The 538,707-nt window shown below is 42.3% G+C and overlaps 5 protein-coding genes and 3 long non-coding RNA genes across 55 annotated transcripts; 4 read left to right on the top strand and 4 right to left on the bottom strand.

Annotated features, from left to right (window-relative positions):
• Positions 1–14,556: 14,556 nt before the first annotated feature.
• LOC120371248 (transcription cofactor HES-6-like) lies at positions 14,557–16,642 on the top strand. The gene is made up of 4 exons (XM_039486823.1): positions 14,557–14,619; positions 15,175–15,270; positions 15,390–15,468; positions 16,197–16,642. The coding sequence occupies exons 1-4, from the start codon at positions 14,557–14,559 to the stop codon at positions 16,640–16,642; spliced, it is 684 nt and encodes a 227-aa protein (XP_039342757.1).
• Positions 16,643–30,856: 14,214 nt separating this feature from the next.
• LOC120371249 lies at positions 30,857–35,711 on the top strand. The gene is made up of 3 exons (XR_005584228.1): positions 30,857–30,934; positions 33,652–33,701; positions 35,648–35,711. It is a non-coding gene; the product is annotated as an uncharacterized LOC120371249 (long non-coding RNA).
• Positions 35,712–54,065: 18,354 nt separating this feature from the next.
• Positions 54,066–56,947, top strand: LOC120371412 (transcription cofactor HES-6-like). Its single transcript, XM_039487112.1, has 4 exons — positions 54,066–54,303; positions 54,468–54,554; positions 54,663–54,744; positions 54,987–56,947. Exons 1-4 carry the CDS (start codon positions 54,220–54,222, stop codon positions 55,430–55,432), a joined length of 699 nt encoding a protein of 232 aa, XP_039343046.1. The 5' UTR covers positions 54,066–54,219; the 3' UTR covers positions 55,433–56,947.
• A 23,595-nt stretch (positions 56,948–80,542) lies between these two features.
• Positions 80,543–173,248, bottom strand: PER2 (period circadian regulator 2). 16 transcript variants are annotated; one of them, XM_039487754.1, is made up of 29 exons: positions 168,018–168,255; positions 167,524–167,734; positions 164,407–164,572; positions 147,981–148,043; positions 145,300–145,353; positions 142,212–142,377; positions 135,504–135,604; positions 133,597–134,075; positions 132,606–132,668; positions 131,505–131,659; positions 128,667–128,788; positions 125,557–125,758; positions 125,392–125,443; positions 122,544–122,683; positions 120,140–120,218; positions 111,774–111,880; positions 110,667–110,820; positions 110,163–110,271; positions 108,088–108,219; positions 105,526–105,622; positions 104,188–104,344; positions 103,958–104,088; positions 102,307–102,510; positions 101,819–102,079; positions 98,055–98,911; positions 89,230–89,416; positions 87,686–87,878; positions 85,734–85,884; positions 80,543–82,754 (listed from the first exon to the last, which is right to left on the bottom strand). In XM_039487754.1, exons 8-29 carry the CDS (start codon positions 133,851–133,853, stop codon positions 82,605–82,607), a joined length of 3,960 nt encoding a protein of 1,319 aa, XP_039343688.1. In that variant the 5' UTR covers positions 133,854–134,075; positions 135,504–135,604; positions 142,212–142,377; positions 145,300–145,353; positions 147,981–148,043; positions 164,407–164,572; positions 167,524–167,734; positions 168,018–168,255; the 3' UTR covers positions 80,543–82,604. The 16 variants fall into 16 exon arrangements, with proteins under 16 accessions (XP_039343688.1, XP_039343689.1, XP_039343692.1 ...); XM_039487755.1 differs by lacking the exons at positions 167,524–167,734; positions 168,018–168,255 and adding an exon at positions 172,876–172,916; XM_039487758.1 differs by lacking the exons at positions 167,524–167,734; positions 168,018–168,255 and adding an exon at positions 172,688–172,705.
• A 31,684-nt stretch (positions 173,249–204,932) lies between these two features.
• Positions 204,933–291,992, bottom strand: LOC120372399 (vesicle-associated membrane protein 2-like). Of its 17 annotated transcripts, none has more exons than XM_039489472.1 (9): positions 291,605–291,992; positions 290,250–290,369; positions 289,556–289,980; positions 288,044–288,189; positions 287,333–287,463; positions 214,971–215,094; positions 210,719–210,877; positions 208,861–208,912; positions 204,933–206,727 (listed from the first exon to the last, which is right to left on the bottom strand). In XM_039489472.1, coding segments are annotated over exons 5-9 (354 nt in total). In that variant the 5' UTR covers positions 287,335–287,463; positions 288,044–288,189; positions 289,556–289,980; positions 290,250–290,369; positions 291,605–291,992; the 3' UTR covers positions 204,933–206,710. The 17 variants fall into 17 exon arrangements, 13 of the variants coding, with proteins under 13 accessions (XP_039345406.1, XP_039345409.1, XP_039345403.1 ...); XM_039489475.1 differs by having other exon boundaries at positions 289,556–289,755; XM_039489469.1 differs by lacking the exon at positions 291,605–291,992 and adding an exon at positions 291,394–291,532.
• Positions 264,365–268,234, bottom strand: LOC120372400. Its single transcript, XR_005584951.1, has 3 exons — positions 268,199–268,234; positions 267,973–268,029; positions 264,365–264,443 (listed from the first exon to the last, which is right to left on the bottom strand). It is a non-coding gene; the product is annotated as an uncharacterized LOC120372400 (long non-coding RNA).
• Positions 291,993–306,156: 14,164 nt separating the features above from the next.
• Positions 306,157–530,722, bottom strand: PIK3CB (phosphatidylinositol-4,5-bisphosphate 3-kinase catalytic subunit beta). Of its 12 annotated transcripts, none has more exons than XM_039488093.1 (25): positions 486,566–486,696; positions 454,512–454,630; positions 424,146–424,270; positions 420,444–420,627; positions 397,257–397,482; positions 390,506–390,729; positions 385,299–385,478; positions 384,204–384,374; positions 383,153–383,242; positions 377,471–377,722; positions 376,472–376,568; positions 374,618–374,748; positions 368,397–368,450; positions 365,782–365,970; positions 352,683–352,804; positions 349,497–349,640; positions 348,264–348,363; positions 343,267–343,445; positions 341,338–341,447; positions 340,891–340,969; positions 329,280–329,447; positions 328,087–328,210; positions 322,974–323,119; positions 310,005–310,137; positions 306,157–307,674 (listed from the first exon to the last, which is right to left on the bottom strand). In XM_039488093.1, the coding sequence occupies exons 4-25, from the start codon at positions 420,594–420,596 to the stop codon at positions 307,537–307,539; spliced, it is 3,210 nt and encodes a 1,069-aa protein (XP_039344027.1). In that variant the 5' UTR covers positions 420,597–420,627; positions 424,146–424,270; positions 454,512–454,630; positions 486,566–486,696; the 3' UTR covers positions 306,157–307,536. The 12 variants fall into 12 exon arrangements, with proteins under 12 accessions (XP_039344027.1, XP_039344029.1, XP_039344028.1 ...); XM_039488095.1 differs by lacking the exon at positions 424,146–424,270 and adding an exon at positions 479,072–479,134 and having other exon boundaries at positions 486,566–486,630; XM_039488094.1 differs by lacking the exons at positions 424,146–424,270; positions 486,566–486,696 and adding an exon at positions 530,405–530,722.
• LOC120371817 lies at positions 486,577–494,657 on the top strand. 6 transcript variants are annotated; one of them, XR_005584594.1, is made up of 5 exons: positions 486,577–486,712; positions 489,396–489,514; positions 490,734–490,855; positions 492,395–492,465; positions 493,754–494,657. It is a non-coding gene; the product is annotated as an uncharacterized LOC120371817 (long non-coding RNA). The 6 variants fall into 6 exon arrangements; XR_005584597.1 differs by having other exon boundaries at positions 486,629–486,653; XR_005584593.1 differs by lacking the exon at positions 486,577–486,712 and adding an exon at positions 486,767–486,846.
• Positions 530,723–538,707: the final 7,985 nt, after the last annotated feature.

Genomic DNA, 538,707 nt, shown 5'->3' with positions numbered 1-538,707 from the left:
ATGATAGGTCAACAGAAGGATTCTTCTGTCAACCTAGCTACCACCTCTTGGGGAGGAGGAGTACCTACACCAATGGAAGATGCTAGGTGCTTGGAGTTAGTTTCATGTGAACAACTGTCTTGCGAGGTGTCCCTGATTGTTTCCCTACGCTGCTGGTAGGTGACGCTGTAGTTGCACCCTAGTTACAATTACAATGTTCTACACGTATACACAAGCATAAGTTGGTAACCATAACCATAACCTTTATACATATCTCCTAATGACCATTGAGTTCAGAACGTTACATGCTTTCATAAAAGATCTTACTTGACATATACACAATCAGTGGATTCAACTGCTTATTTGGGGTTCAGATGACTTATTCTCCCTTGGAGATGTCTGCACCCTGATTGCCACACCTTCGTATCGGGACAGTTTGCTGTTGCACTTTTAATATTGTCTCTCTGAGAAAGTGCCAGCGCTCCTGGAACCCTAGCTATAATAGTCATAACTTGCAATTCTACATCTGTTGTCTGGTTTTCTATAATGATAATGTGAATGATAACAGCCTAGTATGGAGAACATAGTCTATCATGTGTGCAAGGGATACAGTTTACAAATGAGGCAGTCGGGTGTCATTTTACAAGGCAATTTCCTCCACTAGAGGAAATCAGCAGAGACGATCATAGCATTCTTCTACAGATATGTAGTATCAATGTAAGCCCACAAGAGGGCACGCTCCACATATGTCAAGTATTGGGAGTAAGATTTCCCTACAGAGTAACTCTGGAATGAGTTACTCACATAGGTTTGTGCAGCCTAGAAGAGAAGCAAATCACATGGAGTGGCCCAAATGCATCAGAACAAAGGCTGGATGAAATACAAATACAAAAAAAACCCAGAAGAGTTTTCGTTGGTCCTTTTTTCTTAGACTGTGGCTGAATTTCCTGTTCATGGGAATGAGGGACAGCATGGTGCCCTTTCCCATCCTGTGCTTCCAATCCTCAGGCTCTGTCCCTTTCCTGAGGCTCTATCGCATAGAAACTGGCAGCCGTGTTGAACTCTAGCCCACTGCCTCCTATTTTCAGAATCTGGACAAATGGTGAATAGGATAAGGCCACCCAGCTCATTTGAATTTGAGATGTACAGGCCTGATCCAACACCCACTGAAGTCAGAGAATCTGTGGAGCTTGGGAGCTTCACACACTGCTATGTCTGTGAGGGTACAGAAGAGGGCCAAACCCCAACACTCAGCAGAGGAGGCTGGAGGAAACTCCATGAGGAAAACCTTACAGGGTCCCCGCCCACAGGTATGATCATAGAAGGGTATGATTTGACCCATACATTTTCCCTACAGCCTTAGATACACATGTAGTATCTTTCTTGTTCACCCTAATTTCACAGTGATAAATAATCCAGTTCATCTTTATTGACCAGACTATTTATATACATTCACTTCTTTGAGGGGTCAACAAGCATGTGGACAAGAGTGATCCAGTGGATGGTGTGTACTTGGATTTTCAGAAAGCCTTTGACAAGGTCTCACACCAAAGGCTCTTAAGCAAAGTAAGCTGTCATGGGATAAGAGGGAAGGTCCTCTCACAGATCAGTAACTGACTGAAAAATAGGGGGAAAAGGTAGGTATTAATGGCCAGTTTCACAATGGGAAGAGGTGAATAGCAGGGATCTGTCCTAGGACCAATGCTGCTCAACATATTCAAAAATGATCTGAAAAAGAGGGTGAACAGTATAGTGACAAAACGTGCAGATGATACAAAGTTATTCAAGATAGTTAAGTCCAAAGCAGACTGCAAGGAGTTACTGAGGGATTTTGCAAAACTGGGTGACTGGGCAACAAAATGGCAGATGAAATTCAGCATTGATAAGTGCAAAGTAATGCACATTGGAAAAAATAACTTCAACTATGTATATACAATGATTGGGTCTAGTTTAGCTGTTACCACTCAAGAAAGTGATTTTGGAGTCACCATGGATAGTTCTGTGAAATTTCTGCTCAGTGCACAGCAGTGGTAAAAAAAATGATCATAAGAGAAGAAACTAAAAAGATTAGAGCTGTTCAGCTTAGAAAAGAGATGGCTAAGGGAGGATATAAAAGAGGTCTATATAATCATGAAAGGTGTGGTAAAAGTGAATAAAGAAGTGTTATTTGCCCTTTTCCACAGTACAAAAACCAGTGCTCACTCAATGAAATTAGTAGCAGCAGATTCAATACAAACAAAAGGAAGTACTTTTTGACACAACACACAACTAATCTGTGGAACTCCTTGCCACAGGATGTTATGAAGGTCAAAACTATAACTGGATAAAAAAAGGTAAGTTAATGGAGGATTGGTCCATCAATGGCTATTAGACAAGATGATCAGGGATGCAACCTTATGCTCAGGGCTACTCTAAACCTCTTACTACCAGAAGCTGGGAGTAGAAGACAGGTTTGGACCCTTCCATAATTGTCCTGTTCTATACACTCCCCCTGAAACTTTGGTACAGGCCAGACAGGATACTGGGCTAGCTGGACAATAGTCTGATCCACTATGGCAGCTCTTATGTTCTTTCTAACAGAAACATTTTTAATACTTTTGTCAGCACTCACGTATTATACTCACAACACATAACAGGTCAGAGTTTGGTCGAAGAGAGATACATCTCTGAACCGTATTTCAGGTCTTGTCTACACAGGGAGGTTAGTGTGTGAATGTAATGCTAGGGTGTGAATGTAACTACTCCGCCCTAACTCCCTATTTGGACACTTACTGTGCACTGAGAATGCCCTCAGCCAGTTTAGCTAAATATACTTCCAAAGTGCATTAAACTAATTCATACAAAAGCACTTTCAGTGCACAGTAGGCGTGTCCACACAGGGAGTTAGTGCAGAGTAGCTAGTGCATACCAGCTACTGCGGGCTTCTTCCACAAGCCTCTAGTGGGTATTGTGAATCACAAGTACAGTAGATTCATAAACAAACGTATGGGACAGACCCTCGTGTGCACTGAAGCAGCTCTCTGAACTGGGGCTGGGGGCAAAGGAGGCTTTATGCCATCTTCTGCCTCCAGACTCAATTAAGTGAAACTCAGAGCAGCCTCAAGGCTGTCTTGGAATGGTCTGGACCGTATGCCCTCCCCCACCAAGACACAACCTCTGTGCTGATGGGCAAACAGAAAGGGGTGGATTATTTTTGGGCGGGAATGGGGAGGTTTCAGCTTCATCTATCACAGCTCTAATCTGTTGCAGAACCCCAGGTGAGCAAAGAGTGAATCTGGGTGTTGACATATCTCCCCTCTCAGTGCACTTGGCAAAATGAAACACACACACACAAACACACACACTCCAAAACTGTGGGAAAAGTACAAATGAGGGCAAGGGCAGCATCACTTTCCCAATGCCTGCAGGGAGTTTGCACATAGGCAGTGGCACAAGGACACATTCTGATGAAGACAACGAGGAGTCCAGGGGCACTTTAAATACAGATTTATTTGGGCATAAGCTTTCATGGGTAAAAAACTTCTTCAGAAGTGGGGTTTTTACCCATAAAAGTTTATGCCCAAATAAATCTGTTAGTCTTTAAGGTGCCACTGGACTCCTTGTTGTTTTTGTAGATACAGACTAACATGGCTGCCCTTCAGATTCTGATGAAGGGCATGCTTTGACAAAACATTGGCTTTACATCACTTTGGGCTTCCTCTACATAGGGGGATTTCTCAGCTGCCTACTTAAGGCAGCTGAAACGGGCACTGTGTTCTGAGTGTGTGATCCACAAAGCTGGGGTAAAATACCAAGTATTTTTTTCAGGGAATTTTCTTCCCATTTTCATCTAAGTTTCCCACTTTTTTTTTTCATATTTTCAACAACAAAAAATCCAAACCCAAAACATTCTCAGTTATTTGGCAAAAGAGTAATAATTGGGGAGGAACAAGCAGTCTCCTCTTGGAACAAGCAGTCTCCTCTTGGTTCCTGAACTGTGCCCAGCACCAGTGCAAGAATAAATCCTTCAGGTAAGGCCTCGTCTTCACTAGGCTTTTACCACGTGTTGGTTAGCATGTGTTAGCTACCACAAGGTCAAAGCATGTCCTTTTTTCCTCCAGTGGGGAGACATTCTGAGAAGAAGTAGTAGGAAGAACTCTTTAAACTTCCAGTTGCTCAAACCACACTTTCTCTCCTCTCTAAAGGCTCATAGCTCAGGAAAGATCCTCTTATTACTTCTCTTCTCACATGATTTTGCTTTGAGGGGGCCTAATGTTCTTGTTTGTCCAGATGTTATCATACCCCTATAACTCAGAGCCTCCTGCTCTGCCTGCTTGATCACCCTTTAAATCTGCTTAGTGGTGCACAGAAGCCCTTTCACTTTGTGCAAACACATCCTCGGAGGATCCACTGGGAAGTACTGTGCTAGGGCTCTGTTAAGAATTTTGATTTACGGGTGTGTTTACTACCCTGACAGATTCCATGCCTTGAAACAGAATAAGCCTTGTGCAAAGACAGCCTGCCACCTGCCTCAGTCCCCATCAGCTTCACAGGGTTTAACCCTTCACTGCTTTGTAGCAAGGCATGGCAGTTCAAGCTAGCTTATGGATGCACATTGGAACAGTGAGATACCTGCTAAAACAGACTAGTTTTGAATCTCTCTTGTCTCCTCCCAAGAGGGTTAAATAAAATGTAACACATCATGACACTAGTCCCAGTTGAGTCTGTTAGTATGTTTGGGCAACTAATCAGTTAAGCATGATGATACTAAGATTGTAAGATCTGTTCCTATGGAAGAAGTCTGTACTAAATGAAACTTCTCAGTAATCATGCCTGCTCTAATTAATACAACATAATTTATCAATGTTATCTATGCAAATCTCTCTTTGAATATGGTAGTTGCTACACTGAGATGGGCACAAGTGTAACTTCAAATACAGAAAGAGAAAAGGAGTGCACAGAGAAAGTAATTGAGTCTAACTCAAAGCCCTTAATAGCTGGATATGTTTGAGAATTTCATTCATGCTCAGAAATAAGAGGGAACTGGATCAATCACTTTTGAAATAGATGTACATTGGTACGTTTTAATAATACTTAGCACTTAAACACGATTCCTTATATCTCTCCTGTTAATTATCCTCATTTTACAGATGGGAATACAGAGACTGTGAAATTAAGGCCAATGTTTTCAAACTTGTCTAAAGTTAGTCTCCTAAATTCATATTTAGATACCGAAATAAGCAGCCTGATTTTTCAGACAAGAAGTAGTAGATGCCTAGCACCAGTGGAAATAAGGCCTCTTTGCCTAGGTAACTTGCTTCGGAACCTGAGACTGAAAATGTTGGCCTATCTGATTTGTCCAAGGCCATAGTGAGAGTCTTGTGTCGGAGCCAGAATTAGAGCTCACACCTTCCTGTTTCCAACTGGAGTGCTCAGATCACTGGATCATGTCCCTCTAGGATTGTCAAATGCAAAGAAACTCCATTCCTTTCACTTTATAAATGCTATAAGGAGATCACTGGGTCTCATACTGTTTGACAACTGTTTCCCTCCACCTCGCCCGCTGCCAAGAGTCACCAGCAGATCTTTGGGGGAAATTACCAGCCTGCGCCCAGTCCATCTTCAGACTTCCACGGAAATTACTTTGCTCAGGTATCGACAAGTGGTCCTTGTCTGGTGCCAGGAGTGTCCCATACACCACAGAACTGATTCCAGCTGAAACACCCTGAGACTCTGCAAACAGATTCTGGGAAACATATGAGGAGTGGCTGAAGGTGTGGTGACATGGACCAGACATGTACAGAATTGTATAGTGTCTGTGATTACTCTGACAAGCAAAATGTCATGTCTGTATGAGACATCAGATGTGGAATAGTGTCTCTACTGAGTAGCAGAAATATAGTACTCTGTGACTACACACTCCCATGCTGCAGTTTTGCACAGTGCTTTCCTTAAAATAAACATTGTCACTGGGGTGCACTATGCTCCAGAGATTACCGCAAAGGGCTGTGAATGAGTAGGATTCAAATCCACACCAAACCAACCACTCACCATATCGCCTTGGGTAAGTCATACAACCCAGCTAAGCAGAGAAAAGCTTACCTAAACAGCTGATACGACATTCAAATAAAATTATTCTGGAGAAATAAAAGTTCTTCATCACCAATATCTTCACCTCAACACCGCACTATGAAAAGCAAGCCCTCCGCAGTGACCTCTTTTGAACGAGCTGTTGTACTAACAGGAAACTAAGACTATTGCTTAAGTATAACCACCAGGCTTCACCATCTGGACACTGACATCATTGATTATGGCACATCCAGCGACCTAAGGAAGCAACAAGAATGCTTGGATTTCCTCATGGCTTGGACTCCTCCAGCAAACCCTGCAATCTGATAGGTGGGTGGCCCAGGCAGCCTATTGGACACAATGATCACAAGGTATTTAATTTACACTTACAGCCTCTCACAAATCAGTGCATCATAAAGGGAAACACACTCTTTCCTGAGACCTGTCCCTGCTCATGTCTGTGTATCTACAGTTCTAATCACAAACTAAACTCACTCTGTGAAATGTCTTCTAGAAGACAACTTCTTGCTCAGCATCAAGTTCTCAATAGCTGGTGATAACTGAGAACATGGACCAGCAGAGAGTCATATAGGGCAGCTGAATGATACCTGAAACGGAAGAGAAAGAAAGGACACCTTACTGAGCCATGGTTCTCTCATTTGGCTACACATTAAAACATCTCATCATGCAAGGGAGCTGTCGCTGGAATTCATTTCTCAGTTAGTACCTGATCCATAGACCATAGAAGTCAGTGGGAGTCTTTCCACTGATTTCAATGAGCTTTGGATCAGGCCCTTGTTTTACCCCAGGAAGGTAGAAAGGGTTAAAAACCTTCCCCTTGTGCCATTATAGGCTTGCTGTCCATTTCTCTGCTGCTTATTGGATTGTTCATGGCTATTAGGTTTGTTTGAATAAGCTCTTTTGTTCTATAGAGTTTTCCCACGTCCCTTCATTCACTAGGCAGTCGCGTGTCCTAAGTCAAAGAGGGGCTGTGACCATGAATTCTTAAAGAAACTTTTTTCAGAGCAAGACATCTGCCTTGGAGGGAACCTGCCAACATCTGCCACACTTTTTCCATTTTCAAGACCCTTTCTTTCTGTCTTAAAAAGTGCGGGAACAGATGTTAAAAGTTGTTTTCTTGCAAAAGAGTGTGAAATGTAGACAAATAGCAAAAAAAAGAGCAGTCAAAGCTGAGCTGCCCCTTGCTTTTTGGGAAAGTGAGGTGGAAAGGCAGGCTTTGCCTAATCTGGAGAATCTACCTTTTCAGTCAGATCTGGCAGCGTGCAACGTAAAAGTAAAAAAGCAAATTGCAAAATACTTTCTTTAATACTATAGCATTTGCATTTGCCCGCATATTTCCCAGACAATCCCAAGCACAGATGTCCCTGAATGAAGGGTTACTTCTTAGCCATCACAGCTCTTTGATTCTAAAATAAAGGCTTGAGCCCTGAATGAGAAATGCCAAAGAACTGTTTACAGCTAAAGCTGCCCTTATGGACATTTTGGATGCTGTCTTACAAACCAATTTTGAAATGCTCCTACCAAAAACGTAAGTCATTTGCAAATGCTGTGGAATATGAGATGAAAATATTAGATCTCACTCTTCAAAGCACACTGCACAAAACAATGGGCCAAACTCACTCCAACAGAAAAACATAAACATCATAGGAGTTACAAGAGGAACAGATATGGCCCCAAATGGTCAGATAACATTCTGGGTGACCTTTTCCATGGGCCTCATTTACTGCATCAGCTGTATGTGTGGGCTAATCCATTTCCATGTTCAAAACCCACCATTTGGATCTAAAAGCAGCCTGGTAAAACTCACATGGACTTCAACAGGAGCAGAGTCAGGCCAGTGCTAAGTGTTGTTGAAAATCCCACATTAGTCTCTGACCCAAGATTGGGTGCAAGCACATGATTAAGCATGTTTTACCTTTGGATAGCACCTGATTATATGTGTTGCCTATAATAGTATAACTGTCCTTTTACAAGCATCTCTTTCCTGCTTGCAAGGGAGCAGTATATCAGTTTTCCAGACTTTGCCTTCCTGGCTGGTACCACTGTTGGAAAGATTTTCAAATTGAAGGAAGAGATAGATTGAAATATAGCTAGTGACGATAGCAATATACAGAAACATGTAGGTAAATAGCTATATTTGAATGTGAAAATATTCATATTTTCATGCCCTGTTGTGGCTACAGCTGCAAAAATTATGGCACCATTCAAAGTTAAGAGATGATATTTTTCTGGGACAGTCCCAATTTTTGCATATGATGTCCCATATCCAAGGAAGTTTCTTTAGGATGCCTGAAATGTCCCCACCCCCCGTTTGTTCCAGACTTATTGCTATAACGAATAGTAAGCATTTCTTGCATCTGTTTCACTCCCATCACGTAAAATGTGTGCGTTTCGCATCAGCCATTATTTGAGGTCAAAATTTGGCATAATATGCCAGGCAATAACATTGTACAAGGAGTCTGATGAGTCCATAACCCACCTAGTCAACACAAGTCCATACTCTGACCCCTCAGGAATGGGAGGAAATATACAGGGAGCTGCTGGGGCACAGGAGACTGTGGGGAGGTTGTAAGGGGCACATAAACCTGTGCAGGACAGGCAGTGGGATGAGATAGTGCTAAGAGGGAGGGGGATGGAGCTGGATACAATAGCAACTCTCCAGGGAACAGGAGAGGGTGAGGGAATCCCCTCCAAGCAGCCAGCAGGGTGGCCTGCATTTCTGTGTTTGTGTGCATTTGAGATCTAGCTCAGAGCCTGAAATGATTCAGGAGGGGGGACACTTCCCCCTTAAGGCTCCAATATCAAAAGGCAGGTGAAAAACAAGGAGACTGATCATTGTTAGGCCAATCTCGGGATTTTGTGGAGTCTGACCCCAGAGGTTTGAATGCCAGGGGTTGACAGTATTGGGTATGATCACCCATGCCATGGAGAAGAGGGCAGCAAGGGGCAGGGGAGAGAAGGGAGAAGAGGCAGAGTTCAGCCTCTCTTGGATCTGTTTTGTCACTGTCCGTAAGTACTCTGTAACCGTGCTGTGACAGGATGAGGTTTTGATTTTGAAAATAAGGGTACGTCTACACTACGGGACTATTCCGAATTTGCATAAACCGGTTTTGTAAAACAGATTTTATAAAATCGAGTGTGCGTGGCCACACTAAACACATTAAATCGGTGGTGTGCGTCCACGGTCCGAGGCTAGCGTTGATTTCTGGAGCATTGCACTGTGGGTAGCTACTCCGTAGCTATCCCATAGTTCCCGCAGCCTCCCCCGCCTCCCCTCCCCCGCCCCTTTGAATTTCCGGGTTGAGAAATTCATTGTCGCGGGTGGTTCTGGGTAAATGTCGTCAGTCACTCCTTCCGCTGGGAAAGCAACGGCAGACAAGCATTTCATGCCTTTTTTCCCTGGATTGCCCTGGCAGATGCCATAGCATGGCAATCATGGAGCCTGTGTAGCCTTTTGTGACTGTCACTGTATGTGGACTAGATGCCGCTCACAGAGGCGATTCAGCAGCGCTACACAGCAGCATGCTTTTGCTTTTGCATGATAGCAGGGATGGTTATCAGCCATATTGCACCATCTACCATACCATAAATTGGTAATAAGATGATTGTGGCTACCAGTCCTTTTGCACTGTTCCATTTGCTGCTGTCATAAGTGCCCCTGGCTGCTCTTAGCCAGGGCGCAAAAAAATTGGGAATGACTCCTGAGTCAATCCCTCCTTTTGGTATCTAAAAATAGAATCAGTCCTGCCTAGAATATGGGCAAGTCCCTAGAATATGGGCAAGTCCCTAGTCCTGCCTAGAATATGGGCAAGTGTACTAGAGAACCACTGTATCAGAGAACCAGAGAGCACAGCTGCTCTGTGTCAGATCCTGCAGAAATTATGAGCTGTATTCTATTCACAGGGGGTGCTCCTGCAACAACCCCACCTGTTGATTCCGTTCTTCCCTCAGCCTTCCTGGGCTACCATAGCATTGTCCCCACTTGTGTGATGAAGTAATAAAGAATGCAGGAATAAGACACAGTGATTTGTTAGTGAGATATGAGTGGAAGGCAGCCTCCAGCTGCTATGATAGTCCAGACAGGACAGTAAGGAGTGTGTAGGAGAGGAGCCCAGCATCCCTCTGCTAGTTCAGGGGCACTTGAATCTTTTCTTTACACATGAAGGGTGGGGCTGATGGAGCTCAGCCCCTGTTTCTATGACGATGATGGTTATCAGCCATACTGCACCATCTACCATGAAAATTAGGACCAGGCACCCTTGATCGACCTAACAGATGCTGGTCATCATGGTTACCAGTCCTTTGCACTGCCCCTTTGCCAATAGGCTGATGATGAGGACGGGTACCAGTCTTATTGCACCATCAGCCACCCATGGCGGGGCGAAGCAAGGATGTTGGTGTTGAGTGCTGCAGCATCGGGTCTATCTGCAGCATTCAGTAAAGATAGGGTGACATGTTAGAGTCAAGAGAGGATTGTTTTCCCTTTCACTTCTGGGGTGGGTAGGGGGGTGTGTAAATTGCCGAGCTATGCCCTGACCCACCGCGGACACTGTGTTTGACCCTAGAAGCATTTGGAGCTCAGCCAAGAATGCAAATACTTTTCCGAGACTGCAGGAACTGTGGGATAGCTTGAGTCCTCCAGTCCATGAGCGTCCATTTGATTCTTGGGCTTTCCGTTACGTTTGTCACGCAGCAGTGCGCTGAGCCCCTGCTATGGCATCTGTCTGGAGATTTTTTTAAAAATGATTTTGAATTTCGTCTTCTGTAACGGAGCGCTGATAGAACAGATTTGCCTGCCCTTACAGCGATCACATCCGCATGGTCCATGCGGGAGCTCTTTCTTTATTTTGATTTTTAACTGCATCGCCACCCGTGCTGATCGGAGCTCCACGCTGGGCAAACAGGAAATATTCAAAAGTTCGCGGGGCTTTTCCTGTCTACCTGGCCACTGCATCCGAGCTCAGATTGCTGTCCAGAGCGGTCAGTGGTGCACTGTGGGATAGCTCCCGGAGGCCAATACCGTCGATCAGCGTCCACACTAACCATAATCCGATATGTTAATACCGATGCTAGCGTTACTCCTCTCGTTAATGAGGAGTACAGAAACCGGTTTAAAGAGCCATTAAAATCGATATATGGTGCCTCCTAGTGTGGACGGTTGTGGCGTTAAATCGGTTTTACGCTCGTAAAACCGATTTAAACGCCTAGTGTAGACCAGGCCTAAGTCGCTTCCTTGGGAGATTTGGTCCTGGGGATGTAATTAAAGGCCACAAACTAGTAGATTCAGAGTGACAGCATTGAAAGCACAGGTGCAATCACAGTGGGTGTGGGATATTGGAGGGGAACAGGTGACAGACCTGTCCTACAGCTTTTCACTCTCCTGTTAATGTGTCACATGAGGCAACTTCAGGACTCCTGCATCCTCATTCCTGATCCTCCTCTCTGAGCCTGGATCCCTACAGGAAATCTCTGGGAAGATCCTCTTCTAGTTTCCCCCTTGTTGTGCCATAGGGCCCCTCCTCAAACCTGACAGATCACAGGAGATGCATGGGAGGCCAGGGCTCTTTGTACAAGAGCCCTGTACTTCTGCACTGGCTATGGCATGAAAGTGACGGAGGAAGGAGGAGGGAATTGATGATGCACTGTCAGCAACTGGAAGTGTGTTTATGATTAGAAAGGCACTCAAATTGCAAGAGCCAGAAACAGATCTGGACTGGGGACACCCCCAAGTTCTGGGGGTTTGGATCCAGCACAGGAGGACAACACTGGAAAGGGGTGGAGCAAGGAATGAGTCTGATGGTCAGACAGGGAAAAGATTTTAAGGGACCACATGGCCAAAGTTCAATGGAGCTCATTTAAATCACCAAATAAATGGAGCTCATCCAGGAAAAGATGACCAAAGCCCCACTGGATCGCAGAGAACCCCTCCAAAGGCAGTCAGGTTAAGGACAGGGGAGAGGCAGCAGACCTCTCTCATCCTCCCAATCTGGTTATATCTTTAATAAAAATTTCAGGAAAGTCTAGTCCCTTCTGCTCTCCTTGAGGAAATCAGGTAAGGCAGTACAGGGTTAACTCCCACTCCCTGCAACGATGAGGGGGTTGGAATAGGAACTGAGCAGCTTGATGTCCTTCAACTTCATTTACACGAGTTCCTCAACTCCCCCCGCCCTGAGCAGTTCTGCAATGCCTCCCCAACCAGCACAGGAGTGGGGATGGGGAAAAGAGAGAGGGAGGGAGGGAGGGAGGGTAGATCCCTTCTCTTCCCCAGACACTGGGCAAGCCTTTCCTAGGAGAAATACACTCTGTTGCAGAAGGGTACATGACCTTCTGGGGCTTAATCATACTACAAAACTGTAACTGATGATCAAGAATGAACCTTATAGCTGCTATCCAAGTAGCTCCTCCACCAGACTCCAATGCTGACAGCCCTTTGGGTTTTATTGCAAGTTTCATGACACATGTTGTTGTTCTTAAAGCCCCAGCTCCTGGAGTTATATGGTTATGTCAGAATCTCAGCTTTCTTTTTTTTTAAGGTAAGTTTCTAGTTCTCCTGACCATGGAGAAAAGCTTGGAAATGTGAGCCCTGAAAACTCTCAAACCGGGGACCCATCCTCATAGTTTGGAGGACCTGGCTCATGATTTTGAATACTTGGGGATGGCAGTACTGAGGACCTAACAGGAGTATCTCATCAAGGGGCAGAGTAACACCCTTTTATTTTCTGTTGATAGGGATTACCTGGTATAATCCACCTTTCACTGCTACCCTCACAGAGTTAGGTGGTCACCCTTATTTGGTATTAAAAAATGCATCCTGGTACCCATCTCAACACACACCCTCTCTTGTATATCAGAGAAAAATGCATAACAATATCCCACTTTCCCACAGAGTGATGTCACCACAGTCCTTTATTAAGCAGGGCACTCCTTTCATCAAGAAATAATCTGACAGCCGTGCTGAGTTTTGATAAACGGAGAGCCTCCACAGGTAGTACAACACTTTTGTAGATACAGCTCCAATACATGCACATGCACAAAGCAAAGCTGTAAATAGAGTATCTAGCTACACTGTATAGTGTGTATATGTACATATATAAAATCATACACACATGTATTGCTTATAAGAGAGAAGAAGCGTGTATTTTGTTCTCACGGGTCTGTGACACCCTCCTCCCCCTTTGGGGGAGCCTGGCACTTAGTGACATCATTGTGTAGTTGTGCGGTTGGGGAAGTATGGGAAGACCTTACAGTGGAAGGGGGAGAAGCTTTTAGTTCTTCTGAAGCTACCCAAGACTTTCCTGTCTGCTAAAATAAAGTGATACATTCAACACCTATTTAAAAGAGATAATCTATCAGACTCAACAGGATACTAGCAAATCCTGCTTATTAGCAAAACAATCAGAAAAGAAGAGCTTGTTCATGAAATCCCCAAGATTTTCCTTTAAAAAAAAAGTATAAAGGTAAAATATAAACATATAGTGAGGAGATATGTCTAAGTGTTCCCTAAACAGCCACATGCTTTTGCATTAGTATTTCAGAGGATGAAAAAAAAAATTTTTCAATAGTGTAGTCAGAAAAGATAGCCTTATGGAAAAGTCCTGTGGAATTTAATAGGCATGAAACCCAAACAGTTCTGTAGAAAAGGTCTATAGATAGTTGACATATTAAATTCTATAGGATGATTAAAAAAATAGAAAGGGTTATTTTCTGTTCTATAAACTTTTTAGAATACTTATATACAGCTGGATTACACTTCTCTTGAATGTCATTGGTTTCACCCATATTAAATAATGCAGGACTATTCCATGAGGGATTTTCATATATGTAAATGCATAGTTTCCATAACAGTCTATTGTCAGTGGACTTTAAGGTAATGATGCCTTGTTATGATATTTGTGAGAGACATAAAATAACCACTCGCATTATTATTTCTAACAGTAGAGACTGTTTTGTGTTTCAAAGCCTTTGTTTGGATTTAAAGTAAGAGAGGTTCATATCTCAAGTAAAAAGTGGAATCAGTTCAATATGATAATAAAATTTATTTAAAAAGCCCAGAAACTTAGAAGAAATTCTCCCAGGTGTAACTCAACCAGTTACAGCCTATTGTTGCTCCCTGGGAATCTGTGTAAATTGAGCAAGGAGCCATGTGATCTGCTCAGTACTCCCATTTTGAGTCTCTTCTTCTTAACAAAAGCTTTGTGCAAAGCAAAGCTTTGTAGGCAGGACATCTGTCGCTGTTTGGGGGGGCAAGTTGGCCATTGAAAAGAAGCAGTGACCTGTCAGCCTTGATTGATGGCCACAAGCCTCTGGTCTCGACCCCTCATGTGGGAAAAGAGGTCCAGCCAAGGAATGCCCTCATTCACATGTTAATTCTGGGCTATAAATACAGGCAGCCTTACAGAGGAGAGCAAGAGAAGCAAAGAACCCTTCTGAAAAAGGAACAGCCGGTTACCCAAGTGCTTTCTTTCCCCCTTGCTTCCCAGCATTTAGGGGCAGACAAGCTGGATTATAATGACTGCCACGGCTATGGCCAGCAATGTGCAGAAACTTTCCAACACCAAAGAGGAAAGGAAGGTAGGTCATTTTATTTACAGATTTACACCTATCCTGACATGTGTGGGATATGGATACTGCACATAAGTTTGTGGACTATTATTTAGACAACACTCACTGTAGATGGTGCTTCACAATTGCAAAAATGATAGACCAAAAATAATTCCTTTCATTATAAATGAGTTTACAGGGCGTTTTTAACACTCTGAGCTGCATTTTCCTCTCACTCTACACCAGTGTATCTCTGCTGACTTCTGTTAAATTACTTCTAATGTACACCAGTTTAAGGAGAACAGACTCAAGCTTAATATGTGTAAGAAAGCGCTAAACTGGCAGAGTGGCAATGAGATTATAGAGCATATGTTTCCTACTTTGTACCACATCACCCTTGGATCCTCTGATGCCACATACAGAATGTGGCTCTTAAGGATTAAAAATGAGGGGCCCAAGCTGTCCCTGACGCTGTCCACAATGGGAGTTCTGCCAGTGAGTGCAGTGGGAGCAGATTGTATTGTGATAAAACCTTGACATTCCGCCTCGTAAATCCTATTTTCTTTTTTAATATCTTCCTTTCAGTTAAGAAAGCCTCTAATTGAGCGAAAGCGAAGGGAAAGGATTAACAACTGCTTGGAGCAACTGAAGGAAGCAGTCGTTGGTGCATTTTGTTTGGATGTAAGTGTTGAGTTTTTCTTGTGTCCGCCCCCCCCCTTTTATTTTCTAAAAAAACCAAGCCCAGCATCATACAAAACATTTCTTCTTTACTGAACTACTTACCTTTTTTTAAAAAATAGCAATCTAAACTTGAAAAAGCAGATATCCTTGAAATGACAGTAAAGCATCTCCAGAATATCCAAAACAACAAGATCATGGGTGAGTTCTTGTTTTTGCATTTTTCTTTCATTCACTGCATCTTTCAGATGTGGAATTTATTTCCAATCTTGGGGAGTGGGGTGGGAGAGAGCTGCATTTTTAATCAAATAATGTTTGTTGCAAAAACCTCTTTAAAACCTGATGCCACCTACGTCTATTACCGGCATATCTTCTAGTTTCTACTCTTTGCCACTAGAGGGGGATCTAAAGCCAATGCCTTTCAGTAGACGGGTTAAGCATTCCCCAACAATGTTCTCTTTCGTTTTAGCCTTGTGCCACAATTTATAACAGCAATGAAATCGGAATTGAGGTATCCTCCTTTATTAAATGATGTTGTGACAAACTTTTTATTGCTTGATGTTATTTTTTCAACCATAATGATCCTTATGGAAAAGCCCTAAAGAATTGATTAGGGATTTAATCCATAGGGCTTTATAGCAATTCAATTTAAAACCTATAGAATTCAAGAGAGATTCTTTCTGTAGAATTTTTAAACCATCCTATAGAATCCAGACTAGAATGCTAACCCTGTTATGGAATCACACAGGATGTTTTCAAGCCCTAGCTGTTATATAGTGACCAAGGCTATCATTCTAAGTTAAGTTCTATAGGACTTTTCCAGAAGAGGCAATATATTATGAACTTTGTGAATGCTTGTTCAGTCAAACATAATGTACTGCTAGCCCTGTGCACTTAAATGACTTGAATTATCTCCTGTTCTAATACAGCAGATTCCAAAGTGGGTCTCGAAGCTCAGCAGAGGTACAGCACTGGATATATTCAGTGTATGCATGAGGTTCACAACCTTCTCCTGACCTGTGAATGGATGGACAAGACTCTTGGGGCACGATTATTAAATCATCTCCTGAAATCCTTACCCAGATCCAGCGAGGAGACCTGCAAAGCAGCCTTAAGGTCCTCGCCTCCTGCTCACCAGTCCCACACAGTGCAGAAATCCCCTATCTGCAATAAGGGGAATACCTCAGGGTCAAGTCCAGCTCAGGACCAGTTCTATCCTGTGGAGGAAAAACAAGCTTTGAAAAATTCATTTCAACCACAACCATTATCTCTCTTTAGTCAGCCTGATGTGCCACCTTCCAGCCAGATCCTGCGGGCAAATTTTTCTCATAATAACCCTAGTATGGGATCATTAGATATGTGGAGACCATGGTAAAATGTATTTTATATTTCCCCTTCTAATCTTAGACACTTCTATATGTATCTTATAGATATGCCTCTTTAAAACACCTGTGGAGCAAATCTGTTCCTGTAGGTGTACTAAAGACCAGGGTACTTCAAGCCGAAGTAAACCTATACGTAGCCTGCATTCTAGAAGGCTGCTATTATTTTGTATTTATTTAATACATATAAATTATTGTATAGAACCTCTCTTGGGCTTTTAGTGTACATTAATTATATAACTTTCTTATTTTCTTATGTTATTAAAAGAATTAACATCTAATTAATAAAAACAGAACTGAGGAAATACTGTTTTTTGCATTTTGGTTTTTGCCGACATTTCTTTCAGATCTCACTTAAGCTACTGAGATCATGTCCTTGAAGTAAAGAGGACAGGGTACACTCATTACTCCCGTGCAGTGGAAGTAACAGAAAGGAGAATTCAGCTCTAGCCTTCTGGAAATGCTACATTCATTCTAAAAACTTGGTTTTGAAATTTTTAATATTAATATACATTTAATCAGTGTTCTCTGTATTACCTGTTAAAACTAGGCTATAACATGCCCACTTGAAGAAACTTAGTGTTTTATAAAGAGCCAAGTAGACAGTGGCTTCTGTTTAACAACAAAAATATGTTGTCTGGTGCTTTGTGTCTACATATTTTTTTAAAAAAGTATAAATAAGTATTTGAAAGTTCAACACTGAAGTTTCCCTGTCTACTTTTCTTCTCTCCATTGGGCATGCACAATGATCTGTTCTTATAAGGTTGTTCCTAGGTGCTTGGCTGTTAGTTTTTGTTGTTCTTTTTGTTTTAAAGAAAAAGCAACTAGCTGCATGCCCATGCAAATCTGAAGAATTAAATGACTCTTGTTAACATATGAGATTATAAAAAGATCAGATGTTGGGCCCATCAACCTTGATAACTTCTTTAGGTTATACTAGTGAGCGAATTCCAGACAGGATATAAATACTAGAAGGCAAGATTCCCTGCAAATCCTACCAATAAGTCTGGAAGGAATCTGCTAAACTTGTAGACAACATTTGGTCACAGTTTTTCAAGTCAAAGGCAGTTAAAACTTCTTTACAGTTAAAAGAGCAAGGGATCTCTTAAACAAACACTCTGCATACTAACTAATGACAGCCCCTCCCCAACAGGGGACTAATTATGCAGACTGATCTGTTTGATGATGTGTCGAAAGAGTGAAAGTCATCACCTTGGGTTTTAGCATCTCTGTGAAGCTCTCCGCTTTTATCCAGCCCTCTTGAAAAGCCATTAGAAATGGTAGCACAGGGATGGCAGGAGTAACAACTGGCTTACATGAAAAGAGGGCCCATTATAGAATGCAGGCACAATGCTGAAACTGTGGTTTCTGAAGCAACTCCTTTAGAAACACTGAATTGTACAAATCTACCAGTGGCCTAAATTTATGACTTGTCATTGCTTCTCCATTCTGAAACAAGCCTTCCAGACAAAAGAGAACCTCACCAATGGCTAGGAATATAGATAACATGGCCCAGTCCACCTCCCACTGAAGTCAATGGAAAGACTCCGACTGAGTAGAATGGGAATTAGAGCAGGTCCATTCACCCAGCAGAAACAATATCAATCTAAAATTCACATAGGCAATAAAAATCCCTCACTATTATTACTAATACCAGCCCAAGTTATTAGAAGTGAGAGAATATTAAGCATCTGTACAGCTTATTATTTATATTTGTACATTTCAGAACATTTGGACTAAGGCCCCAATCCTGCATCGAGATCCACTACTGCAGTCCCTTGGTGCCAAGTCCCAGGGGCTCCATGTGGTGTAGGCGTCCCTGCTAGCAGATGGGATACAGGATCGGGGTCAAAGCTGGTCAGTTTCCCTTTTGTTTCTAGTCAGTTTCACTTTCTGATATCACAGGGGGATATTTAACTAAAATATTATTTAAACTATTCTAATGTCATGAAAATATTGATAATAGGTTTAGATACTATCAAAAAAATCACACTTCTATCTGAAAACTGTATATCTACTACTGTTATGAGTAACACCTAAGGTTATTGTAACTGCAAAAGATTAGCAATAGGAGAGAGAAACATTTTTTTTTTAAAATAGGAAGTAGGAGTGGAAAACTTGGCAGACTGAAACCCAGTGAGAACTAGAGCTAGAAGAATCTCTTGCAGGATACTCATTTGGAATAAAAAGGATGTTCCTTAAAGGAAGACAAATGATTTGCAATAGTTTGCCCACATAAAGGTGTATATTATTTTTGTATAGCAAAATGATTCTACATTTATTTTAAATAATTTAATTTTATCAAGCTTAATATATTACAACAAGAGTATTAATCACCTACTTTGTACATATCTAGCCCTTTCAGCTGAGGATCCCAAAGTCTATTGCATACTCTTATCTCCATTTTACACATGGGGAACTAAGGCTCAGAGAGGTTAAGTGACTTGTTCAAAATCACACAGTGGGTGCCTATGCTAGAAAAATTAGTGCTCATATTACAGCAGCAGCCAGCAACAGTGCAGGTCCAGTATCAATGTTTCCATCTACCTCATATTTCGATGGAGATGCCCTAATTTTGACACATATATCCCACATCCTGTAAGACACTGATTAAGCTTGTCAGATAAAGTACAGTCAGAAGCTGATTTAGGTTAATAAAGAATCCCCTGAGTGTGTTGCAGAGTTCTGATGGCATGTCATGGATTTATGCTGCTTGCTGTGCCCCAACATGGTGCTATTTCATTACAGCAAGAGTGAGGTTACATTGCAATGTTGTGTTTTGAGATGAGACTGAGCCACAGTTTGGATCCAGATTTTCCTAAAGTTTGGGAGTTTTCAGAACCAAGGTTTTAGTTTGGCTCATTTTAGGCCTAACTTCAGGACAGCACTAAGACATGTGCTTAACTTTAGGCATGAGCTTATGTCCCATTGATGTAAATGAGATCTAAGCATGTGCTGAAGTGCTGTCCTGAATAGGAGGGCTTTTGTGAACCGCACCTTAAAGATAGGCACCAGCTGCTAAGTTTGGGTCTGGATTCAGACTTTCCTATGCAGCTGTTCCTGTGGGTGTTTGGAGCTGGGGTTTGGTCCAGACCCATCATGCTGTAAGGCAATGTCACCACATATTTATGCAATGCTTTGGGTGCAGCAGGACAAATCCAAATAGGTAGCAATCCTATGCGTAGGACTGTGACAGGTTGATCCACTCTTCACAGGGATGGCACATCCTCCTGGCCACATTATCTGGATCTGTGGACCCTTCAGCTAAGTCATTATTGTGGTTTCCCCTTCTGAGGGAGAGAGTCTCATCTCCCAGACAGTCTTCCTATTCACTGCCCCCTTGGTGCCACTTCCCCAGTGGCTGGTTGGGGAACCCGGGCCCACCCTGTTCTCCGGATTCTGGCTCACAGACCCTCTAATCAGCAGCCAAGGCCTGTTCCACCCTTGCTGCATGTCCCTGAGCCCTTTCCTAGCCTTCTGGCTCTGCCAGCTTCACCGCTCCTTCCTCCCAAGGAGTGCCTGCAGCCTCTCCAGCAGCCCCCTCTTTTGTCAGCTTCCTGGCTTATATAGCCCCCGCCTGTTCCTGCACAGGTGAGCTTTTTCTAATTAAGACTTCTTTCACAGGCTTAATTCCCCCCAGCTTGCTGCCTAATAGGTTAATCAGCCCCTCTGGTCTGCCTTAACCCTTTCCCATCAAAATGATCCATGGGCCCAGTCCAGCTTGCACTGAAGTCAATGGCATTGCCTTCAAAGGGAACAAGATCAGATCCTTTAACAATTACCCAGGAGGTACATGTATAGCACTGAATCCATGACCCTGCATGCTTCCTACTACACGGTCTAGTCCCAAAACATACACATACTCAACCCTCTAGGAGGCCTGACGATCCCTATATTTTCTTTCACTTCATACTCTCAAGGCTTCACATGGGAACAGCCATCTTTCTGGCCAGGAATGGCCAGATGGTATGGCCAGTACAACCAGTCCAAGCTCCACTTTAATGGGCTGGAACAGGTGAGGCTGAAAGACACAACAAGATTCTATCTCCTGCTGGGCTCTGCTTTGGCCAAAAACATAAAATGAACAAACTAGTTAAATTTTCATCCTTCATATTTTGCACCCAGATTTTTGCATATGCAAATTCTCGCAAAGAATAGAACATAGACACACACCAACCTGACATCTAAATCCATCACAAGTGATTGGACTTGTAAAACAATAACTACTGGTGCACAAATGAAGGGGCTGATTTTGAACTTTTAACCATCGTGCCTAATTTGGGGGAAAGAGGCTAACATTTAAAAAATAGCTTTTGTTCACTGTATAGCTGCACACACACACACATATCTCCCATTATATGTTCATAGTCATTTCATTTTTAGTCTTTTGGCTTAATAGAAACAACGCTGATTTGGGATATAAACCAAAGTCTGTTCCTGCATTCTGAGCTATCCCATAACCACTGATAATATACGAGCATAAGCTAGTCCTGCATCTGTACACTCTCCACATTTCACTTACGTTGTCAGTCTACCCATGGTGAGAGCCAGGCTTAACCGTAAACCATCTCCTAGTGAAACACGACATTTTGTCTGTGAAATTTGGTCATGGACGTATCAGAACATGACTATTCATCATGATGTAATGTCTCCAGTGGTTTGTGTGAGGCCTGGAGTTGGGTATAATGAATCCCAGTGTATATCCTGTAGTGTGAAAAAAATGTCTGGGACAATTAGAATGGCTTAGCCAGATGTGTCATGACAAACATGACCCAACAAAATGCCCTGCACTGGAATTCCACCATGACCAGGTGGCCATGCTTTATAGCCCACAGCAACAGAGCCACAGAAATTTGAGTGTCTGAAAATGTTGTGGGAGCTTGGGGTGACCTTACAAGATTGGGGAACTTTCCTGGTCTATACTTGATGAACTGCCCAAATACCTGTAAGAGACGTTTGAGGGCAGTGCCTATTGTGCCTGTTCTTCTCTCCTCTTGGTAGTCTGTGGAATGGAACCCTCCGCACCGAGCGCCATGATTCTGGGGACTTGACATGCTAGCGAGCAGCTGTTACCAGTATCATGCTCCCCTCACTGCCAAGTGGATGCCCGTACAGGAGCTATTCCTAGCAACGACTCCCATGTGATGTGGGGCGCAAGTGACAGCCCAGTTCTTAATGGAGATATGTTGTGCAGGGGACGGGGAGTACCAAGGAAGAGCAACCCTACTGCACAGTTAGCGTTGCCTTTCCCCGTGGATTCCTGAGAGCCATGCATTTTGGAGGCCATACCCTCCACTTCCTTGAGTCCCCTCATCCCTGAGATGAGCATTAGTCAGAAAGAACTCTGAGGGGACCCACCTCAGAGATCTGCACTTGATATTTTAATAGAAGCATAATTTTACTTTTCCTATGGTTTGCCATGACAGCACTCTGTTTTACCATCCCCATTCCACATGTGTGCGTTATAAAATTCTTTACAGTGGGGGAACTCCAGGAACTCAGCTTGTTACCTCTTCACATATGCTATAAAATGGCATTTTAGTGACTTAGTAGCAGCCTAATAAAGTGCTAACCTTTTCCCTTTTATTATTCATTTATACAGACTTTCACAGCAGTCTCACAAGCTCTCCATACCCTATACATATTTAAAAGTATAGAATTTAGTCTATTATATTAAATAAAGCTTTAAACAAGCCTTCTCAGACCCTAGGAAAGCCAAAGCACTTTTCAGCATTTAAAGGAATCAAACCTGGGTTCTGGTGAACAAAAGTGGGAAGAAAGTTCCAGAACCACGGACCCCTCACAGAAATCATGGTGCCATCTGCCCCCTAAATTTTATTAGGGGGTCTTACAGTGGCGGATTAACAAATTTGCCACCCCTAGGCCCACAAAAAAATGCCCCCCACCCCCCCGCCAGCTCACCTCTGCTCCCTCACGGCAAGCCTGGGAGGGAGGAGGGAGAAGGGGAGTTGCGGCGCACTCGGGAGATGGCAGCGGTGGAGTGGAGGTGAGCTGGGGTGTTTAGTGGTTCCCGGCCTCCTCGGGTCACTCCCCGCTCCCCCCAGCTCACCTCTGCTCTGCCTCCTCCAATCGCGCCGCTACTCGCTTCTCCCTCCCTCCCAGCGCTTTCGCGCAGCAAGCCTGGGAGGAAGGGGAGAAGCGCAGTGCGCCTGGGGGAGGAGGCGGCGGGCCGGGGATTTGGGGAAGGGGCAGAGTTGGGGAGGGGGCGTGAGCAAATTCTCCGCCCCTGCAAATTTGACGCCGTAGGCCTAAGCCTTGTTGGCCTAGGCGATAATACGCCGCTGGGGTCTTAGCTCATGTACCTCAAATGGCTGCGAGTGTCACAGTATCTATGAAGATAGGGACAGTCTCTCAGGCAGGTGGAACTCAAATCATTTAGGGCTCCAGGGCTGCTCATGGGAATGAAGTGTGGCCTCCTGAAAGTAACTGCACCTGGGTTCCCCTAGCAAGCTGCTATAGGGGAAGGTGGTTTTCACCTGAAAGATGGCAAAACTGAAGTAAGCCCCACAGAAGCCAAGAAATACAAGACAAAAAGCACTGACGGTCCACTAAAGCTCATCCCCTTTTCTTCCCAGGAATTTGGTTGGCTAGAATACAAAGCCATGGCCTCAAAAATGCCTCTGAGGCAGTAACCCTTCCTAGAATGACTATACTCACAACTGGCACTGGGCAAAAAATTTTGGACAACTCATCTATTCATCAAAAAATGCTGTTTCAGGTTAACAAACTTTGTGAATTTGGCAAATAGTTCCAGCCAAAAAATAATATATATATTTTTAAGTTAAAACATTTATGTTGACATTTTTAAAATAAAATGTTTCAGCTTTTCACATTGAAACACTTTGTTTCAAAATTTAGCTAGATTTCTTTTAAACCAACAAAAATATTACAACACACCAAAAAAACAACAAAAACTGGTTTTGGATCAACCTGAAACATTTTTTTTTATTTTTAATTTTTCTGTTCTGCCATGGAATAAAAAAAAAACCCCAAACCAATTTTGCTCAGTTCTACTCACAACTGCATGCAGAAATCAGTTCTTTGGCTTAGCCTTCCCTCAACAGACACTTAACACAGCCGGTTACACACACCCCCTAAACTAATCAAGCTATTTCTTGCACTGGAAAGGAAGGAGAGAAACTTGTTTCTATTTTTAAATACTTGGGAGGTGCTCAGATATTTCAGGGATGGGAGACATATAAGCATCTAAAACAGACAGGCAGAACATACCCCTTCCAAAATGCCATGAGGGAAAGCGGAAAAACACTTTTTAATTTAACAATCAGTTCAGCTCTGTGCACGTGAGCATAAAACACTATGGTTACATTTATGAGATCCCCATAACAATCCAAATAATTGCCTTCGATCCTTGAACTTCAGCAACAGATTTATTTGGGGCAGAGAATTGCAAATGCCAGGAAATTGTTCCTCAGTATATTTAACTCACATCTTTCCTATAGGTGCTTAGTTTAAACAACGCTATCCCCTAATCATTGTACTCCATGATAGGTACTTATACAGTTCAAAGACTCCCAACCATAGAATCCAGTTTTATTTTCTATAGGGTCTTTCATGAACAATACATCCACTATCATTTGGCCTTACTATACATAAGGCATTACAGAATTAAATCACATGGCAGCAGATGGAGACAGAATTAAAGGGGCGTAGATAATAGTGGAACAGAAAATGTGAAATCATACATGAGGTGGAGAATTGATGAGGCAGAAAGAGGAAAACGGATCTAGACTGAAGGCATAGCAGAGAGGGCTCTTACAGCACCAATGGTAAATATTCATGGAGCCACTTAGAGAAAGCCATTGCTAGAGGAGAAAAGGGGGAGTAGAGATGATTCAGAGTAGGCTAAAGCCTGTCAGTGAAGATTTTTTAAGACCTAACTAACCCCTTTCTTTAGTCCTATCTATATTAATAATACTTTGCACTTGTCTAGTTTCATCTGTAGATTTCAAAGATGAATAAAACCATCATCCTCATCTCACAGACAGGGAAATTGAGGCACAGAGCAAGGTAATGATTCACCCAAAGTCTTCTGGAAAGTCAGGGACAGAGTTAGGACCAGAACTAGGTCTCCTGTCTCTCAGTGCTCCTAACTACTAGACCACACGACTTCCCCACAGACACATCAGCTCTGCAAACGATGTCAATGTTATGTGCCACCAACTCTTGAGAAGATGGAGGGACACAAGATACACCATGAAAATCTGGGCTTTTTCTGTGGGCCTTTTGGGTGAGACACGATGCCCCAGAACCAAGACAGCGACAGGCTCGGAATCTAAACAGCACAGGAACTACCTCAGCTAAATAAAAATTGAAACCAGATCAACAGTTTAACAGGGAGTGTTTGATCACAAACCAGAAAAAGCTCTCAGGGTATGGAGTGTAGGTCCTTCAGCCCACAGCCAGCAGACCAGAAAGGATGGAAGTTTCAGGGGAGCTGTTGCTGCTTCTCCACTGTGAAAGTTCAGTGCCATGATGGACCTGTCATGCAATCCCTGTGGGCCTGGCTTCTCTGAATAGTTCCACACTCCATGAGAAGGGGGGCGGCCACACAAGCATGAATATGCAGAGGTCACTCGGAAGAACCATCTTCACTTCACAGCACCTTTGATAGATGTGTGCTCGTGCCATGTGTTGAAAGACTGGCTTAGCCCAGACATTTTTTTCACCTCCCAGAGCTGCACTGCATTTGATTTATGGTAAATTCCCAGCACACCTCCCATTGCCAATTTGTCCAGGGGCTCATGAGGTGCAACCCATATCAGAGCACCATGTTTTGTTGCACACAAGTGCTCTCTTCCCCCTTTCCTTCTCCCTCCCCCCCCCCCTCCCTCCCCCAAACTTGCTGCTGCTTCAGCCCAGGATATTAATCACTTAACTCTTAATATAGCCTTTTCCAGCAAGCACCCACAGTATGCAGGTCTCTGCCGTAAAGTGGTGACTTTCTGTTGCCTTTTCACTATTGCCATCTTGGGTTATAGCGATTAAAAATGTTGCTCAATTCTGTGAAGCTTGCGAAGGTGACTAGAAAGCAGGAACATGGCCTCCTGGGAATTAAACCCAAACAGGAGGCTGGGGTGGAAGGAAGATTTGCTCTCATTTGATATTGGGTTGGTTTATTGTTTGCTGTTCCACCCTTGATAGCTGCAGCAAGGCTGTTAGAACTTTGAATCCTGCCTCCCTGGGGCTTAAGCTACTATCTTATGGGAAATTAATGTATCAAAACTAATGTCACCCAGCAAGTGAGACAGACACACAAAACTGCTTTCACCATGTTGTGTGATCTCAGAGCTGAAAAATGACCCTCATTCACAAACAAGCCCTATACGGAAAAGGGAGCTCTTTGGATAGACAAGACTTATTTAGTTGCTGGCGGAGGCTTGGAATATGACTGTAGGATGGGCTGGGGCAAGCCCCCCCTTGTGCTAGATGTATGGTATAAAGTGTGACCAAGATCCATGTCTCAGTGTCTCTGATGACTGTATAATCTCTACCACATATTCCTCACTGTTGGGCTCTGCTCACTGACAAAGGGCTCAGGGTCAGAGAGACACACTGGCTTCAGTGGAAAATACAGGCACTCAGCCCCTCTCAGGATCAAGCATAGACCTTCCGCTTCACAGCCATGGAGCTTTAACCTCAATCCCTCTGGGAGAAATTGCACCTTCCATCCAGCACAGAGTCTGGAACTGCGCCCAGCTCCTGGCAGGCATAATAGGGGGGTCTCACTCAGCCAGTTCCCCAGAATTCCTAATGTGGGACAGACATTTCTCCAGACAGCTGATAGGTCCATTTAGCCCATAGTACCAGAGGGTATCTAGAAGCAAGTCTCAAATACAGTGCCACAGGCACACACCCCGTAGTAGGGTTGCTATTTGAAAAATATTCATTTCTGTCACAGTAGCACCCAGAGCTGGGTGCAACATTGCTCAAGATGCTCTACAAACAATGAGGAAGGGACTCCTTCTACTCTGAAGAGCTTACAATTTGCAAGCTTTTTGGAAAATAGAGTGCATGGGCTGGCTGAATCCTGCTCTCTGTGCTGCTGTGTAAGGCGGGGAGAGGGCCTAGGGAAGCTGTGACTGAATACAGGATAGTCTAGAAAGCCAACTACTTTCTAGTCAGAAGAGGGACGGGTGTTAAGAATCTGGAGAAGCGCTACATCTAGTCCCTAAAAACTGGATTATAACCTGGGCGGCTTGTTTTCTGGGTATTACAAACCTGCTGTTGTTGCTCTCTCTTGTTGTAATCAATGCACCTCAAGAATAAAGCCCATCAGTGAGCAAAGGACTGCTTGTCTGGTGCTGATCTACCCCACCAGCTTGCAACTGCTTCTTCTCCAAAGCACCAGTCCATACTGCTGCATGAGTCAGCCAACCATGTGCTGCCGCTTTCCTACAGGGTCACATCTAGCCCTCCATCTGGTTCTCAGTAAATACTAGCCACGCTTGCACTTTGCTCCTGCTCAGAGGTGCTGCAAAGTACATTACCTATGTGTTCCTGCTGGCCACGATGCAGGAAACCTGCCCTGGTCAGGAGGGCAGCTTTTGCAGAGGACACTCGGGGCTCTGGTTGTGCAGTCAGAAGCCCATACCATGACAGCCGAGTGCAAGCCAGGACATAGGGGGACCCTGTGTGGGGACGGCAAGCAGCACGGGCTGTGTCATTCAGTTTGGGAGTCTGAGAGCTCCAGCGTCTCAGTCTGCATGCAGAAAGATTTTGCTGGAACGAATGTGAAGCGCAATCACGTAAAAGCACTAACGCAACAACATGTCTGCTCCCCTTAGATGGGCAGGGAAGGATTTTACCCATAATGCCAGAAGAGGAGTGAGCAGGAGCATGCAGGCTCCCATAAACATCCACGTTTTAGGTGCCGTTTAGCTGTTGCTACTACCCAACAGAGGGGGTAGACTAACCTTGTCCACGAGGAGTTACATTAGGAATGGACAAGTCTGTCAGCCACGGGAAAGTCTTCGAAAGAGAAAGCAGAAGAAAAGTTGAATGGCCAGAAAAGATATGAAGCCTTTTGATGGATGGGGGAATGGCTTCAGGCAGTAAAGTTGGGTAGGCAAAGCCCAGTCACCAGCTAGCATAGATAAGCATAGCTCCATTGACTTCAGCAGCGCGACGCCAGTTTCTACCGGCTGAGATTCTGGCCTGCATTTTTTAAAACAATCTGAATGTTTTGTAATACAGGCTGAAAAGCCTACCATGCCAATGCCCATGCAGCAACTGGGGTCACTGCAGAGACCACATGATTGCTGATGGAAGTTAAATAATTCCATAGAACTCACCTGTGAACAAAAAGAGGAGTTCATTCGTACACTTCCTCTGCATCTATTGCCCATGCAGCTTTCCAAAGCTTGGTGGTGCAGCATAAAACTTTAATTGCTTTAAATTAGTTTTCTCTGTATTGCACAGTCCTTGCTGAATCAGCAGGTTATAAGCAGAGCCAATTCTGGTTACCTTCCCCACCACAAAGGCTCAGAACATTTACAAATGAATCAAGCCCTTAGAAGTTAGCATCCATGTCTCTGTACCTAGCTTTGCTCAAAGCAAGTTAACTGCCTTATAGCTGATCCTCCACCCACACTCCCTACTCTGCTGCTGTTCCATTAACATTCCTTGAAATGTACATGAGATGCCCAAGGCTGATGCCTATACTCTTAAATTCGACAAATATCTCAGGCAATATTCAGTAGCTTCAAGGGACATTGCAAGAGCAGATGGTCAGGTGAGGGAGGAGATTAATATATCCATTCTCATTTGCTTTTTTGAAAGCTTTGCTGTACTTTTAATATAAACAGTAATGATGCAAAAACATACGAAAAGAGATAGATAGCTAGACACATGGCAATAAAATGTAAACAGCCAAATTGTAAGAGAAACAAATAGAGCATATAAGAAAAATACATGAATCAATCACACATCACCCTTTAAAGGCCTAATCCTGCATTCTTTGCACACATCAAATTTGACTGAGATAAACAATTCTAGCAACCCAGCACTTCTGGGAACCCTAGAATAATAAGCCAGCGTACACATGTGCAATAGGGAAAATATTGTTTAGTTAGGAGAGATTTTGTTTCAAGCTTATGGATATTATTAGAATCACCTGTGGAAAAATAAAACTATTTTTAAGATTCTGAAACTTGTTTCCTGGGAGTTCCCCTCTCCTCCTTCCCCCAGCAGTGGCTCATGCTACTTAGACTGGGAGGGCTTGAATTTTCAGAAAATAGTAAAATGGATTATCATGGAAAATCCACCACTTTTTTCTCCTCCAATGCTATTTGAACCATCAATTCTTATTTATGTTTCTCCCCAGCTCTAAAATTAGACCTAATTTTGCATCTGGCACCTCCCGGTGGTAAAGTATGGTATGGTATGTACAGACTGTAAAGGAGACCTTGCATTCCTTTGAGCAGAGATAGCAAAGAAGCAATCCTTTCTATAGCATGTCTGTACATGACCCAAACCAAAATAGAATCAGCAGGCAACTGGCAGCTTCACACCAGATGAATCTCAGAAAGTTTGAATGTGAATCAAGCTGGCAAGAACCACCACCAAAATGCTTGTTTGTCCTCAGTCAATAGAGACTGCACAGCTCTCCAGGTCACAGCTAAGGTGCAATGTCATAGCAGTGTCTGGGAGGCAGCATTTGTTCCCAGCCCTTCTGGGCACACTCTAAGGGACAGATTTTCACAAGTGTGTAGCATTCACAATCAGGGCCAGGTTTTCAGAAAGGTGCAGCATTCAGGCTGTATTTTGGGTGTTGGGCAATTTTGGAAATCTGTCTACAGTTGTGGGTGCTGGGCACTTGAAAGTCTGGCTCTGATCTCTTCTGAGTCAAAATCTGAATGCCTGACCCATTAGGAATCATACCCCTCGGCTCTCACATAGAAAAAGTGTGTGTGTGTGTGTGTGTGTGTGTGTGTGTGTGTGTGTGTGTGTGTGTGTGTGTGTGTGTGTGTGTGTGTGTGTGTGTGTGTGTGAGAACGAGAGTACACACACAGAGGTCTGTGTCACTTCCCACCCCCACTTCCTGACATAATAGAAAGTCCTTCACAAGGTACTGAATCTGCACATGGGGTGGTGGTGGGGAAAGGAAATATGTAGCTAGAGATGGATAGGACCCAGATTTTCTATTTCACAGGAAATTATGATTTTGAAAATATTTCCAAAGGAAAAGAATTTTTGTAATTTCCTGCACTTTTTAAAAATTTTCAAACACAATTTAAAAATAATCTTTTTGCACCAATTGAAACGCCTCTTTTCAATAAAGCTGAAACATTTCATTCCGATTTCAACCTTTTTCAACTCTGAAAAATTGTTTCTTCCCTAAAAACAAGTAATGTTGTTTTGAAGGGTCATTTCGAAAAGAAAAATCAAACCATTCCATTCTGAAAATGCTGAACCATCATCTGAATGCTTTGTTTATTTTTCCCCCTAAATGAAATTGTCACAATTGACATGTTTTTCTCAACTGTTCAGTTTAGACAAAAAATGGCATTTTCTGTCAAAAACATGTTTCGACAAAATTATGGGCATCATTTATTCCCCAAAGGTAATACAGCCCCAAGACCTTCTGACCGGAGATCTTCTGCAGCTGGGCACCCCCTTAGGCTTCTCTGTGGGCAGTCATCACTTAATGCTGATGGACTAAGCTCAGCCCTCATGTAAGCAGGCACAATTCTGCCTGAGTTTGGCCCAATGACTTGCTTCCTTTCAGACCTTGTCTATGCTTTCAGTTTTGTTGGGATAGTTATACAGCAAAACCCTTCTAGTGCTGATGCAAATGAAACAGGCAGACAAAATGCTTCTGCAAGTACAGCTGATTCCAGTTTGGCAAGACCATTCCTTCTTGCAGAATTCCTTACTAATATATTTACAAGAGAAGGGAACTAAGGCCTTAACATGGCCACTTCTTAATCTCACCACTACATTGTTTTAGGAACCTACAGATCAGCTCTATCACAGAGCATGTTATTGCACCAGTATGGCTGGATCTCCAGCTCTCTGCAGAGCTCTTCTGCTAATAGGCTGGGTTGGCAGGAGTAAGAACTGAAAAAACTGCTAAGATCTACTGACACACAGCTGCAAGTGTGGATTGTAATTCAACTAGGATATTAAAGACCCTCTGTGTGTCACTCTGCTCAGCAAGAACCAGGGTCAGAGATGGGGAGACTTCGCAGGGAACGCTAGTAACAGCTGGGCAATTCATGTTCTATACACAAGCCTTCTTCCAGGTATTGCTGGCTGCAAAAAGAGCTGGGCTTAAATTTTGTAGGAGTCCCTCTATATTTTGTAGGAGTCCCAATAGCTTGATCCCCCACCCAGAGACCTTGGAAACTATGTACCAGCCTGAGCACCCTTGATGGCAAACCTGCCCCACTCGCAAGCACTGAGTCCAGGGGGTTAAAATAGAGATAGTGTTATTGGGGGAAAATGAGGGACAATAGCATGGACTGGGAAAGCTAGCAGTTAATAAGATTCCCACCCCTTTACAGTCACAACCTCAGCCCTCCGCAGGCTGATACGTTCTAGCCACTTCCCTCTCCCCAGTTCCTCACTCACAGTTTGTAGTCCTGGGTGGGTGGAGGCCCAAGGATTCTGGCAGGTAGGTCGGTGCTGACTGGGATGCGCTGGGGGCCTCTACCTCCTGACCCAGCTGCAGTGATTTCAGGTTTGATTGCTGGCTGGGGAGGCCCATGCCCAAGGTTCTTAGGAGGGCTGCTGCTCTCTTTGGCTTTAGCCCTCGCCATCTCAGCTCTGGGGCTGTCCATAAATTACATAATACATTTGCTGGCGATTTTCAAGACGCACCACCTCTTGTAACAATGAAACAAACATGCAAAACTGAGGAGTCGCCCATTCCCTCATGCATTAAATAATTTATGGACAGCCCCTCTGCACTACCCATCCCCTCAAAGCCCACTCAGCTTTGCACACACCCACACATACACACCACCGTTTTGTAGCTGTCTCAGCTCTTTAGAGAGGGGTCAGTGGTACCTAAGACCCTAACAGAGTCCTTACCCTGGGAGAGGTTCCTAGCAGTAGGTAGGAGTGTCCCCCCCACATCCCTGTCTTACCTAATTGTGCCTGATTGTGATCTTGGTCAGGGTGACTCCAGCACATTTGGTGTCAATCTCTTGTCCCTTCACTTCCCAACAGGGACAACAGCACTTGATTGCCCCCACACTCAAAAACTGAACTGTATGTTAACCAAGATGCCCCAAGCTGTCACATAACTGAAATACACACGAGGCCTGGCCCATTCAGCCATTTTCCTACACTAAGCAACAGAGGCCCTATATGGCCCTATCAGCCGCACAACAATTATTTTTGTGCCCAAGCCCCAAATATCAACTTTGCAACCCCCCAGCCTTAAATTAATCCTGTGTTCCATCCCCAAATCAATTAATGTTCTGCTTCCCCAGCCTCATATCACTCCCACTCCACATCTTGTCCCTAGAGCATCTCTGGTCCTCTGGCAATAATGGAGGTTCTTCATTCCCTCTTGCCCAGGTCTGGGGGGGGGGGGAGGGCCATTTCCAGGGGCCTTTCATCCACCCCCATCTTCCAGGTGTGGCTGGAAGACTGATCTAGTGGCTCCTCCCCTCTCCCCCAAGCCTTGGGGGGCGGCAAGGAAAGAGGGAGGGAAGAGACAAACCATTTTTTCCACCAGGAGGAAGAAGAGAACAAAATCCTCTCAGCTTCTGAGCTCTTTCCACCCTCTCCTCCCCCCGCTATAAAAATATGGTATGGGCTGCACCTGCTACTGAAGCCTGCTACTTGGCTCCTGAGGGGAGAGAAAGGGAGGGGAGGGGAGCTCTTACTGCCACCTCTCTGCAGCTCTGGGGATCTGTGGGTGAGGAGGGGGTGGGTTGGCAAAGACTGGGTAGGCCAGGACTAGGGCAACATGCTTTGTCCCAGCTCTTCCATCCCCCAGGAGTTCAAGGAGGGGACATAATATGTCCAGGACCTGTATTTAGATCCCCTGGTCTCCCTTCTACAGGGAAGGTCCCTGAGGTAGATAACGACTGCAGGAATCCTGTCAGTGCAGCCCTATGGAAAGGGAAGAGACTGCAGCATGCAGACGGGGGGCCTCTGTACAGATGGCCCTGGAGATCTATGGAGTTTAACTGCTGGCACCTGTTCTGCAGGGCTATAAAAGCACAGCTAATGGAACAACTGGGGAGAAGTTTTCACAAACAGCCCATTCCTTTTCCTCTTGAAGCTTTGCCTTCAGTTTTTACCCACACCTGACTCAGCCAGCACTGTGTCAGGTCTGGGTAAAATGGTACTGGATAAATGAGACTTTACCTGAGTGAGGAAGGACTAAGGAATGAGTAAGTAAATAAAGGCTTGGCCCTTCCTAAACCAGAGATGAGCCCAACCTGTGGAGTTTGGATGTAGATAGGAATTTAGCACACACTCACTCACAGTTCAGGGGGTTCTGATGCGGGTTTTTGGTTCAGTCCATGATAGACAAGGCCAGATCCCCAAAGGCTCAGTGTCCACAAGTGAGGCCAATTTCCAGTGCTCAGAACACAGCAGATCCCACTATGACACTTATGGCCAATTTTTTCAGAAGAGTGCAGCAGTCAAGGTGTCCCCTGCCTGCTGAGCTTCTTTAAAAATCTGGCCAATACTGACCATTAGCAAAATTGAGTTCCAGAGCTGGTTTGAATTTTTAACACTCCCCATCCTCAAAATTCAGGGGATTTGGGATTTCGATCTGGTAATCAGTGCAGATTCATTCTTCACAAAACCCTACTCTCTTTCAAATGGATTTATTAACTGCTCTTAAATAAATGGAGCTTTGCACTGAGATGTCAGAGACAAAGAGCCTCTTAGTGAGACCAGCAGCATAGCGAGTTATGGCGGGTGAGAGCACAGGATTGTTTCCATTTACGGTCACCACCTTTCACAGACACACTTGTTTATTGATATGTTTCAGTGGCTGATCAATCAGTGAGAACAGAAGATCAAAATATTACCATGAACTAGGTAAGGTTCCTACGATTTGTGCTCAATTTACAGATCGATCTGATCGAAACAACTCCAAATAGCCCAGGTGGAGAGTTTCAAAGCAACCTACAGGATTTATAGATTGATAGATTCCAAGGCCAGAAGGGACCATTATGATCACGTAGTGATTGATCTCCTGTACAACACCAGCCATAGAACTTCCCCAAAGACATCTTAAAGTTAATGGAAGATGTGTCCAAAGTTCCTAGATTGCTTTAAAATCTTAACCTAGGATGTTTAAAGTCTGGATGCAGATCCTAATTTTCTTCAGATTGGGCTCATCTGTAGTACTGAGAGTGACTTGCAGTAAAACATCACTGTATGGCAATTACATTTATATGACCATAATATCTGCAAAAATATACTGTGGCCTGACCTAAATTGCTAAATAACAGTAATCTATTATAACTATATTTGACATGAGATACAGGATGCTAGTTAACACCTGCTTTATATTTATATTATGTCACACTGCAACAGCTGCAGTATGCTTCACGCATCTGAGATGGCTTGGAAGGTAAATATAGCAAGTATAATAAAACATATGATGTCTGGGCTGCTAGGACAAACATTTGATACATCCGCTATGCTTCAAGAGGAAAATGCCATGTGCAGAAGAAGTTGACATGCTCAGATTTTAATAAATAGTAGCAGCCTGCCTATATCAGCTTCATTGTGAGGATACAAAAACATTTCCTCTTATACATGCTTTCTTCCAAAGGGCTGCATCTAACTTTTTCTTAAAGACTAGTACATTTTATTTGCTAGAGCAAAACAAAGTCCTGAAATCACACCAAGATTATCTCCTGGACACACTAACAAGCAAACTCCGGCCAAGTTTATTTTAATGAAATGATTGCAACATCAACAAAACAGCTGAGTTAAGCCAAATTTTAGCCTGAAGAAAAATTTTATAGACAACTTTCGTGGGTGGTGTTTCTATATGGATTGTGAGTTATGACTAATTGTCAGAGTACATAGAGCTTGTGTACAGGTACCTTTTTGTATTTTAAAATCTAAAGAAGGGGGGGACTCACAGACATGGAGAATACAACTGTAGTTTTACTGTTTTATTTAGTGTTCTCAAGAAAAGCAGTGTGATCTAGTGGATAGTGCACTTGATTGGGACCCAGGAGACCTAGATTCTATTCCTAGATCTACCACTCATCTGCTCTATGACCTTGGACATAACACTTCACTTCTCTGCACCTCTTTTCTCTCTCCCACCTTTCATCTGTCTTATTGATTGTAAACTCTTTGGACCAAGGACTGTCTCTCACTATGTGTTTGTTCGGTGCCCAGCACATTGTGGCAGTCTTTAATAGAAATAATAATTAATTATTCAATACATGTTATAGATGGAAAATACCTACAATCTCATTCATTCTGCTTCCCTGTCAGGGCAGAATAGAGAAGACTATCTGAAATAATCTTACATTTGAAAAAAAAACGCATAATTTTTCATTCCTGTGTTTTTAATTTATTGTCTGACTGGTAATTTTCTCTCTCTCCTTCATAATTTTGAATTCAGTGTAAAGGTAAAAATCACCAAAGTAATTCCTGTGCTTAGAAATCATCATCATGAGAGTTATTTTCAAGGGCACTTGTATATATTTCAAGACAATTAAGAGCAACTGTGAACAGAGGTAAGGATCCAATCCTGTTCCTCTGTGGTCAGATTCTGCCACTCACCCTTAATCACACTTGACTCCATATGTAATCCCACTGAATTCAGTAGGACTGATCATGTGGTAAAATATTATTCATTGTAAGCAAGGGTTTCATAATCTGGGCCATTGGCACTAATGGCAAATCTCCCATTGATTTCAATGGGAAAAGAAACAGACCCTTCCAATGGAACAGGCTCTTACTTAAGTGTAGCAGCAACAGTGGTGATGGGTGAAGTATATAATTTTTATTGACAGATGGTGGTACAGGAGAAAGGAAGATGAAAAATTAAAAAGGAGAATGTGAGAACTGAACAAAGACATCCAAAAAACAGCTGCTAGATCTACAGCCTCAGTGTAGGAATGGCTGAGCCTCAACGAGAGTATGGTCAAGTGCCAAATGCTCCCATGTCAAAGCTTAATAATATTGTCTGTTGGCTTTTCTCATAGTGCTATTGCTTGTATGATGAATTACAGGCAGCAAATGTAATGATAGAATGTATATGACTACCTCGATAATGAGAAAATGCAGGTATAGTGGGCATATGAACAAACTTCCTAAAATCTAATTCTAAAATAGCTGTAGTTTTAGTGCTCGTCTACATGGGGACACTAAGGAAAATTAATCCAAATTAACTAAAGGTATGACTTTAAAGTAGATTAATTAAATTTGCATTAAACTTGAGTGTATCCTCTCATTCAGAAGTAAAATGGCCTTAATTCAGTTTAGCTTAAATCACTTTGGAAGTGAATTATACAAATCTGTACAAATATGGACAAATTAACTACAGTATTTCCAGCTATTTGATAGAAGATTGATTTTTATCCCTGAGTATAGGTGACTACCATTGGGCAAAAAAAAATTGTACAAAAAAACTTTTTTCCACCAAAAATTTGGATTTAGATTAATCAAAACATTATGAGAATTTTTGTTAAAATTGCCAAATTGTTTCAGTAAGAACAAAGAACAAAATTCTGAGTCAAGATACTTCATTTTGACATTTTCTAAATTAAACATTTCAACTTTTCAATTGAAAGTTATTTTTTGTTGTAAATGTAAAAAAAAAAGCCTTGAAAATTAAACAAAATTTTGGGTAAACAAAACATTTCATTTGACCTCCAAACTAATTTGTTGCAACTTATTCATTTCTCTCTCTCACACACACACACACACACACGCACAGAAATGTTTTCATTTCAGGTCAACCCAAAACACACACACACACACACATTTCTGCCACCAAACCAAACAAATGGGTTATTTGCACAACTCTACCAGTGACCATATAAACTATGAAAACAAAACTCAAGTTATTTGTACTAATTCCCAATATTAAAATAACATGTTTATAAAGGAAGCTTGGATTTTATTTATCTTTTAGTCTCTCAAAAATGCATAGTGAATGTACTACTCACGTATGTTGGATTGAAATCCCTAGGAACAGAATTCCTTTTTATCTACAGAACAGGCACAACCCAGATCTGGAAGGGTTAGAGGGTTAGAAGGGTTAGAGGGTAAAATCAGCCTCAATGCCTATTCAATACTTGTCTGTCTGCTGAGACTTCAGACAAGGGCACCGTCTGGGGTTACAGTGGTCTTGTGACATGGAACCTTGTCTTTTGGTCTAAGAGTGCCAACTCATTCGGTAGGCCATGTAATCCAATGGATGGGGTCAGGAGAACTGTGTTTTATTCCAACCTGTGCCACTGGTCTTCTGCCTCAGTTGCCCTATCTGTAAAATGATCTCCAGACAACAAGCTAAGCATTTACCCAGGCTACTGAAGAACATTCAGTAACAACTTTCACTCACTGCTATTCTCAACCTGTTTTAGAACTGGACCTGGTTCTCTGCTCACACCAGTGACGCTCCGTTGACTTCAGTGAAGTTACTCCCGATTTTAGGAGAATCGGTCTCAGAATTCAACTTGTCCCTCATGAATTAAACTTCACAATATTTGGTATAGATTCAGTGAAGAAGACCTCTAGGGCCAGATTCTGCTCTGATTTACACCAGAATAAATCCAGAAAAACCCCATTTGAATTAACGACATAATTCTAGATTTACACTGGTATCAATGAGATAAAAATCTGGTCCCTTTTGGATAATATACAATTTTCACTGAATGTTTTTATCATTTACTGTCTTGTCTAGTGTGTTTGTTTGTACTTCAGATTTCTACATCTTTTCTTCTGATTACAGTGCCTCAATTTCTTTTAGAGCCACTAAACTGCAGTTGCCTAACTTCCCTCTGCGTTAGCTGTTACATAAGAACCTGAAGCCCATTAGAGTTCTAATGACCTACCTTTTTATTTATATATTGCACTGCTACTATTTGTAGCACTACACTGTTAAAATACATTGTGACAGGATATACTTGTCATTCATATACTATGGAGAACCATCATTTCTCTAAAAGTATATTAATACACAGATGAGTGTACAATGATAAAGTCTTCTGGTTTAATACTTGGGTATGACATTTCTATATCAGACAGTGGAGCATGGGCCAAAGTTTAGTGATTTTTTCAGATCATAAAAGAAGGGTTTGGCTAATGTAAACTTTCATATCAGAGAACTGGATCAAGATACTACCACATTTTTAATGCAGTCTCAGAAATAAATGGGACTGCTGTAAAAGCTAACAGCTGGAAAGGCAACTCCACAAATAAACAAAGGGAGCTAACAAAAACTGAGTCTCTTAACAAGGATTCACACTCAGAAAATTATTTGATGATCAGCAGTGAACTTCAGTAAGATAGCACAATAGTACCAACATAGTCTGTATTATATAGTTATAAAGGATAGGATCTGAATTCAGGGGAGATCTGAATTCAGTCCCTCATTTCTCCTCAGTGTGGCAGGAGCTTGGAATACCGTGCATCAATCATCACCAAACCCTTTAAGATAATCACTGGGGACTTTGCTGCGCCACAGAGGTATCCATGAATAGAGGTATCTATTCAGCTTGGAAAAGAGACGACAAAGCGGTGGTATGATAACGGTCTATAAAATCATGAATGGTGTGGAGAAAGTGAATAAGGAAGTGTTATTTACCCCTTCACATAACACAAGAGTCAGGGGTCATCCAATGAAATTAATAGGCATCAAGTTTAAAATAAACAAAAGGAAGTACTTCTTCATGCAACACACAGTCAACCTGTAGAACTCGTTGCCAGGGGATGTTGTGAAGGACAAAACTATAATGGATTCAAAAAAGAATTAGATAAGTTCATGGAAGATAGGCCTATCAATGGCTATTGGCCAAGATGGTCAGAGATGCGACCCCATGCTCTGGGTGTCCCTAAAACTCTGACTGCCAGATGCTGAGACCGGGCGACAGGGGATGGATTACTTGATAATTGCCCTTTTTTGTTCATTCCCTTTGAAGTATCTGGCATCAGCCACTGTTGGAAAACAGGACATTGAGCTAGATGCACCATAGGTCTGACTCAATATGGCCATTTTTATGTTCTTATGTCCAATCCCCTCCTTGGCTGGAGACACTGTTTCTGAGGTGGACAGCGGGAAATGTACAAAAGGAGATAGAGAAACCTCCCAGAAAAGCTAGGGGTGAGTGTCATCAGCTTAGCAATGATAAATCAGTCCATACCAGCAAATTATTGAAGCAAGATGGAGTATATGGGCACTAAAATGCAAGGCTCCTGTAACAGAGTCCTGCAGCAGACAGAAAAGTGTTTAGAGGAATGGAATGTGTAACTAGCAAATTAGCAGCTATGATTTGAATCAAGCTAGAGCAACTCCAGACAGCCACACCATCTGCTCTAAATATTGCAAAAAGACACCATGGTCTACGGTGTCAAAACCAGCAGACAGATTAAGGAGCATTAATATAGAACATATGCCTGAGCCCGCCTGCAGCAAGAGATCATTGCAAATCTTCAAAAGGGCTCCTTCTTGAAGCCAGACTGGAATTCATCAATTACATCATATGTGTGGAGGTGTGACTGAAGTTGTAATGCAATGACCCTTTCCAGAAATGTGGAAAGAACTGATGGGATGGAGATCAGACAAAGGCTGACAAATCAACTAACAAAAGAGGAAGAACTGCTTCAAGACTGGAGCAGAGGCATCCAACTTTAGTGCTGCAATAACATCATCAAATAGCAAACACTAATAAGGGCCATGTGTTCATAACTATCACATTGCCATGGATCCAGAGAACAGTCCCTCCAGTATGCATGACATGCTAGTATGTCTGAATGCTAAAGAAAGTTTTCTATTTGGTATGATCAGCCGATGGCGCTGAATATACAGCAGGATGTGGCCGTGAGAGATGCAGAGCACCTGAGATCTAACATTCCAGATATAACGTGGGATATTTTTCAAGTCTCTGCATTCAGAATGTAAGCCGATTGCCTTTCCTGAGACCCAGAGGCATTCTCCCCACCTCCATATAGCAACTAAATATATGCATTATATTCCTTCCCCTCGCCTCCTGAAATAACAGATGTTGGCTACTTTCAAGGGCAGGTTGTCAGACTCAAGGAGACGCAGTGGAAAATCCTTTGTTCCCATCTCCTCTGTAGCTGACAACCACCACCACACATTAGAGCTGTGATAATATCAAATGATGGTATGCAACAGTCGTAAGTCAGCTAATATTCTTCATCACCTCACATTACATATGAAGTAGTTTTTGACTCAAAGTGCAATATGTCCATTTGAAAAATTGTGAGCAGGCCTTAGAGATGAGTCTATGCAAACTAGAATTATGCAAACTAGAAATCATAATATACCTCATTCCCAACTCCCCCTCCCCAACATGTTACATGCACCCCAATAGATATGGTACAGATACATTCCTCTCTCTGGACTTTCTTAGGTTGGCTTGCACAGAGACTCTCATCCATTTACCAACAACCAATTTTCACATCACTTCTGAGCTTGGACCTCTGAATCCTCATCTAATAGGCAAAGCTGGTGTGACTTACATGCCAAAAGGTCAAAAGCAAGAAGCATAACAAGAAAAGCAACCAGCAGGAAGGTGGGGTAAATTAAAATAGGCCATTCCCTAATCTATTTTACACCTTCTAGTTCTTCAGCATGCTTAGCCTCCAGCTTATCACCAGCTTAGCTCCCCTTACATTCAATCACTGTGTGAGCGTATGTAGATCTAAATGATTTGATAAACATCAGTCATATTGTAAAGCCCATCTTTTTCTCAGGCACTGAGAGTGGGGGCAGTTATTAGTGTGAAAGTTGTTCTTTAATATTTAGGTAATATTAATTGGCAGTCTATACTGGCATCAGTGGTATTTTAAATTAGCAGCTTAGTGCTCTGGCTGGACATATTTTTCTACTGTTAAAAGTGAAATAAGGAAATGTGTCAGTGTAAGGAAATCTAAGGGAGTCTTACCAAATGAGTGTAAGAGAATCTAACGCAGCCACTTAAATGCTGAATCTGCCACAGTTTGCAGAGGACAAGCCTCTTCTCTATCAATTTGAATACTATAAATTCAATGCAGAACTTTATAGATCTACCCGGGAGAAAACAACAGAATTTTTCCTATTGTTTGTGAGGTGATTAAAAACACATGCAGTATTGAACAGTGATATTTCATTAGCATTGTGCCATTAGGCATGGATATTATTTTGTACAATTTGCATGCATTATCTTCAAGCTTGGCTTGTTTAGTAGATCTCATTAAGATTTAAAATCAAGCCAAATCTGAAGACTAAATATACTATATGTAAGGGTTTATTTCAAAAATACAGTTTGTTTATAAACACTGTCAAGTTATTCAATTTATAATATATTTCAAAGACCATATTTTAAGTCACAAGCAGAAAAAGAAGAGTTACAGTAATTTAGCTCACAATATTATACCAAACCTTAATTATGACCTCAACAATTATAACAACTGTGCACTAAGTATGTGATCTGGCATGTGTTGGTAGGCCAAGTATGAGGTCATAGGGTTTAGCATGACAGTGTGAGCTAAATTACGGTGCTGTTTGTACTGTTTCTTTATCTGTTAGAGATGGAAGGGGACTTCCTCATAGAAGTTCAGAGTCTGTCAGTGACAAATATTAATCATAGTTACAAGTTACCCGTTAACTTTATTATTTATTTGTATTGCAGTAGTGCCAGGTGATCCCAATCATGAAGCAGGATCCCATTGTGGTTGGCACTTACAAACATAACAAAAAAGTCCCTGACAGAGACTTCTTTGTATTTTTTTGCTCTTACAGGTTTGTGTGACTGGGTTGTGCCTTAACTGGGTATTAAAGTTTTCATTTGAGAGAAATAATTGTTATTACAGACACAGACCTATCCATACTTCACATATTTTACCCCAGAAGAAATGTTTCCCCAACCAAAAAGAGAGGACCGCCTCCATTTCTTCCACAGTATCAAGATAACTCCCTCCAAGACTAATTCCTAAGGGAAATGTCAATACCTGCTGTTAATGTAAAGCCTGAACTACAGGTATATTTTCTACAATTAGGCCAGGTTTGGGCTAAAATGAATTTCCAACCTCTACAATCTCAGGCTGTCCAGAGTTCCTCATTTTCAACTCCTTTACAGAGGACTTAAATGACCTTCTCACAATCACACCACATTGCCCTCACTAAACTGCAACATTGGTTTCTCTCCAAACCTGGATGACTGTGTCTGGTAGAGGTCTCCAAATATCTAGGTCTAGGAGATCAAGGAAAACTTTGACAATATACTGGCAGACAGGGGCGGCTCTACGTTTTTGGCCGCCCCAAGCAGTCATGCGCGGGAGGCGCCCCGGAGCCGCGGGAGCAGCGGACCTCCCGCGCGCATGACTGCAGAGGGACCGCTGGTCCCGCGTGGCTCGGCTGGACCTCCCGCAGCTGCGGGCGGTTCGCTGGTCCGGCGGCTCTGGTTGAGCTGCCGCAGTCATGCCTGCGGGAGGTCCAGCCGAGCTGCGGGACGAGCGCCCCCTCCGCAGTCATGCCTGCGGCAGGTCCGGTCGTCCCGGGGCTCCGGTGGACCTCCCACAGGCATGACTGCGGCAGGTCCGCCGGCCCAGCCTGCCGCCCCCTAGATTTGGCCGCCCTAGGCACCAGCTTGTTTTGCTGGTGCCTAGAGCCGCCCCTGCTGGCAGACATACCAGGGTGCATAGTTGCTACTAATTCATACCCTGCTAGCTCAGAAGGAATCTGGCATTCCACACATGCAAAGCCCAGAAATAATCAATTGCCAGGTAATCTGTATTTCTATCGGATAGTACACTGGAATAGGGGTTAAACTGACATCTTGGATGATCCACAGAAAGAAAAAAGAAATCTTAGCTGATTATTTACCCTCCCCAAAGTGGAAATAATTTACAGATCACGCAACAATATAGCAATAAGTGAGCTCAAAAATCAATAGATGAATTAGATTAACTAGCCCTTGCAGACAGAGTCCTGGCCCAGACTACCATTGTCTTTGTTAACCAACTGGTTAAGTGCTGTTAGAGTGAAATATCTGCAGTCTTGTGTAACAGCATGCATTAGTGAAAGCAAAATCCTATTCTGATCTGCGTTTGCAGGGAGATGGGTCCAACTGCCATATTGTGAAGGGGGTGGGGAAGAGACATTGAGCCAGATTTTCAAGTGCTCAGCACCCACAACTGGAATCAGATTGTCAGAAGAGCTTAAATTCCCATTAAGGCACCAAAGGACCAAAGTATTCAGCACCCAGCAGCTCCCATTGTGACACTTACAGTCAAATTTTTAAAAAATAAAATAAAAGCTCAGTAGTCACATACCGAGCTCTTTTCAAAATCTGGCTACTTGAATTCTTCTGAAAATGCTACCCATAGTGACGTTGCATAGATCGTGCAAGTGGGTTGGAATAACTGTCTGGTATGAGTGCTTGAGGGATATTGATCCCTTGTCTCATCTCCTCACTCAGCCAAATCAAGCTGCCTCTGGGTGCTGGTGAATCTCAGTCAGCTGGGTCAGTTTGGATAAGAAAAAGGAGAATCTAGCTCGGCACAAAAGTTTTTTAAACCACTTCCTCCTTAATTTCAATTCAATGAATTTGTTTGGGATGATAAAGAGACAAGTGTTGCCATAATTAAGTAAAGGGTAATCACATATTTCACCAGTCTAGTACTAACCGTAAATATTGTGAAGCTTTATACTGGGAAGATCGCACAAACAGAATAAACTGTTCCTGCAACTGAATGTCACTTGGAACATTTGGCCTCAGCATTCCATCCAGCAGCTTCCTAAACACCATTATCACCTTCACAATTCCTCAGGTGCTGTTCAATCACATCATCCCCCTTCCTTCTGCTTTCCACCTTCGCCCCTTTTTTTGTGCACACTGGCAAATGACAACCAATGGAACATGACTGGCTTAACAAAAGTTTCTGCAGGATTCCAAGATCCCAAACAGGCACTTATTGATGAGGGTTAGAGCTTAAAACATAGTGGTAGTATGCTAAGTCAGTGGTTCTGAACAAGAGGTCTGGGGCCCGCTGGGGATCCGTGGACAGGTTTCAGGGGGTCTGCCAAGCATGGCTGGCATTAGACTCACTAGGGCCCAGGGCAGAAAGCCAAAGTCCCGCCATGTGGGACTGCAGCCCAGGGCCCCAAGCCCTGCCACCAGGGGCTGAAGCCAAAGCCTGAGCAACTTAGCTTTGTGTTGCCCCCTATGGTGTGGGGCCCTGGGCAATTGCCCTCCTTGATATCCCCTAACACCAGCCCTGGCTTTTATATGCAGAAAACAGTTATTGTGGCACAGCTGGGCTGTGGAATTTTTATAGCATGTTGGGGGGGCCTCAGAAAGAAAAGGTTGAGAACCCCTGTGCTAAGTTACTTTCTCCGAGCGCTCTGGCACTATCACTTCTTGCTGTATTTAAGGCTTTTGCTGTTTAACAACATCAGATGTACCTATGAAATGCCAGAGAATAAGGATTGTTCTGACATTCTTTGATAAAACTAATCTCTGATCAACAACAAATATTATATATGACAGTCTTTTGAATGCCACACACTATTGAGACTTCTATGTATCATCTGGTGAACACAGTGATTGCTGCTAAAACTGTATCCTAGCAAATGAGATGGGTGGGACAACCTTTGTGGCTTTGAATGGCTCAGAGGACTCCACAGCCCATATACAAAACACTCAGCCAATCCGGGTTGTAAAAACAAATGGACAAAACTCAAAGAGTAGCTGAATGGAAAGCAGGGAAATTTATTCTGATTATGTCAGTTCGGGTTAAATGTTCACATTGCTGAAACTGGAGAGACTGATAGCACTAGAAAGACCCAAGTATCAGCCTGGCAGGGATTGTAAGCTTCTCCATACAGCTCTTCTAATGCACATTTTTCATACCCTACAACCCTCTGTTATTCCATGTTCTGAGGCTGCTCCATGGTAAATGATTTGGACTAATCTTCAGTGGAAATGAGGCTGAGGCCATAGGCTCATTTCATTTGTGTTGGCAGCCATATTTTAAATGCCAAATGCCAGAGGTGAAAGGTCTGGAATCTATACCACCTGCACAGTTTTTACTTGTTAGCATAAAGGTAAACTGAGTGACAGTAAGAGTGACAGTAAGATGATATCAAAGGAGCAACTGAGCATCAACTTAACATTTACCACAATTTACACTGTCCGCCATTAATGTTACTAACCTGTGCTAGTCATATTCACAACAGTGACAAGCCTTAACGCCTATTTGACTGCACAACACTTGCTTCAAAAAACCACTGGATTTTGCAGTGTTGCAACCTATTAAAAAAACTACCTCCTGAGGAGTTTACAGTTTACATGCATCATTGCTTTGCCCTGTACTATGCTGATATTATTAATGAAGAATTTTGGTTATTCCCTGAAGGTTCAGACTGTGGCCCATCCAAGCCTCAAAAGGTGCATTAATATCAGGCAAACACTTTTCCAGTGGCTAGAGCTCCTTCAACTCAACTTCATGCCTTAAAACTGTACACGGGACATGTGGGTATCCAATGGAATCATGTACTTCTCCATGAGCACTCACTTATCTTTACCTCTTAGTTTGTAGTATGAATACCATTGGCTCCATGACAATGGCAGTAGGATGAGCCTTACATAAAGGTGTCTTGATGCCAGGGTTCATTAACTACAATACATTCTAAAAGAATTGAAAACAATAATTATATATTTTATGTACAGGTATAATCTGTATAAGTAGTTGTGTTTGAATTTGTATAAAAATGCACATGCAGCTTTGCAGCTAAAACTGCTCCCAAAACACAGCCTGTCTCAGGGTACGTCTACACTACGGGACTATTCCGAATTTGCATAAACCGGTTTTGTAAAACAGATTGTATAAAATCGAGTGCGCGCGGCCACACTAAACACATTAAATCGGTGGTGTGCGTCCACGGTCCGAGGCTAGCATCGACTTCTGGAGCGTTGCACTGTGGGTAGCTATTCCGTAGCTATCCCATAGTTCCCGCAGCCTCCCCCGCCCCTTGGAATTTCCAGGTTGAGATCCCAGTGCCTGATGGGGCAAAAAACATTGTCGCGGGTGGTTCTGGGTAAATGTCGTCAGCCACTCCTTCCTCTGGGAAAGCAACGGCAGACAAGCATTTCGCGCCTTTTTTCCCTGGATTGCCCTGGCAGATGCCATAGCATGGCAATCATGGAGCCTGTTTTGCCTTTTGTGACTGTCACCGTATGTGTACTAGATGCCGCTGACAGAGGCGATTCAGCAGCGCTACACAGCAGCATGCTTTTGCTTTTGCATGACAGCAGAGATGGTTACCAGCCATACTGCACCATCTACCAATCCATAAATTGGTAAAAAGATGAGCATGGCTACCAGTCGTTTTGCACCATTTGCTGCTGTCATAAGTGCCCCTGGCTGCTCTTAGCCAGGGGCGCAAAAACCAAAATTGGGAATGACTCCCAGAGTCAATCCCTCCTTTTTGGTATCTAAAAATAGAATCAGTCCTGCCTAGAATATGGGCAAGTGTACTAGAGAACCACTGTATCAGAGAGCACAGCTGCCCTGTGTCAGATCCTGCAGAAATTATGAGCTGTATTCTATTCACATTGGGTGCTCCTGCAACAACCCCACCTGTTGATTCCGTTCTTCCCCCAGCCTTCCTGGGCTACTGTAGCATTGTCCCCCCACTTGTGTGATAAAGTAATAAAGAATGCAGGAATAAGACACACTGACTTGTTAGTGAGAAATGAGTGGAAGACAGCCTCCAGCTGCTATGATAGTCCAGACAGGACAGTAAGGAGTGTGGAGCAGAGGAGCCCAGCATCCCTCTGCTAGTCCAGGGGCAATTGAATCTTTTTTTTACACATGAAGGGTGGGGGCTGACAGAGCTCAGCCCCCTGTTGCTATGACGACGATGGTTATCAGCCATACTGTACCATCTACCAGGAAAAATTAGGGCCAGGCACCCTTGATAGACCTCACCGATGCTAGTCTGCATGGTTACCAGTCCTTTTGCACTGCCCCATGTGCCAATAGGCTGATGACGAGGACGGATACCAGTCGTATTGCACCATCAGCCACCCATGGCGGGGGGGAGCAAGGATGTTGGTGTTGAGTGCTGCAGCATCGGGTCTATCTGCAGCATTCAGTAAATATAGGGTGACATGTTAAAGAGTCAAGAGAGGATTGTTTTCCCTTTCACTTCTCGGGGTGGGTGGGGGGGTGCGTAAATTGCCGAGCTATGCCCTGACCCACCGCGGACACTGTGTTTGACCCTAGAAGCATTTGGAGCTCAGCCAAGAATGCAAATACTTTTCGGAGACTGCAGGAACTGTGGGATAGCTTGAGTCCTCCAGTCCATGAGCGTCCATTTGATTCTTGGGCTTTCCGTTACGTTTGTCACGCAGCAGTGCGCTGAGCCCCTGCTATGGCGTCTGTCTGGAGATTTTTTAAAAATGATTTTGAATTTCGTCTTCTGTAACGGAGCGCTGATAGAACAGATTTGCCTGCCCTTACAGCGATCACATCCGCATGGTCCATGCGGGAGCTCTTTCTTTATTTTGATTTTTAACTGCATCGCCACACGTGCTGATCTGAGCTCCACGCTAGGCAAACAGGAAATATTCAAAAGTTCGCGGGGCTTTTCCTGTCTACCTGGCCACTGCATCCGAGTTCAGATTGCTGTCCAGAGCGGTCAGTGGTGCACTGTGGGATACCGGCCGGAGGCCAATACCGTCGATCTGCGGCCACACAAACCCTAATCCGATATGGTAATTCCGATACTAGCGCTACTCCTCTCGTTAGGGAGGAGTACAGAAACCGGTTTAAAGAGCCCTTTATACCGATATAAAGGGCCTCTCAGTGTGGACGGGTGTGGCGTTAAATCAGTTTTACGCTCCTAAAACCGGTTTAAACGCCTAGTGTAGACCAGGCGTCAGTTACAAGGAGCTTCTCCGTTAACTGTAATACTATTAAGGTTTACATCTTTGTGGGCTACAACCTCTAGTAAGTGATAATTCCATGCTTTTGGGAAGATCTGACATTCCATCTGGGAGAGAGACGCGGTAAGCTTGTAAACTTAGCCATCCATCCATCAACTGTAATATCTGGTGTATTAAACAGCCTGCAAAGAGTTTTGATAGGTAAAAAATGGACTGTGTACTACAACTTCATCCAGAATTTCCAACCTACGAGAAAGGAGTTAGAAGTGGTGTTGAGAGTGTCTCCTTCCATTTGATTCCAGTTGATGCGCACATTCAAATGTATGAGGTTCTCATGAATTGTTCTACCTGATGTTAATTGTTCTACCATTTAAAGTGGCACAAGAATGTCACATTTTCCCTATGGAAGAAGCAGGTATCCTGCAAAAACTTCCATGTAGTTCCATCTGACAGGTACAGTAATACTCTTGTATTTCTCTAACATACATATTTAATGTACAGCAAAGTCAGCTCCAGCATTTGTCAACTGGTACAGCTATTGTCTTACCTGTAACTTTTCTTAGAGGTCACAGAAGGCCCCACTCCAGAAAAGGTGCTACTTCAATGCAACGTTGTCATCAGTTCAAATCAACTGTAAAATTAAATTAAAATTTACGGTAATATTAAACTATTATCAATTGTATTGAGGGTTCTTAAAAGATTTCAGATTGGCTCATTTATTTGTTTTATTGCTCATTCACTAAAGAGCAGATACTTTACAATCATTCCAAGCTTGGAACCTCCATTGATATCATAGGGATTTCCACGCCTATTGGATGTAGATAAATGGATGTCACTAAGAGCCTGATCTAAAGTCCACTGAAGTCAAAGTAAGACCCCCATCAACTTCAATGGCTCTGGACCAGGCCATAAATCAGAAATAGATTAAACAAATCTCTCTCCATGTTTTTTGGTTTGCCTCGCATGGCTTTAGTTTTTACATCTTCTCTTCAGACTTTGCTGGTGTCTTCCTGACACCTTGGTTTTTCTCATGTATTACTAGTATCTTCTCTCCTTTTCTCCACAGCTTTTCTGGTCCTCTGGGGTGCAACTTCCAATTAGCTGGACATGCAAAACTTTTGTGCTGCTGCAATTGTGGAAAGCATGACAGAGGTATTAAAAAAAATCTGTCTTACTTGTCTATCTTAGGTTTCTTGATTTCTCAAGCACCCTGGAAATCAGACTTTTCACTCTAAACTTGCTATTTCTCATTGCTCCTAAATGTGCAGATGTGAGACAAATGAGAAATTATACTCAGCACTTTTTCAGTGTTTTTCATTATAAAACTAATTTCCAAATTAGTTGAGTATCACAGCAGCCCTACAAGTAAGGTTAGTGCTATCCCATCCCCATTTTAAAGAAGGCAAAACTGAGAGGTAAAGTAGCTTGCCAAAGGCAGACGCAGAAGTCTATGTCAGAATCAAGAGTAGAATTCAGGAGCTTCTTTGGTGATCCTTCAGACATGCAGCGTCCCATTAGCTAGGAATTTTTCAGATTAGTTTCATAGATCAGCACTAAGGGCCTGATTTTGGTCTCATGCTGGTTTTATGTCAGTGTAACTCTGTTGACTTCATTGGAGTGATTTCTGAATTACGCCAGTTTAAGTGAAAGCAGAAACAGACCGTAAATTATTTGTACAGGCAAAGTTGGGGTCTGAGACTGTTCTCACAGTGATGTAAATCAGGTATAACTTCACTGAAATAAGTGATAGGTGAAACAATCACTTAATATTTTAATATAGCAGAATACAAATGTTAAAAAAGCTAAATGTTGTCAAGAGCAAAACCTGCTTGTAGTGTCCTTTTGGATTCCTTATTTATTACAAATCAAACGCTTTAGACTATATGATTTATACATTTCTTCTACTTACTACACCTTGCTCACTTTGTATCAAAATTAAAATCTACCCAGGGAAACTGTAGTAATTAATTACTTTACCATAATTTGTAGCCATGGTTATTTTGTATCATTCATCCCTGCTGATTACTTATTTCCTATTATGCTAAATAAGACTAAAATGGGAAGTAGTACAAAATTGCCGGTCAGCTGTGTTTATAAGCATAAACTGACTGTCCTGGCTCAAAATGAGATTTGTGAATACTCTGGACTAATTGTGTCAAAATAAGATTAATCCTGTTTGAACTCAATGCATATGTGCACACTGTAGAGTGAAACTACAGCAAGGATTGATTTAGCCTGATGTGCACCCAGGTTCTCATAAATGATTCAAATGAGATTTTCCCAAGTGCTCAGGATTGGCCTAAATCTGCTCCTCCTGGAGTCAATTAGGCCTACACTGAGCACTTTGGCAAAGCCTGATTTTCATTGGTAGAGGAAGATGAGAGTTGAGCAGAAGTAGAACAAAAATAAATATACTCATGAAAATACACACATTAAAAAAAATCTGTTGTGAACTACAACTTGAGAAAGAGAGTGGCCTAATTGTACATCTGGAACCAGGAGCTCTTAAATTGATACTGACTTCTGCTTATGGCCATGAGCAGATTACTTAACCTTATGGCCTCAATTTCCATATGTGTGAAATGTGAATAATTCCTATGTTATATGGCTATTCTGAGCATTAATGTTGGTAAAGCATTTTGAAGATGAAGAGTGATCTTTAAGTATCATTGTCATTAAATGTAATTATGATCGTCCTTGGTCAGATTCATTGAGACAAGGTGGGTGAGGTAATATCTTTTATTGCACCAACTTCTGTTGATCAGAGATGAGCTTTGGAGACTACAGCAAGCTCTTCTTCAGGTCTGTGAAACTTACTTAGAGTGTCACCACTAAATACAAGATGGAACAGATCTATATAAACACAAAATTTTGTCTCTCTCACAACATACATTGGTCCAATAAAAGATATTACCTCACTCATCTTGGCTAATATCCTGGGACCAAAACGGCTACAACAACACTGCGTAGGCGCTATCATGTTCTTTTTCAATGAGTAGGATGTTATGCAATAGACTATATGGGACAAGTTAACTGTGCCAAACTGTGAATGACGACCAATACAAGGAAGAGCCATGTGCATGCACAAACACACACAAGTATGAACATATGTCTCCCTGCAGGAAACAAGTGAGTGCTTATAATAAATACAGCCACAAAGAAAAAGTGATCAGGGATGCAAGTGAGAAATGTTAGTGGGTACTTATGGCATTATCTACAGCTATGCCTTTCTCAAAGGGAGCGTATATGCCATGCACTGTATGTGCACTCATTCCTCTATTGGCATGCTTACCAAAATAGCATGTGCTAGCAGCATTCATGAACTCAACAATGAAAGTAGCATGAAAACACTAAAAATGCACTGTAGGGGTTGTTTATGGCAAGATAACACTAGTAGTCCAGAGCAGAAATGAAGAGAGTTATGCAGTACAAGTACACAGAGGCAGGCAGATACATATACTTGCATACATCTATGTATTTGTCTATCTGTGCCTGGCTATGATGTTGATTACACACACAGGAGACGCATCTCATTTTCTTGGCTAGTCAAAATATGACATACATTACCAACAAGGAAACAAAGAAGGGAGAGCGAACACCTGTCGCTCTCCTTGGGGACAAGACCTAATGCTTTTATTTGATTCAGTCTGTTGAGGGGACTGCAGCTGCCAACTGTCATCAGCATCAAGTTACATTCACAAAGCCAGACTATTTCATTCTTTAGGTTAAGGAACAGAAGAGGCAAAGAAATCCAACAAGGAAGGGAGGAAGTTTTCATCATGTTGTAAATACATTGGATCGTGATTCTTTATAGGGTTTCAACTTTTATCTTGATGATCAGTCTGATTTTTGAAGCACACACATACTGGTTCATGCTAATTGCTAAATAATTCAAATATTTAAAAGAAGAACATCACCTAGCAACATTTAAAATTAGTGTATGATTTTAGGCAAATATTCAGATCTCTCATAATATTAAATCATGATGAGGGCCTGCTCCTGAGTCCTTGACTTCAATGGGAGTTTAGACTAAGTAACGACTTCAGGACTGGACCCAGGGCTTTTTGCTCCAAATATTTGTGTCTGCTTTCCTGCTTACATATAAGTTGCCTTCTTCATGCCCACATTATTGGTTACAATAGACCTCTTACTTCTTCCTATGCCTTTAATAACGTGCATACTGTTAAGAAACAATTGTGAGGAAGATTTATAATAGACTGTAAAGTACACATACCAATAAAATAAATGGAAATTGTTTCATAGTATCTGATAAAGACAGTGAAAGATATTTCCTGTTTTGTTGTTTGTTTGTAGGATTATGAAAATTGAAATGAGTGTTTTAAAGGGGAGCAATTTAACTATGAATGCCTTTGCGAATGTAACATGAATTCTAGAAAATAATAACTGTTAGACGTTCATGGTATATCCTGGAAGATTTGCTGATAACAGTGGAAAATCTTTTATGGGACTCTGAAATTTTATGTTAGTGCCAAGGATAGTAAAAACCCTTATAAATAATAGACCAATAATCTGCAGTAACAGTATAATAAACTGTGTTTTGGTCTTTCACAGGGATTGTACTGTGGTATTTTATTGACCACTCCTTGTTTCCCCAATAAACAGATAAAAGAATTAAAGATTTAGAGTTTTTTTTATTACTTTTCTTAATTTTCCCAAAATGAAGAGGAAAGTAGAATTTCAGACCATATGTCCATGTTCCTCAGAATTTGCTGAATGCATGGCTTTAACTTGTGCATATTTGACACTATATAGAAAAAAAAAGTTTTCCTTGCTATTTACTTTGTCTCCTCCATAACTCATGCAGACTGCCCCTTCTCCAGAGATACCTCAAAGGAAAGAAATGTAATAAGGGGGTCCTTTGAAATCTCATCTTTTCTCTTGTGAAGTTATTCAACTTTTCCTATTTAAATAGGAAAGTTTGAATTCTGCCCTTAGAGACTGTCTTATTTGGGCATTACATATAAATACCTCAAGACAGAAGTCAGTCCTCCAAAGAAACAAAAACAACAACAACAAAACATGTTTTACTTTTATTTAGACTAGATCATCAGGTATTAGCCTACATATGTGAAGCAGTGAGTGTAACATATATCATAGATACTACACTGTCCAAAAGGTATACATTGGAAAATGGTGCACATAAACTTGTCACTGTCCTACTTTCTACATTTCCCATCTAATGGTGCCAAGTACTGGAGATGGGGAAGTAATGCCCCTCCCTGTCGCCCCCCCCCCCCCACATTTTTGCCTTTGCTAAAAATTCCATAGACTGCAGACCTGGGAAGGCCCCTCCCCACAGCCCAACCATTTTTAAACAGTGGTCCCATACTAAATCAGTACAGCTGCTACTGGACTGGTCTGGAGTATTGCTGGAGCTGCTTGGTGCCAATGCCATTGAGTTGACTAGGTCACCTTTCTGTCCAGATGGAATGGTGGGTGGGGCAAATTTCAGCAAGTGGCATTGCAACCTGGGGCACGAGGTCACATCAACACTCAAATGTGGCCCAGTCATCCTCTGCTCTGCCCAGACAGACGGGTATCAGGGCCAAAGGGTGTTGCAACCTGGAGCATGGGAAGTCTGTTCCTGTTGGGTGGAGCACAGGGACGTCTACTAAGAACTTCTCCATGCATCTGAAGAAGTGAGGTTTTTTTACCCATGAAAGCTTATGCCCAAATAAATCTGTTAGTCTTTAAGGTGCCACCAGACTCCTTGTTGTTACTAAAACTTGACTTCTGGCAGCACCAGCTCATGCACTGTTCAGGTAAGAGAGGGAAGAATCCCTGGCCCAGGGAGACCCAAGGTCCATGTGTGTGGGGGGGGGGAATGAAAATTGCACCCCTCCCTCCCCCCAAAAAACCCATGTGAATTGGTGCCAGTGTTCCCATCCCTTCTCACATATCTGAGCCTCCCTTGGAACCTGGGCACGGATTACAGCCCAGCACCACTCTGCTAGAGTTGAGATTGAACCCCCATCCTGGGTACAGCTGGACACTGTGTTCCCAGTACACCGAGATAAACACGGCTGAGTGAGTCCCAGTACACATAAGACAAAAAAAAAAACCAGGCAGAGGAGGACCCCAACCAACACCATCCAGCCTGGAGCATCGTGCCCTACCCAGCCCTCTCGCCCCCCTCCCGCTGCACTGGCGGAGGCTTAGAGCGCCCCTGGATAGACAAAGCGCCCGTCTCTCATTGGTCAGTTCGCCCAACGCTGCGGCTTCTCCCGGCTCGGCGTGACCAATGGGCTCATTGACATGCAAATCAGAGGCTATAAGTAAGGCCGGGGAGTGGTGGCGCCGGGAGGGGGCGGGGGAGAGCGCAGTGGGGACGCCCGAGAGCCGGCTGGTGCAGAAGGCCGCCCCTGTGCTCCGCTTGCCAGCTGCTGCCTCCACCGCCTCCTGCGCCCCTCCCCCAGCCCGTGGTGTCTGCGCCGCGCTCTGCCATGGCCCCGTCCTCTCGGCCCAGCAAGAGCCGGCCCAGCCGGGAGGAGGAGGATTTCTGTGACGCGAGAGGGGGGGACAGGAAGGTGAGCCGGGCGCGGCGGGGCCCCAGGCAGGACCCCCGGAAGGAGGGGGGGCAGGGACTGCAGGATCCCCCCCCCCCGGGCGGTCGGTGCAATGGAGCCGCGCCTGGCCTGCACGGGGCATGCGACGGTCGGTGCAATGTGTGTTTCCCCTTCTCCTTCCCCAGGCCAGGAAGCCGCTGGTGGAGAAGAAGCGGCGAGCGCGGATTAACGAGAGTCTGCAGGAGCTGCGGCTCATCCTGGCCGACACGGAGGTAAGGCTGCGGCAAGGGCATGGGAGCGGGGTGGGGGCGCCGCCCTGGCGCTGGCGGGGCCTGGCGCGGGGCTGATCGCTGTCCTCTCTCGCCGCGCCCCGCGGGCAGTTTCAGGCGAAGATGGAGAACGCCGAGGTGCTGGAGCTGACCGTGAAGCGGGTGCAGGGCGTGCTGCAGAGCCGGTCCCTCGGTGAGTCCCCCTCGGGCACGGGAGATGCTGGGGGGAGAGGGGACGCAGCATCCCTCTAACGATGGGGCTGCAGTATCCCGAGTAGTGACGTGCCAGCCGTGCTGTAAAGGGGGAGGGGTTGGCATAGCCAGAGAATGGGGGTGGGTGGGCCCAGACCGCTTTGAAGGTGTTGGGGGGAAGGGAAGGGGCTCACCCCTTTGACTTCAGCTATGTGTGTTTCCTTATGGGTGCTGCTCCTGCAGAAAGTGACAAGCTGCACCGGGAGGCCAGCGAGCGGTTTGCAGCCGGGTACATTCAGTGCATGCACGAAGTCCATACTTTCGTCTCCAACTGCCCGGGGATCGATTCCACTGTAGCTGCCGAGCTGCTGAACCACCTGCTGGAGTCCATGCCTCTGAACGAAGGCAGTTTCCAGGACTTGATCGCGGATGTTTTGTCAGAACCCTGCATCACCCCCTGGCCTGGCAGTGAGGGGCTCTCTCAACCAACGGGGGTGTCTCCTGCTGCTCCAAGCCTGGCCAGCCCCACTTCAGCTCTTCTTTCCCCTTCCTCCAGTGAGGAGACCTGCTCTGATCTGGAAGAGACAGAGGCCGAGCAAAGCCCGGCCTCCCCAGCTGGACTGGACAGTTCCAGGACACACAATGTGCCTTCACCTAGCTTTTCCAAATCTATGTGGAGACCTTGGTAAATAAAAAAACTGCACAGGAATCAACAAAGATCTACCTAATAATGGGAGAATACGTGAGCACTGTGTTCTCTTTACAGCCATTGGAATGGACAGTGGGGCTTTCAGATGGTGCATTTGTGTGTCTAACGTTACTGTATTTCAGGACTGCATAGATGGCACTCTTACACTGTCAGACCCTGACAGGTTAATTGTTAAATGTATTAACATTTCCTCTATTTGTGTGTGAGATGTTTTGTAACTCTTGGATTGTTTAGGAGAGTTTGGGGTGTGAGGGTGGGGAGGGAGGAAAGGGGATTTTTTGTAGCAAAGCTCTTTGGTGGATGCACAGCAGTATTTCACAGCCTTGTCTCTTTCTCTTGGCCCTTATAAATGGCCCAAATATCACTCCCTTTTTCTATTAAGAAAAAGCCCTTGTGCATTTTATATCTTGGTGGTTAACTCAATGAGAGGTATATGACTTAAGTGTGCATGCACAATTTTAAGCATTATAGTGATAGTAAAGATCCCTGAAAGGGATTGGTGTGGCTAGTATCTTTATTATTTAGTGGTCTAGAATCTTGCCTTCAGTGAAGGAAGAGTAAACTAGAGATCAGTTGGAATTAGACAAACATTTAAAATATTGGTGGCAGGGTGCCTTTTAGAAACAAGTGTTTTATGCACATTTTGCTTTTAGCACATCTGAGTTTGTGACTTTATGTATATTAGGTGTCAAATGTTTTATTTTTAATCTTTTTAATAAAAAATATTGAATTCACAAATGATTGCATGTATTTTGGAGTGTGATACACTTCTAACCACTTTAACATTAAAAATCCAGTTCCATATTGTTTGCTATTAACAAATTTGTATCTGTTTTGGACACAATGCTGGTAATTTAGCACTTAATTCTTGTACTAAGCATTGTTAGCTCAAGTATTGGAATTTGAATGTTTCTTTTGTTTAATATTGAAAGATGCTTAGGATATTGAAGGAAGCAGTGTAGTTGTGTTGTAGGTTGACTTCAGAACACTAAAATTCCTGGGCATGGTTACATGAATGCCATTCTAAAGAAACTACTCTTAACTTGATTTCCCCAAGTAAGTCTCTTTTTGTAAAGCTGTAGTTATAATTTAAGTACTAGGCAGATGCTTTACTTGTGGCTTAACTTTACCTGTACATTTTTTCTGCTGAGGAATGACGGGTGTTGAAAAGAAGTGTGTGAAATAGATTTGAAAATTTTCTTCAAAAAGGAAATACTTCCAGTGACCTTTGGAGCATCAACATTCCTGTATACAAGGTGATACACCTCAATGTTCCTATTTTTGGAAGATATAGGCTATTTATGCTGTGATATTACCTTTCACAGAGCTGTCATTGTAACAGGAAAAGTACTGTGAAGTTGCTTCCTTAGTACATGGAGGTATTTGAGCATAGAACCAGCTAGGAGAGGAAGCAAAATAAATACATGGGGACTAAGACATGTAACTTTCCTTTGTTAACAACCCTATGGAACAATAAAATCAGATACCTAAATTATTGGTAGACCTCTGCTTTGTAACTTTCTTTAAATTATCTGACGTGGGTGTTTCATTCACAGCTGGTACAGAGTTGTTTGTTTTCCCCAGTTGTGCTAAAATTCTCGCCTGCCTTTGAACTAGCAAGAAGGGCAATGCTCCTCAAAGGGAGGTGAGAGTACTGCCTGTAAAGACCTTTCTGCTTTAGGGAGGGAGGGTGGTGTTTTGATGTGTAAATGGCAGCAGTGGCATGGACAGTTCCACTGAAAGTAACACCCAAAGCACAAAATGACATCTCCTGGAAACTGGCATTTTGCAGAGTGAATGCAATCCCAGATTTGCTTTAAAAATAAAAAAGCCATTGCCCTCCAGTAATACATTCATTTTGAAAATTTTATTCTCAGCCTCTGCTCACCGATACTAATGCTTTATAGTGACACCCCTAAAAGATGTGTATTATCCTGCAACATTAAAAACATTTGGCCCTACTTTTACCCTCTAGCAAACAGTTTACTTATAAAATTCTCTCCAGGGCAAGGTAAAAGCACAGGCTGTTTCCATCACCAACAAAAATGTTCAGCATTTTAAAGCCCTAGGCCAGGAATCACCAGCCAGCAGGGTACAGAAAGGGAGACCTGCCTTAATCTTTCTCCTCACTGGTAGGAAAGGGAAGACAGAAAGCTAACCTGCTCTAAGGTAGTGAAGTGGTGTGCATAGCGCCCCCTGCAGCTTAAACCAAGCATAAAACATAATTGAGCTTAGGTTGCATGCACTTGCCTGAGCTTACATCACGAGACACTTCTGGTGTAGTCCTGTGCGTTCATCTGTCTCAGACCATTTTCACCATCAGTCACACACATCCAACAAGCTGCTCTGGCAATGGTTGTTGTCAAGCTCCTCCCCAGTGTACAGCTTGTGGAGAGATTCCCAGGCAGCAGGGGAAGTGCAGGGGCAGCTCAGCTTGGTTTCATTTCCATGAGATGAAAGACTCTTGGTTAGGGCTCTTCTGATGCCCCTGTGAAAGCAAAGTGCAAATCCTGACACTTCCGTGATGGAAACATGGCCAAGAGTCAACATCAAAAATGCCAGCTTTGGTTCAGCAGTGGATTTTGTGGCTAGCAATAGTCCTCACCCCACCCCTTTGTAAATGACACTGTAGATTGAGGGCAAAAAGCCTTGGAGAAGGGAAGCTAGATGGTAAATTCTGTGATTCCCTAACTATATATACCCACTCTCTCTCACACCCACATGTCCTACCTTTTGCATGTTCTGCATTTTGCTACAGCTGAAGAGAGAAAGTGCTGCCTGGTGCATATTTAGCCCACTCCAGAATGTTACAGCAGTGGAGTGATGGCTTTTTGTAAATGTCATATAATATAACACAATACTCTAGTGACTGTTGTTGCATATTTGTTTTTAGCAGCACTGAGGGAATGACATACTAGCCCTGTAGTCATGCAAGTACCCAGTGTGCTTTTTAGATTGTGTTAGTGTAGAAACTGTGTCCAAAACAAAATGCACAAACAGCAGGAAGGGGAGGAGGTTTTAGGCATGTTAACTAAGGGCATCTGTCTGCTCTTTTAATAAAACCAGAATGCCTGGGTGTATATAACAGCAACAGAAACCAAGTGGGTATACTCCACCCTTCCTGAAGGGAGGGAAATCTACCTTTCTGTTTATAATTCTCATCAGTGTATTAGTTCTAAGAAAAATCAGCTGGGCCCAAGCAATATAATTAGCCCCCAAAAGTGTCAAAAGCATTTTAGAAATGTGCTAAAGTAGGGGATTTTTTTAAATCCACAAATTAGGTTCACAGAAAGTTTACATCCTCTGATTATGTGTTGCTGGATTTCTAAATTTGCATTTCTGTACCTTACTGGAAAGGTGTCAGATCTAACACTTCCCTGGCAAAGGCAGGAAGAGGTGAGCATTGGGGAGGGAAGGAGGTTTCCAGCAGCTCTGATGAAGAAAAAAAAAATATCAATGCAGCCCTTTTCAAGTTCCCCCACAGAAACTGCCTTTATTCTTTTCCACTCCAAAGTAATATAAACACGCTCTCTGATCTGACACCACACCCCATTGTAAAAGGAAAGAGAAGCAGCCCACAAAAAGAGGAACTCTTGTTTGATATGCAGTTGAAGGCTTAGATAAGGATGGAGTCATTTTCTCTCCCCCTTCCCCCTTTTAGTGTATGTTAGTTACTCACACCTGTTGCAGGGAAGACTTGATCCTTGTTAGAGCAGGATAGTGCTGATGATTAATGAATCAAACAAACATTCTTATAAACATAGTGGCAATACCATTAAATACTTTTGAGCAACTGTATCTTGGCCAGAATGTAGAACTTAGCCATCACTTAAAGGTTCACAATCAAGGTTGCTATATTCTAAATTTGACCTACCTTTTCCTTATTTACGTTAGCCAATGTGTGTAATTCCCCAGTTTTTCCTTCCAAACAGATGCTTGAATTCTCTTAATAAAAAATAAAGGAATAAAAAAAAAATAAAGTCAGCAGGCCAGTACTCATAAGCAGCCCTAGGATGAACACAAACAGCCAGGAGAAAAAAAAAATCCGGACAGATTTCATTTCAAGCTTCCCAGAAGTTAGTCCAACAATACCAAGGACTAAGATTTTTAAAGATATGAAAAATGTTCTGATAAGGAATATAAACTATTATAATTGATTTTAGATGCATGATTTATTTTTAGCCAGAGACAAAAATAAAAATATATAGGAACTACTGGACCTCAATCCTGACATCTGAAATACCTCCTTTGTCTTGTACAGCCACTAATAAAACTCTTTTCTCCTTCAAATTCTCCCTCAAAACTCACTTCTTCCAGGAAGCCTTCCTATTACTGATTGTTGGTATTACAGTCACGCCTAGAGGCCCCAATGAAGATGGGGCCTCATCGTGCTAGGCGCTGTGCAACACCCGCAAAGGACAGTCCCATACCATCTAAACAGACAAGTTAAAGGGTGTCAGAAATATAACCTAATTATTCCCTTTGTCCAGATGGGGACCTGAGGCACTAAGACTTCGCACAAGGTTACATAGGACACATGCAGCAGAGCAGGTATTGAATCAAGACCTTCCGAGTGTCAGGCTAGTGCCTTAATTACAAGGCTTTCCTTCCTCTGCGAAGCTGGCCTTGCTTTCCTGCACCTGAACTATGGTTCTATACACTATTTATACATGATCTGCTATGGAGTGCCTGAGCTCAGAAACCCTTACACAGATAGTCCTTGCTCAAGTAGTTGGGCCTACTGAATTCCATTTACCTTTAAATGTAAGCCGAATAGGCTAGCTGTGTGCTATATGGGCAGGGCTTGTACAGTAGAAAAAAAAAAAAAAGACACTCATTCACTCTCTGTGTGACTGTACTTCTGTATACATCATTGGTGAGACTGACCATGGAATATTGCATACAGTCTGGTGTCCACATTTTAAAGAGGATGTGGAAAAACTGGAGAGGGTGCAGAAAGAGCCACTGAAATGATTCAAGCACTGAAGAAAATGCTTTATAGAGAGAGACTTAAAGAGCTCCAGCTGTTTAGTTGATCAAAAAAAAAAAAAGATTGAGAGGTGACAATTACTGCATATAAATATCTTCACAGGGGAAAAAATACCAGGTACTAAAGGGCTCTAATCTAGTGGAGAAAGGCAGAACAAGAACTAATGGTTGGAAGCTGAAGCCAGAGAAATTCAAAGTAGAAATAAGACACTTTTTTTTAAAGTGATGGTTAACCACTGGAACAAACTATCACAAGTGGTGGATTTTCTATTTCCTGAGGTCTTCAAATCAGGACTGGAAAATATGCTTTAGTCAGACAAGTTACTGGGTTAAATACTGGAGTAAGCAGGTGAAATGTAATGGCCTGTGATATACAGAAGGTTAAATCAGATCATCTAATAGTCCCTTGCGGCATTAAAATATATGAACCCATGATTCATGAAGATTTTATATTTGTCCTTCATAAGAATGGCCATATTGGGTCATACCAATGGTTCATCTACCCCAATATCCTGTCTTCCAACAGTGGCCAATGCCAGATGCTTCAGAGGGAATGATTTTCATTGGGTTAGCCCTGGTTGTTGTGTTGCGTGAAGGAGTAAACTACACTTCCTCATTCATTTTCTCCGCACCATTCATAATTTTATAGACCTCTCATATCCCCGTAAGTCATCTTTTTTTTTTAAAGTAAGATGAACAGTCTGAATCTATCCTCTTATGGTATCTGTTCCATACCCCTAATCATTTTTGTTGCCCTTCGCTGTACCTTTTCCAATTCTAATACACCTTTTTGAGAAAATGTGACCAGATCTGCACACAGTATTCAAGGTGTGGGATTACCATGTATTTATATAGTGGCATTATGATTTTTTTTGTCTTGCATCTTCCTTTCCTAATAGTGCCTAATATTTTGTTAGTTTTTTTTATTGCTGATGCACATTGAGCAGCTGTTTTCAGAGGACTATGCACACAGACTCCAAGATCTCTTTTTTTGAGTGGTAATAGATAATTTAGACCCATCATTTTATATGTATAGTTAGGATTATGTTTTCCAATGTGCATTACTTTGCATTTATCAACATTGAATTTCATCTGCCATTTGTTGCCCAGCCATCCAATTTAATGAGCACCCTTTGCAACTCCTTGCAGTCAGCTTTGGACTTAAATATCTGAGAATTTTGTATCGTTTGGAAACTTTGCCACTTCACTGTTTACCCCTTTTCCCAGATCATTTATGAATATGTTGAACAGCACTGATCCAAACCCAAGACAGTCCCTTTGGGGGATCCTGCTATTTGCCTCTTTCCATTGTGAAAACCAACCATTTATTCCTGCCATTAGTTTTGTATCTTTTAACCAGTTATAGACCCACGAATGAGGACCCTTCCCCCTTACCCCATGACTGCTTACTTTGCATAAGAGCCTTTGGTGAGGGACCTGGTTAAGGGCTTTCTAAAAGTCCAAGTACACTATATTCACTGGATCACACTTGCCCACATGCTTGTTGATCCCCCCCCTCAAATAATTCTGACTGGTGAGGCATGACTTCCCTTTACAAAAGTCATGCTGACTCTTCCCCAACATATTGAGTTCATCTATGTGTCTGATAAGTCTGTTCTTTACTATCATTTCAACTAATTTGCCTGGTACTGAAGTTATGTTTACCAGCCTGTAATTGTTAGGGTCGCCGCTGAAGCCTTTTTAAAAAAAATTGGTGTCACATTAGCTATCTGCTAGTCATCTTGAACAAAGACTGATTTAAGCAATAGGTTAAATGCCACAGTTAGTAGTTCTGCAATTTCATATTTGAGTTCTTTGAGAACTCTTGGATGCATACCATCTGGTCCTGGTGACTGATTTCTGTCCAGTTTATCCATTTGTTCTTAAACCTCCTCCACTGACAGCTCAATATGGAACAGTTCCTCAGATCTGTCACCAAAGGAATGGCTCATGAGTAGGAATCTCCCTCAAATCCTCTGCAGTTAAGACACATGCAAAGAATTCATTTAGATTCTCTGCAATGGCCTTATCTTCCTTGAGTACTCCTTTATTACCTTGATCATCCAGTTGCCCTATTGATTTGTTAGCAGGCTTAAGAGGTACTAAATCAAGAATTGCCTCTTCCCATGTGGGTTCCAGGACAAGCTACTCCAAGAAGCAGTTATTAATGGTGTATAGACATTTTTTATCGCTGTATCCCATCCTGAAGTAACATACCCAGTCAGTATGGGGATAGCTGAAATCCCCCATTATTGTTGGGTTTTCTGTTTTTGTAGCCTCTCTAATCTCCCTGACCATTTCATAATCACCACCACTGTCCCAGTGGGATGGTCGGTAGTATATTTCTACTGTTATACTTAGTATTCAAGCAGGGAATATGTATCCATGGAGACTCTATGGTACAGTTTGATTCATTTAAGATTTTTTACTATATTTTACCCTTTGCTGTCTTTCACATATAGTGCCATTCCCCCACCAGCAAACATACTGTTATTCCTATATATTGTGAACCCTCAGGGGGGAGGGATAGCTCAGTGGTTTGAGCATTGGCCTGCTAAACCCAGGGTTCTGAGTTCAATCCTTGAGGAGGCCACTTAGGTATCTGGGGCAAAAATTGGTCCTGCTAGTGAAGGCAGGGGCTGGACTCAATGACCTTTCAAGGTCCCTTCTAGCTCTAGGAGACTGGTATATCTCCAATTATTACCTTAGCTATTACCTCATATTATTGTGTCACATTGATTGTCATTGTTTCACCAAGTTTTTGTGATGCCTTATGATATCAATCTCTTCATTCAATACCAGGTACTCAAGTTCACCCAGCTTAGTATTTGGACCTCTAGTATTTGTGTACAAACACTTACAAAATTTGTCAATATTTAGTTGTCTGCCATTATGTGATATAATTGAATGGGGCTCTTTTTCATTTAATTGTTTCTCTTCAGTTCCGACCTATCCTTTATCAACATTTGTCCTTTCCTCTTTACTAAGGTATAGAGAATCCCTTTTAATAAATCCTGCCCTAAGGGATATGTCTGTCCAACTTATGTGCTCCTCCACATCTGTCAGCTCTCCCCCAGTTCTTAGAGGAGTTCTTAACTATGACCTTTGTAATATTACACAAGAGCAATTTGGTTCCATTTTGGTTTAGGTGAAGCCCATCCTTCCTGTGTAAGCTCCTCCTTTCCCAAAAGGTTTCCTAGTTCCTAATAAACCTAAATCCCTCTTCCCAACAGCATCATCTCATCCATGCATTGAGACCCTGCACTTCTGCCTTTCCAAGTGGCCACAAGAATGCTACTATGGACATCCCAGACTTTAGGCTGCTGGGTAAGATTAAATTTGGCTTCCAGGATCTCCTTCCTTTCACTAAGTCATGGTTACCTATACGTACCACGACCATCAGCTCCATCCCAGGACTGTGTGTAAGCCTTTCTAGTTGTCTCATGAGGTCCACAACCTTTGCTACCAGTAGGTAATTCACCATCATCACAAACCCAACTATCTATATTCTAATATTTGAATCCCCCATTACTATTACCTATCTCGTTCTAATAATTAGGGTCCCCCTCCCCCAGATGATACCATGACATAACCTTGAAGGAGGGTCCCAATCATGATTTTTAATTTAGATATGACAAAATAAAGTTAATCTAGACTGAAAATATATATATTTTTCCTTTGTACCTGAGAAAAGGAAAGGCTTAGTCTTTGCTTTAAAAACTAAAGGAGTTAGTAGTCATGGTCATTCCTCTGGATCCACAAATAGGTTACAAGTAGAGCTGGGTCAAACTTTTTTCTATTTTTTTTTTTTAAACCACAACCAACAATTTTGGTCAAAGTCTTCTGGCTTTGTGTTTGAAAACAAAACAAATTGTAATTAATTTTTTAGTTTCTGGTAAAAATATTGCTTGAAAAAAGTTTTTTGTTTTGATTTTTAAGTTTTAGTTTTATTTATAATCAAATTTTTTTGAGGTTTAAGGGGAAAAAAACATTTCAGTTTCCCTATGAGATAAGGCAGTAGGCATTTTTTGACCAGCTCTCATTTAAAAAACAAAGTGTCCTTTCCCTGCCTTTCCTCTGACACTAGTGTGCTCTTGTTGATATGCCAGGGAAGTGGATTGGGTAATCAGCGTAGGTAGTTTGAATCCCAGTTTAGCAAGGCAAGGTAGCAATTCCTCATTTATGCTATTTAATTTCCCCTTGTGCTCTCATCTCTCCAGTTCCTTCTGCTAGGATATCATTCACCTCATACTACTCTGATTTCTCAGACACTCCAAAACCTTTAATGTGTCCTTTCCTGCCCGTGTGTGTGGGACGAGAGAGAGGTTTATTATTTATTAAAAGCAGCACCTTAACACTCTGCCACTGGGGCACCACACCTCCCCTCTTTCCTCCCTACTTGCCCAAAAAGGTGAGGAAATAAGTTCACCTTCATCACAATTTTAGGAGCCACTTCAGAGCGATTAATTTAATGGAATGGCTCTTCTAGATGAAAGATCCACAGGGGCGTTCCAGACTGTATATACTGCACATTCCAATAGGGCACGCCAAAGCAGGGTGACTTCACACAACTTGTCAAGTAGCGTGGCACCCTTTAAAAGTGTCCTTAAAAAGTAAGGCAAGTTACCGGGCACCACCTAGAGCCTATACAGATTCAAAGATGTATTATCAAATGCATCATCACTTTTACAGATCCATTACAGAGAACTTCATATCGGAAATGCTTGAACATGCATCAGATAGAGGCATATCAAAAGAACAGAGAAAAACTAAAAGCTTGTCCTAACGTTTCTGGAAAACCATGCACTTTGCTAAACTACCCCAAATTGGCCATTTGTGATCTAATGTGTGACAGTGGCTAATCTTGGATTACAACGGAGTAGGCCTTGCAACTGACAAAATTCTGTTTCCTGTGGTGGGCAGACAGAAAAGGGCAAGCGAATTCTATCATCAGGTCTGCTACTGCTAAGGGAAGCCCCAATCACTCTTAAAGCCTTCCAGCAGCTCAAGGATCATTTTTAAATAGCTGCCACATGCCTCATTCCACATTCTCACAGACCTGTAGCAAAAGGGTTACAGGTGTAAATTTGTCCTTACCTACTCTGTGCCAGTGAGTGCTACTCAACATTTGTAGCCAGCCTCCACAAAATGACAGTCTTTGGTCCATGAAGACAAACTCCCATGCAGGCTATAATGGGCTATAGATGCTCACTACCTAATCTCTTCCAGGTTCCCAACACTCCACATTGAGTAGGCTTAAGCCTGGTCCAGAACAGACACTTCACATGGACAGAAGGTGGGTGAAAAAGGCACTAGTGTCAGAGCACTAGATTCACAGAGGCAATGCATAGCTCATTGTGCCCTTTCTTGAAATCCAGAGATTTGCTCCTGAAATCCACCTACCAGTTTTCTCACCAGCCACAAATCCTCTCCCCATCCATTATCTCATTAAATTGACTGCCTGTTTAATAAGCTAGCACTGCTCCGCACTCCATGGTGATGTTCAAGCTAGTACAGATGTCCTGGATAGGGACTTGGGCTGCCAGTGACGCCCGAGCTCTGGTCAACTGGGCTGTTACTATCAATGGAGGGTCAACCTGTGCCAACTCGTAGCAAGTATGGATGTAAGTGGTGATCCAAGATGAAAGCCTTTGAGAAGACACTGGAAGGCCTTTCATCCTATCAGCCACCGTGAAGAAGAGTTGAGCTGATCTATGAAAGGGCTTAGTACGTTCTAAGTAGAAAGTCAAAGCCTGCCTGATGTTTAGGGTGTGCAGACGCCTGTCCTTGTTGGACATGAGGCTTCAGGCAGAAGACTGGGACGAAAATATCATGGTTAACATGAAAACGCAACACCACCTTTGGCAGGAAAGCAGGATGGGGATGCAACTGAACCATGTCCTTGTAGAACACCATGTATGGGGGCTCCGACATAAGGGCTTTAATCTTGGAGACTCACTTCACTGAAGTGATAGCCACAAGGAAAGCAGCCTTCTATGACAGATGTGAAAGAGGCTTGAGGCTCAAAGGGCAGGCCAGTGAGCCTAGAGAGGACTAGGTTGAAGTCCCATTGGGGCACTGGGTCCCAGACTGGCAGAAAAAGTCTCTCAAGGCCTTTCAGAAACCTGATCATCTCCTCATGGAAGAATACTGATCTGCCCTGGACGCAGGAATGGAAGGCTAATATGGCCACCAGGTGTATCTTGATCAAAGAGAAGGTGAGACCCTGATGTTTCAAGTGAAGCAGGTAGTCTAGAATAGACTGCAGAGAAGACTGGGTCGGAGAGAACTTCTGCTCCGAAGCCCAGCAAGAGAAGCGCTTCCACTTCAACAGTAAGTCGTTCTAGTTGAGGGCTTTCTACTCTCCAACAGAACTCGCTGGACTTCACTACAGCCGGTCTGCTCCTTCAGGTTCAGCCATGCTGTGAGGTGGAGAGAGGCGAGGTTCAGGCGCAGCAACCTCCTGTGATCTTGAGAGAGCAGGTCTGTATGTTTGGGAAATGTCCATGTGGGTGCTGTTGCCAATTCCATGAGCATGCCGAACCAATGTTGGTGAGGCCATGCTGGGGTGATCATGATGACCCTGGCCTTGTCCCTCTTGATCTTCAGGAGCACCTGCTGATGAGTGGGATTGGCAGGAAGGCATACATCAGGTCGCCTGTCCAAGACAGAAGAAAAGCGTTGGAAAGCAATCCACATTTGAGCCCTTGAAGGGAGCAGAACCATTGACACTTCCTGTTCTGCGTGGTGGCAAACAGGTCCACTTGGGGAGTTCCCCACCTCTGGAAGATCATTTTGACGACCTCTGAGTGGAGGAACCACACGTGGTGAGAAATGAATGACCTGCTGAGGCGAGCCGCCAGCATGTTTTGGACGCTGGGGAGATGTAGAGCCTCAATGTGTATGGTGTGCCGGATACAGAATTCCCACAGCCAGAGGGCTTCTTGACAGAAGGCCAAGAACCATGCTCCTCCTTGCCTGTTGACATAGAACATGGAGGCTGTATTGTCTGTCAAACATCTGTACCATCCTGGACAGCTGCAGAAGGAATGCTTTGCAAGCCAAACTGATGGCTCTGAGCTCCCTGACACTGATATGCAGTGCCAGTTCTTCCCGTGACCACAACCCTTGAGTCTTAAGTGTTCCGAGGTGGGCTCCCCAGCCCAGGTCGGACACATCCGACACTAGCATCATTGTGGGCTTCGGGGTTGCAAAGGGTATTCCTTAGGACATATTTACTGGGTTGAACCACCATTTATTCCACAGTGGTAAATACTTGTGGCGGAATTGTGAAGACCTTGTCCAGGTGGTGCCCAGCTGGGGTATAGACTGACACTAGCCACATCTGGAGCAGTTTGAGACATAGTTGGGGGTATGTCTAACTATGTAAGTACATGCTGCCATGTGTCCTAGCAGCCTGAGGCATATCCTGGCCGTGGTGATTGGGTGACTGGTACGTTGGGCAATGAGATCTGACATTGCCTTGAACCTGGGTTCTGAGGGAAAAGGCCCTGGACTCTATCCGAGCCAGAACTGCCCTGATGAACTCTAAATCTCTGCACTGGGACCAATGTGGATTTTTGTTAGTTTATCAACAGATCCAGCGCTTGGCAAGTGGCTTGTACCACCATGACACTGCAATGGACTTGCACCCTCGAATGACCCTTGATGAGCCAGTCGTCAAGGTATGGGTAGATTTGAACGTCCTGGTGACTCAGGCAAGCTGCCACCACCGCCATACATTTCATGAACACCCTTGGTGCTGTAGCCAGGCCAAATGGAAACACTGAACTGGTAGTGGGCCTGTCCCACTGTGAACTGCAGGAACCTCCTGTGTCTGTGGAAAATCGAGATATGAAAATATGCATCCTTCGGGTCTAGGGCAGCATACCAGCCTCCAGGACCAGGGAGGGGATAATGGAGGCCAGGGAGACCATGCAGAACTTCAGCTTTCTGAGATATTTTTTGAGGGTGGGGGGGAGCCATCCACAGCCCTTATACCAACACATACACACACCACTCCTGAGGGCACCAGAGCTGGTCCCCTATGAATACCACTGAGGGAAAAACTTCCAGTGCTGGTGCATGTGGCGAGCATACACATGGAATGGACATGAGCAGGCATTCGAAGAATAATAATATTCTTATGATGGGATAGTTTGCACTCATACCACTTTCTTGGGTGACTCAAGCAGATATCATACAGTAAGTCCAATGAGGGTGGATGAATAGTTGGATGAGGGGCTTCAAAGCTCTTCTAGCTGTTGCAGGAAGTGGGAAAAGTGAGTCACTTCCTTCTGTGTCTGTACTGAATGAAAGCACAATGGCACTAAGGGACACTCACTCTGCTGTGGGAAGCATCACTCAAATACAATGCGAAAATCAAGGCCCTGACTACTTGTGCTTATTGAAGATCTATAGCTGGTGTGGGCTGGTTTTGGTGTTTTAAGAGCAGAAGTGTTAACTGGGGTGTCCCAGATAAATTTTTATTTGGGTAATTACATTCTACCTACGAACATTCCATCTACAGTTACAAAAGGGATGCTGTATTCTTAGCTTTCTACCCTAAACTGTTGGATAGTGGCACTGTGCACTGTTAAATAGCTGCTCCATTACAACCCAGTGGCTGCATTTCTATGGTGTGCAAGAGAGTTTTGTGTAGAATAGATCAGTGGTTCTCAACCAGGGGTCTGGCGCCTCATAGGGGGCCATGAGCAGGTTTCAGGGGCTCCACCAAGCAGGGCCAGTGTTAGACTCACCGGGCCCAGGGCAGAAAGCTGAAGTCCCACCGCATGAGTCTGAAGATCAGGCCCTGAGCAACTTAGCTTTGCAGGGGCCCCTGTGGCATGGAGCCCCAAACAATTGCCCTGCATGCTACCCCCTAACACCAGCCCTGGCTTTTATATGCAGAAAACCAGTTACTGTGGCACAGCTGGGCCATGAAGTTTCTATAGCATGTTGGGAGGGGCTCAGAAATAAAAAGGTTGAGAACCCTCTGGTACAGATAAACCACTCTGGAATCTTTTAGGTTAAATAGATGCAATATATAACCTAATGCCACCTATCTCTTCATGCTTAGTTCCCAAAATGTTTCACAAAGGAAGGTATCACTATTCCCATTTGACAGGTGGGGAAACTGAGTCAGAGAGGATTTGCCCAAGGTCCCACAACTGGCAGAACAGAGTTCAGAATCCAGGTCTCGAGTCCCAGTCTAGAATCCTGTCCACTGGGCCACACTGCCTCAAAATGATACCATTTCCAAGAAATTATTTTCTTGCATGAGAAAACACACTTTCCTTCTGTGAGTTTCTACTGTGACGTATCCCTCAGAATCAGTTTATGGTGGACACACAAAAAACCCTACAAAGGAACTTCCATAAAGCTTTGAAATCACTGGAACGTATCCCATTCATATCAGTCCATATTTTTCTCCAAAGCTGAAAATTTGCCAGATAAAGGAAAAACACTAGTCGGCAAATTGAGTGGGTAATTTTACAGAACCTAACACACTTAAGGTGGCAGAGGTTCAGAACAGGGCCTTTCCCCCATCTACTCATCATCAAGTCTTTCATGAAACCAAAGGAGGCTTGCAGCTAAGTACACCATCTGCTCTTGTTAAATGCTGCCCTGGCCTTTTTGTACCTGACTTTACATCATATACCAAGTAGCCCACAAAGGAAACAAACTTTTTCCCTTTTCCAAAGTAGGAAAAAATCTACCACTAGTGATTCCACCCTTCCTTTCTCTGATCATGGAATTGTAGAGTCACCGCTGAGGGAGACATAAAAGGTTTTAAAGTAAAAAGTTGTCATATCTCTCAAAGTATTCTTTATGGGCCCAATCCTGCACTCAGCAAAATGCATGGGATTTCTTATCCCCTTCTCTCAGCACAAGACACTGAAAGACTTGTGGATAAGCTGTTCTTCCAAAAGCTAAGATTTACATGGCAAAAAGTGAATGGAGATTAGTTTGCGTAAATGACATGCATACACCCTACCTTGACTAGCTGGCTTTGTTTGCACACCCAGACATTTTTATCAAGATACTTGTAGATTTGAACAATGGAGCATAAAACAATTAGATTAGCAAAATAAAATTAAAAACAGGATATTGTCCAACAACTTCCTGAGCATTTGGACCCCCTGATGCTGTCAAATACATTAAAAAAGATTCTTACCTGTAAAGATTCTGTTGTCAGTTTAATGATTAAAAGTCAACATCATAAAATTCACAGTCTTATGAACCTTAAATTAGGTGACAAAGGCAGCCATATATCACTTCAACCAGTAAACTCTGTGAGAAAGTCAAATTTGTAAAACTACTTTGAATACTCTAAGTTACTCAATTTTGTGTCGCTTTTGCCACAGAAATGAGTAAGTCTACAAAACAATGAATATAAATGAAGAGGTGGTCACCTTAATTCTGGTAAGTAGTTGACAATCCACAAAGCAGATTCTTTAACAACTTACAAAAAAAATTAAAGGAAAAGTTTTGCATAAAACTCCACACTTTTTATTTGCAAACAAATTAAAAGTTTATGCTTCTCACATAATCCCAAAACAAGTACTATACAAAGGGGAGGAATATTTATAAGGAAGAAACAGGTAAGACCATTAATAGGCCAAAACATATGTTTCAAGCTGAGCTTGGAGATAAGTGTTTTGGGGATCAGGCCTTTATGCTCAACTACAGTTACAATATGCAGTTTACATTGCACTATAACTAATTTTGTTACAAACGATACTGAAGAAATTGATCGATAGGATTTCAAATAATTAAAAAAAAAAAAGTTCATCCTGCTAGCTTTGATGGCATAGTCCCTTTTCAAATGTATAGTTAAAAAGAGAAAAGCAGCAATCCAGTGGTCACTATATAATGTAGGAACTCTCCAATGCTGTCACCTGCGTTTGATGACTGAGGTTTATTAGAGTGTCTGTATAGTCTCTTGGCTTTTAAAGGTTACTGATTTCTAACAATCAATTCCAAGAAGATACTTGATTTTTGCTCTCTCCTGGAAGGGTAACTACACTTGGCTTATTGAGTGGAGGTGGAGTTTCAGTAAGGATAGGATTTTGCATGGAAAGCAGATCTGAGCACAAGTAACCACCCACCGCTTGCCAACAGAAAGTCTGTGCAGGGTAGTGGGGACATACAGCCTTCAGTATACAATACAGATAGTGGCACGCCAAGGGCAGAACACCACAGCAGCTTCAAAACGCCACTACCACATACATGCTGCAGCTGCCTCCTGAAGTCACATCTCTTTCCCTCATGCCACTTTTTCAATATTTTACGTTAGTGTTTAAAAATTTACCAAAAATGATCCGTGTGAAAACTGCTGTGACCCTACTCCTGAAACTGAATCCACATAGGTGGGCTTCTGTGCATGGACAGAGCACTAGTGAAATTAACAGGGTGCTGTGGTTTATTTGTAGAGCTCCAGCTGCCAGATCAGGACCTTAGCTGAGAACATTAATTTTTTTTGGAGGGAAGGTAGAATATACAAGTCATTTTGATTTGGTAATTCAAGGAATTTTATTTGTCAGGTTTACTAGAACTTGAAATCCAAAATAAAATTTGAGGGGATGGTAGGAGAGGAAAGAATGGCTTCTGCTTCTAATGCACACACAAAGTCAATCAACAAGCCCTTTTTTATAGAGCAATTTGGGACCTTATCTTTTTCCAACTGCATCCAAATACGATCACTGAAATGCAACATTTTCAGGATCGAAAGCGCTTCAACAGAGCTCCCAGTAGGAAGGATGGACAGTTTGGACAAGGACACCAGGACAAACTCCTGCTCCTCTGAAGTGTGCTGTGGGATGCAGCTCTCACCTGGGAAGCATGAAGAGCTGAGTCAATCCTGTTAGGATTTGAACCAGTGGTTCGATGTGTCCTAGGTATTCCAAACCTGATGGTCTGTCCACTAAGCCAGGGAACAGAGGAGGAACACTGACCAAACTCTTGGATTTTCTTAACAGCCTGAAATACTCTCTCAGCTTCATGACTGACAGAGTAAGAGATCATTGGTTGCAGAGTTCCAGTGCAGCGTTCAGAGATTCAGCAACAAGAATTCCATTAACACTAAGGAGAGTTGTGTAGCTTACCCCATCACAACGCTGAAAGTGCACTAACATAAAAAAAACACTACCTATCCCAGGTGACTGGAATAAACCTTTCCTAGTTTCTTCCTGTTGCCTTTTGTTTCCTCTGGTCTCTGTTGTATTTGTCAGTATAACCTAGGTCTATTTCCCGAGTTAGATGTGTGACTAATTCACATTATTCCTTCCAGCATCACAGCATGCATTACATTTCTCATTGCTGAGTGTTCTCTGCTACGCTGCGGCCCATTCACTTTGCTTTGTTAGGCCCATTTGGACATCCTCAGTCTTCTCTTTGTCTTAAAGAGTTTAAATAATTGTATCATTTACAAAGTTCTACCACCTCCTGGCTTACCCACTTCCCAGCTCATCTATTAGTTATACACAACCAGTCCTAGGAACACTGTTTACTCTAACCTTTTACCATATTGAAAATTGACGCTTCTTTTACTCTAAATCCAGTTTATGATGATACTTTGCCTCTCACCCCAGGACTATTTAGTCCCTTTCATAGCCTCATGAGGGACTTTGTCAAAGATTTTCTGAAAGTCCAAATAAAAATTGTCAATAGGTTTTTCCTTTATCCATTATTCTGTTAACACTCAAACTCAGTCTAGATTAATGAAACACTGTTTTACTTTACAGAATGGTAGTAATGTGTTCCAATCATATCATGTTCCTCTCAGTGATTTATAATTGTATTTTAATTGAAACAGGGTTACCTGGTACTGAAGTAAGGCTTACTGGTCCTTCAGAACTCTACGATGTGTGCCATCTGCTGCTGCTGGCTTGTTGGTAATTTATCTATTTGTTCTGGTAGGTCAAACATCACAGAATGCTCCTCTTGTAGTGCCTATAGCTGGCAGCACCAGGAGCTGAAATTCCATTTCCCTACCACCACCCCAACGGGAGGGAAAAGCACCTCTCTGACAGGAAATCAGAAGTGGGAGGAGTTCTCCTGCTTGTGAGAATTAAAGGTTAAGTAGTTTCAGGTAATACATCTGTCCAAGTAACCCAGCCCGTTTGATGCTTTTGTAATGTTTCCTTTTTTAAAGGTTGTTTCCCCTCTCACATGTGGCTGTGTGAAAGTCCCACGCTCAAAAAATATAAAAGGAAGTTGACTGACTGTACAGAAGGGAAGCAAACTGATCATAGACAAAGCATTGTCAAATGTACAAAAAGAAAAAAAGCCAGGTTTTTTTTGGGTCAGAAGTATGATTTTTAAAGTTGGCTCAGTAGTAACACACAAAAAAAATTTAATCATTAACATGAGCCAGCATAAAGAAACCTGAGAACTTGTACTCATTCTTGTGCATACTAGTTAATGTATTAAAACACACAATGAAGAAAATTTGAGAGAAAAGCATGCTTTGTGGTAACTAGATATGTTAGGGAATTCCCCCCTCACTTCTTTGTTCTACTTGCTACCCTAACCATATAAACATGTCAAAGCATAAAGTACTTTGTGCCCTAGCTCAAGGCAAACACAGGTTGATGCTTTGCTGAATATTAACAAGACCTTAATGCAAGACAACACTAAGGGCTAGTCCAGGGGTCGGCAACCTTTGGCATGCGGCCCGGGCCAGTTGTTTTACCTGACACGTCTGCAGATTCAGCTGATCGCGGCTCCCAGTGGCCACGGTTCGCCGTTCCAGGCCAATGGGGGCTGTGGGAAGCAGCACGGGCCGAGGTATGTGCTGGCCATTGCTTCCCGCCGTCCCCATTGGCCTGGAGCAGAGAACCAGTGGGAGCCGCGATCTGCCGAACCTGTGGACGCGGCAGGTAAACAAACCGGCCCAGCCTGCCAGGGTGCTTGCCCTGGCGGGCCGCGTGCCAAATGTTGCCGATCCCTGGGCTAGTCTATACTAGAAGTGCTACATCGGCACAGGTGCACGACTGTAGTGCATCAGGTGAAGATGCTTTATGCTGACAGGAGAGAGCCTATCGATATAAAAAAAAAAATCTATGTCCGCAAGAGGCAGTAGCTAGGTCAGCGGGAGTAGCTCTCCCGCCAACATAATGCTGTCCATTCTGGCACCTAGGTCTGTGTAACTTACATTGCTCAGGAGGGTGGCTTACTCACACACCTGAGTGATGCAAGTTATACCAAGTGGTAGTGTAGACCTGGCCTAAAGGTCCCTCTGGTGGACAGAGTCTGGTCTCACTGGCAGCAGGTCCCTAAAAATGGTCTCACTTCTGAATCCTTGACACTACACCTCTATCCCGATATAACGTGACCTGATATAACGTGGGTTCGCATACAATGTGGTAAAGCTCTGACACGCTGCTCTGAGCAGCGTTAAGGTGCCGGGCCAGGCTGGGGCTGATGGGTTGGATAAGGGGCAGAGGGTCTCGGGGGGCAGTCAGGGGCTCTCCCCCAGGGTCTGGGAGACAGGAGCTGTTGGGGGGGCACTTTTGGGGGCCCTGCAGTTCCAGAGTGGCCCAGGGGATTAGCAGGGGGCCGGGAGCAACCTGCTCCACTTTCCTCGCCCAGGCACCAGCAATGTCGCTCAGGGGAGGGGGCTTGGGGGAAGTGATTTCCCCCCCCCCCACACACACTCACTGGCAGTGGTGGAAGCGGAGCAGTCTGGCCCCAGCCTGCTCCACTCTGCCACCTCCCAGCTGCGACACTCCGCTTCCCACAGCAGGTGAGTGCGGGACCTTTCCCCAACTCCTCCCCACCCCCAAGTGACACGGCTGGGGCTGGGGCAAGGAAAGCAGAGCGGGCTGGGGCTGTGTCGCTCTGCTTCCTGCGCTCACCTGCGGTGGAGGGTGTCCTTTCCCCAACCTCCCCACACTCACTGGCAGCGGGAAGCAGAGCGCCGCAGCTGGGAGGTGGTGAAGTGGAGTGGGCTGGGGCCATGTTGCTCTGCTTCCCGCCGCTGCCGGTGAGTGCCTGTCAGGGGGCGGGGTGTGTGGATAGGGGTCGGAGCAGTCAGGGGACAGGGCGGATGGGAAGGGGGTGGGGTCCTGGGGGTGATTAGGGACAGGAGTCTCTGGAGGGGGTGGTCAGGGAACAAGGAAGGGGGGGGACAAAGCAAGTTTGATATAACACGGTGAGATTTTTTTGTCTCCCGAGGACCGCGTTATATCGGGGTAGAGATGTATTTGGTGATTCACAGGACTTGTGTCTGCTGCATGCAGTGCATCAAAAACAAGGATGCACCATCTGCTTACTCAGGCAGATACAGCACTGAGAAACGATTGTTCTTTCTCAAATGTAAGGGATCACTGGACTGGAACCAGCATCCTAATGACTTGCCACATAAGCTTCTCCCTCTGAATGCCTTGAGTTGTTAAACCTTCTCTCTCCAGAGTTATTTAGCAGCTAACAGGTGCATGTTGGACAGCACGTACGTAGAATGCTTGCAAAGCTCTGTACTGCTGATAGAAGTGGGACTAGTGTGCTCATCTTCCGTAAGCCATTGGTTACACCTGGAGTCTTAAAACAAACAGTTAATAGGGAGGATGAATTCAATCACATCATCCTCCCTATTAACTGTTTGTTTTAAGACTCCAGGTGAGTGGCAGGAACGGCCATTCTACACTTCAATTCCTTTAACAGGTGCCATGATAAATACAAGTGACTAAAATGGCTGTTTTACAAACTACTGTTCAAGTTAAGCCTTTTCCAATAACTCCATTAAAGTAAAAAACAGACTGTATTTAAAGCCAGGGGCACTGGCAAGTTGTCCTCATACACCTTGTGCATTCCACATGGAAATGCTGTCCAGTGCCACCACCCCAGCAGGGAGAGAGGTAAACTATTCAACGATTATCTCCTTCAGCAGCAGATCTAAGGTATTTCTGAGGCTACATTGGTAAGTGCTGGATTCACTGCACATACAGGATATTTTCTGAAAGCCATGTATAATGATGTGGCATGCTGCTGAATGCTACTGTTGACAGGCGGAGCCCATCCCATTTAGCTGTCTCACCCAGAACAGACCAATTTGGCAACTGCACACACAGAAAATGGGCAAATAATATTACTGAATATGAACATCTTCCTAATATTCAGCAGCCAGAGTTAAAGTCCTCCAATCCACAGCAGTTGTCTGTTGGCTAAAACTGTTCTGTTCTGAAGTAGTCTGAAGTGTGGGGAGACAAAATAAATTTCTATTTGGAATGTGGAAACATGAATTGAACCAACACTTCTATGTTCACTTAAAGTACTATTTCATTTGAACTACTTATTTTAAAATCCAGGCCATGGATCTACGAGGATCTAGCTCTAAATGCACAAAAAAGAAAAGTAACCATCCTCTGCCCCCTCTCCCCCCATCCAACAGTACTAAATCATTTAATACAACAAAAAGAAGTAATAGAAAGAAGTGAATCTCAGGTGCAGCAAAACAGCCTCCAGCAAATCCAAATGTGTGTGAAGAGTGACATCTATAGGCCAGAGAGAGAAATATTCCAACTGGATATTGCTCCGGTCTGCAGTTTAAATTATTCCCAACAGTTTTACAATGTAAAAGAAAACCACTCATCTTTAATGCTGTCAGAGAACATGCCAAAAGTACTTCTTTTGCAATGCATACACCTCTCATACAACACAATCCACAGTTCTGTAAGTATTCTTCTTCACCTGTTAGTCAGGGTGGGCAGCTTTTGTTTTGTCTCCAAGCGTTCCTGTTGAGCGTGTCTTCCGAGCGGACACCAAAACGTGTCCTCCTTCAGTGTCTTCCCCATGGTCTTTGTTCTGGGAGTACCAGATAACGTACTCTGTGGGCAACATATACCAACTTTTCTAAAAAGTAACACACTCGAATATATAAAATTGCAGATATTGCATCAGAAGCAGAGATAATACTGGAAAGTAGCCAATATAAAGGAAAAGGTATATTAAGTTTAACCAAATTATGTATTCAGGAAAGTAATGCTTCTTGAGAAATCTTGGTATTTGATTGCATTGTTGCTTCTTTAAACATTTATACTCTTCCTCTTTGCTACCTACTTGCAAATTATGCATCATGTAGTGCATTTTCCTCGTTCTTCCACTGTACATTTGTGCATTTATTTTAATTATAAATAAGTGACTCCTATATATGCAGAGTTTGCAATTCTGTAGGTGTTTTGATGCTAGTAAAGGTTGGTATACAGGTCAAAATTTTAAGGCATTTTACAAAAACTCTTCATTTATAAAGGTCGGGGCGCCTCTATGTATTTTGCCGCCCCAAGCATGGCAGTCAGGCAGCTTCTGGCAGCACACTTGCAGGAGGTCCGCCAGACCCACGCCTTCGACATACCAGCTGCCAAATAGCTGCTGAAACTGTGGGACTGGCAGACCTCCCACAGGCATGTTGCTGAAGGCAGCCTGACTGCCGCCCTCACAGCGACCGGCAGGCCACCCTCCACGGCTTGCCGCCCTGGCACGCGCTTGGTGTGCTGGTGCCTAGAGCAGCCAGAGTTAAAGTCAGCTGATAAAAGTACATTGCCAAGTTAGTGCTTTGGTCAGAGAACAGTAATAATTTTCTGGCTCCAAAAGAGTAAGTTTGCAAATTTAGGCCCTGATCCTGCAAACACTTAACACAGACTTCAGTGGGACTTAAATCCATCCCTGTTCAGCAAAGCACCTAAGTACATGCTGAAATTCTTTGCTGGATCAGGGACAGAAAAAGGACACATGGTAGATCAGAGACCACCATTTCAAATTAAGAAAGGCTTTTCTGAAAGTTATAGTTTGAACTTTATATATAATGCCTGTTTCTGATCCTTAAGAGGCACTTTTCCATCTCAACACACCAGGAAGATAAATTGGCATTATTAATCAATCTGTCCCAGGTGTTTGAAGTCGTTCTGTGCCAGTGGCAGACAAAAAAAAACAGAACCCAGGATTCCATGCTTTCTATTTTCCTTTTCTAAATTCCAGTCACAAATAGTTCTGTGCAGAGTTGTTTTAAAGGATATTTTCTTCATTTATGTTCCAAATCCAAGTGTCCACATCACAACTACTGCTTTTCAGATACACTGAGTTTTGTCTTGCAGTCACAAAGAAAAGGTTGGGTTGCAGCAGCCGCACAGTGCAGTATGCACTGTCAGAATAAAGCTATGGGTTAAAAAAAATGGTTATTCCACATTCCAGTAACAGTAATAACTATTAAGTTAATAGGCACCAAACATACCTGCGGTAAAGCGGAAAAAACAGGAAAAGATTAGCAATTAACTGAAATTGAGCACAAGTTTTACACACATGCTCAGTGTATTCAAGTTACTATTCTTTGGCTCCACAGCCTAGTACAAATATTTCAGTCTCTACTGAATCCAGAAAATTTTGATTTTGAAAATATCTAGGTAAAATATAATTTCATATTTTCATTCCTGGCTGACATTTTTTACTTGCTTTAATGTATCTGGGATCTTTGTTCTAATTTTTCGCATTTCCACAATACAAATCACTACTCTTGCTACCTAATTATAGAACATTTTTATACATCTGATAAAAAGGCCTGTGATTGTTAACCAAAGAACCTGTCAAAGTTATCATCAATCTGGCTGCTGTTCAGCAACCTACGTGAAAGAAGCCGGTAATCTCAGTCCACAAGTGCTCACAATATAAAAGCCATCACCATGATTGACACACTGGTTTGTCAGTTTCAGGGATGATATCAAAGTAGGCTAATTTATCCTCACCTAAGAAAGTCTCTGACTAAATGGGGTAATCTGGGGAATCTGCACTGCTGCTGTATGGACTGTACTAACTCTGGATAATATAACTTTGGTCTCCACAATTAATTTTTATTTATTAAAAGGAAAGCTCAATTTACTTGAAAAGAAAGCACTGAGCTTAATCTAGCACACATGACCCCTAAGCCCCACCCTTTCAAGCAGGTAAAGCAATCTGCACTTTTTTAAAAAAACTGGCTTTTACCTTTGTGTGACTTTCTGAAACTATATTAATTCTCCCTGATACAATGGGTTTCTTTTGAAGAACTATATGACTTCAGAGTTCCCTGATACAGCAGACAAATACACAGTGCATTGTGGTCAATGCAGAACTACTCTTTGCCTTAAGAGTCTATGAGAAACCTTATATGTCTACCCCTTTCATTTAGGCTTTCGTAGCACCTCTATTATTAAGGCTTAGAATTTGGCATCCAGTTGTGGCAATTGTGAAAAATAGATACACAATTCTAAAAACCTGAGCCTAATAGTTTTGAATCTGTTTTCCTGTGGTAGGACCCAAATTTAGGTTTTATTTAAAAAAAAAAAAAAAAAAAAGCTTTTAACCAACTCTAAAGCCAACAGAACTATTTTCACTCCAGTGGAAACTCATTTTTTAAAAAGTAGCATTCCCAACTCAAACACTGCAGCATTGAGCGAGGGCACAAACATGTAGTTAGAAACTGATTATAAACAAACACAAAATTTATTATTTGAGTTAGCTAAGCTAACGTTCAAACTTATAGAAAACACACACACACACACACACACACACACACGGAAAGTAACTTAGCTTGAAGTGTTGGGTTTTAATACTCTACAGCATTACTGACACCACAAAGGAAGGTGTGTCTAATAGTGATTAAACATGACTGAATTTCAGGGGGTGAAACTGGAATTCTGGTTTCCTCACGTGCTTGTTACAAGGATTTAGAAGAGGGCGAGAGAAGAAGTAATGATAGTAGTCTAGTTGACATGTAACAAAAAACAAGCAAGAGAACATCACCTTCTGGCGTTTTTGAACAGCTAACTTCCATTAATTCACATTAAAACAAACTGAAGTCAAATTAGGTGCTTTCCCTGCCAGTCATTTTGTCCTGAATCCCAGAACCACTAAACCCACATTTTCAGCAAGCAAAGGTTGCATTTTCCATTTTGAACACTAAATTTACTATTCTGAGAAGTTAGCAAAGATTTAATTTTATCTGCTTTGGTATAGGTAAGCTATTAGTAGCTTGTATAATCTTCATGTTTGAAAAAGTAGTTTACATGTGTTAGGTATAACTGGCATATAGTTACCCCCAGCTGTAAAAGGTCAATAAATAAAAAGGCAGTTAAAAATATATCTGTTTTATTTACCAGTTTTCTAAAAAGCAAAAAGTCATAAAAATTAGTCACAAGTGACAAAACCAAAAGATATTGCACTGTGTACAGAAAACACTGCTGACAAAAGGTTATGTCACAAATCATATTACAACATAAGTTATAATTTTTCCCAACCTATCTAAAAGTGGAGATTTGTAATTTCAAAGTTACAGGAAAATATTTTACTACTACCCTGTAAATGCACACACTTTAAAAAACACAAGGGTAAGTTGTTGTGTAAACACATCTACAAAATGCTCTAAATACACCTTTTCCCTCCCTTTCACTAAGTTACAAGACGTTTGTTAAAAAAAATTAACCAGAAAAGCATGCTAATGGTGAAAAAAAATTACAAAGTGGTTGAGAAGTCCCTGAAAGTTGTTTGTACTCTTAAAGAGATTGCACTCTTAAAGCTTTATTTCTCAATCACTCTGGTCCAATTAAAATAATATATTTTTGCATGTAATAATGGAATATGCGCAATATGCTGGTATATCTGCACGGCTTAATTTCTGCACAAAACATCTAGTACATCGGACTTTATAAACACTGAAAGATTAAACTGGGTTTCCTGTTTAATATTTACACAGATTTAAAGTTTGATCTTCTTTCCCAAAAACAATGGGAGTATGAGATCGTGCTGGTGAGTGTTTCATACAACATTAAAGTGAAATGGTCACTAGTAAGTTGTGATTCTATGAGATTCATAAATTCTGCCTTCAAGCTATGAAGATGAAAAACACCAGAAATACGGTTGTAGTAACTGTCAACACATTAAGTGAAGATACATTAAAACTAATGTTTTGATTGCAGCTGAACCTCTTTATACATCTTCAGACTCAGTACTGCCATCCAGAAGTATTCTAAGCTTAAGTGTTCTTTATCTCAATACTCATTGGCAAATCCACCCTTTTTTGTCCTCTTCTCATTACCAAGCAGTATAAAAGAACAGCTTCTGCATCTAATGCACAAATATCCAGATCCATATAATTCCAGAGGTACTACAAGTAAACTTCCTGACAGCAAAGGATTCTACCCACATAGCTAAAGATCACTCAGTAACCAAATATAATGAAATGAGTACTGTTCTAAAATCCTTTTCTGTGTATAACAACTATCTTGAAGTTGAGAGAACTCTCTAAACACATGTATGTTTAATGTTTATTTAGCCAGAATTGAAAGACTGGTGGCCAACTTAACGAAGGAACGAACTAGAAAGAAGGGTACACAAACTTAAACCAAGTTTAACAAACAGGCAGTGGTAGATAGGCAGTGTTCTTTTCTGCGGTTCAAGTTTTTGAACATATACTAGATACAAATTCTCAGAACTAAGATTTCAGTGTAATGAATAGTTCATAACGTTTCAATGCTCATGAAAATAAAACACTACAAAGTTCATGGCACTCCTTTATGTTCTCCCATACATTCACAATTTTAATCTGTGACCTAAAAATTTTAAGACTAGATATTGACATTGGTAATATGCTATTAAAATATTTCCAGCATTTAAATGACATGAAAGGGAACAAAGAAGATGGGATCAACTAATTGAAGAAAGGATAGGAATTGTGAATCAAAATACCCACAGAGTATCAACATTTTTCTTCAATATAGTGGACTAATTCAGTAATTAACAGTGATTCCAAAATGTAAATTCAATTTGTGGATATCTGAAGAAAACATAACTAAACTATGTATTTTGCAGCATTAATTAACCTGATTACCAGATCTACAGGCTTTCATGAAAGCTTCTACAATTTATAGAAAAGTTTTAGGCATTTAAGTGAGAGTCTAATCCTTTTTTTTGTTTGTTTTTAAATAAAAGATTTTTGTTTCCAACAATGTACTGGAGAGATAAGGGATTGACCCATTCAAAGAGATTCATTCACAAATGACCTTTTTCTAGAACAAAAAATCCATTTGTTTTATAAACCAGATTCATTTAACTAGAAAGAAGTTTTAAAACCTTTAAGACATGTTGATGCATCACTGTAATTTAAAGCAGCTGCTTTTTTTAAATAGTGCCAAATATTAGGTTTGTTCTTCACTGATTTGACTCAGGGTAGCCAAGATGTTTTCTTCACTGGCTTCAATCATTTCATTAAGTTCCATTTCATGGATTTCTTCATTATATGGTGTATCAAAGCGGCTTCGTGTGTTGACCTCACAGTAAATACACTCCTTCAAAAGAAATACGATAGTGACATATCCTCATAAAGCATTAAGTGAACCAATTCTTAAAAGTTAGGTCGACATAGATGTGGCACTTAGGCAGAGGTGGATTAAGGTTTCGTGCATCCCTGGACCAGAGCAAGTCGGGGGCCCTTTCCCCACACCTTCCGCCTGTAGCCCCGCCCCCGTTCTGCTCCTTTCCCCCATCCATTCCATCCACCGTCCCACCCCATTCCACCCCCCACTGCAGCCCGTTTGCTCTGTTCTGCCCCCCGCCCCCACCACTGCAGCCCCAAGCCCAGAGAAGCTCTGCCCCCTCCTTCTCCCACCTGGGCCCTAGGGCTGCAGTGGGGAGCGAGTGCTCCCCCAGCCCTGAGCCCGCGGCAGGGAGCCAGAGCTCCTCCAGTCCCTAGACTGCAGCATGGGACTGGGCACTGGGGCTTCCCCTGCTGCCCTGTGCTTCTGTGGGAGGTGGGGTTCGGGACACTGGTATTTTTCGCACCCCACTTGCCCAGAGTTATCCAGGCCAACTGGTGCCTCCCTATACTGGGGGAGGGGGCACCAACTAAAGGGGAGGATGCATGACCTCCCTACATGTCTCCTTCCTGCCCACAGCCCAGGGCCTGTGCTCTCCCCGCCGCCACGTTACCTGCTCTCTCTGTTCTCCTGCTCCCCCTCCCCGCCCCAGCCACATTTGGCTGCCTCCCACCCTTCCTGGCAGCCAGACCCAAGGAGGGAGCAGGATGGAGTTGCTCTCCATGGAGCAGGCTGCCGCTTCTTCCCAGCCAGGCTCTCTTCCAGGCAGCTGCTGAGGGCAGAGTCCCAGCACGGCTGGAGAGTCTCTGGCCCCAACCCTGCCCCTTGTCTGCTGGGGACGAGGTGCCCATTTTTCCTGAGCCCCCCCAGTTGGCGAGGACACCTAGGCAAGGGCCTCCTGGGACCAGTGGATAATCCATCATTGCATGCAGGGATGTGAAAAATTAGTTAAGCTGACCTAACCCTTGACATAACTACACCTATGTCAAAGGAAGAATTATTTTTTATATGTGAATGTTCTATATCAGTGTTTCTCAAATTTATGTATTGGTGACCTCTTTCACATAGCAAGCCTGTGAGTACAATCCCCCCTTATAAATTAAAAACTATTATAAATGCTGGACGCAAAGAGGGGCTTGGGGGTGGAAACTGACAGCTTGTGACCCCCCACGTAATAACCTCACGACCCCCAGTTTGAGAACCCGTTCTACATGATGGAATCTTTGACGGTCCATTTGTGGTCACTTGCAAACCATCTGCTGAGGTGGTCTGTGACACTCTGTGCCTCAAGGGAACCTCCTGCACACCTCCATGTTCATCCTTATAATATGACTGTGTGGTATCCAATGCAAAGTTTGTCATGTCAGGTGTCTTCAGAAGGTTCATGATGCACTGAGCATTGTTAGTCAAGTTATAGTAATTGTTGTTACAGTAATGTTATAGGTTGTAATTTCATGTATAGTTATGAGGCTGAAAATTTGTCCTCGTGGCTTAAAACAGGCCCAGGCAAAAACTCTCCAAGAACAGAGGGGCAGTTCACACCTCATCGGGGCATATATGGGACAAACCCAGCCTAGCCTCAGGAACAAAGGACACTGACCTAGGCAGCAACAAAGGATCTGTTGGACTCTCGAGTGAGTCACCTCCTCTTCCTTTGGTCAGTTTGGGACTGCAATGAGCTAATGCTCACCTGACTCTGAAGGGGTGGGGGCAAAGCCAAGGGGGAAGAAAGAACATGATAAAAAGGAGAGATGTTTGCCATGCTCTTCCTCTCTCTTCCACCTACATCTACAGACACCACCACACCAAGAGACTGAAGTGCTGATCAAAGGGGAGAGCTTGGCTGAAGGGCAACCAGCAGCCTGTGGTGAGAAGCATCTAAGTTTGTTAGGGCACTAAGATCAGCAACACATTTTGCTTTTATTTCATTTGACCAAATCCGACTTATTGTGCTTTGACTTATAATCACTTAAAATCTAACTTTGTAGTTAATAAATCTGTTTATTTATTCTACCTGAAGCAGTGCATTTGGTCTGAAGTGTGTCAGAGACTCCCCTTGGGATAACAAGACTGGTGCATATACATTTCTTTGTTAAACTGAAACTCATATAAGCTTGCAGTGTCCAGCTGGCATAACTGGACACTGCAAGACAGAGGTTCCTAAGGTTGTGTCTGGGACTGGAGATATAGGCTAGTCTCATTTGGTTGCACAATCCAAGGAGCCGCTTACATGCTAGAGGCTGTGCGTGAACAGCCCAGGAGTGGGGGTTCTCACAGCAGAGGAGGGTAAGGCTGGCTCCCAGAGTCAAGGATTGGGGTGACCTAGCAGATTACCGGTCCAGATAACACCAGAGGGGAACCACTAAAAACTTCTGCAAGCTTGCCAAGCGTAAGGTGGCTAGGATAACGTGGTGGTAAATGCATCAGTTCCAGAGACAGACAACTTCTTGGCAAAAAAGGGGACGGATTGCTGTCTGATGTAAAACATTGCTGTTGTGTTGTCTATCATGACCTGGATTATCTTTTATTGGACCAACTTCTGTCAGTGGAAGAGACAAGCTTTTGAGCTTCAGGTCCTAAAGAAGAGCTCTGTGTACCTCAAAAGCTTCTCTTTCACCAACAGAAGTTGGTCCAATAAGAGATATTACTTCACCCATTATGTCTCTTTAATATCCTGGGACCAACAAAGCTACAACAACCCTGCAAACATGTTCTGGACTGTCATTCCCTGTAGCATGGGAAGAAGTGTGTTGCAGGCTAGAAGAACAGCGCTGAGCTCTACCATGTTTAATGCAACAATCTGGAATTATTGTAAGTTAAACAAACTCCAGATCTTTGCACTGTCTCTCAATGTAGTTGATCAAGTTTTCTGTGTAACAACTATAAAAATGAGTCTCAACAGCAAATAAAGACTTACGTAATAAAGAGTAGTATTAATCCATTTAAACTTACTGAATTAGCAACTGCTTTTGGAAATCTACCCTTCTGGATCCATGGATGAACTTCAATAAGCTCTCTTTTTTGTTCTTCTGTAAACTTTGGCTGGAATTTCTGCATTTGCTTTAGTTTTTGTTTGTCCTCTTTTAAAACCATTTCCACATTTCTAAAATAAATGTATTTAGAAATTGAAATTCACAGTTTTAAGGACCTAAAGTCTAATTTTTATCTGGCTTGCACATACAAATATCTTGTGGAAAGCTAACATTTTAAAGCTTCACCCCTTACCCCCCATGAATCTATGTTAAATTTACAACCAATTGTAAGTCTGAAAGATGTTATGGTTGTGTCAGCATCTTCCCAAGTTTGCAGACAGACCACTCCTGTGCCTCTGCTGCTAGCTCATTGCTTTCCTGAAGTGACTCTTCAGAAACCTGCTGGCAGCATCTGTGAAACTGACAAGAATGTTGTCAGTTGCATTCTGCTGCTGCTGAAGACAGCTCTGATCTAGGGCAGATACAGGCACTAGAGATATTAACTAGAGAGGAGAACTCAAAAGAGTCTGGCTTTCTGATGGGGGTTAGAACAGAAAAAAGGAGATCTGTTCCTCTACAACAGGCAGCACAGTCAGGCAACTCTGGAATTTCAAGTTACAGAGAGACAGAAAACATTCCTCCTTTCCAGCAGTCAGAGGGGGTGGGGAATTTGGTTCTGGAGTGTTTAATTAAATTTGACCATTTACTAGTCACGTGCTGATATGGAAGATGAAACCCCAAAGCAGAGTCAAAGGACAGCACCCTGGTAGGAATCCCAGTACCTTCTCCTTTCCTGCCAGCAGGAATAGGAATGGGTTGGCTTCTCACTTAGGTGTTGCACTTCCACTGTCTTTCATATCAGCCTCTATGCTGGTGGATTTAAATCTCTGATTATTAGACACTGTTCACTGGAACAATATACTTTTGCACCTGTTGCTACTCTTAGAAATTCTAAGGGTTGGGCTACAACTAAAACTTAGCTCAAACTAGTTATATCGCTTAGGGCTGTGAGAAATTTCATCCTCTGTGTGATGGAGTTAGGTTGACCTAACCCCCATTATAGACACAGGCTGACCAAAGACTTGTTCCTTAAGAGGCGGTAGCTCGGCTGATGGGAGTGAATTTACTACAGTGACAGAAAAACGCCTTCTGTTGCTGTAGTAAGGTCTATACTACTGGTGCAGCTGTATCTCAGTAGCATTTGTAGTGTAGACATACACTAAGTCTATATTTATATCAGATTAATAGGGAGCACTAAAGTTAATCACTTTATAAATCTGGATGTCAAAGTTCAATCTCCCTTTTCGCTCCTCACAGGAGATAACAGGCTTCTCTTTTCACACACCTACTTGCAGTTTTGATAAGTTACTGAAAGACAGATAGAGGAGGAGAATCCAAATCAAATGTTTTAAATTAAGGGTTTACTCACTGCTTGTGGGTCCTTATCCTTCCTAGGGTGCAGAGAGTGGGGCTTTGTGAGGAGCACGGAATGTGTGCGTTTATAGGGTGGGGAAAGAATTTAGACAGGAGGCAAGCATTTGAATGTGTAGGTTTTAAGTGAAATAGCAACAGTACAGTGATTTCCATACTACAATCACCTCACTAATCCATGCACTCCAACTGATAGAGGTCTAACTAGTCAGACTAAAAGGATTTGTAAGTATACAATTGTCAGTCAGTAACTGTACATTCTCAGCCAATACCATAGTTTAGAACCATATTAATCCTACTAAATTGGACTTACCCTTGTTTCTATAGCTATCAAATACATCCATCTTTCTAATCTTTTAGGCTAGTAAATAGAAAGCATACTAAAAAGGGAGCAAGCTTGAAAAGCAGAATGACATAACTTCTTAGTCCATTCAGGGTCAGATAATCTTTAGTGAAATTGCACCTCTTAGCTCATACAGGAATAAAAGAACTTAGAGTTACCGGGATGGTATCTGGTAAGTCATCATAACAGCGTCATCTGTATTTGCCATCAGTAACCAGATAGGATCCTGAAGGACATATTTAATGAAATGTTCACTATTTTCCATTTCAGTGTTCTTTTTTGTATTATGATTATTTTCTGAGGAGTCGATGCTTCCAAAATATTTGCTGGTATGACTTGTCTCACTACTGCCTTTAAAAATAAAAAGTGGCTTTTATAATAAATGTCACATGTTCCATTTTAGTACATTGTTTGAACTATGCTTTCCGCTGTAACAGGAAAACCCTTTTAGCCAATCAAAATGCCTGATGGAGGTGTACAATAGAGAACCCCCTTAAAAGTCTCTGAGTAGATCATCTGTGTTAACCTCCTACATCAGAGGTGGGCAAACTACGGCCTGCCCAGCCCCTGAGCTCCTGGCTGGGGAGGCTAGTCCCCGGCTCCTCCTCTGCTGTCCCCTCTCCCCGGCAGCCTCAGCGTGACGCACCGCCAGCACTCTGGGCGGGGTGGCTGGCTCCAGCTGGGCTGGGCAGCGCAGCTGTGAGCTCCTGCCACTTTGAGCGACATGGTGGGGGGGGGGGGGAAGAAGGGTTGGATAAAGGGCAGAGGGCTCCGAAGGGCAGTCAGGGGACAGGGGTGCTTGGATAGGCGTAGGATTCGGTGGAGGCTGTCAGGGGACGGGGGGACGGGGGGGGGCTGGATAGGGGTCAGGGCAGTCGGGGACGAGCAGAGGGGGTTGGATGGGTCAGGGGTTCTGAAGGAGGCAGTCAGGGGGCGAGGCCAGGCTGTTTGAGGAGGCACAGCCTTCCCTACCTGGCCCGCCATACAGTTTCACAACCCCGATGTGGCCCTTGGGCCAGAAAGTTTGCCCACCCCGTCCTACATCCTACAGAGGGAAGTTTCCCACAATAGCTGTTGCTGCCAAACATGGAATAGAAAGTTTGGAATGGTCATATTCATCATCCTATGGGCTATTACCCAGAAAAGACTGCAGCTAAGGAACCCTATTACACTATCTGTAGTCAAAATCCAGTTAAAAATAGGACTGAACGCTTTAGGGGGAGTATCTGAACATTGTCCAATGTTACCCAGAAGCTTTTTTTTTATTATTATTCTAAGATCTGCAGCGTTAGTTTTGATTAAAGAAACAAATACTTTTCAGTTTAAATTAGTTCTTTTAAATAGAAAATGAAGAAAAAACTTATCTATTGATTTGTCACAATTACCTCAAATATCTTCCTACCTGGCCACAGACTCTCTACAACTAAGATAGCATATGTTAGTTGTTCCAAATGCAGCCCAAAGAAAAACATTTAAACAGAAGTCTACATTTCTCCATTTTCAACAAGCTATTACAGCAGCCCGAGACAAATAAAGCTACATGAAATTTTTAAATATCATAAGATTAGGATTGTAAATTAGATTAAAAAAAGAGTATGATTTTACTGTAAAGCTCTTGAGGTAAAAGTGATATCTGTAATAGCTTACAATCCCCCTCTTAATGTTTCACAAGGCACGATTATATTTAACCAGTAAATGTTACCTGTTCTGCTCCCTGACATGCCACAGCCGTTGGATCCAGATCCCAACGACTCAGCAGTTGCTGATACACCACTTCCTGATGAAGCTGAGCCAGTGCCTGAATATGTATCCTCTTGAAGTAAAACATCAAGTAAATCACTGGACATCGAGAGAGCATCACTATTTTGAGCTTCCATTGGAGAATCAATCTGGGTGAGAGGAAGGTGAAAATGAAATCATGACCATTTATTCACTAACATTTATGTTAAATATATGGGACAGACTTCAGTTCTTTACATAAAATTAAGTAACAGTACCTTTTCATAGAGAAAAGGGACAGCTGCACAACACACAGGTAGTCTGACTGATAATTAATTAAGGAGGTAGAAGGAGGTGGGTTAATAGGTTTGTCAGGTAATCTTTTAGTCAAATAACTCATTTAGATTTCAACTACATATTCTTTTTCAACACAAGTTAAACATCTCTCTTCAATGTAAGGAAATAGTTTGTCAAAGGGACCATATTAATGTACTTCACTGTGCTGGAGCCATCTGACTTCTTCTGCAGCATCTAGGTTCTACGGGACAGGAAAGACTAGGAATTATCCCTATTGTAACTTAACTTAAAAAAAATAGCTATCACCATTGCTGTAAGAGGAAAAAAAAAATAAGGCTTGTCTACACACAGTTCCCTAGGGGAGGAAGCTACATGTGTACAAGCATCTTTATACTAGTTTATAATTAGTGCACTCTAGGGGATCGTACCAATAAATATACTTTTTTATAATACAGTAACAGTATTTTTTCTAATCATGGCTCCTCACAATGCTGTACACAGTGTAGATCTCACTATAGGTTCACATGCACCCTTTGCGCACAAGACCGGAGACACACAAGCCATTTGCGCTGGGGCCACACACCTCTGTGCCTCCTTGTGCACCTGCACAAGATCATAAAGGGCAGAGTGGCCACAACCCTCCTTCAGTTCTCTTGCAATACAAGGCGTGTATTGCTGAGGAGTGCTAAAAGTGGAAACAGGGGACAGGTCATAGGATCCACATTGACTACATCTTAAAAAGCCTGTGACTGTAAGGTAAGTAACTGTTCTGTGTAGGTGACAGTGTGGAACTCCACTGAAGTTGACCAGCAAGCAGTATGTACCTGCAGCAGTACCTGGATAGTGTGAGGGAGTGTCTTGTCTATATCAGTCAAACAGAAACTGAAGTACTGCTCCTCTGAACTTGGCATCTGCCCTGGAAGCCATGTGATGTGCATAATGCTTGACAAAAGTTAGCGGGTTGCTCCAGGCATCTTCCTTACAGATCTCGAGGACTGGCATGTTCCAGAAGCTGCTGCCTGTGCCCTAGTGGGGTACGCATTAATGTCCGGAGGAAAAGGCTTGCTAGCCAACCGACAGGAAGTGGAAATACACTGTGTGTATTGATATTTCTACACTTGACCTTTCAACACGCTGGATATGGCCATGCAGAGAAGGGTGAAGAGAGTCTAAAAGGTTGTGTCCTGTTGAGATAACAAAGAAGGCCCTGAAAACGTCTGAAGTATGAAGCTTCTTTTCCCCAGCAAAGAATGCAATTTCAAGAAGAAAAGCAGTAAGATAATAGACTGGTTCAGGAATTCTGAGACCACTTTAGGGAGGAACTTAAGGTGCAATTTCACCACCTTTGTGTCCCTGTCGAAGGATGTTTTGGTCATACATGCTTGGAGTTCATTGACTTTCCATGCTGACATGATGGTCATGAGAGAAAGTCTTGATGGTGAGGTGGTATAACGATCACTGTGATAGAAGTTTGAATGGAGGTTCCATAAGTTGCAGGAAGACAACGTGAAGGTCTCATGTGGGAGTTGGGTCTCTAATTGGAGGACATGGATGAAGAAGGCCCTTGAGAAACCTTGACACTGTAGAGTCAGAGAAGACTGAAAATGACTATCCAAGCATATCACACTGTTGCTGCAGCCAGGTAGACTAGAGCTAAATGCCAATCCTGCCTGTTTTAGGAGCACTATGACCAGAATCTTTGATATCAGAACCTGTATTGGATTTTGGGCTGCCCCTGTGGTGGAAAAAAAATATTTTCAACTTTGAGGAATTAGTCCTCTTGTTGGAGGTCTTTTGGCTTTGTAAAACAATCTCCTGAACCTATAAGGAGTAGTCTGTCAGTCCTACTCATCCAGTCAACATCCAGGCAGTTAGGTGTAATGACTGTGGGTCTAGGTGAAGTATTTGACCCTGGTTCTGAGACAATATGTCGGGACACATGGGAAGGCATACTGGGAGGCTGGCTGGACATATGCACGAGATCCAACATCTAAAGCTGCTTCAGCCAGTAGGGGCTACCATAACTGTAGACATGGTCCCATCGTATCTTGGATATTATCCTGTGGATGGGGGGGGGGAGAAGGATCAGTGAGAAAACATAGGAGTACTTGAGACCAAATGAAGAAAGGCTTCTAGAAGGGAGGCTGGGTTCACATACCCTCTGAAACAGAAGTCCCTATATTTGAAACTGTCCACTGTGGCAAAGAGGTTTATAGTAGGGAGTCTCACACTGGTAGAATATCAGGTCAAGAATGGATTTCTACAGTGACCACTCAAGACTAGTTAAGTTCCAGTTCAAAGTGTGCCAGGTCACTGCTGACTCCCAGAAGATTTAGAGCTACCAAGATTGCCGCAGGCAGATGATGCCATTCCCAGAACTTTGTGGCTTCTAAAAAGAGATGGGATGATTGAGGGCACCCTTGTTTGTTTATATAGCGCACTGCCACTATAAATGGTGCTCTGCCAATGTGCCATCTGTCTGCACTACAGAGTTTGAAGAACAGGCAGGAAAGCCACGGAGGCTAGCCTGACAGCCCTTAGTTCCAAGAAATTCATGTAGAGCTTCAGATGATTCTGACAACATGAGTCTTGCATCTGAAAGTGGTTCTATTGGGTGCCCCAATCTGTTCCTGACATCTGTAACTAGCATAATCACTGGGAAGGAACTGAAAAGAATATTCTCTCATGTTCAGTGGATCTAGCCACCACCTGAGATCCTGTAGGACATGGGGCTAAACTACAACTCATCTGCTCATATGATGCTTGGATACTGTTGTGGAGTCCACAGATTAAGTTTGGCAAGTGGTGTCACATATGCTGATACAGAAATATGGCCTAAAAGCTCAGGGCATGTATGTGCTATTGTCAATTTGACCACACGTCATGCGCTAATTGACTAAAGGGACCAGAACCTGTCCTCCAGCAGATACCTTTGCTGATCTGGAGTTGATCAGAGTTCCTATTAACTCTACCAACAGCAAAGGACAATTCCTGGTAGTTCACCAGGAATCCCAACTGGGAAAGAACGTGATCTAGGGCTGTTTCAATCTTTTCCTGGGACCTTCCTCTTATCAGCCAGTTGCCTAGATGGGGATTCCTGGTTTCTTAGATGTGCCATCTCTACAGCCAGGCACTTGGTGAATACTCTTGATGCTATAGAGAGTCCAAATGGCAGAAACCTGTACTGATAATGGTTGGGACCCACTGTGACCCTTAGGTATTTCTAGTGGACCAGATGGATGGAGATGTGGAAGGATCCTGCAAGTCGAGTTTGGAGCTCCATTTTTCCTCAAATCTAGGACAGGACAAAGACCTCCCTTTTTCTTCAGAAGTACCAGGAGTTTGAAGCCTCTTATGTTCCTGGGGAAACTCTTCTACAGCTCCTAGATGAGGCCATTTCTGTTTCCAATAGTTTCCTGTGAGAAGGATTCATAAAGAGGGATGGGGAAGGTGGTCATATTCTGTGGACTGGTTCTGGTGCTGCTCTTGAACACCTCATTCATCTGAGGATGTGTCAGTATAACGGAGTTTAGAGTCAAGGTTGAGAAAGCTGTTGTCCCCTACTATACTTCAGATGCTCCTTTGCATCACATTCTGTCTGTCTATTGTAAAACTATATATGCTGCCTCTGCTGATACGCAAGCTGAGAGGAGGAAGCCTTTCAAAAGGGTGGAGGAGCACAGATCCCCAGAAGTATAAAGTCACCATAGGATCTTTCAGCAAGAATAGGACACTGTCAGTCCTTTCAATGAACAATTCTGAGCCATCAAAGGACAAGTCCTCAGTTGTGGCTTGTACTTTATGAGGGTTATCTGAAGCTTGGATCTAAGGCAGGGGTGGGCAAAGTATGGCCCGTGGGCCACATCTGGCCTGCGGAACCGTCCTGCATGGCCCCTGAACTTCTGGCCAGGAGGCTAGCCCCCGGCCCCTCTCCTACTGTTTCCCCTAGCCCGCAGCCTCAGCTTGCTTGCTTTGCTGCCAGCACGGTGCTCTGGGTGGTGGGGCTGTGAGCTCCTGGGGCAGCGCAGCTGCAGAGCCCGGCCTAACCCAGTCTCTGTGCTGTGTGGTGGTGGTGACAGCATGGCCTGCCTGCAGCCAGGTGGAGTGGCTGTAGCACCGCCAGCCACCAGTGCTCCAGGCAGTGCGGTAAGGGGGCAGAGAGCAGTGGGGGTTGGACAAAGGACAGGGGAGTTCGGGGTGGAGGTCAGGAGATGGGGGTGTGGATGGTGGTCGGGGGGGAAACGAGTTGAATGGGGGCAGGGATCCCAGGGGGCAGTCAGGAAGGAGGGGGGGTTGGATGGGGTGGCAGGGGGCAGTCAGGGGCAGGGGGTCTGGGGGCAATCTGGGGAGAGGGAGAAGGGGTGGTTGGATGGGGCAGGGGTCCCATCAGGAATGAGAGGAGGGGTTGGATGAGGCGGCAGGGGTCCGGGGGCAGTCAGGGGACAGGGAGCGGGTGTGTGTGGATGGGGCAGGGGTCCCAGAGGGGCCCATCAGGGAACGGGGGGGGCGGTGTTGAATGGGAGGGGCAGATAGGCAGTGGGGACCGGGCCACGACCCTCTCCCCTAACCGGCCCTCCATACAATTTACAAAACCCGATGCGGCCCTCAGACCAAAAAGCTTGCCCGCCCTGATCTAAGGTCTACCAACTCAAGACATCAGCTAGGGCAAGTCTTACTGTCACTGGTGGTAAAAGGGAACCAAGAGAGGGCAGAGACCATGCCACCTTTTAAGCCCTCATATAGCAGCATGAGGGAGCACAGGGCACATGTACAGTTATGGACACTGCTAGTCAAAAAAAAAAAAATCCAGTCTTGTAGGCATGAGGCACATGTGCATCTACAGTGGGATCCAAACTGACACATGCCATTGTAACTACATTGGTGTTTCTTTGGGTATGGAACACGCGTGTAGACCAGCCCAAAGTTTTGCGGGGTGACTAAAAATTGAGGTTGGGCAGAGGATTTAGAAGTGACATTTGTATGGACTAATTCTAACAGCAAATTAGACCTGTATAGAAAGTATTACCCATCGTTCTTTCATGTTGAAAAGCTCCATCTCAGTAAAATATTTCACAACAGGTACATTCAAATTATGCTTTGAAGGCTTATGAAACAAAATATGTACCAAACATTTTAGGAAGCTCAGACAAGAAAGAAAAGTTTACAGTGAAAGCGTCAACAAGATGAACTGTTAGTGGTTAAGTAAGACACTAGGAAACATTTTCTACATCTCAGAGCAGGTTCTAACTGAAAAGGAGCCTTACAGTTATATTGTAAAGGTTTTGCTGCAAGTTAGGTCAAGGATACTTGGAGATTCAAGCTTTTGACTGAATATATTAAAAATAGAAAATTAGCTCAAGTATAGCATATGATACACTCCGACCTGGAAAGGTAGAACTTTCAGTAAGTTTAATTTTCATGACTAGCATAAACACAGAAATAGCTTGTTTATGAAAATTGAATTTTCCACTCTATCATCTTGCAAAAGTGAAATATCAAAAATGTAATTAGTACAGCAGTTTCTGTTTCAAGTCAATCAAGTTCAGAGTTTTTCTTCTTTAAAAAATGCAACATAACAGAATTAAGAATGTCAGATGAAGAAATTGACCGAGATTGAGAGAGTCCTAAGAAAAGTTACACATATGAATTGTTCAGACCAGTAATCTATCTAGTCCAACAGTCTCTGAAAATGGACAGCATTAGCTGCTTCAGAAAAAGATGCAAGAAAACCTGCTACAGACAATTATAGAATAAACTGCCCAATGGGGAAGTTTCCAATTTTTGAGAGTTAGCGGTTATGTATTAAAAATATTATTAATATTAACTTTTACACTAATTAAAAAAAACACCTTATCTAATTTAACTAGATATCCTCATCTATATAAATCTGATTTTTTAAAAATCATATTATACAGTCAGCCTCAATGATATTTACTGGTAAGAGAATTCTGTAGGTTAATCATGTATCATGTAAACAAGTATTTCCTTTTGTCAGTTTTAATTTGTTGCCTTTAATTTTTGTTTATGTCTCCTTTTCTGGTGTTATGAGAAGGGATAAATGAAAGCACACAATTTACCTTCTTTGTGCCGTCTCTTTTTTTATTTGTCTTTTTTCTAAACAGTCTCAATTTTATCAATCCCTCTCCATATAGTTCTCATCATCTCTTGGACCCTTCTATTTCTGCTCTCTCTCTCTTTGAAATAGGGTGATCACGATTGATCATTTGACTATGCCACATGAGGACATTCCATTGGCTCAGATAATGACATATTTTCAGTATTATTTTTCCATCCAATTCTTTATACATTCTAACATTTGTTTGCTTTTGACTACCACTGCACATTGAACAGAAGTTTCCATTGAGCTGTTCACAATGACATTAAGTTGTTTTCCATGTAGTTACTTACTTTCAAACCCAACTGATGAGCATGAGTAATACAAATTATTCCTTTCAATGTACAATACTTTGTATTTGTCAACAATGAATTTTTTCTCTCAAGTTTCTCACACAGTATTCTGCAGAGGTGCACCTATTACATTAACTCATTGTTTGAAAACCTGATACAAGGAAAAGCATCTAGTAAGCACACTTTGTACTCTAGAAATGAAACCGGACTATTTGTTTCACTACCTGAAAGCTTCCCCCCCTTAAAATAATAAGCTTTATGATCCATTGTGGGTAGAATAGTGTTTAAAAAAAAAGTTCTTCCCCCTCTTGTCTAAATTACAATTTAACAAACAAACAAACAAACCCCCACCACATCCAAGGATCTAAATTCAGAAAATTTTGACCAACCCTAAATATGGATGAGTCTATGTTTTTTTAGTGTTTTAATCTAATTAACCTTTAAGAGGAGAATATTGCATGGTCTGCTTAAACTAGTTAAGACTTATAAAATCACAGGGCATTCACTGTGCACTCTCTCTCTCTGCACCAACTCAGAGGTATCTGGATCTTGCTTAATATGCCAAGAAAATGGCTATAGCTCCACAGAGCATAATTTAAACACACACATGCTACCGTAAGACAACAGTTCTATGAAGCAAAAGTTATACATATTGGTTAACTCTTTTGCAAGCGGGAGGGATAGCTCAGTGGTTTGAGCATTGGCCTGCTCAACCCAGGGTTGTAAATTCAATCCCTGAGGGTGCCATTTAGGGAACGGGGGTAAAAATCTGTCTGGGGATTGGTCCTGCTTTGAGCAGGGGGTTGGACTAGATGACCTCTTGAGGTTCCTTTCAACCCTGATATTTTAGGATTCTATGATTATAGCCTGGGATTTCCCAATGAGCACTAAAGTAAAATGCATCAGAGATTTTAGCGTTGAAAATAAAACACTGGGTGATGGCAAGGTCCTAACATTTTGGAGATAGGAATTCCAGGGCATATGCATTAGCATCAATACATTTTGCATCAACAACATCATCAAAAATCCACATTCCCAATAACTATTTTTAGGGATTCCATACAGGTTAACGCTGCTATATCATTTACTACAATTAACTGCATAATATTTAATGACTCATAAGTACACAAGAAACAGTATACATATCTTGGGTATGTGCATGCACATGCCTCTCCCCCTCCCCCAACCAATATTTTTAAGGGGCTAACAGGGGTCCAAATCATCTATTAGCCTACTTCAATGTTGTTAAATCCTGTATAGCAAACATTATTCTAACAGAGATCCTCTTATTTTCAGAGTTTAAATTCAACAAAATCAACGCCCACATGTTGATCCTTGAAATTTAAGGAACCTGAGGTAAAGGGAAACTGACTGATGGTCCATACAATTTTACTATACCAAGTAGACCAAGGAAAAGCTAAAATGGTGTAGAGATACATATATTAATTAATTTCCTCATTTCATTTGCCAATGTACTGTACATTGGATTTTAAAATTACAAAAATGTGTGCTTAGTCCACAGTTATATTTCCCCTTATTTGCCCCTCAAAGCTTGTAACCAAACAGTTTAAATAATTAAGTTGCTAAGACGGTTTCTTAGAATCAGGTTCAATTCTCTTCGCAAAAAGAATATTGTGTGTTCATATTAACTGAATAAAATGTAACAGGTCTTGCAATATACATAATACATTTCCAAACCTCTTCTACTAACTTTATATTATAAACTTTTTAAAGCAATTAAAAAGAAGTAGTAACAAAACAGCATGCTGTTTTTGTTCAGTATGAAAACAAATTTCATTTCTCTTCTTTCCCTCAGGGAAAGAGTAAGTTTAAAGTAATTTATTTCACTAGAATGAGCTCACTGGAAAAGTCCGAATTTCCAACCTAAACTTGAGGGTAGGTTTAAGGAGATTACATTGAAACTCTGCAGCAAAAAAGCAAAATTGTACAGCTTTGAAACTGATGTTACATGAATTACTGTTGGGACAAGAAACTCAGTTTTAAACTTTTCTGAAGTATTTCTGCACATGGACTATGAAGAATAGCTATGTTCAAAGTGTAAAGATGTATTTTTTTTCCCTGGAAACTATATGCAATACTTACAGGAGAGGATCCTTTTCTGCTGCTGTCATCAGTTATGGGTTTGCCTGTGGCTCCTCCTTCAATTAAAGCTCCATGTAAACCAGCAGCAGCTCCACTTTCAGCACTTTTGGGGGTTTCTTCTAATTGCAGAAGGTTTAGCTGTAGAGGAGAACTGCACCTGGACTGGAACAAAGGTGGTGAGGCCTGATCTTGAGGACCAAGAGACTGTGGCGTGGAGGAACGGGATGGATCATTTCGTGATTCCATGGCAGGAGTCTTTTCACTTTCTGCTGGTGTATTATAATGGAATGGTTGTGTTGGAAAGAATGTCTCTTGAGGGAAAGGATTTGGGACAGCTAATGGCGGCTGTGCTGAAAACACTGACTGTGAAGAGAAAGTAGGATCAGCAGAAAAGTTAGGCTGGCCGTTGTAAAGTGTCTGGGGTAAATTATTGTTCATTTGAGGGTACATGTAGTTGGGGAGCACAAGTGCTACCACTGGTGTTACAAGAGGTGCAGAGAACTGTGATGGCTGCATAGGACAATTATTTCCAGAATCTGGTAAATCACTGAAACCAGAAAGGCAAGCCTCAGGACCTGGTGGCACAGTTCCTGCTGCTGAAAAAACCGGAAGTGGATATGCAGGCATAACAGCAGGGAAAGACATGGCTGAATGGCTAGCTTGAGAAGTATCTGATGGTGACCAAGCTGTACTATTTAGGCCTTGCAGAGGAAATTGATGAGGGGGATTGGGTCCAGAAGTTGTACTGTCCGAGGATTCCTGTGGTTTAATTCGTTTTAGTTTTGATTTCCTGTTCTTTCCACTTTTCCTCCAGGACTGATCTACTCCAGAAGTACCATTTCTTTGCCCACGAGCACCTAGAACACAGTGGGAAATAATTATATCAAATTGTGAAGTGTCCCCTTCAAGTCATTCTCAGAAGCTGCTGAAAATTGTGTCTGTTGCTCTATTCCAACAGAATGGAACTGACTAGGGAGTAGTCAGGCTCACTCTTCTGCCTCTGGCACAGAAACTTTGCAGGAGCAGCTGTATTAGCACAATTGCAGAGAAAGGAAAATCAAGAGGAGGGGGGAAAAGCTGTGCATTTTGTGCCCAAATGTAGTCCTTCACCGCTTTGGCCAACAGTTTTGATGCAGTGACTTCAGTTTTTGAGGGGTGAGTACCTCTAGAATTCTCTCTAGTCAATAAAAACAGCAACTATAGAAATGCAATTCTAGCCCTCTTTGTGTTAGAGAATCACTGCCACACAGGCCTTTAATTTGGGAGGGAGCTCTAAAGACTCTCAAGCAAGGAAAAGAGGAAATAAACTCAGAACAAAAGATGTAGCAAAACTAGGAAGTGGTGTGGCAATTTTTTTTTTAGGAAAAGGTCTTTTTATGTAGAAGAGCGTGTTGCTTTATTTTATGTGGAAGACTACACTAAAATTTTCTTTTTGTTACGAACTAAACTGCTGTCAGTAGTCAACTGGATTGATAGATGAAAGAAATTCATAAATTTCACACGTTTGAAAATCTCCATTCTGGCACACACTTGCCAGAAAGCAGGAAAGAAAGTTTCTTGATTATCAGTGGTGTTAAACACCTTGCTGTGGATTGTGCATAGTATGTAGATGTCAATAACTACATGGTACATGAGCCATAATTAAAAATTGAATTCTGCCCTCTCAGACTGAGTTTGACACAGCTGAACTGATTTTAGATCAGCAAATACTTTAGTTCCCTACCCGATAATATCATCATCTTTCATGATCATTTTCATTCATCACCATCACAAAATTACTTATAACTACATGTATCCATTGGTTCCAAAACTTGGGATGAGGCTGCCCCATTGTTTTTAATATTAATGTAAAATGCACTAGCACACACTTTGTAGAAGTTCACATCCTATCATAAAGAGGTTAGTAGAATTTTAATCTTCTGTTAAAATATTGATCATACACACTATAGAAGTGAAGAACAATCCCACACATACAAGTTTAAATATTACTTTTATGGATTTGATTTTCAAACAAGAGATTCATAGATGAAATATTTTGTCATAATTTTTCATGGCAACTTGTAGTACAGTAGAACCTCAGAATTACAAACACCAGAGTTAGTAACTGACCAGTCATCCACACGCCTCATTTGGAACTGAAAGCATGCAATCAGGCAGCGGCAGAGACAACAAAAGCAAATACAGTACAGTACTGTGTTAAATGTAAACTACTAAAAAAATAAAGGGAAAGTTTAAAAAAAGATTTGACATAGTAAGGAAACTGTTTCTGTGCTTGTTTCATTAAAATGAAGATGTTAAAAGCAGCATTTTTCTTCTGCATAGTAAAGTTTCAAAGCTGTATTAAGTCAATGGTCAGTTGTAAAACTTTTGAAATATAACATTTTGTTCAGAGTTACAAACATTTCAGAGTTACGAACAATCTCCATTCCTGAGGCGTTCATAACTCTGAGGTTCTACTGTATGTTTTGTTGATTTATATTTTAAAGATCTAGTAACAGAATCCTTGGTGGTTCCCCAATGCGAGGATAGGAGAACCTAACCATGCCCAGTTATCTACATTGCGCAGTTCCTTACTATTTGCAAGGGTGTGTGCGCTCTGCCCTTTGTGGGCCTTCTTAAGTCTCTCCAGATGGGGGATCAAAATGAAAGTCACAACCCCCAAGATGTTCAGGGATAATTCCTCTCTGCAGCCCCAGTAATTGGGTGTGTTTGGCAAGTCTAAAGTGCTACCAGCAATCCAGCTCCAAAGTAGTGGGTTTTGGGGAGATCGCTCTGGCTGGGCCTCTGAGGTCTGCTTTACTCTCTTCTGGGTTATGGTGAAGGTCTCTGGCTAGGGGTTCCATCCACAGCTTCAGGAGTCACTCCTACAGTCTGCTGCTTCAGGCAATCCTGCTCCTTCCCCTCCCCGTTCCCCCACAGGTAACTGCAGTTTAAAAGCTTTCTAATTATCATGCATGATTGACAGGGCTGGAGAGATGGGGCTAGCTCCACCACCTGGACTCTGAGGCCTTCCTCATCTGTGTGGGATCTATACACCCCATCACAGGTATAGCATAACATCTCACGTTTAAAGGACTTACCAATTTTATCCTTTATGCTATAGATCAACAGCGGTCAAACTGTGGCTCATGAGCCACATGTGGCACTTTTACTGTTAAAGTGCAGCTTAGAAGCCCCGCATGTCTCCCCATTCTCTGCCTACCAATTGGGGGTCAGGCGGAAGAACTCAGGACCTCTGCCTTGCAGTGTGGTAGGGGCTTCAGCAGGAGTGGGGATGAAGCCCCAAGCCCCAGCTCCTGGCAGGTGTATCCCAGCTTTCGAACTTCTGAAGATTGTTGTATGCGGCTCAGAAGGCCTGTAAGTTTGACCACCCCGTTATAGATTCGTTAAATTCAAATGCAATAAATCTTCAATTTGTAATTGATGCCAGTTATCAATATGAAAGATACAACTATCCATGCCTATTTTACATATAATGTTCCCTTCTATTGTTTCTGCCTACCACTGTGCCCTACAGACCCGTGTCCCTTCTCCATTCCGTTCTGAGCTTCCTGGAAGGAGCAGGATTTCATATCAGGGTTCAGTGAACACTGAAGCCTAACTTTAGCCAAAGAAAAATGACAATTGCACTTGTACCACCCTTAAAGTGATCCATGGTTTAACAATAGCTTCTGAACCTGCAACATCTAAGATATGTTTTTTTCTGTTCACAGATAACTTTAATGGTTAAAACAAAGTTCAAAAGACAACAACTATTGCCTTACCACGTTCACCATGATGTCCTTTGGGTCTATCTCGTAAGTAGTAATTGCAGCGGGATTGAAAAATCTTGAATCTTTTGATTTCTTTGAATTTATTCAAAAAGCTCTGCTCTTCTTTTTGTGTATGCACTGCAAGGATTTCCTTTGTAAGTCCCAGCTTCTTAAATGGCTCTTTTTCCTGGTTTGCATGTATAGCGCTGGATGGAGGGACAAGAAGTTGACTATCTAAGAGTTCTGTTCCACTAGGACCATCTTCTATCATTTCTAGAACAAAAGTGAAAAAAATATTTAAGGCAAATGAGGCAAAATATTCTGCTAATTTTAAAATTAAGACTTTACAATAAAAGCACTGTAACTCTAAAATGTCTGTCTGTAAGTATTCTATAGCAACAAAAAAGCGTACATCATCCCATTGTAATTAGCTATTCCATTATCAACCAGTGGTAAAATGTCTTAAATTAAGCTATTCATCTCAATAATAAGTACTGTACCTAATTCAGGTTGTGGTTTTTTGTCCCCAACATGAACTATGGTGCTACTGTAGCTGCACTGACTGGTGAAGGATACAACACTTTCTGGTTTCCCAAGTAAAGCCAAAGAGGTTAAGTGAGCACCAACTACCGGAGGACCATTTGATTTATCAGATGTCTTCAACACAGCAGGGTCTATATGAGTTTTCAACAGCACTCTTTCTTCTTTAGAAGAGAAAACGTTAAAACTTCATTAGATGAAACATGAAATAAGCTAATGAAAAAAAAAAATCAATCGCCTGCGTCATAGAATGCCAGAGACTGAATTGCTTTTGAGAAGAAAGCAAAGTTATTCAGATTCTGTTCATTCCCAATAGTTGAGCAAGGGCCAACGTGTTAATATCAGATATTACCCCAACTTCCAAGACAACATACTATTACCTTCTAACACACACACACACACACACACACACACACACACACACACACACACACACACACACACACACACACACACGTATTTCCATTGATGATAGCTTAAATTTACAGATAGGCAAAGTAAGAAGAATGCTTCTTGAGAACTTAGTGTTTGATTTAAGGATATATTTTGACATGTGATGTTGACAATTTGTGTTTTAACAGTTATAAAGCTTTAGCTTTTTGAATCTCAATGTCTACTGTCATTAAATAATTGTCTGACCCTCCCCATAACTTCTAACGATTATGAACATTTAAAAAGATAAAAAACAAAACAAATGCTTAAAAACAATATTAGCTGTCAAAATTATAAAAAATAAAAACAAAATTCTGCCATGCCTATTTACATATTCCTTCTGCCTCCCTTTCTACTCCCTTTTCCAACAATTATGCCAACCTTAGATATGGGGGGAGGGATCGCTCAGTGGTTTGAGCATTGGCCTGCTAAAACCAGGGTTGTGAGCTCAATCCATGAGGGGGCCACTTCGGGATCTGGGGCAAAAATCAGTACTTGGTCCTGCTAGTGAAGGCAGGGGGGCTGGACTCAATGACCTTTCAAGGTCCCTTCCAGTTCAAGGAGATAGGTATATCTCCCATTATTATTATTACTGGAGATGTGATAGCCATCAAGAATTCTCTTTTTAAAAGTACAACGCATCTTTGGTTACTTTAAAATTGTATAATTATTTATAACTAGTCATATCCAATGCTTGCCTCTTAATTGATTTGCTTTAGCTTTGACCCCCAGGAAAGTTATATATGTATATTAATATGCTCAATGCACTTGTGTGATTACCATAACAAACACAGCTGTTCAAACATCAAAACCAAAATAAGATTATATAGTTATTTCTATTGTGATTAACTGTCAAGGCCTTCAGAAACTCACAAATTAAGGGAATCTTAACCACAAACAGATTATCAAACTACAAAAGCTGCAAACATTCATGAATTTTCATAATGAAATTGTAAGAAGACATTTCATCAATTGTCTTTGACAGTGCAGAAGTTACCCTAAGCTAAAGTTATTTAGAATTTTGATTTCACGGCCACATTGTCTTGCTAGACATGAGACTGTCAAAATCGAACATGAGCATTCTTTCCCTCTCCACCTAAAAAAATCCATACTTGATAATGTTCTACACAGAACTGATGTTTTTGCTAAATCCTAATTAAAAATTAGGTTAATTAATACCTCCTGATGGCTTTATGGTATTATCAGCTGTTTTTCGCTTGTGATCATCAGAACTCAGTGAAGCAGCATTGTTTGACGAAGGTTCACATTTTCTCTTTACTGTGACAGGTATGCTGCAACTCTCCAAGTACCTATATAATAAGTGTTTAACAAAGATAAATAAAAATGTTGCAAACTTAGGGGTTAAAAACAGTTTACACACCAACAATACACATTGGATGGAAGCCTACCTGATGACACTGTCTAAACAACTAATCTGTTGATAGGAATACACAGGCTGTTCCTTCCAAGCCAGTTCCTCTGTAACCACATTCTTATGAGCAGCAATGGCTACAGTATCCTTTTCAGTTATATCTTCCATCCGAACACTCGAACAATTTGTTTTTTCTGTATAAAGATTCATGCTTATTACAAGTTAACCCTTCATAACTCTTAAAATAAAGCAGATGTAAATCAAACCCTAATTTATGTCCTTCTTCTGAATGACTCAGAAGTTATCCTTCATTAAAATATAGTAAAACCAGTAAATATTGCAATAAAATGTTTGTGCCAGTCACATGTAACAGAAGTATTGCATAAATGTTTTTCACAATTAGCGGAAAACCAATAGTCCTCATAATTTTAACTTGAAATTTAATTTATATTATGATGAATTCAGTACTTACTTATTTTCAGTCAGCATAATCAAAACAGAATTTATGAAGGTCTGAGGACTACTAGGGTGGATGTAAAGTATTAAGGAACCAGGAGAATAGCCAAACTCTTTGAATATCCAAATTTTAAATCTTATGAGTGACAACAAGTTGAAAGTATCTATGAATTTTTGGAGTTACAAGCAGAAAGAAAAATTTTTACTTGTTTTTGTAACATTTTGTCCCTTCCTAAATTTAGCTTTTCACTTTAAAAACTGTGAGCTCAATTCATGTGCCTCATGATATTTTCTCTGAGTCACACCACAGTTGTTGGGCTGAGGCATTTGGTACAATATCTATGCTGACATGACCTAATACCCACTAAAAAAATGTAATTATCTGATGGTTTGGTGGAATACTCCCCAGTAAGGCTAAAGAGAACAGTGTGCAATGAAGACAGGATCTAGAAAAGCTCTCACTATACATCTTCTTACAACTGCACATATATTATGTACCAACAATGTTGCAGTACAAAATAAAATCCCTGCCTGAAGGAATTTACTACTTCCAGAAATAGAACAAATATGCAAGAAGAGAGACAGAGAATAATAATTAAATTACTTATAACATAGTATAATCCAAATAGTTATCTTAGAACACACTTAGCTATTAAGTCTTTGAAAGTTGTCCATCACAAAAATATTCAATTAACTGGAAAAATCCAAAAAGATATTTGATACAATTCTCAGACATTGAACTCACATCCATAAAGTACTAAATAAAAGTAATGTTCTGTTGTTTCCCAGTTAGTATTATAGTCTGACAGTCAGATTTTGTCTGATAATTGTATTTAGTTACTTTAAACACAGCTGACTTGAACAAAAATCTGAAATTCTGCTGTTTTACAGAAAAAAATGCAAGCTCTTGCTGCTTTACCTCCAAAAGACTTTTTCTTATGTTCCAGCTTCACTCTTCTATCAGTGAAAACATGTTGTCCTTCATTTCTGGCCATATGCACATCTTGACATGTCACCTGAAAAGTGTCAAGGGGTGTGTGAAGAGAAAAAATAGTCACTAGAAAATTTTGGCTTATTCATACATATTGGGTCCTTAATGAACTCCCTAGGCTTCAGAGCCCAAGCTCCAACCTTAGACGCAACTTCAAAGAGCTTTGCTGTCCACACGGCTATTTTTAGAGTGCTAGTGCCAGCCTCACAAACCCAAGCCTATTGACCTGAGCTGAGAAGGTCATTTCCACATGCTGAAAGGATTGGTAAACACGATTTTTTTTTCTTGATTGAGAAAGCAAAGACTTACATAATTTTACTACACACTGTAGTTGACATAGTCGCATCTTAGACGGCATTTAATTCTTCCAGAGTTAGCTGGGGAGCACAAACTACCAAGAACAAAACACTTCTTCCCAAACTATTGGGCCATTTATCATTTAAAACTAGCAACTGAGCTGGCAGAGGAAGATTAGAAAAAGTATATTCTACACAACAGACTCAGTCCCATTTTTTGAGAAAAAAAATGCTTAATATAGCATTTCAAAAGAGATCTGCCTACCTTTTTAAAAACCATTAAAAAAACATTCTTAGTCTATCCTCACAAAATGTATCATCATTCTGACCCTGCCTCTGTACTTGCTAGAATAGTTTAAAAAAAAAAAAAAAGCTGTATTTCTAATGTTCATGTTTAGAAAAAAAAATTGTTAAAATCAAGATTGGTAAGGTAGAAGTCTTAAATAAGGTTTTACTGAATGCTAAGATACTTTTTCCTGCACATAATATTTGTGCTGATCAGTAGAAAACAAAGACAATGATATACTCGAAAGCCCACAGGAGTTGTAACACAACAGCAGGATCAGTAAGAAGCTATATTAAATAATTTTTAAAAAATATTTCTCAGAAGAATCTGCAAACTTCTGCAGTCCAGATATGAATGCCAGCCCTATGCTAAGGACACAAATACTAGAACTGGGAGAAATTTTCCAGTGAATGGTAAATTGGCCAGAAAAAATGCTTCTAGGTCCAGGCAACCAGAGCAGTCGTCCTGGGCACCGTCTTCCAGAGGGCTCTGTACCAGTCAGAGCAGTGGGTTTTTTGGCTCTGTTTCTCCAGGTGGGCACCAAAAACATCATCTGTCCTGGCCAGCAAAAGACCCAGGACCATTCCTCTTTTGGGGGGCATCAAAACTATTAGTGAATTCAGGTCCAATCCAGTGAATAGTTTCAAACAAAAATGGAAGAGAGTACAAAAAGTCAAAACAACACATTTCAACTTGTCATTTCAAAAAATCAGTTCATTATGAAATTTAGCTAATAAAAGGATCCATAGATAAAAGTATCAAAAAACAACCAAAAATGAAAAACCAAAAAAAAATAAAAAAAAAAATAAAAATTCTTTTCAGATTGAACTAAAATGCTGCAGTCAACCCAAAACAAAAATTCAGTTTTACTCTGAACTGAAATGAGTTGTTTTCATACTTTTTTTTATTCAACCCCCTGAACTAAAAAAATCAGCTATTTGCTAGGCTCTAACTAGGGGTGCGGCAGTGTTATCAGTCTTTGGGTTCCTTTGCCAACAAGAATCTCAAGGCCCAGGCACAGCCTCAAAGGACACTGCTATTCAAAAGGAATCTTTTCCCATGCACATGAGCAGAAACCGTATGGACAATCATTCAAAGAGCCAAACTACTCCACTCCTAGGCAACTGTCTCACACTTGCAATGCGGTGGGGGTTATTTCCTCAACTTAGGCTATCCACACATCATACAAGTTCACTGTAGAATGTCTCACAACCCTCATAGGAAGAAGACAAATACACACATTTCCTCCCCATCATTTTTTCCATCCATAAACAGGTAAGCCAGCGAACTAGCTCTTCCCTTACAAAATTAAGGAAAAAAAGTTTTGACAAACTAATAAAGCTCTGTCCCTGCTTAGAAGTGGATTAAGCTTTTGTGGGGCCCTGGGGCAGAGCAAGTAGGGCCCCTCCCCACCCCTTCCATCTGCAGGCCCCTGGTCCCTCCCTGCTCCTGCTGGGGAAATGGGGTGAGGGTACGGGGGCTTCCCCTGCCCACCTGGCGCTCCTGCCAGGAAGTGGGGTCAGGGCACAGAGCCTTCCTCCACTCCCTGGCAGGAGCACCGGGCTGGTGGAGTGAGACAAGCCCCTGTGCCCCGACTCCTCTCCCCAGCAGGAGCGCCGGGCAGGCGGAGCAGATCTGTGCCCATTTTTCCAGGTTCTCCGGGCACAGGACCCATTGGCCCACTGCTAATCCGCCACTGTTTTTGGTCCTGGATAGGAATTCCTCTCAAACAGGACCAACCATCTCCCCAACTTTTCTGCTGGAAGGACCTGGCCAGAGCCACAATGCAGCAGTAACCTCGGTCCCAGCCCAGAATTTGAAACCACAGTAACAGTGAAAATCATTTTCAGTTATAGAGAGTTTTGTACCAAAGACTTCATTTAAAAAATAAAATTAAAAAAAACTTACATGCTTGTCCTTTAGCGTCTCTTCATTGTTGTTCCCATTGCTGTCACTGGATGATGCTATACTCATTAAATGCTCATGTGATCCATTGCTCCCCAAGCTTCCATAGCCACTAGATCCACTGTTGTGTACAGGCTGCAAAAAAAAATATTAGCAATCAACTTTAACAAAAGTTAAGCTCATACTGATGATTCAGAATGAGAAAAATTAGCAAGATTCTATAGCTGCATGCTTTCTTAAGATCCCAGACAAGGATACATTTGACTATACCTAGATATCAAGGCAAGTACAATACTGTACATATATGAGCAATTATTTCTAGGATTGCACCCTCATGCCCCAAATCAGGCAATGAGCTCTCAACAGGCACAATCCAGTGAAGTCATGAAACCCCAAAGGAGTCAACAGGACTCTGCACAAAGCAAAGTTCATTGTAGGGTTGGGGTAGTTTAAAATATACTTTAATGTGGATAGTATATTTGACTTCTAATAAAGAAATCACAGCAAGTTAAAAGACGGCATGATTTTGAATGCATCACTGACAGTATTTCTACCTGGTCAAATATACCTGTATCACTTTTGATAAAGAGAAAATAGTATCTATTAATGTCTTTATTGTTAGACTGAGTGGGACTATTGTGTAGCCTCTTAAAATTCCAGATAAAAAAAGTTTAAAAATCAATGCGATCAGCCAAAAAAAGAATTCAAAATTTATGACATGGAAAAAACACACAACTGTTTAAAAACCTAACCATCATCAGACAAAAAAAAAAGTTAAGTATAAAGCTATAACTCACTCCATCATGGGATATTAAAGGCAAATTGTAGTTTTAAATAACAGTGTCTTGCAGTCTGGAAAACTGTCATTAAGATTCAATAATTAACCTTAAGTCTACCTCTGTGTAATATATTGACAGTCTTATGCATGGAATAGTGCCAGCATCTGTTGGATACTTGGGGAACTGCAGGCATTGGTTGATTTGGAGCGTATTAGTGGAGTATATGAATTTATGTGGTCCTAATCCAGTGATCCCCAAACTTTTTACCTTGTGCCCCTCCTTACTCGTCTGTGCTCACCACTCCCTCCCAGAGCTGGGGCCGGGAGCCAGGGCCCTGGGCACAGGGCTGGGGGCCAGGAGCCAAGCTGGGTGGCGCTCACTCCCCATGGGAGCTGGCCCAGCCCCCAGCTGTGCCCCCGAACGTTCCTCCATGCCCCCTCCACAGGGGATGCACCCCAGTTTGGGGACCTCTGTCCTAATTTGTCATGCAGGAAGATAACCATTTTCCAGCCAAAAGTATTTTGATCTCTTCATTATGATGCTTGTAACAGCTCCCATTAAGGGGAATTAATTGGAGTTGGCAGGGTGTGGCTCATTGCCGGGCTAAAGAACAAACACCTGTGGGTTTTGTGGGCCAGGGGGCTGTATAAAGCTCACAGGAAGGAAGCAGAAAGGGAGGAGCTTTGGGCTGGAGTTCCCAGCTGCAGAAGCTAGCTGTCCCCCAACGGGCTACCTGGACTGAACTAAACTGTATATACAAGGTAGTGGGAACAAACACTGAAAATAAAAGGGCACTGGTGTTTGCACAGAGAGGTCTCCGGTTGGTTTCTGAGAGGAGCGGTGAAGCATGCCACTACAATGCTGAACAGGCCATTTTGTCTGAATTGGGAGAATGGACTGCAATGCAATTTATTCTTGTTACCTCTGCTATGGTGATTGGGCGGGGGGTAGGGGAGAATATAACTTTTGTAATTAAAAAGTAAACTGTAATCATTTAAACTATTGAATGGGGAGGGTAAAAGGCTGGGTACATTTGTTGGTGTAGGTTGTGGGATGCCTGATGTAAAATGCAGATGGGGTCATAAGGCCATAAGTTTTTGATTGTAAATTTGTGTAAAGGAATGTGTTACACAATAGAGAATTAGATAATTAAACAAATGACTTCTGTATAATAGGGGCAATACACTGCTACCGCAAAAGGGTGTTATGAAGACAAATGTATTCAAGATAAGACTCTGAGGTAATGGAGACCATGTAAGTACCCAAGACCCCAGCACGATATAAAACCCCAGACCCTACCTGTAACAACAGCCGGTATATTTGTTCTGTGATTTCCTGAATGCTAGGATGAAGGTTTTTATCTTCTGTGTAGTTGGGAGCAGCAAATACATCTTCATTTAAGGGACCACTGTAAAAATTATCATACCCAAAATATTCCAAATGCATGTAAAACACATCTTTCATATATATTAAATAGGCTCTTGTTCCTATTCTATTGCATCTAAAAAACTTTCAATCTGATAAAATGTGCAACCTTACTCTGAACATGGCTTCTCCATTTTGAAGTAACTCTTGACAATATTGGAAAAACCTGCAGCACTTACAAATTTATTGTTAAAAGCATTTAATGTATTATAATATACATTTACAATCACAAAACCCAAATACCAAGATTAAAAGAAAGCAGTTTAAGTTTGTCATTTTTGTACAACTCTCTTCCACTAATTTAAAAAGAGTTGCTATGCAAACTTGAACCCCCACCCTCATTAATTAATATGATAATCTAATAACTTGTCTACTTACGTCCTAACTTTGTGTCTTCCGATTATAAATGAGACTTTTCGGCTCCAAGGATTAATGAAACTAGACCAGCTGGTGTCCATAGTTATGTATTCCCCATTTCTAGTGCAAAACCTGATTGGTGAATAGTCAAAAGGCTGTCCACCATATTGAAGTACTATAATGCAAGTTTTAGAAAAAGGTCAGTTTTATAGTCACATGTGAAAATTATATTTAATATGCTTTTATTCAATTTTTACAATAATTTAACACAAAATTTGAATATGTATACATATATGGCAGACAAAGTTTATCCAGTAACCAAACTCTGGGTAATTTCACATCAAAAGGGAAAATTACAAGTGTTTGGCCACCAGAGGGAACTGACCTGCACTGTATATATTTAAATTTATAGAAATTAAAATTATATTCTTTGCTGATACCAACATCTACAAACACATTTTAATGAAAATAAATCAGACTATTTGCAATGCTGAATTTTGTTCTCCAACATAAAATTCTTCACTTAGGTAGAAGACCTAAATATATATATTTTTGTTAATGCATTTTATATGTAAAAACAAAATTTTACAACTTGATGCCATCATAGCAACACTAACTCCACAAGAAAAATGTCCCCAGAAAAAATAACTGAAAATTATCCCATTTTCAAAATTTATGCAAAAAAAAAAAAAGAGTTGACACTGACCAAGAGGCTCATATTTTCTTTCCTGTCAGTTTATTAATCAAAGAAAAAAAGATCACTCAAAAATGACTACGTATATGAGTGTGATCTTGAGACAATTATCTTTCTGATAAATGGCTAACATATTTACTTATTATGGCCATTTTGTCTATAACAGTCAGATTTTACCCTAAGGAACAAGAACTTGAGTAATAATTCTCCCGTTTTGTTGTTGACTAGTGTTCAGCTGTAAACCAAACGAAAATGTATAGTTTAGTTTTTCTGTTTTCAAAACAAATAATCAGAAAATTGACTAATTCTATACAACCTACCAGCTTGTCTCCCCTTTAGTTCCTTGAAAGTTTTAAGGTCCCTGAATTCTAACTTGTATTTTGTAGAGTTCTTAGAAAAATCTACCTTATTTGTCAACATAAAAGATAACATACTTTTTTTGTGAACTGCTAGCATTAGAGGTCTGTCACTTGGGTGAAGATGCAATAAAACAGGGGTTCCTATTAAGTCCTGAGGTAGGTATCCCAAAAGAGGTACAGCTCTGAAAAAAAGAAAAGAAAGTCAAGTGGAATAAATGCACACAAAATCTTACTTTGAAATATTTCATTTAAAAACTCTCTTTTCTAAGCTTTATCTCTTTTTTTTTTAAATTAAAAAAACTATGTGGAATTGAATTGGGGAAGCGTTAGTATCAGTTCCATAGTAACATGCGACAACCCTTTGGAGAAGATTGCATTCATTTTTATAGCACTTATCTATGGCACCAATCACCAGAGTATCTGAGCACCTCCATAACGTTCATGAATATTAAGGAGTTTATTCTCACAAAACCCCTCTGAAATAGGGAGGTATCCTCAATCTACAGATTGGGAGCTGAGACAGCGAGGTCATACCAGATGTCTGTGGCAAAACCAGGAACTGATCTCCTGAACCCAAGTCTGGTACCTTAACTAGAAATCCACTCTTCCTCTCAAATTAAAGGTTTAATTTTCTGAAGAGTTGCCACATAGTCAGCCCAGTAGTTCAGGTATTTAAAAGGAATTAAGGAAGACTTAAAATGTTAGGAGCCAGTCTAAAATTTTATTAGACCTCCGTAACTTACCAATGACTTTGTTCCAATGAAAAAAGCCTTTAGGTTAATGCAACAAAAACTCATTCATAGACTAGTTAAAATATGCATATAAGGGAGATTTTCGAAGAACAGCTGGCAACTAGGTGCCTAATTCCCATATGTGCCTTGAAAAACATCTTAGCACTACTCGCACCATTCCTACTTATGCCAAAGAAGTTGATGGATTAGAAGTTATGTGCAAGATACAAACAACTACCTTTGTAGACATCAAAAGTTGACATCTGGAATTTCAGATATCTGCATTTTTGTCAGAGACAAAGTGCCTGACAAGCAGAGAACAAACTCCAGGGAAGCATGGTCCTTGCTCCCGTGAAGCCTAGAAGCATTACAGGGAAGGCACTGCTTTCAGCAGTGCACTTCTGACAGTCCACAGGAGAACTCCCCTCCAACATGTTCGATCAGAGTTTCCAAAAGCATGAAGTGCACTTCCTTGGGGTAGGGGTGGAGCATACAGACCTCAACTATTCCCAAATCTCAGCATTCATTTAAGAACAGGTCTGTAGCTGCTGTGCCACAGAGAAAACACAAAAACATGACCTGAGCATAACTGATGAAGCAATGTCTTCCTGAGTCTGCAGACAGCCTGAAATAATAACCTCTCAGAGGTGAACTGCCTACTCATTTTAAATGAGCATGCTAATTATGACAGTTAACACTGTGGATATTTAAAATACTTCAAGGCTACAGGCACATAAGGAGAGGAAATGTATTATGAAGCTCTATACAATCTACTCTCAATGACTTCTCATTTTGGGTAGACTTCAATATCACATGATCAGGTTGAAACAGATGGGGGGTAAAATTGGTTTCATTTTCCTGAAAATAGGCAGGTGGAGGACAGAGGGGAGAGACACTCAGCTAGCTTTCAAATAAAAAAAAAAATCTAGCAAACACTATGTTAGGTGGTGTGTTGGAGTGCAACACCTGCCCTACTAATTTTAGCAACTTGAACTCTTATCACTAATTTAGTTATGAAGGAACATGCAAGTTTAGTTACCATTAAGCAAGAAGTCATCAAGAATGAATTTTTAATCTGAATTTCAATATGCACATTAACAACAAATAATGTATTGTCAAGAACATTCTACCTACCAGAACTGTTAGTTCAGTATCATTATCTACTTCCATATACAATATTTGCTCCATGAGCTGATTAACAGCATTTCTAAAAATTGAATGGATCGTTAAGAGCTAAGGTTATTATGAAAATGTACTTTGATTCAAATGTGTATATTGTTAATAGAAACCATGAAGTATTAAGGAAACAGAATATGTATGGAGACACACACACACACACACTCTCTCTCTCTCTCTCTCTAAATTGTAACACTTATGTAACTGGTAGGAGAGGTTTATTATACACTATCAACCTTTACTGTGAGTTGAAGTTTTTATGCAAGAATTTTATTAGACTCAAGAGAAGAACATATTGGTCAGTATATTCAAGTTCATATTTAAAGATAACATGGCTATTGAGCATCATATAGTTGTTAACAACAGACATATGGTAGGAGTCACAGTTAATTACAGTATCACGGGGTAGCCGTGTTAGTCTGTATCCACAAAAGGCATGCATCTGAGGAAGTGAGGGTTTTTTTTACCCACGAAAGCTTATGCTCAAATAAATCTGTTAGTCTTTAAGGTGCCACCAGACTCCTAGTTAATTACAGGGAATTGTCTACTTTTTACCCAACATATTGAATATGCAGATCTATTGCATAATTAAGACTGGTCATCATGTAAGTTTTACTTACCTTGTGCAAGCCTGTTCATAGTTTCAGTGTCACATTATGACCAACTCGCAGTTGACAGCAGTATCTCTATTATAAATATTTAATTCTATACTCTTAGAAACTGAAGCTCTAAAGTTGAGGTACTGTTTTACATATTCTACTTAACCCCTGAGAGACTGTGAAAATATACTGCATACACATGCATGTCCTCCTAAACCTTCATCTCACTTGCAGTTTGGAAAATGCCAGTGGTCATAAAAGTAATACAGTTCCACTAAAATTAATAAAAATGTATCAACTGTGGGCTGCGGAACTTATTCTAACAATCTTAAAACCATACTAAGTTTGTGGTGCTGCAGCAGCAGCAGCCCTACTCTGCTCTACAATGTGGAGAAACAGAGTTCAAAGATGTCCATTGGTTAAAACAAAACTAATACAGGAGAGAAGACCTCAGCACATCAGCCAGGAAGGAGGGGGGAGCGCTGTACCCATGGCCAAGGAAATAAGAAGAAGATCTTCCTGTAGTCACTCCCACTCCTTTTAAATTTAACAACTGGAAATGCACTTTTGAAAAGGCTCTTCTTGAAGAGGCAACATCATGAGTCCAGCTCTTTTCCCAGGCTTAGGCTCACAGGCACAGTTGCCGGCTTCTAATTTTCCCTGGGGGTACTTAACCCTCACTCAGCCCCAGGCCCCACCTCAACACTACCCCTTCCACCAAGACCCCATCCCGCCTCTTCCCTCTCCCTCCCCCAAGTGTGCACCATCCCTGCTCCTTCCCCTCCCTCCCAGTAGGTGAGAGGCACTGGGGGGGGGGAGGGGAGCTGGCTGTCAGTGGGTGCTAAGCACCCGCTAATTTTTTTCCATGGGTGCTCCAGCCCTGAAGCACCCATGGAATTGGCACCTATACTCACAAGTACCAGGGAGCTGGCAAATTTAGGAAGGGCAAGCACATAGATGTGTCTCAGATTTCAGTTAAAATGGCAGCCACGCCAAAAAAATCCAAGAAGTCCAAATGGAAATAAACAAGCGCACACTCTGTGGAGGAGGAATTTGAGGAAAACAGGAGGGCCAACTGACACCAAAAACCATGTAACAAAACCCCTTTCTCCTGCAAGTACCTGCTCATAAAATCAAATTAGACTCACTTCTGCACCTTAAAGGTGATGATAACATGTAAACAGAAATCCCCCAAAGTAGCTAAGGCTTGTCTGCTTCATATTTTATAAGATCCACAAACCAGAATACTACATAGGGTGACCAGATGTCCTGATTTTATAGGGACAGTCCCGATTTTTGGGTCTTTTTCTTATATAGGCTCCTATTACCTCCCACACCATCAATCTGTATCCCAAAAAATTATATTAGGTAGCTTCTCCAGAAAAGTATATCATCTTGTCCAAGGGAGATTTTTCTCCCGCAGACCATCTATATAATAATTGGAGATATACCAATCTCCTAGAACTGGAAGGGACCTTGAAAGGTCATCAAGTCCAGCCCCCTGCCTTCACTAGCAGGACCAAGTACTGATTTTGGCCCCAGATCCCTAAGTGGCCCCCTCAAGGATTGAACTCACAACCCTGGGTTTAGCAGGCCAATGCTCAATCCACTGAGCTAGCCCTCTCAGCAGAAAGGTCAGACCTCCCCTCTATAGAACAGACTTTTTATCTTTTTGTAAGCAACTCTTTCATCTATGTGTTTGTCAGAGCCACTATGGCATAACATGACAAAGTCTGGACAGCACTTAACACTGCTGACCAAACTAAATTCAAACCCAAATAATTCGCAGCAGTAGTTCAAAAACAGAGTGCTTTGAGATGGGACTATTGACTAAACTGAATCAATATAACTTTGCAGCTAACTCAAAGACAAAGTGAATAAATACAGCTTGTGAAACCACAGCACTGGTGTTGCAATGACAGCTACCATATAAGACAAAATTTTACTAAATCTAAGCTCTGACAAACAGAGCTACCTAAAATCTGAGCTCTCAGAAACAGAGCTATTAACCAGGGATGTAAATTGCATTCTTATGCACTACCAGTTTGTCTGCATAGTAGTACTGGAAAAATCAGTTCTTATAAATAAAATGTATTTATTAAAATATGGGAAGTGGTTATTGTAGCAACTGTAAGTATAAAGGGAAAGGTGTTATGTAACCAAAATAAAAATAAACAAACAGTGAATAACTAAAGTATATTAATTATATTTGAAGTCCTTTATATTCACATTAAATTCTCTAAAATTATATGACAGGTAAATGCTGTGACCTTTGTACAAACTCCTGCTTTGTATCTGTGATGGAGAATGCAAGCCTAGCAAAAACTGAGATACCTTTTACATTTTGTTAATTTCTGAAATACTATCTGTGCAACATTCAAAAAAGATAGTCTTGTATCCACACATCCGGTTTGTGTAATGTATGGGGTCCGTATAATGGTTAAAATGTAAGATATGATGCAAGTTTCAATATGGCCATATATGCCCCACATAAATCAGATGCATCAATTATTGGTACCTGTCTGTAAAAAACATGTCAAAGAAAATACATAAGAAAGATGTACTAGGTAAAGTGAGGGTACGTCTACACTACGGGATTATTCCGATTTATATAAACCGGTTTAGTAAAACAGATTGTATAAAATCGAGTGCTCACGGCCACACTAAGCACATTAAATCGGTGGTGTGCGTCCACAGTCCGAGGCTAGCATCGATTTCTGGAGCGTTGCACTGTGGGTAGCTATTCCGTAGCTATCCCATAGTTCCCGCAGTCTCCCCCGCCCCTTGGAATTCTGGGTTGAGATCCCAGTGCCTGATGGGGCAAAAATCATTGTCGCGGGTGGTTCTGGGTAAATGTCGTCAGTCATTTCTTCCTCCGGGGAAGCAACGGCAGACAATCATTTCACGCCCTTTTTCCCTGGATTGCCCTGGCAGATGCCATATCATGGCAACCATGGAGCCTGTTTTGCCTCTTGTCACTGTCACCGTATGTGTACTAGATGCCGCTGACAGAGGCGATTCAGCAGCGCTACACAGCAGCATTCATTTGCTTTTGCATGATAGCAGAGATGGTTATCAGCCGTTCTGTACCATCTACCATGCCATTGCAAATTGGCAATGAGATGACGGTTACCAGTCCTTTTGTGCTGTACCATCTGCTGCTGTCATATGTGCCCCTGGCTGAGATCGGTCGGGGGCGCAAAAGACAAAAATGGGAATGACTCCCCAGGTCAATCCCTCCTTTATGGTATCTAAAAATAGAATCAGTCCTGCCTAGAATATGGGACAAGTGTACTAGAGAATCAGTGTATCAGAGAACCAGAGAGCACAACCGCTCCGTGTCAGATCCCGCAGAAATGATGAGCTGTATGCCATTCACAGGGGGTGCCCCTGCAACAACCACACCTGTTGCTTCCCTCCTCCTCCAGCCTTCCTGGGCTACCGTTGCAGTGTCCCCCATTTGTGTGCTGAAGTAATAAAGAATGCAGGAATAAGAAACAGTGACTTGTTAGTGAGATATGAGGGGAAGGCAGCCTCCAGCTGCTATGATAGTCCAGACAGGACATTAAGCAGTGTGGGGGAGAGGAGCCCAGCATCCCGCTGCTATGATAGTCCAGGCAGAACAGAATCTTTTCTTTACACATGAAAGGCGGGGGCTGATGGAGCTCAGCCCCCTGTTGCTATGATGAAGATGGTTACCAGCCGTACTGTACCATCTACTGGGAATGATCAGGAGTTTTTTACCCAGGCGCCCCCAGCCGACCTCACCGGAGGCCAGCCAGGAGCACTCATGGGGTGATGATGAGGACGGATATCAGTCCTTTTGCACTGCACCATCTGCCACAAGGCTGATGATGATGATGGATATCAGCCATATTGTACCATCAGCCACCCTTGGGGGGGGGCGAGGATGCTACCGTTGACTGCTGCAGCATCGCGTCTATCAGCAGCATTCAGTAAACATAGGGTGACATTTAAAAGAGTCAAGAGACCATTTTTTCCCCTTTTACTTCTGGAGGTGGGTGAGGGGGGTAAATTGACGAGCTATGCCCTGAACCACCGCGGACAATGTGTTTGACACTACAGGCATTGGGAGCTCAGCCAAGAATGCAAATGCTTTTCGGAGACTGCAGGAACTGTGTGATAGCTTGTTTCCTCAGTCCCCCCTCCCTCCCTCCCTGAGCGTCCATTTGATTCTTTGGCTTTCTGTTATGTTTGTCACGCAGCAGCGTGCTGAGTCCCTGCTGTGGCCTCTGTCTGTAGATTTTTTAAAAATGCTTTGGAATTTCGTCTTCTGTAATGGAGCTCTGATAGAACAGATTTGCCTGCCCATACAGCGATCACATCCATATGGTCCATGCTGGAGCTCTTTTTGGATTTGGATTTCGGACTGCATCGCCACCTGTGCTGATCGGAGCTCCATGCTGGGCAAACAGGAAATGATATTCAAAAGTTCACGGGGCTTTTCCTGTCTACCTGGCCACTGCATCCGATATCTGATCGCTGTCCAGAGCGATCAGTGGTGCACTGTGGGATACTGCCCGGAGGCCAATACCGTCGATTTGCGGCCACACTAACCCTAATCCGATATGGTAATATCGATATTAGCGCTACTCCTCTCGTTGGGGAGGAGTACAGAAACCGGTTTAAAGAGCCCTTTATATTGATATAAAGGGCCTCTTAGTGTGGACGGGTGTGGCGTTAAATCGGTTTAATGCTCCTAAAACCGGTTTAAACGCGTAGTGTAGACCAGGCCTGATAAAGGGAAAAATTGTGAAATGCCTCCCAGTTAGGTATAAATACAAAAGGGGTAAGCATAGAATTTTGAGACAGTTTGAACACTGCAACTGCTGTTTTCCACAGGGGTTGGTAATATATGTACTTTTCCTTTCTGTATTAAACTCTAATAATCTAATAAATTGATTAAGCCTAGTTATTGGACATCTCATTATTAGTTTATATTGTACATATAACATGCAAGTCTCTCTCCAGTTAAAGAGATTTACTTAGTCTCCACCATAGTTGCTAATGTTTCATGTGTGCCATATATTTTTCAGATAAAGCCATAACCTCCAATCTGGGGCTTGATGCCTTATTTGGCTTCACCCCTGGAATGTGGATAATTATTCTAAGCAGATTCTACGTTCTTCAAATTTCACCAGTTCAACTTTTCATACTGCTCAAAGCAGTTTTTTCAGAACCAGACATAGCAGAAACACGACTGTAGAGATCTCAATTTAAACTGCAACAAATGCTTCAACACAGGGAAAAATCATCTGATTCCTCTGTAGTGTTTGTCTCCAAGGACTCAGTAAAACTATAGAAGAGAATGCATTGCTATCTAATTGGATAGTGCGTGTCCACTGTGTAACTATGCCAGCAGCGAATGCATGTGACATACAGCTACTTATTAACTAAATTGAGTCAAAGAATTAAAGTTAGAGAACATTTTAGTAAGTAATGTTTTATGGTTTTAAAAGCGCTCTTCTGCAGACACAATATTCGGCATCACCCCACGTCAGCATAGATTATTAGAGCAATTGATTACTAGCGGGCAGTCTATTAGCTGGCAAATATGTTTTCCATTTTCAACTGCAATAAAAATCACTTAAAGATTAGCTATTAACAAAATCCATAGTGTGAATTCACATTAAAATAGAAATCAAGTTGGTTAAAGTTTGGGGATTTTTTGTTATTATTTTTCTTGGTTAAATTCATTTAAGAACGAGAGAGACATAGAACGTGTGTGTGTGTGTATATGTCACAAAATACATACATACATAATATATTTGACAGTAATGAGAGATATCGGCTTGTTTCCTAAAATGTCTAAGTTAGTTAAGTGCTAAAACTGCTGTGTAGCTATTGGATATTTTGTGGAGGACATATAAATAAAAACTGCCCTTCCCAAAAAATAGTAGTTTCAGTTATTCACCTTTCATCTATATCCTGGAACAAACAACTTGGTGTGTGCGTAGTTGTAAAAATTCTCTTGTCAGGAGGAATTCTGGGTGCTAAATGGAGAGAGAGAGAGAGAGAGAGAGAGAAAAAAGAGAAAATAGCTTGACAGCACTTTTCATATGCATACATTGTTTTAGAGTACCTGGATCCTTCTGTCAACATGGAATAAGTTTTAACCCAACAGACAGCAGTTTTCAATGTTACTAACTTGCTCACATCCACTTGTACCCTCCTAATGACAACAGAGTGCAGTCCTGATCACCTATATATTACAGTTTATAGCAATATTTTATTTCCAAGATGAATGTATTAGATACAAAATCAAAATTGTTTTGTTTCTTGATATCTGGGGTTCACTCCTTGGGTGTGGCTGAGCTTCACCTCACAGAGGACCCAAGAGGGTAGCGAGACCAAAGATGATGTACACTGCTTTAATATGCCACGGCCTGATCCTGGGTCTGGTTTGGCTCCCAACACAAGTGAGGATAGCCTCAAAGCTAGTATTACTTTCACCCACTTGCAATCACCTGAAAGGACCACTGTGGCATCTGGGAACTGCCAGACTGCAGCTGCACTCTGGCAATGGACCTAAAAGCCTGATATACTAGGGACTACAAGAGGGAGCATAAAGCCAGATACTCTAACTTTACATCACACCCAGGGATCCTTCTACACTGGGAAATCTTCAAGTATCTGACTATACCAGCGGGTTTGTGTTGGCGTGCTGGTACAATGCAGATGCAGCAGGGACCAGGATCTGACCTTTGATGCTAGTGTGATTTGTTTCGAGCAGAATGGCTCTTACAAGCACAATCAGATTCAGAACATACCTATAGAAAACATCTACCCAAGAAGACTATTTTCATTTCAGGATGGTTTATGACTTGACTCAAGCTTAACAGTTACACATTGCAGTTCTGATGTTGCTTTTAAGACCATTGTGATTAAAATTAGAAGTATGTGACTGAAGTTATGGCAACACTATCAGGATTCATTTTGTGTTTTCCATACTAGTATTTCAGAAAAAACATCTAGGCCAGGAGCGGGCAAAGTTTTTGGACTGAGGGCCACATCGAGTTTCCAAAATTGTATGGAGGGCCGGTTAGGGGAGGCTGTGCTTCCCCAAACAGCCAAGCATGGCCCGGTCCCTGCCCCCATCCTACCCCCTCTGCTTCTCGCCCCCTGATGGCCCCCCCAGGACTCCTGCCCCATCCAACCCCTCCTGTTCTCTGTTCCCCCCCCACCCCAGGACCTCTGCCCCATCCATCCCTCCCTGTCCCCTGACGGCCCCCACTGCCCCATCCAATCCCTCCTCATTCCTGACTCCTCCCCATCCCCACCCCATCCATCCCTTCCTGTCCCAACTGCCCCCTGCTGCCCCATCCAACCCCTCCTCTCATTCCTGGCTGGCCCCCCCCGATCCCTGGCCGAACCGACCACCCCTTCTCCCTGACTGCCCCTGGAACCCCTGTCTGACAGCCCCCTGCCACTCCATTCAACCTCCCCCTCCTGTTCCTTACTGCCCCCCCAGGACCCCTACCCCCCGGGCCACGAGCTAAGGGCTGGTCAGGAGGGTCCCGCGGGCTGGATGTGACCATCAGGCCATAGTTTGCCCACCTCTGATCTAGGCCCACATTTTCAGTCAGGTGCACACCTGCCTTATGATTACACATTCCCAATGTACAAGTAAATCCTTATTTAGGCACCAGCACACTTGTGCATTTATAGACATTCCATAGCACAAAGGGTTCTATGGTCCTTCTGTAAAGAGACAAATCTCACCCCGTGTGAATAAGCATCCTCATGCAAAATGCGTGCAAAGGTGTTTCTCTTAACCATAATCAGAAAAACTGATATTTCAATTTGCAATTATTTTCTCTGCTGTTTATGTTCCTTTTCAAGAACAATGTCGATGTCATCTTCCTCTCCCAATCCCAATTCTCTGCAGGCAACTGAGGATACATATTAAGGATGAAATCCTGACACTAATGAAGTCAATGGCAAGACTCCCATTTGACTTCAGTGGGGCCATGATTCCACCCAAGGACTCCAAATGAGCTTCAGCAATTACCTCAACTGCTGCATTTATATTTTTAAAATAATCATGACTTGGCTGTGAATGTCCTATATTGCTGTTCACGAAAGGATGTGAAAAACTTTTATTTGTGGTTTGAATATCTTCTCCCCTTAAATACTCATGTTTATAACATGAGAGATGTGTGGCAACCCTGATCTAGTTAGCTCAAGACAGTTCTTACCAGACAGTCATTTTTCTTATTATATTACATGCAATTTCATAAAACAGCTGAATGTTTATTTTAATAATGCAAACCTTTTGGTTTTTAAAGCTAAAAATCACTGCATCTTAGTGTTATTACCTTCATAGCCAGAGTGCACCTTTTCTGCAAGCAACACACAGCAAAGCTGATCTTCTGCATTCTCAGTATCTTGTATTTTGATAAGGTAAGGAGTCATACGAAATGGGTGGTAGAAGATATATTCATGTTCTTTTCCTGCACTAATAATGAAAAGAAAGACTAAATAATTATTTGTTTTGCACAGAATTTAGTTTACAGTGAGGTCTTCAGTGCAACAGCTCATGGACAGAATTTTCAAAAGTGCTTAAGAGAGCTGGGCATCCAACTGCTTTAAGAGCTTAGAAAAATCCCATCCCATGGTCTTCTTGGAGAGTACCCAGAGGGAGAAGTGGAGGACTGAAGACTTTCCTCAGCCATATGAGACAGAAGGAAATACAATACGATTTTCTGATGGTTTGGGTCTGGCTCTTTTCAGGTAAAACAACCAGCCTCTTGACAGCTCACATGTTCTATAATTTCTTTTATGGATGCACTGAATTCCAACATGAGTGGGAGAATCACAGATACTAAGAGGGTTTTTTTTGTTTTAAATAATAAAAAAAATTAATAATAATAAAGACATTCACTCCAAAAAAATGAATGCTAGAGACATTCCTGAGAACAATGTTGTGCTGGTTAATAAATACTACATGGTTCTTGCATGAAAATGATTTTGACCAGAAATATATTTCAATACAGGAATCAGGACTCTACAGAGAGAAATGACCTTGGAGGGTAGGGCCAGGCTGGACAGTGCCTACTGCACAAGACTTAGCTTCCACAGGAGGAACGGTGTGTTTAGTTTGTTTGGCCAGCTTGTCAATCCTTCCAGGATCTACTGACATGAGTGTCTGAGATTAGTGAAGACGACATGCTCAGCTTCAGAACCCCTCCTAAATCTGAAACTTCAATGTTTTGATAACTAGATCTTAGAATGAGAAGCCATCTTATAGAAAATGTATAATGGATTCTGAGGGTCTCATTTTATTTCCCCTGCATGAGAACTATCTTCAAGAGCTGGAATAAAATTCACAATGCTGGATTTCCTTGAGGAAAGCAAAGTCTGAAACACACAACTCTAATGTTTCAACTAAGGAGGTCGGGATCCAGAAAAGCCCTTTCCTGTTGGTCATAATCAAATTCTTTGCCCTCCAACAGCAATAGTTCTCCATTCCTTGGGAAACAAGGAGATATGAGACCTCTTAAATTTATTTTTGTGACACTTACCTGTTTAAGGTATCTTAGATTTTTGCTGGCTTCCTGGGGCTTTTACTCAGCTCCTTTTCCATTTCGGCTCATGAAAGAAACATTCACTTTGCACTCTTAAAGAGGAAGTGTGCTCTGTCCTATGTCTGGGGACCCCAATCTGAAGGAAGGAGTCTAGTCCTCTTAAAGGCCTGGGTTGAAGATTTTCAAAGGTGATTAGGGGATGTGACCACACAATTTTTCTAAGTGTCAATGGAAGTTGTGCTGCTAACACCCCAATCACCTGTGGAAATTTCAGCCCTGGACAGAGGGCTGTTTTCCCTATGGACAGGTAATGGCAGAATGCCTAATTCTTTTCCCAGGTACAAAAGGACCCATTTCACGAAATCAAATACACTACTGGAATACTGGCATCTTTAACTGGCTGCAGTCTCTTCCAAAGACGTCAAGAGTTTTGGTCTAGACTGAAAAGATCAGAGCTAGCACGAGGCTTCTGCCCTGGATGCCAGCTTTCATTTGGACAGAGACCATGCTATGTTGCATCACAAATGCTCCTTGCCCTGGCAGAACAGGGCTTCCCGTGCCAGACACACAGCTGGCACAATTCTTCTGCAACAGGCTGCAGGTATTCAGCAGAAACGAAATATGTTTGGCTTTGTGCTTCCTTGCCTGTTCTTTTTTTTGGGGGGGGGGGAAGGAGGTAGGGGGGGAAGTAAGAGAGGGGCAAGGAGGTAGGAAGCATGAAGGGAGCAGCAAAGAGAGTAGTCCCTGTGGAATAACCTGTCCTCTAAATGAGTGCCCAGAAAGTAGAAAAAATGGAAGGAGCTCACTACTTAAAAAAAACTGAGGAGAGAAGCCTGAAAAGAAATAGCAGTGTCCTGAACTGCTGTGTTTCATCTGCATGGGAATGGCAGAACTAGCAATTTGTCAAGGAGTTGGGGCTTCTAAGCTCTGTTTAGTATTGATGTCTTATCCTTTTATCCCATACCCACTTCATTTCTGTTTCATCTGCCTGTGGCCTGCTATCATCAAGACTAAACTCTCTGGTGCAGGGATGATCCTCAGGTACCATATAGACAAGTAACAATCACAATGAGGTTCTTAAGATACTAATGTAATAAATTCATTAGTGTTGAATTGCCCTTCATCATGATCAAAGGAAGGACTGAACAGAGATGGACTGAGTGGAATGTACAAGTATCCACTGAATTAAATGAAATGATGAAACCCTTCCTCCAAAGCTTAACAGGATCAGTTTTACTTGTACTTAAGTGCAAAGGTCAAATTCCAAACTGATTAATAACTAAGACATGAGGAGGGTGAGGGAATCTCTTTTATTGGACCAACTTCTGTTGGAGAGAGAGACAAAAGCTTGTCCAATAAAAGATATTCCCACAGCCCCCCTTGTCTCTAATATCCTGGGATAGACAGCTACAACTACACTGCATTAACAACTGAGATGCAGTTTCCTGAATCTGCTTTGCAGTTACTTTCTATAACAATCTCTATGGTGTATGTTAGATAACCAGAGGCCATGCATATGATTCACCTTGTTTTCATATCAGGAAAAAGGGACAGTGAATTAAGAATCCACTGAGTACTTTTTGACATGCATGGTCTCAGTGTTTAATACCTCAAGTCTAATTTTAATATTTGGTCTTACCTGATGCGACAGAAGAATGATTTCTCCTCCATACAGTCTTGTGTGGAAGACTCTAAAAATATTAAATGGATTTCATAACAAGTTGCAATAAACAGTTTCAAGTTTTGTATTCCAAAATGGTTGTTACTGAAAAACAGAGATGTATTCAATGCTGAGAGTACTTACCAACTCCATTACAAATACTCCATGATGGCAATCTGTAAGGGGTAGTAGAGCTGTAGAAAACACTGACATCCTGAGGTGCCAAGAACTCCACAAATTTGGCATTTTTAAAGAAATCCCTTTTACAGCGGAGAATAGAGGCAGCTTGATCAGAGATGTACAAGATTTTCCCAGTAATCAGGGAAACAGCTACAGCAAACATGTCCTAAGCAATAACAAAATCTCAAACATTTTAGACAAGATTAAATTTTTAATCTTCTTTGATAATACAGTGGTTTAAAAATGGTATTTGGACGTTCAAACTAATGTTAAGTATTATTCATCTCGTCTATTTTTAACTAATAAGAAATGATTAAACCAAATGTACTGTATATAAACCAAATGTACATCAAGTCTCAAGACAAATTCTTTTAACTGCCTGAAAAGTACATGTAGCTGATATAAACACTTCCTGAAGTAGGTGATGGTTTTAATACATATTTTGATGTAGTTTTAACAGTTGGTTGTAAAATCTTACTACATGGACTTGACTCTATCATAATGCAGAAGTTACTTTGGATACAAAGACAGCTGGACTTGGTCACTACAGTTTACCTCTTCATAAATGTTAATATCACAGGCATATTTTGCATTTATAAAATTAAATTATTCAAGTGCCTTAAAGATGACACAAATCAGTACATTCATCTACAGACAAAATGAACATGCCCATGCTTAGTAATTTAGTACACTAATTTATGGACAAGCAGTTAACACAAAAGTTAATAAATGGAAATCTATTAGGTGGCCTAGTGATGTCTATCTTGTTGAAATACAGAATCTATGCAGCATATGCATCAATACCTTTGTCCAGTTCTGTTTTATACAATTTGAGAAACAGAAGTTTGATCTCTGCTGTTGGAAAACTCTACAGTCTAACAGATCTCAGTGTGAATGAACGTTTGATATTCAGCCTACGTTTTTTCCCCTTAATACCATCCTGTCTGAATACTGCTATTTATACCCCTTTAACTATTCATAGGAACACAGAACTAGCCTTTCCTGATCAGACCAAAAGGGATATCTAGATCAGTATCCTGATAATAGCCAACTGAAATACTTCAGAAGGCGGTGAAGAATCCTGTAGTAGACAATTATGGAATCACTGATGCATAAAGGAAGTTTCTTCCTCTAAACCCCATCAGATAGTGGTTAGCTTATGCCTTAAAACATGAACTTAAAGAACATTTATTCTCCCTCATTGCTGAGAGACCCTCACAAACCCAGAGTAGTCAGCTGCCACCTGCATGGACTATGAAGGCCCACATAAAGAGAGGTCAAAGCCCCCTGTTGTGCTCTGTGGAAAGAAGCTGAAGGTAAATGCCGGCCCTCCACAGTGTATAGCCTTGGCCAATCTTAACTCTTGCCTTCTCAAAAGGGGTTAGACCAGAGCATTCCTGCTGCCTCTCCAGCACATACCTCTCCCTGAACTCAGTTCTTGAGAGCGAAGAACATTTTTTTTCAGCTCCCCCGCTGCCTCTCATTCCTAACTCTCTCCTACAGAAGAGTGCAATCCCTTCAAACCGTCGCTGCCTCTTACCCCTACTCTTTTTGGTTATTACAGAGGGGTGGTCCCTCCAGGCCGACAGCCTCCCCCTCAGCTTCTTTGGAACGGGTAGGGGATGCACTTTCCCCAACTTCTCCATTTCTTTCCTAGGGTTTTCTGAGGAAGGGGGTTTCCTCCCTTTCCTGCCAACCCAGCATCTCCTGGTTTATCCCCAATGAAGGACTTGCTGGGAGTCTCAACTCAGTCAGGCACCTCCTTTATCCCAGATTCTGCAAGACAACTAGGGGAGGGATGATGACATCTGCCCCAATATTAACAGGTGCTTCCAAGCCCATGAAGTAGTCCAAATACTAGGGGGAACTCCCAGGATATATCTACACTATAAACTTAAGACAACCTATGTTATGTCATCTTACAGCCACTACAGTAATTACTGCAGTGCTTCATGTCCATCCACACTATTCTTCTTCTGTCGGTGGCGTGCATCCTCACCAGGAGCTTTCACCGAGTTAACAGTAGCAGTGTGACCAGGACTCTGGGTGCAGGGCTCCACTCTAGGGGCAGCCGTGCTCCCAGTGGGGAGCTGAGAGCCCAGAGGGGGCCGCTAGGCTTCTAGCAGGAGGAGCTGAGCGCCTGCAAGGGCAACCAGGTTCCTGGCGGAGAGATCCATGAGTGGTGTTCTGTGCAGCTGTCCTGTTCCTGGCAGGGAAGCAGAGCCATGAAATTGACAGTGACAGCCAATAGATGTAAGTAACCCATAACTACACCGACATAAGCCCCATGACTCTTGTGGAGGTGGAATTATTATGTCAGTGTAGTAAGGCACATACATTGGTGGGCAAGGCTGTAGTGTATACACTGATATAATCGGGTCGACGTAAGCTATCTTACATTGACCTAACACTGTACTGTAGACCAGGCCCTAGTCTGTTTGAAGAGTCACCATTTTAATTCTGTCCTCCTAAATTCTTGTTTGAATTTTCTACAATTTGTAGTCAACTTTCCTGTACTGAAAGTGTCCAAAACTGAACATGGTAACCTAGGTGCATTCTCACCAGATACATTAGCTCCCTAGACTGTGAGGCACTACTTCTCTACACATAAGCCACGGCAGTTTAGTATTTACCACCATACTGTAAGCTCCAGAGTGAACTTCTGCCCAAGATAATTTAATGATCAGATTCATAAGTATTTGCCAGGATCAAAATCCCTCATTTCTGGAGTGGATGCTTTGCAAGAGATGATAAAGTAGCAGTCAGGGTCAGATAGCCCATTATTTGGGATTAAGAATTTTGCATTCTTTTCAGTTGTTTTACTTATATAGCATATGGGAAAAAGTGTATAGTTGCAATATCCAGCATGATCAATTCTTTCCCATCACAGGGCACATTCTTCAGAATGCAGTGTCCAATACCAGCAACAAAACTATCAAAGCTGCTGGCAACAAGGCATTAATCCATTATGACCAATTTTTTTTGTTTTGTTTTTTAAAGAAAGGTTACAGTTAAGAATTCCAACCACACCCACCAATTACATACACACTGCAGTAATGGGTCAGCATACTCACTGCATTTTTCATGATGTATTCTGAAGTAATGTTCTCAACTTCCTCCACCGTATAGGACGACACATCAAGACCAGAAGGATGGCTTTCGTTAATCATCAGTAACTGGTAATATTCTTCATTGGCTACATAAGAATATAAAGCCAGTTTTTTATATTCACATTTCAAAATGTGACTAGTTAACATCGAGCCTGTTAACACTGACTGGATAGAAAGCATGAGCTTGTGGTTAAGTACAGGACATGGTATCTAAGTTCTATTCCCACTTCCACCACGAAAAAAACATTTAACTTCTTCCTGTTTCAGTTTCTTCGGCCTGGTCTACACTATGCGTTTAAACCGAATTTAGCAGCATTATACCGATTTAACCCTGCACCCGTCCACACAATGAGGCCCTTTATATCGATATAAAGGGCTCTTTAAACCGGTTTCTGTACTCCTCCCCGACGAGAGGAGTAGCGCTGAAATCGGTATTGCCATGTCGGATTAGGGTTAGCGTGGCCGCAAATCGACGGTATTGGCCTCCGGGAGCTATCCCACAGTGCACCATTGTGACCGCTCTGGAAAGCCATCTGAACTCGGATGCACTGGCCAGGTAGACAGGAAAAGCCCCACGAACTTTTGAATTTCATTTCCTGTTTGCCCAGCGTGGAGCTCTGATCAGCACGGGTGGCGATGCAGTCCCAATTCCAAAAAGAGCTCCAGCATGGACCATACGGGAGATACTGGATCTGATTGCTGTATGGGGAGACAAATCTGTTGTATCAGAGCTCCGTTACTGAAGACGAAATGACAAAACATTTGAAAAAGTCTCCAGGCTATGATAGACAGAGGCCACAGCAGGAACTCAGCACAGTGCTGCGTGAGATGCGTAACGGAAAGCCAAAGAATCAAATGGACGCTCATGGAGGGAGGGAGGGGGGACGGGGACTGAGGACTCCAGCTATCCCACAGTCCCCGCAGTCTCCGAAAAGCATTTGCATTCTTGGCTGGGCTCCAAGTGCCTGAAGGGTCAAAAACATTTTCCCGGGTGTTTCAGGGTGTATGTCGTCAATTTACACCCTCCCCCCCCCCAAATGAAAAGGGAAAAAATGGTTTTTGCCTTTTTTCAATGTCACCCTATGTCTACTGCATGCTGCTGGTAGACGGGGTGCTGGAGCGCTAAACAGCAGCATCCTCTCCCCGGTGGCAGACGGTACAGTACAGAAGGACTGGTATCCGTTCTCATCATCAGCCCGTGAGTGCTCCTGGCTGGCGTCGGTGAGGTTGGCCGGGGGTGCCTGTGTAAAAATAGGAATGACTCCTGGTCATTCCCAGCAGATGGTACAGAATGGCTGGTAACCGTCCTCATCATAGCCACTGGGGGCTGAGCTCCATCAGCCCCCCCCGTCATGTCTAAAGAAAAGATTCTGTACTGCCTGGACTATCATAGCAGCTGGAGGCTTCCTCCCCCTCATTTTATCTCACTAAAAAGTCTGTGTTTCTTATTCCTGCATTCTTTATTACTTCATCACACAAATGGGGGGACACTGCCATGGTAGCCCAGGAGGGTTGGGGGACGAGGGAAGCAACGGGTGGGGTTGTTGCAGGGGCACTCCCTAGAATGGCATGCAGCTCATCATTTCTGCGGGATCTCTGGGGCTCTGACACGGAGCAGCTGTGCTCTCTGGTTCTCTAGTACACTTGCCCCATATTCTAGGCTGGACTGACTATTTTTAGACAAAACATAGGAAGGAAGTGACCGAGGGAGTCATTCCCATTTTTGCCTATGCGCCCCCAGCCAACCTCAGCGAGGCCAGCCAGGAGCACCCATGATAGCAGCAGACGGTACAGAACGACTGATAACCGTCATCTCATCGCCAATTTACAATGGCATGGCAGATGGTGCAATATGACTGGTAACCGTCTCTGCTATCTTGCAAAGGCAAATGAATGCTGCTGTGTAGCAGTGCAGTACCGCATCTGTCAGCAGCATCCAGTACACATATGGTGACAGTGACAAAAGGCAAAACGGGCTCCATGATTGCCATGCTATGGCGTCTGCCAGGGCAATCCAGGGAAAAAGGGCGCAAAATGATTGTCTGCCATTGCTTTCCCGGAGGAAGGATTGAGTGATGACATTTACCCAGAATCACCCGCGACACTGTTTTTGCATTGGGATCTCAACCAAGAATTCCAATGGGCAGGGGAGACTGCGGGAACTATGGGATAGCTACGGGATAGCTACCCACAGTGCAATGCTCCAGAAATCGACACTAGCCTCGGTACATGGACGCACACCGCCGAATTAATGTGCTTAGTGTGGCCGCATGCACTCGACTTTATACAATCTGTTTTAAAAAAATGGTTTATGTAAAATCGGAATAACCCCATAGTGTAGACATCCCCAGGTTATAGATGAAGGGTAAGTTTATGTAGGTCATAAGGGTGTTGTGTAGCTTAGTTCGTTACAGTCTGTGAAGTACTTGGCAATCATTGGATAGAAGGCATTGCTGAATATTGTCTATAGTCAATATCACTTACAATTTGTAAGTGAATGGCTAACTAAATACCAAAAATGTATTTTTAAATAAAATCAAGTCTCACCCTACATTTTACTAGGGTTTTGTTTTGTTTTTTTTAATATCTTTAAAAGTTACTGTAAATGCTTACCCTGCCCCCCTGCCTTTTTTTTTTTGGTAGAGTCACAAACCCAAATTACTAAAATGCTACAACTACATTAGTTTTATGATCTTTCATTTATTATGAACTTGACTTTATAAAGAGATCCACATTCAGATTCTAGTTCTGAAGCTTGCTTTTATTCAATCTTAATTTATGATATTTCTTTGGCTACATTACCTTTAACTTGTTTAATGCTTTTAAGTGCATATTTCAATGTTGCCAGCACACTAGATTTTCCTTTGAGTCTTTTTTCAGGAGGAAGGCGTGCTTTCAGCTCCTGCAATGTTTTCCGCAATTCCTTCTGTGTTTTGGCTTTAGTGGATTGCTCACTGCTATAAAATTAAAACAAAAAAAGTTACACTGATATTTAAACTGATACCATACCTTCCAGAAAACCAAAGCCTTTTGACATTTATCACATCATTAGACTAGTTCTACAAATTTATTTAGTATAATTTTGGAAGCATTTAGTTTCAAAGACACTTTAGGATTTGCAATAATTGCTACATTAGCTACATATGGGGTTCTCAACCTTTTTGGGCTAATGACCCATTTGTAAACTTGATGGCCTGTCACAAACCAGTAAAATAGCTTTAGTGAAAAAACACCTGTCTTACTAAATATTTTTTGCCCACGACATCTGATGCACACATTAATGTAATAAGTACACTGCAAGTACCTTTGAGGTGGCTCATGTCACAGGGGACTGGCTGAGCTACTCTCCCGGCTTTGGGCGTTGCAACCTCCAGAGTCACAGCTCCGCTCAGGTTTGGCCAGGTCCACCTGAAGGATGGGCTGACGGGGCCAAATTTGTGTGAATGGAGTTGCAACCTGGCATATGGGGTCGCAGCAATACTCACCCAAATTTGGCCCAGCCAGCCACCCCCCCTCATAACGGAGGGGCAGTGGGGCCAAACCTGAGCAGCGCTGAAACCACATGCACTAGGTCACAAACGCCCAGGGCAGGGAACTAAACCCAGCCAGCCTTGTGGGACTGGAGCCACCACTGTGAAGTGAGTGCTGCACAGGCTCCACCCCCAAGTCTTCCAACTCCCCCAGGTGGAGAACCCTACCCTGAGCCAGGGCCTCCCATGTGACCTTTGACATATTCTTGCAACCTATTTTTGGGTCAACTACAGGGTGAGAGACCCTGAACTAGATTTACCAAATTTTAAATAGTTAATTCATTTTTGTTCACAATAATAACCTCAAAGAGCATTATCTCATCATTGCTTTAAAACTTATTTTAAAATGCACAATAGTCTATTTTTTATTTACCTGCATCCACTGGTAGATGGATTATGTTCAGAGTCTGCAATCATCAGGCTAAATGCATTCGAGCTGAAAAAAGAACAACCTCAGTGATGTTAATAAGTCAAATACAAGTTGTGTTTAGCTTTAACATCTCCATTTTCTATTTGTTACTTGAAACTAACAGCTCAACTTTATACCAATGAAACTGGTGATAATGCCAACTGAGCAGCTTCAGCCAAACTAGTTTGTGTGTAAATGTTACATATGCTTAAAAAGATGTAATTCTACGGTAGATCAGTCTGTCCACTAAATCAATCACTATATAGTAGACTAATAATGGTAGAGTGTCCAGCAGTTGTGTCATTAACGGACAGCCATACAAAGGTGTGATGTATATCACCACTTCATGGTTTTCTTCCCTACTCTCCTAAAATAATACTCTCAGGATTTAAAAAGAAAGGCACAAGATATTGTTAATGCTTCAACTTGATAAACAAGATTTATTCATAGAAAAGACACATTCTGAATCTGATTTTAAACTGAAGTTCTGTTCTGAAGTCACAATTTGAACACTTTAATTTAAACCAGACTGCACTGTTTTTAAGCAATAAGATATGGAGATTCTGAGGTGTTGAAAACAAGCAATTAAAAGCCTTACCTCACTGATCTATTTGCTTTAGCAGAAAATATGAAGATAAACTTCTTTGCTGCACTTCCAGTAGCATTTTTACTATATTTTTCTACTTGTATGTTCTCATATGGCCTACTTTCAAAAGTATTTCACCATCGCATTATTCTCTTCAAGTAGAAGTAACTATGTAGATGCAAACTACTACCTGCCTATTATGGAACGAGCCAGTAATGAATGAATAAATAATAAATTAGCATGGAATGGAAAAAGCACTAAGCATAGGAACACAGCCCAACACAGATTACATTGCATGTATTAACATGAAAGTAGGTTAGGTTTTAAGAATCTTAAGAAAAACATGAGTGGAAAAAATCAACATATTACCTTTTATGACAATCTAAAGACTCCATGAGCATTGCTGTATCTTTCCCATTTTCATCAGATTCATTGCCATGAGAATCATGGCCAGTAGAGTAATTTTCATTCATATCATTTCCACTGAAGTCATTACCGCTTGAGCCACTGCTCATCTCAATGTCCTCCTGAAGAGTATCTGGATGTCGTTCAGGCTTGGTTTGACCATCAGTCTCCTCAGCAATCATTTGGCTATGGTTGTTTGCAAGTTCAGAATATCCATTCATTTTGTATTGCTGCTTTGATGAGTCTGACTGCTGAGAAATATTTCCACTGATTTCAAGCTGTTGTGGGTTCTGCTCCTCAGTGCTAGAGTAGAACCCCCAATCTTAATACAGTCCACTGAAGACTCATTAGCAATATTTGCGCAGACCAAGAATTAGTCAAGCCATATTCACGTTTGTGCTCTGCATACAAGATTGCCAGTCTTGAAGTGTGAATCCAGAATCCTATGGGGAGGACGGGAAGAGGGGGAGAAAAGTAAACAATGCTGAAACAATTTGTTTTAAATCAATTTTTTTCAGGTTGCTCAATATTAAAGTTCTCTTATTGGGCAATCAAAACTGAAATAATGAAGTAGCTCTAATGTTAAGTTTTAATTTCAAGAGTTTCATTATTAATATTTTATCCCAGAAGCTGACACATTTAAACATTTCCGAAATGTTTCATCAATACATTTCCATATTTAATTCAAGGCTAATAACAAGGTTATAAAACAAATATTCATTTTGGCATAAAATTCACAGGGGAAAAGGAAGATGAAATATAGTGATTTTCTTATTAGAAGACAGCCTTTTCAAAAATTTCAATATTGCTCATTTCTTAGTCTATATAATTTCTGTCATCTTTACTGGCTGGGACTGTATACAAATATGCAAAAATCAAGAGTATATGACAGGTTGTTTTTCTATCTTACTATTTCTGCTGAAGACTTAAACTAACACAATGAACTAGAAAATAGTTTGTTTCAAAGGCTGCTTTACTAGTTTTAGGGTGTATACAATCTCATTTTCCTATTTTAAAAAATTCTTTCCTCTGTTGCTGCACGAGAGACCAACAAACAGAGGAGATGGACTATCCAGTGGAAACAGTGAATTGACTATGGATCTAGTGCATTTTGAGGACAACCTAGACAGAAAGAATTCTTTCATTTCTCTCAGTTACAATAATCCTAAGTGACAAAAGTAAAAAAAAAAAAATCCAGATGGAAGTGAGTTCTTTAAATTGACCTTTTAACATTAAGTACAACCAAAAATGTCAAGTAGTGCTTGGGAAATTATACCTCTAAGGAAAGAAAAAGAGCTGCTGTTAAAGCAGTTATCAAATTTTTAAAAAATGACATCAACAGTATTAAAGCAATAATAAACATATTAAGGACTTGCCATCAAAAGGTAAAAAGCACCAAATAGCAGTCATCCTTAAGTAGCAAACTAAACACCAGAAAAACACATAGGCAAAACAAGTTCAGGAAATTAGATTTCCCTGATCCACAGACAGCAACACTTGTTCCAGAAGAATAGGCTTACAGGTCATTTGCACATTTCCAGGATTAATATGCTCTGAACAACATTAATGTAATACTAGACAATGCAAATTATTTTTATTCTTACCTAAAATATGAGCAATTCAGTGTTTGGTATTTTTTCCCATTAAAACATAACACTACCATCTGTTTGCATTTCCAATCTGACAGTTTTCAGATTGAGTACAAAAGAATGAAAAAGTGTAAGTTTTGCCAGTACTACTACTAGTGCCTTGCTTTTTAACACGCAAAAGAAAAAGAACAAACCTACAACAGTCAGGTAGTTTTAACTTAGATATTTTAAAAATTCTCCTACTATTTTCCCCCAGAAAAACAATTGAAACTATTTTCTTACCCTCCTAATATTTGGTTTTCCAGACATTTTACATTTATTTCGAGTTCTCAGAAGCAAATATCACTCTTCTTCTCATTCAGCCAAAGATGTGCACAAGAGATCTGTTTTCAGTTGGAAGAGTTAGTGTTTTTAGGGGGCATTTATTTTAGCAGTCACTACTGATAACTATAAATATTTTCTTACAATTAGAATATTTGCTGGAAACCCAAACAGCTTTTTGCAAGTAACATGAGGCAGTATTTTTCTACCAGCATAGTGAATTTATGCAATTCAGATCCACCAAGCATGACTGAGCTGATAGGCTCAAAGCTGTTCATTCATATACAGACAGATCAATAGGTGGAGAGTTGTTATAGTAGCACAAATTCTGAACTACAGTTTACTTCAGCAGTTTTTCCTGAGCCAAAATAAGCAGCTACTTTGTGTTTCCCTAAAGTTACTTAAACTGGAACACACAAGAAAAGGAAAAGAGGAGCTCTGCATTGGTCTATAGTTTGGCGAGAAAAGTGTTACAGGATAGGGGAATTTCTCTTCCTTCATTTCAGACTGATAGGCTTTTGGCTAGAAGCTACTAAAGAAAAAAAATCTGTTCAAGGTCTCAATCACATTGAAGTTTGCCCCTAGAGGAAGCTCCCAGTAGCATTTAAAAATGACATATAATAAAATCTTCTCTCGGTTACCTAGGATCAAAAAGACTAGACAATTCACCTCTAGTGAACGGACATTCTCTAAGTAAGTAGGTGCCTATATAGAAACCAAGCACCAGATCTAGGAAAGGTCCAATACATAATGCCAACCTAATTCATTATACCGTTTGTCCTTCCAGCATTTAGGTTCATGACATCTAAAGCTGCACTGTGCTAGAAAATCAAAATTTAATTTTTTACAGCAATTTGCCTAAAGCAATAATTATTAGTAATAGTTTTGCCCTGTATGTCTCAGCCAATAAGACCTGGCCACAAGATCATTTTACAACCTTATGTTAGATTCATTATGGCCAATTTTGTTTGTTTACTTGGTCATTCAACAACAACAAAAACAACCAAAAAAAAAAAGGAATTGGTTTAGTGACATGCGCAGCTTCCATGGGATCAATTTTTAAGACCTTTCCCACAATGTCCAGAAATGTCCTTGGAAAAAACTAGTATATAATAATTTAATTAAGATTTCTGAGAAATAACACAAGTCCTCTTTGGTTACTGATGTTCTGGAATTTGGGCTTGGTTTCCAAGGTACAAAGGAAGCAAAGTCCCTTTATGAACTATGGTAGTTAAAAGACAAAAAAAACTTACAGGATGGTCTAAGTAAGGACTTGTCTGAGAAGTTGCAGAGAAAAAAAGTCTAAGAGGAAAAGCCTTTTTGTATAACAACCTCATGTAGACACCAGTTTAGTATTGGCATACATGGGGCTGGAAATCAAGAAACACAGCAGCCAGGATAAGCCAACTTAAAAACTCTGAATGGGATTCACAAAGGTATTTAGCCATCTAGCCCCAATGAAATCAATGTGAGTTAGGTACCTAATCACACCCTTCAAGTATAGGAAAAAATGCATTTCAAGGCTCCCAAAGTGTAAAGAGATCTTTTGTAGGCCTCCAACCTTAACATGGAAACTATATTGGGAGGAGGAGTTGAAATCTAAAGAACAGGCAGAGGCATTTACCTCAAAAGCTCTGTTACAGGGCAGCTTACTTCTGGTCTAAAGTCAGGTCAGCTACTGAGAGGGTAAGCCAGACTTATCTATAGTCATGTCTTTGGGTCTCGAAGAACAAACCAACCTGAGTTCCTCTTACGGAAAATCATTCCATCGCTATTTATTTTACACAAGTCCTTCCAAGACAGTAGAAGGTAGGAAGCAAACCAGTAACTAGAGAAGTCTACCAGAGGGCTTGTTTTCACTATAACAGATATCTTAAGTTAGTATACTTAAGTTACCACATGAAGTGTGACTACACTGCACAACAATATTGGAATTACACAGTGTGATTTCATTATCAGCACAGAGTGATTGGCTTAACACTGATGCAACTTGAGTTGTTGTATCGCCACTGCATTACTAATCTGAGCACTAGCTTCACTCAAGCTTCAACCCATCCCCACCCCCAACTAGCCAGCTAAACTCAAGCTTAAAGCACCACTTAACTCACATTAGAGATATCTGTGTGTGGTAACAAAATCTAGAACTTAAGCTAAATGTGCTTGAAAAAATGAAATCCCAGGGATGCTGCTTATGTCACTCTCTACTTGAATATTTCCCTGCCTTCTATCTGCCTGTCAGAACAAGTGCACAAAACCCCATGAGTCTGAACTGTGGCTCTGAAGAGCAATATTTTCTACCAAGCTAACAAGGTGGTTTATGAACAAGATGACCAACAGACCAATAGCAATGGATGTCAGAGATACAGTATACATCATTTCCTATGTTTCGAAGAAGGTTAACAAGGAAGCAAAATTAGCCTTGTTTTTCTTATGAGATCTTTTTTCTGTTTATTATAAATGGCATGCAAGTTATTTTACTTCAAAATTTGGTTTCAGTGGCTCTAATACACCAAATAGAAACAGATGTCTCACATAAAAAGTTAGTTGCCCAATAAGGAGATGCTGCATTACAAGCACTGACCCACTGAAAAAAAAGACTTTTGTGAGTGCTCAATATGACTCACCTTAAGGGGCCTGATTCTCAGAGTTCAACACTTTAAAAAGGACCTGATTTTTTGAAAGTGTATCATGTTGGACATCCCAAATACAGAAGCTCCCAAAATTAAGTTACCTTTGAAAAATCTTGGCATTTGTAAGTTTTATTTTACCAAATGAAAAAGTCTTGTGTACCTCAATTAACATATAAGTGAAAACAGAAAGGATCCCAGACAGAACTGTTCTAGAGGCAATGCTTTAACCAAACCTGAGGTTTCTCGCCTTCCTCTGCAGCGTGGGGCACGGGTCACTTGCTGGAGGATTCTCTGCACCTTGAGGTCTTTAAACCACGATTTGAGGACTTCAATAACTCAGACATAGGTTAGGGGTTTGTTACAGGAGTGGGTGAGTGAGATTCTGTGGCCTGCGTTGTGCAGGTCAGACTAGATGATCATAATGGTCCCTTCTGACCTTAAAATCGATGAGTCTTTTCTCTCCACCCCAAATTCTCTAAAGTCTCATATGTAATCAGATAATTGTATCTTCTTATATGCAGAATCTAAGGGCTTGTCTATACTACCACTTACTTCAGCATAATTTACATCACTCAGGGGTGTGAATAATCCACACCCATACGAGACTTAAATTACACTGACCTAAGCACTGATGTAGACACCACTATGTCGGTGAGAGCGCTTCTCCCACTAACATAGCTACCGCCTCTCACAGAGGTGAAGTAATTAAGTCAACGGGAGAGCTCTCTCCCATCAGCTTACACGGCTTCACCAGACACACTACAGCGGTGCATCTGTAGTGCTTCCAGTGTGTAGACTAGCCCTTAGATTGTAAACTCTTCAGAGCTGGGACAGTTTCTTCTTATGTGTCTGTACAAAAACTAGTATAATGACTGGGGCCTCTGGAAGCTACTTTTAATATCTATTTGACAATAATTAAATTACAGCTAATGACATCTTTTGTCTATTTTACAACACTGGCACAGCTCTATTGAGCAGCCCTGCTGTGTGCATTTGTCACTCCCTCTGGGAAGATGCCCACGTCAACATACTACTCTTGGGGGATTCTGCGTCATTGCGCCCGGAGATTTCTTTGCTTCCCCACAGAAAAATGACTTCTGATGGGGAAGTAAAGGGAAGCCGGAAGAGTGGTTATGCGCCCCTACAGCAGTTCAGGCTGGTCAGTCTGGGCACACAGAGCAGCCGGTAGAGACAAATCAGAATGTGTGTGTGTAGCAGAATGTAGCAGCCTGACTGCTTAGTGAATTGTTCCCATTGTTCTTAGTGAATTCCTCCAGGAATATAAAGCAGGTGTAAAAATGTTAAGGCTCCTTTACATTGCCAGAGTGGTGTAAAGGAGCCTTACTGTAAAAGGACAGTATTGCCTTATAAATGCTTAGGATGCTTTCGTGATTAGAACTGGTCTAAATTTTTGCACTGAAAAAATTTCCTATCAAAACGTGCCCCATGAACTGTTTGCTACTAACCTTTTTGGAGATGGTCGGTAGCCAGTATAAATTTTAAGTCTGAGTCTCCAAACCTCACTTGCTCTTCAGTTGGCTGTAAATTTGGTAGGGTCCTAATCATAGCTATGAACAATGTGTCATAGACTGTGAACTCTGGTTTCCCTGCCATGAAAGCTGATCTTCTGTGTGCTTTTACCCTATACTATACAGATTTCATGGGGGAGACCAGCATTTCTCAAGTTGGGGGTCCAGACCCAAACGGGAGTTGTGGGGAGGGGTCACAAAGTTATTTTAAGGCAGTCACAGTACTGTCAAACTTATTTCTGTGCTGCCTTTAGAGCTGGGCGGCTGGAGAGCAGTAGCCGTTGGCTGGGCACCCAACTAGAAGCAGTGCATAAGTAAGGGCGGCAATACCATACCATGCCATCCTTACTTCTGCACTGCTGCTGGTGGGGGCTCTGCCTTCAGAGCTGGGCTTCCAGCCAGCAGCTGCCGCTCTCCAGCCACCCAGCTCTGACAGTACTGCTGCCGCCAGCAGCAGTGCAGAAGTAAGGGTAACAGTACTGCACCCCCCTGTACAATAACCCTGTGACACATACCCCCCCCCCAAAAAAAATCCTTTTTGGGTCAGGACCCCAACAATTACAACACAGGGAAATTTCAGATTTAAATTTTTTAAATCCTGTGACCATGAAATTGACCAAAATGGACCGTGAATTTGGTAGGGCCCTACCTATGATGTAATGCTGAGCATATGGCTGCATATATTTGTTGCCTAATAACTAGAAGTAAAGGGTCAATACTAGCTACATTACTATTAGAGGGGGTTTGGTGATTTCCTCCAATGCTCCCCATTCCAATACTTCATCCATTGTTCTGTAGTTTAAATAAATTACCAAAATAATTAAAACCAGCGAGATTATAGTATGTTATGTTGAAAAAGAAATATGCAGAATGTTAAAATAATGTGTGTAGAATTTTAATTTTTTTGGTGCAGAATTCCTCCAGGAGTAATGTACCTTATGCAACTATCTTAATGAATTAGTAGATACCTGAAAAGATGGCCTTGATAGGGAAAGAAATCAAAAGTTGTGGTTTGAAAGGTGACAGGCACATCTTTAAATACCACAGTTACGCTCCAGGGGAGGAATGTCTCTTTTCCCCTAGAGTCTTTTTTTGTTTTGTTTTGTTTCCCTCACAAAAGCACAAGTGGCCAAGTGACTACGGTTGAGTTCTAACAAAAAGGATTATTCTATTGTATGGTATATCCCATTACATATTCTGTATATAGAGAGTCTTACCTAGTCTTTCACATACATAGTGTTCATTTTGGTGTGTAACAAGCTCACATTGTGCAGAGTGACTGGTTTCATACTATGGGATGAGCACTGCCTCGACACAACCACTCTCTTATTAATATTTTTGAAACCCCCACGCCCAGAGCCATTGGCAAAGTGACAACATATAAATTATGGCTCTTCATATGGCAAAAAGGAAAAGCAAATTAATTTCAATTTCCCCAAACCACAGAAGTACTAGTGATGTACATCAGTGAACACAATCAACTCTCTCTAAAAATCTAAGTATGCCGATTTTGCCTCATTTTCTAATACCTTAGGATAATTTTTTACCAGGACGGTTGTGTCAGACTGCATACACAAGTACAGATATCAGAGTGATCATTCTTGACAGTATATAGATTTTAGAGTTTGCTACTGTAATTTTCATTACTGTGAAATGTTTCCAGAAGTCCTCTTTTAGAGGGCTGCTTTGCCAACTGGTATTGTTTTGCAATTGTTATATGGCAAACAACTGACAATGATTTGACCATTTCCATGCTATTTGAATGAAAAATTAGATGTGAAAATTTACACTGAAGACAAGGCTCCCTGAGCAAGAAGGCAATGCTTAAATACTTCCTCATACTTGGTAACAAAAGGATGCTAACTTGACAACAGCCATCAAAAGTGAGAAGTCACTTCTGTATTAATCTACAAGTCATCTGTGTACCTGTAAAAGACTAACTATATAAACAGTTGGGTCTTAAAACTTATTTGAGAGCTAAGAATTAACAGATTATCCTCAAATGTGGCATTCTTTCCAGAAAAGAGACAGCAAAAAACTTGTGTTCTCAGACCTCAGCACAAGGAAAATGCAGAGCAGTGCTTACTTGGCAGACTTTTACAGTAATCCAGGAATCTTTATTTCCTGAATATGTTTTTTCACATCTAGTCTTTGAGACACCATGAACATAAGCTTAATACTTGAAGAATTCTGGTATTAAACTATTCATTAAGCATTAAAAATTCACAGCAATAAAAAAAATTCTCAGCAATATCCAAACCAATAAGCAGATGCTGCAATCTACATTGAGAAACCCCAATGCTTGAAAATTCAGTCTTTTAAGGCAGTGAATAAAGTCTAATTCACTGAGCTTATATGTTGATTCTATTATTGTATTTTTGGCATATTTACATTAGCAGAAATTAAAGATAAATTAAAGCACAATTGGAAGAAAAATAGCTTTTTGTATAAACTATTTAAAATTTAATTTTCTACTCAAATGAATCAGAACAATTACACACATTCCTTACCTGCTTTTTTAATCAAGATTGGCATAAGTGTTATCAGGTTCCCTCCCAGCTAGCATCAAAAAGCATGAAGTACCTAGGTCCAGAATCTCCCACATGCACTTAAACTGTGTCTCTTCCTCTTCTACTGGTAATCCTCATCCATTAGAGAGTCCGGACACCTCTAAAACTATAAAATATAAAAGAAATACCAGGGCCCCCCAACAATGTCCTTTTCTTATAGCTTTGAGAACAAAAAAATACCACAATATTGCTCACAGTTATGCCAACCCTACACAGATAACCTTTTGGCAAAGAAAGAATTCTCATCCAGCAAAGGAAGCATATGGATATTTTAAGACACTTGGATTTCAGCAAAATTATTTAGTTTCAAAATACAAATATCTTTAAACTAGATACAACACACCTAAAGAGTATGCAGAGTTCTGGTTAAGCAGCAGCATGGTAGGACTCTTCTAAGTCTGCACTGGCTGAAAAATGTCACCTCCAAATTAAGAGCCACATTTTGTGGCCTTTACCACCACTAAACACCCATTTAAGTCAACAGGAGTTGCATGTATTCAGCACCATTGGAAAAACTAGAGTACTTGCTTAGTAGTCCAACTTCAGGTACTCAGATTTCAGATTTCTGGCCTAATGATTTTCACTATCCATATTTCTTGTCAGCATCGGGCTAGTAGGGGTCTGAAATTCAAAACCTACAATTTCCTGAAATAATATATCCTGGAAAGAAGTTGTGTGTTTCTTCTCCCCTCCTATTGCTCTGCAGAAATATGAAATATGTACAGTTCTCAGTTTAACCATTGCCCACAAAGGTTCTCAACAGCAGTAATCTTAATGAAAAGATACACATTTCATTCTGCTTCTACTTATTAAACTAAGGCTATGTATACACTGGCAATGAAATGACAAAACACTCTCGTCTTTCAGAGGTGTTTAAAAAAAAAAAAACCCCAAAAAACAAAAAAGTTTTGCCGCCAACAAGCGCCATTGTGAACAGCACTTTGTTGGCAGAAGCCCTCTCCTGCCGCCAACTCCGCTTGTTGGGAGTGGACGTTTTTGTCAGCAGGAGAGCCAACAAACCGCAGCTATACTGCGTGGCTTTTAGTGGCATGGCTGTAGCAACACAACCATGTCACTAAAAGCTGTGTAGTATACACATAGCCTAAGAAGCAAAAGCACTAGAGCTGCCTGTCTATTGACAAAGTCAACACCCATTCTTTAGTTTTCAATCCCTTTTGAAAGGGTATCTTTACAACCATATGGGGCATTAACATCTTTTGTTGTTTTAAAGGAAAGGTTAAATTCTACAGGAACTGATGTCTTAAGCCTTCATGTTCATCAGTAAAAGCTTCCCATTAGCAAGAGGATTTTTCAAGTCCTGGTTTGGTGTACATTAAAATCCAATTCAGCACATCTTGGTGAAAGTAAGAGTCTAGATCGGGGTGGCCAACCTGTGGCTCCGGAGCCACATGCGGCTCTTCAGAAATTAGTATGCGGCTACTTGTATAGGTACCAACTCTGGGGCTGGTGCTACAGGCACCAACTTTCCAATGTGTCAGGGGGCTCACTGCTCAACTCCTAGCTCTGCCACTGGCCCTGCTGCAACTCCCCCCCTTCCCCTCCCCTCCACTGAGTTTTCCGTGCCCTCGCTCCTCCCCCATCCCAGATCCTCCTGCATGCCACAAGACAGCTGATCAAGAGGTAGGGGAAGAAGAGGGAGGCACTGATCAGTGGGGCTGCGGGTGGGTGGAAGGCACTGGGAGCGGGGTGGGAAGGGGAACTGATGCAGGTCTGCTGATGTATTATTGTGGCTCTTTGGTAAATTCTGGGTCCTTCTCAGGCTGCTCTAGGTTGTGTGAAACTTGGAGGGGGGGGTTGGCTGAATTTCCTGTTGAACCCAAAACATCCAGCTATGTTGGAAAGTATAATCAGTATATGGCAGACACAAGTAGCAGAATAAATTAAAATAAACAGTATTTTATATGTGTCAAACATCTAAATCATTTTCAAAATACTTAGACTGAAAAAAAAAATTGCATTTCAATACCTAAGACTAATGGTTTAAAAAAAAAAAAGGTCTAGCACTAGACCCTTTCATTAAATGTATTGGAAAACAGCATATGTTAGTAAGTCTCATCATAAAATGCTGTGTCTTTACAACTACTGTTTGTTAAAGTACACTACAATGTTGGCCAGACTTCTCAGGAAAAAAAACTTATTCACAATGTTCCATTCTGCAACATGTGACATGAGTCAATGTGAGTTTTGGATGTGCAAGGAATACAGGATGAGGCCCTTTTTTTTGGTTCTAAGAGACTACAGAAATTTTTTAAGTATAATATTAATGATTGTACTAAAGAGTAGTTTAGACTGTCTTGTGTTGTGGTTATATGTTACATAGCAGGTAATCTTGTGAACGGATTAATTCCATCAATGTTTGCCCCCCCCCCCGGTATATTTTCATGATGCAGGATCTAGCCTCAAGTTTTCCATAATAAATCAGGTCCCTTTGACAATAAAATTTTAGAACCAACAACTCTTAGCCAGAACTATTTGCACATCTGAAAATTTTGCACTTATGCACTGGAAATGTGGCTGCATTTCCAACAATAATTAAGGAATTCTCATGCACAGTCTTTCCCAGTTTTCACATTTATTGTAGGTGACAGTGTCCTTTCCCTTCTATCTCCCTCCAAACAGTATTTGGGCTATGGAAATTAATTTCTATCTTCACTAATTGAGATATTTGAAAATGAGCCACAAGGACTTGTTATTCTCTCCATGACTGATGTATTCGGCATTTGGTTTAACAACCTGCTATGAATCATGGAATTCTCAATTAAACTCAACTAAAAATAAGATTCTGTTTCAAGATCAACTGTTTCACTGAAGATGGGACTGTGAATATGGAACCCTAAGAAGAGCTTTTCTATGAGAGGAAATCTAGTTGAAATTTGAGCTAAAGAGAACATTCAGACTAATTAAATAATTTCTTTTGAGATTGAGTTACGTATATTGTACACAAAAAATAGAATAGAAAGTCTTCAAATATTAGAGAAGAGCCAACAACCTGCTTTAGGTGACACACCTGTATCACAGGATCCAAGTCAAATCTCCCTTTTAAAGGGAACAGAAGTCACACCTGTAGTATTAAAAACAGAATAGTAAACTGTCAGCTTTAAAAACTTAACAAGTTAAGGTTTTTGTAGCAATAGATGAAGATCATATGATCAGAAGGATATTTAGGTATGTATGTGATACGACTGATGAATACAGTTAGCCTCTTTAATTACCACCAAAATGCTTAGAATTCTGATTCTACATCCTCAGCAATGTTATAGAACTAGCCAAAACTCTTGTACAGGAACCCATCTCCTCCCTTCCAGCCTCTCTGATACATTGTCCCTCTCCAGCCTACATAAAATGAAGCTTCTAAGATCATCTTCCTTGCTTATTGCCCTGACCACATCACCCCTTATTTGAAGCTCTCCACGATCTTCCCTTATTCACTGCATCATCTTCAAACTTGCCCTCGTCTTCTAGGTCTTTCAGAACCCTGTGTCCAGTAACTCGTTTCCTCACACACATCCTAGCCCTGCAACGTCAGCCTTGTCTGCCTGTTTGTCAACTTCTTACATACGGAAAACTCTCCTTGAACTTGATCTATCAGGAACTGCCCTCTCCGAAGTGTACAATGGAGCCTTATCAAAATTTAGTTTTTTCTTCTGCACTAAGCTTTCATCTTCTGAAGTCATGTTTTCCTACTTTTTAGAGGAAAAAGTGATTGATAAAGAACTCAGCTATGGTTGTTTATTAAGGCTTCTGATTTCATATTTTAACAAACATCAATAAAAGGGTGTAGGGGGGGGTCTCAAAGCTATTGGGGGGGGGTCGTAGTATTGCCACCTTTACTTCTGCGCTGCCTTAAGTGCTGGGTAGCTAGAAAGCGGCGGTTGCTGACTGAGAGCCCAGCCCTGAAGGCAGCGCTGCAGCAGTAAAAGTGGCAATACCATACCATACCATCCTTATTTTTGCACTGCTGCCGGCAGCGGCACTACCCTCAGAACTGAGCTCCCAGTCAGCAGCTACAGAGGTTCCTGCAGCCAGGGGAGGTTCTTGGAAGTGGAAGTCCCATACCTCACCAGTCCATCCAGGACCAGCAGCTAGATCCCGACGTACAATAGGAGCCCTCAGCCAGGGTGACCCCAGCCTTACCCCTCCCCTGGCTTGGGCCCAGCGCCCCGGTGCTTGGGAGTTAAAGGTGTCTTGGGCTGGGTGTGGGGGGGGGGAGGTAACCACGGAACATTTCCCCCCATCTCCCAAACCATGGAACCTTGGGCAGTAACACACCTAAAGACGATCCCTGCCCCCTCAAAAAGTGAGGACTCCCCCATATGATGCCACCCTCAGTTCTGCACTGCTGTTGGCAGCAGTGCTCCTTCAGAGTCAGGCGCCCAGCCAGCAGCCGCTGATCTCTGGCTGCCCAGCTCTGAAGGCAGCACTACCACCAGAAACAGCACAGAAGTAAGGGTGGCAATACTGCGACACCCCCGCCCCAGCCCCCTTTTGGGTTGGGACCTCCACGGTTACATCATCATGAAATTTCATATTTAAGGATCTGAAACTGAAATTTAGGATTTTTAAAATTGACCAAAGTCAACCATGAGTTTGGTAGGGCCCTATATATAGGAAATGTGTCTGCTTCCTGGCTTGTATTTAAGGCCCTGTCTACATGCAGCAGTAATGCAAACTATGGGGAAGCAATTTCTAAAGCGTATTAACATGCAGCTCATTAATTGGTATATGTAAACCCTGCTGATATACACTAAAGACTCGCTAGTGCACTTCACATAGTGGTGCTTGAAACAGTACTAGGGATCTATACAAAAAGACCCCCCACCCCCAGTCCTCATTTTTGGATATCTACATAAAACTGAAAAAAAAAAAAGCCAAAAAATAAACGTCCAAAAATGAAATAAAGCCTGAAAATCAGAAGCCCTATTTATAATTCAGTTCTAATTTTCTATCTAGGACAGTATTAACTCAGTAAGCATCTATATTATTTTTATTTATACATTACATAGGCATCACTGGACTATTCACAGATAAACTAAAAAATATTGTACTGAAAGTAACCTTTTCATGATCACAACAGTTCTCTGTATAGAGAAGGCTGCAGTATTTTGAAATCTGTGTGTGTCAAAAAGACTATTTAGGCATAGACAATCCACATATAAACTAGTACTGGAGTGACTAGAAACTAGAATCTGACCAAAAAAAGCATACTATCCCCTGTAACATCAAGCCTTAGGAGCAGAGCTGTGCCCATTTTCTCCTGAGACACAATCCCATAGACTCTGATGCAAATTAGCATCTACATTTGCTATTCCCAGAATCACCTTTGGCATTAGAATTCCTTAAAACATCTGAAAGGAGAACCCAAAATATTGGAAAACAAAAACAGAAAATCATTTTATTGCATAGCAAGATGCAGCACGTCTAGCACATGGTATTAGATGCAACACTAGAGGGCTTCCACTTTCTAAGAAGGAAGCAGAAGTCTGCTCATTTCCATGTGCTTCATGATTTTTACCTCACTCTCTCTGTTCTGTATTTCCTATTTGCCAAAAAGCTTTATATATAAATAAGTAATAACTCCAAAACACCACCACACACACACACACACACAATAAGTTCAGAGTAAGCAAGAAAGCAGAATGTACACACTTCAGATCATTTCTTGGGGGAGAGCATAAGTAAGACACTCACCTTAATGAATGTGCTAATTATGATCTTTCCAAATCAAGGTCTGAAACTGTAGTTAATACTCTCCTGCAAAACAACAAACCCAACATAGTTTTATAAATAAACTATAGAAAAAGGACTTTAAAATCCTACTTATTTAATAAGTCAATTTAATTAGTGGAATAAAAGGCTAGTCACACGACAGAAAACATGAATTGTAAAGTTAGAGAGCAGTTATATTCATTAATACATAATGATTCAAAGGTGAAACCAGAGGAAATGGGGAAAATTCCTTAGCTTAGCTACAACTGATATCTGAAAATAAAACTACAATATTGTTTTCTTAAACTGTACATGAAGGAGTTACTGATCTGTTTTCCTCTGTAAATTTGAAAAAGCCAAAAAAGCCTCACACCAGTTTTAGACCCTAAATCAACAGGACACACACACAAACACTTAAATATATATCCTAGAAAAACGTATTTCAAAGGCATTTATGCAATTGCTTGCCTGCCAAAATCCAAGTTAAAGAATCTGTATTCCTAGAATAAAAATTGAGATCAAACACCTGAAGAATGGCAAAAAGTTGCATTTCTTACTCTACAACTGTTTGAGAAATAGTCAACTCTTGCAAGACAAACGGAGAACCCTTAACTATAGTCTTTGCAAGAGAAAAACATTTCAGATAACTTTTGAACTGTATTCAGCTAAATGCTGTAATCCAATGGGGTAAAAGTACTCAGTACATACATAATGTTCGGAGCCCATTGTGGCCATTACTAGCCCCTTGCTTTGACACACTGCTGTGCATTCACAACTGCAAAAGCCGTTCTTGGAAAATGTGATTACAACCATGAAAGAGGAGGTCTCAGCAGAAGCCACTCACTATCAGCATACTGCTGTCAGGACAGTAGAATGGGAATGTAAAGTTCCTTCAACTATGTTCTGGTAGAACTGAAGGGAGCAGGAGGCTCAAACCTCAGTGGCTGAGTTCTTGAGTCCACACCCCACCACCTGAGTTATCTGTGATTCTGAAGCACCTAATCCATCTGAAGCACAGTTTGACTTCCACCTCCCCACAGCACCTAGTTATTCCCACTGCTTCACTTCATCCTTAGTCATCCAGTAGGACCATGTTCCCTCCCTTAGCCAACCATAAGCAATGCTTATCCTACTTCTCTCACAGATTTAGCACCATTCTCTTGCTGCTCCTCCAACATGACTGCTCACCTCCACAACAGGTCTGGATTATTCAAGGCTTCCCAAAACCCTCCAATAGCTCTCAATCTCTCTCTCTCATGTGTCTTCCTATTCTCCTTTCCCAATAGGTTTAGATCCAAGTCACCACCACCACATTCAACATTTTCCCTTGTTCCCTTTCTTCTCTTAGGAATAGCACTGCACACAGAAGTTTGCCCATGATTGACAAGCTTGTTGCAGCCTGTTCACAGGCACATTTCCACAGAGGCCAAAGATTGCACGGGATATATGTGGAGATTAAGGGCATGGCTACACTTGAAAATATAGAGCTCTTTGCGTTAAACCAGCTTTCATAGAGCACAGTAGGGAAAGCACTGCAGTCTGTCCACACAGACAGCTGCAAGCGCACTGGCGTGGCCACATTTGCGGCACTTGCAGCGGCATTGGGAGCGGTGCATTATGGGCAGCTATCCCACAGAGCACCTCTTCCCATTCTGGTGCTGTGGCTTGTGGGAAGGGTGCAGGGTAGGGGTGTGTGCGGGGCATTCTGGGTCCTGTCCCAACACCCCGTGATGCATCAGTTCGCATCCCAGCAATCCCTCTGCTTCCGTCCACATTTGGTGCCATCTTTCAACGTTTTTTGTACTGCACACTCTGTCGTCCCTTTCAGTCTGCGGGAATGGAGCCCAAACTGCTGAGGAATATGCTGATGACTCTCACCAGCACATCATGTTTGGCCATCGAGTTACTCCTTAAAATCCAAACTGACAGTGAGGACTCCGACGATATCAACTCGAGTAACGCATACGACACGAGAATGCTTGTGGCATTCACGGACATGCTCACCACCGTGGAATGCCACGTTTGGGCTCGGAAAACAAGCACTGAGTGGTAGGATCACATCGTCCTGCAACTCTGGGATAACTAGCAGTGGCTGCAGAACTTTCAGATGAGAAAAGCCACTTTCATGGGACTGTGTGAGGAGCTCCATCATGACCTCCAAAAAATTTTCAGAGTCATTGCTTCCCAGGATAGCATCCCTCATTGTGTAAATATAGACTACATTCATTGTTCCTAGGTGTATACATTTACCCATGTTAAAATGTGTATTGTTTGCCTGTACCCAGCTTACCAAGTAATCCAGATCGCTCTGTATTAGTGACATGTCCTCCTCATTATTTACCACTCCCCCAATTGTGTGTCATCTGAGAACTTTTTAGTGATAAACTTGTGTCTTCTTCCAGGTCATTGATAAAATGGTTAAACAGCAGAGGGCCAAGAACGGAACCACCTTAGAAACACACCTATTCAATGATGAGTCCCTGTTCACAATTATATTTCGAGACCTATCAATTTAATCCATTTAATGTGAGCCATGTTAATTTTATTTTGTTCTAGTATATTTAATCAAAATATCATGCCTTACCAAGTCAAATACCTTAAAGAAGTGTTAGTATATTACATCAATACTATTATATTTTATCAATCAAAACATGTACCTAAGCTACCATTAATTTTTGTTCTGTGATCATTTTTTCTTTACCTGTCAGGACTAGATCAAATTTAGAATTCACCCACATCGGTTGCAACACTTTTCGAGTTAGGAAATTGTCACCTATGATATTTAGAAATTCCAAAGATGTTTTAGTATTGGCAGCATAAGACCTCTAGCATCTGTAAGTTCAACCCCTCCTTATTGAGGTTGCAGGAATAAACCATCCCGATGTGTAGAAAGAATAATAAATATGGCAGGTGACCAGCTTGGCTTAACAGTGAAATCCTTGCTGAGCTTAAACACAAAAAAGCAGCTTACAAGAAGTAGAAGATTGGACAAGTGACCAGGGAGGAGTATAAAAATATTGCTCAGGCATTCAGGAATGAAATCAGGAAGGACAAATCACACTTGGAGTTGCAGCTAGCAAGAGATGTTAAGAGTAACAAGAAGGGTTCTTCAGGTATGTTAGCAACAAGAACAAAGTCAAGGAAAGTGTGGGCCCCTTCCTGAATGAGGGAGGCAACCTAGTGACAGAGGATGTGGAAAAAGCTAATGTACTAAATGCTTTTTTTTGCCTCTGTCTTCACGAACAAGGTCAGCTCCCAGACTCCTGCACTGGGCAGCACAGTATGGGGAGGAGGTGACCAGCCCTCTATGGAGAAAGAAGTGGTTCGGGACTATTTAGAAAAGCTGGATGAGCACAAATCCATGGGGCCGGATGTGCTGCATCCGAGGGTGCTAAAGGAGTTGGTGGATGTGATTGCAGAGCCATTAGCCATTATCTTTGAAAACTCATGGCGATCAGGGGAAGTCCCAGATGACTGGAAAAAGGCTAATGTAGTGCCCATCTTTAAAAAAGGGAAGGAGGAAGAACCGGGGAACTACAGGCCAGTCAGTATCACCTCAGTCCCTGGAAAAATCATGGAGCAGGTCCCCAAGGAATCAATTCTGAAGCACTTAGAGGAGAGGAAAGTGATCAGGAACAGTCAGCATGGATTCACCAAGGGCAAGTCATGCCTGACTAACCTAATTGCCTTCTATGAGGAGATAACAGGGTCTGTGGATGAGGGGAAAGCAGTGGATATGTTATTCTCTGACTTTAGCAAAGCTTTTGACACGGTCTCCCACAGTATTCTTGCCAACAAGTTCAAGAAGTATGGGCTGGATGAATGAACTATAACGTGGATAGAAAGCTGAGTAGATCCTCAGGCTCAACAGGTAATGATCAATGGCTCCATGTCTAGTTGGCAGCTGGTATGAAGCAGAGTGCCCCACGGGTCGGTCCTGGGGCCGGTTTTGTTCAGTATCTTCATTAATGATCTGGAGGATGACGTGGACTGCACTCTCAGCAAGTTTGCAGATGACACTAAACTGGGAGGAATGGTAGATATGCTGGAGGGTAGGGATAAGATACAGAGGCACCTAGACAAATTATAGGACTGGGCCAAAAGAAACCTGATGAGGTTCAACAAGGACAAGTGACAGGGACGGATTAACTTTTTGTGGGCCCAGCGTCAAACATATTTGTGGGCCCCCATTGGGGAAATAGGACATGTGATGGGGGGCAATCCGCAGAGCAAGGGGCCGGTTGTGGGCAATGAGACGCAGCACAGCGGGAGCGGCCCCACTCAGCCCAGCACTAGGGCACTGTTTACAAACCCAAAACTGCTAGACGCACACTGGCCCATCCAGCCCTGCACTGCCAGCGTGCTCCTTCCACATTGCCCCCTGCCCAGTGCCCCCTCACCGAGACTTCCTCCACAGATCCCTATGCACAGCATCCCCTGCCTGGAGACCCCTCCCCCTGACCTCCCACCACAACTGCACAGCACCCTGCACACCATACCCCCTGCCCAGCTCCCCCACCCACAGATCCTCTACTGTCCAGCACCCACTTCACAGTCCCACCATCACAGCTGTACAGTGCCCCATATTCCTGAGGGAATTCTGCATCAAAGTCTGTACATAATATTTTAAAATTCTGATTTTTTTTAAAATAAATAAATGTGGAAGCTCCACCATGGCAGTGGGTAGCACAGGCCACTGGCTGCATGGAAGTGGGAGAATATCCTGCAGTCTCCCCCACTGCCCTGGGACAGGGACTTGGCAGTGAGACTGAACCTGACACTGATACAAAACAAGGGCCATGCCTGCCACAGAAACACCCTGGGGCCCTGCCCCTTTTGCGCCAGGCACACCAGATGTGGGCAGGGAGGCTCAGCCCGGCAGCAGGATCCAAGTGCAGAGGGACTTAGTGTGGGGGTATCCAGATGGAGGTAAGAGGGTTCTGTGGGGGGCAGTCTGGGTGCAGGCAGCTCAGTGTGTGATCTGGATGCACAGGGACATGCCAGGTGCAGGGGCAATGGGAGTCTGCAGGGGGGGACCAAGTGAAAGTGGTTGGAGCTCAGCTGGGGGCGGGGGGAGTCTGGGTGCAGGGGGGAGGTGGTGTTGTACTTAAAGTACTGCACAGGATCTTTTCAGTGGGAATAAGGCAAACGCCACATTTATTGGTAATACATGCATCAATCAACACTGTATCATATGCATATAATCTATATTACACTCATGCATTCACATACACACACACTCCATCTTGTTGTTGTTACCAACTAGTTACTCCCCTTAACTTCACTGGCCAGGTGAGTTAGATGGGGGAGGGGTGGAGCCAGGCTTCTGCCAATCAATGCTCTGATGTTGACAAGACAAGACCTAGGGTCCTCTGCAAAACACCTCACATTTATAGCAGCTTCCCTTTCATGCAAACCTATACCAGATTCAAAATCTGTGTCTGTCCGTTGGTCCTTTGTGCTGCTTCCTTCTGGGAAGTTGTGCCAATGCTAGGTGTCGTGCCAATGCTGTTCAAAGAGGGTGTTTCCAAAAGAAGATACTTGCTTCTAAACCCCACCCACCTCCAGCCATCAATATGTCTGCTCTTCTTTAGTGAGCCCACTTGACAAGTTTTATTGTCCTTGGGTCTGGCTTCCATCCCCTCTCCAACCCTTGCAGCTGTCTGGAGGTGCTCGCCTTCCACGCCTTGCTCATTCACACCTCATTCATTCAACAGGACAATTGATTGGGGGAGAGGGGGAATCTTATTCTACTCCTAGCAAAAAGACATTTTTCTTCTACTTTAATTATCCTTAGGGCAGGGGTTCTCAAACTGGGGGGTCGGGACCCCTCAGGGGGTCATGAGCTGTCAACCTCCACCCCAAACCCTGCTTTACTCCAGCATTTATAATGGTGTTAAATATATAAAAAGTGATTTTAAATTTATAAGGGGGGGGTCTCACTCAGAGGCTTGCTATGTGAAAGGGGTCACCAGTAAAAAAGTTTTGAGAGCCACTGCCTTAGGGGCTATAACATTATACCAAGGCTTAACACAAAGTTTTCTACACGTTTTTCTACATAGTGATCTGATACAAAGTTCCTGTATTAAAGGACTTGATACAAAGTTGTATGAAAATAGCTTAATACATGGTTATATGAAGAGGTATAATATAAAGTCATATGAAAGTTAGAGGTTATATATGGATAAGCTTAATACAAAGTTATATAGAGAGGCATAATGCAAAGTCATATGAAAGTTATGTGAAGATGCTTAATACAGAGATTTATCTAGAGGGTTCATTTGGGTGGGGGTGTAGGTGGTTGGGGCTCAGTGGGGACGGTATCTGGGGAGAGGGGCTCATCGAGGTGGTACAGATGCAGAGGAGGTGGGGCTTGTCAGGGTGAGGGTTTGATGGGCCTGCTTAACAGGGGAGCCCCAGCTGCTGCCAAGGGGATCCGCATACTGGGCCCCCGTTTCCCCTATCACAGGGATCGGCAACCTTCGGCACGCGGCCCACCAGGGTAAGCCCCCTGGCGGGCCAGGCCACTTTGTTTACTTGCCGCGTCCGCAGGTTCGGACGATCACAGCTCCCACTGGCCGCAGTTTGTCGCTCCAAGCCAATGAGAGCTGCGAGAAGCCGCGGCCAGCACATCCCTTGTCCTGCGCCGCTTCCTGCGGCCCCCCATTGGCCTGGAGCAGCGAACCGTGGCCAGTGGGAGCTGCAATTGGCCGAACCTGCAAATGTGGCCGGTAAACAACCCGTTCCGTCATGCCAGGGGGCTTACCTTGGCGGGCCACGTGCTGAAGGTTGCCAATCCTTGCCCTATCCCCTTCTCTTCCCCATCCCACCCCCTTCCTTCCCCACTGCCTGTCCCCCTGCTCTGCCCGCCCCCCTGCGGACACTCACTGTTGTACAAGATGAAGGATGGCTCCCTGCACACAGAAGGGAGCTCAACCAGCACTAGGACCAGAAGGTGGTGTCCAGCTGCAAAGTCCAGGGAGCTGAGCAGCACCTTCTTTTTTCAGATGGGCTGTGCAGCTCTGCCATCACAGAGTAGGTTTGCTCATTCCATCCCCCTCCCCAAGGCCCCGCCCCTTCTCTGCCTCCTCTCCCCAGCGGCAGAGCAGGGGGACAGGCAGTGGGGAAGGAAGGGGGTGGGATGGGGAAGAGAAGGGGATAGGGCAAGGATTGGCAACCTTCAGCACGTGGCCCGCCAAGGTAAGCCCCCTGGCATGCTGCGGCTGCGCTCTTCCGCAGCGGAGGGCAACAAAAATGATTAGGGGGCTGGAGCACATGACTTATGAAGAGAGGCTGAAGCAGACTTGCACAACATGCGGCCCGCAGGCAAGCGTCAGGGTGGGGCTGTCGGGTTCGCCCAAGGCTGGTGCAACCGTCTGGGATTTTTCCTCCCTTCCCTCCCACAGAGTGCGGCGTGGCTGATTGGGCACCTGGGCCTGATTTAGCTGCTCCCATTGGCCTCCAGCAGGCAGAGTCCCTCCCCCGCTCCCCCCGCCTCAGTGTCGCGTCACAGCACTCTGCGGGGGAGGGGTTGTGTGCTCACCACTTGTTTGGTTGGCTCCACGTGGAGCCAGCGGCTGGAGCGGCGTGGTGGTAAGGGGAGTCCCGGGGGCAGTCAGGGAGCAGGAGGAGGGTTGGATCGGTAGGGAGTTCTGGGGGGGCTGTCGGGGCAGGAGTGTGGAGAGGGATTGGAACAGTCAGGGGACAGGGAGCAGGAAGAGGTGGATGGGTGGGAGTTCGGGGGAGAGGTCTGTTGGGGGCGGGGAGTGGTTGCATGGGGTGTGGGAGTTCCGGGGGGTCTGTCTGGGGGCAGGGTTGTGAATAAGGGTTGGGGCAGTCAGGAGACAGGTAGAGGGTAGGGTCCTGGGGGGGCAGTTAGGGTGGGTGGGGGGTCTCAGGAGGGTGCAGTCAGGGGACAAGGAGCAGGGGGGGTTGGGAGTTTGAGGGGGGTGGGAAGTGGGAGGGAGTGGCTCAGGTGGGGCTCCCCCCCACATCCTCTTTTTTGATTGTTGAAATATGGTAACCCTAAAAAAGCAGTGCCCTGGTTCAGCAGGGAGGAGCCGCCTTCCGGCAGCACCGGAGAGCCAAAGCGTCAGCTTGCGGGGGGGCAAGTCCCAGCCATGGAGGAGCCACTGCGGCACAGCGGGGCAACAGCCCTGCAAAAGCAGCAGCACCGCTAGCAGGGAGCAGCCGCGCCCCCCGGCCCTCCTGCCCAGGCTGCAACCTGCCCCCCCCTCAGTGGGGGCTCCTACAGGCTGCAGCAGATGCATGCGGCCGGCAGCCCCCATGCACCCCCCAGCTCCCCCCTCACCATGCCCGGGCTTTGCGGCTCCCAGGTGTGAGAGCCGCCGGGGCGCGTGGGCCTGAGCCTGCCCCAGGACGGGCAGCAGCAGTGATGGCTCACTCCTGGGAGCCACACAGCCCAAGCGCGGTGAGGGGGCAGCCAGGGGGTGTATGGGGGGCCAGCACCCGCATGCATCCGCTGCAGCTTGCAGGAGCCCCGGGGGGAAGGGGGGGCAAGATGCCAGGCCGCAGCCTGGGAAGGAGGGGTGGGGGGGTTGCTCTCCGCTAGCTGTGCTGCCACCTTCGTAGGGCTGCTACCTCCCCCCGCACTGTTCCAGCTCCTCCATGGCTGGGGCTCACCGCCACTGCAAGTGGGACGCTCTGGCTCTCTGGTGCCTCCAAAACGCAGCTCCTCCCTGCTGAGCTGCTGCAGCAGCCCAAGTCCGGCAAAGCCAGTTAGTGGACTCGAGGCAGGGTCTGCCAGGATGGGGCAGGGAGAACTTGCAGGGGGCTGTGCACCCTCCAAGGGAGTTCAGGGGGCGGGAGGGGGGGGACCTGGTCTGGGGATCAGCCCCTGGGCATGGCTGGCCCCTGGGCTCTATAAAGGCTCGCTGAGATTTGCCCCTCAATGAACCCATGGGGGGGGGGGGGAGAAGAGAAGGGGGTCAAGGTGGGAGTTTCGCCTAGTGCGCAAAATATCCTTGCACCAGCCCTGGGTTCGCCCCCTGCCCAGGGGGAGGGCACCTCATTGTACCGCGCTCCAACCACCCTAACGGCCAGAGCTCCCTGTGGCCCTGTTTTTGTGTGTTGGTCACATCCAATCCCTTCACACTGCCCCCCTTTCCCCTCCCCGGCTTAGTTCATAGCTCCAGAAAATCCCTTCAAACTGTCCCCCTTTTCCCCTCCCCTTATTTCATGGGAGGATGACAAACCGAGTAGGCAGGTGGGCAGTGGTAGCGAGGCTTTATATTTGGGGGAGGGGGGGTTGTGATGAGGCGAGCAGCAAGTCTGTGGCTAGAGGGAGGCATCTATTTTCAGTATTTTAATTTTTGGCACTGCTGTGTGCAGTAATATAGTGACCCCTAGGGGTTGAAGAGGGGGGTGATGGTGGAGCTGAGAGGGGACGGGGCCTATTTTACTGCTGTGATCTGGTCACCCTATGGGGGCTGTTTCTTTCTCCCTCTACAGGCTTCCACATACCATCAGTACCTTGCTAGTGTGCCACGCACCATGAGATCTCTCTTCTGTTTGTGTGTGACTATGAGTGTTTCCCTTGTGTGTGAATTTATTCAACAAAATCTTGAGCTTCATAATGGCTACCATGAGTGAAAAGAAAAGAGATCAGACCACAGAGTTTTCAACACTGAATGGACGAATAAATACTTATGTACTGTTTCCAAAGACAAAATACTGTGTCGCGAACTGTTAGCCGTTCCGAAAGAATACAACCTTCAGTGGCACTTTGAAACTAAATATCCCAATCTCGCCAAATTGAACTCAAATGAAAAAATAATTAAAGCAGCCAGCTTAGCGAAAAACCTTAGTGGAGCAAATTTTCAAGAAAGTGAGCACTGAGAACGATATGGTTACTAAAGTAAGCTTTCACATTTCTAAGGAAATTGCTGCTGCTGGGAAATGCTTCACAGAAGGCTAGTTTTTTAAAAAGTGTATATTGATTGCTGTATCTGAGTTATGTCCAGAAAAGAGGGGAATATTTGAGAATGTCAGTCTAGCACACATGACTGTACAGAGAAGAATAGCTGACGTTTCTACCAATCTAAGTGATCAGTTAAAGCAGAAAGTCAGTGAATTCTGCTTTTACGCCCCAGCTATAGATGAAAGCACTGATTTAAGAGACACCGCCCAGCTTCTTATTTTTATTAGAGGTATTGATAAAAAACTTGAAAATTGCTGAAGAACGTGTTGGCCTGTGCTCCATGACGGGTCGCAATCTGCAGTGAAGTGATAAAGTGCATGAATGATAAGTCAGGATTAGATTTCACAAACTTGGTGGCCATTTGTACTGATGGTGCTCCAGCTATGTACGGAAAAAATGTTGGAGCAGTTACTCTTCTTGACTTTATTGGGAGACAAATAACCAATCATCACTGCATTATGCTACACAAAACCTACTGATGTAAAAGTCTTAAAATTTGAGCATGTAATGTCAGTGGTAGTTTCCATTGTAAACTACATCCGTTCTAGAGGACTAAAACATAGGCTCAAAATGTCCTTTCTTGAAGGGGTAGATGCCAAGTGCAGCAACTCAGGCCTGGTCTACACTACGCGTTTAAACCGGTTTTAGGAGTGTTAAACCGATTTAACGCCACACCCGTCCACACTAAGAGGCCCCTTATATCGATTTTAATGGCTCTTTAAATCGGTTTCTGTACTCCCCCCCGACGAGAGGAGTAGCGCTAATATCGGGATTAACATATCGGAATAGGGTTAGTGTGGCCGCAAATTGACGGTATTGGCCTCCGGGCGGTATCCCACAGTGCACCACTGACCGCTCTGGACAGCATTCTGAACTCTGATGCACTGGCCAGGTAGACAGGAAAAGCCCCGCAAACTTTTGAAATTCATTTCCTGCTTCCCCAGCGTGGAGCGCTCATCAGCACAGGTGACCACGCACAGCTCATCTGCACAGGTAACAATGCAGTCTCCTGAGAATCGAAAAAGAGCCCCAGCATGGACTGCAGGGGAGGTACTGGATCTGATCGCTATATGGGGAGAGGATTCAGTGCTAACAGAACTGCATTCCAAAAGACAAAATGAAAAAGTATTTGAAAGAATTTCTAAGGCTATGATGGATAAAGGCCACAGCAGGGACTCACTGCAGTGCAGAGTGAAAGTTAAGGAGTTCAGACAAGCCTACCAGAAAACCAAAGAAGCAAACGGAAGGTCCGGGGCTGGACCAAAAACATGCCGCTTCTACGCTGAGCTGCATGCAATTTTAGGGGGCTGCGCCACAAGTACCCCACCCCTGTCCGTGGATTCCGAGGTGGAGGTTGTAATATCTGCCATAGCTGAGGATTATGTGGACGGGGAAGATGACGATGAAGAAGAGGAGGACGAGCTAGCAGACAGCACACAGAACTCCGTGAGCCCCAACAGCCAGGAGCTTTTTCTCACCGTGACGGAATTACCCTCCCAAGCCACTACCCCAGACAATGAAGCCATAGAAGGGACCTCTGGGGAGTGTACCTTTGCAAACAGCAAACATTGTTTTTTAAGCAAGCGTTTTTTAATGATTGATTTGCCCTGAGGACTTGGGATGTATTCGCAGACAGTATAGTTACTTAGAAAAGTTTGTTAACATGTCCCTGGAGGATTTCCGCTCAATCCCCAGACATCTCGATGAAGCGCTCCTGGAGGTACTCCAGAAGCCTTTGCAGAAGGTTTCTGGGCAAGGCATCCTTGTTCCGTCCACCATGGTAGGACACTTTACCACGCCATGCATGTAGCAAGTAATCAGGTATCATTGCATGGCAAAGCATAGCTGCGTATGGTCCCGGTGATTGCTGGCATTCAAGAAGCATCCGTTCTTTATCTCGCTGTGTTATCCTCAGCAAAGTGATATCGTTCAGGGTAACCTGGTTGAAAAATCAGGAATTTAAGTAAGGGGGATGGCCATTTTCCTACTGGGTTTGTGGACTGCAGCAGCTTTAAAAAAAATCCTTTCCTGCACATAGCCAAGCGTGGGGAGGAGGAGTGAAATGCCGATCTTTTTCGTGTTTGGTCAGTGGGGATCTTCCCCAAGCTACCAGCCACGCAGTGGGGAGAGAGAAGGGTGTTGATTAGCAGGGAGCTAGCATGGTATTAGCCATGCGTTGGGGGGAGGGGTAAATCACTGCAGAAGCCGAAAGACAGTGGCTTACCATGGCTGCATGCAAGCTCAATTCTGATGCCTGGATCTGTGTCTGTGAGATCTGTAACCCCAGAGCTGCAGGCACTCAGTATTAAGATGAAAAATGCGACCTTGTAGGGAAATCACATGTGCTATGTAAGGTGAATAGTGCTGTTCACTGTGAAAGAGTATAACCATTGTTCTGTAAAATGTATCTTTTTAAATACTTCTCTCCCTCATGCAGCTGCAAATTTTTCAAGCCTCCCTGCTCCATCCCAAAGGCTAGCCCAGATAAGGCGGAGGAAAAAGAAGACGCGAGATGAAATGTTCTCGGATATTATGGAAGTTACACGCAAGGAAAGAGCTCATCTGAATGAGTGGAAGGAGGTGGTATCAAATTACAGGAAAGATGCCAGTGAACGTGAGGACAGGAGGGACACCCGAGATGAGAGGTGGCGGCAGGAAGACCGGCAGGAAAATCAGCGGTGGCGGGATGCAACTCTAGGGCTGCTGCGTGATCAAACTGACATGCTCCGGCGTCTGGTGGAGCTTCAGGAACGGCAGCAGGATCACAGAGTGCCGCTGCAGCCCCTGTATAACCACCCTCAACCAGTGATGAGCTGCCAAATTTTTAACAACGGGTTCCCTCCTCCCCCCCCCTCCGGGGGGGGGTGTCGTGCCCCATCCAACCCATGTTCCTTGACACACACACTCCGAGACCCCTGACCCATCCCCCCCTTCCCCTCTCCCCTGACTGCCCCTTGCCGCCCCACCCAACCCCTCCTCTCATTCTCAATGGCCCCCCAGAACCCCTACCGCATACAACTACCCCTTCTCTCTGTCCCCTGACTGCCCCTGGAACCCTTGCCCCTGACTGCCTCCCACCGCCCCATCCAACCCCTGATCCTTTCCGACTGCCCCCCCAGGACCCTGGCCCCGCTCAATCCCCTGTTCCTGTCCTCTGACCCCCACCCCCAAACTCCCCTATCCGCTCTCCAACACCCCGTCCCTGCCCCCTTACCGCGCTGCCTGGACGTGGCTGGGCCGGGACAGGAGTCGCGCGGCCGGAGCCGGAGGATGTGGCGGGAGCCCAGCGGCCGGAGCCAGGTGACTGGCCGGGTGGAGCCAGGGAGGGCTGCGGCCAGAGCTGGAGCCGGGCAGTCGGGGCCGCCGCCACGCCCAGACCCGCGCTGCCGAGCCCGGCCCCTGGCAAAACAGCAGGGGCGGCTGGAGCCACGGGCCAGGCCGGGCTGGAGGTGGGGGCCGTGTCCAGAGCCGAGCATCCCGGTAGGTGGGGGCACAGCAGGGCCGGGGTGGGGTGCGGCCGAGCCGGGCGGCCGGGAGGGGTTCGGGGGTGTCGGGACGCGGGCTGTGCCGCAGCCGGTGAGGGTCGGGCGGGTCGCGGCCGGGAACGCTGGGGCGGGACGCGGCCAGGAGGGTCGGGCGGGGACCTGGGAGGGTGCGGCCGGGGAGGGGGGGGGAGCTTGCGGGGCCGGGACCGCAGGGGGGTGGGGGGGGAAGACCCGGGGACGGGGGGCGGGTGGCCGGGCAGGGTCGCGCCCCCCCTAGTTTCCTACCTCAGCGTCGTCTTCCTGGGCCGGGGAAGCCTGCTTGCTTCTCAGCCCTCCCAGGCTTCCCGCGTGAACAGCTGATTCGCGGGAAGCCGTGGGGGAGGAGAAGCAAGGAGGAGCTTCATGGTAGGAGGTGGAGGCAGAATTTGCAATGGTTCACGCAAACCATTTGCTAAGATTAGAGGCCGGACAGAAAACTTTAGCATCCGGGTCTCTGTCCGGCGTCTAATTTTAGCAAACGGTTCGTGCGAACCGTTGCGAACCGTCTGCAGCTCACCCCTGCCCTCAACCCTCACCATGTTCCACATCCTCCTCACCCAGACGTGTAAGAACGCGTGGGGGGAAGCTCCGTGCACCCGCCCACTCCACCCCCGTGGACAGCCCACCAACCAGAAGGCTGTCCTTACTGTAAAAATTTTTAAGTGGCTTTCTCCATCCCTCCTATCCTCCTCCCAAACCACACCCTTACTTCTCTCCCTCTTTTTATAATGAATTAATAAAGAATACATGATTTTTAAATGAGTGACTTTATTTGCATAAGTAAGCTGTACTCAAAGGGGGAGGGTGGGTTGCTTACAGGGAATGAGTCAATCAAGGGGGGGTGGGGGTTCATCAAGGGGAAACAAACACAGCAGTCACACCCTACCCTGGCCAGTGATGAAGCTCGTTTTCAAAGCTTCTCTGATGCGCACCGCTTCCTGGTGTGCTCTTCTAATCTCCCTGATGTCTGGCTGCGCGTAATCAGCGGCCAGATGATTTGCCTCAGCCTCCCACCCCGCAATAAAGGTCTCCCCCTTACTCTCACAGAGATTGTGGAGAATACAGCAAGCAGCAATAACATAGGGGACATTGGTTTGGCTGAGGTCTGAGCGAGTCAGTAATGTGCGCCAGCGCGCCTTTAAATGGCCAAATGCACATTATACTACCATTCTGCACTTGCTCAGCCTGTAGTTGAACAGATCCTGACCACTGTCCAGGCTGCCTGTGTATGGCTTCATAAGCCATGGCATCAAGGGGTAGGCTGGGTCCCCCAGGATAACGACAGGCATTTCAACATCCCCAACTGTTATTTTCTGGTCTGGGAAGTAATTCCCTTGCTGCAGCCGTTTAAACAGAGTAGTGCTTCTGAAGACGCGAGCATCATGAACCCTCCCTGGCCATCCCACGTGGATGTTGGTGAAACGTCCCTTGTGATCCACCAGTGCTTGCAGCACCATTGAAAAGTACCCCTTCCGGTTTACGTACTGGGTGCCCTGGCGCTCCGGTGCCAAGATAGGGATATGGGTTCCATCTATTGCCCCCCCCCCCCCCAGTTAGGGAATCCCAGTGCAGCAAAGCCATCCACTATGGCCTGTACATTTCCCAGAGTCACAACCTTTCGTAGCAGCAGCTTAGTGATTGCTTTGGCTACTTGCATCACAGCAGCTCCCACAGTAGATTTTCCAACTCCAAATTGATTCCCGACTGACTGGTAGCTGTCTGGCGTTGCAAGCTTCCACAGGGCTATTGCCACTCGCTTCTCTACTGTGAGGGCTGCTCTCATCTTGGTATTATGGCGTTTCAGGGCAGAGGCAAGCAAATCAAAGTTCCATGAAAGTGCCCTTACGCATGCGAAAGTTTCGCAGCCACTGGGAATCGTCCCAAACCTGCAACACAATGCGGTCCCACCAGTCAGTGCTTGTTTCCCGGGCCCAAAATCGGCGTTCAATGGATAGAATCTGCCCCATTACCATCAGGATATCCAAAGCCGCAGGGGCCCGCGGTTTGAGAGAATTCTGTGTCCACGTCCTCATCACCGCGCTGCCGTATCCGCCTCCTCCTCGCCTCGGTTTGAAGGTCCTGGTTCACCATATACACTGCACGAGAGTGCGCGAGGTGTTTAAAACATCCACGATTGCAGTATTGAGCTGAGCAGGGTCCATGCTTGCTATGTTATGGCGTCTGCACAGTTCACCCAGGAAAAAAGGCGCGAAATGGTTGTCTGCTGCTTTCAGGGAGGGAGGGGTGAGGCTGTACCCAGAACCACCTGCGGCAAATGTTTCCCCCCCCCCCCCCCCATCAACCACTGGGAACTCAACCCAGAATTCCAAGAGGCGGGGAAGGCTGCGGGAACTATGGGATAGCTACGGAATAGCTACCCACAGTTCAACGCTCCAGAAATTGATGCTAGCCTCGGACCGTGGACGCACACCACCAAATTAATGTGCTTAGTGTGGCCGCGTGCACTCGATTTTATACAATCTGTTTTACTAAACCGGTTTCTGTAAATTCGGAATAATCCCGTAGTGTAGACGTACCCTCAATCTACCATATGGAAGTGAGGTAGTTGAGTCAAGGAAGATGCTCCAGCATTTTGTTGCTTTGAAAGAGGAGGTAGCAAAATTCCTAGAAAATTGGGCCAATAAAATTCCCAGAGCTTGAAAATGAGTCCTAGAATCAAGATCTTTTTTTCTTTTGTGATATTACAGCAAACCTGAATGATTTCAACTTCAGGAAAAAAAAATCAACCTATATTTCAAATGTGTGCAGTAGTGAAAGCTTTCAAAATGAAACGGAAACTTTTCAGAAGTCAGCTGTCAAAAGGTGAAATGTGTCACTTTCCCACTTGTGCACAGCCTATCCCTCAGCACAAACACGTCGAGTTAGGAGAAAGTTACGCAAAGCACATCAATCTTTTGATTGAAGAATTTGACAGAAGACTTACTTTGTCTAAAGAAGATGGCATCCAATTGAAGCTGACTGAAGATCCCTTTTCTGTGGATCCAGAGGAAGTGCCACTAGATTTGCAGTTGGAGGTTATTAAACTTCAATGTTTGGCAGTTTACCGAAATAAGCACAGAGAAAGCAGCCTGCAGGACTTCTACAAAAGTCTGGATGATGAAAAATACAAGAATTTTATCAAAGTTGCACTGAAAACGTTCAGCATTTTTGGAAGCACTTACATATGTGAACAAACATTTTCCATCATGAACATGAATAAAAACAAGCAACGTTCTTCTCTGACTGATGACCATTTGGAAGACATTATGAAAATATCCACTTCAAATATGACCCCCGAATAAGACAAGCTTGTTGCCGAAAAGAGATGTAATCTCTCTCATTAAATTTGCAAGGTAATTATGAAAAGTACAAATGTTTTATTTCAACGGAACAGGTGTTTTTCATTTTTCCATGATTCATAAAAAAAATTTAAAAAATTGTTTGCCTTAATTGAAAAATTTTTAAGAAAGTATCACCCCCCCACCCCAACCCTCCTTTTCAGCCCACAGCTGTTTCAGCAGGGTGGCACTGGGGAAGGAGGGTTTGTTTCCACAGTGCAGACAGCATTGGAGGGGGGGTGCTATGTTTCGGGAGGGGGTTGGGGGGGGTGCTTCGGCGGTGCCGGGGGGTGTTCAGCCCTCAGCTCTTTTCTTTGGAGTAATACGGCCCTCGCCACTTTACGAGCTGTGCAGGCCTGGGCTGAAGGAACTGAGATTGTTTAGTCTGCAGAAGAGAAGAATGAGGGGGGATTTGATAGCTGCTTTCAACTACCTGAAAGGTGGTTCCAAAGAGGATGGATCTAGACTGTTCAGTGGTACCAGATGACAGAACAAGGAGTAATGGTCTCAAGTTGCAGTGCAGGAGGTTTAGGTTGGATATTAAGAAAAACTTTCACTAGGAGGGTGGTGAAGCACTGGAATGGGTTCCGTAGGGAGGTGGTGGAATCTCCTTCCTTAGATGTTTTTACGGTCAGGCTTGACAAAGCCCTGGCCGGGATGATTTAGTTGGAAATTGGTCCTGCTTTGAGCAGGGGGCTGGACTAGACCTCCTGAGGTTCCTTCCAACCCTGATAGTCTATGATTCTATGATCACACAGCTTCCCCCTCCTCCCATCTATAATAGATGAGGCATAAGGAGCTAGTCATCCTATTCCCTACTGTGATTTGGTGGCCTGTAGCAGGCACCAACTAATACCTGTCTTGTGTTGTTTGTTTGAACATTGAATGCATATGGATCAAGATAATTTTCTTCCAAGTTATCAGTAACTCAAACTGGTAATGCCTTTTTTTTTTTTTTTTTAAACATGGCGTGCCACTCCTCCTCCCCTTTTAAGGGCATAAGAACCGCCACACTGGGTCAGATCAATGGTCCATCTAGCCCAGTATCCGGTCTCCAAAAATGGCCAGTACCAGAGGTTAAGGAGTGTACACAGAACAAAGCAGGTGGAGTGATCCAGCCCTGTCTTCTCCTCCCAGTTTCTGGCAGTCAGAGATTTAGGATCACCCCAAGTATCTATTGGGTTTCCGGGAAACGGGGCGGGCGAAGCCTGTCCCATGCTAACGGATCCCCCCCCAGCCTAAGGGGAGGTTCCACAGGGCCTCAGAAATCCACTAATTGCGGGGGACAACTAATAAAAGAACAGGGACATGAGTGCGGTCAAAGGGTCATAAGAAGGGAGCCTGACGGGGTGGTTGCATCCCTGACCATCTTGGCCAATAGCCCTGATAGGCCTATCCTCAATGAATGTATTGGGTTCAAAAAAATAATTAAGTTATACTTTTGGCAATAACGCCCCATGGGAATAGGCTAATTGCTTGTTTTTATTAAACCTGCTACCTATTAATTTCATCAAGTGATCCTGTTTTTGTATTGTGGAAGAGGATAAAGAACACTTCTCTATTAACTTTTTCCACATCTTTCATGATTTTATAGGCCTCTATCCTATCCCTCCTTAGCTATCTCTTTTCTAAGCTAAAAAGCCCTAGTCTTTTTCATTTCTGCTCATTCAGATTCCATTCCATACCCCTGATGAAAAGGTTCAGAGAAGTGTAACCGAAATGCAATTCCACATATCCTTTTTAAGGCAACCCCTCCCCTCCAACGCCCATTACTTCGCACTTATCAAATGTTGAATTTTATATGCCATTTTGTTGCTTTGGACAGAATACAAAATTATTCAAGATGGTTATTTTAAAACTTTGCCACTTCACTGGTTCACCCTGTTTTCCAAATTATTAATATACATATTGAAAAGCACAGGTCCCAACAGAAATGCTTTGGAGACTCTGCTTTTTACTCCCCTCCATTATGGAAACTATTTAAAAGATAAGAAACAAAGGGTAGGAATAATCAGTTACTGATCCATGAGTGGACCTTCCCTCTTGTCCCATGACTGCCTATTTTGCTTAAGAGCCTTTGGTGAAGGAGTTTGTTAAAATCTTTCTAAAAATTCAAGTACGCTATATTGCCTTGATCACCCTTATCCGCATGCTCGTTGGGACACACAACGAATTTTAATAGATTGGTGAGGCATGATTTCCCTTAACAAAAAAGTCAGATTGACTCTTCTCCAACATAGCATGGTCATCTAAGCAACTGATTCAATTTGCCCAGTAGTGCAGTAAGGCTCATGGGCCTGTAATGACCAGGATCACCTCTGGAGCCCTTTTTAAAGCTTGACATTACATTAGCTACTTTTCAGTCATCTGATACAGAGACTTGCTTCAGCAATCCATTACACACTGCACTTAGTTCCGCAATTTCATATTTGAGTTCATTGAGAACTCTTGGGTGAATACCATCTGGTCCTGGTGACTTATTACTGTTTAATTTATCAATTTGTTCTAAAACTTCTTCTATGGACACATCAGTGTGGGACAGTACTTCAGATGTATCACCCAAAAAGGGTGGGTATGTCCACCACATCCTCTTGAAGACAAATCCAAAAAGACTTACCTACTGAAGTCTTTCTAAATTGGTTATAGCCATTGATTTTAGCATTTCGATAAAGGTAATCAGCCACCAGTTTCAGTAATACCAACTAGATCAAATTTATGCTCACAAGTGAATTGTTTGTTATCCAAGCTCCTAGCATTGGTGGAAAGGCAGTTAAAGAATCTCTTCTCTTCATATCCTTTGGTTCCTCGATTAATTTTTTTCCTCAATATTTCCATTTTATTCTAGCAGCGGCAGGCTCCAGGGCCACTACAGCAGTGGCCGGTGAGGCTGGCCGTGGGGTGCCTGAGAAACTGGCCCTATGACTTCCGCGACCTCTGTAACAGAATTGCAGCATTACTGATAATCAGGGATAGCTCAGTGGTTTGAGCACTGGCCTGCTAAACCCAGGGTTGTGAGTTCAATCTTTGAGGGGGCCATTTGGGGAACTGGGGTAAAATTCTGGGGATTGGTCCTGCATTGAGCAGGGGGGTTGGACTAGATGACCTTCCGAGGTCCCTTCCAACCCCAATATTCTATGATTAGGCCATTGCATAAGTAAGGGGTACTTCTTCAGGCTTGATGGATGGCAATGTGGAATGCAAATTGAAAGTCACAAACCAATCTTGAGTCTCAAGTGATGGAGGCAAGCACCACCATCTTGAAGCCAAGGCTGTGGAGGCATTTGTTCAGTCTCCTCAAGTTTGATGGAGTCTCACGTTGATGTATGAGGAGTCAGTAAACACTACAGGTAAACACATATGCAAGGTCAGACCAATGCAAGAAGTTGCAGTGCAAGTGTTGTAGATTGAACAACTGTCTATCAATGCAGAACTGGATAAATTCTCCTCTGTCAATGGTATGAAATGCATCCATAAGCACAGCTGGGAAAAAAAAAAAAGATGGAAAAAAGCATGGCAGCCAACACACAACTTTGTTCAGTGACACAGGCGACCAGAAATGGGTCTGGTATCCTGCCATTTTCCACAACTCTGGACAGCACCAAATCATGGAAGGACTGAATGATTAAAAATAAAAATAAGAAAAAACACCTTTGCATTTCTAGAGTCCCTCATGATTTATAGAGTCAAAAGCTTTACCTGAATCAAAAAATACCATGTAAAGACCATGATTTTACTCTCAGCACTCTTCCTGAAGCTTATGGGCTGCGAAGATCATGTCTAGAATGGTTTCCACAAGATAAGTGTTAAGTCTATTCAATATGACCCATGCAAGAATTTTCCCAGCAACAGAGAGTAGGGAAATGCCATGGTTTAGGATCAGGAAATACCTCAGTTTTTGTCAAAGGTGAAGATCCACCTTCTTCAGAATGAAGAAATAATGGGAGTAGAAACTCTTGCCCCTATATCCTTGAAGAATGTTTTCTATGGATCCCAGGTGGAATAGGCCACTTTTTGTAAAAAGGCTCTTGTGAGATGGGTTGCAGAAGAAGGGAGGAGAGGAAAAGGCCAGGTAGAAGACAAGAAAAGAATGTCTAGCACCCATTTGTTAGCTAAAATCTCCACCCAAACCTCCTGGAAGCAGGGGAAACTGGTTTCTGAAAGTCGGCTATGCAAAAGATTCCAAGCTTGAATGCCTGGGGCATATGCACACCTATAGAGCCACAGCAACGCATATTTGAAGAAGAACCTGACTTCTCATATTACTAGTAACAAAAGTAACTTAATGACATAAATAAATTTTAAACCAAAACGTATAGCATACAACTACAATGCTTGCATAGGATTTTTAGCATGTAAAGGCCACCTGATTCCTGGTGACTGTCTAGACAGACAGTCAATGAATCATGCTACTTAAGTAACCCTTGATATAATGAACTCCTGAAAGAAAGTGAATGAATACTGATTTTACAAACTGTATAATTATGTATTTAGACTATGTAGTACATGGACTTCACACTGTTGGCCCAATCAATGTATTCATCCAGCCCTTATGTTAGTTTAAGAGCACAATGTAGTCTGGTACACTGTCAACAGCAGCCACAGCACTCTACAAACAGCTAGCAAGTAAGGAAAATGTATAAGATTACATAAGCCTACTGAAAAGAGAAAATTTAGTAGATTGTGTAAAGAGCTTTACTGTAGCCAGAGGAAAATGAGTAGTAAAAAAATGCTTTACACGCTGCAGGACTTCAGAAGGGGGGAAGGGGGGAGGAATAGAACAGAAAAGGCTTGACCTAACTCTACACTAGTACTTTTGTTAGTATAACTTATGTCACTCAGGGATGTGAAAAAAACACCCCTCTAAGCAACATAAGTTACCGTATTTTCCGGCGTATAAGACGACTTTTAAAACTAAAAACAACCCCCAAAAATCGGGGGTCGTCTTATATGCCAGGTATAAACAGCTTCGGCTGAGCTAATCCTGGGAGGGGTCTCACTGGTGTATGCTATTCGAGCAGGCTTTGTATGCATTGATTGGCAAAGGTTGTAATAGCCTGCCTCTCTGACTCAGCCAATCCGAGCAGGCTTAATAGATGACACCACTCCCGTGAACGCTCCGCCCTCCTTCTCCTCCCCTTCCCCGGCTTCCCGCGAATCAAATGTTCGCGGGAAGCCTGAAAAAAGGAGCGGGCAGGTAAGCCGGGCGTGTGGGGGAGAGGGGCGGGACGGCTTACCTTTTTATATTTGTTTTCTGCGGCGCCGGCTGCGGCTCCGGCCCTGGCCCGGGGAGCCGGGCCCCGCGGCTGCGGCTCCGGCCCTGGCCCGGGGAGCCGGGCCCGCGGCTGCGGCTCGGCCCTGGCCCGGGAGCCGGGCCCAGCGGCTGCGGCTCGGCCCTGGCCCGGGAGCCGGGCCCGCGGCTGCGGCTCCGGCCCTGGCCCCTGGTAAGAGGCCAGGGCCAGGGCTGGGACTGGGGAGGAGGGGTTGGATCGGGCAGAGGTTCTGGGGGGGCAGACCGGGTTGGGGGATGGGCGGGTGGGGTAGGCGCCGCGTGGGAGTTCCTGGGGTCTGTTGGGATGGTGGTGGATGGAGTCGGGGCAGTCAGGGGACAGGGAGCGGGGCAAGTTTGGCAGGGGGTGGGGTCCTGGGAGTTAGGGTTGGGGGTCTTGGGAAGGAGTGGTCAGGGGGACAAGGAGAAGGGCAGGGGGGGTTATGGGTTGTGGTTTCTGAGGGGGGGCAGGACGTGGGTGGGGGGTGTACTCACTGGGCGGTTCCCTACCGGGTCTTCAGTGGTGGGTCCTTCAGCCTCGGAAGGGGGGGGGTAGTCTTATACGGCGAGTATAGGCCAAAACCTATGTTTTAACTGGAAAATTAGGGGGGTCGTCTTATACGCCCAGTCGTCTTATACGCCGGAAAATATGGTACACCAACAGAAGCACCAATGTGAACACTGTATGTGTGGTTTAATTATGTTGATGGTAGGGCTCTCTCCAATCAGCACAGAGCAACTACACAAGCAACCTTACAGCAGCACCCTGTACTGATACAGCTATGCCACTGTAAACTTGCTCACCTAGACCTGGCCTAAAGAATGGCAAAGAAAAGGTGATAAGAAAAAGAAAGGGTAGAATGGGAAAAGAAAGAAAGGGCAGACGTAGAAATGATCCTAAGCACTCCACCACAGAAACCAATTGGAAATCTTGGTAACCTACAGACACTCAATGGATTCATAGCGCTTAGAATCAAAACTTGGAGGCACAAAACTTTAATACATAATAGCTGTTTTATTACTATGTATCATAATTGCTAGGTAACCAAGCATTTCCAGTAAAGAAGCTTTGCCCAGTATTACACAATGCATTAAAGAGAACATGCTGTTCCTTTTTAAAATGGGCCAATTATGAGTACAGTGAAACTACTGTCAATTCAGATGAATTACTAATAGACAAAAGGAGCTTTACAAAAGCACAAAACCCCTTTTACACTGTTAAGAGTTTAAGGAATAAGGAAAATAACACAAAATGTAATTTCTTTTAAACCCTATGTCAGTCTAGGCTATCAAGGATTAACATTTTTCCTGGTCATCAGAAACCAGAGAAAAAACCCAGCTCATTCTCAGCATTCGCGCTCCCCGCTTCTTGTCTATTTGTATTTCGCCAGGAAATCAAATACCATATTCTCAGTCTACTTAATAGGATATGATCTCAGGCAGAGGAAAACTTATCAATATAAAAAAAGATGAGGTTCCTGGACTAGGTCCGAAACTAGTTTTTCCTAAAAATTCAAATTGTTTTACTTAGTACCACCCAAAAAGCCCAGTCAGGATTTGCAGATAGGAGGCATTGTGCTAGGAGAAGCACTAACACTGTAAAATATGTGCTCTCCCTGTAGAACTTATTCTTGAGGCAATACAAAGGGGACAAGGATCATTTTTCAGGCTGGAAGTAAACTCTATGAGCTCAAGTAGTTCACTGATTATATTTATTTTGATTTCAACTAGATGCCTTTCCAGAGATAAGGATATAATCACACTAAGAAACAACAAAAACAATAGTTTTCTACACAAAGGAATGCAGTCTACAAAACCAAAGTTTCCCTACCTCAGATCCTGCAAAACCCTGACTAGCTGAAGATTTAGCAGCAGGCAAGTTACATTCTATCTGACTTTAGAATTTGCTTTCTGAATTGATATTTATCACTTATCTAGTATTATGCACGTTTAAATGTATTCTATGATCACTAACATATATGCATGACACCTACAACTTACAACTCAGCTACAATATTGTACAATACTCCTACCAGAAAAGCAGAATCCAGTATAACACACTTAACAGGACACAGCAGAGTTACAAAGAAAGTCAGCAACAGCTAGATTTTAAGGTCATGTTTAACATCAGTTTAAGTGCAAGTGAAGCCCTAAATGTGATTAAACAATTACTCTGTCCCACCATCCTGCCTCCTAATGCCAGACTGGAAGGATTAGAACCACCTGCAGTGCCACAGCCTAGCTGGGAGCTCACCTCTCACAGCGCAGAGAGGATCTAAGCCTCATTGCAGTGCCAGGGCCATTACTTTCCACTTACCATGGGAGAGGAACTAGGTAAGAGCCATACATCACAGGGAAATAGGAACATTCAGTACGCACCCCTCTGTGCAGACAACGCCCACACTGACACTACCATACATCCACCCACTGCAAACCCACCTGCCCACTCTCCCCTCAAGCAGCCCCCATCCCCCGCTGCTCTCATTCACCCAGCCCAGCCCCACCCCCATAACCCACCCGGCCCCTAGCCCACTGCACCCCATCCGCTTGCCCCCAATCCCATAACCTCCGTCGCCCAGCCCCCGAACCCCAATCCGCTCGCCCCGACTCCCCTCACTCACCCACCGACCCTCGAACAGAGCAGGGGGCTCCCTGCGCTCGGGGCCGGGCTACAGCCGACCCCCCAGTCCGCACCGCACCCCCTGACAGGCCCGCCCGCCCGCCGCCTCAGGCGCAAGGAGCGGACTATTGCCCCTAACCCCCGGGCACGGTTACATAACGGGAGTGGGACCCGCCGCTCCTCACTCACCAGGCGCCCCAGCTCCTCACAACACCGCTGCCCCAGCCCAGCCCCGACTTCATACACTCAGAAACGTGACTGAGACACCTCCCCGCGCCGCCCATTGGCCCGGGAGGCACCGCCTCGGCACGCGGCAGGGGGCACCCGCCATCCCATTGGCTCTGGCAGACATCGCTCATTTTACATAAGCCTCACGTGTGACACCATGTTTCCAGAAGCCGCCACGGCCGTTCCGGAGCGACGGTCTGCCGCAGGGCCAAAAAGTACTCACCCCTCCACTGGGCTCGCCAGCGCCGGGCTGGGCAGGGTGCGAGCAGCCGCCCGCAACGGCCGACTAAGGCAGCGATTCTTCTCCCTGCCTGAAACTGTGGCTGACGTCAACGGGTGCCGAGGGCGGACGGGACGGAATCAATGCGTGCGTCACAAGGGGCGGGGCTCTGCATGGGCAGCCCTGAGGGGCGGGGCAAACGACCGCTGCCGCCATCCCAGCGCGGCCTCAGTGCCTCGTCCCTTACCCGCCCCCTTGTGCCCAGAGCCCCGCGCCCGCCTCCCCTGCGCACCCGCCAGCTGCTCTGCGGAGGCGACCTGCCGGCCAGGCCCCAACCCAGCTGGCAGGAGGCAGCCTTGGCTAAAAGCCCGGAGCAGGAAAGCTGGTTCTGTGCCCAGCCCGTTAGTGGCCGACCAGGGCAGGGTCCTTCGCTGCTGTGTGCCTCAGTTTCCCCTCGCCCTGTTCTTGGCGTGGTGGGCACCGCCCAGGATGGGTTTTTCTTCGGGCCGGCACGACTGATTCCCAGGAAAAAACTCAGCGTAGACTTGACATTTTAATGTAGGTCGGACTCTGTATCTTGAACTAAACCAGGAGGTGACCAGCCCTCCCGCCCCCAGGGTTGACCTGGTAAAACGAGAGCACCTGGTCAGCCCGCTGTTCCTACCGTGGGGTAGCACATGCATATTCACTGACCTTGAGGGTTTTAAAAAAAAAAAACCACACTTTTAGCATTGAAGACAAGGCTGCCCTTTGCCAGCTTGTACTGGGCCTAGCCCCATCCTAGTTGAGACCTTTACATCATTAGAAATGTAGACCTGGAAGGGACCTGGCAAGGGCATCTAGTCCAGCCCCCTGCAGTGAGGTGGGATCAGGTACACCAGCCTAGACCATCCCTGACCAGGGTTTTTCAAACCTCATCTTAAAATCCTCTAGTGATACAGTCTACCTTGGAAACCAATTCCACCGCTTAACTACCCTTATAGTTAGAAATATCTAACCTAAGTCTTCTTTGTTTACCCTAATTACTTCTTGTCCTACCCTTCCTGGTCATGGAGAACAATTGATTGCCAGTTTCTTTATAACAGCTGTTAAGATATTTGAAGACTAGTATCAGGTCTGCTTCCCCCTCCCCCTCACCCCACATCTTTTCTCATGATGAAATATGCCTACTTCTTTTTACTTTTCCTCATAGGTCAGATTTTCTAAACCTTTTATCGTTTTTGTTGCCCTCTTCCAGACTTTCTCTAGTTTGTCCATATCTTTCTTAAAGTCTGGCATCCAAAATTATAGACAGTACTTCACCTGGTACCTCACCACTTGCTCTCAGCTCATTTTAAAAGGGATGCTGTCCAGGTTTGTTTGATTTGTTGTTGGTTGGTTGTTTTTGTTGTTGTTGTTTTTTTTGGGGGGGGGGTGCTAAACAGAAACCAATGAGAATATTGTCCGGGTTCTATTCCCTGCCCCCTTTTCCTCCCTACTTTTCCCAATACTTTTAAGTGAACTACTTTTCTTGTTGGGTTGTTTAAAACCAAAGTGGAAAAACCATTTGCCATCTCCAAATATGGGAGTTCCTCTACCGTTTTCTCACAGCAGTGTGCTAATGAAAACTGGGTTGTATTCTTCTTTTCATCCCAGTTTTCCAGTGGTTATAGCAGTTTGTATCAGTACAGCAAGTTACTCCTGATAACACCAGTATTAATTAAGAGGCTACCAGGTCTATTACTCCTACAGTAGTGCACACCCCTGCTGACATAATCAATTATTCTTGTTCACAGCCAAAGAAACAACCAGCCACCATATTGGCTCCTGTCTTGCTAGAAACACACCAAATAAAATGGTTGCTAAGTACAGCAGGACTAAACTGTTAGAGAAATATTTTTTTAACTTTTAGGCTTCAATCTTGCTAACACTTTTGCACATCTCACAGTTTTACATACTGCCTGCCATTATAGTATCCAAGTACTGTGTACTTTATGTATATTAGTACAGATGGGGGCTACTTATGTAAATGAAATTAAGACAGTGTAAGTATTTACAGGATCAAAAGAACCCAACCAAGAAACAGATAATTTTGTTTACCGCTCTGTCTTTTCTATATTTTAAGGTTAAAAGCAGGGTATTGTTTTACATGAAGTTTCTTACATATTTCAATAAATATTTAAAAGAAAAAAGAGATACTGTATGTCAGCAATGTGGTTGAGTTAACATTACTATGAGAATCTTAAGAGTTCTGCCCCTTTAAAATCAGGAGCTAGTTTATTATTGGCACCAGAACAAGTTACTCTTGAGGCCAAAATCAACCTCTCATTTTTAGTATGTGTTTGGCATATGTTCATCTCAAAGCAGGGCTGCCCAGAGGATTCAGGGGGCCTGGGGTCTTTGGCGGCAGGGGGCCCCCGCCGCCAAAGACCCAGCACTTCAGCGGCGGGTCCCAGGGCGGAAGGACCCCCCACCACTGAATTGCCACTGAAGACCGGCCCCGGGACCCGCCGCCTCAGGTCTTCGGGGAACTTCAGTGACAGGTCCTGGGGCAGAAGAACCCCCCGCCGACGACGACCCGGAGCGGAAGAAGCTCCGGAGGCCTGGGCACCGCGAGAGTTTTCCAGGGCCCCCGGAGCGAATGAAGGACCCCGCTCCAGGGGCCCTGAAAAACTCTCGTGGTGGCCCCTGCGGGGCCTGGGACCCGGGGCAAATTGCCCCTCTTTCCCTCCCACCCCCCCGGGCGGTCCTGTCTCAAAGTTTTCCACTTTGTGAAATTTACTATTTAATTATCACACATTTAGACCACTCCAGTTTTCCTCTCATAAGACTTGTCAAAGTTCTATATCGCATCCTGTTTGAAGTTTTATCTAGGTCCCCACAATCCTGAAAGGCAGACCCCTCTGCCCACAAAATCTCACTAAAGTTAGTGGACCTCCATCTGGGCACAGCAATCCACCAGCATACATTGCAGGTTCAGGGCCTATGTTCTGATCTGGCACACATCACTATGTGTCACAACCTGCCCCTTCCTGAGTACACACTTTCTTCAACATTGGTGTCTCTGGGTGTCTAGAACAGACCTAAACAACGAGGAGACCTTGTGACACCTTAGAGACTAACAGATTTATTTGGGCATAAGCTTTCATGGGCTAGAACCAAATAAATTTGTTAGACCGTAAGGTGCCACAAGGACTTCTTGTTGTTTTTGCTGCTACAGACTAACACGGCTACCACTCTAGAACAGGCCTGAGCTTTATCTCGGGACATTTGACTGTGAGCATAGGGTGATCCTGGCTGCTTGTTCTCTATTTTCAGGTCCCTGCATATCTTTTCACAACCCCACTGAACACTTCTGCCCTCTGGGCTTTCAAAATCACTAAGCTTTTATTTAACCTGAGTAAACAGAACAACAGCTTTCGGTTACCCTTCTTATTAGGGTATGTCTACACTGGCAGAGTTTCTTCGCTGGCAGTTATATCGCCACTCAGAGAGCACTGAAGAGAAACTGCTGTTGTGTGTTCACACTGTCAGCTGCCTGCGCAATAGCATGTTCACATTTGCAGCACTTGCATCAGCTTTGGGAGTGGTGCACTCTGGGCAGCTATCCCACAGAGCATCTCTTCCTCTTTTGCCGCTAAGTGTTATGAGAAGGCGGAGGGGGTCGCGGGGCATCCTGGTCCTGTCCCAATGCCTCATGATGCACTGCTTCGCATCCCAGAAATCCCTGTGCTGCTGTCCGTATTTGGCACCATCTTTCAACAGTTTGTGTAGTGCGTGCTCTGCCTCTTAGCTCGGCAGGCATGGATCCTGCACTGTTGACAAATATGCTGCTCGCTCTGACTAACACATCATGAGTGACAGTGATGGCAGAGTGGTGCCCTTAATGGGGCAAGAAACAAAGCAGCTCTACCAAAGAACCTGCCGCTGTGGATTGCCCAGTATCTCCATGAGAGTTTTATGGAGATCTCTGAGGCAGATTCACGTGAAGTGAGGGAGTCCCTGTTCTGCCGCTCTGACTAGGCATGTGGTGGTACGCACATCACACAGACACAAGCCTGCCTTCTGCAAATTCCTTCCCGCAAGCTCAGCACCATAGGCGCTAACTTCTCCTCTTCCCTGTGGGTGCTCGACCCTGCTCTGCCCCCGGCCCCACCCCCTCTCCACCCCTTCCATGAGGCCCTGCCCCTGCCCCACCTCTTCCTGCCCCTGCCCCACCCACCATTCCAACCCCTTCCCCAAATCCGTGTCCTAGCTCCCCCTCTTCACTGCCTCCTCCCCTGAGCATGCCACATTCCCGCTCCTCTCCCTTCCTCCCGGAGTTCGGTGGCAGCCGGGGAGCGGGGGGGAGGGGTGGAAGCACTGGGAGGTAGACGGAGGAGCTGGGATGCGGCGCACTAAGGGGAGTCAGCGCCTATGCTCAGCACACAGAAAACTAGCTAGCTTTCTGCAACCCTTCTTCCTGCAACAACTTGCTTCAGTGATTCCCAACATCAAAGCCACTTACCAGAGGCCTCCTCTCCTGTTACCGCTTTGCCAAGCTCCAACCACTGTAACTGGCTAGCCACCTCTGGGATAGAGAAGAGCTCCTTGCTGCATGCATCTCTGAACACCGAGTCATCCTCTGCATCGGGGTCCCACTCCTCCTCCACATCCTTGTCCAAGATTTCCTCCTCCTGGCTCGGTCCAATCTCGACTGGTGTGCAAGCCCCCAAAGTATCCACAGGGCTCTTCACAGTGGAGGTGGGCCACCACCAAGTATCGCGTCCAGCTCTTTGTAGAACTGGCAGCTCGTGGGCACAGCACCAGAGTGGCTGTTTGCCTCCCGCACCTTGTGGTAGGCATTCTGCAGCTCCTTCACTTTTACCCTGCATTGCATTGTGTCCCAGTCATGGCCCCTTTCTATCATTCATCATGATATCTGTCTGTAGGTATCATAATTCCTATAGCTGGAGCGCAGCTGGGACTGGACAGTCTCTCCAAATGCTGATGAGGTTCTGCAGCTCGGCATTGCTCCAAGTGGGGGGGTTGCCTGGTGCACTGAGCAGCCATGGTCACCTGGAAAGATACGCTGAGACCACTGCATGCATTGCCGAGCAAATAGGAAGGGGCCTTTCAAAATTCCCAAAGAATTAAAAGGGTGGTGGTGATGGTTGGTCACCTGAGGGCAGGGCAGTAGATTTCAAACTAATGACCAGCTAGGCGAGAACAGGCATTGTGGAAGTTCTTGGCCTTGAAATGGTCCATCACAGAGAAATTTTGATACTACTTGTTTGGTGCTCAGTTACAAGTGTGGACAAACAATCCACTGACATGTGTTAACGTGCTAAGCTGGATGCTACTGGGCAGAGATGGGTGGCCGCCCTGGCTAGTTACAAGTTCAGCATTCAGTACCGATCAGAGAGAAGCAATGTAGATGCAGATGCATTGTCCCGGTGTCCAGAGGCATCAGAAGTTGCTGTGATACCTATGGATGGAGTGAGAGCTATTTGCAGTGTGAGTCATTGAGAGACAGAGGCCCATGAGAGCCTTCCTGGATATGTTGCAGAAGCTCTGGGCCTGAAAGTGTGCCTTCTGCCTCAGTGAACTTTATTGTGTTGGGCCAATCTCCACTGCTGATGTTCAATGCGGCTGACTGGCAAGAAGCCCAGCTGCAAGATATTGAAATTCGTGATACATTACTTGCCATAAGGGAGGGGCAAAGCCCAGCTGCGATTATCCCACCTAACCCTGAAGGTAAGCTACTATTGAGAGAATGGAACAAACTAAGACTGATTCAGGGAGTGCTGCACCGAATTAACACTGACCCTTTAGAAAAGCAACAAATGCAACTAGAGCTACCAAAAGAGTACAGAGCCCTGGCCATGAGGGCCCTGAATAATGACTTTGGACATTTAGGAATGGAGAGGACCCTGGAACTTATTCATAGTAGGTTCTATTGGTCCCGGATAGCTGAAGATGTTCGCAGGAAATGTGAGACATGCGCGCAATACGTTCAAAGGAAGACTCTGCCCACTAGAGCTGCATATCTGAAGAACATCACCAGCAACAAGCCTTTGGAGTTGGTATGCATTGACGTCTTGTCTTTAGACGTGGACAAGAGGAATGTCGGGAACATTTTAGTAGTGACTGACCATTTTACATGGTACGAGAAGGCATATCCCACACTTGACCAGAGGGCCACCACAGTTGCTCAAGTATTGTGGGAAAAATATTTTTCAGTGTATGGGTTCCCAGCTCGGATACACTCTGACCAGGGGCGGGACTTCGAGAGTCACCTTCTGAAGAAGGTGCTGAGGATAGCAGGAATTAAAAAGACTAGGACAATGCCTTACCACCTGCAAGGTGATCCTTAACCAGAGAGGTTTAATCGAACTCTGTTAGATATGTTGGGGACATTACGGCCAGAGCAGAAGGCAACCTGGAGCCAGCATGTTGCGTTTTTGGTGCATGCCTACAACGTTACAAAGAACGATGCTACAGGAGTCACCCCATATCTCTTTATGTTTGGGCAAGAACCAAGTTTACCCATACACTTGTGCTTTGGCATATCAGAGGATGGAGATAGCCAGGAGACTCATCAGCAGTATGTACCCCAACTAACAGAAAAGCTACGGGATGCTTATCACTTAGCTACATCTTCAGCTCAGAAAAATTCTGACCATAAGAAGCATTGGTGTGATGCTTGGGTGTGTTCGGAGGAGATACAGCCAGGGAATCCAGTTCTGCTGCAAAATTTGGGTATTGCTGGCAAACACAAGGTAGCTGACAAATGGAAAGCAATACCTTACCTGGTGGTGGAAAAACTGGGAGATCTGCCGGTCTACTAGATTAAACCCAAAGTGGGACCAGGGCAAATAAAGACAGTACATAGAAACCTTTTACTCCCTGTTGGGGAGTTGGTAGGCGCCCCTTACGAAGTAGACCACAACATGGCAACTGGGCAGAACAAACGTGCTAGACCAAAGCCACCATCCAACATAGACAGTTGGCCCCCTGCAGCTAACCTACCCCTACTCAGCACATCTGAGAGTGAGTCTGAGAAGGAAGACACTGCCATGATGTATCCTAAAATGGAGATGAGATTTTGGTCTCGATCAGCTGAACCAAGGGAGAGAACCACTTGTTCAGCCCTAAACCCCATAGCGGAAGTATTTAGGCCTGTTGCTGACACACCCGTGCCACCAGTGAGAACACCTTGCAATGACACATCTAGGTTATTGGACAATGGAGACATACAGGTGGAAGGTGTCCCGGATGCCTTGGGCCTTCCACTATTAGAATCAGAGATGCAGGGGTCTATGCCAGTAGCTGAGGGATCCTCCAAGGAACCCTCACCATCCCTTGTCCAAGACGATGTGCCCGCTGCCCCTGCAATGCCCACTCTCAATAGGTGGGACAGGGTTATAAGGCCAGTAAGCCGGTTAACTTATGATGCACCTGGGGTGGCTAGTGAAGAACCAATACACTTAGTTCACAGGCTTGTGGAAGCCATAGTGGGTTTCCTGAGGCCCTTTGGGGGGAACTAATTAATTTGGTATAATATGGAGTGTGATTTGTCGGGATGACAAATTCTCGGCTGGGAGGAGGATGTAAGCAGAGTCTGAATGAGCTCTCCCTGACATCTAGTGGGGAGATGTGGAAAAAGACTTCAGGAGCTGGTCTCATTTGCATGCACACACCCGCCCTGCCTAGGTGCTCAGCATGATGGGATTGCTTGCCCAAATGATCATTTGTGGCTGGTGTTGGATCCCCAGTCTCATTATTGGGTCAGAAGTAATAAAGAATTGTTATTCCTTGTTGTTAGACCTAATTTGTTACAGTGTCTCTGATGCAAGAAACTGCCTAGTGTGCACCAGCAGTGAAGCTCTGCTACTAACAGCTGAAATCAGTAAGAGCTATGTTAAGTGGGGGGCTCTGAAGACATCTTGGTGGCCAGCAGGGTGACTGGTGAGGTGCGGCCAGCAGAGAGGCAAGGTGAGCAGCCAGCAGGGTGGCTGGCCAAGAGTGCTGGAGCAGAGCCCTGGAGAGAGTGGGGGCCGAATGAGTACCCAAGCAGCGGAGTGAGTAAGGTGCCTCCTTACCCTCCTCTCCCTTCACCCAGGGTGGGAGCTGAACTCTGGAGATGCAGCTCTGAACTCTGGGCCTACAATATTGAAGGACAGCAACTGTGAGTGGGGTGCAGAGGAGGGATGGTCATATTAAAGGGACTTTTGGGTTACCTGACCTTAGAATCATAGAATATCAGGGTTGGAAGGGACCTCAGGAGGTCATCTAGTCCAAACCCCTGTTCAAAGCAGGACCAATCCCCAGACAGATTTTTTGCCTAAGAGCCCTAAATGGCCCCCTCAAGGACTGACCTTACAACCCTGGGTTTAGCAGGCCAATGCTCAAACCACTGAGCTATCCCTTCCCCCTTAGACTTAAGAACCTGGGGGGAAAAGGACACTGCCCAACTTACTTGGTGGTGTCTTTTGCTCAGGGTTTATGTTTATATATTCTGTTTGCGGTGTTTCCGAAAATTAATGCTGCGTTATTTCCCTCCTTTTATTAAAAGTTATTTTGCTACACTCAGACTCTGAGCTTGCGAAAGGGGAAGTATTGCCTCTTAGAGATGCCCAGGGAGTGGTATGTAATTGTCCCAGGTCACTGGGTGGGGACTTGAGCCAGTTTGTGTTGTATTGTTGAAAAGGAACCCCTAAATGCTGAACCTGGCCCTGGTTGCTGTCAACTCTGACTGGCAGAAGGGTTACATAATTATGGTCAGAAAAACTTGAATGTCACCTTTTTACTCAATATAACATGCCTATGTGTCTTCAAGCTATGTTTATTTACAGACTAAAACAAGTGTTTCCTGCCAGCACCAAAGAGCTAATACACCTATGAAAGGGTAAGTTGGAGTCCATTTTGACTCATGAATTATCACCTAAATAGTCAATAGCTACAGACTTCATTACTGGTGATGATGTAAGGGGCAGGAAGAATAAAGATTGATCTTATCAGACTGGCAGTTTAAAAAAAAATCATTATCCTTTTCCTTGTAAGCTAATATGCAGAAGCAGAAATCCTTGTGAAAATAATTTGGATTCCCACCATACCTGCAAACATATAAGCACATGTGCAATTTACTTTCATGTTTAGTCCCAATGAAGTATATAGGACTACACATGAGTAAAGATATATACATACTTCAGTGTTTGCAGAATTGGAGCTTAAATTCAGATGTGATACAGTAAATGAACGTAATAAACTCAAGGGAGAAGGACGGAGAACAGTACGCAGGATTAAGTAACAAACTCACATCTTATATTGTTACATTTCTTTTTTGCATTCTACATTCCCATGTTGCGTGTAACTACACCAAAAAACCCACAACCACAAAGTCAACTGTGGGGGCAAAGCACCTGGTTTTAAAATCATGTAGAGCTGCTTCTACAGTTATGAAGGGGGACTCTGATGCAGAGTGCTCCATCTTAGATTCAGTTTCTGATTTAGTATTGTTCTGCTCTAGGAATTAGTTTTCCATTGGTAGTTCAAGCTGGCAGCAATCAGAAGCATCGTTTCATTCTGGACTGAATTCTGTTCCTTCTGAAATGAAGGGGAGTTTTAATATTGTTTTCAATAGGAGTGCACCCTTTATGAATGAATATTTTGACTGGCTGAGTTTTGTTGTATTTGTGACAAAATCATTCATCCTTCAGGTTTCCACAGAGAATCCAGCTATTACAGGAGAGTGATATGTTTGATAGGCACTGATGTAAAACAAAACATGGATTTTAATAAGCTTTTCAGGCATCACAGAAGTCACACATAAGGTATGTTTAAACTACGAAATTAGGTTGATTTTATAGAAGTCGATTTTTAGCAATTGATTTTATACAGTCGATTGCGTATGTCCACACTAAGCGCATTAAGTCGGTGGAGTGCGTCCTCACTACCATGCCTAGCATTGACTTATGGAGCGGTGCACTGTGGGTAGCTATCCCACAGTTCCTGCAGTCTCCACCACACATTGGAATTCCGGGTTAAGCTTCCACTGCCTGATAGGACAAAAAACATTGTTGCGGGCGGTTTGGGGTACATTTAGTCAGCTCCCCCCCCCCTTCCCCCCCCCCCGTGAAAGCAACGGCAGACAATCGTTTTGCGCCAGACACCAGGGCGATTAGAAGAGCACAGCTGGGTGCGCTGCACATCAGAGAGGCTTTGAAAACCAGTTTCATAGCTGGCCAAGCTTCAGTGTGACAGTTGTGTGTGTTTCTCCTTGATGCAAACCCACTCCTTTTGTTGATTTTAATTCCCTGTAAGCCAACCACCATCCCCCCTTCAAAATAAAGTAACTATTATTTTGAAACCATGCATTCTTTCTTTATTAATTTTAAAAAAATGAAATAACGGACAAGGTAGCCCGGGTGGGGAGGGGGAGAGGGAAGGATAAGGCCACATTGCTTATTGTAGCCACACTAAAAATCAAATTGTTTGAATGACAGCCTTCTGTTGCTTTGGCCATCCTCTGCAGTGGAGTGGCTGGGTGCCCGGAGCCTCCATGCCCCCCCTCCCCGCATTCTTGGGCATCTGGGGGAGGAGACTATGGAACATGGGGAGGAGGCTAGGCAGTTATACAGTGGATGCAGCGGGAGTCTGTGCTCGTGTTGACTTTTCTGCAGCTCCAACAGATGCTTCATCATGTCTGTTTGCGCCCCCATTAGCCTCAGCATCGCGTTTTGCCTGCTCTTTGTGCTCACTTAATTCTTTCCTGGCCTCTGCCACTGAATGCCTCCATGCATTAAGCTGTGCCCTATCAATGTGGGAGGACTGCATGAGCTTGGAAAACATGTCATCACAAGTGCGGTTTTTTCGCCTTCTAATCTGCGATAACCTGAGGGACAGAGATGATAGGGGGGACAATTCTGGGAGGGACTGCATGGTCACCTGTGCTGCTGAGTTTGCCACGCTGACCAGACAGGAAATGAAATTCAAAAGTTCCCAGAGCTTTTCCAGTTTACCTGGCTAGTGCATCGGAATTCAAAGTGCTGTCCAGAGCGGTCACAATGGAGCACTCTGGGATAGCTTCTGGAGGCCAATACCATCGATTTGTGTCCTCACTACCCCAAATTCAACCCAGCAAAGTAGATTTTAGCACTACTCCCCTCACTGGGGAGGAGTACAGAAGTCGATTTTAAGAGCCCTTTAGGTCGATGGAACGGGGTTGGTTGTGTGGACACATTCATTTTTAAATTGACCTAACGCAGCTAAATTCGACCTAACCCCGTAGCGTAGACCAGGCCATAGTCTAAGCCAATTTAAGCTGTTTTAATAGATACAGTTGCACCCAGCCAATTTCTGTTGAGCCAAGCACATTTTAAAACCCTCTGATTTGCTCATAATTGACCCTGTTTATCTACTGCATTAAGGACCAGATCCAGAGTTTGCTGGAAACAAGGGGAAAACTCCCATTGATTTCAAAGGATTAGGATCAGGACAAACTAGGTTCTGAGGTTCGTTCCTAGAGTTGTATGGGAAAACCTACAGGGGAATTGTTCATTGAAGGCCTCTGTCACAGAGGCAGAGCTGTTGGATGCTCACTTCAATGAGAAACAAATTCACCCACAATTTTTTTTAAATCAATAGGTTTTGTAATACTTTTTAGAAAATATTATTGACTTTACAAGACACTCTACATGGATTAACAGCACAATGATACTCTCTGTTCATAATACTGGAGTGTCAGAGTTAAATGTTACCACTACAACCAACCAGGGAAAGCCTACTTTCTTTAAGAAAGGAAGTATAAGGAAAAAAGAGGACGCTCAGTATAAATAATATTAGCTATCTGAGGCTCATTAGAGAGCTCAAGCACAGGGAACAGTGAAGGCAAAACAAACAGAATGAAATCTTATCTTGCAGAAAATTGGAGTAATAAGATATTGCTTCTAGAGCCAATTATACAAGCTTTGCACTCCTCATTATTCATTTCTGGGTAGAGAGTGGAAGCTGATAGGTTTTGGAATATTTTTCCTGCATCTCTGAAGAACATTTTAGTAGCCTTTTTTGGGGGGGGGAAAAGTCAAGCCTCTTTGTACTCTTCCCTTGGCCGGTAATTTACCATGCTTTATTTTGTTTTTCCAGTCTTGTGCTGTCATTATTAGCTGGATATTGTTGTTTATAATCTGATAGCTGTTGCTGGCTTCATTCAGCACTGAAGAAAGATTTCAGTTATATGCTCACTGTAAGATGTTGATGGCTTTTGCATATACCAGCAGACTTCTTATTCCTTTTATTTAATATGGTGGGGAAAATATAGTGACCAGTGGAGTAGAGTCAGTCTTCGTTTCCAAAGCCTCAGTAATCTGAGAAGCAACCAGTGGCTGAAAATGAAACAGTATTCACAGGGAGTCTTTTCTTCCATGTTTTAGAGGAATCTGACATGGGGGCAGGCTTGGTGATGGCTATAGCCCTGCAGGCTTTAGAATCTTTTCGCAGGGACCATTTGTCTGGGTGTCAGGTGGGAAAAAGTCCATTCTTTTCACCTGGGGAATCTTATGGCTTTAACAGCATTAACAACTCTAAAAAAATCTATTTGTATCAGATTCAATTCCTTACACATGTTTCTATGTCTGTAGGGATGTGTAATTATGCCTCTTAATTTAGCACCAGATATATTCACTTTGTTGTCTCACTCTCTGTGGCAGCGACAGTCTTTCATTCACTATTACTAATTGATATCAAATAATTACACAAATTGTGGCTTTTAGTGTGCATTGTTAATTATGTAGTTCAATAGGGCTAATTTAGAAATAGAATGTTCTTCAAAATTAATCTCATTGACTGATTTTCTCTCCTTATTTAGAGAAAAAACATGTCAATATCCCTAGTCTCTGGTTAATGAATGGATGGTGTAGAAGTGTAATTTCCCCATACCATACTCATTGCTGAGAGATCAATCAATAATATACAGACTTTCACAAGAAACATTTAAGAGTTAGAGTAAGGGAAGTTGGGGGAGGGTCAGAGAATGTTCTGGAACCTGGACTGGCACCTTTCTTTTAGCAGGAGGAGCTGTGAGGAGAAAGTGGCTACAGCCTGCTGTTTTAATGTGACCCAGAGAAGTGGTTACTAGTCAAGGTTGGATAGTATATGGAAGGGAGGTGTAAATTTCAACATAAGTATCTAGTTTTTAAATGTTTATATTTCTTCCTATTCTGGGCTCTAGGTGTTTCTGTCACAAATTAAAAATAAAATCAATTAAAAAACAAAGCCAGTAGTTGCTCCACACCTTCAGCCCAAAGAATATGTTGGATCACAACCAAATCAATTCCCAACAATACCTCTACTCCCTTAAGGATCAGTCCTTGAGCTTAATCCTCCCTATGCAAAGAGACTGGCCTTGTAGCATGCCCTGAATGTCAGCAAAGTTTGAGCTGTTTTGGACCAAAGGAAGGTGGCACGTTTCATAGTTCAGGACCCTTCAGGCTGAGTACCTCTCTCATTTATACCAAGCAGGAGTCAGCTTGAGCACCTACTGATCACAGCTGTGGCAATATAAATAGAGAGAGAGGCAGGCTCTCAAATAGACAGGTTCCCTAAGCTACTTAGATAATTATACTGATATCTTAAATTCCACCTGAACAGCAAGAGCAGGTCATGGCACACTAGAGTCATACATTCCTGGTGACATACACCATATAAAGAGTGCACTTCCACAGCCTGATTAAGCTTCAATTTTCAAGCTGGGTTAAGGTTTAGGCCCATGAAAAGCACATGCCAGCAGTCCAATACAAACAAACAATATGCTTGCATCCATGTCTCAGCATCTGCTTTCTATAAAGGCTTCCTCACAGTCAGGTAATTTGAATGCTGGTAGCGGGTCAATTCCTTGTTGAGAGTAGGGTGATCAGATAGCAAGTGTGAAAAATGGGGACAGCAGATGGGGGTAATAGGTGCCTATATAAGACAAAGCCCTGAATATTGGGACTGTCCTTATAAAATCAGGCCATCTGGTCACCCTAGTTGAGAGAGATATGATACATACACAGGATACTGTATTCTAAGATAATTTGTTTATAAATAAGTACATTATTGAACAGGGATATTAAGATAGTGGAAGCAGGTCTGGCAGCACAAGGCTTTCAGAATGCCAGCAAACAGCTCTGTGCTCAAGTTCTTGTCTAAACCATTTCTCTTGTCCTGTTGTAGGACTGCACGATCCCAGTTCTCAGTTGGCCCATTCTTGTGCTGAATGCAGAAGTGGAATGGTGTGGGGGTAAAGATGGCTTTTTTGTGGATGCTGAGCAACTTTGAAAATCAAGTCATTAGTAACTTAGCCAAGGTATGGCAAGGAGTAAGTGGAGAATAAAACCCATATCTCCTGAGCTACAGGCCCCTGCTCTTGCCAGTAGTCACAGCTCTATATAATGCCATCACTGGCACTTATCAGCACCCGTGCTTTTTGTATATTTTAAATTTTTACTTTTTAAAGACATGATAGAGTTGCCAGTTCATGTGTTAATACAACAGGCCAGCTGATCAGCAGTGTTCTACTTTGCTACTTCCTGCTCTTACAGAGGATTAAACTGTGAGGGAAAAAAGATGAAATCTGATATGGTTTCAGAGGATAAATTGTTCATATTTATTTGTTAAACAATAGTCTTAAAATAGGTTAAATGTAGTCTGCGAACACCCTTCTGATTTGATTGAAGGACACTAACTTTCTGTTCCACCCTTTAGTTTCTGCTTATTTATAGTGTGTTGTTAAACCATATATTGAAGGTGAGGCATGATGTGTCTTTGAGTTGGACACAAGTTTCATCCACAACTGGACTGGGTAATTCTCTCTGAATGGTTAGGTCATTATCATTAAGGCAGGTGACACTGGGGCATTTATGTCCCAGGAAGCCACAGGCAACATCTCACATATGACTCCTGTTATGAGTCACTGTCCATTCATAAAATAGTTGCATTCATGTATCACACTTATTCTGGCAGGACAAACATGTATCTGTGCAGTTCATTCTTGCAGAGTTCTGATGACCATAAAAGAATAAAGGGAGCCGGCGCCGCATCAAATACAAGAAATTTAGAGTCATAACTTTATTTTTTATAGGGAAGGGGTGGTTATACTTGTAGCCTATTCACCTGCAATGCTCCTTTAACAAAGTGAGCTAACGCATACAGGCAAGCAGATATAATTTGAGAAATTTTGGGCATAGAAACAGAGAATACAGGAGGAGAAATGTTATCACATAGGAGAGCGAGCCATGGGACAGTAAGGAGGTCATAACTGTCATCTGGAGAAAATGTGGGAGATGGAGGGAAAGCAAATGCTTAGGAGATAATAGCACTAACCAGCAGAATGATATAAAACAGAAGTTTGATTCAACATGACGGAACACAGGGGGTGGGACAAAGCAAACAAGGGATTAGAGAAGGCTAAGAAAGTATTGGAGTCCACAGTCCAGAGAGAACTGAAAACCTACAACTACCTGAGGGATTTGAAGACTGTACTGAAGTGACTGAGGAAGGATCAGAAAGTCGCAGTTACACAACTCACTGGCTGGTTCATGGAATTCGTAACCAAGTCTGGAGCCCTTAATCTGTCGGGTGCTATTTTGAATCTGGTTCAGGTGGGCTGTAATTTAAAGCTATCACTCTATCATAGCAGTTGTGTCCTTTGTGAAATAAGCTCTTACAAAAAGAATTGGTGTACAATTTAAAACAGTATCTCCTATGCAAATAGGGTAGAATTTGGCTCTAACTTTACAATAGCACAGAAGAGAGGTATTTACTGGCCAGCTTTGTTTTTGAAATTATTCACTTGTCCACTAGAGGGTGCATATGCCTTGTGTACGCGAAATTAGATCACTTACAACTATACATCTCCCTCTAAAACTATATTGCTTTCCTTTTCCATTGGCCCATATAGCTTTCAGATTGATCCTCTGTTATTTAGCTAGGAAGTGGCTGTTTGAAGGAAGGTTGGAAATTTCTGCAGTCATCTTCCCTCTTCCTCCCTCCTTCCTAGACTCTTGCTTGGTTTTAAAGACAGATAAAGCCCTGGTTTGTGAAGCAGGTTAATATGAAATGGTTAACTGCCAGTACATGTATGTAGCAATGCTGAGTTTTCTTGGGCCATTATTGCAAGGAGGTGGGCTGTGGTAGAGAACTCCTGTTTGATTTTACTTAAGAAGGCACTAACTGCACCTGTTAAAACTTTTTGTGATCTGCAAAAAGAGACAAAACTGGAAGAGAAGAGCAGGCACAGGTGAAATGTCAGAGCACAAGGATGCAGTTAAAATTCAACATTAAAAATCCAGTGTGTGATAGCAGCAATGGGTGCACCAAGCACAAGGACCACTGATGAAATACAAACTGGCATCTTGGATAGTCAGCTGTTTGGTACAGATGGGCCTGAGTAAGAAGCAGGGGCGGCTCCAGGCACCAGCGCAGCAAGCACGTGTCTGGGGCGGCAAGCAGCGGGGTGAGGCCTGCCGGTCACTGTGAGGGAGGCAGTCAGGATGCCTTTGGTGGTATGTCTGCGGGAGGTTCACCAGTCCCTCAGCTTCAGCAGCAATTTGGCGGCGGGTACGCTGAAGGCGCGGGACCGGCAGACCTCCCGCAGCCATGCCGTCGAAAGCCGCCTGACTGCTGTGCTTGGGGCGGCAAAATACATAGAGCCGTCCCTGGTAAGAAGGTTCAGATTCAGCTCAAGCCTCTCTCAGGACTCTGGGGTAGGCATATTGGGGCTTGCTTTGAGTCCATCCCAGAAGCGTTGTTAAGTAAAAGGTCTCTTTTCTAATAGTAAGTATTTACAACTTTTTGCGTTGCCCCCTTTCAGCTAGGACTTATGCCTACATGGTGCAAGTGCGTGGAGTTATACATACGCACAAGGTGAGAAATGGTGAGTAAGGCAGAGGTGATGGGATGTTAGATGGGGCGGGATCTGAGTTATTACAGAGAATTCTTTCCTGGGTGCTGGCTGGTGAGTCTTGCCCACATGCTCAGGGTTTAACTGATCGCCATATTTGGTGTTGGGAAGGAATTTTCCTGCAGGGAAGATTGGCAGAGGCCCTGGAGGTTTTTCGCCTTCCTCTGCAGCATGGGGCCTGGGTCACTTGCTGGAAGATTCTCTGCAGCTTGAGAACTTCAATAACTCAGACATAGGTTAGGGGTTTGTTACAGGAGTGGGTGGGTGAGATTCTGTGGCCTGCATTGTGCAGGAGGTCAGACTAGATTATCATAATGGTCCCTTCTGACCTTAAAGTCTATGAGTCACAGGTGCACCCAGTCTTGTATTGATGAGCATGCTGCTGTGCAGCTGCCATAAACAAAGCCAGAGAGGACGGTATAGATAAGGGCCTCATTAGCATATTAGGGATTGTGTGTCTGCTCACATCTGCCCTAATATGCCCATTTTCCACCCACACCCCAACCTTTATTATTACCCTGCACTGTGCTGTGCTGTGCAGAGAACAGGATCTTTATTAGAGCTCAGTATTGAGGACTATGCCTCCATTTTACTAGCCCCCACATATAATCTCCAGTCACACTTACCTTGGAGAGCAGCAATTTCACATAACCTACTGCCATGCAAGGTGGTTAAGGACACCTATTCTTTTCTGGTGTGGGTAGAACTTAACCCAGAGTCTCTAGAAGAGAAAGCTTTCTGTACATTATGCATTACCTAGGCAATGACACTAGGCATTAAAAATAAGAGCATAGCTGGTTCACGTTTCTTACTAGCTTTTGCAGTTAAAGTCAGGGGAGAGGACTGAACAATCATCCAGAACAGGGGTCGGCAACCTTTCAGAAGTGGTGTGCCGAGTCTTTATTTATTCACTCTGATTTAAGGTTTCACGTGCTGGTAATACATTTTAACGTTTTTAGAAGGTCTCTCTCTTAGTCTATATTATATAACTAAACTATTGTTGTATGTAAAGTAAACAAGGTTTTTAAAATGTTTAAGAAGCTTCATTTAAAATTAAATTAAAAGGCAGATCTTATCAGTTTAGTGCAGTGGTTCTTAACATGGGATGCGAGATGCCCTTTCTGGGGGTGCAAGACATGCCTAGATTTTTTTAGAAGGTAAATCATCGAAAACACAAATTAAGCACAGGCACATAAGTACAACTACTTTGTTTAATCAAACCTATGTATTTATTAACATTATACATGTTTTAACGATTACTGTAATATACAAAGTTTTTAAGTTTTCAAGTTTTTAAGCTAATTGTAGTGTAATTTTCTATAAGGGCTGCAGAGCGCTGGGACCAGGCCAGGAGCAGAGCCCTGGGCTGGCTGCTGGTACCCCAGGCTGGCAGGAGGGCTGAGCAGGGCCAGAGGCCTGGACCCCGGTTGGCAGGAGCCTGGGCGGCTGGAACCCCAGACCAGCAGTGAGGTGAGCGGGGCTGGTGGCTAGTATCCCAGGCCAGCAGCAGGCTGAGCGGGGCCAATGGCCGGGACCCCAGTTGGCAAGGAGCCAGCGGCTGGAACCTCAGATCAGCCAGCTAGGGTCCCAGCCACCGTCCCCACTCAGCCGCTGCTGGCCGGCAGCAGCAGGCTGAGCGGGCCGGCAGCCAAGTCCCCGGCTGGCAGCAGCGCGCCAGTAAAAATCGGCTTGCATGCTGCCTTTGGCACGCGTGCCACAGTTTGCCGACCCCTGATCCAGAAGAAATGCTCAAGATGGACCATGTTTTTGGTTTTGCCTCCTATATATCAAAATCCTTTGAAAAATATCCAGACCTGGAGATTTTTGAGGAAAACAAACTAGAGTAATCTGAAAAGAGACTGCTAGCTGATTGTCTGCCCTAGATAAAAGCTTAGGCAGCCCAGTTGTCAACAGGAAAGATGTATGAGAAATCAATATGACTTGTTTCAGTAGAAAAGGCAACAAGGGAAATCGGGCAAATACATCCTTGATGTAACCCATGAGTCTAATTGTGATTGCACCCATGACTATTTTGGCCCATAAGGCTACAGCTGTATGAGAATGGAATATTAAATCAGACCAAATAAAATAGAGGGAAGACTATAAATTGTTACTCTACATGACTTCAAACTACCTAAGCATAATTGTGGAGCCTGCAATGCTAAGCAACACACACAAGAGGTAATACTGTAAATAATGTGGAGTTGTACAATACATTATCTAGTAACATTAACATCCTTTCAGTGATAAGATAATCTCTAGAAATTTTGTTATCTGGTAACTCCATTCAGCAGAGAACATCTGCCTGGTTCTGCAATATGGCAGTCTCCAAAAGGAAGATGATGAAGCCAGGTATATCTGCATTTGTCAGGGTGGTTCAGCAACAGTGGTTCTGCAGTAGAGCAGTATTTTCCTCAGAGTTGCTCTACAAAGAACATGTAAGCCCCATGCTAAAATGTTCTTATCATGCATACTGTCTATTCGTAATTGTTGTGTCTGAAAAACACTTTTGATGATAGCCATCTATGCCATGCACTGAGAAATGCTCCTGTGCTGCTAGACTAGGCTCTGTGAATGTTCTTGGTAGCTGTTTGAGAGCTCTAGGAAAGTAGAAGTATTTGTGTCAATAGTCGTCACCATCCAGAGTTGTCTGCACACACCTTACTGAAGATACTGAAGTTGCATGGTTTCTCATTTGACTGCAGCTGTTGGCGATAACATTGCTACCTGTGCCCATTTATATGGTGTTCGGCACCTTTTTAAAATCGTGGGTCAGTCACCACCACTCAGACGTATTTTGTTCACTCACTTTCTTTCACATATTAACTCAGGAATCCACTTACCTATGGGGTCTCTTTCCATTTTGACATGTGTGAGTGACACCCAGGACAAATGGATCTCATCACAGTTCAGGGCAACTGCACTTGTATTTCCCCTCAGTGGTTCAGCAAGGGCACCCTATCTTGGCATCCAGCTCCCCAGCTGTTGCCTTTCTGGGGGAAGCCCTACAACTCTGTCCCTTCTGACTGGCATATTCCAAGCCACACAGTTCTTTTCCTTCATTCTGTATTTCCTAGCACAGACAGGTTTCCCCAGGACACCTGCTTGCTTTCTCTTCAGAAACTGATAGACTGATTGTCAACAGTTCTAAGACACCATGCAGTACTTCCTATGCAAGCCTATTTTATTTTTAAGGTAAAGAGCATTACAGAGAAAACATATTAAAAACAATAAAAGAACCAGCATGCATGCTAATAAACTTACCAGAGTTTACCCCAACCCTAACATGGATTCTGGCAGGCCCAGTCCTTCCAACCCTACCCTAAGGATTGGGGCCTGCTGTGGACCAGGGCTCCTGTCCATTTGCTGGATCAGGAAGAGGGCCAGGAGCCAGTTTAAACCCGGGCTACGTATCCAAAAACGCTTGCTTTGTCTCTTGGTGCCTGAAGAATCCAGTTGGAACTAGTATACGCATCCTTCTCCACCATTTCTTTCCGTTCTCTAGACTTCCACATATAATACCAAAGCTGCTAGCTGAACAGTGGCAATTTACATACAATCTGTATAGGAGAGGGTTTTTTACCAAGCCCATAAACTTAACTTGAATTTCCTCCTTATATAACCCATCTCTACTTTAAAAGTTTTATTTTATAGTTTGATAAGGTTCTTTGTGAGGGGAAAATGGGCCATAGGGACAAATTACCTGTGGTTTAATTAGGCATCACAGCTGACTTCAGTGGGGCTGCACCTAGTCACACCAGCAAACTGACCCATAGTCATTCTCTTTTAACCGTTAGTCCTGCATGCACATCAAAACCAAATCCATAGCCACCATTTGACATAGTTTGTCCCATACAGTCACTCATACTCCAATGCACATATATTTATTCATTTCCTGAGTTGCCTTTTTTTAATGCTTCCCTTTGGGCTTTCCCCTCCGTATTGCTCCATAGTCATTGCTAGATATTCTAGCTTTTCCTGTGAAAATCAAGTTTTAAAATAAAGTATATTCTTTCCAGGATACATCTTGGCATTGTCTACTTTTTTTTTTCCTGTTACAAATGCAAACTTTAAACTGATTTGTAGGAGACTTGCTGGGTGAATAATAGATTTTTTTCAGATAGCTGGCAATTAAAAAAGTCATTGTGGGTAAAATGGTATGTTTGATTTCAGCATTTTAAAAATGTTTTTCATTTGTTTTAATAAAATGAAAGGAAATTATTAAAAGTTGTTTCAAACAAAAATCAATCTTTCATTTTGAAAATATCAAAAGAATGCTTTGGTTTTTTTCAGATTTTTTATCATCACTGAAAAAAATTAAGTGATTTTGACACAAATTCACTAAACTTTTGGTTTCACCCAACCTGCTTTTTTTTCTCTGAAAAAAGGTTTGGTCAAAAAATTTCAACCAGTTGTAATGGTGCATTGTGCCCATCACTATGAGCGATGAAACAGTACTATGCAGGAGGTACTGTGATGTTTATATTCTATGTCATGCCTTAACAGGTAGGTGCAATCCCTGGGAGGAGGAGGAGGAGGAGGAGGAAAGGTGGGTACATATGACCACCTATTTTTTTTTCCTTTGTTTACTATTCTCTTGTTGCTTTCTCCTTCAAAGCGTTCAGATACTAAACAAGTAATGAGGAATTGCCAGCCTGGATCAGACCAGTGGTCCATCCAGTCTAGTATCTTCTAAAATGGCCAGTATCAGCTGCTTCTGTGGAAGGTACAAGAAATTCTGTAGTAGACATTTATGCTCCCTGGGCATAGGTTAAACCATTTCTTTTATATAAATGCCCAGACCTTTCTGAATCCTGCTCAACTCTTGGCCTCAATAATATTTTGTGACCATAGGATCCACTGGCTAACTATGCATTGTGTTAAAAAAAGTCTTTTGCAATTGAAAGGACAACAAATAATATATACATGTGGCTGCAAGATTAGTGTATTCTCCCCCCAGCTCTCCCTGATGCACAATACCTGGTGGTTGCATCACTACCTCCAATCTCTCTTCACCCCAAATATGGTTGCACACACAGTTTGCTACATTGGTATTTATGCAATAGAGCTTTCCCTGTTAGATTCTATATATCAAAATCTAATGTGAATTTTCAGAGCCTTACTTTCAGCAGTCCAGGAACCCTTTAAATCAAAAGAAAAGGAAGAGACTGTAATATCATGTGTATAGTGCATATAAAACATACACAAACATCTTAAACAAAAATTTATTGGCACAAACATACATGTTACAAATGTATACAGTACTCTTGGAAAATATATTTACCACTTCAGAAATCACTATACATGAAAAGTACAGTTATATCAAACTTTGTAAACAATGTCACTAATTTAGCATCCAAAATAAACAAAAGTGTCTGCATGCATAATTTCTCAGTCAGAAATGGAGTTTCACTGACCTCCAGGTAAAGCAATCAAAGAAAAATTATTGTCTCTACAACAGTTTTTCAAAATAGCTATAAGACATGACGTATGTTTCTTAGTGGCACAAACGACAATTGTTTGCTCAGTACAGTAGAGTATACAAAGTGAGTGATGCCACTCAGAGCACAGAGATCTTTTCTAACCTGCAGTACAAAAAAATGAACATTACTTTGGGGGCTTTTAAGAAATATAGTTTCTCCAAGACATGGCAACAGAATGCTTATTTCTGTTGTTCTACTAGTTAGGGAAAACAGCACTCAATGGATTAAGTGGGAGAGGTAGAAAGGTGTTTTTAATCTCATATTACTTTTCAACTGTGTTTAAGGAGTGCTGGCCTGTCAACTGGTGACTTAAAACAGACCACTGAAATATACAAAGAGGCCTCTTCGCTCTGTCCCACTCCCGATACCGTATCACTGGCATCAACAGGAGTTTTGTCACCAACCTCAAGAGTGCAAGATCAGGCTTGTAATGCATGTGAAACCCCTATTGACTTTAATGGATACTGTAGTCCTGTTCCTTCACCACTGAAATAAATGGGAGCTTCTCCAATGACTTTAGAAGGCAAAGGATCACCCTCTACATGTGCAGAGAGATCTTGGTTCAAAGACAGACTTGGCCTAATCAGGTATAACTTAGTACACAAAGCAATTATTGACTTCAGTAGGAATTCTTTGAAGTAGGTGGGGATGCAGCTTCTTGCACCAGCCCCGAATTTGACTCTAATCTGATCATACTACACCTCTTCCCCGATATAACGCAACCCGATATAACACGAATTCTGATATAACGCAGTAAAGCAGTGCTTGGGGAGGTGTGGGGCTGCGCACTCCAGCAGATCAAAGCAAGTTTGATATAACGTGGTTTCACCTATAACGTGGTAAGATTTTTTGGCTCCCAAGGACAGCGTTATATCGAGGTAGAGGTGTATTGGGACAGAAAAGACAAGGGGCCAGATTACATCACTGAATGTGCTTTCAGAGCTCTTATTGCCTTCTACAGGGCTTTTCTGAGCACATCCAACGGTAGAATTTGGCCAAGTAAATATACATTTTTCCAATCTAGGGCAGGGAATATTTTCAGCCACAGCCTGCCCTAATCTTTATGGTAAATCAGTGTCTCACAGGCAGCACTGGGGGGGTGGCTTACTGTATGAATCTGTGTCTAGTGGAAATTGCTTTTTATTTACCGAATGCCACATTCAAAACAACAAAACCTTTTAGAAAACTAGAACATTTATAGAGAAGTGGGGTGGTAAGAGAGACATTCACTTTTTCATCACCTGTTTAAAATACAAAGCCTATTTCTTTCTCTTCTGATCATCCAGAAAGAGAGACGCAAGCTTAATTTCTCATGTAATATTTCTATTCTGAAATTTCCCTTAGTATCTCTTAGGGAGGATGTGGGGAAGGAGATGATAAATATTTTCGGTGCAAAGATGACTGGACTTTGGTGCTAATAGCCTTCAACTAGAGATGCAGGACATATATTGCCGAGACGCCAATGTCTACATTGAGCCTTTATGATTCAGCAGGGCAAAACTACTCTCAAGTATCTAGATGTGCTGACAAGCTTAATAAATTCAAAAAAGGAAAATAATTTTTCCCTCCCTTCCTCAGAGCTGAATTGTGACAATAGGCCAGGTACTGGAGACCACTGACACAATTTGAGGCTGCTCTAAGTTGTAATGGCTTGAAATGGAGGCTGTTATAGCAACTGAGACTAGCCAAAGTGCAGCATGCTCTAGCCATATCCATTACACTGCTGGCATATTCCTGGCATGCCTCTTACACTAGAGGCTGTTGAAGGTATTCCCTGGGTAATAGGTTCATCCTTTTTATGAGTCACTTTGCATGCTGGAATAGTGCAAAGGGGCCACAGTCAGGGCCGGCTCCAGACCCCAGCGCGCCAAGCGTGCGCTTGGGGTGGCATTTTGCCGGCAGGGCAGCAGGCAGCTCTGGCGGACCTTCCGCAGTCATGCCTACGGGAGGTCCACTGGCGCCGCAGGACAAGAGGACCTCCCACAGGCATGACTGCGGAGGGTGCGCTGGTCCCGCGGCTCTGGTGGAGCATCCGCAGACGTGCCTGCGGGAGGTCTACCAGAGCCACAGGACCAGCGGACCCTCCGCAGACACGTCTGCAGGAAGTCCACTGGAGCCGCGGGACTGGCGACTGCCAGAGCTCCCGGGGCGGCGAAATTACTAGAGCCGCCCCTCGCCACAGTGCACTACAGAAGTTGGCCTATGTTGTCATTGAACAGAAAATTTTTCCAAATAGCACTACTGACTTCTTTTCTTTTGCACTTAGCTCAGTGGTTTGAGCATTGGCCTGCTAAACTCAGGGTTGCCTGCCGTGCTTGGGGTGGCAAAATGCCTAGAGCCACCCCTGGGGACAGCTTGCAGCAGAGCCCCTCTACGTCTGCTCTTTCATATTTGGAAAGTGGTTTTTATGACCATAAAGGCTAAAAACAAAAGCTTAGATTCTATAGAACTGCTTTCTCTTGGGAAATCTTTTTGCCACAGATAAGAGGATTGTTCAAGCCACAGGTTAAATGGCACATGTTAGGGTCTATCCTTTCAGTAATGCAAAATTCTTAAGATAATTTTCTAGACAAAATATTTCTGTGTGGATGTGGTTCATTCTGAAAATCAATTGGTGGCATCATAGGAATTGTCACCCCAAAATATGAGTCAGATTTTTATTATGCAAACTTGTGCTCATTTCTCAGGCATGTCCATATTTTTTTCATTATTTTTAATCCCCTTCTTTAGAGCGGGAGGGGGGAGGAAAAGAACTCATACAATAACGTCAGGCTTATCATATCTGTCTTACTACAGCAATATTTTTTCATAAACGCATAGGATTTTAAACTTAATATTTGTATTTGTTTATGCCTACCAAGCTCTTTCATAACAGATCTTTGGTTTAAAAAAACAACAGGTAAATGCAAACTCACTATGCTTATTATGTCTCTGCCTTGGCTGACAAAACTAACTTCAGAAGATGGATTAAAATATTCCAGGCTCTTAACTCTTTCAAGTTCTTTTCACCACACATGCTAGAAAACAAGTGATCATATATGCATGTTGGGGGTATTAATTAATTCTATGCACATTTTTTCCACTCTCCTCCATCAGCTTCCCCTCCCCCAACTTTGGTCTATGGATTGATGGAGGTAAATTGGTGTAAACTAGCAATGGAAAAAAGTGTAGAAGTTGGAGCAGAACTAGTAGTTAAAAAAATAATTCTTCTATAACTAAAACAGATTCCTGTTCCTGGCAGACTGAGGTTTTGTAAACTTTTTGAGGCAGAGACTTTTCATATGTGTTTGTATAGCACTGACCACAATGGAGCCCTGACCTTCACTGGGGCCTTAGGGCATTGCTGGAATTCAAACAGCCAATGCATGGCTTTGCTTTCTAGACACAAAATGGGTAGCTTTAAAAAAATACAGTTATCACACTGCAATATTTCACTTTACTGCAATATTTCTCATATTCCTATGCTTTAAATGACAAATTCTGAGAAGGTAAATTCATCTCCTATTTGCACTAATGGCTGTTTCGAATGGTGCCCACTGTATTATACACCAGACCCTTTTATGTGACTGAGACTTAAACAATGCAGCAAGAACCCTGTGTTTATGTAGGTGAGGTGCACTGATGTATAGTCAGCTACAAAATCATCCAATAACCTTCAGGGTTTTTAAATTCCATTTGCTTTATTTACCTCATGTCACTGATGTTCACCACTCGTCCCAGTTTAGTACCTTGCCCTTATTGTGCTATCATTACTGTGCCATCATTGTGTAGTTTACTCCCTCTTCTGACAATGTTGATGATTGGCCTGTTATTCGAGGCACTAAAAGGCCAATTAAAATGACCATGTAATAATTCAAGATGCGCTGAATGGTTTAGCAAAAGTGGCTGGATAACCATCAGTCCATGGGGAGCATCATGCCTGTTCCATTTTTCCCTGTCAAATAAAGGTGCAGGACCATACTCTGCCCTTCATCTCACTTGTAGGACCAATAAGAAACCAGTCTGAAGACTTGAAGGCATTATGGGTGGAGTTTTCTAAAGGGCTTAGCATGGGCCCAACCCTGCTTCCACTGAAGTGAATGGTGAAACATCCATTCAGGGAACTCCTGTGCAATGGGAGTGAAGCTAGGCCAATGCACTCTTGAATGCACTCTGCCCCTACACAATATGCTCCAAAAGCAGAAATTCGAATTACCTTCATTGGCTTTTGAAGAAGATGGGGAACAAAGAGTATTTGGGTTAGGGTGACCAGATAGCAAGTGTGAAAAATTGGGGACAAGGGAGTGTGTGTGTGTGGGGGGGGGAAATAGGGTTCTACGTGGAGGGTAATAGGGTCCTAGATAAGACCAAGCCCCTAAAACTGGGACATCTGGTTACCCTCATGGGGAGTGGGGTAGCAGGAAAGCAGGAAAATGGGGTTAGAGCTAAAGAGTGAGCAGACTTTTTCATAATTATTTTTAATATCCTCTGAAGTGTTTTTCCTTTGAAGGCCACATTGCTCTGTTACACTTACGGAACTTACAAAGGCTTCACTATTTTACTTGAGAATTATGAATTAGCTACGAGAATGTTTTCATGTTTTAAAAGAGTGCAGCATTTGGCTCTGTTGCTTTGGCGAGCAAGTGCATGTGATAAAGTCATGACAGAATGAGGTTACTGCAGAAATGAGTCATTGTTGAATAACCAAGTGTTTACTCCAGCAAAACTGTATGTAACTAGACTGCCACAGTTTTTTTAGGTTTTCCATTTTATTGTAAGATGTAGCTTTTCAATGTTAGCAAAACAGAAAAAAAATGTAAGCTCCTTGGGAGGCTTAGATCTGTGTGTGTTTAAAGCAGGGAGTCCACTGGTTCACAGCTGAGAAATAAAGCCACTGAGCGCATCAGCAAAGAACTGCTTTCATGAATTATAGACAGGAAATTAGTTGTAGAAAGAACCTCTTTTGAAATGAAATGGGAAGTGTTTCTGGGAAAGGCAATTTGGAGGAAAGAATGATTTCTGAGTAGTGTTGGTTTGTTCCTTTACAAATTCTAGTGCAGTGCCTATGTAGGGAACACTCTTTGAAGGATGCTGACAATTATTTTTCTGTACAGAGCTCGTTAAACTATAGGTTTTTAAAATGAATACAGTTATTCATTTTAAAATGAATACAGGTTGAACTGTGCCCAGTTCTATGTGGTGACAAAGGAAGGGAAAGTACAAAGAGCTTCCGCTTCCTCTGTATGGCCTGATCCAATGGCTACTAAACTCAATGGGAAATTTTTTCCATTGACTTCAATGAGCATTGAATTAAAGCCCTATACCCCTGCACAGGTGATAGGAGACATGCCTGTGCACAAGACAGGTGGAATCGTAGGCTTAATATTGGATAGACCCAGTGTGCCTAGCACTTGGTAAGATAGAGCTCTAATGCAGAGTGTGGATCTAGATCCTCGAAGAGGGGAGTAAGGGAGAGGGTGGGACTATATGCACACACCTCTCTCATTAGTTAGAAGAGCTGGGTTAGCATGTGGGTGGAACAGAGGCCAATTCACCCTGTAAAAGGGTGAAGAAGGGGCCACTGAGGCCAATACTTCCAAAGAGTTCCTGGAGGCATTCTGCCTGCCATAGCAGATATACTTCTGGGAGAGAGCACCATTTCATAGCCCCTACTTACCTGTCACCCGAATAAGGATAGCGGCTTAATGCCACAATCTTGTCCTAAAATGATAGCACTGAAACAAGAAATTGTAATTTGAGCTTAATACAAATTCTATCATGCAAACGATGGCACACATCAGGAACAGAGCTAGACTGCTAATAGGTTTGTGGGAATTCCCCTTGCTGTCAAGCTAGACATGTACTGGATTTTAATTTTTATACTTCTTTCCTACTGTAATTATTACAGTGTTGTTCACTCATCCCAGGTATTTTAATCACTCATCCCAGACCTTGGTTTAAAAAAAGAAAAAGTGCCAAGAGCTCTGCATGCTTAGAAAAGACCTCATCAGCCTTGAACTGCTATAGGATTAACATCATACAGATCCCAAGGAATTAAAAATGCCAGCTTTAAAAACGATTAAACAGTGTCTTTAAATAGGTCTTAGTCCTATGGGGTCAGGGCTATAGTTCGGATCTTTACAAGATTTTTTTTTAATTATGCCACTTACAATGTGTTGACAGTACCCTTGCCTAATACTATTAAGTGAAGAAACCTATGTTATAGCAACATATTTAGATAGACAAGTCAGGAAGTGCAAAGGTTTGGGTTCCCAGAGCAATGTTAACTCACTCACATTTTACTTACCATATATTATATTTTAAATATAATATATAATGCAAGGAGAGTTGTGTTAGAAGGGGAGAAAGTAAAATGCCCAAGCAGGGATCCTTGGAAAAATTATGTCTGTGTAGAACAGGAGCAGATACCACCACTGGGGTAATAACTGGAACAGCTTCAATAGCACCCCCTGTAACAGCTATGGAATAGGGGCAGAGCTGCTGCAACAGGTGCATGGGGGAGAAGCGCCCCATAAACCCTTTTACCAGCCCCACCCATGCACATGTGCGCTAGCTAGAGCAATCCTGGCCACACCCCTCCTCAGCCATCCACCCTCTGGTGTAGTGTACCCTACTAAGAGTGCTAGTTGGTCTTCAGTGTTGTGCATGTGTAATCCAATGGTCAGGGTCAGCATGTGTTACAAGTCCCCCTCTGCCTGATTCCCAGAAGATGAGAGTTTGGTACAGTGGTCAGTTACAGAGCCTGACTCTTTAGCTCAAACTATACAGACTCATACTTTCAGAACTGAAGTTCCCCACTTCAATGCCCCAGGTGGTGACCCTCACAAACTGACAAATAATGACTGCCTCCTATGTGGAATTGCTGGGGTGTGGATGGAGGAGAAGCACCCCATGAACCCTTTTACCAGCCCCACCCGTGCACATATGTGCTAGATCAATCACAACTGGGCCCTTTACACTCTAACCAGTAATAACTCATCCTTGCTCATACATAACACTTATTGGATGTTCTCATAGGCAGCTGTAGTTCTGGGTTGACTTATTTTAAATTTAAATTTCTTTTTTTAAAGACATGGTGAGTAGAAAAAAAATAAATCATGGCTCCAGCACTAATGAGATATGCAACTGTGGTTTGGTGGGTGCAGTGGGTTTTTTGTTTTATATCTTCATAGATTGTAACCTGCATCACGCTACAGCTACAGGGTTCCACAATGCAGAAGACTATAGCTTTTCACAGTTTCATGTTACCACCGACTGAGCAACTTATATTTGGAAGCCATTCAGCAGTCCCCCTCTGTAAGCTGTGAAGATGAGCTGGGCAGGGAAGGAGGTGCTTGCTCACTCATCCAGTCATGGACTAGAAACATTGCTGTGCGACTTATCTTACCAATCACAACTAGCCAGTACAGCACAAATAGCAAGGGTCAACTACTCACAAGTGACTTATTCATGATGAATCCATAGAGTTAAAAACATTCATTTAATACATTCCATTACCAAAAGTGAGGACATTTTAATCTGTTGGCAGGCATTTTGCAAGACACAAAAGGTGACATTTGGTGGATAAACTGTTCACTGTGAATTATTTGCCGACGGCTTCTCTGTGTGGGGAAACTGATCGGCATAGCTATTCCAGAGTATCTGCCCAGGGGGGTCACTCTAATCCAAAATAAAAAATGACTTTATTCCAGAATAATTACTCCACGTTCAAAGCTAAGTAATTATTTAGGAATAAATCACTTTTCTTCTGGAACAGATGGTCCACCTGGGGGAGTTATTCCAGAATAGCTAAATTATACCTGAATAGCTATAGCAGTCATTCCAAAATAGCTAAGCTGGTTAATTTCTCCCCTTGTAGATAAGCTCTGAGGTCTAGCAATGATCCACATTACAGTACACTACTTAGGAGATGCAGGACACCTCCACACAAGGCCCAAAAGGAGAGCGAGTGCACATTCTGCAATCCTGGAAATACAAGTCAGGCAGGATTTTCTAGTGGGATTTACAACGTGCATGAGCTACCCAGGAACGCCAACTCCCCTTTTCCACCCCTCCCCTAAAGTTCCTACTTTGGTTCTCTCCATAGTTGGGATTTGTTACCCTTTAGATTTATAGCTTTCCCTAGAGTAGTGGTTCTCAACCTTTCCAGACCTATAGCCTTTTCAGGAGGCTGATTTGCCTTGAGCACCCCAAGTTTCACCTCATTTAAAAACTACTTGCTTACAGAATCAGACATAAAAATACAGAAGTGTCACAGCCACACTATTACTGAAAAAGGGTTACTTTCTCCTTTTTACCTTTTATATAAAATATATGGATTGGAAGATAAATATTGTACTTACATTTCAGAGTGACACGTGAGCCTGTTTTTCACTTGTGAAGCCAAAGCCTGAGCCCTGCTGCCCATAATTTAGCTTTGCAGGGCCCCTTGTGGCATGGGGCTTTGGGCAATTGCCCTGCTTGCTATCCCCAAATGCCAGCCCTGTATACTTTTCCGTGATTTTATTTATTGCCTCCATCCTGTCCATGCCAAAATCGTAGTCTTATATAGAGAGCAGTATAAACAAGTCATTGTCCATATGAAATTTTAGTTTGTACTGACATCATGAGTTCTTTTTATTTAGCCTGTTGTAAATCTAGGCAAATATCTAGATGAATTGATGTACCCTGGGGAAGACCTCTGCATACCCCAGGGGTATGTGTACCCCTGGCTGAGAATCTAGAGAGGCTAATTCTGCTATCCTTACTCACAATGAGCAGTAATTTAGGCCTGTGTATACAGGATGGGGGCGTTTCCCCTATTTAACTACTCTCAGTGTAGATGTTCTGCACCAATGCAAGCCACGTTTTGCACCAAAGCCGTGTGGTTGCATTAGGGTTTTCATGAGTATAGCTACATAGATATAATTACACTAGTGCAAATTTCCCTCCTTGATACAAGCTTTTAGCGGTCTCATGGAAATAAATCAGTTTACATAGGGAGCAATGTACTACTAAATGTTAGAGTGGCAGTTATTTTTTTACAAGAGCCAGACAATTGTTCTGCTGGTTAGAAAATACCGTAGGTTTCAGGTTAGACTGCTCAGCCTTTTTCTGCAAGTCCCCTATCCTGCAGGCTGCCAAGTCAATGGGAATGGCTCTCAGCACCTCACAAGATCAGGCCCTTAATTACTTTAGAGTAAACAAATGTTCTATCCCGTGTCAATGAGCTTTTGGAGTTTGTGCATTTATTCCCTCACAAGATTGAAGTAAGCAGGACATATCATTAAGCCCAGTAATACATCAGTAGCTTTCAAAATGACATTTCCATTTCATTAAGGCTGTGGGCATCTGCTATTTCTCTATGTCATATGGAACATGTGAAAATAAAGCAGTAAATAGACAGCAACCAATAAAGTAACTAGAGCCTTTCAACTAGCCATTATTTTCTCTTCAGAATTCTGCTTAAGTACAATTTGTATATATGTCCATTACAATGGCACATTAGTCTATATATACCGATTGGCTTAACTATCTATTTTGGGTTTTCTCTAACACCATATTTAATGGTGGTTTACAATGAGAATATTTACAGGTGTATCAATACATTTAAAAAAATGTGGCTATGGCAGCCAAAGATAAAAACAAAAAACCAAATACTTCTTCGGGTATTTATTCCAACAATTACCCTTTCAAAATCCTGCGGAAAAGTTATCAGTTATCACTCTACATGGACCCTGTCAGGATCATTAGGCCCCAAATTTGACACATCTGTATTTGTTATATTTGTTTGAAAACAAAACCAATATTATTCCCTCCCTCTTCTAAACAAATTATTCAGTGCTTAAAAAATCCTAATACAAAGCCAGAAGCTCACCACTTGTGAGCAACCCTATAACAACAGGCCAGTGTGTGTGTGTGGACAATGGGAAAAAATTTGAAATGAAAATCTATTTCAGTTTCAAACTTCCATAATCAACAAGGGTCATTGTAAACAGAAAATAAACAGTGAGTTTTAAAAAAGTATTAAAAATATCTCAACAGAGCCCCTTTAAAAAGAGGATGCTGTCAGTTTAAGACTTGTATAGATTGCCTTACTTGTGTCACTAATAACAATGCCTCAGATCAGCAGTTCTGTGACATTTTCATTCCATGGACCACTTTATAAAAGAACTTTATAGCTTTATAGCTATGTCCTTTAATGGATCCTCCCCACCACAATTCTCACCCACAATCTCCCACTGATTGATTTTCAAATGGTTGATTTGGTGAGATTCCATGGGAAAAGGCCCCCAATCCTGAAAACTGATGCATATGGGCATAGCCCCCTGACTTCAGTCAGATTACTCATGTGCTTGAAGTTAAACATGGGCATAAGTGTTTGCAGAACTGGGGTTCAGGTGCCATACATTAACCATAAATCTGAGGGCTGCCATCTTGGCTTATTAATGATTTAAGTTTTTTTGGTTATTTATGATGTTTGTTTTCTTGTCAGTGTCATTCTTGCTTCTCATCTGGTTCTCATACACTAGCATGCTGCCACAGTGTTTGTATAGGAAACAACCCAATGGAAAGTTTAAATCCATGAAAGCATTCTTATTGTTGTACAGAACCTAGACCAAATAGTTTCAAACCTGGATGCCTAAAATTAGGCTCTAGAGTCCATATTTAGACACTTAAATACATGTAATTTGACATTCAAATTTGTTAAACATCTGCAGCTTCCATTGACTAAAACAGAATCAGCAGGTGCTCTAGATGAATCGGGCCACGTTTATTTGTGTGTTTAGATATGGATTTTGAAGCCTAACTTAGGCCCCCAGGTTTGACCATTTGGGCCCTACTATTTAATACAAATCTTAATGTTGGGCCTAAACTACATGACAGTGTCCTTTTAAAGTAAGGACTTTCCCCGTAACTGCTCTCTTATGATTCTGAAAAGTTTAAGATGCTTTTCATATATTACAGTTTCTGAAGGTCATTGTGGATGCATTTTAAGACTCAATGATAAGACAACGCATGGAATTACTTGGCAGTATTTAGCTGGTACAGTTTCATGTGGAAACAGCATAATACCAAACACACTACACTGAATGCTTACGGATTATTACAGGCAAAACTCCCCAAGACACCAGGAATTAAAAAGCAGAGTTCAATAAGAGAACATCAGAAAAGATGAACCAAGCCATGCCAAGCCTTCCCCTCATTGCTTTTTCAAGTGCAGAAATAAACTAGGAAGGAAAGAAGGAAAAAGAAAACAGATGTTATCATATAGTTAATATTGGACTTCAGTCCACAGACATGAGCATATGCAGTCAGAGAACAGGCAAGCACGTTAGCACAGCCCTGCCTAAGGAGCATACTGTGGTGTTATTACAATAACAACTTGTATTTGGTACCCCAGTGTCTGGGAATGGGCAGCTTTGGAAAGGGTGGTGGTCTGAGCTACAGGATAAATGTGCTGGGTAAATCACTGAAGGTGTGATCCTGTCTTCATTAAAATCAAGGGCTCCACTCCAATCAATTTCAATCATAGCCTGATAAAGCTCTAATTACACAGCAACATTTAGCCCAGTGAAATGGATGTGACCGCACCAGACACTATGCTTTAAGGCACCAGAGAAGTCACTTAGGTGCCTATTCAGGACAGCATTTAAGAACACACTTAACTTTAAGCAAGTGCTTAAATCCCATGGACTTCAATGGGATTTAAGTAGATCCTTAAGTGCTGTCCTGAATAGGGATGCTGTTCTGAATCAGGGCCTAACTTCTCTGCCCCTCAGTTCTCAATCTGTGAAATGGGGATAATATCTTCCTTTCTCCCACCTCTATCTGATTTGTCTATTTAGATTGATATCTCTTTGGGGCTTGGACTGTCTCTCACTATGTGTATGTACAGTGCCTAGCCTAGTGGGGTCCTAAAGTAAGTTGAGACTTCTAAGCGGTACTGGAATGGAAACAACAACAACCTTGAGTGCAAAGAAGTATTTATGAAAAAATGTATGCCCCTGAGCCTTAAAGCATTGATTCTCTCAAGTATTGCACTAAGCCTAACAATTATATAAACAACCTCAAATCATAGCCTATGTCTACACTACGAGCTAGGGGTGTGGTTCCCATGCTCGCGTACACATACTCGGGCTAGCTCTCTCTGAGCTAGCGTGAGTATAAATACCAATGTAGTTGCGTTAGCGTAGGCATGGCTTAGGTGTGTCGAGTACAAGCCCACTGAACCCAGTGGGCACATACTTGGCATGGCTAAGCCTCCACTACCTGTGCTACCATTTCCATTCTTGTAGCTTCAGAATTATGAAACCCAAAAATCATTCAGGGTCACAGTGGTGCCAGCTTTTATATAACTCATACATTACATCATGCACCTAACTCATGTTTACTGATCATTTGTAAGTATAACAGAAGCAAACGTACACAGACTGAAGGTGAAGTAGGTAATCTGAGAAGAAGGTATTAGTACATGCCCATAACACAACTTGCTGTTAAATCTCTTTTGGATTACTGGCAGTATTGTCTGACTGAACAACCCTCCAGTTTTAATATCTAGTGCCATATTAAAGTTACATAAAAGAAACAACTTCATTCATAACAGCTGTTACTAACACAGAGTTATATATTAAAAAGGAAAAGACTTTGTAATCCTTCCTTTCTGATACTAATGTCTCTATCTGTGTATGAAATCTGAACAGAGTCCTGTTATTATGAGATCTCTGCTTTGCCGCCTATACCATTGTGACCGTTGTTCATATTCTATTTCCAGATAATATATAGATATGTGGAATACAAGACACTCCCTGTGTAACCGAGAACTCAAGGCAGCTTTGGGCCAGGTTTTAGATATCTAAAGATGCAGATAGGCATCTTGCGGGATTTTTCAAAAGCACTTACATGCTTAACTGCTATTGACTGGCACTTTTGAAAAATCACACTAGGCACCCCTATGTACCTTAAAATTTGGCCTGCTGTCCAGATTCTATAACAGTGAGTTAATTTACAGGACTGAGTCTTCTCCCACTAATGTAAATAGGGTTTGTGTCACGGATTCTAATGAGAGTAGGATTGAAGCTCTTTGAGATTGCACAAAAGTTTACCTAATCCTGAAATGGTGACATTTAAACTGGGAGAAACTATGTAATATAACAGAGTGGGTGCCATTAAAACTTGGATGTTTCCAACCCATGGTAAATGAATGTTCAGTGAAATTTACAGTATATCTCCTTATAACAGCAGGACACTTGAAGGGGATATTCACAGTCAGACTATCTTCCTAAATGTTTTATTTTTTTCGACATGAGGACATTGGAAATCACAGAGCTATTTAGATTGTAAATAAAAAATGAATTACTTACTTATCATTACAATAAGAATGACTGCACATACTACACCAAGGATGATCATCATCTAGAAAGAGAGTTAAAGAAAGAAAAATGAGGTCTTTGCATTGTAAAAGGTCGCTCCTTGTTTTGTCTTTAGGTGGGCTGTTCACTCTGTCCCAGTGTTCCTAGTCCTTGCACAGACACCCTGTGATCAATGTTTATAGGCCACAAATGTAGAGAGAGAGCATCTGTTAAGATACAGGCTAACATGTTTGCAGCCGTGTTCACTGGCTGTGTTGTAGCCTAAGTTACAACATGGCCAGCTAATATGGCTTCAGATGTATTCACCAGTATCTCAACAGGGCTTTTAATCATGGTAAAATAACTGGATTAGCCAACATGATTGAAAAGCACATACTTTGTGAGAGTCAAGATAGGTCCTAATGGAAGGAAGAGTCAACAATTGGTACTGGCCACTTCTCCTCTTCCTCTACTCCTCCTCTGGCTCCTGAAGTCTGGAGCTTTCTTCACTTTACTTTCTTTTCAGGGGGTCAGGATAGGGGTCAGGATCCAGCTCTGGGGACAGCTGGTCTTACTTGGGAAGGAGGTGAATTGCCAGCAGCACCACAGGTTACTAGGGGAGACAGAAATGAAGCCAGGCAACTGGGCTGGGGCTTGCACTGGGGAGGCATATGGATGGGTGTTTGGTATGGGTACAGGAAGAAGGAGGGCTGGGGAGGGTGGGGATTGGAAAGGATGATACTGGAGTGGAGGAATAGGTGGTTTCAGGGTGGAAAGAAAGAGGAGTCTTCCTTGTTCAAGGGAGAGGATGAGTCTGTTGAGGGGTAGGGGCAAGATTTTGCTGAATTCAATCTTTGCTTAGCCTTAATCTAGCCCTGCTGAAGAGATTCTCTTCTTCCTTTATTTCCCATGGTGGCTTGAGGAGGCCCTGGGTCCGGTGGCTTCCTCCTCCAGAAGCTTACCTCCGTGAAGGAGAAAGAGGTTCATCAATCCCCACGAGGAGAGAAAGGCTCTTCCACTCCACTCCTCATGTATGCTATGCAGATACTGGCTTTGTGCATGTTTTCAAGTGTATTTTTATTGTGTTGGGGCTGAGGTTTTTGCATGTTGTATCAATTTCTTCAGTTTTCGTGTCACATGCTCTCACACTTAGATTTTTATATTAATCAATTTCCCCCACAGAAACAATTGGGTTTGAATTATGTGAGATGAGGGTGGGGTGGGAAATTCTTGCAAAAAAAAATCTAAAAACTTTTATGAAATCCCCAACTTTTGCAAAATGTTCTAGAGAGTTTGTGAAATCCAAAAGTTGGTTGGAGTTAAGATAGTAACTATTGACACTTAACAAGAGCTTTGGAAGGGATATAACTGCTCAAACTTCAGTATAGAAGCCAACTTCTAATTATTTGGGGGAAGTTAGAAATAAACTTCCCCCTGAGAAAGCTTATTCCATAACTGCCTATTGCAGTGTTCCTTGTACCTTCTTCTGAAGTTGCCAGTGCTAGACAGTTTCAGAGGCAGGATACTGGACTAGATGGATCACTGGATTGATTCTGTATTGTAATTCCTATGTTCTCCCATTCCTGTCTCCAGAAATTGGCTGAAGCCTCATAATTATGATTCAAATTTCATATAGCACAAAGATCTGTGGTTCTCTGAGCCACAGTGTAGGTTAAGTCTATCTCTATTCAAAGTCACTATAGCTTCCAAAGACTATCCTACTGGTTTAAAGAGTAATATATCTTACTTTTCAGCATTAAGAAAAAGGGTCATTTAAAGTCAACCTATTGTTACAAGGGCTCATTAGAACAAAGTGAAAGTAAACAATTAACATGTGGCAGATTTAACAAGAGATACCTATCCTCTTTACCTTGCAATTTTTCCACCAGTATTTTCTCTTCAATTTGGCTGCACTAGTTTCAAACTGTGAGGCACCAGCTTGTAATGCATCTGCCCGGTTGTCAAGCTCTGAAAGCTTTTGGTCTCTTTCTAGAACCTTGTCTACATTCACTCGCATGATGTCCACCACCTGAAAAGATAACCCTCAGTTAGCACACTCCATACATGGAAAGGCTGTATTCATAGGACTGACATATGGCGAGTGGGAAGGGTCCCTTTGCTATCAAGGTAAAAATTATGGCTTGCTGTTATATAGACAATTCCTCTATATAGAGGCTACTCAAGGGAGCCCTAGACAGATAGTAAGGTGCACATAATCATGCTGAGCTCAAGTGTCCTTAAAGACTATAAAATACTAAGACATTAAAATGTACACTAGTTATTTCCATGACGTTTTTTAGAGAAACATGCACTGGTGCTTTAACCCAGTTAGCTGCTTTGCTATTGTTACAGGAACCTGGTTGACGTACCTATCACGGAGCAGACACCAGCACATTTGCAGTATGTGCTACCTCATGGTGCTGGTTAGGAACACAAGCCTAAAACTATTGTTTTCACTGCTGCTGACTTAACAATATAGTTGCCCTATCATAACTATAGAAGTAGGCTTGACAAGAACTTCTAATAGGAGCTACCACAACCTATGAGCTCCTTCTCAGACAAGATGATCTTCCAACTGTAGTCTGAAATCCTATTTGGTATTGGAAGAAGGGAGAACATTTTGCATAGAAAATCTCTTGTCTTTGTTAATTTCACCATGGAGACCAACATAGGCCTGATGCCCAAAAGAGCATAGATTGGAAGAGACACACAGAAAGTACTGGGAAAGGCACAGTAATTCAGTTATTTTAGACATATTGAAATATATTTACATTGATTGGGCATTTTTAGCCAATTAATGCTTAAAAACAGAAATCCTGATCCAACTTCATCAATGGCTTATGTAGGCACAGCCTCTGTTGAAGTCAATAAAGTTGTTCCCACTTATGGCAGCAGTAAATGTGAGACTGGCTCGCAATTCTTTGTAAATTATTAATACTGCAGACTATGTCAGTTGTACTTAATCTAATTCAATCTGTTCAAAAGAATAATAATTAGCAGTAAAAAACGTAGAGTCAAACACACACTTTGGACACAGTGAAAACAGTGAAACCCTACACGCTGGATTAGTTATAAGATGCATCTTGTATTTATGTACAAGAGAAAACAAAATATAGTGGGTCCAGTCCTACTCCCACTGAAGTCAAAAGCAAAACTCCCATTATCTTCCAGTGGGAGCAGAATTAGGCTCTAAATGTGAAATCCTGGCCTCGCTGAAGTCAGTGTGAGATTTCACGTCTACTCGCAAGTGAAGATTTGTTCCTGTCCTTGTGAAATGAAATGGAACTGTAGTAAAACTGTAGCTTCTCTGTTTGATTTCCATAGTGCAAGTGTTTGGTGCCACCTAAAGGATGCTTTGCCACAAGACACACTGAAACAAAAACATTTCCTAGGAAAAGACTTGCAGTAAGTGGGCAAGATAAAAGTAAAGCATGATGAGTCAGATCCTCAGATGTGGAAATCAACACAGTTCCATTAAGTTCAAGGGCTGTGGCTTGATACATATATCCTGTTCCTGAAAATCCCAATAGAGTTTTGCCTCCTTGATTCTAGTCAGCCTGTGATTTAACCATTGGCTGAGCTTCCCCCCACCCCTCAAAAAGAGCGAGTTCTACCTGCTCCCTTATATGTCTCCTCTGGACAACCGACCTACAACAACTTCTATCCCTCAAGTCTGAACTAACCATGGAAGTGAACCTGGACATTTCAAGTGCACCCTGGGATTGATGGTCACCTGCTGTCCACTTACCAGACTCATCAGGTAGTGACTTCCCTGACAATTGGCCTGATTCTGCCTCTCCATTCAAACTTCTCATCACTATGAAGCTGACTCCTGTAGGCCTGAGTTAAACATATCAGAACTAAAGTGTGTCTCAGGCCACAAAGTTCAGAACCAGGTCTTCAGAATTTCAGAGGGTTCTAGGCTTTTGGTTTGGCCAGTCTATTATTGGAACCTATTTTCATTCTCCTGCTTGAAGAACCCCATTAGTGCGTTTGAAGTAGCTCCTTTTAAGCAATAAAATAATCACATTTCACCTCCCAAGGAGGGCCATTTGCTTTGATACTGAGCCACGTAAATGCTCACAGCACCCTCATGATGCAGTCTACTTGGGTAGAAAAGTTTATTTTATGATTCTGACCAGAGGTAGGGTCCCACCAGAGGCTGAGACACAGTGGACTTGATTCTCTTCTCATTTTCCACAGTGAGAATGAGAAGTCACTCCATTAAGGTCAATGCAATTACATTGTTGTAAAACCAATGGGAGAGAAGAATTGGGCCTAACCTTTTCTGTAGCTGGACGCTATTCTGATCTGCCCCAAATATCAGCAGAGGAGCATCCGGGACATGAAGCTGAAGAAGGTTCTAAATGAGGCAAACTCTGTCTAAAATATAACATTAATTGTATGAATAATGAGCTCAGGTTGGATGATTTCTGTAAACGTCTTTCCTATACTTGTAAGGTGCATTTGGGGACAATCCCAACACTAGCTGAATGGATATTATCTGCTGTTTGTACATCTGAATTGGCATTAAGGCTCCACAGAGAGCAAGAGAGAGTTATATACAACTAGTTGTTCCTAACTATGTGGTGTTCAGTTAGGTAATGGACCATGGCCTAGGAAGTCTTCAGCGTACTGTACTTAGTACACACATCTAAAGTCTGCACTACATAACTGGCCATATGGCAAATCAGCAGCTCAGCCATGATTAAACCCCAAGATTAGCAATCAAACCCCAAGATTAGCTGGATGGGTTGCACCCAGGATTAGCCTCAATAGTTCAGTGAATATGGTGGTAAATGATTGCTGGCATGATGAATGTGACTGAGTGGGAATTTTCTGTAATATTTGTATGAATCATGGGAAAAGGTTATTTACTCTTGGACAGGCTATGACAAAGGTGTCAATGGCGCCTAGGTGAGTTTGGCCCATGTCATTGGGGAATCCATGAAGACAATAGCAAAGCCAAACCTTGGGATATTTGCTACCTAGCAACTAATGACCGTGGATGGTTCACTCCCTTTCCCTTTAGGAATCCAGCTGTGTTTGATCAACTGGAGAACAAAGAACTGAGGAGGGGCCAGGTATGACTGGCCTGGGAACTTGAACAAGAGGGTACACACTCAGAGCAAGAGCCATCTGGGACACACCACTTTAACAGCATGGTCCACTCTGATTAGCCCAGAGCCACTTTCTTTTCTCTATGCTAACCAAGGACTTTCTATGCTAGGTTCCTGCTGACCAACAAACCTTTCTGTTTTGACAACACTGCATGAAGGTCACTGAAGATGCTGTCGGAGATGCGCTGCTCCCTAAGATTTACCAATCTCTCTTAGAGGTCCAACACTGAAAGGAATTAATGGTGGGAAGCAGGACTGCGGAAGGCCCAGAAGTCAAGGCTATGGAGGCAGTGAAGCCATATGACTTACCCTCAAGGAAGAGTGAGACCCCTAGGTGGTCTGGCTCACTGAAGGGGTCCTCCCAGAAGCTGTTCCAAAGCAGGGGTCATAGCACTGATCCTGTGGATCCGTGACAAGGAGTAAGACTGTTAAGGGGAATTATCACCCCAGTGAAGAGGGAATCCATGCTGGAACTAGGTCTCATACTGAACAATCGTTCAAAAAGTAGCTGGGGACTTCTTGGAGCTGTTGCTCTGTGGACATGCTCAACTGTTTGTCTTTGCCTGAATTTAGTTTTTAATAGTAATCAAATAAATTAAATAAAGCCCTTATTGCTAACTACAGCCCTGACCCTGGAAACTAACCCAGGCTTTCAGACACAGGCTCCTTCCCACAAGGAATAGTTTGCAGGGGCAAGGCCTATGTCTTTATAATCCCAGAAAGGGTTTATATTTATATTGGCTATTTACAAACAATGACAGAGGTAACATCTAAGTCACACTTGTTTTGTGAGCAGAAGTGTTAGGGGTATAAAGATTATTAACGAGCTCTTCTGCAATCTTCCTATTAAAACCCTTATCTCATGTAAATCTCATTCCATAGACACCCCCCCACCCCCAACTTCAGTTGAGTAAAGGCAACAGGATCTTTAGCTGGGCAAACAGTCATTTAATCATCTTAAAAATTAAAATCTCATCAGTGCCCCGGCTGTGTGCAGCTCACCTCATCGACCTGAGCTTGTGTCTGCTGCAATCTTCTGTTACTGGTCACATTGGGTGGGGGAGGAGGCCCTCCTGCCCCAGGAATTGTGGAACCTCCGGCACCTTGGGTGGGAGCTGGGACTGACCTAAACCAGAAGCACAGAAAATCATTGAGCATGCCTTGAATTTCATTCATCTGCACCTTCACTTTGCTACCAGTCCAAGGTGTGTATATGCACAGATACAGCAGAGTTTTCTAGCCTTCCATCAATTGTCAGTTACTGCAGGTGGCCAAAATTAGGCACTTAACTCTGTACTTAGACACTAGTTGCCTGATTTTGGGGAACCAAGTTTGAAAACTGGGGCCTTCTGATTTCCGTCCAATTTTCCCCTCATTTTCCCCATTAAACAGTTCAGATTCAGTTCAGGCAAATCTACTGGAGTCAACAGGAATCCTGTGTGCCTTGGATAAGGCCCTTCGATTAGCTATCAATCATCTTTCTTCCCTGGCTGAGCAGTGGAAGTCAGGGAGGAGGAAGTGCTGCTCAGAATGTCCATGAAACAATGCATAACGGGCATCTAACCAAGCAGTCCAGTTAGCTTCTGTGCAATTCATTTTCATGTTTTCACTAGCCATGGTGTGCCCTGCTTGCAGTGCAAGACACAGTCTAGCAAAGACCCTCTCAGGGGTTAGGCAGATACACGAAAGCTTTAGAAAACTTCCCCTTGGCAGCGAGGCTAAGTCCATTCATTTGTCAACTGCAGAACTAGGCATCAAACAGCAACCACAGCGAGCATGTGTAGGTGGGGCCTAACTTTGTTACAATGGCTTAAAAATAAAAAAAAGACTTGAGGCTTGGTCTCTAAACCACTTTGCACTGGTGGCACAACCAGGAGAACTGAAACAGTAGATTCAACTCTTTATAAAATGGCTGGGTTTGCAGTACAAAGAGCAAAACGTGGGTATGCCTAGTTCTATAAATCTGGCCCCAGGGTTCATAAATCCTCAGTTCAAGTGATCTGATTGCAATCAATGCACTGGGGAAGGCAGTGACTCAGACTCATATAAGTATTAGCTGTGTATAAAGTGAGAGAAAATGGCATGACATGCTAAGTCTCCCTTGGCTGTTTTGATTCTCTTTCCTCCCACCCTCTCCCGTTTTCTAATAGTGATTTAGAATAGTTCCTCCCTTCCTCCTCTCTTGTCCTGTGTTACCTTATCTTAATTTCTCAACTTCCCCATTCCTGACTCCTTCCTGCCTCTTTACCAACCACCCATGATCCCATTCTCCGTGCACATCCTCATCTGTCATTAGCCACTCCCCATCCTGCATCACCCACTTCAAATGCTCCCCACCAGCAACCCTTCCCCACATTCTTCACTCTCTGCTCATCATTCTCATTCTGACTCCCCCACCATCCAGTTCTCTTCCACTGTTATACTTTGCTTCACTACCAGCCCCTTCTGGGGCCTTAAGCTAGCTGGGCAATGTCAAGCTGTAGACCTACATTTCTCCTTTTCTCTCAGGCTGGGAGGATTTTGCCCTGCAGCTAGGCCTACTGACTTAGGTTACAGCCCAGCTCAGCAGTATGGCCAATCACCAGCGGACAGAGCTTTGGGGGCAGGGAGCAGTTTCAGAGCTCCTCCTCCAGCCACTGATCTAAATTAGTGGATGGAGTGAGCAGGAAGAGAGCTGATGTGCTCACTCAGCATGGCTCCTCCCCTCATCTTTGAGCTGCTGAGGGGAGATAGGGTTGAGAATCTGCCCCCTCTACTCAGTGTTGTGAATGTAAAACCACCCTGGTGAATCAGAGCAAAGCTGAGAGGGAGCTAAGCAAGGAGATGCATCAAGAAAGAGGACAAATAGCAGAGGGAGAAAGAACTGGGAGGAAATTTAGGCTGAGGATTGTTTATGGCAAGGGGGAGGATCTCTGAGGAACACTGTAGTACTTAACCAGCCCAGCCTGGGCAGTATCAAACACCAACTGCCACTACAGAGCAACAGACCTGGCTAAAATCCTTTGCCCAAGAGCACAGATTACAATATGTGGCAGAGCTAGAAATAGAACCCACATGTCCCACCTTACATACAAGACCAGCATGGTCATCTTCAAAATTGCTTTTAAAAAACATTTCCTTAAGATGATCTGACAGATCCAATCTGTCCTGGTGATTGAACTTCAGTGGGCAAATCATCCCACTCGCCTGACAGGTCCTAATGATTTCAAGCAGCCATTCTTCAAGCCCACACATCAAACCTGTGACTCTCTCCCTTTTCTGAAGGTTCCCCATCAATTCCTCCTTCAACAGAAATAAAATCTTCCAATAACTGCTGAGGAAATCCCTGAACATTTGAACTGGGGACCCCACCACAAATCCCACTCTTACATTCCCAATGCATCCCCCATAACAACAGCCCGAGGGAGCACAGTGTCTCTCTGAATCACTCCTTTCTACCAGGGCTTGATTAATGTTACTGGAATTACGTCCACATCAGAAAACTGCCACAACACCTTGCATTTCATAGAGGTGTGTTCATTCCTCAAATGCACCCTCAGTGTTGATTTGTCATCATTTTGTCAAGTCCAAGAGCCCCTCAGAAAGATTGTTGTTCACTTACTGAGATTAATGCTGCATATTACACTTCCTTTATTATGATAAATCATTTATCAAGCTTTGATTGAAAGGAAAGGGTTTGAGTCATATGATAGATGGCACATCCTTTGTGAACTTCCCATCAGTTGCCATGAACACAAAAAGCCATATTGCGAACTCATTTTGCCAGCCTCAAATCATAGCAACTCCAATGAAATCAGTGGGAGTACTCTGCATTTACACTGGTATAACAAAGATCAGAATCTGGACCATAATGTACAACTGATTCAAACAACGCACCCTGCATGGATAACATTTTGGGAGGATGTTCTGGGATCCTACAGTTGAAATTGTAAAATACCATCATGGCTCTGGAGGAATAGACCCTTTTCCCATCAACCCAACTAGGCAATTTACGTGGAAAAATTGTGAAATACCCATTTGCTAGTTTAAAAAACACAATAACGCAGCCATCCCCTGGTTATATTTTGTTAAAATCTCTGAGGCTACAGAATGCTAATACATGGAAAGAGGTATCATTTAAACCAGCCACTTGCTTTGGCTAGTAAGGGTAACCTATAGAGGAGACATATTCTAATCAAGGACAAGCTGGGTAGGGTTGCTACCCATCCCCCATACTGCACCCAGCCTCAATTTCTGATCATGCTTCTGCATTCCAATCTTTGTAGGACCCCAAAATGAAAGCACCCAAGTTTGGCTAAAAAACTGGGTGCTCGGTTCTATACACATTTTCTGCCCAATATTTAAAAGGCACTTTTGCCTCCCTATCTATGCCTAAAATGAATTTGCATAAATCAGAAGCACTCCCTAATTTGCTATATCATAGTCTTCTCACCAGTCTCACTGATGCCTTCTTATTTGGTTGGAATTAGGGTTCAGTTGTGTGTTCAGGGACCACATTGTCCCCTGTACAGGTTAATTCAGCCAAAAGGACTGGAAGCATTCACAGAATTTTCCCCACAACATTCCAGAGCTCCTACACTCCAAACACTGGCAAGAAGGAGGTGTTCTCTTTACTAGAGTTGGTCGGAAAATTTCCAGCAGAACATTTTTACACTGTAAAATCCTGATTTATCAAATGCAAATTTTTTTGTGGAAATGTGTCAATTTCAACCAATCTTCCAATGGAATATAGGCAGGTTTCAAAACTTGTCAGCTTTCCTGCCAGCTCCCCGACCTGGCTCCTCAGCAGCTCATGTGAAGGGCTACCTCAGAGTTGTGACCCTCAAGGCTTCCTTGCTAAATGAAACAGCCCAGATCGGTCCAGTTTCACTGCTGCTATTCAGTGTTGGTCAGCAATTAAACTGACCAGCCTGGGCTGCTTCATTTAGCAAGGAAATCATTTCTGTGAGGTAGTAGTCAGCCAAAGCAATTTGTTGTGATGCATGTCAGCACCCTGAGTTATATAACAGCTGAGGATTTATGTTTACAAGGGGGGCTTTTTTAATACATAAAATGTCACAATTTTTGAAGTCCAATGTCTCATTCCTTTTTAGGGCTAGAAACAAATGTTGAGTCCTATCAAGATGCTGGGTATGTGGAATGAAACTCTCATTTCAGTTCCTAAATTCATTACATTTTTAGGTACAGAGAAGCAATCAACTGAGAAGCTGTTATTAATACAAGGCTGAATATTGCCCATCTCAGATCTTGGGCTAGATTGATTTTTTGGGGGAGGGAAATTTAAAATGCTGAGGGACAAGGGGTGATATATAACTAGAGTGATTTTCTTCAAATTTAGCTTGTACTTGGACAAAAATAAATTTAACATGAAAAAGAAATACTGAAAATTTGTTGGCATAAACCTATATGCCATTTTAGTAGGTAGTTTAATTAATATATGTTCTTTACAGGACAATGTTGTGACACAGATAAACAAAGGGTCAGAATTAAGATTGTGCCTGTCATAAACAGTTAGTTAAGGGTTAAGGTCTCTTTTACTTGCAAAGAGTTAAAAAGCAGTACCTGAGGAACACCTGACCAGAGGACCAATCAGGGACAAGATAATTTCAAATCTCTGTGGCGGGAAGTTTTTTTTCCTGTGTTCTTTGTTTTGAGTTGAGTCTCTCTTGGGAGTTAAGGGAGTCCAGACATCTTAATCAAGTCCTCCCAGGTTTCTGCAATACTTTTCATCTATTCAGTCTAGTGAGTATTAGAAAGGCGTACTAGTATTATAAGTTTATTTCTACATTTGCAATTGTGTGTTTTGCTGAAAGAATCTCTTTATTTCTATTGCTGTTACTTTGCTTTTACTGAGAAAGAAAGGGGGAGGGGGAATTCTCTCCAGGTTTATAGGTTAGACTCTGTGTGTTGTTCCATCCTGGTATCACAGAGCTAGTGTACTTTCTTTTTGTTCTTTTAATAAATTCTTTTCTTTTCTTTGGACTTGGTTAATTCCTTCTCTTGTGGAAATTCAGGGGAAGGGGAGGGGGAAAGAGTGAGTTCCTCCTGGGTTTGATTCACGGAGTTGAATCGGTGTGTATCTCTCCAGAGTAGGCTAGGAGAGAGAGGGAGGGGGGAAGTGGGCTGCTTCCCTTTGTGTTGAGATTCAGGGAGATTGAATCTGGGTTCCCCAGGGGAAGCTTGGGGGACAGGCAGTGTGTTATCCACTTTAAATGTAACTGGTGGCAGCGAAAACCAGATCTAAACTAGGATTTTAGTTTAGAGGAGTCCATGCAGGTCCCCATCTTGGAACCCAACAGCTCCAAGTTGGGGAGAAAACCTATGACAGTGCCCAACTCTGAATTGCTCATTTCCTGTCTTTTGTGTTCTTAACTGTACACATTTAACATTAGTATAGAATTGATATTCTGTATGTTAAATAGAATACATATATATGGTTATGGATATATAGCAAACAAAGAGACACCTTATTTTAGCTCTCTGTATCTAGGCATAAAAGTGTCTAAAAACACCAAGAAATGTTGTGCTTCTTCATAACTAGGTGTAAAGGCTTAAGACGACAAGCTAAGAAATCCCTTCAAAGCAGAGAGTGACTTTGCCTGATGTTTTTGGAAAGAAGCCAGTCATCAACTTCCAATTGACCAGATTCGATGGCCAGAAAGATTGTCTTTATGTTCTCACTTTAATACCAGGATTTTATTGTGCTCTTTGCTGATAAAGGTTAGAAGAAATAGAGGTCAATGGCAATTTGTCTTGTAGATACAGATTCAGCCATGGTATTGTTCATTAGATAATATGAACTCTCCTTAGTTTAAAGTAGCAATATTCAATTATGGGTTTTGTAGCTCACCACAATTACCAACTAATTGCACCTAACCATGAATTCTAGTTTATCATCTTCCTGTACCAAAGCACACACTTGCACCATACCAATGTAAAGATCACTGGGATGCCAACATCTTGCAGCACGAGCCAAAGGGCTGACTTGTCAACCAAATCAAAAGTTGTTTTGTTGTCAATATATGACATATGAAGCAGTACCAGTGTGGGAGTGCATGCTGGTCCATGGCTTTCATCACATTTCTATGGAACCTCAGGTGTATGACAGGGATGATTCTCACGCTGGCACTATTCTGTCAAGCTGTTGACTGGATATTAGGACTTGCTGCTCCACACATCGGAACCAAGGTTTGTCAAGAAGTGTTCTCTGACCAAGACTATGGTGACGACACCGCCTCGCTTGTGAGAAGCCAGAGAACTTCAGTCCTGTCCTTCAAGTTTTCCGAAACACCAGCCACACTATGGAATTGTATGTCTCATGACAGACGACCACAGTCCAGAACCTCACAGCTAGGCCACCAGAAACCTCAGTGCAGGTGGGGTCAAACATTGAGAAGAACATTGACAAATTAATCTACCTAGGCTGCAATCAGATTTCAAGTGGTTGCAGTAAACTGGACATCCTCCTATGAATAGATCTCACTGCCTCCTGAATGAACTCCATGTCTCAGCTATGAATGCAAAAATATCTTTGCACTGAGACAAAGTTCAAGACCTATCAAACCCGTGTACTACCTGTACCGCTAAACATGTCAGAAACCTGGCCCCTCCTACAGGCAGACTTGGAGTGGTTAGAGGCGTTCCAAATGTGCTGCCAGTGACAAATCCTGAACATAAAGGGGTTCCATGTTGTGCAAAATGCCATAATCTCACAGAGATCTGGCCTTCCTCCAATTGCTCACTACATTCAAAAGAGGTGTTTGCATGCTCTCTGGCCACGTCACCAGGATGGACAAAAACCAGCCCTATGTATGGTATTCTTAAACTCTCCATCGACAAGTGAAAGTGTGCATGCCTTGACCCTATCAGACTTTACCTGCAGGGCTGCACCCAGAGATTTTGAATTTTCTGATTGATCCAGATCTGGGAATTTCATTCTACAATGCCTAGTATTGTGCCATCAACCATGGTTACTGTGGCTGGTGCAGCAGTCCTCAGTAGAGTATGTGTGTTTGATGATCTTCCTGTACTTGTTATCTAATCCACTTGGAATGGTCCAAATTCATCTGTGGTTTAACTTCACTGGGCTTGCTTCTGATATCATATACATCGTGTAAATCAGGAGTAACTACTGAAGTCAAAAGGGTTAGACCTTTTTAAAACTGATATGAGTGAAAAGAGAATTTAGATCATTGAGACCAGTGGACTTACACATCAGGGAAGAAATTTGTGGTTATAATGGTGTCTTCTCAACACCCCAAGATATCATAGGAATGGTGACAGTCCTTTCCAATAAGGGGGCAAAAATGGAGATTCCTGTGCTGTTAGGGAATTTGACTATTTTAATGGAGACATATTAAAAAAACACACACCTCTTTTCAATGTTCCATTAGATGCCTTCAGCACTCAAAGAGATGACTGTCATCCATGTAGAAGACTGCAATCTGATGGCTATTAGCTTACATGATTTATAATACTCCCAATTTGCTACACATTGCAATGAACACTAATGAACTTCCACAGTATTACCATATTGGGAGAAAAAAATGCACTTATAAGAAGATTTAAAATTACTATTGGACGAGATAGATTCCTTCATTTTGTAAAGAGTTATGTTTGTTCCGAGTTTCTGCCTCTACATTTGATTTTCATGCACCACCAAGCAATATTCTGCAAGAGCTTCCTCTTATTACACAATATTTACTGTAAGCATCAGCCAAAGAATGCTACTCTACATTTTATGCACTACCAACACATTAATTAATATTTTAACCAGTTTATTATGACTGCCTTAACCATCTGGTATGCTATTAGTGGGGCTTATACAGTTAAATATACATGGAGGGGGGGAAAAGATGTACCCTGAGACTTTTTTTTAAAATTTGATCATTTATTATGCTAGTATAGACTGACAAATTTATCTTCTCATTTGGCTTGATTGAAAAAAAAAGTATGATTTATAAGGCTAAATACACCCAAATAAAACAAATATTATTTCAGTGCAGTGTTTTGGGGGTTTTTTAGAGTCAAAATTTGCCACATTGATATCTGAGTTATTGCACTTATTTCCCTAAATCAGAGTTTCTAAAATCATCAGCAGTTGCTTTTAAGAGGGGTTTTTCTTAGTCTGAAATTTAAGATGAGGCAGGATTTTTTCTTCAGAAGCAGGGGCGGCTCTAGACCCCAGCGCGCCAAGCAGGCGCTTGGGGCGGCCGTTTCCCAGGGGGGCGGCATTTGGCTCCGGTGGAGCTCCCGCCGGCATGCCTGCGGCAGGTCCACCGGAGCCCGGGATTAGTGGACCTGCCGCAGGCATCACTGCGGCGGGTCCCCTCTTCCCGCGGCTCCGGTTGAGCTCCCGCAGGCATGACTGCGGCAGGTCCGCTCGTCCCGGGCTCCGGTGGATCTGCCGCAGGCATGCCGGCAGGACCTCAACCGGAGCCGCGGGAAGAGGGGACCCGCCGCGGGACCGGGGAAGGGCGGCGCAGCGCTCCGCGCTGCTTGGGGCAGCCTACTTTCTAGAGCCGCCCCTGTTCAGAAGTATTAACTTTTAGATCTTTCATTTTCCTTGCTGTCATCATTTGCAAAGCCTGGGATTTAAGATAACCTGAAAGTAAAGCGGGGTTTTCATCTACAAGTTAGAGTTTTTGTGCTTTGCAAAGTACTGATGGATTTGTTCAGATAGCAATTAAGGTTCAGCTGGGAAATGGCTGTATTAGGTTTATAAAGTAAAAAATCAAAACTATATGGTCTCCTTTATGCATAAAGGAATAACTGTGGCATCTCTGATCCAACTATGTGGCAAACAGTGATATTAAATGGTAACTGTATATCAGAAAGTGAGCTTCTGTAAATTTGAATTATTGCTATTATGTCTTCAGATTCAAATAAGACAATGACTCCTTTATAATGAATTACAATGGCTTTAACGGGATGAAACAATAAAAATAAACCAAACTAGCAAAATGAATGGTTCCTTGTTATAACCTACCCACACTGTGACATAGGGCCTTTCATGGTTTCCCCACATAGCCACAACCCCTTCCCATGGCTCTGCTCCCCACATCTGGAGTTGTGGTGATGGGGCTCCTCTTCCCTACTCAGAGAGAACTCCCCTCATATCCTTTAGAAGCAGCAGCAGCAGCCGCCACCCCCTCCCCCACCCCCACCCATGGGAGCTGTGGTGGAGAGCACCGCAGTTTAACCTCAACCACCAGAATGTGTCTGGTTAAGCTGTGGGCTGGGTCCACTGCACTCCATTCTGCCTGCCACAAATGCCGCCCCTCAATGGAGAGGTGCTGGCAGGATGTCCCAGAACAGTGGGCCTTGGATGGGGGTGAAAGTAACTTAAGGGACTTACCGGTATGCAGGGCCGGGGTCCTGAGCAAAGGGCGGGGCCTCAACCAGAAGAGGCGGGCCCTTTAAATCCCCGGGCTCTTTAAATCACCACTGCTACCCCGAGGCTCCAGCACTAATTTAAAGGGCCCAGGGCCCTTATAAATTGCCAGCATGGGGAAGCTGCCCCTTCCCGGTATGGTTGGTTGTGTACCAGCTCTTGCCGGTGCACCGTACCTTACCAGCTTACTTTCATCTCTGGCCTTGGGATAAAATACCCTATCCAGAAGAACGGAGCAGCTCACTCTTCTCAGAGCGATTGTGTCAGGCTGTCTGCAGACTCAGGCAGGCATCACTGCATTGGTTACACTTCTAAGATTTTCTTCACAGCCATCAGGGCTAGTATTTTTTGTAAGCTGAAATTCTGATGTAGTCACACTCCAGGATCTGAGGACCCATGTGCCTGTTGTGTCCATGCCATAATCCAGCCCCACTGTCAACTGACATGGCTTTTGAACTTTTATCCCATAAAAAGTTCCAGACCTTAAAGGTGCAGTCATCACACAGTCACCACAGTGAGTATAATTCCACCCACCACAACATCAACTAAGGCGACTTCACACATGAGGAAAAATAAAATTGGAACAGGGAACTTTCCAGTCAGAACTGGCTTTTCTCCAAAAAATGGAATAAAAAGAATTTCAATTTATAAGTAGATGGTATCCTTTATCCCGCTTTAAAAAAAACACTCCCAGCAAACCAAATCAAGTTTGGATAATACAAAAGCTTCATTTTCTACCAGCTAGTTGAATTACAGACCTGGAAGCGGGGAAGGAGATAAAACTATTTGAGAACTGAGACAAAGGTGGATTATAGCACAAAATCCCCAAGAGCAGACTAGATTTTGTAAGGAAACATATAACCTAATAGAGTGAATGCCATTGCAGTAAATAGCTGAGAACAAAGTGATAACACACTGAAAACACAGTCAAGATAACTGCAGCAGAAACTGTCCCCACATTTCTAGTAAATACCAGAGCAAAAAGACTAGCCCTTCTTTGGAGACACAAGGTAATCTTATCAAAGATGAATGAGGACTTTGCAAGAGCGATCAGATATTTCATGACCACAGCACTGACAGGCTGTGATTTCCCACATTTATCAGACACACAAATGTATTCATTTTTTAAAACTACAGCTCTGAATTTTACACTCTGGAATGATCACTGAGGCCACAATTCAGAAGTCCATCCCTACTGAGCCAAGCACTTACATCAATGCTTAGATTTAGACATGTGCTTCAAGGTATGTGTATACTACAATCCATGTGACATGACTACAGCTCATGTAGATATACCTGAGCTAGTTTTAATTTAGCTAGCTCAGGTACCAGAGCGGAGAAGCCACAGTAGTTTGTAGCTCGCCTGGAACTGTGGGCAATTACTCAGGTGGCTAGCCTGTGTTGCCATGGCTCACTGCTCCGGTTCCAGAGCTAGCTGGATTAAAACTAGCTCAGGTCTATGTGGAAGATGGTTGTTCACCACCCAAGTGCTCCCTTGTGGACAGAGGCACCTCTGCAGTGCTCTGTTCTATATTCTCCCTCTTCCAGACCCTTTTATGCAGACTCCACACCTTTTTGCTCATCCAATCACAACAGTCCTTCTTGGGGTCTGGTTTGTTCAGATAAAATAAACTTAAAAGTAAAACTCAAAGGCCCCAAATCAGATCCATCTGTTTTACTTTCTTGTTGGATCCTGCCCAGGCCTTTCCTGCCTGTTGCTTCAATCCCACATTCTCGGAACCTCCGCTAGAGCCTGCTCACTCTTAAAATTTTCTTACCTCGCTGATGCTCCCCTTTCCCTCCTCCCCCTGCAGCTTCCAGTTGCTCTTTATAGGGGAATCACTTGATGTTGCTTGTTAGGCAATTGGGTGGGCTAGGCCCAGGCTTTCCAGTGTGTGGGGCAAGCCATCTAGTTACACTACACAAGCTGTAGTTGCACTGTGTGATCACAGTGTAGACATACCATCAATCCCATGGATGAAAAGGAGTTGACTTAAGCAAATGCTTAAGACTATGTTGAATTGGTGTATAAGGGCTAGGGCTTGTCTACATTACAAAATTAGGTCAAATTTATTGAAGTCAACCTGTAGCCACTGATTTTACAAAATCAATGGTGTATGTCCCCACTATGCACATTCCGTCGGTGGAGCGCATCCCCACTACCATGGGTAGCATCGACTCATGGAGTGATGAACTGTGGGCAGCTATCCCACAGTTCCTGCAGCTGATTAGAATTCTGGGTTAGGCTCCCAATGCCTGATGGGACAAAAACATTTTCGTGAGATGTTTTGGGTACATATCATCAGCATCTCGCGATGCACTTGGCTCCTCCCTCCCTCCCTGAAAGCAATGGCAAATGATCATTTTTGTGCCTAAGCCTGGGTTACTCATTCAGACGCCATAATACTGCAAGCATGGACTCCGCTCAGCTGTATGCTGTTGTTGTGAGCGTCACAAACACCTGGCTCATCATCCTGTGGTATTTGCAGAGCCTAGCCAGGGGCAGCCACACCAAAGAATGTGATGCCACACAAATAGCTGTGCTGGAAGCCATGGAATGGAGCAATTCACACTTACTGCCAATAGTTATCCATGGAGACCCAGCCTACCCCTTGTTCCTGAGGCTCATGAAGCCATACACAGGCAGCCTGGACAGCAGTAAGGAGCAGTTCAACCATAGGCCGAGCAAGTGCAGAAAGGTGGTAGAATGTGCCTAAAGGGCGCTGGTGCAGTTTACTCACTAGGTTAGACCTCAGCAAAAGCAATATTCCTATTGTTGTTGCTGCTTGCTGTGTTCTACATAATATCTATGAAAGTAAGGGGGGATGTTTCCGGCAGGGTAGGGAGATGAGGCAGATCACCTGGCTACCAGCCAGACACCTGGGCAATAAGAAGAGCACATTGAGGCACACTGCATCTCTGAGAGGCTTTGAAAACCAGTTTAATGAATGATCCAGCACTGAGGTGACAGTTCTTTGTATTGTTCCTTACCAGCCTGCCCCCTTTTTCGCATGTACTGCCCTGTAAACTAAACCCCCACCAACCACAGCATGCCCAGTGAATAAAGAGCCTCTTGTACTCAATTCATGCTTTTTATTATGCTAACAAACATGGAACAGAGACAGCAATGAATAGCAATGATAACCAGGTAAGGGCCTGATAACACAGGGAGGGAGGGGCAAGGACACATAACTTATTACAATTGCAGTGTCTAGCAATCAAAGCTGTGGGAATGAGAGCTTTCTGCTCCATGAACCATGCCCTGGAGTTGAGTTCAAGGGATAATGGAGCTTCACCCCGCCCTGCATTCTAGGATGTCTGGGAAAGCAGGATATGGAACTTGGTGAAGAGGGCAGCTCATTCATCATTGGGTGCAGTGGAACTAGCTGCCTTTCCTGCACCTCAACCAGATGCCTCGACATGTCTGTTTGCTCCCCCACAAACTGCAGCATCTCCTCTTGTGTGTTACGCTCTTGTTCCCTGCTTGCTTTCCTGCCCTCCTGGTCAATGTGCATGCTCTCTGAGAGTGCGAGCCTCCATGCATGCAACTGGGCCCCGGCAGCCTCGAAGGAATGCATCAAATCACAGAACATATCTTCCCTTATCCACTTTTTTTGCCTTCTAATCTGGGACAGCCTTTGTGCTGGAGTGGAGGAAGCACCAGAGAAAATGTTGCAGCTGCAAGGAAAAGTATACATTGTTGAAAACAAAAGGTTAACTGTTGCAATGAATGAAACAATTCACAGCAGTAAATACATTCCCTGAGGTACTTGGCCAAATTTTGTTTTTTAAAAGAAGAGCCTGCCAGTGAGGTATAATACATGGCAGAGAGCTGGGCAGCAGATTTTGGTTTGCAGGCAGGCATGGTAAGCACACACGAAAGGGTAGGCGGTGTGAGGGCAAACCTGGGGACATTTTTTAGTGTGGAAACTCTTGGAACATAAACAGGCTTTTCCAGGGAGCACCCTTTGCATGGCTGCACTGGTCGCCACTGTATCCCAATTGTTTACCTCAAATTAAACATTAACCACAATTGCATTTAACCCCTGTAGTGTTATTACAAGTGTGCACTCACCAGAGGTGCCTTCCCCGCCATCACAGTCCTGCACCAGTGGGTCCTGCGAAGGGATGGCTCCAGAGTTAGGAAAAGGACCTGGCTGTTGGGGAGAATGGATCCTCCGCTTGCCTGTTGCACATTCTCCTTCTCCTCAACAGTGTCCTTCTCATTGTTGCCCGTGGCCACCTGGGTTCCCTGGGAGGTATCCACGGAGAGTGTTGGGGTACTGGTGGGGTCCCTGCCTAGAATCAGCTGCTCATAGAAGTGGCATGTCTGTGGCTCAGCACGAGAGCAACTATTTGCCTCCCTTGTCTTCTGGTATGCTTGCCTGAGCTCCTTTATTTTCACACAGTACTGCTGTGTGTCCCTGGTGTAGCCTTTTTACCCCATGCCCTGTGCGATTTTGGCATAGATGTCAGCATTTCTTCTGCTGGTTCAGAGCTCTGCTTGCACACTCTTCTCCCCACATAGCAATCAGATCCAATGTCTCCTGTATGCGCCACGCTGGAGCACGTTTGCTTACCTGGGCAGCCACGGTCAGCTGTGGTGGTGAGCTCTCCACGCTGATCAAACAGGAAATGAAATTAAAACGTTCCAGGGGCTTTTCCTGTTTACCTGGCTGAAGTGCACTGGAGCACTCTGGGATACCTCCCGGTGGCCAAACAAGTCAAAATACACTGTGCTGTGTCTACACTACCCCTAATTCAACCCAGGAAGGTCGAATCTAGCACTACTCCTCTCGTTGAGGTGGAGTACAGGCATTGATTTTAAAAGCCCTTTAGGTCAGCAGGAAGGGCTCTGTAGTGTAGACAAGCACATTATAAATTCAACCTAATGTGGGAAATGTCGCTCTAACGATGTAGTGTAGACCAGCCTGTAGACTCAAACTACATACCTGTGAAAAGGAGTAACAACTCCCATTACTCCCACCAGACCTCGGATCTGGGCACAGAGTAGTAATCAGGCAGCAGGTGGTTAGGGAGGGTCAGGGGATGGATGGAGCCTGAGCTCTAAACTCTAACTTGTGGCTAGCATAGCTAAACTGGTGTCATCATTTGCTGCTAGGATCAATAAATCACTATAGCATCATTCCCTGGAGTGAAGAAGAAACTGGAAGGGATTGTAACTGTGTCGTGTGAACCTGTTTTGTGATATTTTGGGGGCTCCAATTACCTTTCTGCACATTTTTTGTGGGTCCAGTTTAGGATCCAGATTTTGAGAACATGTGTCTATGTGGTTTCCGGGCCTGATACTACTGAACCACAAAGTGTACCTTCTTGTGTGGGTAAAAAGACACAGACTTTGAAAAAAATCTTTTTAAATAATAAAAAGAAGCTGTGGGAATCAAAGAGAAACAGTTCATTGTGTGTTCTTCTATCTGAAGTCAAAAACCAGCAAGAATAAGAACAAAGAGGATAGGTCCATCAATGGCTATTAGCCAGGATGGGCAGGAATGGTGTCCCTAGCCTCTGTTTGCGAGAAGCTGGGAATGGATCACTTGATGATGACCTATTCTATTCATTCCCTCTGGGGCACCTGGCACTGGCCACTGTCAGAAGACAGGATCCTGGGCTAGATGGACCTTTGGTCTGACCCGTAGGGCCATTTTTATGTCTGTCTAAAAGAATCTACACTGACTTACACCATTTCTGTTAGAAAACATAAAGTGAGGCAGTACTCTTTTACAGACATATCCACCATACTGACGTTTGGCTCTTTCATTCCTCTTTTCTACAATCATTTGCAAAAGCAGGGATTCAGGTCATCTCAAAACAATGTGACATGTAAATCAATACTCCTAATCAGATATTTGCTTTGCAACATTTTCTGATGGAGTTGTTCAGATGGCAATTCAGGGTCAGATGCCAAATCAATTGGTCTGAGATTTGTGTGTTAGGTGTGCAAAATAAAAACATCAGAACTTACCATCTCAGATGCTTCTCCTCAGCCCCTCTATTTTGAGGTGTTCACTGATAGCCCTGCTCAAAGTTTCTCTCAACCCATCTCTGAAATGGGCACCAGCATTCCCCATTATATCTTAATTTCTCCGCTTGACCTCACAACTGTTGGATCTTTGTCACATCCAATACTTTGCCTTTACTTGCCAGTAGTACATCTTAACTGTTTTACATATAAATCATGCACACCCATTGAACTCAATGGGATTTCAGCAGCTCTGATTTTCAAAAGGAACCTAGGAGTTTAGATACCTTTTAAAAATTCCAGCCATCAGGTATAAATATGTCCTTAGTTGAAACCATACAAAATACATTGCATATACCCAAAGATATTTCTGTGTTTACAACTGCTTAGAAATCTGAGCCCTCACTCTGGCTAGATTTACACTCAAAAGTTAGATCAACATAGCTACATCCATTAGGGGAGTGAAAACTGTACCCCAACTGATTTATCTATGCCAACCTTAATCTCTAATGTAGATGCAGCTATATAAACAGAAGAACACTTCCACTGATGTCGCTACCGTAATTTGGGGAGGTAGCGTTCCTATATCACAGAAAGAAACCGTCTGTTGGGTTAGGCTGCAGCTATACTATTGAGTTATGATGTAGCTAATCCGGTGTAGTGTAGACATGCTCTCTGTCTTCCTTCCCAAAGAACTACAGGGATTGTAGTTAATTTTAAAAAGCCAGATTCATCTTGACACTGTATTTTAGGTTTGTGAAGTTGAAGGGAATGCCATAACAGAGAAACACGATAGGTTAAAATGTTTAGGCACTTTGCTAAAAACTATGCAGGAATTGTGTATTTACAATTATATCATTATCAGAAATGTTTCAGGTTCCTATTTAGATGATTTCATTTATACTCCCTCATTCTAATTAACAAATATTGCCTTTCTGACTTGCATTTGACTAACTTTAATTATATTATCTCACCACTAGACCAGTAAGAACCATCTCTCTCTGTCTCTCTTCCTTCTAAAAGGATCACAAATTCATGAGATTTACAATTTCATGTTTCAGTTTTGATCTTAAGCTTAATTTATTGACACAGTTCTCATTCATTTCCTCAGTTCACAAAATAAAGACTTGACCCTTCTTCCACTCCAGTCAATGGCAGCTGTGCCAATGGGAACACATCTTTGTGAATCTGCAGTCCGTTTTTACACCATTGTGAACTCTGACACACCACATACTGTAGCATTCAAATAAATGAGATAGTGGAGGAAATATATGTTGCAGTACCCAGTTGCCTAGGCAACAGAGAGAATTTATTATAAAAGGGAAAGCGACACTGCAGTGGATTAAAAAAACCAACAACCCAGCTTGGCCAGTTTACCAGGATTTAACATGTCATGGAACTAGACTCTAGGGATATTAATTCATGCACATCAAATTCTAACCATAGAATACTTCCCCCAAACAATACCACTCATTTTCTCTCTTTTCACAAGTACTTTTTAAGCAGCCACTCTGCCTCTTCTGGCCTGACTCCCTTACCTCACCGCTTTTCTAACTTGCTTGAACATTACAAGCAACAAGAGGATGGAGAGAATGACTCACTCTCATGTGGCTGATGGTCTGAGTGCAGAATGGAGGTTAATGACCTGACACTCCACAACTCTGGCATTATCATGTTTGCACACAAGTAATGTGTTCACTGAATGCAGTGAAACTTAATAAATATAAAATGCCTAAAAATTATACAATTACAGAGGCGATGAGCTATACTTGCTGATGGACATGTTATCCTGTCCTAGCTAGAGAGAAGATTGTTACCCATCAGACGGTACAGTATACACATATATTAAGTAGTCTATAAAAATCAGGTGGTCCTCTTAAGTTAGCTAGCAAGTTTTAAAATTCTATTCCACCTACACATTGAGATGAAAAGATGGGCTCACCCTCTCGACTGGGTTTTAATTGAAAGGATTTGGGTGTCAGGAAGACAGGGGCAGGACAACTGGAGCTTGTCAGCTGATTACTGAGTACTAAGGCCCTTTCCATTGGTCAAGGTAGGAAACCTCCCCCCAATTGCTGTTTTACTTTTTTTTTAAAAGAATGTAGGTTGAGCTTTCTAAGCAGTGCAGACGGTTTAGCCACACATGTTCCCGTACAGTTAGGTGTTGTTAAAACTTCTGCACTGCTTTGAAAATCTCAGCTATCTTGAATGAGAATCTCAGCTTGTCTCTCTTTTAGGCCCAAAGCACCTTTCTTGCTGTTGCTAGCTAATCTTCAGAATAGAATTATCAGATGGGGAGGGGGGGAAATCCCAATATCTTTGGGCCATAGCTGTTTTTAAAATTAATTCTCTAGCTGATTGAATTTCAGTGGGAAGGGTCGGCCATTGGGTTAGGCTATCAGGGGATACCTTGAGCAGGCCCAGTAGAGCCCCACAATGCCATTTCAAGACCAGCTGCCATAATATTTGAAGTTCTACAATTCCTGCTATCAGAGGAACCCAACGCACTGGGGTCACTTTTCTACAGGTTTCTGAATTACTCCATAGAGTTCTATAGAAGGGATACAATTCTCTGCTAAATCCTATAGATAGTTCTCTAAGGGTATGTCTACACTACAAGAGTAGTTCGATTTAACTTAGGTCAAATTTGTGGATTCGAACTTATGAATTCGAATTTGTGGATCCACACTAAGGACACTAATTCAACTTTGTGAGTCCACACTAATGGGGCAAGCGTCGACATTGAAAGCGGTGCATTCTGGGCAGCTATCCCACAGTTCCCGCAGTCCCCGCTTCCCATTGGAATGCTGGGTAGAGCCCCCAATGCCTGCTGGGGGAAAAATGTGTCCAGGGTGGTTTTGGGTAACTGTCGTCATTCAACCGTCACTCCCGCCCTCCGTCCCTGAAAGCGCCGGCGGGAAATCTGTTACCACACTTTTCTGGTCAGTGACAGCGTGGACGCCACAGCACTGCAAGCATGGAGCCCGCTGCGATCATCGCTGCACTTATGGCCGTTGTCAACTCCTCACACCTTATCGTCCACCTATTCCACAGTCAGCTGCTGAGAAATCGGGCGAGGAGGCTCCGGCAGCGCGGTGAGGACATGAAGTCTCTGAGTGGCACAGACCTCTCACAAAGCACGGGATCCCGCGCCGCAGAGATCATGGTGGCAATGAGTCACGTTCATGCTCTGGGATGGCGATTCTGGGCCCGGGAAACAAGCACGGACTGGTGGGACCGCATAGTGTTGCAGGTCTGGGATGAATCACAGTGGCTGCGAAACTTCAGGATGCATAAGGGCACTTTCCTTGAACTGTGTGACTTGCTGGCCCTTGCCCTGAAGCACCAGGACACCCAGATGCGAGCAGCCCTGACTGTGCAGAAGCGAATGGCCATAGCCCTCTGGAAACTTGCAACGCCAGACAGCTACCGGTCAGTAGCGAACCACTTTGGCGTGGGCAAATCTACCGTGGGGGTTGCTGTGATGCAAGTAGCCCACACAATCGTTGACCTACTGCTCTCAAAAGTAGTGACCCTGGGAAACGTCCAGGTCATCATAGATGGCTTTGCCGCGATGGGATTCCCAAACTGCGGTGGGGCTATAGATGGCACTCACATCCCTATCCTGGGACCGGCCCACCAGGCCAGCCAGTATATTAACCGAAAGGGCTACTTTTCAATGGTGCTGCAAGCACTGGTGGACCAGAGGGGACGTTTTACCAACATCTACATCGGGTGGCCGGGCAAGGTTCATGACGCGCGTGTTTTCAGGAACTCTTGTCTGTTTAGACGCCTGCAGGAAGGTAGTTTCTTCCCGGACCACAAAATAAGTGTTGGGGATGTGGAGATGCCTACAGTGATCCTCGGGGACCCAGCCTACCCACTAATGCCCTGGCTCATGAAGCCCTATACAGGCGCCCTGGACAGTGACAAGGAGCTCTTCAACTACCGGCTGAGCAAGTGCAGAATGGTGGTGAAGTGTGCTTTCGGACGTCTCAAGGGGAGATGGAGGAGCTTACTCACTCGCTCGGATCTCAGCGAAACCAATATCCCCATTGTTATTGCAGCTTGCTGTGTGCTCCACAATCTCTGTGAGAGCAAGGGGGAGACCTTTATGGCGGGATGGGAGGTTGAGGCAAATCGCCTGGCTGCTGATTACGCTCAGCCAGACACCCGTGCGATTAGAAGAGCCCAGCGGGAAGCGCTGTGCATCCGGGAGGCTTTGAAAGCTAGGTTCCTCAGAGAGCAGGGTAACCTATGACTGTCCAGTCTCTTTACAGAGAAGCTGAACCTGCCCCTGTTTCAGTTACTATTCACTTTTTTCAGCGGTTACATACCCTGTTCACCAGGTTTCCCCCCTTCCAACAGACGTTTAAAAATAAAGTTATTGGAACATTTTTAATTAACAAAGTTTTCTTTACTAACGAATTCGCGTTAAAGGGTTCAAACAGGGACTCAGACTGTGGTGGGTACGGTGTGCAGTGATGTACAGACTGCTTCTACACTCAAGGACTGACAGGCTCCTGCTCCTACAGCGGTCTCTGGGGGGAGGACGGTTACAGGAGGGTGTGCAGGAAGGGGTGGGTTTGCAGGAAGGGGTGAGGGGTGTGTGGGAAGGGTGAGTAGGTGTAGGGGGATGATGGCTCTGGCTGGGGCTCAGGGCATCGGAGAGGTTCATGGCTAGGGTGGAAGGGCATGGTAAGGGCAGCCTGCCTTGCCATTTGTGGATGCCAGGCGCTCGGACCCTGGGGCAGCATACACCTCCCAGACTGACCTGGGGCAGCAGACACCTCCCAGAGTGACCCAGGTGCCTAGTGACTGCACTCTGTGTGTGACCTGCTGTTGATCCTGCCCCCATGTCTGTACCCTGGTAATGGTGGCCGTCCTATGCAATTAACAAACCCCTATCTCCCCTTCACAAAAAATCTTCTGCAAAGAAACATGACGGAAACAGTAATGAACAGCAAACTATTTTTAATACTCAACTACACAGTTGGGGGATGAAACTGGGATTTTGGATTGGGTGAGCCAGGAAGGGAAGCAATTCTCATACTTTAGGGAATGAGAGCTGTTTGGTACATGAGCGCTCTGCTGGGGTGGAGTGACAGTTTTCATGGCCCCTAGTGCCCCTCCTTCTTGTGATTTTGGGTGAGGGGGGGACAGGACTTTGTGGCGGGGGAGGGCGGTTGCAGATACAGTTCAGGGGGGCTCTCTGCTCCTGCCTGCGGTCCTGCAGAACATCTACAAGGCGCCGGAGCGTGTCCGTTTGCTCCCTCATTAGTCCAAGCAGCGTTTGAGTCGCCTGCTGGTCTTCCTGCCACCACCTGTCCTCCCGTTCACTGTGTGAGCGCTGCTGCTGAGAGAGGGTCTCCCTCCACTGGCTCTGCTGGGCCGCCTCGGCTCTGGAGCAGGCCATCAGTTCAGCGAACATCTCGTCCCGAGTCTTTTTCTTTTGCCGCCTAATCTGCGCCAGCCTCTGTGAGGGGGATGCCGGGGCAGTTCGGGAAACAGCCGCAGCTGTGTGATGGGAAAAAGGAAGTGATTTCCTTGCAAAGATACATATTTGCGAACACTGAACACAGTCTAATCTGTTTCTGTGAACAAGACCACACACGGCACCTTATCTCATGTGCTCTCAGGACAAGTTCGAATTTTCGGCATTCGCTTTCATTGCCTGGGGTCTTGCACTGGAGATCGGACAAGCGGGGCAGGACAGCAGAATCCGTGTAGCAGCCAGGCCTGGTAAGCCATAAACTTTAGGCTGCTTAACAGTTAATGGATAGCAGTGCCCTCCTGCTGCAGGCAATCTGGAAAGCATAAAGTCTGACCCTGTTCCAGCCCCTCGCGGCTGTCCCCGGGAAAGATCCCTGTATGCTTTCCCTCTGCAGCCTCCACCACGTGGCTGTTAAACGACAGTCATTGTTATGCAAAGGAAAAGTCAAGCATTCACAATAGTAACATTACAGTAATTCCCCTAATTAGATGCAGCAGTCGCCGAGCGAGATCACCCTGAGGCGGGTCACTAGGAGAGACAGAGAGCGCATGCTGCGTGAATCCCTGCACAGACCAGGGCCCTATGCTGCCATGCTGGTCGAGGCAATGCTCCCACTGTACCTCAGGATGGCCTGGCGCGGAAGAGTGTGCTTCCACGGAGCACCCAATAAGGCACCTCTCCCCAGGAACCTCCTGCGGAGGCTTTTCGAGTACCTCTACGAGAGCTTCATGGAACTGTCCCAAGAGGATTTCTGTTCTATCCCTATATGTATTGACCTTCTTTTCATATAGTTTTTATTCCTGTTTTTTAAAAAATAAATGTTTACATGTTTATAGCACTTACCGACTGATCCTTCCCCTGATTCAGAGTCCGGGTTAACGGCCGGGGAGGGTTGGTAGGGGATCTCTGTGAGGCTGATGAAGAGATCCTGGCTGCCGGGGAAAGCAGTATTGTAAGCGCTGTCGCCTGCCTCGTCCTCCAGAAACCCTTCCTCATCTTCCCCATCTGCGAACATCGCCGAGAAACTGCCCGTCGACACTATGCCATCCTCAGAGTCCACGGTCACTGGTGGGGCAGTGGTGGCAGACCCACCGAGAATGGCATGCAGTGCCTCGTAGAGGCGGCATGTCTGGGGCTGGGCTCCGGAGCGTCCATTTGCCGCTTTGATTTTTTGGTAGCCTTGTCTCAGGTCCCTGATTTTCACGTGGCACTGCGTTGTATCCCGGCTGTATCCTCTGAGTGCCATGGCTTTGGAGACCTTCTCGTAGGTCTTTGCATTCCGTTTTTTGGAGCGCAGCTCCGAAAGCACAGACTCATCGCCCCACACAGTGATCAGATCTAAGACTTCCCGGTCAGTCCATGCTGGGGCCCTCTTTCTACTCTGAGATTGCATGGACTCCTCTGCTGGAGAGCACTGCATCGCTGCCAGTGCTGCTGAGCTCGCCCCGATGTCCAACCAGGAATTGAGATTCAAAATGGCCAGACAGGAAAAGGAATTCAAATTTTCCCGGGGCTTTTCCTGTATGGCTGATCAGAACATCTGAGCTCGGACTGCTGTCCAGAGCGTCAACACAGTGGTGCACTGTGGGATAGCTCCCGGAGCTACTAAGGTCGATTTCCGTCCACACATAGGCTAACTCGACATAGCCATGTCGAATTTAGCGCTACTCCCCTCGTCGGGGTGGAGTACCGTATTCGAACTAAAGAGCCCTCTAGGTCGAACTAATTAGCTTCCTGGTGTGGATGGTTGCACGGTTAAATCGAATTAACGCTGCTAAATTCGACATAAACTCCTAGTGTAGACCAGGCCTAACAAAGCTATCATTTTCTATTAAACTGTATTCTGTAGGGATGTTCCACTGATTCTAAAGTTCTTTTGTTACACGTTGAGGAAGGAATTATTTATTGCAACCTTGCTCCCCTGCGAAATAAAGATAAACCTTTAGATCTTCCTCACATGTTCCTTTTCATTGCCACAGACCATCTCCCAAGAGCAGCTCCCCTGGGGCCGGCCATTTAAAAGGGCCTAGGGCTCCGGCCACCGCTGCTGCTACCGCGGCCCCACACCCTTTAAATTACCACTGGAGCCCCGGGCCGCATGGGCCATGCAGCACGGATGGGCTGGCAGGGGGATGCTGACCCCCCACAGTGCTGCCCCTTCTGTCCGAGGCCCCATCCCTTCTGGGGGCTGGAGTCGGCCCCTGTACCAGTAAGTCCTCTGTGTCACTTTCACCCCTAGTTCTGTCCCCTTTTTAGATCTCATGACCAACTGTACAAAGGGGCAAATGGGGAAGTAAAATCCAAACTGAAGAATTACAGTAAGTTATAAACCCAGGAGTAAATCAGAGATGTGCCCTAAGTGCAGAGATCTATTCTAAATGCCAGTGATTGATGGTGAAGTTTTTGATTTGGGTCCACATAGCCCACTATGACAATCTAGATTCAGATCTCTGCTTTCCCAAAGGTCCATTTCTAACTAAAAGGATGTGGGATTCATTTCTCAGGCATTAATAATATTTTCTACACCCCCAGTGGTACGAGCTGGCATTCCTGATTTAAAGTATTCATAATAAAAGTGTTATATCATCAGGATTGTGAGGGATGGAGATACATTTGACTCTGTAGGGACACTCAAGATAAAGCAGATTCCTCCCACCTTTGAGAAACTGGTTTAAGGACTCAAGGGGGAAGTGTTAACTCCGCACAACCACTGTTTAGAGCAGGTGGGCTTTCTTGTCATCATTTCTTTGTGAGTTGTGGCAAACTCTTAAAAAGGGTATTGCTTGGATTATGTTGAGCTATAATAAAGCTGTAGCCTTCAATTATCCTAAAAGAATAATGATGTGGGTTATTTTTTCCTGTGGCTAGATAATGGAAGAGGGTAGGTATCTGCAAAAAGAGAATTACTTGTTACATAGAAGAGTATAGGCTGTGGTAGACAGCTACTGTTCTGGATTTATTTAAGTCAAGGAGTTTGTATTTCCCTCCACCTGGAGGACTCTTAGAGTATAAGTGCCTTTCTTAGCCCTCAATCCTGCAAATATTTCCTGCAAGTAACTTTCAAAATTTCCATTGAGTTTTATTCAAATGTGTAACATTAGACATGTGCACAAGTATTTGCAGGACCTGGGTCAGACTCAGACCATAAATCCCTGGGGGCAGGGATAAGGACTTCCTATATTTGTACACCATCCAAAGCAGTGTGGCCCTGATCCTAATGGGAGCCAACCCAGGTGCTGCCACAATACAAACAGTAGATTCTAATGAGACAAATGAGGCTCATTCCAATCCATCAGACCAGGAGGTGACCTCATCTAGCACATACAGGGCTTTTTGCCTAATGTTGGGCAGTGGGAGGTCAGTCTCAGGATTCAGCCTGCTACATCCAGATACCTCACTGGTATGGTGGTATAATCAGTTTAGAAGGAAATAATAATAATCATTAATAACAAAACACTAACAGCATTTCCTATCTTTTAGGGTCTGGTTCAAAGCCCATTCAGGATTCACATTAACTTTAATGGGCTCTGGATAAGACCCTATTCATTCCTATGAGATTTGTTTCACATGAAATTTAGAAGAGTTTCTAACAGGAAAACTAACAAGACAGCAGAGACAGCCTGTAATGGGGAGGAGTGACAGGTGGGAACAAGGGGGCTGATTTCCAGTGGTGCTGAGCACAGCCTACTCCAACTGAAATCAGGCCCAGTTGCTCTATTTATTGATTTGCAAATTAATAAATATTCTTACTAGCAAGAACACTTCAAACCAATATTTATATCTATAATGTCCTAAAATACATCTGAAGTCATTATTTGTGGATCAGGCCCTGGATGAAAGACCATTGAAGTCAATGGAGAGACCCCCATCAACTTTGGATCATGCCTTTAATAAGTGTTAAATCCCACTCATTTTATTAATCTGAGTAGACCTGTTGAAGCCAATGGCTGAGATTTTCAAACCACCAAGGGCATTTAGGCACATAATTTCCATTAGTTTCAATGGGAATTGTGTGTCTCAGCAAATGATTCTACTCATACAAGTAGGGTAATCAGGATTTAGCTCTAAGTTCGACTTCAACAACATGTTACCCAAATTAAAAAAAAAAAGAATACTCCATCTTATCTGTCTTCATTTTCCATGAAATCTATGTGGGAGAAAACCCTCTGTAACCACCTGTGGCGTGATTAAAAAAAGAGGTGAATATAAATCATATGTAGAATCAGACCTGACTTGCAAAGTGAAATAAGTGATTCACATATATAAGTGAGATCTCAAAATGATTCATAAGCAGAAAAGATCATATGCTTTACATCAACTGGGTTTTCTTTATGGAAAACAACTAACCACCTCTCATCCACGTTTCCTTAGATCACAGCTGCGTGCATTTCTCAGCCTGATAGTGGGAAATCACCCTATTTAACTTCCTACGCTATAAAGATTAGAAAGAGGTACTTTTAAAAAAAAAAAGGAATACCTTGGATACTTATAAAATACCTTATTTATTATAGATATTGTTGATAAAACTAACATCAGACATTTTAATGCACACAAATACAGTGCTGCTTAAAAACGACTGTTCACTTGTATTAATTTCTGTTTTTTCAACTGTGTATTAAAAGCTATATCTAGTCAGAGGGTATGTATCAGACATACTGCAATGCATGAATATTCTTCATAGAACTCTTACAGTAAGGCACTAAAACCTGATGTTACCCAATGATTTTGTATAACAATATGACCTTGACCTTCACTGAATAATTGTATCTACTATCTAAGCCATTTATATGGCCTCCATTACCACAGTATTTAAAGGTCATGCAATCCTAAATGTGTTTATCACCACAACACCCCTGTGAGGTAGAGAAGGGTTATTGTCCCCATTTTACAGATGGAAGCTGGGGCCCAGATTTTTAAAGGTATTTAGGCATTGCTGCACTCAGAGTTGCAATGCCTAACTAATTTAGTAGCATACATTTCATTTTCAAAAGAGATTTAGGCACTTAGGAGACAAAATCCCATCAGCTGCCAAATCAGTTTGAGTGCCTAAATACTTTTAAAAACCTTGGCCAAAGTGATTTGCCCAAGGTCACACACACAGAGCTGCTTGGAAAAAATCCAAAATATTTTTTGTTGTTGAAATTCACTCATTTGTTGAAATCAAACTATGGAACTGATTAGATATATATGACTTTCCCGTGGCACCCAGGCAGTAGTTTGATGGAACCTTGCCTGTCACTCAGATTTAAAAGCTGCCTGCCTGTTTTCCTGCTAGCTCCCCAGCTTGGGTGCGTGACAGCCCGCTGAGTCAGGAGCTTCAGGGCTTGGGAGGTGGCATTCAAATTAACAAGGGTCTGATTAGTTTCATCACTTCTATTCAGTGGTGGGCAGCAGTGAAAGGGGCAAGAATCATGTCAATTTCAGTCTGCCTGGATTTCCAGGGTCCCTGGTCTGTTGCAGCCTGCCAGCCAGGCAGCTGGTGATCCCAGGGAGCATATCTCATTTCAGAAAATCATGTTTCAGGGTTTCTGCAACAAAATACTGCAGGATTTCAGTTCTGTGAACATTTTTGAGTTTTTGGCTTTTTGTCCCAATTTGGGATGAAAGATTTCTGAAATTGAAAAAATTTCTAAGAACTAAAATTCAGTTTCCCAGCTCATTCTAGTTACATTGGAAATCTCTGGCAGAGTACAGCAATGAACTGAGATCTCTCAAGTCCCAGGCTAGTGCCCTAATCACAGGATGGTCTTATTCAGGATTCACTTTAATTTAATTTAGTTCAGATACACTTAACAAAATCTTCAGTCCTCTTGTCATTGATAAAAACCTCACACGGTGACAAATGCACCCAGAACTTTACTGCAGTTATACTCAATGGAAGCCTTGCCATTGAATCCTGCAGCAGCATGGTTGGGCCCAGGGTCCCTACCATCGAGTTTATTTTTAAATGCAATATGCATAGAATCATACGTCTGGATCCCTGATTGAAACTGGAATACTGTAATACTGCTGCTCTGTGGTGAAGTGGGTAAACTCAGGGATGCAACCAGAAGAATTGGCCAAAATTACACCTACCCCTTGGAATCAAGAGTGTAGTCCATTTACTCCTTCAAGGAATTTGGCCCTGCATTTTTAATGTATGTAACAGATGTAGATCTTGGATCTGTGCTTTTAAAACATATTTTATAGATCAAAATAAATAAGTTACAAAATATCTGATGCAGGAAGATCACCCTACGGTGCCTTTCAGCCTTCATGAGCCCACAATTTAACACCAGATTTCTTCTTTTGTAACTGCAACAGGTCTGACTGTACTGCCTTGTTCTTTGCTGACTAATATAGGACTTCATTCACTCCAGCCTACTAAGATTGCTTCATTTGTGCTCATTTTGACATTTTAATGTTTAGTCGGTTCACCCTGAAGACAGACTAAGTATGATACTCCTTAAGAAAAAGATGTCACAAACAAGGCCAAGTTACAAAGCATATTACTTCCTGGAAATGCTGCTAATTAGTTTAGAAAGAGATGGGAAGAGTCCCTGTACTAGAAAACGTTATATAATGTGTCATTATCAGATGTTACTAGATGTTATATCAGGTCTTTTACAGGTGTAGATACTAGGGTGAAGACTTACTCTTTGGACTGCTGTGATCTTCTCAGGTCTCTCAATTAAGCCATGTTGAACCAGGGTAGTACGTGAATGGGAAAGCAGCAAGGAAAACTCCAATACTGCAAGGAGTAGTGGTGATTCAGGAGGAGGTGTTTTTCCCTGTGGTTGCTCTGGCAGAAGGTTAGGAGGCAATGTAATGTTGGAAGTGACTTAATTTGGTTGAGATGTAAAACTAAACTCCTCTTAACTTCTACTGCTCATTAAAGAATCAATAGTACGTTTTGAAAATATTAAGAAAGCATGTTAACTTGAGTGTCCTGGCCAAATTACAATCTCAGAAATTACAGTATCCCTTTCTAAATTCCTCCTGCAATTTCAGGTAGATGCGAAGTTCTCTACTTTAGGCCTGACTCTGCTCCTAATAAAGTCAGCTGATCAGGATCTGTTGCTTAGTTTCCTAAATAGTCGTGTGGTGTTGCTTTAAAAAACAGCTGTTACATTTGACCCTCGAGGTAGGTACTTTTCAGTGGTGATTGAAACAATTATACATGACAAAAAACCTTTGCTGTGAAGCAGGTAGGGTTGTTACACACCCACAAAATCAAGGAAATAAAAGTTAAGCCACCTAACGGCATGCATCATTTTCTCCTTCACCCATAGACACACATTTTACCACTACCACAATTACATTCCACTACAGACCACATACAGCGACCTTAATGCTGCCCCTTTATGGATGCTAACTTTTCATTACCCCATTTAACCACCCTTCTGTACACAACTCTTTTCCAAATCACCCCCTCTTAACACAACCAATTACTCCACTAAACATCCACAATTACTTGTGTTGGGAGAGGAAAAAAAACCCTCTGCTAAAGGGGTATATGCAAAAAGACCAAAAAGGGGCAGAGTTAAGGTTGCAACAGATGGTCTGTGGTGTACTGTAGTTGTGGTAATGGGGAGGTGTGTGCTTGTGAGTGAAGGAGAAGAGGATGTATATAAGCAGCTTAACTTCTCATACTTACTTTTATTGGTGTGGGTCAGATATATTGTGGATCCAACTCTCTGCCAAGTTATGTGTAGATTTTTTTTTAAAGACTTATTTGTCAACAATGAAAATAGGCCTGCCAGAAGAAAACTTCAACCAAAGCCATATTTCAAAGAATTGGTAAGGAAGAAACTAACAAACTTTATAGGAAATTCAAAAGGCGTTAAAACAATCCTGTCCAACATTTCACCTCAAATGTCCAACTACTTTTAGAGAAAATAGGAATTTATACTCCATTTTAGAATGAAACACTAACTATGGAATCACTACCAGATACTACCATAATAAAATGTGTAAGGTATTTTGGGATATTTCAGAATAAATATCATATGAGTGTAAGTTGCGTGATATTAAGAACCCTTTACTCAAAAGCCTAATTTAGCTGTATTGAAAAAAACCCCAGAGAAATATTTACACAAAACCATTGTCTCTCTGTAGGCCCAAGATATGTTTAAGGCATATGAACAGAGGTTCACTTTGTGCATTTTAATAATTGATATTTCTTCTTTTCAATACTTCCTTTAAATTATATATATGTAAAAGGGGTGTTTGAAGATGATTTTGATCATTTACAATTCAGTTTAAAACGAGAAAATGTTCAGCCTGTTGAATCTTCTTTTATTTCAGTAGTAGTCTCCCAAAGAGCAGGTTACTGAGGTTTCCAGGTCTAAAGGAGAATGTATTTAGCTGAGATGTCTTTTCATGTGTGTGTGTCCTTCAATTGTACAGAGGCAATGTTGCATCTGAAATAGTTAGTGGTACTGTTAATCTGAGTACATGATTGCACATGTAGAAAGATTAGCATTTTCTATTAAAATCTACAGCATTTTTCCTCAAGATTTTTTCACTTTTCTGGAAATAAAAAAGACAGGGTAATTTGGTGCTGGAACTTTGCTTATGAATAATACCTTGAGGAACGGAACTTAAAAAGTGAGATCTCGCTGAAATTCAGAGTTCTCTCAAGTGAATTTATTTTCATTGGTATAGAAAAGCAAAATAAATTACTGTGCAACAGCTCAGCTATTTTAAGAAAACAATTATAGCAATGTAAGGTGTTGATTTCCTGTGCCACATTCCATCAGAATCCAAGAAGTTCATACTTGAAAAGGACTTGATTCTACAAGGTGCTGACCACTCTTACCTGATCCCGCAAAGCATTTAAGCACATGCATAGGCCCACTGGAGTCAATGGGATTGCTCACATGCTTAAAGTTGTTTTGCTGGATCAGGACCAGAATGTGCAACACCTTGTAGGAGTGAGCTCAAACTGCATCTATTTAAATCACAACAGTTAATTTCCTTGTTTCTTTCTTACAGTCCAATGATGGGGAATAGAATGGGAAAGAAATATGAAAATGTCAACAGAAGCCACTACAACAAACCACACCTGTAATGACACTTACTGAGTAGAAAAAAAATTAAAATAGCAGGTTCACTCACTCACAGAATAATCATTGGTTAGGCTGGTAAGTACAATATAATTTACAGAACCAGATAAAAATGAACAGGTATCACTAAGTAGATGCCAGATCACAGCAAGAGTAGACAAGAATGAAGAATGGATAAAAATAATATATTGCAATACCTATATGCTGCAGTAGCTTTGCAGGTGAATCATCACTATCACAGAACATGCTGAGGTGGGGTGTGTGGAGGAAATGAGCAAAGTAAAAAATAAATCCTTCTCTCAGTTTCTTGTAGGTTACGTGATCAGAATCCCAATGCTGCTCTCTCTGTGCTTTGCAGGTTATGTTTTGACTAACCAGCCAGCAACATTATTTGATTCATTAAAGAATAAGAAGGGTGGTAACAATTTACACAAGTGTTAAGATGATAAAAAACAGAAATACAAAAGTGCATTAATGGTGCACAATGCGCCTCCCTATTTAACTCAGTGGGTTGTTTTTTTCCTGATAGAGTAGTTCAGAAGATTGGGCCAAATGTGGTCTCCAGAAATGTGTTACTGCAAGACAAGGCTTTTACACCCAGTAAGCATTATTATAAACATAAAGCAAAATTTTGGCACATGCCTAAGCCACTTAGGAGCCTAAATCCCCTTGGCAACGCTCTTTGAAAAATATTTACTATTTTACCTCTGACATTCTTGTTATCTATATAAATGTCTAATCTTTTTTAATCCTGCTGAACTCTTCACTTCAAGGATACCTTGTGTTAACCCCGCACACTAGCACTGAGTTATTCGAAAAATTGTTTCCTTTTGTCAGTTTTGAATTTGCCACATATCAATTTCACTGAATGTTCCTTTGTTCTTGTATCAGGAGATAGTGAATAAAAGGTGCCAATCTACTTTCTCAATACCACTCATTGTTATACACCTTTTCATGTCTCTTTTAGAGAAGCTGTTCTAGGTCTTCCCATCTGAAGGATTCCCATGTCCTGTATAATTCTTGTCACTTTTTTTTGAATTCCTTTTATATCTGCTATATCCTTTAGGACAGTGTTTCCCAAATTTGGGATGCCGCTTGTATAGGGAAAACCCCTGGCGGGCCAGGCCGCTTTGTTTACCTGCCGTGTCCTCAGGTCCGGCCGATCGTGGCTCCCACTGGCCGCGGTTCGCTGCTCCAGGCCAATGGGAGCTGCTGGAAGTGACACGGGCCAAGGGACGTACTGGCCACCGCTTCCCGCAGCTCCCATTGGCCTGGAGCAATGAACCGCAGCCACTGGGAGCCACGATCGGCCGAACCTGAAGATGCAGCAGGTAAACAAAGCGGCCCGGCCCGCCAGGGGCTTTCCCTACGAAAGTAGCGTCCCAAGTTTGGGAAACACTGCTTTAGGAGATGGAGTGACCAGAATGAACATAGTATTCCAGGTGAGGGCATAGCTTTCATTTACATAATGGCATTCTAATATTTTCCATCCTATTCCTCCTATATATATGGGTTTTATACTGCCCCCATCACTAGAGTATTTGAGCATCTTCCACATAAAAATCAGTAATAGCAGCCAAGTACTTAATGGGCTTAATGGACTGTCTAGCACTTGTCTCTATTCAGGGTAAAACACCACTTTGGGAAAAGTTTTTTATTTGATTGGTTTTAGGGGAGCTTTTTGGGGTGGAGTAGCATGAATTTGGGAATAAAAAGAGTGCTCATATTGTGAGTCTCTCAGTCGAAATAAGAGTATAAATATGAATGAACAGTGTAACACTATTGCAAAAAAAAAAAAAAAAAAAAAAAGCAAACCTCATTCTGGGATGCATTCGCAGGAGTGTTGCAAGCAAGACACAAGAAGTAATTCTTCCGCTCTACTTTGCGCTGACTAAGCCTCAAGTGGAGTATTGCGTCAAGTTCTGGGCACCACATTTTAGGGAAAGATGTGGACAAATTGGAGAAAATCCAGAGAAGAGCAACAAAAGTGATTAAAAGTCTAGAAATCATGATCCATAAGGAGAAGCGAAGACTGAAGGTGGGGACATGATAACAGTTTTCAAGTACATAAAAGGTTGTTACAAGGAGGAGGGGAAAAAATTGTTCTCCTTAATCTCTAAGAATAGGACAAGAAGCAATGAGTTTAAATTGCAGCAAGCAAATTGCGGTTTAGATTGGACATTAGGAAAAACGTCCTGTCAGTGTGGTTAAGCACTGGAATAAATTGTCTAGGAAGGTTGTGGAATCTCCATTATTGGAGCTTTTTAAGAGCAGGTTGGACAAACACCTGTCAGAGATGGTCTTGATAATGCTTAGTCTTGCCATGACTGCAGGGGACTGAACTAGATCAGGGGTGGCAGGTTTGTGTAATTTTTGGTGGTGCCCAGAATGGGCACCTCCCCCACCACACACACCTGCCTAAGGCTCTGGGAGGAAGTTTGGGTGCAGGAGGGGCGTGGATTCTGGAATGGAGTTTGGGTGCTGGGTGTGGGCTCTGGGCTTGGACAGGGGGTTGGGGTGCAAGAGGGGGGCAGGCTGTGGGAAGGAGTTTGGGGTGCAGGCTCTGGGAGGGACTTTGGGGTGTGGGCTGGGACAGGGGGTTGGGGTGTGGGAGGAGGTTTGGGGTTCCAGGTGCGGGAGGGTGTTTGGGTGCTCAGTGCAGGCTCTGGGGGGGGGAGTTGGTGCTGGGTGCAGGCTCTGGGCTGGGGTATGGGAGGGGTGGGAGGTGGGCTGTGGATGAGGAGTTTGGGGTGCAGCAGGCAGGCTGCCCTGGGACTAGGGTGGGGGGCCAGAGAGGATGATTCCCCCCTGCCATCTCCCCACTGGCAGCAGCAAGCTCAGGGGGAGCGGGGTCAAGGGGCCCTCCCCCTCCTCCTCCCTGGTATTACACTCACCCAAGCCCCCCCAGGCTGCTGCTCAGGAGGTCCAGCCAGGATAACCCCTCCTCCCCACACCTTGGAGTGGACTCGGAGTCACCTGCTGGGTGGGGGGGGCTGCCATGTGCCTCCTCCCTCCATAGGTGCAGCAGCTGCCTCAGCCTGCCCCCAGCACCACTTCCTTGTAGTCAACAGTGGCTGTGGTTGCACTGCGCAAAGGGAGCAGGGGGAAGCCACCCGCTGCCCAGGTCAGGCAGGGATACTTGGGGGAGATGTACAGGAGCAGCAGGCGGGGCTGGGGGATGCTCCAGGGGAGGCAGGTGAGGCCAGGGGAGAGACCCGGCCGTGAACATTGGTGGACCTGGGCTCCCCAGGCCCTGAATTTGCTGGAGCCCAGGCATCACAGGCCTCTACAACTCTCCACCCCTGAACTAGATGACATCTCAAGGTCCCTTCCAGTCCTATGATTTTATTCTCTCAAAGAAGAAGGTTTTGCTACATTTCCTCAGAATGGCAAGAGTCTAGATTTGCCTGATCTCCTCTGGAAGACTGTTCCATAGCCAGAACCCTTTGACCAAGAATGCTTTGTCCCCAGCTCTCCTATGCTTCGGCTTCTGCATTATTTCAGAGAAGATCAGCTGTCACAAAGGTTCACAGACAGATATTCAGCAGCTGATGTGGCTGGGGCTTGATCCATTAGTTGCTTTGAAAGTTAGGCTCAAGACCTTAAACCAGTGGTCCCCAACCTTTTCGTCTGGCGGGTGCCAGATGAAGGACCATGGTAGCGGTTGAGCATCTGCTGAAATGCCGCCGAAATTCAGCGGCATTTCGGCGGTGACGCCTCTGGATGATGCCGCTTGCCGCCGACAAGCAGTGTCATCCAGAGGCATCACCGCAGAATTTCGGCGGCATTTCGGCAGCAACGCCTCTGGATGATGTTGCTTGTCAGCGGCAAGTGGCGTCATCCAGAGGCGTCGCTTCCGAAATGCCGCTGAATTTCGGCAGCATTTCGGCAGATACTCGACCGCTGGACAGGACGCGGGTGCATTTAGATGCCCCCGCGGGTGCCATGGTGCCCGCGGGCACCGCGTTGGGGACCCCTGCCTTAAACTGTCATCAGAATCTGACTACGAGCCAGTGGATGGATTTGAGCACAGCCATGATGTGCTCACTAGTGGTCTAAGCCCTGGAAAAGGCAAGTGGACACATTGTCTACCAGTTGTAGCCTGTGCATCTTCAACTTCAGCTTCAGATACAATCAGTTACAGTAATCCAGCCTGCAGGTGATAAATGCGGGGATCAATGTGGCCAAGTCCTCATCTGGGAGGAAAGGACAAAGTTTCCTAGCAAGCTGGAGGTGAAAAGGCATTTTTAGAAACTGATGCTACTTGGACATCCAAACTTACTGAGGAATCAAACTAGATCCCAAGACATCACATCACTTTCATGAAGTGGGCAATATGCCTTCGATGGAAAGTGGAGACAATTCATAGATTCTAAGTCCAGAAGGGACCATTGTGATCATCAGGTCTGACTTCCTGTGTAATGTATAGAATTTCTCCAGAATAATTATTAAAGCAGATCTTTTAGGGGAAAAAAAAGAAGAAAAAACATCCAATTTTGACTTCAAAATGTTCAGTGATGGAAAATCCAACATGTCCCTTGGTAAATTGTTACAATGGTTAATTACCCTCACTGTCAAAAATTTACACCTTATTTCCTGTCTGAATTATCAGTTCTAGCCATTGGATCATGTTATACCGTTCTCTGCTAGACTGAGGGTCTCATTATGAAATATTAAGTCACCTCTTAAATTTCTCTTTGTTAAGCTAAACAGATTGAGCCCTTGATTTTATCACTATAAGGCATGTTTTCTAATCCTTTAATCATTCTCATGACTCTTCTCTGAACCCTCTCCAATTTATCAACATCCTTCTTGAATTGTGGACACCAGAACTGGACACAGTATTCCAGCAGCAGTTGTACCAGTGCCAAATACAGAGGTAAAATAACCTTTCTACTCCTACTCAAGATCCCATTGCTTACGCATCCGTAACAGGGCAGGCTCCTCTCCTGCCCTGGGGTCCTTCACAAACAGCCTTCGACACCTCTTGCTTGTCAACACCTCTGAGTTTTATTGATGTTTCCACAACCAAGCCACTGTCACAATCCATGTTACAGTGTTTCTAACCACAGTGTCCTTCTATCTTTAGCCCTTTCTCTAGTGATCTCACCAGCCAGAGTTAGCTTTCCTTTGGCCCATCAGCCCACAGTCTGATTAGGTAATTAAATCATCTGCCCCTCAATCAGGGCTTCTCTGGGGGAACTAGTTAGTGCCTAAATGACCTGAGTGCTGGGTCAGTGGCTGACTCTCAGCCAGGAGTGGCTGACTCTCAGCCAGGGGTGGCTCTAGGTATTTTGCCGCCCCAAGCACAGCAGGCTGGCTGCCTTCGGCGGCTTGCCTGCGGGAGGTCCCCGGTCCCGCGGATTCAGTGGCACGCCTGCGGGACCGCCCTGAAGCTGAAGCTGCGGGAGGTCCGTTGAATGCCACCGAAGGCAGCCTGCCTGCCGCCCTCGCGGTGACCGGCAAAGCGCCCCCCCGTGGCTTGCCGCCCCACACGCCCTTGGCGTGCTGGTGCCTGGAGCCACCCCTGCTCTCAGCATTCTGTCACAGCAGAGTGACACCAAGGATATTAGCCATCTTGGCCACAGCGTGACACTGGGAACTCACGTTCCACCATGACCCCCAATTTTTTTTTCAGACACTGTTTCCCGGGATAGAGTTCCCACCCTATAAGTGTGGCCTATGTGGCCCATGTTCTTTGTTCCCAGAGGTATACATTTAACCATATTACAACATATTTTTTGCTTGCGCTTAGCTTACCAAGCGATCCCGGTCACATTATCGGTGACTTGTCTCTCTCATTGTTTACCACTCCCCAATTTTTGGCTCATCTGCAAACTTCATCAGTGATTATTTTATGTTGTCTTCCAGGTCACTGATAAAAATGTCAAACAGCATTGAGTCAAGAACCAATCCCTGCGGGACCCCCCCTAGAAACGCCCCCAACTCAATGAGAATTCAACATTTACAACTGCATTTTGAGACCTATCAGTTAGCCAGCTTTTAAGCCATGTTAATTTTATATCTTTCCAGTTTTTTAACAAAATGTTATACGGCACCAAGTCAAATGCCTTATAGAAGTCTAAATATATTACATCAACACCACTACCTTTATCAACCAAATTTGTATTGTCATCAAATGTCTTGACCTGCTCTTTGATGTGTTTCTCCTTTCTGATCAGCAACACTTCAGTTTGGCCTGAAGGACTTTTTCTTGAGTTGATACAGTTAACTTAGAAGGGGCATGAGTAATTCAAATTATTTCCTCCAGCATGCATTACTTTATGGTTTGCCTATATGCATAACTCTGTTTCAGATGAAAGAGCCTTTTTAATTATTGATCTCTATCATAATTAGATTCATAACATGTATAGGTAAAAAAAAACACTTTCTTTCAGCATACACAAAGTCCAGAGAATCCAGCTATACTTAGATGCCTTGGATTGAACTAAAAATAAAGTAGCAACATCAATTCTATCAATTCTCTCTTTTGTCGATTTGCCCGGGGTTCGGTGGTTTAACCAGGTTTGCATAGAACATATTTTATGTTAAACAGTGGAATGAAGTGCACATATCAGAATAGGAATGACAAAAATATATTTGTGACTCCTTCCTTTATTTCATCTTCCACATGTTAATTTGTTTGGAAATTAGTTATGTCAAAGAACAACAAAATCTAAGGCCTCAGACTGACAGCACAGAAGTTTGATCTACAAATCTTACAATATGATTACTGTTTAACTTGGCCTCTTTGTGCCTTCTGCATGGTGAATTTTCCCTGAAGGGTTTGTTGTGGATGTGAGATCTTCAGCTTATTCCCTTTACACCGATTTTACACCAGTATCACTCTAATGACTTAAATGGAGTTACTCCTAACTTATGTCACTGTGAAATCAAAGTCAAACTCAAACACAGCATGTTACAAAAGTAGTACTGTTTTAATACTTCCATCTAGCAGATGAGAAAAATCTCTGAAAAAAAAGCAGCTTAGTGGCAGAATCAGGCACTATTATATTGTATAGTAACTCATGCCTCAGTGATATCAGTGGGTCTTCTATAGAGGAAGGCACTATTCAGCTTGAAGCCAGGTAGCACAAGCCAGCTCTGAATTAGCAGAGGACCATTCAACATTCACAAGGCATCCTGGGTTGTGTTTGGTTTTATTGTGCTGTGTTCAGTCATTCAGCATGCTCTGAATGGTTATAAGAGAACAGTAGGAACAAACTGTCACCAAATGTTTGTTTGTTCATTCTACCCTGTGATGAAACTGAATATTTTGTCTGAGGGAGAAACTGTACATATAAGGCAGGAAAGTATAGACATTTAGACTAGGTGCACACCACATAAAAGCTTCCTAACACCTGGTCCTATTGAAAAACTGCAGTAAGCAGTTCAAGTTCCACATACTTAGTGTTTTGAGTCTTCCTGCAAATAAATAGTAATTCCAACAGCGTACAGTCTACTCAGTAGTCCTGTATGGAATCACATTAGTTGGTGAACATTTAGCTTTAGTGTGAGAGAAAATGGACGAGGAAAGTTTAATAAGCTGTGTGCTTGCATTACTCGTCTTCCCCTTACCACCCCCTTTTGCTGATGGCTTTTAAAGGTCATTTGGGATTTACTTTCCAACACACACACACAGAAAAGTATTGTTATTTCTTACCACTTTTTTCATTGATCTGCATTACTTATCTTGGGTATATTATACATCATTTAAAATAATTTGCAGATACCACTAAATGATCTCCTGACCTGCCAACTTGCCTCTGTTAAAATACCCTGGAGGTTTGCTTTAAAAAAAAAAGTATTCTAGAAAAATTGCAGAGTTCAATCACTGAGCTCCAAATCCTCAGCTGGTATAAATTGACAGCTCCATCAACTTCAGAGCTATACCAACAGACACCAGCTAAGGATGTGACCCAGAATTTAAAAAAAACCCTTGGGAACATTGTTAGAAAGTTTTTTACCTTACTGAAGTCTATGCAATTACTGCAAGATGCAGAATCAAGAAATAGAGGAAGGAGAAAGAAGCCAGCAAATATACAAGTAGTTGCTTGCAAATTGCTTTCCAAATAATGGCATTCTCCCTATAGCCCATCCATTGGAAAAAATTGTGCAAACTGATTATGGTTCAGTTCACCACTATCTACAGGCAGAACCCATAAATTACAATTTCTGTATATCAGGTGCTCAGTTAACCAGGCAGCAGCCCTACTCTAATTAATTTACATGGCACAGTTCTTAGGGAGGAAAATTTACAAACTATAGATGGATAATTTTTATTGCCCAGTGTGTACTGTGCAGTGAGATGCTGGAAATATGGGGTAAGGTACCCTTATTTTAGGAAACTGCATGTATCTAAATCAGACAGCATTTGTAGATAAAATGCTGAATGATCTGAAGTAGGGAGGATTATGTAGATTTCAGATACCACTAATCTGGTGGAAGATTTATATAGGAAGATCATGCTGTTGAATTAAATTAAATTATTTGTAAATTACTGAATTAGTTAAAGGATACAAAGGAAGACTCATGAAATATCTGCATTTCCTCTAAATATTTCATTCCACACCACACATAAGATTGATCAATATAATTAGGAAACATCAAAGCTGTTTGAATTATTCATTGTGAATAATGTTTGTTAGGAAATTAGCACCTTATTTGGTACTTTAATCTTTCACAAAGGAAATTTCTTTTAACATTCATTATTCTGAAGCGTTTGCCAAACAAGCTGGCCAAATACATTTAAGCCTATGGGTTGTTTGCTATTGGTGTGAAAATTTTAAGAATCAGGATAATGAGCAATATACTCTTATAATTATTCAAGCCAAAATTCATAATACTTTGTGATTACTTGGTGCCTGTCCAAATACGGAATAATATGACCCTACAATTCACTGCTAGGCAAAATAATTTCCCCCTCTATAACATGGAGATACTAATTTTTCCATCTGTAACCTTTTGTCTGTCTTGTCTATTTAGATTGTTAGTTCAGTGGGCCAGGATCTGTCTCCTAGTCTGTGTTTGTACAGTACCTAGCACTTAGTGCCCCTAAGAGTGACTGTAATACTGAATAAACACGAACACCAGCTCAAGGCAGATCTATTTTTCCTTTCATGCAAATATTGAAATTACAACCACACACAGATCTATAAACAGACACACTAACCTTGTGAAAGCAATGACTCATCTAGTAATGGTTTTACATAAATTATGTGGTTAAAAATGTAAGAAAGTGTGAAGACATTAACGCTTTCTGTAGTGTAAGTTCTCTCTCTGCATACAAAGAAAACTGAGGCAATAAAAAAAAGACTAAGCTGTCAACACCTGTCATGTTTAGAAAAGTCGCTAATTATCTAAACCTTTCCTGCTTTGAATGTATGGGGTTAGAATGAATCATTTATTCCTGCTTTAAATTTTTCTATTCTTCAAAATAAAGATGGGGGATTTTGTCTGATGCTTTTGGGTGTTTTCTTTTGCCAGACTTTGATTTTTTTTCTCCCTGACTATTAAATAGAGATGAAATTAACATGATTATTTTGGTCTGCAGACGTTATCAACTCATAGTAGCGCCTTACTATACTAAAGTATATTTGTGGACTAGCATCATCTACCTCGCCAGCAGATCTCTGGAAATAGGACAGGGGCCATGTTTTATGGGAAAAATTGATGCTATAAAAATAACCAGTTACTCTGTATAAAGACTCTGGGAAATGGAGAAAATTGGAAGAGAATGGGGATCCCGTCCCTTTTGTAGCTGCAAACTGAGCTCAGTGAGTGGGCATCTACCCTGAGATACAGTTGTACAAATCTCTACATGGTCCTTAGGAGCTGTGTGTGGACAGAACTGAGTACAATGTGTTTTCTACTGCATAGAAAGGAAGCGTGAGAAATAAGTGAGTTGAGAATTGCTACCACTGGGTTAACAAAACCATGATCAGAACTTGTGGGTGGTATTCAGAGCTGATGTAAAGAAATCCCTGAGGAAGCCATTTGCCATGTACAACAATAAGTTTTATTGGTCCAGCAAAATCCAGGAATCAGGCTATGTACTCCTGTGCATACTCTAACAAGTTTTGCAGCTAGTGACAGCTGAAGTACTTGGTGTGGCACAAATATTCAAATTTTCTATTTCAGAAAACCAAAGGAGGTAAGCAGGTGCCAGACATAACACGGAGGGTCTGATTCGCCTCTTACTTACATTGGGGTAAATCCGGAGTAGTTATGCTGGTTAAACACTGGAACAAATTGCCTAGGGAGGTTGTGGAATCTCCATCTCTGGAGATGTTTAAGAGTAGGTTAGATAAATGTCTATCTGGGATGGTCTAGACAGTATTTGGTCCTGCCATGAGGGCAGGGGACTGGACTCGATGACCTCTCGAGGTCCCTTCCAGTCCTAGAATCTATGAATCTATGCTGAAGTCAATTGAATTACACTGGTGTAAAACTGCTGAGAGGAGAATCAGACTCAAATGCTTATGGGTAGTGGCCACAATACCATAACAAACAGTTCCTGTAATAGTGCATGGAATTGCCAGTTGTCCCTGAGTTTATTGCTTCTACAGTAAAATCTACTTGGTAACAAAATACCAAGAAATGTAATATATACAGTGAGTCATTCCAAGGGCCACTACGCTAAAGACAACTAACTATGTGCGTGTGGAGGAGAAATGGCCAGCAAAAACAGTTGAGAAACTGGTGGGATTAATTTGGTTTTGATGTCATGGTCCCTGTGACAGAGTGCTCGGCAGTAGCACCCTGTTCACTGAGATTGCTGGAGCACAGAGAAGGCTAAAGGTTTAATTAGAATCAACAAACCTATTTGTGGTGGGGGTGGGGTTACTGACACTTGATGGGCTAATGAGTTAACTGGCTCAGGGTAATGGGGAGGATCTATAATTGGGAGGAAGAGGAAGTAAGGGGGGAGCTCAGGGGGTGAGCTGGGTGGAGGAGAGAAGTTTAATGAAAGGCGTCTCCTGCTGTATACCTGTGCTATGTCCTGCCATGTTTGGAAACTGAGGATTAAAGGACATGTGATGAAAATAAAACAGATTGTGTATTTGTGACTAGGAGACCATGAAAACAGGCTAGGCAATCCTGGGTCACTGGGTATCTGAAGAAACACTCTGTGCAATTAAGTGTGCTTGGGAAATTGTTGATAGATCTTTCTTAGAACAGAGATCCAATATCAAGTGTTTAGCTCAAGGTACTTTTTGCGTGGGTATGCAGACAGTAACAAGATGCAAATCTACCACAGTTGTTCCACCAATGCCAGCCTTGCTCCATTTAATTCTCACCACTTTTTGTTATTTACTTTCCTTCCCTCTTGTTATTCGTACACCCAGCAAAGTAAGATCTTTAAAAGCAGTTTCATTATCCTTTTCTAGGGAAAAAGCAGTGGCTGCCTCTGTGTTTTTCTGTCTATATAAGCATTGGAGTGCTCTGTGAATATGTTTCTTATTCTATTCCATTTTGTAGCCATAAAATTCAACTCTTCATAAAATGGCTGGATTCCCACTGAAACATGAAGTTTGCATATTTCACTCCCATAATCTGTCCTTTTATATTTTCAAATTTCAAAACTTGAGACATTTTATGCCTCAAAATGCTTTTGTTGTCACTCAAATTCCACACAAAAGCCAGACTTTTAATGAAATTAAACAATTCTTGTAATTTGCAAAGTGCATTGCCAATACCAAGCATAATATTATTTATTTGTTAGTGACAGCTCCATTGCCTGTAGACAATATTGAATGGTGAAATGCCAGGCAAGAGTAAAGGACAGCCATTGTAGACTCTTCTCCGGGAACTTATTCTGCCCCATCACTATCATTTTAGCTCCTCCCAGGCATTTATGGATGTATCCTCACAACAACCTGTGAGGAAGGGATGTATCATTATTCCAGTTTTACAGAGGGGGAAAATGAGCCATAGAGAGATTAAATGATTTGCCCAAGGTCATACAAGAAGCCTGCAGCAAAGCTGGGTAACACAGGGTGCAGGCACAGAGCATGCCACCCTCTGGCATGGTCCAGGAGACTGCCTGAATCAGTTTCCCTCTTGGCTGGCTCTCCACTCCAATCCACTCACATCAGTCCAGGAATTTTAAAAATAAACATAACATTTCCCTTCCTCAGGTCTAATTTTTCAGGTGCTCACCCAGAAAACACAGTTGGCCCTTTCAGGCTCACATCCTTTCTGCTTCAGGTCCTGTCAGTGTTGGCTCTCCCTCTGAGCAAGGGAACTCTGCTATTCCCACCCCGCCCCTGGCCTCTCTGGAAGGACCTTCCCCTAAGCCTGTTACTAGCCCCAGACCCTGGGCTCAGACTCCTCCCCGCATGGAGCAGGGCTGTACTGACAATGCCAAAGGTTCACAAATCATGAGTCAGAGTCTGAAAAATCATGACTTTGGTGCCAAAGTCATGAGATTTAAAAAAAAAAAAAATAAGAAGCTATGTTGTGGGGTGGGTTTGGTTTGTCTATGATTTTTGTACTCCCCATACCCATCTCCAGTGCGTGACAATTGGTGTTGCCAACTGTCCCATATGCATTGGGTATAGTGATTCTGGCCCCTCCGGCAGGAGCTCTGACTCCCACTTCTGCCTGTCCCTGTCCAGCAATTAATTCTGTTCCTTAACCTCCAAATCACTGCTGTCCCCTCAGCCCTGCTCCCATTTCCTCCTGGGGTTCTTCACTCCCGTCTCCCAGGCCTGGGGGCCTGCAGACATCCCCTCACTCCCTGCTCGACTGCGGGAGGCAGGGTTTTGTTCACCCTCAGAGGAACCATCCACCCCCTGTTGCTCACAGGCAGGGAGGAGGGACCAGAGCTGCTGGACTCTTTCTGCTCCCTTCTCCCTTTTTGTGGGAATGGTGCCAGGTTACTGAGGGGAGGGGAAGGGGGCAATGCCTGCAGGAGACTTGACTGGTTACGCTCTGGCAGAGCTTAAATTTGCTAGTGGGCTGGAGCTTTTTGAATCATTGCAGGACTGGCTCCAGCCCCAGCCAAAACCCGGTTACTCATGGGGGACAGAGGGAGAAATCACAAGAATAGGCAGCACTGCAGGGTCTCAGAGCCCTCCATTCTGGGGCTATGCTTGGACCCTGGCAGACTCCCCCAGGCCATCACTGTCCTGGTTCAGCCATAGGAGAGGCTCCTGCAGGTCTCTCCTGATGCCCAGGCTCCACGTGACTGAGCCAAGATGGCTGCTTTCTCATCCTCAACAGGTAGTCACATGGCTGAGGCAGCACTCTCCCCGCAAATTCCTGTCCTGGCATGGTGATCCTTCCCAGAATTGCCTGTTCTTAAAGGGGCCACCATGCCTTGAAACAGGGCTGGCTGGCCTCAGTCCATCTGCTGCCCTTGAAGGGGACAGACCACCTTGTTACACCTGACTGCAACTCTTGCACAGACACAGAGAGTCCCTGAACTCCTGCTAAACAACGGACACCTTGGATGTCATATGTGATTTTATATGGTCTTGAAGGCCACTTCAATGTAGTTGCTCATACGAGTAAGGGCTACAGGATTGAGTTCTACATATAGGACAAAGAGAACCTCTTAATTAACTTACTGGTTTGAGTCTGATCTACAGGAAAATCTGAATGTTTACCTTAAGTCATGATCAACAATACATGAATTCCACTACATAGACTGGACTCTACTTCACCGTTTAAGAAGGCATTTGCACATCAATGAATGAACAATTTATTTTAAAAATGGATTTTAAATGAGGACAGAGGAATAACAAAATAATTGCCTTTAGAAGAACACGCTTTATAACCAACAGGTGGAGCTGCATGAAGACTATTTCACTTTTATAGTTGATTTCTGCAGATAAATAACTTATGCCTTGGATTTATTCTTTTTATTGTAATTGGATCTTGTCACATGGAGACATTAAAAATTATCTTTAGATCTTATAATTACTGTGAAAGGAGAAAATTACCAAATGTTTTTAAATAATGTAACATCCACAATCTTCCTATTTCTCTATCAGAGCAGCATAAGCTTTAGTTACATATCTTCAAGTTCAGCTGAAGTGAACAGCATGAGCCAAAGATCATCTTATTCACACAACCACTCAGGTTGGTTTTAATGGAACTACTTGTGCAATCACAGTGAGCAAGATTTGGCCTTGTCCGTAATGGCACCGGGAACACAGCTCATTCTTAAAATGCTTTTATTGAATAATCTCCAGTAAGATAGCAATATTACTTTGACATTACAAATTAACACCTCCAACCACTGGTGAAGGAACACACACCACTGTTAAGGATAGTACATTTACAGTATATTATAAAAGAAAAGCACAAGCATGTAATAGAAGACTACTAAAACTAATACAAATAACAACTGTTACCTCCAAATAAACCCAGTCTTATGCAGCTCTCTCTCCCAATCAAAAAATGACATGTGCCTTGTATGCAAGCACTTCTATCCAACAGCTGTTCTCTGAAATGATCATCTTTTTTTTTAATTCCTAACAATCAATATAAATGGAAGGGTAAGCAGAACTGACTTAAGGAAGTTTTAATTGAGTGAATAACAGAAAAAGGTATAGGATATTCCTATTTCCTCTCCCCTACCCCCACTATCTAATCCTATGGATACCTAAATAATTTTCTCTTTTACCTTAACAAATTGAGAGAGAAGAGCCAGATTTCAATAAGAATTAAGGAAAGAATCCCAGAGACTGAAACATACAAGCTACTGATGCTGGTTAGATTATGTGGAGCTGTTGATAGATAAGATTGGCAACAAAAATCAGGCTCCTTCTATTAGATATGGGGCTTTCTGGGTGTCATTACATAGGGGACAGGGAAATAATAGCCAAGATTCCAAACTCTGTGTTTTACATATTCTCTTGTTTAACAGAGGCACATGGAGAAATAAACGGGAACTGAAAACAGCATGTCCAGTATTCCTACAAATGGTTTGGGCTAGTTCCCAGTGACTCCCAGAAATGAACGCAGCTTACTCTGTGCTTCAGACCAACAAGTCTTGTGCACCAGTTAAAATCCAATGTATGCCCAAGTTTCACCCTGAGTTAGGAAAGGAAGGACGGGCAGTAGTTAGGGCACTAGCCTGGGACCTGAAAAACATGGATTCAATTCCCTGCTTTTCCCCAGACTCCTTGTGTGACCCTGAGCAAATGATTTTGGTTCCTTGTGCCTCCATTCTCCAACTGTACAATGAGGATAAGAGCTCTGCCCTTCCTAACAGGGGGTTGTGAGAATAAATACCTTAAAAGACTGTGCGGTGCTCAGATGCTCTGGTAATAGAGGCCACAGAAACACCTCTAATAGATTGGTTTAAAAGGACTACACTGAGGCCTTCAAAAATGTAGGCAGAAATACTCCACCTGTGAGCCACCCCACCCCCACAAAATATCTCTTTCCTTTTATCCTTAGATAAACTCTATTTATTCCTAGACCTACAAGACCATACCAGTCAAATCACCCCTTCTGAAGTCAATTGGTCCTCCAAAAGTCATTGCAGTTGCAGCTATCTTGCATGTTTGTGGCTGCTGATATTCCAACAGGGTGTTTCAGCTTATAAGTGGGGAACATTTCAAATCGATCAAAGGTGTCAGTTTGTTTTATGATTTCAAGACCCGTTAGGAAAAATATAAATCTATTTTTCATTGTAATCTAAGATTGCCCCAGGTGTGGGAACAGGGGTTCATATCCCATGGACAGCCCTTTAGATAAATCGTTAGCTACAAGATTTCCCAGGCAAAAAGCTCTTACTGCCAAAATATTTATGTTTTAGTCTATTTTCTCCAAATATCTTTTTTTGATTATATTATAATACATTAGTGTCAGCTGATAGACATTCCGTATGTGTTTATCTTTCCATAGGAAAAATATTTTTGCTCCAGGAAGTTTCCTTCCAAGGAGGAAAAACACCCCAATCTATTTCTCTCAGACAGTGATAGTATGAGATAGCACTTTGTTCTTAAATATTTGAGAAGACACTTGACCATTTAAAATTAAAAGTGAACAGGCCAAGTGTATATCTGATGTAACTCCACTAATTCCAGTGGAGTAACACCACAGATTTGGCTCAGGGTGACTGTTCACAAAGACAATATCCCACACAAGAGGCTATTAAAGAAGCTAATAGTCACGGAGGCAAAGTATTGTCATGAATCAAAATCTGGCTAGGAGACCAAAATCCAAGAGTAGAATTAAATGGTAAGTTTCTGTCATAATAAAATGTTACCAGCAGGGTTCCTTCAAGTTCCTTAGTAGGTCCTGTAGCTGTAATATTTATTAATGATCTGGAAATGGGAATGAACAGTGAGGTAGAAAAATTTTCAGATGAAGAAGTTATTTAGGCTAGTCAGGGCTAGAGAGGACTGAGGAACTTCAGAGAGACCTAAACAAGGTAGGTTAATGGGCAACATGATGGCAAATGAAATTCAGTGTTGGTAAATGCAAAATAATGCATTTTGGAGGGAAAAAATTAAACTACTGTTAGACCTTACTAATTTAGACCTTTCTAAATTAACTGTATCAACCCAAGAAAGGGACCTGGGAATCACTGTAGAAAGATCAATAAAATCCTCTGCTCAAAGATCAGTTGCAGCCAAAGAAGCAAACAAAATGTTGGGATGCATAAGAATTGGAATGGTGAATAATACAAAGAATATTATAGTGTTGTGTAAAGCCTCATCTGGAATACTGTGTGCATAACTCTGTCTCAAAATAGATGTTTCCTTTATTTGAACACCATTTAGATCAGTAACAAGAATGATCAAGGGCAGGAAAAGGTCTCATATAAAGAGAGATTGAAAAGACCAGGATTGTTTATCTTACAACGGGTACGAATAAGAGGAGACATGATAAAAGTATATAAAATAATGAACAAGAGAGAAGATAGATCAGGAGCTTCTCATCTCATAACACAAAAAACTCAAGGGAACAGTCAATGAAATTAAATGGTGGGAAACTGAAAACCAATACAAGGAAATACTTTTTCCCCACACAAAGTATAATTAAACTGTGGAACTCACTGTCATAGGAAATAGAGACCAAGAACTTAATAAAATTCAGAAAGGGACTGGATATTTATATGGGTATCCAGAACATCCTGAGCGATCATAACTAATGATAACAAATTTTGTGGCAAGGATATTAAATCTTATGCTTTAGGGTGTAAACCAATCTCTAGTAGAATTGGAAGGAGACCCATTATGGGGAGGAGGGGCACATTATTCTCCATCTGCCTACTATGGGGTTCTTACACCTTCCTTTGTAGCATCTGGTGTTGGCCACTGTCAGAGACAGAATATTGGACTAGGTGGACCTTGAGTCTGAGCCAGTCTGGCAATACCTGTGCTCCTCAATTAGACACAATTACACAGGCTTGAGTCCAGCACTCCCCATTCCCAAAACTAAGATGATACTTATTTGAAGCCCAATATGTACTGAGAAGGAAACTGGAGATTCATGCAGATATTTCCCTAGCCTAGCATATGGGATGGAGGCTCCCTTATTCTAAAGTCTTCTGTTTCAGTCAATCATTCTCCCTTAAGGTCACAGTAGTCCTAATGACCAACATATTTCCCCTCCACACGGGAAAAATGGCCATTCGTCCTTTTTATCATGGATCTACTGGCCGAACTCATTTAGTCTCCTACAAACGGAGAAGAGGGAGTCCAGACAGAGCAGATCTCTGAGGCACACAGAGAACCACACACCTTGTAGGGGTATGCCCATTAACCAGCAAGTCATAATCCTCCTGTTATCACCTCATAATGGATTGCTGTGGAAACAGTCACTAACAAATAGGAGGTAGGAGAGGATTTGTTTTTCCTCCAAAGAAGTCTGATTTCATACAAGTTATCTGCTTATCAATTGTCATTTTCTCAACAATATAAATTACACCAACTCCAGCTCAGTCCACTCCATGGACTTCTCTGGGCACACACACAGCCCCCCGCCCCCATCTTTGCCCCTGCTGGTTTGGTTTGCAACTGGTTCAAATCGGACTATGCAGTGTTCCCAGTTAACGCTTCCCATGGTGCTTTTCTAAGCTTCCAGATGTTCAGTTTCTAGGCACTTACTTGGAGTAGCCGCAGAAGAGCCAGATATAGCATTCTTTGAGATATGTTGGCTTTAGACAGTTTAGAATTAGTTTTAACAAGGTTACTTTGAGTCACAGGGAAACTTTCACTCACACTTTCTGCCCCAGTGCCCAAAGTGTAGGCTTCACAGGAAACTGGTTGAGATGTTTACACCATTGACATTTAAACCAACCAGTTAGTGCTCACAGGTGACTGAGACAAATATATTTGGGGAAGGTCAGAATCTGAACAGTTCCAGAGCAGCTGGATTCACATACAAATCAAATGTGGTTTGAATAGTCATCAAATCCTAAACTCACTACATAATCTGTTCTCTTTGTCCTTGATAAAGGGTCTGTGCCCATCTGTGATGGAAACTATCCCCATGGGTAGGGCCCTACCAAATTCATGGCCATGAAAAATGCGTCATGAACTGTGAAATCTGGTCTTTTGTGTGCTTTTACCCTATACTATACAGATTTCACTGGGGAGACCAGTGTTTCTCAAATTGGGGGTCCTCACCCAAAAGGGAGCTGCAACAGGGTCACAAAGTTATTTTAGGTGGATCGTGGTATGGCCACCCCTACTTCTGTGCTGCCTTCAGAGCTGGGCAGGTGGAGAGTGGCGGCTGAGGGCCCAGCGCTGCAGGCAACAGTGCAGAAGTAAGGGTAGCAGTACCACAACATCCCATACAATAACCTTGTGACTCCCTCCCAAACTCCTTTTTGGGTTAAAACCCCTACAGTTACAACTGAAATTTCAGATTTAAATAGCTGAAATCATGACGTTTACAATTTTTTAAATCCTCTAACCATAAAATTGAACAAAATGGATCGTGAATTTGGTAGGGCCCATGAGCCAACTTGGACAAGTTACACTGTGTCATACCCATGTGTGAGAGAGACAAGAGAGGAAAAATGTCAGATTAAGTCAAATCAAGATGAGTGCTTAACTGTCTCAGCAACCACAATTATCATGTTAGTTTGTACTACAGTAGTGCCTTGAGCTCCCAGCTAAGCTAGGCACTCTACAGACACACAATAAGAGACAGTCCCTGCCTGGAAAAGTTTACAATCTAAATAGATAAGATGGACAAAGGAAATAGTATTGTTCCCATGTAAATGATAGGGAACTGAGGTACAGATAGTTTAAAGGACTTGGCCAACATCACACAGGAAGTCTTTGACAAAGGTTGGAAATGAACTTGGATGTCTTGAGTCCGAGTCCAGTACCTTAACTAGATGGGAAGGATAGTCTGACGGTTATTTCAGCTTTTGTTATTATAACCCTTGGCCTCTCTTCTCCAACCCCTTTGTTTTTCATTTGCCCTATATCTACTATAAGTTGTGCAAAGTGCTTACCATGTTTTCAGGTGCTATAAGAGTGACGAACCACCACCATCACCTTGAGGCAAACCTCCTCCTCCTCAGCATCACAGCGTTTAAGGGCTTTCCACATACTGTTTTATTTGAAAGTACTTTGGCGTCCTTGAGAGAAGACATTTTCAGGAAGTGGGCGGAATTCTTAAACTTCTTTAGAAAGGTCAATCTTTAAAGCATTTAGATGAAGAAACAACCCCATAGTAACTCAGTTGTGTGAACCAAATTTGGAAAACACCAGGGAAGGAAAGACATTCATTACACTCTGGGATGATCACTGCAACAGAAGAGAATTATGTGGCTTACTTTTACCCATTTATGCCTATTTATTAAATTTAAACCAGGAAGTGCCATCTTCTGAGAACATACACATTAGTCATTATTTCCTGACCAGAATGGTCTTTTTTTTAATTTTAAACCAGCAAAATCAGAAAAATATTCACAATCCCTGGGGTTGTAAAAAAATTCCCTACAAGGTTTTAAGTCTCCCTTGATCCACTAGTCACCATTTAAACAATGCAAAGATATGTGGGTTTCTCTTTGTATCATGCTGAGATTGCACATTTTAGGTATTTTAATTTGGTTTAGTCTAGCTATTAAAACTGTTTTCAGTTAAAATCATCCTTTATTTCTCCCTTTAAATCTCAGGCACAGGCATTTACAGAAGGCACAGACATTTACAGAAGGCAAGCTTTCACATTCATTTCTAGAAATTTTAAACCTTGGGCATTCATTGGCTCTTCCAAATAGAAATAAATGTATCATTGCCCCTTATTCTGGTACCAGTGTCCCGTTCTGACACCTGCTACTGCTCTGCAGAGGAGAGAGGCTGATGTCTAGGGCTTTCCAAGTCAACTTCCCATAGGAGGAGAAATTCATGATATAGAGTCTGGGTATATTTTGTTTGTAACTTGTTTTATTTACACACATACCTCAGTCCTGGAACATAGCTGGCCAGATAGCATCTGAGCAATCCCTTCTTCTAGGAATCTCAGCCTAACACCAGTGCCCAATTCCCAGAGAGCAACTCCCGCTCAAGAACTGACACTGATCAGAGACCTAGGCAGAGAGCAAATTCTCCAGCTGTCACATAGCTCCCTCCCCAAGGATCACTGCTTCTACACAGAACTTTGCATGTCAAAACTAACAACATGGCACATCTTCCCAAGACTAAACATTTGCTCACACTCTGTGCAAACGAACTTGGAAGATTACGTGTAACAGTGCCAACTTGGAATGAACTACAATGGGAAAGCAAGTAATTTGATAACATCATAAGATAAGCAAGCCTCCCTCTCAACGACCTACCCCTGCCTTGCCAGACCTCTCTCTCTCTCTCTCTCTCTCTGTTGTGGTCTTCTCCTAAAAGCCACATAGAATTATTACACTGATTTTGCCAGTCAAACAGGATCTTCACACCTGTCTTGCGTCCTAGACACCCTCTCCCAGCATTCACTCCATGGGTTCTTTCTAAGCAACTTCCTTCTCAGAATCCCAGCCACATACAAATCAAATTCCTACCTTACCTTTAGCTCATGGAAGCCTGGTGGGGGAGGAGGGTGCTGGATATATACAATATGTAATCCTTGAAATCCCTTCTCCCTTCTGTAACATTAGCGTTTAAATAATAATAGTTCTTCGATCAGTGATCTTATTACAGCAGCCCAGACTCCCTGTTGGTGTAAACTGATCTGGCTCCAGTGCAGTCAATAAAGCAACACAGATTTACACCCATTTGAGGATCTGGCCCATAACGTCAGAGAGATGCTTCAGTAATCTAAAATATTTGTTAAAGTTTTGCTGCCATTAAAGTTGGTAATATGGTTCTCTCCAAACATAAGTGTTTTGGGGCCATATGGCTGCATTGGGCATCTAATATGAAGCAAGTGACTCAATCTGATCCATACTGGAAATGCAATTAACCAGCTTAAAGTGGTGTTGATTAGGAGTCACTGCTATAAGAACCTGATCCAAACCCCATTGAAGTTAATGAAACAATGGCCATTGACTGCAGTTGACTTTAGATCAGGCCCTAAACATGCAAATTTGTTTTCACAAATTTAGTCACTTTTCCGATTAGCCATTCAGAGATGGTCAAATGAACACTCCTTTTGCTAAAGATATTCTGGAAGAAAAAAAACTCTCAAGATTTTATTTCCAAGGATACAGCAAAACACTCAGTAATCAAGTGGAACCTGTTTTGAGTCAGAGTGTCCGTATGTTAAACAGCTCTTGCAGAGCAGCACAGAAGTGTCTTAATTGCTACTTGTCTGTACACATTTGCACAAAGCACCCATCATTAAAAACTGTGATAATCTGAAGATATCTGCATGCTGTTAGGCATAGGTGTTGGTTTAAGCACTGAATATATTCTCACCTAGGGATCTCACACATTTTATATGGTACATTTATATCTTATCATGTAACACCCATGAGATTATATGTATTGGTCTTTTTAATCCTTTAAATTACAGGAAACTTCAGTGTTTTAAAACAGCTAAGAGCAGCTCTTCACTGAGTCCATTTGTATTTATAAATATAACATGGGCAGGTTTATAGAATCCATTTGCATGTGTGCGTGAGACAGAGAAAAAAATCTCTTCTTTTTCTGTGCTAGAAAGGTAAGGGACAAACTCATTGAGATACATCTTTTTTATTCCTGAAGAGCTCCATACATCAATGCCTGTCAGAGCTAAACAGGGATTCATGATGCCCAAAAGGGCCTCTAAATCAACAGAGGTCCAGTAGTTATGGTCCACTGAGAATATACAGGCCTTGGGGGTTTTTCCCCTCCCATGCCACCCTTTGGAGTGGTAACTTTTCCCACTGGAAGATATGGGGCCAAATTTGGCACCAACTTGCATCCCAATGGAATTCATTTGGTATCAGTGAGATCGCGTGTTGTGCAATGCAGCTTTGGATTAGTGTGTGTCTGTGACAGAAAGGAACCACTGAGGGTTCACTTCTCTGTGTCAGCAACTTGTCAAGCCTGACATACTTACTACACCAAACACTGTTGTCATGATATAGATTCAAAAGGTGGCATATCAGACATCATTGGAAAACTAATAATTGGCTGGTCATTAATATTCTTGGGTAATGTATGTCCAGGGATTGTACAGAGAGTTATGGCTATATGTTAGAACTACAGTCTTAAAATGTGTTTGGCAAGCAATGCCTAAACCCAGTCTACCCTAAACAAAGGAACATGTATTTGTTTGTCTGACCAGCCTGATTCTCAGGCAGAGACAATGAAGGTACATTTACATAAAAGGTAAAGCCATCAACCTAGTGACTGGGGGAAAATAGCCTTTTATGGGGGTCTGAACCTCAAATGATAAGCAATTGAATCAACTGCTTGAAGACAATGTTACTGTATTATAAAAAGTGTGTCAAGTAAAGTCTTTTATGAAAGCTAATAACCCACTGGCATTTCATATCACTGTCAAATGTAGGTATTAACACTATATGAGGAATTATGAATACTCACTGATACTGTGCTTTAGAGTCTGTTACCAAACAAAGGAAGAGAAACAGGTTCTCTCCCATACAGGAGGGAAGGCAGCTATCTACCCATCTCCAGTAAAATTAAGTAAGGTGTGACCAAAAGCAATAGAAGCGCCATTTACACACGAACCTGCAGGGGGATGGTGAGTCCACGGGAAGGAAAGAACAGCATGAAGTCACCTCGACTCTGGAGACAAAATAGTAAGTTTGGGAGATATAAGGAAAGAAAAGAAACCATGTTGGCCTCCATCACTCGACGGATACAAAGGCCCAGAGCTCTTGCAGGCTGAGAAAGATGTTTCCTTCAGCTAGGCGGGTTGAGGCCTTTGGGAATAGAAGACTGGTGAGAAAACTACCTTGAACAAAAGGTTGCAAGCTGCTGAAGGTAGGTCTTCACCATTAGAAAGCGTATTTTTTCTTTTGTTTGTAACCCTAACTGTTTTCCTTCTACTTGGTATCACTTAACCTATGTCCTTTTGTTAATAAACCAACTGAATGCTGTGCTTGAAGGGAAGGCTGTATTTACCCATTAGAGTAATAAGCTGTAATGTGTTTGTGACTCTTTAAAGGTGCAAAGGAACCTTATTACTTCTCTGAATGGTCCAGGAGAGGACTGGACATTTCAGGCAGACACGTCTGGGGTCACTGGGCCAGTAGTAACCAAGGCTGGTGGAGACCAGAGTACTGCAGTGATGTAACAAGTAGGTTGCTAGGGTCAGAGTTGCTGACCTGGGGCTACTCAACACACAAAAACTCAGTGCATGTTTGTATGTTGGCTGGGAGTGTACAGACAAGAAGCTACAAATATATCATGAGATTCATTAGATCAATCAGTGAGTTCTGCCTGGTGCAAAAAACACACATGGAAGTATTGTCCTTAATAAAGAAAACTGAAGTCACTAGTGAGCTGGAGAAGAGAAAAGATATGGGGACACAATGGGCTCTGGACAACATTTATGGTTTCCTTTGAAGCATTATGCTTTGCTCACTGTTTGGACAGGATATCAGCCTATACAAAACATGTGCCTCAGTGAAGCAGACCATATATTCAAAGATTATATCCCAAATCAGAATCCACAAGAAATCAGCCTGAGGAACTCAGCCGGGTTCTGGCTTTTCTAGGCTTCAATTCTGCACCAAGCTTCCCGTGGGGAGACTTTGCACCCAGACGGAGCCCCATGGAAATCAAGGTAACGGACGTGCATCACACACATAACCAGATAACCAACCCAGACAGCCAGAGGTCCTCTCCACAGGAGAGGGGAACCTACATTTCATTCCATCTACATTTCATTATTATAGCAATGATGCTGATGACATTAAACAAGCATTCAGCACTTATGCTATTGAGTTCAACTTTTAAATTCCTGAAGCCACACTTCTTGAAGCTCCCAGCCTCTACCCTCTATGATGGCTTCAAGCCATATTCTCTCATCTCATCAGAAACCTTCTCAGCCCCCTTGGGTTAGCATCAGGACAGGTCACCAAGGGGACTTTCAATGAGATCGAAATGTGGCAAACAAAAAAGAATAAAAATAAATACTTTTTCACTCAACACTTAACGGTGGAACACTGCCACAGGATGTTGCTGAGGCCAAGAACTTTGATTCCAAGAAGGACTAGATATTTATATGCATAACAAGAATATCTAGGGTTTAAATATTTAATGAAAAATATTTTGGAAGGGATAGAAACCTCATGCTTCAAGGCTTAAGCCAATTTCTAACTATTAGGGGTCAAGACGAGAACTTATTGGAGGACAGATGATCCCACATCTGCCTATGGTGGGGTTCTTGCATCTTACTTTGAAGACTCTCATGCTGGCCGCTGTCAGAAACAGGATATTGGACGAGATGGGCCCCAGGTCTGATCCAACCTGGCAATCACTAAACACTGATTCCAGGTTTGGAGGACTGAGAAGGATAGCACAGAGCAAGTGCTTGTCTGAAATTTTAGAAGTATCCGTGGCTTGTGGAATAGACTAGGCTCTCACCCCAACCTCACCATTGCCTGGACCATAACTGAATATACTTCTGACTCTGTACCACACAATCAGCCTCATACCATACTAAGGAGTGGAATAGACTATTGCATTTTCTCTTGGGAGAAACCCAAGAAGAATGCTATTCAGTTTTGACCAAATGAGTGTAAATAGCAGCTAAGAGTGAAGGATTTCCCCTGGCTCTGTTTGACAGAGATCCACAGCAGTTCTGTTTACACTGTCACCATTGGCAGCTGTAACATATTAACAGAAGTTCTAGAGGCTCAGAATGGAGGATTACAGCCTCCACATAGATTTGTAGTTCAGTGCAACCACAAAAATATCAAAGCAGAGGATGCAACTTTCATGAGGAATTGTTCTGATAATGTTCCATCACTCAGAGGCTGTAGCTAAAGGGTGATGGCTGGAGAGCATTTAAGAACTGTAAGCAAGCAATCTCAGAAGAAGTTGGGACTCTTAAAACCCAGGTTTACCAAAGCTCTGAATAAGGACAAGTTACCATCTGGAAGCTACAGTGAAAGGCAATTTCTAAGGTAGACCATCTGCAGGATAACAAGATGCCACTATGAAAATAATGAATGTCACATTCAATCAGTGACTCACTCGGCCTATGAAGCGATCAAAAGAGACTTGGTGTTGGCATGGTGCAGTGAGTTATGTGTCTACACTCCCACCTTTGCTCCCACTCACACAAGAAATTGTTAACATCAGCCTCTGCTTACAATATTTCCCTACCAGTGTCTGGAGAGTAAGAGTCCCTAATGTATCTGATCTTTTTCCCTGATATGAATCTTAGAAACATTATTAGAGATCATGAAATCATTACACCAAGATCTTTGCCACTTACTTACAAATGTTCTATAAGCAACATGCAAAATCATCTTCCAAGAGGTGCAAAAGGGAGAATAATAGAAATAAATATTTCCCTTTATGTAAATCTTTTTCTTAAAGACCCTTTAAGGGCTGGTGTACATAACATAGTATACAAATCTACTGAAACACATCCATCCTCCTTTGGGTTTGGCATAGCAGCCAGCTAATGATACTTACCTCCTTTGTACGTCACTTTGAAATATAGGGATGAAAAGTGCTAAATAAAAGAGAGTTAGGAAATAGTTTTGTTAACCTATGAACAGACCACTGCACAGTGAAGGAAGGTGGTTTTGGCCAAAGCCACCAGGGAAAACTGCTAACTTTTTAATAGAAGTGTTGTGGGATCTTTAATCTTCATTGCCAGATTCCTCAAAAACTCTTCTCCAGATCAAAATTATGCTAATTTGAACTCTGCTTTCTTCCACTGAATGCTACTCATAAAACATACTCAGTGCTGCTTTCCTATGTACCTATTGCTTGCTGTTTTCAAATTATCTAAACTAACTTACAGTATGTAAGATGGCCATACAATGGTCCACCAATGGTCAATGTAGCCCAATATCCAGTCTTCCATCAGTGGCTGGGGCCAGATGCTTCAGAGGGAATGAACAGGAAAGGGCAATATTCAAGTGATCCATCTTATCATCCACTCCCAGTTTCTGTCATTCAGAGGCTTAGAGACACCCAGAGCATGGGGGTGCATCCTTGCCACCCTGTCTAATAGCCATTGATGGATCTATCCTCTATGAACTTGTCTAATTCTTTTTTTAACCCAGTTATAGTTATGGCCTTCACAACATCTCCTGGCAACAAGTTCCACAGGTTGACTGTGCATTGTGTGAACTACTTCCTTATGTTTGTTTTAAAACTGCAGCCTATTAATTTCACTGGGTGACCCCTGGTTTGTGTGTTATGTGAAGGGGTAAATAACACTTCCTAGTCACTTTCTCCACACCATTCATGATTTTGTAGACCTCTATCATATCTCCTCATAATCATGTCTTTTCTTAACTGAACAGTCCAATTATTTTTAGTTTCTCTTCAGATGGAAGCTGTTCCATACCTCTAATCATTTTTGCTGCCCTTCTCCATATTTTTTCCAATTCTAATATATCTTTTTTGAGAAAGAATGACCAGAACTGCATGCAGTTTTCAAGATATGGGTGCACCATGAATTTATATAGTGGCATTATGATATTTTTGTCTTACCTATCCCTTTCCTATTAGTTCCTAACATTCTGGAAACAATAAGGCTTCTGGCATGAGTCTTTTCAATATATAAGTGGGTGGAATACTGAAGAAACCGTAGCTATGGCAAAACCCCTTAAAATGTACTCGGAGTGAAGCCTGATAGCTGTGCAATAGTCTTCTAAGAGAATTCATGGCTGATGGCTACTTTTCACCTTTAAAAACAGCTAAAAGTTTATTTTTTCTGTCTCTGCTAACACCAATATTGATATACAGTAGGTAAGTCCTTAAATATGGAGTAGAATGTCACTTTCTAATCATTAAATATCTTATTGTGTTAATCTTGCCTCTAAATGAGTTTGAATGCTATTATAAGCAGGATGCTGATATTGGATGAATCTGGAGTAGATTTGCTCCTCAGTGTAGAGTATGCCACTTCCATGGAGAATATTTAAATTTTTCTTTCAACACTACAATCATCCCTAATAGTGTAAAATTATAATTAGGCAGGCCAACAAATTTGAAGAGTAACTAGCAAAAAGCCTAAAACTAACAGCAAACATGTGAGTATATCAGAAGCAGAAAGCCTGCCAAACAATCAGTGAGGCCACTGGACGATCAAGGTGCTAAAGGAGCACTCAAGGAAGAAGAGGCTGTTGTGGAGAAGCTAAATGAATTCTTAGCATCAGTCTTTACTGCAGAGGATGTGAGAGATTCCAATACCTGAGCCATTCTTTTTAGGGGAGATGTCAATAGAGGTGGAACAAATTGATAAATTAAACAGTAACAAGTGACCAGGACCAGATGTTATTCACCAAGAGTTCTGAAGGAACTCACATATGAAATTGCATAACTGCTAAACTAGTGCTTAAATCAGCCTCTGTACCAGATGACTAGAAGGTAGCTAATGTAACGCCAATTTTCAAAAAAGGCTCCAGAGGCAATCCTGGAAATTACAGGTCGGTAAACCTACCTTAAGTACCAGGCAAACTGGTTGAAACAATGGTAAAGAACAGAATTATCAGACACATCGATGAGTGTGATATGTTGGGGAAGAATTAACATGGCTTTTCTATAGGAAAATCATGCTTTACTAATCTGTTCGAATTATATGAGGGTGTAAACAAGCATGTGGGCAAGAGTGATCCAGAATATCACTTGCACTTTCAGAAGGTCTTTGACAAGGTCCCTCATCAAAGGCTCTTAAGCAAAGTAAGCTGTCATGGGATAAGAGTGAAGGTCCTCTTATGGATCAGTAACTGGTTAAAAGATAGGAAATTAAGAATAGGAATAAATGGTTGGTTTTCACAATGGAAAATGGTGGGGCCCCCCCAAGAGTCTGTATTGGGACCTGTGCTGTTCAACATATTCATAAACTATCTGGAAATAGGAGTAAACAGTGAGGTGGCAAATGTTGCAAACGATACAAAATTACTCAAGCTAGTTAAATCCAAAGCTGACCATGGAGACTTGCAAAGGGATGTCCTAAAACTGGATAACTGGGCAACAAAATGGCAGATTGAATTCAGTGTCGATAAATGCAAAGTAGTGCACACTGGAAGGCATAATCCCAACAATACAGTAACTCCTCACTTAAAAAGTCATCCCGGTTAACGTTGTTACATTGCTGATCAGTTAGGGAACATGCTCATTTAAAGTTGCACAGTGCTTTCTTATTACGTTGTTTGGCAGCTGCCTACTTTGTCTACTGCTTGCAGAAAGAGCAGCCCATTGGAGCTAGCTGGTGGGGTCTTGGAGCCAGGGTGGACTGGCACTCCTGATCAGCTCTCCACTCCCCTAAGTTCCCTGTGTGGCAGCCGCCCAGCAGGCTATCAGTTGCCAGGCAGTTCAGCTGTCCCTCCCCCCCTGCTGTGTTCTGCTCCTGCCCTCTACCTTGGAGCTGCTCCCAGGAGCCTCCTGCTTGCTGTACGAGGGTGTGTGTGTGTGTGCGTGTGTGTGTGTGTGTGTGTGTGTGTGTGTAGAGGGGGGCTGTCAGGGTGTCCCCGTTCCCTGTACTCCTGCCCTCCGCTTACCCCATCTCCAAAGAGTGGGGTGGGCGGAGACAGGGGTCAGGACGGAGGGAGCATGCTGGCAGAAGCAGCTGTCTCAACTTGCTGATCTACTTAAAAAGGCAATGTACTTAGAGTGGGGTCAGCATACTTAAAGGGGCAATGCGCACCTCTCTCTCACACACAAGGTGTATGTCTCGGTCTGCCATGCTGTCTCTCCTCCCTCCATTTGTGCTGCCTTGTATAGCGTGAGGCTACATTAACAACAATGTGTTAACCCTTGAGGGTTCAGCTGTTCTAGTTCATCATTTTGCAGTAAGGCATTCCCTAGGAAATGACTGACTTCACCACTTCAACCAAGTTTCACAATCATCATTGCTGTGTACAGTATTAAACTGTTTGTTTAAAACTTATACTGGGTGTGTGTATATATACATAGTCTTTTGTCTGGTGAAAAAAATTTCCCTGGAACCTAACCCCTCCTCCCATTTACATTAATTCTTATGGGGAAATTGGATTTGCTTAACATCGTTTCACTTAAAGTCGCATTTTTCAGGAACATAACTACAACATTAAGCAAGGAGTTACCATACATACAAAATAATGAGGTCCAAGCTTTCTATTATCACTCAGGAAAGAGATCTTGGAGTTGTTGTGGATAGTTCTCTGAAAACATTTCTCTCAATGTGCAGCAGTAGTCAAAAAAGCTACCAAAATGGTAGGAACTGCTAGACTTATGTTCCCAACTCACTCTTCTGTTCTCCAGACTAAACACACTCATTTTTTTCAAATATTTCCTCATAGGTCATTTTTTCTAGATCTTTTATCGTTTTTGTTGCTCTCCTCTGGATATTTGAGTTTGTCCACATCTTTCCTGAAATGTGGCTCCCAGAACTGGACACAATATTCCAACTGAGGCTTTATCAAAATGGAATAGAGTGGAAGAATTACTTCTTCATGTCTTGCTTACAATACTTCTGCTAATACATCTCAGAATGATGTTCGCCTTTTTTACAAGTGTCTTACTGTTGACTCATGTTTAGCTTGTGATTCACTAAGACTCCCAGATCCCTCTCCGCAGTACTCCTTCCTAAGCAGTCATTTCCCATTTTTATGTGTGCAACTGATTGTTCCTTCCTAAGTGGAGTACTTTGCATTTGTCCTTATTGAGCTTCATCCTATTTATTTCAGACCATTTCTCCAGTTTGTCTTGATCATTTTGAATTTTAATCCTATCCTCCAAAGCACTGGCAACCTCTCCCAGCTTGGTATTGTCCACAAATTTTATAAGTGTATTCTCTATGCCATTATCTAAATCAGTGGTGCCCAACCTTGCTATACAGGAGGGCCACATAAACATAAGCACAAACTTCTGTGAACCAAACAGATTCTACCTATTTTAATAAGATTTAAAATATAAATCAATATAGGTGACTTTAAATACATACAAAAAGCTGAACTTAGACAGAAACAAGCTATGTACACTATTGTATATTTACACACTAGTGTAAACTGATGTAAACACAATGATAAAGTGCTAATGAACTGGCCGTTAGTATATTGTATTGAAGTAGACTGCGGGCCTTAAGAAATGCTCTGGTGGGCTGTTTACGGCCCATAGGTCGTAGGTTGGGTACACCTGATCTAAATCATTTATGAAGATATTGAACAGGACTGATCCCTGTGGGACTGTATTTAATATGCCCTTCCAGCTTGACTGTGAACCATTGATAACTACTCTCTGGGAATGGTTTTCCAACCAGTTATGAACCCACCTATAGGTGTCATTATCCACAAGACTTGTTACCCTGTCAAAGGAAGCTATTAGGTTGGTCTGACATGATTTGTTCTTGACAAATCCATGCTGACTGTTACTTACCACCTTATCATCATCTAGGTGCTTGCAAGTTGATTGTTTATTTGCTGCATTAACTTTCTGGGTACTGAAAGCTCACTGGTCTAATTCCCCAGGTTGTTCTTATTTCCTTTTTTATAGATTGGCACTATATTTGCTCTCTTCCAGTTCTCTGGAACCTCTCCCGTCTTCCATGAGTTTTTTGAAAATGGCTAATGGCTCAGATATCTCCTCAGTTAGCCCTTTGAGCATTCTTGGTAAAAGCTGAAACAAAAGAGTTACTGTGCACGTCTGCCATTTCCACATTTTCCATTATTGCCCCTCCAGATTGAATAATGGCCCTACCCTGTCTTTGGTCTTCCTCTTGCTTCTAATATATTTGTTTGTATATATTTGTTGTTACCCTTTATGACTCCAGCTAGTTTATTCTCATTTTGCACCTTGGCCTTTCAAATTTTGTCCCCACGTGCTTGTGGTGTTCTTTTAATATTCATCTTTTGTAATTTGACCTAGTGCCACTTTTTATAAGACTCTTTTTTGAGTTTCAGATGATTGAAGATCTCCTGAATAAGCCATGATGGTCCCTTGCCATACTTCCTATCTTTCCTACACAGTGGGATAGTTTGCTTTCATGTCCATAATAATATCTCTTTGAAAAACTGCCAATTCTCTCAGAACTGCTTTTTCCCCTTAGACTTGCTTCCCATTGGATCTTACCTTCCACCTCTGAGTTTTGTAAAGTCTACTCTCTTGAAATCCATTATGTTTATTCTGCTGTTTTCTCTCCTGCCATTCTTCAGAATCATGAACTCTATCATTTCATAACCACTTTCACCCAAGCTGCCTTCCACTTTCAAATTCTCATCAGTTCCTCCCATTTTGTTAAAGTCAAATCTAGAACAGCCTCTCCCCTAGTTGCTTTCTTCACCTTCTAAAATAAAAAATTGTCTCTAATCTATTCCAAAAACTTCTTGGATCATGTGTGTCATGCTGTATTATTTTCCCAATAGATGTCTGGGAAGCTGCAGGCCCCCATCACCACTGCTTTGGATGATTTTGTTAGCTCATCCATCCCTTCTTCCTGGTTAGGTGGTCTGTAGTAGGCCCATACTGTGACATCACCCTTGGTTTTTTATCCCTTTTATCAGAGACTTTCAACAACTCAGTCTCCTATTTCCAACCTCAGTGCAAGTGTGTACAGCTTTGATATACAAGGCAACGCCCCCGTCCTTTTTTCCCTGCCTGCTCTTCTTGAGCAAGCTGCACTATGACATAGTTGGCATCGCAGAGACTTGATGGGATAATACAACTGAATGGAATAATTCTGTATGACTATTCCAGTCATGTGTATTATCCCACCAAGTCTCTGTGCTGCCAACTATGTCATAGTTGTGTTTATTCACTAGTATTTCTAGTTCTTGATACATACTCACGTATTATTCTTTCCACCTTTGAACAATGGGCAGGTCCATGTATTTTGTGTCTGTAGGAGATTTACACTAGATTAGACCCCATCTTGAAAGATGTTGAGCTACCTCCAATGAGGTGCTCAGCATTGTCAATGCTAAGTGAAGTCAGTGCCAGTACCTACAGGTTTAAGTGATTAGTTTGCTTTCTGTGTGTTTGTCTAAATCCTGGCCTCGAGTGGGATTTCGCTTTGGTCCCCCACCCCCAAACCGAATGGTCACCAAGAACTTGTTTGTGACTATTTTATCTTTGTAAAGTGCCAGGGCTGGATGCTGCCAAAGTATCTAAAGGAGAGAAAGAAAATCCCACAGATTCCGCAGCCAATCTAGCAGCAAATGCAGGAAGCTTTCCCCCAAACCAGCTTCCACACAGCATTTAAAAAAACAAACAAACAACAACACACATTTTTAACTACTACTTTTTTGACATCTTTATCCCAGAGAGAGGTAACAGAAATTTTCAGTGCTGACCTCTGTGCTAAGCCAGACTCTGAACTGAGTCTGTGACAGACGTCAGCAATAAAAACCCAATCCTAGAACCACGTTTGTGAACTTCAAATATTATGGGCAAAAGATTTTTGCCCATGTTAGCAGCCTTTTCATGCATTAAATGGCACACAGAGATGTGGTAGCAGATAAGGCAAATATTTGCATACAGCATTGCCTTTGCCCAGCTGTAGCATGCTGTAATTAAGGCCCTTCCCAGTCTAAGGCCAGATTCATAAAGAAGAGTTATTTTAGTATTTGAATGTAAATGAATAAATGGAATTTCTATCCATTAACCTTTGGAAGTAGAGAATAAGTGGTTCTAGGCACAATTAATTAATTTAATTATTTCTAGGAAATCATTATTGAGTCTATGTTATTTATAAAAAGCTGGAATTTATGCACACTGTGCAGCTCAGTATTTCAATGTATACCAGGGCAATTTGATCTTTCTGCATTTGGCTGGCTTCCCCAAGTCTTTCTGCAGGACCAGATCCTGCCTAGCCCTTTTGTGGGTGAACACATCTACAGCCCCTCTCTCATTTAGACAACTAAATTGATGGTGAGATTTTCCGAAGAGTTCTGCATGTTGGGTGTACGCTAGATGTTGAGTCTTTTGAAAATTTAACTACAAGTGTCACAGTGGGAACTGCGGGGTGCTGAGCACTTAAAAATCTGGCCCGCCAGACACAGTTGCAGTCTCTCTGCCCCCTCACTTGTTTTCCAGGGCTACTTGTGCCTCAGAAGGGGTAGGTAGGAAGCAGGGCCGCCCAGAGGGGGGGGCAAGAGGGGCAATTTGCCCCAGGCCCCGAGCCCCACAGGGGCCCCCACGAGAGTTTTTCGGGGGCCCTGGAGCGGGGTCCCTCACTCGCTCTGGGGGGCCCGGAAAACTCTTGCGGGGCCGGGCGCAGGAGCGTCTTCGTTCCCAGTCTTCGCCGGCGGGGGGTCTGTCCGCTCCGGGGCGGAAGGACCCCCCGCTAGCGAATTACCGCCGAAGACGGAGCGGGACCTGCTGCCGAAGTGCAGCCTGGTCTTCGGCGGTAATTCGGCGGCGGGGGACCCTTCCGTTCTGGGACCCGCCGCCGAAGTGCCCCGAAGACCCGCGGTGCCCCCCCGCCGCCGAATTACCGCTGAAGACCGGGCTGTACTTTGGCGGCGGGTCCCGCTTCGGCGGTAATTCGGCGGTGGGGGGGGCCCCCGCCGCGGGTCTTCGGGGCACTTCGGCGGCGGGTCCCGGAACGGAAGGGCCCCCCGCCACCAAAGACCCCGGGCCCCTGGAATCCTCTGGGCGGCCCTGGTAGGAAGCAGGGCTATGGACTCATCCTCTCTTCTCTGCAACAGCCTACATCAAGTGGAGTAAGCTGCACCATGTGAAGGAGTGTAGCAGTGGATGAACTCCTCTGTGCACCATAGAGCTCACATGGGGTTCGGTCTCTTGGGGATCTCTCTTTCTTTGCTCCCTTTGGAGTTGTGGCATTGTGCTAAAACGCTCCACTCCTGAGGCTCCACACTGCTGCAGTGCTTACTTTGAACAGTTGTCCAAGTGGCTACCACCCTTCTCTCTGACTGCTGAAATGCACCCACCTCGAGGCAATTCCTGCCTATTTCAGTTTGCAGCATTTGGTATCACTAGGATTTTCTTCTCCTTTGTCACTTTCCCCCTTGCACATGCACAATTATTGCTGTATGAAATGCCTGCGCTCTCCATTAGTGAGACAGTGCTGTATTCTCACTTCAAATAGAGGCTTCAAAACAAGCAAACCCCAGTAATTCAGAGAGATGGAGGCTTTTAGCCAGTTAGAAGTAGATTGCCTAGGGTTTGTCAGATGTTTGTCTGCATGCGTGTGTTCTCCCTGTATGCAGCCCATAGCACGGCACCATGGTGTCGACATGGCCTAACTTGAGACAATATAGAATTTGACCCCACCTATACAGCTATGCAGGGTCAGTGCATAAATCCACTGGGCTAGCTGGCCTATGTTTAGAAGATACTGCAACACACTAGAATGCATTCAAAGGTGCCATTTATATTTAAAAGTTCAGAGATGTTTCTTGAAATAATGCTCTGCTGACCTCCCAAAACATAGTCATAGGAGAATCTCAACACTTTCCAGAAGAATTCTCTCAGTGATGACTCAGTGATGCTTCTGTTTCAGTCTGGCAGAAGTGCGTCTGTTGCTTTCATTAACATACAATCTGTAAACCAGATTTTTGCCTTGTTTGCTATGAGACTAAAAAAAGACACCTCTTTCCCACGTATTTTCTTCTAAATATTGCATCTGGAAAAAGTGAGAAACTTGTTCAAATATTTCCAATTATTTGGACAGGAACATTAGAGTGATGAAGTCCATTCTAATTATTTCATCCAGTACAGATGTGATGATATAATTGCAAATGACAAAACAGTTATAAACGTACAGTCAGAGCTCTCAATAAAATACTACTGTATGCAGAAAACATATGGTTGCCATAACTGAGTAGTTAGCTTTTTTAAGGTGGCCATCATCTTGTGCTTGCTCAACAGGTTATGGTGAAAAGAGCTTGGAGGGCTCCATACAGGCACCAGGGAAAAGCAACCACAACATTAAGGAGACAATCTCAGTTAATTGGGGCTAACTGACAACTGCAGTGAGTCCCAGGGAGGTCAAGTACCAAGTGGGCCTGAAGACAATATTCTCTCACTCCTAGAATTGCTGTCTCCTAGTCAGGGTTGAGTTGGCTCCATAGGACAGCTACAGGGAAAACATACATTTGTTACTACAGTAATTCAAACATCACTGCGGGAGGGGGTCACTACCTTGTTCTTCTTTCTGGATGCGCTGTCTCTCCATCTCAGTACTAGTTCCACAAGCACTGGAGTAGCCCTTCTTCCCCGTTCCATTAAGTTACATGATCTTTTACAGAACCCACCTGCTTTACAACACCCACTTCTTCAAATCCTTTCATTCAGTGGCTCCATTGCCAGGGTAAAAGAGCAGATAGAAAAGAGTTGCTCCTAAGCCAGATGGAGGCAAGCCCATTCAAATAATACAGCTTTTCAAATGGCTCTCGCGCTTGCAGCCACCACATGGTGAATGAAAGCTACTCAGTAACTGGAGTTCTCTCTCTGAATAGATAATGTTTGCAGAACCACACTTCAACAAGTTACGTCTCATGAGTAGGGCCCTACCAATTTCTCGGCCATGAAAAATGTGTCACGAATCATGAAATAAGCCCTTCCCCATGCAATCTGATCTCCCGCTTGCTGCTGGAAGCACCCCAGTCAGGGGGCTCCTAGCCGCAAGTCCCAGGTGGTCTGGGGAAGGAGAGGACTTATCCTTCCCCTGCATGGCCACTATCACTCTCAGGGGGAGATCAGACCCACCTCGAAGTGCCTCCCCCTGCTGCAGGAAGCTCCAGCAGCTGAGTTTCCTGCAGCTGGAAGAGATTTGTGGAGGTGGGTCCAATATCCCCGTGCTGCTGGAGATTCCAAAAGATTCATGAGCAATCTATTTCCAGATGCTATGGACTAGTAAGTGACTCAGACAGGCACCCTAACCAGCACTGGAACCATTTGCTCCTATTGCAAGAGACAGGAATGGTTGAGTAAATTGCACACCTTTGAGAATTATGACTGCATGAAACCAACACATCAGAGAATCTCTGACTGACTGTAGGGAAGACAAGAGAGATCTGAGACTGAATTAACTGTATGAAAACTGACTCCTGTGCAAAAAGCCATTGGCGCAGTAATTGAAAGAAAAAAACCCTGACTGTTCCCATAGGTTGAATGCTTCCTACAAACACTGATTTTTGGAGCTGTCCTAGGACCATTCCTAAATGAACACAAAAGTCCTGCTGGAATCCAGAATCACTTCTATCAATACCAAAGTTCAACTGGAATCTGAAACTGAATTCTTCCGTCAGCCCCAATTCTGTTTTACTGAATATGGATCTATGCAGACAGCAAGCTTTGCTGGCCAGTGCAAGCGGTCAGAAAGGTGTATGGCTCCATCTCCTCTTCATTCCCTCCTTATCCTCTTTTGAGCAGCTAGCATCTCCAAGCAAGCGCCACCCAACTCTGCTAACACAGACCTACTTAAACATTTACAAGAGGCTAAATTCTGCTCGGATACCAGTGTAAATCCATTGCCTTCAGTGCAACTGCCCAGAAATCGGCCAGGTAGGGTTTTATTTTGATTAACAGAACCAGTTTCAGACTATCCATCCAGTGAATACTTCTTGTTGCTAAAAGATAGGGATTTAAAAAAAAAATCCCTACCAAGGAACAGAGACACACTGTGGCACCAGGGAGAATTCTGGTGCTTTGTTTTATTGTGCATCTCAGAAAAATTGTGCCCTGCAACAGAATTAATTTGTGCTAGAGCAGTGATCCCCAAACTGTGGGGTGCACCCCTTAGGTGGGTGCACAGGAACGTTCAGCAGGGCCTGGATCAGCCCCCACAGGGGGCAGGGAGGGAGCGACACCCAGCTCCACTCCCAGCCCCACTCAGCCCTCATTCCCTCTCCATGGACCTACACATGCATCTGACTCAGTTTCTCCTCAATCCAACCATAAAAAGAACAAAGTCTCTCCTGGTGTCCACTCAAAATACCACTTCTGGGTATAATTTATTCACATACATCTAGAATAGTCCATAGAACCCTCATAACAAAGCTGTTCCCCAATTGCCACAGTAAAACAGAGAAATGTACAACAATTTTTCAAGCTCCTCACCCACGAGCCCATCAGCACTCGCTCTCAGTTCTTTCCTGCTCTTGTCTCAGAACCTCACTCTCCAGGCCATCCAACTGCCGGGGACCAGTCCCATTGCTCTTTCTCCCAAAACACAGTCCATTGACTCAGCCCTTTTCAGCTTCAAGCACTAGCTCTCTGGCTCAGGAAGGTCAGCAGACTAACTTCTCCACTGCCTCCTAGCTCTCAGCCCTTTTAAATTTCCAGCACTGACTCTCTACCTCAGGGCAGTTAGCAAACAGCCTCTCTGCTAGCCTTCTAGCCAGTTCCTCCCTCTTTCCATGGTAGGGTGACCAGATGTCCCGATTTTATTGGGACAGTCCTGATTTGGGGGTCTTTTTCTTATATAGGCTCATATTACCCCCTACCCTCTGTCCCAATTTTTCACATTTGCTGGCTGGTCACCCTATTCCATGGAAAGCATGCAGAGCCTCCTACTCTCTGAAGACTCAGTTTCCTCTAGGTAGCTCTTACCTGCCCTTTTCCTTTGTTCCACTCATCTGTGTTCTCAAGTTCTCCCACACTCACCAGGTCTCTCCCATTTATATGGCTCAGGTGCTCTCTCTTAAAACCCAATTGGAGTGAGCTGATAAGTCAGAGGTGCAGTGGCCCTGCTTTTAAAGGACCAGTGTCACACTCTGAGAGAAAGCTTTTTGGCCAGAGCGCTGATTGGAGAGAGGCTTGGAACTGTGAGCAAACAAACTACCTCCTGTTTGTTCATTCTTTGTATATAAACAGGATTGCATCAAAGACATGCCTGATGCCATCATCATTTTCTCCTTCAACTCACAAGAGGTGACACTCAAACTCTCCCCCCGCCCCCGACTCTCAGTTCATTTCTTATCCTTATGCTTGGAACAGTTTCCCCCTCTTCGCAAGCAAGAAGTGACCCCTGCTCTTCCTTCAAATTCCTCTTTTTAAACCCACTTCTTTCATTTAACCTCTCAGTACTGATCCTCTCTCCAATAAGGTTTGCTCCCACTTTTGAGCCTTCCTCTTTATCATTTGTATTGAACCACTCAGACTGTAATCTCACATGAGGCCAGATTCCCAGTTGCTGTAAATCAGCATCTCTCTACTGAAGTCACTGAACCCAGTTGTACACTATACATACATAAATATAACAACATCGCTCAAAGGGTGTGAAAAATCCACAGCCCTGAGTGATGTAGTTATAACCAACCTAATCCCCTGTGTAGCCAGCGCTATGTTGCTGGGAGAGCTGCCCCCTTGGGGAGGCGGATTAACTACACCGATAGGAGCAGTTCTCCCATCGGCATAGTAGTGTCTTCACTAAGAGTATGGCTACACTTGCAGCTGTACAGCGCTGGGAGTTAAACCTGTCTTCGTACAGCTGAGTAGGGAAAGTGCTGCAATCTGGCCACACTGACAGCTACCAGCGCACTGTCATGGCCACATTGGCAGCATTTGAAGCAGCATTGGGAGCGGTGCTTCATTATGGGCAGCTATCCCAGCATTCAAGTGGCTGCAATGTGTTTTTCAAAAGGGGTGGGGTGGGGTGGGGTGTGACAGTGAGCATGGGGGAGAGAGAGAGAGGGGATTTTTGGAGCAGACACTGTGTCAGCAGCTGTCTTGCAAGTTCCAACCCCCTCCCCCACCCTTCTTTCTCTCACTCACTGAAAGCAAACAACAACTGTTTGTTTTTTTCCTCACAGACCAGATAAGCAGCCGCTTTGAAACAGACCCCCTGCCGCGCTGCTTCTCTCCTCAAGCCCCTTCTCTCCCCCTCCCTTCAAGCAAACACTAGCTGTGGGCGTTCCCAAGGGAGCCCCCCTGCCTGCCTCTGCTCATTCACAGCAAACAGGAGCTGTGTTTGTTTTTTTGATAAACAGCTCCAGAGCCCGGAGTTCACAACAAAACAAAGAGGCATCACAACAAAACAAAGAGAGTAATCTTCACTTAAACGCATTATGGGAAGCTTCTGGAGGTCAGTCACAGCATACTAAGATTATTCCCTGTTTACACTGGCACCCCAGCGCTGCAGCAGCAGCGCTATTCTCTTTATTCCTCTCGTGGAGGTGGAGTACAACCAGCGCTGTAGCCATGGAGATACAGGGCTGTATGTGCCTTGCCAGTGTGGATGGGGAGTGAGTTACAGCGCTATAAAGCCACTAACAGCGCTGTAACTCTCAAGTGTAGCCAAGGCCTAAAGCGCTGCAGCGGCAGAGCAGTATGTGAAGAAAAGTCCTCAGAAGCCAGCTCTTTGTCTTCTTACAAGTGTGTGAAGTACTATGCATGTTTATGGTGCTCTACAACAAGATGAAAAGAAACCATTTCCTGGTATTTGGTGGTCACTAGCAATAAGCTTTTGCAAGTTGATGAACACCATTAGTTGTTGCTACAGGTTGTTAGTTAACACACATTTACCTTCTGGCATTCATCGATATCTCAACGTTGGATAGTGGGGACATTCATCAAGGAGTTTTAAATTCCTTTTCTGTACATCCATTTCACAGAGAAACAGAAATCAACTAAATACATCAATATCTGCCTAATAGCAAGTTGCTTATTTATCCTGGCTTTGTATGATTAGTGTGTTGAAAGATTATCCCACATAAAAACAGTTTCCCTTTTTCCCTAGATCAACAAAGAAACTTATGCAAGCTTTTCTACAAAAGACCCAGTCATACTAATATTGAATCAACCTGTTTTTAATTAAAAAATCTGTCATGAATACACACTAGTAAGACAAAGATAGTATGAAAAACTGTTTCTTGTTTGAATAGTTTAGATGATAATTCTGCAGCAGGAAACTGTTGCATCAATCATTGAAGAACAGCTCACATACAGATCAAAATATTTGACGTCATCCTCTGACTCCTGATATAGACACAACTAGGCAACAGCACCAATAGCATACAATGAGCTGGCAAGCACATAACCATTTGGAGAAGTTCAGAGGTGCACATTAAGCCAGGATATTTTTCAGAAAGCAGTTCTTTGGCTTGGAGACATTCTGGATGTTGTAGATAAAAGCTTGTTTTCTGATATTTTAATAGGTGAATAAGCAAATGAAAAACAATTCTAGATTTCAAAATGAGATTCTGGATGTAATTTTTTTTAAATTTTGTATTGAAATAGTTTACAGTAGGACACAATTTTTTATTTACAATAATCAGCATGGTTCCATTCACTTCTATACCAGTAGGATCTGGCCCTATGTTTCTCCACCCACTTACATTATATAGTATTAGAATTATTTGACTTTTTTATACTTCTGAGATGTTTTGCAGCTGGTTTGGACTGACTAGTCATAAATGAACATTTATGCAATCATGTTAATAGATTAATAGATTATAAGGCGAGATAGGACAGTTGTGGTCATCTGGTCTGACCCTCTGTAGAATACAGGTCATGGAACTTCCCTGACTTAATCCCTGTTTGAGTTACAGCAGATCATTTAGAAAAACATCCAATCTTGATAAAAAAAAATTGCTGGTGATGGAGAATCCACCACAACCCTGGGTAAATTGTTTCAATGGTTAAATTACCATCGTTGTTAAAAATTTGCACCTTATTTCTAGGCTAAACCTGTTCAGCTTCAACGTCCAGCCACTGGATCTTGTTATACCTTTGTCTTCTAGTTTGAAGTGCCCTCTTTCATCATTTCCCCCCCACCCCATGTAGATTGTTATAGGCTGTTATCAAAGGATGCATTTCAGAATCTAGTTATCTAAACTACATGGGCAGATCTAGTCTCATTTACACTAATGTTTTTCCAGAGTAACTATTAACTAAATAAGTTTTACTGTTGTCTAAAAGAGCAAATTAATGCTGGCAGTTACACCACTGTTAAAGACACGGACAGCTATTTAAAGATGTAATAAAATAATTCTGAAGTGATGGGTTAGTGTCATCCACTGCTGCACAGAAACAGACGGATGCTGAATACAATTGAGTTGAAATTATTTTATATCTAATATTTTATTACCATATTGCACCAGATAGTGAGGACAAAGGTCCAGATCCTCGGCCGGTATAAATCAGCATTGTTCCATTGTGAGTTACAGAACTGTACTGATTGGAGGATTTGGCCCAGCGTTTTGAAGGGTTTGTTTCAGCGCTATTTTGAATTGTAAACATGTTAGTCATTCTTTTTACTGCTGTCCAGCATCTGGAAAAACTGCCCAGCCCACCATAGCAGAGTTCCCACCGTTTAAGAGCCACAGCAGACCGTTTAAGCCAGAATCAAAGTCTAATCAAACTTTGGATCCCTAATATATACAAGAGAGGTCTCACATTCAGCAAATGCTCCTCAGAGTCTGACACTGATTCACACGGATGCCATGTAGTTTTCATGTGACAGCCAACTACACAAATGTTAAAGTAGCTTCAGATGCCTTATTCACATAGCCAGCCTTTCACCACATACAATTAAACATAAAAAGAAACATTCATAGTAAGAGTTAATTTGAACTTGGTTTTGAAAACAACAACATACTACTTGGCCATTTCTCCAAAACCCAAACAAGCAACTTTTCATGTATCAGAAACAGCAGTGAACTTTCCAGCCACGGTATTGCGCTTCTATAGAGCAAGCATTTAGGGGGAATATAATTGTAAACAGATATTGACAGATACAAAACAGAATCTGTGACAAATCACGATATACAATCCCATAACCCAACCTTGCTTCAAAAAGGATCTCGGTCAGTTTAAAGCCATGCTGCTTTCATTTCTTTGTGAAGTAAGAAACACACCCATTCACAGCTGAGTATTCAGAGTTTCAGCACCACAACTGACGGACAGTGCTTTGATGCTGATTTAGCCAAACTCCTTCCCTCCAGACATACTAAACCCTCATTCTCACACTGCAGCTCATTTTCATTAAACTCCTATGACAAGGGATACTCACATTGTTTTCTGTCAGACAGTCTGCGGATCTCCTAAGGTTCTGCTGTTTCTCTCACTCTCAGCAGCTAGCAAAGATGGCTTTCCAGCTCTGCTTCTGATGCAACCAGTCTCTTAGTATTGTAGGCACTGTTACTGAGATAGGAGTGGTAGGCATAAGCTACTGAGCATGCCTGCACCTCACATCACACGCTAGGAAGTAGAGGAAAGCCACAGATGCACACCCCCTGTAATTCTAGGCAGAATAAACTCCTAGAGTGACTAATATAAATGGAACTTTCCCCCCAGCTGTCTGCATCCTGACTCCTCTAGATTTAGTAACAGGGCATTTATTCTCAGCTGTATTGTACATGGAAATTAAGCATATTTCCATCTCTGAATTTATTCAAAGAATCCTTTGTATCTTTTTTCCTTAAACAATGGAAGCATTACTGTTCTATGTCTGTAGTTAAATTATGAGTGTAAAGATCCAACTGACAGATGAACACTGTTGGATTAAGAGAAGGAGAGCATGCATAAATATCAGCTAAGTCAGGGAAAAAAATCCCCCAATACAGTATTGGATGGTTCAGAGGCAAATGCAAGACTGGCCCTGACTGGAGACAGGATGCCAGACTAGATGGACCAATTTTTTTTCTGATCGGGTGCAGCAATGAAGCCAGACTGCAGAGGACTCTCAGCACTTGCCAAAGTACAAGGAAGAATATCTATTTACCTCCAAGTGTGCAATTTCTTGTGCCTTCCTCTTTTTACTCCCCGTCCTGTGAGGAGTCCCAGATCCTTCTTGAATCCCAGGTGTTTTCCTCTTTGTCAGTGCTTCTTTCTTTGATTGTCCTCCTAACCATGCAAGTGAATCCCATTCTGGAAGAGAAAGCACAACAAAACATTTAAATCCAGGTCACTCTGTAATCAGATAAAGAGATGAAATGGTGCAGAGAGATCATTTAACCAATGTAAATCCAGCACTGTCTCCCCATGATGTGAATTTTTGTTTTAGTTGGTGTGTTATCCAACATTCTGTGTAGCCAAATAGAGTCTTTCCGCTCACTCTAGTGGGAGCTGGCTCAGAACAGATCTATGCCTGGATAAGGGAAAGTTTTAAACAGTAAAAACAAGGGGATATTTGAGAATCTAGACCTCTGAGATGGATGAGCTGGTAGTATGGAGAAGCATCTGGTTTGTCTGGTGGCAGTGGCGAGTTCCAAAGAAAGTGTTTCAGATGCAGAACCTCACCAAGGCTCATTTTCAAGTTAGTGAGCAGAGGTAGAGGTCTTCACCCATCCATCTACCCACATATCCCGCTAAACCCTGCCAGTTTGTAACCCCACACTGTTTCCAAGTGAGTGGAGCAATATATGCCCCATAATAGTTAGCTAAAGAAGTAGACTGAGGAGCATATAACACACCAGAACCCAATCTAAGGGAAACAGAGTGCTATGAAAAAGCCCAGCTTTGTGGTCATCTGATATTTGCTTAGCTCCTAAGTGCCAAATCCTGCTCTCACGCGTAAAGCTTTCATAGCAGTGCTTTGTACATGGGACCTATAAGGAAGCTGAGGGGATGAAATCCTCCTAGCCCAAATGTTACACGTGTATTGCTGCCAGGGTATCCATATAGCAATGGACCCAATAGCCACAGCCTCTTTTTCCCCATGCCCCAGTATTTAAATTCCTGCTGGGCACTGACTTGAAGACCAGGATGTAGAGAGAATGAAAAGCAATTCAGAAAAAAAGCTAGTTCACCTTTTCCAAATCTAAAAGCTTCAAGCAAGCTCACATTTGCATTGGAGTTTGGACATAGGTCCAGAATGGTTCATGTTTTATCCCAAACAATTAACCCATTTCTAATATTACATATTACAAAGCATGTTCCTTAAAAAGAGAAAACAACCACCCATAAGTGTCGCAAGCTAAAATGATCACAGCAGCAGCATGTGGGTATTAAGTCCAGAGGTGAGTCACTGGCTAAGTCACTAGCTTGCCCTTTGGCTTCATTTCATTGCAAATAAACCCTACTTTAAACCCATATTTAGAACAATCGAACAGATCTGCTCAGGTGTGCAGTGCAATACTTAGCACCATTATCCTGGCAAAGCTACTACACCGATTGCTTCGTCAAAGACATTGGTATATAGACATTGGTAAATATGGACATTGAGAGCTCAGTTCTGCTCTCGGATGCATGGTGCAGCTCACATGAAGGGTGATGAAGATTAGATTTCAGTTACCTGATCATCCTTGTTTCATGAACTACAAGCAGCAACCTCATCAAAACATCTCCAGGTTTCAAGCACCTTCAGCCACTAAAGGAAATAAGTTCTCACTGTCCATTGAGAAGTGCCGCCTATTGTAACAGCATTCTCAAACCAGACATCGTTCTCTGTTGCTGAAGAAAATCCACAGAGAAGTGGGTGATTTTTTCTGTTAGCTTTTAAAACATAAATTGTGTCAAATACACTGAAAGGGTTGGAGCTCTGTGTTCCAAAGGTGGAAGAGCTTGATATAGCTTGAAAGCTTCCCTCTTTCTCACGAATAGAAGTTGGTCCAATAAAAGACATTGCCTTCCCTCATGCCATCTTTCCTGGCTACTCTGGGTCAGGCTACCAGAGGCTTTTGTCTTTCTAGGAAGAGATGCAGAGACACCCTGTGGTGGCTGAAAGGATATGAGAAGAGTAGGTCAAATAGCTTATTTGATGATTTTTTGCAATATGTTTCAAATAAAATCTTGTATTAGATTAGAGAGAAAGGATGATTGTGCGGTTAAGGGGGAGTTCCTGTGATGCTGGGAAAGTCATTTCATCGCTCTGTCTCTCAGTGGGAGGAGGACACTTTCCTGTCTCTTACCCTTTGACTTGCTATTTTGGACCAGTGACGCTCTCTCACTAGATATACATGCAACTCCTAGCACAGTGGGGCTCCTACCTTATTGAGGGTCTCCGCGTCCTACTGAGAATACACGAGGAAAGGCAGATGGGCTGTCTCTGTAGGATAGTCTTCTGTCTTGCTATCCTGACAGTCTTCCCAAGCTGGCGTAAAATCATGCTTAGGTAACAACAGTGGTAAAACTGGTCTGTGAATGTTTTTAAACTGATAAATATTTCTTTCCTGGGCTAAGGCCCCATGTGCAAACATGGCAGTGTCAAGGCCACTTACTAATGGACATTTAGCAGCACACAGGCTACACAAATAGAAACAAAGGTACCAGTCTAATAAAATAAAGACTCATCTCTCGGAGCGTAACACACACTCATGTCTTGTAGTGCTAGTACAGAGCCATTCATTTGGGCATTTTGCTCCAGAATAGCTAGAGATGGACGAGCGTTATCAATTTGGTCCATGCCACTTTGCCTTATGCAATATTATATATCTGTTCAGAACTGGATGTCCTTAATGCCCCCTAAACTAATACCTGGATAGCACTCCTTAACCAACAAAGCAGCTATATCAGGAATTATGAAGAAAGCCTTTAGGTGGAATCACTAAGTATCAATAGTGACATAATGATCAAACAGCATTCCAAGGCTCTGAAGGTACTATGCCTTTCTTACCATTACTTAGAGCAAATACAGAATTATAGCATTTAATTACTTGGAAATGCTGTTCTGTGTCTATCTCCCCACAAATCTGTAGTTGTTCCACCTGGAGACCATTAGTCTCCTCCTAGCTCTTTTTAAGTAGGATCCAGATATTAGAGATACTTTGCAGGGTGAAGTGCTGAGCTCTAATTGCTTTCAATTTTATTTTAATTATGATATTTTGGAGAGGTGTGTGTGTGTGTGTCTCTGAGGTAACCAAGAATACTTGGCTGTTACTTCTGTGTATTAGGAACACCATCAGTAAAATCACACATACAATTAATTACAGTGTTAAAAGCAATAGAAAGCAGAAGACCCTGAAATATAAATGGGGTTGAAGAAAAGAGAGAAGCGCTCAGTCATACAGAAGCTCAGCATAGCACATAATCACATACATAACTGTAAGGACAAGAACAGTTCTATCATAAGGACTAGCTACATTAGACTACTGAATACAGATAGTAAAGATAATATGGGCAATTTGATCTTACTGGGCCCAGTCCTGTAAAAAATCCACAAATAGAACCTGGCCAAAGTCTTCTGAAGTGGGAGTCTTTCCATTGACTTCAATGGGCTTTAAAACAGGTCCACTTTGAGTACCTTTACTTTTTCATAACCTACTTTCCCAAACATTTACTTTGATAACCTTAATGTTACACTTCTCTTCCATCTCCTGTTTAAAGAAAAAAAAAAACAAGCTACCTGACTTCAGCATTAATATTAAAATAGCTTCATCTGCAGGGCTCTGAGCTCACCACTGAGAGGTAGAGGAAATTCCTGCCTCTCCAGCTGCTGCCACTTAGGTGCAGATTATGGTCTACTCTTCAAAGCTGGTTTAATAGGAAAGCTTCAAATTGACACTGCTGTATCCCTGCTACAGAAAAACATGTGGTTTTCTCCAGGCAGGCCTTGAATTTGAAGGAGGTTGTGGAAAGCATTAAAAGCTACAGAGAGACCTTAAAATGGTAAGGTCTGAACATTTCTGACACCTGCAACTTTCTTTGCTCCTTGATGTTGGAGCACTTTTTAAAGAGACTGTTTCCTTGTGCATTTTAATGAGATATTCACAACCTTTTTCATTTCAGTTCACCTCCGTTCAATCTACACAAAGAAACTACACCCTTCCCCAAATTAATCACAAAAAGGGAGGGTCTTCCTTTGGCTCTGCTAAAAAATGTGGGCAGCTGCCTACTTAGCATGAGGGTGGAGTTAACTGCTGAGTGGCTGTGCTGCTCCTGAGTTCTTTCTACTTTCCTCATTCACACACGTCATAGTGTATTCTTGGTAAACAATTATAATTGAATTAATAAAAGTGAGAGCTAGATTGGTCCTGATTCTGCAATGAAAGCTGTACACAGGAGACCTCTGTGCTGGCATAGAGCGTGTTGTAGGATCTATGTGAGGCTACAAAGGCTAAAATTAAGGAAAATACATAGCTCAGCCATGATGGATTTTCTGATCACTCTCTAACTCAATAGAATGCTGCCTCATTTGCGTCTATTCCTAAAAATTAGGGGTGTGTGATTTATTTTAGAAAACAATTATTGGGAAATACTTCAAACTACAACAAATGGGCAGGATGGGCCGAAGCTGCTTCCCAGCAATTTGGAGCAAGTGAAAACTACTATGTGAGTCAATCAACCAAAAGTAAATGCAATTATTGAATATCAAATGTACAGCAGAGAGACTAATTTAATCACAGAGGCCACAGGGACAGTACTTGGAGACAAAGCAGCACAATGCGGAAATTAAGATTAATCAAATATTTTACCAGGAAAAAGAAGAAATTATTTTCAAGCAGTGACCAAGTACCTTCCCCGCCTGTTGCTTTATATTTGTGCTATCTCAAGAAAGCAGTTTGCTGTTTTCCTTCTCTGTACAGGATTGTTTTATTATCTCCTATTATTTGCTTTTATCAAGTGAGCAACTTGCTATTTCTTTGGAAATTAGTTTAATAGTACACGGTAGCATCTAGAATGGAGACATTTATCTTACTTAACAGCCATGCTACTAACCAGAGTTTAGTTAAGTAAGAATAGCCATACTTACCTCTTCTTCTTCCCTTAGGATTTTCCAAAGCAGGTGTTTGCTCCATCTGCTGGAAAGTGCCTGCTGTCTGAACTCCTCAAAACCAGCTGCATTCCCAGAACATCTACAGGTTAGTACTGAAACATGTCTATATAATTCAGTTGCACATTGTTACTCATGTTGTTTTGTGACAGCAGCATAGATGTTTGAACTTGCTGTCTCCTGCTCTCGTTTGTTTATTGTTGCTGTTATAGTGAAGATGAGCTGGCAGAAGGCAAAGAGGGAGAGTAAAGATGACAGTGTAGGTGATATGAAACATGGAAGGAAAAAGAGAGAGCGTCTGTTTAAGAAAAGGTTTTCTGCACTGAATTTCTTCTCTGGGCCTTCCAAGAGTAAACTGTAAGTATGTCAGAGGCTGAATGCTCAATGACTCATGATAAGCAGCTGTAATAGACACAGTGAAGGGTCCTATAGCATAATCTTTAACCAGTGGTGGTTACTTATACATAATACTTTGCGCTTCTAAAGCATCCTCCATCCAAAGCCCACAAAAAGCTTTATAAACAACGCTGTGATGTGTTTTTACAAACCAGGAAACTGAGGTATAGAAAGGTTGAATGACTTACAGGGATTTGTTTCCCAGTGCCCACATTTACTTGTCAGTACCCTTGGACTGTACTTGTCAACACTGTGAGTTGTGACAGTCCTGGAAATCACTTCAAGGGATAACATTACGAAGCTGATGAATCAGTGTTTGCACCAGTACTGAATCCTAGAATCATGGCAGAAGGCGCATGGTATGGTTGCAATATATGGGTAGCAGCTGAACTCAATACACAACTTTATAGGTACTGGAAAGTTGCAAGTGTGGTGGAGTGTGTGATACCACATTCTGAGTTGTGAGCTTAAACTTCAGTTCTTCCCTCTGAAATATGATCATGTAAAATTGATGCCTCTTTACTCAGCAGGCTTGCTCCTTGTGTATGCTCAGACTCCTTTCTGCTAACTTCACTGACAAAAATGATTAACTGCTTTTTTGCATACCTGTTAGCCCCATTGCAATGTTCATTGTTATTACTTATTTGAGATTCCATAAGTGTTTTAGTGTCATTCAAGTCACTCCAGATCCCCCTTGGATGAGATTAATTGAGTGCATGCACAGCGCAGAAATTATTGGGTATTGCTAATAAATTAATTTTAAAAAATGTCCTAGCCCAACCCATAGCCCAAACCTGCTTTCTTTACAGCTCTGCTAAAAGCAGTCTGTCTTTGGTAATTAGACCCAGGCAATTATGATCTTAGCAAGAAGAGCATGTACGTATCAGCATTAATACATTAGGCTTGATAGCTACATCAGCTTGTTACATGCTTAGCACAGATTTAAAATAAACTAGCCAGAAATGACACTGAGAGCCAAACTTTGTTCTAGATTACACTGGACCAAATATGGAATAACTCTAATGCCAGTAGGGTTACACTAGCAGAATTGGACCCTGAGACAAGTTGTGATAGAACAATGACAGACTTTGTGGGTTACATTTGCTCTTCATGACTTCTCAGGAGCTTGTTCTGGGGACAGAACAGGGTAAGAAGTCAATTTAAATATAATGATAAAACCAGGAAAATCATTCTTTCCAAGACAAGGTGGCCTCAAACTAATCTGAAAGTGAGGACAGTTGAAAATGGACTAGAGATTTTTCCAGATCTGCTATAAAAAAGCAGTACTGTTCTAGCTGCCCACTCTCTCCGTATTTTACTACACCGACAAGCTGACATGACATAGAGCCAGTCCTCACATGGACTGAATGTATTTCTAAGGATCCTATTGTCTCGATACATAGAAGTACCGATAGGCCCCAATCCTGCAAACACTATTTGGGGACTATTCATGTAAGTGCTTGCAGGATTGAGACCTTAGTTAGCATTCAACTCAGCAGAAGGGCACTGTTATAAAGAGATACTCAGGTCATTAGCATTCATTTTCATGAGTGCTAGCAGTGTCCTTTTTAAGCCTTTCCAGTTGTCTCTGTCCAAGGACAGAGCATTGTCATGTTTTCCTGCTAGTCGTTGCAAGCTGCATGTGAGTTCACAAATGCAAACAGGCACTTTGTATGATATATTTGGACTTTGTTTTACTAACTAGAGCCTGATGTCTGCAATGATTTCTGCACAGCAGACCCCTGCACCTGCACAGAGCCCTGTGGAAGTCTCCACATGGGACTCACTGCAGGATCAGCTCCATGGAAAGTGCATATGCGAGGCTGTGTGTAGTGCCAAAGAGAAACTGCTGTTCTAAATTACAGCCTCTTTCAAGATACCTGCAGTATCTTCCACTGAAAAAGGGCATTCAAGACAGGTTTGTTTTACAATTTTAAAACAGGCAGATAAAATCCTCACAAATTACAGCTTCTAAAAAGCAAGGCCTGTGACCTGTATCATATTGTAAGTACCAGACTCTGCTTATTCCTTCCACATGCATTCTTCAGTAGTGTTTAAATATGGCACCTGTTGTTTAGACTGTGCCACAGAGACAACCTCAGGGGCATTTTAGAAAAGGGCATTAACTGCTTCTGCTGACCTCATTTTGCTATCAAAACTTTATAGGTTAAATTTGTCACCATTTTCCTTCTGTTGTTTCAGCCCTCAGGGGAGGAATCGGGTTTTTGAAGACAAGAAGAGATGTTTACACAGGAAAGGTTCCAAAAAAATGAAGCCCCCAAGGGAGGAGATGTGTTCCCTAAGGCAGCCACACTCTGGGAAAATGTGTCCAAAATGTGAAATCGTCATCTGCTGGAAGTGTGAGACACTGCACTCAGAAAGCAGTTTCATTGCCCACAGCTTACTGGACCACTATGACAGAGGAGACACCCGCTGTGGTACTGTACTCCCCAAAGGCCATCATGGATGTAGGGGTGATCAAGGACTCACAGTAGATCCCTTGTTTATGCAAGATGTTGCAGCTTCAAAACATTAAAACTCCAGCCCTATGCTTGGATCCATATAGGCTCAGCTTGGAGTCAGCATGGATCTGAAAGCAGGACTGGGGTCTATAATTGCACTGTATGCTTGCTACATATACTAGCGGCACATTGAATAAGCTAAATATTGTGAACTCTTCATATGTAAGGTAGTTTATAAGTGTGTGAGCTGAAAGCTTCTTAGGCCTACCAGGACCCAAGTTTGCTCTGTAATAGCATACCCTTAAAACATGTAGGGAGCAGCTTTCTCCATGCCACTCTCAATGAAAAGGTTAATCAGCTGCAGCAAGAGCAGTGCAGAATCCTAAATGCAGATCTTGACAGCGAATTAAAAATTGTTTTGGTTTGTATTATATTTGCTGGTATGGTGTAGGTCTGTTCAGGAGGTTGTTTTTTTTATTACTGATCTGGCATATTAAACAGTTCTTATTTATTTTTAAACTGTGTGAGCATGTATGTGAAATCAGAGAGACAGCCAAAGGGTACGTCTACACTACGGGACTATTCCGAATTTGCATAAACCGGTTTTGTAAAACAGATTTTATAATATCGAGTGCGCGCAGCCACACTAAACACATTAAATCGGTGGTGTGCGTCCATGGTCCGAGGCTAGCGTCGATTTCTGGAGCGTTGCACTGTGGGTAGCTATCCCGTAGCTATCCCATAGTTCCCGCAGCCTCCCCCGCCCCTTGGCATTTCCGGGTTGAGATCCCAGTGCCTGATGGGGCAAAAATCATTGTCGCGGGTGGTTCTGGGTAAATGTCGTCAGTCACTCCTTCCTCTGGGAAAGCAATGGCAGACAAGCATTTCGCACCTTTTTTCCCTGGATTGCCCTGGCAGATGCCATAGCATGGCAATCATGGAGCCTGTTTTGCCTTTTGTGACTGTCACCGTATGTGTACTAGATGCCGCTGACAGAGGCGATTCAGCAGCGCTACACAGCAGCATGCTTTTGCTTTTGCATGACAGCAGAGATGGTTATCAGCCATACTGCACCATCTACCAATCCATAAATTGGTAATAAGATGGGCATGGCTACCAGTCCTTTTGCACTGTTCCATTTGCTGCTGTCATAAGTGCCCCTGGCTGCTCTTAGCGCGCAAAAGCCAAAATTGGGAATGACTCCCTGAGTCAATCCCTCCTTTTTGGTATCTAAAAATAGAATCAGTCCTGCCTAGAATATGGGCAAGTGTACTAGAGAACCACTGTATCAGAGAACCAGAGAGCACAGCTGCTCTGTGTCAGATCCTGCAGAAATTATGAGCTGTATGCTATTCACAGGGGGTGCTCCTGCAACAACCCCACCTGTTCATTTCATTCTTCCCCCAGCCTTCATGGGCTACCGTAGCATTGTCCCCCCACTTGTGTGATGAAGTAATAAAGAATGCAGGAATAAGACACAGTGACTTGTTAGTGAAGGCAGCCTCCAGCTGCTATGATAGTCCAGACAGGACAGTAAGGAGTGTGTAGGAGAGGAGCCCAGCATCCCTCTGCTAGTTCAGGGGCACTTGAATCTTTTCTTTACACATGAAGGGTGGGGGCTGATACAGCTCAGCCCCCTGTTGCTATGACGATGATGGATATCAGCCATACTGCACCATCTACCAGGAAAAATTAGGACCAGGCGCCCTTGATCGACCTGACCGATGCTAGTACGCATGGTTACCGGCCCTTTTGCACTGCCCCATGTGCCAATAGGCTGATGATGATGATGGGTATCAATCTTATTGCACCATCAGCCACCCATGGCGGGGGGGGAGCAAGGATGTTGGTGTTGAGTGCTGCACCATCCCGTCTATCTGCAGCATTCAGTAAAGATAGGGTGACATGTAAAACAGTCAAGAGAGGATTGTTTTCCCTTTCACTTCTGGGGTGGGTGGGTGGGTGGGGGGGGTGCGTAAATTGCCTAGCTATGCCCTGACCCACCGCGGACACTGTTTTTGACCCTAGAAGCATTTGGAGCTCAGCCAAGAATGCAAATGCTTTTCAGAGACTGCAGGAACTGTGGGATAGCTTGAGTCCTCCAGTCCATGAGCGTCCATTTGATTCTTTGGCTTTCCGTTACGCTTGTCACGCTGCAGTGCGCTGAGTCCCTGCTATGGCGTCTGTCTGGAGATTTTTAAAAAAGGATTCTGAATTTCATCTTCTGTAACGGAGCGCTGATAGAATAGATTTGCCTGCCCTTACAGCGATCACATCCGCATGGTCCGTGCTGGAGCTCTTTCTTTATTTTGATTTCGGACTGCATCGCCACCCGTGCTGATCGGAGCTCCACGCTGGGCAAACAGGAAATATTCAAAAGTTTGCGGGGCTTTTCCTGTCTACCTGACCACTGCATCCGAGTTCAGATTGCTGTCCAGAGCGGTCACTGCTGCACTGTGGGATAGCTCCCGGAGGCCAATACCGTCGATCAGCGTCCACACTAACCCTAATCCGATATGTTAATACCGATACTAGCGTTACTCCTCTCGTTAGGGAGGAGTACAGAAACCGGTTTAAAGAGCCATTAAAATCGATATATGGTGCCTCCTAGTGTGGATGGTTGTGGCGTTAAATCGGTTTTACGCTCCTAAAACCGATTTAAACGCCTAGTGTAGACCAGGCTTTAGTGTCTCAAGTCCTCTGTTTATCCACAGGGATCCTTCCATTTCTCCACAAGCCATCCTCCCATACCCTCTATGTCAGGGACTCTCTGTAGCTTCTCTCACCATCTTTCCAGGTCTGGGGCTCTGTCTGTCCATCTTCCCCACCCCCCACCGCTTGGCAGACGGGGTGTAGGATCTCCCAGATTCCCCTCCTATACACTATTATTCCCCAACTCTTCCCTCTCATGCCAGCAGCTGTGTGCACCACCATTTCCCCTTCTCTCTCAAAGCAGCTGCTATCCCCTCCTCTGCCCATACAGGAGTCTCCCAACTCCCCCCTCAATGGCAGGGGCTGGGTGCACACTCCATTGTCTCCTTTCTATCACAGATGAGTCATTAAGTGTGTCAACATACTAAACGCTATGAGTAGGATCCACAGAGAAGTTAGAGAGTGTTATGGTGGAAGGTGGTGTTTGTATTACTGTAGCACCTACCAGCCCCCAACATGGACCAGGATCCTACTGTGCTAGGAGCTGTACCAACAAAGAATAAGAAAGTGCCATCAGTATGATGTATAGACAATTGTAAAGGTGCTTGAAGCTGTGGTTCTGCTAAACAGAGGGCAGGGCACTTCCTATGTCTCCCCCCACCCCATATGGTTTTGCCCATTGCCTCCTCTAAATAGGTTCTGACCCCTGCTGCCCCAAACATTCCTTGAAATTGTAGAATTGACTGGATGTGGCATTCAAAATTTATATTGCAGAAAGACAGAGAAATGGTGTTGTGTAAAGCATCCCACGCATGGCTAATTAGGATCAAGGGGCTGTCTTGCCAAACACTATGTATCTGTTCTATTGAAGTGAAACATTACAAACAGGGCCCAGCTGCCTGTGTCATATTAGGATAGCCATATCCCATCTCAGATGCTCCCAGCAACAGTAAAGGCTTGATCTTGCACCTGTTAGACACCCTGCATTCCTACCACTGTTTGTGGGAGTTTAGAGCAGTCAAGCACTTGATTAGATTAGCTTTAGTTGTGTAAAATGGGCATCTGTGCAAAATTCTACTCTGAGGGTATGGCTACACTTGAGATTTGCAGCACTGGTGGAGGCTTTCCAGCGCTGCAATTAGTAACTGTCCACACCTGCAGGGCACATCCAGCGCTGCAACTCCCTGGCTGCAGCGCTGGCCGTACACCTGGGTCTGCTTGGGGTATAAGCATTGCAGCGTTGGTGGTAAAGTGTGGCCACACACCAGCGCTGTTATTGGCCTCCAGGGTATAAGGATATATCCCAGAATGCTTTTAACTAAATTACTCCCTTTGTTTTGTTATGCTGCCTCTTTGTTTTGTTGTGAACTTGGGGCTCAGGGAGCTGCTTATCTAAAAAACAAACACAGCTCCTGTTTGCCGTGATCAAGCTGTAACTGACTGAACAATCAAATGAGATAAACCCACTACCTTGCTGTGAATGAGGCAGGCACGGGGAAGAGTGAGTGTTTGCTTGACAAGAGAAACAGCGGGGGCAGGAGTGAGAAAGGGAGTCCGTTGGAGCAGCTGCTTATCTGGTCTGCAGGCTGTTTGCAGTTAAGAGTAAGGGGTCGGGAAAATTTTCTGATTTTGCAAGGCAGGGAGCTGATACACAGTGTCGGCTCCAAAAATCCTCTCTCTCTCTCTCTCTCTACCCCAGTCCCTGTCACACTGCACCCCACCCCTCTCTTTTGAAAAGCACGTTGCTGCCACTTGAACGCTGGGATAGCTGCCCATAATGCATCACTCCCAACAGCACTGCAAATGCGGCCACACTGCAGCGCTGGTAGCTGTGAGTGTGGCCACACACCAGTGCTTTCCCTACACAGCTGTACGACCAGCGCTGTAACTCCCAGTGCTGCAACTCTCAAGTGTAGCCAAGCCCTAAGTGATCAAATGTGGCAGGTGGATGCAGTCGTAAGGAGCCCACATCTGAAGAGAAGTTCAATTATATGCCCAAGCAGTAAGAGTTCATCTGTGATCATCTTATCAACCTTTTTGTTATCCCCCTAAACACACAAGATTATTCTAAGACATAACATGCTGCTCGGCAGGGAGCATCTAGAACCTAACAGCTTTCTTTCTAACTATTAGAGCAGACAAAATGTACCCGAATGCACCTTTGCTTTTGTACCTGTAGACTTTGTCAATGCTACAGTTTGTATGGTCATGGTACAGAATTGCAGCTTGCAGATACAATATGCCTTGCTATCCTAGCCAGGAGCAGAGTGGTTTGCCAGCCCCCTTAGAACTGGAAAAGATAAACAGAATGGTTCTAAATTCTACCCTGGTAAAGAAATAACTTTAAACACTTACTAAGTAGGGGCAGTTCTGAGAACTTAGTGTGAGGGAGATCCAGCAATACAGGCTAGCCCTTGTAAGTATGTTATTAATGGCAGCCAGTAACTGCCACTGTACTTGTTGGGGGGGGGAGGGGGAAAGAGTACTTTATTAAAGCTGAAGCCTCTCTGTATATGTATGTCAATGTTGTAATTCATCTCAAATCTGCATGTTGCATTTTTCATAAGCAGGTTCTTCAGATGATAGACAAAGATCTGTCTCTATACCCTGACCAGAGCCCTGAGGTGGCTCATGAAAAGAGTTATCAGACAAAATGTGAAAGATTCAATTTTATTTCCCATTTAAATGTTCATGGTTCATTTTTTGCTATCCTGATTAAGAACTTCAGGTGGGGTGGGGGGATTTAATTCCACAGCTTCACTAAAGGGTGTTGTATGGCCCATGGCACCTTTGGAAAAAACTCAGCCTTTCTTCTTCTTCACAGAGAAAAATCACTAGAGAGATCACATGTGTATTTCTTAAAAAACCCTAAGTAGGCATGGAGACTACCAGCCTTGTAAAATCTTGGGAGAGGAGCTATTTTCTTTAGTATTTCACCTGGATTGGGGTTTCTAGTTGCTACTGTAATAGTTATCCTTATCCCTAACAGGTGTTGTTTTGGGGTACAGCAGAGGCAGCTTGTACTGATGCATCTGCTCTACGATGGTCTCTGACTAGAGAATTTCACTTTCTAAGACCATCTCAGCTCCCAGCACCACTAAAATAATTCACTTTGAGTAAAGATTACAAAAAAGGTTGACATGTCTGAAGATATTTCATCTTTAGTATTAACAGGTGAGTGTTAGATTAATACAGTATATTATAAAAGATTAACAGGAATACTAATTGCAAAAATTAAGAATGACATTTGAAATCACATCTTTTTTTACTCAAAAGGAATAAAATGATCATAGTCTGACACTGTAATAACTAAGACTGTGGACTAGTTATCTGATTTCAATAGTTCCAAAAAAATTAAATAATAGGATCAGGTTGTATTATGAAGTCATATGTAGCAGCTGTTCATTAGAAGATCTGAATCAATTCAGACTGTTTAAAAATGATGTGGTAAGACAGTTATGAAATCAAAATATACACAGCTGTGAGGGAGTGAAAGCAAGGAAAGCTGCCTCCCTTGGAAAACAAATTGAGTTGGCACTTAACAAGCAAATACCTAGATGGATAGTTGTGAACATCTGCTATCATCAAGCAGTGATAGTGCAGGAAGTGAGGGAAGAAATATACAGAAGATGGAGCACTTTTAGGGAGCAGCATACATGCTACACAATTATGAAGTTAAACAAGAGAGGAGGTGCTATTACAGCTTATTTATCTTAGGTTTGGGTGACTAGGTGTATCTTCTCTTCTACAAACACAGTGAGAGAATGCAGCTAAAGGGGCTGCTTTAATGAGGGGCTGTAACTTTTTTTAAACAGGAAAGAGTGCATAACAAGGTAACGTATTACAATGACTCTCCGCAACACTTACTTAAAATAATGTGAAACTTCATGAATCAAAGATGTTTCAGTCTCATAATTTGTAGTTGGGATTCCATGTTTTCAACAGCTTACTATCTACACTTTCCCTTTACCTGATAACTATGTCTAGTCACCTATCTATAATAATTATTTGAGTGTCAACAAACATGTGCACAAGGGTGATCCAGTGGACACAGTGTACTTGCACTTTCAGAAAGCCTTTGACAAGGTTCCCCACTAACAGCTCTTAAGTAAAATAGACCATCAAGATGTAAGAGGGAAGGTCTTCTCATGGATCAGTAACTGCTTAAAAGGTAAGGAACAAAAGGTAGGAATAAATTATCAGTTTTCACAGTGGAGAGAGATAGATAACAGGGCCCCCCAAGGATCTGTACTGGGACCACTGCTGTTCAACATATTCATAAATGATCTGGAAAATGGGGTAAACAGTGAGGTGGCAAAGTTGGCAGATGATACAAAATTACTCAAGATAGTTAAGTTCACAGCTGACTGTGAAGAGTATAAATGGATTTTCCAAAACTGGGCAGCAAAAAAGTAGATGAAATTCAATGTTAATAAATGAAAACTAATGCACAGTGGAAAACACTCCCAATTCTACATACAAAATTATGGGGATCTAAATCAGCCATTGCTGCTCAAAGTGCTCTTGGAGTCATTCTGGATAGTTCTCCGAAAACAGCTGCTCAGTGTGCTTTGGCAGTCAAAAAAGCTAAACAGCATGTTAGGAACTATTAGGAAAGGGATAGATGATAAGACAGGAAAGGGATAGATGATAAGACAGAAAATATAATTCATCTATATAAATCCAGGGTACATCCACATGTTGAATACTGCATTCAGTTCTGGTCGCCTCAAAAAGGATATTAGAATTGGAAAAAGTATAGAGAGAGGTAAGAAAAATGAGTAGGGGTATGGAAGAGTTTCCATATGACAAGAGATTAATAAGAGACTGTTCAGCTTGGAAAAGAGACTACTACAGGGGGATATGTTAGAGATTTATAATGTGCAGAGAAGGTGAATAAAAAAAGTGTTATTTACCCCTTCATATAACACAAGAAGCAGGGGTCACCCAATAAAATTAAAAGGCATCAGGTTTAAAACAAACATAAGGAAGAACTTCACACAATGCACAATTAACCTGTAGAACTCATTGCCAGGGGATGTTGTGAAGACCAAAAGTATAACTGTGTTCCATGACTTCATCTAATTCTTTTTTGAAGAGAGGTCCATCTATGGCTATTAGCCAAGCTGGTCAGGAATGCAACCCCATGTTCTGGGTGTCTCTAACCTTCTGACTGCTAGAAGCTGGGACTGGATAACAGGATGGATCACTCGAAAATGGCCCTGGTTCTGTTCATTCTCTCTGAAGCATTTGGCACTGGCCACTGACAGAAGACATGATATTGGGCTAGATGGACCCAGGTCTAACCCAGTATTGTCTTTCTTATATTCTTATTCCTCATCATTGAGGAAAATCTTAAAACTGTCAAACAAGTGTAATCTGATGCTATGATGTCTCCTGAAGGCTGCAATCAGCCTAAAACAGCAGCTGTCTTTGAGTGAATGGCCATTTACCTCAATGGGATGTTTACACCAAAACCTGACAAATGACTATTTAAAATGTCAATATAGCTAATTACTTCTCTGCTGATGATTTTAGCTGAAATATCCAGCTACTGATCCCATTAGCTTCACCTTTGTCAATGTCCCAAGAGTTCCTACTTAGAGGACAACATCTCTAGCCTTTATGTCTCTCCTGCCACCTTCTCCAAAGCAGGTATGCTTTGTCAGCAAAAAACGTGCAGCAGGTTAAAAACTGAAACTTGAAGGACAGCCTAAAATTCAATTTATGAACATAAATAGGGGAAACTAATTTTTCATTCTTATTTAGTAATTAAGACACTCCATTTTTAAATTTAAATGAAGCTGTCACAAAAGTCTCCAGGCAGAGAAAACAACCCCAGTTTGCCTCTCAGATTCCAGAGTTTTCTGGCTCATTCATTGCCAACAACAAATATAGGGAAGATAAAAGATAATCATGGAGGCAGGAAGGATGCTCCAATATAAGCATCAGTATCATAGAATATCAGGGTTGGAAGGGACGTCAGGAGGTCATCTAGTCCAACCACCTGCTCAAAGCAGGACCAATTCCTAACTAAATCATCCCAGCCAGGGCTTTGTCAAGCCAGACCTTAAAGGAAGGAGATTCCACCACCTCCCTAGGTAACCCATTCCAGTGCTTCACCACCCTCCTAGTGAAAAAGTCTTTCCTAATATCCAACCTAAACCTCCCCCACTGCAACTTGAGACCATTACTCCTTGTTCTGTCATCAGGTACCACTGAGAACAGTCTAGATCCATCCTCTTTGGAACCCCCTTTCAGGTAGTTGAAAGCAGCTATCAAATCCCCCCTCATTCTTCTCTTCTGCAGACTAAACAATTCCAGTTCCCTCAGCCTCTCCTCATAAGTCATGTGCTCCAGCCCCCTAATCATTTTTGTTGCCCTCCGCTGGACTCTTTCCAATTTTTCCACATCCTTCTTGTAGTGTGGGGTCCAAAACTAGACACAGTACTCCAGATGAGGCCTCACCAATGTCGAATAGAGGGGAATGATCACGTCCCTCGATCTGCTGGCAATGCCCTCACTTATACAGCCCAAAATGCTCTTAGCCTTCTTGGCAACAAGGGCACACTGTTGACTCTCATCCAGCTTCTTGTCCACTATAACCCCTAGGTCCTTTTCTGCAGAACTGCTTCCTAGCCATTCGGTCCCTAGTCTGTAACAGTGAATGGGATTCTTCCATCCTAAGTGCAGGACTCTGTACAAGTGCTTGTGTTCCCTGGGGTGTTAGCTACACTAAAAGGAAGCAGGGAACAGATGGGGCCATCTATCCATCTCAGGTACTTATATGCCCTCCATTAGTAATATCTGTCTGCCTCAATCTTTAATGTATATATGCTCACAAAGCCCCTGTGAGGTAGGGAAGTGTTGTTATCCACATTTTTACAGATGGGGAATTGAGGAACAGAGCGAATTAGTTATTTGTGCAAGGTCACTCAAGAAGTCTATGGTGGACCAGGAAATTCAATGGCTTCCCAAATCCTAGGCTAGTGCCCTAACCAGTGGGCTATCATTCCTCCTGTCATGGCCCTGCAATCCTTCTGCACCAGCCAGGGTGGATGCAATATGTGCATTCCCCACTGTGCTCTCGGGAGTTTTCGGAGAGATTGCACCTCCTTGAAGCTCAGTCCCTATCAGAGGTACTGCAGTATGGCTCCACATGACCTCCAATGCAAGCCTCTAACTATCAGACCTACATTAGCCTTGAGTAATTTGGGTAATTTGCCTTGTTGCATAGCAAAACTAAACATGTCAAGCTATGTTTCTGCTGACTCAACTGAGCAATGGTTACAGATGTTAATTTTTAGGCAGTGAACTGGCAGAGACTGATGATATGTTTCCCTTTACTGTGAAGACAGATTTGTGGCCATTGGAGTAGTTTTTCTTCCCTTCTTTCTGTCTGCTCCTAAAAGCAGAGGGGTGATATGGTACATGGTTACCAAAAGTGGATAGGAAACTAAAACAATTGATACGTTAACATATTAACACAACAGACATTCCCAGAAACATCAGTAGTAGCACAGAACAATGAGGAGAGAGTATACCCAACAGTTGGGGCAAAACAACATTTCAGTCCTTTCATATCTGACAAAAAAGAAATCAAGTAACTGTGTAAAATGCTGTACTTCTAACTGGCTTAGATTTGGTGTCTGGTCTTCAAAGAGGACAAAACAATTCACTCTAAGAACAAAGTAAAATCATCTTTAATGAAATTCCTGTGTAAAACAATTGTTTAGTCCAAAGGTAAATATATATTTAATTCTCTTTCAAATGTCAACCCAAATTGAGAGCTACCAGTGGTCTTTGGAGAATGAACAGTAGTTAAGTTCCATCTTGCTAATGTTCAGAAACAGTGTATATATTACACCTTTAAAACAGCAGTTTCTATTGCACGTATCACAATTGGTCTCCATGTAGGCACCTAAAAAACTGATACCTCACTAAATAAATTAAAACAAATCCAGTTTCGTTAGCAACCATCTTAAACTGAACACAAATATCCTGGAAAAGTAATATTACTGCAGGCTTTTAATAAATACATTAAGAACAGAGTTATGACTCCTCACTGGCGTTTTATAACATGTTGAATTTTAAGTATGGACTTTATTTTTATAAAATCTTAAGTACCAAGTTGGTGGCACAATTTCCTTATTATTTTGGTACATAGGCTCTGTTAATCAGTATTTGTATTATATTTAAGTAAAATTGTCCATATACTGTATATACTTTACACAATGTGTTTGTGTGTGCATCAGTGTTATGAACTTAAATGGAAGACTGAGTCAAGCAACTCTTTGCAGACAGATGAAATAACTCTGCTTTTTGCAAAGAGTTAAACAGATTGAATTGAAGACAATACATCTTTTGGGAGGGATTTTCAAAAGCATTCAGCATTGGTCTAATTGCTCCTGGTGAAGTCAGTGGGAGCAAAGTTAGGCCAAACCTAAGTGCTTTTGAAGAACTCCCATTAGAAATCTTAGAAATATCTGTATACTGTTCTTTCAGCAGCAGTACAAGACCTTAAGCACCTCCCTGTAGTACAATAACTGTGGCTACTCTTTACAGTAGAATTAATTAATGCATTTATGCAAGAAGGGCAGATTTCATATGAAAAAATATACACAGTATGGTCATGTTTAGCTAGTATTAAGATATCAAAAACTTTCACCCTTCTTTTAAGCCCCAATTTTAAAACAATGAGCAGTTTCATAAGAGGTCTCCAAACCTCCCGAGTGTGTAGAATACATTACCCTAACATACAAAAACAAATATTTACACTTTCTTAAAGTACCAAATAATTAAAAAAAAAAGAATAAAGTATCTAGTAGCTCTCAGCGTGCAAAGTCAGCAGGAACTGATTATCCTGGATATTTACTATTTGTTCAGAAAGTCTTGGGATCAAGCATTCAGAAGCAGAGTGCAAAAGAATCAGCAATTCTCCAGGCCACTTCCTTTTTTCTGTTTTGAAATACATTTTGTTGGTCAAGCCTACAGTTCCCTTTTTAAACACTTATTGTCAGAGTAATATTCAGTTTAGTGCAAATCTAAAAACACCTAGGATCTGTAATCTTTTCGAACAGTGTGAGCCATCCAGTTCACTTTAGTAGTCCAACTTTCCCGGAGCGCTTCATCAAATTTTTGCTTAAATTGTTTTAGCGCTTCTTCCTCACTCTTCCCTAAAGCAAGAGAGTCCTAAAAAACAAAAAGGAAACAAAAAGGTACTGTTGGGAATTTAAAATCCAGTTATGTTCCCCCCCTTCCCAGCAATTTTAATTTTTCTAAATCACATTCTTCCTTTTCTACTATAAACTTCTTAAATCTATTAGTCTTTTATCAATATACAGTGATATTTTCTGGACTTAATGATAAAGTTAGAAAGAAAAAAAAAGAGGAAATCACAGGTGTTTTTGAGAAACTAACCAACTCTGGCCAGTGTTTACTGTTAAAGCAACAAAAAAACTACTGAAGAAGAACATGGCACTAATTTGCTGTTCAGTAACTAGAAGTTATGAGTAACATACAGGCAGATGGCAACTCAATGCTGGCAAAAAAGAAATGAACTGATGGAGAATCTAAAAAAGTGACAGCTGGTATGAAAAATGTACTTTTACCTGAGTGAAGCAATTTGCAACATGCTGTACTGTTCTGTTGTGAAAAACATTCCATTAGCCCTCTCATATGAACATGAACTACCTACCTAGATGATAAGATACTCTTGGTGCCAACTGGCAGAAGGCACAGGGGTTCATAAGAGTCACAGAGATCCCCCCAGGTCTGGTATCCACATACTAGTTTGACAAAGTGCGTCATGTAAGGTCTCTATTGAAAGCCTGAGTCACAATGGTCCCCATAATCATCACAAAATGTATGTATGGATAATATGTAAGCAGTTATGTATGCATACTGCAAATTATGTTCTTAAGATCTGTGCCTTGGGACCGGTCACCAGAAGGTTTTTAACAAGTTACTTTCAGTCAGGAGATGCTTATCTACCTGTCTGGCTATATGTATATTGTGTACTGTGTGCTTATCATAGAATCATAGAATCTCAGGGTTGGAAGGGACGTCAGGAGGTCATCTAGTCCAACCACCTGCTCAAAGCAGGACCAATCACCAACTAAATCATCCCAGACAGGGCTTTGTCAAGCCAGACCTTAAAAACCTCTAAGGAAGGAGATGAGGCCTCACCAATGCCAAATAGAGGGGAATAATCATATCTCTCGATCTGCTGGCAATACTCCTACTTATACAGCCTAAAATGCCGTTAGCCTTCTTGACAACAAGGGCACACTGTTGACTCATATCCAGCTTCTCATACACTGTAACCGCTAGGTCCTTTTCTGCAAAACTGCTGCCTAGCCACTCAGTCCCTAGTCTGTAGCAGTGCATGGGATTCTTAAGTGCAGGACTCTGCACTTGTTGAACCTCATCAGGTTTCTTTTGGCCCAATCCTCTACTTTGTCTAGGTCCCTCTGTATCCTATCCCTACCCTCCAGCATATCTACCACGCCTCCCAGTTTAGTGCCATCTGCATAATGAACAACTACATACAGTCTGTGAAAAATGCAAATCAAATGATAGTAATGTCTCCAGGGGAGCTTCTAGATAGGAAAAAACAAGCAGTGGGGGTTACCCATTTTACAAGTGAAGACAATGAATCATTGGAACTATATCTGGAGGTGCAGAGATGCACCCAGTTATCCTTCACTGAGAGAACAAGCTGCCAGCATGCTTGTCTTTTGAATGGAGGATCACAGCCTGTCTGGCTGTTTGACACTGGAGAGAAACTTTGGGTGAACTAACCTTTGAAACACATCGGAATGTCCTGTTAGTTAAGCTTAGGCTCTAGAAAGCATATTATAAAATATACAAACATATCAAATGAAATCATATATTCTACTAGCTTCTTGAATCTATTCTTTGCTAAATAAACGTATTGTTTTTACTGTAAACATATCTAAGTATTGTGTGGTAAGAAGAGCCATGGTCTAAGATGTAACTGATAAGCTGGCTGTACTGTACCTTTGGGAACAGAGTATTTGGGAGTTCTGTGAGTGTCTAGTGGATCATGGGCTGTGCACTCCATGGGTCTGCTCAGGGGTTAGAGTGTACCTATCATTAACCAGTAAAGGAGAGTGGGGCTGATGGAGGCCTGGAGGGCAGTGCTTGCATTGCCAGAGACTGGTGGAGTTGGGGAACTGACCCACAGCAGGCATACACAAGCATTACTCATACTAAGGCCTGGTGGTAGCAAGGTTCCTCAAAACTCTTGGTACCCCCAGGATGCATCACAGATCCTTTGAGAGACTGCAACTAGTCATTCCAGGATCTTACATACAAAATAGTTGAGGGAAATGGGTCTGTGCCTCAGTACTAGATACCACTTGAAGAAAGTTCTATTATATGGAAAGGAATCCTAGGGAAAGGGTTTAGAAAAGTAAGGAAATGCATTTGCTATGTGACCATAAATTCATGTACAGAAGAAATGCTAAGTCATACTGAGATGTAGTTCTGGTTTTTACCTTGAGATACTGGATATCCTTGACAGAAGTTAGCTCTGGAAGCCCTGCAGTTAACATCAGTGCAAAGAGTGTGATAAATAGATTTCCATGTCTTCGCAGAATCAAATATGCATCTTCACAACACTGGCGGAACCTGAACATCCATCACAAAACATACATATAATGGACATGAAGCAGGAGAAGATACAGTGAGATAGCTCTTCATAGGTCATCTGGCCCAATACATATTTTTTCAAATGAAATTAAGCTTAGTATACAATTACTGTCTGAAATGACACTTGTGAACTTTTATTTAGCCCTCCAGCTGTTCCACTTCCAACGCTGCATTTGTTTGCCAATATAAACACAGTAAATACTGACAGTATCAAATGGAACTGTGGGCTAACTACTTATTCTACAGTAGAAAAATGGCTCATTGGCATTCAGTTTGTTTTCCATTTATCCAGCAGCACCAACTACAGACAGCATTATGGCTCCACCTACCAGAAGCAAGGAGGCAAAAGGTGAGTCAAATTGAATGTATGAGCATCAATATGCCCACTTCTTTGCCAATATGGGCTTCTGTTGCAAAGTGATGACTTACATCAAAGTAAAATCTCTGAGAGACTCCTTCTAAGAGTACATCTCCACTGCACACTAAGTCCAGGTCTGTGGAACCTGGGCTTGTGGACTTGGTGTTTCCAAGCCCACACTTGACAGTCCACACTGCATTATAAACCTGGGTTTACAATTGCTGGACCTTGCTAATGCATCAATACTGCACTACACAGACCTTCTGACTTGGGTCTGTGGCTTGAGTTGCATCCACATTTCAAAATGACAGGGCCTGAACCCAAGTGACACCAGGACTCTATCATTGACTGCTTCCTCCCCCCCTCGCCCCTACCCCCAGCAGGATTCTAGGTCCTGAGTGCTTGTTGACCTGAGTCCAACTGATGTGTGTGTGGATAGAAGGGGGACAAGTCAGAGTGGGTAGGAGTCAGGAATGATGTAGAAAGGACTTTGACAAATAGTATTACTGGTGGGCAATTTTCCCTTGTTGCACGTACCTTACCTTTCATACTAGCCAATGACAGTAAACACAGTCAGTGGCTGTTGTAAGCAATGGGTCGAAGGACCGGCAGCCAATCTGAGGAGGCCCAAGCTGGAGAGGCACAAAAAATGGTCTCCACAACACTGATAGCCATGGGGGCTATGGAACTGGCCAGATTTCTGAGAGCCTGTTTGTGTGACAAGCTCTCAGGTAGGTAGAGAAGTCAGAGAGATGAAGTCGAACCTCAAGGACATTGCTGTGTCCCTGCCAATGAGATGGTTCAGAGCCCCTGAGTGGAAGATTTGGTCTGAAGGATAGTTTATTTCTGCTGGCTCCCTATAATTCTTGCCTACCAGCTACAGTCTTTTAGCTGTGAGCTGGCTTGGAGGTGTCCGTACAGACATTCCCTCCCTCTTCATTCTCCTGTAACTAGATTTTTTTCTTCCTTTTTCTCTTCTCTTTCTCATTTATTTAAATGAGTTGAAAGACATTAGAGAAGAAACAGAAGAGCTAAGAAAGTACTGTTACTTATCTGATAGTAACTATGGTTCTTTAAGAGGCATTGTCCAAGTGGATTCCCCTCTTGGGACACACACACCCCATGTAGCGTGCAGCAGTGCCTACACTCTATACATGTCCTGTGTACACTGGCCCAAAGAAATAAAAGGTGGAACGGGCCCAACCATCCCTCAGCTCCTTTGACAATCCATAATTCGAGAGGAGCAGGACTCTAAGTTGCAGGGAAGGAGGGTTGGCCTTGGAATCCATGTGAGTAACACATCTCAGAGAATCTCCATTCTTTCTTGTTCAAATGATTGTCCACATGTATTCCGTTCTTGGTAACCACCAACAGTTGTCTGTTTGCTTGGACCTGGATACTAGGAGTCAACAAATAATGAATGGAAGAAAGCCCTACCAAACGGGTATCCAATCTGGAAGCTTCTGCCAAGGAACAGTGTCTTGTAAAGATGTGGACCAGCTGCCTGTGCCCTAGAGGAATGACCTCTAACGTGGTAAGAGCTAACTTGGCTATCTCGTAACATGTTGTTATACAGTTGGAGACCCATTTTGATAATCTTCGTAAGGATACTGCCTGACCCTTAACACTATCAGGGAAAACTACTAGCAGTCTAGGTGTGTTACTGAATGATTTTGTCCAGTTAAGATAGTATGACAATGCCCTTACTACATTAAATATATGAAGTTGAGCTTTCCCTGGGTTTGAGTGAGGCTTAGGAAAGAAAACTGGGAGATTAATAAACTGGTTCATATGGAACTCTGAAAGAACTTTGGTCAGGAACTTGGGATGAAGCCTGAGAGTAATGTTGTCCTTATGAAAAACTAAATAAGAGACTCACCAGAAGGGCCTGATTTCCCCTACCCTTTGAGCTGATGCAATGGCTACTAAAAAAGAAGTCTTCAGTGATACACAGTATAGGGTACAGGTTGCTATGGGCTCAGAAAGGGAGCCATCAACATTTAATACTATATTGAAGTTCCAAGACGGACAGGGCTCCCAAACTGAGGGGAAAACATGAATAAGGCTCTTAAGGAATCTAGCTGCTGTAGGATGAGAAAATATTGTGTGACCCTGGATAAAGAGAGTGACGTGCAGATATTGCTGCTATACTGACCCTTCAGAAACTAAAAGTCCAGATTCTTTCTGGACTAACAAACAGTAAAATACTGCTGAAATGGATGCTGATGAAATGCCCACATAGAAATCCTTTTCCATTTAGCTTTATAGGACAGTCTATTTGATAACACTCTTTCTATTCAACTGGTATCTCAGGAGGATGCTTAACAGCAACTACTGAAGTTAGACATTTTTAAACCAGCAGGTCCAGATAACATGTATCCAAGAGTTTTAGAAGAGCTGGCTTGGAACACTGGGGAAGTCCCAGAAGACTGGAAGAAAGCTAATATTGTGTCAACGTTTAAAAAGGTTAAATGGGATGATTTGAGTAATTATAGGCCTGCCAATCTGGACATCAATTCTGGGCAAGGTAACAGAGCAAATGATACAGGAGTCAATTAATAAAGAATTAAAGGATGGCAATATAATTAATACAGATCAACATGGGTTTATGGAAAAGATTTCTTGTTTCCTTCATACTTTTTTTTTTGATGCGATTACAACTTTGGTTGATAAAAATAATAGTGTTGATGTAATATATTTAGACTCCTGAAAGGTGTTTGACTTGGTACCACTCAACATTTTCATTAAAAAACTAGAATGATATAAAATTAACATGGCACACATTAAATGGATTAAGAGCTGACTAACTCATAGGTCTCAAAACTTAATTGTAAATGAAGACTCATCATCAGGTAGGTATCTTTCTAATGGGGCCCTGCAGGGATTTGTTCTTGGTCCTACGCTATTTAACATTTTTATTAATGACCTGGAAGAAAACATAAAATCATCACTGATAAAGTTTGGAGATGACACAAAAACTGGGAGAGTGGTAAATAACAAAGAGGTCATTAATAACAGGTCATTAATACAGAGCGATCTTGATCACCTGGCAAACTGGTTGCAAACAAATGACCAAACAATATGCCTTTTGATATAGCTAAATGTAAATGTGTAGACCTGGGAACAAAGAATTTAGGCCATACTTACAGGATGGAGGACTCCATCCTGGGAAGCAGTGACTCTGAAAAAGGTTTGGCGGTGGGGAGGCGTGAATAATCAGCTAACCATGAACTCCCTGTGTAACGCTGGCCAAAAGGGCTAATGGGATCCTTGGATACAAAAACAGGGGAATCTTGAGTAGGAGTAGAGAGGTCATTTTGCTTCTGTATTTGGCACTGCAACCGCTGCTGGAATACTGTGTCCAGTTCTGGTGTGCACAATTCAAGAAAGATGTTAATAAACTGAAGAGGGTTCAGAGAAGAGCCACGAGAACGATTAAAAGTTTAGTAAACGAGCCACAAGGAGCTCAATCTATTTATCTTAAAAGGATAGTTAAGGTGTGAATTGATTACAATCAATAAAGTACCTATTTGGGAAACAAATAATTGACAATGGGCTCTGCAATCTAGCAGAAAAAGGTGCAACACGATCCAATGGATGGAAGTTGAATGTAGACAAATTAAGACTGGAAATAAGGTGTAAATTCTTAACAGTGAGAATAATTAACCACTGGAACAATTTACCAAGGATCACAGTGGATTCTCCATCACTGGCAATTTTTATATCAAGACTGGATGTTCTTCTAAAAGATCTGCTCTAAAATATTCTTTTGGGGAAATTCTATAGCCTGTTTCAGAGTAGCAGCCGTGTTAGTCTGTATCTGCAAAAAGAACAGGAGTACTTGTGGCACCTTAAAGACTAACAAATTTATTTTAGCATGAGCTTTCATGAGCTGCAGCTCACTTCTTCTGATGCATAGAATGGAACACACAGACAGGAGATATTTATACATACAGAGAACATGAAAAGGTGGAAGTATGCATACCAACAGGAAGAGTCTAATCAATTGAGATGAGCTATCATCAGCAGGAGGAAAAAAAACTTTTTGAAGTGATAATTAAGATGGCCCATAGAAGGTGTGAGGAGAACTTAACATAGGGAAATAGATTCAATTAGTGTAATGACCCAACCATTCCCAGTCTCTGTTTAGGCCACAGTTAATTGTATCTAGTTTGCATATTAATTCGAGTTCAGCAGTTTCTCTTTGGAGTCTGTTTTTGAAGTTTTTTTGTTGCAAAATTGCCACCTTCAAGTCTGTCACTGAGTGGTTAGAGAGGTTGAAGTGTTCTCCCACTGGTTTTTGAATGTTATGATTCCTGATGTCAGATTTGTGTCCATTTATTCTTTTGCGTAGAGACTGTCCGGTTTGGCCAATGTACATGGCAGAAGGGCATTGCTGGCACATGATGGCATATATCACATTGGTAGATGTGCAGGTGTACGAGCCCCTGATGGCGTGTCTGATGTGATTAGGTCCTATGATGGTGCCACTTGAATGGATATGTGGACAGAGCTGGCATCGGGCTTTGTTGCAAGGATAGGTTCTTGGGTTAGTGTTTATGTTGTATGGTGTGCGGTTGCTGGTGAGTATTTGCTTCAGGTTGGGAGGCTGTCTATAAGCAAGGACTGGCCTGTCTCCCAAGATCTGTGAGAGTGAGGGATCACCTTTAAGGATAGGTTGTAAATCTTTGATGATGCGCTGGAGAGTTTTTAGTTGGGGGCTGTAGGTGATGGCTAGTGGCGTTCTGTTATTTTCTTTTTTAGGCCTGTCCTGTAGTAGGTGGCTTCTGGGTACTCCTCTGGCTCTGTCAATCTGTTTTTTCACTTCAGCAGGTGGGTATTGTAGTTTTAAGAATGCTTGATAGAGATCTGGTAGGTGTTTATCTCTGTCTGAGGGATTGGAGCAAATACGGTTGTATCTTAGAGCTTGGCTGTAGACAATGGATTGTGTGGTGTGTCCAGGATGGAAGCTGGAGGCATGTAAGTATGTATAGCGGTCAGTGGGTTTCCGGTATAGGGTGGTATTTATGTGACCATCGTTTATTAGCACAGTAGTGTCTAGGAAATGGACCGCTTGTGTGGATTGGTCTAGGCTGAGGTTGATGGTGGGATGGAAATTGTTAAAATCACGGTGGAATTCCTCGAGGGCTTCTTTTCCATGAGTCCAGATGATGAAGATGTCATCAATGTAGCGCAAGTAGAGTAGGGGCATTAGGGAACGAGAGCTAAGGAAGCATTGTTATACAGGCCAGATGATCACAACAGGCCCTTCTAGCCTTGAAACTTATGAATTCAGTTGAAGGCTTCCTCCTTTGGACGGAATGTTCTGAACGCATGAGGAACAGGCACACAATGGAATCCATATGAACAATCACTAGAAGAAGAACTGGGGAATCACATTACCATCTATGCATTTAGGTCAGGTGACCAAAACAAATGGAAAGGAAGTGGAGCTTAAAATTAGTAGCCTTGGCTGACAGCTATATTATCTTTAGGATTCTGGGAGGCAGATCTAAAATGCTCTCAATAATTGCTTGTTGCCGAATACGATGGCACATACATTTACATTTAGCCATTTGGCAAAAATCAGTAGAAAATTAGTTTTAGAAATATCACCAAAACTGCTAAATAGTGCTATAAACCCAAGAATTTGATGACTCCAGAACTGCAGGATAATTTCTGACAGTGATAGAAACAGTGCTATTTCTACTTACACAGTACTCAAGAGGGGTGTTAAAATAATTGTGTGTGTTTTAACAATGGGTGGGTTTTAAATTCAGGAAAATCATTTATAAAAATATGAACATGAATCAGATCTATATACAACCAATTTATATTATAAAAGAAATCCTTCCTCATTTTTCTCTTACACCAAACTCCTCTTTCTCCCCCCCCCCCGCCCTCGGGGCAACAAATCAGTTATATCACATGGCTAAAGATAGCTATGTTTCATGGTTGAGACATCATTGCTGTGAATGCAGACTTAAGAATGTAAGAATGGCCACACTGGATCAGACGAAGGTCCATCTAGTCCAGTATCCTGTTTTCTGACAGTGGCCAGTTTCAGATGCTTCAGAGGCAATGAAAAGAACTAGGCAATTTTTGAGTGATCATCCTGTTGTCCAGCCCAGCTTCTGACAGTCAGAGGCTTCAGGTCACCCAGAGCATGGGGATGCATCCATGACTAACTTGGCTAATAGCCACTGATGGGCCTATCTTCTGTGATATTCGCTAATTCTTTTTTCAAAACATAGTTATGCTTTTGGCCTTTACAACATCCCTTGGCAATGAGTTCCACAAGTTGACTGTGCATTGTGTGAAGAAGTACTTCCTTATATTTGTTTTAAAGCTGCTGCCTATTAATTTCATTGGGTAACGCCTGGTTCTTGTGTTATGTGAAGAGGTAAATAATATTTCCTTATTAACTTCCTCCGCACCATTCATGATTTTGTAGACTTCTGTCATATCCCCCCATAATCATGTCTTTTCTAAACTGAACAATCCCAGTCTTTTTAATCTCTCTTGATACAGAAGCTGTTTCATACCCTTAATCATATTTTTGCACTTTTCTATACTTTTTCCAACTCTAGCATCTTTTTTGAAATGGGGTAAACAGAACTGCATGAAATATTCAAGGAGCGGGTGTACCATGGATTTATATAGTGGCATTATGATATTTTTCTGTCTTATCATAGAATCATAGAATATCAGGGTTGGAAGGGACCTCAGTAGGTCATCTAGTCCAATCCCCTGCTCAAAGTAGGACCAATTCCTAACTAAATCATCCCAGCCAGAGCTTTGTCAAGCCAGAACTTAAAAACCTCTAAGGAAGGCGATTCTACCACCTCCCTAAGTAACCCATTCCAGTGCTTCACCACTCTCCTAGTGAAAAAAAGTCTTTCCTAATATCCAACCTAAACCTCCCCCATTGCAAGTTGAGACCATTACTCCTTGTTCTGTCATCTGTTACCAATTAGAACAGTCTAAATCCATCCTCTTTGGAACCCCTTTCAGGTAGTTGAAAGCAGCTATCAAATCCCACTTCTTCTCTTCTGCAGACTAAATAATCCTAGTTCCCTCAGCCTCTCCTCATAAGTCATGTGCTCCAGCCCCCTAATCATTTTTGTGGCCCTCCGCTGGACTCTTTCCAATTTTTCCACATCCTTCTTGTAGTGTGGAGCCCAAAACTGGACACTCCAGATGAGGCCTCACCAATGTCGAATAGAGGGGAATGATCACATCCCTCGATCTGCTGGCAATGCCCTCACTTATACAGCCCAAAATGCTGTTAGCCTTCTTGGCAACAAGGGCACACTGTTGACTCATATCCAGCTTCTCATACACTGTAACCCCTAGGTTCTTTTCTGCAGAACTGCTTCCTGGCCATTCGGTCTCTAGTCTGTAACAGTGAATGGGATTCTTCTGTCCAAAGTGCAGGACTCTGCACTTGTCCTTGTTGAACCTCATCAAGTTTCTTTTGGCCCAATCCTCTAATTTGTCTAGGTTCCTCTATATCCTATCCCTACCCTCCAGCATATCTACCACTCCTCCTAGTTTAGTGTCATCTGCAAACTTGCTGAGAGTGCAGTCCAAGCCATCCTCCAGATCATTAATGAAAATATTGAACAAAATCGGCCCCAGGACCGACCCTTGGGGCACTCCGCTTGAAACTAGCTGCCAACTAGACATGGAGCCATTGATCACTACCCGTTGAACCTGACAATCTAGCCAGCTTTCTATCCATCTTATAGTCCATTCATCCAGCCCATACTTCTTTAACTTGCCGGCAAGAATACTGTGGGAGACCGTATCAAAAGCTTTGCTAAAGTTAAGGAATAACACATCCACTGCTTTCCCCTCATCCACAGACCCAGTTATCTCCTCATAGAAGGCAATTAGGTTAGTCAGGCATGACTTGCCCTTGGTGAATCCATGCTGACTGTTCCTGATCACTTTCCTCTCCTCTAAGTGCTTCAGAATTGATTCCTTGGGGACCTGCTCCATGATTTTTCCAGGGACTGAGGTGAGGCTGACTGGCCTGTAGTTCCCTGGCTCCTCCTCCTTCCCTTTTTTTTAAAGATGGGCACTACATTAGCCTTTTTCCAGTCATCCGGGACCTCCCCCGATCGCCATGAGTTTTCAAAGATAATGGCCAATGGCTCTGCAATCACACCTGCCAACTCCTTTAGCACCCTCGGATGCAGCGCATCCAGCCCCATGGACTTGTGCTTGTCTAGTTTTTCTAAATAGTACCGAACCACTTCTTTCTCCACATAGGGCTGGTCACCTCCTCCCCATACTGTGCTGCCCAGTGCAGGAGTCTGGAAGCTGACCTTGTTTGTGAAGACAGAGGCAAAAAAAGCATTGAGTACATTAGCTTTTTCCACATACTCTGTCACTAGTTTGCCTCCCTCATTCAGTAAGGGGTCCACACTTTCCTTGACTTTCTTCTTGTTGCTAACATACCTGAAGAACCCTTCTTGTTATTCTTAACATCTCTTGCTAGCAGCAACTTCAAGTGTGATTTGTCCTTCCTGATTTCACTCCTGCATGCCTGAGCAATATTTTTATACTCCTCCCTGGTCATTTGTCCAATCTTCTACTTCTTGTAAGCTTCTTTTTTGCATTTAATCTCAGTAAGGATTTCACTGTTAAGCCAAGCTGGTCGCCTGCCATATTTACCATTCTTTCTACACATCGGGATGGTTTTTTCCTGCAAGCTCAATAAGGATTCTTTAAAATACAGCCAGCTCTCCTGGACTCCTTTCCCCCTCATGTTATTCTCCCAGGGGATCCTGCCCATCAGTTTCCTGAGGGAGTCAAAGTCTGCTTTTCTGAAGTCCAGGGTCCGTATTCTGCTGCTCTCCTTTCTTCTTTGTGTCAGGATCCTGAACTCGACCATCTCATGGTCACTGCCTCCCAGGTTCGCATCCACTTTTGCTTCCCCTACTAATTCTTCCCAGTTTGTGAGCAGCAGGTCTAGAAGAGCGCTGCCCCTAATTGGTTCCTCCAGCACTTGCACCAGGAAATTGTCCCCTACACTTTCCAAAAACTTCCTGGATTGTCTGTGCACCGCTGTATTGCTCTCCTAGCCAATAACAGGACGATTAAAGTCTCCCATGAGAACCAGGGCCTGAGATCTAGTAACTTCTGCTAGTTGCCGGAAGAAAGCCTTGTCCACCTCATCCCCCTGGTCTGGTGGTCTATAGCAGACACACTTCTAAACTTAATCCAGACACACTTGGGTTTTTCTGCAGTTTCATAACGGAGCTCTGAGCAGTCATACTCCTCTTACATACAATGCAAATCCTCCACCTTTTCTGCCCTGTCTGTCCTTTCTGAACAGTTTATCTCCATCCAGGACAGTACTCCAGTCATGTGAGTTATCTCACCAAGTCTCTGTTATTCCAATCACATCATAGTTCCTTGACTGTGTCCGGACTTCCAGTTCTCCCTTCTTGTTTCCCAGGCTTCTTGCATTTGTGTATAGGCACTTAAGATAACTCGCTGATTGTCCCGCTTTCTCAGTCTGAGACAGGAGTCCTCCCCTCTTGCATTCTCCTTATCTATCCCTTTCCTAATGGATCCTAAATATTTGGATAGCTTTTTTGAGTGCCAGTGCATATTGAGCAGCTGTTTTCAGAGAACTATGCACAATATCTCCAAGATCTCTTTACTGAGTGGTAACAGCTAATTTAGACCACATAATTTTGTATGTATAGTTGGGATTGTGTCTTTCACTTTGCATTACTTTACATTTATCAACAGTGAATTTCATTTGCCTTTTTGTTGCCCAGTCACCCAGTCTGTTTACCATTTTCCAGATCTTTTGCAAATATGTTGACCAGCACTGGCTCCAGCACAGATCCTTGGGGGACTTCATTATTTACCTCTCTTGACTGAAAACTGACCATTTATTCCTACCTTTTGTTTCCTCTCTTTTAATCAGTTACTGATCCATGAGAAAAACTTCCCTCTTGTCCCATTAGTACCTATTTTGCTTAAGAGCCTTTTGTGGGGGACCTTGTAAATGTTTCTGAAAGTCCAAGTACACTATATGCATTGGACCACCTTTGTCCACATGTTTGTTGACACGCTTAGCGAATTCTAATAGATTGGTGAGGCATGATTTCCCTTTACAAAAGCCATGTTCTTTCTTCCCCAACATATCATGTTAATCTATGTGTCTGATAATTCTATTCTTACCAGCAATACCAATTTGCTGGTATTGAAGGTAGGCTTACTGGCCTGTAATTGCCAGGATCAGCCATGGAGCCTTTTTTTTTTTTTTTTTTTAAATCAGTGTTGCATTAGCTATTTGCCAGTCATCTGGTACAGATGCTGACTTAAGGTATAGGTTACGTACCATAATGAGTTGTTCAGTTCATGTATATAAGAAAATACTGTACATCCTGTGTATATTAGAGGGGTAGCCGTGTTAGTCTGGTTCTGTAGAAGCAGCAAAGAATCCTGTGGCACCTTATAGACTAACAGACGTTTTGCAGCATGAGCTTTCGTGGGTGAATACCCACTTCTTCGGATGCAAGTAGTGGAAATTTCCAGGGGTAGGTTTATATAGGCAAACAAGAAGCAAGCTAGAGATAACGAGGTTAGTTCAATCAGGGACGATGAGGCCCTGTTCTAGCAGTTGAGTGAAAACCAAGGGAGGAGAAACTGGTTCTGTAGTTGGCAAGCCATTCACAGTCTTTGTTTAATCCTGAGCTGATGGTGTCAAATTTGCAGATGAACTGGAGCTCAGCAGTTTCTCTTTGAAGTCTGGTCCTGAAGTTTTTTTGCTGCAGGATGGCCACCTTAAGATCTGCTATTGTGTGGCCAGGGAGGTTGAAGTGTTCTCCTACAGGTTTTTGTATATTGCCATTCCTAATATCTGATTTGTGTCCATTTATCCTTTTCCTTAGAGACTGTCCAGTTTGGCCAATGTACATAGCAGAGGGGCATTGCTGGCATATGATGGCGTATATTACATTGGTGGACGTGCAGGTGAATGAACCGGTGATGGTGTGGCTGATCTGGTTAGGTCCTGTGATGGTGTCGCTGGTGTAGATATGTGGGCAGAGTTGGCATCGAGGTTTGTTGCATGGATTGGTTCCTGAGCTAGAGTTACTATGGTGCGGTGTGCAGTTACTGGTGAGAATATGCTTCAGGTTGGCAGGTTGTCTGTGGGCGAGGACTGGCCTGCCACCCAAGGCCTGTGAAAGTGTGGGGTCATTGTCCAGGATGGGTTGTAGATCCCTGATGATGCGCTGGAGGGGTTTTAGCTGGGGACTGTATGTGATGGCCAGTGGAGTCCTGTTGGTTTCTTTCTTGGGTTTGTCTTGCAGTAGGAGGCTTCTGGGTACACGTCTGGCTCTGTTGATCTGTTTCACCTGCACGTCCACCAATGTAATATACGCCATCATATGCCAGCAATGCCCCTCTATTACATTGATGGACGTGCAGGTGAAACAGATCAACAGACAACCTGCCAACCTGAAGCATATTCTCACCAGTAACTGCACACCGCACCATAGTAACTCTAGCTCAGGAACCAATCCATGCAACAAACCTCGATGCCAACTCTGCCCACATATCTACACCAGCGACACTATCACAGGACCTAACCAGATCAGCCACACCATCACCGGTTCATTCACCTGCACGTCCACCAATGTAATATACGCCATCATATGCCAGCAATGCCCCTCTGCTATGTACATCGGCCAAATTGGACAGTCTCTAAGGAAAAGGATAAATGGACACAAATCAGATATTAGGAATGGCAATATACAAAAACCTGTAGGAGAACACGTCAATCTCCCTGGCCACACAATAGCAGATCTTAAGGTGGCCATCCTGCAGCAAAAAAACTTCAGGACCAGACTTCAAAGAGAAACTGCTGAGCTCCAGTTCATCTGCAAATTTGACACCATCAGCTCAGGATTAAACAAAGACTGTGAATGGCTTGCCAACTACAGAACCAGTTTCTCCTCCCTTGGTTTTCACTCAACTGCTAGAACAGGGCCTCATCGTCCCTGATTGAACTAACCTCGTTATCTCTAGCTTGCTTCTTGCTTGCCTTTATAAACCTGCCCCTGGAAATTTCCACTACTTGCATCCGAAGAAGTGGGTATTCACCCACGAAAGCTCATGCTGCAAAACGTCTGTTAGTCTATAAGGTGCCACAGGATTCTTTGCTGCTTCTACAGTATTTTCTTAATACTTTGTTTTTAAATGAGTTAAAATTACTTCTTTCTTAAAAAGCAAAAATGTTTCAAGTTTGCTAAGGTGTATTTTTCTTTAGTCTAGGTCCACTTGGATGGGTGATCACCTTACATTATTTTACTGCAGGCTGATTATGCATAGAACTGTGTGCTGGAACTGATCAACATACTTTGTTCCAGCTATAAGATGATGAAAGAAGTTATGACTTTATCTTAGACATCAAAACAATACTTACCGGCCAAATTTCTCAGTATTCCCCGTTTTGCCTTGTTGAATGACATGAATGAAATCATAGGTAAGAATGAAAGGCACTCGTTCCCTTTTAATTCCAAATTTGGATTTGAAGTTCCCAAGAATGTGCCCAAAATCTATGTGAAAGAGCTAAACAAAAAGAAATAGAAATTAATTTCTCCAGACAAATATTCTATTTTTCTAATTTGTTTAAAAAAATTAAAGGGGACCTTGTCAGGAACGGTTAGCTAAAAATAAGACTCTCAGTGATCCCCCATCCTGTCCTCACACTTCATCTTTTGTCTCTCTCTGAAGGAGATGTAATTTCTTGTTTAGGTTTTTATTCTCAGTGTTTCAAAACTGAACAGAAAAATCAGTGCCAGCAGCCTGGCTCTTCTGGCCACTCTGAGTACAAAGCAATGTCCACACAGGAGGAAATATTGTCAGTCAGAAAGGAAATTTCAGTTTCAAGCTTCCAAGGTACAGCAATAAACATTATTTATCTATGTTAGGGCTTTACCATGATGCCCAACATCATAGTATCTGTGCTCTGGTCTACACTACGAGTTTAGGTTGAATTTAGCAGCATTAGATCGATTTAACCCTGCACCTGTCCACACGATGAAGCCATTTTTGTCGACTTCAAGGGCTCTTAAAATCTATTTCTGTACTCCTTCCTGATGAGGGGAGAAGTGCTGAAATCGACCTTGCTGGGTTGAATTTGGGGTAGTGTGGAAGCAATTTGACGGTACTGGCCTCCAGAAGCTATCCCAGAGTGCTCCATTGTGACCGCTCTGGACAATGCTCTCAACTCAGATGCACTGGCCAGGTAGACAGGAAAAGCCCTGCAAACTTTTGAATTTCATTTCCTGTTTGGCCAGCGTGGCGAGCTCAGAGGTGACCATGCAGATCTCATCAGCAGAGGTGACCATGGAGTCCCAGAAAAGCAAAAGAGCTCCAGCATGGACTGAACAGGAGGTACTGGATCTGATTGCTGATTGCGAGAGGAATCCGTGCTATCAGAACTCCATTCCAAAAGACGAAATGCCCAAATATTTGAAAAGAGTCTTGTGGCACCTTATAGACTAACAGACGTTTTGGAGCATGAGCTTTCGTGGGTGAATACCCACTTCGTCGGATGCATGTAGTGGCATGCATATTTGAAAAAGTCTCCAAGGGCATGAAGGACAGAGGCTATAACAGTGCAGCGTGAAACTTAAGGAGCTCAGGCAAGCCTACCAAAGAACCAGAGAGGCAAATGGCCGCTCCAGGTCAGAGCCCCAGATGTGCCACTTCTATGAACAGCTGCATGCCATTCTAGGGGTGCCCCTACAACTACCCCACCACTGTGCGTGGACTCCGTCAATGGATTCTCATGCAACAGGGATGCGGATTTTGGGGACAAGGAAGATGAGGAGGAAGTTGAAGACAGTGCACAGGAAGCAAGTGGTGAAACCGTTTTCCCCGACAGCCAGGAACTGTTTATCACCCTGTAACCAGTACCCTCCCAACCCACCCAAGGCAGGCTCAAGGGACCTCTGGTGAGTGCCTTGAGGACAGAGAAGGGACCTCTGGTGAGTGTACCTTTGTAAATATAATACATGGTTTAAAAGCAAGTGTATATAATGATTAATTTGCCCTGAAGACTTGGGATGCATTTGCGGCCAGTACAGCTAGTAGAAAAGTCTGTTAACGTGTATGGGGATGGAGCGGAAATTCTCCATGGACATCTCAATAAAGCTCTCCTAGATGTACTCCCAAAGCCTTTGCAAAAGGTTTCTGGGGAGGGCAGCCTTATTCTGTCCTCCATGGTAGGACACTTTACCACACCAGGCCAGTAGCACATAGTCTGGAATCATTGTTGTGGGTGGTTTTGGGTATATATCGTCAGGCCCCCCTTCCACCCTCATGTCCAAATTGCCAGGGCCTGTGCCTTGAGTGATGAGGACATGGACACAGATTTCTCTCATCACTGCGCTATCCTCGCCTGCTTTTGAAGTCTCTGGTGCTGCATATACTGCAGGATAATGCGCATGGTATTTACAGTGCTCATAACTGCCACGGTGATTTGAGCAGGCTCCATGCTTGCCGTGGTATGGCATCTACAGCAGAGTGGCAGTGGAAGCGGTCGTAGGTTTGTAGTCCTACTGCACTGTCTGCTGCCAGCAGCACCCAGGATACAACAGCGGCAGCTGAGCTGAGCTGAGCAGGCTGCACGCTTGCCGTGATATGGCGTCTGTGCAGAAAAAAGGTGCAAAACGATTGTCTGCCATTGCTCTCACAGAGGGAGGGGCGACTGACGACATGGCTTACAGGGTTGGCTTACAGGGAATTAAAATCAACAAAGGGGGCGGGTTTGCATCAAGGAGAAACATACACAACTGTCACACCGAAGCCTGGCCAGTCATGAAACTGGTTTTCAAAGCCTCTGTGATGCGCAGTACGCCTTGCTGTGCTCTTCTAATCACAAACAGTCTAGTCAGCAAACAGCACCAGCGAGCTTTTAAACGTCCAAAGGTACATTCTACCATCATTCTGCACTTGTTCAGCCTATAGTTGAACTGCTCCTTACTACTGTCCAGGCTTCACGAGCCATGGGAGCAAGGGGGAGGCTGGGGTAGGTGCGACCATGTGGTGCTGCTGGCTGGGAGAGCAGCCTAGGCAGAAGCCTCCAGCTCGCATGATATTCCAGGGAGAACTGAACCTTAAAGAAGAGAATGACCTGGAGTCACTCCCATTTATGTCGGTCAGGGGCGTCTGGACCTCACCGAGGTCTGCCAGGAGCACGCATGTCTGCCCAGGCGCCCCAACCGACCTCACTGAGGTCGGCCAGGAGCACCCAGGAGATAACGACAATGGCTAGCAGTCGTACTGCATTGTCTGCTGCTGCAAAGGCAAGAAGCTGCTGTGTAGCAATGCAGTACCGTGTCTGCCAGCAGCACCCAGGAGACGTATGGTGATGGTGAGCTGAGTGGGCTCCATGCTTGCCATGGTATGTCGTCTGCACAGGTAACCCAGGAAAAAAGGCGAGAAATGATTGTTTGCCATTGCTTTCACGGAGGGAGCGGGGCCTGATGACATGTACCCAAAACCACACGCGACAACGTTTTTGCCCCATCAGGCATTGGGAGCTCAACCCAGAATTCCAATGGGTGGTGGAGACTACGGGAACTGTGGGATAGTTACCCACAGTGCAACACTCTGAAAGTCGAGGCTAGCCTTGGTACTGTGGACGCACTCCGCCGACTGAATGTGCTTAGTGGGGACACACAATCAATTGTATAAAATCGATTTCTAAAAAATCAACTTCTATAAAATTGACCTAATTTCATAGTGTAAACATACCCTGAATGTGTTTCACATGAAGTCCCCTGTAGACTTCAAGGAGTCTCTAGCATTCTACCTTTTCAGGGTTGAAACTCTGTCAGGTAAGGTTTTTTTAAATAAATAAATAAATAAATAAATATTAAAATTTAATTTATTTAATGTTTTTGGTGATGGGGCAGTGTCAGGGATATTAGAGGAAAAATTGTTCTACAAATTAATAAAATACTGACAGCATTGTTCTAAAAATGAGAAAATGTTTTGTAGATGGAGGAGTGATTTCACTGAAATCTGGATAAAGCTAGACTAGAAATAAAAAAATATTCATTATGAATAACAGTTTTTATTGAGAGTATTCTTCATGTCTAACCCTGATGGAATCATACAGTTCAAAACTCTATACTTGGATTTTCTAGGTGGTCATTTGCAAGATACACTGAGATCTGACCATAGCTATAATCATCTAGGGCAGGGATAGGCTACCTATGGCAAACGTGCCAAAGGCGGCACGCGAGTTGATTTTCAGTGGCACTCACACTGCCTGGGTCCTGGCCACCCGTCCAGGGGGCTCTGCAATTTAATTTTAAATGAAGCTTCTCAAACATTTTAAAAATCTTATTTACTTTACATACAACAATAGTTTAGTTATATATTATAGACTTATAGAAAGAGACCTTCTAAAAACGTTAAAATGTATTACTGGCACACTAAACCTTAAATGATAGTGAATAAATGAAGACTTGGCACACCACTTCTGAAAGGTTGCCAACCCCTGCTCTAGGGCCATAAGGAGTAGCACCGTGTACATAATTGATTTTTCTGCTTTGGTGGCCAAACCAGCAGGGATAGCTCAGTGGTTTGAGCATTGGCCTGCTAAACCCAGGGTTGTGAGTTCAATCCTTGAGGGAGCCACCTAGGGATCTGGGGGCAAAAATTGGTCCTGCTAGTGAAGGCAGGGGGCTGGACTCAATGACCTTTCAAGGTCCCTTCCAGTTCTAGGAGATTGGTATATCTCCTATTTAAAAACCAAAAACAAAAGAAACCCACTATGTTTCCTGGCTTAAAATTCTGTTTGGGCTGACCCAAAACACAAATGTTTCAGTTTTTCTGGAGAAACAAAGAAGATGGAAAAAAAATCTGTTTTAGGTTGAACAAAACATTTTGCTCAACCTGAAACTAAAGTGTTTTGTTTTCAAGATTACCTTTTCAAATTAAAAAAAAAAAACAGTGAAATTCTGAAACAAAATGTCTTTCTGAAATAAGAAGTTAAAATATTACATTGTAGAAATGCTGAAAATGAACTGTTTGCATATTTCACAATATATACAGTTGACCAAAAATTTTTCTGAAATAGACTTGAATATGCATTTCGGTTAAATAGAATCAGCATTTTTCAGTGAAAAAATGATTAGCATGAAAAAAAATTGTCCAGCTCTAATAAGGAGACTTATTGGGTTTTAGGGAAGTGATGAATTATTCAGAACAATCTTACTTGAAAAATAATTATTTACAGTATCTGCAGTGGTCTCTAAGCTGCTATCCTCTCTTGATTAAAATCTTTCCTCAAGATTCACTTTCTCTCCCCATCTACCGGAACTGAGTTAACCATAATGACTACTATTTACATACTGAGTTCCATATTTATATGTTTTATTCTAATAAGACACCAAAACTAGAATAAGACAAAGGTACCTGGAAAAAAACCCCTCTCAAATAAGCTTTGTACAAGAAATACAATGGCGAAGACTTTTTTTTTTAAATAGAGTTCATCTAACTGCTAACAGGATTCTTACCTGACCATTCTTCCTGACCATGATATTGTCACTATGTCTGTCACCAATGCCCAGTACGTAAGTAGCTACACAGTAGCCAGCACAAGACAGGGTGAACTCCTCGATGGCTCGATCCAGGTCATCTCTAAAAAACACAAAGGCAAACAATAATTCTGCACATTAGCAATAATTCACCTTCTATTTTCACATTAAGAAAACACACAATTTTGCTTAAACTAGGATCAGAGATGGTTAATTTAAAACAGCCTAACTGCAGGATTATTAAACCATTTCACTATGTAGACATGAAATGATTACAGTAGGCAATGGCACTGAGCCATTAGGTATGTGTAATTATTATTTTCTTTAAACTATGTTTCATGGCTTATCCAATGATGCTGCCAATGTTAGAATGCAGTGTTTGGACTGCTGTTTGAACTCCAAGAGCAAGCTGAATCTGAATATGGATCCGGTATCTAAAAAGAAAAAGGCAACAAACTTGCGAAGACAGCTATATATGTGTGTACTTGTGCATACCTGCATGCACATAATGGGAGAGATTATCACTCCACTCAATCCTTTTACATTGAGTAAAAGGGACAGAGCAAAGTCTTGGATGCAGCCAAGGGAAGACTCTCAAGGCACAGAAACAGTGAGAGACAGCAATGAGACTTCTGTCTGAGGACTCCCTGGCAGGCCCTGGCATACAGGGAGTGCTGGAGGCAGGGCTACAGCACACAGTGCTTGGAGATTCCAGACAGCGCTATGGCCCAACGGGTCCCAGACAAGTCCTGAGGGATGTCTAAATTATGCTTGAGACTACAGAGTTTACAGCCACCTTAGCCTCTCCCAATCCCTGGGCTGTGAGTTTTCTGCTGTGCCTCTTAGAGGTGCAGTGCAGAATCTCACCCAATCCTTTTGGATATGCATTATGGTGATGCTATAATGGCTCCAGAATTAAGGTTGCTTTGAATTTAAAGAGGGGATCAAACCTATTTATTATGTGAGAATAATACAGTGTATGCTCTACTAATTCTGAATACAGACTACATTTTCTGAAAATTTACTTGAAAAAGGGGTGCTCTGCATCACCGTGCAGGATTGGACCCTAAAATGGGATTTGTGATTTTTTTCTTAATCCTCAAAACAGAATTTCACCTTGTAGGAAATTTTAAAACATAAGTTATAAGCAAGAAATACACATGAAAATTTACCCTAAATTGTATTCCTTTAGCCAGTTTAAGAGAGCATCTTTGTTGAATGCAGCAGCAGCAGCAACATTGCTACTATTTAACTGAATATCTGCAATGGTTTCTGCAGCAGAAACAGCCTCAATAAGGCCAGAATGGTCTCCTGTTGCTAAACAACCATATGGCAACATCCTGAAACAAAACAGAGACACTATTAAAAAAAAATTAGGAAGACTGTTTCTTTCAACACAAACATTCTTGGGCTGCATGTCTATGCTAATTTTAAGTTAATAAATGGACATGTCTCCAGAGTGAAAACGTCAATGCTTTATTTAAAAATAGTATTGTCCCTCCACTACATAAATACAGAAACTGCTGTAGAAGCTCACTTTTACAAATACCAATCTTACAAGTTACAAATGGCCACTTATATGAAACGATTTCCTGATTTATTTATTGGGGGGAAGGGAGAGAAGGGCAGGGAGGGAGGATATCACATAACAAAAATCATGTAGCTGAAGAACAAGTCAACATTCTTTCACATTTTGATGCCTTTAGTGTATTGGAAATTGTTTTGAAATGCTTGGAAGGACAAGAAAAAAAATGATGCAGTGCACAATACTACAATTTATACACTGTACCTACTGTAATTCTTAGTGCTTAAAAGGTCTTAAAGACCTTTTCCACTTTGCACACTCCTCAGTCCCCAATTAGTCTGCAAAACAGGGATTCTACTATATGGGAAATTGGCAACACTTTGCTTTCTACAGAAGTGTAATTCTGTTAGAAAAACAATAGAGGGAGCCATTTCATGTCAGTTGCTAGTTTAGAATGTAAACAGGCTGTAAAGAGGAAGTAAATTACATTCACACTCACTTTAAGATTCCTTTATACTGTCAGAGAGGTTTAAAGATGCCTGAGTGCCAATGAAAATCCAGCCCCTCTATATTTTAGCACAGTATTTATCGGATTTCCATTCTTCCTAGTTCAATTAAAAAGTTTCAAGAAATTAATAAAGAGGTAGCACAGTATCTCCTCCAAAGTGTTTAAGAATGACCACTGTAGGTTGCTTGGGTGCATTACAAAGAGATAGAAAACCCAAATCTGGAATTTATTTTCCAGGACCACCACCACACTAATTTAAAATCAAGAAAATTGTCAAAGACAAGGAAGTGCACACCATAGGCACTGATGTTGATAGCAAAGACCATCTAGAGACGAGCCTATTGGCAACACATAATTACGTTATACTCAACAATGGTAATATATTCTGTTTTCAGTTTTGATAATTCATATTGAAGTAAATTAGAGCTAAGGTTGAACTGGACCACACAAATGCAACCAATATGGTAAGGAGGTATGGATGGGGAATACAAAAAACAGGATTAAGATTATTTAATGCAGAACTAATTTAATTGAGGTATTTACAAATATGGAGAATAGGGTCATATAGATGCTAGCAATATTTACAACTCAAATAAATATGAAGCAGTTTAATCAAATCTGGTGTTCTAGTTGTACACTATTTCCATCACTAACCCTAAGAAGACTGCTATTTTATACATCTTCATTAAAGTAACAGATTCTAAAACTGAAATTTACTATATTAACTATAACAGAAATTACAAAATATTCATAAATATTAAAAAGCTGGTTACTGATTTTAGGATTTATTTAATTAGACCAAAATATGGCACCAAATATAGCGGACATGAGCTGAAAAGTATATAGTTAACATTACTACCCACTGGTCTTGAAAGGTGAACTGACCTTCTTGTCCGTTAGGGTGAGGGCAGAAGCTAAATTAATGTTCCTCTACTTTCCCACCCACACCTTTCCCTTCTTCTCACTCCTAGCCGCAGAACAGTCTCCTCCGCTCACAACTTCTCTAGCCCTCTCTCACTATGTTAGGGTGACCAGATGTTCCGATTTTATAGGGACAGTCCTGATATTTGAAGCTTTTTTTTTTTTTTTTTAAAAATATGGCCTTCTATTACCCCCCCTCCCCTGTCCTGATTTTTCACACTTGCTATATGGTCACCCTACGCTATGTAAATGTTTGAACTCTGGACTGCTATGAGCAGGTAGAATGCCTCCTGCTGCCAATCACCCATGTTCTCTCTTCATGCAGGACCATTTCAGAATCTGGGTCACGAATTCACCGCTGAAAGCCACCAACCCCTTTTATGGTTTCCTAGTTAAGGGCAGGGATAGGACCAGCAGAAGGACAAGTTGGGGCAAAGCTAGAAGGCAGGCTGAAGAGAATACATGGATTGAGAATCCCAACCCTGGCCCGGCCACAGACTATCCCCCCACAGTAAACATCTCTTTACTGCCCCTACACAATTCAGGAAACTGATTGTGTTTTGGGGACATATAAAATTGAACCTGGGTAAGCACTAAAAAAAACATACTGTCAGGAATAATCTTCCTTTGGCAGCGAGAAGCGCTGCTACTTTTTCCATCTCTACCATTCAGTGGAATAACAGAATCATATATATGTAATACAATCTGTCTGAGAACCATAAAATAAAGCCTAAATGTAGATGATTTGGTTATAATATATATCCAGATTATTGCTCAGTATTTCAGAAATCTGTTTTTAAAATAAACTAAAAAAAAATTCAGATTTGTAACCTTTTCTTTTTTATTACAGTCTCTTTCCTAGTTAAAAAACAACAACATCCAAGACAGAGTTTTCACACTGGAATTAAAGAATACATATAACAACTGCATAACACCAGGGTTCATGATGCAAGGAACACTTCCCATCCTTATCACGACATGAAAATGTAAGCCAAGTATTGCCAGGTTAAAGTGCAAGCTGGCGCTCTTCCATGGCATTTCAACCTACCTTACTTGCAGCTAAACTTGGCACATATCCAACAACTTCCCCTTCAAAAGCAAGCAATGATGAAAGCTATTCAGCCCCTGGAGGACTGTGTGCTTACAACTGGAGGAAAAAACATTCTTGTCAGAGAGACAGTTTGACAGGAGTCAAATTGGGGACAAATCCTCAGGGCTCTGTCCATCTCCTTCTAGCCTTTTTGCCTTCAACATCTGTCAGTAGGATACCTTCCTCCTTTTTTAAGACTATGTAAAGATTACTGACAGATCTATAAGCAATCTTTGGCAATAAATGTAATGTTCTTTCCACACGATATTTTCACTAGTATTTTTCACTCCCTAACTATTTCAAAAGCTTAATTCTTCAAAAGGGATCTCTTCCAAATAAATGGGAGAGTATTGGTACTTCATTACATCAGCAAGTTCTTCTATTTCAGGTATAGCATTCAGTTTACTAAATGATTGAAATCCTACAAACTTTAAAGAAAGATTTTCTTTGTTATTTTTTTAAAAATAAACTTTCCCTTAATTTACTTGTAGTACCCACAATGCCACTGCCAGACGTCACACCTATCAATACAGGTAAAAATGAAAATCCACTGTAGGCTTCTAGACAAGAAAGGTAAATATATGTATATAACTCTCTTTGCCTATCAATGTACCAAACACTGTAATATGTAGGTTTTGGATTAAAGCATTTTGATTTATATGTGAAAGTTCAATTGAGTCCTAGAAAAAAATACACAGCCTTTGAAACCATTTGTGTACATTGGGAAAATGGGTGGTATTTTAAAGTTGTGTTGACTAACATTCACTGCCCTCTAACAGTTAATCATGACCAGGTAGCATGTTTTTTAAACTTAATTATCTTTACCTACAATCCTATGGCAAAATGCTGTTTAAAAATGTGTTGGATAACATATTTTAAAATACCACTCATTTCCCTAGTGTAGACAAACCTGAAGTTATGAGATAAGCTGACTGTAAAGCAAGTTAATATATCCAGGTGAAAGGTTGGTCTCTAAATCTCCTGAAGATGATCTGCTGGGGTTTCTTTCCTTGTGTAGACCCCAAGCAGAAGAGAAGAACTGGGCTGAGCCTCCATTTAGAATTGCTATAAAATAAACATTCAGGCTTATGGTGGTTATAAGAGAAGTCTGGCCCCCATCCCAGATTGCTCATCTGCTGCGTAGCACTTTCCGCATGAGGGCCAGTTCACTGAAGCTGCAACATCTGTGGTGGCAGGGGCCCCCAGATTGGATAAGGCTCCCATGAGAAGATTCGATTGAGGCAGTAAGCATGTGCTCCTGCTCTTTTAAAAGGAAAGGTGGAGAAAGGAAGCAATAGAGCAACTGAAGCCTTGCTGTTTTCACAGGAGTGTGGTTGGTGGCTAAGGATCCAGAGGTCCCAGGTGAAGTAGGAGAAGCTGGGAAGCCTAGGGCCTTCTGTGCACCCAGGACAGCACAAGGGGCAGCAGCGAAAGGGAGACCTATTGTTCAAAGAAATGTGGGGCAGGAGGATTGGAGGGGAAGGGGCAGAACTGACTGGACTGGAGGGGTAGGTGTGATTTTTTTCAACCAGATTGAATTGCTTTATTTGGGGGATTGAAGATGTGTCAGTGGAATTTAAATATGGTTAGACTTCAGTTGTGTGGCAGTACCAGTATTTTCACCCTATGCTAATAGCTTTAGTCCTCAAGCAAATAAATTGAGGACATATTTTTCAAAGCCTGCTATTCATCCTTTCCTTAGGCTCTATGCCTCATGAACAGCAGACACACCCAACCCCTGACCTTCACAAGAGCCCAGCCTGGTTATTTTTATATTTTCTGATGAGACACATGTGCTGGAGAAATAGGGTTATTTACATTTGATTTTGCTGTAGGTTCTCTCCCCTGCTTCCAGCATATGCTACTGTGGGGGCTGGATGCTGTTACTGTCATAACTAAGGCTATTTCAGTGTGCCTGGATCACCATCTGGATGCTGCTGCCTGAATACTTCTTAATTCTTTTTGCAGGCTCTACACCCCCTCAGAATTTTGTTTATAAGCATGAATTATAAAGGATGGATGAAAGCAGGGTTCCCAATCAAACAGATCCACAGGTTCAGCTCTCTCTGGGGGTTCCCCTTACGACTCTTTCTGAGAGTTTATGGGGACAATCTTTGGACTGCATGGCATCTCTCTTCATCTCCTTTTGACGACCTTATAAAGTAGGTCAATCAGAGAAAACATATCTAATAACCCAGCAAATTAATTCCCAATTGCCAGACGCTGTGTGTGGGGCTGGGCTGGAGTCATAGAGTCTATTCCTGAGAAGGGAGTAACTGAGGAATGCCTGATCTGGTGCTCTCCAGCAGCCAGGAAGGCAGTCCTTGCCCCCAAGTATTAGAGCAACCTCTTGTAGGCTATTCATAATAGTATAAATTATCTGCAAATATTTTTCCTCTTTTCAAAAAAAAATTAACTTAAATGTTCAACTTTACAGCAACTAAGCAAACATTTAATTACCCTAAAGCAAACATACACTTCCTGAAGTAATTTGTCTATTTAAATTCTTCTTCTATCTTAGACTTTACTAAAAGGAATCTTCTCATAAATAGCATATTTTCCTGATGGGTAACTTGTTTATAACTTTCCATATCTGTGCGGTTTGATGCGATGTGCCTTTGCAAATCATACTATGAGTCTTCAACTACAAATGTTTAAATGATGAGATCAAATTCTCCAGCTGGTGCAGCCTGAATGTTATTTAAAAATATGCTGACTTCTAGCTTACTGCAAAGATGTACATAGTTTAGCAATTAAAATCACAAACTGTAACGATTACAGCTCTGTACCTCACATGGTTTCAAGTTATGGATAATGTTAGGGCATGGAATGCTAAATTGCAAGACTGTTAAAAAAAATCAACCTATTGTTAGAAATATTAGTTCCAAAGATGTTCTTAGAAATCAGTCTTTTTTTTTTAAGGGGTGTGGGGAGTAATCAACTAAAACTAACATTTGTGTGTTTGTATATGTATCCGCAGCAGTAGGTGAAGTGGCAGAGGCAGCTGCCTAATAGCTAGTGTCCTGCACTATAATGCTATATTCCTTATCTTGTATTTCAATTCTTGGAACTGGTACTAGTGCACAGTTATGTTCAGTGCTGTAGTGAGTGGGTGGAAGGAGGTGAGTTCTTTATGTTGCTCTGTAACAAAGACTGGAAGATATAAAGAGCAGGACCTACTAGCTCTGAAAGGAATTCTGTGCTGTCCAGTCCAGTCATCAATGAGGAGAAGGAGGGTGACTACGATCTGGGGATGTATGTTAAAGATGGTAATAATGGGAGCAACTCTTAAGCTTTAAGAGGGGTACTAAAGATGAACCTTAGGAAGAAAAACATGGAGGGTATATAAAAGAAGTGTCAAGTTCATGACTATTTACATAGATTAAAAAGTTTGCCCTCTTCATTAGGTACATTATGGTAAATCGTATGTCAGAAGTCTACAGCAGTTAAGCAACCATCATTACCGCTCTTTAGGTGCAGGAAATTATGTTTATGCCTTCCTTAGCATAAACCCATGATAATAACTAGATCAACAATATATTCTATTCCACTGGCATTCAGAAATAGCATTTCAAAACTGGTCCAAAATGAGTGATAGCTCCAATCCCTAAATTATTGAAAATCATGTACGTTTTCATTGCAGCACATTGAGTTACTTTTAAACATTTACAGTGTCTTATTTTATTATTAACTTTACTCAGATGAACTGTGGCATTTTCCTATACTTCAAATATAATACAGCAATGAAGGATTTATAGCATGGTAAAGTAAATATACACTTTTTAAAAGATCCCCCCTAATGTATACCAAGAAGTGAAACAGACAAACTGCTTTGCAGATTTATTACATCATGTTTCTCCCTCTCACCCTTTGTTCCCTTTATCATCAGGGAACAAGTGGTAAGAAAGCAATTATTACAGGGATCTCATACTTAATTAGTCCTTCTTGTCTTTAATATAAAATTTGTTTGTTCTCTTTTTTTTAATTGTTGTCTGCGCAGAAGTCAAAAGCATTTTCTGAAAATTTTCATGAGAATCAGTTATAATCCAATTATAAGAATAAATGAAAGAGCACTTTTTCAGGGCTCAGTGCAGGAACTAAACCTCAATGACACTATATACATCATCTATGAGATGTAGTAATTATTCACATTGGAGGTATGTTCCAGGTCAGAAGAACTGAGTTTAAAGCCTGCCATATATAAACCGTTTAACTTGAAAAACTGCCATTAGGAAATAAAGGCAAACGTAACACGTAAGGAAATGTAATTTTTTGAAAATTATGCTAACAGCTCTAGTAAAAAAGAGCATTTAAGAGTTAACTCACTGGAGGTTTATTTAAACAAAGCACAGAAGTAGAAAAAAATTAGGCAAAGAAAGTTACTTTCACCAGGCATGCATTACCTTACATCAAACAGAAACTAGGCTTATTTGTAACAGTCCCACATCTTGTTGCCTCTGTTCGTTTTGCCTTCAGGCTATATTAGACTGTGCTAAATATGCTTCAAATTTGACTAGAATGAATACAAAACTACATTAAAAAAGTTAAAGTTCTGACTTAAACTTATAAAATTAGGCAGAGTGAAAATGATCAGTCTAAGTATTGTACCTCGTAGCATGAATCATCATACACAACTGAGATACCTGTATAAAAGGTTGAAGAGAGATCAGATTGATGATCTTAACGCTAATATTCCTTTATTTACCCAACTTAAGTCAGACACGTATTTAAATATACCACAGAAAGCTGAGAGAAGATTTTTGCCTAAATGCCTTTAAGAGGATAGGTTTCAATTTCAGCACAGAAATTCACAAGGGCAATTTCCTGCAGTGATAGGCAGTATTCTCTTAACTGGGAGATTTGGCAAATTCCATTTCCTCCTCAACACTGCGAAATTCCTTGGCTTTATTTAATTAAAAATTACAGTATTAACTATTTTTAGATTACTCCTTTTAAATAATTAGATTACCTGTGTCTACTTTTGGGTCATTGTATATAAGGTCTTAAAATGTATTTGGTTTCTATGCTAGAGACTTTTCACTGTGAAAAACATCCCACAATTATGCAGAATTAGGATATACTGCACTAGTGCAAACTGTTTCCAAACAAATGAGTTGAAATACTTACTCCAGGCAAGGGAGAGGAAGGAGTGGATGGGGGATAGTAATCTTTCCTAGTCCTGTCTTGAACCTTTGTCTACATTCTTCTTTCCCTCTACTATAACACTTGCCAGTTTAAATTTTAAGTAACAATCCAATGTAATACAAATTACCAAATAAAATAAAATACAGAACTCAGTTTCAGTTTGGGTTAAAAAGGATAAATATTAACATTTAAAGACAGTGGTACATTAATATGCTGTGCAATAAACAAAATTCTGTTCTTCAGTGAGTAATTTCAATAATGAACTACAAGTGCATATACAGGAACATAATTTGCTCCCAAAGCACTTTGTGATTGTTTCCTTTGTGGCCATTTTTGCACTCTACAGAAATGTTGAGCCTCTGCTATTAATGAAAGTAGCTGCACGGGTTATAACTATATGCAGGCGATGGTCATAAGCCAACTTTTTGGGATGAAGAAGCAGTAGGAAACCTACTTCCAGTAATATCAACTAATAGACATGAATGCCAGTAAAACAACGAATCAAAGAGGACTCCGATCCAGTAAAAATATTTGAATTATGAAAAATACTAAAATGAGATGCTGTGATGGCCATATCTAGCCTGATTTTATCAGTCTGTAAATTTGGATGATTTTAATAATGTGTGTAACATTTATATTAGAGACACGATGTCTATATCCTGAATGATACTCTATGTAAAGAGCCTGCCTCCCTCCAGATTGTAACCAAGCACTGTTCAAGGTGATGTCTTGAGTCCTTGAAAAGTAATAGTTAACTGATATGTATGCATGAATTCTGTGTACTGGACATTGTGGGAAAAGCCACCCTACTAATAGAAACCTGTCTTGAAGACGTGAAGGATGATTTATACCGGGGGAAGGTGTACCTACAGAGACAATGGCCTCATACTTATGTATTTTTTGGAGATACAGAGAAAAGACAAGTCAACGGAACTTGGTATTCAAACATTCTATCCCATTCAGCATTGCCCCAGAATGACCATTAAGGGCAATTAAGGATAGCAGAGGAAACAAATGACCTCAAAGGTGCTCAACACAGCTATGCCATATATTTGCCACATAAATGTATTCTCAGTTTGAGAGCTGCACAAGGGCTGTCTGAGATTAAAGTGCTTAACTGGAGTTGGCTGGTCAGTGATACAATAACTCTAAGTACATCAAAATGACAATTCACACTGCCTTGAGATATTTTTTTTTTTTTAAAACCATCAGGGGAAGAATCTTTATTTCCTTCCATGGCCTTTGGGTCTCCAACAGACCTAATACTTCTCAGTCAGATACTGAAATCCTCCTGTAAGGGATCCATATGGATATCTACTCATGAATAGCTTAATGTGTCTAATTTCCAATTTTTTTCTGCTTGCCACTTAGGTCTGGTTATTAGAGAACTGCAAAGTTGTATTGCAGATCCACACACTCCCACAATTCAACACAGTAGCTAGCCCCGCCTCCAGCTAGTTCACAGCTCAACCAGTGGCTAGCCCCCTAGATAATTCATGGCTTAGCCAATGGCTAGCCTCCTAGCTATAGCCAAACATAAGTATGCTCTTTGTTCAAAATTCTCTACTCTGGCTGGCAAACAGAGATTTGCCTTCTAAGTTTTTACCTCACTTGGACATACACAGTATTGAATGCTAACTAGGACTACCACTTCCTGGACCAGAACACAAAGCATATTTATATTAGATCTGAAAGGCCAAATTAACAGATAATCCACAAAATCATTACATCACAGAATATCACAGACAATGTTTTCCAGATCTATATATTCCTGACATATACCAAAGGATCATAAAAATTGTCTGCTGTACCCTCATTCGAGTGTTTCCTGTCACCAAAAGATTAAGGCCAAGATTTTTAAAAGGTATTTAGGCCTTGCTGTGTTCAGTGCTACAATGCCTAGATGACTTAGGAGCCTAAATCTCACTTATAATACTGATTTAGGGACTTAGGAGCCTAAATCCCATTGACAGATGATGGGATTTAGGCTCCTAATTCGGTTAGGCATTTTAATGCTGAATGCAGCAATGCCTAACTACCTTTAAAAATCTGGGCCTAAGTTCCAAAAGAAAGCCAAACAGACACAGCAATTGATGGCATGAAAGCTGTCATATAAATGCGAGACAGAAATGTGTGCAAATAACATGACAACGAGACTTCACCATGGCAAAGGTGACAGCATATTTGCTTGGTACACAACAAAAAAAGTACATAATTTTCCATTCACTGCACTACTTCCATTATTTCTTTCCCACAATAATTTGGACCATTTTGAGTCAGAAACCAAAAAATGCTGAGAACCACCGGTTAGGAGATTCCTGAAGATAGCACTGACTTCTCTGGCAAAAATGGAATTATCAAAACTTTTGGCCACTGCGGAATTCACCTTTATATGGGTATAAATCCTTAAATTTGCACCTGTCCACCAGCAATCTGCAGTTTGAAGGAGTTAATTGTGAGTGCAAAGTGGAAGTTTGGCACTGTTTGACTATTATGAATCAATATTTTGGATAAGCTGGGTGGAGGGGTGCAGGCATTATTAGGTTTCAAGGAGGATAAATCTATGTGGAGTGCCTTTGAGAGTTGTGCGAGTCAGTGTTAGTAATTTTGAGGTGTTTCTTTGTAACACTGAATGGTCTTTGAGGACAAAATGCAGGGAATGGTTGGGGATGCTTTCTTGGACTCCTCCCTTAGTTGAAAAGTCAGATTCATTTACTGCGGGTCCATATTGCCCGAGGTTGGGACAATGAGCAGCAGAAAGGTCATCTGAATTTTAATCACTAGCAAGTGAAATTTCATCAGAAAAAGACTGAAAAAGCGAAGACAATCCTAGCTGGCACAGCAGGTGAGCTGTGAATGATGAACCTCTTTCTTTTAAGTGCTCAGTGGGCATTGAGGCTGTTTTAGTCAGATGCATTCTTGTCACTAAAAAGCCCTTGTCCAGTGGAGAAGATAAGTTTGGGACAAGGAAAACAGTCACATCCTCAATGGTCAATTCCGTTTGTTAAAGCTTAAGGTACCTGGTTCCCAGATTCTAGGCTTGTTGAAGACTAATCCTCACTATCTGGTGTAGAGACTGTGCTGAAGACCCTGGGTTAACAGTTAAGATTTCTGGCACAAGAGAAAGACAGACTTAGTCAGACTGGAGTGTACTACCTTGCCACAAAGGCAGCACTAATCTGTTTTTCCCAAAGCCTTCTCAACTTTATCAGTCTTTATCAGCACACTGAACTGCAGGAAAACTAAGCAAAAGAACTCAGAAAAGCAAAGTAAGAGTTCAGGTTAAAGACTGCATAGCAGAACAAGACCTCAGACCTTTATAGTGGACCATGTCTGATTGCACAAAAAGACACAATCAAATAACTGCTTGAATATGCATATAACTTGTGAATACATTTAGAACAACTGCATGTGAAACCATGATAACTGCAGCCACATTTGTTAACCAGAAGGCCTGAAAACTTGGGAAAAAATTCTGTGATTTCATTAGTCACATCACTGCTGATATGAGAAGTGAAAATGTATCACATTAGAGTACCTTATCTACTCAGGGAACTGGGTTCTCTTTGCACTGGATTCAGTAAAAATTCTTACCGGAGATCAAGACCAGCTTCTTTCCAAAGTAAGTCCATCAAACGCAAAATTTGGAGTGTCAACATGTCTTGTCGTAGATCTGCAAGGGGAAAGATAAAAAATTGCTACTTTAATTAAATAATTTCCTGTTGTTTGTATTAAAGGCATTAAAAAGTCAGTAGTTAATTACATCAAAACATACAGAGTAAACATTATAACATTCTATTCAAAGAATACTGCCCAATCAAATACTACATCAGTTCCAAAGGTTAAATGGGGTGAATAAATAATATGGAGCCCTAACATATAAACTGACACATGGATGGGTTTCTAATGGGATAGGCTTAATAGTATCTGCTTATCGAGCCATAGGAAGGCATGGGTAACTTACGGTAATAAAAAAAGCCATACAGTCGAAATGCAAAAAAAAAAAAAGGAGCAAAAAAAAAAATTTTTAATATCACTTACCATCGCCATTTTTAAAGATGACTCCTAAGAGATCCCCTCCAAACATCTTATTGTTGTATACTATCCATAAAGGCTTCATTTTAGAATCCATATATTTACACTTCTCAACGCTGGAGGGAAATACAACAACTATTTTACTCAATTAAGTAAACACTCTTTATTTGTAAGAATGAAGGGCAATAAAAACTTTTAGAGTTCTAGTGTGGAATTGTATTATACTTTGGTTGAATGCCATTCCAAACTTTCATTTCAGCACTATCGTGTCAGTTATACTTGGCAAATTTACGTTACTTATTTATCTATATCTATATAAATTTATATCTGGAAATTACTAAACCTAATGCCTGAAATAGCTTTCTGTATTTTCTAAGAAAATACATTACCTTCTTTAAATCCAACCCAGTAAAATTTTAGTTTTATGCTCGTATTTAACTGCCGAGCATAGTGTTCTAATGGCTAGCGTGTTTATTATTGTGAACAGATGCCAAGACTGTACTCTGACTCACTTTTAGGTTTATATATATTGTGATGGGTTGGATAACAGAAACCCCCTTGGGGCTGTCAACTGATGTGCCAAGACTACTTCTGCCCCTGCTTTCCCTGCCAGCTTGAGACTCCAGCACCTTGTCTTGTTGAGCCAGACACACTCGTCTGCTCCAACACAGACCCAGGGTCTGAACCACGTGCCCCAAAGCTGCAGACTTAACTGAAAGCAGCTTAAGAAGTGTTCCCATCTTTAACACTCAGATGCCCAACTCCCAGTGGGGTTCAAACCCCAAATAAATCCGTTTTACCCCGTATAAAGCTTATACAGGGTAAACTCAAATTGTTCGCCCTCTATAACACTGATAGAGAGATATGCACAGCTGTTTGACGCCCCCCCCCAGGTATTAATACATACTCTGGGTTAATAAATAAGTAAAAAGTGATTTTATTAAATACAGAAAGTAGGATTTAAGTGGTTCCAAGTAGTAACAGGCAGAACAAAGTGAATTACTAAGCAAAATAAAATAAAACACCCAAGTCTAAGCCTAGTACAGTAATAAAACTGAACACAGATAAAAATCTCACCCTCAGAGATGTTTCAATAAGTTTCTTTCACAGACTGGATGTCTTCCTAGTATGGGCACAATCCTTTCCCCTGGTACAGCCCTTGTTCCAGATCAGGTGGTAGCTAGGGGATTTCTCATGATGGCTCCCCCCTTTGTTGTGTTCCACCCACTTATATATCTTTTGCATAACGTGGGAATCCTTTGTCCCTCTGGGTTCCCACCCCTCCTTCTCAATGGAAAAACACCAAGTTAAAGATGGATTCCAGTTCAAGTGACATGATCACATGTCACTGTAAGGCCCCAAGCCTTCATTCCTCCCAGCCTGACTCACAGGAAGGCCTGCCTGCAAACAGAGCCATCCACAGTCAATTGTCCTGGATGATGGGATCCAAACCACCATTAATGGCCCACACTTTGCATAATTACAATAGGCCCTCAGAGTTATATTTCATATTTCTAGTTTTAGATACAAATAGGATGACCATACTCAATAGATTATTAAGCTTTGTAATGATACCTTACAAGAGACCTTTTCCATGAAGCATATTTTAGTTACATTATATTCACTCATAAACATACTTTCATAAAATCATACAGAGTGCAACATCACACACACATATTTAAATAAGAGATCAGAAAGAGTTTTAAGGTGGATAGCAAAAATCTTCAACCCCAAACTAAAACTGACATTTTAACCTTAAGAAAGCAGAAATTTGCTTACACAGATAGGATGATACCAGACAGACAGACCTTCTCCCACCCTTGAAAACGTACTCTGTGTCAGAGCGCCTGCTGAGTTGCACAGACAACAGAAATCAAAGTGTTTCTGTATTAAAGTTACGGTGAAAATGTAAACAGACAATCGTATATAACTTACTATAGTTCTGATAGTATAACAGAGGGATTCAAAGGAGACTGGAGGTCAGAAAGTGCTTCTCTATATGCATTTTGTTTTAAACAGGTGTGCATTGTATCTTTTCCTTTTGCTTTGCTTTGCTTCATGGCATTCAGTTTTATTATACTATTTAAGGTCTTCAATTTATTGAGGGCTTCAACCTGAAATAGATTTTTTAAAGTATTAATTTCTGAATCATTTATGAAATTCTAAATAAAAGGATAATTTGAAATCCATATTATACAACTACAAATGCAAAATCTCATTTTCAAAATAAAAGGCCAATTAAAGATTTGGTTAAAATATTAAAGCCAGCAATAGTAACAGTTTCTTTCAATACAGTAAGAGTCGATTGTAATGAAGATGCCATTTCTGAAAAGAGAGTAAAATTTTCAAGAGCACCTAAGTGCCTGAGACTTCTAAGTCGCATTTTCAAAAGTGACAAGTCCCACACACTTTCAATGAGACAAGCTCCTAAATTATTTTTTAAAATAAAACGGTGTTTTTGAAAAATTTCCCCATAAAACTTATTTTACTGTATGGTCTATATACATGCATTATCTCTACAATGTACTTCTAAGAACTCTGGCCAAATTTCAAACTAGATGCCTAAAATTTGGCACCTAAATTCATACTGAAGTCAGTGGGAGCAGTGGGCATTCATCACCTCTGAAAAAAACAAATTTATTTAAGAATCTAAATGTGGATTCAGGCACCTTGCTTTAACTGGCTTATATCAGTTCAGTACAATCATGCCACTCATCCCACAAAAAATTAAGCACATGCTTAAGTTTAAGTTTTTGCAGAACTGGGGCCATAGTGAACACTGGTTTAATAAAATTGTGCTAAAACCCTCCATTTCACCCACCATTATAACAAACACTTGAAAACTACCCTATTATAAACATTAAAATAGGACTTATCTGTTTGGTTTGCCTATCTTCACTGACTATGTAAAAAGTGAAATGCTGGCTCCACTGAAGTGAACAGCAGTTTGTCATTGATTTAAATGGGACCAGGAATTCACTCTAAATATTTTTGTTAGTTATTCACTATAGTTGACTCACTTTCAAATGAACTGAGGGGAGGACACAAAAAGCTACCCCGTTAGAAATGGTTTGTCTGAGGTAAGTTTTTTTCCCTTGCTAATGACACCCTTTGCAAATAATCCAGATCTTAATCCAAATCATGAACCAGAGAGCTATAAAGACTGGGAAGGCTATGGAATATATACAGTTTGCCAGCTATTTAGTAAAGAAACTTTGCTAACTTATTTAGAGATCAAAACTAACTAGCCTACTATCCCATAATACCACTACTTTCAAGTCAGACATCATGTTTCTCATCTTTCTAGAAAAACTCTTTCATGCAGAAAGCTAACTAATAGAAGCAATGGCATCTGGTCAATTAGGAAACAAACAAACAAAAAATCTAACTAGTTTGTATCAGTCTTTGCAGACAACTTTCCTAAAAAAAAAATGCCCATGTATGACATGCTGGGAAAAGGATCTGGATAGACAAATTACCCCCAGAAGAATAGAGTTTGATCTGGAAAAGAGGACCAGTAATCTCACTCTGTAGCACAATAAAAGAAAATTTCTTTTAAAGATATTATTTAATGGGTACCTCACACCAGACAGGTTAAAGAATATAGATTGAATGGGGATAAATTGGAGAAATTGTGATGGAAAAGGAGACTATGTATTCATGGTGGACATGTCCAGTCATTAGAAAGTACTAGGGTTTTCAGGCATCCGGTTTTCGACCAGAACGCCCAGTCGAAAAGGGAAACTGGCAGCTCTGGTCAGTGCTGTTGTCTGGGCCATTAAAGTCCTGTCAGCAGCACAGCAGGGCTAAGGCAGGCTCCTGGCCTGCCCTGGCTCTGCATGACTTCTGAAAGTGGCCGGCATTTCCCTCAGGCTTCTAGGCAGAGGCACGGCTACTGGGGCTCCACGTGCTGTCTCTGCCCTGAGAGTGACCAGGGAACCGGAGCCAATGAGAACTGCAGGAGCGGCGCTTAAGGACACGGGCAGCATGCAGAGCCGCCTGGCCACACCTCTGCCTAGGAGCCAGAGGGAAATGCCAGCTGCTTCAAGGAGCTGCTGGAGGTGAGTGCTGCCAGAGCTTGCACTCCAAACCCTGTCCTGCACCCCATCCCCCTGCCCAGCCCAGTGAAAATGAGTGAGGCTGGGGGAGAGCAAGTGATAGAGGGAGGGGGGAATGGAGTGAACAGAGGCAGGGCCCTGGAGAAGGGGTTGGGTAGGGGGCAGGGCCTCAGGAAGGGGCGAGGCAGGGGTGGGGTTTGGAAAGCTGTCAACCCCAGAAAGTACTGGGATGCAATCAGTAGTCAAATATCACAAATTGATGGGTATTACTAAATTATCCTTTGGTAATCTCCTGGGGCTTCCAGAAATGGTCACACAAAAGGAAATGAAGAATTAGTCTCTCGTCTCCTAGTAGCTGCTCAGCTACTGAAAGCATCTCATTGGAAAAAGAAAAATAGCCCAATTCTAGAGGAATGGTTAAAAAAAAACATATGGGAAGTTGTGGTTATGCTAATTTTTCCATACCAATACCCAGAAAAAACAGACAGAGGATAAACTGGTACTTAGATAATTGGCTACATTTTATTCAATACTCAGACAAAGTACATTCACCTGCAAAAAACCCAGCACATCTGTCCAATTATTTTGGAATATTAACATTTGATAGACATGCCTGGTCTGTTAAATATGTGTTATCACTCAATTTAATAAAATCACTAGAAATGACATGTCATTGGTGGTGTAGTAATGCTCACTCTGTTAATATGGTAGCACCCTGTTAACAGAGAGATCTGATTACTGTATTTCTGTATAATGTCTCTTTAAGTAAAAGTTCAGTTGTAATGATTCTGTTTCCTATATTTATATGGCAAAGATCTGTAAAACTGTTAATACTCCCTAATCAAATAATTAAGGGGGGAGGGGGGAAATGTCTCTCTGATCACAATTGTTTGACCTCAGCCACACAGGTAAGGCATATTGTATATCTGTGGGAAATTCAAGAAAATCAAGTATGGTTTTTATTTTATTAAATCCTCGTTGCAATGAAACTTTAATGTGACCAAGAATGAGTTAAAAGTGCTTTGAGAACTATGGAAGAAAAGTGCTATATGGCCCACAATCAACTGTACTTAACCACGTCCCTAACCTTTAAGCATTTGAGCAGTCCCATTAACTTCAACTGACTTCGCTCACATGAGGAAGTTAGGCACATACTTAAATATCTTGATTACTAGGAGTTTATAAGAGATTATTATTATTTAACCAACAACTTTAAATCTTGTTGCTTGTAACTGAACAATTATTTGTAACCAATATCGTATTATTCCTTGTGATGTTCATGGAACTATTTATTTCTTTGTGGCAATCTTTTTGAGGAAAGACACTGAAGAAAATGCCGTGACATTACAGCACCAAATGTCAATATAGCAAAGCCCTTTGTACATTCTCTCTAGGCTTGCTACTGATTAACACATTAACATGTGCATGCTGTATTTTAATCTCAACTAGAGATAAATGGTTATAAAATGGATCTTTATTATAATTGTATACATAAAATCCTCCTTAAACCAAAGCTAACTTGCTCAATAATCTAAGGCTGATTATTATGTACTCAAGGATATTCTACTTTCACATTTGCAAAGTTAGTTTCTATACAAGGAAACTTCAGCCTAATCTATAAGGTGTTGAGTTAGAGTTCAAAATTTCTATAGATAAACTGTCAGACAGGATGCTGTGGAAGCTGTATGCAGTATGATTATAAAACTGAGGCAGTGGAGGACCTGCCAGGTCAGCCATCTGTCAAAACCAAAAGCACTCTGCTTTTCCACAGGAGCTGTACAAACACCAGTGACAAGGGGACAAAATGGAACCTGTACTGAACAAACAGGAACTTTTTGAAGTATTTCTACTTTGAATTTCTTCCGTGTTTGCACAGTTGGGAACTTTTTTGCCCCTTCTTTGATTGTGTTGACATTTGTTTCCTGAGAAGTGCATAGAAAACTTCACTGACCTTAAGTCTCTTACTGACAGCATTTCATCACCTAGTCTTTTTATGATTTTAACAATACTAACAAGCACATTTGTGAGAGATGGCTTTTTCAATGCTTTCTGAACAGCACTAAGAGACAAGAACAATGGTACATTCCTATTTCATTTACTTCTTGAGATACAGTTGTAACCCAGATGTGATCAGTACTAAAAGAAAATTTTGATCAGACAATTTCTAATTGGGTTGCTTTTTGTTGCCTCCTCTCAGTTTATGTTTTCGCTGTGCATTAAATAAATCAGAGATATTACCTCTGTTTTTCAGAAATGTGTATTACTGCTAGCAGCCCAGCTCTTAAGCCAATGCAATTTTAACACATTAAACTCTTCAGAACAAGCTTTGCAATGTAAACATTGGCAGATCATTAACAGCAACACACTATAATATATTTAGAATTGAACCTCACCTTTTCTCTTGACTGGTACCCCCACAGTGATAGCAAAAATTATGTCTGTCATCATTTCTCTTTATAGCGATCTATGTAGATTTATTAAACTTGTTAAGGCATTATTTCAGCCTCTTTATTAAAGCAACAGTTTGAATTACCTTTTAACAAAAGCCAAAGCTGCAGGAAGTGACTTTTTAGAGTAAATCCATTGTTCCCCAGGGATGCATGCACCCTATTTGCAAGTATCAGGAATAGTTAAATGGCTGCCATGCAGGAGAGCTTTCCTCCTCTGGGGCTCCCCAACCCCTTGCTACTTCCTGTGTCAGTGGCTTGGGGCAGGGGTTCCCCATTCCTATGTCTCTCACTAGCTTTTTCTTCTCTTTCACACACAGCAGTTCTTACGGAAGGAGCTTGCAGCTGAACCCCATATCATCGATGGAATAGATATTTCACTTGCAAGTCAGGAATAAGAGAAGACAAATATTTAAACGATCAATACCTGTTTGGAAAGCACTTTCATGTGAGCAATACTTCCTCGGCAGTAAGCTTCAAGTATTACACCAAACTGTATTGAGACAGCGGGTATGTGCACCTCTGACCTACAGGAAGCATCATGTGAAAACAGAAAAAAAAAATCACAGAGTTGCAAAGATAGATTGTATCCATTTTACAGATAAGAAATCTTCAAGCTATTACAATAGGAATTTATTACTACCGTAATTAAACACAAAACATAATACTCTGACTTAACTAAAATGCAAAACTACATTTGAAAAAAACAAAATCCTAATGCAGGGCCACTTTTCCTAAGGACAGCAGCATAGTTTAATGGCTAGGTGCTAGACTTTGAAGCAGAAGAGTTGATTTCTATTGGAGTTTCCTCATTCTTTGGCCTAGGAATATTTCAGAGGCATTTTAAATCACTAGGAAGGAAGGAATGCCTTTATATCAGTCTTCAGTACCTCTTTGGCCAGAAATGTTGCTGATAAACTATGGAGGGAATGATGCTGGAGTTATGCTAGAGTGGCAGGGGTATTGTGAGGAAAAATGGAGGCAGTCTCAAGGGTTCACGAGGAATGTGGAAATTTTCCAAAGGAGTCCCCCTTCCTCCAAAACAAACCATTTTAAAGGTATTAGGACAAAAGCTAATTATCCTCCACACAAAAATTATATATGTAGTACTGTATTTACTTTATTTTTAGGTAAAAGCTTGAGACAAACTAAAGCTCTTCCTACAAGGTATTTGTCATTCACAGAAAGGCCATTCTACTCTTGCCTTCAAAAAGTGGCAACTGAGAATCAAAGAAATTTAATGTCTCAACAAGAATTCAAATAAAAGTGAAATTCATTCAAACTTGTGAGGTATAAATGTTGTATTTCCAATGCAAACAAAACAAGCATTTAAATTTATATGCAGAACAAATTATAGAAATAAGACTTCCAAATTATGACAATATTAATTCCAAAATGGAGCAATTTAATATTTTTTTAAATGTAGCTTTTGTTTTGGAGATTGCGCTACTGTTATTACATTTTCTGATTTTTCAGCCATTTTATGAAGAATTTAATATTATCAACATCAAAGTTAAGAAATCACAAGATCAAGAAATACATAATACTGGGGAATAGCTAAAATTAAAAATCCTCAAGAACGTGTATTTGGTATGAAAGAGTTTATTCTGCCTGCTGAGGATACACACCACCCACACTAGTAAAAAGGGGAAATTCTTACCTTAGATGCCAAAATAGCATCTGCCCAATCCTCCTATTAGCAAGTGCTCTCTCTACCAGGAATCTGGAGAGGGCACAATCGAGAAAAGGTTCATATTTCAGAACTTGCACAAGCTGGAGAAGATACTGAGAGAGCTCTTCATCACTGGAAGGAGATAATAAAATCTCGTAAACAGCCAGGTAACTAGATTGATCGATTCTTGAGACACACAGTCTGTAACAATGGTAAGAGCCACATCTAACAGGAAAGGTTTCCACCTTTCCGGCAAATGAGGAAGAAAAAATAATGCATGTAGGCTGAGTGTGAAACTGCCAAAGAGGTTCTAGAAGACCTTGAATAATAAGGAGTGACACCGTTATGGTTAGAGCAGAAACTTCTGATGGAAATCAAGGGACATAAACCGCTTTGGGTGAAATCTACTGAAATCAACAGGAATTTTTTCCAGTGTGTGTGTGAAGTCAGATTAACTGCCTTCAACGCTTCATAACAGATCATTGGCCCCTCTTTCAATTACTCTGACTGTGGAGATGGATCTAAGGCAACAGCTCAGGCTCACCCTGCCCCCTCACGTAGTGCAAGAGGTATGACAGGAATGGACATTGAAATCACCTAAGAAAATAAACTTCAGCAACTCCCAATCCAGGTCAGTGAAACGCAGTAAGCTTACTTAGGGATGCCAGGTAAGGGTGACTAAATGGCCAAACTTTGTCTTTAGGGAAAGAATAAATTCTTAGTGGTCCCAGGTCGAAGGAAGTGCACTAAGTACAGTTCTGCCATTCCCAAGGATTTGATCCTTCACGGTTATCCAAATGTTGAGGTCATTCCTATGGCTCTAATGAGACAGTCAAGGTGAGCTACAAGATCTCTGTGGGGCCTTACAATTCTGCCAGCCCTCTGCAAGGTTGCATCTGCATCTGAAGTTAAATGGGTAGCTCTATATTTATGCAACCACAGCACCCAAGATCTGAATTAAAATTTCCGCCTACAATTATTTGAGGTTCAGCACCAATTTCACCTGGATAATTTTGCAATCAGGTAGCTCTAAAAATGAAAATATGGCATGTTGGTTTAGAATGGCTCTCATAAAAAGATGTCAAGAGCAACCAAAATTTAAAACAAAAAAGTAAACAAACCAAAAAACTCCAGAACTAAAGTATTCAATAATTCATTCAAAAAGCCACCCAAATAACCTTTCAGGTCCCCCTTGTTATAACTTAATTGTTCTGTATAATTGAAAAAAAATTATTCCTTCTCAAACATAACATACATCTTTCTAGGAAACCATCTATTTCCAAGAGAAATAAACACTTGCATTCTCTATTTTTTATGTAGTAACTTTGTTGCTTAAGCGATGTCAGGATATATCTGAACTCCCCCGCTGAACTTTCTAGATTTTACACTTCTGAATTGCCTATAGAACTCTTTACCCAAAAGAGACACAAAAGTAAAAATTAAAACTTTACAAGTTACTGAAAACTCAATCGTGACAGTTAGTAGAATGCTTAAGGTTTAATTTGGATAAAAGTATTGTAATCTGTTGTAGCATAAATTCCAACAAAAATAATACTTTATTTATAACTATTATTTTTTGTAAGAAAGCCTAGAATACAAGTATTTTTCTGCTGTCTGGTATGTTTAGCCTTGAAAAAAAACAACTAAGAGGTGACATCCTAACAGTCTTCAAATATGTAAAGGGTTGTTATAAAGAGGATGGTGATCAGTTGTTGTTCATATCCACTGAAGGTAGGACAAGAAGTAATCAGGTTAATTGGCAGCAAGGGAGATTTAGGTTAGATATTAGGAAAAACTTTCTAACTAGAATAGGTTACTAAGAAAGGTTGTGGAACCCCCATCATTGGAGGCTGTTAAGAACAGGTAGACAAACACTTGTCAGGGATGGTCTAGATATACTTGCTTCTGCTTCAGCATGGGGGTGATTGACTAGATGACCTCTTAAGGTCCCTTCCATCCATTCTATTATTAACCACCATTTAGATTACATTTTCTTTACATTTTTACTTGAGGTATTTTATCAGGCATATAAAAAAAATCTGAAACGGAGTTCTTATATCCTGTTGAAGGGAATGCTGCTTTGGAGACATTACTAAGAATAATCATTCCAGATAACCAATTTAGCATTATTAGGTGAGACAGGGTTAACAGAGCAATTACTTGTTTACATTTGAAAGAAGTCAAAATATTTTGTCAATAACCTAGCCTTGACAATAAAAAGCTGTTCATCACATACAAAGTTCAAGAGTCAAGGACAAGAGAAATGCAGTAATTCTGCAAATGATAAAGTTCAACTTATTGTGGAGCAAAATTTTTACAACAGCAGAAACGTACACTATAAAGGAAGAACTGCAAGCAGGAGAAACTACCTCTGTGAAGAAACTGAAGTCAACAACTCTATCAAATCTTAGCTTTTTATTAAATGGTACAGTGAGTAATTGGGCCACTATTTTCAGACGCAGAGTAGCTGGTTTGTGATCCTCACAGTATTTCACTATCCATGTACTTCTCCCCATCATCAAAGGCCCCACATTATAGTGATTCTCCCATTGACTAAGGCCTTGTCTACACTACGGGGGGTAAGTCAACCTAAGTTGCGCAACTCTAACTATGTGAATAACGTAGCTGGAGTCGACGTAGCTTAGGTTGACTTACTGTGGTGTCTACACCACGCTGCATTGACGGGAGACACTCTCCCGTTGACTTCCCTTACTCTTCTCATTCTGGTGGAGTACTGAGTCAATGGGAGAAAGCTCTGCGGTCAATTTAGCAGGTCTTTACTAAACCTGCTAAATCGACCCCTGGTGCATCGATCGCAGCATGGATCCCCAGTAAGTGTAGATGCCCTAGGTGGGGAGGAAAGACATTTCCTTTCTTTGGGATGAGGACACTGTCAGCCTCTTCTTGGAAGAGAAGGACATGAACCTTGTTCCCAGAATGGCAGTATACTGAGGTGTTAATGGGTTGCCAGACTAGACTATAATTGGGCCATTCTAAAAGAGTTTATCTAATTGTTTGTATGTATTATTTTACTTGGGGATCCTTGTGCGGGAAATAGTGTGTTCTTAGACCATTTTTGAGTCTGAGTCCTTTCTTCTCTTGTAAAAAAGTAGAATGCAATTCCCTCCCCCCCGTCAATAATACTTTTACAGCGGAACAATTACCATTACTTACCTCATTTGCTGTAAACAGCCCACTGCATACTCTCTCACATACTGGTCCGGATAATTGAAATCCAGCAATTCTAATGCTTCTCTAGGAGGCAGTTTTGACCATATTTGAAGAAGAGCCTGAAGCTGTTTTAAAAACAATATCATCTACAGTCAGTCACCTGTTCAATACATAGCTGAGAAATGAGATGGACAGATTTTCCTGATGATAATTATTTGGAAGAAGATTATGGGGCTAACTGGTTCAAAACCCAGGAAAACAACTTTTTGAAAAATTTCCCATTTTTCAGCTGTTCTTCTGGGGTTCTTTTGGTGGAGTTTTGTTTTCTGAAAACCTGGTTTTCAGTAAGTAAACAGTGGTTTTAGCAAACAAAAAAATCAGATAACTAAAAATAAGATAAATGTTCTAAATGATTTCAGTAAAAAAATTTTGTAAAGTTTTGTGGAAAATTTCTTGAAAACATGAAAATTTTGAAGAAGAAAAAGAAAAACTTTTTGTGAAAAATTAAGCGGTTTTTTTTTTGGGGGGTGGCGGGGTGGACAAAAAAGCTTTTCAGATTATACATTTTGGCCCGTTCAAATTATGCAGCACATCTTTGGATGTAATCTGACTGCTCTGTACTAATGTCATTTTGGCTGCGAGTATAAGTGACCCAGGGAAGAACACCACAGTGAAGGATGATCCTGTAATGGTGTGCAGATGACCTGGGTACTCAAATTCCATACACACTCCCTGCTACCAGCATAGTGGGAAAAGGAAGCTATAGCCCATAGACCTAAAGCTACAGAACGTGGTTAATGAAAAGAGGGCATGGTCTGGATCCTGGGTTAGATTTTCACCCCCTAAAATGATCAGAGTAGCATTCAGTCTAACAGACCACAAGAAAGAAAAAATATGCACACCACCACAAAGATCAGGGCAGTACAAATGAAAGCTTTAACCCAACTCAAAACATACCCCTTGACTTCGGTTCTGTACATTTTAGCTGTACTCCCGGGATCTGACCCTACAAGTTTAAATTAGTTATCTAGTAAGGTGCACAATTTTCCTGAGGGCTGCTTTTGTTAAAAATATACACTTCATCATTATAAACTTCATAGTAGTGTCTAAAGGTCCCAAATGTGGGATCAGGACCCCACTGTGCTAGGCACTGTATATATACTCAGTAAAAAACTGTCACCTGCTCCACAAATATCAGTGGGAGAAAAGGAATATAGATCCCCATTAAAGCTCAGGAACAGACAGATTAATCGACTTGCCCAAAGTCACATAAGAAGCCTGTGACATCACTGGGAGTTGATTCCAGCTGCCTTAACCACAAGACTATCCTCCTTCCCTAATTCATGCTACAGCTGCAGAATTGATCTAAACTGCTACATGCCTGCAAACAGAAGCATTACTTCTCAAACTGGTTAAGGGGCATTTATTTCTATAATTTGAAAATATGAAATATTTATTAAAATAGCAAAAGTTGATCCACTTCTAGCTCACAGTCACCTGTAACACTATGAGTGATTAGTAAAATTAGTGAAGTTTTACTGCCTTTGTTATTTTTATCCCTTATGGTAGATCTAGCCCTGACCAAGTATAATAAAGATCTGTTAGTACAAGAAACACTAGAGCACATATTAGAATAATTGAGGAAATAGATCTATAAAAGTCTCTGAAAAGAAGTGATCATAATATCAGAACACTGATTTGCTTTTATTAAATTAAAATATAAGTACTTTTAAAATTAATCTGCCACCTGAAAATACCTTTCCTAATGCATATATCCATGTAGTAGTGAGACAGTAGGCCTGATTTCAGTATTAAATCAGCAACCCAGCGGGGATCTAAATGGGATATCAACATTACATTTTTTTTATTTTTTATTTTTATTTATTTATTTATTTTTACTTTTCTTTAGTGGTAAGCAGCATCTATACTAAAAAACCTTTCCTGTTAGTAGGAGAATACAAATATTTCACAATGAAAAGGACCACTTATTCGGTAAATGCTGAATGATGAAAGTAATTTACATGTTCTCGCTCCGATTAGTGAATCCGTTTATCCACAAAGTGAGATTTCCACTTTCCACTGCATGTCAGATCAGAGCTGAATGGTTTCACTCAAATATGCCAAATGTGCACTTATTTTGTAATGTTAATTACTATCCAAGGCCATCATTTAAAATTTAAGTGGCCACATTCCATGCTGATTTATATTCTGTGCAATCTCATTGACAGGGTTGCCGGGGATGCACATCAATTAAAAAAAAAATTAGCTCAAATGCCCATGTTACAATCCCTGAGGGAAAAAAATCAATGTTTCAGTCAGTGAGGTTATTTTCAGTAACACAGACTGATGAGAAGAATTGATATTTGTAGGTTTCAGAATGATTGAAAGATAGTACAAAAATTATCTGGAATATAAATACTGCTTTGCCACAGAAATATATATTCAAACTACCTGATGTACCAGATATTCAGCCCAGAGATGGGAATATCCAGTCATACTATTTCCTTCCGTCAGGGAGCAGCACGACACAGGAGCTGAAGTACCACAACCACTTGTGCTGGAACTCTAAAAATATAGTGATGCTGACACACCAAAGCAAGGGCTGAGCACCAACAAACACAGGTACTGAAGCATTGACAACATAGGCATCTCATCACTTAAACACCAAAACAAATATGCCAGAGCACCAGTGCAGGTACTGAACCATCAAAAGCACAGAGACCTACATGTTGAAGCAGATAAAAATCCCAGATGCTGATATGTCATGGCTGAATGTTGATCTCAATGGTACTTATACCCCTATACTACCCAAATCTTAGCTTAAGCAATAATTTAAAATATTTTTTTCCTACAGCTTAGACTATGACTGCATTAAATTGTTAAAATTAAAGACAATGGGTATTAAAGCAGGAAATGTTAACTGATGTGACCTTAGAGGAAGCAAGAGCTAGATGACTTGTGAAAGAGCCAAGAAAATTCCAAAAATACAGCCTGCTCTTGTTTACATTCCTCCTCTGAATCTGCATGAGGAGGGAAGTGTAGGCCAACTAGCTCAATGTCCCAGGTGAGCATCTGCTGATCAAAATGTGAAGGTCAAAGGACATCAGACGTACTAGTCACATCTGGATAATTTTTCCTTTCTTAAATCCATTTTTAAAAAACACATCTGCAGAACTATTAGAACTATGGGGAAGTTTATTTGGAAGTTTTCCAAACATTTAAGAATCCTTACATCTACAGTACTGGATTTTTATTTAAATGTGCTCTTTTCAATATCAACCATGTTCACAAATACAAAACAAAACAAATCAGTTCATGAAAACTAAATGAGATTAAGCACTCATTCCTGTGTCAGAAAGGCTCTATTCACACTGCAGCTGGGAGGTGTGATTCCTAGTGCGGGTAGACAGACTCGTGCTAGCTCAGCTTGAGGTAGCACACTAAAATAGCTGTGTGGAGGTTGTAGAACTGGCAGTGGCTCATGCTACCAGCCCAAGCTCAGACCCAGGGAGTTGAGCAGGCTTGGACTTGGACAGCTAGCCTGAGCCACCAGCCGTTCTGCAACATCCGCACTGGCACACTAGCTCAACTCCAGCCAGTGAGAGTCTATCTACCTCTTGTTGGGAATCACACCTCCCTGCTGCATTGTAGACATGCCTTAGAATCTCACATACATGAAGACTATACCAGGAGCATTACACCAAGAAGTGAGGATTCTCAACTCTCAGTGCTGCTAAGGTTCTAGAAGAGATACAAAAAAGGATTGAATGACACCTGAAATCTGATTGGTCTTTATATAGGTTTGAAACTCTTGCTTTTCACTAGTCAATGAACATATGCACCAAGAATTCTTTCCAAGTGAGACTTCTTTACCACATTAAGCAATATGGTTGAATTAAAAATTCTATATTTTTATTTAAAATTGTTTGACATTTCAAAATACCCAATTGAGTTGTCTTTTTTTTATCTCCTCCCAGAGGGTGACATCCTACTGAGAGTGGATGGGTTAACTTGGATGATCTGTTTAATCAGATCTGGCATCTGCTTTCCACACACATTCTCTACAAATCCCTCACTTAACCAAGTTCTCCCATCCTGCTGCTGGGCCAAGGAAAGAGCCTTTGGTATTCACGAGGCACCTCAGCAACAATAAGGGCAATTACTTGGACAAATTCATTCTAGATGACTGTTCTGCTGTAACAGTTACAAGAATGTAGTATGTAAAAGAAATAGTAAAATTAAATTACATTATTTTCTGAGACTTGCTGTTGGTGTACAGTATTTTATTTGCTATTTTCAGAACATCTAAAATAATTTATTACAGTAAGATGTTCTGCTGTTAACAATATTACACAATTTCTTGAGACTAGATTCTGACTGCAAATAGCAAAATTTAAAAAAACCCAGAAAAATAGTTTTGATCACATTTAGTGACAACTGCTGTTAAAAATCTTCTTTGCACCACATGTCAGACTCAGTGCAATGTTTGTTGCCAGTAAAAGACATTATTCAAACATCTAATGCCAAGAAATTACTGTATTTTACACAGCGGGAATTAGTTGATGCTTTTGTAATGGTCCTTGGCCATAACATAACATTTATTTTAAAATTGGCGAACATTAACTACTATAAGATACAACTTTTGAGGTACGGTAGAACCTCTAATTTTTGGAATTCATACAAAAGTGGCAGTCTCCCCTTTAACAGATTTAATAATATAGGCCAGTAATGAGGAATCATAAGTAATACTTTATTACTTTTGTAAAATATACTACAGTATATTTATTAACACATTAATTATTATAACCAATATTACTAAACTACAACTGTGAAATTAAATAAGCTAAATACATTTTGGGATGCATTACTTGTCCTTTTTTATTTGAATTATTTTCCAAAACTCAATTCAGGAGACTAAATTTGACAATGTCCTTTTAATATCAATCAACAAATTGGAAATTCAGATGTTCATCCAAAATGCTTCAGTATTTTTTTAAAATGTGCTTCACAAAGAGAGCGTGTGGGGTATTAGTATTTGCAATATTGCTAGTATTTGTAACCTACAAATACCTCTTATCTTTATTTTGTACAAATACATTTACTGTGTATAGCTCTGGAAGTCTTATATGCACAAAACACTCTTTAGATAAAGAAGCCTTCTTAAAATACATTGTGTATGCAAAAAGAACAGAAGTACTTGTGGCACCTTATAGACTAACAAATTTATTTCAGCATAAGCTTTCGTGAGCTACAGCTCACTTCTTTGGATGCACAGAATGGAACACACAGACAGGAGATATTTATACATACAGAGAACATGAAAAGGTGGAAGTATGCATACCAACAGGAAGAGTGTGTATGCAATTTGAGTGAAACTGATCTGAGTGCAGAGGGACCACACAAGGTCCTGTATACCACATAAATGTGACAAACCTTTAATGAATATCTTATGTGGTGCCCGAGACCTTGCATAGTTCCCCTGTATGGAATCTATTACAACCTAATCGAGTAAGGGTCCTGTTCAAACAACTGTTTCATTTTTAATCCAAATTGAAGTTATATTATCCTGAAAAGAGATTTTTAATAATTATTTTTCCATTCAGTGCAAGGTCCCTACTACATGTCTGAGGCAGTGCACAAGGTCTGCACAAACATGTAACAAACATTCACGAACGCCACACAACATTCTTTTATGGGCCAAATGTGATTTATAATTTATAAAACTCATTTAGCCACTACCACAGGGCTAACTCTCCCACCTTTCCACCACTGAGAGGCCCTATCCAAAGCAGATCAATATGATTCTGCTGCATTGGGGATAGGGTGGCAGGATTCTGGGACTACGTGCAGGGGAGCCCTTGACTTCTGCATGCCAACAAGCTCAGCTCTTTATCACTGACCCAGCATAAAAGGAAAGCACGGGAGTGAGAGAAATACTAACAGATACACAGCTCTGTGGATTTCAGAGCCATTTCTCTTCACGGAAATGTGCTTCAAGTGTTGTGGATGCTATTGCAGCCACAGAGTATGGCATGGAGGATTCCTTCCTCCCACTCCAGGGGACTCCACTGAGCCAAGCCTGATTTAAGACTGGCATGGGGGACAGAATCTGCTCTTTATTTCTTATTCTTAATATAAACACATAACAGAGTAATAACAAAAAATATACATATTTCACAGCAAAGTATGCCCCTGCTTCTGCAAACACTTGCCCAGTGAGTAACTTTAGGCACATGAGAACTCCCATTGAATTAAATGGAACTATTCACGCGGATGAATGCTTGCAGGAAACATCATCTTAAACATTTTAGAATAGAAAAAACGGTTACCTACCTTTTTGTAACTGTTGTTCTTCGAGATGTGTTGCTCACGCCCATTCCATTCTAGGTGTACATGCACCCACATGTGCAGTCGTCGGAGATTTTTGCCTTAACGGTATCTGTAGGGCCAGCTGTGGCACCCTTTTGAGTGTTGCACTCATACGTCAGTATATCCGGCGCCGCTGGTCCTATGCTCTCTCAGTTCCTTCTTGCCAGGAACTCTGACGGAGGGGTAGGAGGGCGGGTAATGGAATGGAACGGACATGAGTAACGCATCTCAAAGAACAGTTACGAAACATAGGTAACCATTTTTCTTCTTCATGTGCTTGCTCATGTCGATTCCATTCTAGGTGACTCACAAGCAGTATCCATGGAGGTGGGCTCGGAGTTCATCGTCTTGAGCTTGCTGGGTAAGCGCATAATGAGACGTGAATGTGTGGACAGACAACCAGGTAGCAACTCTACAGATCTCTTGGATTGGTACTTGTGCCAGGAAGGGTGCTGACAACGCTTGTGCCCTAGTCAAGTGTGCTGTCAGGAGCGCTGGCGGAGGCACCTTCGCCAGCTCATAGCAGTAGCAGATGCAGGCTGTGATCCAGGATGAAATCCTCTGAGCAGACACTGGGTGACCTTTCATTCTGTCTGTCACCACAAAGAACAATTGTGTTGACTTATGGAACAGCTTTATTCTGTCTACGTAGAAGGCCAGTGAAGATTGACCTGCCTTGCAACAGAGGATGGAAAGCCGAGATAGCAGCCAGTTGGACCTTGATCAATGACAGGGACAAACCTTGGAGTTTGAAGTGCAGCAGATAATCCAGGATCTCCTACAGTGGGACTTGCTCGGCCCGAATATGCCATTCTGAGGCCCAGCACGTGAACTTTTTCCATTTGGACAGGTAAGTCACTCTGGTGGAGGGTTTCCTGTTACCCAGCAAGACCTGCTGAACAAGGGAAGAGCATGCTTGTTGGTCCGGCTTAGCCATGCAGTAGTCAAGCCATCAAGTGCAGCACCACCAAAAGGCTGCCGTGGTTCTGGGACAGCAGATCTGGCCAGATGCAGTGGGGCGGCTACTGAAAGACTCAGCAACGGTGCCGAACCAGTGCTGGCAAGGCCACGTGGGGGCTATTAGGATAATTCTTGCCCTGTCTTGCTCGATCTTCAGAAGGACCCTATGAATCATCAGCACTGGCCAAAAGGCATACATCAGTGCCCCTGAACAAGGAATGAGAAAGACGTCTGACAGGGAAGCCCTGTCCATCCCCCGGATCGAACAGAATACCAGTTCTGCTTGGAGTCCCTCACCTCTGGGAAATTATGCTGACCGCCTCCAGATGGAGCAACCACTCATGAAGAGATGAGCAAGTCCTGTTGAGGTGATGTGCCAAGACATTCCTGGTCCTGTTGGGATCCAGGAAGTGGGTGGGCAGAAAGGACCTCCCCCAGCCTAAGGGGAGGACCCACAAGGTCCGGGATCTCAATTAAGTACGTGGGACAACTAAAGCTATAACAGGGACAGGAGTGAGGTCACAGGGCTAAGCGAAGGGAACCTGATAGGGACACTGAGCAGAGAACCCTGGACTTCGCCCACTGCTCACTGAAGGTATCAAGGGAGTCAGCAGACACTGCCCAGAGGAACTCTGCCAGGATGTGTGAGCGGATGGAGGATCAGAAATAGGCCCTGCAGTCGCAGTAAACCCCGTCAGCCAACCTCCTCTCTCTGGTCTAGATGGCCAATTTGGCCAGTGTTAGGAGGTTGACAAAGAGGTCCTGTGACTTTGTGGGAACACGGATAGGGAGTGCATAGATAAGGAGGTGAGGGGAAAAATGCAGCCAAAAGTGTAACAGGATATCTAAGAGGAGACGGAAGAGGGGCTGCAACCTGGCGCACTCCAGATACACATGCGCCAGGTCTCCCTCACGCTGCAGAAAAGGCAGGTATCCGGGACAGGAGTGAACTGCACCAAGAACATGCTTGTGCTCACGGCTCTATGAAGGAGCCGCCAACTAATATACCCAGTGGGCTTCGGGACCACAGTGGGATATAGGCTAGCCCACCGGGGTTCCTCACCCTCCAGAGGTGGTAGGAGGTCCCCCACTTCATGTTGGGGTGGAACACAAGGGTGAGGACATGAAGGGTGTTGAGCATATACAGATGTTTCCTCGGCACAGTCCGGAAACAGGCTGGCTGCAAGTTGTGCAGCCAGCTCACAGTGAAGGGGTGGAATGGTCAGGTGGGGACACAGGGCAGGGGCCTGATGAGAAGGTCCGGAGGGCCCGGGGTGTAGGGTGGGCTGGGGGTGCCCTCCCGCAGGACCCGGTCAAGATATGCCCGAGCAGTGGGCAGTAAAGCAGCCCTCACCTCCTGAAGTATACGCGGGGGAGTACGAGGTCTGGAGAACTCCATGAGCTGAGCGAGCGTCAGGGGAGCCAGCCAGCCCGTCTCCCCGGTCGTAGTCCAGGAGGTCTCCAAGTCTGGTGACTTCTGCCAGGACCAGCCTCTGTTGCACCAAGGTGAACTTTTTAACCCATGCAACCTCACATCAGTCTACTCTGAAAAGAGACTGTTCCCATTGAATGGGAGGTCCTGGATAGAGGTCTGCATCTCTTGAGACAGGCCGGCGGTCTGAAGCCAGGAGCTGTGCCTCATGACCACCGCTGCCATGACTACCCTAGCCACTGTGTCCCATGCCATCTGGAGAAAGCACCTCAGTGCCCTCCTCCACCAGGGTGCCGAATTCTTGGACCAGACCCTGAGGGAGGAACTCCTTGAACTTACGGGAGAGAGTCCCATAAGTTAAAATTGTACCTGCCTAAGAGGGCCTGATGGTTCACCACCCGGAATTGCAGGCTGTTTGTTGAATAAATTTTTCTCCCCAAAAGGTCCAGTCTTTTGGCCTCTTTATTTTTGGGAGTTGAACTAGTTTGCCCCTACTTGTCCTTTTCACTGGCCACGGAGACAACCAGCGAACCTGGAGGTGGGTGGGTATAAAGGTACTTGAACCTTTGGCCAGGACAAAGTACTTCTTTTTGGCCCTTTTGGAGGTGGGAGGGATGGATGATGGGGTTTTCCAGAGGGCCTTGACAATTTTCAGGACCGTCATGCACTGGTAGTGCAACACGTGCCGGAGTAGAGGCAGAGAAGATATTGAACAAGATGTCCGCTCGCTCTGCCATCTCCTCCCCCATCCTCTCCACCTCTAGGCCCAAGTTCTTGGCCACCGTTGAAGCAGGGCCTGGTGTTCCTTAAAATCATCCAGCCGGCTGGCCCCTTGAGGGTCCCATGACCGCCTCATCCAAGGATGAGAACAACGACTGTACCGCTGGGGTAGGCTCTGGGTCATCATCCCTCATGGGGTAGGGGATTTTTGGGGTGGGTTCTGTCTCCTCTGGCCCGACCTCTGAGCGGGTCTCATGCATGGAGCCCGGTACCGCCAGTTGTTGCTCCGAGGCAGCGGCAGATGAGTGGTGTGAAAGGGGCATCATCATCACCAGCATGTCCCATGCACTCCAATAAGGCCACTGTGCTGGCCACTGGCCATGCTGCCAAGGCGGCGCCATAGATGCTGATACGGCCTCAGGTGCCCATTCACACCGGTGGAGTCTTGGCGGAGGGCTGAATTGCCTTTCTGTGCCGGAGGCAGCTGCTGTGGGGGTCACTTACAGGCATAGGCCTATTACAGTCTACACAGGGCTTAAACCCCGGAGACCAGGGCATGCCCCACCTAGGGCAAAGTCCCCACTGGGACTCTTACCTTCTGACTCCTAACTACACTTAACACCTACTTAACACTGACTACTATAAACCACTATTTACAAGACCCTAAGGCTCAAAGTCAGAAGAGACAAAACCGCTAGCCCTTGCTATGCAAGGAAAGGTGCTCCAACTAACCATCATGGGAGGTAAGTAGGAACTGAGAGTTCATAGGGTTGGTGGCGCCTGATATACCAATGCATAAGCATTGCACTCAAGGGGGGCACCACAGCTGGACCTACAAATACCGCTAAGGCTAAATCTCCAATGACTGTGCATGTGGGCATGCGCACACCTAGAACGGAATGGACATGAGCAAGCACTTGAAGAAGAGAGTTTTGTCTTCCTCACAAATATAGGTTACTAATGTTGCCAAATACATTACTCAATTGCCAAATCATCCTCTTCTCTACATTAGCAAAAAGAAATACCACATTCCTTCCAGAAAGTGCACATTAAGATACATGATAAATGGCTAAAATACACAACGTTATCTATATTATCTTAGGCATTTTATTTTAAAATATTTTTAAAATGAAGTGCCATAATGTCATTTAATCTATTTTTCTCTAATCTTTATTTCCAAATAAAAAACCTATTCTAAGTAATGTGGACCTGTCAATTCATTTCCTACAATTGTTTAGTCATTGACTTGTGGTGAGCGTACCCCAAAGCCCCTTCCTTACATTTTCATCTTTATGGGTAAATATATACCAGTTTAAATATTCTTAACATACTAAATAAAAACAAATCAAAAGCTTAAGTGAACAGTAGATGTGCAAGAGCATACTGGAATGAATAAACAATGTGAGAAAATTCATGTGTACAAAAGAATGCAAGAGGGTGAAGAATGAGTGGGTGATGCATATGACTAGTCTCGAGTTCACTGCTGTAAACCATTCAACTGCAAGTTTAGAGAGTGAAAATCAAATTACTTTAATAGCTTCAAGAGTAACTTAAGGCATGTTGGAAAGAAGGATATAATGGAAGAAAATAGATCTTCCAGAATAGTGTATATGTTTTCCTTAGGCTCTTTGCTACCTAGACCCTGGGACAACATTTTAACTGGACTGTCCAATCAAAAGGGCCGCATGATGAGTAAAGTCGACAGAAGTTGGTGATGGTGGTGGGGGGAAGGGGGTTTCCACATAGTGGATGAATGGGTTTCCCAGTCTCCTAAAAAAGGTTACAAGTTTTATAGTTAGTAAGTGGAGGAGTACCAGATTTGATTCAGATACTATTTGGAACACATGTTTATACTGTGATCATTATGCTCCATAAAACATAGTTGATTTTTAGCACAAACATTTTAAAGGTAAATAGTTTCTCTTTCAAATTATTAGTATGGTAGGTTAGTATGATAACTTACTATAATACTGCCAATTATATCCACAGATGACAGATACAATCTTAGTGTGATGGTCTCTAAAATCACAAATGCCATTCAATGCATGGCTCCAGTAACAGTAAATTTTAAATTAAAGCAAGCAGACATACTGCAGCAAGCATCTGGTTCTCTGTTAGTGTGTTGGATCTGTTAAAGCTGTCTGGGTCTGTATAGTTTTGCCCTGCCCACTGCAATAGTAAGCTTTTTTGAGTACACAGAAGGTCTACGCAAAATTCCCCCAAAAATACAGAAATCCATTATTTTTACTACATTTACACTTTTAAATCAGTCTGAGAAACAGAAATATTATGACGACTATGAAATCCATATACTTTTCCTATACAAAGTTACAAACATTGTTCCACAACTTAAAAATTTCAATGGCCTACAGCTATCTAGCTATTACTAGATAGCTCCATAACAGAGGAGTACCTCACATTATAATCACCTCAGAAAAATAAACATTTCATTCAGAAACCAGAATTCCACAAGTATCAGTTCATTTCAATAACTCAGAGGATATAGCAACTGAATTCAGGACAATTATATACTCCACTAATATTAAACACTGACAAAGTATAGTTTTTTAGTCATGAATCCAGTTGTGTATTGCTATGCAAATTGAGGAGAGTCATTCTAAAGCTATCACACACATTTCTACCAATTTTCAACAAGCATTACAGGACTAGGATTCTATTTGGGATGATGTGAAAAATGTAGACATATGAATTACAGTAATAAAACAGACTCGTATACCTATATATCTGATACATTGCATCATCCTCATTTTAGTTTCAATCTGTTTGGCAAAATGGAATCTTAGTTTGATATTAACATCAAAACTTGAAGCCCCTAATTATCTCTATAGCAGCTTTAGGAACAGCTTACTCAAGCAAGTAGTCTCACTGAAGTGAGTGACACTATACTTTGTAGCAAGATATTTAATTGAAAATTAATTGTTCTCTTCAATAACTATATATTAGCTGGTTTGAACCATCAGTTTTTCCACAAAGTTCCAAAGGTTTTACCATCTGAAAAAGTACAGTCAATCTGAATCTAAGTTTTTGGACTTGCAGTTTTAATCAAGGCCCTGATCCTGGAAATGCTTAGGCACATGCTCAAAGTTGACCAGATGTATGTTTTTAGGATCACGGCCTAAAATTGGGACATGGAGCGAACTAAAGAAACTATGGAGGGGAATAGAACAATTTAACTGTGTCAATCTTATTTCTCTTTTGCGTCCTTGGGCTTGTCTACCACTCTCCTTTCCAGTCGGTGGTGGATTATGGAGACATCCTCTTAGAAGTAATTTGAAAGCTTTGTCAACTCAGAGGGAATTCAAGCACACACTCTGCCTGAAGTTTTTTGAGAAAAAAGTGCTTGGAAACTGGTTTTTCATGTTTAACTTTTAAATTAGTATTAAAATCTGGCTCGAGACATAGGTTCTTTGAAAGCAAAAGAGTTATGGCCCAGATCCACAAAGGTATTTAGGCTCCCAACCTCCACTGAAATCAATGGCCTAAATGCCTATTTTTATAAACCAAAGTTTAGCACAACACTTCAATGTTTCTGTGTACAAGAAAAATTTTGCTCATGATTTGCCTGCCATATTTTTACATTGCCTTTGCCATTTGCCTTACCTGAGCAACATCTTCAAGTTTGTTCCATTTTATAGACAGCAGCAGTTTTGGCAGTGATTGTGGGAAATTCTCACGACAGTCATACCGCAAAGTCCATATAAGATCCATTTCATTTTCGCATAGTTGAGTCAAGGGGTCCCTTTCCATGATTTCTTTTATTTCAATATAGAACTTTTTGCCACCTCGACCCTAGGTAAATTAAAGTTAGCAAAGTAAGTTAAAGAATCACCAAATTTATGTTATACTGGACGTAGACTGACTAGCTTGCTCTAATAGTCTATGATAAAGCTATATTAGGAAAATAGTAGTATTAAGTGAACTGGATTCATTTCTTAGATCACAGTGGGATAATTATCAGGCTTTTACTTCGAACCTCAAATTTCTGGTGATGGTAGAACATATTTATACAGCAGAATCTAAATTAAATTTACAAAATTATTTGAAAAAAGTTATGCTTCTGCATAAATAACACTAGATGGCGATATTGCTGTTTTCCCATTTAAATTGGGGAATTCTTGTTTTGACAGCAAGTACTTTTCCCATTTATTTGTCAGCTAAATATTGTCATGGCAGCGTAAGGGTAAAAGTCAAATTAAAATCAAATGTTAAGGATGCACTTCCAACTATAACAAAAAAGACTGGTTTTGTATGTAAATACTAACACACATTATGTTTTCTAATACAGATTTGTTTTATTCTCACAATTCTCATTTTAACGCAGAATCAAAATAAATGTAGGGCAGGAAGGGACCTTTAGAAGTCATCTACTTTCTGCCAGCACTGAGGCAGAATTAAGTATACACAGACCATCCCTGAGAGGTGTTTTTCTGACCTGTTCTAATCCTCTAATGACAGGGATTCCATAACCTCCCTAGGTGACTTGTTCCAGTGCTTAACTATCCTATGTCAATTACTATAACAGGTTAAAAGTTAACATAACTTTGATTACTAGAACTTGGAAATCAACATTACTTTTAAAAATTAGGTTTACTAAGAACGAATCTTCATTTAAAAGACACGCTGGTCAGAGGATGCATCCTTACTATGCAAACTGCAAGGAAAGAAATAAAGCTGACCAACATAATTTGAAAGCCATATAGACACATAATTAAATGTAATAGATGCTCCTGCTTCTAGACAAAGATGTACTCTATGCTGAGACGTTGATAATCTATTTTCACTGTGTATTATATGAAGCTCTGAAGCAACCTGAAAACTTGAGCAATTAGTATGGAAACTTCCTTGGATCTTGTGAAATTAAAAAAAAAACTGAATCTTCTCTAAAGTGGTATTCTTTTTGTATGAAAACCTTTTTCCTTCCTTGTAAAAGTTCAGTTAAAATTATAGGCCAAATTGAAGACAATATTGTTTATGTATCATAAACAATTTCACTTCATAGTAACATTCTGTAGAGAGTTCCTAGTTGACAAAATAATTCAAATGCTACACACATTACTACTTTCAAATTTAGCTCTTACTGGACAGGGTGAGTGCCTGAGCCTTGCATTGTGCTGAAAAGTAAATATCTTCAAGCAAAAATATCATTTAAGAATAAATTGTTTAAGATAATAGACTTAAAATAGCTGGTGTAATTGAAATGTTTGTTTAGTGAGCTAAGAAAATTATGTACTTTTTTCTTATGTCAAAATATACAGTAAATGAGAAAGTCTTGAAAATAAAGTGATTTTGTAACTGAAAGCTTTATTCAAGAAAGCTGTTTTCATGTTCCTAAAAGATAATAAATAAAAGGTCTTGATTACAAATAATGTCAAGCTGACATTCTACTGTGTAAGTGGTAATCTCATTTACATATTCAGTTGCTTGTAACAGAACAAGTTATGAGTTTTCAGTGTTTTGGAACACTGCATAATGTTTAAAGTGCTCTATTCAGTGTTATTTATACTTGATGTACTTGTTGACAAACATCTGTATTCTAAAACATCATACAGTTTTTACTGTAGATCAGTAAGTAGAACAGATACTTTCCAGTAGCAGACTGGAGAACTAGCAGGATTGTAGTTTTCTGTATTTTTTTTATTTTTTCCCTCAACATTAGGTGGGTATGTATTAAGAAAGCAATTTCAAGTTAAAGACTTCATATAAAAAGTACAACCTCTGTTCCAGAACTGTTCACCTCCTTCAGAAGATCAACTATCTCCACTCCATGGGTGTACAAAAAATTAAGGAATTTATTGTTGTCAAAGATCAATCCAGCTCAAAAATGGTCATTATTGGGAAGCTTCTGACAACAAGACAGATTATCTTGCTACAAATAACTATTAATTAAATTTGTATGCTTTATGAAACCAAATTTCAGACATAGATGAGGTATAATCCATAAAATATATTCAGCCACAGCATCCCTTGTCCACTCTGTAGCCTGACTAGTGTCCAATACAGAAAATATATGCTTGATTTGAAGGAAATGCTAAGGCCCACAAAAGTGGGTGGTCATTTAAAAACAAACAAACAACCTAAAAAACCTAGAGGGTTTTAATGTTACCTGAATACATATATTTATTTTCTATTAGAATAATATAAGCATGAAGTGTCAGAGAAATAGGATATTGGGATTTTCTAATTTTGAAGATGCTATTTTCAGGTTGGATACTTACTGCCATGCCAGCATTCTCACTGCTTTTTGCAATCTCAGCCGCCTTTTCAAGTATCTGAAAAAGGATAATAGTTTAAGTTTAAGATTGAAATAAAGAACTGGACTACATTTTGAAGGAAAAATGTTATAAATGTGAAGTGGGGAAACAATACAGCAGAAGTTCTCTCTTTAGTTACAGAACTGATTATTTACCCATATTTATTAATTCTTTATACTGTATGTGTGGTATACAAATGTGTTTATGTATGATGTTACATCACAACCTTATGTGTATTATTACTCTTCCATAAAATGTGTTCTTATGAATATAGATAGCTAATTTAATAAAATAGATTCTGGTCTAGAAAATGCACAAAGGAGTGCTACATACCAGCTGCCCATGTGAAGAATGCAAGTACTAGTGGAATGCACCTAAAGCAAAAGGATTTCTCAAGCAATTTGGTGTTCTCTTAAGATGTCATCCTTGCATAAATGTATGTTCTTTGGTTCCACTTCAGGGCATGTAAGTACAATATTTTCCCCTCATCTTTACAATTATACATGTGAATTAAATCTGTGAAAAGCTGCAAGTTAACATTCTTGGAGACTGATGCCCGCTATCTATCCACAAAACACATCTTCTATAATGTCAGCTTCCCTACACTGTCCCTTCAGTAATCTAATGGGTACTTCAATTTCCATGTCCATCCAATTTTTGGTGGCTGTGCTCAGTGCTCAGCACCTTCAAAATTATTGTCAAGTAGCATCCATTGTATGAGATGTTCTATGATTTAGATACATATCCCCAGAGGTGAAAGTAAGCTGGTCCGGTCCAGTCCGGCATAGCAGCAAGAGCTGGTATGCCATGCCAGACCGGACCAGCTTCCCAGGCTGGAGATTTAAAGGGCCCAGGGCTCCCTGCAGCGGCCGGAGCACCTGGCCCTTTAAATCACCGCAGGAGCCCCGCTGCCACTACTCCAGTAGCTCGGGGGTGATTTAAAGGCCCCGGGGCTCCCAGCCTCTTTAAAGGCCCCGCCTCTTCCAGTTGAGGCTACGCCCCTGCTTAGGACTTCAGCGTACCGATAAGTCCTTTAATTTACTTTCACCCCGCCTAGTCCACTGCAAATTAGATTGAGACCTACAACCTATTTTGCATAGTTCGCTGAACATACAGTAACATTTGGTTTTTACTGACCTGGGCTGGATTTGAATCAACAGCACTTATTCCTTTACAAATATCCTGAGCCATTCTGCACCCAAGCATGAACAGTACTTTGAAAGTTCAGATATCTAGAAATAGCACCATGAAGGTGGCAGCCCTGAGCAAGGGGAAGGAGATAGTGGATCATGTCCTGCCCAACATATTTTATATATATTTACTTAAAGCCACAAAAGCTTTGGTTGATGCACCTCAGTGGAACAATGCACATAACTATAAGCAGGTAACTTATCCTCTCTAGGTTATTTAATAGTTCTCCATAGACAGTATTCAGTATAAGAAAGCTGTGTATTCAAACCAGATGTTTTTCATGTTTAAGAATATCTAAAAATTACATCAGCAATCAGCTTATAGTAGCAATCAAATACACATCACAAATCAAATACAAATCAACATCCACTATACAATGATTATAGGTGGAGTCAGTAGCAATGCCTATAGTTAAGGCTGCCTGATGCTTTCTATTATAAGATTCTGTTTTCAGTTGCATGCAACTTTTTCCAAATTGTTTTAGTTGAAATTTTCTGCAGTGGATCTCTGCCTGACATTGAGTTTTTTGTTTTGAAAGTTTCAGCAAAAATGGTTCAGCCATTTCCCAAAGTGAAATTAAGAGGAAAATACATCTTTGGTCATGTTAAAAATATTTTTATCATTTTATTGAGAAGCTCTTGCACCTTCATGCTTTGGGGGTGGTCTTGGAATATGGCAGGCCTGGGCCTTTTTCTGCTTCTATGGAAAACCTCCCATTCTAATTATAAACCTTTGGAAATAAAATCTCAGTTTTCACATGCTCAGTAAAGCCTTGTGTCATAAATAAACAGATCAGGGTTAAGGTCTCTTTTCCCTGGAAAGGGTTAACAAGCTCAGTAACCTGAGAAACACCTGACCAGATGACCAATCAAGGAACAGGATAATTTCAAATCTCTGTGGAGGGAAGCCTTTGTCTGTGTTCCTTGTTTGCTCAGAGCTTTCTTTGGATCTAAAAGAGGCCAGTCATGTCTCCAAGTTCTCCTGGAGTAGTTCCTACTATTTAATAGTGAGTATTAATTAGAAAGGCGGATTAGTCTTTTGAGTTGCTTTCTATATTTGCAATTGTGTGTTTGCTAAAGGAAATTCTTTATTCCTATTTGCTGATATTGCTTTTACTGAGAAAGGGGGAGGGGGAATTCTCTCCAGAGATTGATAAGTTTAGACCCTGTGTATTGTTCCAGCTTGGTATCACAGAGACAGTTACTTTCTTTTTATTCTTTAATAAATTCTTTTTTCTTTTCTTTGGACTTGGTGACTTCCTTCTTTTGTGGAGATTCAAGGGGAGGGGAGGGGGAGGTGAGTCCCTCTTTGTGTTGAGTCAAGGATTTGACTCGGTGTAATCTCTCCAAAGCAGGCTGGAGAGAGGGAAGGGGGGAGGGGAACTGGCTGTTTCTCTCTCTCTGGTGAGATTCAAGGTGTTTGGATCTGTGTTCCCCAGGGGAAGTTTTTGGGGGCACAGGGAGTGTGTCAGACACTTAAAAACTGACTGGTGGCAGCGAGAACCAGATCTAAACTAGGATTTTAGTTTAGAGGGAAACCAAGGCAGGTCCCCACATTGGAACCCGACAGCTTCAAGTGGGGGTGAGACCTATGACACCTTGTTACAGTTTAGCAGCTAACTTCTCCAAAGGTTTTATCTGTACTGAGCAAACTCTGGCCTAGTGCTGCAATGGCAGGACATTACCTATAATTGTTGCTCTTGGCAGTCACAAGGCTACTCTGATTCAAATGCAAAGAGGACAGGAGCCACACAGAGGCTGGCAACAGCAGAGAGAGAGAGAAAGTAGTTTGGAACAAAGAGTTGGGAGAGGGGAGAAAATGGAATAGGAGCTGATGGAGGGAATGGAAGCCAGTATGCTAAAGGGAAAAAAAAGGAGAAGATTGAGATAATACAAAGAGCCGGTCGAGGGGGGTGGGGAGCGGCAATGGATGAACCAGTGCCGTTTAGTGAAGGAAGTCCTTATCTGTTGGGTCCCTGCCTCTTTTGTTGCAGAAATTGGAAGGGATCTAGTGAAGGAGGCAGGGGTTTGCAGGAAGAGAAAAGCATGGTCTTATAGTTAAGGCTGCTGAATGCTGCCCTGGAGAACTGGATTCTATCTCTATCTCTGCCACTGAGTTTTGATGTGATTCTCAACCAGTCACATACTACAAAACTTTCACAGGTGGCCACTGTGTTCCCTCTATTTTCTGGACACTTGGGTCTAATTTGCAGAAGTGCTAAGCATGTACAATGGCTACTATGTTCAATGGGGGCTCTGCTCTGAATATATAAAGTGCCATAAAATGCTTAAGTGCTCTGAAAATCAGGTCCTAGGCATCTAAAATTGGGCAGTCAAAATTAGTGCATACTTTTGACCTTTCTCTCTCTGTCCTTAGGTCCCCATTTGTAAAATGGGAATAATACTACCTCCTCACCTCACAGGAGTGTTGTGAAAAGAAATTTATCAGTTTTTGTGAAGCACTCATAATACAGTGATGAGTGCTAAAGAAGAGCCTATGAAGAAATTAATAATTTTGTCCTCATAGCAGGACTTGAACAGTGTGCAATAAATAAGCCATGATGTCACATTTGAACAATGAGGATAAAAGAAATATCAAATTGTCATTGATTGAGCACCATCCATTCTGTGAACTGAATAAGGAAGGGGCCCGGTGGAAATAGTAGTATGTGATAATGGAATGAAAGACTGTATTAATGTGTATGCATAACAGGGCTGAATTCAAGCAGCACAGCCAACCATCTTAATTCTGGCATTTCCTATCTTTTGAGCACTTGACTTTGCAACCTTAACATGCTTTTAATGCAATTTGTGAGTAATTTCAGCTATAAACTCCACCACAATACAATAAATAAAACACAAGATACAATCATCTCAAGTAAAGTGGTGAGAGCTTGACTTCCTAGCACAGAAATAGATCTTAGAGAGCAGATGAGGCAAATCTGGATTAGTGTTGTGGCTCAGGGGGACTCAGTTTCAGAGGACTTCTGAATTAATTCTACTTAAATACAGTCTAACATTTACAGCAGGCACATGATTAACAACATTAAATAATTAGCTGCTGCTTCAGTGAAGATGGCTAAAGTGAGGTATCAATTTGCATCTATAATGAGGGTCTTTGTATATTCTACTAACAGGTGGACTGATGCTATGATCTTTATATCATTTTAAGATATAAATATATTTAAGATATAAATAAAAGAGAGAGAAAGAGAGAGAGAGTTAGATCCTGAAGATGAAACTGAGACTCTCAAACCATGATCACGCATCTAATTTTGTCTAATGCCTTCAACCAACACTGAAAACTGGAACAATTAAAACAAATTATGTATTTGCTAAATCTTACTTGCAAATTTAAACAAATATTGAGGGTCCAAATCCTCAGCTGGTATAAAACAGGTAGCTACAAATATAATTTATGCCAGATGAGGATGTGGCCCATTGTCTCCATCATTTTGGTCCAAAGGGGCCTTCATTCAAAGAGGGGAGCTTTATTCCTTCACAAAAAGATTAATTACTATACCATCCTGATCTCAGCAATTCATCCTCAGCAGCTCTGATCTCAGTTCGTTCTCAATATTGGAACTTAATATCTGAGGCAAAATATTCTGATGCTTCTAGTTTCCCATTGATGTTATAAAACATTACTCAACTCTAGAGAATTAAAAGCAGCAGAATGTTTTGAGCAACCAAGAACCGCCAAAAAAGGACTTGTATCTAAGTTCTCCAATACTGAGTGCTTCCAGTGAACATTTCTTCTACGAGCTGTGAAATCACTTCACATAAAAGCACAAGAATTTCCCCACGTTTGATGTACAGAACTGCTCAGGTACAGTTGAAGAAGAGGATAAAGTTCTCCAACAAGAGTTATGACAGACAGGGGAAGATCATCACACTAAACAACTGTGACTATATAATGTACTGCACTCAATAAAATCCTCTGACCATGTTTATGACAATGTTTGAACATGCCTGAATATTTGAATTTTTCAATTGTAAGTCATTAAAAGCACAAAAGAAAAACTGAACACAAAACCAAAAATATTAACTAGTAAAGGTAGTATATATTCTAAATTATCTCAGGAACACAAATACATATGATTTTAAATATTTTTAGAAATGAATGTATACAAGATAATTAACAGAAAAAGAACAAGAATTATAATTAAAAGGTGATAAAATTGCCAAAATATTTTTAAACAAGAGAAATAACTTCTTCAGCAATTGGTAATAAGATTTCCCACTACTCTCAGGAAAATGGTACCAACTGCTTAGTGCTGCGAAACTGCACTTACATTATTATTGTCACCTGGGATCAGCTTTATTTGCTGGTTTGTGAATAGACTAGCGTTCTAGTATTTACACTGTAGATGCATCAGCTATACTCTGAACACACACTCACATATACTTCCTGTCCCTAGGCAGATATTCTTGTTTGTATCTGTGACATTGTATAGTACAACTAAAGGTAATTTTGTTCAAGAGCAAACTAAAGAAGTGTTTTAGTATAGTAACAGACATAAAAAGTGTATTTCTCCAGAAAAGGACTTTAATTGTTGAAGGGAACAGAAAATGGATAAAATATAGTCTTAAACGTGAAATGTCAGATCCTTTTCAGTCCTGGTTAAGTACAGTTTGATATCACTGAATGTGTTTATACTGAGGTTTACAGAAATGCAACTGTGGTATATTATTGTCAAAGGCAGTTCTAATATTAAAAATAGACAGTGTTTTTTCTGACACTCAAAATAACATGCACTAGAAGTGCAGACTGTTTAAAAAATTCTGTTCAACATGTTCTCAAAAGATACTGAAGCCAGAATACTGAGGTTTAGTTATATGTTCCAAGTTTTAGTAACTACAATATGTAAGCTAAAAAGCAGGAAGGGTGGATTTAATCAAAAGCCAGTGTTTAAGGGGAAGAAAGTAAATACCAGATAGCCATTTATATACTAGCATTCATGGCTTCTCTTTATTTAATATATTATATCTTACCTTATCAAAGGGAGGGTAATAAATGGGCAGTTTTGAATATTCTTGAAATTTAATGTGCAAAGCCGTTGCATTTTCTGTGTAAGGATTAGTTCGTACTGTTCCCATTGGATTCAACATTTCTTCAAGTTCATCTAAAATATCAGAACAATTTATGTTATAGAACAAAGTGTCTTTGGATAAGGCAGCAATGCCATGAGAAACTGCTTCCTGTGTTGATTGTAAAAATATACATAGCTGTTCACAGAGGGCCAGATTCTCTCCTACTTTGCAATGAATCTCTAGCACAATCTATTCCTAATATCAACATGTCTGATGCCCAAGAGGATCATCCAATGAAAGGAAGACAGGTTAAAGAACCAGCTTGGCTCTTATGACACGTCCACTTGTTACTGTTTCAGAAAACGGAAGGTAGGCAGTAAGAATTGTCCCTGTAGCATGACAATCTCTAGCTGTGGTTTCAACCCCGTGGATAGGTTCCCATAACTTTGTCCAAGGGGGAATGATCCAGCATCTAACAGGAGTTCTAAGCCACTGAAGACAAGACTGCCTCGTGTTGCTGAATTGCTTCTCTAATGAAAGAGCAAGATTAATAAGCTCAAAAGGGCATTTTGTCCAGTTTTCCTCACGCAGATGGAAGGTGACTACGATGTGGGGCTTTATGGGAGAGAACAGCACAAGTCAAGAATGCACAAGGATATCCTTAGGACTTCGGATGTTCTGTTTCTGGTTCTGTCACTTATTTAATGCAAGTCTTGAGCAATTCACTTCTCTGTACCTCATTTTCCCTACTGACAAAATAGGCATAACAGTTACCTACTTCACAGGTGGGTTGTGAGGTTTAATAAGCTTCTTATAAACACAGATCCTTGGAATAAAAAGGCTCCCCAAAACTTCAGAGGCAGTTACAAGTAGTTGGGATTTACTGACAGAGGCTATTCTATGCACTTCGCATATTCAGCATAAACCACCACATTATAATTCCCATTTTCCACAGAAAAGGTTACTGAATTAAACAAAATAGATGGCCAAATCCTCAGCAGCTATAAACTGGCATATCGCCACGATCCTCAATCAAGCCAAGCAGATTTACCAGCTGCGGATCTAATCCAGAATGAATATCTTTAGCATGATTTTTAAAATAAATATTTAAAAGCTGCTCTTTATTTAAAGAAAAAATAATGTATAAATCAAAATTAATGTAGATTAAGCTCTCTAATTTGCCGGAACAGATTCTCTGTAATATATATGACATGACAATGCAATTAACTCTCAGTCAATAAAAACCACATGGATTGAAATTTATTATAATAACGTTTCCTCCACTGAAATATACAGGTTGCTTATAAAACAATATGAAATCTAGATGCCACTCTTCATTCTAACCAAAACAATCATCTGCTTTTTATGGCATAGGAATCTGAACCAACAGAAGCAATGAAAATATAATGGCATCTTAAAGATGGCAAACATTATAAATAGCTAGAAATAATAGTCATTGTCATTTTAAAGGGTCCTTATTCAGTAATGGATAACACTTCAAGGATATAACGGATTTCCAAACTAAACAAGAAACAACCCCAAGAAATTTGGTATTTTTTGAGAGAAGGATTGAAGTTTAACAAACACCAGACTAAGGAGACTGCATAGAATATCAGAAGGAAAACAGAGCTAACTACTGAGGGGACATAGACATATTTTATGCAATAATAATGTTAGCTCTCTCTTTCCCTATTTGGAACAGTGATAATGGCAGCCAAAAACAATTAATATTCCATTATCCTAAATTAATGTTGTTCTTTAGTCTCTTGAGTACGAGTATACAGCAAATCCCAGGATTACAAAATCAAACCTTACCAGGAAATGATGTCCAACTGTGCAGTAAGAAGTCTCCACTCTTCAACTGTCCTTTAAAATCAAATACCATGGTATTTACCCAGGCTACAGGATAGTGCTGTTGAAGGGAAGACTTTATTGTTTAAATAGAACCTAACAATAAATCTGAAACTTTAAAATGGTAAATGGCATAAAACTAGAAAAATAAATAGTAAAAAAAGATTGTTCTAGACTAAGACTCTGATTCAGAAAAGCAATTCAGCATATGCTCAACTTTCAGCATGTACCTAAGTCCCATTGTCTTTAGTTCAATAATGAAAGTTAAAGATGTGATTTTCTGGATAGGGTCTAGGAATAAAAACAAAAAACCAAAAACCTATCCTGTTCAGAGCTCAAAAGATGTGAATACAATTTCACAAATACTAATAATTTTTAAAGCTTCAGCTCATTTAAAAAGAGACATTGCCAACTACTTTAAGTTTATGGCCTTTTTCTGTGTGTGGGGAGGGCCAAAAGCTTTTACAAAACCCAATAAGAACAGAATATTCCTCTGCGTTGGGGAATGTAAACAGCCTTGGTCTGAGTACATGGAAACCAAAAATTGAATAGTAAAATGCAAAAAGTAAACAAAAATGATGTGAAATAAATTATTTTTTTTTAAAAAATCGTTTACTTTTAATATAAGATGCCGTTAATAATACACATGAAGATTTTAAAATGTGATTTTCACAATACCCCTTTATTTAAAAATTTTTTTGCTAGAATAAAAAGGATAAAGAAAAAATAAACACTAATAATTAACAAAAGGAGGGAAAATTATTCTTTTTTGTTTAAATAAGCTCCCTGAGACTAGACAGTTCATAAATAAGTTGCTTTTTTAACTGAGCACTACTTCAATTTAAGGTCACCCATTTTTTTCATTTGTGTTTCAGATTTCCAAGGTGAGAAAATAAAATGCCTACAAATACACTGCTCAGTACATTAAGAGGTACATTACGGGAAAACAAATAAAAACATTACCACTTTTCCAGCTTTCCTGATGGTCTGGTATTTCGAGGGATTAATGGTCTTGGTTGACTTTTTAGTTTTCATTTTATCCATCACAGCATAAACTGCAAAGCACAGCCTAGCCATTCTTGGCAAGTCACAGACATTGATTTCAAATTCCAGTGTTTCATTCCAAACATGTTCACTTCTCCCAGATATTTCTGCACTTACAATTGGCTTACAAAGGAGTTCAGTTCCATGGAAAAGACCAGCCCTGACATGAACCTATAATAGAGGTGTGACAGAAAAGTATCCAAAAACATTCCACGAAGCCAGGAATATTACTTAAAAACATAAGACCTAGTTGAAAAAGTTTTTCTTTGAAATGATTCTCTGATGAAAAAAGCCCTTTTCACAAAATCCGAGTTTTCCATGGGAAAATTTCCTTTTTATCAGGAAAATCAAGTTGACAGCTCCAATGTTGTTCTCCTAGAAGGCTCTCGTCATTTCATTTGAAACTGAAAAAAAGCTTTCCCAGAGGGCTGCTGAGGCCAAGCACCAGGGCTCTTTGCATCACAGCTTCTCCAGCCCTGGAGATAAGGGGAGGGGAAGGGAGGCTGAGCACTGGGGCTCTCTGTCTCGCTGTCAGGCTCTTGTCAATTTCTTGTCAATTGAAATGGGCCTTCTAAGAAGGCAGCTGGGAAGCCAAAAACCATACCCATGAGAAATTTTGCATTTTGATGTTTTGTCCTGATTTAGAATTACATTTTTATTTCAAAAACCCAGATTTTTTTTTTTGCAGGAAGTGACTTCCATATCCTGGCCAGGTCTATTAAAAACATAGAGTATTTATTAACCTAAAAGCATACACTGTACAGGAAACTAAATCAAATCTTGAAAAAAATTACTTCACTTTTGGTGTCTATTACTGTTGGTGCTCACACATAGCTCATGTTGGCAGAATAAGTATTAAACTGAACGTGTAGTGATAAAGTTATATGTATTTAGCTATGTGAAGAAAAGTGCTGACTGTATTTTATAATTGCTTCTTTTCTGAGCCTATAATGAGTAAGAGGATTGACTTCACTTCTTCCCTTTAAAATATTTCCTGGAAAGGAGTCAGGTCCAAAATACTACCCTTGTTTTCTATTTTCTACTTGAATTCAAGGTAAGCCTTTTGTTCTATACAAAGCCCACATGCTAAAGCAAAACAACTACAAAATCTGGATACAAAAAAGTAAACTCATGGTGGGGTGTTTTCCCCCTTTTTATTCTAAAAATCTTATATATTCCTATTGAAACTGTTGCCCTGAAAACCCATTAGAAAAAAGCAAAAATATATATGTGGATTTACAATTCAGTTCTGGACAGAATTAAATGCATGGTAAGTGTAGTGATGACTTGGGTGAATGTCAAAAAGTTCAGATGCTTATCCAAATTATTCAGGTCTGTAAAACTGTGAAGGAAATCTTAAAGGCTCCCTGGTGAGATTTCTGACAATTCCTTATTTCCGGTCCAGAAAGAAATACCAGAATAACAGCCTCTCCCACAGTATTATGCCACTTCCTTTGCAGCAATTGCATGTAAACAGAAATACAATTTTTAAATCAAACTTAAGTTAATCTAATTTTCTTGAACCTATAAACATTTTCTTTAGACTTTTGGGTAAGACCATGTCTACAGGGACTACAGTAGCATATTTAGGGCACCATAGCTATGCTGGCATAACCCAGTAGCATAGATGCAGCCTAAACCAACAGAACAGGGTTTTCTGTTGCTATAGGAACATCAGCTCCCTCAGTGCTGGTAGCTAGGTCGACATAAATGTTCTTCTATCAACATACCTGCGTCTTCACTGGGGTTATGTCAACCTAAATTTTAAGGGTAGACCAGGCCTCAGAGTTCAGGCTGGTTCATTCTTTATTTCACCTACTTAGATCTACAGCACTGAAAAGGAAATCTTAGAGCTGCCCGGTGAGATTTCTGGTAATTCTTTACTTCTAATCAGGAAAACAAATACCAGGTAAGCATTCAATATGGTCAGCCACAGAACTCTATTGTCCCAACTCAGACACATGGCAGAGGCTAGAGGAATTGTATTGAGATGGTGTAACCCACGCACCTTCTGGGTGTGGTGTTTTGTCCCATCTAGTGGCACTGAGACTACTTAAAGAGAGAAATAGTGAGTCTGCTCTACAGCCTTTGCTAACAGACAGTTGGCTTTTAGCTCATGCTGAAGAGCCTCATGCACTAAGCTCCAGAGGTCCCCCACCAACAACCAGGGGTCTGTCGGCGTTACAAGTGGGGGCTCATCCGGGATTTCAACTGGGAAGTCTCTGAAGCTCGGGCTGCGCTTCCTCAGCTATGGGAAGTATGTAACTCACACACCTTCTGGGTGTGGTGTTCTGTCCCATCTAGAGACCTCTTAAAGAGAGAGATAAAATGAGTCTGCTCTACAGACTATTATTGTTGTGGTAGAGGCTCATGATTAAATCCCTGTTCCTCTCTCGGGATATGTCTACACAGCAAAGAAAAACCTGTATCTGGCCTCAGCCAGCTGACTTGGGCTTACGGACCTCAAGTCATGGGGCTCTCTCATTGTTGAGTAGAGTTCCGGCTTTATCTTCCAGGTGCTCAATAGCTTGGGCTTGTGTACCTAAAAGATCGCCTAAAGCTCTGAGATGAGAACCATGGTGAACAACTCAGCGCCTCAGCCACTATGGAACTTTGTACTATAAAGGCACAGTTTATCTGTGCAGGAGACTGCTTTCTCAGGGGCTGGTTGGAGACTGTGGAATGAACTCCCACATGAATTAAGGACCTTTACAACCCACATCACCTTCCGTTCCAATTGCAAGCCTTAATCTCACTTTCTCTCAAGACACAGGAAAATAAAACCTCAAACAAAACCTTACCAAAACCCTGAACAGCACACACAATTTTCCTTCTAGGGCAGTGGTGGGCAAACTTTTTGGCCCGAGGGCCACATCTGGGTGAGGAAATTGCATGCAGGGCTGGAGTAGGGGGCTGGGGTGCAGGAGGGAGTGCAGAGTGTCAGAGGTGGTATGGTGTGCAGGAAGGGGCTCAGAGAAAGGGGTTGGGGCAGAGGAGAGGTGAGGGGTGTATAAGGGGGCTCAGGGGAGGGGGGCAGAGTGCAGGAGAGGTGTGGGGTGCAGCAGGAGGCTCAGGGCAGTAGGTTGGGGTACAGGAGAGGTGTGAGGTGTGGCAGGGAGCTCAGGGCACAGGAGAGGTGCAGCAAGGGGCTCAGGGCAGGGAGGTGGGGTACAGGAGGGGTTTGGGCTCCAGCCCGGTGCCACATACCTGGAACAGCTCTGGGATGGCCCTGCACTGCTTCCGGAAGCAGCCAGCACCATGTCTCTGAGGTCCCTGGGAGGGGGGGGGGGCAGAGGGCTCCACGTGCTGCTCTTGCCTATGGGTACCTCCCCTGAAGCTCCCACTGGCCATGGTTCCCCGTTCCCGGCCAATGGGAGCTTCGGGGGAGATACCCACAGGCAAGAGCAGTGCGCAGAGCCCTCTGCAACCCCTCCTCCAGGGGCTGCAGGGACATGGTGCCCATCACTTCCTGGAGCGGCACGGGGCCTGCGGTGCCACGGAGGTGGCAATCCCGCAGGCCAGATCCAAAGCCCTGAGGGGTCGGATCCGGCCCACTGGGTGTAGTTTGCCCACCCCTACTCTAGGGAGAAAGAGAACAAACCACATATGACAGATGATAGTGCACTATTGGAAAGCATTCAGATTCTACAGTGATAGGAGTTGCATAAGAATCTATAGAATAGAGTGGGATCGTGAAACTAGTGTCAAAATCTCAGTGCAAATCTGGCCTAATCTAATTAAAGAACTGGAACTTTAAAGACAAAATTGAAATTTTGAAACTGTGGAAAAACCAAACAGAGGTTAGAGCCTATAAGAGGAAGAAGATATTGACATTTGGTCAATAGAAACTATACCTGTGTCTTCCTTATTTTCTAGCATTTAAACTGAAGATATAGAATTGTACCCCAATTCTGTATTTGTGGAAGAGTCTGTCACAATTTGTTATATCAAAGTTGTGAAAAAACAAATAATCCAAAATTACAGAAGTCAGACTTTTTTCTATTTTTAAAATCTAGACTTCTGTTCAGCCTGCTCGCCATGAGTTAAATGTATTTTTAGCATGTTCAGAATAATTTAATCTAAACTTTGCAGTAAATTAGGCCATGAAAAAGCAATGTAATAAAACACTGTGCATACATGCATGAATCAGCAACAGCTGAGCTACTGAAACAGCAACACTAGCAAGCTCCTCCTCCTCCATGTGTGATAAGAAATGACCTAGGATCACTGAAATTATCAGAAAGTTCAGGGAGCATTCCGTTGTAACAAAAAATCAAAATTTCAAGATAAGAGTATATTTCAGTCATTCATTAGAAGCAAAGAACCAGGAATATGGACCTATTTCAAGGCAACTTAGAAGCTGTTGTCATAGTATTTGTGTTCATGCCAAAATGAAGAAATGCCAGAAATTTCAAAATAGATCCTTACCTCTGAAGGTTCCCAGTCCAAGCCCCAAAGGTTCAGATAAGCATAGAAGCTTTGAGGATTTTATTAGCACCATATCATCAAATCTTTTGAGATTTACTAATGACTCATTTTAAGAATGAAGAGATGAGAAGTTGGTTTTGCTTAAAGCTCCATAATTAAAATGTAGAAAGCGGTTTTCTGAAGTTTTCAGCCAATTATGAGGTCTATGATACTTTATGAGGCGCTATGGTGTGTATCTAAGTACATGAATGAAATTAAAATAAGTTTGAGAAGTTGGACAGTCAGTAGTTGTGAATTAGTTTTTAACAGAAACTATCTTGCTTTGGATAGAAAATTTCCTCTTATATTTGGCTCTAAAAATATAAATAAATCTCTATTTAAACCTAAAATGGAAGAAGAGCCAGAGACTGCATAATGTTGACAAGAGAATTTACTATTGATATTCATTGTACAAGTAAGGTGCTCAGATACTTAAGGCAGCTTACATTAACCTAACTCTATAGTGTAGACCAGGCCTCAGTATGATTATTCTTTATTTAATTGTCATCCAAACAAATTAGGAAAATTCATGCTGTTCTATTTCAGAAGCAAAGAGTTTGTAAGGTCTTTATGTAATTGTGTGGGACTGTGCAATAAATTCCCATGTGTTAACAACTTGTGGTCTGTGATGTAGCCATCTACAGTTTTACCGGAAGTGCTGTTGCAATTTTTGCTATGTTCAGCATGTTTAGAATATTAAAAACAGGATAGATTACACAGCAGCATGTGATCTAGACCCTTAGCTTTTATACAAGATACAGTTTAATCAGAGCTACATAAAACACTATATATCTAGTGTTGAATCAGAAGTGCATTCATATTTAATCTGTGCTCATGTATAAGGCATACATGTCTATATCACAATAGCTTGATCTGAATGCATACCTTTTGTGCCGAGATCACACCAAACATTAGACAAAAATTTGCTGAAAATCAGGGACAAATTAGACACGGCACTAAAGCATGCATCTTACTTTAGGCAGGTGGGTAGTGCAACTGGGACTATTCATGTGCATATTGCTTAAAGCCCTTGCTGAACTGGAGCTTTTATGAGCTGACATTCAGTAAACACTTTGCAAATTAATATGATCAGTCAGAAGAACGTCTCCTGATACTAGGCTCTACATTACTTACTTTGGCAGTTTCTTCTGTGTTCAACTTATTACCCTTTAACAGCATAATCTTGAAAGGGTTGCTAATATCCCACACACTCTGAGTCAGCTGCTGCAAGTAAAACAGAAATGTGGAAGTCTTTTTTTAAATGCAATTTAGTGATCTAGTATTTTACGTGTTAAATATTTTTGCAATATTCATGGATAAAGCTAAAAATGCATGATTAAATATTTAAACTAATTAATAAGAATTTTAAAAAAATGAATGAATGAATGAATGAATGAAAATTCAGCTATCATAGCCACAAGACCATTTCAGATGCCCTGAGGGAGCAGGAGAGGAATGAACCCATGTAAACCACATCTTGGGACTAAAATATGCCTGCTGTGATGGTTGACAAATCAGAATAATAAATGTTACCTCCTGTAAGTTTCAAACCTATTCATCTCGCATACATACAAGCCGTTTAAAAACAAAAACACAAAAAACTATGCAGTAATTAACTACTGTATCACTGAACAAAGTCTCTCCTTGTTCCCAGGATTCACACATATATAAATTGCAATCACATTCTGAGGATAGCAGTTTAATTAACATAGACTGATAACATTTAAAAAAAAATCCAATTGTCAGACATGATATTAAGAATTAGTAAAAATATTTCAGAGTTTATTGAAGTGGCAGCACTGTGCAGCAAATCTGGATTAAGAAGCAGACGCAAGACTGCAGCTGATGAAGAGCAGGCATGCAGTTGAAGCTGTGGACTCAATCGTTCCCCTCATGTAACCTCTCCACTGGTTAGTTACAGGTAATCACCTGCTCTTCTGGCTTGTAGTAAAAAGTAGTGACAGTAGTAGTGGAAAAGAGGCATTAATTTGGAAAAGGGTAAAAGAATCAAAATGGAAAGGACAGGGTAAAGGCTACAATGACTCTTATTCTTGATGTAATATCTTGAGCAACAATAGGAGACTCTTGGGAAAGAAGTATGAGAGGAAAAACACACAAAGAAAAAAGTCATCAGTGGCGTGTCTTAAGTTATTTTTGTTAGTAAATGTTCTCCATATCAACTTACAGTAACGGTTCGTGTTTTTTTTGGTGGCAGAGGAAGAGGAAGATTGGATGATTTTTGGTTTATGGCACCTTCTATGGCAATCATTTCCTGTTCACACATTTTCTTTATGCTGCAACACTCAACCAGTGTCAGGTGAGGAAGAATCCTGTTCATCACACACTTACGGATATACTGAAGCCAGACAGAAAATAGTTGTTACAAGCTGATACTTCCTCTCCTGATAAACCTAACACCTCTGTGATTTCTAAATATTATGTGATGTCACAAGCTATGTCAGACCCAAATTTGGAGCAATTAACTCCTGAAAATTATTGCATTTAGAAGGAAACTTCATAGAAAAAGGATATTAGTTTAAGCACTAATGTGAAATTTCTCTCATTACCATGAGAGTCACAGAGAATGCACTTGAAGTGTATGTAATGAGACAGCAGCAGTGCAGATACACTATTGTTTTACAGGAAGAAAAAGAGCCTTTGGCATGAATTATTATTATAAATTTGAGAGGTATTGTCACCTGAGAAACAAAATAACCATCCAAATAAAGCTGATTTTATAGTTATATATATTAAAAATAATGGGCCAGATTCTCAACTGATGTAAACTTGCATAGTTCCACTAAAGTCAGTGGAGCTTTACTGATTAACACCAGCTGAAAATTTGGCTCATTATGTCTAAAATTTAAAGTTGAGACAAACTGACTAAAAAAAATGTCTAAGCTCATGACAACACTTCAATCTGAACTAGTGTGATTATGGAGAGAGGAAAAAAAGCAGTCAGCCTTATTTTTAATATTCTAATGTTGTCCTTATTTTCTGAATCATGATATAATGCTACATTGGCTCTAATAAGCAAGATAAAATAGCTTTGTGTGGAAAATACATTCTACTTCTCAGCATGATAATCCTTGTGAAATTTTCTTTGAAACAACAATTTATTTTTGTGGTCAACAACACTTCTAAAATAAATAACCCAGCTCTTCCAAAAAAGTTAATTCCTCAACCAGAAGTTATTCCAGCATAATTGTGAATTAATTTTCCTTGTTTCCAGGCAAAACCCACTTTTGTCTTAAATTTAGAATTCAAAAAATTTCAATACCTGGAACTGAATTAATGGGTGGTCACCAAAAATATATTCCAGTCTTCCACTAATTTGCAACACATAGTCAGAAGGATCAACTTCGTCTTCCTTTCCATGGATAGTCAAACGTTTTCGGATTGCCAATTCATTCAGCTTGACAGGATTTATGTTAGGAGACACTTGAAAACTAAATACATCCTAACAACATAAAAAAGAAAGACTATTTAACACACAACTTTTCAGAGAAATGTATTAAAAGTAAGGAAAAATATAAAGTTTCATACCATGCTGTACACATATAAGTGAGAGCTTTCAGAAGCACCTAAGTGAATTAGGAGCCTAAATCACTTTCATGCTTTTGAAAATTTTGCTCAATATATTTCAAGTGGAGTGGATATTAGTTGTATTGATAAATGTCGCAAAAGTATCTGTCATAGTTGGATTCATAACCTGATACAAGGCTTGTGTATAGGTTTTTATTATTACTATTTTAAGTTATTTCATTTCTCTCAAGGAAAGGTTACTTCAGATATACAGATAACCTCATTTGGCATGTATCTAAGTTTCATATTTGCACTTTCCACAAAAAATGAAAAAAATTATGAAAATCTATGTTTAATATTATCATTAAGGCAACTATGGTTAATCTGTATTCAACTATTGCGAGTGAAACAGTAACCCTCCTAGATGCTATGAGATGGTTATCTCCTAATCCTAGCTATCAACAAGACAACTTTTAAGAGCACGAAAGCTTAAGTAGAAATATTAGTCTACCAAAACTGAATACACAATCAACATTTTAGTGTTTTCTATTTATGATTTTTATTTTTAAATTTTACCACAAAGGGATCAATAATATGAGAACAGTGTTTCTGGGAGCCCTTGACTTGCAGCCAAGCTCAAATAAGAAAAACATAAAACAAAGTCTATATTTGTAATATCTATCGGTTTTAAGCTTGCGAGTTTGAATGCTTTAAATCATAAAATTACTTGCCTTATTATTATTTGTCATGCAGCAGTGCCTAGTGGGTTCAACCAGGTCAAGACAAATAGCAAGTGACAGACCCTGCCCAAAGAGATTATAATCTAAGACCCAACACTGCACGTTCTTAATGGAACTGGTCACAGTGAATAAAGTTAAGCATGTACATAGGTCTTTGCAGGACTGGGACCCAAGGACTAAAACATGCAACTGCCTCTGCACAAGCTACCCATGAAGTCAGTTTCAGGATTATGGCCTAAATACAAGACGCAACAAGTGGGCAAAACAGATGCAACATAACACAGAGATATTTATCAAATTGTCCTGTAAGTAAAATCTTGCACAGAAAAAAAAAAAAAACAGGCGGGCAGTTAAAAAATTAGGCTATGCTAGCAGAATTATATTTCAAAAAAATATATTTGATTTTTTTGGGGGGAAGTGGCAGATACCGGATGAGATTATGTACAGAATATTGGAAGAACCTGAATTTTTCAGTGAAACATTTTAGATTGATTTCAGAGATTATATGCATATTCCCCATGCTGTTCTAAACTATTTTTTGATCTAAAAGCTAAAGTTATGTAGTTACTGTACCTAAATTAGTTTCTTTGAGACTATCACAGATACAAGTTACGGTGAAATTAAAGAGTCTCAAAAAGTAGAAATATTTCTTCCATAGAAACCTTCCCTCTCTCCCTTCTCAACATATGTTATACACAAGTTGATTTGTAACAACACACACAGAGTTTTCATTTAAAAAATACGCTAGAAAAATGTAATCACTCTAAAAGCAATTTACAAATGTACTGTGGTCTAGCTTGCATTATTTTGTCTTGCATCTTATTTATATATAGATTTCTTGGTAAAAAGCCAAGCCTCTCAAATGGAAAATTATAACCATAATAAACTAAATTAAAATCAATTCAACGTTTTCTCAATTTTAAAATGGTATGGTCCACATCAGCCTCCCTTCCTACAGCTGTTGCCAGACCCCAGGGGCCTCTTTTGTCCCCTTACCCTCACCATAACTAATGTGAGGGAGCCATGGAGTGAAGCGATCTCTCCCCACAATTGCTGAAGCTGTATTACAGACTCTTATTTGGGGGGTATCTTTACATGTATTTAAATGTGTGAGAGAGGTGGTTTCTCTCTCGATCAAGGAGCCAATTTGATTAATGTCATAGTTGGTTGATGTATTCTAGGCAGCTAATCTTGGGGATTATTAGATAATTATTTTGGGGATAACCCTTTTTGTAATTCCTCAGTTTGCTCTCCCTGGTTGAAAGGAGATGCCACTCTTCATTCTTTATTTTTTTAATTCTCTTTTGATTATTGCTTTTATAAAACTAACAAAGCACAAACAGAAACATCCATATAGCGCTAATGTACCAAAGTAGAACTATTAATGGCTGTTGGAACCAACTGGCATCAGAAATGGACTGGGAAGCAATGGAGGGACCATAAGACAGATTTGATGTGTTCACAGCAGCCTAAGCCATGGAGAAGGCAGGCAGCCACATTCTGCACTAGCTACAATTTTCACAGTGTTTTTGTAACAGCTTCAGATACAAAGAATTACAGTAAATTAATCTGGAAGTGACAAATACATGAGCCTCTGGAGCCAGGCCTTTGTTGGGAAGGTACGAGAGAAAATTCGTATTAAGCTGGACGTGGAAGAATGTTGTTATTGTTGTTTTGTCACTGATTACCCAGCCTCAACTATGTAGTCAGGCTTATTCTTTTTCACCAGATCAGCAAAGTTCTTCTTTACTGTTTCCAATCAATCACTTTTCAATCAGAGAGATTTCATTAGTATCAAGTTTAAAATCAGAACAGTTGATTTAAGAGTATGAATAGCTAAGAACTGGGTCAGAATTTGCACCATATGTACTCAATGGTTCTGAGAACTCTCTTTTAAAATCAGCCATCCTGATTCATTCTAGTGCTGTAAAAACAAAGGGAGCCAGACTCTAAGAAGTCATTCCTTCAGAGAACATTTGGGTACAAATGGGAAACAAATTCTATAAAATGCCTGGGGATTCAAATCTCAGACAGTCATGAAAAGCTCTACAATTTAAATGTCACTACTTCAACAAAAAGATCTGGAGTGCTGGAGGAAGTATGCAATTTCTTGGCTGGGAAGAACAGTCACAGTCAAAATGAATATTTTGCCAATATTATCTTTCTTGTTTCAAACTCTTTCTAGTGATCATCCCAGATAAAACCCTAGCAGGAACACAGAGGATATTTTTAGAATTAATATGGAATAAGAAAAGACTACAAGTGAGTGCGGATACTTTGTACAGAACTACTCGAACAGAATGGAGACTAGCTAATCCAAATATTCTATAGTATTATTAAAACAAATCAAAGCGGTGGTGGCTTGGGAGAGCTCTAACTCAGCCAAACACTGGGTTATAGAACAATTGTGGCAATGTAAACACTGCTAGACTACCATGGATTAATACAATATTATGCTTTCCAGAAATTTATACACATCCTTTAGCAAAGGCTACTCTATGGGTTTGGGATAGAACTAGGGATAAGTGCTTTCCCCTTACCAATGACACCCATTTACAAAAATCCAGACCTTAACCTAATCACAAACCAGAGAGCTTTAAAGATTGGGAGAGATGGAATACAAATAGTTGGTCACCTATTCAGTAAAGAAACTTTTCTAACTTGTTTAGAACTCAAAGCTAGCTTTAACTTGCCCACTTTCCCTGGGTATGACTACTTTCAAAGTTAGGTATTATGTTTCTCAGCTTTCTAAAAAAACTTTTATACCGAAAATTAACTTTAATACAAGTAATAGTATCAACCATGATTAAGAAACAAATTTTTAAAACTAATTCATAACCAATGTTGGCAGACAAATTTCCTAGCGCCCCCCCCCACCCAATCCACATATGAAAGGACCATGACAAATTACGACAGAGGAATAGAATTTGATCTAGAAAAGAGAACCAGTGACCTCAGTCTGTAGCACCATAGAAGAAAATGTCTTTAGGGTACTGTTTCAGTGGTTCCTCATGCCAGTCATGTTAAAAAAAAAATAGAGAGATTGAATGGGGATAAGTGTTGGAGAGATTTTCTTTAAAAATGACACTTTGTGCATATATGGTAGATATGTCCTGTCATGAGAGAGTATTGGGATGCAATCTGTAATCAAATATCACAAGTGGATGGACAATTTATTACTAATCCCCCATGGACTTCCTAGCAGAAACAGTTGTGCAAAAAGAAGAATGAATCTCTTATCTTCTGGTAGCTGCTTGGACACTCAAAGGATCTCACTGGAAAAGGAAAAATATTCTAACGGCAGAGGTATGGTTTAGAAAAATATGGGAGGTTATGAAAAAGTTAACTACCAATTATGTACCCAGCAAAATAGAGGACAAATAGATACTTAGATAATGGGGTACCATGTATTCACTACTCAAAGTACATTCACCTCCAAAAAATTAGCACATCTGCCCAGTTTTTTGTTTTTTTAATATTTGATAAACATGCCTGCCCTGTTAAATGTATAATCAGAGATTTTATTCAATTTTATAAAATTAGTAGAAATGATATCATATATGTGATGTAATTATGCTCATTCTGTAAAAAGGTAACACCGTGTTAAATAGGCAGATTATTCCTGTATGTTTCTTTAAATAACTCACTGTTATAATGATTATTGTTTTGTTTCTAATATTTAAATGGCAAGATTTGTAAACCTGTTAATATTTATTAATTAAATAAAAGTAGTTTATAAAAAAAAGCAAAGGGAGAACAGTTGGAAGCATGAGATAAGACCTCTTTGTGCTGGACGCCTAAAAGTAACTCTTCATGCTTGTGAAAGCAATAATCCAAAGAGAATTAAAATAAAACTGGCTTGAAACTAGTGCTTTTTTCCCTTCTGGACAGGAAGTGCAATTTCTGGGTTATTAGCTGGATTACACTTAAATTTCAACATTAACTATTTTTTAAATAAAGTTTTTTGTTTGTGCATGAGCACTATTATTTACAAGACAAAGAGAAATCTAGTGCCTTATGCTTTTCCGAGGGTAGTTATACACTGTAATTCACAACCTGATTGCTACTAAATTAAGCCCAAAGATGTTCAACAGTGAAGAGCAGATTGTTTGGTGCTCACACCAAAGCCAACATGAAGTGTAGTTCACATATGAACTGTGATCCCAAATCAAAAAGTACATGTATGTAAAAAGACTCCTATTCTGGCATCTAGTAACTCTACCTGGCACTTATCAAAATGAATGGCCACTACAAGATTTCCACCATAGAGTTTATCTTGGAAGTTTTCTGGGATTGAGAGTTCTTGTTCTGGTGGATAGCTGTGCTTTAGCCAGTCAACCCAGGACAGGCCCACAAGCGACAGGAGTTTCTCTTCACTGATTCGCCGCATTTTACTACGGAATTCTTTCACTTCAGGGTCCTGTAAGGCATCAAACTCATGGAGGCCTAAAAAGATTCAATCAAACAAGGAATATTTAGTTGCATAAATATTGTATAGCTATTTTCACCCACTCACCCTCAAAACCTTTGTTAACCGAGTTAAGACTGCTTATGTGCTTTTTTTTTTAAATCAATATAATCACTAAAAACAAAGAAAAGCACCAGTTAAGGCTCAATGAACATGCCATTAACCTCAGTTTTCCCACCTAAACATTTTTTGCTTCCAAAATAGCACAGAAAATTCTAATCTCTCCAGGACAGTTTTTGTACCAGACCTGGAATTCAAATCAGTAATGCAAAGAAGAACTTTAGTCCTGCTCTAAAAGAAAACCACAATGCAATGTTAATCATGGACTCACTACCACAACCTATGTAAGATGTTACAAGATACTTAATATTTTGCACACAGCATTTTTCTATAGAATTTTTATGCCCAGAACAAAAAGTCATGCATAAAATTGGGGAGAAAAAACACACCCCATTTCTAAAATAAAGCAGTTAACACACTACATTTGTGTTCCTCATAACATTTTTACGTGATTATGAAGAGACTTATTAAAACCATACCAAGTCACAGCTTGAAAAGTTTTAATGTCACCTATTAGCCAGAGCCCAATTTGTTCTAGGGGCAACATCCTGGCAAGAAACCCTGCTCTCCAGCCTAGCTACCAAAAAGGGGAGAGTTCCTCAGTTTCATGCCAGACTATGGTCCCTGGATTTTACTTGTGGACTCTACCATTTTTAATAGGATTTAGATAAATAATTTTAAAAAGAGACATTCTGAACAAAAAATTCTAGAAGACAGAAGAGCTTGGCTTTTTCTACCTCAGAAACCTATAGAAAATGAATAATCTAAACTGAAATTCCTCCCCTTGAAGCCAAATACAAGCAACGGTACTTCTTAAACATACAGCAGAGAATTTGGTTGCTTTGCAAATCTCCTGGTCTAAGATTTTTTGTTCAGATCCATATATGACATTAGGAAAAACTTCCCAACTGTCAGGGTGGTTAAGCACTGAGATAAATTGCCTACGGAGGTTGTGGAATCTCCATCATTGGAGATTTTTAAGAGCAGCTCAGACAAACACCTGTCAGGAATGGTCTAGATCAGGGTGGGCAAACTTTTTGGCCTGAGGGCCACATCTGGGTGGGGAACTTGCATGCAGGGCCATGAATGTAGGGCTGGGGTGCAGGAGGGAGTGCAGGGTGTGGGAGAGGGTATAGTGTGCAGGAAGGGGCTCAGGGTAAGGGGTTGGGGCAGAGGAGCGGTGCGGTGTGTACAAGGGGGCTCAGGGGAAGGGGTTGGGGTGCAGGAGGCATGCGGCAGGGGGTTGGTGTTCAGGCAGGGTGCTCAGGTCAGGGAGTTGGGTTGCAGGGTGCAGGAGGGGTTCAGGCTCTGGCCCACTGCTGCTTACCTGAAGCGGCTCCGGGGTGGCCTGCCTGCCCTGGCCCCGCGCCACTCTCAGAAGCGGCTGGCACCACATCCCTGTTGCCCCTGGGGGAGGGGGACAGAGGGCTCTGCATTGGCCTCCCATTCCTGGCCAATGGGAGCCACATTGAGAGGTACGCACAGGCAAGGGCAGCACACACAGCGCTCTGCCACCCCTCCTCCAGGGGCAGCAGGGACACGATGCCAGCCGCTTCCGGGAGCAGGAGGAGGCCCGTGGCACCACGGGGCTGGCAATTCCGTGGGTCTGAGTTTGCCCACCCCGGTCCAGATAATACTTAGTCCTGCCATGAGTGCAGGGGATTGGACTAGATGACCTCTCAAGGTCCCTTCCAGTCCTATGATTCTATGCTTATTTTGCTTAGTAAGTAAGTTTTAACTTCACTTTATTCCTGTTCATCCTTCAGAACCAGAAGAGCTGCTGAGTGAACTGACTATTCTGGGTGGAGCATTCCATACAATTTTTAATTCAGTTTTGAGAGCAGAAATGTTAATGCAGTCTGGGGTAAGGACTCAGTTCAACAGCAAGAACAAAAGCCTCTCCAGATCACTGCTAAATAAGAGAGCACTCCTACTCCGGGACCCCAAAAGATCGCAAAATTAAACCGCTTTACCTCCCTGCTCCCTCCCATCCTGCAAGGCAACAGATGGTAGGTAAAGCAGTGTGGCCAGACATAGCTTGAAGACATCAAGGAGAAAGGGTTTGCAAGCCACCAGTTCTCTTTCCCACAAATAATTAGGAGAAGGTAGAAGAAGAGGATGGAAAGATGGTCTGGTGGCTTACAAGAACTAATGGTGTAGCAAACAGACAAGTTTACCCTAGCATTTCTCTTGGTGATTTTTGAACTAGTACAAATCTGATACTCCAGTCAAAACCAAAAGATTAAAAATTTGCACAAACCAAATTCACTGGTGTAGCTTTGCTAAACCTATGTAAACCAAAAGCAGAAAGATCTCAGCTTTACTTCTTCAATACCTAATGAAGCAAAGGCATATATGAACATCACATTTCTCTCACTTTGAAAAATATTCTCCAAATTGTGTTAAAGCACCTTTTGAAAACCAGGCAAAGTTCATAATGGAATGAATTATTTTTCCAAAGCACAAAATAGGAGCCCAAGGCTAGCTCTGTACATAAATGTCTTGCAGAATCATAAAAACTGAAATAATTAATCAAATAATCTTTCAGAATACTATTTTTGGAATGTTTAAACAGGCTATGTCAGTAGTGGCTCCATTGTCAGTTTGAACAAACAAGCAGACAGTTTGCTGCTGAAACCTAAACAAAACTTGCAGTCTGTATAAAAGGACTAACAATTCTCCATTGTTTTGCTATGCAATGTATGACCTCACTAGTCCCTATTTGTCTTCATTTGTATCTGCAAGTGAATAATTTGACTATGTATTTAAAGATGAAAATTCTGTACTAAAGAGGCCTAAAGCAATTCACTCATAGAGCAATGTTAAGCCTCTACAAAATAGCTTAACAGTTTTTCATTGTATGTTGAAAGATGTCTACAGTGCAACTATTAAGAAACCATGAATCATACCAAGCTAGCTGAAGCAAAAAGCCACCAACTACGCAAAACAAGAATAGGTTTCTACTAGGGCTGTCGATTAATCACAATTAACTCACTCAATTAACTGAAAAAAATAAATGGCAATTAATCACAGTTAAACAGTAAAAAGAACAGGAGTACTTGTGGCACCTTAGAGACTAACAAATTTATTTCAGCATAAGCTTTCGTGGGCTACAGCTCACTTCTTTGGATGCATAGAATGCATTTGTTAATCTCTAAGGTGCCACAATACTCCTGTTCTTTTTGCGGATACAGACTAACACGGCTGCTACTATGAAACCAGTTAAACAGTAGAATACTAATTGAAATTTATTAAAATATTTTTGGATGTTTTTCTACATTTTCAAATATATTGATTTCTATGAAAAAACAGAATAGAAAGTGTACAGTGCTACATTTATTACAAATATTTGCACTGTAAAAAATGATAAAAAATATTTTCAGTTCAACTCATGCAAGTCCTGTAGTGTAATTTCTTTATCATGAAAGTGTAACTTACAAATGTAGATTTGTTTTTGTTAGGTAACTGCACTCAAAACCAAAACAATGTAAAACTTTAGAGCCTACAAGTTCACTCAGTCCTACTTGTTCAGCCAATCACTAAGATAAACACGTTTGTTTACATTTACGGGAGATACTGCTGCCTGCTTCTTATTTACAATGTCGCCTGAAAGTGAGAACAGGTATTTGCATGGCACATTTGTAGCTGGCACTGCAAAGTATTTATGTGCCAGATATGCTAAACATTCACATGTCCCTTCATGCTTCGGCCACTATTCCAGAGGACATGCTTCCATGATGATGATGCTCATTAAAAAATAAATAATGTGTTAATTAAATTTGTGACTGAACTCCTTTGGGGAGAATTGTATGTCTCCTGTTCTGTTTTACCCACAATCTGCCAAATATTTCATATTCTAGCAGTCTTGGATGATGACCCAGCACATGTTCATTTTAAGAACACTTTTACAGCAGATTTGACATAACGCAAAGAAGGTATCAATTTGAGATTTCTAAAAATAGCTACAGCACTCAACCCAAGGTTTAAGAATCTGAAGTGCTGTCCAAAATCTGAGAGGGACAAGGTACGGAGCTTGCTTTCAGAAGTCTTAAAAGAGAAACACTCAGATGCAGAAACTACAGAACCCGAACCACCAAAAAATTGAATCAACTTTCTGCTGGTGGCATCTGACTCAGATGATGAAAGTGAACATGTGTCGGTTCACTCTGCTTTGGATCGTTATTAAGCAGACCCGATCATCAGCATGGATGCATGCTCTCTGGCAGAGCCATCCCTTGGGTAGGGCAAATTGGGGCTACTGCTCCAGGCCCTGCACTTTGGGGGGCCCCGCAGGTTGGTGTGATTGGCCGGTGCAGTCGGTCCTGGAAGAGATGAATCCATCATTTCTGCTCCAGGCCCTGCACCCCGCTAGGGACAGCCCTGTATGTCTGGAATAGTGGTTGAAGCATAAAGGGACATGTGAATCTTTAGTGCATCTGGCATGTAAATATCTTGCGACACCAGCTACAACAGTGCCATGCAAACATCTGTTCTCACTTTCAGGTGACATTGTAAACAAGAAGCAGGCAGCATTATCTCCTGCAAATTGTAACCAAACTTGTTTGTCTGAGCAATTGGCTGAAGTAGGACTGAGTGGACTTGTCGGATCTAAAGTTTTACATTATTATTTTATTTTTGAATGCAGGGTTTTTTTGTACATAATTCTACATTTGTAAGTTCAACTTTCATGACAAAGAGATTGCACTACAGTACTTGTATTAGGTAAACTGAAAAATACTGTTTCTTTTGTTTTTTACAGTGTAAATATTTGTAATAAAAAATAAAGTGAGCACTGTACACTTTATATTCTATTTTTTAATTGAAGTCAATATATTTGAAAATGTAGAAATCATCCAAAAATATTTAAATAAAAAGTATTCTATTATTGTTTAATCATGCGATTAATCACAATTAGTGTTTTTAATTGCTTGACAGCCCTATTTACTACCTTCTTACACACATTAGGATCCTTATCGTAACACCCTTCACCGTAGAATACTTTTTTCTGATCACTAATTATCCATTGCATTCTACCATTAACTTGATAACACTGGTCTTAGAATTCCAATAGCCATAGTGTCATGTACTGATGTATGACAGACTGAAGTTTAAAATGCCCCTAAGAGAGATTCTTACTTTGATTAAGGACCAGCCCCAACAGGCTCCAAAAGGAATTTTATCTAGCCTTCCCAGTTAGGTTTTGAGGGAGAAAGAAGGATACAACTAAACAGGCCTTTAAAATCAACTCAGGTGTTAGGAATGTCTTTGGAGGTAGACCCTTGATCTTCTGTTTCAGACAGATGTTAATGTGATATAGAAGTTTTGTACTGTGAGTTTCAAGGGGCCTCCTCTCCGGCAAGATGTATCACAAGGAAAATAAAAAACAACCATCCCCACCTCTCTCTCTCACACACACACACACACACACACACACACTTACGGGATGGGGGAGCAGGAAAATATTTGTCTGTAATTCTTCTTTGGAAATATCTCATGGGATTCTCACTTATGGGTCTCATGATCCCTGTGTGAAACTGGCAGAATTCCTCCTAACCCAAAGCTTTTTGGTCCTCTGAGGCAGCAGTAGTTCAAAATGAGCCCAGTTCTACTAATCCCTGACTAGCAAAGGCCACTACTACCACTACCCTTATAAACATCAAGCCATATGCTTTTTGATTATGATTAGGCAGGAGCTACAACTATTATCACTACCATATCAGCTCTTTCATCTCTGTTCTTTTTGGTTCTCTGCAGAAAACTCCTTGCCTGATTGTGGACAATCAAGGACTGGCTAAGGCTGAAGTAGCTGCAGGTGGAGAAGCACGAACCGTGCAAGCAGGGAGGTCTGTGCTGAGTGCTTCTTCTGTCTCAAAAGTCAAACTTCTTTGAGCTAGGGAGTTCTGCTAAATCTCATGCTGGGAGCTGGAGGCCAAAGACTGAGAACCCATTAAAGATCATATCTTCGGAAAATTGATCTAAGTGGCTGTAAATGTCATGCCACTGTCATCACGAATCAGAAGTGACTTGGATTTTTATTATTTTTGTTAAATTACATTTCAAACTAGTAGTAAGGCACTTTATCCACTTCATGTCTCTTGCACTTTTTAGATGGTTCCAGCCACTTGAACATCATTATTGTGCATTATGACTTCACCAGATATGTGCAATAATTGCTCAGAAATACACTGTATCGTTTATTTTTGTTAATTCTATTTATTCTGGTTACAAAAATGAGCTCACTACAATTTTTGAAACTTCCAATGTAAGTGTTATAATGGTGTTTAAAAAAATTCTAAAGTTACATTTTCTATCTGCTTTAGAATGGGTAGTTCTAGAAGATAAGGGCTGAGGCAGAGATATCTTGGCCTCTGTGAAACTAACTTACACAAAATAAATTCTCCCTCCTTTTTCCAAATAAAACAAAAGAGAAAAAATTCAAAATTACCTTTTCCTATAAGGACACCTATTTTGGAATCCAATTTTTCCCCTGGGTCACAGTTCCTTGTCACTAGTTTGAGGACAGGAAGAAAGGGTCTAACATCACACAACCTTCGCGTTTCATCCTCTAGTTCCTCACGTACAGCCGTCTGGTTCACACATGAGAACATATAAGAGTCAATCTCCATAAGGAGATGAAATAGAGGGTAGCTGTGTGCCTGCTTCCATAGTAGCTGCAAATAAGAAATAGATAGACATCTATTAAGGTACCAAAAGCAATGTTGAGGGTTACGCTTAAAATTTATCTTTGGAAAGCTGATATTCTTCACAATGTTAGGGCTTTATCCTAATGGCACGGTCCCATCGATTTCAGGATCAGACCATTGTGAGACACTCAGATACTACACTGATAGGGCCATATCAATATGAGAGAGAGAGAGAGAGAGAGAATTGGGCTCTAGAATGTGCTCCTGAATTATAGTACTGGAAAATCAACATACAGTGAAAAAACTGGCTGAACTGTTTGCCAGCTTATTTAATTCTTATACCTACATACCAGTGTATTTGTTAGGCCTTGTCTTTACTGCTTAAAAAAGGTATATTTTTACCTCAGGGTAACTAAGGCATGTGAGCTACCTGCAGATAAAATCATAGTGAAGACAAGGCATAGTAGTTTTATGTGAGGCAAACTAGGAGAGGTCAGCCCCCATGGGGATGTATAATGCTGACTTATCATAGTTTACCTGGTGGTAAAACTAACATGCCTTATCTTCATTGCATTTTTACCTGGAGAACGCTCATATGCATTAAGTTACCCTGAGGTAAAATTCACTTTTTTTTTTTTAAAGTAGCAAAGACAAGGCTTTAATTTAAAATAATAACAGAGCACAGACAGATCCTAGAACCAGAGCTCCTTTGTGCTGCTCAGCAAGCTGTCACTCTCCTCCATCACTCTGGTGCCTCCCCGCATCACAACCATCTCCTTTCCCAAAAAAATTTGCGGATCATTTTTTCTCCTATTCTCATTCACAGTGAAAGATCTGGAAGATACTAGAGGGAGGAGACAGAGTATGAGCAAAGGGAAGACATGTTGAGAATTTCAAAAAATAAGACTGATAAATAATTGTATCTATTGTTTCCATTTAATATTAATTCTTTCCACATTTCTAAAAATCACAGCTATGTACATAGAGTGGTTGGGCTAAACAACTGATACTATAGAGGTTTCATGCTTTTTTCAGTAATTCCAATAAGTTGTGTGATTTATTTTATCACTATGCTGAGTAAAAAAAATTCTTTACACTTTGGCAAACACATTTCCCATCAACAATTTCTTCCCATAAAAATTCAGACTTAAGTCTTTTGACCAATTTTCATCCCATGTATCTATTACATTTAAATTACCAGTATATCAAACCAAAAAATGAACTTTCAGTATTTTCATCTTATGTTTGACATACTGTTGTGTTATAGGGATAGGGTAGCTACCCTTTAAATAATTTGTGACCCCTCCAATATGTTCAGTGTTTTAGAAGCCACCAGAAACCATATCAGCAGTATGGATGTAGCTAGGCCTTGCATGTTTGTGTATATTTAGTAAACATGAATATCTGTGATACAACAGTGCCCATATTTCTTCATTTTTTGTTGTTACATAATAAACAAGAGACAGATACACTAAACGCCAGAGCCTCACTGTACTAGGTACAAACATATAAATTATATACCTGCCCAAAGGAACTTACAATCTAAGTTTCATCTAACACAATACAGTAGAACCTGAGTTACAAACACCAGTTATAAACTGAACAGTCACCCAAACACCTCATTTAGAACCACAAGTATGCAATCAGGCAGCAGCAGAGACCAAAAGAAAAAGCAAACAGTACAGTACTGTGTTAAATGTAAACTACTGAAAAAATAAAGGGAACACAGAATTTTTTGTTTGCATGGTTGTGATGCACTCCATATGCTTTATAAAAATGTTTGTAAGTGTGAACATAATGTAACTGGAATATGCTTTATGCAAAAGGTCTCTTGTAAGGTATCACTGCAAAGCTTATAATCTACTGAGTGTGTTCATCCTATTTGTATGCATGTATCATTCTTGTATCTGTAACTAGAAAAATGAAGTATAACTCTGAAGTCCTATTGTAATTATGCCAAGTGTGGGCCATTAATGGTGGCTTGGAATCTTGCCATTGACTAACTAGGACAATTGGTTGTAAATGGCTCTGTTTACTTGCAAGCCTTCCTGTGAGTCAGTCCAGGAAGAATGGAGGCTTGGGGTCTCACAGGACATGTGTCCATGTCACCTGGTACTGGAATCCATCTTAAACCTAGTACTTTTCCATTTAGAAGAAGAGGTGGGAACCCAGAGAGACAAAAGATCCCCACCTTGTGCCAAAGATATCAAAGGGGGTGGAACAGAACAGAAGGGTCCGAGTCATGTGAAATCCCCTGCTTTTCACCTAAGACGCCTGCTGGAACTAACAAGGTCTGTACCAGGGGAAAGGATTGGGTCCAGACTAGGAAGGAGTCTAGGTGACATTCCCAAGGAGGTCTCTGTGACTGAACCCGTCACAATGGTAACGTTTCAAAACTGTATTAAGTCAATGTTCAGCTGTAAACTTTTGAAAGAACAACCGGAACATTTTGTTTGGAATTACGAACATTTCAGAGTTATGAACAAGCTCCATTCCTGAGGTGTTCGTATCTCTGAAGTTCTACTGTAGATTGATATGACAAACTGGTGGGAGCACAAGGTAACAATGAGACTATTAGAATCCGTAGGATAAGCAATGGTCACAGGACTCCAGCTTCCTAGCCACTGTTACATTTGTAGGCACCATGACACAAGTGGGTTTCAAAGAAAAATGTAGAGAAGGACAACATAATAGTCTTTTGCAGGTAACCCACTATTCATAAGGGTCGGCATGGAAGATAAGCCCAATTCTAATCTTCCTTTTTTTTTTCTCCAGCTGAATACCACTGGAGTTACTGCTAATTTACACAAGTGCACATAACTTCAGAATCAGGCCCCCGACATTGAGTTATACTGCTCCTACTCATTTCAACATAGAAAACTAGTTAATATTTCACTGACATCCTTTAAGATTTTTTTAAAAGCAATTTTCATTTTTACACTTTCCTAAATTGCATCAATATAAGCATCATAACAGGAAAGCTGAAATCACTGACCAGGGCCGCCCAGAGGATTCCGCCCGCGGCGGGGACCCCCCCCCCGCCGCCGAATTACTGCCGGAGCTGGACCCGCCGCCGAAGTTCAGCCTGGTCTTCGGCGGTAATTCGGCGGAGGGGGGTCCCCGCCGCGGGTCTTCGGGGCACTTCGGCGGCGGGTCCCGGAAGGGAAGGGGCCCCCCGCCGCCGAATTACCGCCGAAGACCGGGCCGAACTTCGGCGGCGGGTCCCGCTCCGTCTTCAGCGGTAATTCGCCGGCGGGGGGGTCCTTCCGCTCCAGGACGGAAGGACCCCCCGCCGGCGAAGACCGGGAGCAGAAGAAGCTCCTGCGCCCGGCCCCGCAAGAGTTTTCCGGGCCCCCCGAAGGGAGTGAAGGACCCCGCTCCCGGGGCCCCGAAAAACTCTGGTGGGGGCCCCTGTGGGGCTCGGGGCCTGGGGCAATTTGCCCCTCTTGCCCCCCCCTCTGGGCGGCCCTGTCACTGACAGAAAAGGAGTTCTGTCTCTTCAGCTACTGTTCAAGTCTTGTGTATAAAGTTTTATACCCTAGCTTTCCTAAAGCTTTTTTGGAACAAGAACTAAAGAACAAATAGTGTGATCTCATAGGTATTTTAAATCTTCGGCTAAACAAAGAACGCTTCAAAGTGCTGCTGTTGAGTAGAGCCAGTTTTTCTATAGATTTTAAGGCCAGAAGGGACCATTAAATCATCTAGTCTAACCACCTGTATATCACAGGCCTTTAAAATTTCACCCAATCTCACCTCTGTGTTGAGCCTTAATAACTTGCATTTGATTAAAGCATATCTTCCAGAAAGGCAGTCAGTCTTGATAAGAAAACGTCAAGAGATACAGAATCCCAACAATTTCCTTGGTAGTTTGTTCAAATGCACAAGTACACGCTCACTGTTAAAAATCTGTGCTTTATTTCTAATTTTATGTTGTCTGGCTTCAGCTTTCAGCCATTGGTTCTTGTGATGCTTTTGTCCGCTAAACTAAAGAACACTTTTGTTATCTGCATTTTCTCACCGTGAAAGTATTTATACACTAATCAAATCACATCTCAATCTATTTTGATTAATTAACCAGACTGTCAGCTCTAAGTATCTCACTGGCATTTTCTCCAGTCCTCCAATCATTTTGGGCTCTTTACTCCATCTTTTCTAGTTTTTCAACATCCTTTTAAAAATAGGAAGCAAATATGGTATTCCCGAATAGGCCTCACCAGTGCCATATAAAGAGGTAAAACGAACTCCCTACTGCTAATTCACTACTCTTGTTTATACACTCAAATGATCTCATTCTTTTCAGAGTCAGTGCTTTCCAAGGAACAGTTCCCCCATTCTACAGATATGGCCTGCATTCCTTTTTCCTAAATGTATAATTTTGCATTTGGCTGTATTAAAATGCATTTTATTTGAATAAGCCCACATTACCAAGCAACCCAGATCACTCTGTATGATTGCCCTGGCCCCATTATTATTTATCACTTCACCAATCTTTGTGTCATCTGCACATTTTATCTGCAGTATTTACTTCCAGATCATCGATAAAAACTGTTTAATAGCAGTAGGCCTCATACAGATCCCTATGGCACCCCTCTCAGAACACCCCCATTCGATGATGACACCTCCACGGATGACTACTTTTTGAGATCTGTCACTTAGCCACTTAACCTATTTAACATATGCTCTATTGATATCATATTATTCATGCTAATTTTTAATCAAAATGTTGTGAGGTACTAAGTCAAACACTTTATAAAAATGTCTAAATATATTATATCTACACAATCATATTTTGTAAACCCAATTTGTAATCTCAAAGAACAAAATAAGATGCTTGATGAGAACTGTTTTCCGTAAAACCATATTGACATTATATTCCTATCCTTTAATTCTTTATCAGCTTAATGACATATGGATTTTTCCATTATTTCACTCAGAAATAATGTCAGGCTAATCAGTTCATTGTTACCTGGGTCATCCCACCTGTCCTTTTTTAATATTGGCACGTTAGCACTCTTCTTATCTTCTAGGGTTTCCACCATACATTTATTTGATTGCAATGTAAAATGTATTCCCCTTTTCATTTAAGTATTCAATTATTAGTGAAGATGTCATTTACTCTAAAATACAAGAGAACAACTGCATATGAAATTATTTTAATATGTACAGAATGTCTTATTTTATGAAAGGGGAAAAAAGTGATCTGGGCATCTACAGGTCTGTCAGTTTGACATCTTTTTGCAAGATCTTGGAAAAAATTTTAAAGGAAATAGTCGTCAAGGACATTTAGGTCAATGGTAATTGGGACAAAATACAACATGGTTTTACAAAAGGTAGATCATGCCAAACCAACCTGATCTCCTTCTTTGAGAAGGTAACAGATTTTTTAGACAAAGGAAATGCAGTGGATCTAATTTACCTCGATTTCAGTAAGGCATTTGATACGGTTCCGCATAGGGAATTATTAGCTAAATTGGAAAAGATGGGGATCAATATGAAAATTGAAAGGTGGATAAGGAACTGGTTAAAGGGGAGACTACAACGGGTCATACTGAAAGGTGAATTGTCAGACTGAAGGAAGGTTACTAGTGGAGTTCCTCAGGGATCGGTTTTGGGACCAATCTTACTTAATCTTTCTATTACTAACCTTGGCACAAAAACTGGGAATGTGCTAATAAAGTTTACGGATGACACAAAACTGGGAGGTATTGCCAATACAGAGAAGGACCGGGATATCATACAGGAAGATCTGGATGATCTTGTAAACTGGAGTAACAGTAATAGGATGAAATGTAATAGTGAAAAGTGCAAGGTCATGAATTTAGGGATTAACAACAAGAATTATTGTTATAAACTGGGGAGGCATCAGTTGGAAGTAACAGAGGAGGAGAAGGACCTCGGAGTATTGGTTGATCACAGGATGACTATGAGACGCCAATGTGATATGGCTGTGAAAAAAGCTAATGCGGTCTTGGGATGCATCAGGCAAGGTATTTCCAGTAGAGATAAGGAGGTGTTAGTACCGTTATACAAGGCACTGGTGAGACCTCATCTGGAATACTGTGTGCAGTTCTGGTCTCCCATGTTTAAGAAGGATGAATTCAAACTAGAACAGGTTCAGAGAAGGGCTACTAGGATGATCCAAGGAATGGAAAACCTGTCATATGAAAGGAGACTCAAAGAGCTTGACTTGTTTAGCCTAACCAAAAGAAGGCTGAGGGGAGATATGATTGCTCTCTATAAATATATCAGAGGAATAAATACCAGGGAGGGAGAAGAATTATTTAAGCTCAGTACCAATGTGGACACAACAACAAATGAATATAAACTGACCATCAGGAAGTTTAGATTTGACAAAGGTTTCTAACCATCAGAGGAATGAAGTTCTGGAACAGCCTTCCAAGGGGAGTAGTGGGGGCAAAAGACATATCTGGCTTCAAGACTAAGCTTGGTAAGTTTATGGAGGGGATGGTATAATGGGATAACCTAATTTTGGCAATTAATTAGTCTTTGACTACTAGCAGTAAATATGCCCAATGGCTTGTGAATGGATGTTAGATGGGGTAGGATCTGAGTTACTACAGAGAATTCTTTCCTGTGTGTCTGGCTGGTGAGTCTTGCCCACATGCTTAGGGTTTAGCTGATCACCATATTTGGGGTTGGGAAGGAATTTTCCTCCAGGGCAGATTGGCAGAAGCCCTGGGTTTTTTTTGCCTTCCTCTGCAGCGTGGGGCACGGGTCACTTGCTGGAAGATTCTCTGCACCTTCAAGTCTTTAAACCATGATTTGAGGACTTCAATAGCTCAGACATAGGTTTGATACAGGAGTGGGTGAGTGAGATTCTGTGGCCTGCATTGTGCAGGATGATTATAATGATTATAATGGTCCTTTCTGACCTTAAAGTCTATGATTCTATGAAAAACATTAAGCCACCACCGTGTCAATATACTTCTCATAATCAGCTCACTGGAAACTAAAATATCTCATACTGCAGATCTTTAAATGTACTACACTGACCATTCTTTGAACAGAGGATTTCCCTCTCAAAAGCAAGGTACCTGCACTGCACATGTCCCTATATCACCTTCTCTATATGCTGCAGCCATGGTCTGGAAGGACCAACTCTGCAGATTAAAAAAATAGTTCCGTCTTCATGGTTATTCAATTATTGGCCTCTGACATGCTGACGAATGCCAACAAGGGTGCTGACTGTGCTGTGGTCACTTGTTCACTAAGTAATGGTTTGAGAAAACCACCGTTTCATATAGTTACAACCATCCAATGATAGTTTAGGAGCCCACAGATCACTGCTGACATATACTCTATTTAAACCATTGAATTAGAGGTGAAAAGCCTTCATTATTTCATTAGCACTCCTCTGACCCACCTAGCCTATTTAGACTATAGACATGGGGTTTTTCCCTCCTTTTTAAGGGGACTTGGGCTCCTTTACATCTCTGCCATCTCTTGAAAATCTTCCCCTTTTATCCTGACCTTTTAATTCCCCACTTTGCCTACAGATCTGGTCCTCGTTCTGGTCAAAGTCTCCCTCTGGAGCAAATTAAAAATCCTACTTTACTTAGCAGGTGATTTTTTATACAGCAATATAAGGATCTCCAGTGGAAACTGAACATACCATTTCTATGACTCTACCAGCCTGAGGGAAAAATAAAAGGATGATCTTTGGAGCTCTGAAGTTTGCAACTGGGATTCCCTTGATTTTTGAGACCTGTAAAATATCAATACTAATCTCAGCTAGTTTGCTTCTGTAGTAAAGGATGTTTCTAGCCTCTCATTGTGGACAGCCTTCACAATATAAATTAAGCATTCAGGCAGAAAGTTTCTATTTTATTTTATTTACTTTTTTAAAAAATAATTTATATATTTAGTTTTAGGTTATTTTTAACAGGTGATACATGCACCTCTAGCCCCCTGAAATGATGCCCGAGACCAATTAAGGCCAGAGGTACGAGAGAAATGTTGCTTCAAATAAACATTTTGCTGGTCATTCTCTGGGTACTTGCTCCAGCTTTGGAGAAATGCACTTTAAATCAAGATCAACTGAGCTGTCTCACTAGATGACCAAGTCAGTCCATGCATCTAATTTGAATAAAATAGGGCTATTGTTTATTTACAGTAAAAAAAAGATATCCAATTCTGTGTTGCTAGAAACAAAAGGTATGTTTCGCAAGTCTTCAACTGTTATGCTCTGCAATGTTTGCTTATATTCCACTAACACTTTTTGAGACTGGAATTAAGAATCTCCACTGAAGTTTCCATTGTAAAACGTTTGCATGATTCTTTTGGCTATATGGAAGTTGCTCTTGACCTTTCCAATACTGAATTTCCATCTTTATGTTTATCAGCCCTAGAGGCTGAGTTCTTCATATGGAAAACAGCACCAAAATTATTCAACTTTTTATACTTTAAGAAAAGCCACAAAAATGTTACTTTCAGTGCATTTTATGAAACATTTCAAGTTGATATGAAACAAAACATTCATGCTCTTGGCACATACAATGCCACATCTGTTTAATCAATACAAATTTGTAAATGTTCTTCATATTTGTCAAGCATGGACAGACAAAAAATAAATCCAATTACAAAAAGACTTTAAAGTGTATATTTTTTGCACATCAAATATTTACAGCAGGCCTCTTTCAGTTGGCTTCATAATTACTTATTACGAAGACTATCCTCTCTCAAAATTGAATTAAAAGAGGTGTTTAATATAATACAATTAATGCTTTATTCAAAGGGCCAGATAGGAGAGGGATACTTTACAAAATGAAGCCTTAAATGAATATATTTGAATTTGATGGCTGCAAGTCTCAGACGTAAATTAAATAGCCGGGGCTTGATTTATGAAGGAGGAACCTTGAGTTATGTGCTTAAAATATGAGCACAGAATTAGCAGCCTAAAGGGTCAATGGGAGGTGCGGGGGTGGGAGGGAGAGATAGTATATTAAAACTAAAAGAAATTTAAGAAAATTTCATTAAAAATTTAGAAATGAACAAAAATATCCATTCATGATTTTACTGATATATATGAAAATTAAACTGGGCCTGAGTGAAAACAAAACTTCAATACATATCCAGTTTCCAACTGTCAGATGAACTACTTCAGAATTTTCTTCATTTTCTTAAAGCTCCTAAAGTTCTCCTGGCAAAACAATTCCCACATAATTTCAAAACTCAGACTATTTTAGGGTCACTGATCCGTGGATTCACAAATCTGAAGTTGTGTCTCTTTTTTCATGTATTACAGTTAAAAACCACTATCTTCTTGCATCATTTTATTGTCTACAATCTGTCTTGCACATTGTCCAGAGAGATGGGCAGCAGACTGGGATTCCATAGACTTGATTCAATTCCCAGCAATGCCACAGACTGCCTGCATCTCTATGGCCCCAATTCTTGATTGTCCTGTATTTTGTGTAGTCATGTACATCAGTGCAATGTGGATGTATGATGCTCCATTCTGATCTGTACATGTGTAAATGACTACACAAGGTGCAGGGCAGTGGAGAACTAAGGGCTCTGGGGCTCAATTACCCCTTCTCTAAAAGGGAAGGGACCAGCATGATCATCTAGTCTGATCTCCTGCACATTGTAGGCCACAGAACCTCACCTACCCACTCTTGTAATAGACCCCTAATCTCTGACTGAGTTACTGGAGTCCTCAAATCATGGTTTAAACACTTCAAGTTACAGAGAATCCACCATTTACACTAGTTTAAACCTGCAAGTGATTCGCGCCCCAGCTGCAGAGGAAGGTAAAAAAAAACAAACCAAAAAACAAACAAAAAAAAAAACAACAGGGTCTCTGACCCAGGAAAAAATTCCTTCCTGACCCCAAATAGGAGCATGTCAAATAAATCCTCTCCATCCTTGGTATTTATCCCTCTGATTTATTTACAGAGAGCAATCATCCCTCTCCTCAGCCTTTTTTTGGTTAGGCTAAACAAGGCAAACTCTTTATGAGTCTCCTCATAAGGCAGGTTTTCCATTCCTTGGATCAAACTAGTAGCATTTCTCTAAACCTATTCCTGTTGAAATTCATCTTAAAGAAGGGAGACCAGAATTGCATGCAGTATTCCAGATGAGGTATCACCAGTGCTTGTATAATAGTAGTAACACTTCTGTCTCTACTGGAAATACCTCACTTGATGCATTGTAGAACTGTATTAGCCTTTTTTCATAGTCGCATCACACTGGTGGCTCACAGTCGTCCTGTGATCAACCAATATACCCAGATCTGTCTCCTCCTCTGTCACTTCCAACTGATAGGTCCCCAGCTTATAGCAAAAATTCTTGTTAGTCCCTTCAACTTTGCACTATGAAATTATTAAGTTTTATCCCATTTCTATTACTCAAGTTTACAAGGGTGTCCAGATCATCTCGTATGATATTCTGGACCTTCTCCATATTGGCAATTCCTCCCAACTTTGTGTCATTTGTAAATTTTATTAGCACACTTCCACTTTTTGTGCCAAGGTCAGTAATAATGTTAAATAAGACTGGACCCAAGACCAACCCCTGAGGTATTCCACTAGTAACCTCCCACCAGCCTGACAGTTCACCTTTCAGTATGACCCATTATAGTCTCCCCTTTAACTAGTTCCTTATCCACCTTTCAATTCTCATATTAATTCCTATCCTCTCCAATTTTCCATGTGGAACGGTATCAAATGCCTCACTGAAATTCAGGTAGATCTTTAGTCTAAAAATCAGTTATCTTCTCAAAGAATATAAAAAGAAGGTTGGTCTGGCATGATCTACCTTTTGTACCATGTTGTATTTTATCCCAATTACCGTTCACCTCTATGTCCTTAACTACTTTCCCTTTCAAAATTTGTTCCAAGACTTTGCAAGACCTGAGGGTGGTTAAGCACTGGAACAAATTGCCTAGGAAGGTTGTGGAATCTCCATCATTGTCTAACTTGCTCTTAAAAATCTCCAAACACCTGTCAGAAATGGTCTAGATAATACTTAGTCCGGTCATGACCTCTCGAGATCCCTTCCAGTCCTATGATTCTATGATGTAATTAAGGTCAAACTAACAGGCCTGTAGGTTCCCTGACGACTTTTTTTCCCTTTCTTAAAACTAGGAACTATATTAGCACTTCTCCAGTCATAGGTTCTGACCCCCAAAGTTACAGATCCATTAAAAATCCTTGTTATTGGGACTGCAATTTCATGTGCCAGTTCCTTTAATATTCTCGGATGGAAATTATCCGGGCTCCCCGTTTTAACATAAGAATACAAGAACAAAAGAACGGCCCTACAGAATCAGACCAAAGGTCCATCTGGCCCAGTATCCTGTTTTCCGACAGTGGCCAATGCCAGGTGCTCCAGAGGGAATGAACAGAACAGGCAATCAAGTGATCCATCCCCTGTCGGACATTCCCAGCTTCTGGCAAACAGAGGCTAGGAACACCATTCCTGCCCATCCTGGCTAATAGCCATTGATGTACCTATCCTCCATGAACTTATCTAGTTCTTTTTTGGACCCTATTATAATCTTGGCCTTCACAACCTCCTTTGACAAGGAGTTCCACAGATTGACTGTGCGTTGTGTGACAACATACTTTCTTTTGTTTTAAACCTGCTGCCTATTACTTTCATTTGGTGACCCCTAGTTCTTGTGTTATGAGAAGGAGTAAATAACACTTCCTTATTTACTTTCTCCACACAGTCATGATTTTAGACCTCTATCATATCCCCCCCTTGGCTGTCTATTTTCCAAGCTGAAAAGTCCCAGTCTTATTCATCTCTCCTCATATGGCAGCTGTTCCATACTCCTAATCATTTTTGTTGCCCTTTTCTGAACCTTTTCCAATTCCAATACATCTTTTTTGAAATGGGGCGACCGCATTTGCACTCAGTATTCAAGATGTGGGTGTACCATGGATTTAGAGAGAGACAATATGATATTTTATTACACTGCTCTACAGCCAAAATGCTTCTGAAATAAATGTAGTCAAACTTTACTAATTCTGGGTCACTGAGAACGAAAATGATGCTTAAAATTGTTGATTGGCTCTACTTTTCAAGTTATGCTATTGGGTCAGTATATATGACCCTTGACTTGGGAATAGCGGAGGATAAGTGAGTTATAAAGGGAAGGGATCTCAATTTAAACCAGAAATGACTAAAAGTCATCTTTGACTGGATCTATGAATAAATCTATGACTGGGTTTGGACAGTACTTGCTTTTTAGGCAAAACAATGAATGATGCTATCTGAAGCTGGTATTGCGTCATACATGATATGAATTGCATCATGTTATTCCTAGAAGTCATGGATGATGCAATCATAAAAGAAAGTTACTCACCTTGCAGTAACTGAGGTTCTTTGAGATGTGTGTCCCTGTGGGTGCTTCACTCTAGGGGACGGTGCGTCCCGGCGCCGTTGATCAGAGATTTTCGGTAACAGTGCCTGGTTGGGGCGCACGCACCCAGATGGTATCTCCTGTCTAGTTGGAATCTTCCTGAGTGCGTGCACCCCACATCCTCCTCAGTTCCTTCTCTACCGTGGAGAGTCATCACAGTGCTCCAAAGTAGAGGGGAGGGGGTGGGGAGTGGAGCACCCACAGGGACACACATCTCGAAGAACCTCAGTTACTGCAAGGTGAGTAACTTTCTCTTCTTCTTCGAGTGCTGTCCCTGTGGGTGCTCCACTCTAGGTGAATGTGTAGCAGTACCCACTATGGCCGGTGGGACTTTGGAGATATGGCAGGGAGTACTGAAGATAGTACTGTATGACCTACTATTGTGTCTGTCGTGGTGTCTGGCGTTAGAGCATAGTGTTTTGCAAACGTGTGTTCAGATGACCATGTAGCCGCTTTGCAGATATCAGGAATGGGAATGTTGTGTAAGAAGGCAATGGATGCCGACATGGCTCTAGTGGAATGAGTTCTAATGTCGTCGGGCGGTTGAAGGTTCTTTGCATGGTAACAGGATCTGATGCAGTCAGAGATCCACTTGGATAGACGTTGTTTATAGATAGCCGTCCCTTTCGATCTTTCAGTAATGGAAACAGAGTCATGGCGACTTATGAAATGGTTTAGTCCTGTCTAAATAAAAGGCGATTGCTTGCCTGAGGTTGAGAGTATGCAGGGTTGCCTCTTGTGGAGTCTTGTGAGGTTTGGGATAGAAAGTAGGTAAGTATATAGGTTGGTTGAGGTGGAAGGTCGATACCATGTTAGGAAGAAATTTAGGATGTGGTCTCAAAGTGACTTTGTCTTTGGAGAAGATTGTGTAGGGAGGGTGGGCCATCAGGGCGCTCATTTAACCAACTCTCCCTGCTGATGTTATGGCAACTAAGAAATGCACCTTCATGGACGTATGGAGATGAGAGGTAGCCAAGGCCTCAAATAGAGGTTTCATGAGAGCATGAAGAATGAGGTTAAGATTCCATGCAGCCGCTGTTGGGTAAATTTCAGGGTAGAGATTTTTCAGGCCCGTTAGAAAGCGTTTTATGGTGGTGTGGGTAAAGAATGAATAACTGTCTAATAGGTCATGGAAGGTGGTAAGCGCCATCAGGTGCACTTTGATGGAGCTGAGCGAAAGTCTGTCCTGTTTTAGATTCAGGAGGTAGTCTAGAATGTTAGGGAGGGTCACGTTATTGGGTGCTAAGTGATTACGTGAGCACCAGAGGGCGAAATGCTTCTCCTTCTGCAGGTAGGTTTTACGAGTGGAGTCTCTCCTACTGTGTAGGAGGACATATTGGACTTGCTCGGAACAGGCTAGTTCATGGGTTTGGAACCATGAAGGAACCAGGCTGTGAGGTGGAGCTTTTGGAGCTGGGGGCGAAGGACCCGTCTGTTGTCCTGGGAAATGTGTTCTGGCCTGTTGGGGAGAGCCTGTGGGTGACGGGAGGACATGCAGAGTAGGTAGGGATACCACATCTGTCTCGGTCAAGCTGGGGCAATAAGGATGACCTGGGTCTTGTCGTCCGCAATATTCCGAAGAACCCTGTGTAACAGAGGGATTGGTGGAAGGCGTACAGGAGGGAGCTGTTCCATGGTATGAGGATTGCATCTCCTAGGGATGCAGTCCCGAGTCTCACTCTGGAGCAAAAGGGAACATTTTCGATTCTGGGTTGTGGCAAAGAGATCTATTGACGGGGTGCCCCAGAGGGAGAAGAGTTGTTGGAGTACTGCGGGGTACAGTTCCCATTCACGTTGTGTCAAGAAGTGCCTACTGAGTGCATCGGCAGTAGTGTTGTGGCAGTCTGGTAGGTAGGAAGGGATGATCTCTATTCGATGTCGTATGCACCAGTTCCATAGTTTAATGGCTCCCCTGCAAAGGGAATGTGATCAGGCTCCCCTTTGTCTGTTTATGTAGTACATGCATGCTGTGTTGTCTCTTAATGCCCGAAGAGATTTGTTCTTTATGAGAGGAAGAAAGTGAAGGCATGCTCGCCTCACTGCTCTGAGCTCCAAGAGATTTATGTGTAGGCGCATCTCTGATGCGGACTACCGGGCTTGTGCCCTGTGTTCCCCTAGATGCGCTCCCCAATCAATCAGGGAAGCGTCCGTGGTGAGCATGAGCGTTGGGGAACATTGCCGGAGGAAACCCCTGTGCAGCGGTTTTCTGGAGTTGTTTATCAATGTCGGGAAGCTATAACATTGGGAGGAGGAGTTAGCAGCATTCGTAAGGTGTGTCTGTTGGGTTTGGAATTGGAATTGAGCCAGCCCTGGAGACATCTCATGTGTAGCCTGGCGTGGTGAACCACGAAGGTGGTGGCTGTCCTGTGACCAAGAAGCTGTAGGCAGAGTTTTGCCTGTGCCCTGGGACGAATAAAGAGCGTACGTTTGAGCTGCGTGATAGCGAGGAATCTGTGATATGGGAGCGAGGCCCTGCTCTGGATTGAGTCAAGATGAGCTCCGATGAACTCGATCTGTTGTTTAGGTGTCAGGGTGGATTTTTGGATGTTTATTTGGAGGCCTAGGCTGTGAAAGAGGGAGATGGCAAAATGGGTAGCTTGAAGTGTCTCGCCATAGGAGTTGCCCTTGATGAGGCAATGGTCCAGATAGGGGAACAGCGTGACCCCGTGTTTGCGGAGATGAGCCACGTCTACGGCTAGAGTCTTGGAAAAACTCTTGGTGCTGTGGCGGGTCCGAAAGGAAGAACTCTGTATTGAAAATGGTCGTGACCGATTGTGAATCATAGAAAGCGTCTGTGAACTGGATGGATTGATATATGAAAGTAAGCATCCTGTAGGTCAAGAGCTGTGAACCAGTCCCCTTGATCCAGTGTAGGTATTATTGTGCCCAGTGTGACCATCTTGAATCTTTGTATCCTCATGAATTTGTTCAGTCGGTGTAGATCTAGTATAGGCCTCCATCCTCCAGTCTTTTTCTGAGTTAGAAAGTAACAGGAGTAGAAACCTGTCCCTTGATTTTGCAGTGGCACAGGTTCCTCTGCACCTAGTTGTAGAAGATGCGCCACTTCTGTGCGAAGTAAGTGGTCATGAGAAGGGTCCCTGAGGAGGGACGGGGAAGGGTAGGAGGGTAGGAGAAAGTCTGTCCTTATCAAAAGGGAGATCCTCCATTTTGGTCTGCAGTTCTTTGGGGATGCCAGATGCAGAGAGCCATGAGGATCTGCGCATAACCACAGCAGTTGCAGTTGTACGGACTGCTGTGTCTGCCATGTCTAGAGAGATGCCTGTAGGGCCGTTCTAGAAATCAGTTGGTTCTCAGTCAGGATTTATTTGAAGTCTGCTCTCCTATCCTCTGGAATGTAGAAGGCAAATTCAAAAGTTTATTGTAAATATCAAAGTCGTAACTGAAGAGGGGTGCAGAATAGCTTGCAATTCTGAATTGTAGTGTGGAGGACGTATAAACCTTGCAGCCCAAGACGTCAAGGCATCTAAGGTCCTTCAGGCTTGTCTCCCGTTGAGACACTCTCCTTGGCCATCTCTAATTCATAATGCCAGGAGCTTCAGGATTCAAAAGATGCATCTCCTGCCAGGACTCCCTGCCATGGACAGACGGGCACTCATACTGTGTGAGGTGCCTTGGGGACACCCACATCCCTGTGAAGTGCCTCCATTGCTAACTAACTATGTAACCACTAAAGGAAGGGAAACAACTGGGATGTAACTAATAATTATTTCTATGTTCTTTGTTACTGTTTCCTATAGATACCAGGGAAGAGAAGGCAGCACTGCCCTAGGATCCGTCTTTGGCCAAGGACGGTTGAGAAGGAACTGAGGAGGGTGTGGGGCGCACGCACTCAGGAAGATTCCAACTAGACAGGAGATACCATCTGGGTGCGTGCGCCCCAGCCTGGCACTGCTACCGAAAATCTCCGATCAACGGCGCCGGGACGCACCGTCACCTAGAGTGGAGCACCCACAGGGACAGCACTTGAAGAAGAACAAAGCTTACATCACTCTGCTGAACAAATTGCCCTATATCAGCTCCAGAAATCATACAGTGTCGTGCTCTCTTATTTGTCAGTGTTTGATTTTGCAAAGGGACACATTTCTGGTTAGCCAAAGTGAGCAGAGATGCCTCGTACTTGTGTGAACAGTGCAGATAACTTCTGCTACGTTTGTGGTGAAGTGACTTTTGCATCACAAAAGCGCAGTATAACCACTATGGTTAAGAAAGCCTATCACCTTTATTTTGGCTGCAAAATTGGAGATCAGGACAAGAGGTGCGCCCAACACATATGCTGCAACACTTGTGCAACAAATCTTCGCCAGTGGTTGAAGAGGAAAAGGAAATGTATGCCTTTTGCAGTGCCAATGATTTGGAGAGAGCCAACAGATCATACCAGCAATTGTTACTTCTGCATGGTGCCTCCAGTTGGGAAAGGTGTGTCAAAGAAGAAAAAGTGGACTGTGCATTATCCAAACATTCCATTAGCTATACGCCCAGTACCCCACGGAGAAGGACTGCCAGTTCCTGATGCACCAGAATCATTCTCACTTGAGTCAGATGAGGAAGAGGATGAAACTTCTGGTCCTGAACCATCAATGTCACAGGACCCACATTTTCTCCTCCTCTGAACCACACCTCATAACACAAGGTGAACTGAATGACCTTGTCAGGGATTTGGAACTACCCAAGAGTAAGGCAGAGCTGTTGGGCTGCAGACTACAGCAGTGGAATCTCCTGGCAGGTGATGTTAGGGTTTCCATGTTCCGTGACCGTCAAAAGGATCTTGTCCCATTCTTCTTCATGGAAGGTGATCTTGTAGCCTGCAACAACATCGATGGTATGATGGCAGCCCTCAACGTCGTTCACGATCCAGATGGGTGGAGACTGTTAATTGATTCATCCAAGACGAGTCTTAAAGCTGTTTTACTGCATAATGGCAATGTTTTGCCATCAATTCCAGTTGGTCATGCAGTCCATATGAAGGAAACCTATGACAACATGAAACAACTTTTGAGGTGCATAAACTATGACCAACATCAGTGGCAGCTTTGTGGCAATTTGAAGGTTGTTGCTCTCTTGCTTGGTCTGCAGACTGGATACACAAAGTACTGCTGTTTTCTCTGCGAATGGGATAGTCGTGCAAGAGATTCCCACTACATCAAGAAAGATTGGCCACTCCGACAGTCATTGGAGCCTGGGAGGAAAAGTGTTCAGCATCCACCACTTGTTGAATCAAGGAAGATTTTGTTACCACCCTTACACATCAAGCTGGGTCTGATGAAGAACTTTGTCAAGGCCATTGACAAAACACAAGCAGCTTTCAAGTACCTCCATGGAAAATTTCCAAGGTTAAGTGAAGCTAAGATAAAGGAAGGTGTCTTTGTTGGTCCTCAGATTTGTGAACTTCTTCGAGATGATGCATTTGACCATGCACTGCGTGGCAAGGAAAAGACGGCATGGAAAGCCTTCCAGTTAGTGGCAATAAATTTTCTCAGAAACAACAAGGCAGACAACTACAGGTTGTTGGTGGAAAACCTCCTCAAGGCATACAAAAGCCTTGGTTGCAACATGTCACTAAAGATACATTTTTTGCACTCTCGTCTAGATTTTTTTCCACCGAACTGCGGAGCAGTGAGCGACAAGCACGGCGAGCGATTTCACCAGGACATTGCAATAATGGAGAAACGCTATCAGGGCAAACGGAGCCCATCAATGCTTGCAGACTATTGCTGGACAGTGACAAGAGATGCTCCATTTAATGAATACAAGAGACAAGCCAAGAAGCGCTGAGTAGACACTGAATAGGACTAAACTATGTACATAATAGTTTTTTGCCTTTTGTTTCATAATAAATTTTAGTTATATAACCCTTTTGCTGATTTTTAAAGTGTTACATAAACAGGACAGGTGAAATATTATCATGTAAAGCAACCATAAACACATGAAAAGACCTAGGTTTACAATTTATGATTAAAACTCTACTATCTACACAATATACATAGACATAAAATGTAAAAACTTAAATATCTTAGAAACAGTAGCCAATCAGTTGTTTTAATTGTCATATTTGAATTCAGCACATCAAAATACATAATAAATATCACATTTTATCTCTGAAGCAGATGACTTCTCAAAAATTGTAGACCAGTGTTATCATCTATCCCTTTCTTAATGATTCCCAACATTCTGTTCACTTTTTAGACTGCCGCTGCACATTGAGTGGATGTTTTCAGAGAACTATCCACAATGACTCCAAGATCTCTTTCTTGAGTGGTAACAGCTAATTTAGACCCCATCATTTTATAGTTGGGATTATGTTTTCCAATATGTATTACTTTGCATTTATCAACACTGAATTTCATCTGCCATTCTGTTGCCCAGTAATCCAGTTTTGTGATATCTTTTTGTAGCTCGTCACAGTCTGCTTGGGACTTAACCATCTTGAGTAGTTTTGTATTATCTGCAAATTTTGCCACCTCACTATTTACCCCTTTTTCCAGATCATTTATGAGTATGTTGACTAGGACTGGTCCTAGTACAAACCTACGGGGGACATCACTATTTACCTCTCTCCATCCTGAAAACCGACCATTTATTTCTACCCTTTGCTTCCTATCTTTTAACCAGTCACCAATCCATGAGAGGACTTTCCCTCTTATCCCATGACAGCTTACTTTGCTTAAGAGGTGGTGAGAGACCTTGTCAAAGGCTTTCTGAAAATCTAAGTACATTATATCCACTGGAACTCCCTTGTCCACAGGCTTGTTGACCCCCTCAAAGAATTGTTCACACTTCCCCAACAAATTATGTTTATCTATGAGCCTGACAATTTTGTTCTTTACTATAGTTTCAACCAGTTTGTCCAGTACTGAAGTCAGGCTTACTGGCCTGTAATTGCCAGGATCACCTCTAGAGCTCTTTTTAAAAATTAGCTATCCTAATTTTTATAAATTAGCCATTTGGTACAGAAGCTGATTTAAATGATAGGTTACAAACTACAGTTAGTAGTTCTGCAATTTCACATTTGAGTTCCTTTAGCAACTCGCTCATCCAGTGGCCTCACTGATTATTTAGCAGACTTCCTGCTTCTGATGTTCTTAAAAAAAATTGCTATTACTTTTGGATTCTTTGGAGCTGTTCTTCAAATTCTTTTTTGGCCTTCCTAATTATATTTTTACACTTCATTTGCCAGAGTTTATGCTCCTTTCTATTTCCCTCACTAGGATTTAACTTCCACTTTTTAAAGGATGCCTTTCTGTCTCTCACTGCCTCTCTGTCTCTCATTAGCCAAGACAAGCAAGATTAGCTGCTTGGGGCAACCTAAGAGTCCCCTTATTTTAAGCTCTGAGGCAAGATGGAGGAGGGAGGAGAACAGGATGGGAACAGAGGCATTCTATTGTAGATTTAGAAGCCCACTGAAAGTTTCAGACTGTGTCATCATTTAGGAATGAAGTCCATGGCAATCGTGAAGAGTTTAACTGAAAAATAGAATTTAAATGAAGTAAGGTGAGATGTTTCTTTCCACTCCTGAAATCATAAGCACTTGAAATTTGTAATCTGTACAAGTACAATTGTACAAGTACAATCTGTAATTTGAACACTAGGTAATCCCTAGGACACATGGAGATTAGGGAGCCCCTCTACTTTACTGGGTAAAGGCTCACTGAGTATCTCAAGTTAAAGCTTTTTAATGCCTTTTTCATGATCACTATCCTTATGGCCAAGGAACATTTACAACCATTTTAATAGTCTGACTCAGCATTTTCAAAATTCTTCCCCTAAAGAAACCAAGAAAAAAAAAATAAAACAGCATAAAACTAACACTGCTTTTAATTTTTTTAAAGTTTTAATCTTTTTTTAATCTTTTAATTTGACTTGTCATATCGGGTGCACTCTGACTCCTAGCAAAAGCAGACCAGATAACTAGGCCATAACCTCCTCAGAGAAACAACTTCTCCTACATCTGTATGGTCCTCAATAAATAAAAGTAATAATAAAAGACAGACAGTAGAGCTAAAGGAATAGGTTCATTTGTGCATCCGTGATGACAACGAACATAGCACCTTGGGTTTCTTTGTGGATCTTCCAGCTGAGGATGTGGGTCTTTATCAGCCCTGCTTTAAAAGGACTGATACTGAAAGCTCTAAGAAAGAAACATAAAACCAATGTATGGGTAAGGTTTAGGCCTGTTAGCCCCTCTTTTAAAGAAGTCTTCTACTGAGGTAGAGGACTTAGATATGCTACGCCTCAACAGTCAAAATATGGCACCGAACTTAGGTTAGAAATTAGAATATTATATGAACTTCAAATCCATGGTGCAAAATAAAACTGGAATCCCACCTAGTATTTTTTAATACTTTTTAAAAGCACAGTACAATACCTATGCTTGGATATCAGCAAAGAGATCTCTTACAAGTCAGTTTTATGACCTTCGAGTTTAAGAATGCAGAAGACTGTTTTTGTACATACTTCCCCCTACCATGCATTCAATCTATTACTCCTTAAACAAAAGCAGATCAGCCCCATTGCTTCAAGTTAAAGAACAAAATAACTAGGAATGCTGGGAACCAGATTTTATTCTATTCATCCTTTTACAATTATGCAAGACATTCATTTGCTGGATGGACTGTTTACACCAGTCTTTTGAAAAATAAAAATACAGTAATACATCCCAAAGTAATTAAAAAGACTTGGGGGAGGAAAAGGTAAAAGCCCTCTTTGGTACAAACATTACAGGAACATTAAAACCAGCTGTTTCTAGAACACTAGAGCAAGGATGTTCCAAGTTCATTACAGGAAAAAAGCATTTAACATGTTTAATAATCAAGGCTTTCACTCTCTTTACAATGATGCCCCAAATAAGGCACTTCTAACAACCCTCCAGAAATTACTACTACTGTCAATCAACATACTGGAACCCAGGGACCTTAGATGAAAAGAACACTGCCAAATGGAAATATTTTATGCGGTGTTGTTGTAGCCATGTTGGACCCAGGATATTAGAGAGAAAAGGTGAGTGAGGTAATATCTTTCATTGGACCAACTTCTGTTGGTGAAAAAGACAAGCTTTTGAGCTTACAGAGTTGGTCCAATGAAAGGTACTACCTCACCCACCTTGTCTCTCTAAATGGAAATATTGTCAATTAAAAAAAAGCATAGTTAAAATACTATCAGACATTACACCTTCCTTTGAGTCCACCAGAAAAGTTGTGGTTTTACAATCATATCTACCTATGTCTAAAATCATAGAATCATAGAATCTCAGGGTTGGAAGGGACCTCAGGAGGTCATCTAGTCCAACCCCCTGCTCAAAATGGATGTGTCTCTTGTTTTTGTGTCACACACAAATAGCAAACTGAGTTACTACAGAGGAAACTGAATATGGGTATAAAGTGCTGTTGATGCCTGAAAAACTGAGAAAAATGGAAAACATTTTCTTTAACCTATTTTGCTTACAGTAATCTTAGATGCAACTTTCAACAACAGTTAAAAAAAATCAGGTGTGTGATTTTTCTAAATTTAGCTGTATCCCTTAAAGAAAGTTATATTCACAATACATACGCTTTGCTGAACCAACAGCTACACACACCTAAATGCATTGTTCCATTTTCCAAAGCCACAGCTAGACATGCTCACATTAGAGATCTAGCTCAGAGTTTCTACACTGCACACTCCATGTGTGCCTCCAAAATATATGCTAAATGAAAAATAAATTGTTTTATTAATTAAATAACATTAACAGAAGTACTTTAAATCTTTATAGTCAAAACATGGTGCATACCACAGAGAACCTAAACCTAAAATCTGTGCAAGGATCCAGCAGAAAAATTCTGTTCTCAGTCACACCAATATATATCTTGAGTTACTCCACTGAAGTCAATGGTGTAACTCCAGATGTATGGAGGTATAACTGGGAGTACACTGGCCCCCATGCTTCTAGAGCAGACTAAATGAAACTTGCAGGATTTCTAAATTTTAAGAAAACCTCCATTTTGAGTTAAATATTAAAATAATATATTCAGGAGAATAGCCCATGTGTTATTTATTTTAATATTTAATTTAATTCATTTTGCAATGTTCTCACCCTTTCAGTCTTCAATGTAGATTTTTTGGGGGAGGATGGATGGGGGAGACAATGTATAATTTCATCATAGATTTGTCACGTAGAGAAGTTAAGGTTCTTGCTGATGATTAAGGGGTGGTTGCGGTTTTTAGTCCCTGAGAAGGCACAGGAAGAATTTAGGGATTGCGAGATGGGCACAGCTAGATTCAGAGCTAATTTAATAAGCAGTGAAATAGTCAATGCTGACATTTAAATTGTCATCATTAGGTTTCAGAGGTAACACTTGATCAGACGAATGGGAGCAGTTCACACTTCTTGGAGCTATTGTTTCATGCGGTCTACAGTCTAAGACAGATATCACACCAGTTTACATTTTATTCACTTTATAAAGTTGCACCTTGGTTTCATAGATAGGAACAAGCTTCTAAAAGCTTACTTGAAGACTTGTAAATAACATTTTATATATAAAGTACTTCTTAACAAAATCAGCGATGGAGCTCATCTAAAATAGCAAGCCAATCACTAATTTACCTGTTTAATATGGCATATGGTGGCATCTCGAGGTACATCCAGGTTGATGTATGTTCCAGTTGGGAGCAAGAAATCCACAGAAATTAAACCATCAGCTCCTATCTGTGAATCCACTGCCCAGATGTCAAGGATGTCTGTCATGGCAGGAGGCATTATGGAACCTGAATATCATAACCACATGGCCCTAGGAAAAAATTAAAATTCAGTAAAACTCAGCATTTTATAATCAGACATTTTAAATTCTTCTGAGATTTTGTATGGGTCTGCTTGCACAAATCATCTTGAAAGACTGGAGCCTAAGGGTTACCAATTGTGGCTGGACGTATTCCTGGATGTTTCATCAAATAACATAACCTTTAATTAAAGGTTAATCTTTAATTCCTGGAGACTCCAGGACAATCCTGGAGGGCTGGCAACCCTACTGGAGCCTGAGAAGCTTTATACTGCAAATATATGCAAGTAATCAACTTTGTAGGCTGGTACTCCTATTCATCTCAGAGACTACACAAGTGACTAACGGTACTTCTTTGTGGTTGCAGGATCAAGGCCTAAATTACCAACTACGATTAATTATATATACATACACATTTTTTCACTATTTTACCTACCTACCAACCTCTGTTTAAAGTAAAGTAGTGGTCAAAAACTTGTACAGATTAGAAATGGTTAAAATACCAAAATGAATAGGAAAATGGACCAAACAAATCTGTTTATATATCTGAATATATGGTAGCATGTATATTTTAACAAAATGTATGTTCTACTGCATTCTATGATGTTATCAGGAATGATCATAAATATTTACATATTTCTGCAATATTTAAAATTTCAACTAATTCCAATCTATTCTAGGTAGGTGTTCACAACCATAATAATAATAAAGTACATATTTGTACTAAGATAAGATCCTAAATATTACTGGGAATATTTCTGAGCTTTCAAATCTAAGATTATAGAAATTAACGTATTTCATAAAATGTGGTGTTCACATGTATATAAATTAAAAATGTACAGATTAAGAAATCAATTACATTCATAGTATCATGTGTGATATTGAATAAAAGTACAAGAGTGGAATATTTATTTTTTTCCTATTGAACTAATGAAAATATTCCTCATATTAATACGAGGAACTGCAACATTAGTGGAGTAAAAAACACTACTTTTGAGTTGCATATAAAAAAAAATGTGTAAACTGAAAATATTTTCTAACTGATTTGATTAACACTATTTTCAAAACTGGTGGTAAAATGTGTGACATTTAAAATCAAAGTTTAAGTTGTCATTTTCAGATATCTTAAACATCATAAAATGACAAATTCTGAGTTAGATAAAATGAAATCCCCCCCCAACATATCTGCTTTCAACATTTCCTAAAACAATATTTTTTATGCAGGTAAAATGCATGCTGTACATACAATGTTCAGCGATATAGAAATATAAAAACAAAGCACCTCTCTCCTTCAAATACTTTTTATATTTAACAAGCTTACACTGGCTGCTATCTACTCACAAATAGAGTGATTAAGGATTATAAAAGCAACATGTTTATAAGTCTATAAAACCCCTTATTGGGGTTTAATGTCATTTTTGTCTAGGGGCACGAATCTCCTACTCTGTCTTTGGGAGGGTGATAGAGTTCTCATTTGCTATGAATCCGGCTAATTACCACATCTAATTGCACTGACTAGACAACAAAAGAAACTCACACACAATCAACACCAATATGAATCAGTTCAGTTAGTTCCTTCGGCTTGATTTCCCCATCTTTGTATTCTGAGGCCTGGTCTACACTTGGGGGGGGAGGGGGGGGGAGAAATCAATCTAAGTTATGCAACTTCAGCGACATGAATAACGTAGCTGAAGTCGACATACTTAGATTGACTTACCATGGTGTCTTCACTTCAGTGAGTTGACTGCTGCCGCTCCCCCGTTGCCTCTGCTCGCGCCTCTTGCCGAGCTGGAGTACAGGAATCGATGGGAGAGTGCTCGGGGATCAATTTATCGCATCTAGACTAGACACAATAAATCGATCCCCGCTGGATCGATCACTGCCCGCCGATCCAGCCGGTAGTGAAGACATACCCTGGGTCTCTTTCTCACCCTCCCAACAGTCCCGCCAGTTCTTCTCTTCCCCAAATACTATCTTTCCATCACCCTCACCTCCACCCATACACTATCCCTTCTATATTCCTCAAAAGCATCACTGCATTCAACATTACCCTCTAGTTGAGGAAGGCTGGACAATGCTCCCTCCAGACCCAGTCAACACTGTTCCATTTACTATAGGGTGGGGAGGGTCACAAGACTGCAGCAAAGCACTCCTTCATAGACAAAACAAGCTGCCTTTGTAGCACTCCAAACCTTTTTATACAACAATATGAGATGAGGGAATCACAGTCTGTCCAAGAATAAAAGTCTGGTACTAGCAATCTAGTCACATCTCTTCTGCTTTTATCCTTCTTTCCTTTCTCCTTGTTTCTGCTCTGTACTCTGGGATCAGACCTGTATTATTTCACCACTAGGCACTTCTAATACAACATCAGCAGGAGAAGTGGGATTTCAACTTTAAGGATATCGGTTTTACTCAGCTGCTGTGCCTTCTGGAGCCACAGAAGTGCTATGTGCAAGAGCAGCAGACTCAAGTGTGATCCTCTTCTGATACATTTATGTGCAGGGAAATTAAAAACAAAATGCAGCAACTGCGATGAAATCAAAATGCTGACTATTGCTGTGCTAACAAATCTACCTTTGATGTAGTGTCTTGCTGACATAGGATTACAGCAAAATGTGACTATCATTACAAAAAAAAAAAAAAAAAGTCCCTCCTGGATGTAGGGATGTAAAATGTTAACTGGTAAGGATTAGTCTTACTGATTAACCCGCATTAACCGTTAACCCCCATGCCGGCCAGAGCACCCCAGCCGCCCCGAGCGGCCCCAAACCTAACCGCCCTGGTCCTTTAATCTGTTAACCATTTAAATATTTTTAATTGTTTAAACAGTTACATTTTTAAATGGAAGTAAAGGTATCTATACATGTGGGTACATTCAGAAGCAATATATTATAGTTTGCGAATTATTTTTTGTCAGTCATGGAATCAAATTACAGTTAAATAATAGTTATGCTGTGTGACAAGTTCATAAACACCCACAGGCTCATGGAATACACATCTGCACCCACATCACAAAAAACAAGCTAGTTAGTTACAGTCCAGGTTTTACACACACACACACACACACACGCTCAGTTCAGTCCGAAAGAAAAGGACTGGAGCCATTTCAGAAGGTTTCTGTTCATCTCTGTAACATCTATATGGAACCACAAAAATCTAATTGTTAGAGACAGCCTGCATCGAACTAAAGATTCAGACTTAGTAACATTTTGCTTGTGGTCACTGAGATGGAGTAGCAGGGTTCACCTTAAAAACAAGTAGCTTCATTTATAACTTTTAGGAACACAAATGCTTACAAAGCAAAAAAAAAATTCTCAGCTGAAGACCAGCAAAAAACTTGGGAATTCCCATTTTCATTCTGGAATTTTTCTTTTGTTTCTTGTATATGGTTTCCAATCAGCTGGTCCTCAAAGCAAATCCATGTTGACTGAGATCATGTTAAAATTAAAACATATAGAAAAACTAACTAACCAAAAATGGAATTGGTGCCAGCATGAACATATTTAACATTAATCAGATTCACTTACCTATGTCAAGTGGAAAGTTTGCCCTGGCAACTGAGATTTTAAGCTTTTTTCTTTGAAGAAAGTTACATTTCAAGCAACTCTGGTTGCGGAGACAAACTTTTCAATATTAATATAAGATATCAGTTCTGGAAAAAAAAAATCAAGGGAAATAAATACATTAAGTTTTAAAATGATTTTTTTTCAATATTGCAAATTGTCTAGTATTTGTGTCTCCCCATTCAATCACCCTCACTGCTACTGTCTCTGGCATGTTATGCCGTAACTGGCAATTGCCCTGATTTTTAGTGACAGGAAATTCACTTGAGCAACCTTCGCTCTAATTTAACAGTTATTTTTGTTCTACATCACACACATCCCCTAAGTCTGCTTAAAAGTGTTGCTTGCTGGGGTAGTCATAAGGGAAGTGAAATCTCTGTTGTCGGGCATTGGTTCTGCTATAGGTACTGCAGCAAAACAAATTAATTTAATCAGCTGCAGTAGGGGTGGAGAGGGAGAGGGGTGTCACTCCATTTCAATTTGAAACATGAAATTTAAAAAACAAACATTTTGTTCCCCCCGCCTCTTTTTGTTAAAATGAAATAGATTAGTTTGTAATTATAGAACTCATTCTGATGCTATGAACAATATTCAAATAGTGATATTCAATAAAGATATGGGACTGATTTAATTTGACTAAATATTTTGTAACCAAGAAAACACATACGGCAAAAGGCCCTAGTGTAGTTATTTGGAATCTTTTTCTGATTTCTGACATTCAATGTAAATTATCAGAAACCTTTCAGGTTCCATCCATATTTTTTATTAAAACTAGAAATTACCTATGTTAACCAGTAGTTTGGAACATTTCAAGAAGCCAGGATGCAAACTTTAACACAACTAAGCACTCATTTAGTGAGATGTTTACTCAACATTTTGTTCATTAGTGAAACAGATTAGTGTCTTTTAGAAACAATATCCAGTCATGATTCTAGTTCTGCCATTAGCTGACATCATAAAGGTCAAGGGAGAGCATGTATTTATATTGAAAATAGTACTGGTCACAAACATGGGACTGCTGTGAGAATGAGTCATGGGCCAAATTGTACAATATGTGGTGACTAACTAACAACCCTCACATCTAGTAACTGAAATTGTGCCAAGACGACATCCGGATGGCAAACCATGAGAAGCATTTAAGAGATTTCAGCTAAAGGAAAAATGTGCTATTTCAGGCTCCTAAGCTCAAAACTATTTGTGTCTACGGTCATTGTAAAAACCATTTATCATACAAAAGGAGGAAGTAATTAAGGCAGCACTTAATCTTGGCGTTTCTAGTACCTAGTTAAAGATTGTTTTTATTTACCAGAAGCACAGCTCAATATTATATGCCATTTGAAGTTACAAGTATTTTAAGTTGTGATTTTGCTAGATAACACAAATATTTTCCTATGTAAAGTGCAGTTCTGTGAAATGTGAGTGTTTTTTTTTGTTTGTTTGTTTTTTTAAGTATTTTGGTGTTTCATATTTGTGTGTGTCAGTAATTTCAGATCAAATTTGGTCAGTTTGCAAGGTTTGTCTGTCTTAAATACTACCAACCCTAGAGACTCACCCAAGGCTCTAAAAACTGAACCAGGTTAATTCCTGTCAGCAGATCACCACCAGTAATAAAGATGCTGAAAGTCAAATTATGTCTTTGTTACATCTGTATAACCATATTATGCTCTCATTTACATTGGAGTTGCACTGTACTGGTTGTACCTGGAAGGCATAATTTGACCTGCAGAATCTTTATTATTGGCGATGGACCAGTTGTAAAGAACCCATCTTGAGTTTCGGATACCAGGCTGAGATTTATAGCAGTATCAGCTAGAAAAAAAAAGTAATTTGTTAACTGAGCAAATTTGAACTATAATCATTTAAACCCAAACATGGGACAGTAAGTCAAGCAATAACATAACAGCTAATGTGTTGTATTGAACAAGACAGCTATTTTAGTGAAATGTTTGTTCTCTAAAAATACACTTCTCAGTAGATTTCCACATTTGGGTCTGTTTTTCAAGCATGACACCAGATTGGAACACCAACAGCTTCAAAGTTTTCAGTCTCTGAGGAACCTTGTAAAGTCATTTTGAGTACCCTTCCAGTTGGTGCCACGGGTTGCCCTTATTCCTACCACAGCCAGTTCCTTTGAAAAGCAGGAGGGAACTCCTAAATAAAAGCTGATTAAAATATGAGTGTACACAAAAAAGGTAAAGCACTGAAATGTATATCCTCAGAGAACAAGTATTGCAGGTAAGGAATATTTTGTCCAAGGGAACCATGAGCAGGGCTACATATATAGTTCCAAGTGACAGAGGATCTAATCTCTTTCATGGATATCCACTGATGAGGATGCTGCTCATAGATTAGATCTGCTGTTTCCACTACAACAGGAATAGCTTAGGCTTCTTTATTACATTTCTTTCCTCCTGGACTCTGGCAGCACTACACTCTGACCCTGCTTCATTCTGCCACCACCTTACAGAGAACAGGGTTACTCTCACTGCTCACTACAATGGGAAGAAGTAGAGTAAGAATCTTTCCTCTCAAACCAATGGGAAAATAAAATGATTGATTTTTTAAAAAAAATATTCTCTACCAGTTATGCTATTTGTCATAGGGTGAACTGACCCGCTAAGATGTATGCGGCTCAGACTCACACCTGTGCCAGGTGTAGCCTGCTTCCCCAGGTAAAGGAAATAATCCAGGGGTAACACAATGGGAATCTATGGCTCACTAACCAGGCCTTTTGGGAAAATATAAAAGGCAACCTGAATTTGGTAGAGACAAGCAGGTAGTCCAGCAGGGAATCTGAAGGGGATCGAGTGTCAGGGAGGGAACCAGGGGAGAAACCCTCCACACCAACCACAGGAAAGGCTTGGCAGGAGCTACTTGAAGGGAGAGGCAGGAAAAAAAAAAACTTTTAAGATGAGAGTAATGAACAAGTGAACCCAGGGGCGGCTCTAGACATTTCACCTCCCCAAGCAGGGCGGCATGCCGCGGGAGGCGCTCTGCCGGTCGCCAGTCCCGTGGCTCCGGTGGACCTCCCGCAGGCGTGCCTGCGGAGGGTCCGCTGGTCCCATGTGGCTCCACCGAAGCCGCGCGGGACCAGCGGACCCTCCGCAGGCATGCATGCGGGAGGTCCATCGGAGCCGCCTGCTGCCCTCCCGGCGACCGGCAGAGCGCCCCCCACGGCATGCCGCCCCAAGCACGCGCTTGGCGTGCTGGGGTCTGGAGCCGCCCCTGAGTGAATCCATAGGAGGCTGGAAATTTCTAGGTTTAAAATTCATTTGTTTTGATAGTAAACCAGTCCCCAGGAGGAGAGAGGAATTAGAAAGTACCAAAAGTGGTGGCTTTGTTTGGCTGCAGAAGGAGAGAAACTGATGCAGCAGCAAAGTCCATAAATGAATAAGGAGAGCATGGTATAAAAAATGGTTACTCACCTTTGTAACTGTTGTTCTTCAAGATGTGTTGCTCATATCCATTCCAATTAGGTGTGCGCGTGCTGCATGCATGATCGTCGGAGAATTTTTACCCTAGCAAAACCCAGTTGCTAGGTGTGGTGCCCCCTGGAGTGGCACCTTAATGGCACTGGATATATACACCCCAGCTGACCCAGCACTCCCTCAGTTCCTTCTTGCCGGCTACTCTGACAGAGGGGAAGGAGAGCGGGTTTGGAATGGATATGAGCAACACATCTCGAAGAGCAACAGTTACAAAGGTGAGTAACCGTTTTTTCTTCTTCGAGTACTTCCTCATATCGATTCCAATAAAGTAACTCCCAAGCCTTACCTAGGCGTTGGGGTCGGAGTGAGACATTGCTGAGTGCAGAACCCCTGAACCAAATGCGGCATCGCCTCGAGACTGCTGAACTAACGCATAGTGAGAGGCAAAGGTATGTACAGATGACCAAACCGCAGCTCTACAGATCTCATGAATTGAAACCTGAGCCAGGAAAGTGGCCAATGAGGCTTGAGCCTTCGCAGAGTGGGCGGTGAGGCAGGGGGTCGGGACACCGGCCAAATCGTAGCAAGCACGGATACAGGCCATGATCCAAGAGGAGATGCATTGCGAGGAGACTGGTAGGTCTTTCATCCGGTCAGCCACTGCAACAAAGAGCTGGGTCGAATGCGAGGGCCCTACGAACGTCCAGAGAGTGCATACGTTGATCCTGACACGTAGCGTGCAACTTCAGATGAAAGACCGGGAGGAAAATGTCTTGGTTCACATGAAAAGCTGATACCACCTTGGGGAGAAAGGCAGCGTAGAGGCAAAGCTGCACCTTGTCTTTATGGAAAACTAAACGGCGGCTCCGACGTGAGGGCTCTGATTTCAGATACGCGTTTTGCTAAATGATGGCTACAAGAAAGGCTGTCTTCCAAGATAGGTAAAGGAGTGAGCAGGTGGCCATTTGCTCAAACGGAGGCCCCGTGAGCCTGGAGAGGACCAGGTTAAGGCCCCACGCCAGAACCGGTTGTCGCACTGGTGGGTAGAGGTAATCTAAACTCTTCAGAAATCTAACGACCATCAGATTGGAGAAGACGGAGGAAGCATGTTCTCCTGGATGGAAAGCCGAGATGGCTGCCAGGTGCACCCTGACAGATGATATCGCCAGGCCCTGCTTCGTTAGGGATAGGAGATAGTCTAGGATGAGAAGTATCGAGGCCTGCAATGGGGGCATGTCACACTGCTTGCACCAACAGGAGAAATGCCTCCATTTAGCCAGGTATGTGGCTTGAGTTGAGGGTTTCCTGCTGCCTAACAGAACCTGCTGCACCGATTGTGAGCAGAGTAATTCTGACCGAGTTAGCCATGCAGCATTCACGCTGTAAGGTGGAGCGATTGCAGGTCAGGGTGACAGAGTCGTCCATGGTCCTGTGAGATCAGGTTTGGCCACAGTGGGAGCGTGATCGGAGGCTCTACTGACAACTCCAGGAGTGTGGTGTACCAGTAATGCCTGGGCCATGCTGGGGTGACCAGAATCATGTGTGCCTTGTCCCTGTGCAGCTTGAGTAGGACCCTGTGGACCAGCAGGAATGAAGGGAAGGCATAGAGCAGCTGGTCTTTCCACGGAAATAGGAAAGAGTCTGATAGGGAACCCTGAGAGTGCCCCTGGAGAGAACAGAACACTTGGCACTTCCGACTGATGCGCGAGGTGGAAACCCCCACCTCAGGAAGATGGAGTGGATGATATCTGGATGAATCAACCACTCGTGAGGCTGGAAGGACCTGCTGAGGTGGTCTGCCAGCGTGTTCTGGACCCCTGGGAGAAACGACGCCATCAGATGTATCGAGTGGACTATGCAGAACTCCCACAGGTGAATGGCCTCCTGGCATAAGAGGGACGACCGGGCTCCCCCTTGCTTGTTGATGTAGAACGTGGCCATGGTGTTGTCTCTGAGGACTGCCACACAACGGCCATGTAGGTGCTCATGAAATGCTTAGGCGTACTGCCATCAGTTTGCGTATATTGATATGCGGAGTCAGATCGGATGTGGACCACAGGCCCTGTGTTTGGAGCTCCCCGAGGTGGGCACCCCATCCCAGAGATGATGCATCTGCGATCAGGTACGAGGAGGGTTGTGGGGTGTTGTGATGGGCCAGGTGCCCCAGCGCCCCCTCGCGGCAGGGGCGGGTTGGGGCCTAGCACTGCAGCCGGACCCGGCGGGTAGCCCCGAGTGGTCCCTGCCCGCCCCCGCCGGGCCCCTCGGGGCGGGCCCGCGGCGGCGCCGCGCGGCGGCGCCGCGCGCGCGAGCAGCAGGCGCGCGCGCCGGCCGGGCGCCCCCCGCCCACAGCGCGGGGGGTGGGGCTAGCGCGGCTAGCGGCGCGCCCTTCCGGGCGCCGCTCGGCGGGCGGGCGCGCGGCGGGAGATAGCCGCCCCTTCCACCGGGGGGGAGCGGCCGGCCGGCGGAGAGTCCGCCCCCCCCCGCGGGGGGGGAGCGCGCTAGCGGCCGGAGTCGTTCCGGGTTCCCCCCCCTCGGCCCGGCCCTCCCTCCTCTCTCTCGCCTCCGCTCTGCCCTGGCTGGCGGCGGGTCGCAGTCTGGGCTCTCTCTCCTCCGAGAGAGCTGCGGTCTCGTCCTTCTCCCCGGTGGTCAGCGGTGTGAAATGGTACCTCGTTGCACACCAACGTGGGGTCCAGCCACCAATGGAGGGAAGTCAAAACCAATTCCGGGACAGTGACCACCATGCTCTGGCTGTCTCGACCTGGTCGATATACTGTTGATAACCAGGCCTGAAGCGTATGAAGCCAAAGTCTGGCATGCCTGGTTACGTAAGTGCATGAAGCCATGTGCCCCAGAAGGCTGAGGCACATCTTTACCAAGCAAGTCAGAAAGTTTACAAGGCTGCCGACGATGCTTGCCATCGACTGAAAGCGTGCGTCCGGCAGGAGAGCGCGGGCGAGTCTGGAGTACAGGACTGCCCTGAAACTCTATGCTCTGGGTTGGTTCCACAGTCGACTTTCTGTTGTTGAGCAGGAGACCCAGCCGGCAGAATGTGCTTAGGGCGAATTGAACATGGGATTGAACTTGGTCCCTGGTTTGACCTCAAATGAGCCAGTCATGGAGATACGGAAACAACTGGCTCCGTTGACGATGAAGGTAGGCTGCCACGACAGCCATACACTTGGTGAACACCCTGGAAGCCGTGGACAGGCCGAAGGGAAGGACAGCGAATTGGTAGTGTTCGTGATTGACCACAAAGCGAAGGAAGCGCCTGTCTGGCAGGTAAATCACTATGTGAAAGTATGTGTCGTTCATGTCGAGGGGTGGCGTACCAGTCCCCAGGATCCAAGGAAGGAATAATGGTCCCCAGTGAAACCATGAGGAACTTCAACTTCACCATGAATTTGTTGAGTCCGTGCAGATCTAGGATGAGTCGAAGCCCATCCTTGGCCTTGGAGATTAGGAAGTAGCGGGAGTAAAAACCCCTGCCCCTTAGCTCCCTTGGAACCTCCTTAATCGCTCTCATGGACATTTGGACCTCCTGTATAAGGAGTTGTCGTGAGAGGGGTCCCTGAAGAGGAATGGGGAGGGAGAGGAGAAAGAAAACTGGAGAGAATATCCCTTTTCCACCATGCGAAGAACCCACCGGTCTGAAGTTATACAGGACCATGCATGGTGGAATGGGAGAGATGATCTCGAAAAGGAGGGGAAGGATCCTGGGTGGTGACTGATACGCCATCCTCGGGCACACCTTCAAAAGCTTTGCTTAGGCCCCACCGATGGTTTGGGAGGGCCTTGGTTCTGACCAGGTTGGTGGCTGTTGGATTTCTTTCTACCACCTCGTACGCATCTTCTGTAGAAGTCCTGCCTCGGACAAGGGGGAAGGTAAAACCTTCGAAGCTGAGGCTTAAAAGGCTTGCGCTGGGTCACTGGAGTGTGCATACCCACGGAGCGCACGATGGCCCTGGAATCTTTCAGGCTCTGTAATCTAGAGTTCCTCTTGTCTGAGACCAGGCCCTGCCCATCAAATTGCAGGTCCTGCAGGGTCTGTTGCAGCTCTGGTGGCAGGCCAGATACCGGCAACCAGGAGATGCGTTGCATAGCTATGCCCAATGCCAGGGTCCTAGCCGCAGAGTCTGCTGCATCTAAGGAGGCCTGTAAGAAGGTCCTAACCATCTTTTTGCCCTCCTCCACTAAGGCCCCAAACTCATCCCTGGACTCCCGCGGAATTAACTCCTGAAATTTCCCCATGGAGTTCCACGAGTTATAGCAATACTGGCTCAGGAGCGCTTGTTGGTTTGTGACCCTGAGCTGAAGACATCCTGCTGAATAAATTTTGCGCCCAAACAGATCTAGACGCCTGGCGTCTTGATTTGGGTGCTGGGGCCTGTTCACCATGCCATTCTCTTGCATTCACCAAGGACACCACTAATGAACATGGCTGAGGGTGAGTATAAAGGTACTCATACTCCTTGGAGGGGACAAAGCATTTCCTCTCCACCCCGCTGACCGTTGGTGGGATAGAGGTGAGGGTCTGCCATATTGTCTTGGCATTGGTCTGGATGGTGCAGATGATGGGCAACGCTACTCAGGACGGGGCCTCCGCCGAAAGGATATCCACCACTGGGTCCTCCAACTCCATTACCTCCTCCGCTTGGAGGTCCATATTATGTGCCACCCTACGTAAAAAGTCTTGGTGGGCACAAAGGTCTGTCGGGGGAGGACCCGAGGCTGTTGTCTCCGCCACTGCCTCATCTAGAGAAGATGACAAAGATGCCACAGGATCCAGGGGGTCCTGTGGCGGATCGTGTAGCGAGCAGTCCTGTTGCGCAGGATCTGCTACACTGGGGCTTGGGGCCTGCGCTGGGGTAGGTGCAGCTGTTTCCATACCCCTCGGAGGGAGACAATTTATGGTGGCTTCTGGTACCCGGGGTTCTGAATGGGCTGAACGGAAGGCCCCTGACGGAACCCTTTGGGCTTGGTTGTACACCCACGGTGTCCAGAAGGACAATTGTGCAGGATCCTGATTAAAGTCTTGGCCTTCGTCATGCCATTGACCCACATTACCCTTGCCCTGGCCTGAAGCTGGGTAGGCTGAGCGCGAGGCCCCTTCAGACTGCGATGACTGTGAGGCGGAGCACGATGGCCAAGGCGGTGTGGAGCGCATCTCTGTCAACTCTCCAGGGTGCAGTGCGGACCGGTACCAGGTCACTGGAGAGTGGTACCGGCGAGGCGTCGGGGTGCGGTACTGGGATCGACGTCAATGACTGACCCGGTACCAGGATCCAGACCTGGATCACGGCGACGACGAACGTCTGCGGGAGCAGTGCCGGGATCGACTCCAGGAAGGCGATCGGTGCGGCTACTGGTGCCGGGAGCGACATCAGGAGTCCAAATGGTACTGCGGCCTGGAGCCGAGCAGAGAGGTGGACCGGAGCAGCGAGTATGACTGGGGCCGCGAGAGGGAACAGTGTCGGGACTGCAAACGGCACCGGGATCGGGAGCAGTGCCACGTCTCCATGCTAGGAGATGGCGGATGTATTAGGGTAGGCTTGCCCTCAGACTATAACAGAAGTCAGAGGCGGTGCTGCAGTCTGCGCCGGTGCTGGCTCTGTGAAGGCAATGAGGGGTCTCGCTCTCGTGAATGTCTCCGGTGTCGACAGAAGCCGGGGCTCAACCATAGTCCGGGTTGGGAAGCCAGTGTGCACCAGATTCAATGGCTCCTCCCTCGGTGCTGGAGTCAACAGTGCCAATATTGGTGCTTGTACTCTCAGTTGCTCAGGTGCCGGATGCGACTCCGAGGTTAGCAAAGGAGGTGCCGACGCCAGTTGCTGCAAGACAGTTTCTTCTGTCCTGGAGATAGAGAACGGCGCCAAGCCACTTGCACTGGACGCGATGCTGGAGAGGTCCGGTGCCACGGGCCTCTATCCGAGTTTCCCTGTGATGCCGTACCCAAAGACGCCACCAGGGCACTGCACACCGATGCGCTTGGTGCCAGAACTTGGCATGCCGATAGGGGATCCGGGCTAAAGGCCACCTCCATAAGGAGCGGTTTGAGCCTATTGAGGTCTGAACACCTTACAGATCTCTCACTTCTCGGCCTGGTGAGACTCCCTGAGACACTTCAGGCAAGAGTCGTGGGGGTCTCCTGTTGGCATAGGCTTTGAGCAGGCTGAACACGGCTTAAAACATGGAGCCTTGGGCCTGAGCCTGGGCGGCAGGCAGGGAGGAAGGGGGAGGACCCCTTCCAACCTACTAAACTTAACTACAAGCCTAACTTTATAACTATAACACTATTTACACTATACTAACTATATATATTATAACAACTAGAACAACTAAAACCGGGAAGCAAAAGCTAGGAAGAGTGGAGGACAGCTCTGCCGCGCTGCACAGTTCCAACGACCGTTACGGGCGGTAAAAAGGAACTGAGGGGGCGCTGGGTCGGCTGGGGCATATACCCAGCGCCATTAAGGCGCCACTCCAGGGGGCTCCACAGCCGACCCACCGTGTGTTGCTAAGGTAAAAGTTCGCCAACGATCGTGCAAGAGGCACGCGCACACCTAATTGGAATCGATATGAGCAAGCACTCGAAGAACAACCTTCCTTTTAGAGCGGCCTGCAGATCCTAGGTGCCGAATCTGTATCCCCTTCCAACTCTCTCAGTGTGTTTGTATATGTCCAAGTGGTCTAGCCCACCAAAAAGTGGACATCACAAAACATATGGTTGTTTTTATATTATCCTAATCATTATCAAATGCAGCGTCTCATCTTTATGAAACCATAGAATATTAGGGACCTCAGGAGGTCATCTAGTCCAACCCCCTGCTCAAAGCAAGACCAATCCCCAGATTTTTACCCCAGTTCCCCAAATGGCCCTCTCAAGGATTGAATGCACAACCCTGGGTTTAGCAGGCCAATGCTCAAACCACTGAGCTATCCCTCCCCCCTCAAAATAATTGGAGATATACCAATCTCCTAGAACTGGAAGGGACCTTGAAAGGTCATCAAGTCCAGCCCCCTGCCTTCACTAGCAGGACCAATTTTTTCCCCAGATCCCTAGTAAGTAAGTAAGTAACATCTAGTAAGTTAAATGCTATATAGCACCACAATATACTAAAAACATGCTTTCAGTACAGTATGATTGTGTTTAATTCATTTCCAATATTTAACAACTTTTTATCAAAAGGTAACTGTAGACAGTTTTAAAACTGAATAGTTAAAACTTGATTCACAAAAGTAAAAGTTGGCACAAAATATATTATCTTTCCCCAAAGTAATTACTTACATTGCCTTCTGAAAACAGTAATCTTAAAAAGAAAAAAAATATACCTATGCTTTCAGAAATCTTTGGAGCTTTTTCAGGGGAAAAAAAAACTTAAAAAAAAACCTCTAAAAGGGAAGGAAGGCTGCATTTATTTTCATTAAGTAAAGAATTCTACTCTCGCACATGTGCCACAGAACAAGACCAGAGTCTAAAACGCAGCTAAGGTTAGACAGAAATTTTTAAAAAGTAATAAAACTTTATTCTAATGAATGAAGAAATAACTGCAAAGCTTTCAAGTTGTGTTATGAAAGTTCTGGATAACAGCTGGGTTTAGCTACAGTCAGAAAAATTAACACCCTAAGGAATGGCATAATGAAGAATAAAGCAATTCAATTCAAGGTCTCAATTCTGCAAAAATCATACATATGCTTAATTTTAATTACTAAAAATATTTAAAACAAACAGTGTTATTGAGGTCAGCAGGGTTACTCCTAGGGCAAGTGCAAAGATGTTTTGTGCCCTAGGCGAAACTTCCACCTTGCGCCGCCCCACCCTCTCACCCCCCGAGCCCCACCCCACCCCTCTGCCCTGAGGCACCCCTCCCCGCGGCAGCTCCCCCTCTCTGCCCTGAGACCCCCTCCCCGCAGCAGCTCCCCCCAGTTCAGGGAGCCATGCGGTAGCTCCCAGCCCCAGCTCACCTCTGCTCCACCTCCTCCCCGAGCACGCCGTTGCCGCTCCACTTTTCCCGCCTCCCAGGCTTGCAGCACCAAACAGCTGATTGGCGCCGCAAGCCTGGGAAGGAGAGAAGCAGAGTGGGGCGGCATGCTCAGGGGAGGAGGTGGAGCAGAGGTGAGCTGGGGTGGGGAGCAGTTCCCCTGCGTGCCGTGCCCCCCCTTACTTGCTGCGGGCGACTCTCCCCGCACTCCCCTGCCCAAGGTCCCTCCACCTAAATGCCAACAACGACCGGGGTGGCCGAAGATCTGGCCGCTGCGGTCACCGCCGAAGGACCCGAAATGCCACCCCCCAAATGCTAGCGCCCTAGGTGACTGCCTAGGTCACCTAATGGGTTGCACCGACCCTGGTTACTCCTGGGATAAAGTGTTTAAGTCTTTGCAGGAAGCTGGTCCAATACTGCCGAGGAGAAATGCAAGTCTTCTATCGTGTAAGCTCATTCAGAGAGCTTTGTGATGAAGCAACATTAGGTACATCAAAATAGTATGGTAAACGTACACAAACTTATTGTTCCCACTAACATTAACACATGGCAGACACCTTTTTATAAAGCATTAAGAGAAAAATTTCCTTGAAAAAATATCAGGGCTAACTAATCCTAAATATTAGAATACTAACTGCTTCCAGAGTAATAACTTCATCCTAAACTATCTTGGACTGAATGGTATTCTGAGGCCAAAAGCTGAACTATGAGTTTGTTATAAATCAGGGTATGATTCTTACATGTTTAATAAGAAGCATTATCATATTACTACACTAAAAGTTATAATTACAAATTTCCCTCCCAGCACATCCTTAAGTTCAGAGAGGCTTTGTCTCAGAGTAATGTCTATATATTGTTTACATTATGTTTGAAAATTGAATTAGGAAAGTGTTGCCATTCATCCAATTTAAACACAAATACTGGATAGCTATTCTGGGGACAAGAACTTTGTTGGCCTGTAGGGATGAGAGTGTGAGAGAAGCATGGGATGGAGAAACAGAAATGAGTCAAATAATTTAATTTATCATTTTTATTAAAGACTTTCCCTTTCAGTAGTCTGACAATCCTACATATTTTTCTTTAAAAATAATTATCAGCAGAAAACTATAGTCAATGAGAAACATCTTGCACCTCCATCAGCATCCATTTTAATCATATGCTGGCATATATCATTAAATTATTGACATCTAAAATTGATCCAAGTTAGTGCAGTCCTTTTAAAATAAACATGTTGGATCTTGTCCTGTATGTTTAGGTTGGAAATTTTCTTTTTTCCTGAACTTGATACTCCAGAGGCTAAATGTTTAAATAAGAACTGGCAGAGTGTGTTTTTTTTAAATTAACAAAACAACAAAACCAAACCATAATGCAGTACCTCATCTGCTAACATAAAGAATTACAAATTATTCACCAGAACAGAATGATAGAGTGTGGGGTGCTGGAAAGAAAAAACAAATGCATTGGCAATATAACCTAAAACACTAAAGGCCTGATGACACCCTTACTTATGTCCAGTAGCACTTACTCTCCTGAACAGCCTCATAAGGCAAGGGTACAATCTAGTCCTAAATCAATTCTTCATATACTTTATAAGTCAGTAGTAATTTGTACGTCTGAAAGCATATTGTGTACCCCATCACCAGCCAAGACATGCGGTCAGAATTCCTGCAAAATGAAATACCAATACTTGACCTCAAACTGATATACTGAAAACTGGCATAAAATGTTACATGCACTAAGAAAAGGTAGTGCTCCATCATGCAGGGACTGTCTTTTTGTTCTGTGTTTGTACAGCACCTAGCAAAATGGGGTCTTGGTCCATGTCTAGGGCTCCTAGATACTATGGTAATACAAAAATAAATATTAAAATCAGTTTATTTTAAGCTGTCTCTTTCAAATAGAAAGCCACAATTTAAACAACAAGGGATTAGCTTAAATGATTTGTATTTGATCAACTGAGTAAAACTTAACTTTTAAATACAGAAAAGCCTTTTCTATTCTAGTTTTCGCTGAAAACTAGTATCAAGTTTTAAGTAGAAGGTAAGAACAACATGAAAAACTAATTTGCTCTCATTAACTTTATCAATTTAAAGTTATACTTGCCCAGTATTTTACTTTGTGTGTTGTAATAACTTGTTGCAACCGTTAAACACCACATTCCAAGATGAACACCATTGCCATCAATGCAGTCTTTATTTACTACTTGTTCGGTCATGTGGCAGTCAAGAGACTAAGTCAGACTCTTGCAGCAAAGAAAACAGTTAGAAAAGGCCACAACAATACGTCACTGTTCCTGGCAGACTAGAGGACAATCTAACCACAGTAATATACCAGGAAACAGCAGCAGCGTAACACATAGTCTAAGAACCAGAAACACCAGGCATTGACAATATCATCTTTGTAATCATTTTTCTAAATACGTAAACATTCAATACTGTAAAAATGAATAAAGAACCATGAAAGGAAACATTTGAGAATGAAGGAGAGAAGGGTATCTGGTGACAAAGCTGGATAAGCAAGTTAGAATATGAAGTGTGGTTTGTTATATTTTATGACATTTTCAAAATAAAATTTCAACAAAAACCCCTTCTTCCTTATTCAAGGGAGAAATTCACATCCCTCATGCAGAGCTTGTGAATAGGATGTGTCCAAGGGATTTGATGCACACATTGGAGGATATATGGAATTGAAACCTCTTCTTCACTTAAAACTGAAAGTCAGTGCAACAGAAGTCCCTGACCAAGATCTCAGTCTATACGAGAGAAATGATGGAAGAAAAAGCATTAGTATTTCCATTTTACAAAGAAAAACTATGGCACAGACAGATTAAGTGCTTAGCCCAAACTCATGCAAGTCTGTGGATTTTTCTTGGGCCAACTGCATTTCCTGAACAGAGTAGAAGCACTGTGGTCTTGCAGCTGTACAGGTCGATTTCAATTTAAATGGTTTAACAATTAAAAAAAATACAAATTGCATGATTAAAAACACTGAAGTCAGTGAAGCGAGAAGATTTTTTCATCCTAGTACTTTCATACAGAATTGGCATTCCAAAATTATAGCAAATCTTATAAGAATTCAAAACATCTACAATGTTGCCATGAAAAGGCTTTTCTAAATCATAAGTTACTATAAATATTGCATCCATTTCCCAGGAGTCTGTTTAAACTGGCATGAACTGACTGTATGCAATAAGAGATTGCATTCAGGTTTGCAGTAAGAGTTTCAGTACTGCTTAAATGAAGACACTGAAATGTGCAATATTAACTAACCTACTGCAGTCAAGAAGAGAGTATTTGCTTTCCTTACTTATGAAAAATACCAGTTCACAGGTCCTTCTGGGCTTTCGATAGAAACACTTGATCTCTACTTTCCTACTAATAGTGAATACAATTGGCAGTCCATCATTGTTTCGATGTGTGTGGTTACTTTAATTTTTATTCCTTTGTTTGGAGCTACTGTAACACATGAGAAGTGTCTGTGGAGTATAACCAGATAGAAACCATTTTTTTCCCCAAAACTGGCAATATTTTCGAGTAAAAATGGTCCCCACTAAAAATCATTGTACTGAAAGTCTGTTAAAGAACAAGCATTACAAATGGAATTCTATTTTACATGTCCAAATTTTGTATTAATTCTTTTTGAGTTTGTTATAAAAATGTTGTAATGCATTTGAAGACCACAAGGTCCTTTCATGTTGTTAAGCTCCTAATAAAAAGGTTACTTTTGGCCATGAACTTTCCTAGGACATACGACACTGGCCCAAAAACCAGTGCATAAGTAAAAATAACCTTTGTTCTTCTGGTTTTAACTATTCCTCCTTTATCACCACAACATGCAAGTTACATCCAGATGCTAAATCACAGGATTAGGAAGGACCTTGAGAGGTCTTCTAATGCAGATCCCTGCACTCAAGGCAAGAATAAGTATTATCTAGAAACCATCTCCGACAGGTGTTTGTCTAACCTGCTCTTAAAAATCTCCAATTACAGAGATTCCACAACCTCCCTAGGCAATTTATTCCAGTGCTTAACTACCCTAGCAAAAGTTTTCCCTAATGTCCAACCTGAAAACCACCCTTACTGCAATTTAAGCCCATTGCTTCTTGTCCTATCCTCAAAGGTTAACAAGAACAATTTTTCTCCCTCCTTATAACAACCTTTTAAGTACTTGAAAACTGTTGTGTTCTCCCCACACACACACTAGTCTTCGCTTTTCCAGACTAAACAAACTCAATTTTTTCAATCTTCCCTTGTATTTTCTAGACCTTTAATCATTTTTGTTCCTCTCTTCTGGATTTTCTCCAATTTGTTCACCTCTTTCCTGAAATGCAGCGCCCAGAACTGGACACTGAGGCCTAATCAGCACAGAGTAGAGCAGGATTACTTCTTATGTCTTGCTTATAACACTCCTGCTAGTGCTAGAATGATGTTTGCTTTTTTTTGCAATGGTGTTATACTGCTGACTCATATTTAGCTTGTGATCCAGATCCATTTCCGCAGTACTCCATTCTAGGCAGTCATTTCCCGTTTTGTATTTATGCAATCAATTGTTCCTTCCTAGGTGTAGTACTTTGCATTTGTCCTTATTTACTTCAGACCATTTCTCCAGTTTGTCCGGACCAATTTGAATTTTAATGCTATCCTCCAAAGCACTTTCAATCCATCCCAGCTTGGTATCGTCCGCAAACTTTATAAGCGTACTCTCTATGCCATTATCTAAAATCACTGATGAATACATTGCACAGAACCGGACCCAGAACTGATCCCTGCAGGACCCCACTTGATATGCCCTTCCAGCTTGACCATGAACCACTGATAACTACTCTCTGGTAATAGTTTTCCAACCAGTTATGCACGCACCTTATAGCAGCTCCATCTAGGATGTATTTCCCTAGTTTATTTATAAGAAGGTAATGCAAGACAGTATAAAACGGTTACTCACCTTCTGGTAACTGTTGTCTTTGAGATGTGTTGTTCATGTCCATTCCAATTAGGTGTGTGTCCGCGCACGTGCATGGTAGCCAGAAGATTTTTCCCTAGCAGCATACATCAGGTTGGCTTGGGCACCCCCTGGAGTCACGCCATCATGGAACTCAATATAGACCCCAGCCCACCCACCATCGCCTTAATTCCTTCTTGCCAGCTACTCCGACAGAGGGCTAGGAGGGTGGGTATTGGAATGGACATGAACAACATATCTCAAAGAACAACAGTTATGAGAAGGTGACTAACCGTTTTTTCTTCAAGTGCTTGTTCATCTCAATTCCAGTCAGGTGACTCACAAGCCTAAGTTCAGGAGGTGGGGTTGGAGTCTTCCACTGATGGGAGCACTGTTCGTCCGAAGGCTGCATCGTTTCTGGCCTACCGGGTAATCACATAGTGAGTGATGGAAGTATGGATGGACAACCACATTGCCGCTCTGCAGATTTCCTGAGTGGAGACCTGCACCAGGAACGCTATTGATGAAGCCTGCACCCTGGAAAAGAGCGGAGTGACTGGAGGTGCAGAAACCCCTGCCAGCTGGTAGCACATCACAATGCATTTCATCATGGATCATGTGCATGATGAAATGCATTGTGACGACACAGGCAGACCTTTCATTCTGTCCGCCACGAGTAGCTGGACCAATTTTTTTGAATGGCTTCATTCTCTCGATGTAAAAGGCTAGTGCCCTGCGGACATCCAGTGAGTGAAGTCTGCTCCCTGCAGGTGGAATGCAGCTTAGGGTAGAATACTGGGAGACAGGTGTCCTGGTTGATGTGAAACTGTGACACAACCTTCGGGAGGAAACCCTGTCCTTACAGAACACATGTAAGGAGCCTCTGATATTTAGGCCTTGAGTTCAGACACCCTCTTGGCTGAGATTATCGCTACCAGGAACGCCACCTTGTAAGACAGGTAGAGCAGGGAGCATGTCACCAATGGTTCAAAGGGTGGTCCTATGAGCCTAGAGGACCAGGTTGAGGTCCCAGGTGGGGACAGGCTGACGGACGTTAGGATACAGTCTGTCGAGTCCTTTTAAAAATCAGCTGACCATAGGGTTAGCAAACATCGAGCATCCCCCTGCACCTGGATGGACGGCCAATATGGCAGCTAAGTGTGCTCTTATTGAAGAAAACGAAAGCCCCTGCTGCTTCAGATGGAGGAGGTAGTCCAGAATGACTGGCACTGAGGCTAGTGTCGGGAATGAATGGTGCTGCACTGGCCACACTGAAAATCTCTTCCACTTGGCGAGGTAGGTGGGTCTCGTAAAGGGTTTCCTGCTGCCAAGGAGGACTAGTCTAACCTGGTCTGAACAGGAAAGCTCCATCGGGTTCAACCACAGAGCTTCCATGCCATGAGGTGAAGCAACACACCGTTCAGATGTTGAAGACTACCATGATCTTGTGTCCTGGAAGAATGACCAGGGCTTCCACAGACATGTCTAGGAGAGATGTATACCAGTGCTGACAGGGTCAAGCTGGTGCTATCAATATGACCTGAGCTCATTCCCCCCAGATCTTGAGGAGTACCTTGTGAATGAGCGGTATGGGCGGAAAGGCAATGGCCTCCCCATGGAAAGAGGAACACGTCTGCTCTGGAGCCCAAGCTGTGATTCTTGAAGGAGCAGAACTGCTGGCATTTCCTATTGTGTGTGTCATGTGGTGAATAAGTTTATCTGGAGAAAGCCCCACCTCTGGAAGATTGAAAACGTGATGTCCAGGGGAAGCATGTGCCCTCATTTGTTGATATAGAACATTGCTGTTATATTGTCCGTCATAACAGATACACAAAGTCCCGTGAAGAGTGCACAGAAGTTCTGGCATGCTAGGCGCACTGCTCTCAGCTCTCTGACGTTGATGTAGAGAGCCAGGTCTGCATGAGACCAGAGACCTTGGGTCCTGCTGTCTCCCAGATGAGCTCCCCAGGCCAAGTCTGATGCATCCATCACTTGCAAGAGAGACGGTTGCGGACTGGTGAAGCAGACCCCTGAAAACACCTCCTAAGGGTCGAGCTACCACAAGAGAAAGTCGAGGACTGGGCGAGGCAGGGTCACGATCCTGTCCAAGCTGTCCCAGGCTGGGCAATACACTGACATGAGCCATGACTGAAGAGACTGAAGCCTGAGTCTGGCATACTACACTATGTAGGTACAGACAGCCATGTGACTGAGAAGCTTCAGGTAGTTCCTTGCTGTGGTGGTGGGAAACTGTCTGATGCCTTGAATGATATCTGTCAGGGCCTGAAACCTTTCTTCCGACAGGTATGGCCACAGCTTGGGTCGAGTCCAGTACTGCCCCTATAAACTCTATCTTCTGGACAGGGGGACAAAGTCGATTTTGCTTTGTTTAGATGGAGACCCAGGTTGTCGAAGGTGGCTCTGATTAATCTGACCTGAGCTTCTACTTGGGTCCTGGAATGGTCCCTGATCAGCCAGTCATCAAAGTACAGCAACACCTGTACCTGGTGCCTGCGCAGGAACGCAGCAACAACTGCCATGCACTTGGTGAAGATTCAAGGTGCTGCTGACAGGCCGAATGGAAGGACTGTGAATTGTTAGTGGGTATTAGTACCGCAAACCTGAGGTACTTTCTGTGGGGTTGAGTAATTGTGATATGAAAATATGCGTCCTTCAAGTCGAGGGCAGCATACCAGTCTGCTGGATCCAGCAAGGGGATGATGGAGACCAAACAGACCATGTGGAACTTGAGTTTCTTCACAAACTTGTTGAGTTCCCACAGGTCCAAGATGGGACTGAGGTCGCCCTTGGCTTTCAGTATTAGGAAATACTGTGAATAGAAGCCCTTGCCCTTCTGCGCCTGAGGAACCTCTTCCACTGTCCCTAGCGACAGGAGTGAGTGCAGCTCATGAGAGGAGTCCCTGAAGAGGGATGGGGAAAGGGGATGGAAGGGCAGGAGGGCACAGAATTGGATGGAGTATCCCCTCTCTACTGAGTGGAGCACCCAGCGTTCCGAAGTAATACTCAAAGTAATGCACGGTAGAAAGGGGAAAGTTGAAGCGAAAAGGTACGGTGGGGTGGATCCAGATCTTGTTCTGGTGCGCTGTCCTTGACCACACCTTCATTTGGCCCCTGAAGATGGCTTGGAATGTCCCGAGCCCTGGCCAGAGGGCTCACACAGCCTTCTCCTGCCACTCCGATTTCTCCTTCTGGAGCCATCCTGGTGGTTCTGATGACCAAACCGTTGAGGAGGCTGCGGACGCAAGTGTCTCTGCTGTGCTGAAGGCATATAGAGGCCCAGGGACCTGAGAGTGGCTCTAGAGTCTTTAAGGCTGTTTAGCCCTTTGTCAGTTTTTTCTGAGAAGAGAGTCTCACCCTCAAAAGGCAGGTCCTGAATGGTTTGCTGTACCTCGTAGGGGATGCCAGAAACCTGGAGCTATTAGCCCCTTCTCATAGCCACTCCTGTGGCCATAGCCCCATCAAGTGCTGCCTGAAGGGACGCCCTGGAGAGGAGTCTCCCTTCCTCAACCAACACCGAAAACTTGGCATGGGAGTCTGAAGGGAGCAACTCCATGAATTTAGCCATCGCCAAGCAGGTGTTATAGGAGTGCCTGCTGATCGGATATGCAAAGCTGCAAGTCTTCAGTGGAGTAGACCTTTCTCCCATAAAGGTTAAGTCTTTTTGCTCTTGATTCTTCAGGGCCGGTTTCAGTGTCCCTGGAAGCCCTGATCCTTGCATTGGTTGGCAGCAGCGACCACAAGACAGTCAGGTGTGGGATGCATGTATACATGCTCGTAACCCCTGGACGGCACAAAGTAGCATCTTGCATTGCATTTAGCCATAGGAGGCAACAAGGCTGGGGTCTGACACAGAGTTTTCGTGGTGTCAGAGATGGTCTTTATAAGTGGCAGTGCAATAAGTGCAGGTCCAGAGGGGGCGAGGATGTTCACCATCGGATCTGCATCCTCGACTACCTCCTCCACCTGAAAGCCCAGGCCCTGGGCAACCCTACGCAACAATTGCTACAGAACCCTGTTGTCCTCCAAGGCCAGGGCTGTTGCCATGCCTGCCAATGCCTCATCTGGTGAGATTGAGGAAGAGACCCCCGTGAAGGGTAGCTGCTCACTTCCTTCAGCACCCAAGGGGTCCCACGCCACCTGGGTTTCTTGGGCCAGTGCCAACCCAGATGGTGTTGTGCCCCTCAGTGTAGGGGCTGCATACACCGACACAGGCACTGCCAGTGCTGAAAGTGCCAACGGTGCCAATGTCATTCTCAATGTTGGAATCGCCGTCACCGCCAGTGCTGGAGTCCACGTCACTGCTGGAGTCCCTGCCGGTGCCAGGGCTACCAGACCCCCAGGCCCAGTGCCAGCTGCACTGGAGGTGTCAAGATGGTAGTGCAGGTGATAATGGGCCTACCGCCAGTGCCGGCGGTGCGGGGGTGGGGCGGACAAATGAGGCCAAGGCCACGGTTGTCACCCTGGAATGAGACTCTTGGCTGTGACCTTGGCTTTGATGAAAAGGGCCATTGCGCTGGGGGCTGCTATTGTGCCGGGTAAGGGTACTGGTCCCGGGTATTGGTCCCGGGTACTTCTAGGCACTGTGCTTTTATGCGGTGAGGGATCGGCACGGCTGCTGGGTGTGCTCTGCTGCCAGGGAGTGGTGCTCCGGCCATCACAGCGGGCTTGCCCCTTGAAGGATCCCGGGGAATGACTGGTGCCAGCAACCTGTCCCATCTAGGAGGAGAGAACGGTGCCATGAGGTGAAGCAGTTCTTGGGCCACTTCAAACGCCTCCAGTGTCAAAGGGAGGTGCAGCTCACAGCTCGGCCTTGGCAAGCAAGGAGGCTCCGGACTCAACAGCCCTTCTACGCAGGCAGAAGTCGGCATGACCATCACCAGTGGAGCAGAAATAGTGTGGCCTGACTGAGGTCTAATAACAGCAGGCTCCTTAGGCCTAGAAGAGGCCTCCTCTTCTTTTGCAGCACCAGCGATTGCCAACGGCGCCTGCATGCAGCATGTGAGCTGCTAATGGAGCCAGAACAGTGCCACGAGTCTTTATTCTCACCCGGTGCCCTTGCTGATGGTGCCGGAGTGCTCCGCACCAAGGAAAAGGTACTCAGTGCAGGGTCCATTGACCTAGTGTCAGACTGGGGGCAGAGTGCTGCCTCCATCAACAGGACCTTCAGGCACTGCTCTCTATCTGTTAAAGTCCTGGGTCGAAAGGTCTTACAAATGGCACAACAATACTTCTGATAGCCCTCTCCTAAACACTTCAGACACAAGCTGTGAGGATTGCTTCTGGACCCTTGCTGCAGGCTTTGAAGCCCAGAGACCCCAGCATGCCCCGGTGTTGGGAGAGCGTAAGAGGGTATTCCTTCCACAAAGGAAACTTATGTAACACTAATGAACTACTAACTATTAACTAACAATGGAAAACTAATGGAGAACAATGTAAGAAACTGCTAAATGCGCTTGTCGAGACAAGAGCACAGGGAAGTTCCAGCTAACCATCACTGGCAGTAAGAAGGAACTGAGGGGGTGGCAGGACAGCTGGGGTCTATATTGAACACCATGAAAGCCCGACTCCAGGGAGTGCCCAGGCTGACCCAACAGATGCTGCTAGGGAATGCCAGCTACTGTGCACATGCACCCACACACACCTGATTGGAACTGACATGAACAAGAACTCGAAGAAGAACAAAAGCCTTACTAAAGTCAAGATATACCTTATCTACTGCTTCCCTCCTATCCACATAGCTTGTTACCCTGTCAAAGAAAGCTATTTGATTGGTTTGACATGATTTGTATGCTGACAGTTACTTATCACCTTATTATCTTCTAGGTTTTTGCAAATTAATTGATTATTTGCTCCATTATCTTTCCAGGTACTGAAGTTAAACTGATTGGTCTGCAATTCCCCAGGTTGTCTTTATTCCAACATTATATTTGTCATTTTCCAGTCCTCTGGAATCTCTCCTGTCCTCATGACTTTTCGAAGGTAACTGCTAATGGCCGGGGTGAAAGTAACTTACAGGACTTACCAGTACACCGGAGTCCTGAGCAGGGGCATGGCCTCAACCGGAAGAGGCCTTGCCTTTCAAGATTTAAAGGCCCTGGGGCTCCGGCTGTGGCTGGGAGCCCCAAAGCCTTTAAATCACCCCAGAGCTCCCAGCTGCCCTGGGGCTCAGGGCAAATTAAAGGGCTCGGGGCTCCTGCCGCTGCGGCGCTCCGGGCCCTTTAAATCGCTGTCCGAGCCCGGCTGCCGGAGCTCTGGCGGCGCTTTAAAGGGCCTGGGGCTCCCCGCAGTGGCTGGAGCCCTAGGCCCTTTAAATCACCGCCGCAGAAGCCAGTCCAGTCCAGCATGGTGTACTGGCTACTGCCAGTACGCCGGACCATACCGTACCAGCTTACTTTCACCTCTGCTAATGGCTCAGATACCTCCTCTGTCAGCTCCTTGAGTATTCTAGATTGCATTTCATCAGGCCTTGGTAACTTAAAAACATCTAATTTGTCTAAGCAATTTTTAACTTGTTCTTTTTTTATTCTTTATTTTAGCATCTGATCCTACATCATTTTCACTGGCATTCACGGTTAGATGTCAAATCATGCAAAATGATCAAAAGAAGTTAGCACCGACAATAATGTCTATTTTTTTTTAAATGCAGATTTTCTTAACACTCATTGGTTTCCACAGGAATTTTAAAGCCATTTATATCTGTCAAATCAGACTTTCTTGTACCCATAGAAATAAAAGGAGTGCCAATGTCTTTCCTCAACCCTCTTTATTCAACTCTTCAATGGAGTCTGATCTTTGCAGGGACACTGTCAACTGAAATATCCGACTTCTATCAGAATTTTTTTTTTTAAATAAAAAACTTAGTTACAAGAAATGCTTAAGAGTAACTAGATTTCCAGTATATTCCCTGTGTGTTTTAGTTTATTTTTGCATAATTTGACATCTTTTGTGTACAGCCATTTTCACCATTCCCACACTCCCAAATCTATTCTATTAGGACCAGCTAATCATTTAGATTTGTAATCAATGAAAAGCACAAATAGTTCCACTGAAGTAATGATAATTACTCACATGCTTGAAGCTAAAATGTGCTTACATGCTTTTCTGAACCAGAGCCATAGGTCTCAATCCTGCAAACACTTATGCATGTTCTTAACTTTTACTTTAGTGAGAAAGAAAAAAAGGAAGGAAGGATGTGCGAGAGGTGCGACTCCATCTCTGAGAAACTACCAGCTGAGACACTTTCATAACCTAGGAAAAACTAAGCACTCTATATCAATAAGGAAAATTAAGCATTAAGGCTAAACAGAACAATCCTTCTGTAAAGCAAGTAATTCAATGAACAGCAAACTTAGAGTGCCAATTAATAATTCAGAACATTTTCCCAAATTAACAGCCCATTCAGGGTGGGCTGGATCTGTGGACCTCAATACTCCAAATAAAGAAATTTTCAGATAAGACATGGATAAAATTTTCTTATTCTTATTTGTAATAAGATCCACAGTTCCATGACACGGAGATGTTTAGATCAGTGTCCACTCAGGGTTGGGGGTGAAGAGGAGGGGGTGGGGAAAAGAGGAGACTGGTGGGGGACCATGTACAGTTATGTACTGATGCAAAAACCCTTTCTTAATAGTTACTGTGCAGGGCCGGCTCCAGGCACCAGCCGACCAAGCATGTGCTTGAGGCAGCACCTTGGGGTGGGGCGGTGCTTAGGTTTTTTGGTTTTTTTTTGGTTCGGCCGGGCGTCGCTGGAGGGGTTTTTTTTTGTTTGTTTCGGCCAGGTGGCGCTCGGAGGGGGGGGTGTTTGGGCGGCGCACATCTCGGGGGGGGGGCGGTTACGGCGGGGCAGCGCTCTTTTTTTTTTTTTTTTTTTGCTTGGGGTGGCAAAAAAGTTAGAGCCGGCCCTGTTATTGTGTTACTACAGTGAGGAGCACATCTCTACTGAAGGCAGCATCAGATGATGACCGGATGCCCAGCTTGTAGAATTTGGAAGGTGGTATGAACTGATGACCAGGTGCTGCTTTACAGATTTTCTTGTACGAGACCTGTGATCTTTCTGTCTATGAAGCGGCCACGGTTCGCAATGAGTTCCACAGTTTGACTGTGCCTTGTGTGAAGTACTTCCTTCTGTTGATTTTACACCAGCTGCCTATTAATTGCATTAGGTGACCCCTGCTTCTTGTGTTATGTGAAGGGGTAAAGAACACTTCCCTATTCATTTTCTCCATACCATTCATGCTTTTATAGACTTCTATTCGTATTCTCTTTTCGAAGCTGAACAGTCCCAGTCTTTTTAATCTCTCTTCAAATGGAATGTGTTCCATACTACTAATAATTTCTGTTGCCCTTCTCTGTACTTTTTCCGATTCTAATGTATCTTATTTGAGATGGAGCAATGAAAACTGCACTCAGTATTCAAGGTGTGGGCATACCATGGATTTATAGAGAGGCAATATGATATTTTCTGTCTTATTATCTATATCTTTCCTAATGGTGCCTAACATTCTGGTAGCTTTTTTGAATATCAGTGCACAGCTGTTTTCAGAGAACTATCCACAATGACTTCTTGAGTGGTAACAACTAATTGAGATCCCCATCATTTAGTATGTATAGTGGGGATTATGTTTTCCAACATCCATTATTTTGCATTTATCAACACTGAATTTCATCTGCCATGTTGTTGCCTAATCACCAAATTTTGTAAGATCCCTTTGTAACTCTTCACAATCAGCTTTGGACTTAACTCCAGGATGACAGAGTGCATCCAAAACCATCCTCCCGAATCGGGCATGGATGGGTCTTGGAGGATAGACTGATCACACCACTTGTGTGTGAAATACCGTGCACTCCTGAATCAATCCTTCAGCTAATCAAATTTTCATGTACAACAGAAGAGATGAGGTGTGACCAGTCTGGGGAAATTTGACTCTTTATGGTCAACCCAAAACTTCATCATCTTTACTAGGACAATTATATCCAGTAATTAGATCTGGAATTCTGATTTGCCCCAAAATGTACAATTAGTCCTCCTACATGCCCAGCCTTACTGTTAGCTCCTACGCTGAGATTTAGAAGCAGCTGTCCATAGCCTCTTCTTATACAAAGAGGTTATTGTTGCACAAAACAGAACTCAAAATCATATACTAACAACTCCAGAATGGTGAAGAGACTTAGCTAAACCTCAGTTGCATCTTTAGCAACACTGATTTATAAATGCATCTCGAATTCTTAGACTACAAGGCCATTTGGGCCAATTTTTGTCATAAAAAAAGTTACTAGAAATTGAACAGTGATCTTGCCCCATGCAATCATGTGTGTCGGAACACAAAGGATATTAATAATATTGAAAACATATAGCACTTCTAATCCAATCAATCACACAGCGTGGAATGATTATCTTAATTACATGCTATATTATTCTGCGAGAATAGGCATCACTCAGATTTTATTTTAGGATTATTTTTATTACTTTTATGTGTGCTATATCTCAAATCTGAAAGACACGAGCTACTACCTTGTATATAAGTTGAAATCTTTACATAAACACTGCAACAGATATGGCAATTTCTTGCAACATCTTTTGGAGATATTACTGTATTAAGTTTATGCATCATTGTGGGCCAGGGACAGTACATAATTCCATGGAGGAGAAGAACCACAGCCCTCCGTGAACTAAGAACAGTGAGTGGTGATTAGGCAAATTAACTCAGGTTGTAACACATCCAGAGAGGTGCCACCACTACTGGTTCAAACTACATTCCCCAGAGATCAACAGACAAAGGACTTTTGGATAAACAGTCTGAGTTTAAACTGACTCAAGGCCTTCTTTTTGATCCAGCAAACAGAAAGGTCCTTCTGTCTAAGGGGGCCGCCGAGCCGGGAAGGGTTAGAAAGACTGACTCCTACCAGAGTCCCAAGCTCTGGTAAACTTTTTAGTATTTGCGTTCATTTATTGTTTTTAATATGTTTTTCTCCTGAATGCTTTCACTTTAAGAATAAAATGTGCTTGCTTAGAAAGAGCTGTGTGGTAACTCTGCCAGGCAGAGTTCTTGAGCATGCTAAAAAACCACTCCCGCAACTGCACTTCCAATAGATGATGTTAGAGTAACTTCTCCAAAAAGAAAAAGACCATACTACAATTTAGATCAATGCCCATGTAAGAGTCAGCACTACTAGTCTTCTTTAATGGTCTAAAAAACTAACTCCTAGGTGTATTGTTTCTTGCTCCTTCCACACACAAGAGTTGTATCAATAAGCAGTGGGAGTAAAACAGTGTCAGCAACAGGTAAACAGGGAGCTAGAGCAGGGGAAATCCTACTTTTCAAGACTCTTCTCTCACTGAGGTGACATCAGTGGCCCCTGGGCTGAGGTAGCAGCTGAGTAATATTACTTTGCTATTTATAGGTGTGCTGTATTATTTTTGTAGCGGTAATAATAATTTGCACTTGGGTTTTTTAACTGCTTTCAGTACCTATTTTCTTGTTAGGTAAATAATTTTGTTTAGCCCTTTTTAGAGATTTGACATTCAGTTAGACATTCAATGCGTTTTGTTTTGTTTTTTCTTTGAAAGCCTTGTCTATATTCAGGAAACTCTAGGGATGCTCTCATGTTACCAGGTTAGCAAGGTGAAACTCCACCTATTAACCACAGACTATGTCGCTAAGGAGGATAAATATGTGCTTCATATCCCAAGGGTATTTAATCATTTTTTACATGGAATTCATTTGTTTTACCATCTGGGCAACTCTTTCAAAATTACAGCTTGAAATGAATGACCTTGTATGCCTCAGAACATATTTAATTATTGAGCCGATAATTTTCTCATTTTTAAACAATTTCATAAATAAATGGATACAATTAACTACAATTGTGTTTATATATCATATAGAATAATGCTCTATATTACGGTATTCCATATGCTAAATGGCAAGAAGCATGTGCAGGGATTCAAAACACAATTCCACTCTTGCAGAGGAAAGAGGAATATGGCAGTGAAAGGCTGCAGGAAGGGGGAAACTGGTCAGCAATTTCAACTCTACTGGCAGCACCCACTCTGAGTAGGAGCAGCAGCAATTGCAGAACAAAGCCTGGATTGAAGATTAAAGAATGTCTTTTATAAAGATCTAATCTCGTCTTGAAGACTCCAAGCAATGGTGAGTTCAACGCTTTCCCTGGTAAACTTTGCCAATGTTATCTTACTACTAGGAAAGACTGAATTCTGAACTCACTAAACAGAAAAATCAATTACTTCTGGAGTCAGAACTAGCTTGCCAAAACTAGGCTGTAAGAGGGAAACAGGCAATATTTCATTAAATTGCTAATTTGCTAGAAGTTTTCCTCTTATTTTACCCAATGTGAAACTAATAAAGGACAAAGACTTTAATGAGAAATAATATCTGCTCTAATGTTAGCCTCCCTATTATCATCTGTGTTACTAGATCTTGTTTCTGAGACTGAATGAACTGATGGTCAGAATACACTACTTCACATGTCCTTTTAAATCTGTACTGTTCAGTTAACATAATGGGCCATAACAGTAACTGGTGTAAACCTCTGCATACTGATTTACAATGGTTGATGATCTGGCCTCAAGTTTGTTTAAATATTTTTTATGCATTTCGGTTTTCTCTAATTCTCTTGACTGTAGTAAAATTTAGGATTCAAATCACTTATTTTTTGCCCATAAAAAGAAAACAAAATGAATAAAATGTTAAAATGAAAATAAGAATGTGACTTCAGCAGCAAAATGTATTTTTCTCTGGTTTTGATTAGAAAAAAATACTGAGTAGGAAAAGTTTAGTCTTGTCTGGCAGTAATTTGCATAGACATTTTTATGCCCAAATTATGACTGTCTACATATCTCCTTTATATGAAGTATTGTAGTTAAAAAGAGAGGAGTAATTTTCCCTTTGGCAATTAACAGACATTCCAAAATGCTCTTTTGCCACAAACTAAAACCAAGGTTTTTTCCTTAAATTTTAATGGCCAGATTCTTTCTTGCTTACGCCAGTGTAATTCAGGAGTAATTTCATGTGCTTAACAATGAGATCACAATCAAGCCCTAAAATTATATAAATTCTTCTATATTTCTCTTATATTTTACAGTATATATTATAACAAATGTGATCATGTATTTAAAGATAGTATATCTTAATATGGCCTCTATCACACCACAGTACCTGAGCATTCCAATCTTTAATATAATCTCAACACTCTTGTTAGATAGGGAAGTAACATGATTTCACATTTTACCAGTAAGGAACTGAGGCAAAGAGGAACTAAGGCCCACATCCTGAAAGGTACATAGGCTCCTAAATGCCACTGAAATCCATGGAAGGTAGGCACCTAAATACCTTTGTGGTTCTAGCCCTAAGTGACTTGCCCAAGGTTACACAGGAAGTTTATGGTGGAGCAGGGAATTGATCCCCCAGTACCAAACAACAGATGTCTGAAAGATCTACAGGACTCTATTCTGTGCAATTAAAGATGCAAGACAGTGAATGAAACAAAGGAATGCAAAAAGAGAAAAGATGCTCTCATGTTCAAGGCACTGGACTGGGAACCAGGACACGGGCTCTATATCTGGTATATACTTTATATGCAATATTGAGTGAAAGTATCCTAATGTATATGTGCAAGGGGGACCAATTAAGTGTTCCCAAGCAATCTTAATTCTGACATTTCCTAACTTTGAGTGTTTGACTTTGCAAACCTAACAGTTTTTTGTATGTAAGAAAAAGGTTATCTAATAGCCTATCAATATCTCTTCATTAGGAAAAATGCAGTCCAATTGCCAAAGTATGGATCATTCACTAAGATGTACGGAACAATTTAATCTGTTCACAATTTTTTCCTGCACCTTAGGAAACGACTGTGGCAATTTTTAGGGGTCAGCCAACACTATTTCCTTTAGATTAACCTTGACTTACTTTACAGGAAGTATAACCCCAGTCTGTCCTCCTTGCCTTTTAGTACAATATAATAGTAATTTTATTATACCTAGACTATTAATAGCTAGAGTTTTGTATAGCAATGACCACTGACTAGGAACAACATATAATACAAAAGGTGACTTCATAAAACACCATGCAAACATAGTAAGATGAAGCAGTAATATTGTGCATCCCTCATAAATATTGTTACCAAAGCATGGAAAGCATTAACGGTCTGTACATAAGGTGTCAGCAATCCAAAGGGTCTCTCAAATGGAACAATATTTAATGAAATACCAAACAGGGTGGTTATAAATGACAGCTATAAATACAAATTGGGTCACTTTATCTTAGACTATGCTGGTGACTATGGCTCTGCAATAGCCACATACAATCCAGAACCAGCTGGATATCAGGATGGATTGGGTTCTATTATATTTATGAAACTCAGGTTAGGTTTGAAAAACAAAAAGTAAAAAAAATGAATCTCTAAATGAACCTGCAGAGGCTGGTATGTTGCCAGTTCTATAAGCAAACCACCCAGGATTCACAATTCATACTTTAGTATCCAGTGTTCTTTAATACTATTTTATTTCTCATGTTGCCAAGAAGTGGAACATATGGATCATTAGGGAAAACTGTAGTTTATGGTGTAAGTATTACAGCTTCACATTCAAGATCAGATGCAGGCAGAGTTATTAATATGACCAACAGGTTTTAGGCATGTAGCAATCATGTCTTCTCCAGACCACTACCTGTTCACAACCACAGACACAAAGAATGCCTGGGAGCTTAGACAGAAGCAGCAGCTATCTCAGTCCACAGGACTGCAATTACCAATGAGATAGCAGTGTCCCCTCCAATGATCTTATTAAAAGATTTTGCTGGTGCTTTTGCACTCTGACATGTAGATCATTTGACCTCTGTAGTATTTTGTAGAACATTGCTCCACACTAATGACACACTAAACTGCCATAGTCAAGATTTTTAAAAAAATAAACAATTAAAGAAAGACGTCACAGTGATACTTACTTCAGAGATGTGCTCCTGTTTGAGTGTTACTTGACAATGAACTTGTTTTTGTTAAGCATTGTTTCCTTGTAATCACTACTGTTTTCTCTGAAGACTTTGTGCAGTGATCCAAAAGTGACCTTAAAAACCAAAGCAAAAACAAAAGAAGCTGAGTAATTCTTGACAGAATGTAATTAAACAAATTAAAATCTAAACAATGTCATTTTATGTGCTCCATACATTTTTAATGAAGAAATACCACAAATTAACCAGCACATTTCCGTTCTTTTCACTTACTATACGAGAATATTTACGTCACATAGTCTAGTACACCATTTCTCAAATGCGGCCACCATGGCTGCATGAGGCCACGAGGGGCTTTTCTTGAAGCCTCAGCCTCCTGGGTTATGATTGGCGGGGAGGGGCAAAGTAGCAGCCCTTCCCTCTCCCTGTTGCTCCTGGATGCACAGCCTTCGTGTTGGTTGCTGGGGCCACCAGCAGGGTTGGGTCCTGCCCCCCTCTGGAGACACCTGGGGTACAATGTGGGAGAAGCAGGCAGCCAGTGAGTTCCAGCCTTCCTGGGGCAGTGGGGCTCAGGCTTTGGGCTTCAGCCCTGGGGTGGGCTCACATTCAATTTGTGATCAACTATAAAAGGATCTGGAGGTTCAGCAGTACTACTGACTAGCCAGTTATTCCCCGTTTTGTAGTTGTGTTTGATTTTTCCTTCCTAAGTGCAATGTTTTGCAATTGTCTTTATTGATTTTCATCTTGTTGAATTCAGAACGATTCTCCAATTTATCAACAAATGCCCTTTGGTGACAGACTCTCCCCTTTTCCTTTTCCTGGCCTGGAGAGGCTAGGACAATTTGACTATTGACTCAGCCCCTGCTTAAAGGCCTGAGTCCTTGACTGTTTGGTTGCTGCCCCGCCCTGACCTAGGGCCTGGGCTGCTATTGCACTATTGACTCAGCCCCTGCTTCAAGGTCTGAGCCCCTAACCGTGTGCTTGCCGTCCCACACTGCCGCAGAGCCTGGATTGACGGTGAATTAGAGCAAGGCGGTGGGATACACCACAGCCCCGCTGAAGGACGAACCTCGGCAAAGTCCCTCTACAAACCTCTTCTTGTTACCCTTTATGTACCTAGCTAAATGTAACTCATTTTGCACCTTAGCCTTTCTGATTTTGTCCCTATATGTTTGTGCTATTCTTTTGCATTCATCCTTAGCAGCTGGTCCACATTTTCATTTCTTGTAGGATTCCATTTTGATTTTCAGATTAGTAAAGAGCTCCTTATGGAGTCATATAGGTCTCTTACTATTCTGCCTATCTTTCCTTTGCATGGGGATGGGTTGCTACTGTGCCTTTAATATTATCATGAGAAAATACCAGCTCTCCAAACTCCTTTTTCCATTAGATTTTTCTTCCCATGGGGACCTTACCTAACAGTTCTCAGAGTTTGTTGAAATCTGCTTTTTTAAATTCCATTGTCCTTATTCTGCAGCTTTCACTCCTTCCTTTCCTTAGAACCATGAAATCTATCATTTCATGATCACTTTCACCCTAACTATCGTTGGCTTTCAGAGTCACTATAAATTCCTCCCTGTTAGTCAGAATCAAGTTTAAAATAGCTGTCCCTCTGCTTACTTCCTCCACCTTCTGAAACAAGAAGTTGTCCCCAGTACATTCTAGAAAATCACTGGATATTTTGTATGTTTGTACTACTTTACTAATACATGTCTGGGTAGTTAAAAGTCCTCCATTACTACCGGTCTTGTGTTTTGGATATTTTTATTCTCTTGATTTGGTGATCCACAACAGATGTCTACTATGACATCACCCCAGTTTCTTCCCCTCTCCCCCATTTACATTTACCCAGACACTTTCAACTGGTTGGTCTCTTACAACCTTCTAGACCTCAGAACAAATGCACATATTCTTGATATTTAATGCAATGCCTTTTTTTCCCACCTGTCTTTCCTGAACAATATACCCCACTACATCAATAGTACAGTCATGAGATTTATTCCATCAAGTCATAAGTTAACTTACATATTCTCCACATTCCCTATATTTGTATACAAACATCTAAGATGTTGAACAGATTTCCCCTATTGTTTTACCTCTTGCGGTTCCTATGACTGTATTGTAATTTTCCATTTCCTCCCACCCTCCCCTTTCTCCTTTACACTCTTGTGTGCCTATCATCACCTCCTGTAGGTGAGTGGGATGTTGTGTGATCTGGGCAGAGCTTTGGCTCCAACCCCAACACACCAGGCTGCATAGCTGCACCAGCATGCCAAATTAAATATATTAGGAGAACATTTGAGGAAACACTTTTTTGAATAGGCATCTAATCCATATTTAACAACTTTTTTTAAAAAAGTGTATGATAATATGAAGCCTGTTACTCCTCTCCCACCATAAAACCCAAAGAGAGGGGCTCACAGAAAGATAATCTGAGACAATCCTGATTAGGAGACCAGAATCATATGCACACAGAGGTCCTGTAGCTCCAGCACAGCTCTGGCTTTGAAGAACCTACCTCCAGCACAGCCCTCCCCACCCCTATCCTCCAGCCTGCCTAGTCATCTCCCGCTTTCCCCCTCCCCTTGACCTCCAGCGCACACTTCAGCTCTATTCAGCATCTTCTGAGGCAGTGAGAGGGGGAGAATGGGGGGAAAGGGGAAGGTTCTATGAAAGTAACTGAATACTCCCTTCAGTGAGTGGAGATAGCTATAAGCAGAGGAAGACTAGAGGAATGTGGTATCTAATAAGCTTTTCTTACTTTTCTTCTGTTTCTCTCTGCCTGCCTGTCATTTTGAAGAGCAGAGAGTTGTGTGGGTGAAGCCAAGGTTATCATGATCCCTGAGAAGTAGTGAGACAAAAGGCAGAGACTTCAGGTATGCTCTGTTGTGAGGAGGACTGCCCATCCTGATATCCAGGAGCATCTCAGGAGAAGAAAATAAGCAGGGTGGATTGATTTAAATCAAAGCAATTTAAATCACGTACTTTAATCATGATTTAAATCAATAGGAAAGAAACCTCGATTTAAATCATCAATTTTAACTGTATTGCATTTGTACTTTAGTTATTTTCCTAAAGAAAGGTTGACTCATCAGCTGGTAACCATAAAAACATGAGTTGCAACTAAATATAGCCTTTACACTAAATTTGGTGCTTCTGTTTGCTAACCAGTGAGACAGTGTATCTATACACATTTATTTAAGCCATTATCTACTTAACTCACATTTATATAGATTGTTAATTTTCACATTTTTTATGTTAGGAAATGCTGAATGATGCATTTCTTATTTACTACATAATTAATTTTTACCTGCAATTTGTGTCAAACTATTTATCTGGACATTCAATTAAAAATGCATAAAGCACTCTAATGTTTTTATTAAATAAATCTACCTTAAATGTGCTTGATGCATAAGAAAAAAGTTTTATCAAAACATGTTTTGCATTTAAAGCTAACGGATTTAACAAACAAACGGAGTATCTGCAGTTAGTACAGATAACAGATTATTTCTGGTCACTGTGTAATTAGAACTAGTAGATCTCATCCTCTCACACTTAGTTTTCATTCATAGATTGGAAGAGGAAAACAAGCTTTCCTGCATTTTCAACTCCCAGTTGGTTTCTTAACTTTGAACGAACTAGTCCTTGGGTTAAACTAGGTGAATAAACTACTCCTCTGTACCTGCAGAAGAGTCCACTGCTGTTTAAAGCTGATTTAGCACTTCAGCAAATGCTGGTTCCAGCTATTTAGCCAGAGACTTCCAACACTTCAGTGAATTAACGTTCTTTAAAAATTAGCAGCAAACATGTATGGCTAAATTTTTTTTTGTATTTACTTTAAATTATTTTAATAGATTATAATACATTTAGGCTTTACCATACGTTGTCAATTTCAAATAGGTTTTAATTTAAATTTAAAAAGTGATTTAAAGTAAAATAATCTGATTTTTTAAATTAAACAAAATTATCACCCTAAAGACAACTCATTATTGAAGATTTGGGATAGATGTCCCAGGCCTGAGAGACTGTGGAGCCATTTAAATTACATAACCATGAAGCAGTTTCATAATGTATATGTCCATTTTACAAAATTAAAAGATTTTTTTTTTAGTTCTGATAGATCAGGTTTTCTTTTAATTTGCTTTTTAATTATTCATAATTATATGTGCACATATCATTATTAGGCACAATTACAACAGTCAGAGGAACAAACTCAATTAAAAATAAAATGCATAAAATAACTAGAGAAGTCCTAAATGACCTTAGTGTTCCATAAGAGCAAGTGCCTTTGATGTGTTTGACGTCTAGTTCACAAGTAAAGGTACATGATTGACTATAGCGGATGACTTTCCACAATTCTTCATTGTGATTGCTGTTTTGTGAGCGCACTGCTACATGCATGCTCTTGTTTGAAGAAGGCAGCCAAAATTCCAAAACAACTTTCCTCTGCATATGCAAGTTAACATTTGTGACACCAAACTGATCTGGACTACTTACTTGAAAATGTTAACTAAGTACCAGGTGAATATACCTACTGTTTTATGTTTTTTTTAATTTCCAGATGCCTTTCCAAACAAAACAAAACAAAAAACACACAAATAAATTCCTGGGGTCTCAAGTCTTGAAGACTTGGGCACGCTATTAATTACACTACAGGATTAAATGCAAGTGCTGTTAAAGACCTGCAGATAAGTTTTATCTCACATTACCTTTTATTGCACCAACAAGCTTTCAAACTATAAAGGCCCTTTATCAGGCTAATGCAGCGCTTTCAAACAGGTTCTGCTACAATCCAACAGATTGTATGAATTCACAACCAGCACTTTTGCCAAGAGAGCAAGAGCAGTTGTAGCATCACTGCAGTCCCTTCTCCCCCCTATTAAGCCATTGTGAAAGTTAAGCAAAAAATACATCTAAGGGGGAAAAGTTAAATATGAACATACTAAACTACTCCAGAGCTAAAAAGAAAAGATCTAAAAGGTGTTCAAGTTTCAGGAAATAATGTAATTTTTGCCAGCTAATAAATTCCATGTATTAAAATTCAACTCCTTAAATACTAAAGTATGCTAAAGGTTCTATCACAATTGTAAGGAAAAATATTAATTCCACCACAACTGAAAAGCAGACATTTATAAAATCACTATTTCAAGAATGTCTAGAAGTCCCAATCTATTTAAACAGAAATCCACAATTTTAAGAGGAAAGAAGAAAAGATTTTAAACAGACAGCCTAACAAAATGTACCTGTAAACTGAAAAAGTCAAGCTGTATTGTTGTTTTTTTCTGGCCCATGTATCACCATCAGTAATAAAGATGCTACAAACGAAACAACACTAGCAAATTCTCTGTCTTGACCTCAGTCATAGAAGAATCCTGCTCACTCTCTGAGCTTTATCAGTTCTGCAGTTCTAAAATATCATATTTGTTGTTAACGCAAACAAAACATATGACTGTATACATATGGATCAAACCTGGTGAGTAAAAACACCATTTTAACAGTCACTTTTCTGACTATAACCACACACTGAAATCAGGCAAGAATTGCTCTTTTTCCTGTAGTTCCCTCTTACACATGTTTAAAGGAAATACTTTTATACCACGTGAATATACTTATTGCTTAATATACCTCCAATACATCTCCTGTCAGTACTATTTTGCAAACTTTTTTTTTTGGTGGGGGGAGGGTTAACTTTCTGTTGCAGTCTCCTCAGAAGAGGCCCAATCCAAAGCCCACGGCAGTCATCAGGAGTTTTTCTGTATTATGTCAGTGGGTTTTGGACTGGGTCCTATGCTACATCAGAGAGCCTGCCCCAGTTTACTTGCTTCATCTGTAGTTCTGCAAAGATTTTACTCGTTAACATGCTAACTTTTTTTCAAAATGAAGCTATTCCTACTTTCTGTTCCCTGAAATCTCTTTGAGATGGAAAAAACTGAGTAATATAGATTAACACACTGATTTTCACTTCCTCACCACATTTCAGTTAACATACTGTATGTTTAGTTCCTTAATTTTCTTTATGTTCTGTGGGTTTGATGTACATAAAGACACATTAGAAGAGCCAAACAGCAAGACCAAATAACTTGATTATTTGGACACAAAAAATACTATAATTATCCTTTTTTGTGAAGTTGCTTATAACTGCACTCTAGTAATCAAATTTTCATGTAAAAAATCATCTGTAACCATCATGGTTGTTAAAATAAAATGTGCACTAAAGGTAGATTCAGGTATACATCAGTTTAACAGCATGAAATACTTCAGAAAAATGTGAACTGCTGCTATCAATCAGTGTGATTTTATCTCTGACAAGTACAATTTAAATACCAAAAATCAACTATTCCGCTGCTGATACCTCAGCAGAAGCATCAATAGCTAACCCCATCATTGTTGGACATAGCTTTGGATATAAATGTGAAGTGCAATTGGGCAGCTAATCACTGACCTTGGTTGCTGTTATTGGGAATGAAGAATTTGAGTACCCACTAACAAGTGTAAAGTCACCTTAGGACTACCTCCCAAATCCCAAAAAAACAAAACCTTTTATGGCTGGGTGCTAAATTCATCAAATATCAAAACCTTCAGCTTCTTTCCTCTCTTCTACTCCCAGCTTTTTTCAATGTCATAGAGCCTCTAGTACAGTGGTCCCCAACCTTTCTGGCTCACAGGCGCTAGCCGAAGGACCACTGCGGCGGTGGAGCACCTGCCGAAATGCCGCTTAATTTCAGTGGCATTTCGGCGGCGACACCTCTCGATGACGTCGCTTGCCATCGACAAGCGATGTCATCGAGAGGCGTCCCCGCCGAAATTCGGGAACGATGCCTCTCAATGACATCACTTGTCGGCAACAAGCGTTGTCATCGAGAGGCGCCCCCGCCAAAATGCCGCTGCAGCATTTCGGCGGATGCTCTCCCGGGGGCCAGGACGCAGGCGCATTAAGATGCCATGGCGCCCGCGGGCACTGCGTTGGGGACCCGTGCTCTAGTATGTCACACCATGGTGCTGAAGAAAATAAAGTTACCTCCTGTGACGCTGCATTACATATGTTTTATGGAAATATGCTTATGAGTGTAAATATAATGTAACTGCAATATGCTTTCTGCAAAACGTCTCTTGTAAGGTATCATTACAAAGCTTATAATCTACTGAGTGTGTTCATCCTATTTGTATGAATGTATCATTCTTATATCTGATGCTAGAAATATGAAGTATTACTCTGAAGTCCTACTGTAACTATGCAAAGTGTGGGCCATTAATGGTGGCTTGGAATCTTGATGAATCCAATTAACTAGGACAATTGGTTGTAAATGGCTCTGTTTACTTGTAAGCCTTCCTATATACCTGGGTGCCAGCCAGTGAGTAATGAAGTCTCACGTGACATGTTCACATGTCCTATGATACTGGAATCCATCTTAAACTTGGTGCTTTTCCATTTAGAAGGAAGGGTGGAAACCCAAAGAGAGACACAAAGGATTCCCGCCTTGTGCCAAAGATATAAAAGGGGGTAGAAAAATCCCCTAGTTACCACCTGAGCTGGAACTAAGAAGAACTGTACTGGGGAAAGGATTGGTCCCAGACAAGGAAAAAGTCTAGTCTGTGAAAGAAGCTTATTGGAATATCTCTAAGGGTGAGATTTACCTGTATTCAGTTTCTTAATGTATTAAGGTTTAGACTTGCATGTTTTGTTTGATTTTGCTTGGTAACTTACTTTGTTCTGCTTGTTATTACTTGAAACCACTTAAATCCTACTTTTTATACTTAATAAAATCACTTTTGTTTATTAGTAAACCCAGAGTAAGTGATTAATACCTGGGGGAGAAAACAGCTGTGCATCTCTCTATCAGTGTTATAGAGGGCAGACAATTTATGAGTTTAGCCTGTATAAGCTTTATACAGAGTAAAACGGATTTATTTGGGGGTTGGATCCCATTGGGAACTGGGTGTTGGGTGCTGGAGACAGGAGTACCTGCTGAGGGGTTTTCTGTTAAAGCCTGCAGCTTTGGGGGCGTGGTTCAGAACTGAGTCTGTGTTGCAGAAGACTAGCATGTCTGGCTCAACAAGACAGGGTCCTGGAGTCCCAAGCCATCAGGGAAAATGGGCTCAGAAGTAATTTCAGCACATCAGGTGACAGTCCCAAGGAGGTCTCTGTGACCGAACCCATCACACCTACCTGTACAATAATTGTTCTTTGAGATTTATTATGCACATATACATTCCACTGTAGGTGTGTCTGTGTCCAATGCACATGAGTAAAGGACTTTTGCCAGAAGTACCATTAGGTAACGCATGTGCCCCTCCCAGTCTCGTGCACATAGAACTGAGGGCATAAAAGAGTTTTGGCCACCACCTCATTCTGCATTCCTTCGCAACGATAACTAATACCTGAAGTAGAGGAGGAGGTGGGAGGGTTGCACAACACATCTCAAAGAACAACAGTTACTGCACAGATAGATAACCTTTTTCTCCTTCAAGTGATTGTGCACACATACATTTCACTCACCAGCAGTTTCCTTGAGGGTGGTGGGACTTCACATTACTTGAAGGGAGACGGCAGTGCTGACTTCTGAAGTTGTTGTCGTCCTGGGAAGATTCAGTGACAGCATATTGGTACTTACCTTTTCCAGACAATGACCACACAAAATGTCCATCATCACTATGTTACTCAAGATGGCTGACCAAACAGAATGCACTATTACTCTCGGAGGAGAAACCTTTGCTAGATTATAGCGAAGCTGGATAGTTTAAGATAGCCAGTGAGATATACACTGGTTGTAACCGGCTGCCCTTTACTCCTGTCACCGAAGCATTGTCCGGATAAAAGGATAGAGAGCCCTCCAAATGTGCAAAGAAAGAAGCTTCTCTTGGGTTTGCTAGAATGAGGTTTCCAAAAAAAAAACAAAAACTGGAAGATGAATGATCTGATTGAGGTGAAATGCAGATACAATCTTAGGCATAGACTTAGGATATGACCTAAGAGAAACCTGGTCTTTGTGAAATGTCATGGAATTGGGGGTCACAGCTAACAGTGCCTGGAGCTCCAACACCCTTCACACAGAAGAGAACGTTACTCACCTTGCAGTAACTGAGGTTCTTCGAGATGTGTGTCCCTGTGGATGCTCCACTCTAGGTGACGGTGCGTCCCGGCGCCGTCGATCGGAGATTTTCGGTAGCAGTGCCTGGTTGGGGCGCACGCACTCAGATGGTATCTCCCATCTAGATGGAATCTTCCTGAGTGTGTGCGCCCCACACCCTCCTCAGTTCCTTCTCTACCGTGGAGAGTCATCTCTGTACTCCAAAGTAGAGGGGAGGAGGGCGGGGAGTGGAGCACCCACAGGGAAACACATCTCAAAGAACCTCAGTTACTGCAAGGTGAGTAACTTTCTCTTCTTCGAGTGCTGTCCCTGTGGGTGCTCCACTCTAGGTGAATGTGTAGCAGTATCCACTATGGTTGGTGGGACTTTGGAGATGCGGCAGGGAGTACTGAAGATAGTACTGTATGGCCTACAATTGCGTCTGCTGTGGTGTCTTGCGTGAGAGCATAGTGTTTTGCAAACGTGTGTTCAGATGACCACGTAGCCGCCTTGCAGATATCAGGAATGGGAATGTTGTGTAAGAAGGCGATGGATGCCAACATGGCTCTAGTGGAATGAGTTCTAATGTTGTCGGGCGGTTGAAGATCCTTCGCACGGTAACAGGATCTGATGCAGTCAGAGATCCACTTGGATAGACGTTGTTTAGAGATAGCCGTGCCTTTTGATCTTTCGGCAATGGAAATGAAGAGTTGTGGAGACTTGTGAAATGGTTTAGTCCATTCTAAATAAAAGGCAATTGCTCTCCTGACGTCGAGAGTGTGCAGGGTTGCGTCCTGCGGAGTTTTGTGAGGTTTGGGATAGAAAGTAGGTAAGTATATAGGTTGGTTGAGGTGGAAGGTCAACACCACCTTAGAAAGAAATTTAGGATGTGGTCTCAAAGTGACTTTATCTTTGGAGAAGATTGTGTAGGGAGGGTGGGCCATGAGAGCACTCATTTCACCAGCTCTCCTTGCTGATGTTATGGCAAGTAGGAAAGCCACCTTCATGGACATATGGAGGTGAGAGGAGGTAGCCAACGGCTCAAATGGAGGTTTCATGAGGGCACGAAGAACGAGATTAAGATTCCATGTAGCCACTGTTGGATAAATTTCAGGGTAAAGATTTCGCAGGCCAGAGAGAAAGCGTTTAATGGTGGGGTATGTAAAGAGTGAGTACCCATCCAATAGCTCATGGAAGGTGGTAAGCGCCACCAGGTGCACTTTGATGGAGCTGAGCGAGAGTCCATCCTGTTTCAGTTTCAGGAGGTAGTCTAGAATGTTAGGGAGGGTCACATTAATGGGTGCTAAATGTTTATGCGAACACCAAAGAGCGAAACGTCTCCACTTCTGAAGGTAGGTTTTACGAGTGGAGTCTCTTCTACTGTGCAAGAGGACATATTGGACCTGCTGGGAACAGGCTAGTTCATGGGTTTGGAACCATGAAGGAACCAGGCTGTGAGGTGGAGCTTTTGGAGCTGGGGGTGAAGGACTTGTCCGTTGTCTTGATAAAGGAGGTCTGGTCTGTTGGGGAGAGCCCATGGGTGATGGGAGGACATGCAGAGAAGGTAGGGGTACCACGTCTGTCTTGGCCAAGCCGGGGCAATAAGGATGACCTGAGCCTTGTCGTCCGCGATCTTCCGAAGAACCCTGTGTAGTAGAGGGATAGGTGGGAAGGCGTACAGGAGGTAGTTGATCCATGGAATGAGGAATGCATCCCCTAAGGATGCAGTCCTGAGTCCTGCCCTGGAGCAAAACAGGGGGCATTTTCGGTTTCAGGTCGTGGCAAAGAGGTCTATTGACGACGTACCCCAGTGGGAGAAAAGCTGTTGAAGTACTGCGGGGTGCAGTTCCCATTCGTGTTCTGTCGAGAAGTGTCTGCTGAGTGTGTAGGCAGTAGTGTTGTGACAGCCTGGTAGGTAGGAAGTGATGATCTGTATTTGATGTCGTATGCACCAATTCCATAGTCGAATGGCTTCCATGCAGAGGGAATGTGATCGGGCTCCCCCTTGTCTGTTTATGTAATACATACATGCTATGTTGTCTGTTAAGACTCGCAGGTATTTGTTCGTTATGAGGGGGAAGAAAGTGAAGGCATGCTCTCCTCACTGCTCTGAGCTCTAAGAGATTTATGTGTAGATGTGTCTCTGATGCAGACCACCGGCCTTGTGCCCTGTGTTCCCCTAGATGCGCTCCCCAACCAATCAGGGAAGCGTCCGTGGTGAGCATGAGCATTGGGGATCATTGCTGGAAGGAAACCCCTGTGCAGAGGTTTTCTGGACTCATCCACCATTGTAGGGAATTTATAACATGGGGTGGAAGAGTTAGCGGCATCCCTAAGGGGTGTCTGCTGGGTTTGAAACTGGAGTTGAGCCAGCCCTGGAGGCATCTCCTGGTGTGTTGAACTATGCAGCCTGGCGTGTTGAACTATGAAGGTGGTAGCTGCCATGTGACCAAGGAGCTGTAGGCAGATTCTTGCTTGCGTCCTGGGACGAATAGAGAGCGTACGTATGAGCTGCGTGATAGCGAGGAATCTGTTGTATGGGAGCGAGGCCCTGCTCTGGGTTGAGTCGAGATGAGCTCCGATGAACTCGATCTGTTGCATGGGTATCAGGGTAGATTTTTGAATATTTATTTGGAGGCCTAGGCTGTGAAAAAGGGAGATGGCAAAATGCGTGGCTTGAAGTGTCTCGCCATAGGAGTTGCCCCTGATGAGGCAATCGTCCAGGTAGGGGAACAGTGTGACCCCATGTTTGCGGAGGTGAGCCACAACCACGGCTAGGGTCTTGGAGAAAACTCTTGGAGCTGTGGAGAGTCCGTAAGGGAGAACTCTGTATTGGAAATGATCCTGACCGATTGTGAATCGTAGGAAACGTCTGTGAGCTGGATGAATTGATATGTGGAAGTAAGCATCTTGTAGGTCGAGGGCTGTAAACCAATCCCCTTGATCCAATGCAGGTATTATTGTGCCCAGTGTGACCATCTTGAATCTTTGTGTCCTTACAAATTTGTTCAGTCAGCGTAGGTCTAGTATAGGCCTCCATCCCCCGGTTTTCTTCTGCGTTAGAAAGTAATGGGAGTAGAATCCTGTCCCTTGATGTTGCGTCGGCACAGGTTCCACTGCGCCTAGTTGCAGAAGGTGTGCCACTTCTGTGCAAAGTAACTGCTCGTGAGAGGGGTCCCTGAAGAGGGACGGGGAAGGGGAAAAGGGTAGGATATGAAGGGGATGAGGTAACCGGTCTGAACTATTTCGAGGACCCAGCGGTCCTGTGTAATCCGCTGCCAAGCATGTTGGAAATACTGAAGGCGGTGGCCAACTGGAGAAGTAAGTGGTGGGATCAAGGGGTGGTCGTGCAGACCCTCGACCAACGTTTCAAAACTGTTGTTTATTGCCCGGTGGACAGAAGGTGGTGGCTTGATTTTGATTTTGTCTGCGTTTGGGAAGTCTAGTACGATTCCTAGTTGTGTCATATGGTCTGGATTGAGGGCGATAGTACTGATGTGTGCGTGGTCTTTGGTAGGGTTGGTATCGTTGTCTTCTGGGAAAAGATGGGTGAATGCCCAGGGTGCGCTGTGTCGCTCTCGAATCTTTCATGGTGTGGAGGAGTTCATCAGTTTTTTTCGAAAAGAGTTTGTCCTTATCAAAGGGGAGATCCTCCATTTTGGTCTGGAGCTCTTTAGGAATGCCTGACACAGAGAGCCATGAGGATCTGCGCATAACCACAGCAGTTGCAGTGGTACGGGCTGCTGTGTCCGCCGTGTCTAAGGACGCCTGTAGGGCCGTTCTGGAGATCAGTTGTCCCTCAGACAGGATTGATTTGAAGTCTGCTCTTCTGTCCTCTGGGATGTTGAGGCAAATTCAAAAATCTTATTGTAATTATCAAAATCATAGCTGGCGAGGAGAGCAGAATAGTTTGCAATCCTGAATTGTAGTGTAGAGGATGTATAAACCTTGTGGCCCAGGACATCAAGGCGTCTAAGGTCCTTGTCTTGCGGGGTGGGTCGATATTGTGAATGTTTGGTCCGCTGTGCAACTGCATCGATGACAAGAGAGTTCGGTGGTAGATGAGAAAATAGGAAGCCTGCGTCCTTTGCAGGAACATAGTATTTACGTTCAGCCTTCTTGCAAGTTGGTACTAGAGAAGCTGGGATTTGCCAGAGAGTGTCAGCTGGCTCCATGAGTGCTTCGTTTATAGGGAGCGCGATTTTCGAGGGCGCAGACGGTTGAAGGATTTTGAGGAGTTTGTGTTGAGTCTCCTGAACCTCTTCTAAGGAGATACCCTGACTGAGTGCAACCCTCCTGAAAAGTTATTGAAATTGTTTGCAGTTGTCCACAGTCTGTGGAGGTGAAGGGAGGATGGCTTCATCTGAGGCTAATGGAGAGTTACGGTTAGGCGACTCAGGATATGGTGCGCAGCTCCCAGGCTCAGGAGGGGTGTCAGGCACCCTGGAAGTGGATGGAGCAGGAGATTGAGGCACCAAAGGAAGATGATTGGTAGGAGGATTCTGCCACGGGTACCACTGAGGCCAAGGCATGGGGTAGGAGAACCCAGGCATCACCCACGGGGGGGCAACGTAGGGAAACTGAGGCTGCTGAGCTTGAGCCGTGACCTGAGATGGTAAAGGTGCCTGTGGAGGAGAAGCAGGAGGGGAGAACTCCGCTTGCTGCTGTAGCTCAAGGTCACCATCGGTGAAAGCTAGTTCAGGTGGAGAAAGTGGCAAGTCAAGAAAGGAGTCCTCTGCATCTAGGAGCGGAGAGTGAGGCTCAGGTGGCACTAAAAGGTCACTTTGAGTGAGCAGCTATTATTCCTGCTCCCTAGGCTGAGGTAAGCCTGCTCTCTGCTCTAGCTCTTTAGTAGAGAGAGAGTGACAGAGAGTGTCCTGCTGTATTGAGCTTAGAGGTGCCCTGCAGGGGGTCTGCTGCTGGTGCGCAGGTAGAAGAGTGGCTGGGTGCCGATGCTCTTCTTGGTGCCGAGGCTGATCGCGCTATCGGCACCGCAGCTATTTTTGTTGCTGAGGCAGAGCACGCTGGCGGGATCGCAGTCGCTTTTAGCGCTGAAACTGACCAGGCTGTGATTATCGCGGCCGTTTTGGGTGCCGGTGCCGAACGAGCTGCCGGCACCGTGGTCGTTGCCGGTGCCAAGGAGGAACGTGGTGCCGGTGCTGTAGCCCGTCTCGGTGCCGAAGAGGAGTGAGGTGTCCGCGCCACAGTCATTTGCGGCGCTGAGGGGACCAAATGAACAAGTGCCTTCCCAGCGCGGGAGGTCTGGTCCCTGCCTCAGCTCTGTCAGAGCAGTAGCTGAGGCATTAGAAGAGGCTGAAGCAGCTGTCTTTCGTGCTGTCAGCCCAGGGGGTAGGGATCTCACCGGAGACCCCTTACCCTTGTTAGAGTCTCGTTTGTGAGACTGTTGCGCTTCGTGCCTCCGCTCCAGGGAAGGTGAAGCGATGTTCCCCACCGGTTCCAATCTGGCTGGGAAGCGTGTGGGAGCGGGTTCCACTTTTCCCATCTCCGACAGCGGCTGCAGGGATTTTTCCATCCTAATGATCTTGAGGCACAGATCCCTGTCACAATGAGCTCTTGATTTGAGGCTTGCACAATGGAGGCACTTCGCGGGGATGTGGGTGTCCCCGAGGCACTTCACACACTGAGAGTGGCCATCTGACCGTGGCATGGAGTCCTGACAGGAGATGCATCTTTTGAAACCTGAAGCTCCTGGCATTATGAGTTAGAGATGGGCGAGGAAAGTGTCTCAATGGGAGACAAGCCTGAGGGGGTTTTTTTTGTTTGTTTTTAAAACTAAGGGTAGGTCTATACTCACCGTCCGGGTCGACGCGGTGAGTTCAACTTCTCGGAGTTCAAACTATCGCGTCTAATCAAGACGCGATAGTTCAAACTCCCCGCGCGCTCCGGTCGACTCCAGAACTCCACCACCGTGAACGGCGGTGGCGGAGTCGACCTTGGAGCCGCGGAGTTCGACCCCGCCGCATCTGGACGGGTAAGTCAGTCGAACTAGGGTACTTAGAGTTCAGCTACGCTATTCGCGTAGCTGAACTTGCGTACCCTAGTTCGACCCCCCCTTTAGTGTAGACCAGGCCTAAGTAACTAACTATAACTATACTAAAGGAAGGGAAACAACTGGGAAGTAATTAATAATTATTTCTATGTTTCCTATAGAGATCAGGGAAGAGAAGGCAGCACTGCCCCGAGTCCCATTTTCAGCCGAGGACGGTTGAGAAGGAACTGAGGAGGGTGTGGGGTGCACACACTCAGGAAGATTCCATCTAGACGGGAGATACCATCTGAGTGCGTGCGCCCCAACCAGGCACTGCTACCGAAAATCTCCGATCGACAGCGCCAGGACGCACCGTCACCTAGAGTGGAGCACCCACAGGGACAGCACTCGAAGAAGAAGTAACTAACTGCTACCAGAAATGCAGTTTTCATTGATAGCAAAGATAAGTAAGTTGTTGCTAAAGGTTCAATGGAAAACCCATTAAACAGTACAAAATCAAATTCAGGTCCCGTGAGGATCTGGATCACACACAGGAAGGTACATATGAACAATGCTCTTAAAAAAAAAAAAAAACACCTAGATACCAAGAGATGCAAAAAAGACAGAAAAAAAAATCTATCTATCTACTGGTAGACATATCACTGAGATGGAAACTAAATGCACCCTCACTGAATGGATGGAGAGGCCAGACAATTTCAAATGCAGCAGAGAGTCTATTACATGCCTAGTTTCCATATTGCACGGTGACAACTTGTGAAACTCAGCCAATGCTAAGAACCATTTCCATTTTGCTGAATAATTGGCTCCATTTGTGTCCTTCCTGCTGTACACCAAAATGGTTTGGACATTCTGTGAGCACTCTTCCCTCATTGCTCAACCTCAGAGATCATCCACACCATGAGGTAAAGAGATTATAGGGTAAGGTGCCGTATATCGCCTTGGTTATGACACACAAGGTCAGTACTGCCTTGGCCAGCCTGGTGCTCTGAGGATTAACGTTGTTTTGTCTCTTTAGCTTCCTGATCACCCTCAGAATTAGAGAGAAAGGAGGAAACATATACATCAGAAAACCTGACCAAGGGAGAAAGAAGGCATCTGTCAAAGAATCTGGGCTGCAACCTGCTCTGGAGCAGAATTTCCTGCATTTGGTCTTCAGGTTGGTTGCAAAAAGGTCTATTACTTGAAAGATCCGATGTGGAACATCTGTACTGATTCCTCGAGATGGTTTAGGAAGTTCCTACTGAAGAAAACTGCAACAGTATTCATCAGCCCCTTTAGCAAGACATTATTCTTTATGCACAAGTTCTATACATGGATCATTTCTTGGCATGACTGATTAGATCTTACATCTCTCTGGGTATGTCTTCACTACCCGCCATATCGGCGGGTAGCAATCGATTTCTCGGGGATCGATATATCGCGTCTCATCTAGCCGCGATATATCGATCCCCGAATGCGCTCATGTCGACTCCGTAACTCCACCAACGCGAACGGCGGTAGAGGAGTCGACATGGGGAGCCGCGGACGCTGATCCCGCGCCGTGAGGACGGTAAGTAATTCGATATCAGATACTTCGACTTCAGCTACGTTATTCACGTAGCTGAAGTTGCGTATCTTATATCGATTTTCCCCCATAGCGTAGACCTGCCCTCTGTTTGTTCAGATAAAACAACAGTGGTGTTGTCAATAAATAGTTGAACTCCTCCCACCCCCCCCACCCCGGTTTCTGATGGCGGAAACTAACATCTCAAAAGCTCTCCAAACCATTCGAAGGTCCAGTATATTTATATACAAGGCCCAGGAGGTTTTGCTCCTAAGTGCCTAAGCCTGAAGCTGACCCAGGTGGGCTACCCAACCTTTGGTAGAGGCATCCATTACCGGGGTCCAGTTGGTTCTCCTGGCAGGAAGGGAATACCCTTGCATACATTTTGAGGGTCCATCCACCAATTCAGAGACTGAAGCAGTTGAGCAGGGACACAAATCAGAATGTACACAAAATGCCTGTTTGGACAATATACCATGTGGATCCAGGTCTGAAGATGACACCTGTGGTGAAGTCTGGTATGCTAACTCATGTACTTAGACAAGGCCTTGTGACCTAACAGCTGCACACAAACCCAAGGACATCAGTATCGTTGTGATTGGAGGATTTTGGACAGAGATACTATGGACTGGAATCTGGTTGTACAGTCTAGATCTGTCCCTATGATATTTATTCTCTGTGTTCATTGTAATGTCTATTTGTCTATATTTAATTTTAGACCAAGACGAGAAAAAAAGATGTCTGATAGCAAGATGATGATGTTTTGGATGTGGAAACTTGATCTTTCCCGAACTAGCCAATCGTCCAGATAAGGAAGTATTTGAATCCCTGAATGGCATAGAGGAGCTGCTATTATTGCCATATATTTATTGAACACCTCCGGGGCAGTGGATAGTCTGAAAGGCATTACTGTGTACTATTAGTAGACACTGCCTATCTTGAATCGAAAATACTTTCTTTGTCTGGCCAGGATAGATTGCCACATTAAAAGTATGCTCTCAATCTGCAGGATGCATATCAATCTCCCATCTCCAAGGAAGGGATAACAGATGCTAGCGTAAAGGCAGGAAGTAGAGGCATGAGAAGCCCCTCTTGCTCTGTGTTGGTAAGAAACTTCCTCAACTGCTCCCAGATCCAAGAGAGACTGTACACATTGTATATTAATATAGCCTCATGAGATGAAAAGGGATGGTGAAGGGGAGGGACATTAATTGGAAAATATATCCCTCCTTCACACTGCTAAGAACTCACCTGCCTGAAAAAAATTTCTGTCCATGGAACGCAAAAGGAAGCTAGATTTTCCAAATGGGAGGGATGTCTAAAATTGGAGATGATTTACACAGTCTATATGTTGTCCTTGACTGTGATGTAAAAATGATTGTTTTGAAGCCAGTGAGAAAGGCCTGCTGTGGATGACACTGACGGGTGACACCTAGGATGTGTAGATCTCTGATCTAGAAACATTCTGAGCACTTGAGTGGTAGTAAGGTCTGTACTGAGCATGTGGTCTGAACTGTTTCCTCTTCATCACTGGGATGTAGACCTCCAGTGAGTTAAGAACTGCCCAAGAATCTTTTAACGTGCATATGGCATCATCCGTCTTCTGAGAAAAAAGCTCAGTGCCCTCAAATGGCAAGTCTTCCACTGTATTTTGTAGTTCCCTGATATGCTGGAGGCCTGCACCCAAAAAATGCTACGCCTCATCAAGATGGCTGTCGCCACGGAACACAAAACTGTAAGTGTAGATCCTGGTTCACATTTTAAAATTTTGTATTGCAACCATTTGTTTTCACCACTCTCTCGTTTCTCGTTAGATTTAAGAAAAAATAAATATTTATTTTTGTTTTAAATGCTCATAAGTGCTGTGTGGTTTGCAGAAGTGGTGGTTTAAGGCAAAAGCAGGGTACGCTGCACCTCTCAGTTAAAAGGATCTGGAATTTCTGTGACTAACCAATGTCAGGAACCGGATATCACAGGAGAATGACTCAAAGAAATTCATGACTGGGATGTACCTATTGTCAACCTGAAAGACATAGTAAGGGTGGCATAGCCCACAGAGGAGTGCTTGAGTAGCTGAAAGGCTGGTGGTGCGCAGGAACTCACATCCAGCTACCACAAGAAAGACTCCCTCTCGCTGCAGGCAGAGACTAACAAGGTAACACCCAGTCCTGGATACTCCAAGAACCATCCCAGGGAAAATTGTCATTTGCCACAAGAATGGCTTGCATCATCGACAGCACTAACAGCAGAATTAAGCATACACCCACTGGAACTAGTGCAAGATCTTAAGATGGCACGGTCAAAGATCTCCCTGGTAAAGGAGAAGGCACTGGTTTCAATGGTCCTACCAGAGTCCACAGCACTGCCTCATACAGTGTCGGTGAGTACTGATGCTTATGACCAGACCTCTACTTGGCAACAGAGAACTTTTTTTAATCACCTTTTTGTGGGATGAAGAGTGTAGCTAATCAATCTCAGATGGTTTTGAATGCTTTGGGGAGGTCACAGGTGAGAAAAAGTATCTACATTTCTCACCCAAAACCAGCTTCAGAGCCATGGCAGCTAAAAGGGCACTTCTTGTGGAGGAACTTTCTGCTCTCTCTCATGGTCTGGGTCAGGCTCTGAAGAGGGATGCTTCTCAGACTCCTCCACAGATGACCTATACACTGTCCACCATTTCTCATACACACAAAGCAATATCAAGTCTCTTTCCCAAAGCTATCAACATTCTGTGACAGTCAGCTAAACAAAAGGAGCACCAGTTAACTGAATATGATTGGAAATCTATTGCATATTTAGCCTTCTCAGGAGTTAAAATTATAGACAAATCATTTCCACCATCAACCTAAAAAGACACCGTATTTTTTCACTAAATCCCAATATTAGGAAACTAAAAATTTGAATGAGTTTCCCTTTGAAAAATAATAATAAAAATAATTACAAACATGGAAAGGAGAAACAGAATAGCTCAACAAAAGCAAAAAACCAACAAGGCCCTAATCATCCAATTGTTCTTTATATATTTGCTTTTAAACCTACTCAAAGACACAGAAAATCTCAAAATGACCTCCCGAAATTATACAACATAACAGGCATGAGATCAATAGAGTGCACTTCTGCAATAATTCTTCAATAATAGTCTTGCATTATATGGCCTTTCATGACAAACTGTACATGTCAAACATTAACACTCAACACCACTAAGCAAGTATAAAGCAATTTTGCATATTTGTTAAACTGGAACACAGAACTTCACTTATTTCACTAACGGTTAACCAGCAAGTCACAGGGCCAACATCAAATATAAATTCTGCTCCCATCAAAACTTAACTCGTATATACTCGATCATAAGTTGGTTCATTTATAAGCCAAACCCCCCAAGATGGATAAGTAAAAATGGAATTTTTTTATGACCCGTTCATAAGCCAACTCTATAATTCAAGGGTCAGCAAACTTTGGCTCCCGGGCCATAAGGATAAGCTGCTGGTGGGCTGAGATGATTTGTTTACCTTGAGTGTCCGCCGGCACGGAGGTAAACCTAAGTAAACAAAAGTGTCCTGGCATGCCAGCAGCTTACCCTGATGGGCCGGGACAGCAACTGGTGGGGAAATTTTTTGAGGGGGAAGAAGCTGGGGGTCAGAGGAGTAACCCCTGTGACCACCCCCACATGACCCCACCCCTAGCCCGGGACCCCCATGCTCTCCCTATCCCATCCCTTCCTACCTTATCTTGGAGGACTAGGGGAGGATGTCTCTGGCCTGGCTGGAGCTGTGCCAGCAGGCTGGGCAGCGCGGCCGCAGCCTGCTCTGGCAGGCCCATCAGGGCGGCATGGCCGCAGCATGTTCCAGCAGGCTGGGCTGGGCATCACGGCCTCAGCATGCTATGGTGGGCCGGGCGGCGACAGCCTGCTCTGGGGGGCGGGGCCAAGCGGCTCTGCTGCAGCCTGCCAGCCCAGGAGCTGCAGCTGCTTTGGAGGCTGGGGAGAGAGCAGTGTGGCCAGAAGCGGAGAGACTCTGGCTCCGCCTCTTCCCTTCTGGCTCTGCTGGCTGTGCTGCCTCTAATTGCTCCCTCTGTTGGGGGGCGGGGGCTATGTCCCACCTCTCCCTCTCTATACCCGTTCATAAGCCAATCCCCGTCTCTGGTGCTTCCCCTTTTTACTAAAAAAAATTCAGCTTATGAACAAGTATATATGGTATGTTTTATTTCTGACAGCTGCCAGAACCTAGTCTGAGTTCAACATACCAGAAATGAAACAATAATAGTGCCACTATTATTTCCTTTAGCACAGTGCGGGGAAGGATAGCTCAGTGGTTTGAGCATTGGCCTGCTAAACCCAGGGTTGAGAGTTCAATCCTTGAAGGGGCCACTTAGGGATCTGGGGCAAAAATCAGTACTTGGTCCTACTAGTGAAGGCATTGGGCTGGACTCAATTTCCTTTCAAGGTCTCTTCCAGTTCTAGGAGATAGGTGTATCTCCAATTATTTTTCTTTTTTCTTGTGCATCCCAAAAGTAATCTAGTAACTTCTCACCACTAATTAGAGCCCTTTACTGAAATCCAGTAATTTGGATAGAAAGTGTTCCATAAATGCAGCCTGGTCTGAAGATTCCTTCCTAAATAAGAGTCTAAATACCCACACACTGCTAATCTTTCCAGGAAGTCTAAAAAGCCATATGAATACAGAATACTATTAGTTTGCTGTGCTCTGAAAAGTTGCAACCAAAATCTGTGTTTTAAAAGATGATCTGCAAAGGAAAAAAAGAAATAGGTTTTCTGTCCTTTCTTCATTTAGAGACACTAGATTGTTTTAAAGTCAATTTGCAGCAGTTTACCCAGAAAATCTGAGCTCTGCTTTGTTAAAACAAATAAGCATAAGACCACTAAGTTTCTTGACCAGTGAACCTCAGTTCTGACTTGGCCCTCCACAGGTAGTTCCATCTCCTTGCTGTTCAATCTTTGACCACTCCGCTGACCTGACAAAAAGGTGTGAATTTTATAATAAATAATAATAATAATATGATATTAGATACATACCTACTACAAACTGATTTGAGACCAGCACCTATTTTTCATTTTCACAGTTAATAAGTGGCCTTGACTTTTGGTCATTACCAGGTTGGGGTTGATTTGAACTGGTCATCTAGAGATTTGAGAGACCATGTTCCATTCCATCCCCCGAAGCATTTCAGTCCCCAAAGAGCAGTTTTAAACACTAAAACTGGTATTTCAAATGATCAAGTAGATGGTGGGAAACCAAAGGAACATGGAAATAAAGACCTCTTTCAATCTTATGACTGATCACAACCAATGTTCACTCCAATCAAAGTAGAAATAAAGCTAGGACACATCTGCTTCAATTTTAATTTGCTTTATGTGACCAAAAAAAAAAATCATGTCACTTGAGAAAGCGTACATGTTAAAATATTTGATACTACCAGTTCTAGTGGAGAGACTAAGACAGGAATGTCCCTAACTTCTCACAAAATTTACCTAACCATTATGTAAAACAGGAAAATAAACTCATGGAAAATAGTTCTAAATAGAAAGGGTTAATCATTTATATTTGTATTCCCAATTAACTATTTACACTAAAAAGACATCCCATTTAATACACTAATATTAAAAAATCCACACATTTTAAATGCAATGGTAAAGGATTTTCTCTCTTCCTTTTTATGGCTAATTTTGTAGTGCTTCATAAAAGAGTAGATTTTCATTCCCTAAAAGGACATCTCCTCAGTAAAAGCTCCCAGTCAAAGCAAAAACATTCCAGCTATTACATATTTTACCAGATGTGTTTTTAAAAGTGTCATATAAAAATGCATTAAATTGAGAATTTATAGTTCATTTCAAATGAGGATGAGAAACAATATTCCTAATCTAATACTGTAGTACATATAAATAATTACCAGCTATTCATGTCTGATATATCAGCTGCTGCAACTGAAAGTTTTCATAGTTAAATAATGTAATATATTATTATTTGTATTATAGTAGCACCTTGTGGTCCTAATTCAGACCCTGTTGTGCTAGGCATTATACATACATATAAGACAAAGCTCCTGGACTATCTTAAGATATAAGTAGACTAAAAGTACTATTATCCCCATAATTACAGATGGTAAACTAAGGCACAGAGAAATGAAATTACTTTCCCAGGATCATACAAGAGATCTGTGGCACAGCTGAAAACTGAATCCAGATATTCTGAGTCCCAACTCAGTGTTTTATCAAACTTTCCCACCCAATAAAATTAATTTTGAAACCCTAGAAGTAGAGGTGAGTGTCAATTCATCTAAAAGGGCTTGGAAAATCTTGCTAAGCATCTTAAATATAAACAGGGGCGGCTCTACGAATTCCGCCGCCCCAAGCAGGGTGGCGCGCTGTGGGACCTCCCACAGACGTGCCGCTGGTCCCGCGCCTACGGTGGAGCTTCCGCAGTCATGCCTGCGGGAGGTCCATACGAGCCGCGGGACCAGCGCACCCGCCGCAGTCATGCCTGCGGGAGGTCCGGTCGTCCCGCAGCTCCGTTGGACCTCCCGCAGGCATGACTGCGGAAGGTCCGCCGGACCCGCCTGCCACCCTGCAGGTAAAATGCCGCCCCACGCGCGCACTTGGCGCGCTGGGGTCTAGAGCCGGCCCTGAATATAAATCTGTTGTTATAAAATGAGAAGAGATGAAGACTTGCATCATATCATAAACAATATTATTTTGAGGAAATGGAAGAAGATAGAATATGAAGCGATCAAGAATCCCAATTTGCTGTGGGAAAAGCCCTGGGAGTCCATATTTTATAGAACTGACTCCAACAGATGAAGAGCACCTGAAACTTTTGTTGAAGCCAGTGAGAAGTCCAGATACTCAGCAAACCTAAGGACCAAGCCATAAGTCAGGTACATAGTAAGGCGCCAACTCTGCAAAGGAATGTGTGTGGCCGGGCCAATACAATTGTGCAGAAATTTGTAACCAATGGGACTCTTCCTTAATCCTTTGTAGAATCGGACAGTAAATCAGGCAAATGGGTAATTACTGCTGTAAAGCAGGTACAGTGATACTTGCTTTAAAGTTCTCATTGCAACATTTAACTTTAGCAGCTGAATTAATCCTTCATTTACTTTCCTGTTTGTTCCATTAATTAACAAATATTTTGTTTTTTCTCTTCTATCTTCTCTAGCCTGCACCTTTTTCGCTTTTTTCTTAGGATTTCTTAGGACAAGTACAAAAGTCTCACTATTTTCTGCTTAATATAACTTTGAATTATTTGATTTCTCTTCCTGTTTGTGTAAACCCAACAGCTTATTCTTACTAAGAACCACTGGCTGATTTATTAGTTTTTACTGTTGACTTTTTTTCTTTTAATATTATATCCTACTGTTATCCTTCCCCAGCACTTTGACTCATGGGTACGATATAAATAAATAACATGTAATTTACTATGGCAATTACAAAGTTAATGGACAACAGAAAAACAAAGACCATTACATAAATAATTAACTATGAAAAGATATGATCTGATACAGTTTCATGACTTGACCATCCAGATATATTTAATCCGATCAAAAATTTGGTTAAGAGTTAAATTTAAAAGCATTTTCTTCCTTAATTTAAGCATTAAAGCCCCAATTCAGCAAAGAACTTAAGCTTGTGCTTTTCTTGAGGTCAATGGGACTACTCACATGCTTAAGTGCTTTGCTGAAACCAGATCTAAACTAACGCATTTTCATTATTGTGTCTATCACCTACTTAGTATAATCATGTGTTTTTATGCAATCTCCACTATGGCCAACATAAAAATTATTTAAATAAAAAAAAAAAAACATTAATGCTTCAATAGTGCCAGGGAGGCAGCTTTGCTTCTGTTGAACCCATTGGACTGAGAATCGTAACAGTTAGTTGACATTACATAAATCAATCTATAAAATGGGAATGACCACTTACCTCCCAGGGCAAAGCTTAATCATTGAGTATCTGAAGTATTTTATGATCCATGAATTGTGGGAACTATAGGAATGCAAAGGATTATTATTAGGATAAAAACAGTTGGGTAGGAATACACAGATTATAGTTGTTTTAATAAGGGAGTATTTTCAGAAGTTTTATTAAAAAGCAGGAGATCATCAAAAAGTAGACAAGAGGTTAATTCTTTTATGCAATGAATTCAAAGAAGCTTTCTGACCAACTCTCAACAGGTTGATAAATCAAATTTTTCCTATTTTAATAACTAATGTTGACGGGTAAAACTTTTTGCTTGTTTGTGCGTTAGGCAAAAGATTTATGCTTCAGCTGCCAGTTGAAAATCTCAAAACTCACAGACCATTCCTCTCCCTAACTCAAAGGGTTAGGAATTCATGGAATTTACTACTTTATGTGACTCTTACTACTTTATGTGAACACAATGAACACTAACCACCCCACTATAAACAGTTTAGAGTCGTAATCATGCAAACAGATTTCTTCACATGCAAATAAAAAAAAAAACCCTCTTCTCTTTACTCCTTTCACTCCAGTCCACATCCTCAGTCATTACTATAAAAAAATTATTTTTGTAATGTATTGTACTACCAGTGCAGAACTCCAGATGATCACAGCCCAAGAGAATCATACTTCATCCTCTCACATTACTTATCTTCCCCGCCCCCCACACACGCGCACACACCACTTCCTTCAAGTTATTTACTTAATCCCACAAAGTAAAGTCCAATAAGACTGCAGCAAAGACATTTCAAACCTCCACAAATAAGCCTCATCTCTTTTTAGTACTGTTTGTTGAAACTCTTTGAAACTGACTACTTCATACTCCTAGATCAACTCTATATACATAGGAAACAGCCAGAGATTCTTGCATATCTACTTTTTCAGACTGCAGTCTTTCCAAAGTCTAAATCTTTGGAACCCTTGATTATGTTCCAACACTGGAGCCAAACTATCTACCCCTTTTTCTTGTTGAATGTGTTATCCCTACCATTTGCCTGAATTACCACTTTATTCCAATGGTTACCAATTGGAAAAAAAAACACCTTTCAAAACCTACACAGCCAATTTTACACTTTAATCAACTTGAGCTGTGGGTCCTCAGCTTATCTGAAAATCAGAAACAAGATGCCTCAAGCATCCAATAGTTGAGGCACACAAATTTACTGAACGTTTTCTTAAAGTTTCGGCTTCCATAACAAAGCTTCTCTATTCACTGTTGCATTATTTTACTAAATAAACCTGTAGTTCCTCAAAGACAGAAGTGATTCAAACAACTTTGCCTCTAAAACCACCTCTCCAACATTTCCCTGTGTGCCATTGGTTTGACTCCACCTCTGCTGAAATCCCCATCTTGTTATATTTACTTCCTTCTTTATTGATACATCTACACAGTAAACAAATAATGACAAAAAACCACCAACAATGTAAAACCAACAACAACCACACACCCTGGCAGCAACTCTCAGAACCTGGGTTAACAGACTCTGATATCCTCCCCACTTCCCCACTAGGTTTCAGAACTGGTCTCCAACCTAAGGCCAGCATCTACACTGCTATTTTTAGCCCCTCAGTGCAAGCCCAAGCAGTTGACTCAGACTCTGAGACTTGCTGCTGCAGGTCTTTTTTTTTTTTTTGCTGTGTAGATGTAGCCTATGACTAACCCCTGGCCCAGCTCACCCATCCTGTGCAGTATACTACACGAGCAGCAAGCTGCTGATTGAAGCTTCACTCAGACATATAATATCATTCCGATCTTCCAGCAATTCCACTGAATCCCATTCATTTCAGGATTTAGTTCCAAATTGCCCTCATTGTTCTTTAAAGTCCTCTAGGGATTAGCTACAGACTACTTCATGGACCTCATCTGTCTCTGCTCCCTCCCCATCTGATACTAGTTTCCTCCCTGACCCTCACAAAAGCCTCCTCATCTGCTCCTCTTTAGAGTCTGTAATACAGAACTATTATTAATCAAATTTATTACAGGGCCGCCCAGAGGGGGGGCAAGAGGGGCAATTTGCCCCAGGCCCCGGGCCCCACAGGGGCCCCCACGAGAGTTTTTCGGGGCCCCTGGAGTGGGGTCCTTCACTCGCTCCAGGGGGCCCGGAAAACTCTTGCGGGCCGGGCCCAGGAGCTTCTTCCGCTCCCGGTCTTCACCCGCGGGGCGTCCTTCCGCTCTGGGGCGGAAGGACCCCCCGCAGGCGAATTACCGCCGAAGCGGGACCCGCCGCCGACGTGCAGCCTGGTCTTCGGCGGTAATTCGGCTGCGGGGGGCCCCCCACCGCGGGTCTCCGGGGCACTTCAGCGGCGGGTCCCAGAACAGAAGGGCCCCCCGCCGCTGAAGACCCCAGGCCCCCGAAATCCTCTGGGCGGCCCTGGTTTATTATGGTACTGCCTAGGGAGCAAGCAAGAATTGGGCTCCACCATGCTAGGCATTGTGGTTCCTGCCCCCAAGGGCATACTGTCTAAACAGACAGAACAAACAAACGGTAGGGGAAAGTGGCAGAATACACAACCAGAGTAAACAATGTAATAACGGCAAACATCATGCAAGTTCCACACTGTGTTTGGTGTGGTTTTTTTTTTGGGGCGGGGGGGTTAGATGAAAAGGGATAAGCTACAGGAGGGGGGGGGATAGGTGGGTTTGAGGGTGTGTGCAGTGAGGCTGAGATGAAAAGACGGGTGGGGGGGGGGGGGAGAACAGCCAAACAGCACAGGGGAGAAAATGTTCAGTCAAAACTGTAGGGGAAGAAAACAAAACTTTTCTGTATCTTTCTGCCTCATTAACTCTGTATTTCATTTCCAGTCTTTGCTGATGATAACTTTCCCTCTTAACTGACCTGTTTTTCGCCTGTAATTTATTTAGCTGTACACAGCATTTTAGAACATGGTTTAAATGAAAGATGCAATACCAATTAAAATCGTGCTGTAATGTTTAGTCTTCTCATACAACAGGAAAATTGTTCTTTGCATTGGAATATACTCACAAAGAGACTTTTTGCAAATATACATTTAAACAAATGCAAGAAACATTTGTTATCAGGTATGCTCTGCTACCACAAACACTGTCATCCCTTTATTAATAAATATAACCTGTACCTTTTACTTACAAATTACATCACTGTTTACTGAACTAGTGACTTTCTTACTTGAGTTAAAGTCATACAAAAGAACACCATCATTCTCCTCAAACACACCCCCTATAAAAAGCAACAAAATTGTTTCTGAAATGCACAAATCCACTGCTGGTGTTAAATTTTGTCATGAACACATTAGTTGCATCACTAGTGACTGCAACTCAACCACTAAACTCACATTCATTTCCAACTATGATGTAAACTCAAGTTTTGTAGCTGAACAATTGAATGCTAACATACAATATCACCTAGCTTGTAAGCTTGTCTACACAAACAGTGAGTCCACAGTTAGTCAGTCTACACAGTTAGTCCACAGTAAGTTAGTCAGTCTACACCAATGGTGGGCAACCTGCAGCCCATCAGGATAATCTCTAGTTTGTTTAGATTTGCACAGCCACCTGCAGCTCCCAGTGGCCGCAGTTCGCCATTCCAAATACTTGGGGAGGGAAACTCTGTTTTTAAAGAATTCATACACTTCCGCCTCTTCAATTATGAGGTGAAAAAGGTCCCCAAAAGTCATCCCACAGCAAACAGGAAGACAGGACTTGACATATCTTAGGTAAAAACAAGTAGAACAGATAAGACTTACTTAAGAGTCATTTTAGTTCAAGAGTGTTCTATATAGCCATACTTGTAAGAAGCACTATTCAGCACCACTGAGCTTTAGAATCCTTCTAAAAAAGGTACCTTGGCTTTTATGAGGTCCCAAGTGCCACACAAAATTTTGGAGTCAAGGTTACAAAAGGCCACATGGTCCCCACCCACCTTAGATCATCCTGCTAAACTCCACAATCCTATGAGAGTAGCACTCCAGAAAGAATATGCAGAGGTAAAATTCTTAAAGAACTACATTTATTGGTAAGTAACCTGCCTTTCTTCTTCAACTTGACCAGGGTCATACCAAGTTTAGGGTCCATTTTGGTCAATTTCACGGTCATAGGATTTTAAAAATTGTAGATTTCATTATTTCAGCTATTTAAATCTGAAATTTCACAGTGTTGTAATTGTAGGTCTTGACCCAAAAAGAAGTTTGGGGGAGAGAGAGGGGCTCACAAGGTTATCATGTGTAAGTGGGGTTGTGGTACTGCTGCCCTTCTACGCTGCTGATGGCGGTGGCACTGCCTTCAGAGCTGGGCAGCTGGAGTGGCGGCTGCTGGATGGGAGCCCAGCTCTGAAGGCAGCAGCAGAGAAGTAAGGATGGCATGGTATGCAAAGTTTCCCTAAACACTGGGCCCTAGTGAAACCCTGGAGGTAAGGGGAGCTCAGCACCAACAAAAGCTCAGTTAGCCAGGGACTCAGAGAGTCCATTATTCTAAAGCAGGGGTCGGCAACCTCTGGCACGTGGCTCACCACGGTAAGTACCCTGGTGGGCCAGGCCAGTTTGTTTACCTGCCGTGTCGGCAGGTTCGGCCGATCGCGGCTCCCACTGGCTACGGTTCGCCATCCCAGGCCAATGGGGGCGGCAGAAAGCAGCACGGGCGAGGGACGTGCTGGCTGCAGTTTCCCACCGCCCCCATTGGCCTGGGATGGTGAACCGTGGCCAGTGGGAGCCGTAATCGGCCGAACCTGGCGACACAGCAGGTAAACAAACTGGCCCAGCCCGCCAGGGTACTTACCGTGGTGAGCCACGTGCCAGAGGTTGCCAACCCCTGTTCTAAGGGAAACAACACTGGTCAGCTGAAAAGACAACACCAAAGTCCCTGACAAAGGCTTCCCAGCACTTATTAACTTTGGCAATGAAGCCAGCTTCTTTGGTACTGGAGCAACCCTAGAACCATACCCTAAGTGCTCAGGTGAGTTAGAGCTAGATAACATTAATCCTGGCACCAAGGACGTGTACCTCCCCATTTAAGGGATTTTTTAGGTTGTTCAGTCTCCTCCATCCTTGCAACGAAACATGATCCCAACTTGAAAATAGATCCAAAGGTCTGGAATGCAGGGTTAGTCAAGAGCAGTGGTTCTCAAACTTCTGTACTGGTGACCCCTTTCATACAGCAAGTCTCTGAGTGTGAGTCCCCCCTTAAATATATATTAGAAGTGTTTTTAATTTATAACACCATTATAAATGCTGGAGGTAAAGCAGGGTTTGGGATGGAGGATGACATCTTGCGACCCTCTCTATGCAATGACCTCACGACCCCCTGGGCAGTCCCAACCCCCAGTTTGAGAACCCCTGGTCAAGAGGAATGCCTGGTGTCAACGTGCCATAAAGGCACAGCATGCCAAGCAACTTTTCTGAGAATAGGCTCCCCTCCAGATACAACAGACAGCAAGTACTGTATGTGATAGCCGGGGTGCAGTCCAGACCAGTGGGATGCTGTATCACCCTTGCCCTGCAACCTGGGGTGCCTTACAATGCCTTGCTGAAGTAGCTTCCTCCTGAGCAGCTCACAAACAACCTTCCAGCATGCAAGCTACATCCCGAGTGTGTCTGTGTAACTGCAACATGCCAGCAACATTTGGGTTACATTCTGGCTTTTGCCAGCCTTGGTTACTTATGCAGGGTGACTCCCAGTCCTCCCAGAAATGTATGATATGTACTGCCCAGACCTCTCCTGGACAGTTAAATGTATTAAGTCTCTTATTCCTTTAAAGGAATACCATATACTAGCTTGTTACCTTAAAGTTACCCAGACATTTTAACTTAAACATATTGGATTAGATAAAAACAAGTTTATTAACTACAAAGAAACAGACTTTAAGTGAGTACAACCAATGAGGCATAAAAGTCAGAAATAGCTGCAAGAAAATAAAGATAAAAATGCTTTTCACTACCTAGCTTAAATAATATTAGATTCATAGCAAAGTTTCTCACCATATGCTTCCAACAGCATTACTGACCAAAATCTTCAGGTCAGGATCCCTTCCCTCAGAGTTTTTTCACCTGCATGAACTCTGTTTTCTCCCTTCAACTTTTCTGTCAAGCTGGAGACAGTCCAAGCATCTAAATGCCACAGAAACTACTACCTACCAACTTTCTAAAACTATGCCTGCCCGGAGGGAAGCCATAATAAGTTAAGAGATTCTTGATTGGAAAAAAGATTCTCTGGGCATGAAATAAAGACCCCTATGCTTGCAAAAGGCCATAAAACAGAAAGAACTGCAGTAGTTGGAGACTGCACAATTACTTATAAATTTGGCTTAGAACATCTTGTGCTGTGGAGGGCGGGTCACTCAAATGGTCCCAACAAGCACTCTTTTTCTTGAAGGTTCCTGAAGTTATAAAATGTAATAATTGGAGATATACCAATCTTGTAGAATTGGAAGGGACCTTGAAAGGTCATCAAGTCCAGCCCCTTGCCTTCACTAGCAGGACCAAGTACTGATTTTTGCCCCAGATCCTTAAGTGGGCCCCCTCAAGGATTGAACTCACAACCCTGGGTTTAGCAGGCCAATGCTCAATCCACTGAGCTATCCCTCCCCCCCTCAATAGTTGTGTGTGTAGACCAGGCCATAGTAGTATCCTCAGTAATCTTAAGAGAGTTTGGGATGCTTTAAATGCCACTTGTTTGTTTCCCGTGCAGTCCCAAAGGATACTCAACCATCTTCTATGTTTTTACATTTTCTGTGTTTTTACAACAAAGAACAGAGACTCATTTTTGAACTTTAAAAGTAAATGATACTCTTGCGGTTTTAAACAGATCGACACACTACAAAAGACCTTTCAGATCATGTTAACTTTTAAGTAATCTTATCTTCCCCCTCTCTCACAGATCCAACTACTCCCACCTAATCAAAGCCATCTGAAGGTTTAGTCCTATGCACCATCTCCTCTCAGCCCAACTGATAAAGACCAACATGTGACTAAACTTCACCAGTGCCAGGAAGAGGGCAGAGAACTGACTATCGTTTTTGTTGAGCAACTCCAGTGTTGCAATTTTCTTTGAAGAAGCTGAAAAATACCCTTTTCCTCTGCCCGTCCCCTGTGCACTCGCTGCCACCACCGGGCAAACAGGGAAGGGAGCAGCCACCGCTCTGCAGAAGGGATCTGAGCACCAGCCGGAGAAGGGATTGAAAACCAGCCCTAGATCTGCCAAACGGGGGGAGGGAAGAGAGAAAGGAGGCTTCATTGGGCAGAGTCACTTGTGATCTCTCCCCCGGAGGGGGGTGGGGGGCTCGCCCCACTCTCCCCTGTTTGTGCCGCAGCGAGACACTTTTCTCGTTCAAACCGCCCCAGCTCGGGTAGGAACCGGCCACACGCCGCGCCGCGGCGGCAGCTTCCCTCCGGGCGGGCATCCCCAGCCGCAGCCCAAGCGCGGTCCCGGGGGGAAGCGGAGACGTTGCACTCACACGCAGTTCCCGCCCGCCTCACGCAGTCACTCACCTGCCCAGGCAGAGGCGGCGGCAGCAGCTGCTGCCCCTAAGCCGCCGCCTCCCAGCCAGCGCGGCAGCAACTGAATGGCCCGTTACCGGTAACTCACATGGAACCGCGAGGCCTCGGGATACGCGCGCGCGGACGCCTAGAGCTGAGGTGACAAGGAGGGCGGTTACCTAGGCAATAGCTTCCCCCTAACTCCGCCCCGCCCCCACCAGCCCAGCCAATCCGATTGCGGCTTTCAACAGCAGCCTGGGTTGGCTTCCCGCTGGCTCGTGCTGAGGGCGCAGGTTAGAGGTGCGGAGGGCGGCTCAGGCTGGGAGCGGGGATTGCCCCCGAAGTGCAACGCAAAGTGGGGGAAGGGACGCGGCTCGGGAGGAGCCCAGGCAGGGTGGCTTGCACCGTGGACGGGCGTGTGAGGCCGAACGGAGGGGCCGTGCAGAGGGTGCTGGGAACGGGCTGGGCGAAGGAGCCCAGGCAGGGACCCGAGCCCCAGGGCTACAGAGGGCAGGGAGGGGCGAGATGCTATTACAGCACCTGCTGCGCTTGTCTGTCAGAATCGGGACGGCTCCATTACGGCTGATACCCTGTATGGGGGCACCTGCGTGGATAGAAAATATGGGGAGATGGCAATGATCAGCAAAAAGCAACAAAGAGGGGTAGCCGTGTTAGTCTGGTTCTGTAGAAGCAGCAAAGAGCCCTATTGCACCTTAAAGACTAACAGATGTATTGGAGCATGAGCTTTCCTGGGTGAATACCCACTTCATCAGACGCATGTAATGTAAATTTCCAGAGGCAGGTATAAATATGCAGGCCAGACTCAGTTTGGAGATAACGAGGTTAGTTCCATCAGGGAGGATGAGGCCCTCTTCTAGCAGTTGAGGTGTGAACACCAAGGGAGGAGAAACTGCTTTTGTAGTTGGCAAGCCATTCACAGTCTTTGTTTAATCCTGAGCTGATGGTGTCAAATTTGCAAATGAACTGAAGCTCAGCAGTTTCTCATTGAAGTCTGGTTCTGAAGGTTTTTTTGCTGTAGGCTGGCTACCTTTACATCTGCTATTGTGTGTCCAGGAAGGTTGAAATATTCACCTACAGGTTTTTGTATATTGCCTTCCTAATATCTGACTTCTTTCCATTTATCCTTTTACATAGGGACTGTCCAGTTTGGCCGATGTACATAGCAGAGGGGCATTGCTGGCACATGATGGCGTATATAACATTGGTGGATGTGCAGGTGAATGAACTGGTGATGGTGTGGCAGATCTGGTTAGGCCCTGTGATGGTATCGCTGGTGTAGATATGTGGGCAAAGTTGGCATCGAGGTTTGTTGCATGGATTGGTTCCTGGGTAAGAGCTGTTATGGTTTGGTGTGTGGTTGCTGGTGAGAATATGCTTAAGGTTGACAAGTTGTCTGTGGGCGAGGACTGGCCTGCCACCTAAGGTCTGTGAAAGCGAGGAATCATTGTCCAGGATGGGTTGTAGATCACTGATGATGCGTTGGAGAGGTTTAAGCTGAGGACTGTAGGTGATGGCCAGTGGAGTTCTGTTGGTTTCTTTCTTGGGCTTGTCTTGTAGCAGGAGGCTTCTGGGTACATGTCTGGCTCTGTTGATTTGTTTCCTTATTTCCGCGTGCGGGTATCGTAGTTTTGAGAATGCTTGGTGAAGATTTTGTAGGTGTTGGTCTCTGTCTAAGGGGTTGGAGCAGATACGGTTGTACCTCAGCGCTTGGCTGTAGATGATAGATCGTGTGGTGTGTCCGAGGTGGAAGCAGGAGGCATGAAGGTAGACATAGCGGTCGGTGGGTTTTCGGTATAGGGTGGTGGTAACGTGACCATCACTTATTTGTACTGTGGTATCTAGGAAGTGGACCTCCCGTGTAGATTGGTCCAGGCTGAGGTTGATAGTGGGGTGGAAGCTGTTGAAATCATGGTGGAATTCTTCCAGAGTCTCCTTCCCATGGGTCCAGATGATAAAGCTGTCATCAATGCAGCGTAGGTAGAGAAGGGGTGTGAGTGGACGAGAGCTAAGAAAGCATTGTTCCAGGTCAGCCATAAAAATGTTGGCATACTGTGGGGCCATGCGGGTTACCATGGCGGTGCCACTGGTCTGCAGGTATATATTGTCACCAAATTTGAAATAATTGTGTGTGAAGATAAAGAGCTCAGCAACAACTTGTGCTGTGTTATCATCAGGGATACTCTTCCTGACAGCTTGTAATCCATCTGTGTGTGGGATACTTTTGTAGAGAGCCTCCATATCCATGGTGGCTAGGATGGTGCTTTCTGGGAGATCACCAATGCATTGTAGTTTTCTCAGGAAATCAGTGGTGTCATGGAGATAGCTGGGAGTGCTGGTGGCATAGGGTCTGAGTAGGGAGTCCACATATCCGGATAGTCCTTCAGTGAGAGTGCCAATTCCAGAGATGATGGGGCGTCCAGGATTTCCAGGTTTGTGGATTTTGGGTAGTAGATAGAATAACCCCGGTCAGGGCCCTGAGCGTGTGTTGATTTGTTCCTGTGTTAGTGTAGGGAGTGTCTGGAGTGGATGGTGCAGTTTCTTGGTATATTCCTCAGTGGGATCTGAGGAAAGTGGCATGTAGAATTTGGTATTGGAGAGTTGTCTGGCAGCCTCCTTCAGGTACTCAGACCTGTTGATGATCCATAATGTGCTCAGCCTCCTTCAGCCTGCCATGCCTGTCAGCAAACCCCAGCATTAGGGAAGGGGCATGAGTACCCAGGTGCACAAGGCAATGCACCCATAAAAGAATGGACTGGGACTTGAGTTCTGCTGCTTACTTGCTGTATAATGGAAAACTAATGAGTTTGTTTTCATTTTAAAGTGTTCCTGGAAATGGCTGGATAAGTGCCAAGTCCAATGTTGAGTAATAGTCTTACAGCCATTCTCTGACACCTGACCTGGCCACAACACTGTAATTGTTTCCTGAGCAGAAACAAGAGGGTAAAAAGATCTTACTATTCCTTATTTTTATCATACTATGTGTGAAGTTGGCCCTAGGTTTTGTAGGGTCCTTAGTGAAGTAACTTACAGAGTTGACCCAAGATCTCTTCCACAAGAGGAACTGTACTCAGATGCCCTCTGACTTGCAGTGGCCCTGCCTTCCCTCACCCCCAAATCTTGGTTATTCAAAAGTGAACCTAGAAGCAGCAAGGGCCTGTGGACAGCAGAGATGGCAGAGGCCCATAGAAACACAGGATCCTATAGTCCTGATTACATACTGGTGGCAAGTCTCCCCCGAGACCAAAAATAGAACAACTACTATGGGTGGTTCTACTTAAGAGCAGCCTTGATTGTACTACTGTTTTTTGTGCTGACAGTTTTTTTGATGTAGTGAGACTGCATCCATTACTTATTCATTGTAGCAAAACATCACATTATAAATAAATTCTGTTATTGCTACTACTGTACAACTCATCTTAAGTTAGTATCCTCCCTCAGGCATCTCTGGAAAACTGCAAGTTACATAATATATTATTTAAAGGGTGCCAGCCTCCCATTCTTGCATCTTTGCAGTGAGGATTCTTACAAATTAGGGCCATATTTTAAAAGATTGAAAGAGGTCATCTTCAGTGTTGACACATAGCTGGGAAAGGTTTTTAAAAGAAGCGTACTTTGAAATGGCTGTTGGAAAATAGCAGGGAAGGTTTTATTACGGTAGCTCCTTTCCCTGCAGCAGCTGATCCATGATAAATCCTCATTTTAAGAATCTTGTAATGGAACTGGTACAGAAAGTTATGCGGAAACCAATAAATGCCACTGAAAGGACTTATAAATAGGCAAACTGTCTTTTAAAGACAATCAAAGAAAAGGAAATTTGAATGTTGTTTTTGTGTACCTGTAACTTATGAAATACACATGCTGTTCCTGTGTACCTATAACTCAGACAAAATGAATTTTGCACACAGTGAGCGTAGTAGGCTCCTGCTCCCACTGAGGTCAATGCCAAAATTTTCGTATTGACTTCAATAAAAGCAGAATGAAGCTTTAGTACCTTAATTTTTTCATATTTAAAATGGAATATAGTCATGGTAAGCATATTAAAAACACTTCCTTAGTGTAGTAATAACTTTATATTATAATAACTTTTTTTAATTTTTCAGCTTTAAATAGAAGCAAAAGTGAAATTGATCAGTATTTTTATTTTCAATTTCACTTTCAGATACTCGTGAACTAACAATGCATAATGTTAGGTTTGGCAAAATTGTAGCAGAATGTTTGCTCCACTCCAAGATTTTGGGAAGAATGAGGAACTTCAATCCCAACTCTCTCCAGTTAACCTAGGTATTGCATGGAAGATCAGTGGGTGATGCAATATTTAGGCAAAATGTCAAGTTACACATGGAGTCAATAATAGAGCTTGCCTATCATATGTCAGATTTTTGCACAACCTTACTCTTCATTGTTTGTCTGAATTAATAGTTTCTGAGAGTGCTTATTTTCAGTTCCTTTAGGACTATTTAATATCATGGATAAAATGTAACAGTTCTTTCTGAATATCATGATCTTAAAGAATATCTAGAAATATGATAGATGCTTCTGTATAGAAAAAAGGTAACATTTGCTAATATTTTAAATGAAAAATAAACTCATCATCAGGTGAGAGTTTTGATCATGCAGATACTTATCTCTTCATAGGTCAAGTTGTCACAGGTAGCAAGCTAACACATGCACTTTTGCTCATCACCCTAATTCATTCAAATTAAACCAATCCATCTGAGTATTTTTGTGTTCCTCTACCAAAAGGAGATTTGATTGCAGAAACAGGTAGCATGAAAAGTTAGCAATATTTGACTCTTTGAGAACTGTTCTACTTTATTATTATTTGAAATATTAAATCTCAAACATCTAGGTTTAGAAACTTAGTTGGTATTAGTGATACTTTGTAGTACTTTGACTGTTTTTTGGAAAGGCTGGGTGAAAATTGTTTAGAAAACGCTCATTTATTCTGGCTTTTGCAAATTTTAGGTTGTTCTGCATGTGCCAATGCAGTTTTTATAAGGTGCAAACCAGCTTGGTTTTGCTGAATCTTTAGTGGACTGAGCAAGGAGGCTGGGATTCATAAACTCTGGAGTCTGCACTCTGCCATCCTCTGACTTTAATAATGATATTTTATAGTTGAACAGCATCTGTTATCCACAGAACTCAAAGTACATTACAAAAAAACTAATATTGGGTAGGCAGTTACCATTTTACACATGTGAATCAACTTCAATGGGGTTGCACCCCCTTGGAGATCATATATGATTGAGATCTTAGATGGTAAGCTCTTTGGAGTAAAGACTCTTAATTGTGTGTCTGTACAGCTCCAAACACAGTGTCAATTCTTAAATAAATAATAAGAGTATTGAAGAGGTCTCAACCACTAGGCCTTTGATGAAGACATGAAGATATTTGGAGTTATAACAGGTCACCTTCCTGTGATATTGTGATACTTGTCATAAATTCCTATCTATCACGAATGGTGCACAGAGTGGCAAGGGTCTGGGACAGAATTAAAGTTGTTTGAAGTATTTTAAATCTGCATTTTTATATTCTCTACTACTTGGGGGAGAGAGAAAAAAGGGAGGTTTTAAATGTAACCGTAACTTTCAATTTCTTAATTTTCAGTCTCTCTCTGAAAATAACATTCTATTAATGTTTCCCCCATCCCCAGCTATTGTTATATACAACAACAGTGTAACAAAGGTTTTGTCTGGGAATTTTGTATCTGAATCATGTCTGTTCATGTACACCTAGAGCACATTTTTGGACACTGAGAACATGTAATACTTTTGGGGTGATTGGTGATAAAATACATGCTTTGTACTCACATTACTTTAGCCACTGCTTTACCAAGAGAACTGAGAAGGGAAAAGGAACTGCTTTACCAGGAAAAGGCACTAACACACAAGGTAAGTTTGCAGATTGCATCTATCCCTACAGTACTTTAGTCCTAACACCTACAAGAAAAGAAGAAAAACACAAAAAATAGAGGCTGCAAGACCATTGATAGGAAGGAAAAAGGATGGGGGGAGGGGCGGCGCAGAAATCAACCTAATGTACTGAGAGAAGTATCCAAAACAACAGCTACATAGTAGGATGGAAATCCTTAGAAAATAATTGGGGCCAAGCAGAACTACAATGTAATTGTGAGTGGCAAACAAGATATTATCTTACTTTGTTTTTTGTGATATGGTGGTAACAATAATCTTCACAGGATAGTTTATGCACAGGCACTCTTTTGAGAAGTACCAGATAAGATCAGAGCCCTGGTGAATATATTTTTTTCTCCTGAAAAAACATGTTCTATCCAAAGCTGTGAAAGTACAATTTAGAGTAGCCATTATACTCTCAATTTGCCACACAGTCACTCCTTTATCAGTATGACGACATCTACTGTAATACATGTAAGGAGCTTTAGAACTCCTTGCATATGAAAAGTAATGTGACAGACTCCTAATATAGTAGTGAGAGACTACCCAGTTCCATACAATTTCGGATTTTGGGAATCTGTCAAAATGAGATGTACAAAACTAGTTTGAATTAGCAACCCTTTTCCCTGTATTTTAAACTTTTTTCCTTAGCTGTATTAAAGAAAAGATTATGAGCCTACATGATATATGGAAAAGAAAAGGAAAACCATCTGTAAAAGCTAAGCTGAGACAAGTTGTGCCCTAAAGTATATGCAATTATATAGATTCTGTAATTTTTTTTCAATTTGCCTCTTTTCCCCTCTGTACCCCTCACTCCCTCCCCCTCTCAGTTTCTATCGGTCACTGCTTCCCCTCAATTCTACTTTACCCATAGATTTTCATTAATTTTTTCTCTACTCTTTCCCTCTTCCTACCTCATCCCACTCTCCATAGAACAGAAAACAGATAAGTTTTATGTATGAGTGTGTTCAAAGTTAGATAAAATGAGTTCACCTATCCTTAACAGTAATGTAGGTGGAAAGAGAATTTAGGATTTGAGTTCCTTCAGGTTGATCCATTAAGGAGAGCTGGCACTGGTATGGGTATTGGTTTCAGATAAGTATACTTTACAGGCTCTGAAATAGCTACTTTACCCGTAGGGCTGGTATGACTTCCCCTTTTGGTTTTAGCCACCTTCTGTCCAAAAAACACTTATGTCCCACCTTGTTAAATATGTTCTGTGTTGGCCAGCACTGCTTTTTATTTGCTTCTTTCCTTTCTCACGCAGAACAGAATGCAAGAGACATAAAGGAAACACCTAAAGGAAAACATCAGTGTGCAAAAACAGGGCATTGCTAGAAACAAGGGGTGAACTAATTAAAAAGGAGCCTGAAACAAAGGTTTTCCCCTTCAAAGGTGCTCTGCAAGTGATTTTTAACTGAACGTGTTCCCTTTACTTCCTATGATACATAAAGAACTTAGAAAACTGTTTCCTTTATTAAAGATTGTTCTGTTCATTATCTTAAATGCCAGGAATGTCAACTCTACTCTTCCCTAGTTTTGCTGCAAGATCCACTTGTTATCTCAAAGAATATACATTAACTCTTACTCCCTACCTTAACTGATAGAAGATGGTGAATCTTTACTGTTTTGGAGAAAGAATATCATTAGTGATTCAAGTTAAAAAGGTGTTAACAATAACAAAAAAATTTAAACAGTCATCAGACCTATTTCCTGTTATTTGTTTAAATGTTTTTTCAATCTTGGCCTACATTTTCCAAACATGGGTGCCTGAAGTTAGGTGCCAAAAACCATATTTAGGCTCCTAAAATAAAAAGTGGTGATAGGTACTACAGCTCCTAGTGACTTCAGTATGTGAAGAGAGGATATTCATGAAACCTACAGAAGAATTCTGTGTATGAGGTCAAAATATTGCAACACATGGAATATTGCAACAGTTTGTAATTGATGTGATAAAGAAGTAGCTGGATATGAGTAGGAGGCTATTACATCAAATTCAACACAGAACACAGGCTATAAACAAAAGAGATCATACTGGATTATTTCCTTCTGTATAATAATTTTAAACCAATATGGTATCAGCAGTGGCCATGGCCATTATGAGTTTGAGTGTACAGTTAAAATGCTAATAGACATGAAAAGGGAAACTTGGCAACCAATGGAACTCTGATGTTTTTTTAAACTAAAATGTTAATTTGGAAGGTATCCTGTGCAGTTGTTATGTGCTGGTCTCTTCTGACCCTTGCACTACCATGTGTCCCTATTATAAGCTTCTCTTTGTTTCTCACAGCTAATACAATGAAGGGGGAGGCAATGGCAAATAATGGGCTGAGTGACATCAGACTGAAAATGCAGATGTCAGACAAAATGGATACACAGCTTGGCTAACGAAGCCAGAGCCTGCAGCAAGAAGTTGTCAATAGTGCTTTGCTATATCAAGTTATTTAACATTTACAAAATTAACTGCAAAAATTTACAGTTAATGCAACATCGTTGTTGAGAATTGACAGTATCTGCAAGAGAGACAGGAAATTCAGACTACTCCAGCCTTACCTGTAACAAAATGCTCAGGAGCTCAGGTTGCTACGTGTACGTCATTCTGGTGCTCCAGTCACTCAGCTGGCTTGCCACTGAATAAAGAGTCCAATTTAAGGTCTCCAGCTTCATATTCAAGCTCTCAGTGGAATCAGCCCAAGCAACTTGAGAGTCCTTGACCTCTCATGCCAGCTGCAGTCCACCAGAAACATCAGACTATCAACCAATAGCTCCTGAAGCTTTTAAAACAGCCTAAAGCATCTTAATTTCTAATCTGGAACTAAGGCAGAAAGAAGGTGCCTCCTGAATGCTGCCATCCTGGACTGAGGCATATATCCATGCTGATACTGTCCCATCTAGGCAGCAATCATTTGACAGAGGTGCCAATTCAAATCTTTTGGTGAAGGCAAACAATTTCCTATCACTGATTAATATTATTTTTACATTCCAGTAGCCCCAATCAGATGAAGGGGTAGGGATGGCATTAAAAGATTGAAGCTTCCCTTAAGAGCTTACAAACTAAATAGACAAATCAGATGAAGAGTGAAGGAAAAGGAATCAAGCACATGAGCTGTAGTCCATGATAAGTGGCTATGTGAAAACTACATATGTTTTTTTAAAAAAATCTTTTTTGTTGTTTTTTTAAATATAAATTTGGGAATAGGGCAAGGGGGGAAGGAGATGATGTAATAGAAGCACATGAATAGTAGGAAAAGGAAGGAAGGGCAAGACTATTGAGAAGGGAGGGAGGAAAAGGGAGAGAAATACAGGAAGGATGGAAGGGAACACTATGCCTGTTTTCTAGGTATGAAAGAAACAACTGCAGGGCAGTTCCTGACAGAACATCAGTATCACTAGTCAACTGAAGCAGCAACCCATGGTCAGCAGAATCAAAATCTGTTGGGAGGTCCAGCATGAGCATAAATGCCAGTTGACCTCAAATTAACAAAGATAATTCATGACCATGACAAGTGTCGTCCCAATGGAATGTTGGGGGTGTCCAGCTGCACATGGAATTGACCAGCTCTGCCTTCTCAATCACCTCTCCAAAGGAGGTAAAGTTTAAGGGTACGTCTAGACTACCTGCCGTATCGGCGGGTAGCAATCGATTTCTCAGAGACACGATATATCGATCCCCAAAAGCGCTCCTGTCGACTCCGGAACTCCACCAGCACGAACGGCGGTAGCAGAGTCGACAGGGGGAGCCGCGGACATCGATCCCGCGCCGTGAGGACGAGAGGTAAATCAATCTAAGATACTTCGACTTCAGCTACGCTATTCACGTAGCTGAAGTTGCGCATCTTAGATCAATCCCCGCCCTCCCAGTGTAGACCAGCCCTCAGTGTGTTTAAGAATTGTCAGCACCCTCTCCTTGCTCAGTGAGGTTTTAGCAATGCCTCTGAATATTGACACCATGGCTACCACACTTCCTTTGAGACACCAATATGAATAGGGATCAGGACCACAAGTGGTAGACCTCAAGAAACTGAGAAGACAACAGATGCCTCATCAGAAACTAAATTTACTCCAAATGGCTGAGGACACATGTTTTTTTGGCCTCAGTCACAGCATTTTGTATGTTTCTTTCCAACTCCAAATGGCTCCTCTGTTAAATCCCCTCCCATCTACACACCAGCCATTTCAGCTCCTGGGGATTACTTTTAAGACTTGGTGGTCTCCAAGCACCAGAGACAATCAGGGTGCAGTGAGAGGCCAGGAAGCTGAAAGCCCCTGCTAACAACTAATAGCAGCTGTTAGGGTAAGCTGAGTGACACTGATTTGAAGGGGAGAACAGATACTGTTCTGTGTTTGTACAACACCTATAGCAGTGGGATCCTGGACCATGACTAGGGCTCCTAGAGGCTTCAGTAATACAAATAATAAGATATATGTTGATCTCAGTAAAGAGCCCACCGAAGCTATTACACATGTGCAGAAGCCAACTTTCAATTGCTCATAACTTTATCACACACTTTTTTCAGTCTTGGTTGTGAACATTCACTTCAGGGGCTTTTGACTTACCATATTTCAAAGTTCAGCTACAACTTAAGTCTCTGTGTAATGAAAGCGGTGGAAATTTTTCTTCTAAAGGAGAATGTGTATATTTTTCCCCATTGCAGAACGCAAAATTGATAAAAAGATTTTATCTCATATGGCAGGAGCCTTTAAACTGTCCCATATGTGCAGTCATCTGAAAGATTTCAAGTCATTTAAATACTTATATGTTGCTGTAAATATTTAAAGCACTTTTAAGGGTGTCATTTTCAGCAAATGATGGGACTTCAAAAATAATCTTTAAGTTGCCATAAACATTTAAGTCCTAGCAAATTAAATGAAAAAAAATGAAATGTTAAGGTTGTACAGTTAAACTAATCAAAAATTTGGAAATGCAAAGTTAAGGTGCCAATCACTATGCTAACTCAGTTATGTTACATGTACAGTGTATATACTATACAGCATTTTCTGTTTGCTGTTTTTGCTAAATGCATAGGTTAATGTGTTACTGTTTTTGTCAGTAAATGTATATCATAATACATACAAGAAGTTAAACACAGCTGGGGCAGCGTTGCTAGTGGAATCCAAATTCTTGAATTCCTGACTTTCAGTGACTTCACCTGAGCAGCCTTACAGTGTGGTTATGGTCAAAAACAAAAGTGCCACTTCCTCAAAAGATTTGCTACCTGGGTGTATTTGAAATTTATTTTAATTACAAAAATAGTGTTTACTGCCCTCTGTTGTTTTTTGTTTGTTTGTTTTGTTAGCCTTGCAGAGCCAATACAGCCAAGAGAGATTAAACTGGATTATTTTTTGATTCAAGCACCATGTAGGGAATTGTTAACTAAGATGCAACTGCAGAATCATTATGAGTGATGATGCACAAACTAGAGAAAACACAATTTCACCTTAAGATGAGGAAGCCAAGCTTGTTGTTAGAAAAATAATATATATTTACTTGTAAAATAATCAAATTAAGGACCTGATCCTGCAAGTTGTTGCGTACCTCCACTCCTGTTACCACTCAGCAATTTGTCAGATCAGGCCTTTTGTACAGATATCTTTGAGAGTGTGTAAACATGGAACCCCACAATATCCTGTTCACAGAATGACATTGTAGTCTATAACCTCACTTTAACATTTAACCTGTTTTTTTTATATAATCTTCCTATCAGCCATTATCTCAATTCAATTGCTCACATGTAGTGACCTGGACTCATACTCAGTTCCAACATTCCTGTGCAGCACTAGGAATAGCTGCATTGTTAGGGTTTCCATTCTTTGGCTGAGATATTAAACTGAGGTCCTTTGTGTTATTTCTGCTGATTGTTCTAATTGAAGTTAAAGATCCCATGACACATTTTGAAAACATAGCTAGCTCATTTATTCTTTTACTTAAAGCCGGTTCTAATGGGTTAGCTATTTCTGAAAGTATAATAGATGCCATATCTGCCTACATAAATTTGTACTACATCTCTACTCCGATATAACGCTGTCCTCGGGAGCCAAAAAATCTTGCCGCATTATATCGAACTTGGTTTGATCCATCTGAGTGCACAGCCCCCCCCCGGAGTGCTGCTTTACCGCATTATATCCGAATTCATGTTATATCGGGTTGCGTTATATCGGGGTAGAGGTGTACCAATAACTAGCTTATCACTTCTGGAATATGTTGATTATGAAAGGTATTATAAGACAATCAAATGCTATTCTTCAAAACTAATTGAGTGATAGTACTGCCTGAAATATGTAATAGAGTTAGAGTTTTAAACAATTATAAAAGGATAATAAATAGCTTGTGATAACAATTACAGTGAGCCAGTTTCTGACACTCTTACAATAAATAGTACCTTACTCCTTGAAACAGGAGTAACCCCACTGAAGTCAATGAGATTTCTCATGTGCTTAAAGTTATGTTTATGTCCCTTGCTGAGGCAGGGCTGACATGAGTAAGGACTTGTCTACACTGGAAAGTTTTTTCAGTATAACCTAACGTGCAAATTTAAACCAGAAGAGTTAGACCAGTATAATGCCCCCATTCAGACATTCTTATTCCACTATCTGTGCATTTTTTCGGTTTAATTTATGTCACTTTGGAAGAGGTTTAATCTAAACAAAAATAAATAAAAATAAACCCATTCTTATACCAGAATAGGAGTGCCCATGTAGGTGGGTTACAGCAGTACATCAATATAGTTATAAGTGGTAAAACTTTCTTGTGTAGGCAAGGCTGGAGGATGGCAGAATCTAGCCCATTATTCTCCTATCCAAATGGCAACAGCATACATCATTCCTCATTACTATATCACCTTGTCTACTGTTGGAAAACAATGTCTAGTTATTAAAGAGTGTGTGTGCTGTCAATTAAAATAAAACCTCAGGAAACATGACAACAAAGCTAAACTGTCCAATAGTTCTCAATTTAAATTGTAGTGTAGTTTATCAAAGGGTAGCATATAAAGATGTTTTTCTGTTGTCTCTCCTCTGCTTGGACACACTTTTTATATCCCCCAGATTAATGGTTTATTACTACTCTTAGCAAAGGGCAAAAACTAGACAGGAGATTAATAGTAGAAACTAGAACACAATTTAAGAATTTTAAAATAAAACATTTCTTCTTTCTTCCTTAAATCTATTTTCTAGTCTATGCCTTTTCATTAAGACCATTTTGATCATATGGAGAATTTAATATTTCTCATGTGATTCAGTGTTGTGAAAAGTTAACAGAGTAACAATCAAATCGTATAAATGAAGATATACTTTTTGTAAATGAACAAGGTAATCAATCAGATCCATAACCTGCAAAGACAGACTCATCTCTGAATTTGGCCTTGCATGAGTGTGTACTGGTGTAACATACACCTTCGTTCAGTCTGCTTAGGGCCTTATTCTCCTGACACCCAGAGCGCCATTGTAAGTCAGCAGTAACCACAACACAAGATAATGGATTTGCATAGAGATAAAACTGGTGTAAGAGAGAAGACTCATGGCCGTAGGGGCCATAAACCCAATGTAAATTACACCACCTTAGTCTCTCTTAGATTCAAATGCACTTATTGATGTGTAACTTGCACATTACCTCTGAATTTGGTCAAAGTGCCACTCGTTAATCATAAAGACTTCCTCAAACACAAACCTTCCTTTATCTCCCCTGAACTGCATGTGATATGCAAAGCCAGAAGGAAGCTAAAGATGACTAGGTTAAATTACAGCTACCATAAATATAGCCATCACATTAAGTTTTTCTTTGCTAAATGAAGAGTTAACAATTGGATAACTTTTGTCTTCCTGTGATCTGAACTGGTTAATATACTCTACTTTACTAGAATCTAATATCAAAAAGCTGCTAGAGGCCAACTTATATGTAGGGCCCTTCATTTTCAGTTTTTACCAAAAACCTCCAAAAATTCCCAGATTTTGAAAAACCCAGTATTCAGGTTTTAACCTTTTAACACAAATTTTGTAAGTGCCAGAACTCCCTGGGCTTGGCTCCCACCATGTACCGTCCCCAACAGACAGCAAAGCACACGTGTGTTGGTTGGTGGCTGCTGCAGATTTGCTCAGGGAGCCTGGACCCAGCACCCAAGACTCCTGAACATTGCCACAATTGGCCACTGGGAGCAGAAAGCTGCACCCAAATAAGAACTGGCCCCTGTCCACTTCTCTGCTGAACAAAGCCCCTGGACCCAGCTCTTCAGTGTGACTCCAGGGCTCATCCACTTTCCCCTCATCCCCCTCCCCTCTGCCTGATGCCCTCCCTTGAGTGCCAGGCATCCCTGTCCCCATCACACTGTCTCCCATGAATACCAGGCACCCCCTCCCACCACATGCTGTCTCCATCAGTACCAGACACCCCTTCCTCACCTGCCCTTGTGAATAGCTGAGCCCTTCAGCATTGCCAGGGGATATGTGACTGCCTAGAGAGGAGCCTCAGGGAACAGAGCCCTGGACAGAGCCCTTTCCTGACCCAGCTCTTCAGAGGAGTGCACGGTGCAGGGTAGTGGCAGCCCCACTGCTTCTAATGAATCTGTGTCTTGGGGTACATCTTCATAAGGATAAAACACCACGGCACAGCCATGGGGAGCCCAGGTCAGTTGACTTGGGCTGCAGGGCTAAAAATCACTGTGTAGACATTCAGGGTCAGGCTGGAGCTTGAGCTCTGGGACACTCCACCCTCTAGAATCCCAGAGCTCAGGCACGAGCCTGAGCCAAACATCTCCACAGGGTATGACTACACTGCAAATAAAAATCTGTGGCTGACCCATGCCAATGGACTCAGGCTTATGGGGCTCAGCTGCAGGGCTGTATAATTGCGGTGTAGATGTTCGGGCTTGGGCTGGAGATGGGCCTCTAGGACCATGTGAGGTGAGAGGGTCCCAGAGCTCAGGCTGCAGCCAGGGCGCCTACACTGCAGTCACCTGGCCCAGGCCAGTTATGGATCTTAAATTGCACTGTAGACATACCCTGTGTGACTAGGATCTGCAGGACTGCCATTGACTATCAATGGCAGGATTATTCCCTGTTCTTTCATCTCCATCCCCTCACAGATCCCACCCTCCTGCTCTTCTTCTCTCCTCTGTTCTGCTTTCCTCTATTGTCTCCTAGCTCCTACCCCTGTATCCCTCCTGTGTGACAGGAAAGAGGATGATTTTAGGATGGAGGTTATGTTCAAGTATTATTCCTTTTCTATTCTCTCCCATGGCCTTCAGGTGACACCAACCATTTTGGTTGCTAGAGGATGCCTTTTCTGAGACACCGTGGAATTTCTCTGCCCTGTAATACTTAAATGAGGTCTTTGCTGTGCAAAATTTAAGTACTAATTCACATTGTGACTAGAAAAGGTTTAAAATTATCAGCATTCAAACAAAAAAAAATAAAGTACTTCTAATTTCTGATTGAAACCCTTCAGCCATCATACGAAGTGCAGAAAAAATTGGAATTCTGTTCTTAAACAGACAACATTCTCTAACACACATCACAGGCAACAATGTCTGTGAAGAACTTTGTCACAAAAGCATATATGGGGAGATTCCAGGAAAAACAAACAAATCTTTTCATTTCCATTTTGCCAGAGAGCGAGAAACACTTGTAAAGCTTTTCCAAAGTTTTCATACAGAACTCTCAAAGCAGTAGAAAGCAATGGTCACTTATAATAGGTCCCGTAAGTCTTTTAAGAGCGATCACCATTCTGGAAAGTAATTGTGCTGTTTGACCTCCATAGCAAAAGTTTGGCCTTACTAATGAATGTAAAGACTATATTTTTATCTTTTCCATCTTTGTGGCATCTAATGAAGAAAAGGCCAAACTGGAAAGCAAATTCCATGCATACATAATAATGCCTTCTCCAGACAATGGCAACATTGCTCCATTTGAATTTTGGAAAATCCATTGAACTGACTTCCCAACTTTGAGTTATGCTGCTTTCCCCACCCTCTGTGTCTCACCTGATGTCTCAGCTGATGTGGACTGAATATTTCTACATTCAAGATTGCAGGAGAATGAGTCTTGAGTGGAAAAAATAGACACTGAAAACATTGCTGAGAGTCTACACTACCCAGGACTTTTGGAATTTACATTGAAGCCCCTTATATCCAGGGTAATAGCAGAAAACTGTTAAACTGTTGTTAAAAGAAAATTAAAAAGAAATAAACCACAGCATTATATTTCTGTTACATTCAATACTTAGTTTTCTCTATTTGTTGTTTTTTTTCCTGTCCTTCCATCCTGCAACATTAACACTGATAATTACCCAGAAAACTTTGATAATTTTTTCCAGTAATTTTCACCTGTTTTTCAAGTTTTATAATAAACAAACACCTAAGAAATTCTAAATGAAATAAAAACCGGAAACAAGGGGCCTTAATTATATGAAATCTTGATCTATGTAGTTAACAAGAAACAAATGGAAATATACTGTATAATTTCACCAACAATACGAATTCTTAAGTACAAAAGGGCTATTAGTTCATGTGATTCCCATTAGAATCTGAATTTTGAATTTCTTGGCTTTTGTGAGTGTCACAATTATAATGAGAGTGTCTTTTTTGAAAAAGAAAAAATAATAGTAAGTGATAAAACTTGCATTTAGGCATTTTTAAAGTATTTATATTTTTGATTGAAAATACATAGGGTGTCCACAAGCTTCTTAGGACTTATGAGTATCTATTCTTATCATATAAACTTTTACTACAGAATTGGTCTTATGGCCATGGTACCTGATCCAACAAACCAAGTCCCGCTGACTTCTGTGGAAGTGGAGTACACTCAACACAAGAAGGCACCTGTAGATAAAACTAAGTATTTAAAATGTTTTTTCTTAAAATGTCATTTGTCAATAACTCTGGCATGCCACCAAAAAATACTACTTTCTGGTCAGTATATAATGGGGTTAAATTCTCAGTATTTGGGATTAACACCATTTCTTCCAAACCCTAATCTCAAAAAGATAGTGTTCAAATACATTTCAGAGCAGCATCTATAAAATTATAGTCACTGCTATACAATGCAACAGAGGTTCTGGGCATATCCCTAAATTGTCAGTACATGTGTCATTTGTCACATAGTGTTATTAGACACTGTTAGTCACACTGAATCACAGAGACATGCATTACTTCCAAGAATTCTGTTTTAAACTGGCTCTTTGAAATATATCTGCATCATCTTGACTTTTAGAGCTAAATTACCAACACTGTTAATTTTGAAGTCTGCTTGAGGGACATCAAAAATTAATTTAAGAGCTTAAAGAGAAAAAAATTGTCAAAAAAAATACACCAGCCTCAATTGTTTCAAGTTTTCTGTTGCATCTATTTTTAGATCGTCCTGTGTTCCCAATTACTCATTAAACTGTTTTTCTCACTCACTCTCCCTAGCAATCTATCATAACAAATTTGAAAGTCTTATTTATGTGAATCATCCCCCTTTTAAATTGAACAACCACACAAATGCTGCTGGTTCTATTTTTACAGTGGCTTTGCCAGCTAAACAAATCATATGATAGGTGAATCACACAATTACAGTCTGGATTCTGAGAGTGGATACAGAATGCAAATGGACTGATGCCAAGTTAGCTTCACACTTTTCAATCTATCCTTCTCACATCTTCCATGTATTTCCGTGACATCCTTCACACCAGCCGTGGAGCTGCATTTGTCCTTCTTACAACATAGCTGTTTACTTTGGTCCCAATTCAGCAAAGCATTAAGTGGGTGCTTAAATCCCATTAAGATCAATGGGGTTTAAGCGTATAAGTGTTTTGCTGAATAGGGATGGTTTGCTGAAAGAGCTTTTGGGAATAATACCCTACTTATATTACAGAAAGAAAACTGGATCAATTTAAATTTACAATCTAAAGTATCTCTCTCCTGCTTGAACACACTGATGTATTGGAGGCAGTTCATAGAAGACTTTTGTTAAAATTCTATACCAGGCTGAAGGCGAGGTTGGGATGGTTTCCCTATCTCTGATGGAGTTCACACCCTCTCTGGATATTGTTAATCACCTTTGCCAGAGATGCCATCCTTGTGGCTCATAACAATACTTCTGAAGGATAAGTTTTCTGCTTTTGGAATAAACCAGATTGCATTAAATGACAGGCATGTTCAACAAAAAATGTTCCTGGGGGAGAATATGAAATCTTCCACCCCCAATCCCATCCCAACTGAAATTACACAAGTTGACTAAATATGTTATATATGTCAATATGTTAAGCAATGTCTAAACATTTCAGTAAGTACATATAAGCCCTTGTTTGCAAAATCGTATTGCCTCTCTCCTTGGTTATGAGAAATAGTTCTTGTTAAATGGGAGAACAGCAGGTTACATTCCCTAGTTCCTCTCCCTTCAAGAACATGAGTCCCTGATACATAAGGTTTAACCTAAGAAAGTAATTTTTAATCGATCACTGCTTGAACTCCTCCTTGGTATTTCCCTATATTTGTTTTCACAAGTTTTAAAATCTCTCTCTCAACTCTGTCAAGAGAAATGCTTCTTTCTAAGACCTCTGGTGGACTTTGTAGTGGATGTCAGGAGATATCGCCATTGTCACAGTGTTACAATTTTGATGCCAAGAGGGAGGGGGGCAGGGGCAATTAAAGTCCGATCATGAAAAGTGTCAGGTTCATTTTCATTCTACTGAGGCTTTTTCAAGTAATAATTTAATTTCTCATCATGAACTGTCCAGAGGCTGCTTCCTGAATTTCAAGGCGCTGCACTTCCAGCGGGGTTATTCTGGGATGTGAGATCATAGAGCTTGGTGTCCTTAGACTGATGCCTACCCTAGTGGAAATCCCCTTAAGAAGTAATGCTGTGTCAAGCATACAAATTAATTGTGTGTACTCTACGTAGCATTAATTCCCCTTCCTTGAAGAATCCCAGGGATGAAAACTGGTTGCCCCGAAAAGCGTGAATTCCACTGGGTTTCCAAGCCACATCCCTTCTTAAAGAAAGATTGAAAATCCATCACCTTCAAGGGAGAATGCAAAGGAAACTTTACAGGAGAAAACTCAGGGAGTTTCAAGTGGAATTTGTTCTCTCCTATGAATTTCTCCTGTAGTGCCAACTTTCCTGACAAATTTCTACTAGATTATACTTACAGCTCTGAGAAATGCATGTAAATATGACACCTTCCTGCTCAACATACCTGTTTAGACTCATATCTGTTCCTTTTAGTGGCAAAAACAGTTTATTGCAATTTATTCCCATTATTCCTGCAGAGGCAACACAGATTTGACCAGATTGTTGAGCATAAGTAGTTAAATATTTCAAGGCACCATTCAAGGTGTAGGGGCCTGTTAACACTTCTCCAGTCATAGGGAAGAAAGGAAGAGGGTGGGTTGGTGAGGTTGTTAGTGAGTTAGAGATTGTTGTAATGAGTCGTAAATCCACTGTCTCTATTCAGTCCATGATTCTAGTGTCTAGCAAAGTAATTAATTTAAGTTCCCAGGCTCATCTTTTGAAAGTGTTGTGCAGGTTTCATTTGAGGATAAGGACTGATAGACAGTGGTCACTTTATGAAAAGTTTTCACTTACAGGTGATATGTTTTTGTCTTTTATCATTTTCCTGTGAGAGTTAATTCAAGAGCATAGTGATTATCTGGTTTCACCCACATAGTTGCTAGTTGGGCATTTAGTGCACTGAATGAGGTACACCACATGTTGTGTTAGGCATGTGGAGGATCCATGGATCTTGAAAGATTTGTTGTGAGGAGTGTTGATAATTGTAGCAGTGGAGATATGTCTGCAGATTTTGCATCTGTTGTTCTGGCAGGGTCTGGAGCCACTTTCAGTTGGTGTCCTGGTCTGCAGGGAGTTTGCTTCTGGTGATGAGCTTGGAGAGGTTGTTTGAAAGCCAGAAGAGCGGTTTCAGGAAAGATTTCTTTTAGGATGGGGTCCCAATTGAATATAGGTTATAGTTGTTTGATGATACCCTTTATGGGTTCCAGTGTGGGGTGGGAGGTGACAACTGGTCAGAGGGGTTTTATTTCTATAATTAAGCAGGTTCTCTTGGGGTACCTGGGTGGCCCATTCCATGATCTGGTCTACTTCTCTGGTAGAATGTCCTTGTTTGCAGCAGTTTTGAGAGTGTTAAGTTATATATCCCGGACTTTCTCCTCAGAGCATATTCTGCGTTATCTGAATGCCTGGCTGTAGATAACAGATTTCTTGGTGTGTTTGGAGTGGCTATTGGATCTATGAAGGTAGGTGTGCTGATCCATGGATTTCTTGTATGTAGTTATCTGCAGGGTTCCATTGCTGAAACCAATCATGATGTACAAGAAGTTGATTCTGGTGTGGGAGTGTTTCAGAGAGTTTAACAGATGGATGGTGGTGGCAATCTGAGGGAGTTTAAGCCATCTGCCCAAAGGATGAAAATATCATTGATATATCTCAGGTATATCATTGGTTTCTTGAAGAATTTCTAGACAAATGCACCTTCAAGGTGGACCATAAAGAGGTAGGTGTATTGGGGAAGCCATCCTGGTACCCATGGTTGTTCCCATGGTTTGGACAAAGCATGTTGTTGTTGAATGTAAAATTGTTATGGGTGAGGATGAAATGGATGAGTTTGGCAATGTGTTTGGGGTGGATAGCTGAGGGTTGTCCATTGTCTTGTAAATATTTGAGGCAAGCAGCTATGCCTTCATTGTGAGGGGTGCTGGTACATAAGGAGGGGACATCCATGATGGCAAGGATGGTGTTCAGGGGGATGTTGTTGATGTGGTGGAGGAAGTCAGTTGTGCTCTGAAGGAAGCTGGCCCTTTGTGTGGTGAGTGGTTTGACGATGGTTTCTATGAGTCTTGATTTTCCTTCAGGAAGAGTGTCATGGCCAGATATGATGGGCCAGACTTGGCTCTCTTGTTTGTGTATCCAGGGAAGCATGCAGAGGGTCCCTGGTAGTTTGTGGGGGTTAAGTTTGTAGAGTTTCTCTTGGAGTTGTTTGGAGAAGGATTTGATGATATCCTTAAATTGCCGTGTAAATTGTGATGTGGGGTTGTGTCGTGAGCCTGAGTGGCCTCCCTCTGACTGGGAGGGGAAGGGAGCATTAGATGCCCTTTGGAGGACGGAGCCTAGATCGCCCCACCCCCCCTTGCCGGAAGTATAAAAGGCCAGCCCGGCAGCTCAGTTGGGGGAGAGCCTACAATGGAGGATGACGCTCGGCCTGTTCTCCAAAGGCCCCAAGAGGAACCTGCGCCTGGCTGTTCTCGATGCCCCGGCGTGGACGAGGATTGGCCCAGAGCACCCGCTGCCATTTACCCTGAAGAGCCGGAAGAGGCCTGGAGGCCACAGGTACCAAACCCCAAGGAGGCAGGAAGTAGCCCAGGGACAGCCACGGAGCAGATGGCTGCAGATCCCAGTGTGGCTCAGTCAGCGTGTTGCGGCTGATCCCCACCGACACAGGGGCAGCCAATCCTGCCCCTGCCAGGGCCCTGGGCTAGGACATGGTGGAGTAGGGTGGGCCTGCGTCCCCCTACCACCCCACCCTGGGTGGCGGACCCCATACCTGGTGCAAGGAGGTTCTAGCCCAGAAGAGGAGCTCCTTCACCACTCACCTGAAAGACTGTTTGCTTGCCGGCTGCCTGAGCTCCACTAAGGCTAAAGCCAGCCCCTGAACGATTATTTTCTTGGTAGCTGCCTGAACTCCGCCCAGGCCAAGCCAGCCCTGATAGACTGTAGTTAAGGGCTGACTACCTGAGGTGACCCCGTCCAGGTTAAAACCCGATATTAACTATTTGCCTGTCTTACAGACTCTGGTCCTGACCCCATAGGACTAGCCTGAGACTAGCCGACCAGGAAGGGGAGGGAGCCTTACAGGTTGTTTTTGAGTTCTTTATAGTAGGTGAATCAGAGAGCTGTTGGTTGGCTTCATTAACATAAACACTATTGAAGACTACAGCGGTGCCCCCTTTGTTGGTTTGATCACAGAAGTTGGTCCAATAAAAGATATTACTTCACCCGTCTCAATAACTGGAACCTAATAAACAACTACCAATCAGTTGTACCTGTACAGCTCTACCTAGGGATGCACAATGTCACTGAGGACATCACCAAGAGACAAAGATTGTGTAGGTGTAAATAAGAGTTAATTTGACCTGCAGATCCTTTAGTACTGGTGAAGATGCTTTAAAAGGAAAGAAGCCCAGATGATTTTCAGCAGGGGCGGCTCTACCATTTTGGCCGCCCCAAGCAGTCATGCGCGGGAGGCGCCCCGGAGCCGCGGGAGCAGCAGACCTCCCGCGGGCATGACTGCAGAGGGTCCGCTGGTCCCGCGTGGCTCGGCTGGACCCCCGCGGCTGCGGACGGTTCGCGGAACCCGCGGCTCCGCTTGAGCTGCCGCAGTCATGCCTGCGGGAGGTCCAGCCGAGCCGCGGGACAAGCGCCCCCTCCGCAGTCATGCCTGCGGCAGGTCCGGTCGTCCCGGGGCTCGGTGGACCTCCCGCAGGCATGACTGCGGCAGGTCCGCCGGCCCAGCCTGCCGCCCCCTAGATTTGGCCGCCCTAGGCACCAGCTTGTTTTGCTGGTGCCTAGAGCCGCCCCTGATTTTCAGAGCTTAGACGGACTGCAGAATCAACAGTTAAGGGGGGAAAATACCCTGTTTTTTACATGTGTAAGGGGACTGTTGCCCCCTTACTAACATTCAGTGGGGTGTTTTGGTTGGCTAACTCCCAGTGCCAAAAGAAAGGGGAAGGGTCGATGAGAAATCAGGACCCTGAGACTGAAAGTCCCCAAGGACAATGGGGAGAGGCCAGTGCTCCAGGTCAGCCTGATTGACAGGGCGGGCAGGCTAATCAGGGAGTCAGGAGGCTGGGGGGTCCCATCCTCATGTGAGCTGGAATTGCCTGGGTCAGACAGAGTGGGGCCGAGCTAAGGAGAGAGCAGGGGCCTGAACTGAGCTGAGAGCAGAGCTGTGCTAGCCAGAGAGGCCAGAACAGCAGCCCAGGAAGCAGGTCAGAGCTGGGAGCAGAGTCACAGAAGCAGCCCACAGAGCAGACCTGTCCTGGAGGGAGAGCTGCAGCCACAGAGCCAGAGACAGCCCAGGGAGAGCAGATCCTGTGCTGGGAACAGAGCTGCAGCCACAGAGCCAGGTGTGGTGAGCAACTGGGGCCAGCCAGGTTGGGACTTCTGGGCAAAGGGCCCAACACAGAAAGACACCCCCAGCCAAGGGTACTTGCAGGCCAGACTGGGAGGGGGATCTTAACCTGATGGTGGGCTAATGCTGGGAAGAAGGGTCTCACCATCCATAGCCCAGAGGTGTGTGGCCACCATCAGAGCAAGTGTCCAACCCGCAGCGTCCCTGCAGCACAGCCAGAGCCTGAGAAGGAGGTCTGGCACCTACGAGAAACAGACAGTGAACTGCCCTGATGTTCCAGAGACACTGTTGTAATGTTCCCTGCCACATGGGTGATGTGTTTTCCTTTAACCTTTCCCATTTTTCCTTATTCTTTTTTTAAATTAATTGTTGATTAAACAGCTTGTATTTGCTTTAAATTGTATGTAATGATCAGTGGGTCAGGGAAGTACACAGTGCAGAGAGAGTACCTCGGAATGGGGTCCCCCTGGTGTGCCTTTGGCTAGCTGCAGCTGTCTATGCAGAGCTTTACTGATGGAGAGTGGAGTTTTCTGGAGTTTTTCACAGGAATGAGGAAGTTACTGCAGCCATAATTTTTCTTGTCTGGTTAAGGAGTTACTAAACCTTCAGATTTTTGAAATTAAAATACCAGGGCTCTAGGTCAGTCTTGACTGGGGTAGCAGAAAGACTCACCAGCTTCCAGGTTATTTGAAAAATTCTACTCCAGCTAGCAATCTTATTTTTTTAATTTAGGAAGCTGTACGCAATAGCAACAGCTGTTAGTATTTTGTTCATCTGAGTTTGGAGATAAGCTCCTGATACAGGAAGGTGATGATGGCAAGAATAAATGTTTAGCCCTCCCCCTTCATGTCTACCAATCAGAAATTTCTTCACATCCCCTTCCCAGGCTTCTTCAACCAATCCCTCCCGGTGCATGGGAAGGGAGTGCTACCTCTGCAGCAACTCCCTTTATTCCCAGTCCTACAGAACTGTGCTTCTCAACCAGGGGTATGCAAAGGTCTTCCAGGTGGTACATCAACAATTAGATATTTGCCTAGTTTTACAACAGGCTACATAAAAAACACTAGCGAAGTCTAAAATTGCATACAATGACTTGTTTATACTACTCTATATACTATACACTGAAACGTAAGTACAATATTTATATTCCAATTGATTTATTTTAGAATTATACAGTAAAAATGAGAAAGTAAGCAATTTTCAGTACTAGTGTGCTGTTACACATTTGTATTTTTATGTCTGATATTGTAAGCAAGCAGTTTTTAAGTGAGGTGAAACTTGGGGTAATGAATACAAATCAGACTCCCCAAAGTGATACAGTAGTCTGGAAAGATTCAGAACCACTTCTACAGAAGTCCCTCTATAGGTGGTTATTGTGAGTGAGAGAGACAGAGAGATGGTCATACCTCTGATTCAGCTATTTCCTGTGTTTGTTTCTGAAGCAAATGCAGTTTCAAAGGCAATTATAACTTTATGATGGTGGTCTAGTTGCCTGTCTACAATGGCACAGAGGATTCCCTAAACAACAGTGTAGTCCCTTAACATTTCGTATTCTCTGAGAGGATCTGCTAGGGAAAGAAGAACGTGGAAGGCAGACATGAGGTGATTATGTTTATACCAACCAATATATGGGGGTTTATATAGCTATCTATAGCTTTATATCAATATACCATGTTTTTTGTGTGTGTGTGTGTATCACAGTGCTGTCAGCTGAGCCTGTTCCAACTGCCATGATCCTCACCATAAAGCTACACTGAGTTGATGAAGCAAAACATTGACGTAATCCAATTAAAACAAACTGCCTCTAACCACTCCATTGGAATCTAACACTTTTACTAATGGCACTAGACAACTGGTACAAACATGCTACATTTTAACTTTAAGTTAAAACTTTAATTTTTAACACACACTAACTTTATCCTTGAACCACCTAAAAAGGACATTCACAGGTACCACTTTTAATGACTTCAAAAAGCTTTACAACTAATTTTCAGACAACAGTCAATGGAATTCTAATATGGATAGGGAGAGGAGTGGTATTTTCAAGTGGCTAAGGATGTTGGACACCTGAAAATGACACCCTAACCCTCTGGCACCATTTACAGAGAACATATAAACAGCCATGATTTATTTAAAAAAATACATTGTAATGCAAAATGTACTTCAGTTTTCAAAATATTTCCTATAGATTTCAATATAAATCATCATCAGATTATACCTGTTCAGAATCACAGAATCATAGAAATGCAGCTGGAAGGGACTTCAAAGGGTCATCTAGTCCATCCCCACATGCTGAGGCAGTATTAATTTACTTAGACTATACCTGACAGATGTTTTCTAACCCAGTGATTCTCAAAGCCATTCCACCGCTTGTTCAGGGAAAACCCCTGGCTGTTCAGGCCGGTTTGTTTACCTGCCACATCTGCAGGTTCGGCTGATCGCAGCTCCCACTGGCCGTGGTTTGCTGCTCCAGGCCAATGGGGGCTGTGGGAAGGGCAGCCAGCACATCCCTTGGCCTGTGCTGCTTCCCGCAACCCCCATTGGCCTGGAGCAGTGAACTGCAGCCAGTGGGAGCCGCGATCAGCCGAACCTGCAGATGTGGCAGGTTAACAAACCGGCCCGGACCACCAGGGGCTTTTCCTGCACAAGCGGCGGCCCAACTTTCAGAAGCACTGTTCTAACCTACTCTTAAAAACCTCCAATGATGGGGATTCCACAAACTCCCTTGTTTTAGTTGGAAAGCTTTTAGTAATATCTAAATTATATCTCCTTAGGATTAGTTTTTAGGCAGCAATTACTACTTGTCCTACCCTCAGTGGACATGAAGAACATTGATCACCATCCTCTTTATAACAATCTTTTCCCATATTTGAAGACTGTTATGTCCTCCCTCATCCTTCTTTTCTTTAGAGTAAACATGTCAAATTCTTTCAACCTTCCCTTACAGGTCAGGCTTTCTAAACCTCTTATCAATTTTGTTGCTCTCCTCTGAACTCTCTCTATTTTTTTAATATCTTTCTTGAAGTGTGATGGCCAAAGTTGGACCCAGTACTCCAGCTGAGGCCTCACCACTGCTATAGAGAGAGGAACAACAATATCTCATAATTCTACATTAGTAATGTTTTCATATAACAGTTTACTTGACTAAAACTCACACTCTTGAAGGCTTTACATTTTTAGACTTGTGTGAAATTACTATGAGAAAAATATTTGTGGAAAACTAGTCCAGAAATGTAAAAAACAAACAAAAGGTATTCAATTTATTTTCAGTATTTTTTATTTAAAATTAAAATAGGTTTTAAAAGATAAGAATCTATACATATATATTTATAAACCTATTTTAATTTCAAGTAAATATCAATGTATATTTCCATTCAAATCTTTTTGTGCTTACCAAAGAAATACAAACTTATGATTAAACAGAAAAGTAGGATATTCCTGTAGGTCAGCTTTTCTATCAAAAGTATATACTAATCTCTAGTAAACCAGCATTTCAACTGAGAAAGAACTTCTCACTTTCATATTCCATCTATAACATGTTACACTAGTTTCAAGTCTATAGATAACTTTGTCACGATCTCTGTTAGAAACACTAGGAAAGATCAGAGTAAACCAAAATGCAAATCTATTTTCCACATTTTTAAAAATATTGGATTATTCAGGCAATTCAATCACAGACCTGTGGCCATGAAAGTTAATGGGAATTTCATTTATTTCAATCATAAGAGCAGGCTCTAGCAGTCCAAGTCTCTTATACCAGTGCCCCATTGATGTAACCTCATTGGTATGTCTCCTCCAATGCTGTAAGGGAGGGGAGAGTCAGATTTGTGCCTGACAGGTTAAGCATGTATTCATAATTGAGTATTTGTACAGGACCAGAAGTAGGTCTGGATGGCTTGATGACAACACTGTCCCTTCTGTCCTATATAATTTTTGGACTTATTAAAATGTAAATTTGAAAAGTCTTTAAGATTGTATTAATGTCTGTGCAATGGGAAGACTAAATAAATAAATAAAAAGTATGCACATACAACTTCCTGCTCCCCCGCCCCCCAACTTACCCAACCAACACTCAGCCTAGGATGAAGGAAGAAACAAAACAAGAATCAGGGAGAGTCCCTGCTTATCCTGAAATGGGAGGTTGGCTACTTGCAAACACAAAACTTAGCCCATTCAAATTCTCTGGAAAGACTCGTATTTTAGTGGGAGTTGCATTGAGACCTAGTACCTTTTAAACTCAATTTCCACATAGTCATCCAGTTTTTGCTTAAATACAATAGTTTTACTTGATTCTACCACCTTACTTGGAAGGCTATTCCACTTTAAATGTTCCCTCATTAACTTAAATTTATATCAGAGTTTTAATCAGACTGTGTGAATGAAGCAGTCCATCCTGGGTATCAGCTGCTTGGGAGAGATGCCACTAAAAGGCCTGTTGGCATATCAGTCCAAATATACGTGGTTTGGGTGCAAATTTAAAATATAAACATGACATTTCCTGCTTAGAATAAGTCCCTAAAACTGATTTTAAGCTAACCACTTAGTATTTGGACTCAAGGGTATGTGTGTTTGTGCTTAAACATATCACACAAACTTACTTATCCTTTGTTTAGACGCCAAGAGATGGAGTGATAGTTGAATTATCAAATTCTCAGAGAATTTTTCATTGAAAAGACGTCCATAATGAAGAAAAATGCTTTAGACTGACTCAAAAAGCATTCTACATATCTTTCATAACTTAGGGTCCAACAACATCTACTCAAATATGAACATTTAAATGGTCCTTGGACTGGATCTTTCTGACATCCCAAATTAAGACCCCTTCTTATTCCTCAACAGCAGTCAGGGTAACCTTTTAAAGTGAACTTGTTCTGATGCATCATAGATAAGCAAATAAACAATGTATCAGAGTTGCTGGGCCCAGTTCAGGACTCAGATTCAATAAGTTACAATTCTATGAATGACTTCAATGTGAATTGTACCTGTGTACCTTGAAGGCAGATAATATAAGAGTTCATGTCATAGTAAATTCCAAAGCACTTCAGGGGTTAACACTGCTCTAATATTACTTGTCAGTTTTGCTCCTTGCCATACTATTGCTGTGTTAATCATCTTGTCTGTGTGTCCCCCTGTGCTAAATGATGCTTAGAGCCCTGCATGGATACAAAATTTTTATCCACATCTGATCAGTTATCCGTGGATATCCACAGATATAAGGCAGAGATCTGCAAATTTGCAGATCTCTAAGGATGCTCTGTTGCCCTTTTCTTAGTTTCCATAAATACAGATTTCAAAACTGACCTCCAGTGCTGTTTTTCCCCCTCCACAGCTTATGGTTCCGTAGTAGGCTGGCCACACTGGACTTACTGAATTTTTTTTTTAAATTGTCACTAAAGAACAGGTGAGATCCTTCCTCAAAGGATAACAAAAAAAATCTATATGGAAACTACTTACTATCTAATAAAGAGGCAATGCTATCATACTGTGTAAAAGTTAAATTACAATAGTAATACAGAAGAGCACAAAAAAAGATGCTTTGTGCTTTTCATTATGACATGTAGTATTTCTCTTCAGTGTGCCGATCCTTCTGCAGCATTTTAACTATCAGGATACTTTCCTAATTGTAATATAGTTTTCTTGGCATTGATAAAATACACCTGAAAGAAACTTTTGTTTTGTGGTTCTAAAGAATAAACTCCTGCCATATTTTAAACATCTAGTTTGAAATAAACCTTTTTGGAAAGGAATTCTTCTGGACAAAGTATGAATAAATCCCACCTCCAGAATGTTAATTCATAGCATTGACATTTAATTATACATATTCCATGTATGTATACAAGTGTTATGACATTCTCAGTTGCACCTGTGGAGTTTCTTACAGACTGCTAGATATAGCAGCTGTCATAACATTGTTCATAAAAATGTTCATAACATTGACCTCCCAACCTTTATCCCAAAGATGAACTTCTAATTCTTTCTTCTACCTATGTTTACTTCTCACAGAAGCAGCACCCTGCTTAACTGAATAAAAACATTACTGGTTCATTGCATCATTCAGCAGCAAATGACCAATTCACATTTGCTAAGTGCAAAAAAATCGACATTAACACCACATTACATAACTACGATAAGGCTGATAATTTAAGTCTACTAAAACCAGAATGAATGCCTCTATGCCAACTTTATTGTTATTGCTTTCAGTTATGAAGCCCTTATAGTCCAAATAAAAAGATTCCACATATAGTGATTCATTGATTTTTTCTATGATGGATAAACATTCTGGATAATGAGCATCCTGAATAGTAACCTGCATTATTACTGCATAGAAAAATATCAGTTGTCTCAAATTCTGAACATTTAGACCTCAGAACTGCAAACACATGTGAATAACTTCATACATGGGAGTAGTCCCACTGAGTCCAATGGTCTTTCCAAACCAGAGTATGTGCTCTGTTCATGTCAGATATTGTGTATCTTACTGTGTTCCAGTTCATTCCATCTTTTTAACTAACCTTGCTATCTAGGTTGGCTACACTTTTCCAAGGTTTTGTTTTCACCCTTTTCCCCCCCCCACTCAGTTTTTCCTATCTGATATAATTGTAAGGATATTAAAAGGACTTTTATTAAAGTACTAACTTAATTTCTTTCCAGTGCTTTTATCCAAACTGGCCAGCTAAATATGAACTTTTGAAAGGTATTTGGCAGAGGCCCATCATTTGTCGAGTTATTTTTCCAATTTTTTGTTGGTGTCAGTTTTAAAACTGGTATCAAATGATTTTTGTTATATTAGTAAAAAAAAATCACTTACATTGAGCTGAAGTTCTTTAGTCTAAAGAAAAGCCCCCTTTTCCCCCCGTTCCCACCTCCAAAAAAAAAATCATTAGATGAACTAAGTACAAACTTGAAAACCACACTAGAGTTTCTGGTTAACAGCCAAACTTCCATTACTTCCTGGTGCTGTGGAAAAGAGCAGATACTCAGACCAGCATTCCAGACTACTTGTCAGGTAGTAATTTCTTTCTTAATTACATTATTTTCTGAATGCTACATCATTAGCTACGAACCTGGTGCACTGTCCAGAGGTGCTGTACGATCCTGTATCATTCTGCTAATCCAACAGTTGCAGTAAATCAGTATTTCCAATAGCACGAGGCTGTGATTGCTATGCCCAGTTCCCACAAGTTTTATTAATCACTGAGTGGTATGCTGCCTCTGGAACAGCCAGCTCAGAGTTCTGGAGGCTGCAATGGAATCAGGAGACTGGTTCAAAGCCTTTCTGACAGTTGCTGCTAAATCATAATTACTTAGAAATATTGGCTGTGGCAGACCAGGAAGAGGAACAAAGCATCTTACTCATGGAAAAAATTACTAGTTTTATGAACGATTCATATGACAGATATATGAGCACGTAGTTACCTTTTAAAGTTAATGCTTAAATTGGGAACTGCATTAAAAAACCAAATGCCCTTCAGAACTTCTCTCATTAAGATCTCATGCAATCCCATTTGTTTCATATGTTGTTTACACTGTATTCTTTATCCAGCTGTGACCTATGTGACTGCTTCCCCCACCAATTACATTAATATTTTCTTTGCACCTCATGTAATCTTAATTTTACCATTTATTTATGCCCACAATAAAAAGGAAGAATAAAAAGCAGAAAAGCAGGCCATAGCATAGGAGACATGGCCAGGCAAAGGGGTGTGGCCAAAGTGCTATTGAGCTCTGGCAATTTCCAGCTGTGAAATGCCTCCCACCCCCAACCATAGGAGCCATTACCAACCAGCACAACTTACTGCAGTCCTTAGACTGCTTTAAATCATGCTGCGATCTGAACTGGCTGCAGAATCATAGGGAAATGGGAAGATCGTATAAAGCTCCCCCAATACACAAAACTGCACCAATTGCAGCCCTGGAATTTGGTGGATTTTTAAAATTATGTAACTAAGACTCTAACCCATGTTTGTAATTGAAATAGTTGTTTTCAACCTGTAGCTATGACCAAGCTGTCTTTTTTTTAAATGACATCTACTGTACTGTACCTTTGATTGACAGAAAAATAAGGAACTTTCATACTGGTTTATAAAATGATCATACTACATGGGTACAAACAGGTGACAAGTGAACCTTAAGAAATCTGGATGCTCAGTTCCTATAAGCAAAGAAAGCACCCAGAAATGGGACTATTTAGCCAAACACGTACAGAGTCTGCACAATTATGCCAGAAATCTTATGAAAACTTGCTCTCTCTGAAATTTTTGGTGTTCCCAGCATCTCTTTCAAGCAGAAAGTGCAGAGGTGCACCAAAATGAAAACTTATGATCATGTAGGGAAAGTTATCCCAACCTCAAAAATTCTGTTCAGGCTTAGGTCATAATTCACACATAGTTTGTCAGACAAACTAGAATAACTGTCCAGTAATTCTAACAGCAAAAATATATGGCATGTTTAGGAGGCTCTTATCTTCCCATCACAAAATCAAACAAGTACAAATTCCTCCAATGAATAATACAATAATTAACTAACAGTCAGCCTAATATTTATTCAGTGCTTTGAAAATACAAAGTGTTGTCAGTATAAAATTGATCTTTACTATTTTAAAGAGTAGTCTTTGGTCCAGATCTTCAGTTGGTATATATAAACTGGCATAGTTCAACTACAGTGAACTGTGAACTAGAGTTTAATACCAAGTGAGCATCTGACCTATTCTGTGTGATTGCTTTAATTAAGGTTTCTGGTAACTGGATATTTGACACTAAAAGAAAGGAAGCACTGTAAACATCACTTAAGGTAACTATAGGAAAGTTCATCATGGAATCAATTAAGGTTCAGAGCCCAAAAGTCTCAGCAGGAAGTCTCTATCATTTTGAGAGTTGAGCTGCAGCTTGAAGGTAATTCAATTCCTTTCATATTCTATAAAATAGACAAAGTTTATACCTTGATCATTTCTATGGACTTCAAAAAAGCAGACTCTTACTCAGAGAACTGGTAAGTAAGGTGCTATGGAAAGAAAATCTAAGGGAAACAGGAGTTCAGGAGAGCTGGCAGTTCCTCAAGGAGACAATATTAAATTCACAACTGAATTCAAACAATTCCAGTCCAAAAGAAAGAATCATAGAATATCAGGGTTGGAAGGGACCTCAGGAGATCATCTAATCCAACCCCCTGCTCAAAGTAGGACCAAATCCCAGACAGATTTTTACTTCAGTTCCCTAAATGGCCCCCTCATAACCCTGGGTTTAGCAGGCCAATGCTCAAACCACTGAGCTATCCCTCCCCCCAGATACCCATATGGCTCCATCAGGATCTTTTTAATGACCTGAAAATCAAAAAGGAATCCTACAAAAAGTGGAAACATGGATAAATTGATAAGGAAGAGTAGAGAAAAACAGCAGAAGCGTGTAGGGACAAAATCAGAAAAACTAAGGCACAAAATGAATTACACCTGGCAAGGGACATAAAAGGCAATAAGAAGAGGTTCTTTAAATATGTTAGGAGCAAGAGAAAGATGAAGAAAAGTGTAGGTCCTCTACTTATTAGCTCTCCTTCCCTGTTAACGGATAACATTAAGAAGGTAGAGATGTTTAATGCCTATTTTGCTTCAGTCTTCACTAAAAAGGTTAATGATGACCAGATCCTCAACACAATTAATATTGACAACCGGGGGAAGGAATGCAAGCCAAAATAGGGAAAGAACAGGTTGAAGAATATTTAGATAAGTTAGATGTATTCAAGTCAGCAGGGCCTGATGAAATTCATCCTAGGATCCTTAAAGAACTAGCCAAAGCAATCTCAGCACCATTAGCAATGATATTTGAGAACGCCTGGAGGATGGGAGAGGTCCCAGAAGATTGGAGAAGGACAAACATAGCACCTGTCTTTAAAAAGGGGAACAAGGAGGACACAGGGAGTTGTAGTCAGCCTAACTTCAGGAGCTGGAAAGATACTGGAGCAAATTATTAAACAATCAATTTGTAAGCACCTGGAGTATAATAGGGTTATAAGGAATAGTCAGCATGCTTTTGTCAAGAACAAATCATGCCAAACTAACTTAATTTCCTTCTTTGATAGGATTACTGATCTAGTGGATGGCGGGGAAAGAAAGCAATAATGTGATACACCTTGATTTTAGTATGGCTTTTGGCACACTTCTGCATGGCATTCTCATAAGCAAACTAGAGAAATGTGGTTGAGATAAATTTACTATAAGGTGGGTGCACAACTGGTTGAAAGACTACACTCATGTGCCAACAATGCCCCTCTGCTATGTACATCGGCCAAACTGGACAATCCCTACGGAAAAGGATAAATGGACACAAATCAGATATTAGGAAGGCAATATACAAAAACCTGTAGGAGAACACTTCAGTCTCCCTGGACACACAATAGCAGATCTTAAGGTGGCCATCCTGCAGCAAAAAAACTTCAGGACCAGACTTCAAAGAGAAACTGCTGAGCTTCAGTTCATCTGCAAATTTGACACCATCAGCTCAGATTAAACAAAGACTGTGAATGGCTTGCCAACTACAAAAGCAGTTTCTCCTCCCTTGGTATTCACACCTCAACTGCTAGAAGAGGGCCTCATCCTCCCTGATTGAACTAACCTCGTTATCTCTAGCCTGATGCTTGCATATTTATACCTGCCTCTGGAAATTTCCACTACATGCATCCGACGAAGTGGGTATTCACCCACGAAAGCTCATGCTCCAAAACGTCTGTTAGTCTATAACAGGGGTCTGCAACCCGCGGCTCCAGAGCCGCATGCGGCTCTTCAGCCTCCTTGTTGTGGCTCCCTTCGGCCTTGACAAAAGAAAAAAAAAGAAAAAAAAAGAATAACGGTTATTTATTAATTTAATTTTTATTTATATATTATTTTATTTTTGTTTATTTTGTTGCACAGTTATCTTGGAGTTCGAGGTGATACTTTAACATCGAATTTTTAAAACGTTTTTATAATTTGTCAATTAAAATATGCGTCACATCCACGTCTATAGCCCTCGCCTTTACCTGCAGGTGGCTTCTTGAGTGTGTGACCCCCGCGGTAAGCTAACCATGAATACATCCAAAAAAAGAAAAATCTCAGAAGAAAATAGAGAGTTTAATTCTGCATGGACAGATTCCTTTGCCTTCACTGCCAATGACGCTGGCTTACCTGTGTGCTTGATATGTGGCGAGAAATTAGCAAACAACAAAAAATGTAATGTTGAAAGACGTTTTCAAAACAAGCACTCAGCATTTTCTGAAAAGTACCCAACTGAAGATGGGCGAAAGAGCGATTTTGGAACTACTACGGAAAGTTGAGCAGAGCAAACATACTTTCAAGAAGTGGATCAACTCTCCAAACTCAACTACAGCTGCTAGTTTTGTGGCAGCTCATGAGATCGTAAGGAGGGGGAAGCCGTTCACAGACGGAGAATACATGAAAGAATCGTTCATAAAAATATCAGAGCATCTATTCTCCGAATTCAAAAACAAACAAGAAATTATTCAGAAAATTAAAGAAATGCCTCTCTCTGCAAAGACCGTCAAGGACAGGACCATTAAAATGGCAACAAACATCACCAGTAAGCAAATTGATGACATCAATTCAGCTCAAGCATATTCAATTGCCTGTGATGAGTCGAGTGATGTAAACGATATTGAGCAGACAGCACTGTTATGCAGATATGTGAACTCTGATGGGCCGCAGGAAGAACTGATTGAACTTATACCGCTAAAGGGCCAAACGCGGGGACAGGACATTTGTGAGGCTGTTTTGAGTTGTCTAAAAGCCAAAGGAATAAACACCACTCACCTGGTGTCAGTGTCTACTGATGGTGCACCCAGTATGAGAGGAGCACAGAAGGGCTTTGTGAATTTACTTCAAAAGTCGCTGGATCGAGAGCTGATGACGTTTCACTGCATCTTGCACCAAGAAGCACTGTGCGCTCAAACATTCCCCCCTGAATGTGTGGAAGTGATGAACCTCGTTATTAAGATAGTGAACAAAATAATTGCAAACGGGTTAAACCACTGACAGTTTTGTTCATGGTTAGATGAAGTCGAGAGCGCATATTTGGATCTCCTGCTGCACAACAGAGTTCGGTGGCTGTCAAGGGGAGACGTGCTGAAACGCTTCGCTGCTTGTCTGGAACATGTGAAAACCTTCTTGGAAAGCAAAGGCCTCAGCTATCCCAAACTGGGAGACCTCGATTGTCTGGAAAAGTTTTATTTCATGGTGGATATGACAAGTCACTTAAACACGCTGAATAAAAATCTCCAGGGAAAGGGAAGCACGGCCCTGCAGTTGCTGGAGGATGTTCTGGCGTTTGAGCACAAGATGAAAGTGTTTGCCAGAGATGTACAGAGAGGTACGCTCTCTCACTTCCCCTCCCTGAGAGAGTTCAAAGAAGAGAACAATCACATAAATTGTGATTATTTACACCGTGCAATTATGGCAATGCAAGCTGCATTTGGAGAAAGATTCAGCGAGTTCAGAAAGGAAAAAAACACTGTCCTTCCCTGTCACACCGCTGGACATCGACCCATCCCTGCTGAACATATCCGCATTCACAGGGATAAGTCAGCCCGATCTTGAAATTGAACTGGCCGACATAGCGGATAAAGACTTATGGGTGTCCAAGTTCAAAAGCCTGACAGCGGATCTCGAAGAAGTCGCCCGTCAGAAGGCCACTCTCGCTAAAGAGCACAAATGGAATGATATTGACAACCTCCCCAAACCCGACAGTCTTGTTTTTGAAACATGGAGTGCCATTCCCGACACGTATATGAACATGAAAAAGTATGCATTTGGAGTCCTGTCCATCTTTGGCTCAACATACTTATGCAAGCAAGTTTTCTCGAGCATGAACTTAATAATGTCCAAATATCGCTCCCGCCTCACAAATGAGAGCCTACAGTCCTGTGTGAAGATCAAAGTCACATCTTACAGCCCCGACACAGGGAAGATCAGCATTGAGCTTCAGAAACAGAAGTCACATTAAACAGGTGAGAACACTAGCATTTAATAGGCTATTATTATTCAGAAAAAACCATTTATTTCAGACCCGGAGCTGATGTAGTTTTTTATTGTATGTTCAGGTGCTTCGGTTGATTGCTGGCCGAGAAAGAAACCCAAAGAGGATGAAAGCACACTGAAATGGACTTGTCAAAAAACGTTCCTAATTTTATGTTTACTTTTTTAAAACTGCTAAGCTGCAACTATATGTTTTTTTATATTAAAGTGGGCTACATTTTATTTTAATTTTACACAAATACGGGAAGGACTCAAAAAGGCCTGCATAGTTCAGTGTTTAATTTATTTCAAAGTAGGCCTACACATGCACACTGCACTTCTGTTTGTTGTATTCTGTTGTTGTAACAGGTAAAATTAAAAAAAGATTAAAACAAGATTAAAACTTTTAAAAGTTTATAAGCAGTGTTATGTTTTGCGGCTCCAGACTATTTTTCTTTAGTGGAAGAGGGGGCAAAATGGCTCTTTTGATAATAAAGGTTGCCGACCCCTGGTCTATAAGGTGCCACAGAACTCTTTGCTGCTTTAACACAGCTACCCCTCTGATACTCAAAGAGTAGTTATCAATGGTTTGCGGTCAGATTGGGAGGGTTTTTCTAGTGGGATCCTGCAGGAGTCGATCCTGGGTCTGGTACTATTTGATATTTTTATTAATGATTTGGATAATGGAGTACAGAGTATCCTTATAAAATTTAAAGATGACACCAAGCTGGGAGGGGTTCCAAGCACTTTGGAGGACAGGTTTAAAATTCAAAATGACCTTGACAACTTGGAGAATTGGTCTGAAATCAACAAGATGAAATTCAATAAAGACAAGTGCAAAGTTCTTCACTTAGGAAGGAAAAAATCAAATGCACAACTACAAAATGAGGAATAACTGGCTAGGTGGTAGGACTGCTGAAAAGGATTTGGGGGTTATAATGGACCACAAACTGAATATGAGTCATCAATATGAAGCAGCTGCAAAAGAGGCTAATGTGATTCTGGGGTGTATTAACAGGAGTGTTGTATGTAAAACAAAGGAGGTAATTGTCCCGCTCTATTCAGCACTAGTGAGGCCTCAGGTGGAGTACTGTGTCCAATTCTGGACACCACAATTTAGGAAGGATGTGGACAAATTGGAAAAAGTCCAGGGGAGACCAACAAAAATGATAAAAAGTTTAGAACAGCTGACCTATGAGGAAACATTAAAAAAACAGGGCATGTTTAATCTTGAGAAAAGAAGACCGAAGGGGAACCTGATAACTTGTCTTCCATGTGGTAAGGGCTGTTATAAAGAGAACAGTGATCAATTGTTCTCCATGTCCACTGAAGGTCGGACAAGAAATATTAGGTTCAATCTGCAGCAAGGGAGAGTTAGAAAGTTTTTCATAATATCTAACCTAACTAGAAGGGCAGTTAAGCTTTAGCCTAGGCTTCCAAGGGAGGTCGTGGAGTCCCCATCATGGGAAGCTTTTAAAAACAAGTTGGAAAAGGCCCTATCAGAAATGGTCTAGGTTACTTGATCTTGCCATGGCACAGGGGGCTGGACTAGACTTCTCGAGGTCCCTTCCAGCCCTATGTTTCTATGATTCCTCACATTTGTTATGCTCTAGGAGGAAGCCCATGAATAGACTGACATCATCAAGTAGTCCTATGTAATCTCCTTATTCTGCTTAATTGGTATTTTTAATTAAAAGCTACATGCAGTATTATTTTCTGAGGTCACGAAGAGGGTGCATAATGAACGGGTACTAGATTTTCAGAAATTTATTTGCAAATCAAGTCTTTCTTAGACTAAAAAAAAAATCAAGCTGAGCAAGATACCTTTTGTATATTTAAATCTATGCAGTAGTCTGATGGTGGGTGCATATGAAAGTAAGTGAACACAGGTGGTTATTTCCATAGCCTCTTTTTTTTGTGCAGCTCGTTAAAAAAAAGATGGGGAAAGGGGCGGTAGCAGGAGCACGTGGAGCTGAAATATATCATCACTTTGTGTAGGCCATGCTATTGACCTCTCCATTTTAAGCACTGAAGCTATGTTTAAATTTGGTTTCGGATAAACTGTGTTTTTCGTCTGAGTATATCAAGCTAAACAAGCTATCTGTATGAAAAGAAAAGAAAAGAAAAGAAGGCTGAATAGAGTTTGCTGGAACCAAAAATAAAATTCATCTCCACAGTGAGACCAAGTGGAGAAAATTTTAACCCCCTCCCCCAAATAATTTGTTTTGAGAGAGCTCTAAGTGACTGAAAAAGAGCAATGATAGTGTTATAAAGGAAGATGCCTTTCACCTTGCTCTATAGAGGTTACTACTATTCCCAATATACAACAGCCAAAGCCAGTATGTTTGTCTGTGTCTAGCCTCTGTGCCTCACTTGACATCAACAAATGAGATGACAGTAAACTAGTTGAGGGGAGATTAACTTCCTGTGATCTCACAATCCCATTACCACCACCACTCTCTCATGGAGAAAAGGAGAGGGAAAAAAAAGAGAGGGTCTCACAATTTTAACACCCCCATATGCTAATAAGCCATCTAAAAAAGAAGAAAAATGAGAGAGGCGGGATAGATGCTGAAGAGCAGTCTTCTGGTGTCGCAATTCCACAAATCTTTGAATTTTTTGTTTTGTGTGAGCCAGTAATCTTCTACTTGTACTGTTTGAGAAGAATCCCTTTTCTCCTGAATTTTTTAAACTGATGCTGTAGATTGTTGAACTGTCACTATGTTCACTTTTCTATGCTATTTTCCTATTTATTTGTCCATTTTTACAAGATGTGGTTCCACTGGGATGCCATCAGTAGGTAATTTTACACAGTGCTATGCAGAAGGCGGCTCACAGTTGGGTGTGACCTGCTGAATATCCTAGGAGGCAATGGGATGAGTTAGGTTATCTGTTAGATTTTTCATTTTAGGCTAGATTCTGGTTCCAGGCTAGAGCCAAGCATCATTTCTCCCCAAATAAGCGTAAAAACTGTGTAAATGATCACACATATGCTGGCTGACCATGGTCCCGCCAACAAAGTTGTGTCACAGCGTGCAAAACCTGAGCAGAGGAGGTTGTAGGCAGATCAGAGAGGCAATCTGCTCATAAATATGCAGATCAGACCTTCAACGATTACCACCACTCGGAAATATACCTACAGGATACAGAGTGCTTCTCTACATATTCAAAGACAATACAGAACCACGATGAAATAGTTTTCCTCCTCATCACAGCTCTGAAAGATGGTGTTTATGTGAAGCCAAAGACAAAAAAAAATAATTCTTAATTCCTGTGATTTAACAGAAGTAGTGTTCTCAGTCTTAAGGAGTAGTGGGGTAATATATGCTAACTTTATAGTGTCTGTTTATGGTACCTTGACTTCTAGAATGCAGGGTGAGAGCATTGATCTCGATAGCTGAGTTTAAAATGGAAAAGAAAATGGGATTATATAAGACAAAAGTCATCCACAAAATGATGATGTAATAGTGTAAGCCTTAGGTCACTGGGGTTTTTTGGGAGGGGGATCTTTTCATCTCAGTGAGGAAGTCTTTCACATGAAAAAATTAAAATAAAAAACCCCCAGCAATACTTCAAAAGTAGAAGTGATGGCTGTTCGGCTTATCATCGCTTGCAAGACTGGTTATGGTAATCATACAATGTATGCCAAGCACACTACATATTCCAAGCTACCTGAAAATAATTAAATAGTTCATAAACAACCTTCCCACAGCTGTTTCAATGCCCACAGTGTTTCTATTGATTACACAAAGATATATTTTTTAAAAAATTCCCCAAGAAGTAAAACTGAGGTCACATATACAGAAAATATAGAGAATCACTCTATTTATTTGTGGATCCTAAATACAAATCCTATCTCTTTATCTTAAGGGCTCCCTTGACAAGTGTAACTCACTTCGTGGCCCATGCCTGCAGTTTGAAAATCACTCTCTTGATGCCTAAGACTACACAATTAAAAAGTTAACTGTGCTTATAACTAGGACTCCTGGTTGACGGTGACTCCTTAGCCACATTATGGTTCTGATTTTCAGCATGCTAAGCACCCATCACTCCAATGACATCTATGGGAGCTCAGCACCTGTGAAAAATCAGGGCCTAACTGCTGTGAGATATAGGGTGTTGGAAAGAACTAGCAGCAATGTTCAGCAAATTCTTTTCTTCTCCTCTCAAATACATTAGTATGGAAATAGTGGATAGTAGGTTAGTGTATCTCAATCAGTGTTTATGAAAATAACAGTGTAAGCAGGAGGAAAAGGAAATGGTGAATAAGGTAGAGGAAAAAATGGAAGTGAGGAAGGTCAGAAGGTTATTTATATTTTTACAATATCTTTAAAATAAAGTTCCACCTATGGAGAAAAATGTGGCAGAGCAAACTTTTCAGCACACAGGAAGATAGGAATGAGGTCATCTATCCAGTATCCTGTCTCTAACCTCTCTCAGTGCCAGATGCTAGAGACATCCACATTAATATTTGGCAAGCCTAACTTGAGAGTCTCATAGACCGATCTAAAAAGCTATGTGTTACTACTATCCACCACAAACTTTCCTTTTTGTTAAAGCAGCACTGTATGAAAGAGAAGGGAAATCTACGCTAGAAGTAGGGAAGCTGAAACGATAGGGCATACAATTATTTGTGACAGATTGAGCCAAGGATGAAACTTGATATAATGTACAATGTCACAGCTTATCTTTCTCCTGGTTTCTCAAAACATTGCATTTAAATGTGTGTGTCATGAGTGTGCAAAATCAACTTGTTGGCTTGTCAACTGGACTGCACAGGTGCTAACACTAGCAGTGTACGAAAGGGGCCACTCACTCAAAGCAGAGGCTTGTAGGGTGCTATCTTAAGGCCTATGCAAGCTTCCAAATCCTGTGGAAGGAAGTTCTACATTAGGATAACATGGCAGGGAACGTTTCACTGGTGGGTCTTTCTATCCCCCTACAGCACTGGTTTCTCTATGGTTCTTTACTAGGGCTTGTCCAAAAAAACCCAAAATAGTTCAATTGAAATGGTTTTTTGAATGGGAAATTGAGCATGACAAAACAATGTTTTTCATTAAAAATTTCTACTTATGGCAGAAAATTTTGACTTTATGTTGAAAAACCAAACACTCAAAAACTGAGACATTTTCTGTTTTCAACCAAAACATCATGCTGAAAACCAACACACTTCACTCTGGGAAATGCTGCTGTGGTTCCTCATGGAAGTCTTCATGCTCCTCTGAGTCAGATCCCCACTTGCACTACACTTCCTATGATGCACCAGGGTCAGGGACTGTGGTCAAGATGGGAGATCATAGTGCAGACTGGGAGATGTAGTCTCGTTAGGCCGCCTGTCCCATAGAGGAGAATGGGGGCAATAATGCACCCAAACTCAATTCCCAGGAGGCACTGCAGAAGCATTCTGAATCAAATGTTTTGTTATTTTTTAATTTTCATAAACAACAATTTGTCTTAATTTTTTTATTTTAATTTCTAAATTAAAAAACAAAACAACCCAACCTCTATGCCTGACCACTCTTGCCCTCTGAAGGAGTCCCGGAGACTTCTGCTGCCAACTGTGGAGCCAACCGCATTAGAAAGAGATAGGGGACCCAGCAATGGGGATATTAAGTGTGAGCTCCTACCAAAAACATGGTGCTTGTGCAAAGATAAGATGAAGGATTGCAAGGAGCTCAGTTGCTGCAGTTCAACTTCCTTTTCCCGGGGGCATTTCTTCAGCCCATGGACCTGACCCTTGCTGGCTGCCAGCTCAGTTTCAGAGCTTGCCGACTCTTATTCTCCACAAAGTTAAAAGGGAACATGACAAATTGTCCTGACATCACCAAGCACTGGCATATTGTTTTTTAGGTTTAGGTATAAAACCAGCTACTGATACATCACCTACAAAGCATCATTTTAATACAGGCCCCAATCACATGGAAATGCATACCCCAAATGTAGTGCCATTGAAGTTTTATGAGCTCTCTTGCAGGATGTAATGGTTACAAGTAGTAAAGTGTGTGTGTGTGTATATATATATATATATATATATACACACACAAGCAGATTCTCAGCAATCTGCTTCATGCTTTAACAGCTCTTCAACTAAAATAACCTGCGGCATGCTACACCGCTCAACACAATGTAGTGTCTGAAAGGGACACATTACAGCAAGAATCTCTTCTGGCCAGTTAGGAGTCAGAGGCCTATTTGGGAGGGAGTCTGGCCTGCTGGGTAAACTGAGTCACAGGTTATTGATTGGATGCTTTCATGAGGAGTCACATCCTGAGACAATGTGAGAGTTGGGGTAGGCCCAGTGAGAAGTTTAGCTGGGAAGGAAACATGGAAAGTGATGGTATCCCGAGAAAACCTTGGTATGCTAAAGACAAGCAAGCAACATGAAATGCTTTCTGTTACTAAAGAACTACAGATTATAGCTTTGGACAGTAAATATGGAAAATGTTTAAGGAAACAGATAACACTAGAGAAAATTAGGACACAGTTTAACTGATGAAGGGAGTGAGCAGAACATTTTTCCCCTCCCCATACCTGCCCCAAAGGCCCCTAACCCACATTGGAGGAGAACAGGAGGAGCAGCAAGCTGACAGATGGGTGGAACTTTGAAGATGCTGCCAGTCACTGTTCCACATGCCCAGACAGGGTGGAGGGGCTTCCTGCAGTGAAGGTGGCAATTTGGCAGCTTTCCCCAAGGGTGCCCCCCTCTTATCTTGCTTCTCCTCCACCACCGCCTTACAGAACATCTCTTGAAGCTGTTGATTCTTCCCTTGTGAGGGCAACAGCTCTGGTGGGGTCCCTTAGACTTGTGCCCCCCCCCCCCGGCCTGCCCAAGAACCATAGAGGCACCTGCAGTGGATTTACATCCCTGAGGGTGCGAATCAGGAACTCATACAATTGACATCCACTGAATGGAAACTGAGTGAGCAGATTGCTAACAAGATGAGAAAAGCCATCCATGGATGCAGGGCTATCAAGTAAGGAGACCACACATGGGGGGTGGGAGGAAAGGCAGGCTACAAAAGGGGGCCCAATTATCCTCCAATTGAAACCAATGGTAATTTTGTTGATGATATGGGAACAGGAACAGGCCATATTGCAGTTCTGCTTCTGCACTCTGCCTTGGGTGGTGCCTGTAATGCGGGGAAAATCCCAGGGCTTTCATAGGAATTAAAACAACTATGTTTTGCAGTGCCATCTCCTTCATTTCTACACTAGTCAGAATAATCATACTGTTGGCCAGCAGCTGGTTCCCAGAATGTGTTATTAACAGACCTTAAAAAATGAAAAAGCTCAGGAAGTCTTTTAAATAAAAGAATCTCAAATCTCTCAGCTCTTAAGTATTTAATACCCCATCCAGATTGAATTAAATCTCTTTACTCTTTCTGGCTTTAACAAATAATTTAAGTATTTTTCAATCAATATTCAGCAAAATAGTGCATTACCAGTGATTTTCTTTCTAGAAGTGTTAACAACATTCATCTCCTCTCCCCTCACCTAAAACATTTTGCTTCTGTAGTGTAGACACAAACTCAGCTGGCAAAAATCAATTCATTCCCACTTTATTATTGTCCCAGCTTCTCACCACCTACTTAACTCATAGCAGAGTATCTTGTCTCTCTATAAATTTAAGCACATAAACCACGGTGAAAATCAGGTCAGGCTGTAACTTTTGAAAACAAGTCTACAAGAGGTGAGGAGACAGAATTTCCTGGCTAGCTGATGTAACACTTTATAAATAGATGAACAATCACTCTGAGAGCCTGTTTTTCTTGTAAAGAGGGGAGGGGAAAAAGAACCTGCTTTCCTACCCTTGTTCAGGTGTCTGGATCAGATCCTCTAGGAAGGTAGGACGTAGCTGTCCTAGTTTGTGTGTGTTCTCTAGCCAGGTTTCCACAAACACACACGTAAATTACACAGAGGCTCCACTTATCAGCACAGCTGGCGTTTCATGCCTCCGTCATGTTCCTGCAGCACACCCAATTCCTTTTGAAGTTTTAAGTCCTTCAGTCTCCCACCGTGTATCAATCCAAAGTACAGGCTGAACCTTTTCCCTCTCAGATTTCTACCAAGTGAACAAATAAAAGCTGATAAAGATCTGAGCTCCTGTTGAAACAGAATGCGTGTGTCAGCCTTCAGAAAGCCTAAATAAAAGATGGGATCTGCCAGTGTCTGGTATGTAATGAGTAAACTCCTCCTCTTGGCTGGCAGGGGGAGGGTGTTGGAAAGATAGAGTGACTGTGACCAGATTGACTTCCTGCTTGGGTGAATTAGTATTTTCAGCAGTGTTGTACACAAACACCCATGCATGTACACAGACTCTTAAAACAAAGGCTGCTCCAAGTACACAAGAGCCAAAATGCAGTGATATTTTTAACCAAAACTTTCTTTAAATCAATTAAGTAACTACCATGGGCTTCAAATCAAAATCTGATTAAAACAGATAGGATAACAGTTGCAGTTTCAGTGATTACAAGATTCTCCTTCACTCTGGAGCTTCTGCGGACAAAGCAGTCGGGTAGTGATGCTAAAGTTATGGTTGAGGAGGGGAGGCCCTTTCATTTCAACTTTTAATTTTCAGGCTCTTACAGCTTTTCAGAACTTTACCCTCAGTCTGATTGTGTGTCTTTAGCTGTGTGCGTGCAGTTATTCTCAGTCCAAAGGTAAACTCTCCAGGAAGTTTAATAGCATGTACCATAGTACAAATTGCTGCATGCATGCCAGGAGGGAGTTACAGTTGCCATTGGAAATCATAACCTTTCCTGAGTTTATTTTTATTACATTTTCAATCGTAATGTGCCATTATCAACGCTTTTAACATCAAATTATATTAAAGACTACCCAAGTTCTAGTTCCCTCTCCCTCAGTTTCTTTCAAATTCAAATCTTAAATATTGCAATGAAGCTGTTGGTTCATCATTGGATGGATACATCCTCTTTCCTCAAATGAGCTGCTGGGTGGAAAAGACTGGGTCACATGAAATTCTGGGAGGGCCACAGACCCAGCTCAGCTTCAAGTCAATAGAGGGCACTATGTTACCAGGAAGAGGAAGTGTTGTCATTAGGGTAAGAGAATCAGGCAAACAGCAGACTGGGCTGAGACTGCTGATCATCCTGTATCTTGTTCTCCTACCTGCCTCAGCCTAAAAGATACCAAGTTTTGTGCCACTGCTCAGAAAGGACATATTGAACACAAATCAGAGTCTATGGTCATAGACAATTTATTTGCAAATATGCAAATCAGTTAATTAAATTTGCCTAAAATATCTCAGGGAGCCGCACAAATCTTGGCACCTATGGGCTGGGGGGCTGTCTGCAGAGGGAAGGCCAGGAGGGTGAACCTGCAAGCAGGAGACATGAGCCAACCACTAAAGCTGGATGATAGGAGGACAACAGAGAGCTGCCCCTCAGTGAGACCAATGAAGAGAATGTCCTCTGTCAGTGGGATCTACAGGTAAATGCTGAATTGCCTCCTAAGAGGTCTGGACTAAAGGAACCCCCAGTTGCAAGCTTGGGAAGCCCCACAGGGCAATGTGTCTCTTTCTCTTCTCCTCTTCTCAGCTGCGGTGGGGTGGTCAAGGTAGGTTACTCATCTTTTCTGCCAGTGCTCACATGCGTATTTAGCAATAGTCCTTTTTCTCCCATGAAATATACACAAGAGTCACTCCAGCTTTTGCAGCAGAGTTTATGATACACAGAGCACACTACCAAATATCCAAAAGGGACTAGAATACCACAGCACTATATGGACACCCTCTAGTGCAGGGGGTTACATTGTATTATTCCCAAAGAGTTCTACAAGGCTCCACAGTACTACACCATGATATGACACATTTTGTTTTCCTGCCAGGAATGAAGAAGTTATTGGAAGAGCATTTGCAAAAGTATCTCCAGTGATTTGAAAACCAACCTATGCCACTGTCCTTATATTGTCATTATCAGGCCTGCTTGATGAACTGCAACCAGTATTGTCAACTCACAATTTTTTGTGAGTTTGTGATATTTAGTGTTTTCAGTAAATCTCCAGTTTCTGGAATCATGTGATCACGCGAGACTCTCACCTTTCTTTTTCTTTTTTAAAAAGTAAGTTTCTGCTCCTTGTGGTTGTGGAGAAATGCCTAATAATGTGATTCCTAAAGACACAAAAACCAGAAAGCAAGTAATAGGAACACCAAATGTATAATTTATCTTCATGTACAGCACCTCGCACAATGGGGCCCCAATCCTGACTGGGGCCAGTAGAGATGCCATTGTTATAATACTACTACTAATTACTATTAATAAAGTGGTGTAAAGGAAAGGAGAATCAGACCCATTAAGCTTCTTGTCTTTATGCTTGTGAAGAAAACTTTCTGAATGTGACCCAATGGCAATGTTGTTTTTCAGACAACAGACAGCCTGTCTGCTGTCTGTCATATCTTTCATACTTTTAAGACCTTATTATCATTGTACTTTGGCATCATTCATATCAATTTACTTAGAATTCAGAAAATCCTGATAATCTTATCTCTGGTCTCTCACCATTTCAGTTTCTTTTGTATCCTTCTTTCTATCTAACACTGCCTTTTTTTTATTCTTCTCTTTTTTTCTTCTTCCTCTCTTATCTCTCACCAGCCCCTCTGAAGGCTGACCCTGGTGGTTTTATTGGAGGGAGGCTTAGTGAAGAGGTGGATCTTGCCTCATTACCTGAAAGAGTGAAGAAACTATATGCATATTTTCTGGAAGAAAGGGGAAAGCAGATTTCTCAGGGTCATATGTGAATTCCATACTTGTTTGTGTTCATGTTGTAATTCCATACATGTGCCTGTCTACACTTGCCTGGCTGTTATCATGTAACAATATTAAATAGGTTGTTACAATGCTAATTTAAAAAAAAAAGTTAGACCATACATAGAACATAACAATTACAGTGATGATGTTGCCAACCCAAGCTTTCAAAAATCATAAAACTGGCTTAAAAATCATAACGTTTTTGTATATAAAATTTTTCTTCCTGGTTTCTGAGCCTTCAGGTCACACTTGAGATGTATTTTCAATATCTTGTCTGCAACTGCGAGGGCTAGAAACTATGTTTTTTAAATGAAAGCATAGACTCTCACAGAGTCATATGATTTCAGGAGCTGGGGCTTCAGGACAAACAACTATCACACGACTCCGGATAAAATTGCAAGGGTTGGTAACACTGCGGAGAGTTCATACTTCTCTGGATCTGAGGTAGATGTTTGCATTTGCATTGTGTCCTAACCAGAGCTTTGGCCACTGTTTGAGGTTGAGATGGCAGCCAGAACATGCTGTTCTATAAAATATCAGGCCAGTTATCAGATAATATCAAGTTCCACACTAATGACAGAACAGACCAAGTTGCACCAAGAAGTAATCATTGTCTTCATGTATCTCAAAGCAAATAATTTAGTGGTAAGAGACAAGCGTTTGCATAAGATCTCCTATGCCACCCACTGCACAGTCAATGGCACAGGAGTATGTCAGGGATGAGCAGCACTCAGACAATCCCGAACTGAGGAATGGTCCATTGGGGACCATAGCCAGCTGGTGTAGGTTAAAGCAAAGCCTAGGCTGCTCTAAGCTGAGCAGCAGGGAGGAGTGGGACAAGAAGAGAATGAGACATGTAACTTGCTCCCTGATGGCCCCCACTGCTGCTCCCACAGCAGCAGAGAGTCTGGGCCTATGTCTGCTTTCTAAGGTCACAATCCCTACTGATGGGCAACTACTTCCATCTATAAAACATGCATGAGTGCTGACAGAGGCAGGCATGCTACATTATTCCCAAACCTTTGACTCTCTTGTGAACTGACCTGGTATTTATGTGTACCCAGGAGCTGTGAGGTTTTTTGATCTACAGCTGGGAAGTATGAAGATCACAAGACTACATTATGACATGACTGTCAGGAAAGCAGAGAAATTATTCACTCTCAGGAAAGTTCATGACAATCTCATTAGTTGCTACCTCTGTCACGGTGTTAACTGAAGCTGCTTGTAGGCCAAATCCCAAGATCCTGACACAATTTTTACCAGGTCATATTCAAGCAAACTCCCTCTGATAACAACTGAGGGCAAGATTCTGATGATATCCCTTTACATAGATGCAGAGTATTGGGTGAGCATGCAAGGGGCATGAAGACAATGCTGAAGCTGCTTGAGTCTTGTGTTCCATTAAGGCGCCCACTGTTTTCAGTAAACTGGTTATTGCATCGGTGGGAGTTTCCTCTCTATTTCACATTTGTCCTCTCCCATCACGAGACCAGTTTTCTCAAACGGAGGTTCAGGGCAGCCAGTTCTAAGGTGGACCTGCTCTTCCATGTTCCTGTACGCTGACTGTAAATAACTCTGCTCCACCGGTTTAACTCTGGTCTGAAGATGTTGGGCTCTGAGGTCTGCTGTACCAGGCACTGACTCATACTGCCCAGCCACAAAGCTAGTTAGCTGTATATTTGGCACTCTCTGTAGGAAACTGGGTAGCCTCCACCCTGACTAACCTGCTTCTAGTCTTCCATCTCCATAATTACACAGGAGTCTTTACTCTGGGGCTGGGTAGGTGCCATTCACTTCCCTTTTTTAAATTCAAAGCTAACTTTTTTGTTACTTTTAAAGAGACTAATTCAGAGTCTTATTAATTGCATTTATACAGACCCAACCCTTAGTATCCACCTTTCAAAATATTTGTTTTAAAGATTATGACTTAAATCCTAATATTAAAACCCCCGATGAAGAGAAGCTACTTATTCACAGGAAGTCCTAGTCACGCTCCATCAGTGCTGCTCACACTGAGGGCTTCCTCCACTAAAAACAGTTTAGAGGAATGTTTATTTGATTTTAAAAAATTACTAGAATTAAAAACTGGAGTGGACACATTTCTATTGATCCTAAGTGCTATAAAAGCTTAGTTTTACAAAACTGAAATGTGGGGCCTAATTTGACACTGCAGTGTCCCTTTAAAGCATTAGATTCTGTCCACATGAAAAATATCCACCACACTGAGCAGATCAGGTGGCAACAGTTTCCCATTGACCTAAGCAACTTCCACCATCTTGGCTCACAGCAATGTACTCTAAATTAGTACCGTAAGCAATACAAAGCATGGGCCAAATACAGATCTAGTTTAAGAAGTATAACTCCATAGTTACATCAGATAAAATCATCTCCTGTTTTAATCCAGTGCTTTTGAGTAATTTCATTCACTTGAATCCCATTAAAATCAGGTGCTCAGATACCTGGGTGACAGGCATAGTCTAAGTTGCAGCGCCATGCATGACATTTTATTAAATTATCAAATGAAATAATTTGCATATTTGCAAATATTTGTATATAAAACATAAACTTTGACACATCCTGTCTTAAGCAGTGGCTGGGGTAGAACATGGAGATGCACAAAACATGGCAGCTGTCACTGAGGGTGCTAGGGATGGGTGAACACTAAAAGTTGCCAGGGGATAGCTGGGTGATGGCTGACTGATCTGGGCACTATTTAGCTGCCTAGGGAGTCATAGTGGGGGAGGGGGTTTGGAAGAATCTGAAGAGGTGCTGGATGAGTTGGTGCTGGGGTGGCTGGACGGTGCGTGTTTGCTTGTTTCCTGGCATTACCGGGGTGTATAGTGGAACAGGTGGGTATTGGGATATATGTGGCTGCTGGAGGAAGCCTGCTACAGCTGATTCTTGAGGATGAGGGAGTCAAGGCCTCGCCTTGTGCTTTGCAGTTGCTACTGCTATCAGTTTCTCTTCCCAACTACTCTTCTGTGGCTGGAATCCAGAGTAGGAGAAGAACAAGGGCACCTGGCTGCCTGTTGAGTGGGCACCATGGTGGTCAATGGGCTGAACTGCAGACAAATGCCTACTGCCTCCCTGAAGCTCAACTAGGTGTGTGAGAATCCAGGTGAGACATGGGAATGTGTGACAAGGCTGCCAGACACATGAGTATCACATGAAATGCCTGGTCTCTACACACGGCTGCCAAGGGTCAATGAGGCTGGGGCCTTGTTCCACTGGGTTCTGTACAAACATAGCAAATGACAGTCCCTGCACCAAAGACATTTCAACTGATTGTAAGCACTGTGCTTAGTAGTAATTGCTTGCAGAAGTGGGACCAGAAGTTGACCCTTGAAATTGCCCTTGTACTAAAGGGAAGGACCTCAGAAAGAATAAAGCACACTGGAACATTTGCAGCTGGTCATATTCAAGCAAAGAGACACCTTTCCAGCACATCCAACGCACACACTCCCTACTGCTGATATGCAAATCAACCTAGTGCATTAAATCTGGAAATGCCTCTTACTCTGAGCTGTCTAGAGCCCCTGCTGACCTTTCCATGGCCCTGAGATTCAGTCAAGAAATGTTATGAATTTTACATCACATACAGTAATTACCCAGAGGAAAGAAATCCCAGCTAACTTACTACCCTGTGCACTTGCTGGAGTTGCATGATCAGTGCTTCCCTGATACAAAATGGCATAAATGCTGAATGATGCTGACAAAACGCCTTTTCCCAGAAAATCAGCGAAAACACATGTAGGATTTACAGCAAGACAGTCATTGTATTTGCATAGTCAGTGCAGTATTCACAGTAATGGGCATGTGCAATACTGTCCTATAGCATTAGTGGTGTGGGTTATTTATTACTATAAAATATTGTGGGGTGTAAAAACAGCCTATGGTAGTGCAAATCACATTAATGGCATCTTTATTTGTTATGTTAAACATCTAGGAGAGTGGCATACAGCTCTTTCAACCTCAAATGGAGTTTGTTTGTTTTTTTCTTAGCTTCATAAATCTACACCCCAAAGAACTGGGTTGCTTCTTACGATATACTGATCATTTGGTTAGACTTAGTGATCAAATTAGGGCTTGTTTTACATGGAAAAAATCATTTTTAAATCCTGGTAGCTCCTAAAGGCCCCAGTCAGGATCAGAGCCCCACTGTCCTAGATGCTATTTAAAAATATATATATTGAAGACTTGATTCCTGGCATAAAAAGTTTTATAATACGAGAAAACGAATTGAGGGCAATTGGTGTGACAAGTGCTCAGCGCCTCTGAAAATCAAGACCATGGAAGCTCAATTTGGGTACCCCAAAAACGAGGGTATCTAAATCAGAGGCTACTTTTGAAACAAGGTGACAACAAATCAGTAGAGGAGTCAGGCTCTAAGCCCAAAACCTTTTCTTCAGGTGTCTGAGATTGCGTTACAGACGTTAGCTAGTTAAGACTCCAAGCACCTAAGAGATGGATAGTAACAATTCTTATTATACATACAGGTAAACCGAGTTATAGAAAGGTTAAATGGCTTGCTCAAGTTATAAAGCACCAGATTCTGCCACTCTTAATTATGCAACAGGTAATCAGTGGGGCTCCTTGCAGAGTAAGTTCTTAGTCAGAGCATGTCTAGACTACAGAGGTTATACCAGCATAGATAAATCAGACTGATTATGCCAGCATAGCCCTGATGTAAGAACCTGTAGGACTAGACCCTGGAAGATTCTGGTTTGCTGATGCTTCTGTATCACCATTGGATGCTTAGGTTGGGTTTCTGCTGGGGGACCCAGCTAGGCTCTGCAGGATGTACTGCCCAGCACGGCCTGAGTGGCAGCCTGTGACAGGGTGCTATCAGCAGCACCTTGATCACTGACAGCATGGAGAAGGCTGCAGTCCCAACTGAGGGCAATTACACACTTCCTGGTGGGGGATTGTGAGCACCCGTGTAACAATCATTGGGTAACAAGGTAATTGGGGAGAATATAAGGGGAGGAAACAGAAAGCAAAGGGCAGTTGAGGAGGAAGCTCAGAGGGTGAGTCTGGGCCAGGAAGTGAGGGCTGTAGGGAAAACTGCAGTACATGACATTGCTATGTAAGAGGGGAATAAATGCACACCTTGGTGAAAGATACACAGCCTAGTGTGTGTTTGTGACTGTGAAACCTGAACTGGCCAGGCAGTGAGGGTCACTGGGTAGTGAGAGAGATGTCCTGTGACATGACTCCTTAACTGATTGGCTTATGCTGGAATCTAAACCAGGAAGCCAATGTAGGGAGCTGTCTGAGTGACAGTGCAGGTTACCTGCCTGCTTTGTTGTAGACCCTAGACTGTGGCTTCTGACCTTAGTTTGTCC

This window comes from Mauremys reevesii, linkage group 9 (assembly GCF_016161935.1).
Source record: "Mauremys reevesii isolate NIE-2019 linkage group 9, ASM1616193v1, whole genome shotgun sequence".
In the NCBI taxonomy this organism is placed as follows: Eukaryota; Metazoa; Chordata; order Testudines; family Geoemydidae; genus Mauremys; species Mauremys reevesii.
Note: the sequence above shows the minus strand (reverse complement) of the source record. Positions and strands in the feature narration are given on the sequence as shown.

Excerpts from the sequence above, each read along its gene's own strand:
- LOC120371248 (XM_039486823.1), top strand. The coding sequence starts at position 14,557 with ATGACTGCCACGGCTATGGCCAGCAATGTGCAGAAACTTTCCAACACC. Across the intron at positions 14,620-15,174 it reads ACACCAAAGAGGAAAGGAAG|TTAAGAAAGCCTCTAATTGA; the intron begins GTAGGTCATTTT and ends TCTTCCTTTCAG. Across the intron at positions 15,271-15,389 it reads TTGGTGCATTTTGTTTGGAT|CAATCTAAACTTGAAAAAGC; the intron begins GTAAGTGTTGAG and ends TTTAAAAAATAG.
- LOC120371412 (XM_039487112.1), top strand. The coding sequence starts at position 54,220 with ATGGCCCCGTCCTCTCGGCCCAGCAAGAGCCGGCCCAGCCGGGAGGAG. Across the intron at positions 54,304-54,467 it reads CGAGAGGGGGGGACAGGAAG|GCCAGGAAGCCGCTGGTGGA; the intron begins GTGAGCCGGGCG and ends CTCCTTCCCCAG. Across the intron at positions 54,745-54,986 it reads GCTGCAGAGCCGGTCCCTCG|AAAGTGACAAGCTGCACCGG; the intron begins GTGAGTCCCCCT and ends CTGCTCCTGCAG.
- PER2 (XM_039487766.1), bottom strand. The coding sequence starts at position 133,853 with ATGAATGGATATTCTGAACTTGCAAACAACCATAGCCAAATGATTGCT. Across the intron at positions 131,660-132,605 it reads CCATCTACCAGTGGATGCAG|CAGTGAGCAATCCACTAAAG; the intron begins GTAAATAAAAAA and ends TTAATTTTATAG. Across the intron at positions 104,345-105,525 it reads TAAGAAAAAGTCTTTTGGAG|AAAAAACAAATTGTTCGAGT; the intron begins GTAAAGCAGCAA and ends ATCTTTATACAG.
- LOC120372399 (XM_039489467.1), bottom strand. The coding sequence starts at position 282,956 with ATGAGTGGAACAAAGGAAAAGGGCAG. Across the intron at positions 215,095-282,930 it reads GGAACAAAGGAAAAGGGCAG|GTCAGTCCCAGCTCCCACCC; the intron begins GTAAGAGCTACC and ends CTTCTGGTTTAG. Across the intron at positions 210,878-214,970 it reads CACAAGCTCAGGTCGATGAG|GTGGTGGACATCATGCGAGT; the intron begins GTGAGCTGCACA and ends TTATCTTTTCAG.
- PIK3CB (XM_039488094.1), bottom strand. The coding sequence starts at position 420,596 with ATGCCTCCTGCCATGACAGACATCCTTGACATCTGGGCAGTGGATTCA. Across the intron at positions 352,805-365,781 it reads AACTTGAAGATGTTGCTCAG|CTTCAGGCTCTTCTTCAAAT; the intron begins GTAAGGCAAATG and ends TTTTTAAAACAG. Across the intron at positions 341,448-343,266 it reads GTTATACTATCAGAACTATA|CGTTGAGAAGTGTAAATATA; the intron begins GTAAGTTATATA and ends ATTTCCCTCCAG.